Source organism: Saccopteryx bilineata, chromosome 5 (assembly GCF_036850765.1).
Source record: "Saccopteryx bilineata isolate mSacBil1 chromosome 5, mSacBil1_pri_phased_curated, whole genome shotgun sequence".
In the NCBI taxonomy this organism is placed as follows: domain Eukaryota; kingdom Metazoa; phylum Chordata; class Mammalia; order Chiroptera; family Emballonuridae; genus Saccopteryx; species Saccopteryx bilineata.
Window position 1 is genome coordinate 47,431,055 of NC_089494.1, and position 576,716 is coordinate 48,007,770.

The 576,716-nt window shown below is 37.5% G+C and overlaps 1 protein-coding gene and 2 pseudogenes across 7 annotated transcripts; all 3 read right to left on the bottom strand.

Moving 5' to 3' along the window:
* Window positions 1-141,594: 141,594 nt before the first annotated feature.
* Window positions 141,595-411,172, bottom strand: GULP1 (GULP PTB domain containing engulfment adaptor 1). Of its 7 annotated transcripts, none has more exons than XM_066280961.1 (14): window positions 410,758-411,172; window positions 320,346-320,474; window positions 248,396-248,468; window positions 241,314-241,375; window positions 197,277-197,348; window positions 190,383-190,481; window positions 183,824-183,961; window positions 171,335-171,451; window positions 171,061-171,084; window positions 170,584-170,676; window positions 154,932-155,156; window positions 153,176-153,314; window positions 149,049-149,143; window positions 141,595-144,204 (listed from the first exon to the last, which is right to left on the bottom strand). In XM_066280961.1, the coding sequence occupies exons 3-14, from the start codon at window positions 248,421-248,423 to the stop codon at window positions 144,133-144,135; spliced, it is 1,164 nt and encodes a 387-aa protein (XP_066137058.1). In that variant the 5' UTR covers window positions 248,424-248,468; window positions 320,346-320,474; window positions 410,758-411,172; the 3' UTR covers window positions 141,595-144,132. The 7 variants fall into 7 exon arrangements, with proteins under 7 accessions (XP_066137058.1, XP_066137053.1, XP_066137054.1 ...); XM_066280956.1 differs by lacking the exon at window positions 154,932-155,156 and adding an exon at window positions 250,216-250,330 and having other exon boundaries at window positions 141,597-144,204; window positions 171,061-171,141; window positions 410,758-411,167; XM_066280957.1 differs by lacking the exon at window positions 154,932-155,156 and adding an exon at window positions 393,452-393,525 and having other exon boundaries at window positions 141,598-144,204; window positions 171,061-171,141; window positions 410,758-411,166.
* Window positions 372,092-372,419, bottom strand: LOC136338573 (transcription initiation factor IIA subunit 2 pseudogene; annotated as a pseudogene).
* Window positions 411,173-429,455: 18,283 nt separating the features above from the next.
* LOC136338477 (ras GTPase-activating protein-binding protein 1-like) lies at window positions 429,456-431,437 on the bottom strand (annotated as a pseudogene).
* Between the last annotated feature and the right edge of the window lie 145,279 nt (window positions 431,438-576,716).

The window sequence follows — 576,716 nt, forward strand, 5'->3', positions numbered from 1 at the left end:
TACCTTTAATGAGTTTATTAGTAGACTGAACACAGCTGAGAAAAGTCTCTGGGTGAGAGGATATAGCAATAGAATCCTTGAAACCAAAAAGCAAAGAGAACAAAAACCAAAAGAAAGAAAGAAAGAAAGAAAGAAAGAAAGAAAGAAAGAAAGAAAGAAAGAAAGAAAGAAAGAAAGAAAGAAAGAAAGGGTATTCACAAATTGAAACAACTACAATAGGTATAACATATGCATAATGAGAATAGCAGACAAAAAGAAAGAGAGAAAAAAGATGAAATTTTTGAAACAATGAGAATTTTGCCAAGTAATTGTCAATACCAAACCACTGATCTAGGAAGCACAGAGAACACCAAGCAGGATAAATGTTAAAACAAAACAAATGAACCAAAACACAATGTAAACTATACGTAGATAGACTCTTTTCAAACTATAGAAAATAAAACATAAAGAAAAAGTCCTGAAAGAAACAATAGGATAAAACTACCTCATTAATACAGAAATTAAGATAAGAATTTCATTTGTCCTGACCAGGTGGTAGCGCAGTGGATAGAGCGTCAGACTGGGATATGGAGGACCCAGGTTGAGCTTGGGCTCATCTGGTTTGAGCCAAGCTCACTAGCTTGGACTCAAGGTCGCTGGCTTGAGCAAGGAGTTACTCGGTCTGCTGTAGCCCCACAGTCAAGGCACATATGAGAAAGCAATCAACAACTAAGGTGTTGCAATGAAAAACTAATGATTGATGCTTCTCATCTTTCTCTATTCCTGTCTGTCTGTCCCTATATATCCTTCTCTCTGTCTCTGAAAAAAAATTTTCATTTGATTCTCACAAACTATGCAAGTGAGAAGAGAATGAGATTTAATCAGTTCTGAGAAAAACTGCCCACAATTTAGAATTCAGTACTCTATGCAACTATCCTTCTAAAGTGAAGGAGAAATAAAAATTTTCTCAGACAAATAAAAATTGAGGGACTATATTACCAGTAGGCATAGTTTGCAAAAAATGTTAAAGAGTCCTCTAGAGAGAAGGGAAATAACATAGTCAAAAACAGGGGTCCCCAAACTTTTTACACAGGGGGCCAGTTCACTGTCCCTCAGACCGTTGGAGGGCCGGATTATAAAAAAACTATGAACAAATCCTTACGCACACTGCACATATCTTATTTTAAAGTAAAAAACCAAAATGGGAACAAATACAATATTTAAAATAAAGAACAAGTAAATTTAAATCAACAAACTGACCAGTATTTCAATGGGAACTATGGGCCTGCTTTTGGCTAATGAGATGGTCAATGTCTGGTTCCATATTTGTCACTGCTAGCTGTAACAAGTGATATGACGCGCTTCCGGAGCTGTGATGCGTGCATCCTGCGTCACTAGAAGTAGTACTGTACGTGAGCGATGCCGTGCTTTGTGGCACCACCACATACAGTACTCCTGTGCTCCTCTCATTGACCACCAATGAAAGAGGTGCCCCTTCCGGAAGTGTGGTGGGGGCCGGATAAATGGCCTCAGGGGGCTGCATGCAGCCCACGGGCCGTAGTTTGGGGACTCCTGGTCAAAAACTTAGATCTACATAAAGTAAGAAAGATCATCAAAGAAGGAATACATAAATGTAAAATGAAAATCTACTATTTTTCTTATTTTGAATTCATTTAAAATATAACAATTTGTTCAAACTAATACCAAAAATATATTCAATTGTGCATGCTTATATATATCTTATGTACATATACATTTTTATATACAAAGATATATATGATTATGTATGCTTATATATAAGTAAAATTAATTATAACAATGTCACAGCTGATGGGCAGGGGGAATCAGGGTTATTTTGTTGTTATAAGATACTCACATTTCCAATGAAGTAATAATGTTATTTGGAAGTTGATATAGATTAGCTGCAAATGTATATTGTAAACGCTAAGAAAAACACCAACAAAATGTTAAAAACAGACGTATAATTGATATTCCAAGAAAGAAGACCAAATAAAATCATATATAATAATTAAAGCACAGAAGGCAAAGCTCTGTCCTGAGACACCAAGGTTGCGGATTCAATTCCTGGTCAACGCACTTTCTAGGAAGCGACCAATGAATGTACAACTGAGTGGAACTACAAATAAATGCCTCCCCCCTTCCTCTCTGTCTCTCTAAAATCAATCAAGAAAGTTTTCTAAAACACACAAAAAAACAGAAAAAGAATGGGAGATAAAATAGGAACGAAAACAAGAGCAACAGAGAAATGCAAATCAAAACTACAATGAGATACCACCTCACCCCTGTTAGATTAGCTATTGTCAACAAGACGGGTAATAGCAAATGTTGGAGAGGCTGCGGAGAAAAGGGAACTCTCACCCACTGTTGGTGGGACTGTAAAGTAGTACAACCATTATGGAGGAAAGTATGGTGGTTCCTCAAAAAACTGAAAATAGAACTACCTTATGACCCAGCAATCCCTCTACTGGGTATATACCCCAAAACCTCAGAAACATTGATACGTGAAGACACATGTAGCCCCATGTTCATTGCAGCACTGTTCACAGTGGCCAAGACATGGAAACAACCAAAAAGCCCTTCAATAGAAGACTGGATAAAGAAGATGTGGCACATATACACTATGGAATACTACTCAGCCATAAGAAATGATGACATCAGATCATTTACAGCAAAATGGTGGGATCTTGATAACATTATATGGAGTGAAGTAAGTAAATCAGAAAAAAACAAGAACTACATGATTCCATACATTGGTGGAACATAAAAACGAGACTAAGAGACATGGACAAGAGTGTGGTGGTTACCAGGGGTGGGGGGAGGGAGGACATGGGAGGGAGGGAGGGAGAGAGTTAGGGGGAGGGGGAGGGGCACAGAGAACTAGATAGAGGGTGACGGAGGACAATCTGACTATGGGCGAGGGCTATGCAACATAATTTAATGACAAGATAACCTAGACATGTTTTCTTTGAATATATGTACCCTGATTTATTAATGTCATCCCATTAACATTAATAAAAATTTATTAAAAAAAAAGAAAACAAGAGCAACAAATAGAAAACATTAATGAATATGATAGCTATTATTCAATCTATGTCAATAACCAGTTTGAATGCCAGTGGTCCAAATGCACCAATTAAAAGACATTGTTAGAGTGTATCAAAAACCAGGACCAACTATATATGGTTTATAAGAAACCCACATTAAATATAGAAACATATATGATTAAAAGTCTATGGTGGAAGACAATACAGCATGTTTAAACTAATCAAAAGAAAAATCAATCTTCATAGAAAAGAATGGACATACAGTGGGAGATAATAATAGACTAGACTCAATTGGAAGGGTTAGTGTATGGTGAGGTAAAGTTGTAAAAAGATTTAATCATACCCTCCTAATCATCATGTTAGGATAATTAAATGATATATGTGTCAAGTACGTAGTAAAGTTTATTAACTGTTAACTATTGTTTTTATTTATTATTTTTAATTTTTAATTGAATTTATTTGGTTGACATTGGTTAATAAAATTATATAGGTTTCACATTTCATCTGTATATTGCATTGTGTATTCACTACCTTAAGTCTTCTTCAAATGTTGCTTTTACTGTTTGGAATATTTCATCTCAAAGCCTCCCCATGAGTGATGTTTTATAAAAAACACATAAGAGCTCTGCAAGGATCAAAACTGGTTTATCTAACATTGTCTTGAATCAATTTCAATATTCTTTATTTTGCCAGTCTCTAAATTTCATACTAGAAATTTAAAGGTTTCTTAGCTTGACACTAGAAATTTTTTAAAGAAACTTCTTTCTCTGGCTTAACTCTCCACATTCAGTCCTATGAATATATTAGTATCTGTCCTCTGACTCTAGGCTTCCACAGTCTTGCTGCGTAGGATTTATAATAGCCCACAGTGGGAGGATACCAATTATAGGTATTATGCTTCTCAAATCTATATTGACATTTAGAAATAATATACTGTATTCTGTTTTCTTTAGTTGAAAACTGCCCCTGAAATATGTCGATGTTGAGGTCATTACATCTCTTTCACTTTGCAAGTGAATAACTTCACCAACTTCAATAATTTTTTATATTCTTTTATAGACATGAACACAACCACAGAGAGCTTTGTAAACACCAGCCCCATTAAAAGTAAAGTTAGCAGGTGTATTTTAGCACACATTTAAATTTAAGTGAGGGCACTGGAAATAACTAGTTTTCTTCTCTAATGGTGACGCAACTCTCCGTTACTGCATGTACTCTGAGTAACACATATCAGCTATGGGAACAGGTCAGATTTTTAGTACATTGTTCTCAAAGGTGGAATCAAGGGCAAAAATCTTACTGACTCTCTTATGCCAGAACTTAAAACAACAGTAGTTACTTCTTTTTATGCTTTCGGGGAATAGATTTACACATTATAACAACAATGACTAGCATCAACTAACCATATTTCATATCCAGAACACGAGGTCTGAGTAATTGATTACTTTAAAACATGTGGCTAATTACATGACTTTTCTGTCATCCAGAATGGAAAATTAATCTTCACTTCACCTTCTTAAAAGACTAAGAAATCTACAGCACTATGGTCCCAGGAAATAATTCTCTGATTTCTATTTTTAATTGATATAAATGATATGTAAATGCTTTTTTAAAAATCAGTTACCAGGGATAAGATGTGAGTTCACTGAGGACTCTACTATACCAGCAAGACAACCAGGTGACTCTCCAATGATCATTGCAATTGTCCAGTTGATAATGAACCCAATGAAGTAAACAAAATAACAATAGTACAATAATAAATAAGTACACACACACACACAAAATGCTATGCCAAATCCTCAGAAAACAGTTCTCATCAAATCATAATATTTTACGGATCAAATAGGTAATGAAAATGTTGGCTGCTGATACCCTCTTTGACAGTACATGATAGTAACTTATATTTGTAATACTTGTTTTTAATGACCAATTACAATTCCAGATTCAGTTCTTTCCTCTGTTTTGCCTCACACAGCATTTAGCTATTGATATTTTTTTACCATTTATATCTTGTTTTATACTTCCAATGATCACTTTCAGTTTGAGGTTACTTCTCTTCAATTTTCTGCAAAAAATACCTCACCCACTTTGTTCAAAAATTTATTTTCTACCCCTTTCTCATCTACTATTTTCTCCTGCAATTGCTTTTAGATGTATATTGACACATCTAAACTTAGCCTCCTTTTATGTCTTTATCTTTTATATTGCATCATGGTTACATTTGTTGAAAACTGTCCCTCCCATTACTATAATTTTTCAATTCTAAGAGGCTATAAATTATAAAATGTATGATAAATGCAGTAACAGACTTTTTTTGGAAATAAATGTTATATTGATTGCACTTTTTCATTAACTTAGAAGCAACAGGAAACATTTGGCAAAAGAGTTTTAAGTTACTGTGATAGTTTGAATTCAGTTTCAAGTAGACTATGTATAGGGATCAGATTTGTAAGAGATTTACTGAGAAAATGCCTATGAGTTAAAATGGGATGGGGATTAGAAGAGTATAATTTTGTTTTTCTCTTTAATTGAATTGTATATTTCAAATGAATGGCTTCTCTTAAAGTCAGTTCAATATCTTTACAAATAAAGGCTTGATCTCTTCTTGACCTTAGAAAGACTGATCCATCACAGACTTAAGTAAAAAATGTTATATCTATTCCCTGAAATTTGGCTATATTTTAATTGTCTGTCTTGTGACAACAAACAGATTTTGTACACATTCTTTTATCTCACTGCTACAATATTTGGAAGCATTTAAATTATATATTTGGTATCTAAATTGAAAGAAAATGTAATCTTTTTGGTTTTATCAGAATACATAACTGTGGTCTGTCAGATAAGTATATATTTTATCAATCGCTACGTTTGCATTGTACTCATAGGAAAAAGGATATCACAACTTACCCATTTGCAGCGGGCAAGATGAATCCAAATTATAATAACAAAATAGTTCTAGTTCCTTTCTTCTCTCAATTTAGTCATGGCTGTAATTCATTTCATTTATATATAAGCATGCATATAAGCATATATATAATACATATATGATATATACATAAGCATTCATACTTGAATGCATGTTAGTATTATCATTTTGCACAAACTATTATTTGTTAGATAAATTAAAAATTAAAAAATAAAAGTTTTCTTTTTTTACCTTCTCTCATTCTGTCTCAGATGCTCTTTCTTTCTTTATGTAGACCCAAATTTCTGAACTATATTATTTTTTTCTCTCTAAATTAGTCTCAACAGTTCTTACAAGGGATGTCAACTGGAACAATTCTCTCAAGCTCCATTTGAAAAATTGTTTACTTCTCCATCACTTTTGAAGAACAGTGTCATAGGTACAAAAAAATCTAAGTTGATGGAGTTTTTTTCTCAAAACTTTGACTTTATTCTTTTCTTGCTCGCATGGTTTCTGGGAAGCCCAACATAATTACTATTTTTCTTCCTCTGTAAGAGAGATTTTTTTATCCTCTGGCTTCTTTAAGAATTTTCATTTGTCTTTGATTTTGAAAACGATATGTCTAGGTATAGTTTTATCCCCCTTATTCTCTGAGAATCCTGGATACAGTACATGGTTTGGTGTCTGGCATTAATTTAAGGAAATCTCAGTCATTATTGTTTCAAATAATTCTTCTTTTTCTCTTTCTTCTCCTTTGGTGTTTTCATTAGGCATATGCTACACCTTTTACAATTATCCCAAAGTCCTTCCTTGTATATTTTGTTTTGTTTTTTGTTCCAGTTTTTATTTTCTTGGCTTTTCATTTGTAGAGGTTTCAATTGCTATATCCTTTAGTTAGAGATTGTTTTCTCAGTTATGTCTTTCTACTAATAAACATATCAAAGGCAATTTTTTGTAAGTATTCATTATTTTATCTTCAGAATATTTTTTGTTAGGATTTTCATCTCTCTGCTTACATTGCCCATCTGTTGTTGGATGCTGTCTGCTTTATCCATTAGAGTCTTTCACATTTTAGCCTAATTGTTTTAAATTTCTGGTCCAATGATTCCCCCATCCCTGCCATATCTTATTTTGATACTTTCTTTATCTCTTCAAATTGTGTGTTTTACCTTTTAGCATGTCTTGTAAAGGTTTTTTTTTTTTTTCTTGACAGCTCTACATGATGTAGTGGGTGAAAGGAATTGTTATAAATAGGACTTAGTAAAGAGGTGTTGAGATGTGGGAGGAGGGAAGACATTTTATAGTCCTAAAATTAGATCTCAGACTTTTACTGAGGTATGCCACCAGACAGTGAACTTTATGAGTGTCTCTTTTTTTTCCTCCCTTACATAGGTCAGGATTACTAGAGTGGGCAGGCATTGAGTATTTCTTTTCTTACAGGTCAACTGGGCTCTGATAATAATACCTCAGTGAACTAAGATTTGGTTAACATTTATTTATTTATTTATTTATTTATTTATTTATTTATCTATTTATGTAACAGAGACAGAGAGAGGGACAAATAGGGACAGACAGACAGGAAGGGAAAGAGATGAGAAGTATCAATTCTTTGTTGTGACACCTTAGTTGTTCATTGATTGCTTTCTCATATGTGCCTTGACAGGGGGGCTACAGCAGACTGAGTGACCCCTTGCTCAAGTCAGTGACCTTGGGTTCAAGCTGGTGAGATGTGCTCAAACCAGGTGAACCCGTGCGCAAGCTGGCTACCTCGGGGTTTAGAACCTGGGTCCTCTGCGTCCCAATCTGACCTCTATCCACTGCATCCCCTCCTGGTCAGGCTTAACTAACTTTTCTTAAATGTTGACCTTTTTAAGAAAAAAAGCGCTGTGCCATATTTGAAAATGGTTCCTTTTGGGTGGGGGAAATGGTTTCTTTTTCCCTCCCCCTGCTAGAGAAAGAAGCACAAGGGTTTTGTTTTGTGGGTTTTTTTTTTTAAAGATATTTATTGTTAGAATCTAATCAAGCTCCTGGAGGTAAATCTCACAAAACAAAAATTAGTGGAGGGGGGAAGTTCTCTTGTGCCTGGGTTCCCTGGAGTTTTTAACACAGAGGATCCAGCTGCTTGTCAACTACAGTTCGGGTGTTTTTCTCTGATACTGGTTCCTGTGATAATTTCTGCTCCAAAGTCTTTGGCTCAGTAAGCTGTGAGTCCCTTCTCCAAACATGAGTTCAGCAGTTTGCACTGTGTCCACTATTCTCTTATGGATCCAAGAGTTGTTAATTTTTCAGCCTGTTCAGCACTTCACTTGTTGTTAGGATGGAGTGGTGAGTTCCAAGCTTCTTACATGTGGAATTGGAAACTGCTTTCCTAGGTATGAGTTTTTCATAAGACATTCTTCTTAGATTGCAGAAATGCCCTCTATTCCTACTTGCTCAGAGTTCTTTAAAATTTTTTTATTAAATTCATTGGATGGCATTGGTTAATAAAATTATATAGGTTTCAGGTATGCAATTCTATAGTACATCATCTGTATAGTGTATTGTGGCTTTGGGGTTTTTCAAATGCTTTGCTTGCATGATTTTAGATGGTCATATTTTTTTCCCCCAATTTCTTGTTAATGTGTTTGATTTTATAGGTTGATATTTAGATTAACTTTGAATGCCAGGGATAAATCTTTTTGATCATAAAGTATTGTGTTTTTGAAATATTTCTGAATTCTATTTGCTAATATTTTACTGGAGATATTATTTCTTTGTTCATAAAGGATATTATTCTATAATTACCTTTTCTTATAATTTCTTTATCAAGTTTGTCATTAAGATTAAGCTCATAAAATGAATTTGGAAGTAACGTTATTTTTCATTTTTTACATTGGATGTTTTCATTTTTTCTTCTTTTTTTTCTTTCTCATTCTAGGTAAGGGTTTATTAATTTTATTAGCATTTCAGACCTCTCACAAAAATTTTATTCACTCACAAAGATTAACTTAATGTGAATTAAAGACTTAAATGTAAGACATGAAACTTAGAAGGAAACATAGGGAAAAAATGATCACTGACATGGGTCTTGGTATTTCACACATAAAGCACAAGCAACAATATCAAAATAAACAAGTGGGGTTACATCAAATTAAAAAGCTCTGCATAATATAAAATCTATTAACAAAGTAAAAAGATAGGCTACAGAATGGGAAAAATATTTTAAAATCAAATACATGATGAAGGGTTAATGTCAAAAATATATAAAGAACTCATAAAAATCAACAGCAAAATGATAATAATAATAATACAATTTAAAAAATGGACAAAGGGCCTGAATAAATTGAAATGGCCAACGATTACGTGAAACCATGTTCAACATCAGTGGTCATTAGGGAAATGCAAATTAAAACCACAACGAGTTATCATCTCATGCCTATTAGAATGGCCATCATTAAAAAGACAAGAGATAACAAATGCTGTGAAGGATATAGAGAAAAGGAAACTGTTGTGGATTGTTTGGTGAGATTGTAAATTGATACAGCTGCATAGCAGCTGTAAAACCATATGGAGTTGTAAAACCATATGGAATTTTCTCAAAAAATTAAAAATAGAACTATTGTATGAACCATGAATTCTCCTTGTGGGAATATATTTAAGGAAATGAAAATGCTAATTTGAAAGATATCTTCACTCCATGTTCATAATAGCATAATTTTCAATAGTCAAGATATGGAAACAACCTGTATCCATTGCTGGATAAATGAATGAAGAAGTTGTGGTATGTATATGCAATTTGATATTTGTCAGCTATTTAAAAAAAGGAGATTCTACCATTTGCAGTAACATGAACAGAGCTTGAAGGCATTTTGCTAAGAAAAACATCGCACAGAGAAAGACAAATACTGTATATGATCACTATATTTGAACTCCCAAACAAACAGACACACAAATAAAAACCCACCAGACTCATGGGGAAAATTATCAGATTTGTGGTTACCAAGGGTGAAGAATTGGGTGATGAGAAATTAGAAGAAAGTGGTCAAAAGGTATAAATTTCCAGTTATAAGATAAATAAGTATACTAGAAATGTAAGCACAATATGATGACTGTAGTTAACACTGCTGTATGATATATAGAAAACTTGTATATACTGTAAGAATAGATCCTAAGATTTCTCATCAGAAGATTTTTTTTTATTGTACCTGTATGAAATAATGGATGTTAACTAAACCTCTTGTGATCATGACTTTGCAATATATGTAAATTAAATTATCATCTGGATGCCTTAAATTTATACAGTGATATATGTCAACTATTGTTCAATAAAACCAGAAAAAAATTTTATTCAGTTTGACTTTTGATTCCATTATTTTTTTATTGTTTATCATTTTTTTTTATTTTTCGTCTTTAGCACTTTCTTATACGTACTCACTTTATTAAATTTTCTGTTCTATTTCTAGCTTCTCTGTGAATGATCTTTAATTTTAGACCTAATACTAATATTTTTATATTGTTAGATAATTCCACTAGTATGCAAACATTTTCTTCTTTTTCCTTTTTTTTGCTTTTTTGTAAGAGAGAGAGGGACAGACAGGAAGGGAGAGAGATGAGAAGCATCAACTCATAGTTATATCACTTTAGTTGTTCATTGACTGCTTCTCAACATTTTTTCTAATATCTGGAAAAAATATGTTTTGAGGAAATTGATTATATTATTTGAATTTGAATTTAAATTTCAACAATTCCTTCTGGAAAATTTTATTGAATACATAGTCATCTTTTTTTGATACATTGGAGAATAAACATTACTATATCCATAAATTACAGAATGAGTATTATTCAAATTGGTCTATCCTTTAAACATAAAGAACCATATCCAAATTAATGTCTGTGCTTTTGTTTATTATCATTTCTAAGTTCTCAGTCTGAAAAATATATTCACAAAGTCCTGAAGAAATTCACAAAGTCCTAAAAGGAGACTTTGAAGGTCTACATATTACTACTATGTATTTCTTTGAAATGTTATAAAACAAATAAAATCCAGAAGTGTTATAGTCAAAATAATTTTAAAAGGATAAGTTACTATTTAGTTGTTCATGTTTTCTTTTAATCCCCTTTCTTGCTGCAATCCATCCACCTACTACAGTCTTAAGAGTCCATTATTTCTATGTCAAAGATCATATTGTTGGCTAAGAAAAAGGTATGTTTTTTCCTCATAATGTAATTTGGAATATTATATCTTTTCATAAGTCCTCATATATTTCAAAAGACAGTGTGAAAATGAGTTTTCAGTATCAGACAATTCAATCATAGCTCATTAACAAGTAATAAGTAACTTAAAAAAATAATAATTAAAATTGTTTTTCTCCCACGACATCAGCTTTCTATTGCTCTGTTGAAGTTATAGAAGAAATGATTTCAATGGAGAGAATATTATTTGCTTAGGATGGCACATTCTTTAGTTAATTCTTCAGCAAGATCATCATTTTCAGGCTTAGTTACATAAGTTTTAAGATCTAATTTTGAACAGTCATTATTACACAATATGATATTTAGCAGTAGGATTTCTGATTCATTTTATGTCCTTCCTCAAAGAATGGGCTGTATGTTGTTAAACATAATGGCATTCTATTTTGTGTCACTGGCAAGAAGCCATATCTGACTTCAAACTTACACAAATAGACAGAACTTCTCTTTATTATTTACTGTAAGAGAATTTGGAAAATATTTTATAAAATTAGCAGACACATTAAAAAAAACAATAACTGCATTGACTGTACTCTTAGAAACAAAAGAATAAATTATAATTAGGAATATTAAGAAAGTAAGTTCAAAAAGTCACCATTATTTTTAATGGTGTGCTATCCAGCTACTTATGATGTCCATGAATGTATGTCAATTGTAAAAGTGAAGTATGTACAAGAATATATTATGTTTTATAGAAGACATTTTAAAGATTCTTATTCCAATAAAACTAACTGGTCTTATTTAAGATTAGAGAAGTACACACAAAAAAACTAAAGTTAAGATACAAAAATAAACACTTTTATTGATGATGCACACATCTATGGCAATATTTCATATTAATAAAGAGTGCCTGCCATGTGTTAGATACTCCATGTGCACAAATTGTGTTCCTGAAAATACTCCAAATAAATTAAAATTTTGTAATATCTTTGAATAGTTTATAATTTAATAGAACTCTTTAGTGATTTCTTGAGGTAAATTCTCAGGTGTTTTTTTTTTACTAGAAATCCATACTCCCAAATATTGAGAGTAAAATAAGATTGGCAAATGCACTCACATGTTAATCAATTTGACATTAAATGGTATTACTAAAGGTACTGATGAGAAATTTTAAAAGTCACTTTTAAAATTTAAGAAAATTTTTAAATTTTACTATGACATTTAGTGTTTTGTATATGCATTATAGTCATCATTTAATTAGAAATTAAGTTTACATAATGGATAAATTATTATTTTTCAATGTTTCTTTTTATGTTACTTAGATTTGTTGGCAACTTTCCTTGTTACGTGGATAAATCTCCTTTATGCATGTCTCTGGAACATAGGAAAGAAAATATTCCATTGAACTCTACCAGCTATCTGTGCCTTTGCCCCTCTCTCACTGTTCAAAATATCCCGGGCTCCCTTATGTTCCTTTGCTTTGTCAGCTGGTACTGCTCATTTACTACTCCTCAAAATAAATATATACCATCTCTACTCTTGTCAGAGACCTCATAAGACCTTGGTCACTTGAAGAAACTTTGGGTTTTATTCCCTGCTTTCTATTTTGAGCCAGAATAAAATATTGGTGATGGCCAAGAGTCTACAAGTTGTCTGCTTGAGAGTAGAGGAGGCAGAGAGCTGGAGGATGAGAGGAGAAGCAGGATGGTAGAGTGGCAGGAAGAGGCAGAAAGGAAGGAACGGAACAAAGGACAGAGACAATGGCTAGATAGTTTTCTGACATCTCTGAGAGAAAAGGAAACAGAGGAATGGAAGCTCTCTGTCTGTAGGACACTTCCACTGCCTCTCTGCCCAGTGAACCATTACTCATTCTTTACATCTCAATTCAACTGGTACCTCCTCTGTGAAGTCCTCCCAAACTGTCTCAGAAGTGACAAAATACTATTTTTTATTTAATTTTATACAAATTTCTTTAAAGCAAGTATCCTTAAATTGTAATTGAAAAATAAAAATAAAAAAATGCAAGAAAAAAAAATAGAGACAAACAAAAAACAAAATCGTTCTGTTACTAAAATAAAGAAATATAATTATTTTGGTGAGAAAAGTTAACCCCTGTCCCTAAAATAGAGAGTACTTATTTGAAGTTGCTAGAGTTACAGCCTGAAATGCTCCTAAGTTGGAGAAATTGTTTCTGAGGGAAGATAGCAGACATTCAACTTTTATTGAATGGGGTATGCAAGTTGAGGACCATAAAAAGTTACCTGAGATCATACAGGATATTAGAGATGATAAAAGGAGAAAGAAAAAGGATAACGAGCCAAGAAAACAAAACAGAACTCTCAGATTTTTAAAGAAATAATTCCAGATATACAAAAACAAAATGCATTATACACTAAGGTACTCCAAAGTTGCAATTGTTTTGGTGATGGCAGTGAAAGGGTTGGTGAGTCCAGATGCAAAGTATATAGTTGGAGTTGAAATATTCTCTTTCTACATGGGCTCTACAAAGGTACTTGTTTATATGCAAACTATCCTCCCCTGAATGTAAGCCAATTAAGTTTAAGTATAAGCACTTTTTCATCTTGATATCTCTAGTAACTCACATAGTATATACATTCTAGTCATTCAATAGGTAATGGTTGGATGAATAAGAAGAGAATGGCCCAAATTGTGCCTAGGCTAGAGTGAGACTGAAAGAATTGGGCTTACCTGTCAGAGTTGGTACTCATGCAGCCACTAGAAAAGCCAGTGGCTCTAGTGTATCTGTCCTCTTCTCCTACTTCAGGGGTAGTCAACCTTTTTATACCTACCGCCCACTTTTGTATCTCTGTTAGTAGTAAAATTTTCTAACCACCCACCAGTTCCACAGTAATGGCGACTTATAAAGTAGGGAAGTAACTTTACTTTATAAAATTTATAAAGCAGAGTTACAGCAAGTTAAAGCATATAATAATAATTACTTACCAAGTACTTTATGTTGGATTTTTGCTAAGTTTGGCAGAATAAATCTTTATAAAACAACTTACTATAGTTAAATCTATCTTTTTATTTATACTTTGGTTGGTCTGCTACCGCCTACCATGAAAGCTGCAACGCCCACTGGTGGGCGGTAGGGACCAGGTTGACTACCACTGTCCTAGTTCAAAGAGCTAAGTATTCATTTCCCTTGCTTAGTCGCCCTTTAAAAAAGCCAGAGCAGGGATATTTTTATTGTCTGAGGCTATAGAACAGCCCACCGTTTTCTCTACTTTCACTAAACATTTGTCACCGAATGCCAGACACAAACTCCCAAGTATTTTCTATTATCGGTCACTATGGTGTGTCTATTTGGAGAAATCTAAGGCATAAATTCTTATCATGCTTGAGCATAAGGAAAGTCCATAAACTCTAAAATAAAGAAATAAAAAATCTGTGCTCTGTGTGTGTTATGCAACTGATCTGTGGTGTCAGTATTCTAAAATCTAGAGCTAATCTTCAGAAGGCTTTTGTTCTTGTCAGTAAGGAATTCAGAATAACAGTTACATATTACAATAAGATTTTAAAGGTTAAGTTCAAATTCTAAATATAGTATGCTTTGGAAATTTTTATCCTAAAACCATACTGGCACATTAAAAAATAAATATATATTTCAAAGCATCACCATGTTTGGAGAAAATTAAGGGAAATTTTTGTTTAAAATATACCAACACATAGATATTAAAAATAAAATAATTTTAATAAAAACAAAACTTTTAGATAAGATTTATTATTATGGTTACTATTGATGTTAGGCTCTGAGGAGTTATAATAGGATTTACTTTTCATTTCTTGAGAATTAATCAATCATTATTAGCCTATCTAAAGAAGAAAAATGGGATAACTTGCTTACCTTTTTTATTTATTTATTTATTTATTTATTTATTTACAGAGACAGAGTGTGAGTCAGAGAGAGGGATAGACAGGGACAGACAGACAGGAACGGAGAGAGATGAGAAGCATCAATCATTAGTTTTTCATTGCACGTTGCAACACCTTAGTTGTTCACTGATTGCTTTCTCATATGTGCCTTGACCACGGGCCTTCAGTAGACCGAGTAACCCCTTGCTGGAGCCAGCGACCTTGGGTTCAAGCTGGTGGGCTTTTGCTCAAACCAGATGAGCCTGCACTCAAGCTGGCGACCTCGGAGTCTCGAACCTGGGTCCTCTGCATCCCAGTCCGACGCTCTATCCACTGCGCCATCTCCTGGTCAGGCAACTTGCTTACTTTTAATAGAAGAGAAAAACAATCAACATTTTAAGGGTATACAATAGAAAATAAGAATTAATTTTAAATGTGTTTCAGTTAGACCAATTGCACTTATCTGTGATTTTTTACGCTATTCAGCAGGCCACCATGCTACATATTTAAAGTGCCCCAGGAATGCATATATAACTACAGAATGCAGATCAAAGAAAAATATTGTTTATATGGTGAGAAGTGAGATTGTTTCTGTAGGTGGAAATCCTCAAGATATCTTTCAACTAGTGCAGTGTTAACAGATTTCTTAAATTTTAATAGTCTTGGCCTATTCATATGTGCTTTGGTTTCAAATTACTCAAATTCAACCAGAGCAGTCCTGATAATTATTCAAGATAATGTTTCTTCTAGACTTATTAACTTCTATTAGCATTTATATTCCCCTAGGAAATTAAGATATTTATTAGGTGTTCGGTTTTTAACAAATAATACAGTAAGATTCTACCAGGCAGTTCGACAACGATTCCTACAGAAATGGAATTTTTAAATGACTGCTTTTCTTCTCCTACCCTCATACCAGTCTACAACTGTCATTCTTACTCATAGGCAAAGTAACAGTATTTCTTAAATACTCTAAATTCACATCTTCAGTATGTGACTTTCTTCCAACTTGCCTGGTAGCATGCACATAAATTTAGAGTGCCATGGAGATGAGAAATCACTGTTTCTGTGTGCCTTATGAATATCGCCATGTTCTCACAGTGAGAAGAGATGATTAGTGTTTTCTAATAATATTCAGAGGGCCAGTGGAAGTACAAGCCCCAATCGGTCATTTAAATCTCATTGCCAGAGCTACTACCCCACATTATTAAGTCTTCAAATGAGAAGAGTCTTTCTAGTTCTCACTGCTGGGAAATTGCCAAGATATATAATATAGAATGTATAAATAGTGGGGTTTTTTCCCAGGTTAACCATTGACATGATTTTTGGCTGCTAATGATACTCAATCTTTAGTTTAGCTCACTCTGAACTACTTATTCCAGAACAAAGAACTATTCACCTCTAACTTAAGATATTAATTTTGGCAACAGGTTTTCCATAATGACATGCATGCTGCCAAAAATGAAAACCAGTATACTTGTGTATTTCTTACTTTGTTACAGATTGAAATTTATTTTGTATTTTGGGTTTTTGATTAAATATTTTAAATTTTTTTTTATCCTCTGCTTTAAACATTGTTCCTGGCACATAGTAGGAACTGAAGTCATGATAAATGAGTTAAACACACTTGGTATTATTTTTTCTGTGAAATCCTTGGAGAAAGATATGCTTCCTTGAAGCATTAGTGCTGGTACCTTGAAAGGTTACAGCTGAAATAATGTTTATAAAGAAAACATCCAGGCATTTTGTATGAGCCAAAATGCTCTTGTCAGTCAGGTGGGCCTCTCACTGACATTCCTTGTCCACTATGTGCCTACACCAAAACCCAGGCTCAACAAAAAAATAAATAAAATAAAACCTCTTACTGGTAGTTTAAGTCATTACATTTACTTTCCATGAAGAACTCCTTGTCCATATAAGTAAGCATTAAAAACATTATCTTGATAGAAATGTTGCAGTCGAACATAATTTATAACTGCTGAACTTGTAGTTTCTCTGCCAGAGTAGCTGTTACACCAAACATGCCAAGCAGAAGTGAGGAGTTAAGTAGTCATGTTCAATTAGCCTCCTGTAACCAAACAAATCATCCAAAGAATTGCTCACTCTCCCTCCCCACCGTACTAAAGGAGGTAAAATATTATTGTATTTAGTAAACACATGTGAATGTACTTAGAGACACATTTCACATACCTAGCCTTCTCCAGTCCTTTAAGATTTCATGTTGTATGAAAACAATTTAGAGCAAACTGGAGATGAAATGAGAAAATGGACTAATCAATGCTTTCTCTCTCTCTCCCTCTGCCTTTCTCTCATGCTTGCTTTAACTGATTTTTTTTTATTTTTATCACAGATGTTACTAATGATGCATAGATTGCTGGAACCAAGGTGGAAAATATTTCACAAAAGAAACACTATCCTTTTAGTTTTATTGCCAGGTATAATTGATTCCATACATCTGGCCATAATTCTTGTTGATTTTATTTCTTCCAGCACAGAAATATATTCTCTTGCATTGACATTTGATGCTTTAGTTCTTCTCACTATTTAAAATGACATCAACTTTTTGTGAGAGGCAGAGAGAGAGAGTAAAAACGTTGGGTTTACCTAACTGTTCAGAAACTTAAAAATAGGGAACGATAATTTAAATGTCATACTTATTTTTTTATTTTTTCATTTGCTTATATTTTAACTAATATTTTATTTGTCAAGCATGATTTGTCATTTAGAAATTATATCAGTTTAGAAATATATCAGTTTAGAAATATATCAGTTTAGAAACAGTTTAGAAATTATATCTTGATAATTAACAGACTATTAAATATTTAGATGTTCTCTTTAAAATATGTATTTGTAGGACATTTGCTACAACATCTCCTTAAAATTATCATTTTACCTGAAAGTCTTTCCCCAAATATATAACCTTTAGATTACAAAGTGTTTTAAAACTGACTTTATAGTTGAACAAATCTTTAGCAATTATGTCTTCTCTGAATGTTTTCATGCAATAGGTTCTTTACTCATGAGTCATACATATGGGAAGCCTACTGAAAAATGAATCACTCAAACTTTTGAAATGGTTAACCGAACATTTTTGCAGTGATGTGTGCTTTGATTAAGTTGAAACTACAAAAGAAATAGTAAAAGGTAATCTATATGGTATACATTCTGTTTATTTATTCACTGTGAATAAGATGTACAAGGAAAGTCACTATTGTCTCTTACAAATTCTTGAAAGGCAGGCATCAGTGAACTTACAGATGTTTTCTTCTTTGTATTATTTTATCCATAAGTGCTGTGAGTCATACATGAAAAGAGAATAAGAATTTAAATATGATGTCCAAAGCATCCCTCCCACTCCCCAAAGCACTGTTATTTTCCCTCACATTTTTCCAGAATGTTTATTTTAAAAGAATTTCAAAACACATGGAAACATTTGCAGAAATGTCACATAGCCAATACTAATAGGATACTTTTTTTTTTTTAAATAGACATCTTTTTAGACTAGTGTATTGAGATCTGTTCATCTGTCCTATTATTGAGAAGTCAATGCAAAGGAAAATTAAATACAAATTATATTTCTCCCTCCAGGTAGAATAATTTTCTTCTCTCTTCCTAGTTTCTATCCAGCTTTGGAAGACTTGAAGACTGTAGGTAGAAGACCTTACCATCAGTCTAGCCCTGAACCTTTTTATAAATTTAAAAGCACAAAGAAAGGAGGTGATACAAAAAATAATAACAATACATTTTATGTTTTACAATTACATCTAATAAATAGTTTGTGTTCAGAAAAACCCAGTGTTCTTATTATTAGTGAAATTGAGACAGATACATAGCATATATTAAGATTACATGGAGATTGGGGGTCTGGTTGAAAAGGATGAAGAGATTAAGAAAAGAAAACAAATTTATAAACAGACAACAGAGTGGCAATTGCAGGAAGGAAAGGGGGTAGGGGAGGTGGAAGAGGGTAGAGGGGGGTAAATGGTGACAGAAGGAGAGCTGACTTGGGGTGGTGAACACACAATGCAGTATACAGATGATGCATTGTAAAATTGTGCACCTGAAACCTGAATAATTTTATTGACCAATGTTACCTTATTAAATTAAATAAAAATTTTAAATTAAAAATTTTAGCCCTGGCAGGTGATTTAGTAGTAGAGTGTCAGCCCAGCATGTGAAAGTCCTGGATTCAATTCCTAGTCAGAGCACACAAGAGAAATGTCCATCTGCTTCTTCATCCCCCCCTTTTCTATCTCTCTCTCTCTCTCTCTCTCCTTCTCTGACAGCCACAGCTCATTCAAGCAAGTTGGCCCCAGGCTCTGAGTATGGCACCATGGCCTCCCCTCAGGCACTAAAATAGTTTGGTTGCCAAGCAACAGAACAATGCACTCAGATGGGCAGACCATTTTCCCCTAGTGAGTTTGCCTGGTAGATCCCAGTTGGGGCACATGCAGAAGTCTGTCTCTCTGCCTCCCTGCCTCTCACTTAATAATTAAAAAAGAAAATTAAAGAGATAATTTTGATTATACCTTCACTTTGAATCAATTTAAACTATAACTTTAAATGCATACTAGTAATAAATGCCAGTAACTGAAAGTTAGAAGAATATACTAGTGATCTTCTCAATCAGTTATAAGACATAATACAGGTAAGTCTCTGGTGTTTACCATAGGAAAGTTCAAAGTAAAGGCAGTTAGAGCACCATGTATGTGCTCATGTGATATAAAGACAATCTGTAAGATCTTAAGAAAGCCTTATAAGTACAGATAATTTTGTTAGTTATTTTATTTATGAGGATTTTTCTTCCAGGTTGAAGCTTGTTCTCAAAGAGAAGAATAATACTTTCTTATTTTGTTTAAACACCAGAACAAAGAGTAAAGGGACGCATGTGTCTGCGGAGGCTGGTGACACCGGCACCTCTGTTTCCCTTGGGTTCCAGACTGCTTCCTCAGGAGCAAGTACCAGAGACAAAGGTAGACACAGTCATGATTCCAATCCCGAGGACTGAGGGCTTCTGCTGTCAGCAGCCAGGAGTGTCCTGCACAGTTTAACTACAGGCTATCATCAGCACAGTTTACCTTTAAACTTAAAACTGGGGAAAACAGAATTATTTAAACTTATTTTTATGTCAGAATTCACAGTGGACAAATATAATGAGTTCAAGGAAACGTATTATTAAACAAGGATCTTTTCTACCACTCATATAATTGACTTTTCACATTGAGTGAAAGGGTAGAAATGAACCCTCAGATTAGTTTTGCTGTGCAAAAAAAGAAGAGAAACTTTTTTTTTCTATTTGTGTTGCAAATAGATCTTTTTCTTTTAACTCTCCTTTTATGATTACATCCAAGTTCTCTTTTTATCCCCACCGTCTCCCTCAGACAATTGAAAGACTCCTATGGATTTAATTATAACTCCCCTTTTGTCCATTGTCAAGTCTTATGTAGGCCCAGACGTAGGCTGAACAGAAAAGCTCCTGAATAATAGAGAAATAATTCCCACTGTACATCTCAGAAGATCTTAGGGACAACTTAGACTCATTACATCCAGAATTGAACTCTAATCTGTACTCCTAAAAATAAAAACAGAAATAAAAACTATTTCCCCTTTTCTCAGTTTTACAGCCTAATCACCTACGCCTCTTCGGGATCCTTCTCTTCTGTCCTATGCCACGCCCTCTACCTCACATCCAATTAGTAAACAATGTGGGCTATTCTTGTCCCCTATATTTGTCTTTTCTGAACAGAACTATCACCACTACTGTGATTTTATTCTATACCTGAGCCATTATTAGAGTCTCAACCTCTTTATCTCCATTTATGTTTAATCTGTATATGCTATCTGATAATATTATGTATAAGGGAGACAATTTTTGTCTCTCCCTCTAAAAATGCTATTCTTTGCTACCCACTCTACCAAATTTAAAACTCTTAGCATAGTATTCCAGACCCCTCATGGCCAGCTTGCTTTTTTAATTCCCATCTCTCCCCAGGTACTCAAGTCTCTCTGTCCTGCACAAATGCCAGATATAACAACATTACAAATATAACAAAACCTTGCTCTTTTGTGACTCCAGGCATTTGCAAATGCCAGTTCATCTACTTGGAATGCATTTTCCACATTCCACTTTTGTTGGGCTGGTGAAGGCCTATTTACCGTATTTTTTGCTCCATAAGATGCACTTGTTTTCCCCAAAAGTGGAGGGGGAAAATGCCTGTGCATCTTATGGAGCAAATATTTATTTATTTATTTAGCAGCTGCAGGTTCCCGGACAACTAGAAGAGTATTTGAACAGTAAAATCTCTTTTCATTTGTTAATAACAGTGCTAATTGTTGTTAATACTGCTATTGAGTTTACATTGTTGAAATATTATCGTGGTATATTTTATTAAATATTTTAACACACCATTTGGTTCAGAATATTCTTTTTCTTATTTTCCTCCTTAAAACTCCAGGTGCATCTTATGGAGCAAAAAATACAATACTTTTTCACAAAAAGATTAACTGTCACTTCCTTTATATAATTACCTCTGATCCTTGAAAGATAGTTGTTAAGCCAATGGGCAAGGCCACCATCACAGCAGCCTGGCCCATGCAGGTTTGCATTGTATTCAGACAGACAATAATAAAACAATGGAGCCCAGAACTGGTGGGCCATTAGCTTTAATCCTAGCTTGCACCCAGTGGGCAAGTAAAAACACATACTGGGCTCCAAAAGCCATTTATTCAGTGTTCACAAAGCTACTGATTTATCCGAGTTTCCTAGAATCAAAGGTTTCTAGCTCATCAGCCTTATTCACTTCTGTTCCCCATCTCCTTCTCTCTGCACAAACTCTGCAAAAACTGGCTTCTCCTTCAACACTCTGCCATCTTGGTTGCTTCTTCTGGCCTCTTCCACATAGCCTCCCTCTGCTCTTTCCTCTAATGCTAATCTCAGGAATGGAGAGAGCAAGCTCCCGGTCTGCACCACTTTATAGTGCAGAAATCAAAACCTTTAATCCAATATACAAAATAGAGAAGTCTCTAATACAAAGTCACTTATCTGAGGCATGATGGGATTCCTCATGAGAGTGCACCACCCTACATCAAAAAGGGTGGGAAAGGCTTAGTCCTAAAACCAAGCCCCAGGCTACAAGGATCCTGCCTGCCCACAGCCCACCCCCAACACACATTAATACAATCATGCCCATCCCAAGCAATCACCTGGGCGACAAGCTTCCATGTGGGCAGTGCCATCTTTAACAAAGTGAGCATAATATATTTTATCTGCTCAACAACAGTTAATTATCAACTTATCCCTAGGCCATCATGGTAGCTTATATGTACTTACCTCTCTTTGCTATGACTATTTGTTTACATTGTAGAATTCCTCACTAGATTTGGATAAATGTGAGCACAGAAATCTCATGTTTGACTTAGACACTGTTGGTCAAATAAGTTTGTAAATATGATATATATGTTTTTTCGCTTATAGTTTGCATCGGGTGTCAGGGACAGGCTGTAAGCAGGCAGGGTGGTTATAGGCTAAGGCTTAATTTTAAGACTAAGCTTTTCCCTACACCCTTGACTGATTGCATGATGTGGGTGGTGCGCTCTCATGAGGAATCCCATTATGCCTCAGATAAGTGACTTTGTATCAGAGACTTCCTTGTTTGTATATTGGATTAAAGGTTTTGATTTCTACACTATAAAGTGGAACAGACCAGAAGCTTGCTCTCTCAATTCCTGCTACCACCATTGCAGGGGCCTCCCTGATCCCTTGCCCTTCATGGGAAAATCTGATTTTCTGCTTTTTCCTTGTCTTCTCTTGTGGTTTGCCTGTCTTGGTGAGACACCAATAAACAGAATGGCCCACCATCCTCCAACTCCGCCATTTCTTTACCGTCTGCCCAAATCCAATGGGAACCTGCGTATGAATGGCCACGATGGCGGCTCCTGGCCTTACAGTCACACTAGTTGGACATTTTTGTAAAAGTGATGACCCAAGGATGAATCCATTATGCCTTAAAAGACTGGAGAAACAGAATGACAATATTCTCCTTACAAATGAATAATGATTTTCTTTGAGTTGAAGATTTGTATGAATCTTGCCCATTTGTATAAACTTGTCTATTCTCTAACATCTTAAGGACAATAATATTGACAAAAGATTGGATGAAAGTGAGATTTCAAAACACCAAGTTAATGTTTAATGATAATTTAATTAACTTAATATGCCCATGCAATAGAGCATTTTATAAAACCTCATCACATACATGTTTTCTTCTTAGCCTCAAGCTACTAGCTGGACATGTTGATATTGACACACTTGTTTTACTGATAAGTCACTAATCATGAAAGAGATTAGGTCATTTCAGCAGTCATAAAGTTAGAAAATGTAGGAAACAAGATGTAAACCCATACATACCCTATGGCTTTGAGTCCAGAGTTCTTTCCCTTCATATCATCAACTATGCTAATAAGGTCCAGAAGTGCCTTTTTTTGTTAGATATATAGAGTTATAATCAACTCTGGTCAGATGATGAAATGTAGTTAGAAGTATAAGAGATTTATTGAGAGGTAACCTCTGGCATCAGAGAAAATAGGATTGTCCAGGGAGAGTATCAGACTAGAATGCATTTATGACAAATACTTTGCCAATCCAAAGGGGAGCTCTGGAGAAAAGATTACAAGTCAGATAAATTTCTCACTGTGTAGAAAGTCCCAGACCCTGCTATCCTTATTGTACAATAATTAGTCATTGGCTGGGGCTGCTCAGAAAGTACTTAGCCTTGGTTCAAAAATTGAGACAAATCCTCAAGGTGCTATCAGCTGAAGGCTGTCAGCCAACCTTTCTCTTTGCAACTGGGTGGTAAAGTCTTTCTTGAAGATACTGCTACAGTAACTATTTTCACATGTAAATGAGGAGCTAAATAGGAGTTTAAAAGTTCCTGGAAATGGTGAAGCAAGAGACAAGTAGCCGATTTCCAGATTAACACAGATTGTCTCAAGAAACATCATTGGTTATCCTCGATTTCAAAAAAGAAGTTGGCTTTGAAGGGTATTACATTATATGTTATAAAGTCATGTTTCTAAAAAAGTGTTTTTACAACACTTTTTTACATTTTTTTTACAACAAATGTTTACATGAGCTGTATCACTTTTGAATTTGTCTTCCTTCTCCAAGGAAATAGATTGTCCCTGTTCCATAATTATATTCGAACAATCTTCATAATATGAGAAAATGTTTCCTTATGAGTCACAAAATTCTATTTTAGTTCCTTGTAAGCAAGTTTGTACATTAAACATTAAAATGGAAAACAGTTGAACTCAGAATTTTATAAATGAGAAATTTTTTTAGTAATTGAATAGTTTAAAGAATGTAAAAGGTGGCTTATAATTATTATTTTTTCAAAAGTGGCCAGATCTCTGAAATGCAAATCTAATTTCAACATCAAAAGAACTTAAAACATAAAAATACTGCATACTGTTCCAAAGATTTCTAAATAAGAAAAATTGATAGAGTTTATAGTTAAGTATTGCATAAATCAAATAATTGGCTTGTTATTAGTGGGAATAATATTTAAAAATCTTTGGCATTAAACTAGACAAATTTTCAGTGCAATCTATAATTATTTTTCAATTTTTATTCTAAGGATATTATAAGGATTATTTCTATTTTATTATAATGAAACAAAATTAACAATGTTATTTGTCTCTGTGTGTCCAAACCATGTAGAGTAGTTTATTAACTAAAATAGTTTGCAGTTAAAAAACATTGACATATTTTTACAGCTTCTGAAGAAAATTAAAGTATATAATTCTCAGCAATATTTATAAGATCCCTTTTCTATCTCCTGTACTCTTTTATTATAGTCATCACTCATCTCCATCACCAACAAGATAGTTTTTCTTTCTCCTTCATTTTTCTTTCTCTCCAGTCTTTTATTACAAAAATTAACTTAGTCTTCAGTAAGATAGAACCCTTACAATTTTAGGAGAAGAAAAAGGAGAATTATTAGGTTGACAATGGCAATACTTAATTTCAGTAGGCAACATCATGAATACAAACTAATTAATATAGTTTTTGTATTAGTCCTATTTTGCAAAACTGATTCTAATTTCACAATTTTGTATAATGTTCAGACTTGATAAGAAAAAATTTTAGGGAAATCAAATAATTTAGGAGTGTAATCTAAAAAGAGGCAAATAACAATTATATCACAATAAATGTTTTCTTCTGAGTATCAAGAGCCTGTGAGTTTACATCTTTCAATAACAAAATCACAATGGCTTGAGGTTCACATACACTTTTCTTTGCACAGAATCCCATTTCATAATAATTCTTGAGATTCTTACTTACTACCCAAAACCATCTTGTATGTTACTTAAGTCCACAGTGAACACCTCGTCTTCAACAAACTTTGCCCTCAGGTCACTTTCTGCTGTCTTAAGTCAAGATTCATAGGGCTTCTGCTGCTTACACTGTGAATACCTTTATATATGGACAAAGTAGCATCCTACAAATTATTTCCATAATTATGTTGACTAAGTAGTGATATTTTCAAAGACTTTAATGAATGTCTGAGGATAATACAAGAAAACAAACAAAAAACAAAGTCAAATTGAATTCTCAGGATTATATGGTACAAAATTTATAGGAATTCCATACTATGCAAATAGTTCCATCAACACATAATAAAAATTTTAAGATGTTGAAAATTTTGTTTTTATGCAAACAAATTAGTCTGTGATTATGAGGTAATCATACATGAGGAAAACTATACCAAGAAGACATTTTGCTTTTGAATATTTTTGTTTTATTCTATTTTGTTTTGGGATTTTTGCTGCAGAGATTCTTAATACTGCAGTTTATGTCATTTAAGTGTCAGCTGGTTTATTCTATCTTTCGTGGTAACTGTTTTGGTAGCTGCCTGAGGAATACTCATTAACTACAAAGAACTAAAAAAACTGGGACAAAGCCAGTTACTTGGACCCTTGACCCAAGTTTATTCACATCATGGAGCACAGAAGCATAAAGAGAAAGTAAGGTAAGGTTGAGCTCTGAATGCAGCAATCTTATTCCTAAAATTCGGCAATCAATGTGGATAAGGGAGTGGGAAGAATGGAATGATGAGAAGATTCTTTCTTGCCAATTCTTCTGAAGGAACAAAACTTTCTATATTAAGTGTTAAGTTAGGGATACTGACAAAAGAAATACAGTATATAGTTCTTCCTATTGATTCAATCCATAATTCACATATTAACTGGGGTTAGATTTGGCTATAAATAATGATTCAAGCAGTGATTTCTCTCTCACATAAGAGATATCATGAAGTAGACTTCAGCTTTCATTTGGAAGTTTCATTGTCATCATACCCCCCAGGTAACCCTCTGAACCTTGTATTATACACTTTCCCTCATAACACACTATCCTTCAACCATGTACACCTTCATTCTATTTTTTGAACATGCCATACTTATTTCTGTCTTAGGCCCTATAATATATGACCCATAATTGATCCAAGTCTGTTAGTGTGGGCTATCTAGGAATGTCTAAATAATTAACCTTTGTTCTATTTTGCAGAAATAAATTCAATAAAGTACTTAGGCCAAAATACCCTCGAGCAATTGAGTATAATAAATAAGAGCCATATTAATGCTTGATTAGTCTTATTGTGTGGTGATGGATATATTTTATATATCTATAAATAACATGTTTACTCTTTTACTTTTTTATTTTCTATTATAAACATTATTTACTAAGCACTGTGGAAGATGGAGATCTAGCTCACTTTCTCCCATTTTCCACCGCATATTAGTACCCTTCTTCCCAATTAGTGAAGTTCAATATTTAGTATTTTACATCATAAGTAGATATTTTGTGTATAATAATTGCATGTTTTCCATGCATAAATTTTGTTTTGCTGGAATAAATAATAGATTTTTAACTTTTCCATTAAATTTTCTCTATATTTTCTTCTTAAGCCCTACATCTCTGTCAATATTTAAAAATTTGTCAGAATAGATCCAAATGGATCAGACATTCTATTTAATCTTCTAAAATATAGCCCTTCTAGAGGCATTTGAGATCATCTGTTCTAGATGGTTTTTTTCCCCTATGCCCAATATAAGCTGTGATCCTGATGTCTCCATTCCTCATCATCTGGGAATTGTCTCTTCTTTGTTGAATATGGTGTTTCCTGTCTCTATGTCACTCTGTTTTTGTTCTGCTCATTCACATTAGTGTTAAATATTCTCCAAAACTTCCTGAGAATGATTATATAAAAGACAAATGTTTACAGTAGCTTATAAACAAGAGAAATTTATATCTCATAGTTCTAGAGAGTAAAAGTCCGTCAGCGTGTCAGGTTGGTCAGGTGAGGGCCTTCTTCTGGGTTACAAACTTGCTTGTGTCGTCATATGACAGAAGGGGCTAGGAAACTCTGCGGAGCCTCTTTTATAAGAATACTAATATCGCCTGACCAGGCGGTGGCACACAGTGTATAGAGCGTCAGACTGGGATGTGGAGGACCCAGGTTCAAGACCCTGAGGTCGCCAGCTTGAGCATGTGCTCATCTGGTTTAAGCAAAGTTCCCCAGCTTGGACCCAAGGTTGCTGGCTTGAGCAAGGGGTTACCCGGTCTGCTGAAGGCCCACGGTCAGGTCAAGGCGTATATGAGAAAGCAATCAATGAACAACTAAGGTGTCACAAAAAAAAAACAAAAACTGATGGTTGATGCTTCTCATCTCTCTCCGTTCCTGTCTGTCTGTCCCTATCTATCCCTCTCTCTGACTCTGTCTCTGTAAAAAAAAAAAAAAAATACTAATACCAATTATGAGGACTCTGCCTTCTTGACCTAATCACCTCCAAAGGGACCTACCTTCTAAAACCATCATCATGGTTATTAAGTTTTCCATATATAAAATTTGAAGGAACACAAACATTTCCAGGGATCTCAAACTCAACTCAGCATGTGGGCCACAGAGCAAGATCACAGCCTTTTGGCAGGCCACACTAGGTCTACAAAAGGCAACTGTTACGCAACACTTTTCTCCCTGCAGTTGAAAACAAAAAAAAAAATCAGTACAAAATTGTTTGGCGGGCCGCATGCGGCCCGTGGGCCGCGAGTTTGAGACCCCTGATTTAGACCAAAACAAGAAACTTTTAAGATCTTCTCTTTTTCACTGATTTCCTGAAATTTCACAATAATTAACTTTAAAAGATCTTATTTTTTTAATTCATTTTATATGGCATTTCTTTGATCTCTTCAGATTTATGTCTTTGTGCCTGGAGAAGTCAAATATGTTAATGGTATTCTTCCTTTTGTTCTCGTTTACTTAAACTCCTGTTTTGCAAAAGTTGGACCTGTAAACTGGGCAAGTAATATTTTTATTTTCTTCTCTCTTACTTTTTATCCTTTTATAATTTCCTTCTATTTTTTAAGAGATGTCTTCAATTTTAACGTTCAATTCTCTTACATAGTTCTTTTCTTTTTATTATACAAGTTCATGAACTTTTTTGTTCTTCATATATCCATGTTTTAGAGCATTTGTCCTTGTTTCATAAATATATCATTTTTATCTAAAAATATAAAATTTAGATTTTTCAGACTTTTATCTAAAATGTGAAAAGATTAGTAGTGCCTCCTTAGCACAGTAGGCAGTATGTCAATCACATAAAAGGTAGAGATTGTTTTTTAAAGTTTTCTTCTTCTTTCATAAACTGTTCTCCAGTTTATTTATTTTTTATTATACATTTTTATGATTACACAATTTTTACTTCAAAATGCATGATAATTTGCTCATATTTAACATTGTGACATTTGTAGCATTGTTCTTTTTGGTTAGTTGTTTCGATGTTGGGTGATCTGATTGGCTTATATTATTAGGTAGTCCTTAATGGCAGTATCTTTAGTTACATACCCTCATCTTCTTCAGAAGCATCTTCTGAATATGTTCTAGACTGATCTAAGAGTATACTGATAGATATTTAAAGGAATAGGGTAGGAGAAGACTTCATTAATCTCGATAAATATTCACTCACTTCTCTTTTTCACCAGCGAGAGCATTTATACCTCTGCCTGTAATTGTACCATATGACTTCCAGTCCAGATCCTCCGGGTTTTACCATTTCCAGAAAAATAAATACTAAGTGTGCCAGGTGGAATAGAGATTGTCTATTGACTCCCCAAAGTTGGAAGGTTAAGTGAGGATCTGATTTTTTTTTGAAACAAACTTTTAAAACTTCTTCATTTAACTCCCTTTTCCAGCACTTGGATTACCACAAATTAGTGACATTTGGGGAGGGGAATTGGAGGCAAATATGCTTGCCTAGAGCTTTCATCTCTTCCCACTTAGGATTTAGCTTTCTTAGATCTGTAAGATTTATCATTTTGCTTTTCTCACATTTAAAAATAATTTGTGTTGTATCCAGTGGTGAAATTCCAATAATTTAACCACTGGTACTCTGACCTAATGACTGTTTTAAGTATAAAGAACAATATATCAAAAGGTAGTTTATTATTTTATTCATTTAATACTTAAATAAGAACAATAAAAGAGGTACCCAAAGCTCGATTATGTTAGAAGAAAGAGTATTAAAATATTAATGAAAAAATATTAAATAATACCTGACAAAAAACAATAAATCTGTTACTTAAAATATTTTTATATTGCTTCTTGATTGGCATCTTCACTTTTATCCAAGCATAATCTTTTCACTGTAGGCATAGGATCCCATTCCTTTACCTATGGACAGAATAAACATTACTATGGGTACTTAGAATACGCTGTTGTGCAGATGAATGTTAAAAAGAGTAAGGAATGTAAGTTTGTGATTTCCACATTCAGTGACTGCCCAGGCACCCACTTTAGAGAGAACCTGGATTACAAGTGCCATTTTAAACAACTGGTTTGCCAAACTCAACAAAAAATTAGGCATGAGTTCTGCTGAACTGGTACGAACCAGCTGAATTCCACCACTGGTTGTATCTATGTGTGGATAGCTATCTTGTAGTTTATTTGGAATGCAACACTTTTTGCAGTGTAAATAGATTTTTAAATTTTTTTTATATTATTGCCTTTATTTTATTTGTTCTTGTCTTCCTTTAGTAAATAAATTATTTTCAATTTACATCTCAAATCTCTATTCTCCCTATCTTTTACAACTTTCATATTTTTCATATCTCAACTCTTTTTCTTCCAATCCAATTTCTTGAAGATATTTTTCTCCATAGCATTGATTTGGTTTTATTAACTATAAATTTTGCTGCTTAATATCTCTGTATGTTAATCCCAGTATATTTTTATCAATGCTGAAGATTCGGTAAAATTATTCTTTGTCAATCTTGTTTTTTGTCTCAGAGAACTCTATGTGTGCCCACAAGAATGGTGTGACTATAAATATTGGTTTTACTTCTTTATTTGCATGTAATGGTCAAATTTCCTTCTCAGGACATAAAGAATGTTGAGGAGCTTGTAGTTAAATTCATAGTTTTCAAAAAGAATTCATTTATTATACCTCTCCTGCAGTACTAATCTTTCTCCTTCCTAATGTCTGATATTCTGATAGATTGACTATAGGTAGTATATTAAAAGCTAGCATTACTGACATCTACTCCATCATCCATTTCCCTCGAATTCCTGGGATATGCAACTGTGCTTGCAGGTATTACAATTTGCAGCACACAAAGTACCATCATTATTCTGCCTATTTTCTACTTTGTATCAAGAGTTATTGTGAATGTCACCATAGCTCAAAGGAATTCATTTATGATAGAGAAGAAGCAATCACATTTTTTCGTTACTTCAAAGCCTAGGTTAGAGTCAAAGAAAAGAAAATCATACCTGCATCTTACCTCTTCTGTTTTAGTGGTCTCTTTCATGTATTTTTACAGTTTTGTCACAAGTAAAGCCATAGTCAGACATGTTACAAACCATTCCAATCAGCTCCCCCTTATATTTTAAATGGTATCTCCTTTATATTCTGCAATTAGCTTGTCCATAGTCATTGCTTTAAAGACATGGCCTCATTGCAATAGTTTAGTGAAATATTGAAATGAGATTTTTTTCAGGGGTTGGGGGATAGTTTCTAGATGCCATTTTAAAAAGAAGTACTGCTTATGATTTTTATAAAAAAGTGTAAACAAATTTGTTTTTGTAACAGATTGTCAATGTTATAAAACAATAAGGAAAATATTATAATGAAGATTGTGACCTCAAAGTAAGCTGGAGTACCATTCAGTCCAAGTTACTACAGATACAACATACATTTTAAAGTAATGAGATATGGTAAATTTTGTTATTGATTTAGCTAACATTTTTCTCCTGTGAAAATTACGTTTTTACACATGAAATAAAATATTCCCTATTTCTTTTCTCCCTCTTTTAATGTTGTTTTGATATGTTATATTAGCTTTGATCTCAACATACAAATATGGTTTTCATTTCTCAGTTAAAATTGTTGACTAATGTTTTGCACCTGAGAAAGCAAACAAAAGAAAATGTTGAAATTTCTTCTTACCTTTTATTTATAGTTCTAGACACAAATTGTAGGTTGTTTCTGTTCTCTCTCTTGCTGTCTCTTCTCTCAGCGATAGTATTGGAAAGTCTTTTCAGTACAGTTTAGGGACCATGCAGATATTCCAGTACTTTCAGCCTTTTGTATAGTGTGTTTTCACCAATTAAATAAAAGTTGGTTTTGCACCTCCTTTGCATAATCAAAAAACTTTCTTTGACTTGTCGTTTGCTTTTCTGATGTTCTTGTTTAATAAAAAAAAAATCAAATACTTATTTTTTAAAATTGTTTCTTATTCATTCTGAAATGTCCCCTAATTTTTGTGAGCAGTATGTATATATATATATATATATATATATATATATATACACACACACATTGAACATGTGATAAAGAAGATTAGTAACCGATAGTAAACTAGAGAAAGTAAATCTTACCTCATAATCCTATCAGCCATGCTAATAAACTTGCTGAACTATTAAAAGAAAAATAAATTTACTAGCCAACTTCCATATTGCAGAATGTATTTGTTATCTGATTAAGTTCTAAAATTAAAATATAGCCAAGAATTATTCATTATTATCTAAATCAAAAAATACTTTAGATTATGATACAGCTATTGTATAGTTAATGAGTAAATTTATTTTTTAATCATTGTTTTAATTATTAAATCTATACATGCTCAAAATAAAAATTTGGTACATATGTAAATTTGTAAAATGCAGTTCACATGAAAAAATCGGGCATAATTCACTAGATTTTTACAAAAAATTTTTGAATATTTACCTAATCTTAGGTAAATAAGATTATTTTAGAAGTAGTATAATTGAATTCTTATTTTTGAGGACTTTTCTAATCTGCTTTAATCCTTTAATGTTTTTTAATGTTTATAGGTGAATATTTTCTCATGTCAAGAAAGAACTTCTTATAGTGGTCTTATAATTCTACATGTGGACTATAATTTAGTTATTCATTTCATTATTTATGTTTGTTTATAGTGTCTGCTGTTATAAATATAACTTATGAAATATTTGTATTTAGTAACAGCTAAAAATAGCTGTTCTAATGATATTTTTCTTTGGATTCACTTAATCCTCATAACAACCTGTAACTATTATTACCCTTAATTTCAAGTGAGCAATGTAGAGGTTAAGGTCCTACAGCTGGTAAGAGGCAGTAATAAGATCTGAACAAAAGCAATCTCTCTCTAGAGTTCATCCATCTTTTTATCACTCTGTCATACCATGCCACCAACAGCTGAGTATCTTTCCCAGAATATCTCATTTCTTAGGATAAATTCTGAGAAGTAAAATTTTTAGAACACATTGTAAAAAAAAAAAAAAGAAAAGAATATTTTTTTTAAAGAATTGACTCCACTGGAAAATTTCTTCCTTAACATCGTTCAAGTGTTGTAATGCGTATTTATTATGTCTTACTTTTTCTTACTTCCTTGATATATGTTATTAATACAATTAAATACATACTTCCATTCTAAACTATAATAGCTATAGCTGATTTCAAACTTATGTTTGAAAGGATTCATTACTCCCCACAATTTCTCGTTCCACCACCTCAAGGTAATATCTATAGTGCAAAACTTTTTATACTGGTTCAGAATTATTTAGTGTGGCACTAAACTTGCTGAAGTTCTTGGACACTTGTGATAATCTATTTACTGCTGGTATGTTTAATAAATACTTACCTAAGAAAAAAATCTGGGCTTGTATTTTCTTTCTCTCAGAATTTGAAGAAATGAAGAGATCCTTTACTGGTTAGAACACACCATCGCCTTTTGGAGTAAGAGGCCACTCCTTTCTGCTTGGACATCAATTATTACCGATGCTAATCCCCAAGATATGTCTGGTGCCTATTGTGCTATTGGCTTTTTCCTGGTAAAAATCAAGGTCCATAAATCTACAAATTCTAGTCTTTACTTGTTTCAAAGTTTAATCCTATTATATGTGTTAATAGATTTTGTATCCTATATATTCTGTTCTCTTCAAAACCACTAATCATGTGTGGCCCAGATATTTTGTTGCCATACTTTTAATATTTTCTAGTTCTTTTTAATTAGTTGGAACTTTCTTTTCATTACATATTTGGACTCAAATCTATCCATGTATTTCTAATATTCGTTTCAGTCATTCTATCTTTTTTGTTTCTGTAATACCTTTAATATTTTTAATTTACTTCATTTCCCCATGCTCTATTCTCAAGTTTTTTATTTGCAATTAAGTTTGATCTTCTGACCTCTTAAGCCTACTTCTTTACCTTAAAAGATTACATTATCTGCCTGACCTTATGGTGGCATAGTGGATAAAGTGTCGACCTGGGAATGCTGAGGTTGCCGGTTCAAAACCCTTGGCTTGCCTGGTCAAGGCACATATGGGAGTTGATGCTTTCTGCTCCTCTTTCTCTCTCTCTCTCTCTCTTTATCTCTCTCTCTCTAAAAAACCTAAATAAAGTTAAAAAAAATAAATAAAAGATTACATTATCTTTCATTCATTTTTTTAAAGTGAGATGTGGGGAGGCAGGGAGACAGACTTTTGCATGCATCAAGACTGGGATCCTTCTGGCAAGCCTCCTACCAGGTGATACTCTGCCCATCTGGGCTACTACTTTGTTTCTTGGCAACTGAGCTATTTTAACACCTAAGGCAAGGCCATGGAGCCATCCTCAGCACCCAAGGCCAGTTTGCTTGAACCATTCCAGCCATGGCTGCGGGAGTAGAAGAGAGAGAAAGGGAGAGAAAAGGGGGAGGGGGAAGAGTGAAGAAGCATATGGTCACTTCTCCTGTGTGCCCTGACTGGAAATCGAACCAGGACTTCTACATGCCAGGCCAATGCTCTACCACTGAGCAAAGTGGCCAGGGCTTCTTTTGAGATTTTAAAACATTCTAGTCTTTCTATGTTTTAATGGAGTAACTCTTTTTGAGATGTATGATACTTATTTTTTATCATGGGTCTATTCCTTTTATCTTGGCAGTTTTTATGCATAGAAACTTTGTTTATTTTTTATTAAAATGCATCTTTCAATGAACACTGACTTCCAGTATAGTATAAGGAGAGGCAGTTAGATATAAGGAACAGAAAGCACTTATATTCTAGAACACACACCTTCTATTTTCTCTTTATCAGACCACATCCTTTGTGCTAGAGACACAGCTCCCTCAAGTTTTGCTCAAAAGACTCATGGACTTCATAGCAATTTCTGTATGGATGCATGCCCTTTGTTTTGTGGGCTGGCATTGTTCAGAATGGTGCTCATTAACAAATCAACACACCATAAGTGCTGGCAAGGGTGTGGAGAAAAGGGAACCCTCCTGCACTGCTGGTGGGAATGCAGACTGGTGCAGCCACTGTGGAAAACAGTAGTGTTTCCTCAAAAAATTTAAAATGGAACTGCCTTTTGACCCAGTTATCCCACTTTTAGGAATATATCTTAAGCATACCAAATCACTGATTCAAAAGAAGATATGCACCTCCATGTTTATTGAACCATTGTTTACAATAGCCAAGATCTGGATACAGCCCAAGTGTCCATCAGTGGATGAGTGGTTTAAAAAGCTGTGGTACATATACACAGTAAAATACTACTTGACCATGAAAAAGAAAGAAATCTTATTTTTTGCAATGGTATGGATAGATCTAGAGATTAATATGCTAAGTGAAATAAGCCAGGCAGAGAATGAAAAAATATCATATGATTTCACTTATATGTGGAATCTAATGAACAAAATGAGCTGAGGAATAAAATAGAGGCAGAGGCAGGGTCACAGGGAGCAGAGGGACAGCAGACAGAGGGAAGAGGAATGAGGGGATGGGATCAGAGTAGATGAAGGGATTAGTGAAACATAACACATAGATACAGATAACAGGACAGGAAATCCCAGAAAGAAGGGGGGAAGGAGGGGGGAATGGGACAAAGCAAGTATAATGAGGGACATGGAGGTAGGGGGGTGAGGGTATTATACTGAGTGGAACACTTGAATCCATGTTAACACAATAAATTAAAATTAGTAAAAATTTCAAAAAGTAAATAGAACAGGCTTTATCCATGTGGCTCAATGGATAAAGCATCATCCTGAGTCATCAAGGTGGCAGGTTTATTCACTAGTCAGGGTACATATGAGAAGCAATCAATAGTGCACAACTAAGTGGAACAACTAAGTGGAACAGCGAGTTGTTGATGTTTCTCTCTCTCTCTCTCTTTCTCAAATTAATGAAAATTAAATTAATGACAAAATTAAAAGAAAAACAGGACAATATTTCAATATCCTATAGGAGTAGAATGATTTGAAAGAATATAGAAATAAAACCCAGCTGTGGCATGAAGCCAATGACTGCTGGAACAGATCGTGGTAGAAAAAGTAATCTGGTACTTGGCAATAAAAAAAAATGGGATAATCTTCTTGGAAAATGGTTTTTGAGGGAACACTTGAGATTTTTCTTCCAGCATATGTCATCAATGTGGCTCAAATAAACTCTTGTAAAAATTCAAAAGGGGGGTGGAGAGGTTGAGAAACACATGAGTCTGAGTCAGAGCTTCAGAAGTAATCCATCTAAGACAAAACCTTAGCCACAGATCAAAAGATATTTTTATATGCCTGAACATTAATTTTTCATGATCTCAGTTGCTCAAAGAAATTACATCCTTAACATTTTTACTTCCCCTTTCTACCTTTTCACCTAACCCTGCACTGATAACTGTTTACTCTCAAGGCCATTGATATAAGTACAGTAACTTGATATTTAAATACCAAACATAAAGAGAGAGAAATAAATACATAAGTGATTCTTGGTCTACAAGAGTTAGGAAACCATCCTTTATTTAGCTAAATTACAGAGCAGAAGCTTTGGTAGAATTATCTGTCCCAACAGTGACAGAGTGACTCACATTTTTCATCTAGCCCCATAAATTAGTATGTTGTTCTGGAAGGACTAAGGGTCTTTTCCTAGTCATTTAATTGCATAGTATAAGTGAAAGAGTCAGAAGTTTTAATATCCTCATCCAAATATTGTTAGAGTTTTCTAAGCTAAAATTCAGAACTATCTGTGTCATACAGATTTCTTACTTAAAAAAATTCTTCTTGCCTGACCAGGCGGTGGCGCAGTAGATAGAGTGTCGGACTGGGATGTGGAGGACCCAGGTTCGAGACCCTGAGGTCACCAGCTTGAGCGCGGGCTCATCTGGCTTGAGCAAAAAGCTCACCAGCTTGGACCCAAGGTCACTGGCTCGAGCAAGAGGTTACTCGGTTTGCTGAAGGCCCATGGTCAAGGCACAATCAATGAAAAACTAAGGTGTCGTAACAAAAAACTGACGACTGATGCTTCTCATCTCTCTCCATTTCTGTCTGTCTGTAGTCATTTCTTAATTACACACTGGGAGAAGCCACAAAATTTTGGAAACCATCTTATCTGAAAATGCCACAAGAAAAAAAATACATGACAGTATTCTCTTCCCTGAGTAAATTTTTTCTTATTGTACCAGTTAATAAAGAGTAGTAGTCTGGATGCTTCTTCTTGTACTTAAAGTGAATCTTTCTTGTCAATTTGCCCTACATTTGCATTGACTTCAGTCACCATCAAATTCAGGAAAACAATCTGATCTACAGACTGCAAAGAAAATATGTGTCATTTACTGATACTACCAGCATAATTTTTCATTAATAAATACCAATGAATGATAAAATATTACCAAATATCTGACCTAATCAAGAGGAATAAATTGTTTAAAAAATAAAGATAATTCAAGAAATAAAAAAGAAATTCTTAATATAAATCTATATTCATAATAGAATCAAGGGAATATAATATTCATAAAGTAAGACTAAACTGAATATAAACTGGAACAATCAAGAGAATAAAAAATTAGTACTTTTTTTAAGGGAAAATCTCTTTTATTAAGTGCTTTTTCACTTAGGGTCATTGGCTCTGAATGTTCCAATAAAACTGCTGAGTAAAAAAATGAGTAGTTTGCATTTAATTACAATGTTCAAACTAAATATAAAAATAAAATAATAGAATAAACATTATGGAAGAATAACAGTCAGATGAAAGAAATTCAAAAAAATATCCTAGAATAGACAACAAATGACTTGAAACCAAAAAAAATTCCATAGAGACTATGAAAGAGAAGGATGATTTTCAAGGAAATAATAGAAGATGAGTATTTCTTCCTCTTTCTGCCATAGCATTCTAAATTTTTGCCTTGTTAAACACGGGAGTTGCAGATGACTTGTTTAAGTGAATTAACAGTTTGTAGAAGAAATATGTGTCACTTCTAAAAAGAAGTTTTAAGTCTTTTTTTCTCTTCTCTTTGCCATGAGACCTGCAATGTTCTAGATAAAAGCTGTGTCTTAGCCTAAATACTGGAGTGAAAACTAAAGGAGGTTACTATTTTACAAGACATTTGCCATTGTATATTACCCCAGAATCTAATAACAGATTTCTCATCATTCCTTCCTGGTTTAAAGATTAAATGTTTAAACTCTAAAATATCAGAATAAAATATAACATATATACACATATATGTATATATATCTGTACACACACAATTATGTATATATAAGCTCTTTCTAAGTAGAAGAGCTACATAAAATAAATAATTAGTAGCTTTCCTTTTTTTTTTTTTTTTTTTTTTTGTATTTTTCTGAAGCTGGAGATGGGGAGGCAGTCAGACAGACTCCCGCATGCGCCCGACCGGGATCCACCCGGCATGCCCACCAGGCGGTGATGCTCTGCCCATCCAGGGCATCGCTCTGTCCCGACCAGAGCCACTCTAGCGCCTGGGGCAGAGGCCAAGGAGCCATCCCCAGCGCTCGGCCATCTTTTGCTCCAGTGGAGCCTCGGCTGCGGGAGGGGAAGATAGAGACAGAGAAGAAGGATAGGGGGAGGGGTGGAGAAGCAGATGGGCGCCTCTCCTGTGTGCCCCGGCCGTGAATCGAACCCCACACGCCAGGCCGACGCTCTACCACTGAGCCAACCGGCCAGGGTAATAATTAGTAGCTTTCATTGCACATATATTACTCTTGGGTAATAAACTTCATAAACTAAGTTTAAATATGTAAAACAGACGGGCAAAAATAATTTCTCCATGTTAGAAAAAACAAAGAATTAAGATTTATTCTCCTATAAATTGCTCCTACAAATTGATGCCCCCCAAAAGATAATTAAATAGAAAAATTATCTAAGAACAAGCAATTCAAAAAATTAATCACTTGTTAAAAAATGTATAAAATGGTGTTCAATGAAAGCATGTATTAGCAAGATAAATACATTGAACTCACATAAAATTACTTTATAATGCCTGATAATCTTAAATTGTAGGGAAAGGAATACAATTTTGAGGAGTAAAACCTGTGACATCATATGTGTGTGTGTCATTTTTTTAACAGTATTTTGGCAATTTTTATCATTTTAAATTGTATAATCTCTTAAATTTCTTATTCCAAAATATGAATCTATAAGAACGTTTGTAAGTATAAATATATTATATGAAAGTTAAGAAACTAATGTTGCTAAAGAAAATATGGTAAAAATCAAGCAAGATGTAACCACTAAATAAATTATAACAGATTATACAAAAGTACTCATGGTTTTTAAAATGGCATAACTCTAGTGAAGTCACTTAAGAATGCATACTACTTGTTGGTCAAATAAGTTTGTAAAATGTGATATTTATGTTTGCTTGCTTATAGTTTGCATTGGGGGCTGGGCAGTGTCAGGTATATGTGATCTGTGAAATTGCAAATTACCTTCCTGCTTGGGAAGGGCCATTATTTTGCTAATGTTTGCTGGAGGAGAGGTTTTTGCACCAGAAAGTTTTGAAAGGAGAGCATAAGGAGAGGAGAGAAAGAAGCCATGGTGGCAGAAAAGGAGCAGAGAGAATGTAGAGTGCTGAAGAAGCCAGTTTGGAAGGGAAAGAGAAGGTGTGCAGATGGGGAACCAAAGGTAAGGGGCTTTTGTGAGCTCTGCTAAGACTGGTGGGGCCTTTGTTTCTAGGAGAAACCAAAAAAGATTCTCCTGGTTGTGGAACCGGAGAATGTGTCAGTGGTTTTGGGAGCCCTGAGTGAGAGGGAAGTGTTTTCCCTATGTGCTTGTTGGCTGGTGCGAGACTTTAATAAAGAAATGGCCCACCATTTTATGGCTCCCCTGTTTCTTTACCCTCTGCCCAAATTCAATGAGAATCTGCATTTAATGGCCAGAATGGCTGCAACTACTGGCCCTACACTACTTATTTCTAAATAATAACAAACCTGAGATACATCTGAACAAATAACACAACTCAAAACATAAACACAAATGAAATTTAGAATGCTTAACCATAATACTTAGAAACTAAAATCACTAGAATAAAATATATTTTATTTAATAGTTAAGTGTAAAGCCAGTAGCCATGGCCATCATCACAGCAGCCTGGCCCGTGCAGGTTCACATTGGATTCGAACAAACGGTAATGAAACAATGGAGCCAAGAACTGGTGGGCTATTAGCTTTAATCCTAGCTTGCACCCAGCAGGCAAGTAAAACACACACTGGGCTCCAAAACCCACTCATTCAGCACTCACAAAGCTACTGACTTCTCCAAGTTTCCTAGAATCAAAACTGTCTACCTCACCAGTCTTTTTTTTTTTTTTTCTGAAGCTGGAAACAGGGAGAGACAGTCAGACAGACTCCCGCATGCGCCCAACTGGGATCCACCCGGCACGCCCACCAGGGGCGATGCTCTGCCCACCAGGGGGCGATGCTCTGCCCCTCCGGAGCCGTCGCTCTGCCACAACCAGAGCCACTCTAGCACCTGGGGCAGAGCCCAAGGAGCCATCCCCAGCACCTGGGCCATCTTTGCTCCAATGGAGCCTTGGCTGCGGGAGGGGAAGAGAGAGACAGAGAGGAAGGGGGGGGGGTGGAGAAGCAAATGGGCGCTTCTCCTATGTGCCCTGGCTGGGAATCGAACCCAGGTCCCCCGCACGCCAGGCCGACGCTGTACCGCTGAGCCAACCGGCCAGGGCCTACCTCACCAGTCTTATTCGCCTCTGTTCTCCATCTCCTTCTCTCTACACAAACTTTGCACAAACTGGCTTCTCCTTCAGCACTCCACCATCTTTGCTGCCTCTCCACTCCTCCACATGGCCTTTCTCTGCTCTCTTTTCTCTGCTCTCTCCTCTAATGCTAATCTCAGGAACCAAGAGAGCAAGCTCCTGGTCTGTCCTCATTTTATACTGTAGAAATCAAAACCTTTAATCTAAAATACAAATAAGGAATTCTCTGATACAAAATCACTTATCTGAGGCATAATGGAATTCCTCATGAGAGTGCACCACCCACATCATGCAACAGTCAAGGGTGTGGGGAAAAGCTTAGTCTTAAAACTAAGTCTTAGGCTATAACCACCCTGCTGACTTACAGCCTGTCCCCCACACCCAATGCAAACTATAAGCAAGCAAACATATATCATATTTAAAAACATATTTGACCAACATTGAGTATCATTTTATTTTAATAAAAAATGCAATTTTTAAGATTGTTTTTGCCTGACCAGGCATTGGCGCAGTGGATAGAACGTCGAACTGCGATGCAGAGGACCCAGATTCAAGACCCCAAGGTCGCCAGCTCGAGCGCAGGCTCATCTAGTTTAAGCAAAAGCTTACCAGCTTGGACCTAAGGTCACTGGCTCAAGCAAGGGGTTACTCGGTCTGCTGAAGGCCCGTGGTCAAGGCACATACGAGAAAGCAATCAATGAACAAATAAGGTGTCGCAACAAAAAACTGATGATTGATGCTTCTCATCTCTCTCCGTTCCTGTCTGTCCATCCCTATCTATCCCTCTCTCTGACTCTCTAAAAAAAAAAAAAAAAAAGATAAATTATCATAGATTTGACAGTTCTTTCTGTAATATTTTAGGATCTCAACAATTTCCAAGACTCCACTCGCAATGGTGGACGAGCAAAGAGGCAGGGTAAACTGCTTTTCCCTCTTTCTTAGGACTTACAAGCAAAAACAGGCCAGAGGAAAAACCTATTCTCTGGCAAATAATAGCAAACAATGGCCCCTCCCAATGGCAGCAGGCAATCCACAATCTATAATCTGTTGCCTTGAGGGCAAGCACCAATCAGGGAAAGTACAAGATGAGCAAGCCTAACACACTTGTAACACACTTGTTTGTCCAACAAAGTTCTTTATCTTTATTTGTTGGTCAAATAAGTTTGTAAATAATGATATGTATGTTTGCTCGCTTATAGTTTGCATTGGCTGTGGGGGACAGGCTATAAGCAGGCAGGATTCTTATAGCCTAAGGCAGGGGTCCCCAAACTTTTTACACAGGGGCCAGTTCACTGTCCCTTAGACCGTTGGAGGGCCGCCACATACAGTGCTCCTCTCACTGACTACCAATGAAAGAGGTGCCCCTTCCGGAAGTGCAGCGGGGGGGGGGGGACCGGATAAATGGCCTCAGGGGGCCACATGCAGCCCGCTTGCCGTAGTTTGGGGTCCCCTGGCCTAAGGCTTAGTTTTAAGACTAAGCCTTTCCCTCCCATTTGATGTAGGATGGTGCACTCTCATGAGGAATCCCATTATGCCTCAGATAAGTGACTTTGTATCAGAGACTTCCTTATTTGTATATTGGATTAAAGGTTTTGATTCTATACTATAAAGTGGTGCAGACCAGGAGCTTGCTCTCTCAGTTCCTGAGATTAGCATTAGAGAGGACAGCAGAGAAAGGCCACATGGAGGAGGCCAGGAGAAGCAGCCAAGATGGTGGAGTGCTGAGGGAGAAGCCAGTTTGTGCAGAGAGAAGGAGATGGGGAACAGAGGTGAATAAGGCTGGTGAAGTACAAACATTTGATTCTAGGAAACTCTGATAAGTCAGTGGCTTTGGGAGCCCTGAATAGAAAGGGAAGTGTTTTTCTACTACGTATATTTCTTGCCTGCCAGGTGCAAGCTAGGATTAAAAGTAATGGCTCCATTGCTTCATTACCATCTGTTCGAATCAAATGTGAACCTGCATGGGCCAGGTGGCTGTGACGGTGGCCATGGCTAATGGCTTTACATCCTCTTTATGCTTTCCAGAGCATTATGTACAGGGAATCTTGATTATTACATTATTTTGTTTATGGAATTACTTTATTCAATTTATCATGCCTAATTGGTACTCATAAAATAAATTTAAAGATATATACTTAAAAATCTGTATTATTAATACTCTCAGCAACTGATAACAATGCATTGCTTTGCATTCTTTCAATTAAGGTTTTAGGAATTCAGCAGCATCAGTTCACGTATTACATTGAATAAATTGTCTAAGATTAGTGTGGATGAAAAGGGGCCTCACTGAACCTGACAAGCTTAGGAAAAGCCTTCATGGTTCCTTACAGACTCAGAGACCTAAGGTAACCACACAGGATGGTATGAAATTAAAACTTTTGAACTAAAAGCAGTTCATGGTGGGTAGTCATATCCTAGGAAAGTATCTAACAAAGGTGAATGTTTACCTTAATTTAACCTGTCTGTTGTCTTTTGCATCTACAATACTGCATCTGATAACAGGCTGCTAATCTTTTCCTGTCCCGCCCTCAGGGCAAGTTTCCTTCCAGGGCAAGAACCCACAAATCCCTTCATTGTTACTGATACTATGCTAATTAACTGTGAACTATCTTATTTCTGCCTACATAAAAAAAATTTTAGTACTTTTCATCCAATCCCAGAGATCTCCTTATCTTGCTTTCTCCCACCTCTCTAATCTATGACTGGTCAAATCAAGGTCATGTAACCCTCTTACATCTCTATATAAAACTAGAAAGCCCGGCGGTCATATGAAATGACTGCTGTTCTAGATATTATAAATTGTAATTAAAATGATTTGTGCAAAGGTGTCTTCTAATTCAAACTGAATTACCCAGGGCAGGTGGCTTACTGCCCCACGGGGATTCCCCCCTTCTACTTGCTTAATTGCTTAAAGTAGAGTGCAATGAAGGAAACCACTGGTGGTACATTTCTTAAGAGCCACCGCTAGCTCAATAAATAAAGGTGATTTAAATAATAAAATGCTAATTCACATGTCAAAGATCTCTTTGTACACATTTCTTGTGTAGATCTTTCCATCATTTTTAAGCTCACCTTGCAGAGGACCATCAATTATTTTTAATTTTATATCCGTTCTTTCACGAACTCTTGAACAGGCAACATAAAGTTGACCGTGTCCAAATGCAGGCTCAGGTAAAAAAATGCCAACACGCTTAAGCATTTGGCCCTGAGACTTATTGATGGTCATAGCAAAGGCAAGTTTTACAGGAAATTGTCTACGTCTCAATTGAAACGGCAACCCTGTTTGAGATGGACCCAAATCAATTCTTGGAATGACATGTATTTCACCTTTAGAGGAGCCAGTCAAAGACTTAGCTATTATGACATTATTTTTCAATTAGAGAACCTCTAGTCTTGTACCATTGCAAACACCCCTTCTGGTGTTAAGATTTCTTAACAGCATAATAATTGCTCCAATCTTTAACCTCAATTTGTGAGGTGGCATGCCAGAAGGTGGGACTATTTGAATGCCGTGGCAAGTTCACCCCATTGGCTAGTACAGCAAGCAACCAATAAGCTATCAGCGACAAACAGACACTTAAGCCGCATATAATAAAGATAAGTGGTAGAACCACCATTTTGGGGAACACTTTCTCAATCTGTTCAGACTTTGCTTCCCGGCAACTGTCGACAGTTTGATTCAAATAAACTCATTAAAAATTCTTACAGGTTTGGGAGTCTTTTTAGGTTAACATTATGTTGGGCAGATAAGTTATTTTTTTTTCATTCTTATTGTTAAAGATAGCCGCTGCCCTCACATGATACAGCTAATTGCCCTTTTTTCTTGGGAAGGGGCTTGGTTATGCTAATGTGTGCTGGAGGAGGGGGTTGTCCCACCAAAAAGTTTTAAAAGGAGGAGCTAGGAGGCCATTTTGAGAGAGTGACCACGTTCTTATAGAGAGGAAGATCCCATGGTGTAGCAGGGCAGGGAGGCCACATGGAGGAGGCAGTCAAAATGGTGGAATGGTGAAGGAGAAGTTAGTTTGTGAAGGAGAAGGAGATGGGGAACAGAGGTGTATAAGACTGGTGAGGTGGAAGCCTTTGATTCTAGGAAAATTTGGATGAGTCAGTGGCTTTGGGAGCCCTGACTGGAAAGAAAAGTGTTTTCCTGCTGTGTATTTTTACTCGCTTGCCTAGTGTAACTGTAGAATAAAGAAAAATGGTCTGCCAGTTTTTGGCTCCACTGTTTCTTTACGATCTTTCCAAATTAAATGCAAACCTAAACCTTCATGGGCCAGGCGGCTGTGATGGTGGTCATGGCTACTCTACTGGCTTTACACATTTTATTTACTTTTTACTTTTTTTTATAATTTATATCTAAAATAATTAGGTGATGGCCCTCTCAGGTATCTCAGTTGGTTAGAGCATTGTCCCCATACATCAAGGTTGTAAGTTCAATCCCTGGTCAGGGCACATATAAAAATCAACCAATAAATGCATAAATTAGTAGAACAACAAATCAATCTCTCTCTCTAAAATCAATAAGTAAAAATTTTAAAGTAAGTTAAAATAAGTTAATTTGTCAAATTCATCTTACTAAAAATTACTTCATTCATGACACTGCATCAATTTTGTATTTTATTTTATTTCTTAAATCATATATAATATTTCTTCTTGATGTATGCAATCTGCCCAGATTCTCTTTATAATATAATTTGTTTTTGCTATGTTTCTGCCATGTGAAGAAAACTCCTATTTTTATAATTACAAAAAAATTTAGGGTTATGTTTTGTAATCTAGGCATTGCCTCATCAAAATCTAAGAAACATATATGCATTAAATGAGACTATATTTTTTCTCATAGTCTCTCTTCTTGGCAACATAAATATGATGTTATAATGTTTTGATTTTCAGAGTCAAAAAGTTATAATAAATTATAGAAAATATTCTGATTTATTTTGATGCCACCTTTAGATTGGGCAATGCAGAACAAGGCAGAACCAGCATAACCATATACTATGACTTGTTTTCTAGGTCTCAATATGAAATAATCCCTGAGACATTATTACATGATATTACTTAAATATTAATGGATAATTAATATAATTTAATATTTCATACATGACCTCTATTTTTAAGTAGAGAATGCATATAGGTCTAGAAGACATAAATATAGTATTAATTTACCCTAAAGGCCTGTGTGGAGAAAATATTTTTCTCTGATTTTATCATATTTTTTTTCTAAATAAAGCACAATGCTGTTTTCCAACAACTTAAAGTTCAGTTAATTATTGTGTTTGGCTATGAGTAAAGCAGCATACACTTATAAAAAACTATCCAATTCTAAAGAGTTAACTGTGCAAAAACCTGGATGATATAAATAGGACAACCAGGTAAAATTGAGAGAAGAGCTACAATTTACATATCTGTCTGAGCTACTAAATAAATTCCCTAAAAATAGTATCCTCTTTATCTTTACAGGTGTTCTACAAATGTTCAATATATTACTAGAGTCTTAGGACTAGATAATAGTGCTTAAGTGTATGTGTCAAAAAGTGGCTTATTTGTAATTTCAAGGCACAAAATTTCGGGAAGATACTGATCAATTTGTATTCCATAATTAAACTAACAAGTTAAAAAGTGTTTCTTAAACCTCAAAATTAACTTTATTTATTTATTTATTTATTTACTTCTTTCAAGGGCCTTTTTTTTTTTTAATAATTTTATTTTTTTAATGGGGTGACATCAATAAATCAGGATACATATATTCAAAGATAACAAGTCCAGGTTATCTTGTCGTTCAATTATGTTACATACCCACCACCCAAAGTCAGATTGTCCTCTGTCACCTTCTATCTTGTTTTCTTTGTGCCCCTCCCCACCCCCTATCCCTCTCCCATTCTCCCCTCCCCCCCGTAACCACCACACTCTTATCAATGTCTCTTAGTTTCACTATTATGTCCCACCTACATATGGAATAATACAGTTCCTGTTTTTTTCTGATTTACTTATTTCGCTTCGTATGATGTTATCAAGATCCCACCATTTTGCTGTAAATGTTCCGATGTCATCATTTCTTATGGCTGAGTAGTATTCCATAGTGTATATGTGCCACATCTTCTTTATCCAGTCATCTATTGATGGGCTTTTTGGTTGTTTCCATGTCCTGGCCACTGTGAACAATGCTGCAATAAACATGGGGCTGCATGTGTCTTTACGTATCAATGTTTCTGAGTTTTGGGGATATATACCCAGTAGAGGGATTGCTGGGTCATAAGGTAGTTCTATTTGCAGTTTTTTGAGGAACCACCATACTTTCTTCCATAATGGTTGTACTACTTTACATTCCCACCAACAGTGTATAAGGGTTCCTTTTTCTCCACATCCTCTCCAACATTTGCTATTACCTGTCTTGCTAATAATAGCTAATCGAACAGGTGTGAGGTGGTATCTCATTGCCGTTTTGATTTGCATTTCTCTAATAGCTAAAGAAGATGAGCATCTTTTCATATATCTGTTGGCCATTTGTATTTCTTCCTGGGAGAAGTGTCTATTCATATCCTCTTCCCATTTTTTTATTGGATTGTTTGTTTGTTTGTTGTTGAATTTTATGAGTTCTTTGTATATTTTGGATATTAGGCCCTTATCTGAGCTGTTGTTTGAAAAAATCATTTCCCATTTAGTTGGCTTTCTGTTTATTTTGTTATCAGTTTCTCTTGCTGAGCAAAAACTTCTTAGTCTGATGTAGTCCCATTCATTAATTTTTGCCTTCACGTCTCTTGCCATTGGAGTCAAATTCATAAAATGCTCTTTAAAACCCAGGTCCATGAGTTGAGTACCTATGTCTTCCTCTATGTACTTAATTGTTTCAGGTCTTATGTTTAGATCTTTAATCCATTTTGAGTTAATTTTTGTACAGGGGGAGAGACTGTAGTCCAGTTTCATTCTTTTGCATGTGGCTTTCCAGTTTTCCCAGCACCATTTATTGAAGAGGCTTTCTTTTCTCCATTGTGTGTTGTTGGCCCCTTTATCAAAAATTATTTGACTATATATAAGTGGTTTTATTTCTGGACTTTCTATTCTGTTCCATTGGTCTGAGTGTCTATTTTTCTGCCAATACCATGCTGTTTTGATTGTCGTTGCCCTATAATAGAGTTTGAAGTCAGGTATTGTAATACCCCCAGCTTCATTATTTTTCTTTAGGATTGCTTTGGCTATTCGGGGTTTTTTATAGTTCCATATAAATCTGATGATTTTTTGCTCTATTTCTTTAAAAAATGTCATTGGAAGTTTGATGGGAATTGCATTAGATTTGTATATTGCTTTGGGTAATATAGCCATCTTGATTATATTTATTCTTCCTAGCCAAGAACAAGGTATATTCTTCCATCTCATTATATCTTTTTCGATTTCCCTTAACAATGGTTTATAGTTTTCATTATATAAGTCCTTTACATTCTTTGTTATGTTTATTCCTAAGTATTTTATTTTTTTTTGTTGCAATCGTGAAGGGGATTATTCTTTTGAGTTCCTTCTCAGTTGTTTCATTGTTGGCATATAGAAAGGCTATTGACTTCTGTATGTTAATTTTGTTTCCTGCGATGTTACTGTATTGGCTTATTGTTTCTAGTAGTCTTTTTGTGGAGTCCTTTGGGGTTTTCGATGTATAGGATCATATCATATACAAAAAGTGATACCTTTACTTCTTCTTTTCCGATATGGATGCCTTTTATTTCTTTATCTTGTCTGATTGCTCTGGCTAGAACCTCTAGTACCACATTAAATAAGAGTGGAGAGAGTGGACAACCCTGTCTTGTTCCTGATTTAAGGGGGAAAGCCTTCAGTTTAGTGCCATTTAATATGATGTTAGCTGATGGTTTATCATATATGGCCTTTATCATGTTGAGATATTTTACTTCTATACCCATTTTGTTGAGAGTCTTAAACATAAAATTGTGTTGTATTTTATCGAAAGCCTTTTCTGCGTCTATTGATAAGATCATGTGGTTTTTGTTCTTTGTTTTGTTGATATGGTGTATTACATTAACCGTTTTAAGTATGTTGAACCATCCTTGAGATTCTGGGATGAATCCCACTTGATCATGATGTATTATTTTTTTAATATGTTGTTGTATTCGATTTGCTAGTATTTTGTTTAGTATTTTAGCATCTGTATTCATTAGAGATATTGGTCTGTAGTTTTCTTTTTTTGTGCCATCCTTGCCTGGTTTTGGTATGAGGGTTATGTTGGCCTCATAAAATGTGTTTGGAAGTATTGCTTCTTCTTCAATTTTTCGGAAGACTTTGAGTAGAATAGGAACCAAGTCTTCTTTGAATGTTTGATAAAATTCGCTGGTATAGCTGTCAGGGCCTGGACTTTTATTTTGGGGGAGGTTTTTAATGTTTTTTTCTATTTCTTCTCTACTGATAGGTCTGTTTAGGCTTTCTGCTTCTTCTTGACTCAGTCTAGGAAGGTTGTATTGTTCTAGAAATTTATCCATTTCTTCTAGGTTGTTGAATTTAGTGGCATAAAATTTTTCATAGTATTCTACAATAATTCTTTGTATATCTACGGTGTCCGTGGTGATTTCTCCTCTTTCATTTTGGATTTTGTTTATATGAGTTCTCTCTCTTTTTTCCTTGGTAAGTCTTGCCAAGGGTTTGTCAATTTTGTTGATCTTTTCAAAGAACCAGCTCCTTGTTCTATTAATTTTTTTTATAGTTTTTCTGTTCTCTAATTCATTTATTTCTGCTCTGATTTTTATTATCTCCTTTCTTCGGCTGGTTTTGGGTTGTCTTTGTTCTTCTTTTTCTAGTTCCTTAAGGTGGGAAGTTAAGTGGTTCACTTGGGCTCTCTCTTGTTTGTTCATATATGCCTGAAGTGATATGAACTTCCCTCTTATCACTGCTTTTGCTGCATCCCATAGATTCTGATATGTCGTATTGTCATTTTCATTAGTCTGTATATATCTTTTGATCTCTGCACTTATTTCTTCTTTGACCCATTCATTTTTTAAAAGTATGTTGTTTAGTTTCCACATTTTTGTGGGATTTTTTTCCTCTTTTTTGCAGTTGAATTCTAGTTTCAAGGCTTTATGATCAGAAAATATGCTTGGTACAACTTCCATTTTTCTGAATTTGCTGATGTTGTTTTAGTGGCCCAACATATGGTCAATTCTTGAGAATGATCCATGTACACTGGAGAAAAATGTATACTCAGTCACTTTGGGATGAAATGTCCTGTAGATGTCTATCATATCCAGGTGCTCTAGCGTTTTGTTTAAGGCCACTATGTCTTTGTTGATTCTCTGTTTGGATGACCGATCTAGAGCCGTCAGCGGTATATTGAGGTCTCCAAGTATGATTGTATTTTTGTCAGTTTTTGTTTTAAGATCAATAAGTAGCTGTCTTATATATTTTGATGCTCCTTGGTTTGGTGCATATATATTAAGAATTGGTATGTCTTCTTGATTCAGTGTCCCCTTAGCCATTATGAAATGGCCATTTTTGTCTCTGAGTACTTTTCCTGTCTTGTAGTCAGCATTATCCAATATGAGTATTGCTACACCTGCTTTTTTTTGGATGTTATTTGCTTGGAGTATTGTTTTCCAGCCTTTCACTTTGAATTTGTTTTTATCCTTGTTACTTAGATGAGTTTCCTGTAGGCAGCATACAGTTGGATTTTCTTTTTTAATCCATTCTGCTACTCTGTGCCTTTTTATTGGTGAGTTTAATCTGTTTACATTTAGTGTAATTATTGATACTTGTGAGTTCCCTATTGCCATTTTATATCTTGCTTTCTGTTAGTTTTGTGTCTTGTTTGATCCTTCTCTTTCGTTTTTCTATCTTTTGTTTTTATTTGGTTGTATTCCATACATCTTTCCTCTGTTGCTATCTTTTTTATCTCATGTGCTTCTGTAGTGGTTTTTTCAATGGTGGTTACCTTTGAGTAATGAAAAGGGTCCCTACCCTGTTCATTGTAGTGAACTATTTTGTGAGTACTTTTGCACTCCATCGTCCTTTGCTACTGTTAATCTCCATCTTCTCCCCCTCTTTCTTTTTGTTGTTGTCACAGTTTAAATTTGGTTTTATTGTGTTCTTCTTGGAGCTTTTACTTGTGGCTCTGTTTTTTTTTTGTTCTTTGTATCTGATTAGAGAACCCCCTTTAGTAATTCCTGGAGTGGGGGTTTTCTGATGATAAATTCCCTCATCTTTTCTGTATCTGTGAATGTTTTTATTTCTCCTTCGTATTTGAAGGATAGCTTTGATGGGTATAGTATTCGTGGCTGGAAGTTCCTCTCTTTCAGGACTTTAAATATTGGGGTCCACTCTCTTCTAGCTTGTAGAGTTTCTGCTGAGAAATCTGATGATAATCTAATAGGCCTTCCTTTATATGTTGTATTCTTCTTTTCCCTGGCTGCCTTGAGAATTTTTTCTTTGCTGTTGGTTTGTGTCAATTTCATTATGATATGCCTTGGAGTAGGTTTGTTGGGGTTAAGAAAACTTGGAGTTCTGTTTGCTTCTTGAACTTGAGGCTTTAGTTCTTTCCACAGGCTTGGGAAGTTCTCATCTATTATTTGTTTGAGTATGTTCTCCATTCCATTTTCTCTCTCTTCTCCCTCTGATATACCTATTATTCTTATGGTATTCTTTTTGATGGAGTCATAATTCTTGTAGGGCTATCTCATTTTTTTTAATTTTTGAGTCTCTTTCTTCTTCTCTCTGTTGTGCCTCAAGTTGCTTGTCTTCTATTTCACTAATCCTCTCTTCTATCTGACCTGTTCTATTAGCTAAGCTTGTTACTTCGTTTTTCAGCTCGTGAATTGAGTTTTTCATCTCTGTTTGATTTGTTTTTATAGTTTCAATTTCCTTGGACATATATTCTTTGTGTTCATTGAGTTGTTTTCTGAGCTCCTTAAATTGCCTTTCTGTGTTTCCTTGTATATCTCGGAGGATTTTTAGGATTTCTATCTTGAATTCTCTGTCATTTAGCTCCAAGGTTTCCAATATATTAAATTTTTTCTCCATAGATTTTTCCTCATCTAGTTGTGTTACCTCTCTTTCTTTTGTATCCATGATATTCGATTTTCTCTTCCTTAATGGCATCTGAGGGTGGTTTTGTTGATAGTATTAATGAGATTTAATAAAGAATAAAAAGTTAAAAAAAATAAAAAAAAATTAAAAATCGAAAAGAGTTGTTTTTTTTAAACAAAATTAATAATGAAATAAAGAAAAATAAAATAAAATAAAAAATTAAAAAAAAAAGGAAATTATTCCCCCCCTCCTTTTTTCCTCTCCTCTCCTCTCCCCTCTTTCTTGAGAAAATCTTGTGGTGGACTGTGAATTATAACAAACAATGCCTGTGATGGAAGGCCTGAATTGGGGAAAAGTAATAAAGGGGCAAAAAAAAAAAGAAAAAGAAAAAAAGAAAAAAAAGGAAAAAAAAAGAAAAAAGGAAAAAAAAGAGCGTATGGACCCACAAAAAGCAAATAAGGAAAAAATTTGGGTCAAGAATAAAATGATTTGCTTTTAGGTGTTGGTTGTCTAAGAGTTATAATGAGAGCAATAAGAGGAAAACGGAAAAATGGGGGGACAAATTAAAAAATTACTATTGTATTTAGTGGAACAAGAACTAGATAATATGGAGAGCCAGGGATGGGAGCACTGCTAGTGAGTTAAAAAGGTGAAGTAAAAACCCCCCAAAATGCCACAAACATAGGTTTGAGTCCCAGATAAGATAATTTGTTTGTTATTGAGGTTTGAATGAGAGGAGATGTAAAGGAGAAAGGAAGAAACTAATATAGAGGGAGAAAAGAAAGAGAGAGAGAGAAAAAAAGAGGCAACCACTAAAAGAAGAAAAAAGAAAGGAGAGAGAGAGAGAGTTAAGGGTTTTGGAGTGCAACCCTCATAGAGAGAAAGGAAGAGAAGAGAAAAGATAATGGGAGATGTAACACTTATGGGTAGTGTAGTTCAAGGAGAGGAGAGAGTAAGACCGGTAGAGAGTTAATCGGCCAAATTGGAGGAGGAAAAAAAAGTATCAAGAATGAAGATAAGAGAAACAAACGAACAAATATAATAAAATGGGATAGGTTATAAAGTCTGCAGATTATTCTTGATTTTGAGAGGTTATCTTCTTGCTTTTTCTTTTCTCTCCCTCTTCCTGGTCGGTGACTCTGTACCCCGGGTTCTGCCCCTTTGGCATGCTCAGGTAGAGGTTTGCAGTTGATAAGTCTCTATGGCAATGTCATGTATTGTGCTTTAGTCTCATTGGCAGTCGAAGCTCATTAGCATTTATAGGCTCCGACAGTGAGAGAGTCCGTGTTCCTGGAGCCTTTCTCCTAGTCTTTCCTTCCTCAATTAGTAGCCTGATAATCCAGCTATGGGGTTGCTGCTGCCTCTGCCTGGATAGTAAGAGGCTCAAAGAGCTGGCAACTCCCCACTCTATTTCCACTCAGCACAGGGCTCTGGGTAAGGCTCAGTCAGTCAGAGCTGCTAGCATAATCAGGCAGGCTTTCCGCCCACTCAAAGACCTCTGGCTCTGCCACTCTGTCCGGTAACACAAGCGGGCGCCCACTTCCGGGGTGCTTGGAGGAAACTCTCACTCACTGTCTGCGACCAGGATATCCAGCCAGCAGTCTCACACTCTGAGTGAAACCCCCAACCGCAGGGAAAAGTTGTAGTGTTGGAATTGAGTCTCGCTCCGTCCACATGCGCGGCTTTTGCAAGGCGCTGGGGTGGCTCGAGATTCCGCTTTGGCCCACACAAAGGCCCCTGACTCTGCCCCTCTGTGCGATAACACGGGCGCGCACTGCCAAGGCACTCGGAGGAATCGCTCACTCCTTATCTGTGCGCGCAAACCAGGATATGAGGCCGGCCGCGGTTCCCTCTGAGTGAAACACCCTCCAGCATGGAAAATCTCCACCATTGGAATTAGTTCTCACTCCCTCCCGTGCGTGGCTTTCCCAGGGCGTTGGGGCTGCCCAGAGACTCTGCCCTCGGCCCACAGAAAGGCATGTGACCCTGCCTCTCCATGGGGCAACACGGGCACCCACTCTCGGGGCCTAGGAAGAAATTCTCGCCCACTAAATGCGCACCGACCAGGAGACCAGGTAAAATGGCCGTGCCGCTTGTCTTTCTTTGTTTGGGTTTGGCGCGAGTGTTAGCTTGTATTGCCCGGGTTGCCACAAGATCAGATTTTCCTCAGCTTGGATCTCCGTGCCACAGCCTGGTTCGGCCATTTGTGTCGCAGCCTGGATCTATTCACCCCCTTTGCCCGCCTCAGTTTCTATATTCACAGTTACCAGAGAAAGCCGCCCTGTTTAGGTTAGTGAGGAAGGCGGAGCATTTCTTACTCCCTATTTCCTTATGGGTTTGGTTATATATTTAGCCAATTTTTTACTCAATCATACCTTTGGGTGTATTGCAAAGCATCTGGAAGCTCCAATTATAGGTTTTTCTGTTTCTGGTTGAAGATCTTGTTGAGTTTTGGGGGAAATTTATCGGTATCGCTTCCTACCCCACCATTACTCTGACGTCATCTCCTCCAAAAATTAACTTTAAATTATTATATTACCATAAAATAGCTATAAACTTTAATTTTTTTAGTAGTTAGTGTAAATTATGATTGTGTCCAATTTCAACTTTATTTTTTATTCCCAACCTTTACCATCTTATTAGTCATTATTATATATGCTCACCAAATTTTTTATTTTGTTTATTAAATATTTATTGAACCCTTTAGTGAGCAATGTAATTCATGATTGCATCAATTGCATTCACTACATTTCATTAAAAACTCTTGTCTACCAAATATTGATATTCTTCATAGTTAAAGAAGCACTGAACAGTAAATGTTCTTTCTGCTTCTTTAGAAACTAAAAATGGGATTTCTTACCAGAGACTAAGTTAAGTAGAAAGTTTAGATGCATTCATAGCAACCCACATGAAAACCTTAAACTTAACTATCTCCTTTTAAACATGTATTTATGTTTCAAATTCTGAGATTACCCCATCATACATGTCATGCATGATGACTAGTACAAAATGCAGTCAGCTAGATATTACTGTCTATGCAATTTGGAAATACAATGATGACTGATTAATTTCAAGGTATTCAATAAATATCCTGAATATTAGAGCACTTTTTAATAGGAAGAAAAAAATGTTGAAGATTCAACCCTTATTTCAAAATTTCTATGTATATTACAGAGAAAAGCCTAAAATAGGACATGTCCTATTAGGGACCCCTTAATGACAGATGCGTGTTTAGGGATTCTCGCATATTTTTAATGTCAAAACATTTGCATCTATTTTATCTACATTGTGATTGTGATTTTACCTCAAAAAGCTATACTTTTCCCTTGTGATTTTAATTTATACCCTTAATATTTAGCTATAAATGTGCAGGTTTAAAAATAGTCACAAGCAATCTAATTAACCTCTTGGATTTGTGACATAAAAAAATATTAATGAATGATGTGGTACCTGTTGAAACTTTTCCAAGATTTTCACTCATTTATCCCAAAAAAGGCAGTGCTAGCACTTAGACATTAAACAAATCAAATGTTTGAAATGTTCCACAACCATTTTTTTTCTTTCTAGAAATACAACTACCCAGTTTTTAAATTTTTTAAAAATTTTATTTAGAAAATTTAATGGGATGATATTGATCATTAAGAGTACATAAGTTTCAGGTACACATTTCTATAACATTTGAACTGTTAATTATATTGTGTACCCATCACTCAAAGTCAAATCATTTTTTATTGTTGTATATTTGTCCCTCTTTACTCCCCAGTTTTTAATTTATTTCTAAACTAATATTAAAAATAAAAACATAGAGACTATCTTCCAAGTCTATTTGGCATCAAGATGCATAACATATATATTTTAAAAATTTATTGGTACAGTATATTAAGTAAAAATGCAACTCTTCTTAACTAATTATACATAGTAATGACTTCTTAGCATAAGTTTGACAGCAAATGCAATTAATTAACAAATAATTTCCAATATTAAACATATGAGTGGGATTGTTTACAATGGAAAATTGTGACAAAATATGTTAACTGCATTACAATAATAAAAAACTATATTAATTAAATTATGGGAATCATGCTGAGAAATATTAGGAATCTATGTAGTTAAAAATAAGGTACTTGAAGGATTTAGTTCTGATGGAAGCTGAAGTTAGGATCAACTAAAAGACATGTGAATATTTTGGACTTGATTTTGAATGCAAAGGGAAACCATTAAAACATTCTAGTTTTTGAAATTACCAGAGATTTTGGAAAATGGCTTGCAATGATTAAATTTGAAATCTGAAAATAAATGACTTGACAATTACAATAGTATAAGGGCTAAAAGATAAACTTGGATGAATAGATGGTTGATGGTTAGGTAATTTCATGCTTTTCATGCTCAGAAAGAAGGAATATTTAAGAGGTAATAAAATACTATATATATATAGTATATAAATATGTTACACATATATATTTTACATATTATATATGTTGTATATATAAATATTATATTTTACACATGCATACATGTGCTTAGAAGTGCCTTTTGGTGACTGAGATATCTAACTCTAATAGAAATCTCCTATTATTTTAGTGATATATAAACAATAATTTTTGAAAACTTACCTTACAATTTATTTCTTTATTTTTCAGTGAACATTTATTGAACACTTACTATGTGCTAGCCATTTTGCTAGAAATGGTTAATAAAGTAGACATGTTTCTTCTCTTTATTAGATTAAATTGAGAAAGGCAGATGATAAGCAGGTATACTAACAAATAAATGTAAAATTGCAAGTTTTGATTAGTGTCATGATGAAAAATAATAAGATGTATGTTGTGTGAATAACAAGGTAATGAAATTGTTTTCTTTAGATCAGTGTTTTTCAACCAGTGTGCTGTGAAACATGGTCAGATGTGCCATGGGGAAATTAAATATGGGTCCTCAAACTATGGCCCGCATGCCGGATACGGCCCACAGAGGCTATTTATCCGGCCCGCCACCAGCCGCCTCCTTCCGAACATAAACATTCCCCTCACAATCCCTCCAGCTATCAGCAACAGGAAGAGTGGAGGCACAGGGAACGCTCACTGACCAATCACCTTCTAGGATTCATCCCGACCACTAGCAATGAACCAATAGTAGGTTGCCTCTCATTCACACTGAGGAAGGTCCCCACTCGGGCTGCCGGGCACTTATCATTGTGTAGCCACAGCGAGTAGTTGAAGCTGCTACTCCTCCCCATGGTCCCGATTTCTAATCCTGGTGAAGACTGGAGGTAAATGTTGCCACCACTAGATGAAGCCTCAGCCTCAGCTGGTTAGGTCTATCCTGATGGTGTATATAGATATTTGACCTTTTTCTTTTTAAAAAAGGCCCCCACAGAGGGTGACATACAATGCATCACAATGTTATCTAACTTTAAAGCTAAAGTTTACTGATCTTCCTTTGGACAGTTTTTGGTTATCTGTTGCCAAGGGTTCCCCATTCTGGCCAACAAAGCTATTTTAACATTACTCCCGTTTTCAACCACATATCTATGTGAGCTGAGCTTCTCAAGCTTGACTGCGATAAAAACTAAAAACAGAGAGAGACTGAGAACTGTTGAGGAAGAGCTTCGTGTGTGTCTTTCTACCATTCCTGCCAGGATATCCCTTTTGTGTTCATCGAAACAGGCCCAGGTTTCACACTAAGTGAGTATAAATACATTTAGAAACTATATTATTAACTATATGTATAATATGTACTGCATTAGAGTGTCATTTTGTGTCATTTTGGTAGGTGGTGTGCCCCAGGATTTTGTAAATGTAAAAAATGTGCCGTGGCTCAAAAAGGTTGAAAATCACTGCTTTAGATGACTTTCTTGGGAAAATTGCTTTGGGAAACTGACATTTGAGCTATGGTATGAATAAAGTCAGATATAACAGTAAAAAGAGTATTCATAAAAGCAATTTTATATGTAAATATTATAAAGAAGTTAAGAATGCAGCATATTTTCCAAATTCAAAGACAGTAAGTATAGCTATGACTGTTGAGGAAAATTATTGGTAGTACATAAAATAAGAATAATAACATGGAAGACAAAGAATGCTTCTCAGGCATGGAATCTAGAATTAATTACATTCTAAATTTAGTAACTAAAAAAGAACTTTTTTGTGCTTCAGTTTGTTTTTAAAATGATGATAATAACTATACATTACAAGGTTATATACAGATTAAATTATTTAAAATAGTACCCAAGGTGAACTGGGGCTGATTCAGGTCAGCACAACTGGCCAGTACTGTAAAAATTGGTGACATAAAGAAATATAAATTAGATAAAGGTTGTTTTAAGCTGCCATGTTTTGAGGTAGTTTTCTACACAACAGAAACTAACATAATAGTTAGACAGTGTACTAATTAATTATCACATTTAACAGGCGATTTATCTTTTTTTTTTTTTTTTGTATTTTTCTGACATGAGGAGCTAGGAGGCAGAGAGACAGACTCCTGCATGTGCCTGAGAGGGATTCACCCAGCATGCTCACTAAGGCATGATGCTCTGCCTATCTGGGGCTTTGCTCTGTTGCAACCAGAGCCATTCTAGCACCTGAGGTGAGGCCATGGAGCCATCTTCAGTGTCCGGGCCAACTTTTCTCAAATGGAGCCCTAGCTGTGGAATGGGAAGAGAGAGATACAGAGAAAGGAGAGGCGGAAGGATGGAGAAGCTGATGGGCGCTTCTCCTGTGTGACCTAGTTGGGAATTGAACCTAGGACTTCCACATGCCAGGTCAATGCTCTACCACTGAGCCAGCTGGCTAGGGCCAATAGGCAATTTATCTTTCTTAAATGAAGATAAAACTTAGGCAAAATAGAATGAATACTAAAAACAATATTTACTGAGTTCCTCATATATGTAGGGACCATACTTGAGTTCTGAGATGCATTAGGAATCAAGAGAATTATGTCAACTGCCCTCAAAGATTTGTTTGTTATGTTCAAAAACAGGATACTGGGCCCTGGCCGGTTGGCTCAGCGGTAGAGCGTCGGCCTAGCGTGCGGAGGACCCGGGTTTGATTCCCGGCCAGGGCACATAGGAGAAGCGCCCATTTGCTTCTCCACCCCTCCGCCGCGCTTTCCTCACTGTCTCTCTCTTCCCCTCCCGCAGCCAAGGCTCCATTGGAGCAAAGATGGCCCGGGCGCTGGGCATGGCTCTGTGGCCTCTGCCTCAGGCGCTAGAGTGGCTCTGGTCACAATATGGCGACGCCCAGGATGGGCAGAGCTTCGCCCCCTGGGGGGCAGAGCACCGCCCCTGGTGGGCGTGCCGGGTGGATCCCGGTTGGGCGCATGCGGGAGTCTGTCTGACTGTCTCTCCCTGTTTCCAGCTTCAGAAAAATGAAAAAAAAAAACAAAAAACAGGATACTGAATGGTCCAGACTTACAAAGATTAGCCTTCTGCAGTGACAGAAGTCAACAATCACTTAAACTTCAAAAAGCTTATTTAATGAGGCTCTAAGCAAGCTGATCTAGAGTGTTTATGACTAAATTGTTTAAGGAAGTAGAAATTTGGGCTCACATTTACTGGTTGCTTCCAAAATGAAGAATAATGTTGTGATTCACTCTTCTTCAGTTTTGCTTTTGTGGAGCAGCTTGTCTGTACATGTGGTATTCACGGAACATATTTTATCCTCCTGTGAGTCTGTTATAAGCAGTGGTAGGTATATGGGGCTTGAGCATCTTCAAGAAGAGCCTCGGTAGATCTCCAGTGCTTTAATTTAGTTCTGCAGAAATTTAGTTCTGCTCTCCATGCTGTAATAGTTTCCATTTTGAGTCTTAGTTTCAATATTTTGCATCTCACAACTGTTTGTGGTTTGGTTGGTTAAACTTAACTTTAAAATTCATTGACTTATAAACAATAACACAGCTGTCTGCATAATAAAAGTTCAAAATCATTTTAACTACATACTTTTTTAAATTGAGAGAATCAAATGTCTTCACCTTTGTCAACTACTTAATAATCAATAACTATGTTATTAAAATGTATGTGATAAAATATGTGGAAAATGATCTCGTTCTCATTTCTCAACTCTACAGAGATTCTTCACCATATTGTTAACCAGAACTGAGATTTGCTGTACACTTCCTAACTTTAAAATCTCTGCTGTTTCTGAAATTTAAAAAAACAATAAGAAAATGAAAAACAAAGCAACTTGTCGTGATCATATTCAAAATGACTAAATTGTTTCCATGAAAGTATTGAATTAAATATTAAACATATAATGAAACAAAATTCCTAAGTACTTTTGATGCTTATTATCTCATGACATCTATATTTAGCAAAATAAAAGCTCAAGGGTTTTGGGGGTTGAGAGTAAAAATCAATTTATAACTATAATTATGCTAAAATATTATATTAAAATAGTAAGGTTAAAATTTATCTTTGTAAGGTAAACTACATAAATAGTAAAAAAATAAATGGTAAAACATCAATTAATACTTTTTGGGTTTAATTTAGAATTTTGTTTGTAGTACTCCAGCCTGCTGGGAACTACCAGTGTCACATGAAAGAAACCTACTCAAGACACAAACTTATGTCAAGAGGAAGAGAGGGAGGCCTGCCAAGGGGGACAAAGAAGACCTCCTGAATCTCCTTCTCCCTTAGATTTTATTGATCAGAAGCAGAACAGAGGTAACAGGATTATAAGGGAGAGAAGCCAGGTGGTAAGGGGAAAGACTGACTAATGGCCATTTTGCTGACATGGAGAAAGGGCTAATTTGGGTCAGTACATTCTCTTTTTGTTTTTTTCTAATTAACAAACACAAAGGAAGGGGCCATCTAGAAATTCTAGGCTAATTTTCTAAAACCCGTTCACATGTATTCTTTTGTCTCTGCAAAAGGTCACTCACACAGCTTCTTGGTGTTTGCATCCAACAGACATTCACTCAGGGCTTTTAACTAATGATCCCCAATCCAAGTCATAAAGGTGCAAGGTTAGATCACAGCTGCCTGGCTTTTGCAAGTTCACATTTTATTTGGGCAGATGGTAATGAAACTGTGAAGCCAAGAACTGGTCAGCCATTACCTTTATTTCTAGCTCGCACTCGGCAAATGAATAAACACAGCACACTGGGCTCCATAACCCAGTCATTCAGCACTCACAAAGCTACTGACACATCTGAGTTTTCCTAGAATCAAAGTCCCCCGCCAATCTTATCCCCTCTGGTTCCCCATCCCCCTTCTCCTCTTTGCACAAACTGGCTTCTCCTTCAGCACCTGGCCATCTTGACTGCCTCCTCTCCTCCAACCATGTGGCCTATCTCCCCTGAAACAACGTGGTCTCCTCCTCTCTTTACAGCAACATAGTCTCTCTCCCAAAATGACCTCCTAGCTCCTCCTTTTAAAACTTTTTGGCATGGAAACCCTTCCCCAGCACACATTAGCATAACCAAGCCCCTCCCCAAGCATGAACATCATCAGCTGTATCACATGAGAGCATCATCACGTGAACAGTGGCCGTTTTTAACAATACGAGTGAGCAAAACCAGAAAATACAGATTTTACAACACATTTGCCCAACATTGGCTGATTCCCTACAACTGTTAATAACCCACAATGTATTAGGTTAATATTATTTTAAAAATTATTCCCCATATGAAGTTGTGCATTAATATGTATATCATTCAAAAATTTTCTCAAATCCTTCAAAACACTAAATTTCAGGCAATCAACACTATTGCTTATACTATCAGTCACAGATACAAACTTGAAAGGAACAGACTGGAATCAATTCACATTTACTATTCTGTCTGCATGTCAATCATCTTGAAAAAATATTCAAAATTACATTCTCAGCGTAAGAACTGATATTCATGAGTTCAAGTTTTTTAAGTCTATATGTTTTCCCATATTTCTGTATTAAAAATAATTTTTTAAGTGAAAGGAGGGTTGATAGAGAGATGGACTCCTGCACACCCCTGACTGGGATCTACCTGGCAACCACTGTCTTGAGCTAATCTTCAAATCAACAAAGCTACCCTCAACACCAGAGGCCATGCTTGAAACAATTGAGCCACTGGCTGTGGGAGGGGAGGAGAGACAAGAAAGAGGGTTGGGGAGAGAAAGCCCTGACCAGGAATCCAACCCTGGATGTCTGCATGCTGGACCAATGCTCTATCCACTGAGCCAACCAGCCAGGGCCTAAAAAAATTTAATATCTACATGTTTTACTTTATTTTACATAGACAAAATGGTCTAGGCTTATAATAACCAAATCTAGTCTGTCTAATTTTCTATGACAAAAAAAATCCCAAAAGTACTGATTAAACTTAATGCCTAAAATCTAAATGTTTATGTTACATAAATTGCTTTGTATTCTCAACTCTTTGGTTTAAAATATTTTGGTTTTACATTTAGATGTTGCTTTTAGAATAAAAATTTTGAGCCTAAGCACCATGACTCCTGATAGCATACAGTACCTTTGAGGTCATTTTCTAAACCACAGGCCAGAGAGTCCAAGCAGAAAGTAGTCTGCTTTCTAGGACAAATAAACTTGAGATCAATACTTGAGGCTGCCAACACAGTGGAGACATGGGGGTAATAATAGAGAGGAAGCATCCACAGAGAAGGAAACATAAAACCTTCATAAAAATTCACTTCTCATTGTTGGCTAACTCTTGAGTTGCTAATTTATAGGGTGAGACTCTGGGAGACCATCCTAGAAAAGAATGGGAATCAAGAGTTGAACAGAAGTTTCAGAGGTTGCACCAGGCAGGAATATTGAAAACAGGGCATGGCTGGAGTGGAGAGACTTAGTTGAACACTCTAGGCATTCAAACAAGGCAAATAAAAAGGCTACATCCTTATTTCCAGAACCATGCCCTAGAATTCAGTGCTATGCCTGACAACACAGATAAGGGCACACCTGGAATAGACCAACCCACAAAGCCTAAACCTGAACTTGCATGATCAATGTCATCATCCACAACATTAAATGCTCACTAAAACAAAACTCAGCTCCTTTGTGATGTGTAATTTATTAAAAACCTATGTTTTACTACATACATGTGCAATGTATTGTCTCAAAACTTGCAATATGTGATGGATATTTTTTACTGTTCTAGTTAAACAAATTTGGATTAAAAACTTTTTTTTTTCCTTTTGAAAACATCTTCTCAGTCATTCCAACTAACTCTACCTTCATCCTCCCCATATCCCTCATAAACAGCTTAGTGTGCACAGTGTTGTCCTCTTTGTTTTTATGCATATCATGAATTTTTCATGAATACTAATATACTATTTTCACATTTTTATATTTCTATAATTAGGATATGCTTATAGTCTATGGTAGGTCAGTAGTGGGTAGTTTTTTTTTTTCTGATTGATTGATTGACACATAAATCAATGATGATGTTATATTATACTATTGATGTAGTCTTAAAGTCAATGAACCAATGATAAATGTTTAGAAATGAAATTAGTTATCTGACATTAAAAATAGAACACAGCCTGGCCTGCAGTGGCACAGTGGGTAAAGCATCAACCTTGAACACTGAGGTCACCGGTTTGAAATTCCAGGCTTGCCTGGTCAAGACACATATGGGAGTTGATTCTCCCTGCTCTTCCCCCATTTCTCTCTCTCTCTTTCTGCTCTAAAATGAATAATAATAATAAAATAGAACACAAAGATAAAGATAAAGAACTGCTTTTGAGAGCCATAACAATTACCAATAGGGAAATGATCAATGGAGAGCAATGTATTAGCATTTCAAAGATCTATATTTGACTTTTAGGGTTCTTTTATTTAGTAGCTGGCAGAACTTAAATAATTTACTTAACATTTTTCAGCATTGGTCTTCTAATCGTTAAAACTACCAATAATACTAGTGGACACCATGCTTATTACTATGATGACAATGAAGATGTTGGGTTATTCACTTCTTGCATATATTGTCAAAAATGTATATTTTAATGTTTTATTGCTGAAAATTCTCTGTTCATTTATGAAGTAAACTTGGTACCAGTTGCTGAGATATGAGAGTTTGGTTTGTAGATAATTACAAAATCATATCGTCTTTCTTCTCAATAGACTAAACTCCATGAGGGCAGAGATATGTCTTGTTTCTCAACAGCATGATTATAATAGAGACGTGATATACATAATGAACAAATGCTATGCATTATTGAATTTCGCTTTCTCAAAGGAAAAAACCTCATAAAATTACTGTATTATACAACTAAACAGAATGCAAGAATACCTTTGGTATGGTAATATTTACTTATTTAGCTTTCAGCTTCTAAACACTGTTCTAAAGCAAATACTAGGGGAAAAAAAAGAATATAATATCTAATGACGGCCAAAGTTGTCACAAAGGCTCACAGCCTAAAAATTATTAACAAATTTCAGACTCAAAATTATATCCACAAAAATGCTTTAAGATACTTGTTTGTCTTCTTTTCTGGTTAGAAACAGCAAAACTTCAAAAAGAATATGGGCATGACAGAGATGTAGGCACAATAGCTGTGTGAGAGAGAGAGACTCTGAGTGAGTTTTGGAGAAAGAGAGAGAAAAACTACACCAGAAAAATGAACAAACAAACAAAGACCCTGAAGCCCTTAGTGTTTAACAAGGTGGACCCTGGGGTCAGGGACATCCAAGTGGACCTAGGTTTACATCCTGGTTCCCTCTCCTGCTAATATGACCATAGTCAGATCTCCTTTACCACTTAGACATATTTTAAGATTTGGGAGATCTAATCCATATAAAGTGCTTAGCAGAACTCCTGGCATAAAGTAGTCCTCAACCAATAATAGTTTTAATTATTACTATTAAAATCACAATTTAGAAAAAAAATACTTTATTGTATTCTATATTCACTGTTCTATAAAACAAGGAATGATAAATTTTAGACAGATTTCCAGGACTCAAGATGTTTATAAATGATGTAAGCTTTTATGATTGAAAGAGTACATTGTTTACTTGAAAACATTTAGCGTAACACTTCTCCCAAAGACACTGGAAAAACAAGGACAGACTCAAGGCCCATAATAAGTGACAGTGAAAGAATATTTTGATTGTTTAGTTTGTATTGTTCTTCAAAGTAAATGTTTCAGTTTTACCAAATTGTATAAACAATACAGAAAAAAAATATGGTGTGAAGAGTCATTTCATTTCTTCTAAAGGGTTTAAATTTTCTTTATAATTTTGTTTTTTCTTATGTATCCTCTGTGAAGTGAAGATCTGTGATGTGGCAAATTGGCTCAAGGAAAAGTGAAACCTGACCAAGAATTTGGACATTTCTTTCTCCCGTTTTCAGAAAAAAAGGCTCTGTCTTTTGTGTTTTCCCCTCAAGCCACCCAATTACTTTGCTCCCCTTGGCTCCTAACAACAAGAATATGTCATAATTCCCCAAGAGGCAGCTGCATTTAGTTACTGCACTCTAGACAGGCACATATCTCAAGTCAACACTTAATTAAATACTGAAATCATAAACAAAATAAATAAACAATGCGCAATCCCTGTGTGCTTTGGAAGAGACAAAAAGTAAAATGACCACCATACATTAAATTGGGTTAAAATGAAGAGTTCAGAAGAAGGGTTGATATTGCAGTGAACTTATACACACACATAATAGAGTTTTCCAGACTACTTCATCCTGTGAGCCACTGTAGAATAATAGCTAAACAACAATTCAATTTGTTAATCGTGTTTTTTTCTAATATATTGTGAAATCTTTAGTGTGTCTTGCTTAAGACCCTTCTAATGCAAAAGGTTTTTATTTGACATTATTTTTAATTTTGAAAGTGACTTTATGCAAGTACTATTACATAAAATAGATATTCCCCCAAAAAGAGTATTTGCAGGGATTTCAAGATGGCGACAGAGTAGATGGACATTCCAACTGCCACCTCCCAGGACCATATTGAATTACAACGTAATGTAAGAACAATCGTCTTGAAAATCCAACTTTGGACTCAATGAAGAGGAGCCTATAACCAAGGATCACAGAAGAAGACACATCAAGACTGGTAGGAAAGGCGGAGATGTGGAAAGGGCTGCCTACTCCCAGGAGCGAGCTGTGGCTGAGGGTGCTGAGGGACTGTCACTGCAGCTAGGTTGGCCCTGAGAGGCGAGGATCCTAAGCATAGACTGGGTGTCCCAGCCTAGAGCCCCAGAGCCTAGAAGAGGTGCCCACACAGTATTTGGTGATGAAAAAAGCTGGGGTTTCTGTCTGTGAGAAAGAGACAGGGCTCTCAGAGAAGCAGGCTTCAACTTAAAGGGCCAGCACAGAAAGTTTTATTCACAGCCATTTATCTGGGTCTCTGGCAGAGGAAGCACTGAGAGGACTCGAGTTGTGTGAGGAGAGTGTGAAGTTAGTGGCCCAGGGAGAGACACTGTGGGATACAGCAATAAGAACTCCTGTGCTGAGTCATTTTTTAATGCTGCAGTAGCCATCCATCTTGGGTGGAGCAGTTCCTTCTGTGTGGCATCAGCGTTGGGAAAAGCAACTGCCCCGACCTCAGAAGTCTCTCTTGCCCCACCCTATGAAGACTGGGCTGTTCTGAGAAGTCAGTTAGGAAGTAGGGGTTGCATCAGTGACTCAGTTTTCAGGCACTGAGGCTGAAGCTTTCTGCCCACATGTTCCCAAGTCTATGACTGGTGCTTCTTCCTCATGGGAGATAAAGTAGAAACTGTTCAGACTGCAAGCAGATCACATCTCTGTGTGTCAGAGTCCACACCCAGTAGACAATTGGGGTCTCACCCTACTGAGGTCTGTGAAAAAAGTTTGGACAGACTTACACTTGAGGCTGAGCCACACCCATCATCCTTTCTAATCTCTGAATTGTCCCAAGTCTAGACTCTACCAGAGGTTTTATTTCAGTGGCCTAACCCAACAAGGAGGCAGCAGAAAGAGGCTGCAGGAGGCAGAGCTCAGGGAACCCCGGCCTTTTACATGCTTTCCCCCAGGCCCAGTGTGGGTAAAAACCAGCCTAGGTGTGTGGCATGGTATTTCATGTGCACCTGGGCCCAGCAGAGGCAGCCCCAAACTCTGAATTGCTTGTAGCTCCAAAAAGGTTGCTGAGGGCCAGTCATAGTAGTGTCTCCCACTGGTCTGTGTCAGGTTCCAGGGAGGCCAATGACCGGCTATCCAGTTGCCAGCTACAGAGAGCATTGGTACAAGACCTAACAACCCTCACTGATGACATGTCCTAAGTAAGGGTTTTTCACACCTGGTCCAGCTGAGGTGAGTTCTACTTTCTGTTATCAGCACCAGTGCAGGGGCTCAGATGCATTAAACAAGGTGGAACTTCACAGTCATAAGCCCAGGTGCAAGATATCCTGCCCCACTGGGCTAGGTTACACAGGTGGAAGGGACAGAGGCTTGGAGCATGGACATTTAAAGTGTGGGTCCTCACAAGCTTATTGTTGGGTCTCGTCAAGGGGCTTAGCAATTTTCTGGGAGGGCACAGACAGCCTCAGGGGAGCACTCAGTCTTTTTCCCTGAGACCAGGGTCACACCAGCCAGAAGAGCTCCTGCAGAGGAAACTGTTGATCCCACTCAATCTGAACCTGCTGCTCACCTTGCTGGGGAAAAATAAAATTTGAGTATCTGGCAGTGGGTGAGAGATTATTAGGCTATGGAGTAGAGGCCACTATCCCCATACTGAGATCCTGACCAAGAGACTCCTGAAGTAGAGGTTTGCAAATAAATAAAAATTAGAAATGAAATTGGAGAAATAACAAATGACATCATAAATATACAAAGGATTGTAAGAAAATACTACAAAGATCTATATGCCAAAAAAATTGGACAGCCTAGGCAAAATGGATAAATTCCTAGAAACATATTATCATCGAAAACTTAATCTGGAAGAATCAGAAACTTTTTGAGGAACTGCCATACTGTTATCTAAGAGCTCCATCAACCTGCATTCCCACCAACATAAGGGTTCCCTTTTCTCCTCATCTTTCCCATTACACTTTTTTATTTATTGATTGATGGCAGTCATTCTGACAGGTGTGAGATGGTATTTCATTGTTGATTTAGTTTGCATTTCTCTGATGATTAGTGATGTTGAGCATCTTTTCATGTTTATTGACTCTCTCTATGTCTTCTTTCAAGGAGAGGTTATTCAGATCCTCTGCCCATTTTTTATTTGGATTGTTTGTTGTTTTGGAGTGATGAGTTGTGTGATTTTTAAATAAATTTTGGACATTAACCCTTTATTAGATGTATCACTGGCAAATATGTTCTTCCATTTAGTAGGTTGTTTATTTTGTTTTGTTGATTGGCTTCATTTGTTTATTATTTTTCTTTTGTTAGCTTGCTTGAGGAGATGTATCAGAAAAAAAAATATTGCTACAAGAAATGTCTGAGACGTACTGCTTATTTTCTTCTAGGATTTTTATAAGTCTTAAGTTTTATTTTTTATATTTTTTATTTTTTTTTATTTTTTACAGGGACAGAGAGAGACTCAGAGAAAGGGATAGATAGGGACAGACAGACAGAAACAGAGAGAGATGAGAAGCATCAATCATCAGTTTTTCGTTGCGACACCTTAGCAGCCTCTCCTGTTCTGACAGAGGTTACTATAAATCCAGAATAAGTATCCACTGTAACGTGGACATAGGACTGTTTGCCAAATGAAGGTATATGAGTAACATCCATTTGCCAACATTGTCCTGGTAGGAGTCCTTGAGGGTTAACTCCAAATGAAGGGACAGATTGTAGTATAGGACCCCTTGGGCAGGATTTACCAATCTGCCGTGCTGCTTCCTGAGAAAGTTGAAACTGTTTACACAGGGCTGCAGTGTTCTGGTGATGAATAGTATGAGACTGAATTGCTCGATCTGTCATGGTTGCTCCAAATAATTTTCTTTTGGGTAGCTTGATCAACAAGGGCATTCCCTTGTGCTAAAGCTCCAGGGAGCATGGAGTGAGCTCAAGTATGTCCTATAAAACATGGAGCTCTATGTTGACATACAAATCTTTGAAGAAGGAGGAACTGCTGAAATAGTTCATCAGCAGTTGTCCCTAAGACAGCAGTCTTTATAGTGGAAACAACCATAAGTAAATATTTGCTGTCTGTATATAGATTAAAGGAGGAATATGGCAAATGCTGAAAAGCCATGATAATGGCATATATTTCTAGTCTTTGAGCGGATTTTAAGTTGACTGTTTCAGTATAAAGTTGTCAATTGATTTGCAAAAGCGATTTGCCATTTAGTGGAAGTTTCCCAGAGCAATTGTTGTTGATCCTTTGAAAAAAGGAACAACAATAATTTTGAGGCTCAAAACCTATAAGCTGTAAGGGTCACCTATGCCCCTTGATAATCAAGGAGGCGACAAGATCAAAATATAGAAATGTATTCCATGGGCTATTAGATGGTTCAATGTGCCCAAGCTGTAGCTGCTCTTGTACCAATTGAGCAGCTGCCCTACGTTTCCCCTGAGAAAGGGGCCATTGGTTTACCCACATAGGATTATCTGATTTCCAAGTAATTGGGTCTGCACAATGCATTATTGGGGTAGCAGAAGCTACCAAGGCCCCTATGCTAAATTTTGATATCCTAATCCACACCTTCTGGTATTGGGTGCCATTTCTATGGGGATGAGAATTCCTCGCTGTTTTTTCCCTAGTCCCTTAGTGGGCAAAAATCCCTGATCAGGCATCGAGTACTGACTAAACCATTAGGACTGACAAGCAATGCTCCCGTATTTTTCAAAACATCTCTACCCCACAAATTAACTGGCAATCCAGGGAGCACATAAGGCTTAAAAAATCCAGAATGACCTTCTTAATCTTCCCAATGTAAAAACCTAGAACTTTTTTAAGGGGATTTACTCTGCCCTATACCTTGTAATTCTGTGGCTGCTGTATGAGTGGGCCAGGAAGGAGGCCAATGTAGCTTAGCAATAACAGATACATCAGCTCCAGTATCTAAAAGTCCTTTAAATTTATGCCCATGTATTGTTAGTTTCATTTCAGGGCGTTCCTGACCTATTTTTTTTTTTTTTTTTTTGAAATCCAATTGGCAAAATCAGAAGAGACAAATCGCCAATTTTCTTGGGGCCCTTTTTGCAGGATGTGGCCTGAGAAGCAGAATTAGCATCCTTATACTATTCTTCTAACTGCCTGAATTAGCCCTGAGACAAATTCTTTTTTTTATTAATTTAATGGGGAGACATTGATAAATCGGGGTACATATGTTCAGAGAAAACAGCTCTAGGTTATTTTGCCATTTGCTTATGCTGCATTCCCATCACCCAAAGTCCAATTGTCTTTCATCACCTTCTAACTGGTTTTCTTTGTGCCTCTTCCCTCCCCCAACCCCCTCCCTCTCCTCGCCCCCACTCCATAACCCCCACACTCTTGTCCATGTCTCTGAGTCTCATTTTTATGTACCCCCTATGTATGGAATCACATAGTTCTTAGTTTTTTCTGATTTACTTATTTCGCTCAGTATAATGTTGTCATGATTCATCCATGTTGTTGTAAATGATCCGATGTCATCATTTCTTATGGCTGAGTAGTATTCTATAGTATATATGTACCAAAGCATTTTAATCCACTCGTCCTCTGATGGACACTTGAGGCTGTTTCCAGATCTTCACTATTGTAAACAATGCTGCCATAAACATGGGGTGCATTTTTTCTTTTCATACACTGCTATGGTATTCTTTGGATATATTCCTAACAGTGGGATAGCTCGGTCAAAAGGCAGTTCGATTTCTAATTTTTTGACGAATCTCCATACTATTTTCCACAGTGGCTGCACCAGTCTGCATTCCCACCAGCAGTGCAGGAGGGTTCCCTTTTCTCCACATCCTCACCAGCACTTATTCTGTGTTGTTTTGTTGATGAGCGCCATTCTGACTGGTGGGAGATGAAATCTCATTGTGGTTTTAATTTGCATTTCTCTAATGATTAGTGATGTTGAGCATTTTTTCATATGCCTATTGGCCATCTGTATGTCCTCTTGGAGAAGTGTCTATTCATTTCTTTTGCCCATTTTTGGATTGGATTGTTTGTCTTCCTGGTATTAAGTTTTACAAGTTCTTTATAAATTTTGGTTATTAACCCCTTATCAGACGCATTGTCAAATATGTTCTCCCATTGTGTAGTTTGTCTTTTTATTCTGTTCTTATTGTCTTTAACTATGCAGAAGCTTTTTAGTTTGATAAAGTCCCATTTGTTTATCCTGTCTTTTATTTCACTTGCCTGTGGAGATAAATCGGCAAATATATCGCTGTGAGAAATGTCAGAGAGCTTACTGCCTATGTTTTCTTCTAAAATGCTTATGGTTTCATGGCTTACATTTAAGTCTTTTATCCATTTTGAGTTGATTTTTGTGAATGAATGGTGTAAGTTGGTGGTTTAGTTTCATTTTTTTGCAGGTAGCTTTCCAATTTTCCCAACACCATTTGTTGAAGAGGCTGTCTTTACTCCAATGTATGCTCTTACCTCCTTTGTCAAATATCATTTGTCCATAAAGGTGTGGGTTTATTTCTGGGTTCTCAGTTATGTTCCATTGATCTAAATACCTGTTCTTATGCCAGTACCAGGCTGTTTTGAGTACAATGGTTTTATAGTATAACTTGATATCCGGAAGTGTGATACCTCCCACTCTATTCTTCTTTTTCAAGATTGCTGAGGTTATTTGTGTTCTCTTTTGGTTTCATATAAATTTTTGGAATATGTGTTCTATATCTTTGAAGTAAGTCATTGGTATTTTAATCGGTATTGCATTAAATTTATAAATTGCTTTGGTAATATAGACATTTTAATGACATTTGTTTTTCCTAACCATGAGCACGGTATATACTTCCACTTGTTTGTATCTTCCCTGATTTTTCTTATCAATGTTTTATAATTTTCTGAGTACAAGTTTTTAATCTCCCTGGTTAAATTTATTCCTAAGTATTTTATTTTTTTGGTTGCAATGGTAAAGGAGATTGATTCCTTAATTTCTCTTTCTGACAGTTCATTGTTAGTGTATAAAAATGCCTCTGGGCCCTGGCCAGTTGGCTCAGTGGTAGAGCGTCAGCCTGGCGTGCGGGAGACCCGGGTTCGATTCCCGGCCAGGGCACATAGGAGAAGCGCCCATTTGCTTCTCCACCCCCCACCCCCTCCTTCCCCTCTGTCTTTCTCTTCCCCTCCCGCAGCCAAGGCTCCATTGGAGCAAAGATGACCCGGGCGCTGGGGATGGCTCCTTGGCCTCTGCCCCAGGTGCTAGAGTGGCTGTGGTCGCGGCAGAGCGACACCCCAGAGGGGCAGAGCATTGCCCCCTGGTGGGCAGAGCATAGCCCCTGGTGGGCATGCCGGGTGGATCCCGGTCGGGCGCATGCGGGAGTCTGTCTGACTGTCTCTCCCCGTTTCCAGCTTCAGAAAAAAATACAAAAAAAAAAAATGCCTCTGATTTCTGAGTATTAATTTTATATCCTGCCACCTTGCTGAATTCATTTATCAGGTCTAGTAGTTTTTTTACTGTGACTTTAGGGTTTTCTATATACAATATCATATCATCTGCAAATAATGATAGTTTTACTTCTTCTTTTCCAATTTGGATGCCTTTTATTTCTTTTTCTTGTCTCATTGCTGTGGCTAGGACTTCCAGAACTATGTTGAATAAGAGTGGTGAAAGGGGGCACCCCTGCCTTGTTCCTGATCTTAAGGGAATTGCTTTTAATTTTTGCCCATTGAGTATGATGTTGGCTGTGGGTTTCTCATAGATGGCCTTTATCATGTTGAGGTATGTTCTCTGTATTCCCACTTTGCTGAGAGTTTTGATCATGAATGGATGCTGGATTTTATCAAATGCTTTTTCTGCATCTATTGAAATTATCATGTGGTTTTTCTCCTTCCTTTTGTTTATGTGATGAATCACATTGATTGATTTGAGAATATTGTACCAGCCTTGCCTCCCAAGAATAAATCCCACTTGATCATGGTGTATGATTTTTTTCATATATTGCTGGATCCTGTTTGCTAATATTTTGTTGAGGATTTTAGCATCTAAATTCATCAGGGATATTGTCTATAATTTTCTTTCTTTGTGTTCTCTTTGCCTGGTTTTAGAATCAGAATTATGCTCACCTCATAAAAGGAGCTTGGAAGTCTTTCTTCCTCTTGAATTTTTTAAAATAACTTGAGGATAGGAGTTAGTTCTTCTTTGAATATTTGGTAGAATTCACTTGTGAAGCCATCAGGCCCAGGACTTTTCCTTTTTGGGAGTTTTTGATAACTGTTTCAATCTCATTTGTTGTAATTGGTCTGTTTAGGTTTTCTGATTCTTCCAGATTAATTTTTGGAAGATTATATGTTTCAAGGAATTTGTCCATTTTGTCTAGGTTGTCTAGTTTTTTGGCATACAGTTCTTCATAGTATTTTCTTACTATATTTTGTATTTTTGTTGTGTCAGTTGTTATTTCTCCACTCTGGTTTCTAATTTTATTTATTTGAGTCCTCTCTCTTTTTTTCTTGGTGAGTCTGGTTAAAAGTTCATCGATCTTGTTTATCTTTTCAAAGAATCAGCTCCTGCTTTCATTGATCCTCTGTATTGTTTCTTTAGCCTCTATGTCATTTATTTCTGCTCTGATCTTTATTATTTCCTTCCTTCTACTAGCTCTGGGCTTTACTTGCTGTTCTTTTTCTAGTTCTTTTAGATGTAGGGTCAAGTTGTTTATTTGAGCTTTTCCTAGCTTCTTAAAGTGTGCCTGTAGTGCTATGAACTTCCCTCTCAAGACTGCTTTTGCTGTGTCCCATAAATTTTGAGTTGATGTATGCTCATTATCGTTTCTTTCTAGGAATTTTTAAATTTCTTCTTTGATCTCATTGTTTACCCATTCATTGTTTAATAACATGCTATTTAGTTACCAAGTGTTTGAGTATTTTTCAGTTTTTCTGTTGTGGTTGATTTCTAGTTTTATGCCATTGTGATCTGAGAAAGTGCTCGATATGATTTCAATCTTTTTAAATTTGTTGAGACCGCTTTTGTGCCCTAACATGTGGTCTATTCTAGAAAATGCACCATGAGCACTTGAAAAGAATGTATATTCTGCTGCTTTAGGGTGAAAGGTTCTGAAGATATCTATTAAATCAAGTTGATATAGTGTGTCCTTTAAGTCTGCTGTTTCTTTGTTAATTTTCTTTCTTGAGGATCTATCTAGTGATGTTAGTGGGGTATTGAAATCCCCTACTATTATAGTATTGCTCTTGATCTCTCCCTTTAAATCCATCAAAGTCTGCTTTATATATTTAGGTGCTCCTATATTAGGTGCATAGATATTTATAATGGTTATATCTTCCTTTTGGATTGCTCCCTTTATCATTATATAGTGACCTTCTTTATCTCTTACTATAGTCTTTGTTTTAAAGTCCATTTTGTCTAATATAAGTATTGCTACCGCAACTTTTTTTTTTCATTTCCATTTGCGTGAAATATTTTTTCCATCCATTTATCTTCAGTCTATGTGCATCTTTTTTTTTTAAGGTGTGTCTCCTGTAGACAGCATATGTATGGGTCCTGTTTTCTTATCCACGCAGCTACCCTATGTCTTTTGATCAGATCATTTAATCCATTTACATTTAAGGTTATTATTGATATGTAATTGTTTATTGCCATTTTATTCTTTAAAATTGTATTCCTCTTTTGCTATATTCTTTTTCTCCTTTGATCTGTTTACAACAGGCCCCTTAGCACTTCTTGCAGCCTTGGTTTGGTTGTATTAAATTCCTTGAGGTTTTTTTTGTCTGGAAAGCTTTTTATTTCTCCTTCAATTTTAAATGATAGCCTTGCTGGATAAAGTAGTCTTGGTTGTAGGCTCCTGTTCTGCATTACTTTGAATATTTCTTGCCATTCCCTTCTGGCCTCAAGTGTTTCTATTGAGAAGTCGGAAGTCATCCTTATGGGGGCTCTTTTGTAGGTGATAGTCTTTTTTTCTCTAGCAGCTTTTAATATTTTCTCTTTATCACTTAGCTTTGTTATTTTAATTTTGATGTGTCTTGATGTTGATTTCTTTGGGTTTCTCTTTAATAGAGTTCTCTGTGCTTCGGAAAATGTGAGATGTTTTCCTGACTTAATTAAGGGAAGTTTTCATCTATGATATGCTCGAACAAAGTCTCTATCCCTTGTTCTTTCTCTTCTTCTTTAGGAACCCCCATGATGTGGATGTTATTTCTCTTCATGTTGTCAGAGAGCTCTCTTAGAGTTTCCTCAGACTTTTTGAGTCTCTTTTCTTTTTTCTGCTCTGCTTCCATGCCTTTATTTATCATGTCCTCTAACTAGCTGATTCGATTCTCAGCTTCATCCATCTGCTTTTTTTTCTTTACTTTTTTTTTTTTTCTGAAGCTGGAAACAGGGAGAGACAGTCAGACAGACTCCCACATGTGCCCGACTGGGATCCACCCGGCACGCCCACCAGGGGCGACGCTCTGCCCACCAGGGAGCGATGCTCTGCCCCTCCAGGGCATCGCTCTGCTGTGACCAGAGCCACTCTAGCGCCTGGGGCAGAGGCCGAGGAGCCATCCCCAACGCCCGGGCCATCTTTGCTCCAATGGAGCCTTGGCTGTGGGAGGGGAAGAGAGACAGAGAGGAAGGAGGGGGGGTGGAGAAGCAAATGAGAGCTTCTCCTATGTGCCCTGGCCAGGAATCGATCCTGGGTCCCCCACATGCCAGGCCGACGCTCTACTGCCAAGGTAACTGGCCAGGGCCCATCCATCTGCTTTTAATTCCTTCCATTGTGTTCTTCATTTCTGATATTGTATTTGTCATTTCTGACTGATTCTTTTTATTATTTCAATGTCTGTTTTTATATCTTCTATCTCTTTATTTAGGTGATCATGATAACCATTTGTTGTTGTTCTAATACCTTTGAGTTTTTAGGCTCTTGTTCTGCATTACTTTGAGCATCCTAATAATTGTTATTTTAAACTCTGCATCTGGTAATTGGTTATATCTGGTTCATACAGGTCCTTTTCTGGGGATTTCTCTTGACTCATTTGTGTTGCATTTCTCTGCCTTCTCATCTTCCCTTTGTAAAAGAAGGTCTTGGCTACTGGAGTCCACTGGGTGTGGCCTTTGTTCCCTAGGTGTGGTCTGTCTGCAGGCCCACCACCCCCTCTGCTGTTGCTGCCTAGGGCATTTTGGTATGGGCGTTGCCGGTGCCTTCCCACTAGGGCTGTTGCTATGGTTTCTGCCTTTCCTTCATGGGGTGGCTGTGATCACGTGCTCGGGAATACAAGCCTTGGTGTCCTTGGCCTTCGTCCTGCCCCTGTGGGTGGCGTTATGCTTGGCTATGAGGACAGTGGCGAGCACCTTTGCTCAACTGCGGGTCTCTACCTGTTTCCATGCTTTCACCCTGCCCTTGCAGGAGGAGCCCTCTCGTGGGACTGCTGCAAGCATTAGCTCCACAGGCCGGGAGGGACTGCATGCCCATGCTCAGTAGCGGGACTCCGCCTGTTCTGGGCTTTTGTCTCCACCCCCGCAGGAAGAGCCGGCTCCCAAGTCAGGCCACAAGCCTCGGTTTCCTGGGCGGGGCAAGGCTGTACTCCTGCGCCCTTGCTCAAGGGCCTGTCTCCACCTCTTCCAGGGTTCCCGCCCTTCTCCCACAGGCTGGATTATAGGTGGCCTGCAGCTGGGCTTGACCACTTTTGTACTCCCCCTCCTCCCCAGTCGGGCAAGACTGAGCTCACACCTGGGCCCAGTGGTGACCACGCAGCTTCCTCCCTTGCCGACAGAACCACACTTCCACATCCCACTGCTGCTCGCTCTCCGGCGTGCCCACAGCCGTGTGGGTGCGGGCACTGTAGCTCATACCCTAAGACTCACTACTGTCTTCCTGCTACTTCGGTCCTCTCCTCTCTCCCATTCCCTGGAGCCCCGGGTGAGTGGTTGTGAGATAGGTTTTCTGCGCAGTCCCTTTAAGATGAATCCTGGGTCTGAGAAATTAGTCTCTTTCTCACAAACAGTATCCTGACTTGTTTCCAGCTAAATACTGTCCTTACACCTCTTCTAGCTTCTGGGGCTGCAGACTGGGGCTTTGTTCCTGGGGCTCAGGACTCTCCCCTCTCTACTAAACTCACCTCGTGCCACGCGAGTCTCTCTCGGCTGCTGTTTGCTCCGGGGAGCTGTGCAGCCCTCTCCGCGTTTCCGCTTTTTCTACCAGTCTCAGTGTGGCTTCTTCAGTGTTCCTTGGTTGAAGAGTCCTCTTAGTTTAGTCCAAAGTTGGTTTTTCCAGATGATAGTTCTTAAAATTAGTTTGTAATCCACTTTGGTTCTGGGAGGTGGGAGTTGGTATGTCCACCTACTCCAGTGCCATCTTGTCTTCTCCCTCTGCTCTGATCTTTATTATTTTCTCTTTTCTATTCACTTTGCACTTTGCTTGTTGTTTTTTAGACTACTTCCTTTACGAGTAAGGTTAGATTGTTTATTTCAGATATTTTATGTTTCTAGAGGTAGACTTGTATTGCGATTAAGTCCCTTCTTGGATTGCTTTCTCTGTGTCCTATAGATATTGGGTTTTGTGCTTTCATTTTTCATTTAACTTTTGATTTGTTTCTTGATTACATTATTAACTCATTCATTATTTAGTAACATGTTACTTAAATTCCATATGTTTTTGTGTTTTCCAGTTTTTCTATTTTGTCATTGATTTCTATTATTATGGTTAGGGAAGATGTTTGATATGATTTCAGTCTTCTTATATTTATTGACACTTGTTTCGTGGCATAACAGGTAGTCTATCCTGGGAAATGTCTCAGGTACACTTTAAAAGAATGTATATTCTGATGCTTTGGGGTAAAATGCTCTGATAATCAATTAAATTAATCGGCTCTAGTGTGTCATTTAAGGTTGCTGTTTTCTTGTTGATTTCTTTGTCTGAAAGACTTCTCTATTGCTGTCAATGAGGTGTCAAAATCTCTTAGTATGACTGTAGTACTATTAATTTCTCCATTTATGTTTATCAATATTTACTTTATATATTAAGATGTTACTTTAATGGGTGCATAAATGTTTACAAGAGTCATATTTTCTTGTTGGATTAATTGCTTTATCATTAAGTAATGACCTTTTGTCTTTTATAGACTTTGTTTTATATTCTATTTTGTATAATGTAAGTATTGTTATCTCAAAAAAATTTTTTGTTTGCTTCCATTTGCATGAAATATGTTTTTTCATACTTTACTTTCAGTCAGTTTGTATCTTTCAGTCTGAAGTGGGTCTCTTGTAGACAGCATATATCAGTGGTTCTCAAAGTATGCACCAGGGCACACTGGTGTGCCCTAGAAGATTTGCAGTTGCACCCTATGGTATTCCAGATAAATATGTGCCTGTTGGGGACCAAAAAATCAACAGGGTTTTTGGAGTTTAGATTTTTGGGGGACAAAGGTGTGGAGAATTGGCTGTAAGCTGACAGTCTGCCCAAACCCCACCTCATTTGCCTGATTAGGTTGCAAAAGGCTATTAAGCTGTGGTGCTGGATTGTTTACACTACCCCTCATGTTCCCTGGAAAAACTGGAGGCAAGTTTCTTCTATCCTTTTTTTTAGTGTAAAGTTAAGATTTGCTAATGGCCTTACTTTGCCTTATAAATAAAGCAAGATGCAGTTTTGGGGCACGCTTTGTTCTTGCCAGCAGCAATTTACTGGGTCCTCCCAACCCCGTACTTTTTAATTCCGCACCGTTCTCACTCAGTACCTGAAATTACTAGCTGCGCTGGTTTGCAGCATGTGCCCAAATATAAAAATAAATATAGTTACTCTATTATACCATTTCATTACAGAAATACTGCTCTTTTTGTTAACACATCATTATTATATTTATTATTTACACATCATTATACTATTTTTAGATAAATATGCCCAAATAAAGTGCATAGATTTCTCAAAAAGAAGCATGATATTGAAGAATCTGATTCTGGAAATGAGGAAAAGTTAAGTGCAAGTAAGAAAGCAAAATCGCAGCCTACTCGCAAATATAATAAAAGTTATTTAAGCTTTGGTTTTACTTGGACCAGGAGTGAAGATCATCCTTTACCACTATGTTTAGTATGTGGATGTAAAATGGCAAATGAATCATTGCTTCCTAGTAAATTGAGTAAACATTTTAAAACTATCTACTCTAATTTACAAGATAAATTTGTAAGTTTTTTCAAGAGATTGAACAGCAAACAAAAATGGCAAATTCTTTTAAAAGTATGATGACAGTTTTTGATAAAGTTCAAATCACTTCTTATCAAGTCTCAGAACTGATAGCAAAACATATGAAAGCTCATACTTTAGGTGAGTCACTTATTTTGCCTGCATGCAAAAAAATGGTCATGACAATGCTAGGAAATGAAGGAGCAACGAAAATAAGCAAGATTCCTCTGTCCAACGATACAGTTCACAGGCATATTATAAAAATGTCTTCTGATATCGAGAAAAATGTGTGCAGTAATAAGCTTCAGTATTCAAATTTTGCATTGCAAGTTGATGAGTCAACAGACATTACCGACACGGCGCAACTCTTAGCATTCATCTGTTTTATTAATGAAGATCAAATAGTAAATCAGTTTCTTTTTTGCAAAGAATTAGGTGTGTCTACAAAAGGTGAAGATGTTTTTAACATTTTGAATAACTATCTTGATAAATGGCAGCTAACATGGAAGTCATGTGTAGGCATTTGTACAGATGGGCCCCTTCCATGGTAGGCTGTGTTAAGGGTCTTACATCTTTTGTAAAAAAACAAAATGAGAATGTTATCATAACTCACTGCTTTCTTCATAGGGAGGCCTTGATGGCAAAAACGTTGGGAGAAAAATTAAGAGAAGTTTTAGATCAAGTTGTTCAGATGGTAAACTTTATTAAAAACAAGACCTGTCGAATCACGTTTATTCAAAAAGCTTTCTATTGATGTGGATTCACAACACAGACAACTGCTTTTACACACTGAGATGAGGTGGTTGTCAAGGGGAAAAGCACTTACCCTTGTACATGAGCTATGGCAAGAACTTCTTGCGTTTTTTGAAGAGATGAAAGTTACATTTTTGTAACCTCCTTCGATGTGAATCTTGGATTGCCAGGTTACAGTATTTGGCCAATATGTTTCAGCAGTACAATATTTCGAATACTAGTATGCAAGGGAAAGGAGAAAATATTCTCACATCCACCGACAAAATTAAAGCGTTTCAGAGAAAACTACAGGTTTGGAAAAGAAAAGCTGTTGAAGGAAATTTGGAAACGTTTCCATTGGTAAATAACACTTGCATAAATGAAACACTTCCAATAATAGTTGAACATTTAATAAGTTTAGAAGAAAAACAGTTCTTATTTTCCATCACTTAACACTGAACAATATGATTGGATTAGAAACCCATTCATGGAAGCTTCATGTGATCTTGGTTTAACATTAACAGAAGAAGAAGAACTGGTAGCCATATCCACTGATCGTGAATTGATAATTAAACATAAGGAATTATCTCTTGAAGCCTTTTGGATTTCTTTAAAAGAAGAATATGTGGCAATATCTAAAAAAGCTTTGAACATTTTACTACAATTTTCAACATCCTATTTATGTGAATTAGGATTTTCTACCCTCAACACAATTAAGAGTAAAAAGGAAGGAATTCTTCAATGTATTGACAAGGAAATGAGAGTTTGCCTTTCAAATATATGCCCAACCATTGAAGAAATTGCTAGGACACTTCAGGCTTATGTTTCTCATAAACACAAGAATGAAAAACTTAACACATTCGTGCCAGGACCTGCCGAATTTACTAAATCTTACTAAGAATGTATCTATATGTATAAAAAGATAACTTTTTGTCAGTTTTTCATTTCTTTAACCCCTCTTTTTTATGAATTTTAAATAGCATAACTCAAAAAATGTAACATAAAAATGTTTTTTAATGTCAGAATAAATTTAATTTTGTTGTATTTATTTTGTTTAATTACCATAAAAGCATGCTTGGACTTTATATTATAATAAGGCATGCTTGACTTAATTATTATAACATATTTCCCAGGAATTTGTATATAGTGCACCTATAATTATTTGTAGGATTTCAAATATGCCCTGACTTCAAAAAGTTTGAGAACCACTGGTATATATAATATATTGGTCTTATTTTCTTATCCATTCAGCTACCCTATGTCTTTGAATGGGATACTTAATCCATTTATATTTAAAGTTATTACTGATACATATATATTTATTGCCATTTTGTTATACATATATATGATCCTTTTTCTTCTTCTTCTAAAAGAAGTCACTTTAATATTTTTTGTAATGCTGGTTTGGTGGTAATGAACTTCTTTAGCTCTTTATTGTCTGGGAAGCACATCATTTCTCCTTCAACTTTAAATGATAGCCTTGGTTGGTAGATAAAGTACTCATGGTTGTAGGTCTGCTTTTCATCACTTTTATATTTTATGCCAACACCTTCTAACCTATAATATTTCTGTTGAGAAATTAACTATGGGAGCTTTCTTGTATTAGGTCATTGTCTTTCTCTTGCTGTTTATAAGATTCTCTCTTTGTCATTAACTTTGCCATTTTAATTATGATTTGTCTTGGTATTTGGTATGGGCCTCTTTGGGTTCATCTTGTTTGGGACTCTCTGTGCTTCCTGAACTTGTGTGTCTTTTTTTCTTAACCAAATTAGAGAAGTTTCCAGTCATTATTTCTTCAAATAGGTTCTTGATCCCTTTCTCTCTCTCACCTCCTTCTGGTACCCTCCATGATGTTCATGTTGTTACACTTGATGTTGTCCAAGAGGTCCCTTAAACTATCTTCATTTTTTTAATCATTTTTCTTTCTGATGCTCTGATTGAGTGTTTACTGCTCTACCTTATCTTCCAAAGTACTGACTCAATCCTCTGCTTTATTTATCTGCTGCTCAATCTTTCTAGTGAATTCTTCATTTTAAGTACTGTATTCTTGATTTCTGACTGGTTCTTTTTTATGGTTACTATGTCCTTCTTTATGCTTATTGTCCTTTAGTTTAATTTCTCACTGAGTTCATCCATTTGTCCCCTAAATTTCTTGAGCATTCTTCTAATCATTGTTTTGAACTCTGTATCTAGTATATTGCTTGCTTCTATTTCATTTAGTTCTTTTTCTGGGTATTTCTCTTATTTTTCATTTGAGGTATATGCCTTTGTTTCCCTACTTTGGCTGCCTCTCTGTATTTGTTTCTGTGCATTTGATAGATCTGCTATGTCTCCTAGTCTAGGTATAAGAGCCTTATGTAGTAGGTTGCCTGTGGAGCTCAGTGGTGTCGTCCTCAGTGGTGACCATCCATGCTAAGTGCTCTAGGAATGCCACTTGTGTAGGTTATGTAAGCCCTCCTGTATAGTTGAGATTGTTGTTGGCCTGCCCATGGGTGAGGCTAAACTTCAGGCTAGTTAACTGTAAGAATTCACCCCTAACCATAGTGTAGAATCTACAGGGAGAGGGCTAAACCCATGAAGCAGAAATTATTCCAACAGTGTTTGGTGCCTGCAACATCTCCCTTTGGGGGTGCCACTCGTGAAGCTAATTGGGCCATACTCTAAAATAGTCTAAATGCCACTACTAGGTGTGTTGATACTGGGCCTTTTGAAAAGGACTCTAGGGCACGTACATGTCATACACTGCATGTAACCAGCCCTGAGCTACCTGTTAGGGGCTAGAAATGATCCACGATTTGTGGCTGCTTTTGTTAAGCCTGGGTATGTGTGGGAGGAGTTAAGCTGAGTACTAAGGTTGGCTTTCACAGTATATGAGTTGCATGAAGTAAGTTCTCACTGAGTCACCAGATAGGAGTGAGTGGTGTATACCAGGCTGATACAGATTCAAACTTGGTACTCCGTGTTGCATCCAGATGCCACCCACTTGGCACCTGAAGAACTTTGTGGTGAGGTGGGATTTTAGGGAGTTATTGGAGTAAGCCTATTAGAGTTTATCAAGGTAAAATAGATTAAGATTTGTTTGTGTGAAGGAAGGGCTTTGCACAGGAAAAGTGGTGCTCATGGTGACATGCAGGGATAAAGGCCCATGTTTGGCCATACAATTCGGTTTCTCCCTATGATTCTCTAATACCCTGAGGCTGCTGAAACTTCCTCAAGAGCCTTCCAAGAAAGGCTGCACCACAGGCCCAGGCTGGCCATTGTTAGCTGATTTCTCTGCAGGACAAGAACTTGGCAAGGTTAGGTCACAGGGAGTAAAGAAGGTGAGGCTAGTACATCTCTCCAGGCTGATGCCATATGGAAGGGAGTGCTAGACATTAGCAGCTGTTGCTAGAGCTCTCTCCTAGAAGCCCTGCAACCTAGCTCCTCCTTGTATGACTTCAGTCCACTTTGAGCTTTCATCCCCTGCAGGAGCCTAGGGTCAGTAGCTACAAACAAGATTATGTGTGCTAGATCTCTAAGAATACACCTGGTTTTCAAACAGTCTCCCATCTTACCATGGAAGATCAAAACACAACTGATTTTAGTAACCAGATATTATGTTTCCTCCTCTTTCCAACGCTGGTGCTCTGGGCTGGAAAATCCAGTGTAGGGCTCTGGGCCCTCACTTCTTAGGGGAATCTTTGCAGCTGAGATATCCATCTGAATTTCAACTGTTGCATGTGGGTATGAGACCAGCCCTTTATTTATATCTGCCTTTATTCTCAGTCTAGATGTGACTTCTGTATATCCTTGACATTTATTCAGTCTTCTGTTGGTTATTCAGATTGATCTATGATTTAGTTGTAATTCTAATTTGGTTCTGAGAGGAGGTGAGTGCAACTTTTACCTGCTCTGTTATCATCTTAACTCTCTCAAAGCATTTTTAAATGATATCCTTTTCCCAAGAGTAGTATAAAAAGAAAATTATCTTTATGGGCTCCATATGTGTTGTCAAATAGAAAGAATCTCCAGGGCTATTGGATGTATTATACACTTTTTCCCATACTTGTCAGGCAACACAAAGTTTGATCATGCCTTATATAAGATAAATTTCTTTCTTTTCCTTTTTGTATTTTTCTAAAGTAAGAAGCAAGGGGAAGCAGACAGACAGACTCCCACATGTACCCAACCTGGACCCACCTGGCATGCCCACCAGGGAGCGATGCTCGGCCCCTCTCGGGCATTGCTCTGCTGCAACCAGAGCCATTCTAGCACCTGAGGCAGAGGCCATGGAGCCATCCTCAATGCCTGGACCAACTCTTGCTCCAATAGAGCTTTGACTGTGGGAGGGGAAGAGAGAGATAAAAAGAAAGGTGAGGGGGAGGGGTGGAGAAGCAGATGGGCACTTCTCCTGTTTGTCCTCAAGGCTCTTGAGGAATCGAACCCAGGACTTCCCCACCCTGGGCTAATGCTGTACCGCTGAGCCAACTGGCCAGGGCTAAGGTATCTTCTTTCTAAAACTGTTAAAACCATCAGTGCAGCTATTTATTCTGTGGATTCTATTTACTGAAAAGATTGCATCAACAGACAGAGGGGAAAAAAATGACAATGGAGACCCACAGAATCTCTCAGTGCATTGATATAGACCTTCCAAAGTAAGAATCTTGGGATCTGGTAGTGTCTCGGTATGAAGTTTAAGCTACATAGTTAAATAAAGGGAAGTGTACTCATTCTTTAATTTTACTGTTTGACTGTAAAAAGGACTTGAATTTTAAACAAATTTGCTTTACACATTTTAAAATTAAGTCATGTAAGCCAATGTCCCTGTGTCAGTATTTCTTTCCCATATATAAAAGAGTAAGATAAATTTTAAATCTATCAGAAAAAGATGTAAACTATTTGTTAAGTTTTTCAATATTAGAATGTCTTGCCAAGATACAAAGGGGAAGATTGGTATGTACTTTAAAAAATTATATCTGACCATTTTATTAATAGATCAAAAAAGAGGAAAGTACCTAATATCAAAGTTGGGAAATTCAGATTTTTATCTCACACATTTCTATGCTCATAAATTACATTTCTCTTTAACAATGCATGAGGGAATATAATTTCAACAATTTGAAAACACCAGAAAGTAATGCACATACAGTTTATACAAAGAATTAAATTTGATTAAAATCATCACATTCTTAAGTTGCCATAATTTTTTAATTTAATGAACCATTTCTTTCATGGTCACACTTTTATTTTTGCCTATAATGTTTATGTATAATAAAAAAATAAATTCAGAGTTGATAACATGTATCTTATGTTATTTTTTATCCCCATACATAAATATAATGTTAAAAACACACTTTTTAAATCAAAACCACAATGTAACACTAATCATAATTAGGAAAGCTGGAAGTTTGAAAATAAAAAAATAGAGATATTAGGAGAAAGTGAAACCCTCATAATTGCTGGTGAGGATGTAAAATGGTATAGCTACTGTAGACGACCATGTGGCAGTTCTTGAATATGTTAAACCTGGAATTGCCATATGACTCAGCAATTCCACTCCTCACTATACACCCAAAAGAATTGAAACAAGTATTAAAACAAAAGCTTGTACACGAATGTACACAGTAGCACTATTAAAAATAGTTAAATATGGAAGCAGTCCAAATATCTATCAACTGATGAATGAATTAAAAAATACTGTATATTTATACAATGGAATGTTATTTGATCATAAAAAGGAATAAAGTAATGATCTTTCTACAGTGAATAAAACTTGAAAACATTATGCTAACTGAAAGAAGTCAGACGTAAGAGTACACATATTGTATTATTTAATTTATATAAAATACTCCAAATAGGCAGTTCCATAGAGTTAGTAGAATAATGGTTGCCAGAGGCTGGGGGAGGTTGGGAATGAGAAATGACCACTAAAATGGTATGGAGTATCCTTTTAGAATGAAGAAAATGTTTTAAAACTAGATATGGTGGTTGCATAACATTCAAAATGTATTAAGTGCCATTTAGTTGAACATTTTTAAATGATTAAAATAGCAAATTTTGTTATATGTATTACAATAAATGTTGACAGCCACAGACCATTTGACTTACTATCTACTTAAGAATTTATATACTTGTTTAGTGAACTTTATGACATTTTTCACTGAAACACTTAAAGTATGACTACCTCTACTTCTTCATGAAATTTTAAAACTAGTAACAGAAAATGAATTAATAATGACAAAGATAAAGGTAAACTAATATCACCAAGTAGTAATTATTCACATTATTTAGGGAACTATGAAGGACATTGATGGTATGGCAGAATATGTTCACTGACCTCAGGATTTTCTCCCACTTTATAATAGAATTTGTAGATAATTGGAGGAAAATTAATTAGGAACCTATTGCCAAGATATTTTATTCTCAAAGTTAAATTTTGAATCATGCTTTCATTTTCTCAGAGGATAATAGTGGTCTTTGTCCAGAAAGGTTTAAGAAGCTTTCAGAGTGAGAGAATTTAACTTCTAAGTATTGCTTCTGAGAATTGTACAGCAAATTATATTTATATATAAAAAGTTTTCAGTCTTTTAGTAAATTATATGCTGTCTGTCACCTAATGTGTGAGTTCTGGCAATAGATCCAGAATTTAATTTAGAAGGAAAAGGGAAACAATCTATATCAACTTTAAATTTAGGTTCCTTTTCCTGAAAACATTAAGACACTTGCAACCCCAAGCAATGGGTTTTAGAAAAAAGAGGATAGGGATTCTAAAATGTAAACAGTTTTGCTATTTAAAATACGCATGCATCTGCATTCTTCAAAGAGCAGTCCTTGTATACTATCTTCAACATACATATATCTAGTAGACTGGAAGCACATGGATAGCTCCGGGTTTTTAGAGTTTATACATGGCATACTATCTTTTCTGTATTTTTAAACAATTTAAATTTTGTTTATCACAATTTGGACTTAGGGAATTTGGTGAGATGGGGAACAGAATAAAGAATAACATATTAAGAAATTTGACAGATTCAAGAAGTCTACTACTCATAAAAGAGATCTACTAACTCATAAAATCAAATACCTCAGAAACACTAGATGAATCTTATGGGATAAGCTGATCAATGGACACGTTAATGAAGCATACAAACACTTGGGATGCCAAAATTTCCAATTCTCTTCCATCCTTTTATCATCCTTTAGCTAAAAACTTAATCTCAGTTTCTTAATAATATCCTCATACTTTGCCCTCTGTTATAGTATTAAAACTTTTTAAAATATAGAAATTAATATTTTGGATCACAACGCTAAAATTAATCTCTTAAAATAATCTGCTCAACTGTAATTGGTTATTCTCCTAGGAGTGGAAAACTCCAGTGTCATGTGCCAAAATAAACAAAATGAAAAGGCTACTCTTAAAAGGCTTTATGATTTTGTATTTTAGACTGTTAATTGTTGTGCTTTATTTAAACAAAAATATCTATAAGTATATTTAAATTTAGATAAATATAAATATTTAGGTTACAGAATTTTAGTCTTAAACTTTTGAAATTTTGCACTCATTGCCTGGCCAGATAGTTCAGATGGTTGGAGCACTGTCCTGAAGAACAGAGGTTGCCAGTTCAATACTCAGTCAGGGCACGTACAGGGACAGATGTTCCTGTCTCTCTCCTGCTCTCTCCCTTCCTCAGTCTAAAATCAATAATATATATATTTAATTTATATATATATATAAAGTGAAAGTATGCTTTAAAATATTTTGCATTCATTAAAAAAAAACAAAAAAACCCTCTTCTTAAGAAACATTTGTCGATGTTTTTCTTTTCTGTTAATGTTTTTGTTTCATTGTGGTTTCAGGGTATTGCAAATTCCCTAAAATGATTTAGGGAGTATTTCATCTTATCTCATTTTTTGGAAAATTATGTATGAATGATATAATTTCTCCTTAAATCATTGTTAGAAATAGCCCATAAAACCACCTGGGTAAGTTTTTTTCTTTGTTATGTCAGGAGGTATTTTATGTAGGAATTCAATTTCTTATATCTATAATTGTTCAGATTATATATTTGTTAGTTTGTGTCTATGAAGAATTTGGTATTTTTTTATTTAAGTTGTCAAATTTACATACATGGAGTTATTTGTGTTGTTATTCTTTTGTGGGGTCAGTAATAATATTCTCAATTTTATTTCTTTTTAATGTATTTTTTCTTTTTTCTTGGTTAGTCTGTTAAGAAGTTTATCAATATTAGTAACTGTAAAATTGTTTCCTGTTCTTTGCTTTTTTTTATCCTTAGTATAAACTCACTTTAGCTAAATTAACAAGGCCCATTTCTGAGACTTACAAATGAAAACATTGTAATGTTCTATATTTTAAGTAGTCTGTGATATGCTAAACATAAATCTGTAAACAATTTTGAAACAATCACTCCTGAATGAATGAAGCACAGAAAAACTAATTAATTTGTCTAAAGAAAAAACAAAACAAAACAACTTTGAGTTGAGTGACTGCTTATCTTCTTCTAAGCCAGGGGTCGAGAACCTATGGCTCCTGAGCCAGATGTGGCTTTTTTGATGGCTGCATCTGGCTCGCAGACAGATCTTTAATAAAAAAATAATAACATTAAAAATATAAAACATTCTCATGTATTACAATCCATTCATTTTCTACTGCTCATGTTCATGGGTGGCTGGAGCCAATCACAGCTGTCCTCCAGGAAAACATCAAATTTTTATTGGATAATGCATAACGTACACGGGTTGTTGTGTGGCTCTCATGGAATTACATTTTAAAATATGTGGCATTTATGGCTCTCTCAGCCAAAAAGTTTCCCAACCCCTATTCTAAGCATTAAAAAAATTGAGTTACTTAAAACCATTTTTTAAAAAACAAAGTTGACAGTTGTTTTTTCACAGAATCTTGTGATCTTCAAAGTATATACACATAATGAAACTGATTCTTCAATTATTCAATTTTTAGGCCCTGATCCACATTTTTAGAAGAGTATTTCTTTAAAATAAAGTCAATGTGGTTAAATATATTATATTTTTAAAACAAAATTAATCTTGTTCTGTTTATGTAAAATTACTTTAGAAATATATGGAAGTTTAGCAAGTCACAAGAAAAGAGGACAGTAATGCCTTAATTGGTAAAAAAAAAAAAAAAAAAAAGTATATTTTGACATAGATAACTGTCCAAGTTTGATGAACAAACATTTTTCCACTTGGTTGGTGAACAGTAAAGTTAATAATTTACTTCCAATTCTCACTAAATAACAAATGCAATTTTTCAAGATTTCATTACATATAACCTCTATGTGTTGACAACATCCAAAAACATTTTAATAAAGGCTCTATTTTTCTTCCTATGGTACTATTCTTCTGATGCAAAAATATAACTTAGCATTCATCTCTTTTCTAACATGTCCAAATCATTTTGAGTTTCATAAGTCAAATTTGAAACTAACTCAACTATCTATTGTGGCTCAATAAACATGGGAGGGCCAGTATTTCTTCCAGATTCTGATTTCATTTCCTTAGGCTATATGACTAGGAGTCAGACTGCTGTATCATATGGAACTTCAATTTTTAATTTTCTTAAGGAAATACACTGTTTTTCATAGTAGCTATACCAATTTACGTTCCCCCTAACGGTGCACAAAGATCCCTCTTTTTTTCAACATCCATACTAGCACTTGTTTTCTCTTGCTTTTTTGGTGATGACCATTGTACTATGTGTGAGGTGATATCCCATTGTGATTTTGATTTACATGTCCTTGGTGATTAGTGATGTTGAGCATATTTTCACATACCTGTTGGCCATTTGTATATTTTGGGAAAGATTTTTATTCAATTCCTCTGCCCATTTTTAATCAGATTGTTTTTTGCTACTGAATTTACAAATTATATTAAATTAATATATTTTAATATTAAGCCTTTATTAGATAAATGATTTGCAAATATTTTCTCCCACTCTATAGGTTACTCTCTTTTTAAAGAATTTTGTTTTATTTTTCAATTACCATTGACATTCAATGTTATTTTGTATTCATATCAGGTATACAGCATAGTGGTTAGACAATTGTACACTTTACAAAGTGTCCCCACCGATATTTCCAGTACCTACCTAACACCGTACTGTAATAGTTATTACAATATTATTGACTATATTGTCTATGTTGCAGTTTACTTTTTCACATTGTTGATTAGTTATTCTGCTGTGCAGAAGCTTTTTAATTTGATGTAGTCCCACTTGTTTATTTTTGCTTTTGTTGCCTTTTTTTTTTTCATCATTTCCAAAAAATCATCACCAAGCAACTTACTGTCTAAGCTTCCTCCTAGTGTTTCCATGCTTTTGGATCTTACATTGAAGTCGTTAATCCATTTTATTAATTTTTGGAGATGGTTTAAGATTATGATTCAATTAAATTCTTTTTTATGTGGTGTCCAGTTTTCCCAACATCACTTATTAAAGAAATTGTCCTTTCTCCAATGTATAGTCTTGGTTCCTTTGTTTTACATTAATATATGCATGGGTTTATTTCTTGGATCTCTATTCTGTTCTATTGATCTAAGTGTCTGTTTTTATGCCAATACCATACTGTTTTTGATTACTATATCTTTGAAATTCAGTAGAAATCAGGAGGCATAATGTTTTTAACTTGATTTTCCTTATTTTATTTTTTTTAAATGTTTTCAATCATAGTTTACACTCAATATTATTTGGTATTACTTTCAGTTGTTCAAGATAGTGATTAGACAGTCATATACTTTACAAAGTATCCAGCTTTGTTTTTGTTGTCAAGATTGGTTTGGCTATTTGAAGTCTTTTGTGGTTTTTACAAATTTAAGAATTTTTCTATTTCTGTAAAAAATGCCATTGGAATTTTCATAGAGATTGCCTTAAATCTATAGATTGTGTTGGGAAGTATAGATTTTAACAATATTAATCCTCTGTTACATGACTAATGGATGTCTATCTATTTATATGTCATCTTTAATTTGTTTCATCAAATTCTTAGTTTTCATTGTACAGATCCTTCATGTCTTTGATTAAATTTTTCCTAAATATTTTATAGTTTTTATGAATGGAACCAATTACTTTTTCAGATATTTTATTGTCAGTATATAGAAACACAACTGATTTTTATATGTTGCTTTAGTGTCCTGCAACTTTACTGAATTTGTTATATTAATTTTAATAGTATTTTAGTGGAATCTCTAGGATTTCAACAAAAAAAATATATCATCTGTAAATGAAAACAATTTTACTTCTTTCACTCCAATTTGGGTGACTTTAATTTCTTTTTTATGCCTAATTGCTCTGGATTGGTCTCCTAGCAATATAGTAAATAAATGTGATAAGAGTGGGCACCCTGTCTTTTACTTATCTTAGAGGAAAAGCTTTCAATCTTTCATTAAGTATTTGTGAGCTGTGGGCTTGTTATAAATGGTCTTTATTATGTGGAAGTATGCTTCATATTTGTTGAGAGTTTATGAAAGGATGTTGTACTACATTATATGCTTTCTTCTGCGTGTGTTGAGATGACCATATGATTTTTATCTTTCATTCTTTTAATGTGATGTGTCACATTTATTAATTTGTGTTGTTGAACCATGTTTACATAACTAAATAAATCCCCCTTGATCATGTTGTATAAACCTTTTAATATACTGTTGAATTCAGTTTGCTAATATTTTGTTGAAAAATTTTGCATCTGTGCTCATCTAAGATATTGGCTTGTCGTTCTCTTTTCTTGTAGTGTCCTTATCTAGCGTTAGTATCAGGGTAATGTTGGCCTTGCAAAATAAGTTTGGGAGTGTCTCCCCTCCAAGTTTTTTGAATAGTTTAAGAAATCTTGGCATTAATTCTTTTAATAGCATTCACCAGAAAAACTATCTAGTCCTTAAAAATCAAGCTCAAGTTTGTGGTCTCTTCCTGGCCCACAGATTCTGGCAGGCTTTCTGTATGTGCTCACTAGTTGTCCGCCAAAGCTTGCTCTCCTCATCACCATTGGAAGTGCATACTGGGAGCCGGCTATAGGAGGGGTGTGTGGGTGCTGAATGCCTAGTGCTAGGGGTGACAATGGGCTAGTTGGGGGGAATCGATTGTCAAGGCAACCCCAGTGACTTGTGAGCAGGTTTCTTTGTGTAGTCCATGATGCAGTTAGTAGAATTCATGTCCCTTTAATGCCCTCCAAGAATTCTGTCTGCCACTTTCCTCCTCTCAGTCATTCAGTTCATGGTTTAGCACTCTGGAAGGGGTGTGAGAGAAATGAGCCTTTTTAATAACATTTTGCTCAGCTGGGGAAGCCAGGTGCTCATTCACACCCTCTCACTTTCCCCCCATAGGAGAAATCACTGGCTGAAGAAGATCTTTCTTGGCCCTAACTTATGCCTCCTTGGAAAAGGGTGATGCAGGTAAAGTGTATTGTTTTTCTTACCCTCTCCTTTATGTCTAAACTTATATTTTTTGGTTCTAACACTGTGCTGGAACTTCTCCACTGGAAACTTGGACTTCTACAAATGTTCTCTCATCTCTAGGTGACAGTATAAGATGATGTTTTCCATGGGTTCTTGGAGGATAGCCCAGAGGGTCTGGAACAAGTTAGTATGCCACTGCAGGTATACAGTTGAGGCCAAAGTCTGCATGCCTATTATTCAACACACAGGTAGTTGAGACTCCTCTCAGGTCCCTTGGTGTATGTTGCCAGATCTTATAGCTCCCACAGAGGCATTATTATTTATAGATCTATACAAACTTTTGTGTTAATAGTATGGGAGGAAGCACAAATTAGGGATGCTTTATTCAGTCATTTACTAGCATCATTAGATAAGGAGGTAATTCATCTAATATGCTGGTGTATGATAAGCTGGCTTTGACTGAAGTATTTGTGCAATTCTTATCGATAAAATCAATACCATTGTAAGATATCTATACATCGATCTGCTATCCTAAGATTTTTTTGTGTGTGTGTGTGACAGAGACAGAGAAAGAAACAGAGAGAGGGACAGATAGGAACAGACAGACAGAAAAAGAGAGAGATGAGAAGTATCAATTCTTCATTGTAGCACCTTAGTTGTTCATTGATTGCTTTCTCATATGTGCCTTGACCAGGGGGCTACAGCAGACCGAGTGACCCTTTGCTCAAGCCAGAGACCTTGGGCTCAAACTGGTGAGCTTTTCTCATACCAGGTGAGCCTGCGCTCAAGCTGGTGACCTTGGGGGTTTCGAACCTGGTTCCTCTGCATCCCAGTTCAACTCTTTATCCACTGTACCACCACCTGGTGAAGCCTAAGAATTAGTATCTTTTTTTTCTAAGGAAGATGCAATAATGTTTTATCAGGTGTTTTTTATGTATTTTTTCCTCCTGACTTTCACTTCTGCTTTTTTCACTATGAGAATATGACCTGGGTAGTCACTGGTCCAAGCTGGAGCAAACTAAATCCAGTTCACAATTGGAGTCAAGCCCAACTTAACCCAGCTTTGTCAAGTTTAAGCCTCACCAACTCAGAGTCATGTAAGTATATTATATATGTCACTGAATTGGAGATGGTTTGTTACATGCACTGTTTTTTGGCAATAGCTATATGAGCTACAGTTTTTGGATAAGAGCCTCTGAACCAGACAGAGAAATAGAAAATGTTGAAGAAAAAACATGTTGGAGAGAAAAATAAGGGATGGATATAAATGGAAGCTTTCTACTGTCTTATTTTCCTGCTCTAGGCTGATCCATGGTAATGGAGAGAACCCCTTTAAGTTTAGGGATCCAAGATGAAAGATACCTGTGCAGGTGATTTTCAGATTAGGTCCAAGAAGATGTCAAATCTCATTCAGTAATCTACTAAAATAATGTTGTATGTCTGCTATAGGGGAGAAATGGCAGCACACTATTTCCAGGTGTAAGAGGACAAGCCCAGCACCCTCTCCTGTCAGTAACAGCAGTACAAAAGAGAATTTAACAGTTTCTCTGCTCCATTCTTCTTCTGCAAAAGGAAGTGGAGGTTTCCCCCCAAAATAAGGTTTGGGGGCCTTGATAAGAAGATGCCATGGCAGGAGCTGCAAACTAGGTATCTAACCATGAATGCCATTAAAAAAATGATGCCAGAGGAGATGCCTTATGTCTCAAAGGATGCCAAGGTGAGCCTCACACTACAGTGACATTTGTAGTATTTGCCTATTTTTCTATAGCTTAGTATTGTCCTCAGGAAGAGGATCTAAACTGCAAAGCTTTTGGATGTCAATACATCAATTTGAATTTTGGATGTGAGTTGTTCCCGGGACATAAAGGGATCTTAGGAAATACCCCTCTCACTAGAGCTCATTTTTGTCAGCCTATTTCCAGGTTTTTAATGATCAGGGGAGGCTTCTTCAGTCATTTCAAGAGAAAACAAAGGGCTCCCTTTTGTTTTCTTTAGGCTCTATAAGAAAAAGCCAGCACAGCATATTATATTTGAAAACAAGCTAAAAATATACAGAATATTAACACCATGAGGAAACCAGAAATATGAGCTGTGCTGTACTAAATATGATAGGTTCCCCAGGTCTTACGAGATTTACAAACTATATTACACTTAAAAATGCCTAGGCATGGGATCACCCACGTAGCAAAGCTGGAAAAAATTAAACTACTTAAAACACACACAAAGAATATTCTTTGTGTGGGCAGACTTTCAGATGGGGGTGGGGGGCTTACTTATATTAACTTCATTAATCCACACACAAGCAAAATCTATGTGATGGCTCTGTTTTGTGGATGAGGTATCTGAGACACAGGCATCATTCAACTAGGAGGTAAATAACTGAATTTGAACCTGTAAGATTAATACACCCACAAGATAGATGCACATCCCTTTATCACAGCTTTGAAATTCCTTGAGGTTGACATTGGTGCTGCTTTTAATATCTGCAATTTGATTCCTTTAAAAGTCTCCTTTTTTTTTTTTAGTCTTTGTTGTTATGAAACTAAGATTAGTTCATCTGTAGATGGTATTTTTTTCTGTCCTAATTTTGCATGTGAATCTACAGAAAAAAACATTTTTAAAGTATTTCCAATTACTTTGAAAAAATACTTAACACTTCAATGTGTTTTCAAATTCTAATCACATCTTAAATAAGTAAAAAAAAAAAACCACAAAAAACACAACTTTAAAATGATTTTCTAAAATCAGCATTAAAAGTACGAAATGGAGGTACACAGAGCTTATATTTTATGTTAAAGCAGATGAAACATACACTACATATTTGATTAATATTCTTTCAACCGTTTTAATATAATATAGAAATAGATACATAGGGAAAATAACCTTTATATATAGATCTAATTTAAGAACAATGGAAGATATAAATATGTTTTATCACTAAAAAAAATATGTTGCTCAATCTATAAGTAACTATTACAAATTTTCTTCTTGCTCTGTTTTTTAATACAATTACAAATTTTATTCCAGTTTTCTACTGTCTTTTTTTTCTCTTCAAGGATTCAATCTAGAATACCACAGTGCATTTAGTTGTTATGTCTTCTTAGTCTTCCGCTTGCTCTTTAAATTCATAAATCTGAAGACCAATTTAAATCAAGCTACCTAAATACACAACTGCTTCATATTAGTACACCTTGTAATATGAAAATAGCATGGTTGATACAATGTCTTGTCAGTCAGATTAACAAAAAATAATAGAACTACTTTAGTACCTTTCTCATTCAAGTAGGTTCTTCATACAAATATAATTATGTTGCTTAAAATTATTTTCATGTGGCTCACCAATTTTCAAGCACTACATTAAATGTGTTACAAATATTAATGTTAAAATCTCATAATAATACTATGAGAACGGTACTGATATATCTTCTCTATTTTACAGTGTGGAAACTGAGGCACTAAGAGGTTAACAAAGTTGTTGAGATGATACAACTAAAGAGAAAAAATAGAACTTTGACTCCAGCAGTCTGCCTATAAAATCTGTCTTCCGAATCATTCAGTTTGCATTTGTTTCACATTTTATTACAGTTGTTTAATGTTTTAAAAGATATATTTTTAAGTCATTTATAATTAAATTATATGAACAAGAAGGCTATCATTTAATAACAATATAAGCAATAACTTTACATTTGTTTTCATACTTGTAATAAACATGCTTTGTATACACTACTCTTTTTTTTTTGCTACCTTACTTATTTTTTCTTCTCTGTCATAGCAGAGTCATTTCAGACCATTGTCTTTCTTCATCTAGATTAATCTTCATATTAGTACCACTCTTGTATTATTTCTTCCATTCTATCCTTCACTGATTTTTAAACATTTACTTTCCTATTATAGGTAAGACTGGATGCCACAGAAGATTCTTTTCCCACTGAAATTGGTGTAATCAATCATTGGGGTGACAAAATACATGACCAGCTAATAAAATATTTTTGAAAGTTGAAGGGATTTTATGGATCACTTTTTAATCCCTGCATGATAACAGATATAAATACAATTTTGGTGCAAATCTGACTTTGTGTCTACCCGAGGGATCACTGACAGGTGAGATGGACCTTGAAATAAATATGTTGTTAGACAAAGACTGTGGAAAACTGTTTCAAACAGAATGGAGTCATTAAAACCAGGAAAGCCTGATGTGTGGCTGGAAAAATACAACAAGCCCAGAATGGTTGAGATGGGGGCTCCATGTTCCACTGTAACAGAATGTAAAGATGTAGAGCAGATATTTGTTGTCAGAATGTAGAACACTGTGAACATCAGATTAATACATTTGAGCCTAATTCTATAGACAGTAGGAGTCATTAAGTGTTTCAGAGCAAAGAACAGAAAACCAAAATATGGTGAACGAGAGTTTAAATAAGATTAATCTGGTCCGTGACCATTACTGGTGTGTCGTAATATATAATTAGGTGAATTGAGAGGTCTAAGACTTTATTATTTTAAATAATTTTAACTTAATTTTGTAGTTCAGGGCACATAATAAATGTCTTCAAGTTTTCACAATTTACCTTACAGAATTCTTACTAATCAAACAGGTCTGCTATTACTGCTTCTGTCAAGTAGCATACTTGTCAAGTTCTACACTGTTTTATTGACACCCTTATATTATCAAATATTCTCTTTGGATAACCCTCAAACTGTTACAACTTTCATGAATCAACTCATAATTCACAAAAGTTTAGAAGGTTCTTTTGCCTTTATTTTGTTCAAATACTCTATACCCATGGTAAGAATTGTAATCATTATTGAGCAATATCTAATTACTTAATTGATCTTTCATGCAAGTGTAGTTATTTTATTTATTTTTCACCACTTTAATACATACCTAAGAAAATGATATCTCTGCTAGATGATATGATGGAAAAAGATATTTATTAAAGATATTAATTTAAATTTTTTTAAATTTATTTTTTGATGTTAGAGAGGTAAACTTTTATATCTCATTGGTTGTGTAAACACTGAATTATTTGGGTTGTATAATTATCTAAGGTGAAGCCTACATATATATTTATTTATTTATTTATTTATTTATTTATTTATTTTGAGCGCACAAGAGAGAGATAGAGACAGACTGACAGACAGGAAGGGAGAGAGATGAGAGGCATCAATTCTTTGCTGCATTGCCTTAGTTTTTCATTGATTGTTTTCTCATATGTGCCTTGACATGGGGCCTCCAGCCAAGCCAGTGACCCCTTGCTCAAATAATTGACCTTGGGCTCAAGCCAGCAACGTTTAGTCTCAAGCCAACAACCATGGAGTCATGTCTATGATCCCACACTCAAGCTGGCAATCTTGGGGTTTCAAACCTGGGTCCTCAGCATCCCAGATTGATGCTCTATTCATTGTGCCACCACCTGGTCAGATTATACATAGTTTTACAAAACCTGTTTGCTATAGTTAGTTGGAATATCCCTATATACAGAGTGACAACATGTGATATTCCATTGATTTGAACCTATTCTAATCTAACCTATTTATTTTAAAATTCTGGCCTATAGACCCAGATTTTATTGATACATTGACTATTCCTTTTATGTATCTTCCAGAAGGCCAATAATAACTAGAATGCTGACCTAAATTTGCTTGTCATATGGCCAGAGAAAGTTAAGCTGCAAAGTATTTCCACATGGTAGAGGTCAAAAGAACAAATAATTCAAGGAAGATCCTGAGATATAAGCCAGTAATAAATGGTAGTACTAATATTAGAGATAAAACATTTCTTTTGTTTATAGTTCCACCCAAAATATTTTTAAAGAGTGTAACCTATTTATAGGTATATAATATCCTTGAAAACTCTAGTTTTACTCTAAATGCAGAAAAATTGCAGGTAGATTTGTATGACAATAGATATAATTCTAAACAATTATCTTGCAAAATAACTTTTTCTTTGCTACAAGATTGCATGTGATGGTTTTACTTGAAATTTTTTTCTTTACTTCTTGATATAGGCTTTCATAAATCAATGCTTGGTTCTGCCGTAACAATAGCCTAGCCAAAAGAAAGTTTTCTAATACCAGCCTAGTAACAAATGAGTTTGTCCCCAAGTATGAGCCCCCATGAATGTACAAAAAAAAATTTTTTTTAATCAGTGTGCATATGAATCATCTGAGGATATTGCTAAAATGCATATAATGAAGAGGGTCCAGAGTAATTCTGCATTTTAATCAAACTTATAGATGCTTCTCAGAACACATTTTGCGTAGTAAGACATTAATAGAACCCTAACAATAAAGAACCCGAAAGGTCATTTTTAATAGATTTCTCATACCATTGTGGATAGAAAATAATTGGAAAAGTTTACTGATACTGGGAATTACAAAGTAAAATGCCAAAGCAGCTGCAATCAACTTGAATGTATTCTCAGTACAATGCATTCCACACAGTTCAGGATAAAGTAATACATAATCCAGGAATAATCCTAAAATGTGTTAGTGATAAATGTTGGAATTAGTCCTACAGAATAACTCCATTTGAAAAAAAAATTTAAGTATAGTTTAATTTACTGTATTACATTTTTCAATTATAAACCAATACAAAGATAGCTACTAAATTTAATTTCAGGAGAAAAGTCTTTTTTTAAAACTTTTTTTAAAAATAATTTTTAATTTATTATGTTTACATGGATTCAAGTGTCCCAATGAATATAACTCCCTCACCCTCCATCCCTGTGTCTCTTTTTATACCCCCTTTTCTCCCCTCCCTAAATCCCTCCCCCCTTCCCTCTAGAATTTGCTGTCCTGTTATCTATATCTCTGTGTAATGTATATACAGTTTCACTAATCCCTTTACCTTCTCTGATCCCATCCCCTCATCTCCCTTCCCTCTGACTGCTGTCCCTCTGGTCTCTGTGACCCTGCCTCTACCTCTATTCCATTCCTCAGTTCACTTTGTTCATTAGATTCCACATATATGTGAAATCATATGATATTTTTCATTCTCTGCCCGGATTATTTCACTTAGTATAATATTCTCCAGGTCCATCCATGCTGTCAAAAAAGGTAAGATTTCCTTCTTTTTCAAAGCTGTGTAGTATTCCATTGTGTATATGTACCACAGCTTTTTAATCCACTCCTCCACTGATGGACACTTGGGCTGTTTCCAGATTTGGCTATTGTAAACAATGCTGCAATAAACATGGGGTGCATATCTTCTTTTGAATCAGTGATTTGGTATTTTTAGGATATGTTTCTAAAAGTGGGATAGCTGGATGAAAAGGCAGTTCCATTTTTTTTTTTCTGAAGCTGGAAATGGGGAGAGACAGTCAGACAGACTCCCGCATGCGCCCGATCGGGATCCACCCGGCACGCGCACCAGGGGCAATACTCTGCCCCTCCGGGGCGTCGCTCTGCCGTGACCAGAGCCACTCTAGCACCTGGGGCAGAGGTCAAGGAGCCATCCCCAGTGCCCGGGCCATCTTTGCTCCAATGGAGCCTTGGCTGCGGGAGGGGAAGAGAGAGACAGAGAGGAAGGAGGGGAGAGGGGTGGAGAAGCAAATGGGCGCTTCTCCTATGTGCCCTGGCCGGGAATCGAACCTGAGTCCCCTGCATGCCAGGCCGATGCTCTACTGCTGAGCCAACCGGCCAGGGCCCATTTTTTATTTTTTGAGGAAACCCCATACACTTCTCCACAATGGCTGCATAAGTCTGCATTCCCACCAGCAGTGCAGAAGGGTTCCCTTTTCTCACACCTTCAGCAGCACATACTGTGTATTGTTTTGTTAATGAATGCCATTCATACAGGTGTGAGGTGATATCTCATTGTGATTTTAATTTGCATTTCTCTTATGATTAGTGACATTGAACATTTTTTCACATGCCTATTGGCCATTTGTATGTCCACTTTGGAGAAGTGTTCATTCAGTTCTTTAGCTCATTTTTTAATTGGATTGTTTACCTTCCTGCTGTTGAGTTTTAGAAGTTCTTTATAAATTGTGGTTATTAACCCCTTATCAGACATATTGGCAAATATGTTCTCCCATTCTGTAGGTTGTCTTTTTATTTTGTTCATGGTGTCTTTTGCTGTGCAAAAGCTTTTTAGTTTGATATAGTCCCATTTGTTCATCCTGTCCTTTATTTCACTTGCCCATGGAGATAAATCAGCAAAAATATTGCTATGAGAGATATCGGATAGTTTACTGTCTGTTTTCTTCCAAGATGTTTATGGTTTCACAACTTACATTTAAGTCTTGTATCCATTTTGAGTTTATTTTTGTGAATGGTGTAAGTTGGTGGTCTACTTTCATTTTTTTTGCAAGTAGCTATCCAATTTTTCCAACATCATTTATTAAAGACACTGTCTTTACTCCATTGTATGGTCTTACTTCCTTTGTCAAATATCAATTGACCATAAAGGCATGGATTTATTTCTGGGTTCTCTGTTCTGTTCCATTGATCTGTATGCCTGTTCTTATGCCAGTACCAAGCTGTTTTGAGTACAGTGGCCTTGTAGTATAATTTGATATCAGGAAGAGTGATACCTCCCACTTTATTCTTCATTTTCAAAATTGCTGAGACTATGCCGTTCATTTTTGGTTCCATATAAAATTTTGGAATATTTGTTCTATATCTTTGAAGTATGCCATTGGTATTTTAATAAGAATGGCATTGAATTCATAGATTGCTTTGGGTAATATAGACATTTTAATGATGTTTATTCTTCCTATCCATGAACACAGTATATGCTTCCACTTGTTTGTATCTTCCTTGATTTCTTTTATCAATGTTTTATAATTTTCCAAGTACAAGTCTTTTACCTCCTTGGTTAAATTTACTCCTGGGTACTTTTTGTTGTTGTTGTTGCAATAGTGAAGGGGATTGTTTTTTTAATTTCTCTTTCAGACAGTTCATTGTTGATGTATAAAAATGCCACTGATTTCTGAATATTAATTTTATATCCTGCCACCTTAAAGTCAATTTGTTAGATATAAATATTGCTATGCCAGCTTTTTTTTATATTTTCATTTCTATTTGTATGAAATACTTTTTTCCATCCTTTCACTTTTAGTCTATGTGTATCTTCTGTTCTGAGGTGTGTCTCTTGTAGAAAGAACAGCTACCTTATGTCTTTTGATTGGAGCATTTAATCAATTTACATTTAAAGTTATTATTGATATGTAGTTGTGTATTGCCATTTTATTCTTTAAATGTACAATCCTCTTTTTCTCAATTTTTGTCTTTTGCTTTTTTTACAGCACACCCCTTAACATTTTTTATAGTACTGGTTTTGTTATAATGAATTCCCTAAGTTTTTTGTTTTCTTTTGTTTTGTTTGCCTGGGAAGCTTTTATTTCTCCTTCAATTTTAAACAGCCTTGCTGGATAAAAAAATTCTTGGTTGTAGTTTCTTGCTTTGCATCACTTTAAATATTTCTTTTCAATCCCTTCTGGCCTCAAGTGTTTCTGTTGAGAAGTCAGATATCATCATTATGGGGTTCCGCTGTAGGTAATTAACTGCTTTATTCTAGCAGTTTTTAGTATTCTTTCTTTGTCTCTTAACTTTGACACTTTAATTATGATGAATTTTGCTGTAGGCCTCCTTGAGTTCCTCTATAATGGAACTCTCTGTGCTTCTTGAACTTGTGTAAATTTTTCCTTCATCAATTTAGGGAAGTTTTCAACTATGATTTGTTCAAAAAGGTTCTCTATTCCTTGACTGTTCTCTTCTCCTTCAGGAGCCCCTATGATGCAGTTGTTGTTTGTCTTCATGTTGTCATAGAGCTCTCTTAGAGTTTCCTCAGACTTTTTGTGCCTCTTTTCTTTTTACTGCTCTGCTTTCATGCTTCTGTTTATCTTTTCCTCTAAATTGCTGATTTGATCCTCTGCTTCATCAAGCCTGCTATTAATTCCTTCTAGTGCAGTCTTCATTTCTGATATTGTATTTGTCATTTCTGACTGATTCATTTTTATGATTTCAATGTCCTTTTTGATGAATGCTTTCTCTTTCCTTAGGTGCTCATTGTGTCCATCCATCGCTGCTCTAAGATCCTTGAACATCCTAAAAATCATTGTTTTAAACTCTGCATCTGGTATATTGGTCACTTTCATCTCATTCAGTTCTTTTTCTGGGGATTTCTCTTGTTGATTCATTTGGATCACATTTCCCTGTCTGCCCATTTTGACTGTTTATTAGGTAGTACTGTCTGACTTTGAAATTTTTGTTTGGTCTTTATGAATAAGATGGGCTTGGTGGTATGTCCTCTAAGCCACTTATTTTTTATTTTCTAGGAATGCTTCTTGAGGGTACTTTTTCCTTCTTGTTGTATGTGAGTATTAGATGCAGTTAGTCTTTTCGTGGGTATATTTATCCCTTCAGGCTGACTGGCTGTAAGGGCCAACCTTGATTATGTGTATTACACACTGTACAATGTCTCTCCTGTTTGGCATATTTATTCCCCACAGTGTATGGTACCTGCCAGACTCCACCTTTGGGTGTGCTGCTTGTGTAGGTAGTTGAGTCTAAGATTGGTGCTGTCTGCCATCCACTATCAGTAGTGTTGACTGTAGTTCTTCGTGGGTTGGTGTCAGATGTTGTTTGTAACCTGATGTGGGCTACCAGTCTGTAGCCATTGCACTTTTTCCTGTTTGTGTCTTTCTTTTCTGTGTCTGGGTACTGTGAAAGGGGCCAACCTTTGTATAAGGATCAGCTTTCTCCTGCTTAGAGATGACGACAGCTCCATAAAAGCTGCAAGCTCTGTAAGATTTGTCTCCACTTTTCAACTTCCTCTTATAGCTGCCTGGTCTTCCCACAGAGTCTTCTGTAGTAAGACTGTAGTGTGGGCTCAGATTGGCCTCACCCAACCAACCCCTCTACAGGTTGCACACTTGGTGGGTTAGGGTAGCTGAGGTTGTGAATACATCTGTGAGAACCCCTACTTCAGGAGTCTCTTGGTCTGGAACTCTGTACAGAGAGTGTGGCCCCTACTCCAGAGCTTATTTCCTCAGCCACTGCTGGATACTCAAATTTTATTTCTCATCAACTAGATAAATAGTATGTTCAGATCGAGTGTGGCCGACAGCCCCCTCTGCAGAAGTTCTTTCAGCTGTTGAGACTCTGGTCTCAGGGAAGAAGACTGAGAGAGTCCTCTCCTGGGGCTGACTGTGCCCTCCTGAAGGTGACTAAGCCCCTCAACCAGATCCAACAATAAATTCACAGGGACCCACACTTCAAATGTTCATGCTTCAAGCCTTTCTCCCTTCCCCCTGTGGAATCTAGCCTAGCAGGACATAATATCCAGTACCCAGACCCACTGACTGTGAAGCTCCACCCTATCCAATGCACATGAGCTGCTGTACCGGTGCTGATCACAGAGAATGGAACTCACCTCAGCTGGGCCCAGTGTGAGGAGCTTTAACCTAGGATACCACTCTAGCAAGGGTTGTTAAGTCCTTAATCAATACTTTTCACAGCTGGCCCCTGGATGTGCCAGCCCTGGGCCTCCCAAGCACGATCCCAGTACAGACCAGTGGGAGACACTTTCCATGACTTGCACTTTGCAACCTTCTTGGAGCTACAAGCAATTCAGAGTTTGTGGCTGCCTTTGCTGGGCCAGGGTGTACATGGAAACACCAGCTGCATATCTAGGCTGGCTTTTACCCACTCGGGGTCCAGGGGAAAGTCCACTCAAACAGCCAAGTTTCCATGAGTCTTGCCTCTTGCTGCCTGTCTGCTGGCTGCTTATTGGGCTGAACCTCTGAAAACACCTCTGGTAGAGTCTAGAGCAGGGGTCTCAAACTCGTGGCCCGCTGAACAATTTTGTGTGGCCCGCAGACTAATCCACGAAGTTCAAAATATTTTAGATAAAATTAAGTAAGCCTAGGGGCCTACTTGTATTTTTCATTTCTCTAGCATCCTAGCTAGATATTAGCTTAGTTAACAGCAGTTGTGATGCGAACTACAGTTTCTGGTCATTTTGTGACACTGAGTAAACTGCATGTACGATTGTGCTTGTTGTACTGATTTTTTTTTGTTTTCAACTGCAGTGAGAAAAGTGTTGCGTAACAGTTGCCTTTTGTAGACCTAGTGCGGCCCGCCGAATGGCTGTGATCTTGCTCTGTGGCCCACATGCTGAGTTGAATTTGAGACCTCTGGTCTAGAGCATGTGTCAATTCATCAATTAGGAAGGTTGTTGGGTGTGGCTCTGCCCCTCAACCCCAGGTGTCAGTCTGTCTAGACTTTTTTCACAGACCTCGGTAGGTTCTGGTCCCAAGAGTCCAGTGGGTGTTGCCTTTGAGACCCAGAGGTGTGATTTGCAAGCCTTCTGGATAGTTTCTTCTGAGTCTTCTTTGAGGTAGAAGCACCAGTCATAGACTCAGGAGAGTATCGGAGGAGCTCTGGTCTCAATACCAGAAAACTGAGTCACTGACGTGCCCCCTACTTCCTGGCCTGTCAGAACAAACCATCACCATCCCTGGAGTAGGAGAGACTCCCAAGGGTGGAGTAGCTGCTTTTCTCAGGCTGATACCACTCAGAGGGGATTGCTCCACCCAAAAAAGATGGTGACTGCAGTACTGGAGAATGATTCAGCACAGGGGTTCTGGTGGCTGTCCCCCACAGTGTCTCTCCCTGGGCCTCTAACTTTATACTCTGCTCCCTCAACTCCAGTCCTCTCAGCTCTCCCTCGCCAGAGCCCTGGGTAAGTGGCTGTGAACGAGGTTCTCTGTGTGGGCCCTTTAAAACAAGAGTCTGCATCCTAGAGGTGTATCTCTTTCTCATGGACAAGAGAGAAAGAGGTGGCTCTTTTCACAGCTAAATGCTGTCTGGGCACCTCTTCTAGGCTCTGAGGCTTCTAGCTTCTGGGGCTCCCATCCTAAGGCTGAGGACCCACACCTCTCAGGGCAACCCACCCTGCCGTGAGAGTCCCTCCATGCTGCTGCTTGCTCCTGGGAGCAGGGCAGCCCTTTCTGCATCTCCACCCTTCCTACCCATCTTCAAGTGGTTTTTTTTGGTGATCCTGGTTATTTTTTTCTCTTAGTTTAGTTTAAAATTGGTTTTTCAAGATGATTATTCTTAAATTAAGTTGTAATCCAATTTGGTCCTGGAAGGTGGCAGTTGGAATGACTCCATCACCATCTTTCTTCCTCATCAGGAGAAAAGTCTTTGCATGAGCTAAGATCTCTTTAAATTTTTAGATAATAAAAAGTATATATTTTAATGTAGCCTTTTTTTTTCATAGTTAACCAGAATCTTTAGAGATAATTTTAATTCTATCATAGGTTTCAATATCTAAAGAGGTGACAATTATAATTTAATCTTATTGTTTTATTTAATTTCTATTGCTTTGTACCCCTACTACTATTTTTTTTATTTTAATTTTCAATTACAATTTACATTCTATATAATTTTGTATTAGTTTCAGGTATACAGCATAGTGGTTAGAAAATTATATACTTTATAAAGTGTTCCCTCTAATATTTAGGCACCAACCCAGCACCATACATAGTGATTACAACATTTTTGACTATATTCCCTATGCTGTACTCTATATCCCTGTGACTATTTTGTAACTACCAATTTGTACCAATTTAAAATCCTTTACCTTTTTCACCCAAGCCTCCAAACTCCCTTCCTTCTGGCAACCATCAATATGTTATCTGTATGTACAATTTGTTTCAGTTTTGTTTACTTTGTCCTTTAGATTCAACATACTGTATAAGTAAAATCATATGACATTTGTCTTTCTATGACTGACTCATTTCACTCAACATGATATCCTCTAGGTCAATCTATGCCTAATTCTCTTACTTACATTAATCTTATAAGAATCTCCAAGTAATTTGGAGGTAATCAGGAAAATAAAATAAGTAGGTAAAGGAAAAATAACAATAAGACAAAAAAGAAATGAGAAAGGAAAGAAGAAGGGAGGGGTAAATTAATAGAGCAAGAAAGGGAGGGAGGGAAAAAAGAAGCAAGGAAGGAAAGAGGGGGAAAAAGAGAGAGAGAGGAATAAAAGAAGAAAGGAGGTTGTTTTTATACAAGGTATGAGAAATTAGTTATTGTAAAGGTATGAAAATGGCCATAAATAATCATGTCATACAAGTTATTCCTATTTTCTTTGATAGTTTTATAAAATTAAAAGTGATTTGGCTCAAATCAGTTGAAGATTCAACAGTTCTGATTTATGTGTTCAACAGTTCTTCAAATAATGTTTCCTTCAACACTGATTATAATGTTGATGAGGAAAAAAATCAATTATCAGCTGGGACCACTGTCCTGTGGAGTTTGTGTGCTCTCCCATGTCTGTGTGGGTTTTGTCCAGGTACTCCAACATCATGAAGATCAAGTCCCTGGAGATCTATATCTCTCTCTGCCCATCACTGATTTTTTTCTTGGGGGCATCCTTCAAAGCTGAGGTTTTAAAAATTATGCCTGTGCAAAAGCAGACCTGCACTAGCCAGAGGACTTTGTTCCAGGCATTTATCACCATTGGAAACTACAATAGACATGTTGGTCTGAGTGTTAAATGCTCAAAGGAAGTAACCACTGCCATCCTTGGGGCCATCACTTGTCCCTGTGTCCCTAGGAAACAAGACCTGCAAGCCCAACACCATCCCTTGCAAGGTGACCAGCAGCTGGGGTGCCTCCTCCCCACCCCTGGTGCACTGTCATTGTCTCAGCCCCTGTGCCCAAGAAATGCTGTTAATGGCCTGTATTAGCCACAGCTACACCTCAGCCAGGGCTGCACTGCCACCCTGGGAAGCTTCACTATGGTCACCTTCCATGCCATCTCCAAGACCTGCCACGGTCTTACCGATGACCTCTGGAAAGAGGCTATGTTCTCCAACTCTCCTTATCAAGAATTTACCACCCATCTTGTAAAGACCCCCACTAGAGTTTCTTTGCAAAGGACTCAAGTTCCAGCTGTAGCCAGCACATACTTTTACACAAGAAAAATAGTTCAGCTTGTTAAAAGAAAAACAAAAAAATTGCATGAGCAGCTGGATAAAGATTTCAAATCATGGTTAAAAGCATTTTTAAAAAGCAAACTAAAGTTAAATTCTATTAGACAAAAATGAAATTTTAAGAATCGGGCCTGACCTATGGTGGTGCGGTAGATAAAGCAGTGACCCAGAATGCTGAGGTCGCTGGTTTGAAACTTCAGGCTTGTTTGGTCAAGGCACACTCTCTCTCCCCTTTCCCAAATCAATCAATAAAATAATAAAACATTTTTTTTTTACAGGGACAGAGAGAGAGTCAGATAGAGGGATAGATAGGGACAGACAGAGAGTGGAGAGAGATGAGAAGCATCAATCATCAGTTTTTCGCTGCGACACCTTAGTTGTTCATTGATTGCTTTCTCATATGTGCCATGACCGTGGGCCTTCAGCAGACCGAGTAACCCCCCGCTTGAGCCAGTGACCTTGGGTCCAAGCTGGTGAGCTTTTTGCTCAAACTGGCACCCCGGAGTCTCGAACCTGGGTCCTTCCGTATCCCAGTTCAATGCTCTATCCACTGCGCCACCGCCTGGTCAGGCAAAACATTTTTTTTATTTAAGTTTAAAAATTGTCTTAACCTATTATGAAACTGTTTAGAATAGTTTGATTTTTAGAGACTAACACTTTCAACTCCTTAAGATAATACTTATAAGGTTATATCTACATAATTATTAGATTAAATTAAGAAAATCCAAAACAGAAATTTTATTTAAAAAATACAGTAATTGTTAATTTAACTGTATTTTCCATAAAATATATCATAAATTGGTCATAAAAATATTGCCTTATTGGCCCTGGATGGTTGGCTCAGTGGTAGAGCGTTGGCCTGGTGTGCAGAAGTCCCGGGTTCGATTCCCGGCCAGGGCACACAGGAGAGGCGCCCATCTGCTTCTCCACCACTCCCCCTCTCCTTCCTCTCTGTCTCTCTCTTCCCCTCCTGCAGCCGAGGCTCCATTGGAGCAAAGATGGCCCAGGCGCTGGGGATGGCTCCTTGGCCTCTGCCCCAGGCGCTAGAGTGGTTCTGGTTGCGACAGAGTGATGCCAGCAATGCCCCGGAGGGGCAGAGCATCGCCCCCTGGTGGGCGTGCTGGGTGGATCCCAGTCGGGCGCATGCGAGAGTCTGTCTGACTGTCTATCCCCGTTTCCAGCTTCAGAAAAATGCAAATATATATATATATATATATATATATATATATATAGAGAGAGAGAGAGAGAGAGAGAGACTTATTATTTATTTACCTATAATGAATTCCAAAAATGTATTTTCCAAAAATATTTACAAACATACACAGAGAACTTTCTTTATCTACATGAATTTCATATGTAGGTATATCCATAACTTTAATATAACATACAGTTTTAAAGGCAGGAATTGTGTCTTATTAAATTTTTATCGCCCACTCACCACACTGTTCTGCACATAATTAGGTGCAAAATAAATAAGAGCAATGTTTGCAAAGAAAAGTCAAGGGTGGAAGAATTGACTCATAAAACTTAGAACATATCATAATATTCTCTTCTGCATTTGCATTTGCCCTTTGCATGGTTATATCCGAAATAAAAAGGCTTACATTGCATTTCAGAGAAGACAATAATAAAACAAGATGCTTGATTCAACATCAACAAAGTGTTTGTTTTTCAACAACAATAGAGAAAATTTTTGTATGACTTTGCAAAGCATCCCAAGAATGTTTTCAGTAAACTTAAAAATAAAAGTAACAAATTTAAACAATTGTTAAATGAACAGATGGCACTAATACTAAAAAAAAAAAAAAAAATGCTTGGAAACTTCAATTTTATGTAAAACAAACTTATTTGATATGTTCATATGATATAAATGTATATTTAATTACTGGTCATTAGACATTAAAATTTTACCAAAAAAAACATTTCAATTGTACTACTACTTATTACTTACATTGCTTATTTATTCTCTGAATACAGATAATTTCACTGAAAATAATCATTTAAAATAATAGGCATCACATTATCTTATTTTCTAGACACATATTTTACCTGTCTACTGACAGCCATCTGTAAGAAATGGTGGTTACCACTAAAATGTCTTGACTTGCAGGGGTGAACACAATTTAGTACAATTCAGTGTATAGAAATGTGTTGTAGAATTGGGCACCTGAAACCTGTCTAATTTTGTTAACCAGTGTCACCTGAATAACTTCAATAAAGAATTAAATAAAGTCAAGTATTGTGGATTCAAACAGTAGACCCAAGCAAGAGGCAATTGAGTTAGTAAATTCTTCCTCTTTAGTATCAATAAATAGTGTTTAATGCTGTCAAGGTAGAAAGCTAGAACATAATTTATTTAAAAGTTGTCAATTTGATTTTTAACTTTAAATATTTAAACTTATGGTGGGGCTCCATTTGTTCCCATTCCTGTGCCTTGTAAATAACAAATGATAAATAAAATGAAAGCGATCTTAGACCAAATACTGCCATACATACATTTATTAACAGCCAGACACAAAACAGTCACACAGTCTGTTTGATGAGCTCAGTGAGTTCTAAGATTTAGGTATTTCAGCAGTGCCTTGCATAAAAAGTTCCTTTGAAGCATAGTCAAAATTATTTCAGAGCAGGATTCTGCTAATCTAATCAGAGTCGAGGAAGAATCATCTGTACATGGCTTTGCATAAGATCAATAGAAATTCTTAGCCTGGGATACCATCCAGCCAGATTCTTCCCTCCTGTGCATACAAAGGCTGAGCTGCCTGTCTGTTCTTTCTAGCCCATTCATGTGGATTTCTACTGCTCTTTATGAAAAAATAATCAACTCTCAAAGGCAGATTAAAGTAGAATTATTTAAAACTCCTCTCTGTTAACTCCTGCAGGTGTATGGATTCATAATCAAGGTTTTTAAAATACTAACGATCCAATCTTGAATTATATACTCTGATTAAAGTACATGTCATAGTGTATAGATTAAAATTTACACACATATCATAGATATACTGAAATATAATGAATATTAAATACAATATAACATGCTGTTTTGAAGGGCCTCACCTTGGCCTCTCCTAAAGTTCTTCTATAGAACTGCAGCCTGGAAGCCTAGAGCTTTATATGCCTCTCTTCTCCTTCCACAGTCCACTGCCCAATAGACATGGACTCTGCATGTCTAGAACAGTCCCTAGGGAATTTGAGTAGGAATCTTAGCCAAGAGCCATTTGTAAAACTATCAAAGTTGGCTGCCTTTATGTCAACACTAAACTGCTAAAGTATGAGACTTTTAAGGTCCGTGGGTGCTTGCTCTCAACAGAATTATAATGTTCTAAGATTCAGGAATGGAATGAATGCTGGTTTTAACCTTCTTCACCCTCCCTCCAGTTGAAACTGAGAAAAAGTTTTCACAGCCTGAATGTCAACATTTTTATTTTCCTTTCACTCCTTTCTTTTCTTCTTTTTCTATCCTTTTCTTTTCTTCTCTTTTGTTTTGTTTTCTTTTCTCATTTCTTTTCCTCCCTCCCTCCCTCCATCCCTCTCTCCCTCCCTCCTTCCCATGCCTCTTCTTAATGGAGACAGATTCAGGAGACAGGGCACTTTATGAGACTGGCTCCCTTCATAAGGCCTCCAGAAGTTTGGCTGTCAGCCCTAAACCCACAGAAGGTCAGTAAGAGTAAGAATAACAGTTCGTTTGGTTCTCTGCGGTACCTGCTCCCCTCAGACTCCTGCAGGAAGTACGGGTTTTCTTGACCAGGAGTTACACAGCAGATTGTGAACTAAGTATCAATCTACTGAGCTTCCCTAAGCTCTCTGCACCCTTTTTCATTTATAGCCAGCCCCTCTGAGACTTACAGGCCAGAACCCACTCCAGACTTCAAGAGAACTCATGAGACACACTGAACAAAACAACAAATTTTTGTGTTCTGTTTGCTGGGCTGGCTTGGTTCTCACAGCGCAGTTCACAAAGTATCTAAAACAGTCAAAGGAAAAAGAACATCTTGCATTTTCTCTAACATTTCCCATCCACACCCTGCTTTGCTGTACCCAGATGTCACATTCAGTGGAGAGAGGTAAAAAGGGCCTTACTGAAGTCCCCCAAGGCCCAGGGGTCCCTTCCCAATTCTGTGCCAGCTGCCACTCCAGTGAATGCACTCTCCATTCCCTGGGGTTCCTCAGACTAGACTCTGTGCAGGCCCTCCCTCCCATTGTTCTGCTCTTGGCTGAGAATTTGAAATGTTGGCCAGCAAAGACTTTGAACCACTCACCGTGTTTTCTCTTGCAAACTCTTCACATCCCTGAGCTCAGGGATGGAATAACTGATCTGTGAACAGAAAAAGAACAACTGCCGGATCCTAGGGTCAGTTACAAGGATTACATTATGGAACCTTAGGGGATAAGAGATGTATTACTCTGAATTTCACAGAGTCAGGGGTTGGGTCATGCCCACATTTGAGGCTTTTTGGTGTTTTTACCACAGGTTATGGACTATGTCTCTTGTTCCTGGTGTTCTGTGATGTCAACCACAAAAGAAACATAGCAGGCCTCTGTAGTATTTACCCTTTCTTCTCATATTTCCCCAGTATTCTCTGATTCTGCAGCAGAAGGCTAAAGCCTGGGGATATCCCATATCAAAAACATGTTCAGGCTCCTTAACACGGGGACTTTAAGAATCCAGAAATGAATGTCCCTGAGATAAATTACCTCAGCCCTCTCCCTCCATTTTTTTTTTTTTTTGCTATGATGCTTAAGAGGGTAACCTGGATCTCATATATTAATGAGACAAATATAACTTATTACCTATTTCAAATTTAGAACATAAGCGTTTATTATATACACACATGTAATACATACATATATCTGTAAATGTGTATATATAATCAGAATTTGGACTATAATTAGGTTGTATCAAATGAGAAGTTTGAATAATTGAGCTTCCCTGTGTCTTCTGGGACCTGGAGAGTGGTTTGTTGGGGTTTTTTAATTATTATTTTATTTATTCATTTTAGAGAGATGAGAGAGAGAGAGAGAGAGAGAGAGAGAGAGAGAGAGAGAAAGTGAAGAGGAGCAAGAAGTATCACCTCCCATATGTGCCTTGACCAAGCAAGCCCAGGGTTTTGAACCAGTAACCTCAGTGTTCCAGGTTGACGCTTTATCCACTGCGCCACCACAGGTCAGGCCTGGAGAGGGGTTTTTGCAGGTGACTCTGAGTCTCTGTAATGGGAATTTTAAGTTCGACTGAAAAGAACATGACAATTTATATGTACATATTGAGGTGGAAGTATGGGGAGTGGGTATTAGAGAGATAACGAAGATGGGGAAAGCTGAGTCAGGAACCTGGAAAGAAGGATAAGAAAGCCTGAGTACTCAACGCCCGTTACATTACCTAAAAAAGTATAGAAATTGTGGCCAAGAAGAAGTGTCAGATGTGGCACCAAGTAAAACACTCCTTTCAAGAGACATTGTTGTAATGCTTGGTCTTGTGTTTTCTTTTACTGACTGTCCAGCCTTCACTGCACTAGGAACACACAGTCACATGCATCTGATCTGGGAGATACCATCGTAAGTCATCTCACCCACACTAATGAATCCCTACCTCCTCATCAATGGCCTAGTAATAATGTCTTGCCTATACCACAAAACTTTGCTCAGACTCAGTGTAGATAATTCCACAAATTCAACACCCATGTACATCAAGATCTTAACTAGCACGATAGTGTATTGAGGGTTAGAGTTGAAGGATTAAACTAAACAAGCAGGAAGACAATCAGCTAAATGTATGATAATTTGTGGCATCTCCACTATATGCACTCAACTTAAAGGGGTGTGTTTTTTCTTAATCTGGCAATAGAACTAGATCTCTGTCCTGAACACATAGATCCCAAATGATGCTTAACTGTTTTCTACCAAATCCTTTATGAACACTATGGACTCAGAGGTGTCTCAAAAATAAAACTTCAGAATAATCCAATTCATTCTTCTAAAGACCCAGCCTTCTCATGCACAGGAATGCAGAAGGTTGACTTGATGGCTTTGAGTGTTAGAGATCATGGGCATGGATATTGAAAGTTTTGAACAAAGGTTTAAATTCAGTGATGCAATTCAAATAATTTAACAGCTGGTTCTCTGTCTAATGACTGTTTTAAGTATTAAAAAAGATATACTGAAAGGTAGTTCTTTCATGCATTTAATACTTAAATAAGAACAATAAAAGAGGTACACAGAACTAGATTATGTTATAAGAAATATGTTTTTGTTTTTTTTATTATTATTAAGTAATAGGCAGGGAGGCAGAGAAAAACTCCTGCATGCACCCCAACTGAGATCTACCTGGCGGGCTCCTTAGAGGACAATGATCTGCCCATCTGAGGCTGCTGCTCTGTTGCCCAGCAACTGAGCTATTTCAGCACCTGAGGTGAGGCCATGGAGCTATTCTCAGCACCTGGGGTCAACTTGCTCAAAACAGTCATGGCTGTGGGAGGAGGAGAGAGAGAGAGAGAGAGAAAAGAGGGGGAAAGGGTGGAGAAGCAGATGGTTGCTTCTCCTGCGGGCCCTGACCGGGAATCAAACCCCAGACTTCCACATGCTGGGCCAATGCTCTACCACTGAGCCAATCTGACAGGGCTGGGAAGAGTTTTAAAATATAAATGAAAAAATATTAACTAATACCTGAAAAAAAAAAACAATAGAACTGTTATTTAAAGTATTTACATATTGCTTCTTGATTGGCATCCTCACTTGCAATTTTTTTTCACTTAAGGACAGAATGAATATTATTATAGGCACTTAGTATATGCTGCTGTGCAAATGAACATTAAAAAAAAGAGTAAGGAATGTCAATTCGTGATTTCCACATTGGGCAGCTGCCCAGGGGCCCACCTTAGAGAGAACCTTGATTACAAGTGCCATTTTAACAACCTGTTTGCCAAACTCAACAAAAAATTAGATATTGGTTCTGCCAAACAAGTGCAAACCAGATGAATCCTACCATTGGTTAAATTCCATGAAAAAGAGGAAAGCAAAGTTCCATACTTAGAGCAAAATTCAAATTCAGCCTCAGAAAAAAATTTAGAACTCCTATAGAGAAGTAAAACTTTAAAATGATTTATTTCATTGAGTGAAAAAACAAAACAAAATCTGAGAGACCTTATATTCTATGTCAAACGTAACAAAGCTCACAAGGAGAGTTTTAGAACAGAGTATAATTTCAAAAACATATCAGAATACATGACCTATAAGTATCAATGAAATTGGGTCTATCTTGGAAAATTCACACATGTTTATAGACAGAGTATTTGTAATTTTCCTAAGGAGAAACCCTGGAGGTTAAATGCTTTCATGACCTGATGATCTTTCAAAATTCATCCTAATCTAGTTTTATTTAAGAGTAAACTCTTAATAATAAGAGATAAAAATTACAAAATTTATGCTAAGTAACTAAGTTTTTTACATGGGTAGTTCAATTATTCTCTATATTATTTAATAAAATTGGTGGTCATTTTATAAAAGAGGATGAGGCTTAAGTTGCCATTTTTGTTCTTGAACCTAAATAGTAGAAGCTCTGCTAAAAAAAAAAAAGTTTTCACTATTTTTTTTCTAGATAGGAAAGTTTAAATAATGGCATATAAAGAGATAGAAATTCAAGTTATAGGGCTGTCACTTATAAAGACTTTCTAGCTTAACATGTTTTAAAACATACATTTTTTGTTATTTATGAATATAATGTTAAATACATCAGTAACTTGAATTTCCTGGCTTAACCATTATTTTCTTTCATAACATGAAATTCAGAGGTAAATAACTTAAAATTGGTATGGGGGTCACCATATGCCATTAAAAAAGGGTCAGTACATTCTCTATGTTATTCTTAGTATTTAGCTTTTACTATTGTAGTTAGTGAAAACTGGGTATTGCATATCTAGACATAATACTTATATATATTACACAATAGAACAAAGGAGAAGGGCAAAAGAAGATTATGCAACTAATTTTTTGCCTTTATGCTAAGGATATAGATCTGTCCATAAAAGTCATATAATAGGCCTTGACCGGTTGGCTCAGCAGTAGAGTGTTGGTCTGGCATGTGGAAACCCTGGGTTCGATTCCTAGCCAGGGCACACAGAAGAAGCACCCATCTGTTTCTCCACCCTTCCCCCTCTCCTTCCTTGCTATCTCTCTCTTCTCCTCCCGCAGTCAAGGCTCCATTGGAGCAAAGTTGGCCCCAGCACTGAGGATGGCCTCATGGCCTCCACCTCAGGCGCTGGAATGGCTCCAGCTGCAATGCAGCAATGCCCCAGATGGGCAGAGCATCGCCCCCTGGTGGGTATGCCAGGTGGATCCCAGTCGGACGCATGCAGGAGTCTGCCTGCCTCACCACTTCTAACTTCGGAAAAATACAAAAAAAAAAAGAAAGTCATATAATAGCTGCAAAGGAGTATAAAAAAAGGAGGTATTCTAGTGGACACTTGACTACCTTGAACAAAATCAGAACTCTCAGTAATAAAGAGGAAAAAATGAATAGGCCAAAATAATACCCTCCATAATACTTTATAATATTTTAGTACCTTAAAATTTTTATCAATTTTAGCTTTTATTGAAAGTTCAAAGTACTATTCATGTAGTGTTAACAAAAATACCTTTGTGCGTCCATCATTGAGATACAAGAATAAAATGTAGGGTCTATCCCAAATAATACAAATAGTGTTTTTTGTGCATATTAGTCTAAATGAAGACAGAAGAATTTTTATATAAATGATTTCTTAGAACTAGAGTAAGTTAGGGAGGCAGACACAGGTAGCAAAGACTTTCTGGACAAGTGGACAGGTTAGATTTATCATGTCTCTCAGGATCAGAGTTGATCCCCATGTCACCAAGAACTGACTAGGGGCTGAAAAAAAGTTGAATTGAGCCACCATTTGCATTGAATGCCTCCAAAATCTGTTCTCTAAATATTGAATGTTCACTCCATACTATTAACTAAAGTTGCCTTTTTTGGAATTAGTGTCCACCTATTGAATTTTAATATCAGATAAAGATAATGTAAAAATGTCATTTGATGAAAGGTTGACCTAGAGGGTGTTTTTTTGTTGTTGTTGTTTAACTTTTTGATAAATCATATTTAAAAATCAGGCTATTATACTATTTGAACAAGCATCAATGATGTTGAAATATAATCAGGAACAATCAAAAATCATAAAAACTACAGGTCCACAAAGTAATTTCCAGGGAAGAAAATGTTAAATTAGAGGTTACAAGGGAAAAATCCATTTCTTAATGAAAATCTTCTTATTTATATGATAGGAAGGCTATATACCTTTCATGTTCAAAATCTGGAAGAGCAGAGACTGATCAAGGCATAAAAATCACCGGAATCAACAGTTTTATAAGAAATGGACAGCTTGCAGATATTTTACAACAGCGCTGTCTGAGCCTTATGAACCATGCACAGAGGCTTATATCAAAGCCACAAGACATGTCGAGTGTTAGCTCGTGGTTGAGTTTGTCCAGAAACAGCAGAAACATGACATCATTTCACATTAAGGAATAAACCGAAGTGGAAACAGCATGAATTCAGGAACAGGTTCAGTCTCTGGTCAGGTTGCACAAAAAAAGGAGGAGGAAAAATTAATTGTTCTGCTACAAAACCGGATTTCTCCTTGTAAAAAAGATCATCAAATTGGGATCCAGGGAGTTATTTAGAATTGCTTTTTTTTTTCTCTCTCTTTCCTTCCCAAATCTCATATTTTGATATGAGAGTGTTAAGTTTCACATAAGGCCAGCATGTATTGGTAATGATTAAATGTGGGAGGTCTGCTGGAAAGAAAGCAATGTACTCTTTAGTTCTTCCAGACAGCTGTACAAAACCTATAGGAGTGTTTGATAATAAGCACATTCTATCTCTCCTAATCCAAAAAGGCAAATCCATCCCTCCTGTACTGCTAATGAATGACAGTTATATCATTTTGTACATTTTAAAATTTTCACACAGATTTTCATTTTAGTCTAAGAAAACAGTGTTCAATGAGATCAGGTTCACATTTATTAATGAAACATTAAATTTAAGTTTCCTTGATTTCTTTATAACTAAAATATACAAGGATAATTTTTTTAATTTTTAGTTTTTTAAAAAAAATTTTAGTGCTTTAACATCCATTATTCTATTCATAACCTATCATCACTTTCTCAACTAAATAAGCAGGATCTACCATTCATTTTTTAAGGAAAAAAAGGCATAAAGAAGTTAAGTAACTTTTTGAAATTGACACATGAAACTAATATTAAAGTTGGGACCAGAAGCCTATCTCCTTTACCCAAAACCAAAAAGTAAGTGAGGAATATTTGTAGATACATGTACTTTTACCAGGTAAGTATGGCTGATCTAGGGTTACTCATTTGCCTGTTGTATTAAACTACCTAGACATACCCAGAACATCTTTGATTGAATTGTACAGAATGCTTCAGTAATTTCCATCCAAATCAAAATTGTAAATATTTAAGTTCCTCTAAGATTCGCTCTGTTCCTCTAGAGTTGTCAGACACAAAATATAAATAAGCGATCAACAAACCCTCTTTATTCTTTGTCATTGTTTTCCTAGCATTTTCCCTCTCCTACCTCATTTAATACTGGTTTTTTTTTCACTGTAGTCATTAGATAATTGTAGTTATCAAATAAATTACTACATCTAAGTGCTGTATTAAAAAAATTAATCCTAGAGAAAGCAATGAATGAAATGTCAATAGTAGGACATCAGGAATCCGTTGGTTACAGTCCAGGACCTTCAAGTTATAATTATCAAATTAAATTTGATTTAAAAAAATGAAAACAAAACAACTCAGAGATTGGAAGACAGCTTGAAATGATAAAATCTAGAAGTAATTCTGTAGGACTATAGGGCTAATTGGAAAGCATCTGCTGAAATAGTGTGAATATTTAAACTGTCAGCTTAATTAGCATTCACTTTCTCCAGCAGATTTATCAGTTACTCTAATTAGTTCTTATTCTGTGAATGTGTGGCTTCTTGTTTTATCACTTATTTCACCTGAGGACTTAAATCTGCCTTGTGTCACTTGGACATCAGGAACAGAGCTTCTCTCACCTAATCTAAAAATATGGCACAATACTTCAAACATATTTTCAGATTAATTTTTAGTGCAATAATACTTTTTTAAGGTAATAAAAATAAGAATAAGAATAATTAAAGGCAATTGAACCAATTTTTATCATGGCTAAGACCCTAGGAGAGAAGTAAGTTTTACTATATGACATATAAAACTGATGTAAGAACATTTAAGTAAATTCCCTATGTCGTACAACTCACCAGTGGCAGAGTCACAAGCTTTAGAGACTGAGAGTCACTGCTCATGACTGTATCCTACTATTGATATCCTATATAATATAATATTATACTCTGTGGACAAAAAATGGTTCTATGGAAAGCAACCTCGTGGAGTAATCTGATCATAAATTCCTAACTGGGAACATCATGATGAGTAGTCATGCCCCAAGCATGCAATTTCTTTTTTATTTTACTTTTCTTTAGAGAGAGAGAGAGAGAGAGAGAGAGAGAGAGAGAGAGAGAGAGAAAGAGAGATAGGCACAGACAGGCAGGAAGGGAGAGAAATGAGAAGCATCAACTTGTTGCAGCATTTTAGTTGTTCATTGATTGTTTTCTCATATGTGCCTTGACTGGGGATCTCCAGCTGAGCCAGAGACTCCTGGCTCAAGCCAGTGACCTTGGGCTTTAAGCCAGTGACTTTTGTGCTCAAGTGAGCAACCATGAGGTCATGTCTATGATCCCATCATGCTCAAGCCAGCGACCCCATGCTCAAGCTGGTGAACCTGCACTCAAGCTCTCAAATCAGCAAACTCAGGGTTTCGAACCTGGATCCTCAGCATCCCAGGCCTGTGCTGTATCCACTGTGCCACCACCTGGTCAGGTAGCATGCAATTTCTTTACTAAAAGACTTATTTTGCCTTAAGCAAGCCCTCTCCATTGTTTTTATACATCTAGTTTAACTATGATTGTGAATATTTATTTACCCAAAGCAAATTTGTATAATAAAAGACTGAGCATCCTTTTGAGTTATGGTTCCTGGAAAATGGAATAAGCATTATTAGAGCTTCTGACTGTATTTTTTACTTTTATACATTTTAACACTATGATCCTTTATATATGTGTTTTGGGAGAGCTATGGTAAGTTTTATGGCAAATGGTATTGTTAACTTTTAATTGTCATAAGAGTACATAAAAATCCTATTAACCCCCTTATTCTTCTACTTCCTTTAACTCTAGTATACACAAAAAAAGAAATCCTGCCTTTCCTGTTTTATCATTAAAAAATAATAAAAGTATTTTGTTTGTAAAAAATAAAATTACACCATTGAAATGCCCCTTTCACACCCTTTCTTTTAATACCTGACCACTCTTTCAGACCCTTCAAGACAGCACATAATTTTTATCCTATAATCCAGTCTCCTGTTGCTTCTTACCTTCATGTAATCTTTCCTGTATGTCCTCCTTAATATAAAAGGCATTTGAAAAAATTGCAAATTGTCGTTTTTATGAAGCATTTATCTCAGCCTGTTGAGATTTTGCTTCCAGGTGTTTCCTCTGTCTGGCTCAAAAACGGTTTTATAAAAATTCTCTACTGGCTTGGATGTTATAACCTTAACAAATTTCACTCATGATCGATCAAGTTAATAGTAATACTTAAGATTTAGACAAACACAAATCTAGTTATCTCTTTTTTTAATTCCTAGGTGTTTTTTTTCTAATCATAAGCTTCCTAAATTGGAAACTAGGAGACATTAGTTTTTCATTCTAATTTAGCTCTGAGACATTTAGCCTCTAAATTTTCCATGCTCCACTTCCACTGTGTGTAAAATGAAATTTTAGAATAAACAATCTATAAAACCTCTCTTGCACCATAAGACCAACTGTTTATGCAAACTCTATACTACATGTAAGTAGTGACTTAGTTTTCTAAGGTAGCAAAGTTGAACTGGGATCAACAGGAAAGTTGGGGAAAGGAAGTCATAGACTATTCCTCTCTCCAAATTTTTGTCACATTTTCAAATAGGCTGGGAAGGTAAATAGAGTTTGCCTGGATATTTGAATACATTGGCCATAGAATCCATATGTACCTTAAAGGATAAGAGAGCCCTGGCTGGTTGGCTCAGCGGTAGAGTGTCCGCCTAGCGTGCGGAGGACCCAGGTTCGATTCCCGGCCAGGGCACATAGGAGAAGCGCCCATTTGCTTCTCCACCCCTCCGCCACGCTTTCCTCTCTGTCTCTCTCTTCCCCTCCCGCAGCCAAGGCTCCATTGGAGTAAAGATGGCCCGGGTGCTGGGCATGGCTCTGTGGCCTCTGCCTCAGGCGCTAGAGTGGCTCTGGTCGCAACATGGCGATGCCCAGGATGGGCAGAGCATCGCCCCCTGGTGGGCGTGCCGGGTGGATCCCGGTCGGGTGCATGCGGGAGTCTGTCTGACTGTCTCTCCCTGTTTCCAGCTTCAGAAAAATGAAAAAAAAAAAAAAAAAGATAAGAGAAAATAAAGGTTAAATGTTGTATAGACTACACGGATATTGGATCCTGAAGAAGGTGTAAAGATGGAGCTAAGTGGAGGAAATGAAGAGAAAGCACACAGAGAGAGCACATCTTAGAAACAAATTCAGTTGCAGGAATGAGAACCATGCTTTTGAGGATGAAATGAGGGAAGCTCAAAACTACTGCAATGATGTTTTCATTATGGCTTATCTTGAGAAATAGCACTGAATAAATAAGTCAAGGTTGAGTTGTAGAGTATCCTAAAAGTTGGTCTTTGGCAATCACCTGCTGCCTAACAAATTACCATAAATTTAGTGGCTCAAAACAACACCCATTTATTATCTCAGAGTTTCTGTAAATCAGAAGAGCAGGCATAGTTTAGCTGGATTTGGAACTGGAACTGCAATCTTATCTGAGATTCAGTCCTCCTTCAAAGTTCATTCAGGTTTCTGGCAGAATTTATTATGCAATCATATGACTGATGTTCCCATTTTCTTGTTATATGTCAGTAGGGATTCTCTCATAGCAACTAGAGGCTTTCCATTGCCAGGCCCTTGACAGCATGAGAGTTGGCTGCCTCTTACGTGTAATCAGGAGACTATTTCTCTGATGTTTCACCTTTTATTGGACTCAGCCCAGGATGCAAGGCCCACCTAAGACAACCTTTTCTTTTTGATTATCTCAAATTCAATTGATTAGTAACATAAACATGGGAGTGACCCCCCATAATTATATTTACTGGTCTTGCTCACATTAAGTGAAGGGAATTATACAGGCATGTACACCAGAGGATGAGAATCTTGGGGGTCAGTTTAAAACCTGCCTACCATGTCTGGAAATTGAAGACATTATATCACAGTAGGATATTGTATGGCCAGTAGTTGCTACGGCCATCGTTGCCGCCAGGCACATGCGGGTTCAGGGTCCTATTAAATTCGGACAGATGGCAAAGAAATGCGGAGTCAAAATCTGGTGGGCCATTTCTTTATTCTAGCCTCACACCCGATAGGTGAGTAAAAACACACAGTGCTCCAAAACCCATTCATTCAGCACTCACAAAGCTACTGACACATCCGGGTTTTCCTAGAATCAAAGGCCCCCGACCAGTCTAAGTCACCTCTGGTTCCCCATCTGCCAACATGGCTTCTTACTCCTATCTGCACAAACTAGCTTCTGTCTCCTTCCCTTCCATCTTGGCTTTTTTTTTTTCCCTTCTCCTTCTGCCTCCTTCTTCACAAACCTTTTTTGGCATGAAAATCCCTCCTTCATCACATATTAGCATAACAATGGCACTTCCCAAGTAGGAAGGTAATTAGCAGTTTTACCTGGCAGCACCATTCACATTAACAATAAAAGTGAGAAAACCCAAATAACACAAATTTTACAAACTTATTTGCCCAACAGATATATTTAAAAGTCTATTGCTGTACGAGAGACATATTACCATGTAGTGTTTGAGATTGATGCTGGGTGGTATACTGTAGGAAATCACCCATCTAACTTTGAACCTCTATGACTTGGCTGGGGGAACTTTAGTTAAAAGCCCTGAGGGAATGTCTCTTGGATGCAAACACCAAGAAACTGTGTGAGTGAGTGACCTTTGTGCAGAGGCAAAGGAGCATGTGAACGGACTTTTATGAAATTAGCCTAGAGAGTTTTGATTGCCCCTTTATTTGTGCTTGTTAATTAGCAAAAGAATAAGAATGTACTGACCAAAATTAGCCCTTTCTCTATGTCAGCAAGAAGTCCATTAGTCGTTCTTTCCCCTTATCACCTGATCTCCCTCCTCTATAATGCTGTCACCTTAGTTCTTGCAAAAAGTTTCTGCTTCTGATCAATAAAAGCTGAGGGAGAAGATTCAGGAGGTTTTGTATCCTTTGGCAACCTCTCCCTCTTCCTCTTGACATCAGTTTGTGTCTTGAGCAGGCTTTTTTCCACATGACACTGGTAATTCCCAGCGGGCTGTAGTATTATAGTATACCTCCACCTCTTAGAACTTGGGTCATTCATACTCCTGAATTCTAGCAGTGTCGCCCCCACAATGGGGTAATAGCTGAGTCTCTCCTTGAAAATCATCTTTTGCTGATTGAAGTGACCTCACCTAAGATTACACCCCATTTTCAGGAAGATCTAAATAGTAAGTATGCATTCTTTTTCTCAGGATATTTCTGGAAGGACATGCCAGCTACAGAGGTCCTTATGGGAACATCTGAGGTTTTGTTACAACTATGTTGCACTGTAATTTCTCCCTCTGCATAATCTAACTTCCCTCATTCCTTTATGCGTATTGTTATTGTAGATTTCTAACACAGAATCTCTTTCCTTAGGAAACTGACCTATGACAGTTAATACAGAGTGTAGTCCTAGAAGGCAAACTCTGGAATGATATTTTGGAGCAAGATCCCTTTTGGCAAACTGACATCCAGGATCAATCACTGCTGATGGGTAGAATTCTGTGATGGCCTGAAATGCAGCAGCAGCAGTACAATTGATAAAAGTGGTGAAAAGGAACAGGATACCTGGGGAGAGGAATACAGTATACAGTACTGTTAGATGCTATAATGTAGATGTTTCAAGGTTTGGAGAATATAGAAAATATAAGGAGACTGTAGGAAATATAAGGCATATGAAATTGGATAGCTGTTGCTTGAACATATAGACAGATTACAAAACAAAAGAAAACAATAGTTGGCTAAATATGATTAATCAACAATTTCAGACTATTATGAAAGCAAGAGTGCTTTGACACAATGTAAAGAGACTCTTTATCTTCTTCACCTGGAGAGAAAAGAAAGAGAAAAAAACAAAAAACAAAGACAAGATTCAGGACTTAAAGGGAAGGCTGACTCCAGAAAAGATTAGATTTTCAAGTTTGGAAGTCCATTACACAAGGTTAAGGCTGTAATCAAAAAGAAAAGAGAGATCTGAGACCTGGAGTGGGAAGAACAGATAAATACATTAAAAAACGTGAATACTCAGATCATCTCAAACCCTTTAAGCCTGCAGAAGAGGTCCAATCTTCTCTATTAAAAGTTCACACTCCAACCTAACTAGGCAGTGGTGCAGTGGATAGAGCATCGGACTGGGATACGGAAGACCCAGGTTCGAGACCCCAAGGTCGCCAGCTTGAGTGCGGGCTCATCTGGTTTGAGCAAAAGTTCACCAACTTGGACCCAAAGTCGCTGGCTCGAGCAAGGGGTTACTTGGTCTGCTGAAGGCCTACGGTCAAGGCACAAATGAGAAAGCAATCAATGAACAACTAAGGTGTTGCAATGAAAAACTGATGATTGATGCTTCTCCTCTCTCTTGGCTCCTATCTATCCCTCTCTCTGACTCTGTCTCTGTAAAAAAAAAAAAAAAAAGTTTACACTCTTCATTTGCTTTTAGAGGCTGTAAGGACCTTACTGGCAAGACAACATGTATTCTTTCTTGGAATTTATATCCATGTATCCCCTGGACCACTAGATGAATAATTAAAGTCAAATCACACTATAACTTAGCAAAGCAAGTTCTGTGCCTGCTAGGAGAGAAAAGGAGTTATACTCCTAAAATGCTGTAGAAACTTTATATTGACAGGAACTAGAAAGACATTTGAGGATGAAAAAACTTATAAATTTGGAAAGTGGATGTTATTGATATAGAAGCTATCTCCTGTGATATGAGATTCTATAGTACAAATAGTGCTAACCTTCTACTAAGATTGTTTTTGAAATAGAAATGATAGAACATCTGTGAAAGATAGTGAAATAAGGCAAAAAAAAAAAACCCTCAGAGAAGTACTGATAGTGTGATAGTCTACATAAAGCTATAAAACTCTTTAGCTATGTCCCTCTAAATCACACAGAGGGCACTCCATTTACAAAAGTGATATAGATTACACTTTGAGAGGATCACCAGCATTGTTGAGATCAGTGATGACTGAAGTCTTTAAGATGTAAATAATGATGGTATGTGGTGTCAGTACTGAACTAGGCTTACAGGCCAAACTAGGCTTACAGATAACAGCGGGGATGGGAGGATGCAAAATAGAGGTCCAGTGGAGACATTTAAGCATCAAAAGAAAAGTATTGCAATTATCAAGATAAGCAATATGATTGGTTTGACTAACAGAGATGCCTGGCCTGTAAGAAGTTATGAGATGGTGAAAAAATATGGCATCTTTACAGGAAAAACAGGCATTCAGTCAACAAGAGTACTATTCAACCTATAGATATATAGTCTAGGATCAGTCAACAAAAGTATTACTGAACCTTTATTTATGGATATAATGTTGCTCAAACTATATATATAAGAAAGAAAATCAAGGATGGATAATCAAGATACTGAAGTCAGTTGTCCCAGTAAAATCCTATAATCCTTTCTCCAGTATCATACTTGAGCAAGTTTTCAGAGCCAGAGCCCATTGACTGGAGAGGCCAAATGTTTGAGAATAAGGACCCTGCAACAACACATAAGTGTATACGGCAAAGATGTTTGCAGACTTTCCACAGAAAGATCCATGGCCACTTTACTTGTGTAATTATCTACTGAAGAAAAAAACCCAGTATTTTGAGGACAACTTAAATATAAGACATCATCATAAACCTTCTGTTAGAGTGAGTGTTTAGAACCTGGTAATAAATTAATTCCTGGTTGAAGTTTAACTTGTACTGGGTCAACTGGATTCTTGGTTATTTCTCTATTATGTAAATGTGTAATTTGAATGAATGTATGTCCTTATTATTAGGCAAAACTCTCAAATTTATTTCTTGGTCTTTAGAGTCATAAACATTTCAGTAATAGTAAGGTAGTATCCATTGAAACTATACCCTCCCCCTCTTCAGACAAGAAAGTAAATCAATAGCAATAAATATTGAATTCCAGGAGAATGAAGAAAGGAAATGGCAGTAATAACTTTTATCCTTAAAGAGTCAAAGGATGCAGGATTAATGGGTCCATCAAATCCTCATTGAATTCAACAATCTGGCCCTCACCAGAGACACTTGTAGATAACATTGCCCTACCACAAATTCACCCAAACAGTATCAATCGGAGCTACTATGCAAGAAGAAATGAACTGCATCTTGGGTAAATGGTATGTGCTTTGACCTGAAGAATGTCATGTTTCCATTCCACTATCTAGCAAGAATGTCATGATGGGAAATTTCAAAATTGATCTTTTTTTTTTTTTTTTTTTTTTACAGAGGCAGAGATAGACAGGGACAGACAGACAGGAACGGAGAGAGATGAGAAGCATCAATCATCAGTTTCTCGTTGTGCGCGTTGCGACTTCTTAGTTGTTCATTGATTGCTTTCTCACATGTGCCTTGACCGTGGGCCTTCAGCAGACCGAGTAACCCCCTGCTGGAGCCAGGGACCTTGGGTCCAAGCTGGTGAGCTCTTTGCTCAAGCCAGATGAGCCCGCGCTCAAGCTGGCGACCTCGGGGTCTCGAACCTGGGTCCTTCCGCATCCCAGTCCGACGCTCTATCCACTGCGCCACCACAGGTCAGGCTCAAAATTGATCTTTAATGATGCACTTAGGCATCCACTTTATGTAGGGAAGTGACTTCTGGTAATAATATATACAAATTCATAAGCAGGGGTGAGTGAATTGGTTCATTGGTAAGAGATCTGGAGAAAGATTGGAAGACCAAGAACAAGGGTATTTAGGCTTAGGTAATGTGGATGGCACTATAGGTTTAAGCAAGAAATATGAAGGGTTTTGTATTGCATGCTAACACCCACCAGAGAGCATTGACATGGAAGTAGCAGTAAACATCCAAGTCAACAGAATGATTTGACCAGTTCTGTAGATGAGCCAGCTTCTATCTTCAGCACAATGAGTATAAGAACAAAGTAGTATGGTGGCAGAGATGGAGGCAAAGCATATGTCCAGAAGCATAAGCTATCATTCACAAAGGCTGATCTAGCCACTCCCATTGCCAAATGTCCTATCTGCCAACAATAGAAAACATCCTAAATGCTCTGAACAGGCACCATTTCCTGAGGAGGAAAGTTAATATTTGATGGCAAGTTGATTATATTGGATGACTTTTACTATAGAAGACAAATTGATAGGTATTCTGGGTATGGTTTTATCTTCCCTGACTATAAGACTTCAGGGTTTAAAAATGGTTTGCTTTATTTTTTTAATAAATTTTTATTAATGTTAATGGGGTGACATTAATAAATCAGAGTACATATATTCAAAGAAAACATGTCCAGGCTATCTTGTCATTCAATTATGTTGCATACCCATTGCCCAGAGTCAGATTGTCCTCCGTCACCCTCTATCTAGTTTTCTTTGTGCCCCTCCCCCTCCTCCTTCCCCTCTCCCTCCTTCCCTCCCACGTCCTCCCTCCCCCCACCCCTGGTAACCACCACACTCTTGTCCATGTCTCTTAGTCTCATTTTTATGTCCCACCAATGTATGGAATCATGTTGTTCTTGGTTTTTTTCTGATTTACTTATTTTGCTCCGTATAATGTTTTCAAGATCCCACCATTTTGTTGTAAATGATCCGATGTCATCATTTCTTATGGCTGAGTAGTATTCCATAGTGTATATGTGCCACATCTTCTTTATCCAGTCTTCTATTGTACAGCTTTTTGGTTCTTTCTATGTCTTGGACAATGTGAACAATGCTGCAATGAACATGGGGCTACATGTGTCTTTACGTATCAATGTTTCTGAGTTTTGGGGGTATATACCCAGTAGAGGGATTGCTGGGTCATAAGGTAGTTCTATTTGCAGTTTTTTGAGGAACCACCATACTTTCTTCCATAATGGTTGTACTACTTTACAGTCCCACCAACAGTGAATGAGAGTTCCTTTTTCTCCACAGCCTCTCCAACACTTGCTATTACCTGTCTTGTTGATAATAGCTAATCTAACAGGTGTGAGGTGGTATCTCATTGTAGTTTTGATTTGCATTTCTCTAATAACTAATGAAGATGAGCATCTTTTCATATATCTGTTGGCCATTTGTATTTCTTCCTGGGAGAAGTGTCTGTTCATGTCCTCTTCCCATTTTTTAATTGGATTGTTTGTTTGTTTGCTGTTGAGTTTTATGAGTTCTTTGTATATTTTGGATATTAGGCCCTTATCAGAGCAGTTGTTTGAAAATAACATTTCCCATTTAGTTAGCTGTCTGTTTATTTTGTTGTCAGTTTTTCTTGCTGAGCAAAAACTTTTTAGTCTGATGTAGTCCCATTCATTTATCTTTGCCTTCACTTCTCTTGCCTTTGGAGTCAAATTCATAAAATGTTCTTTAAAACTCAGGTCCATGAGTTTAGTACCTATGTCTTCTTCTGTGTACTTTATTGTTTCAGGTCTTATATTTAGGTCTTTGATCCATTTTGAGTTAATTTTAGTACACAGGGACAAGCTGTAGTCGAGTTTCATTCTTTTGCATGTGGCTTTTCAGTTTTCCCAGCACCATTTGTTGAAGAGGCTTTCTTTTCTCCATTGTGTGTTGCTGGCCCCTTTATCAAAAATTATTTGACCATATATATGTGGTTTTATTTCTGGGATTTCTAGTCTGTCCCATTGGTCTGAGTGTCTATTTTTTTGCCAATACCATGCTGTATTGATTGTCGTGGCCCTGTAATATAGTTTGAAGTCAGGTATTGTAATGCCCCCAGCTTCATTCTTTTTCCTTAGAATTGCTTTGGCTACTCGGGGTTTTTTATAGCTCCATATAATCTGATGAGTTTTTGTTCTGTCTCTTTAAAAAATGTCATAGGAATTTTGATGGGAATTGCATTAAATTTATAAATTGCTTTGGGTAATATGGCCATTTTGATTATATTTATTCTTCCTATCCAAGAACAAGGAATATTTTTTCATCTCATTGTGTCTTTTTTGATTTCTCTTAACAATGCTTTGTAGTTTTTGTTATATAGGTCCTTTACATTCTTTGTTATGTTTATTCCTAGGTATTTTATTTTTTTTGTTGCAATCGTGAAGGGGATTATTTTTTTGAGCTCATTTTCTAATATTTCATTGTTGGCATATAGAAAGGCTATGGACTTTTGTATGTTAATTTTGTATCCTGTGACCTTACTGTATTGGTTTATTGTTTCTAGTAATCTTTTTGTGGATTCCTTGGGGTTTTCTATGTATAGGATCATATCATCTGCAAAAAGTGATACCTTTACTTCTTCTTTTCTGATATGGATGCCTTTTATTTCTTTCTCTTGTCTGACTGCTCTGGCCAGAACTTCTAGCACCACATTAAATAAGAGTGGAGAGAGTGGAAAACCCTGTCTTGTTCCTGATTTAAGGTGGAAAGTCCAGTTTTATGCCATTTAATATGATGTTGGCTGATGGTTTATCATATATGCCTTTATCATGTTGAAATATTTTCCTTCTATACCCAAAAAATGGTTTGCTTTATTGACAAATAATTCCTGAGTAACATCTCATTAGATGAAGGAACCTATTTTATAGTACAGAAGATACAGTAGTGGAGCCATACCCATGGGAATCCACTGGTCCAATCACATATTGTGAAATCCAAAAGCTGCACTACTGCTAGCATGATGCCCTTTTGACAATGCACCTAAAATATCAACTTGGAAATAATTTGCTGTGAGCATGGACAGTCATCATCCTCCATGATACAATATATATTTTCAATCATTGACCATTATCCATGATATCACTGATAGATAGAATATATGATAATCATAACCAAGGGGTGAATAAGTGTGGTCCTGTTTACAATTACTCTCAATGACCCACATGTGTAACTTCTACCATATTTAGCTCTGTGACTTCAGAAGTCTTGGTTCTTGGTGCAGCAGAGCTTCCACTAGAAAAATAGTAAGAGTCCCATTAAACTTTATGCTGTCTATTTCATCACTTACTTCCTGCTCCTTGTGCAAAGACCTTCAGGGAAGAAAAGGAGTTACTATCCTGGCAGAAATAATTGGCTCTGCTCATCAGGTAGAGGTAGGGCTGCTGTCGCATGCTGGGGCTAGGTGGTCTACTGGGGTACTATTTGGTAATTTCCCTGCTTAATTTTAATGATAAATAAACAAATGTAGGTGCCATAAACAAAAAAATCCATGATACTCAGTGGCTCAGTCTCCTCAATAGTGTGTCTTGCTTGCCCCCCTGCCCCCCCAAGAGTGAGCATTTACATGGAGAGAAGAGCCAGCTATAACAAAAATTTAGAATAGGTGGTAGTAGAAGATAATGATGATATCATTTGCTTCCTAAATAGCAGCTGCAGCAAATCTTCCTCCTGTACATTTCCAAATGAAACAAAGGACAACAAAAATCACAGAAGGAACTATTACCAAATAGGATAAACTTATTAGATACCCCCCCCATTAGGATGTTTCCAAGGCACTCACGTTTCCAGTTGCCAGAACTGTTGCCTTCTAATAGTTCAGAGTTGAGTTCGTCTCCAGAAGTTACTTCTAGCCTAAGGGAGATGTCTTACCCAAAAAGCTGCCACTCTCCAAAGCAAATCGCATATAATTGCTAACCCATGAGAGGGTACAGAGGATCAGCCCCCTTTCCTCAATTTTCTATCTCTGAAGAGTTTTCCCAGCCCCAGAATTCCCAGTTGGATGGCTGAAGCTATTGTTGCATTTCAGTTCAATATCTCCCTCTGCCTGATCCAGCTTCTGTCACTCCTGTATAGGAGCCATTAGTAAGAACAATCTCCAGTGAACTGTCAGGGCACAATATCCATCTTAGACTCTTTTCCTAGGGAACTCATCCTGTGACATTATTACATCTCAATTACTTTAGCATATATTTAAAACATTAAAAACTTCCCATTGTTAATCTATCCTCCCAGTGTCCTACTTTCCAAAGTGTGGGTCTTCCCCTGACTTCATGCAAAGAAATCTAGGTGCTCAACTGGAATTGCCGTAGGTGCCCTGTGCCATGCTTCCTTCCTAGGACTCTGTTCAGGTGTGGTCTTTTCCTGTTAGTTTCATCCACATGTAAAGAGCTACTGTATTGTTTATCTTTTCTCCTGGATGTGAATGCTCATGAGATTCCCTATAAAGTTATGGCTCACACTGCCCAAACTCAGCAGCCACTCCTGTATTCATCCTCTTTTATTTCTCTGATCTGAAGCCCAGTTTGGGATTGTTTACTCCGGAGCTTCCATTCTGGGTAATCTATCTTAATAATAATTCTCAAGTTTCCTCTTTTACCCAACCTCCCACATTTTTACCATAAGTATCTGTGCTCTATTCTGACTTCATGCAAGGAAAGCAGCTCAGTGGTTTCCACCCTGGGAATACTTCTCACACATTTTTAGAGAATTAAGTAGGACAAGTACAAATTTAAATTGTGCCTTTAGTGGCAAGGTCCCACATCAGCGGACTTTAAAATATTTAAATGTTTTTCACTCCTCAATTAAAATTGATCAACTCTTTCTCTAAGTCAGCCCTCAGACCATAATTACTTTTGAGAAAAAAATATGATTTGTAGATATAATAGCAATAAAACCAAGAAAAGTGACAAACAGACACGAGTGTATAAACAAAGCACATACTTACTAATGCATTCTATTTATGACACTAAAAGTCATAAAAATGTGCTTTATATAAAGTTGCTGTTAGTAAGCACTTACTAACCTAGGCGTAAAGGCAGAAAATATTACATAAAATAACATTAAATGTAAGAATTTAACAGTATCCAAAGAGAAGTGAATAAAACTATAAGAATGTAAAAGGAGATATGTCAGTAAAAAAGAAAGAATTTTTACTTATAAAAAAGGAGAATGAGAAAAGTTTCGAGTCATGGAAACCAAATATTCAAATTGTCAAGAAGAATAGGGATGGCACATTTAAGCAATACATACTGAGTGTCTATTCCGTGTCCTATCATGTTCAAGAAAGCAAAACTGAATAGACACTTTGTCAGCAGACATTTACAGGCCAGCATATCTGAGTTGCCCAAATACTCATATTTTCTAAGAATTTTCGCCAATTTTGGTTTGGATTTGAATTCTTCCTTGGGATAAATTTCAAACCATAGAGAAAGCACATTACTTTTTGGCTTACCAGTAAGGCAACCTGGATTATATTTTGTGGTACTATTGGTTCTGTACCCATGCTCAGCACAAGGGCTTCTGGCAGACACAGACCCATTTCCAAAGCCATGCCAGTGGCCACGATCACAGGGGTAAGCCTTTTGCTAGACCAACATTCCTGTTTTCAATTATGTAAGTCTTATGATTTATTTAGTTTTGGACATCCAGTCCTGGAAAGATTGAATCCTACTTTCATTAAAGATATCATATGGAGCGAGCGAATAGACAGCTCAAAATTCCAGAACATTTTATGAGGCAGACAAAATAAAACTCTGAAAAAATGTATCAAAACAATATTTGTTAAGTAATTTAATGAGATATATATAAAACGGTGAAAGGAATACAAAGTTAAGCTCCTTTATATTAATTTCCTTAAAGCTTTATTATTATTGCCTAAGACTTACTTGAGCCATAACAATCTTCTTGCTCTACATTTGGTATTCATAATAATAGCTATCATTTATTAAGTTCCTATCTAACTTAAAATGCTTTACATGTTTTTTATTTTATCCTTAACTCGATGACTAAAAATATACTGTTCACGTATTAGAAGCAAGAAGACTGAGGCTTAAAGAGAGTGTTTATTCTAAGATAACAAAGTTATTAAGTATTAGAGGCATTTAATAAGCATTATGGATTGTATTAATGCTTGAAAAATTTTGTTTTCCTCCTGTAGTTTTCATTCTATATTATTTTCTTAATGAGCATAAAAGTAGGCACAAGATTTGCTTTGGCCAATGAAATAATGTGTGTTCACTTTTGAGCAAAAGCAATGCATGCTACTGCCAAGCAGAAGTGTTAAGAGTCAGCGAATGACTTGTCATGCCTCTTTTCTCTTTACCACAAAATCAAGAATGCCCCAGTTAGAGATAGTTTCTTTAGCCTGGAGTAGAAGAGCAGCATTTTGTAATGAACATGTAGTGTGAGTGAGTGATAAACTGTGTTGCTTGCCACTGATAAGTATCCCTTGTTGACGCATTATATCTTGGCCTAGGTTGATTTACTCAATAGAATCAGCAAATAGCAAGTCACTTTGTGGTTTTTTTCAACAGGATTTTCCATGACTGATATAGTAAATCCTTCTGAGTTGTTAAACTATAAGCATCTAATATCTCCAACTTGACTAAAACCTTTTTGAAGGCAAATATGTGCTATGTTTATATTTTCAAATCTCTACACCCAAAAAATTGTTCTACTCAAAATATTTATGTTGTTTTGGCTGCAAATGAATAAGATATCCATTCACTTACATTAGTTTTATTTTTTACATTTTTATTCTATGACCACACATAGTGTATATGCCTTTCCTTCTACATGACCTTTAAGTATATTAAGTATCATAAGTATTTTCCCATCTCTCAAGGTGTCTTTATTTACTGTTGGCAGACAATAACTGTTGAAATCAAGTAAGCAGGATCTTTGAACTTCCATCGGAAAATGTCATTTTATAATATCTCTACAACCTAAAAAAATTAAATATTTCAATGTAGGTTGTTTTTGAAAACCTGGACAGTTTTGAGTAGTAATGGTCAGCTACTTAGATTTTTCTAATATTTTTTTCATGATTAGATGGGATTGTGGTTTTAATGGGAGGAAATCCTCATAGATAAAGTGCCATTATCATCACATCATTTCATGGGTACATACTATCAACATACTTGATCACTTTTGATATGAACTTTATCGCCTTTCAAAAGTAAGAGCTATTGAACTTCACTGTAAATAGAGTTAATTTTTTTCTACTTTCGATACTCTTTTCTACTTTGTCATACTGTATTCAACTTCTCGATATGTAGCCCACCCTCAAAAAGTGGGAGTTAACATGGGAGTAGGGGGGAGGTATATTCGTTGGGATACTTGAATCTATGTAAACACAATAAATTAAAATCAATAAAAAAATTTTAAACATGGGAGTTATGCACTATCCTCTTGAGGGCAAAGTATCTGCATAAGTTATTTGAAATTCTTTTGTATGGGATATTTATCTTCCTTTTCTGAAAATTTTAATGTATCCAATCACTTATTTATATCAATATAAACTCATGGATATTTATTTTTAACTTTAGATCATAATTTAATTATACTTTATTTTGTTGCTCAAATTTCCCCATCTTTGGCCATTAAACATTTTTAGCTGACTCCTGTGGTCTCTTTCCTTCCCTTCCATTTCTTTTCCTCTTCCTTTTGTAAACCAGTCTTTCACTTCCAGCATTACAAGATGCTTGAACCTTATATTGTAGATTTCCTTCCCAAATTTTAGAATCAGCCAGTTTTTCAAGAAGATGCTCAGGTTCCTTTCACTGAAGAATGGTATTAGAAACCAATTTCTGGGTGACATTGTTACTAGGGTGTCATTTCTTCTAGATCCTCTAAGCTGACAAAACAGGGGACAATATGTGATATCACTGATGTATACATATATATCTGTAAATATTCTATATGTAACTATTTGTACCTGTATTAAGCTAAAATGGGTTTTTACTGTTGTCTCCAAATTTGAATCAATTTCCATATAGACCATTCTAGCCTTCTTCTCTTGCTTATTTCTAAGCTTTCACTCCAAAAGTGAGAAAGTTGGTTACCACCATTGGCCATATATTTACTTAATTGTTCAATCTCAATGCATATGTAGTGGTAGCAGAATTATTAATCTATATTAGAGTGTATTGCTTATGTATAGCTCCTTTTGCCTTTGGCACATTTACTTCCACCCCTTTCAGTAAACTTGTTTCATACATTTGTAATAGTTAGATTGATTTACTACATTCTGCATTTTATTCTGTGATCCCCCAATAGCCAATATAATTTTAAAATTTTGCATACATTACGGTTCATTCTTGTGCTCCACAATGTAATTTATCCATTATTATATTTTATGCAAAATAGTTTCACTGCCTTAAAAAATTTCCTATGCTGAATCTATTAATTCCTTTTCTCTTACATAAACCCTTGGCAACCACTCTTCTTTTTACTGTGACTCTAGTTTTGCCTTTTCCATAATGACATATTGAAATCATATGGACATCATAAGCTCTTCAGAGTGGTTTCATTTAAAAATATACATTTAAGATTCATTCATGTCTTTTCATGATTTGATAGTTTATATTTTTCTTTTCTTAATAATATGTGAATGTACATAGCACAAATGTACCACAGTTTTTACATTTACTTATTAAAGGACATCTTGGTTGCTACTAGATTTTGGCAATTATGAAGAAAATTGCTATAAACATTCACACGCAGGCTTTTGTGTAGACATATGTTTTGAAATCATTTAGAATAACATTTATGAAAATGCTGAATTGAATGGTAAGACTAACTATATTAGTTTTATGAGAAGCTACAAACTGTCTCCCAAAGTCACTGTACCATTTTACATTCACATCAGCAATGAATGAGTTTTGGTTGAGCTACAATCTTGCTTACAAATGGTATTGTCAGTTCTTTTGATTTTAGCCAAATATTTTATTTAATATAGAAACACTATTAGGAAGAGGTAGACATCATCCAGAATAGCCAAAGCTGTAACATTTTTGCTTTTTCTGAGAATCATTAATCTAAATAAGTGGCTTCAGAGTCCACTTCAAAATACTTTAAAATTAGTTATTTTGGAAAACTCAGCCCTTCATTAGTAAGTTAACTTTATGCTTGAATGTAATTTTCACTGTAAAAAAAAAATAGCTAGACCCAAAGTTAATATTAGCATTTAAAAGAATATGCTTTAACACGCTATCATTATGTCAAAAAATTGAAAAAAATACACAACACAATACAAAATATATCACAATTTGATATTTGAACTGTTAATTTTAATAGAAGAATATCGATAACTTGTGGTTTTATATGTAGTATCTATATAAAAGCTCACTTATTACATGCTGTACTTTCACATTTAAAGGAATAAATGGTTATAAAATAATAATCGGAAATTTCTGTCAACTTATCCACACTATTTCATGTACACTGTAAAAACTTAAGCTAGAACAGTTGATGGTCAATAATTGCAAGACTCAAAAATGATTTGTTCTATAGGATTCAATAAAAGATGGTAAAGGTTTTGTCAATTGTCCCATATGTAGAGCAAAATTAATAAGGGATCAAAAAAGAGCATAATTTATATGGCTGAACTTACTCAGAAAAATATTGTGTAGAACAGATTGGCATTATGTAGCATTAAGAAATGTTCATAAAAATTTTAAAAAGAGGCTCATTTTGTGAATTTTTTTTTATAAAACCTTGACACAGAGACAAATATGTTTTATATAGTCATTGTATTTTGTTTTGTAAATCTGAAGTTACTTCAAAAGCCTAAACATAGTTGGCCTGTCTGCCTCTCATCCTGAATCTGTCTGGAATATTGCTACACATAAATGAAAATACTTTTATATTCATAATTGCCTTGGCTCTAATTCATATTAATTTACAACTATTATGAAGTGTCAACTAATAGTCAAGAACAAGTTATAAAAACATCTGAATAAATATGTACTTTAAAATGAGAATAAAATGGTTCCATATGATGATTTCTATTTTATACAAAGGAGATTTCCATATTTTGTGATTAAAACTTAGTTAGGCAGAATAAAGACATTTAGATGCAAACCTTAGCTTGACTAAATATATAATTGATGGTTTTTGCAACTGTCTTTTGTTTGAGACCTGTGTCTAAGAAAAATAAAGGTCATTATGAAATTATGGTTCAATACTGTCTACTGTACTTTAGAACCGCATTTCTGTAGTTTGCTTAATAATCTTTCCATATCGTCCTGATTTGCAATTTTTGAAACCATATTTTTAACCCAAGTAGTTGGCACCATTTCCAGAGTCACTGCTTTATTCTGAGAAATCTGGCTACCATGATTAGTAGTTTGCAATATTTCCACACAAGTTAGTTCCACTGATGTATGTGTGGTTTCATATATACCAAGAAATATTCTATGATGAGTACTGGGTAGAAAAGATTGTTCATCTAACAGTGCTATTTCTGGCCACATAGGCATACCAGAATTTGTATCAGTAATCTTGAGATTTTGGCAGTTATAAATATACATTATATACACCAATATGTATTCATTATTTATATCATTTTCCTTTGATGTCTCTACCTTTACAAAATGAAAAATATGTTACTAAAACATTTCCAATATTCTTTACTGAATACCTCAAACTATCTTAATTGGCTAAGACCAAATTCAGAGTCAGATTTCTAAGAACTTCAGTCCTGTACAAAGATAAAAATCTATAAAGATTTCTCTCACTGGAATGGGAGTATAGTCAGAGTGCAATGTAGTCGGGGTTCAGAAATTTCAATTGTTCCTTCAATATGTGCAGTTAGGGCACAGAAAAGGATCAGCGAAGAACAATAACTTGTTTTTCTTCCATTCTATAACCACCCAGGAGAACAGACTGTCGTCAGCACAAAAAGACCTCATCAGAGAAGTCTTTTAACATAAAGCATCTGTCTTAAGTATTAAAAATGTGACTTCAGTTTTCCTCTTAAATATCATCACAGCTGACCTTTTAAAAAAGAGCTGAAGTTTCTCTCTGCTTGAAATTGCTCATTCTCATAAAGAACAATAATCAATTAATGCATTTACTCTTATCTCACTTGGCCTTTCTTGAGAGCTGGCACATTCCAAAATAGTTCTGTGCTCTTTAAGTCCTAGTTACATTGTTTCATTTTACATCCTAAAGGTGAATTTGTTATAACAATTTTCCTGATAATTGTTGAAGAAAAAGATAAGCGGTATTAATATGTTAATATTATTATAGGAGATAAAAACATTGTCAAACAGCCTTTAACATAAAATTTAAAATACAAAAACATGGTCTTTTTAATTTTTCCACTTATTTAGTGTCATTAGTTGTTTGACAATTTTCATGCATTGCTTTTCTGGGACATTTTTGTCTAATTTTCCTTTGACCTTCTAATTTTTAGTTGGGGAGCAGTACGGAAAACAATCTGGTTTTGATGGAATCCCAAATTTTTCTAAGTGTATGTATGTGTGTTCTAAATAAATTCAACTAGGTCATATGACTCATGTGCTTTCCATGGTCTCACTGGCTCCATTTTCTGTCTCCCAGCATTCTAATTATTATTTTTTAAAATCAGATAGACATTCTGATTGCTTCTTTAAAAAAAATTAAACTATTTGTTAAGAAGGTATTGCTTTAGGGTTTTTTGTTTGTTTGTTTGTTTGTTTTGGTAAACCAGCTTCTAAAAGTTTGCACAGATTTGATCAATTTGCATAGCAGAAATAAAGACTTGAACTCCTGTGGTTTTCAGGGACAGCTGTTTAATCTAGTTTCAGCCCTATGATTAAGGCTTAAGAAAGGGATGCAGAGCTATGAGAAATGTAACTGCTGACTCTGGAAGATTTAACAGTGAGGCAGGGGATTTTCATGTTCTCTGCATTTTCTTTTCTTTATAGGTACATCAATAAGAAAATAATTACAAAAAAAAAAACTACACAAAGGTGAATAACTCAACATATGTCAAATACAAGTTTTACCTGAACGCATTTCAAGAAAGTGGTCTAATAATTATGTTCTCACATCTGAAGTTTCATTATAAAACGTAAACCTATACAAGCAAATTCCATTAAAATCCAGAAATATAACAAATTCTCTGTGAATCTAAAGATTTCTCTATATGTAAACATATTTAGGAATATTGTATTTTGAGAATTCAATATAACATTATCTTATACATTTCAACATCTTTTTTTTTTGCTGACATTTTTAAGGTTTAATGTCTGCTTGGAAAGAGGGGTGACTCTGAATTCCTTTGAGACATGCATCATTTATCTTGTAGTTATCATGAAAATGTGCCACGTCATTAATACTCTTGAAAAGAAGCAGCACAGGCCCCATTTCTCCAGTGCAAACATGCTCCACGATATGCCTTTCAATGTGCCCTTTGGCGCAGGAAAGGCTGAGAAAGGGAAGAATCTGAGGATCATGCTTGTGCTTTGCATTCAGCTTTATTATGAAGGTTTTGAGATAATAAACAGACACAAAGGCCAGGGCAGTTTAGTGGTGTCTACTGTCTTCTTTCACAGGGCTGGCGGCAGCTAGGAGCACTATTTACCTAGGAGCCACTGAGTCAATGTTTATTTACAACCAGTATGTAAATAAAAGATGAAGTCAGGGGTTTCTATGACAATTTTAAAAATCTTTGGTTTATTTGGAGGACTTTCTTCTCCTTTATGCCAAGAATAGCTAATGTTCATAAACTTCATGAACCCTATTACATGACATTCCCAAAGTCGAAGATCAGACTAAAGCTGTAACTGTAAGTGTAACATCAAAGGATGAAGTTTTAAATCTTAGTTCAGTGGTTCCTTTCAGATCAAACTCAGATGTTCTAACGCGAATGTGGTTTATACAAGTAATCTTAAAAATTAACCATTCAAATAAGGTATGGTTTAGAAATGTTCAAGCAAGTGATTCTAAGAAAGTAAGATTTGTTTTTCTATAATTTCATTTGATGGCAGGAAGTCATGAAACAAGTAGCCAGTTTATCTTCAGATAGTTTCTTATTTAATTCCTTTTATAAGTAGAAAAGATGAAAGTTGTAAGCATTATTAGAGAATCAGAGGAAATTAAAGAAGAATTACTGTCATAACAGCATTTTTTAAAACATAATTGCATCATATTTATTACTCCCTAGCCTGCAAGTGGTCCAAGTTTTCTGAAAAAAATGAACATATCAAATATCTGTGCACAGCCAAGTTCACTAAGGGTGGGTTAGTTGATATCTGTGAATATTTATACTATCCCCTCACTCTCTATTTCTTCCCATTCCCTGCATTAAGTTTCTTTTTTCAATTAAAGCAGATACAAAGAATAAAATAAATGAAGAACTAAATGCCTAAATGAAGTGCATATATGTGAGATATTAATATATTCTGACTCTTGGTCAAAATCACTTGCCATACACTTGTTACATATTTTTAGCTATTTTAATACCAATTATTTAATGACACTGATAGTAAACAAATGATTTTGAAAAGTATACCAAAAATGACATAAAATACTGAAATCTAATGATAATTTTTAATTATTCCTAAAATTACATTAATTTTTTTCAACTATTAGTCCACTTAGCCATAAAGTTCTTTTTTCTCTCTCTCTAAAAATACAGCCAGACACAAAAATCTTTCTTTGCTTTCTTTGCAGGAAAGACCAGTATCTGGATTATTTCCAGGCCCTCCAGACAGCTATTTCAAGTGGAACAAGTGACCTTTGGAACAGACTAGAACATAGCAGCCTGGCCAGATAGAGGGGAGGGAGTAGTCAACTGGGAAGGGCCCCAACATGTTCTTGTAAAATCTCATTTGAAGAAAGAGTATGATAAAAAGTTAAAGACAAATAAATGAATTTAAAACGATTTAAAATCAAAGCAAACTGAGTGACTACAATATAAAATTCAAAGAAGGATACAGTTTGAGCCTTTAGTTATCATCCTTAAATATACGTGCTCAACAAATAGAGTGCCCCACTCCTCTGAGTACAAAAAAATGTCCCGTATTTATACAACATTTATTTTTCAATCTTCATAGGCTCATTAAAGCTCATTAACCACTTTTCTTTCTTCAGCTGAGAAAGATGTCCTTATCTATGATTCTATGGTAGTTGATAGATGCTCTTCGACTACGTTAAGATCTTTATTTAGCAGATTATTGCTGTGGTAAGATCAAAATTAAAATAATGGTAAAGATTTTGTCAGAGAATACGATATATCAATAGTTATCTTTTAACGTTTATTTGGAAGGCATGTTGTTCTTTTCTTTCACAGACAGCATCAGAAGTTTTTGTTCACATTATTAGCAAGAAGCATGCTAGGGGATCATTCAACCTTTTACTGAATGATTATGAATCAAGTGTTATGCTTGGCACCAGAGAGGATACAAAAATGTTGAGATAATCCTTCCCTCAAGCTTTTTGGATAATAAATAGAAATATGTAAAAAAGAGATTAAAATAATTTTAAAATGTTTACAAGACAGTAATTTATAAAATTTTGAAAAACACATTGATATGTTGATAATGTACCATTGATCAAGACAATGCTGTGGGATTTCAGTATGTCCTTTAACAGAGACTTTAATTAAGTCTTGTGTGTAATGGAATCCTTAACTACAGCTTCCAGTCAGATTCTCTTTAATGAAAGTGACATTTAAATGCTTCAATGTATGTTCCAAAGTGCTTATAGAGTTGTTTACAAACTGTGAAAGCTCGGCTCAACTAATTTTGATTGTGCATCTAAATAAATACCAAATTTTGGCTAACATAAATAAGCTAAGTTTCTGCAAATTCTTAGTTAGAAATTTATGGCGGTACCTGACACAAAACCCAATGTAAGCAACATAGAAATAAGAAATTCAGCTATTTCAAGTAATCATGTAATGTCAGAAAAATTTGAAGTGAGCCTTTAACCTCAACCCCTTTTTAAGTATGCCATCTTTTGTTTGTTATTTAACTATAATGTTGAAGGGTATGTCTTGGAATCCATCAACTAGAATAAAAAGAAATAAATCCACAGAATAGTGAAGTCTTTTGCTATTTAAATAACATCTGTATTTCATAAAAATTCACTTGAAAGGGAGAAAATAGAAAATCATAAATTATTTTAGGAGGTGGTCTCCTCACTAGAGTAAGGAAATCCCACTTCAGAAAAAATCCAAAAATGTTTTAAGGAACAGATTTCTAGAAGTGGATTACATGTAGACCTAAGAACATAAGATCAAGACATGAAGTCAATGTGTAAGGATTAAGGTTTGTGTCAAATTCATGAGATGGGCATTGGTAAATTTGGCTGAAATTATCTAGGAAGAAGAGGACACTTAAGTTAGGCCCTTCCAGCATGATACATGGGAGTTTGAGGACATTATGTATTAGCCACGCTTATCTCAACAGTGTGTTAGCAGTTTATAAAGGGTGGAGTCTGAGATTTAGTTGTCAAAATTGAATCCAAGATTCTTCAAGTAATTTAACAGAGGTTGAAACCCAAAATCATGAATAAATATTGAATTTGGAAGTATATATGGAAACAGTGGAATAGAAAAATATTAACAGCCAGTTTTTTTCATGGTTATGTTAAGTAACATCTAAAAGAGTAAAAAAAAGTCAATATTTAGAAATGCAACAACATGGAATTTATCAGAAATTCTATCTGAAAATGAATTACCACATAATGTGACTAAAACTTTTTGAATAAAATTTAAATCAAAATACAAGAAACGAGAGATGAAATTATTGTCATTGACCTGTTTTAATAAACTTCACACTGGATAACTAACATTATAGACACTAGTCAGTGCTAGGTACCCAAATTTATTGATACAGTAGTTAAATATAAATATTTTCAACGAAGTTTTTGGTTCACAGAGTACTTTACCATACATTGGTTTTCATTCACTAATCCATCTATTTGCCTTACTATTCCTTTCTAACAATAAACTAACTGAAGGTAGAGATCCTGTCATCTTTAATTCAACAATGCTTGTTGGAAAACTTACTAGATGTTTTCTTACCCACATAATACATGTCATTCATAAAGAGTAATAAGTGAATTTTATTGACAGGATTGGTGAATTAGTCAATGGTGTGTAAAGGCAGTGTATATGAGTCCTGTGTGTCTTTAAAATACTAACATTGTGTTTTGAATAGGTTCAAAACTTCTTCATGACATTCTATTAGCCACAACTCAAATTCACCCTTTTAAGATGGTCAAGACACACTTTGTATTTTGACTAGGCTAAAAAGACTCTTAATTTTGAAAAGATGTATTTTTATAATATAGTTATTGCACCAGATGCTTCTGGTGAGAGGAACCAAACCATGACCTCTCTCACCAGCAGGATCAAATCCATTGTTTTCACAACTGAATGATATTTGCTTATAAGGCTAAAATGTGTGTGGGCTGTAAGAAATAAAGTTAAAGCCCTTTCTTTCTTTTTTCTTTCTCTTTCTTTCTGTCTTTCTTTTGTCTCCAATCTATAACCAGAAAAATCTGGCATGTAATTAGCTTCAGAATATGTCTTAATTAGAAATTATTTAATGAGTAAATTATACAGTTTAATTTAATTCAAATCATTTATTCCCAGCAAAATCAAACATAGTGAGTTTACATAGAAATACAATTTGCAACTGGATTTTCATAAAAATGCACTGGTGAAATAAATTTTTATAATTCATTACCAATTATGAACTATTTAACCATGCCAGTAACAGAATTGATTACCATTAAAAATTGGTAAATTAATGCATTTTAAATGTGCAAATACCATCTTAAGTATTTGATAGTGCTTCTACTGATAATAAATGGCCACTAAATATATACCTATTACATAAAGCTTTTTAAAGTACAATAAAAATACAAATTCAATCTGTTAAAAAAAGCCATTGATATGGCTTCTAAACATCCTCATTATACAAATTCCAAAATACTATATGACAAACAAAATTATAGAGACCTTTCTTATGAAACATATACTACTTTCTAATTAAGGTACAACTTAGCAGATACCAGAAAACAAACAAAAAGGCTTATATCTACCATAGAACGTTATGGAGATACAAACAAATATAATATTGCATAAGCTATTTGACTTCTTTTCCTAGTGAAAATGTACCTTTAGGACTTGAAGAAAATTTCCAAGAGTAAAATAGAAGAAAAATCTGTTTTTGAGGTGTACCCTCAATCTAACCCCATTAATTTATTTTTCTTACAATATGATAAACCAAATTATAAATTTTGATCATGAGTTCTTGTTTCACTGAGAAAAATTACTATTCATGCTAAAGATTAAACTAAACAGCAACGTGATTTTTGTGAAAAAATGAGATTTTTACTTCAACAACAACAAAAAATTAAACTTGCTAATGTTAATGATTTATGAAGAATAGTTGCCATAGATTTAATAATATCAAAACTAATGGACATCACAATATTTTGAGATAAAAATATATTTGGTAAAGTAAATATGAATAGCAGACTTGGCAACTATGGACAGCATACATTCCAAATGCTTTTTCATGAAACATGAGATCAAATGATGTTTATAGGTTTAGTAATGTAACTTTTCTTATTAGAAATTAAATTTTAAGTGTTTTGTAAATTTTCATTTTTTCACTATATTTATTTATGAAATAAATAAAAAATTTAGAGTATAACTGATGATAACTAACATTAATACAGTACCTTGCATTTACTAATACTCTAAATACACTTGGTTTAATTATTATAAGAACTTATATTTTTATTTTACCTGTTAAAGTAATCTTGTGGCATTATATTCAAAGTTTATATTTTCCAATGATCTGAAACAACATTTTATACACAAAATGACATTTGTCTGATGAATGGACACATGTTTATTAGTTTGAATATAGTATTTAATTTGGCGTTGATATATCTCTTTAGGACTTTGAAAGGAATCATTAAGATATGGCTTTAGGGAAATCAATAATCAACTAGCAGCCTGGAGTATGAACACAAATTTCAAGATGCTAACTATTTAGAACTCAGACACAAGATAAATGTTTGGATAATTTGTCATTTGGTTACAAATTCTACAACAGAAAGAGAAATAAACATAACAGAATGCTTTACTGACAGTCAGTTGTTTTTAAAATAAAATGTTACAGATCAGCAGTGAATGTATGAGGAAATTACTGAAATAATTTTCAGAAAGTGAAGATAATAAAAAATATTGTTGGAACATGTATAAGATCTGTCATAGAGTAATAACAAATGATATATGTGTAGATAAAATAAATTTAACATGAATCAGGAACACTTTTGTTGACATCAGCACCTGCTGTCTAATGGGTCCAGACAAAATACTGTGCCTTCAAGGGTTAGTCCCATTTTGAACCCCTCCTGTAAAACAGAGTAAAAATCATTAAACTAGGGAATATTAATGGAAAAAAAAATCAGTACATCAAAGAGACTGTGAACAAAAATTAAAAGTTCATGCTCTGATCAGCTAAAGAAAAAATTACATGTCAAATGTCGACTTGTCAAATGTTTATATAGGTGTATACCCAGGCAGTTCATTACACCCATTCACATTTTACAAGTTTTAAATATATGTGAAGTGAGCATGCTTGAGAGAAAGAATAAAACAGAAATATATGGAATTGAGCAGTTTTAAGACTTAAATGTTTCTTTTACAATAGTTTTGGTCATTCTCAAATCCCTCTCTGTTGGCTTGAAAGATCGCTACCCATTTAAATATAAATAATATTTAAATGTAAGTAAGATAGTTAAAACTTTAAATTGAAGAATGGGTCAAGATAACCAGCTAGTTTTCACCTTTTCTTCCTGGCTACCACTGTTCCGAGCCTAGTAAAATACGTTCAGGAACTACAATGCCACATACTACGTGGAGCACAGAGCTGCAGACCACTTCACCAAGGTGAAAGCTTCCTTCACTAGACCTGCGTTGCTGTAGTTGCAAGTTATTGCTTTGAATCTCACATGATCTAGGATGTTTTAGATGTCTTTTGGAAATTAAGTTGCCTTTGATTTATTGAGAGTAAGTTCACAGCTGCTATGAATTTTGTTTTGTTTTATTCCTTAGATTTTGAGTTAAAAGTCAGTGGGAAAAAAAAGTTTTCCTTCTCTACTCCAAAGTTACTTCTTTTTTGCCTAAGATAGATACTGAAGTATAAGCTATCTCCATCCCCACATTTGTCTAAATCTTTGCATACTGACCTAGAGAAAAGAGATGAAAAGCACAACTCACACTGACCAATGAAATCAAAAGCCAGAGTTTTTTGTAGAAGCAGTGTGGCAGTGTTATAGGTATACACATGCATATACATATATACAAATATATATATGTCTCTTTCTTACAGAACTGAAATTTAGTTCAGTGACATCTATAGTTTGGGATGGGTAGCCATGTGACACATTTTTGGCAGTGGTGGGATTCAAATAACTTAACAACTGGTTCTCTACCCTAATGACCATTTTAAGTATATATAAGAAAAGATATACTGAAAGGTAGTTTATTATTTCATGCATTTAATACTTAAGAACAATAAAACCGGTATACAAAACTAGATTATAAGAGGTTTAAAATATCAATAAAAATATCATTTAATATAAAATAAAATATTATTAATATTATTTAATACCTGAAAAAAAACAATAAAACTGTTATTTAAGATATTTCCATATTGCTTCTTGACTGGTGTTCTCACTTGCAATTTTTTTTCACCTATGGACGGAATGAACATTGCTGGGACACTTAGAATACGCTGTTGCGCCAGTGAACATTAAAAAAGAGTAAGGAATGTCAATTTGTGATTTCCACACTGGGTGGCTGCCCAGGTGCCCATCTTAGAGAGAACTCTGGTTACAAGTGCCATTTTAATAACCGGTTCACCGAACTCAACAAAAAATTAGGCATCAGTTCTTCTGCACCCGTTCGAACTGGCTGAATCCCACCACTGATTTTTGGCAAATGAAATGTACACAGCATTCTATTTTTGAGCAAAAAAAAGCGCCTCTCAAAAATAAGGCTTTTGTCCCCTGTTCTGTATTGTATGTTTTGTTTAGACTGTATCTACTTGTGTGCTAACCAATTATCTCTTAATAATTGTGTATCTCTTAGCATTTCCCCAAATTACTTTAATTTAGAACAGGTATCTAAATGTACTTATGTTATTACAAATGCAATGTAAAGATAATCATGTAGAAGAAGAAGAAGAAGATTGTTATAAAACCACCAACCACACCTATTCCCTTGTAATGATCACAAAAATGCTCTTCACAATGGCTGAAGCACAGACACTACGTAGCAATGCCATCACTCTAAAGGCTTTTCAGAATTTCTTCCCAGTACTTAGAAGACAATTAGATTTCATTGAGCAAAAGTCAGAGTACTTACTAATATTTTCTCAAAGCTTGTTCTTAGCACAAGAATATTTTGCTATATTTACACAGCCAAATACTAGAAAAGCCAATGTTGAACATATTGTAAATAACTTGGTTTTTAAAATATTTTATTTGGATATCTGAGGATACATGTATGCTATGTCATCCTGTGGGGTATTAGATACATAGGTAGACTTGAATATGTATTTGCTGTTTCTATTGTACAATGACCCTCTAAAATTATTAACTAGTTGATTTAATATCACTGAAAGCATAATTCTTCCATTGTTCATTGACTTGCCATGCTTCTTTTTAAATGTATTAAGTTATTGTAACTTACAAGGTACATTTCTGAGCTATCAATGACATTACACCAATTTGTCTGTTGGTGTTTTGTACCCAGGGGTTTAAATTATGTCAGATGAAAAAACTAAATTATTGATTTTAAATAAATATCTAATATTCGAACAATTTATACTGAAATATGGCTTAACATTTCTGATTAAATTGTACATGTAATAGATGTTTCTGTGATTCCTTCTGTAAATAAAAAAGAAAAACCAAATATTTCAGTAGGCTTATAAACTCAATATATTTAATGGTTTATACCCATTGTACTGTATAAATCCTTTACATTATATGCAAAGAAAAAAATAGTAGCTAAATGTGTGCATTAGATTAATTAGGCTAGCAAGATTAATAACAAAAGCCATCATAGACTTAGACGAAAATATTGTTTTACTTTAACTAAAGAGACCTTGGCAAGTAAATCCTGATCTCAAAAAAACAAACAAGCAATGAGGTGGACAATGAAATAGTGACTTAGTCATTGAAAAAATACTTTAAAATATGGGTTATAAGATTTCTTTAACCACAACTAATAATCAGGCACATGCATATAAAATTGCTGTTTAAATATTTGTCAAATAAAGCATGCAAATATTAAGGTTTTGGCTTTAAAAACTTCTAAGTTTTTAAAAATTATTATGAAAATGATATACCAACCATCTCTGGCGCTACTCACCATGAAAGCAGAAAAGAATAAAAAATACATTTAAAATATTAGAAATGGTAATAAATGAAGTAAAAGCAATAATACCACAGCTTAACATTATTTGACTTACAAATCATGAAATCATTCCAATACAGTGTTTCTCAAAGTGGGTTCCTACTAAAATCTAAAGTTGTAGGCTTATCTTCAAAAAGTCAAAGAATAATTTTCAATTTTGTGAAAAATCTAAAAACATTAACAGAAAAGTACTCTTTATGATTTGTATGACATTTGAGAAAAAATACTACCATATCATTGTCCATATTTGTATTTGTCCTTAAAAAATAATTAGGCCCAAGTAGTATAAGCCTAATTGGTAAAACTAATAAAAAAGGAGAGCAATTGATTTCATATGAAGGAAACAAACTATTCCTGATAGATTATCATGCACCATTTGAGTGAAATTTTCAAGTTTCATAATACTTGAAATAAAGCAAAGAGATAACAGAAATTATGCTATCAAACAAAAAACATGCTGAAATCAACAGAAGTTTAATATTGGTGATTTTAGTTTCAGCCAAATAACATCATTCATCCTGTTATGTTAACGTTCTTAATTTAAATTTTATTAGATATTATTTTTCTTTTATTTAGTTGATGATTTTTTGAATTAATATTTGTATGAGAGCTTCAAGGACAAATTATTTATAATTTTTTGGTAAATATTTAAGAAATGACATAATAATTTAAATCAATATTAAGGATTTAAAGTAATTTTTCATTTAAAATGAAATTATGAACCACCCAATTTGAGAAATGCTGTTTTAACATATGCTTTGAAAACCTCAAAGCATATGTTAAATAACCCAACTTTTAAAGTCCAGACATTATTTCTAGAAAAGTAAGGAAAATAATATTATACCCAGAAAATAAGACTGCTTCCAAGCTACAGACTAAAATGAACAGATGAGTATTTATATTATCTTTTTAAGAAGAGGTATTTTAAAAGTGTTAGAAGATCAGAATATAACCAATAATTTTTTCCAAGAAATGAAGCAGAGTATTAATAAATAGAAATGACTCCTTCTCTGCCTCTGCTAAATCAGCTTTATAAAATTTGTCTCTGCCTGCACTCTCATATATATATATATATATATATATATTTGATAAAATCTAGAGTATAATAAATTCACCAAAATGTAAAGTATCAATAAAAATATAAACACAAGACTTCAGTGTTTATAAGAACATTTGCTAATCATGGCCCACTTTATAGAGCTCTTAAAACCAGTACAGTATCTGCAAACTTCCAGAACAATCCAGAATTGGAAAATAGAAGGGAGAGAAATAACAAAAACCCGATTGAACTACATTCCTAAAAACCTTGTCACTGGGTGTCTGCTTTTTCAGTAAGAGACCCAAAGTTATGAACTATAGCTACAATGCTTCTTTTAAGAGAGACTGATTTTAATCTTACCAAGATTTTCCTTCATCTACCCATTCATAATTTTCAAATTCATAATTGTTAAGACAGAGATTGAATCTTATAAATCTAGTGTAATGACCTTTTAATTCTTGGATTTCAAAATAATGAACCATTAGAAATCATGTGACTTTGCATAAAAACACGAACCATCTTATTGCCATTGTAAATTGCACAATTAAGAACAAAATAAAACCTCATCCTTAGTATCTGTAGGAATATTGTTAGGATTAAATGTGTATTATTTTAAAGTAATTATTTTAAGTAAGTTTTTAATTGTGATAATAATTCAAGGAAATTATGGTTTGGTATATAGCATCTCATATTAAAAAGAAAAAAACATTTATTGGCCATTCTGTTAGTCACCTGCATTTCATCTAATTTTGATTGAATATCTGGAGGGAAATCCCCTGCTCCACAATTAAATGGATCAAAAGGCTCTGCTCCAAACAGGTCCCGTTCTAAACAGAAGAAAATAATTTAGTATATGAATGATAAGAAGTGAGTTGGGTGTGTTAGATTTCAAAGGCAGTTATATAAAGAAATACTTACATGACCGAATGAACAACTATCCACATTTACTTTATGCTGGGCTTTCCTGGACTTAAGACTAGTTAAATACCAATAAGGATGCAAAGATTCATTTTATGAATTCTTTAATTAAGCCTTTATAATATAAAATTCACTAAATATTTGATAATTTATATATTAGAATATTTACAAGCTACTGAAGCAATTAAGTACACTGAAATGAATGTGCTACTCATTAGACTTCCCTATTCCATTTACTGTTGAAATTGCAACACAATAGTGAAGCAATATGTAGAACTGATAAGGTTAGTAGTTAGTTTTACTCATAGTTAAAGGACATCATCTCATGTAGTGTGAAATTATATCACCTTCCCAGATAACCATGAGACAGGTTGTTTTAAAATAACTTTTACCCCAGTATCAAAAGCTTCTCTGAACATATATTTTAAGTATGCATCTTTTTTTTTTATCACAAACGAAGTATCCAGGTTAAAATCAATAGCCATGATTCATAAGTCTATGACCAATTACATAATTGAAAAAAATCTTTTAATGATTAAAAAATTTCTTTCCTCTAGATCAATTCAAATAAAGTTCTAATTGACTAGAAAAGAATATCAAATTATATATGGATATGGGAAATTTTAATACAATAAAACTTTCATTTTTCCAGAAATGATAACTTGTTCTCTAAATTCGATGCAATGTAAGAAATAATATTTATGCTGCCTGAGTTCTGCCATATCCTCTATATAACACTTTTATCTCATTATTCTTGCTTCTCCAGTTATAAATTTTTTGAAAGTCAGATTCACATATTAAACAAGTAATAAATATAAAATGTTTAGAAGCTCCTGGTTCTGGTTCATATTGTATAAATAAAAAGGACATAATATTTATCATCCAAAGAAAGACACTTTCTTAAGAGTGAAAAGAGGGTTACCAATAGTCAAACCAAAACAAATGGAATAAATCAGACTGTCCTAAACAAATGGGAATTTGTTGCCACGTTATATATGACTTATAGGCATTATTATTGTTTTTACAATTTATTTCCTCATTCTGATGATGCTCAGGCAATAAAGCAGAATTTGGAGAACAGAGAAACTTTTCTTTAGAGGAGTATCATGGTTACCATCATTCCACAAGCACACTGAACACATGGTATACACTTTACACATGGTATACATTGCTCAAAAAGAATGAATTAATAAAGAGAAAAAATAGCTGATCAGAGGAATAGATTTTCTGAAGTGGGGACTCAAAATTACCAGATATTTCAGATAGGCTTAAAGGAATCTCTGACATTTCTGAAATGCATTGCAGAATTTTGTGTAAGTGGGCATGTTGTGTTTTTCTGTAAAGAAGCTAACTTTTATCATATTCTCAAGGGTTCGTGACTCCCCCACAACTTAAGCTACTACATATTAAGGTATACATATCATGTAAATTAATAAACATTATAGGGCTCTATTGTATATTTTGGTCAGCTCTGATGAATCTAAAATTCATAACAAAATATCACATAGGTCAATTTCTAATGAAAAAAGGTCTGCTATATAATTAATAACATTAAAATTATTTGTCTAATGCAAGAGTAAAAAATAAAAACTAATAAGTAATACTTCACTCAGTCATACTTCCTTTATCCAGTAAATATTTATTGAACACATGTTATGTGCCATGCATTTTGCTAGGTAATTTTTTTTCCTCATGGAATTTATAGTCAATCAGGGAATATAGAATTAAACAAAGTCTGATATTTATTTAAAGATTAAAAATATGTTTTGGAGAACTAGTAAAGTTCTCACAGAGTAAAGAGAGAAACTCAAGAGAAATTCTATAATTTTCTGCTTTTATGTATTTAGTAAGTAATAAATAACGAATGAATACATTTAAGATTTCATTTAAAGAAAAAGTCCTTTTCTTAAAACCCTACTGGATTAGAGTTTTAGACAATTTCATAATTAAAATTAAGTTTAACAATTTGTCCTTAAATTGTTAGTGTAGATAGTACAGGGGTAACCAGGACTCTCTATCTGTCATCTATCTATCTATCTATCTATCTATCTATCTATCTATCTATCTATCTATCTTCTATTTATTTATCTATCATTCAATCATTTAACTATCTAGTTTTATCAATTGATATATTGGTATATTTCTTAAACTTTAGCACTCAGAATAGGTAGACATTAAAAAATGAAGCAAGGTGTTATCTTCAATTTCTCATTAATAAATCCCATAAAATTATTTGACCATTTCAAACTCACTGACATCTAAAACATAATTTATTATTTATGCCTTCTCTGTCTCTAGTTTTCCCCATTAACATTTGTTTAAAAACCTGAATCATAATTGATTTTGATTTTGAACTCTCAATAACCAACCATCCCAAAATATTCCTTCGAAATATTTTAAAATCTATTTACTTTCTTCAATTTATATTTTACCTTGGATCCTACACTGTAGATATGTTGCTAATTTATATTTCAAAATCTAGCCTATAACCCAAGACTAGTGTATATGCTAATCAAATGGTCATTGAATTAAATAAATGAACGAGTAAATTCATGATAAAAATTCCAAGGAAGTAAAAATAGCAGAAAAGGAAGAGATATGGGACCCTTAAATGGACAAAAAATATCCCAGTACAGTATCAAAAAAGTGGCAACATTTTCTAACATCACTGTGATATGGGTACTATAGATTAATTTTGCATTAGCACAATTTATATTCAGAAGAATTTATATACATATATGTGTATACATATGTATTTCAACTTATGTAAAGTACTATTTCCATAAACTAATTTTTAAAGTTCTAAATATTATTACTTGGTATTTACAAATTAACCTAAAACTTAATGAATACTTAACATGTACAATGTACTCTTTTAAATTCCACAGGGGAAAGCAAGTCAATTATAGGCCCTGACATGCCTTAAAGCCTTAAGATAAAACTTTAAGTTATCTTGAAAATGTTCTGATGCTAACAAGACAGGATACAATAAAGCATATTATGTAAAATTCTCTTTTCTTCTGTTTTCTTTGAACATCATGACTGATCATGGCCAATGATCAGTGTCTGGGACAAATCAAAATACAGTCAAGATACTGATTGATCAGGAGGCTTTTGGATGCTCATCAAAAAGCGACTTTTATGTTCCTTCTAGAGATACAGAAGGTAAATCAGAAAAGCAATGCACTTGTAACATTTTATTTTTATTTTTTTTAATTATTTTTATTTATTTATTCATTTTAGAGAGAAGAAAGAGAGAGAGAAAAAGAAAGAGACAAGGAAGGAGGAGCAGGAAGCATCAACTTCCATATGTGCCTTGACAGGGCAAGCCCAGGGTTTTGAACCAGCAACCTCAGCGTTCCAGGTTGACGTTTGATCCACTGTGCCACCACAGGTCAGGCCTACTTGTAACATTTTAGATATCAAGAAAGAATGCTTATATAAGGTTAATAAATAAATCATGGATTCATAGATCTATATTTCTTCAATTAAGACTATCCATATACTCCATGATGATTAAATATTTAAATTAAGTTCTGGTAAATGTCAAAATTCACTATCATAGTTACCATCAGAGTTGCTTTTAATCATTAAGTTAAAACATTAAAAATATAACCCCAACGCAATAAAAATATAATTAAGTGCTTTGTATTATAATGCAAATAACCTTATACCAAAATATCACTTTTTATAAAATAATTTTAAATGCAAATAATGAATAATGATGTTTTTAGTAGTATACTCTGAATTATAAAGTAAAATATAATTAACTGAGTTTGACACATATGTATATATGATATATATATATAAACAATACTTTGGTAACTAAAATTTTTAGTAAGCTTGTTGAGCTACATATATAATTTCACACACAGTATTAACTGGTCATTTAAAATGTACACAAATGCAGTAAAGAATATTGATTTATTTAGAAAGCTTACTAATCTCGGTAGCTCTACTAGGTACTGGAGGTGGCTGTGTGCCATTCGGAGTAGGTGGTGAAGACTGGTGTGATACTGGAGAAAATGGAATCATATCAAAGATGTCAGTGGAGGGTGACTTAGGTGTCACATTGCCTGCCTGTAATGAAAATAATATGAATTAGGGTAGTATTTCATGTAAATATTTAGTAAGTGCTAAATATTTCATCTACCTATAAAACACACATAGAAGACAACAAATTCAGTTGAATCAAAAATAGTTACATATTGGCAATTTCATATGGTTCAACCAGTTATGCCTAATGCTCATGGCAAGAGAGCAATAGAAAATTTCTGCAACAATGTCCTCAAAGATGATGGAATACATAGTGACCATACTATTCTAAATAGACATGAAAGATGTGTGGAATTTTTGTATATCTAGAAATAATTGTCATCAGAGAATTGAAAATGTTAGAAACTATATAAAACATAATTTCATATTTTGCATAAGATGGTAAGTTTTAAACAGAAATAATTGAACATAGTGATGTACTTTCTTAATTATAACCCTATAAGTTCAATTGATAACAAGAGTTAAAATTTCTACAGGGTATATTTTAATTTGTATCTACAACTACAATGACAGCCAACTATTAGATTCATTGTAGTGCTTTTATCCTAAATAAGATTTTATCAAGTTTTCTATAACAAATACTTACTTTGTGAAATAAATTAATAATCACTAATCATACCACCAATATCATTGTTATCTGGGCCAGTCTTGACCATAATGTAAGATTGAAACAATCATCACTTTGATTCAGCAGAAAAAAATACAAACACAATCCATATAAAGAAAAAAGGAACTTCCATTTTGAAGAGGGATAATGAAGGAAAATTACTTTTCTTATAAGGACAGGAAGAGATTTTGCTTAGAGTGGTCCATATTAAAATTACAATTCTTAGAATACATTTATTTTTTGATTGACAGATAATGAAGGCAGTGAAGAATAATAATGCTGCTTATGTGTAAAGAGTGACAGATTCACCATTAACATGATTGTTAGTACATACTTTCATGCAGGAAAATTGCTGTCATCTCACTTTTTGTTAACAACCTGTTCACTTTAACATAAATACTATCCAAAGACTTCCAAGCAATGTATCCCTCAGCACTTTCCTCCTACTCAGGAATACTGCTCTCTTAATCAGCCATCCCCCGATTTCCCTGGCTTCCATCTCTCTCATCTTTCTCTGAATATAGATAATCACATCTCAGCTGTAGTTAAAAACAAAACAAAACAACCAAAATTGTCCTTACTCTGTCTCTCTTTATTTCCTCTCATCTCTCATCTAGCTTTCCCTTCCCTTCAAGACTAAGCTCCTTGAAAAGGTACTATATTTCCTGTCCTAAATCTGTTCAATCCTCAACTCATATCAATATAGATTTTGCTCTTTACGTACTGAACTCTTCTGAATCTGCTTGTAACACTATCACGAACGACCTAATTCCCAACTGCCATATCGAAGGGTCCTGAAGTACCTGCTCTATTTTATCCTTCTGTGGATTTAGACACCATCAACCCTCTCTATTTGAAAATCTGTTATCAGGTAACTAAAGGAAGCAAAAATGGCATACGAAGACCCCAGATCATACCACATTTTTTAAGACATGCCTGTTTTGTTTTTTTTTAAATTACTATATAAATAGTACATTTTGGCAGAAGTAAAGAAGATAAATGTGACAATAAGAATTTTCTGTTTAGAAAATTACATGAGGTCTTGGGATGCTGCTCTCACTGACTGGCTTGGGAAGGCCACACTTAGAGGGCGGCGGTATGAACAGTCCCAATGATAGTTTGTAATCAGTCAGGTCGACAGGAGTGACAGTAATGGAAGAAATATTTAGACAGGGAGATGAATCATCGCTAGTGCGCCAGAAAGAGGATGAGCATCTCTGAAACTCATGTTGCTCATGGTCAGACATTTTGTGCAGCGGCTGTAAAGAAAGGACAGAGAAATATACTAAGGAGAAGAAAGAAGACATAAAGGAACAAAGAAAAAGGTATATATAATATAAAAATTTTTTTGTAAAATGATAGTCTATGAAAAGGATAAGTATATTGAAAAATAATGTGACTAATACTAAAACAAATGGTTTCAGTACAGTTTAGTGAAATAGATTTTCCTATTGCAACAGTCCTTAGATTCTGGATTGTTGAATTTGACCATTTTTACTGAAATTTAACATTTTTAGATATTTAAACAAAATATCCCATTTACTAGAACTTGAGAGGAAGTCAGTAGAGAGGAACCTAAGGAAAGCCTAAACATTTATTACAGAGGGAGCCTCTGTGTAATGAGACAGAAAAAGGAAGGAGAGTAATAAGAAAAAAAAAAGTCTTTGAAGTAGGAGTACATTCTAGTAAAAAGTCGCAACTTTGTAGAATTTCCAAAAAGGGTTACTACAATCATCTTATTTTTAATCCTCAAAACATTCTTTTGCAGTATAAGTATTAGTAATGGTATGTCCTTATTATAATAAATACTTTATATATGAGAATTAAGGTCCATAGATTCTTTGTGACTTATTCCAATATGAGGTAAAAAGCAGAACCAAACTTCAAAACAATTGACTCCAATCATCATGCCTTTTCTACAGAGAGTGAGTTCCAAATGGTAAGACCTCTCAGGGACAGGCAGAGGGACTTTATAATCATCTTGAATAAATCAGAGAGATGATAACAAGACAATATGCAAGCAGAATACTGTACTGGATCTGAACATCAGTCTTTGGATGACTTTTAGCAGTTATTTCCATTACAGCATATTGAAAAACTACTCTCAAGAGCTGAGCCCTAGAGAGCTGAGCTGCCAGATGTTAGAGTGGTCAATTTAAACAAGTCAAAATGACACTAATTATTAAGCTTTTTACTCACTTACTGTGATAACATAAAGCAAGAGGCCAGAAAGAAGGTGCTGGCTCCATCAGTGTCCCATTTTGCCCTAGAGAATGGCACTGGGCAAAAGTCAGACACGTCAGTGGAGAAATAGGATATTGTCACTCTGCAGAGGGGACCCTGAACAAGAGATTTCTGCCAGTTTTCTGGGAAGGGGTGGGGGCAGCAGGCCAGGTGGAGGGAAAAGGGAAAGGACTAGTGTCGCAAACCTGTGCGACTAGTATGATATTTTCAGGTCCTGAGCGAGAACGGTGAGGAATTAAAAAAAAATACACTTAAAGAATTAAAGAATAAAAGATGGGGTCTGGCCCTGGCCGGTGGCTCAGCGGTAGAGCATCGGCCTAGCGTGCAGAGGACCCGGGTTCGATTCCCGGCCAGGGCACACAGGAGAAGTGCCCATTTGCTTCTCCACCCCTCCGCCGCGCTTTCCTCTCTGTCTCTCTCTTCCCCTCCCGCAGCCGAGGCTCCATTGGAGCAAGGATGGCCCGGGCACTGGGGATGGCTCTGTGGCCTCTGCCCCAGGCGCTAGAGTGGCTCTGGTCGCAACATGGCGACGCCCAGGATGGGCAGAGCATCGCCCCCTGGTGGGCAGAGCGTCGCCCCTGGTGGGCGTGCCGGGTGGATCCCGGTCGGGCGCATGCGGGAGTCTGTCTGACTGTCTCTCCCTGTTTCCAGCTTCAGAAAAATGAAAAAAAAAAAAAAAAAGAAAAAAAAAAATTTTAAAAAAAAAAAGATGGGGTCTGGAGGGCTCTGCTGGCAGAAACAGACCGCCCTAGCAGAAAACAGGCTGCCCTAAAACCCACATCTTCCTTTCTTTTATAGGGCAAAGTGAGCTATTAGCAAATTAATGACTTTTCTGATTACAGTTTCCAAGGCAACCCAAGAATTCTACCAAGTGCAGAAAACCCCTACATTAACATACACAAAGAAGCCAGTCTTTCCAGGGAACATGGGGGGCAGGAAGAGCATCACAGCTAACATGCAGGTGTGGGGAAGGGCTTAGCTTTTTGCAAGCGAGGTGGGAGGTTGGGCAGACTGTCAGCTTAAGCCAGTTCCCCACACCTCAGTCCCCCAGAAATTCAAACTCTAAAAACCCTGTTGATTTTTCGGTCTCCCACAGACTAGGAGTAAAAATGTGCTATACTGCTTAAGTCATAGTAAAGTGTGCTAAAGGCCTCCAGATAAGGTGGTCTCAGCAGGAGCACCTAGGTGAGGCCCTGGTCAGAGCCTTTCATAATGAGGCCTCTGAAGGGAGGCAGCTGGGCTAGGCGTGCCGCTGTACAAAGAGCTCAGAGCACGGTTGTCCTGGGGATGGAAGTGGAGTCCTCCTCCAGTCTATGCACTAAATCTGGTAGGGGGAGGCAGTTTTTCCCCTGAGTTTTGCCAGGTGACACTTTTGCAACTGCCTATGACAGGGCCTGAGACATCACTCCTAAGATTTCACCATGAGCCTGACTCCTCAGTGACAAATCACACTGGAGAGATTTTTCAACACTATAAGGACTTTGAGGCATCGATACAAATCTGGCTTTTGATAAACCTTATTGTGAAAGATTATAACTAAAATTGTAATTAAGAGAATCAACAAGTTTGAATGACATCTTTAAGTTAGGAACCACATATTTCTGGAAGCATAGATGTATAATATCTATACATAATTTTAAGTCAATTTTATGGTCTACATAGTTTATTGTATAATTTTGATTGGTAGCCACCTTTTACTTAATTATAGGTGACAAATGTAAGCTCCTTGTGAACACAATTGTTTTACTAAACTACTCTATATAACTCATTAGAGTACTAAATATATAATAAACTCTCAATGAATATTTATTGTCTAATTAATACTAGAGCAACTTTTAAAACTTGAACTGTAAATTAATAAGAATGTCTAAAATGAGTAAAACACAATAAGATATAGGTGGATGTTGTCCTTGTATGGTTTTTATATTATAAATGAGAGTACTCTATATTGTTTTATGACTTGTATTGGACAAAATACCTTTACCAGGTGCCTCAAAACAAACTGAGGACCAAAATAATCTAAATGTGCTCTAGTATTTTATCATGGTACTAACATTATGCATCTACCTCCTCTACGAAGATACAGCTATACAAATATACAAATGAAGAATGTATATAAAATGAAAATAACTAAATATTTAAATATTCCAATTTAAAGGTATATTTATTTTCAAAACGGTAAAGCATACCATATTTCCCCATGTATAAGATGCACCCTTTTCCGAAGAAATTGTGGTCTAAAACCTGAGTGCGTCTTAGGCAGTGGTTGTAGATATTTTTTTTACTTGCATTTCCTGCTTTTTCATGCTTATTTTTGCTTTCATTGTAGATATTTTTACTTGCATTTCCAGCTTTTTCGTGTTTGTTGTCTTTGCGCTCATTGTTTCGCACTTGTTACCAGTATATTATGGTAGGTTACATTTTGCCACGTTCTGCCCAGAAATCGCTCAGAAAAGATTTTTGTACAGTGCTGACTTCAAGTTAAAAGTGATCCATTTTGCAAAAGTGAATGGAAAGTGTGCTGCTGAACATAAGTTTGGTCCTCCTCCAACTGAGAAGTCAATCTCATACTGGTTAGGGGAAGAAGAAACCCTACTGAAAATGCCACGGCAGAAGAAGGCCATGAGAGGCAAGTCTGCAAAATGGCCTGATTTAGAGAGGACATTGAAGATATGGATTAAGAGCAAAGGGCAATTGGAATTCCTGTGTCCACAATGATGGTTCAGCATTAGGCAAGAAGAATTGCTGATGAAAAAGAAATTACTGATTTCAAAGGACACAATTGGTGCTTTAGGTTCATGAAACGGGATGGACTAACCAAGCGTACATACACCAGACCTGCCCAAAAGATGCCTAAAAGCTACGAGCAGAAGGTCCTCGGATGAGAGTTTTGACAGTGATGAGGAGTTGTATGAATTTTATAATAAATTAAATTTGAGTTTAGTAACTTTATGTAATACCTTTTTTTTTCAAATTTCAGGCCCCAAAATTAAAGTGCATCTTATACATGGGAGCATCTTATACATGGGGAAATACGGTAGATAGCTATCAATAGTTTTTGGTATCTAAAGATTTTTACAATTAATTAATTAAAAATGTATTGGGATGACATGATTTGCCAAACTATACAGGTTTCAACGCTAACATTATCTAAGTATCACAGATTTCTGTTGGGTCATCATTAATCTAGATTTGGCATTTTTTTCTTTGGGTCACACAAGTCTTTTTTTTTTTTTTTTTTTCCTGAAGCTGGAAACGGGGAGAGACAGTCAGACAGACTCCCGCATGCACCCGACCGGGATCCACCCGGCACGCCCACCAGGGGCGATGCTCTGCCCACCAGGGAGCGATGCTCTGCCCCTCCAGGATGTCGCTCTGCAGCAACCAGAGCCACTCTAACACCTGGGGCAGAGGCCAAGGAGCCATCCCCAGCGCCCGGGCCATCCCCACTCCAATGGAGCCTCGGCTGCTGGAGGGGAAGAGAGAGACAGAGAGGAAGGGGGGGGGGTGGAGAAGCAAATGGGCACTTCTCCTATGTGCCCTGGCCAGGAATCGAACCCAGGTCCCCCGCACGCCAGGCCGACGCTCTACCACTGAGCCAACCGGCCAGGGCCCACATAAGTCTTTTTTAATACTGACTCAGTTGCTTGCAGGTAAATATTAAGAGACTGAACATTCAAATCAAGAACTTTTCTTGTGAACTTAGAAAATCTAAAAAGTAGGTTTACAAACTTGCATGAAAATAACTGACTTGTATTGAGTACCTGATGTGCCTCTTAAATGGAGCATATTCTTTCAAATTAAACACTACCAACACATGTCTATTTCACATTTATGTCACAGCATGGGCTCTGTTGACATTTGAATTTGTGATTCTTAAATTAGAAACAATTCAAGTCAAGAAATTTGATGTTACATCTGTTTCTTTAAAAGAATGAAATCTGGCCCTGGCTGGTTGGCTCAGTGGTAGAGCATTGGCCTGGCATGCAGGAGTCTCGGGTTCGATTCCTGGCCAGGGCACACAGGAGAAGCGCCCATCTGCTTCTCCACCCCTCCCCATCTCCTTCCTCTGTCTCTCTCTTCCCCTCCCGCAGCCGAGGCTCCATTGGAGCAAAAGATGGTCCTGGCGCTGGGGATGGCTCCTTGGCCTCTGCCCCAGGCGCTAGAGTGGCTCTGGTCAAGACAGAGCGACGCCCCGGATGGGCAGAGCATCGCCCCCTGGTGGGCATGCCGGGTGGATCCCGGTCGGGCACATGTGGGAGTCTGTCTGACTGCCTCCAGTTTCCAGCTTAAGAAAAAGACAAAAAAAAAAAAAAATGAAATCTAAGCCAAGCATACTTACATGTATGGACATATTTCAGTACTTTTTAATTCCATATGGAATTATTAAGCCTATTAAATAAGAATAAGAATATGCCAATAAGCCTGACCAGGCGGTGGCACAGAGGATGGAGCATCGAACTGGGATGCAGAGGACCCAGGTTGAAAACCCCAAGGTCATCATCTTGAGTGTGGGCTCATCTGGCTTGAGCACAGGCTCACCAGCTTGAGCGTGGGGTCACAGACATGACCCCATGGTCACTGGCTTAGAACCTAAAGGTTGCTGGCTTGAAGCCCAAGGTCGCTGGCTTGAGCAAGGGGTCACTTGCTCTGCTGGAGCCCCCCAGTCAAGGCACATATGAGAAAGCAATCAATGAACAACTAAGGAAATTAATAAGCCACAACGAAAAATTGATGCTTCTCATCTATTTCCCTTCCTGTTTGTCCCTATCTGTTCCTCTCTCTGTCTCTCTGTCTCTGTCACAAAAAAAAAAAAAAAAAAAAAAATAGAATGAGATACAAAAGAAAAAAAAAAAGAATTAGTTATTTTTTTAAGCTGCCATTATTAATTGGTTGAGGATATTTATTTTTCTAAGAAATTAGAGAGTTTAGATTATACTAGTTTGATATTTTTATTTTAGGCGTTTTGTAAATATTTTTGCAAATAGCTACACACCAAAAATTTTAAACTTTCCCACAGAAGTTCATGGTATCACTATTTAATTAGTGATACACATAGTTCCCAGTGCTTTGGTATTTAGGAAGATACAAAGAATCTGAATTATTATACTTTTGAGAAAGAGGAATTCTATGCTCAAACATTACTGTTGCTTATGCAGAAGTTATGTTGTTAAGACATTAATGATGAGTACACATATTTGAGATTCATTGTGCCTATAATTTGGTAGCTCTTTCAGTAGGTAGTAGCTTGATACTTTTAGGCAATGGTGACTATTTCAACTTTGAGCTTTACCAAATAAAATGTTTTAAGGTTTGGATTATATCAGTAAATGTTTTATACATTTAAACAAAAATATTGAATTAAAGATTAAACTTTTCTATAAAAGTGTTACAATGATACCAACATCTTATACTGTTGTTTTGGTGACATAAACCTTCAAAGACCCTTTTAAAAATGTAAAACAACTTTAAGGTTAAAATATAATTTATCAAAATTATTAAAATAGTAGAGGTTCAAAGTTCTACGTAGAATTACATTTTTTTAACTTGTATTTTTAACATAGATGATTAAATTAAAACTTTCTAGTTAAAAACTGGTAGATAATAACAGTAAAGATGGAAAATATAATGATAATGTAAAAAGGTTTTAGTAATACTGTCTATATTGCCATGCTGATTCATACTTTTAAAGTTCAGTGTTTTAGCACATTTTCAACATCACATTTTAAATAAGCTTTAAAAGTAACTTCTAGAATTTAGAATTTATAAGACTATGGATATATTTTTTATGGATTTTTAAATACACAGTTTTTTTTTTAAATATTGGTCTCTTAAATATAAAACCTACTATCTTATATGTCCTTACAAGAATTTTGCAAGTTGAATGGAACAATCTTCTATACATCTCAAAGAGAAAAACTGAAATGAGAAGAGATTAAGTGACTTAATCAGGTACTCATGGTCAGAACTGGGACGGAATATATTTTTCTTCCCATTAGACAAGATTTACCTCTTTAGAATCATCTTTTGTGCAAATAACAATTATGAAAGGAAAGCTGTGGACTGGTAATCGCTTTTTGTGGGCACCAAATGTTCTTGAATCAGTGTTCATGTTTAAAGTTTATGCTTTTGTTTAAAGATTCACATTTGGCTTGCTGTGTAATTGAGAGCTTTCACTAGAAGAGGATAAGAAGGTTGGCTTGGCCACAATGAAATATAAATTTTAGATTATAAAATTGTCCTATCTAGTCTAATCAGTGGCCATGTAGTTGATTATGTAAAGGCAGAATTTTATCCAGTAACACTTGGTTTAATTGAAAGGGAGACCTTTACTTTACTCAGCAATAGAAAGTCCATCATTTCTTAAGACTACAATTTTGTTCATTTAACTTCCTGACAATAGTTCGATTTGGTTAAAAGCTTCTATACCAAAAATGTAAAATGTAAACACCCAGACACAAGAATCAAGAGGAAAAATTTGATTTAACTTGCTAAGGCCACATCTTACAATGGAACAATCCTCTGGAGGCGTTCATGAGGCTAGGAGGGCAAAATAAACCCTTTTTCTGATATAAATACAGGCAACATTGCCATGTGAATGTAATAAATGGAAATCAGATTGTTCCTAGATAATTAGTACCAAATGGTGGAAAACCCAACCTCTAATCTATTGCCAAACCACTAGAACACAGCAAAAAGCAAACAGCACAGTCAAGTAACGGAAATTTCTCGGTGTATCTAAATGATTGTATAAATAAGGACCCGGTTTCTAAGCCCAATGAAAAGATTTCCAAAATTCCAGTGTGATACATAGATAGGTACGTAACATGGATAGTATCAAAGGTTATTTCATATGGCAGAAAAGGAACCCATGATTGAACCACTGGAGTGGTATTTAGGAAACATGTATGCATTTTGTTTTTTAAATAAAAGCAAAACAATAACATGTCAATTTATATTTGAGAAAATGAAAATCAAGAGTGGTCATCACTATGCATATAAAAAATTGGTTTTAAGTGAAAAAGTGTTTGGGATATGTATTAAAAATATACATTTTATGTAGTAAGAAATGTCTTTTAATTTTAATACTGAGTAAAAAAAAGTCTCCTATTTTGTTTTCTTTATCTAGCACTAAAATATGCCATAAACTCACATGCAGCAAATTTTTATGGGGTATATTAACTAAAACAATAAACAATAGTTTACAAGATGATAAAAAGAGCAAACATTTTTCATTCTAGTACTGTACACTAAGTCCAGCCCTCCTTGAATTCTAGATTTGTAAATTCAACATAAGTTAACACCTCTATCCAGTAGGCAAAATTAACATGAACAAAAGTAAAATACTAATTCTTTATTATTTATCTTCCCCATATCATGTCTATTTAAGAAAATGGCACCACTACCGAGATACTCAGGATAAAACCTGACTGGGTAATCCTAATATTTTTTATTCTATAGGCCCTAGCCAACCGTCAGTAAATCCTGCAAACTCTCCTTTCAAGGATCTATCAGTGGATGAGTGGATAACAGAGCTGTGGTACATTTACACAATGGAACACTACACAATGGCCACAAGGAGGAAATCTCACCTTTTGCGAAGGCATGGACAGACCTGCAGATTATGATGATAAGTGCAATAAGCCAGTCAGAGAAGGACAAAATACTACATGATTTCACTTACATGTGGAATTTAATGAACATAATAAACTGATGAACAAAATAGAAACAGGCAATGGACACATGGGACAAATAGACAGCTGACAGAGGGGAGGAGGATGAGGAAACTGGATGAAGGAAAGTGAAGGGATTAATCAAAAAACATACATACATAACAGAAATACAGACAACAGGGTGGCAATAGCCAGAGGGAAAGGGCTTTGCATATATACACTCATTTAAATCTCAAAATAATTCTATGATGAAAAAAGGAAAAAGAATCATGCCATGCTCATGATCTCAACTGAAAGAATTCTAAACCAATTCACCCTTCTCCCTCTTCTACTCTACTGCAATAGTGTCCTAGCCAGTTTTGGGGACCTCACTTTGACCTCTTTATAGCACCTGGTGCATGAAGCAGCCATGTGATCCCCTAATCCAGTTTAAAATTTTTGAGTGATTTCTTACTAACTGCAACTAAACAAACAACAACAACTTACCATGGCCCATTTGGCCCTATAAAATTTAAACCCTGAATCTATCTTAGGGGTCATTTCCAACTTTGTGGCTCTTGTTCACTATCTCTCAGGCACAAGGCCTTGTTATTCTTTGCACTGACTTTTTATCATTCAGGTCTTAATTTAAATGCCATCTACTCCAAAAGGACTTCCCTGATAACCATCTCTTTAGAAAGTTCCCACTCATTACCTTCTACTCTGCTCTATTTTATTTTATTCATAGCATATATCAGATCTGTATTTAAAAAAAAAATTTACTGACTTGAGAGAGAGAGAGAGAGAGAGAGAGAGAGAGAGAGGAGGAAAAGGGGAGAGAAAGAGAGATGAAAGTAAATCTCTCCTGTATGTGCCCTGACCGAGAATTGAACTGGCCACCCCTGTAGTTCAGAACGATGCTCTAACCAACCAAGCTATCTGGTCAGGGTCAGAGCTGAATTTTTAAATTTATTTATTCATTCACTTATGTGTTTATCCTCCATCTCCCTCTCTTTTCCCATGGGACGTGAGATTTTTAATAGCTGAATCCATGTACTGCTAAAACCCAAAGGCCTATAAAACCCTATGGCAATATTTGACGTTCCATAAACAAATGTGTCGTAATAGATCACAACTGTATCAAATGTATACAACTGGAAAATGTGAGAAAATAAATATCAAAGTGTTAGACACTATAACACATAAGATAGATATATATATATATATATACACACACACACTTTTTTTTTTTTTTTTACAGAGACAGAGAGAGAGTCAGACAGGGACAGACAGGCAGAAACGGAGAGATGCGAAGCATCAATCATTAGTTTTTCATTGTGCATTGTGACACCTTAGTTGTTCATTGATTGCTTTCTCATATGTGCCTTGATCACGAGCCTTCAGCAGACTGAGTAACCCCTTGCTGGAGCCAGCGACCTTGGGTCCAAGCTGGTGAGCTTTTGCTCAAACCAGATGAGCCCGCGCTCAAGCTGGTGACCTCGGGGGTCTCAAACCTGGGTCCTCCGCTTCCCAATCCCATGCTCTATCCACTGCGCCACCGCCTGGCCAGGCAAGATATTATTTTTAAATACCAATGATAACTTAGTGGAATTAAAAATAATTAAAACTAAATTAAATTTATATAATGAAATCATGAAAGACCTTTTAAGAATTCCTAAAGATTTTCATTCATAATTTAACCCTAAAATTGCTTAGTCTGCACCTTTAAAACAAATCAGTATGACCAATTCACAATGATGTACATAACACATAAATGGATGACATCAGCAACCTTTCCTTAGGGTATCTCTGAGGAGAGAAATGCATCTATGTTTCTACATACCCTGTGACTCCTTAAAATACAAAGGTTCTCTATTAGGAACATTCTACTCAACAGGGCCTCACATTTTTAATCTATAATACAATATACAATAAAGGAATCAACAGCTAAGTAAGACAGAATATTCTTATTAGAAGATCTGATTCCTTTGAACCAATGTTCTATGATACAGAAATTCAACTTTTAATGTTGGACCTCTTGCTAGAAAAGATGGCTTGTGATCTTTAGTTATCTAATAAATTTTACTAAAAATATTTTTTTGTATTTTTCTGATAATTCCCATAACTGACCTTATCTGACACTTCATCACACATTATAAGAGCATCCATACCAGTACTTTACATTATTTTCATTTTCTATATTACATTAGATACACAGTTAAACTTTGCATTTGCCTCAAATGGGGATGGATTTTATTTTATTCTTTTTGTAAACACAAAGACTGAAGTAAAGCTAGTTTTCACATGCAATGAATTCGAGGAACACTACCTTATTAAGACTACTTGAAGAAGTAATTTCCCCTTTATTTATCTTTATAATCCTAATTTGATTCACAAGATGATTTATAATGTGACTTTCAATAAGATCCAAATGGATGTTACACCATTTGGAGACTGTAAGGTGGTGGGCAATGGCGGAAGGTCACGTGAGAAACCAGACCCCGGAACTTTGGCTAGGACCGCCCACACTCATGCACGTCAAAAGAAACTTCCCAGAAGTCCTTGGGAAAAGAGCGACTGTCTGTCAGCCAGTGAGATTTCTCCACATCATATCAACTCGCCTCCACCCTAGAGACCCTTTACATATCCCCCACGTGGTTTCCTCCATGCGACTTCTCTAGTCTCTGTCCCTGGGACCAGAGAACATTGTCCAGGAAGTACTGTACTAAATAAAGCTTTTATTATTCCACACTGCGTGGCTACGTCCTTCTTTCTTCCTCGGCGGGGAAAAATACCTTACATTTGGTGCCAAAACCGGGAGGAGTAGAAGCTCACTGGGATCACTGTTTTCCCATTCTCTTTCGAGGAAGAACCAGGATCTCTGACTTTCCACATACTTCAGCACATGGTGAGGTAAGTCCGCTGCCTCCAACCTCCCCTCAGTTATTTCTGCCGAGACTCCCTATCCAAAACTGCAACTGCGTCAGGGACCTCTTTTCCGTTCTGAGTGCGTGTGTGCCCATGGGTACGTCCCAAGCACATCTACTTTACCTAACTGTCCGGTGGCCAGAGCTTGAGTTGTGGGACACCAATTCTCATCTCTGATAACTCCAAGGACTAAGGTGGCCATAGAGGCACAGGCTCCTGGAGTACCTTCTTCTCCACTGTGGCCAGGCCACAGAACCCACTGGATAATCAAACCAGGTAACTTCCTGAAGGGACTTTCGGTTTTAACACCCTCACCAATTTAACTATCGCCAAAGAATTGGGAACTGGTTGGAGATCCCTTACATTCAGGGCTTCAAGTATTTGCACTCCCGTCCTAAACACTGTGCCATCTGCTACTCGGCGCAGGCCCTTTTTGGCCAGAGAAACCTCACCTAAACCCTCCACTTCTGATCTTTTCTCCTTCACTGTCCCCCAACTCTCTCCCCCTCCTGCCTGACCCCCAGGGGTGCCCCTCTCTCAGGACTCCTCTCTGGTCCCTCTGCGGACCTCTCCAGTTGGGTCTCTTCTCTCCAAGAGCCCCCTGCCCTCCCTTTGCAGGATCCTGTTTCTCATTCATCTGCAAATACCAGTCCCTCTTTCTCCTCCCCTGCTGGCCAGGGGCCCCTCCCTTCTCCTCTGTGTTCTTAAATCCCTCCCTCGTCAGGCCCCCCTCACGCCAGTTTGCAGTTCTCCTGACCCCACAGCCCAACCCAATCTTCTTGCAAGAAGGCCTGGCCCTGTCCTGCCTCTGGCTCTGATGTTTCCGGCCGGATCTGGGTGCCAGGCTCCCCAGGAGACCCCCCCCCTTATTCTCAGCCCCAAAACCCCTATCTGGGACCTATGATCATGGCATTTAAAGTTTTTTTTGTTTTTTTTTTCTCCCATTTTTCTGAAGCTGGAAACAGGGAGAGACAGTCAGACAGACTCCCGCATGCGCCCGACTGGGATCCACCCGGGATGCCCACCATGGGGCGACGCTCTGCCCATCAGGGGGCGATGCTCTGCCCATCCTGGGCGTCGCCATGTTGCGACCAGAGCTACTCTAGTGCCTGAGGCAGAGGCCACAGAGCCATCCCCAGCGCCCGGGCCATCTTTGCTCCAATGGAGCCTTGGCTGCGGGAGGGGAAGAGAGAGACAGAGAGGAAAGTGCAGCGGAGGGGTGGAGAAGCAAATGGGCGCTTCTCCTGTGTGCCCTGGCCGGGAATCGAACCCGGGGCCTCCACACGCATTTAAAGTTTTTAATGGTAGTGGCTAATAGAAAAAGGCCAAGGCTGTTCACCAGGCCCACATGTAGCAGAAGGTAACACGCCAAACCCAGGCTCTTGTGGCAGCCCTGAGGCCGGCAGAGCAACAGGGGCAAGGCACAGGAGGTGCTCAACTGAAGTCCGGGCCACAAGGAGGAATCCCACCAGGAGCCACAAGGAGGAATCCCACCAGGAGCTTAAATGTGGCAAGCAAGGTCACTGGTCCCGGCAGGTCCTCTGCCCACGGCTGCTCACTGAGCCCTGCCCTGACTGCAAGCAGCTCGGTCACTGGAGAAGTGATTACCCCTTTTGAGCAACAGGCTCTTCCTTGGTGCCTCTATGTAGAGGACAAACCACCCAAATGGGAGGCCAAGCCAGCCAGGCAGGCCCACTGCTCGAACTCCTAGCCCTCATGGACGATTGATACGACCCGGACTTGAAGATTCCCATCCCCCACGCCAAACCCAGGGTAATACTACAAATAGCGGGGAAGTCCATCTCATTTCTTGTGGACATGGGAGCTACCTTCTCTGTTATGCCATCACACTCTGGACCTTTAGTGCCCTCATAGGTCTTCGTATGTCACTCCTGACATGCAGTTTGGCCTCAAGCTTGCCCCCATGTAGGACCGCTGGCAGTTGGAACCACTGGGCCCTACCCATCTCCAGCTCACCAAAAGGCTGGACCCTGCAAATCCTCCTATTGCTCCTCTTTTTTTTTTTTAAATCCTTACAGGACTGTATCCGTGAAGTTTCTCAAGTCATTGTCAAACAAATGTCCCTCACGACTCCCCTCAAAGCCACCACCTTCCGATCTCCCCTCCCCTAACCAGCAGGAAGTAGCCAGACGAATAATGGCACTCCTATTTAACACAAAAGGTCAGAATGTAAGGTGGTGGGCAATGGAGGAAGGTCACGTGAGAAACCAGACCCGGGAACTTTGGCTAGGACCGCCCACACTCATGTACGTCAAAAGAAACTTCCCAGAAGTCCTTGGGAAAAGAGCGACTGTCAGCCAGTGAGATTTTGCCACATCATATCAACTCGCCTCCACCCTAGAGACCCTTTAAATATCCCCACGTGGTTTCCTCATGCGACTTCTCTAGTCTCTGTCCCTGGGACCAGAGAAAATCATCCGGGAAGCGCTGTACTAAATAAAGCTTTTATTATTTCACACTTCGTGGCTACACCCTTCCTTCTTCCTCAGTGGGGAAAAATGCCTTACAGGGACCATAGGTTGAAAGAGTTTGGCTGATGCTTTATTTTTTTTTAAAACCAAGGAGGCAAAAAAACCCCAAACATAACCTTGATGAGAAGCATAGTAATAGCAGCGAAGAGAGAAAATAAGAAGGAATATTATAATAAGCTAGAACCTGAGGACGCTCTGGCTCCTTACTCTGCATAACAAAGACACAGGAGAACACAGGTACCTCACTCCTGTCCTCTCTCACCTTGGTCATGGCAGTTCCACAGTCACAAACTATGCACCGAGCAATGGAAACACCAACTTTTGTAGTGTGGAAGGCTGGCAAGTGTGGGTGTAGAGGAAAGAAAGTTTTTTGACCCATTTCCATGACTCACCAAATTTGAAACCCTAAATTTAACTTCTCATAGAAGCTTTCTTCATGGTGATGAACTGGTGAAATATTCTAATAGTAGATGGCAAAATATATACATACACTAAAAAGTGCTCATTGAGTTAGCCTAGGGATGGAACCACAATGAACTTGCAAATAAAAATTTCCAACCAAATTTCTTTTCCAAGGTTTGCAATGCCATGGTTGTCTTTCAGCTCATAATATCAAGTCATAAATTATACATTAAATATTTTAAAATACAAAATAAAATACACACTGTAATGATGACCATCATTAGTATAAATAATACAAAAAGAAAAAAAAATCCTAAATATATTTTGCTTAGACAAAGAATATCTTGTTTTAAATTTCGTCTCCCTTCAAAAATTTCCCTTTGCCAAAATAACAAAATAATAGTATCATACATGGTACTGGGGAAAAAATTTAAAATTTATGAGAAACCAAAAGTAAATAATTTAACTATAAACATTTAAGTTTTGTCTGCACAGACATTCATTTTACTGTCTGAAATACAATTGTGTCACTCCCCGTGGAAACCTTTATTATGTAGTATAAGAAATCGGGTTTGGTCTTGTTAACAGTCCAGTTTCTAGAACAAAGTTTAGTACTCCAAGGGCAGATTGGTTTGGCTCATTAAGTCGAACCTCAGTAATTAGTAATCAATAGGAATTAAAAAAAAAAAAAAAGATATGCCACAAAACAAAAATTGAGGGCTGAATTATTCCAGAAAAAAATAAGTGAAAAGAGCAACATGAAAAGCAACTCTGACCTGAGCTACATAGTTTTAATTTTTTAATTAACCTTCCTTAACACCTTTCATCTCTACCCAACTGTAGTTTTAAACTACTGATCACAGTGTGTCAAATATCACAGAAACATTGCAGAGCTGATGATCCAGAGATGTTTTATTTCCCTGAAATCTTGTTTCCAAGAAAAACATGCACACATGCTATATACTTACTGGAGATGTTGACACCTGGGTTATTCTTAACTGGTTTTCCAAATCTTGTACTTTGTGTTTAAGTTCCACATTTTCTGTTTCTAAGTCTTGAATCTAAAAAGCAAATGATTATTAAATAACCTTTAGAAATCTATTGTCGGACAATATCAGCTATGATACTGACTGCATTAATGAGTGGGATTTCATATTAATTAAAATTTTAATGTATTCTTTTGTATAATTTGATAAAGCTTGGGAAATAGAGAATTCTAGGTCACTGGACAGACATATTAAACTTAAAATGTTTTCACATGTGTGCAAAATTCATGTAGCTAATACCTCATCTCTGTGTTTTCTAGTTGCACTGTGCAATCTGTACCCATAATCTTGGAGAATAACCGCAAGACAGTGAAACTTGCTTATGATGATTTTGAAGAGAATGGAGAAAGAGTGTAATTTAATTACAAAGGAATCTGATCTGCATGGGAAACCACTTACCCAGCATCTGTTGCTTCTGCTGCTCTGATCCCCATGAGAAGCATCAGGAAGTGAAGCAAAGTCACATGAGAACACTAAGTTCTTGTGGGAATTCAATATAAAATGGTTAAAAACTGTGCAGGGGATCAGGAATGAAAAATTATAGGAACACAGTGAAAGCAGTTCCAATCAGTGTGGGGGAAATTTAATGGCAAGCCTTCTGTATTTGTTTTATGATATGCAAGTTTCCCTGTACTTACATCACATAAATGTTAAACAAGCTTAGTTTACTCACTCTTTTCTGTAACCCTGCAATCTGTTTTCTTGTTTCAACATCTTTTCCTCCAGATTCTAGAAATTTCCTGTATGCCAGGTTAAATGCTTGGCCGATTGTTAAAGTTATCTCTTCAGCCTTTGTAAAGACAAAACAAAGAAGATTTGCATTTTAATTGTGTCAGATTGTTCTTTGAATCAAGAAAAACACTGACAGGAGGTACTTCAAAAGGGCAACAGCTGTGAGTAGAGGTGTGGTAAATGAGCAAAGTCATCTCTGCTAACATAATAATTCAATGCCTACCCATGCACAACATAAAAAAAAAGGCAATTAAATGAATAGCCATTGATATTGGAAGCAAGAGTCCTGTCTCACTTCTCATCTCTTTTATCACTTTTTTTTTCCTAGTTTTTTTCCTCTCTTACTACAATATCTAGTGCCTAGTAATGAAACCATAGTGCCAATTGCAGTTTCTCTCATTGTTTTGCTACTGGTTTCCTCTTCCCAGTGAGGACGGTCTGTTACCTGGCAAGTAACTTGAATGAGGCTGCCTGGGTGGTTCTGTGGTAAACTTGAGGTCTGCCCTCTTCACACGGAGCAAATACTTCTCAGCTCCAGTTAGTTAATTATTGGCTTGTGAAAATGAACAGTTTCAATCCAGAGTTGTCAGATTTTAAATATGTAAGAAGGGGTCAGAAATCTGAATCTTTATATGAAAGCTTCCAATTTTAAGTGACAGTGCACAGTATTTTTGTAAAACAGTGCCAAATGAACAAAATATGTGCATCATTTGAATTAGGACAGGTAAAGGATTTACAATCTCTGATCTACAGCTAGAAACTGCTATAAATATCCTAAATCCGCCCCTTCCTTCCTTCTCCACTCATATCTCAGCTGATACCATGTGTCTTGCACAACATAAACATTAAAGATTTATTTACTTTATTAACATGAAGTTTGGTAAACGCATTAATTCAATGCATTGCAAATATGTTATATTTAATTCTAAGATGTCTAAGACATAAAAACTGTAAGATTGAATCTTGAAAGTGCCATGTTTTCATTTATCTCTAGCAAATCCTAAAACTTATTGCTGTTATGAGCATCTTAAATTGAAAAACTACTTTATTAATAAGGCTTAGATTATTTAATTAAGACAGTCATTTTAGTAGTTCACATTTGTTTATTTTCATTTTTTTTTTGTATTTTTCTGAAGTGAGAAGCAGGGAGGCAGAGACAGACTATTGCATGCGCCCAACTGGGATCCACCCAGCACACCAACTAGGGGGTGATGCTCTGCCCATCTGAGGCGTTGCTCTGTGGCAATCAGAGCCATTCTAGCACTTGAGGTGGAGGCCATGGAGCCATCCTCAGCACCAGGGCCAACTTTGCTCCAATGAGTCTTGGCTGCAGGAGGGGAAGAAAGAGATAGGGAGGAGAGGGGGAAGGGAGGATAAGCAGATGGGTGCTTCTTCTCTGTGCCCTGGCTTATCAAACTCAGGACTTCCACATGCTGGGTTGATACTCTACTGCTGAGCCAATTGGCCAGGGCTATTTTAATTTTTTAAATTAAATTTATTAGGGTGACACTGGCTAACATAATTACACAGGCTTTGGGTGTCCGATTCTACTTCATATCCCTTTATACCATATTGTATGTTCACCCCCAAGTCAAGTCTTTGTTCATCACCACTGATCCCGCCATACCCTCCACCACCTCCCCACCACCCCTGGCAATCACCACACTGTTGTCCATGTTCATGAGTTTTTTTTTTAATTTCTTTCTTTCTTTATTTGTTTATTTTTGCTCAGTCCCTCTACCCCTTCATTATCCTCCCCACTGACAGCTGTCAACCTGCTCTTTTTCTATGAGTCAGTCTCTATTTTACTTATTAGATAATTTTGATCATTAGATTCCACATGGTACTTGCCTTTCTCTGACTGGCATATTCTACTCAGCATAAGGCTCTCCAGGTCCAACTATGCTGTTACAAAAGGTAAGATTTCCTTCTTTTTTTACAGTTGCATAGTATTCCATTTTGTAAGTGCACCACAAATTGTTTATCCACTTATCTATTGATGAGCACAGGGGCTACTTCCAAATCTTGGCTATTGTAAATAATGCTGCAATGAACATAGGTGTGCATATACTCTTCTGAATTAGTGTTTTGAATTTCTTAAAATAAATTCCCAGAAGTGGAATTGCTGGGTTATAAGGCAGTTCTGGTTTTAATATTTAGAGGTAACTCCATACTACTTTCCACTGAGGCTGTACCAATCTGTATTACCACCAGTGTCGATGGGTTCCTTTTTCTCCATACTCTTGCCAACACTTGTTTGCTGGTTTATTGATGATACCCTTTCTGAAAAGTGTGAGGTTATATCTTCTTTCAGTTTCAATTTGCATTTCTCTGATGATTAGTGACAATGAGCACTTTAGAAAAGTATGTATTCTAAATGGGTCATTTTCCCATTTTTTAATTGGATCCTGTTTTTCTGGTGTTGAGTTGTTTAAGTTCTTTATTGATTTTTTAAATATACTGCTCACAAAAATTAGAGGATATTTCAAAATGAATAGAAAACTACAAAATATCCCCAAATTTTTGTGAGCAGAATATTAAGCAGAATATCCCTTTTGCATATATGGGCAATTATGTTTTTCTCATTCATTTTCTTGATCATTTCCATTGTTGTGCAAAAAAATTTTAGTTTGATGTAGCCTCATTTGTTTATTCTTTCTTTTTATTTCCTTTGAACAAAGAGATATATCAGGAAAAATACTGCTATGAGAAATGTCCAAGATTTTACCACCTATGTTTTCTTCTAAAATTTTGATGGTTTTGAATCTTGCATTTAAGTATTTAAGCCCTTTTGAGTTTTTGTGTATGGTGTAAAAAGGTAGTCTGGTTTCATTTTTTTGCACTTATCTTTTCAATATTCCCAGTACTATTATTTGAATAGATTGTCTTTACCTCATTTTATGTTTTTGCCTCATTACTTTGAATATTTTATGTAAATCCCTCTGGCATGAAATGTTTCTGTTGAGAAATCAGCTGACAGTTGTATGGGAGCTCCCTTGTAGGTAACTAACTGCTTTTCTCTTGCTGCTTTTAAGAGTCTCTCTTTGTCTTTTACTTTTGCTATTTTAATTATGATGTGCCTTGGTGTGGGCCTCTTTGGGTCCATCTTGTTTGTGATTCTGCTCGTCCTGGGCTTCTGTGTCTTTTTCCTTCACCAGCTTAAGGAAATCCTGTCATTATTTCTTCAAATAAGATCTTAATTCCTTATTGTCTCTCTCTTCTTTCTGGTACCCCTATGATGCAGATGTTGGTATGCTTGATATTGTTCCAACAGCCCCTTAAACTCTCTTAATTTTTTGAAAATTATTTTCCTTTCTGATGCTCTGATAGTTTTCTGCTACACTGTCTTGCAAATTACTGATTCAATCCTCTACTTTATTTATCTGCTGATTCTTCTAGTAAATTCTTCATTTGAAGTATTTTATTCTTCATTTCTGACTGGTTGTTTTTTATGGTTTTTATATCTTTTTTTATGCTTACTATCTTTTTATTTAAGGTCTTACTGAGTTCATACTTTCTTTCCCTAAGTTCTCTTAAACTGTCTTCATTTGTTTTTATTCTTTTTTTTCCTTTTTACTGCTTTGATTGGGTGTATTGTTCCACCTTGTCTTCCAAATTGCTGATTCAATCCTCAGCTTCATCCAACCTACTGTTTATTCCTTCCAGTGTATTGTTGATGTCAGATACTGTAGTCTTCATTTCTGACCAGTTTCTTTTTATGGATTCTATGTCCTTTTTCATACTTGCTATCTCTATGTTGAAGTTCTCACCTTGTTTCTTGAGTACCTGTATAACCATTTTTTAAAACTCCATATTAATAAATTGCTTACTTTCATTTCATTTAGCTCTTTCTGGAGATTTCTCTTGTTCTGTCATTTGGGGGCTGTTTCTTTTTCTTCCCATTTTGGCTGCCTCTTTGTGTTTATTTCTATGTATTAGATAGATCTGTTATAATTCTTATTCTTTGTGGGGTGGCTTTATGTAGTAGGTGTTCTATTGGGTCCAGTAGTGTAGTTTTCTCAATCACCTGAGGTGGGCGGTCCAGGAATGTCCCTTGTGTGGGTTATGTAGACTCTCCTGTTGTAATTAAGTCTTGATTGCTATTGGTCCATTCATACATGAGATCGACCCTCAGGTTGGCTGACTGAGGCTCTACCTTAACCAAAGCATGTGAGTTGCTATACAGGTGCTGACCACTGGAAGCGGGATTTGCTTCACCTTGGTTTAGTGCCTGACAAAATCTCCCTTTGGATATGCTGCTTTTGAAACTAACTGGATCCTGCACTGATACTGTCTGAAGCTGGCCACTGGGTGTGTTGGTTCTGAGCCTCTTGGGAGGAAACTAGTGCAGGACAATGAAAGATTCTGCCTGTGACTGGCCCTCAGCCACCTTTTTGAAGCTTCAGGCAATCCACGGTTTGTGGTCACCTCTGTTAAGCATAAGTGCACATGGGAAGGACCAAGCTGCATACTAAGGCTGGATTTTTACCAACACTGAGCTCTGGGGCAGGTCAGCAGAAGCCCCAAGAAACTTCAAGATCCACTTCTGCCTGCCTCCACCTGCTGGCTGCCTGTTAAGCTCTGTTACTAAAAGATCCTCTGGTGGGGTCAGGAGCATGCAACTAGTGGATCTCCCCTGAGTTAGTGCTGCCATTCAGGTTTCAGAGAAGGTGGTGGGTGTGGCTCCCACCCCAAACTCCTAGGTCTTAGTTTGTCCCAGATTTTTCCCTGACTTCAGCAGAGCAAAGCTCCTAGGAGTCCGTCAGATGGGGCTTTGGAGACTGCAGAGCGGCTCTGCTGGCAGCCAGGAGGGTGGTTCTACTGAATTTCCCATGAGGAAGAAGCACCAGTCAGATTCATGGGAAAGTGGGGGAAATGGCCCCTACCTTAAAGCCTGAGTCTGCCTAGACCTCTATGCCCAGACCAAGGCAGCTGACTTCTCAGCAAGGTCAAACCTCTGGAGGGTAGGGTGGGAAGGAGTCCAAAGGGTGGAGCAATAGCTTACTCCAGGCAGATGCCACATGGAGGTGAGTTCTCTGCCCAAGAATGATGGCAAATATGGTATGGGAGAATGATTCAGCATAGTGATCCTACGGTTGTGTCCCCATGTCTCTCCACAGAGGCACAAATGCCAGACTCTCCTCATGCCACTCTAGTCTGCTCAGCCCTCCTTCCATTAGAGCTCAGGGTAAGTGTCTACAAGTAAGGTTTTGGGCATTGGCCCTTTAAGACGGTGCTTGTATCTCCGTAGATTCCCGTCCTTTTCTGGCAGAAACTATGTGGATGACTCTTCCTGGCTCTGATGCTTTGGGCTGGAGATGGCTTGGGGTTCAGGCTTGGGCCCCATACTTCTCCATGAGAACTGCCCTGCAGCTGAGATATCCCCCCAGAACTTCAGCTGCTGCCCATGGGAGCGGGGCCAGCCCTTTAAGTGTCTCCACCCTTCCTACCAGTCACGATGTAGCTTCTTCTGTGAATACTAAGACTCCTCTTCAGATAGTGTTGAATAGGTTATTCTGGATGACTGTTCTTAAATTTAGTTGTAACTTCAACTAAAAGGCCTGGGCAGAGGTAAGTGTTACATCTACCTGCTCTGCTGCCTTCTTGGATCACCATCAGTTCATGTTTATTTAAAAAATTCTTTTAGCCATAAAAAATATTTATAGCATTTAACTCAGTTAATTAAAAAAGGCAAAATATATGTGCCTAAATTATATATGAAATTGTGATACAGATAAAACAGTACTGAGAGAGAAATGTGTAACAACTGAGTTAACACATTAGAAAAAAAGGCTCAAATCAATAATCTAAGCTCCCACCTCAAGTACCTATATAATTCATATATGAATTTGTCTCAACAAAAAGTTGGAAGTAATGTTTTTTTTTATATTTGAATTTCCCTTGTTATATTACCTTAATTTAACAGATGACTAAACTAAAAGGATTCATTTTATTCTTGATCACATAAGATTATAAAAAGAGAAAGAATATTTTTAAATTAAAAAAAACATGTAATTGCAGTGAGAGTTTCATCTGCATATTGGGCTACCATTTAAATTTTATTAAATTCAATATCCAGTGTCGAAAGTATATATATATATATATATATATATATATATATATATATATATATATATATATTAATATTTGGAAACAAAATTGTGAAAACTAAAGACTATCAAAACAATGGCTAAACAGTTGACAGTGACTAAATGTGCCTTATGTTAAAGAAACCAAATCAATCACATCATAATCATAACCCCAATTTTATTTTTTTTAATTTAATGAGATTATTTTAGAAGTTTTAAACTTAATGAAAACATTAAATCTTTTTTTTTTTTTTTGTATTTTTCTGAAGCTGGAAACGGGGAGAGACAGACAGACTCTTGCATGCGCCCGACAGGGATCCACCCGGCACGCCCACCAGGGGCGACGCTCTGCCCACCAGGGGGCGATGCTCTGCCCCTCCGGGGTGTTGCTCTGTTGCGACCAGAGCCACTCTAGCACCTGGGGCAGAGGCCAAGGAGCCATCCCCAGCGCCCGGGCCATCTTTGCTCTAATGGAGCCTCAGCTGTGGGAGGGGAAGAGAGAGAAAGAGAGGAAGGAGAGGGGGATGGGTGGAGAAGCAAATGGGTGCTTCTCCTGTGTGCCCTGGCCGGGAATTGAACCCGGGACTTCTGCACGCCAGGCCAACGCTCTACCACTGAGCCAACCGGCCAGAACGAAAACATTAAATCTTAATAACACAACCTGATGATACTAATAAAGTGAGTTCCAGCTTTTTTAGCATACTAGGATAGGCCTTCATCTAAATTTCAAGAAGCTTTTAGTAATTCAAAGAAGTACTAATTATATGAAATAGAACAAATAAATAAAGTAAAGGCCCCATTAAGAGCAGAGGAACTCTGCCAGACTTGTGGTGGCACAGTGGGTAGAGTATCAACCTGGGACACAAAAGTCCCAAGTTCAAAACCCCGAGGTTGCCAGCTTGAGCACAGGATCATCAACATGATCCCAATGCCACTGGCTTAAAGTCCAAGGTCACTGGCTTGAGCCCAAGGGGTCACTGGCTTGGTTGGAGTCCTCTGGTCAAGGCACACATGAGAAACAATCAATAAACAACTAAGGTGATGCAACTAAGAGTTGATGTTTCTCATATCTTTCCTTTACTGTCTCTCTTTCTCTCAAAATAAGGTGGGGGGGATCAGAGGAACTCTGGAGAGGTCATTGTCATGCAAGTAGTATAAAAACGATAGAAAAAAATGTAAAAATGGGACTCTATGGTTTGGGTGTCTAGGTTTGATTCTGTCACTACCTAGCTTTGTGACTCTGGGAAAGGCACTATATCTCCTTGGCCCGGATTTACTTAAAATATGATGAAAGGGTTGATCCAAATAGGCCATAATTTATTTCCCAGGTTTTTTAAATAAATTTTTTTATTTTGAGATAATTTTATATTTATAAAGAGTTGTAAGAAATAATACATACCCTTCATGTACTTTCCACCAATGATAATGTATTACAAAGAATAGTTAGTACAAATCACAACCTATTAATACTGTTATTAATATAGTCAAGATACAGAATGAATGTTTTTTTTTAATTTTAAAACAGTAAATGATAGAATCATATGATTTTTCTTCTTTAGTCTGTTAACGTGGTTGATTACATTGCTGGATATTTGAAATTTGAGCAAGACTTGCATCCTAGGAGCAAATTCCACTTGGTCTCAATGTATAATTATTTTCATTTTTTGCTGAATTATATTTGTTAATAATTCATTAGAAATCATTGCATATAAATTCTAAGAAACATAGTTTGGTCTGTAGTTTTATTTTATTTTTTAATATTTATTTTTTGCACTGTGTATGACCAATTTTCCTATTAGGGAAATACTAGTTTTATAAAACGAGTTGGGGAGTACTCTTCCCAACCTCTTCTGTTTTTTTGAAATAGGTTGTACAGAATGTTAACTTCTTTAAGCATTTATAGAGTCCTCCATTGAAAACATCTAGGCCTGGGAATTTCTCTTTTAATAAGTATTAAATTATAAATTCAATTTCCTTTATAGTTATAGGGCTATTCAAATTACATATTTAATATACTGGATGATTTAATGTAGCTGTGTTTCTTGAAAAGTTTATTCAATTCATCTATCTTGTCATATTTACACATATATAAATATTTATAGCATCTAATTATTATTCTTTTGCTATCTGTAGTGTTCTGCAGTGAAATCTCCTATTTCATTTCTGACGTTGGTAACTTGTGTCTTTTTTTTACCTTTGTCAATCTAACTAAATTGTTATTTTTATGATCTTTCAAAGAACCAGGTCTTTATTTCATTGATTTTCTCTATTATTGTTTTCAATTTCATCTTTTTTTTTTTTTCTTTTATTTCTGAAGCTGGAAACGGGGAGAGACAGTCAGACAGACTCCCGCATGCGCCCGACCGGGATCCACCCGTCACGCTCACCAGGGGGTGATGCTCTGCCCCTCCCGGGGGTCGCTCTGCCTCGACCAGAGCCACTCTAGTGCCTGGGGCAGAGGCCAAGGAGCCATCCCCAGCGCCCGGGCCATCTTTGCTCCAATGGAGCCTCGGCTGCGGGAGGGGAAGAGAGAGACAGAGAGGAAGGAGGGGGGGGTGGAGAAGCAAATGGGCGCTTCTCTTATGTGCCCTGGCCGGGAATCAAACCCGGGTCCCCCGCACGCCAGGCCGACGCTCCACCGCTGAGCCAACCGGCCAGGGCCTTCAATTTCATCTTTTATCTCTTTTATTTATTTTCTGCGTACTTTGAGTTTATTCTGATATTTTGGTTTCTACGTACATGAGGTGAGAGCTTTGATTTGAGACATTATTTTTTCTAACTTAGTTCTTTCACATTTCTCTCTCAGTACTGTTTTATCTGAATCACAAAAATGTTATGTTCTACTTCATTTATATGTAGCTTACTGCATGCTGAAGTTTTTCCCTTGAAAATTTATCTTTGACATGTGGAATGCTTTCAAGTGTGATGTTTCATTTTCATATTTTTAAAGACTTTTCTGTTATCTTTCTGTTACTGATTTCTGTACTGATTTCTTTGTTCTCCTTTATTTTACATTTTTGAAATTTATAGTTCAGAACATGGTCTATTTTACTACATGGGTTTCCTTTTATATTTTCTTTTCTTTTCCTTTGATAAATTTTTTTGGAAAAAAATGTTTCAAGTGTATTGTTTATTTTTTTATTATGGTTTTTATAATTATTTTTCTTGTAATTTTAATATTACTCTCATCTCAGTGTTAGATTCTATTGGTCATATCTTTTTTCATTTAGTTTAAGATCTTCCTGTTGGTTAATGAGTGGTTTTTAATCGAGTCCTGGATATTTCAGATATTATATAAGACTTTAGAAATTATTTAAACTTTGTGTTTTGAGCACCTCAGTCTGACACAGTTCTAGTAGGGGAATGGGAATGGGGGCACACTCTCTCACTACTACCTGGGGAGATAGAGGTGCAGCTTCTTCACTTGTCATCTCTCCATTACTACTTGGCAAGGTTGAGTCGCTAGCTCCCCATGTGATCTTCACTGTCACCATGGAAGAGGAATACCCACTAACACACCATGATACTGTTAATAATATAGTGAATTCCAGCCTTGTGGCATACTACAATAGGTTTCATCTAACTTTCAAATTCTCAACAATTCCACAGAAGCAGTGAAAAGACAAAGGCCTCAATCAGGGCATATGGACTTTGAAACAGGTCACGTTTATGTGAGTAATATAATACTATGGGATGAATGCTATAATAGCAATCTAATGTCTTAAATATTACTCCTGATTCTGTTACTTTCTTGCGTTGTAACTTTGGGACAATTACTCAACTTCTTTGGTCTTAGTTTCTTAAAATAAGAGGAAAGAGTTGTATCAATTAGGCCATAATTCATTTTCTTATTTTAATACTCTATAATTAGTTATTTAAAATGAAAACTAGAGAATATGGCATATCAAAAATTCTACATACACTTTTTAAACATACTCTTCATTATAATTAGACCAAATAAAATCTTGAGGTAAAAATAATGTAATGAAACTTTGAGGAATCATGTCCTCTTTGAGCTCAAGAAAGTGATGTCAATTTATATGTAGTTGAAAGGCATCTTAGATACCTTTGCTTTTCAAAGTCCAGACTTCATCTACCTGCAGAAGAATTACTTGGTGAACTTGATAAAAGTATATTTCCTGAGCTCCAGCCCCAATTGATATGAACATATTTCTTGAAATGAAAATCAAAGAGCTCTACTTCACAAGGCCCTCCTTATGTATACTATGCACATTAATGGTTATGAGTCATTACTGTAGGCTTCAAGAAATTATTATCAACCATTAAGAAAAAAGAAAGCTCATATGTCATATCCAGAGTATACTATATCAAGGAATTGAAATTATAGAAATCAATTATAAACAATTACGATCAGGTAGCAATAGTCTGTATTTTTGATACTCAAGAGATTCTGGAAAGCTTATGTTTTACATAATTGTATAATTAAGTTATATGGGATAAATAAAAAAAGTTAAAACACTTGACACAAAACTGTAAGAAGGCTAATATTTATAATAACCTCTGATTATGAATATTTCAAAGGACCCCAAAAAAGTTTATTTCTATGTAAAAGGCCAGAAAGCCAACTAAGTTTTTTCCTCGGTATAAGTGGTAAAAAGGCTATTATATCTTACACACAGAAGATACCTACATTAATCTTCTCAAATACATAGAAAAACCATCTCCAATTATGGTTTAGCAGCACTTAGAATTTTAAGTACAATGCATTGGCTCAATAAGATAAATTTCAAAAACAACTTGAATTTCATACAAATACCCTATTGTGCACATAGTATTTCTTATATGGATAAGCATATTTTTCTGATGAGATGTTCCGTAATGTTCATCAAATTCTCAAAAGATATTTTGATGCAAATTAGCTTATCACATTAGTTTGCCTTTTTATAGCACTATAGTTTAAAAGATACAGATAAAAAAATTGCTCTACTTTTTTCAAGTTTTTCTATCAATACATGGACTTTAAGGAAAATTCATTGAGCATCTATTTTCCACCTGTTGTAGGAGTTATATGGACAAAATAGAAGGTACTTGTTTTCAAGAAGCTCACATACTGAAAACAAGAAATAAATTACATAATAATGATAATAATATTAGTCCTGACATTTTTAACAGCATGAAAAATCAGCAAATAAATGAATGAAGTTCTTTTCCTGTTGAAGCCAAGAATGTTGTTAAGGTTAGAGGTACTTTTACCAAAGCCACCAATGGCTGCAATGGGTGTTTGGAATTCACATGTTAGGTTTTAAAACAGGACCTCAGACTAAGTTATGATTATCATTAGCTTATTCTTATAATCAACACACAAGGTTTTCTTAAGATTCTAGAAGATGAAAGAAGTATTGCAGAACTTAACTTTAGAATTCCTTGATTGTTCTTACTTGCTAAAACTTTAGATCACATTCACAACCTACCACACAAACACATATGCGGGCACACACATGTGCCCCTAGAATTCTATTACCTTTCATTATATTAAGTTTTCTGAATAATGAAAATTAAGAATCATATTTTCAAAGTACTGGATATTTTTTAAGAAGCAACACAAATATTATTTCCTGGAGTTTGAAATATCTATTTTCATCAGACCCATTACATTTCAGAAAAAAAAATACTCTGCTTACCATTACTCTTTTCATTATGTGCATATTACTAAGTCATATTTGAGATTAAAAATTATAAACAGGCCCTAGCCGGTTGGCTCAGCGGTAGAGCATCAGCCGGCATGTGGAAGTCTTGGGTTCGATTCCCAGTCAGGGCACACAGGAGAAGCGCCTATCTGCTTCTCCACCCTTCCCTCTCTCCTTCCTCTCTCTCTTTTCCTTTCCCACAGCCAAGGTTCCATTGGAGCAAAGTTGGCCCCAGGTGCTGAGGACGGCTCCGTGGCCTCTGCCTTAGGTGCTAGAATGGCTCCCGCTGCAATGGAACAATGTGCCAGATGGGCAGAGCATCACCCCCTGGTGGGCATACTGGTGGATCCTGGTTGGGCACATGCAGAAGTCTGTCTGACTGCCTCTCCACTTCTAACTTTGAAAAAATACAAAAAAAAATACAAACAAAATATATGATTATAAGATAAATAAATGCATAACAGAAGCAGGAATGACACTCTAAGAAAAGAAATTTGCATGCATGTTTGTGGACATAAGAATTTAGTTAAGGATAAAATCCTGAAACATATTCTTATGACAGGATGGATCTATTAGTTTATTTAAGTATTTTTAGACAATATTCATTTCCAAGTGCTTTACTAATGCTGGAAACAAGACAATTCCTGGATTATAAAACAGAACAAACCACCCTAAAACATCTGGCATACTTACACACTTTTCACTGTCAAATACATAGCACAAATGTTTATTTGACTCAGAATCTTTGCATATGAAAGTGAATATCCTCTTGTCAGTTTTATCATCTGCACAAAATGATATTCTATGAAGCTGGCAATTGTGTTGGACTTCCTATGAACAAGAAGAAATAAATAATTGAAGAAATTTTATTCCATTTTCTGAAAGAACATCTTGTGTTAATAACACAACTTATGACTTTAAATGTGAAACCATCATCTGTCAAACTTGGGCTTTATAATTACATACACTTCAAACTTAAATACATAATGGAGATGGACCTCATGACTCAGGGTTAAATTAAGATATTCATTTAAATGGAACTTAGAAAAATACAAGAGAATCAAACATTCATGGGCTTTCTGAGCTTGCTGAGATTTGATCACTCTGATTTACATTACTGTTCATGACACTGAAAATGAGCACATACATGCAATACACAAATAAATATTAAGAGAATTTGGCTATAGCAGTACATTCTTTCCCTGCATATAAACCAAACTGTAAGACATCAAAGGGTTCTTGGCAAGCATGAAAATTAAAATGATGAAGTATAGGCCTGACCTGTGGTGGTGCAGTAGATAAAGCATCGACCTGAAAACACTGAGGTCACCAGTTCGAAACCCTGGACCTGCCTGGTCAAGGCACAAATGGGAGTTGATGCTTCCTGCTCCTCCCCCCTTGTCTCTCTCTCTCTCTCTCTCTCTCTCTCTCTCTCCCTCTCTCTATCCTCTCCAAAATGAATAAATAAATATATTAAAATTATGAAGTATATCGTATGATTGTAATGTTTTCTCTCATTACTAGGTAGACTTATCCATCCATTTCAGCAAGGAAAAACAATGATAAACTGAAGGGATCACTTTACTAAAGCTTTTGATAAGGGCATCTTCACTTTCTTGTGGTTAGTGTTGAGATGGACTTTCCTTTTCTACTCTGTCTGATCAACTAATCTCTTTTAATTAACATATTTTTTGTTTTAATGTTAATATACTGATATCAATTCAACAATAGCCTTTAGTTCTACTATAGCTGAGAATTAGGTCAATACCAGTTTATTAATTGTCTAATCATGTTAATGATAAATTTAAAAAAAATTTTTTTTGCTATATAATATCAAACTAATTCATTTTTCCCATTTATAAAAATAATTATAAATAATGTGAAAACACAGCGCTCACACAACTGATGGTGAAACCTATGTAGTCCTTCATTCATTCACTGAGTATTATCACAAAAAGCTTTTAATTATAAAAATGAGGAATGATCTGCATTTTTGTTTAGATTAGCAAAGGTATCTTCCTACAAAAGAAGACTAGAAAGCTAAAACTTGAAATGTTATTATTTGTGTTAAGATTTTTGTCCCTAGGATAGATCTTTATGAATTTTAAATGCAGTAGTAATGCTTGGTGAGACAGGTTAAAGAGACCTGGGACCACAATGAGAACAGCGAGAATCCAATTACTCTTTAACATTGATGTCATTCTATTGGAACTAGAACAAACAAAAAAAATAAGTAAAGCCCCAATTCACCTAAAATACCTTTTTCCAGTACTGCATAATCTTCATTTGCAGGACAAATGAGAAAAGCAGAAAGGGAAAATGACACAGAAAGAAAAGATATTGGAGCCAATTGAGGCTGTTTTTCAATTCCTTTTTCATCCACCCAAATGGGATAGAAAAATAGTCTATATTTCCTATCAAGTCCATGTTAGATTAATAATAAATTTTTAAATTCTGTCCTCAAATATATCTTCCTATAAATAAATTTATTTTAGGAGCACCATATATAATCAGTTTGTTTTTTTTCCCCCTAAATTGCAATTTATATGCAAAATAAAATGACAGATTTTTTTCTGGTTTACTCGTGTCTTCTCAGTGTTTCCTAAACGCATCTGTTAAGAGGCTGTATCGAAACCACCTGAGAAGGTTTTTTTGTTTGTTTTATAATACTTAATGGAGGCTATCTCCTTCTGCAGATTCTGAATCTGAAAGGCTTGGCTGGACTCCAGCAGTTGGTATTCTCAGGAGTCTTCTTAGGAGAGGTGATGCTCAGCAGAGTTGGAAAACCCCTTTATTTTTTCATGGATTCAGAAAATGGTACCTTCTCTATATGGGTAAGGTCAGATACTCTATGTTCTTATATAATATATGAGTAAAGAGTCTGTTGCTGTCTATTCATATGTAATATCATTGAATTTATGACACTTTTCAAAGCTTTTAAAACTTTAGGTCGCTCTTCAAGTCTGGTAGAAATAAACATAAAAATGCTTCTTTCCTATTAAAAATTTGTACAAAATTATTTTGGGAGGAAAATTCAATGGGGTGTCTTGTAAATTAGCTATTAACAATAGAAAATTTAGACTTTGTGACAGGAAAAGGCATTGGTGTTATTGATTTTGGTAAGACAAAATATGATGATCATAAGTCAGTTGGCTTATCATATTGAGTTGAATTTCACCTTGTTACTGTTTTGTAAACTGGGTTTAGGTTGGGAGAGGTATAAGACTGGGCAGAAGGAGTTTAGGGAAAAGAATGATATGGTTGTCGATGGAAATTTATTATTATGGGAGACTTACTATGGGGGACTCTCGATTCACCAGCTGGTAACCTCTGTGAAACACTTGCACTCACGTGATCTATCTCTGTCTCTTCTCACCATTGCTATTTGCATTGTGTGCATATTATTAAATCATATTTAACATTAGAATTATAAATAAATTAAATGATTATAAGAGAAATAAATGCACACATACATATGCAATATTTGTTAATTGTCTTATAATATCTTTAAGTCTATAGTTTGTAAGAATACACTGTCAATTCTAAACACTAAAGTTTTCTCTATATATTATATTTAATCAATTTGTATTTTCTAAATACTTATTAATTAACAAAATACTTGAAGCATTCTAAGTGTTCAATAATAGAATAGTTTAGTAGATTATAAAGTGTAAATTATGCTATTAGTGAAATTTTTGTAGTTTAGAATATAATATGGGCCTGACCAGGTGGTGGCACAGTGGATAGAGCGTCTGACTGGGATGCGCAGGACCCAGGTTCGAGACCCCGAGGTCGCCAGCTTGAGCATGGGCTCATCTGGTTTGAGAAAAGCTCAACAGCTTGGATCCGAGGTCACTGGCCTGAGCAAGGGGTTATTCGGTCTGCTGTAGCCCCACGGTCAAGGCACATATGAGAAAGCAATCAATGAACAAATAAGGTGTCACAACAAAAAACTGATGATTGATGCTTCTCATCTCTCTTCATTCCTGTCTGTCTGTCCCTGTCTATCCCTCTCTCTGACTCTCTCACTGTCTCTGTTAAAAAAATAAATAAAAAAGAATATAATATGGGCAGCCTAAATAAAAAAGAACAAACACATATAAATGACACAAAATGTATTATAAGCCTTATTTTTTCCAGGTGTGCTTTGACAAGTCTTAAACATTCATGTAAGAACCTGAATTAATAATTAATTATAAACGCATATACTCCAAAAACACTTACAGGATCTACGTGGTTTAGAAGAAACTCTTTAACATGATCCACAAAGGACATATTCTGGCTGGACATTTGCCACTATATATCCATTTAATTTTTAAGAGGAAATGCATGAGAACTAGGACTATTTTTCTTTTTAATTGCATGTAAAACTACACTTTGGTTGCTACACTTTTCATTGCATTGTCACTCTGTAATTTATTGCTTCCTCAACCTATTCTAACTACCATTTGCTTAATGAATTCATTGCAGCCAACCCACCTGTTCAGTAGATAATGTCTCATTTTTAACTACCTTGTTTCCCAGCAAACTATATATATATATATATATTTCATTATACACCTGAATAGATTTCCCACTATCTTTTCATCACTTCTTTGTCTGCTTTCAGGCACCTCAGCAATAGCTGTTTGAGAATAGCCATGACTGAAGTAAAGCGTCCAACTCTTTGTTATTTAATATGGAGTGCTGATAATAGGGGGAAATTAGGATGGTTGTGGGAGGTCTTAAATCCGTGATTTGAAAATCTGAAGGAACGCTCTTGTTCTTTAGTTTCAAATTCCAACAGTAACGGGGGTGGGGGGTGGGGGTGGGGGGGTGGTGCATCTTTGCCACAGTCCAGTTATCCTCAGACATATTAAAAAAGCAAAATTTCCAAGGAGATTCCGATTCTGTAGGCTAAAACTAGGCCTTAGAACTTAATTTTGCAAATGGCACAAGTATTGGCTCAGGTATTTTTACTGCAAGTATTCCACAGTCTATAATTGAGAAATGTGGGTGACTGCTCGCAGGCAGCACACAATGCACTACACCAGAAACCCTTGGACTTCATGTGCACAAGAATCATTGTGCTTCTTCTTAAACTGCAGATTCAGAGTCAAGAGGTCTGGAATGGGGCCTGAGCTTCTACATTTCTAACAAGCTCCCAGTTGAGGCTGGTCCTCAGACCTCACTTTGAATAGCAAGACATTGTCAGGAATGCGGTATGCATGAAGATGAAGGTACCAATAGCGAGTGCTGAATCAGTGAAAAGTTGCAAACCTGTGAAAGATAATTTCAAAATCTGTTTACAGGTCAGGGTTTCTGTGGACTTGCAAATTTAATTAACTTGTCAGTAAGCAAGCTACAGTGTTAGAGGAAAGCATTAGCCATATGTATTTTTGTAAAATAATTGGAGTAAAATGTTAATCAATTTTTCCAAAGTGGTGTTCATGGTTTTACCAAAATTACTAAACAATAATTCTGAGGCACTGTGAATAAAATACTGTATTAGTTCCCGAGGACAGTCATAACAAAATACCACTGACTTGGTGGCCTAAATAACTGAAATTAATTTTCTCACAGTTCTGGTGGCTAGAAGCGCAATATTAAGATGTCACCAGGGCCCTTCTTCCTGTGCCTTCACATGGCCATCTGACAGTGCTCACACATCCCTGCTCTTTCCCTCTTCTTATAAGAATACCAGCCTCTTCAGTTAAGGCCCCAGTAAGACCTCACTGGACCTTAATTACCGTAAGGGTCCTATTTCCAAAGACAGGCACATCAGGGGTTAGGATTTCCACATAGGAATTTCAGGTGGAAACAATTCAGTCCATAATTAGTACATATCAATGAATGTGAAGCCAGAATAGCTTTTACTCATATGTGGAATACAAAACTAAAACTCATAGACACAACACAATATGGTGGTTACCACAGGGAAGGGGGGTGGCGGGTAGTAACAAGGAAAGGTCAAATATATGGTGACAAAAGATTATCTGACTTCAGGTAATGGGCACACATGCAATGTATAGATGATGTATCACAGAGATGTACACCTGAAACTTATATAATGTTACTAACCAATGTCACCCCAATAAGTTTAGCAAAAAAATTTGAAAAAAAAGCCTGACCAGCCGGTAGCACAGTGGATAGAGCATTGGCCTGGGACACTGAGGACTCAGGTTCAAAACCCTGAGGTTACTGGCTTGAGAAAGGGGTCACTGACTTGGCTGGAGACCTCTCACCCTGATCAAAGCACATATGAGAAAGCAATCAGTGAACAACTAAGGTACTCCTACTATGAGTTGATGCTTCTCATCTCTCTTCCTTCTTGTCTGTCTGTCTCTGCTTATCCTCCCCCTCCCCCTAGCAAAATAAAAAAAATTAAATATTGAGAAAAAAAACAGTATTTTTAAACCAAAAATGAAAAAAAATTTTTTTCATTGGATTCATAGGGGAAAGTTTCTTAAGCACAAGAACCTTAGGTTTATTCTGTTTTATGCACTGAATTGTGTTCCCTCAAATTTCTTGTGAAACCCTTAAGCACCCTCCCCTCCCCCCATATCCCCATATCTCAGAATGTAACTATCTTTGGAGATAAAACTTGAAAGAGGTGAAGAGATGATTAAGTTAAAATGAGACCATGAAGGGTGCTTCTTTCTAATCTGACTGGTGTCGTCATTAGAGAAGAAGGCTGGGTACACCGAGACCCCAGGGGTGTGCATGCACGGATGACCACATGAAGAGGCAGCAAAAGGGCAGCCATCTGCAAGCCATAGGAGAAGCCTCAGAGGACCGACTGCAGACTCCAGAACAGCGAAAAGGGAAACTTCTGTTGTTTGAGACATTAGGTCTGTGGTATTTATTATGGCAGCCCTGGTAATATAATATTATACATACTGATTATGTCTACAGGCAGTAAGTCAGTCCAGGACATTAAGAAATAATACACAGCTTTCATATTCAGTGAACCACATTGTATGCATCTCTTTGACAGCACATAAAAAAAATTCCTAAATACAAAACTAAATACTGTTAAATGCACTTAGTATGAATTATAACATCCCAAACACAAGCTGAAGAACATACCACTCAGAAAGCAATCCCAAAAGTTCCTTTTCCCAATTAAAAGCCTATAGTTTGAAATGATCATTAATTGAGAACTAAACAGTTTCAGCTGGTAACAAATTTTAAGTATAGTATTTATTAAAATAGAAATATAATTACAATTCAGGATCAGAGTGTAATCTAACATTAAAAAAATAAGCCTTACCTTTGTTTTGGGTTCTAGAATTTTTACTCCATAAATTGAGATTTGCAACTCAACTTTAGGAATTTTCTGCCCTTCAGATTTCTTGATATGTCTTGCGAACTACAAATAAAAAATTATTCACAAAATGATAATTGTTTCTATGAAGAATGAATACAAATATATACATACTAATTTACCAGTGCTATTATTAAAGTCAGATTGATTTCCAATAACATAAAAATTTTTTTTAATGTACTTCTTTCATGATTTAAAAAATTATATCCATACCAATTGAAAAGATAAAAACTCTTTGAGGGAAGACAAGCAGAGGTCAATCTTTTTGTCCTGTGAATCTTTTGTTTTTAATACTGTTAGAGAACTTGCACCCACCGGAGCTGGATATGCCATCGTTGCCATTTCTAGAGACCTCATTTAGTATGCCATTCTACCCAATCAAATCGATAGATAAAAAGGAGACAGATTACCATATTCAAAGTCAAGCTAAGAAGTGAAGTAATTATCCCAGCTAAAATAGAGTACTCGAGACTAGACTAAGTCTAGAATTGCAAATATAGTAAGCGTCTTAAAAAAATAGACTTTCTAAAATACTTGTATTTATTGGATCTTCTTATTGAATTAGTAAATGTATGCAAACGCTTGTAGGTTCTGTTACAAAATCAAAAACAAAGTCAGAAGTCATGTACTTAATATACAGAATATCTGCCTTTCTGCTAACACTGCCAGATTTAGCACCAGAAAAAAAAATTACAGGAGCCCACTTAAATTTGAATACTAAACAATAAATAATTTTAAAAAAACCTTTTTATTTTAGAATACATGTACACACTCTGTATGTGCACACACATATAACATATATATGCTATTCAGGATAAGTATACCCCATGCTATATTTGAGAAATAATTACATGAAAAAATTATTCACTAACTGAAATTCAAAGTTCATTGAGTATCTTGATTTGTGCTATTCTTACCCTACATTCCTTCTTTTCTCCCTCCCTCAACTTTCCTTTTTAAGAAATAAGAACAAGAAGAAAAAAAAAAACTGTTGAAAGAGTCAGATTTCTTGCCCCTCTCTTAGGGCTTTCAAAATGTTACTTCCTTATATAACATCTTTTCAGCATATGGATCATCCTAACCTGACTCAAATAGATTACACACAAGGCAGGGTAGGGTTTCAGTTCTCTTCTGTGTGTCATTTATTTGCATTGTGCATTTGTCTCTAATTTAGGGCAGATGTGAATACATACATGGTTCAATCCTGGAGCAGAGAGTGCCTTAAAGGCTTTTTTCTCTTTTCATGGCCTTGCGCTGCCACGGAGAATAATATCATTAATGCACACACAAATGCCTTGAATTGTCTGCCTTGATATGAAGGGCGGGGGGAGTACTATTTATTTTATTTCACTTTGGGTGGGATAAATTTTTAGCTTGTTGTCTGCCCTGTTCTATTGTTTTATGAATGCAGGCACTTCCTTTTTTTGTTTGTTTTTTTTTTCTTTTTTGTAACAAGCATTCTTACATTCTGCACATGAATTCAACTAATTCATGTCAGAGAATTATCCTTTTTTTGTGTGGCCTTTAAGAAACTTCTGCTTTTGTGAAAATCGTTAAAATGATCCCAGCTCTCACACACAGAAAGATTAGTTTTGTTTCTTTTCCCTTCATAATCTCCTTCCTGTATTGGCATAATTAAAACAATTTGGGGAAGTTCACATGTGAAGGCTTACAAAATAAATCCATCTACGTGAGCATATCTGAACAAAGCCATTCCATCTTGGGCTGCAGAAGCATTTTAAGCTGGCTTCTCAGGGGCTGATTTTTTCCAGAAACAGACAATAAGCAGTGGCTCTTGAGGCCTTTTCCACATCTGGACACAACCATTCTTGTGACCTCTTTTAGTTTCCAAAATGCCTATCACAAAACAACCACTAATATTTTTTTAATTTTTTTTAATTGTTATTGAATTTAGAGAGAGAGAGACAGGAACATCGATCTGTTCCTATATGTGCCCTGACTGGGGATCAAACACGCAACTGTGCTTCAGGACGATACTCTAACCAAATGAGCTATCTGGCCAGAGCAACAATCACTATTATTCAACTTATTTGTTGAGCTATTTCTTTTCTGCCAGGAAAAAGAAGGAAAGAAAGAATGAAGAAAGGAAGTAAGGGCAGGAGGTAGAAAAAACAAAGAAGGGAGGAAGGGAAAAGGCAACAGAGAATGAGATAAAGAAAAATAAACATAAAATATCTGATCTAGGATTTGTGAAACCTTTTCCTCTGCTTCATATCAAAATAAGTAATTGTCATAGGTCATCCAAAGCAATGCCTTGATCCTAAAATAGATCTGAAGCATTCAGGTCTAGAACCTAGATTTTCAGCTACCTACTACTAAATAACTCTTTTCTTTTACACAACACATTTTCTGCATTAAAAAAAATAGACTTCTCGGTTCTATTTTCACGTATATCAAAGTTTATCTTGGTTATTGGCCTTTGGCTGTTGCACAGATGTTGCAAGATATTTATGCCTAAGGTTATAATTATTCAATCTATAGTTTTAAATCAGAGTACAACATTCTTGTTTACCCCATTTTTTCCCCTCAAAATTAAGATTACTGTATTCTATAGTTTGCATGCTCTAACTTTAAATCTCTCTTTCTACTTACAGACCTCTTAACTGTGCTCCAAAACACACATGGGAACCTACATGTGGAAGACATGCTCATCATTCTTACTCACATTATAGTCTTTTTTCCTCTCTATTTACTATTTGAATGTTAATGCTTGAAGAGTCTCTCTGCAAATTTCTCTCCATTTTAGCTTCAATGGATTAATTTCTTGGATGTCTAGATGGTGACCTACCACTAAAACTTGCATATAACAATCCAATAAATATTATTCAAAGCGATCATGCGTAAGCATCCTGGAGATATCTGGATGCAACAAATGAACAGCAACAAGCCTTTACCATCATAACATGATGAGAAAGAATGAAGTATTACTTGAAATATATAAAATACTCGGTTAAATACATGTCGCCAGTAAGTGGAACAAAGAAAACGTAGATATTTTAAATGTCGTCATCATGCATTCATTTCTATTCATTTCTCATAGGACTTTTAAAAAATGAATTCTAGCCCTGGCTGGCTGGCTCAGTAGTAGACCATTGGCCCAGTGTGTGGATGTCCCAGGTTCAATTACAGGTCAAGGAACACAGAAAAAGTACCCATCTGCTTTTCCATTCCTTCTCCTCTTGCCTCTCTCTCTCTATCTTTCTCTTGTTCCCCTCCTACAGCCATGGCTGGATTGGAGTGATTTGTCCCTAAGCACTGAGGATGATTGCATGGCCTCTGCCTCAGGCACTAAGAATAGCTCAGTTGCTGAGCAACAGAGCAACGCCTCAGATGGGCAGAACATCACTCCTTAGTGGGCCTGCCAGGTGGATCCCAGCCTGGGCGCATGTGAGAGTCTGTCTCTCTGCCTCCTCTCCTCTCACTGAATTAAAAATAAATAAATAAATTCTAACTTTATTACCAATGATATGTATATTATCAGGCAAGAAAATTAGTAAATTTATTGCTTTGGGCCAAATATTCTGAGCTATTATTCCTCTATGTAGTTTTCTATTTCTTAATATATTTTAAAGCGTTTCTAATAATCCAACAGCAACATCAGCTATGTATGTATGTCTGTAATTAAATTAAGCTCCAATAATTTTACTAATGAAATAACTGGTTATGAAGATAAATGCAGATTGTCATGCATGGGGATATAATGTACAGCATGGTGACTATCTTAAAAATACTATACTGCATATTTGAAAGTCGCTAAGCGGAGATCTTAAAAGTTCTCATCATAAGAAAAAAATGCAACCAAATATGATGATAGATGTTAACTAGACTTGTTGTGATCATAAAAACAAAGAAACAAACCAGAGTGTCATGTTACACAGAGAAAGTAAAGTTGAGTGAAAAAAACTGCTGGACCTAGATAGAACGGAACTCAAGGGTTATTCCTGATGCCACCTTCCTTGCTTATGATTCATATGGACTCTTCTAAACTTTATTCTAGTTGTATTAATAAAAATAAGTAAATAACTTTAAAAAATTAAATTCATTACAATAACACTGGTATTAGAAATTGAAAGAATTTTTATATTATTACATTTTGGAATTTTCTTAAATCTTAGGCTAAAACATAATCAAGAAATAGAAAATATGTTGTTTTGTTAAATACAGACTTTTAAAGTAAAAATTTCAACAATTACAAAGATTATTACGTTTAAGAATTTATAAATTATAACTTTACAAAATGACCAAAAATGTTACCTTATATAGCAAATAAAATAAAACATTATGCTGTGGTGGATAAAAAAGCAGTCAGAATACAAATGTTTAAGAAAAAAAGGCAGGAAATTAAAATGGGAGATGAATACACAAAGTAGAGTTAATGAGCAAATTTCTCTATTTTTGGTAGAACCATAGCACCATCTTCTGGCCACTTTTACATGACAGCAGAATTAAAGAAGAGCCAGGGTCTAAAATCTTTTTTTAAATGTAAATACTCATATACTTTGAGTTGTAGCCTCCGACAAATACACACACACACACACACAACACACACACACAAAAAAATACAAATTAAAAATACATTAAAAACATTGTTTTATTTATTTTCATTGGTTCCTGAATCATTACCCTCAGATATGCTATTCTCATCTTCAAAATTTTTGCAATCAGCTGAGTTAAGATTGCTTGTTATATACATACTTACTCTGGAAGGTACTTGAAAGATGACACTACTATCAACTGACTGTGCATTTTAAAACACACATTTAAAACATCACATAATTATTATCTTATCTTATTGTAAGTCACAATCCCTTCTTAACAGAGTACATTTCTAAACAAAACTACAAAGGAATTGTACATAAAATTTCACAAAAACACAGCGTGGGGCAAAAGTAGGTTTATAGTTGTGAGTATGCAAAACATTTTATTCTTATATTATTATTTTTTAATTGTATTGTTTTGTTTTGTTTTTCTTAGTGAGAGGAAGGGAGGCAGAGACAGACTCTCACATGTGTCCTGACCAGGATCCACCTGGCAAGCCCACTAAGGGGCGATGCTCTGCCCATCTAAGGCATTGCTCCATTGCTCAGCAATTGAGCTCTTCTTAGCACCTGAGGCCAACTTAATCCAATAGAGCCATGGCTGCAGTAGGCGAAGAAAGAGAGTGAGCGAGATAGAAGTGAGAGAGGGAATATGGAGAAGCATATAGGCACTTCTCCTGTGTGCCCTGACCAGGAATCGAACCCAGGACTTCCACACTCCAGGCTGATGCTCTACCACTGAGCCAACTGGCCAGGGCTATTGTATTATTTTCCACACAAACAACTATAAACCTACTTTCTCAGCAAACTGTATATAAAAACTATCTTTGTTTCTAAAGTATTTCATTTCAAATATCTCTTTATGTTTTATCTAGCCATTATGTAATTGAATACTTTTGATTTGGGTAGACTGAATGAAGGAACTCCTAGTTATAAAGAAACATTAAGCGTAAATACCATTATTCTTTTATAAAACATTCTGATTCTAGTGAAGTTGGACTCATGCCTGGAGTGTGAAACATTCTGATCATTGAAATAGAATCTAATTCTAAGCATTGTCAATAAACTGTGAGACTTTTAAAATTTCCATTAGTGCTTAAAAGTATTGGGCAAAGAATATCAAGTCTGAATCATTATCTAATGAGTAATGAAAAGAAATAGTTGGCTAGTTTTTTTCCAATGGGAGTAATATCATCTTGAGACTTTTTAGCATATTTTCTTAAAACACTGAGTAAAATATCCGCATCTAAAATTAATAAATAAAAATATTATTTACTTTTATTTCTTCACCCAGAATACAAGCCATCCAATTTTAATTTTTCCTCAATTTAATCAGAATCTGCCTGATGCAACATTCTCAAAGCAAAGTAATACTTTTTACTATCCATGACTTTGCCTTGCATGATCTGAAGCCTAACTGTCCTAAATCAAAGTGAGAGTTGTTTCTCAAAAATAAATAAATAAATAAATAAATAAATAAATAATTTTGTGAAAGCAGTTACAGAGAATAACAATTAGCTGCATAAACAAAGTAAAGTAAGTCTGTACTTAATGTTGTAAAAAGCTTCTTCAAGCAATGGAAAAATGATTTATAATGAGACCAATTTTACCATGGACTAAAATTAATTGATAGAAACAACAGTGAAGTTTGTATGCAATTTCATCAACTTCATAACAAAACACTGAACAAAATGATGTTATTCTAGGACCTGTTGTTGTAGTGGTATGTTAAATTTTCTTAATGAGAATTTTTTAATTTTTTAATTATTTTTATTTATTCATTTTTTAGAGAAGAGAGGGAGAGAGAGATAGATAGATAGAGAGAGAGAGAGAGAGAGAGAGAGAAGGAGGGTAGGAGCAGGAAACATCAACTCCCATATGTGCCTTGACCGGGCAAGCCCAGGGTTTAGAACGGGTGATCTCAGCATTCCAGGTCAACGCTTTATCCACTGCGCCACCACAGGTCAGGCTTAATGAGAATTTTGATGGAAGCAACTTAAGTGTCCACTGAGTTAGGGCATGAGTCCACATTGTCCGAGTAAACTAAAGGCAACCTATTGAAAGTCAAAACTCATTACATTGCCATATTGAGAAAATTATGTATACAAACATATTATTAAATATTTTTCCTTGGTCTGGTGATACATATTCAATAGTCCATTTTCAACAGGATGAAGTCATATCTACCACAAAGTTATTTATGCTGTGAATTTCCATCAATCTACTGATGACTTAACACAAGAACAATACACTAAACATTTCTTTGGAGGGCTTTCCCTACCTTTAGTTTTCTTACAGCATCTCTGACAACTTCTGTTCCTTTGGGCTGCTCTACTTCTGTACTGCCAAGAAACTGAAAATGGTCATTTGTGAGACACAGGCTTTTTACTACAACACATGTCATTAAATCATTTTGCAATATAACATGGCGTAACAGAATGATGTGACAGTAATGCAAATCTAAATCCTCATTAAACAGAAAAGTGATTAATTTATATTATTTTAAATTATATGAAAATGTCAGTATGCTATTTAATCATATAAACTTATTATACAAAGATTTTTTGTAAACAGATTTTTCTAAATATTTCACTTGTAGATGTTTACTGGAAAGAAAACTTTAACTAAAAAGAAAGTTATTTCATTGAGCTCAAAGAAATAAAGTTGATCTCAAAATTGAAAACACATTAAAAATGAAAAAAGTATCTGTAAATACTAAACATATAAATGCTTATATTAGTTACTTTCTTTAAATGTCATTAGTATATTTTAAGATATTTACATTGTTTATTAGAATTTAACCTCAAATAAACATTCTTCTTTGTTTTTCTAATTATGACACTCAAATAGCATAAAAAATGTATATACAAACTTTTAAAATAATCTATACCATCCACCAAAACAAGCTAAACTACACTAAAAAATAAAACATAATCTATTTTACTATCTATATTTTCAAATATCCCTTAAGGTTTTTAGTAAAAACCTGATCTATCAAAAAAAAGTTTCATAATACTTAACACATTGCAATAAAATCTTCTATTCTGGAGACATAATACCTCCTAAACAGAAGTCCAATATCATAAATGGTCATGACCAATTAGAATTAAAATGTGCATATTTCAGTCTATAAAATATTGCTATATAATTAGCAAATACTTATTAAAGTCATTAAGTATATATAGTTTCCCAAAGACTTTTTTTGTTACATACTACCAATTACACCACAAAAGTGAGTCATGAATTCATCACTTCTTTTTTTTGTTTTGTTTTTGTTTTTTGGGTTTTTTTGTTTGTTTGTTTGTTTGTTTTACAGGGACAGAGAGAGAGTCTGAGAGAAGGACAGATAGGGACAGACAGACAGGAACGGAGAGAGAGATGAGAAGCATCAATCATCAGTTTTTCGTTTACGACACCTTAGTTGTTCAATGATTGCTCTCTCATATATGCCTTGACCACGGGCCTTCAGCAGACCAAGTAACCCCCTGCTCAAGTGACCTTGGGTCCAAGCTGGTGAGCCTTTCTTGCTCAAGCCAGATGAGTCCATGCTCAAGCCGGCGACCTCGGGGTCTCAACCTGGGTCCTCCACATCCCAGTCCAAAGCTCCATCCACTGCGCCACCGCCTGGTCAGGCAGAATTCATCACTTCTTGAATAGATGTGTGTGTGTATACTTTATAGTAAATGATTACATACAGTATTTTTTGTGTATTAGCTCACAAAATAGAAGGGAACAGAATAGTAATGTCATAGTATCTTTTCCTTTTTATGACGGAGAGCGAGTCAGAGTGAGGGACAGACAGGGAAAGACAAACAGTAGGGGAAAGAGATGAGAAGCATCAATTCTTTATTGTGGCACCTTAGTTTTATGATTGCTGTCTCATATGTGCCTTGACCAGGGGGCTACAGCAGAATAAGTGACCTCTATCTTAAGCCAGCAACCTTAGGCTCAAGGCAGCAACCTTGGAGTCATGTCTATGGTTCCACACTCAAGCCAGCAATACTGCGATCAAGCTGGTGAGCCCATGCTCCAGCCAGTGACCTCGAGGTTTCAAACCTGGGTCCTCAGTGTCCCAGTCCAACGCTCTATCCACTGTGCCACTGCCTGGTCAGGCTGTCACAGTATCTTTTTAAATAACATTTATTCTTTCCTTCATTCTTGAAAACGTAATAACAATGGCAACTAAAGAAATTAGACTCTCAGTTTTCAAAATGGGCTCTCCGTATCACCTGCATGAGAATTACCCAAGGAGTAGGTTAAAACATAATAATGTAGATTTCTCAGTCAAATAAATCAGTACCTTTAAGGGCAGGGCCAGGGAATTATATTTATATAAGCATCACAGGATTTTCTTTTGTACTAAAGTCTAAGAAACAAAGTTAGAAAATATTATCAGGTCAAAAAGTAGAAGGCAGATAGATACAAAAGGTGAACTGAAAATATGGAAAATAAACATTAAGGTAAAAAAAAAAAAAGGTTTTGCTTCAACAGTTGCTTTTCTAATAAGCTCAAACTATACCAAATAACTGCTACTAGGGCCTAGATATAATATCATCTGGCATTTTGTTTGCCCAACCTTGACCTCAAGTTTGTTAACTAAGCCTTCAAAAAGACCAAAATTGATAAAGAAATTCTTAGCTTAAAGGAACTGAGGGTCCTGGCCAGTTTGCTCAGTGGTAAAGCTCGGCCCAGTATGTGGATGTCCTGAATTCAAGTCCTACTCAGGGCACACAGGAGAAGCACCCATCTGATTCTCCACCCCTCCCCCCTCGCTTCTCTCTCTTCCTCTTCTGCAGCCATGGCTCGATTAGAATGAGTTGGCCCCGGGTGCCAAGGATGACTCCATGGACTCCATCTCAGGCACTAAGAAGAGCTCAGTTGCTAAACAACAGAGCAATGCCCTAAATGGGCAGAGCATAGCCTCATAGTGGGCTTGCCTGGTCAGGGCACATGAGGGAGTCTGTCTCTCTGCCTCCCTTACTCTCACTGAATAATTAAGAAAAAAAAGGAATTGAAAACCAGTTACTAAGAGGTGGGAGACAACCAAATCTATTCCTAACACTAATGTACCTGTTACATTTCTTCTGTTTTAGATCAGTGTATTCAAACTTGACTGTTATATGATAGAATCACATGGGACCTTTAAAATTAGACTAGTGCCTAGGAGTCTAATTACTTGGTCTGGGGCAGAGCCAGGGCATCTGTGTATTTTAAAGCTCCTCAGGTGATTTTAATGTGCCATCAAGTTTGAAAAGCACTGTTTTAGATCATCCAGAAAGGATAAAGGGTTCGGGTGACAGGAAGGTAGTTAATACAATAGGGCCTATTTAGTTCTAAGTAAATCCATGCTCTCAACATCTTTGAATTTATAATTGAAAGATTCTTTTTGAGTGGGTGGTCTAGTGCTAACAGAAACATGGAGCAAAGGTAGGCTGGTTGTTGGTAGGTGACTGTTACCTAGAACAAGGGGAAGTGTCAATAACAGACTATAAGATTTACTGGAAATATTTACAGAAAGAATATTCATACTCTGGCAGAAATGTCACAAGTTATAAGTATTATATGTAAATAGACCCTTATGAGCAAATTACGGAAGAACTCCCAAGTACATTCTAAATGAATCAACCTCTTGCTGTGCTCTGGGAACTTTTTATCATATTTCTTTCACAGTGGCTTTGTTTAAAACATCTGAGTGCCTGACCAGGTGGTGGTGCAGTGAATAGAGGGTTAGCTTGGGACACAGAGGACCCAGGTTCGAAACCCCAAGGTTGCGAGCTTGAGAACGGGCTTACCAGCTTGAGCATGGGGTGGTTGGCTTGAGCGTGGGATCATAGACATAACCCTATGGTTGCTGGCTTGAGCCCAAAGGTCACTGGCTTAAAGTCCAAGGTCACTGGCTTGAGCAAGAGGTCACTGGCTCAGCTGGAGCAATCCCCCCAGTCAAGAAATATTTGAGAAAGCAATCAATGAACAACTAAGGTGCTGCAAGGAAGAATTGATGCGCCTCATCTCTCTCCCTTCCTGTCTGTCTGTCCCTCTCCCTCTCTCGATAAAAAAGAAAAAAAAAATGTGGGTTATGAAACAGAGGAAGAAGACTTGACTTACAGTGGAAATTAAAGTACACGGACATCTAATATGGGCATTACTATTTAACTCAATTTTTCTATGAAATGTTAGATTACCTAAATGGAAGTAATTTTCCAGCTGAAAGATTATTCCTTATAATAGTCTCTGTGTTTTTAAATAATAAAAGTCATCACGATACTTAAATAGTTCATATTTATATACACTCCATGTGTCTATATAAAACTCTCAAATATGATTGCAGCATGCTGGAATATATTCTAGGCTTAGAATCTGAAGGCACTGAAAATGTCACTTAATCTGCCTTACTTGACTCTTGAGAAAAGAAGAATATGCTCTTTCCTCCTTAAAATTTTTTTCCTGAAGATCAATTACAATAACAGGTGAAGGAAAAGCAACCCTCTTAAACTGCATAGTTTTATGATCGGAAGGATTGCCATTCCTTTATTTAGGGACTTAGTGGTCACCCTCGGTGCCTGCTCAGCTCTCCTTGGGTCCATGCTGTCAGCGCTGGGTCCCCTCTTCCCCAGGTTTTGCTGGTAATGACTCACACTCAAGACCTTCAGGATTCCCTTGGGCAATGAAGTCTCTTTGCTGTTACTGAGAGCTGTAAATACCTCAGAGTTTTTGCTCCCCCCATATCTCCATAGTCTATAGCCAATGACTGGCGTGGAAGCACAGAGGCCCAGTTCCTTTGCTTGGAGCTGGAGTAAACTAAATTGTAATGTAGATGTTCCAGTGCAACCAGGTGAGGCTAATGATCCACTTGACACTGATTTCTTCCTTAATGCCTTCCCTTTGTCCTGCTTTCCCAGACCCTTACTGGTTGCTCCTGGGATCAGTCCTTTGATAAATCACTGCACCCAAATCTTTGCCTTGGGGTCTAATTCTGAGAGATAGTGATGTAAGACATTCTTAAACGTTTAAATGCTTACATCCAGGAACATACAATCTAAGATATAGCCCATAAATAACTGAAATACTGTCCTAATTGCTATGGGTTAGTAGTAGGATTTTGGTTCTCATCTTTTTCCACTCTGCCTGGTACCTGAAGGGTAAAATACAAGATGGAACTAAATCATGCCATGGCCAAGGGATTAATCCAACTGAACTGTTAACTAGCTGAAGAAACAAGGGCTGGGTGCTCTGGACTGCAAAATGCTAAGCCTGGCTGGGAGCAGAGGTTAGGCACTCGCTAAAATAAAGAAATTAAGCCAAGCCCACGTGTGAAACTGAAAGTCCATGAGACTCTTTCCCAGTCTGGATCCCAGGAATCTGGTTGCCAATCTTATAAAGCTCCAATAAGGATTCTTCTCTAGGCAAACAAAGTAGCCCAAAGGGAGGGAGCCAACCTGTGCTGAGAGTGGGGTTTCCATGTGAAACAGGCGGGTCACCTGATCAACAGAGGCGGACTGAACGGTGGCACACCCGGGAGCGCGCCAAGTCCCGACTCCTGAAGGGCCCCGCAAAACCCCAACTCTACACTTTTTTCTAATGACACCAAGTTTGGTTTCATGTGTGCAGTTTTAACATTAATAGTACATAATATTTTTTATTTATTTAAAAATATGGTTAACATGTATTTTTATTTCCTCTCTCATTTTTTTTAAGGGGCCCAATATTTTCTTCTGCACCTGGGGTCTCAACCGATCTTAATCCGCCTCTGCTGATCAATCACCAGTTGACAAGACCTGATCATGTATACAGAACTGCCAGCTTTTCAGTTTCTTCAATATAAAAACATATCAAGTGTGTGTCTATATTTGAGGAAAGCCACTCACCTGAAAAACAAAGAAACAGGAGTAAAAAAACAAACAAGAAAAAATTTTGAAAAAAATCAGAGAGAGAGAGCAGGGACAAAAAAAAAATGACTCAAAATCCAAAGTCCATATGTTACATTCATGATTAAAATAGACTATATAAATCAACATTCAGAGAACAAAAGAAAGCTCATAAAAATATAAACCATGATACAGGCAATTTAAACACTGAAACAAATATTAGAAGATAGAGTTGAGGGAATTCATCAAGAAGTAATTATGGGTGATTAACATTTATCACGTACTATTCTAGGACTTGAGGATACAGCAGAGAACATAGCAAATTCTCTGTTCTTATGGACCTTATACCCTAGTTGAAAGAGCCAAACATAAACAATATAATACAAATGAGTAAATTTTATTTAAAAAGTGCACTGGAGAGACAGCGGAGATGAAGAGGCAGATTTATGTGCAAAGTATTGGAATGTGTCTGTGTTGTGCTATTTTTTTTTCCCCTGAAGCTGGAAATGGGGAGAGACAGTCAGACAGACTCCTGCATGCGCCCGACTAGGATCCACCCGGCACGCCCACCAGGGGCTATGCTCTGCCCACCAGGGAGCAATGCTCTGCCCCTCCGGGCGTTGCTCTGTCGTGACCAGAGCCACTCTAGCGCCTGGGGCAGAGGCCAAGGAGCCATCCCCAGCGCCCGGGCCATCTTTGCTCCAATGGAGCCTTGGCTGCGGGAGGGGAAGAGAGAGACAGAGAGGAAGGAGGGGGGGTGAAGAAGCAAATGGGCGCTTCTCCTATGTGCCCTGGCCGGAAATTGAACCCAGGTCCCCCGCACGCCAGGCCGACGCTCTACCGCTGAGCCAACCGGCCAGGGCCTGTGTTGTGCTATTTTAAATAAGATGGTTGGAAGAGACTCGCCCATAAGGTGATATGCAATCAGCCAAAAAGGCAAGGATCCACCTAGATATCTGGGGAAAGGGAGGCCAGGACAAGGGAACAGAAAATGAAAAAGCCAGATATTTTAAAAGATTAAAATGGACTAGTACAGTGTTTTTCAAAATTCTGTTTCTGAACAGCAGCATTAGCATTATCTAAGAGGTTGTTATAAATACAAGTTCTATTGAATCCGAAACTCTGGGAGTGGGTCCATGATCATCTGTGTTAACAACACCTCTGCATGATTTTGGTAAGTGTGAAGGCCACTGTTCCAGGAGTTTCAACACCAAACTAGATAAGGAAGGAGTTCTAGAAACAGAGAACAGGGAAAACCAGAAGGAAGAACATTATCCAACACTTCTCCAAAAACAAAAGTATGAATTTCCAGACTAAAGAACTCAAGATTACACTACTGTCATGAGTGAAAACCTCTATACAAAAGCACAAGACATTAGGCTCATCATCAACACACCTGAAATAAAGAAAAGGTCATAAAAAAAAATCCCAGAGAAAAACAAACAAACAAAAAAGACCCCACAAAGAACCAAGCATATGAATGACATCAGAGTTCATATCAACAATAAGGGAAGAAAAATCACTTCAAATTCTGAGGAAAAAAGATGATCTAGAGCCAAGTGTCCATGTAATGAGGAGATAAACCTACATACTGAGATACGGAAAGAACCAAAAAATTTACCTCTCATGACTCAGTCCTCAGAAAAGAAGGATTTAAAATAAAACAGAAGAAAAATGGAACAGAAAGGGATGACAGAAAGGCATTGATAACCGCTACAAATATTAACAAAGCAAGGCACAGCAGTGCAGTGGATTATCCAGAAACACAGAAGAAAGTGACAGAGGAACACAGAAGAGTTCAAAGCGATGGCTTCAATAACTGAGATTTGAGAAAAGAGCTGGGAATATCATGCTTCTTACATTAAGTAAATAAGTAGCTGACTGACTCTCTAAACTGAACATGGATACTTCGATAAAATAAAAATTAGGCTGTCATAAGTTAATGTTGCACATATTCATTTATTACTTAAAATTTTTTTTTGAAAATGTACTATGAGTCAAGGATTTACTGAATGCTCGGCATTCAGCAGGGGAAAGTGTCCCTATCCTCATGAAGTTTATATTCTAGTAAGAAGTTGTGTGCGTGTGTGCGAGTCAACATTTCTATAGGTTTTTGGAGTTTTTTTGTCTAGATCACAGAGAGATTTATAATATACCTTAGATCGCATAAGTAAAAATAACATGAGTAATACAGATAGAGTGGGCAGAGTATGAATAATATTTAAGATCAAGTAATCAAGAAAGTCCTGTCTAAAAAAGTGACATTTTTGCCTGACCAGGCAGTGGCTCAGTGGATAGATGCTGCCTCAGATGCTGAGGACCCAGGTTTGAAACCCCGAGGTCACCAGCTTGAGTACAAGATCATAGACATGACCCCATGTTTGCTGGCTTGAAGTCCAAGGTCACTGATTTGAGCAAGGGATCAGTGACTTGGCTGGAGCACCCTGGTCAAGGCAAATATAAGAAGCAATCAATAACAACTAAGGTGCCACTACTATGAGTTGATGCTTCTCATGTCTTTGCTTCCTGTCTGTCTGTCCTTCTTCTCAAAATAAATAAATAGATAAAAATAAACTAACAAAAGTAAAAATTAAAAAAAATAGTGACATTTTTGTGAATAAAAGGAAGAAATGAAACATGTACTCAAACATATTGAGGTTAGAAGCCTCTGACATGTCAGCTGGATAAGAAGACACAACTGGGTATACAAAAGGGAGCCAGAGCAGCAGAACTCTGGGTCGAAGGTGCAGAGTAGGGCAACCCTACCCCTGAAATCTCAGTGAAGGCCTGAGAGACTGAGAAGAGAGCCAGAGTCATGAGTCATCAGGCAGCCGCCAGGTTTCAGAGGAAGATGAAAGAAAATGATGCTGCAAACAGAAGTAAGATATGTGGTTCAAGAAAATGGCAAGAGAATCAGAAACGTTACATTATTAATACAAACTGGGATTGTCAGAATAGCAAATAAAATTACAGATGCTGCTGTTGGTGGGAATATAATAAAACAGTACAGACACCCTGGAAAAAAGTTTGGTGTCTTTTAAAACAAAACAACAAAACATGAACTTAAGGATGGCAATTGTACTTTTTTGGGTATTTATCCTACAGAAATAAAAATGTATGTTCAAGAAAATATTTGCCCATCAATTTACACACTAGGTCTATTTTTAATAGCCAAACATTGGAAACAACCCCAATGTCCTTCAGTGAGTAAATGGTTAAACACACAGTGGTATATCTATACTATAGAATATTACTAAACAATAAAAATCAATGAGTTCTTCATAAATGCAACAATTTGGATGAATCTCAAGGGAATTTCTGCTGAGTGAAAAAAACCTCAAATGTAGAAAAAACTATAAAAAAATTAATACAACAAGCTGGTTCTTTGAAATCATCAATAACATTGACAAACCCTTGGTTAGACTCACTAAGTAAAAAAGAGGAAGGACTCATATAAACAAAATCTGAAATGAAAGGAGAAATTACCACAGACATCATAAATATACAAAGGATCATAGTAGAATACTATAAAAAATTATATGTCACCAAATTGAACAACCTAGAGGAAATGGATAAATTCCTAGAACTAGACAATCTTCCTAGACTGAGTCACGAAGGAGTGGAAAACCTAAAGAGACCTATAAGCAGGGAGGAATTAGAAACAACTATCAAAAACTTCCCCAAAAATAAAAGTCCAGGACCAGATGGTTACAATAGTAAATTATACCAAACATTCAGAGTATTTGGTCCTTATCCTTCTCAAAGTCTTCCAAAAAATATAAGGTCAACATAATCCTGATACCAAAACCTGGCAAGGATAACACACAAAAAAGAAAACTACAGACCAATATCTCCAATGAATACAGATGCAAAAGTCCTAAACAAAATACGAGCAAATCGAATACGTATGATACATTAAAAAATAATATATCACTATCAAGTGCGATTCATTCCAGGAGCACAAAGGATGGTTCAACATACATAAATTAATCACTGTAACATACCACATCAACAAAACAAAGAGCAAAAACCATATGATCCTATCAATAGATGTAGAAAATGCATTCAATAAGATACAATATCCTTTTATATTTAAAACACTGAATAAAATTGGAATAGAAGGAAAGTACCTTATTATAACAAAGTTCATATATGACAAGCCATCAGTTAATATCATACTAAATGGTCACAAAATGAAAGCATTTCCTCTAAAATCAGGAACAAGACAAGGTTGCCCACTTTCTCCACTCTTATTCAACACAGCTCAGGAAGTTTTAGCCAGAGCAACCAGAATAGAGAAAGAAATAAAAGGCATCCATATCAGAAAAGAAGAAGTAAAGGTATCATTTTTTGCAGATGACATGATCCTGTATATAGAAAACCCAAAGACTCCACCAGAAAATTATTAGAAATAAGAAATCAATACAGTAATGTTACAGAATACATAATCAATATACAAAAGTCTACTGCTCTCCCATATGCAAACAATGAAACTTCAGAAAATGAACTAAAAAAAATTACTTTTACATTTGCAACAAAAAAATAAAATAAAATAAAATACCGAGGAATAAACTTAACAAAGGATATGAAGGACATATATACTGAAAATTACAAAGCCTTACTGAAAGAAATTGAAAAGATACATTGAAATGGAAAAATATTCCATGTTCGTGGATTGCAAGAATCAACGTAGTTAAAATGGTTGTATTATCTAAAGCAATATACAAATTTAATGCAATCTCCATCAAAAACTCATGTAATTTTTTAAAGAAATAGACCCCCCCAAAAAAATCACCAGGTTTGTATGGAACCATAAAAAGCCCCAAATAGCCAAAGCAATCCTGAGGAAAAAGAATGAAGTCAGAAGTATCACAGTACTTGACTTCAGATTATACTGTAGAGCCACAATAATCAAAACAGCATGGTATTGGCATAAAAATAGACATACAGACAAAAGGAACAGAATCAAGAGTCCAGAAATAAAACCACATATATATGGACAAATCATCTTCAACAAAGGAGCCAAAAACATACAATGGAGAAAAAAAACCTGTTTAATAAATGGTGGTGGGAAAATTGAAAAGCCACATGCAAAAGAATGAAACTTGACTACAGTTTGTCCTCCTGCACAAAAGTTAATTCAAGATGGATCAAAGACCTAAATATAAGGTCTGAAACTATAAATTACATAGAAGAAAACATAGGTAGAAAACAATTTATGAGTTTGACTCCAAAGCCAAGGGAAGTAAAGGCAAAAATAAATGAATGGGACTACATCAGACTAAAAAGCTTCTTCACAGCAAAAGAAACTAACAACAAAACAAATAGGCAGCCAACTACATGGGAGGTGATATTTGCAAACAACAGCCCAAATAAGGCACTGATATCCAAGATAAAGAACTCACAAAATTCAGCAACAGACAAGCAACAATCCAATTAAAAAGTGAAGATAGGACCTGAACAGACACTTCTCTCAAGGACATGCGAAGCCTGATCAAGCAGTGCGCAGTGGATAGAGCATCGGACCGGGACGTGGAGGACCCAGGTTCGAAACCTCAATGTTGCCGGCTTGAGCGCAGGTTCATCTGGTTTGAGCAAGGCTCACCAGCTTGAGCCCAAGGTCGCTGGCTTGACCAAGAGGTCACCCAGTTTGCTGTAGTCCCTGGTCAAGGCATATATGAGAAAGCAATCAATGAACAACTAAGGTGTTACAACAAAGAATTGATGCTTCTCATCTCTCTTCCTTCTTGTCTGTCTGTCTGTATCCATCCCTCTCTCTGTCTCTCTCTGTCTGTCAAAAGAGGACATAGAAATGTCCAACAGATATATGAAAAGATATGCTTCTTCACTAGCTATTTGAAAAATGCAAATCAAAATGATAATGAAATAGCACCTCATACCTGTTAGATTGGCTGTTATCAACAAGACAGATAATAACAACTGTTGAAAAGGCTGTGGAGAAAAAGGAACCCTCATTCACTGCTGGTGGGAATGCAAATTAATACAACCATTACAGAAGAAAGCATGGTGGTCCCTCAAAAAATTAAAAATAGAACTATCATATGACCCAGCAATCCCTCTACTGGGCATCTACCCCCAAAACTCGAAAACATTGGTACGTAAAGACATAAGCACCCCCATGTTCACTGTAGCATTATTCACAGTGGCCAAGACATAGAACAACCAAAGTGTCTCTTGATAGAGGATTGGATAAAGAAGATGTGGTACATATATGCAATGAAATACTATTCAGCCATAAGAAATGATGACATATTGTCATTTATGACAACATGGGGGACCTTAAGAACATTATACTGAGTGAAATAATTCAATCAGAAAGAGCTAAGAACTATGATTGCAGACATTGTTGAGATATAAAACTGAGACTCATGGACAAAGATAAAAGTGAAGTGGTTGCCAGGGGGAGAGATATGTGAGAGAGGGGATGGGAAGAAGGATGTAAAGAGGGACAAATATAAGGTGATGGAAAATTATTTGACTTTGGGTGATGGGAATACAACATAATCAACAGTTCAAATGCTATAGAAACCTTTACCTATACTTATGGACACTTTTAGATCAATGTCCTCTGTTAAATTTAATTTTCTAAATAAAATTTTTTAAAAAAAGGAAGAGAAAAGAAGTTAATCTCAAAAGTTCCTTTGCTGGTAGAAATATTTTATTTTTAATAAAAAATGGAACATTTGGGCCTGGCCTGTGGTGGCGCAGTGGATAAAGTGTCGAGCTGGAACACTGAGGTTGCCAGTTCAAATCCCGGGGCTTCCCTGGTCAAGGCACATATGGAAGTTGATGCTGCTTCCTGCTCTTCCAACTCCTTCTCTCTCCCTTTCTCTCTCTCTTTTTCTGTCTCTTCTCTAAAATGAATAAATAAAATCTTAAAAAATAAAATGAAATAAAATGGGACATTGGTATGTTTGTTTAACTATTTAAACAGAGTAAAAGAAAAAATTGCCTTTATGTTTTAGCAACTTTATGTCTTAGCTCCTCCATGTGGCAGAAAGAAAAAAAAGATGAGAGGAGAGTGTGATGTATCGACTTTATTGATTTATGCATGTCAATTCAGAGTGTTATCTTTCAGTGTGGTGACAAACAAACAAAAAAGTTATCCTGTTCCATGGCAGGTGATAATGGTTGATGCCATTTTTTTATCCTTTTAGGTTTTCAAAATGTTATCAATTATTTCTTTATAGCTCTAAATAGGCAAGGTTCATTTCAGTACATTTTTTGAAAGATCAGGCATTAGACCTAATATAAGAACAAGTGTGCATCTGACAAAATTTCATACTTGAGCTTTGAAACTCTGCAACAAAATTTTATTTGCTTATGATAAACTCTTGTATTTTAATAGTAATGTATGTCCATTATAAGAAATTTAAAAACTACAGAAAAATGTATTAATAAAAATAAGCACCAACTATTATTTCATAATCAAGAGGTAATTATTATTGAAAATATTGTTTGCTATGTTTATTGTTTTTTGTATTTTTCCAAAGTTAGAAGCGGGGAGGTAGTCAGACTCCCACTTGCACCCAACTAGGATCCACCCGGCACGCCCACCAGGGGGCGATGCTCGACTTCCCTGAGGCCATTGCTCTGCTGCAATCAGAGCCATTCTAGTGCCTGAGGCAGAGACCATGGAGCCATCCTCAGCACTTGGGGCCAACTCTGCTCCAATGGAGCCTTGGCTGCGGGAGCAGAAGAGAGAGACAGAGAGAAAGAAGAGGGGTAAGGGTGGAGAAGCAGACAAGCACTTCTCCTGTGTGCCCTGGCCGGGAATCAAACCAGGGACTTCCACACACTGGGCCGACGCTCTACCGCTGAGTCAACAGGCCAGGGCTTGTTTGCTATCTTTAAGATATGTTACAGTAAAAGTAATTTGTCAGACAGTATTAAGCAAACTAATGAGGAGAAATAAAATCTCTTAAATTGCTATATATGATTGGGCATTATTGTGAGTGTGTGTGTGTGTGTGTATACACATATATATATTTGAGTGCTAGCTGAATTATAAATGATGAAAACATTGACTCCTAAGCAACATGAACAGATAAGAAAGCTTTAAGTAGAAAGGAGACATTTAAAATAGTATATTAGATGATGAAAAGTAAGACAGCAATCTCAAAATGTTTTATATAGTCTATATAGCAAGAGGTTTGACAACGTGACCTGTATTTTAAACAGATTTTATACACAATAAAATGTTTTTTAAAAATCTTCTATTAAACTTGACTATGTGGTGGCACAGTGGATAGAGCATTGGCCTAAGATGCTGAGGACCAAGGTTCGAAACCCTGAGGTCAGCGGCTTTAGCATGGGCTTATCGGTTTGAGAACAGGGTCACCAGCTTGAGTGTGGGATCACAGACGTGAACCATGGTTGCTGGCTTAAACCCAAAGGTCGCTGGCTTGAGCCCAATGTTACTGGCTTGAGCAAGGGGTCACTGGCTCAGCTGAAGCACCCTCCTTCCATCAATGCACATATGAGAATGCAATCAATAAACAACTTAGGTGCCACAACTATGAGTTGATGCTTCTTGTCTCTCTCCCTCCCTGTCTGTCTGTCTCTCTCTTGCCAAAAAAAGAGAGAAAAAATCTCCTATTAAGACTGACAAATACAGAGGAAAAAAAAGCTAATTATGTATTCATACAAATATTCCCAACTATGCATCTCTCTACTCAATATATTTGAATACCCAGCAGATGTACTCACAGCAGGTATTTTAGAGTCTGCAGTTTGTTAAAATTAAATACATAAAAATGTCATCATATTCATTAGTATATAGAAAATATTTATAGACTTCTTAATTTAAAATGCTGTTAAGATATTTCATTTTTTGGCCCTGGTCTGTTGGCTTAGTAGTAGAGCATTGGCCTGTCGTGTGGATATCTAGGGTTTGATTCCTGATCAGGACACACAGAAGAAGTGACCATCTGCTTCTCTATCCCTCCACCTCCCCTTCTCTCTCTCTCTGTCTCTCTCTCTCTCTCTCTCTTCCCTTCCAGCAGCCATGGCTCAAGTGGTTCGAGTGCATTGGCCTGGCCACTGAGGATGGCTCTGTGAAGCCTCCACCTCAGGCCCTAAAAATAGCTCAGCTGTGAGTATGGCCCCAGATGGGCAGAGCATCGGCCTCAGATGGGGGTTGCTGGGTGGATCTTGGTTGGGGTGTGTGATAGAATCCGTCTCTCTATCTCCCCTCCTCTCACTTGGAAAAAGAAGAAAAAAAAGATATTGCATATTTGACTTAATATTTCCACACTTTCTGCAACTGTTTTCTAATGAAATGAAAACAATACAGATTTTTAAAATTGAATCTCAGGTGATATCTGCATTACTTTATTCTACTTCTTTTACTATGTTCCATACAATAAGCATTTTTCAGAAACATGAGTTAAAGTTTGAGGAATTCTACCTTCATTTCAAATATTAATTGAAATTGCCTTCCCACCCCCTCCACTTTAAAGGCTAGTTTGTTTTATGACTTGCTTCTTTGCCAGTAGAGAGCAGTGTTGGACATCATATGGACTTATTTATATGATAATAATCTGATTTGCTTGTTTCCTCAAATGTTTAATCACTCTTATGAATAATGTAAAATGTTATTTTCTAAATGCCAGATAAATAACCATTAAAATAATTAACTAAAGAGTTAATAAACTTAACTGCTATGAAATTTGACACTAATATATGAGGAAGCTAATTTATAACAGAAATAAAGTATTTTATTTATATCTAATTCAAAATATGCCAATTTTATAGATAATATATTCTCGATATAATTATTTTAAAATATTAAGGGAAAATAATTTTTACTTTTTAAAATATAAAAGCTTTATCTAACATCAAGTTTAAATAACTATTGGTAATATAATGACCAATGAGTATTCTAATCATTGAAAAAATAAATAAATGGGTAAGACTCTACCTTTGTAACCAAGGTTGCAGAGCTTTAAATAGGATGGGGCTATTTCTCTTGGCATTAACTTGAGTGCATATGTGTAAAAAAAAAAAAAAAAAAAAAAATATATATATATATATATATATATATATATATATATATATATTTAAACCTAGCTTCGCAACTGCACCAGTAGATAAGCTGTATAGGAGTAAGCCAATTTATTTTATAGTATGTACTTGGCTGCCTTCTGATGCCATAGTGCCAAGCAATACAGGAAAAACCATTTTTTAAAAAGCTCCGACATACTAGTCAATTTCTAAAGAAGGGTCAGCATCAATCAGATTTAAACCTATTACCTAATTTGCCAAAACCATAATCCTAAAAAATATAATTAAAATAGATCCAGCAAAAGAAAAGTAATACTTTCAATTTTAAACTACATACTCTAAAGGTTATCCTTTAAAGAAGGGCCAGGAAATTTTGACAGAGAAATAAAAAAATTACTGGGCTCAGTATTAAGAAGTCTACCTTTTATATTCGATTTGATATTTAAGTTCCCCATTTTATTATTTTGACTTTGTATTAAATTGTGTTTGTTTTTACTTTACATAAATATGGAGTGTTTTAATAGGCTCTTTGTTTTAATAGGCTCTTGCTTTTAAAATAAGACTTTAAAGTTTTAGCCAAAACAAAGCTACTTGCTATAAACAAGAAAGTGTGCTCATTGCCCACCATGTAAGCAAGAGTTTCCTAAACAGAGATTTGAATCACAGGGTTATAAGAAGCAGTGACACGTTTTTGCCCTGTACCAAAGGCCCCTCCAACAGTCAAATCTCCTTCACATCCGAGGAGTGGGACTGGTGAAATGAAGGCTAGGGAATCCGCGTGTCTTATTAGAAATATTACAAAAATAAGTAAACACAAACTTTTACAGAAAACCAACAACATAGGCTTTGGAGCCGAACAGGCTTCACAATCCATTTTTCTCATTAGAGAACCACAGGACAGTGGACTGTGGCAATGTCCTCATGGAAACTCCATTATTTTGTAGATGCAAAACTAAGGACCAAGAAGGTGAAATGACCTCAAGGGCATGGAGCTTGTTAGTAGCAGAGTTAGGGCTGAAATTCCAGCTCTCCTAATTTTCAGACACATACTCTTTACTTTTGCTGCTTTAAATAAAACAGAAATTGAATAAAAGAGAATATAGTATATGGATATATCTATATTACTCATTGATGACACACTTATTTGGTTAATTAAAATTTTTATGTTCTTTCTACTGTGATATTTGCTTAAAATCTAAGGGAGTCAAAAAATATTTGGTTGGCTTTATAATTAGGTAATCTGAATTTCCAAATGCCATTTATTTACTGAACTTCTCAGGGCCTCATTTTCGTCATTCCTAAAATGGGGATAAATGCCTAGTGTTCTTGTGAGAATGGAGAATATCCAATCAGTGACTAGCAGAGAGTAGATAGTCACTGAATTCATGCTTAGACTAGATCCAGATAAAATAATAAAATAGTCACAACAAGCAAATAAAAAGAGCTAACCAGCCACAATGGACTTTGAACTGAGCAAGAAAAAAACTTATTTTAAGTCACTAGTATTTGAACATTGGCTCCTGAGGCAGCTAGAATCCATACCAACACATACACAAATGTACGTTCTTTCTCAACATTTCTTTTTCTTTTCTTTTTTTTTCCTTTTTCTTTCTTTTTTTTTTTTTTTTTTTTTTTTTTTTTTTTTTTTTTTGAGAGCGAGAGAGAGGGATAGACAGGGACAGAATACAGACAGACAGGAAGGGAGAGAGATGAGAAGCATCAATTCCTAGCTCCTAGCTGCGGCACTTTAGCTTATTGATTGCTTTCTAATCTGTACCTTGACCTGGGGGTTCCAGCCAAGCCAGTGACCCCCTGCTCAAGTCAGAGAACCCAGGCTCAAGCCAGTGACCTTGGGCCTCAAGCCAGCGACCATGGGGTCATGTCTATTAACCCCTGCTCAAGTCAGCAACCTTGCACTCAAGCAGGTGTGCCTGCACTCAAGCCGGTGACCTGGTCAGGCTAATGTTCATTCTTCTTAATTCTCACTGTAGTTTAATCAAATAAAACTTGAGACAAGACAGAATTTTAGGATAGCTATATATGACATACCTATTTGTGGATGCCTCATCAAAAACCTAGTTGCTTTATAGTTTTGAATAAATAAGATTTTGTATTCTATTTATAAAAACTTATTGCTCTAGCCTGACCTGTGGTGGCGCAGTGGGATAAGGCATAGACTTGGAACACTGAGGTTGCCGGTTCGAAACCCCGGGCTTGCCTGGTCAAGGCACATATGGGAGTTGGTGCTTCCTGCTCCCACCCCTTCTCTCTCTCTCCTTCTTTCCCTCTCTCTCCTCTCTGAAAATTGAATAAAGTCTTTAAAAAAAAAACTTATTGCTCTACAGAAAATATATACCCTATACTTAGTCAACTTATCATATTTTTATTAAACCTAGTAGTCTTGTGTTTTTATTTCACTTGAGTCTACTAGAATATAATTACTGATAAAATGAAATACATTCTCTGTTTTAAAACATTGTTATCAATTATTTTATTTTACTTGCTCACTGTATTAATTATAAAACAATATTAAGTAGCAATGACAATAAGTATTTATACCTTACTCTTAATTTTCATGGAACCTACTTAAGCTTTTGGCAATATAATATATTACAATTGTTTTACTTCAGATTTAAAATCTGATAAAGTAATTGCCCCAAATCTACTTATGTCCCTGAACTCTGTTCAAAAATATATATTTATCTGGAGAAATTCCAAATATATCAAGAACCCTCTTATTTCTTCTTATCTTTTTTTCTCCCTTATGGGTAAAACACCCTTTAAAACACCCTTCCTAATTCAGGCAATAGCATTTCTAGTGCTACCCTTCTGAGACACTGTTATTATCACCACCACCACCACCACCATCATCATCATCATCACTATTATTATTTCTATCCTAAACCTTTTCAAAAATATTTATTATGCATCATCATCATTTCTATTTCTGTATCCTAATCTATTTCAGAACTATCTATTGTGTATTATCTTTGTGTCAGGTACAATTCTAGACAGCAGGGATACAGCAGTAATGAAAACAGACCAAATCACTGACCTACTAATGATGCTGTAGGCCAGTGGTCCCCAACCCCTGGGCCATGGACCGGTACCGGTCTGTGGGCCATTTCGTACCAGTCCGCAGAGAAAGAATAAATAACTTAACATTATTTCCGTTTTATTTATATTTAAGTCTGAACGATGTTTTATTTTTAAAAAATGACCAGATTCCCTCTGTTACATCCAAGACTCACTCTTGACGCTTGTCTCGGTCACGTGATACATTTATCCGTCCCACCCTAAAGGCCGGTCCGTGAAAATATTTTCTGACATTAAACCGTTCCATGGCCCAAAAAAGGTTGGGGACTACTGCTGTAGGCTACCTCTATCTTCAGAGACCAGGGAGGGCACCTATTGTTTTCTCACAAATTCTTTCATTCTACTCCACTCCAGCCTCATTATTTGAGTACAATTTAAAATCACTGCAACAAGAAATGTTCCAAATAAACAATAAATGCTGCAGTGAAGTTTGTTGGCTGTGAGTGATCATTGTTTGTCTGAAATTCTACGCCCATTCTGGAGAAGACCTGATCCCAAATTGTAAACAGAACTTCTTCACACCTGAGTATCAGTGTGAGTGATCACATTAAAAGGCTTTACTACTCAAATTGCTGTCCTCATTTCTTTAGAAAGAAAGGAAAATCTACTTTTCAGTTTGGGCATAGCTCTTCTGACTGAAAAATGAGCATGGGCTAATGATCCTCCTGAAATGCGAGCATATTTATTTCTTTAACAGGCTTTCTGTGAATGATTAATATGGCTTTTCATTCTGTGAAGCATCGCTGTGTGCAGAACTTTCATTAATGGACTATGAATGTGCAAGGTAGACTGCATACTGTCCCTGGGGAATTCTATCCCCTAGATTTAGAGATTCAAACACAGAAAAGGAAAGGCACAGAAAACAAAAAAACAAACAAAATCCTGAGATCTGGAACACACTGAGGAAAGCTTACTACCTGACTGTGAATGTACTGTTCTACTCCCTTGCATCAGGTACTCCCAAAAGCACCAATGAGAGCAGGTTCTGCAACAGAGCAGGCCTTCTTTTCTTTAACAGATGTATGCTGAAGACCTACTATGTGCCACTGGAACAGTGATGATCAGAAAAGTCAAAGGCCTCTGTTCAAATGGCTTGGTGGAACTATGCCAAAGGGTGTTAGAGTCACATGGGCACAGCGCATGAATTCTGGCTCTGCCACTTGATAGATTCATGAATTTTATCTCTGAGCAGCAGTTTCTTCTTTTGTAAAATTTAGATAACTATCCTTGTGGTTACAAATGCATTGTGAGCAAAAGTTGCATGGGTTAAGTGCCTCACACATAGTAGACAGCCAATGATTATTTGCTTCCATTCAGAAAATGCTCCTAAATGATGCATAGGTGTTGATTATTTTATTTTAGATCTAGAGTAATGTGGAAAAAAAAAACAGGGTTTGTGACCAATTATTTTTAACAAGGGTCAGCGTCTGTTTGTTATTTTCATTCTGTCTTGTTTTATAGATTGCACATTATTCGATTAATAGGACATAAATAATTCTGCTGAGAAGCTGGTGATTGTAGCTAAATAAAGTGACAGATGGGGAAATATACAAACATCAAGCATCCAGCATGGCAGGAGTATGGGAAGGAGTGAATCCCTGGATTTCTGTGTAATCAGTCGAATCCAACTACAGTAAGGAATCTGCTTAGCAATCAGATGCTGATATGAGCACATAAGCTGTTTTATCTCATTAACTAATAACCTAATTCTCTCTTCCCTGTCTGTAAAAGTGAGCAACTCTTCTACATCCCATGGTCACTACTCTTCCTCACACTTTCCTTACCATTGGGCCAATCCGACATATACTTCTAACAGCATTTTAATAATTTAGTTTATCTTTTAAATTCCATGTCTTTTTCTCTTTAAAGACAACTATATTTATGTTTTTCCAATAGCTGAAGACAATTATCACTAATCAGCACCACTTTGTCTTCACTGTAATGCTTAATTGGTTTGTGAATTCTAATATATGCTGATTTTATTTGATTTTCCTTAGCCATAAAAAAAAATCAATCTTTGCATATTCCTGAGCAGCTCTTGAGAGTATTTTTCAGCTGCCCTTTGAAAGGTTTAATCTTGGTATTAACATAGACCTTTATGTTTTTATTGGACAATGTCTAAAAATTTAATAACCTGATTAGTGATGATAATTCCAAAACTTCTTTTATATATATATTTAGAATCACACTGCAGTTTAGTAGTTTTCTGAAAAAGAACTATATATTTTTCCCACAATATATTTGATTAATATGTCAAATATTTAAATGTGTTACTTTCACATAGCAGAATTGGCAGTTGAGAGAAACCTTTACCTTATACACACATCATTATAAGTAAGACTAAAGTTTTAAAATAAGCTACTTATTTTTTAGTCTATTTCTAATTTAAGCATTTTGTGACATTCCAGTTCAATTCCTTGCCTATCGGCTTTCATAGAAAATACATACACTGACTCAATCCTGAGATTAGTTTATTTTTATTTCAAAATAATAAATGCCATTAAAAGGCACAAATAGGTAAAGTATGGGCAAGCACATGATAGCTTTAGAATTATGAGACTTATTTGCCTCTCATTTCATGGCTGGCCAATCTAATATAAATTTAAAAATTATAGCATGTCCATAGAAATTATGGATGCTGCTATATATAAGAATTATGAAACAAACAACATACTTTCGTTGCTCCAAAGTGTACATTTTGTGATGGAATATCTGAGTTGTAACATCTGTGCAAATCCAGGGAGCCTCCTTCTATAAAGCCCTAATAAAACTCCAGAGTGAAATTTTACCAATGATTCTGATAAGTAATACCAATTTGACATGATTAGTTCTTTGTCTGAAGGTCAGAGAGCATTTCATACAGCAGACATCTTAGGGAAGGGCCTTTTTTAAGTCCATGACAATATCTCATTGGAGCTGGAGGAGCCTCAATCACTGGAACCCCATCTGTCAAGCTTTGACTGTGGAAATCCTGCCAACAGCCAGCAGGAAGGAAAGCAAAGTGTGTAAATGGGAGGAAAAATGTCATAGGAAGGGCAAGTACCTTTCTCTTTTATTTATTTATTTTTGTATCTTTCTGAAGCTGGAAACGGGGAGAGACAGTCAGACAGACTCCCGCATGCGCCCCACCAGGATCCACCCGGCACGCCCACCAGGGGCCACGCTCTGCCCACCAGGGGGTGTCGCTCTGTTGCGATCAGAGCCACTCTAGCGCCTGGGGCAGAGGCCAAGGAGCCATCCCCAGCTCCCGGGCCATCTTTGCTCCAATGGAGCCTCGGCTGCGGGAGGGGAAGAGAGTGACAGAGAGGAAGGAGAGGGGGAGGGGTGGAGAAGCAGATGGGCGCTTCTCCTGTGTGCCCTGGCCGGGAATCGAACCCGGGACTTCTGCACACCAGGCCGACGCTCTACCACTGAGCCAACCGGCCAGGGCCAAGTACCTTTCTCTTAATTTCTCAAAAGACTTGTTACCCTCTACACAGAAAGTACTGTTGGCTTCCTGCCGTAAAAACACTTCTGGGGAGAAGGAAGAAGTTTAGGTTGTGGTTACTTCTTTTTTAAGTGGATTGAATTTTCAGTGTGTTATTAGGATAGCAAATTTACCAACTTAGCATATACATGATATATAAAATACAAATTCTCATGTAAACACTGAAGACAAGGGGCTTTATTTTTGTCAATTCTTACTGTCCTCAAAGATTGGCTATTTACTGAATCATGAGGTCAAATATTATTCTGCATAGTGATATAGTGCTTAAGGAAAATCTATAAACTCAAGGAGATTAATTTTTAAATGTTGGCTCTGCTGTTACTAAGTTGTTTTGGTTAGTCTACTTTATATCGCAAATCTGTTACTCTTTATAAAACATGGTAATGATACTTCTATTTAGAGTCATTCTGAGGACTGCTTGAGATAATAAGACCATACTATAGTTTAGCCAATGCTTGATATTTAATGAATTAGTATTTAGTAAATTTGTCTCTTAATCAAATAGGAGAACTAAAACTATTTTTAATAAAAGCTAAAGAGGCTCCTTGAAATTAAATTGTTCCATACTACAACTATAATAGACAACAACTATAATCAATTAGTTTCTGGTTTGTTTGGGTTTTGTTTTTGTTTGTTTTTTGGTGACGGAGACAGAGAGAGAGACAGAGAGAGTGACATATAGGGACAGACAGACAGGAAGGGAGAGAGAGATGAGAAGCATCAACTCTTTGTTGTGGCATCTTAGTTGTTCATTGATTGCTTTTTCATATGTGCCTTGACTGTGGGGCTATAGCAGACCAAGTGACCCCTTGCTCAAGCCAGTGATCTTGGGTTCAAGCTGGTGAGCCTTGCTCAAACCAGATGAGCCCATGCTCAAGCCAGCAACCTCAGGGTTTTGAACCTGGGTCTTCTGCATCCCCATCCAACACTCTATTCACTGCGCCACCACCTGGTCAGGCAATTAATTTCTGTATTTATCTACTATTTTGAAATTATATAAATGAAAATGAAAAGAAAAATATATTCATAATGTTAATTACTCCAATGATTTTAAAGTCCCATTATAACTCCAGGAATTTAATAAGTGGAAATCTGAAATAAAAAAGGACTGTGAAATGCATACATATATTATTAGCACATATATCCACCAACCTGTAATTTAAAAAAAGACAGAAGGAAAGCAGTAAATAAGTAGGGTACTATTTGTCAAATGTTAGAGATTAGAATTTTTAGAAAACAATGAATTAAACTTGATTAAGTGTTAAGTATATCGCAAATGAATTATATTTCCAGTACTTTTTTAAATTTAATAAAGTAATTTGATAAGTTATTATAATTCTATCTGCTGTTAAATTAAGTGGTATAAGTGTACTATGTACATGTGAGATGATGTCATTAAAGTTGGTCAATCATATGGTACAAAAGAAGCTAGTCCACGGTAATCAGGAAGCACGCTGTTTCAGTGACTATAAATTAGTTAAAGTCTGAAACTTGCCTGTTAAATGATGCACTTAGAAAATATACCATATAAATAATATCAGTGCCTCTAATTTATATGTCCCAAATTCACTATATAGATAGATGTATGGATTTAAGCCAAAGCATTTAACCTATCAGTTATGATTTTCTGTGTGAATAAAATTGTAGACTGATAAATACACCAGTATCCACAAATAGTACATCAGTTTTCAATGAATGAATCAATTACCATATTCAAAGATTTATCATGATATCTCTATTTGTTTGAGAATATTCATTGACAGAGACATCTCTACCTTACAAGAGCATCTGTTCCTCTAATGACCATTCTGTGCATTATAATATCTTCCTAACATGCAATTATTTGGGGGAGAATAACAATATAGCAGGGGCTAAAATACTGAAGGAATGGAGTGACGTTGGGACTGTAAATGACCTCAGTTAAGAGAGAAAGAGTGGCACAGTGTGATAACATGAGACTCAAAACTCAGGTATTTTAGAGCAGTGGTCCCCAACCTTTTTTGGGCCACAGACCGGTTTAATGTCAGAAAATATTTTCATGGACCGGCCTTTAGGGTGGGACGGATAAATGTATCACGTGACCAAGACAAGCGTTAAGAGTGAGTCTTAGATGGATATAACAGAGGGAATCTGGTCATTTTTAAAAAATAAAACATAGTTCAGACTTAAATATAAAGAAAACAAAAATAATGTAAGTTATTTATTCTTTCTCTGTGGACCGGTACCAAGTGGCCCACGGATCGGTACCGGTCCGCGGCCCGGGGGTTGGGGACCACTGTTTTAGAGAGAAAGAAGGCAGGTAAATTCACCTGCCAGGCCAGGTGTTTTGGGAAGAGTTGTGTGGAGAAAACAGTGACTACTTGTGTAAAGTGTTTAAGGTGGGGAAAGGCAGTAGGCGCAGAAGAGAATTGGGGTTCTTTTGGAGCAGAAGAAGAAAGGTCCAGAGGCGAGGCGGGAGACAAAGGTGAATTTGCTGTTGCGTGCTTGAGTTCCCAAGAACCCAGGCATAGTTCTTTCTTCAAAATAACCCATTTTTTCATTTGACTGATTAAAAAATTTATTTCACTATGTCCCAAAATGTATTTAAAGTGTATATAAAGAGTCATAAAATAGAGGTAGACCATAACTAAGCTATAAGTCCTTCAGCAGCAGCATATAGAAATATAATCAGTTAACTATATGATTCACTGTGGACAAAGTAAAATACAAATAGAAGTGTTTCATATATATGATGGGACTTCAATATTCAACAGGATTAATATTTCACTGGCAGAAGTGTTTGATAGTTTATTAAATTTGAAATAACCCACTAGATACTTGTATTCTTTCACAGAACAATGACTATGAAAAGCAGCTTCACTGTTATTACTAACTTTATTTCAACCCATCATCTTCTCTGCTATCTTCAAGCACTTTGGAGAAATATCTATCACTTTCAATCAAAATGATATAAAACATTAACTACTTTTGCCTTTATATTCTGTCTTTCACAGTTGCCTGTCTAAATGACTTTCTTTATAATTGTTATGTCAATATTTAATTTACTCAACTGGGAAATAATTGTTGGGTGTGAAATGCATCTTGAAGCATTATACAGTATATATAACATATAAGCAACTCAAACCTTGCTTTAAAAATGATTCTCCTTAATACACTTTCCACCTCCAGTAGATATATCATGCTTATAAAAGCCCCCAATGAGTTTCTAGAATTAAGTTTTCCAAACTGAAAATATAGGAATCATGACATCTTGTCAATTTTATTTTTGGATCTCTCCTTATCTTCACATTGTCAACGTTGGAAGTTAGAAGCCATGACATTCCCCACCACAGTATAGGGTAGTGACAGCTGAATTGTTTCTGCTGCTTAGCTCTCCTGAGTGTTGCTGTGAGCATTATTTTGAGATATCCTGTAGTAATAAATCAAGGTATCAATGATTAAGGGAGGAAAATGTGTTAGGCAAATTATGGTAAACATTTTTAAAAGACATGTCAAAGCCATATTTTGCTAAGTGTGTGGTAACATAAAATTAAATCCAGAGAGTTAGGATACAGGTGGACATAGATTTCTGAGACTTAATTTAAATGTATATGTATTGCTAAAACTGTGTATTTTATAGTATCATTAAAAGAAGCATGATGATAGCATTACTAATTTAGGGATTCATAAGGCATTAGCTGGGTGACTGTGCTCTTAGTCATTTGCAGGAAGGGTTCAATGGGTGGCATCATATGCAGAGTACATGGCAGCTTTGTTCCTGTCTAGTTATGCTTACAACAAAAGGAGACTTTCCAGGAAGAGTCCACGAGAGCACGCTTAATTCCTCCTTTAAGGTTAATGGAGATATCAGTCAGTGCTCCATTAATTTTTAGATTGAAGGCAATCTGCACTTAAAGATAAAGAATTAATATCCATTTCTACGTAAATTAAAATTACAGATGGTACCTTACAGATATAATGAATAATTTACTCTAGCATTAGTTTTATAGCATTAATAACAAAAATGTACAATAATATCTTTATTAAAACTGAGTCTTGATTCAATAACCCATTCTGAAATGTTAGAAAATAAGTGTTCTAAAATGTAGAGATAATCTTCCATTAAGAATTTCCACGCTAGGCCTAGAACAACCATGGCAAATTAAATGCCTGGTGGCGCACCTCCTGCCGTGGCCATCTGATGCAGCTCTCTGCCCTCTCTCTCTCCCTCTGCTTGCTGGCGCTGGCCCAGCGTTTAACCATGCATTGTACCTTACTAGTTAGTATCTTCTACTCAGATCCTCCTCACAACTGCTTCCTACCCTGTCAAAGCTTTCCTAAGCATTAGAATTCTAATAAAGTATAAGTTAGGCTCTTTGTGAAATCAAGGCAGACGAGTAACAAGTTCACTTTGGGAATAAAATGAAGTTTATAAGTTAAGGAATAGAAAATAGAAAATATGGCTCAGAAAACCTGGTGCACAAGAGGTAGGGACATAATGAGTGTTCAAGGCTGAGAATGGCTCCCAGGGAGAGGAGCAGATAGTTTACTGGAAGATATGTTCTGGAAGAAGGCAGTGACAATAGGACACTTGTTCTTTTCTATTCTGGCGATTTCTCAGTTATAAATTGCTAGAAACTACTCATCAGCAGAGCAGAAGCCTATTAAGCGATGAGACACAGGATCATCCTTTTCCTAACAGGAGAGAAAGGTCTTAAACAGGAGATGCACTCTACTTACATATAAAGACAAAGGGCTTGATGTTCTAATACCTGGTAGCATGCTATAGTGATTAGAAGCTCAGGCTCTAAAATAATAGTGTCTGAACTCTGCTGATTTTTAACTGTGTAGCAATGGGAATGGTATTTAACTTTTTTTAAAACGTCAATTTTCTTATCTGTAAAGTGGGGGCCATAGAGTAATCAAAGCAGGTAGATAGAGAGAGAGTTGTTATAAGTACATTACCTACTGCAGAGGAGTGACAGGAGATGAAGACAGAATACATTTCTGACAAGTCAGCAGTCTAGAATGCTAACAGGAATATGATCACTGCTAATGTATGAGCTAAGTCAGTCCGCACATACCAATGACCAGTCCTTGTCCTTATCCAATTTAACTGCAAGTAGTAGGTTCAAGGAAAGAAAAATCAGAAAAGAATAAGGCCACCACTGAGGGAGTGATGAAAAGAAAATAGAGAAAGGCAAGGGTTTACTAAAATAGAATATATAAATTTGACTCCAACAACTCTTGCTAATCGAGACGGACATTCAGAAAATCTTGATGGTGTTATGTCTACACTATGAAAACATATCCAAGAATAGCTTAAGAGAAGTATTCCCATTGCATTGGAAAGTTACTCCCTATTTTAGTATAACTTTATTATAAGATCTTTGTACTCCAAAGATTTATTTATCCAGGTATCCTCACTACAATGAATTATTCTGATCTTGCAATTTTCTTTTTATTCTCCTAAATCCTCACCTTTGGATGATTTTGATGCTTATTAACACTGCCACAGCTGGTGTGCAAGAGCAGAGGGAACTGGAGCTAACGCCACTCTATTTTGCTGCTTATTATTAGCTTCCTATAAAGATGGGTAGGGAGCAAGGTAGACACTATTGATTAAAACAGACTTTATCCTTACATTTCATTTGGTTGGCAACTTGTAGCCTCTAAAACAAAGATAATGCCCTTATCTTTCTCAAGTACAGTGCAGTAAACATGCAGGTTCCTAGGGCCACTCTAGATCTACTAAATCAGAGTAAGTGGACAGGAAATCTGCATTTTTAATAAGCATACCAATTTAGGAAACACTAACCTATTTTAAATAAATCCAGGTGTGATTAATTCTATATATTAAGTGATAATATGTTTTTGTGCCACAAAGCACTGTGGCACCTCTTAATCTGATAAAGGATATATATACCCTACTTACTAGAAATGTCTATGTTAGGATAGTGCAGTGAGAAAGTGTACACGTTTAAAAAAAAAAAGAGAGAATGAGGCAACAGGGTAGCACCATTCCCATGGAATAAAAGCCCACCACTCTCAAAAGCAGCTTTCTGTTTTTTATATACTTCAAAGCAAAAGATTGTGCTAATATAAAATTCAGAAATGTTGCATAATGATCATTTTAAAAGTTGCATAAGTGATAATAAAAGTACAATCTTTATCTGCTTAAAATAAACATAAGAGTGGTTAAACAATATATAATCTCTACTCTTGCATTTCTGAAACTAGAGAAGGCAGGCAGCTTGAAGAAGAAAAGCACACATTACAAACAGGTCAGGACCTAAAAGAATAAATACTCTCTACACGGAAGACCAGGTTTCACTTTTTACATGAACTTGACAAGTAATTTAGGCTCTTTGCCGTTGTATTCCTGCTTGTAAAATGTAATAATATTAGTCCTTACTGGAATGTAAAAATGTAAAAAATGGAAGGCAAGAGACATGGCAGTTTGCGAAGGTATAGAGGCCACTACTCTAAATGACATATGCAATTTTGTAGTTCACAGGAAATGGCTTTTTTATGTTTGTGATTACTTTTTAGACATTTTCCCGTGAGGGAGGATGAGGTACATATACAATTTAATATTGATGATTCTTACTTTAGTGCTTGAAAGGAACTGACTGACTCATCATTCAGGGAAAAAAAATCAATTTAAGAAATTGATTATTTGAAAGATGTTATGCTAACATAAAGATAACAAGATTTTAATGTTGGTACCATTTGTCCTTTGATGTAAGATGCAAATTCAGATTTTGCATATATATGTGTGTATGTGTGAGCCTTGATGTGTGTATATATCACATGTATGCATTATATGTGTATACACACACACACACACACGAAGTTCACTTCAATTAGTTGTTATTTCAGAAGTCAATTAAAATCCTTGATAAAAGGATATGGAACAGAAGGAAGGGGGTGTCTGATTTAACTCCATATGGTGGAAGAGGACAATGAAATGCTCGAGGCAAATTCCTTCTCCACAGGAAGTCAGCTTTCACCTGGTCTTCAGCAAGTGCCTTTGTTAACTGACAAAACATTCTTTTGATGGTGTTGAAACATGAAAGCAGTAGTTTGTTCCAACATAAATTCACAGCATGAGACAGATTTTAAAAAGTTTTGTGTTTGTTTTCTTATTTGTAGTAGGTTTCTGACAGATTATTACAGCTCTTATAATACAAGATGACAGTCTTTTAGTTGTTTAGAGTTTACTGAGTGGTCACAAAATACTATGCTTTATATTCTGGGCTTTTAATTCCTTCTTGGATATCTCTAAATTAATGGTTCCAGGAGACATTAAATTCAATGTCTGGAACCAAGAGATAGAGCTGAGGAGGTAAGTCCTGCTCAAAAAATATCTTTAATAAAAAATATATATGTATATGTATATATATATTAGGTTTGTATTGCTTAGCCTAGTTAGACTGCAGGTAGTGTGGGAGGGGGTAAAAAACAAGATAGAGAAGTAGTAATAGCATATCATGAGTAAGAGTTACAAGATGTATAACTGCCACCCCTGCACATCAAGATAACCTAGGAACATACATTGTTAAGATGTCGCTCAGCCTACAAAGTGAAAGACCAACTGAAAACGAGTGTCTGGAGCTAATGTATGAATCTGATATAGTATATAGCCTCAGTACTCTATTCCGTTCCTTCACTTCATGCCGGTAAGCCTGAGCCCTTTCCCTTCTTGGTCATTAATCCCCTGGGGCAGCCAGAAACAATGGCCATGCCTTGACTAAGGGCCACACGGTGTGGATTTCTGTTTGGCTAAAAAATGCCATGGCCTAGTGTTTTAGCTACTGAGCCTTAAAGAGAATGACCCTTGGCCATGTCGCCATGAAACCAGACTGAAGAACTGCAAAGCTAACCTCAAGAACTGAAATTATGATTTACTGCTCTTACTTTACTCGATCAATCAGCAAGACCCACTATTCTAAACCACTTACTCATGATGACTCGTGATTTTGCTCTATAAAACCACTTGTCTGTAAACTACCAAGGAATTTGGGCTTTTGAGCATTAGCTTCCTGTTCTCCTGGGTGATGCTGTTCATAATAAAATGGCCAATTTTTCTCCACCACAATTCTCAGTGTGTAGTGCTGGCTTTGCTGGCACCAGGTAGACAGGTTCTGTTCCGTTCCGTAACAGATATCTGATCTCATTATCCCCTAGCTCAAGTTCAAGACAATCACTACACTCTTGTCATCTGAGAATGTAATTGAAGAATTACCCTCATAATTCTTTATCTACTTTACCAATATAAACAGTCTACAGTCCAGTATATTGAACTGTTAGACTTTTTAAAATGTGCAGCAGTATCTGGGATGTCTCTCGGACATTGTGAATCCTGCTACACCTCTGACTAAAATGACCACCTCACCTCAATCACTAAGATAATTTCTATTAGTTTTTGATACTCATTAGAAAATTCTTCTTTACCCTTTGCATGGATATTCCTCAGTATAACTCAAGATGCTGTATGTGTAAGATAGTGAGCCAGTAAGCTCTATGCATGTCTCTGAAGTGTATAGAAGCCTCATATTAATCCTTAGCCAAGATAAGAGCAAGGTCTTCTGAAACCAAAATTCCTTCCGCAAATGTTGGTGTTTCATATTCTGGAGATGAATCTTCTGTGACTAGTCAAGAACCCTAGAGAGCTGTGCAGGGAAGCTTTGCAGGCTCCTGATTTTTTGTATGTATTTCTCTTGTTGTAACATTTTCATTGCCATTATTAAAGCTTTACAAGAGTAAGGGCATGCATGTGTGTCCTTCCAAACATTCAACCTTGTGTAATCCTTGGGATGGTCTCTTCCACAGTGAAACTGTGGAGTAAGTATTTTATATTATATATCTGGAGTCTTGCACCTAGTACATGCTAACAAGAAGGAGGCTGAACCAGTCCATACAAACTGTAAAGTAAATCGCAAAGTAAATGTCTTTTATTAATCAGTTATTCTGGAATTACAAACTTGCTGCTAGGAATTAGGTTAACAGGTTGTTATATTATAACTTAAAATCAAACTCACTATAATTACACACATCATCACACTATGAAATGATTCACGGTGAAAATGACAACAAAATCACTTCTAGCTATAATAATCCATTAATTATTTTTTTAACTGCAAAGACTTCTATTTCATGTTGGTGGCCATTAAAAGAGCCACTGCATAAATTAATGCATTATTTGGATCATTTACTATACTATACTGGAAAACATAAAGGGCATTACTTATTAAATGTATAAATAAGTGGTTAAGAAAAGTAATATTTATTCATTAATTCATTATAAAAGTCTTTACTAATATTGTAAAAGTATTGTTAATAACTTGCTCATAGGTCTGTGCTCTTTTTCACATCTTGGCTATAAAATTTTTCTCTGTTTAATTTACTTTTCCATAAAAGACAATTCATTGTTTATAATAGCTGATTTGGTACTGTAACCTGAGATTGCCAGACTCACACACAAACATTTAAAATCATCTTAGAAATCTAATTCCATTTTTTAAACTATTTAGCTGTTGTTTCCTTTCCACTACATACATTTAAGAAATTAAATATATCAGCATATTCTCCTGTCGATGCTTGCCCACATTCAGTCCCACTCACTTTACCCCAGCAGTTCCTGTAGCATATTATTTAGTCTGAATATTTGCAAATGCAAATAGCTCCTCTGCTTGTAAGACTTGCTTTGTTTTTATTCAGTCATCTCAGCAAATGTCTGTGTGAGCAGGCCTGGCACAATACCATTTTAATGAGCAATAAAAACAGACATGTAGCCTGACCAGGCGGTGGCACAGTAGACAGATCGTTGGATTGGGATGCGGAAGGACCCAGGTTCAAGACCCCGAGGTCGCCAGCTTGAGTGCAGACTCATCTGGCTGGAACAAAAAGCTCACCAGCTTGGACCCAAGGTCGCTGGCTCGAATAAGGGGTTACTCAGTCTGCTGAAGGCCCGTGGTCGAGGCACATATGAGAAAGCAATCAATGAACAGCTAAGGTGTCGCAATGAAAAACTAATGATTGATGCTTCTCATCTCTCTCCATTCCTGTCTATCTGTCCCTATCTGTCCCTCTCTCTGACTCTCTCTCTGCCCCTGTAAAAACAAAACAAAATAAACAAACAAACAAACAAAAAAACCAGACATGTAACTAAGTAAGTAGTATGGTAATCTTCAGAAATAAATGCAAAACCTGACAGAGCTAGAGATCTAGCTTTAATTATTTAGGATTATAACAGGGAATCAACTGAATATCAAACCCCTTCATTACTTGTTTGATGCCTCGAGTACCATTTCTTATATGAACCTACAGATTCTGGGCTGGGGTGATTTATGCTTCTGACTCTAAATCTCATAGGAAGTAATTAACCAGTAGTCCTGCCTATCACCATTCACCATCCATGAGTAATTCCATCACAGATACAATCCTCCTAAGAGACAAGGCAGAGAAAGTGGAAGACTATGCAAGTCTATTCAACCTGTTTATTGCATAACATGGAATCTTGAAATAGTCATGTTACCCAAATATGCAAAGAATTGGGAACTAATCTCCTAATGAAAGTCCTATATTTTAAAAACTCCAATCTGTAAATTGGTTATTTGACACTATGGAAATTTTTTCCATAGTAACAATGTGATATCAAATTTTGTTAGATCTAGTCTGACCAGGCAGTGGCACCATGGAGAGTGTCAGTCTGGGATGTGGAGGAACCAGATTTGAAGCCCTGAGGTCACCGGCTTGAGAGTGGGCTCATCTAGTTTGAGCAAGGCCTACCAGCTTGAGCCCAAGGTCACTGGCTTGAGAAAGGGGTTACTCAGTTTGCTGTAGCCCCCCAGTCAAGGCACATATGAGGAAGCAATCAATGAACAACTAAGGTGCTGCAATGAAGAATTGATGCTTTTCATCTCTCTCCCTTCCTGTCTGTCTGTCCCTATGTGTCCCTCTCTTTGATACTCTTTCTCTTTCTCTGTCCCCCTCTCAAAAAAAAAATACATGCGGCCCTGGCTGATTGGCTCAGTGGTAGAGTGTCGGCCTGGCATGCAGGAGTCCCAGGTTCGATTCCCAGCCAGGGCACACAGGAGAAGCACGCATCTACTTCTCCACCCCTCCCCCTCTTCTTTCTCTCTGTCTCTCTCTTCCCCTCCCGCAGCCAAGGCTCTATTGGAGCAGAATTGGCCTGGGCGCTGAGGATGGCTCCATGGCCTCTGCCTCAGGCACTAGAATGGCTCTGGTCGCAACAGAGAGACGCCCCAGATGGGCAGAGCATTGCCCCCTGGTGGGCATGACGGGTGGATCCCGGTCGGGCGCATGCAGGAGTCTGTCTGACTGCCTCCCCATTTCCAACTTCAGAAAAATATTGATACAAAAAAAAAAACCATACATGCACACATACATATAATACATACATGTTTTTTCTCTTAAACTACAATATCCCTTACCTGTCATTTCTGATCAATATTTATATTTCATATCGAGGCTTCACAGTGCTACTATCTGACCCATTTGGGACCAAAGCAGATTTTTCCTTTTTCAGAAACATTCTTTGGTGATGAACAAGTTTTCTTGTTATTGCCCAGAATGCCAAACGTATCATGTAGAAATAGGAAATAAGTGATAAACGTATCTAACATTAAGAAAACTCCCCATTTATAACTAGATGCTCTCAAGTGGAAGAAGCATTTAAAGACAAAGATATCACCAGAGTATTTTCATGCAAAGATTATATTAATAGAAACATCATTAAGCAAAGCAGAATAAGGAAAATAAAATACTTTGATAAAAACTTAGACTCACTGGCCTCTCTGCCAGGGAACGAAATACACTGACTTTATTCAGTCTGCTTCACTCACATTTCTGCCAAACTCCTGGGTGGATTAAAATGACGACTAATGAATCATTTTCAGACAGGGCTCCATAAATGAACCAATTTCATATGTAACACATACAGAGGGAAGACATGTATAAATATCCTGTTTTGTCTTTGGACTCATTTATCTGCTTGCTAACTAGGTTACTCTCCTCAGAACTTGACCATAGTATATCACAATATCACGAAAAATGGATGTTGAATAGGATACTTGATTTCTATACCTAATTTTGGTATTTTTATGTGTAAGTGTGATCAAATCACTTAACCTCTCTCAGCCTTAATTTGAAATGCAACTCTCTATCCATTGACATATCTGGCTAGATGTTTAAATAATTTGCAAAACCTTGATGTTTTCTGCAATATTTTAACTTCTATAACAATTTGTTCCTCTTCATTTATCAAGAAAATTATAAAGTTGTATTATATTATTTTTAAATTGCTTTTGAACACAAAAAGTCTTTGAATCTAAAACACGTATATCTTCTTTTAGGGAAAAAAGAATACATTGCAAATGTTACAAAGAATAATTAATATGGAATTTTCAGTTTTTATTCAGTATGAGAAAGCAGTCAATGAACAACTAAGTTGCCCCAACTATGAGTTGATGCTTCTCATTTCTCTGCCTTTCTGCTGACTATCTCTCTCTTGCTATACATTATATATTATATTGTATATTATATATATACATTATACATTATATACAATATATATTATATATATTAATTTATAAACTCATACAAGCCTCTTAACAATTCAATGAGGTAAGTACAAAGTACAATTACAAATCTTATTTTACAAATGAGAAACTCAAAGATAGAAAAGTTATATAATTCAGATATTAGTTGGGGGAGTTGAAATTTGAACCTAAACAGTTTTACGAGAAGTGGATCTGTTCCTGTAATAGGATACAGCACCTATGTGGCTATAAAATTCTGATAGAATTAATGGAGTTGTTGGGGCAGACCGTTGGTTTTGTGGAGTACATCTGAGCATACCACATATCCAGATTCTGATTTCGCTCTAACTAACTACTAACCAGGTTCAGCTATAAGTTTCAAATGTAAGTGGCTAAAATGTAGATTTCAGCAACTAAGGGTTAGACAATTCAGATTCTAACCAATCACTGTCATATCTGAGATTCCATCTTTTTTGTTGTTGTTGTTCTTTGTTTTCTGTTTGCTTTTTGAAACCAATTAAGAGCTTGTAGGCTATAAATGTTGAGGAAGATTAGTTGTGAAGGTTGTAAAGGCCTAACTAGAAATCATACAACTGAGTCAGGAAGATCTTTAGGGTCACAGCTTAGTCAAACCTTCTCTCTTATCAAACATATGTAGTGTCAAACAATGCATGTTTCATACACAAAACTCTGATACCTCCAGAAGTCACTGAAATATAATTTTTCTTTTTAAAACTTTCTTTGACATTCATATTTTATTTTGTTAGTTGTCATCTCTACTTAGTTTTTTTCCAAAATTATTTGTTTCATATATCTGTTCTCTCTCTCTAGGGAAGTCATAAATTTTTAAGATCAAGATCCATGTTCTTATTTTGATTTTTTTTCCAATTATTATTGATTGATTGCTTTTAGAGATACAGAGAGAGGAAGAGAAGGAGAGCAAGGAAGGGAAGCATTCACTTGTTGTTCACTTTTTTGTGCATTCATCGTTTGCTTCCTGTGTGTGCACTGACCAGGGAATTGAACTTACCTTTTGGCTACAATCACACTTTCCTTGCCTGGACTCCTGCACCAAACTCCTGATGTGAGAGCACATTTGCCTCCTTACAGTTAATTCCTTTTAAAAACTTGTCTCACATTTCACTCTGCATGTGTTACTCAATACTCTTCCATGTCTGGAAGGAATACTCTTCTCCCATGCGGTCGGTCACATGCCTCACTCCTTCTCTTTCTTTAGGCCTCTGCCCTCCTCAGAGATCTTCCCTGACCACTTTATGTAACATAGCATCCTTTTTCTACTTTTCCCAATAGCCTGCTTTATTCTTCTCCATAGCAACTTTTATAGCCTGAAATACTTTATTAATGAATAAAATATGATTTAGCTTGACCAGGCAGTGGCGCAGTGGATAGAGCATTGGCCTGGGATGCAGAGGTCCCAAGTTTGAAAGCCCAAGGTCACTGGCTTGAGCAAGGGGTCACTCTCAGCTGTACAGCCCCTATCAAGGCACATATAAGAAAGCAATCAAAGGACAACTAAGGTGACACAGAAAAGAATTGATGCTTCTCATCTCTCTTCTTTCCTATCTGTCCCTCTCACTGATCTCTCTCGCTAAAAAAACCCCCACACATACATAAATATATATATTGTTTATAATATATCATAGATATGATACTATACTATATAGTATACTATATAAATAATACTAATTAAAACACTATTAATAAATATAAATATACTTACTATTCTGTTACTGAAAGTCTCTCAAAAAAATATTATTACTTTGCTATTATATGTAAGTGCCAGGAGGATAGGATTTTGTCTATTTGGTTTACCAATCAATTCCCACTGTCTAGAGCAGGACCTGGTATATATCTGATATTAAGAGGTGAAGTTGAATGAATAAGTGCATGTATGAAGAAGTACACACCCCTATATTTTATATTTTACTGTATTTCTGTGTCACTCCTACCATGTTTATATGTATGTTTCAGAAATCATTTTAAGATGTTATATTCGATGAAGACATGGATTGACTCACATATGAATCATCTCTTCTATTAAAAACTGAATTGTTCTTTTAAGTAGCTCCCCCCATTATTATTTTATAATTTAAATTAGTTAAATCTGGTGAAGTCTATGGTACTATTTAAAGGCAGATTACTGTTTAAAGGCAACAGCTTTCAAACTCATAACTATGAACCACAGTTTCTTGCAACAAATTGATGTTTACCACATGCATTCTGACAATTTCTTTCCTCTTTCTCATCTGTTCTTTTTCATATTTAAATGTCTCCCATGAACAACTGCATTGATTTTATAACGCAATTTTTTCTCATGGAGTATAAAACTGTTTGGAAACTGGTTGAGAAACATCACTATAATCCTGGCCAGGTAGTTCAGTGGGCTGGAGCATCATCCCGATATGCCAAGGTTGCAGGTTTTTTTGTTTTTGTTTTTTTTAAGTTGGAAATGGGGAGGCAGTCAGACAGACTCCTGCATGCGCCCGACTGGGATCCACCTGGCATACCCACCAGGGGGCGATGCTCTGCCCATCTGGGGCATTGCTCTGTTCCAACCAGAGCCATTCTAGCACCTGCGGCAGAGGCCATGGAGCCATCCTCAGTGCCTGGGCCAACTTTGCTCCGATGGAGCCTTGGCTGTGGGAGGGGAAGAGAGAGACAGAGAGGAAGAAGAGGGAGAGGGGTGGAGAAGCAGATGGGCTCTTCTCCTGTGTGCCCTGGCTGGGAATTGAACCCGGGACTCCTGCACACCAGGCCAATGCTCTACCACTGAGCCAACTGGCCAGGGCCAAGGTTGCAGGTCTGATTCTATCAGGGCACATACAAGAGTCAACCAACTGGTGCATGAGTAACTGGAACAACAAATTGATAAATCAAAGTTTCTCCCTCTCCCTCTCTGTCTTTTTCTCTCCCTCACCCTCTCTCTAAAAATCAGTCAATATTTGAAAACAAACAAACAAACAAATATCACTACATAGTACATAGCATAATATACAGAATTCCCAATGAATTAATATTAATGCTGTTACTGCTCATTAGAAAACAACAACTGCCTGACCAGGAGGTGGAGTAGTGGATAGCGCATCAAACTGGGATGCCGAGGACCCAGGTTCGAGACCTTGAGATCGCCAGCTTGAACGTGGGCTCATCTGGTTTGAGCAAAGCTCACCAGCTTGAACCTAAGGTTGCTGGCTTGAGCAAGGGGTTACTTGGTCTGCTGTAACCCCATGGCCAAAGCACATATGAAAGAGCAACAATCATTGAACAAATAAGGTGTTGCTATGAAAAACTAATGATTGATGCTTCTCATCTCTCTCAGTTCTTGTCTGTCTGTTCCTATCTATCCCTCTCTCTGACTCTCTCTCTGTCTCTGTAAAAAAAATAAAAAAAACACAATAAAAACAACAAATGAACCCAACATAGAATAATACTTTGAAACAAACTACTATTTTATATCCACATATGATCTGAAATAGGTTCACTATGAATGTTAAAAGTATATTCTTGAAATAGAATGTTCTATAAAATGAAAGTGTGGAACTAAAATATGTTCTTAAAAAAGAAAGTAAAGGGCCTGACGAGGTAGTGGCACAGTGGATAGAGCGTCAGACTGGGACAAGGGGGACCCAGGTTGGAAACCCCGAGGTTGCTGGCTTGAGCTTGGGGCCACTGGCTTGAGCATAGGATCATCGACATGACCCCATGGTTGCTGGCTTGAGCCCAAAAGTTGCTGGTTTAAAGACGAAAGTCACTGGCTTGAGTCCAAGGTCACTGGCTTGAGCAAGGGGTCACTCACTCTGCTGTAGCACCCCCCCCCATCAAGGCACATATGAGAAAGCAATCAATGAATAACTAAGGTGCCGCCACAAAGACTTGATGCTTCTCATCTCTCTTTCCCTTCCTGTCTGTCTGTCCCTATCTGTCCCTTTCTCTGTCTCTCTCTGTCTCTGTCACAAACAAGCGAACAATAGGAAAGTAAAGGAATTATAACATTACGGCATAAAACTGTTACTGAAAACATCTAAATGTAAATGTTATTACATATTTATTCAGGGAAAATTATAACTCTTAAACAGCTCTCTGTTAAACTTATCAGATTAATTTGTATCCAATAGATGCCAAAAGTGAATGACATTTGATGGGAATCCTTTTATGGAATAATCATTTTCCATTTAATCCAAGATGAAAATAGATATTTTTCTTTTTTCCTACATACAAATTATTCTTTTGTTTCATCAATTTTCCCCTGAAATATTTAGTGCATCTTTATTTTCCATTATATGTTTATCTACTGCCCTACATAAACTTATCACCACACACTTGGACATCAAAATACATTTAGGCTTCACTTAACCATTCATAGGTTCTGCAATTTTAAGCAAAACAATGTATAACACAAACAATTTTAGCATGTGCTAATTAACATAAAGAGTTATATTCTTACAGCATCTCATCAATGTTATAATGAAACGACACTGAATAAAAACCTTATTATTGGAGGACCTGCTATAACTTCCTAAGACATTTAATGTCATCTTTTCCCTCTTGATATAAATCAACTTTCAGATTACTACAGATTATCTTCCAAAAAACCTATTTGGTTAGTTCACTACTCTGACTACTTTTCCTGCCTTTCAAAACCTTCCCAATTTATCCTTTTATTTTTAGCCTTGTCCAGCATTAGTATTTGTGATGGTCAGTATCATGTGCTAACTTGGCCAGGCCATACTATCCAATTATTTAATCAGACACTAATCTAAGTGTTGCTATGGAGCTATTTTGTAGAAATGATTAACATATTAACAGCTATAACCAGTTGATTTTATATAAAGGAGATTATGCTCAATAACCTAGGTGGGCTTCATGCAATCAATCTAAAAACCTTAAGAACAGAACGGAGACAGAACTGCTGAAGAAGAAATTCTACTTCTGGTCGGTTCATGCCCCAAAATATCCAGCTTGTCTTTACTGATGGCCGGCCACATAGATTTCAGACTTGCCAGCACAACCCCCCATAACTTTATAATTTATTCTTTAAAATAAGTGTGTGTGTGTGTGTGTGTACATGCTACTAGTTCTGTTCCTCAGATGGAACCTTGACTGATAAAATACTTTTTCATCATTAGTCCTTTATGCCCCAGCCCAACTCTTGTATTCAATTTGTGCCCTAGACCTTACTGACTCTCCTCCAGATGCCTCAGCTTGAAATGAGCCCTCCACCCTTGTTCTGACCTTACTTCACCCCCACTTTCATAAATCAGAGATGCCATTCTCTGAATCTCCATAGTTTTCTCTTAAGTGCCATTTGAATGTCACACACCATGATCTCCTTTATGACAGTTATTTCTGTACAGTTATCCTATGACAGTAAGATCCACGAGAATATAAGCCATGTGTCATATGGCTCTGAAGCATCATCAACATTCATAAAGTTTCAGCAATAGCACGTTACATATAAAAGTCATTTAATAAATAAGAAAATAATCAAGGGGTACTGCATGCATAAAAAGAAGCTAAGCTTTAAATTCAGAGAGACTTCAGTTTCTAGGTCTGGGTCTGTCCTCCCAGGTCTGTGACAGTGGACAAATTACTTAGCACTTCAGTCTTAGTTTTCTCTGATCTAAAATGTAAAGTTTTCTCCTACATAAAGAATAATAATCTCCACATTGAGTCATGAAAAATATTATGTAAGATGTAAAAACACACTGGCATAATCCTGGCTAGCGAGCTCAATTAGATAGAACATCGTCCCAATATGCCAAGACTACAGGTTCTATCCCCGGTCAGGACATAAGTGAAACAACTAATCAATGTCAATCTCTCTCTCTCACTCTCTCTCTCTGTTTCTTTCTTGTTCTCTCAAATAAATTTTAAAAAATTAAAGCATATCAGCACAGTGCCTGGCATATACTGAGGATAAGCGAAATGTGACTATTCTGTTAATCATCTTGAAAAGGTTTATATGTGTTAATTTAATAAATACATATATATTGAATACCTACGATGAGGTATTTTGGTAAGTCCTATAAAAAATAAACAGATAAATCAATAATTTCTAACATTTATTGAGTAATTATTTTATTCCAGACATTCTTCTAACACTTATCTAATACCTTTACAGTCTGTATTTTTTTTTTCTGGTGTGCTAAGTTACTTCCTGTGGATATGGATTTGGTTTCCAAGTGGTGTGTGTTCTAATAAGAGATATAGAAAATTATTATTTTTTTTTTGTATTTTTCTGAAGCTGGAAACAGGGAGAGACAGTCAGACTCCCGCATGCACCCGACCGGAATCCACCCGGCACGCCCACCAGGGGCGACGCTCTGCCCACCAGGGGGCGATGCTCTGCCCCTCTGGGGCGTCGCTCTGCCACGACCAGAGCCACTCTAGCACCTGGGGCAGAGGCCAAGGAGCCATCCCCAGTGCCCGGGCCATCTTTGCTCCAATGGAGCCTTGGCTGCGGGAGGGGAAGAGAGAGACAGAGAGGAAGGGGGGGGGGTGGAGAAGCAAATGGGCACTTCTCCTATGTGCCCTGGCCGGGAATCAAACCCGGGTCCCCCACACGCCAGGCCGACGATCTACTGCTGAGCCAACTGGCCAGGGCCAAGATATAGACAATTTTTAAAACTACTAAATGATCAACTTAAAAAGTACAACAAAGATAGAAATTCAGGAAAAAAAAAGTTCTTCAAATAGTTTTCACACTAGTTGGTACACATGACATACATCATCATTCAGGAAGCCATATGGGATGACTTACAGTTCTTATGCACCTGTGAATTAGCACAGGCAACTTTTCATGTCAACAAGCAGATTTCCATTGTCACATGAGCCCACAGGGATAAGGTTAAAATTGGTTGTAATTAGAATATTTCAATCCTATATAAACTACTTTCTCAAAATGAGACATTTCAGTCATATGTAAAATCTGTGGTACTTTCACTTGAAGGGTAGAATTCTTCTATGATCGGTAATAAAAAAAACAAACATGCACTTTAAAATGATTTTCTAGATTATTTTTCTCATATAGATTTCATATAGTTTCTTAGCTAAGAAAGAGTACCTGTGAAAGAGATGTATAACGCTAACTCAGTTTTCCTCATTCAGTTAACTGCACTTTTCATGCTAAATCATGGCAACCAAATCCTCATGTTAACGTTACAGAGAAAGTCATCAGCATTGTAGTGATTTCAAGTCTATTAATATTACAGAGAAAATATTTTAAAGTATTTTGTTGTTGTTGTTGTTACAAAGACAGCAAAAGAAAACATAGCCCTGGCCGGTTGGCTCAGCGGTAGAGCGTCGGCCTAGCGTGTGGAGGACCCGGGTTCGATTCCCGGCCAGGGCACACAGGAGAAGCGCCCATTTGCTTCTCCACCCCTCCGCCGCGCTTTCCTCTCTGTCTCTCTCTTCCCCTCCCGCAGCCGAGGCTCCGTTGGAGCAAAGATGGCCCGGGCGCTGGGGATGGCTCTGTGGCCTCTGCCTCAGGCGCTAGAGTGGCTCTGGTCACAACATGGCGACGCCCAGGAGGGGCAGAGCATCGCCCCCTGGTGGGCAGAGCGTCGCCTCTGGTGGGCGTGCCGGGTGGATCCCGGTCGGGCGCATGCGGGAGTCTGTCTGACTGTCTCTCCCTGTTTCCAGCTTCAGAAAAATGAAAAAAAAAAAAAAAAGAAAACATAGTTGAGTCACTCTACAAATTCACTACTGAGTAACAGCTCAGGAAGAACTTCTAAATGACCTTTTAAATGCTGCTGATTCAGACTCAAACAAGCACTCTAGATGTTCCTTATTAAACACCACAGGCTTTGACTTTCCATTCAATAAGTTTTTTAAAACTTTTTCCTAAAATAATTTCTCATACCTAATCTCATTATATCACAGCATAGAGTTTACTAACCCACAAACTCTTAAACATTTTTATAAAGATCATTTTATCATTTTCTGTTTTCCCCCACACTGTCTTCAAACGTCAGGTTCTTAAGTCTTACCCACTCTCCTATCCCAAAACCCAATCAACCCTTTAATTCAGTTGTCTCTTCCAAATTTAAACCCAGATTTCTCTGAAATCTATTTCAGATTTGGTGTTCCCTAACCACAAAATAACACCTTTTTAAAAAGACTATTTTGTTTATTTAATTCATTCCTCCAGTTTTCTAACAACAATGAGTTCAATCTTTGAAGACATGGAGTATAGGTTGTTTCTATTTTTTTATTACAGTGTAGTAATAAACACTGTAACAAATCTGAACAAATCTTCACCAAAAAATGTACTTTTTTCTCTTATCTTAATAGGTTAAGTTTTGGTTGTTTCTTTTCTTTTTTTTAATGATAATTACATTCATTAAAACTGCAGCTCATTTCTCTCATATTGGGATTAGTGTTTATATTTGTCTCTGTGATGCAACATTATTTATTTATTCTTTTTTTAAGTAAGAGGAGGGGAGATAGAGACAGACACCCTGTCTCAACCAGGATCAACCCAGGAACTTCTATCTGGGACTGATGCTTGAATCAACTGAGCTATCCTCAATACCTGGGGCTGATGCTCAGCCCAATCAAGCTGCTGGCTGCCAGAGGGAAAAAGGAAGAGAGAGAGAGAGAGAGAGAGAGAGAGAGAGAGAGAGAGAGAGAAACAGATGGTAGCTTCTCCTGCGTGCCATGACTGGGATTGAACCCAGGACATCCACACACTGAGCCTACACTCTATCTGCTGAACCAACCAGCCAGGGCCAAAATGTTTTTAAAGGATACTAATTTGTTGGGTATTTTAGTATTCTATTTCCTACAGGTCATGATACTGCAAATAATTTTTAAATGTTTTTTATTTATTCATTTTAGAGAGGCGATGAGATGGGGAGAGAAAGAGAGAATGTGAGGAGCAGGAAACATCAATTGCTATATGTGCCTTGACCGGGCAAGCCCAGGGTTTTGAACTGGCAACCTCAGTGTACCAGGTCAACGCTTTATTCACTGTGCCACCACAGGTCAGACTGATACTGCAAATAATTTTGACAAAAACTAAAATCATTTGAAGAAAACACATGCATAACTTAGACAGAAATTATAAAGTATACTTTAAAAAAATTACTCATCTGGAGAAAAAAGTAATTTTCCATATTACATACAACAAAATAATTTTATTTATGCAAAGTTTTTCAGGGATCATCTACCACAAAATACCAATGCATAAACAACTTTTTAAGACCAAACATAAATTAGTAATAATATTATAAACATATAATAAACAAAATTCAATAATATCATATGAACTATTTTACCTTTGCATTATAGGGAATGTAATGTTTTGATAGAGCTTCAGGAGTATGCATCCATGTTTTGTCTGCAATGAAGAATACACAGTGTTAACTTAAATTACAGGTTTTAAGGGTGTCATATTCATTCATTAGCATTTGTAAGGAATCTAATATAAATTAGAGCACTTTTATTTTATTTTTTTATTATTTTATTTTATTTTTTTTTGTATTTTTCTGAAGCTGGAAACGGGGAGAGACAGACAGACTCACGCATGCGCCCGACCCGGATCCACCCGGCACGCCCACCAGGGGAGATGCTCTGCCCACCAAGGGGCGATGTAGAGCACTTTTAACTCCAAGATTATTTTGCTAAATTGAGAAAGAATAACTAGTCAGATACAAGAACAATGTAGATGGAAAGTGATTATAGAATTCTTTTTTAAAAGTCCCTACTTTTCTTTTTAAATATTTTCAAATAATATAAATGCTACCAAGTTTTTTAAAGAATATATAAAAGTAACACCATTTAGGCTATGAGTAAATATATCAGTTACGTGATTAATGTTACAATAATTTTCTTTTTTAGTCTCATAAATTACAAGTTAGTTTTCTTAGTTCTATAATCAATAAGTATCTTTTTACTCATTGTTATTATTTTTAGCAAATAATTTACTTAGCAAAGGAAAATTTTAACATTAAATTAATAACTGTATTAATCTAAAACTGAAATAAGTCAATCAACTAAGTTCATTTAGAAATCAATATGAAAAATTAAATATAAAAATCAGGAAAATAGAAATTAATATATTAGGGTAACTTTTTTAAAATTAAAACTTAGAGAAATATTAATTGCGAGTCTACTGTTAGAAGTTTTTGAAAGAAATACTTTTAATTTGAAATGTTCCTTAAATTAGAGTAACAGAATATTAGAAATAAAAGTAACTACAAGGATATAGGACATTGAAACTAATTTGTACTGCGTATTATTGATAGAAATATAAAATACATATTTCATTCAATTTTTGAATTTTATATATTCCACATATCATCTCAAATATTTTGTGGAGTGCACAAGTGAGAAACAAACAAAAAATACTGCCTGTCCAGGCGGTGGTGCAGTGGATAGAGCATTGGACTGGGATGCGGAGGACCCAGGTTTGAGACCCTAAGGTCTCCAGCTTGAGCACCAGCTCATCCGGTTTGAGCAAAGCTCACCAGCTTGGGCCCAAGGTCGCTGGGTTTAGCAAGGGGTTACTTGGTCTGCTGAAAGGCCCATGTTCAAGGCACATATGAGAAAGCAATCAATGAACAACTAAGGTGTCGCAACAAAAAACTAATGATTGATGCTTCTCATCTCTCTCTGTTCCTGTATGTCTGTTCCTATCTATTCCTCTCTCTGACTCACTCTCTGTCTCTGAAATAAATAAAAAAACAAAAAATATTAATGTTTAGTCAAACAAAATTTGATTTTTTAACTGATTTTTTTAAAAATGCAGTTGAATTTGAATATTTGAACTTCTCAATATTGAAATGTTTCCTTTAATGGAATTTTGTAATATTGAATTCCTCATGGAAATTTAAAATTTAGAATCAATAATATAAACAGAATAAAGTCAAAGACAGAGTTTACCATAAAAATATTAAATAAGTGTACACTAAGAAAAAATATTGAAATACTAAGAAAGAATTTTTGACATTCAATTCAGAATATTTGAAAATGGTGATAATAGAATCCAGTCTGATGGCATTAATATATTCTTCTCAAACTGATGGAATGTGAAGACAGAGAAAAAAAAATGACATATATTTCTGGAATGTCAATTATTTTATACCATTGAAGGATAATGCACTATATTTATAGTAAACATGTTTCTAAAGTATAATGCAATATCCACAAGAAATTTTATGACAAAACATGAGGGATCAGTTAAATCCCATGGTTATGGTGCATTGCAGGGCTATTTTTGAATACTGAAGAGGATATATGATACTTACATTTGGGAGAAACATTTTGTGACACAATACTACATTCTAAGCTTCAAAAGCAATATGACATTGACATTAACGTGGGAAACTTTTATTTTTTTTAATATAGTTTTTTTTATGATGGCTACTGGAGAGGGACATAATTAATTTATGAATAATTTGTACTTAAAAAAATTGTACTTAGATTTGGCATATAGTCTTGCCCTCATATAATAAAAGTCATAAATCACAAAACTATACATCAAAACAATTAAAACACCAAAATAATAAAAACACTAAAGCCCCACATTTAGGAAATCTGAAAAGATATCCAGTTTCTCTTCTTACTTCTTAACTCAATTCTTCTCCTATCTCCTTTCCTAAGACATACAACACTGCTCAGGTGGATGTAAAGTCTAGATTTTTTATGAATATGATGGCTCATTCCAATCCTGAAGCAGAGAGATAATTGCTTTCTCCAGTAAGCCACTATTATTTGAAGGCTGATGATATTACCTCTGTTATAGTCTTATATTGCAGGGACCTAGAAAGAGGGTAGGTATATCCAGTTGTTACTAATGGCGGACTAAAAATATTAAAATGTTAAATTACCAGTGCACAAGCTGCAGTAACTACCATGACCAAAAAATTTAAATCCATACATCTAATGCGGCTAGTTCAGAGGCTGTCCATTACTTACTTTTAGTACAGGTAGTACACTTATAAAACCTAAAGCTTTCCAGAACAAGTCATTACTGTCATCCTAATTCATATTTTGGCAAAAGAAAAAGCTGACAGAATAAAAATCTTCATATAACTTATAAAGATGAGGCTGACCCTGAAGACCTAATACAGATGATGGTCCTGGGTCACTGTATGTGCCCACAGAAGCAATTAGATACATGTACCTGGTGTTGAAAGGGGTACACAGAAGTTCAGAATGTGCCCCTTCCTTTAAATTAAACTATAATCACTGACTCAATAGTGAACATTCACAGAAAATGAAATGCCAACATTTCAAAATATTTAACAATTGCCAAACCAGTCTCATAGCTGGGTCAATAAATTTAGGTATTCAAAATGCATAAGAACTTATCAAGAAAGATCCAGTAACTTCATTGTTCTTGTATCACAGAGATTAATACTTTGAATATATTCTATTTAAAACTAAATATAGCTGTATGAATGGATGCATATGAAAGGACCATATAAAGGGAAATAATATTGAAATATCGAATTCAAAGCATTATGCACTACGATTATATCTATTCATCAATATGTCAGCTAAGTTGAGGAAAATAAAGTGTAATTAGTTAAATTATTAAATCACATTCATTCACATGCTATGTTTATGCCTTTTTACTATTTATATAATAAATAAAATGTATATTTTAAATTCAGATAGAAAGCTAATGTAGGGAGCCTGAACAAAGGTAGTTCAGTGGATAGAGCATCAGACTGGGACACGGAGGACCCAGGTTCGAGACTCCAAGGTTGCCAGCTTGAGCACGGGCTCATCTGGTTTGAGCAAGGCTCACCAGCTTGAGCCCAAGGTCACTGGCTCAAGCAAGGGATCACTCGGTCTGCTGAAGCCCCCCTGGTCAAGGCACATATGAGAAAGCAATCAATGGACAACTAAGGAACCGCAACAAAGAATTGATGTTTCTCATCTCTCTCCCTTTCTGTCTGTCTGTCCCTCTCTCTGACTCTCTCTGTCTCTGCCACACACACACAAAAAGAAGAAAGTTAATGTAGGGAGAGGAGTAATAAAACAAATATTGTCATTAAAATTTAATTAATAATTATAAAGTTAGACTAATTATAACAGAATTATTAAAAATTATGCAAAATGATGCAACTCTAATAAAATTGGTCTTTTTCAGAATCTGTGAACAGTTCTAACACCATTAGAGCACTTGCAAAGAAATCGGTGAAGGACCTAGCTAATCCAGTCAAAGGATAGCAGGCAAATTATCAATACTAATAGGGTGATTTAATAAAAAGAAGAAAAACAATTATGTGTAGGTTTAATATAATAATCTTTGTTTCGCCTGACCTGTGGTGGCACAGTGGATAAAACGTCGACCTAGAAATGCTGAGGTCGCCGGTTCGAAACCCTGGGCTTGCCTGGTCAAGGCACATATGGGAGTTGATGCTTCCAGCTCCTCCCCCCTGTCTCTCTCTCTCTCTCTCTCTCTCTCTCTCTCTCTCTCTGTCTCTCTGTCTCTCCTCTCTAAAATGAATAAATAAAAATTAAAAAAATAATAATAATCTTTGTTTCTTAGACTGTTGAAGCACAGGATAATCTAGTGAAGTAGCACATGATAAGTAAGTAAATTGGATACCTATGAAATAAGAGATAAACTTTTACTGATAGAAGACTATCTTGCTGTGTTTAGAGTATAATATATATATATACAATGTATGAGGATGCTAGTTATTGGAAAGATTAACTAAATTATATATACTCTAGGTCTATAATTAAACTCCTGTCAGGTTATATGGATCTTTCATGTAATTCAAGTTCTCCTATTCAAATTAAAATTCAATCATATAGTATAAATATATACTATTGGTTGAAACTGGGAGCAGAGACGCCAAAGAATTTTTCCTTTAACAACATCCCTAAATGAGAGCTTCAGCAGTGATTGGTGAACTTAAGGTAGAACATCCAGCATCAAGTTCTATCTTGGATATAGAGTAAAATATTGATCAGTAATTTCCTAATAAGTATATTTAACCATTAGACCTGAAAAATAAGAGAAATCAAAAGAAATTTAAAGAGAATAAAACAAAGTAGAAAATAACAAGTACTTCTGCTTCTTGATTCTCTAAATTACACTAATTTTCCTTGTGTTTATATTCCCACTCTTCAAATGAGACAAATACACAATTGTTAGTTACTCATATTGCTATGCATTTGTTGGGATTTCTTAATGAAAAAACTTTCCAAATTCCCTTCAAATAAAGACTGATTTAGAAAGGTAGACTTTAAACTTTAAAATCATGGGAAAGAGAAAATAATAACCATGGGAAAGGGAAGTGCAAGCAAATAACCAAAAGGCCCAGAAGGTTTAAAAAAATATAATAATGTGGCCCTGGCCGGTTGGCTCAGTGGTAGAGCGTCGGCCTGGCGTGCAGGAGTCCTGGGTTCGATTCCCAGCCAGGGCACACAGGAGAAGTGCCCACCTGCTTCTCCACCCCTCCCCCTTTCCTTCCTCTCTGTCTCTCTCTTCCCCTCCTGCAGCCAAGGCTCCATTGCAGCAAAGTTGGCCCGGGTGCTGAGGATGGCTCTGTGGCCTCTGCCTCAGGTGCTAGAGTGGCTCTGGTTGCAACAGAGCGATGCCCTGGATGGGCAGAGCATCGCCCCCTGGTGGGCGTGCCGGGTGAATCCCGGTCGGGCGCATGCGGGAGTCTGTCTGACTGCTTCCCCGTTTCTGGCTTCAGAAAAATACAAATAATAATAATAATAATAATAATGTGACTAAAGTAAAAAGTTGAGGTATAATGCTTTTATTACTCTATTAGAAATATTTTATATAATTATTTCTAGGTATTATTTTTACTAATAAAGAGAATAAAAATAAAATACCATTTTACTTTTAGTATTAAATCAGTTTTAAATCAGAAGCAAGCTACACAGCAAAATAAATGTTATTTTGCCTTCCCCTTATTCAGAAAAAAATAAGTAAAATAATAAATTGCTAGCTTCCCAGGATTGAAAAGTTCACATAACCTAAATCTCTGCAGAATACATTAATACTAGACCACATCCAAATGAACACCTCTTGCTTTAGTAACAACCAAAAAAGTTTGTACTTTAAGTAATTCTATTATATTTTTGCACAACTTTGTTGAAATTTTTTCCTACATCAAATTAATGACCATATCACTTATACTTATTTGTCCTTTATTAAACTTAGTCTCATGACCAAATGATAGCCTTTCAAACATTGAAAGACAATTCCCATTGTCATACCAAGGGTTTTCAGCCATGTTTCCCGGCTGCATGGTTAAAAGTCCTAAAGTCAATCCCAGTCTTTCTCATCAATGCATGTTGCAATGTGCCAATCCTTTAAAGAAAACACACACTGTTCCTGACTGCATGGAACACAAACGAATGATCCATTCCTTGAGTCTAGACTGTTCCTCATTCATACATTAGAAATGAACTGGAACCTTTGGTAATGACCCTGCTGATATTGTTATTTATATTTTTTACCTACACAGAACATACTTAAGGTGCATCTTCTGAATAATAATATATGTGTAAGTAACAATAAAAGTGTTAGATTTCATGGATCTATGTTTGGCAATTGACAATGTGCTATATGACCTCACTGGTCATTTCCCTAACCCATGCACCCCCCGCCCTGTATCTATAATCCTATCACATCAATTTTCTCCTCCTACTTTCAATCCCCTAAGAATTTGAGAAGCATTGATAGCATGTTCTACAAGAGAAAGCCCTATGCTCAGCACTAAAGAAAGGCAAGGATACATTATTTTACCCGCTCTGCTAGATAAAACTACCATTCTTTAACTTCCTATAAGTGTATCACATTTTGTAAAATGTCATGTTTTCCTCACCCTTAAAAAATAAAAGTTTTCTCTCATTCCTATACTGATAATTATATTACATTTATGTTTATTTTAAATTTCTACCTTAAAATTAGTAACAAACATATTTTAGCCTCATTGCTATCAATTCACCTATCATCAATCCTCACATATTTTTCAATGAAAAATAAAGCACACATGCACTTACATGAGTGAATTTAAATCAAGGTGACCTTACATGAGCCCAGGAAATGTTTTGTTACATGGCCAGGTAAGGTGAAGGTAGAACTAGTTTCAGATCATTTTCTTTTTTGCAATTTCATACCACAGAATAAAACTGTCAGACAACATACTATCACAAATGTATTCTAATAAATATATTAAATAAATCCACTTTTTCATTAGGGTGATAACCAAAAAGGGTTAACTGATGGAAATGATTGCAAATTTGTGTGCTCTATTCTAACTAAATTCTTGAACCACATGGTTTGATAATAGGAAAAACTAATTGCTTAATAGCTCTGCTTGACCTTTACGGTAATATTAAATTAACCCTGGGACTATTAAATGGTCACACTTACCTTTCTTTCTGCTAAAAGCACGGTTCATGATGAAGATCAGCCAAATAGATGTTCAATTCAATCACACTTTACTCTATAAAAATAACAAAATATTAAAGCATAAATGAAAAGTATTGGCCAACTTCTTTTATGCAAATGTATTTTAATCAGTCTTTTAAATTTTTCTAAATATTTACAAACAATTTTCTGATACTTATTAAAAAACACTGGGTAAAAATAAACATAAGTACTCAATATGGCACGGCAGATAACAATATCGCAAATAAAATTTCTTCAAAGTTCCTAAATTTTCTTGACTTTCCCTATTAATCAGCTATCACTAATTATATTTATTTACAAATTTAAGGAGAAAAAAATCTAATAAACAGACCAAAACTAAAGGAAAGAGTAACCTACAAAGTTTATACAAAACAGTGCCTGTGCTCATACTAGAGCTCACACAAGAAGGGACATTTGATAATCCTTAGAACATTGATTAGATTATTAATAATTGTCTTACATTATAAGTGGAAAAAATAAGAACTAAAATAAATTATGCTTTGGTCCCATTTAACAAATCTTAGAAATAAGATCCCAAGCCTGACCCGTGGTGGCTTAGTGGATAGAGCATTGACCTAGGATGCTGAGGTCCCAGGTTCAAAGACCCAAGGTCACCAGCTTGAGCACAGGCTCATATGGCTTGAGTGTGAGATCATCAACATAATTCCATGGTTGCTGGCTTGAGCAAGGGGTCACTGGGTCAACCTGAGCTCGCCAAACAAGGCACATATGAGAAGCAATCTATGACTAACTAAAGTGACACAACTATAAATTGATGTTTCTCATCTCTCTCCTTTTCAGTCTCTGTCTCACTAATAATAATAATAAGACCACCAAAATTAAACTTTTTCCAAGTAACTTTACTATATTCCAAAATTTTGTTAAAAAATACATATACAGGGACAGACGGACAGAAACTGAGAAAGATGAGAAGCATCAATCATCAGTTTTTTGTTGTGACACCTTAGTTGTTCATTGATTGCTTCTCATATGTGCCTTGACCACAGGCCTTCAGCAGACCGAGTTACCCCTTGCTTGAGCCAGTGACCTTGGGTCCAAGCTGGTGAGCTTTTTTTGCTCAAGCCAGATAAGCCCGCACTCAAGCTGGTGACCTTGGGGTTACGAACCTGGGTCTTCCGCATCCCAGTTCAATGCTCTATCCACTGCACCACCACCTGGTCAGGCTTTTTTTTAAGACCTATGTTGAGTTTCTTCATTAAACACCATATTCTTTTTCCTTTATATATATATATACACACACACACACACACACACATATATATATATACATATATATATATACATATATATATATATATATATAGTATTTTTCCAAAGTGAAAAGCAGGGGGAAGGCAGACAGACAGACTCCCACATGCGCTCAACTGGGATCCACCCATGATGCAGACCAGAGGGCAATGCTCTGCCTATCTGGGGCATTGCTCCATTGCAACTGTAGCCATTCTAGTGCCTGAGGTGGAGGCCATGGAGCCATCTTCAGTGTCCCGGCCAATTTTAATCCAATGGAGCCTTGGCTGCAGAAGAGGAAGAGAGAGACAGAGAAAAAGGAGAAGGAGAAGGGTGGAGAAGCAAATTGGTGCTTCTCCTGTGTGCCCGGTTGGGAATCAAACCCGGGACTTCCACACGCCAGGCCGACGCTCTGCCGATGATCCAATCGGCCAGGGCCCAAGATCCTATATTAACTATTTAAAACACATCATTAATATAATTTGAAAAGCTTATATCCTGATCTGTGGTGGCACAGTGGATAAATCGTCTACCTGGAATGCTGAGGTCACGGTTCAAAACCCCAGGCTTGCTTGGTCAAGGCACATATGGGAGTTGATGCTTCTTATTCCTCCCCTCCTCTTCTCTCTCCCTCTTTCTCTCTCTTCACTAAAATAAATAAATTAATTTAAAAATAAAAAAATAAGCCTGAGAAAAGCTTCATAAGTCTAGTTATCTTAAGAAATATAAATGAATATATATAATCAATAAAAAATTATAATTCATAATTATTGAAATATGACCACTCTAACTTTAAAGCCAATTGGAGGTTTTAAATATCTAAATAGCCTGACCAGGTGGTGGGGCAGTGGATAGAGCCAGGACTGGGATGCGGAGGACCCAGGTTCGAGACCCCGAGGTCACCAGTTTAAGCACGGACTCATCTGGTTTGAGCGAAGCTCACCAGCTTGGACCCAAGGTCGCTGGCTTGAGCAAGGGGTTACTCGGTCGGCTGTAGCCCCATGGTCAAGGCACATATGAGAAAGCAATCAATGAACAACTAAGGTGTTGAAACGAAAAACTAATGATTGATGCTTCTCACCTCTCTCCATTCCTGTCTGTCTGTCCCTATCTATTCCCTCTCTGACTCTGTCTCTGAAAATAAATAAATATTTAAATATATTATAAACTTTAAAGGTTGATGTTATTACATGAATTATTTTAGTCCCAAATTTTATTTTAAAACTATTAATAACCACATTGACAAAACACTGTTGAAGACAATTAGTATGAATTACTCAAAAAATTAAACCTTTTGAAGACTTAATTTTAAAAAAAGTTTGGAATCAACAATCATTTCTTTAAATAAACCCAGTATATCCAGGTTAAAGAATTGATTTACCAAAGGAAACCCACTGATATTTATAGACTATTTCAGAACTCTAGAGTGGCTTTTTAATTAATGACAGTTTCCTGCTTTGCAACCTGTGGCCAAGTTCTTATTTTTAAAAAATTGAATCAGATTGTAATGACTAAAGAAACTATATATAGTATGAATATTCAAACCTGTAAAACAGCTGGCTTTGAATTTCATTTTTATCCTTATAAGTGCATTTAACAATCAAATTTTCCTGTTTTTTCAATGTTAATTTTTTTTAAATATAAAAACTGATTAAAACATAGTTCACACATAAGTCATCAATCATTTAAAAATCTCATTCTGTACCAGGAGATAAGAGATAATGGTAAAAAATAAAGTCTAATCGTTAGGTTTACTTCTAGGAAGGTAAACGAGGTGAAGTAAAAAATAAAAGAAAAGAAAAGGTAATCATGAAACAATGTCAGATAACTTTATTTTATTAATTTTTTTTTTAAACTTTATTCATTTTGGAGAGGAGAGCAAAAAAGAAAGGGGGTGGTGGAGGAAGCATCAACTCCCATATGTGCCTTGACCAGGCAAGCCCAGGGTTCTGAACTGGCAACTTCAGTGTTCCAGGTCGACTCCTTCTCCACTGTGCCACCATAGGTCAGGTGATTGTCAGGTAATTTTAGAACCTACATTAACTCCCCCACAGTGCTAAATACTCTCAAGTAGTGTCTAACTATTGGAACTTTGTAGTACTCCAGCCCACTGGGAACTACCAGTTTCACGTGGAAAAAAACTACTCAAGACACAAACTGTTGTCAAGAGGGAGTGAGGGGGACCTGCCAAGGGAGGTAAAGACAGACTTCCTGAATCTCCTTCTTCCTTAGCTTTTATTGATCAGAAGCAGAACAGAGGTAACAGAATTACAAGGGAGGCAGATCACGTGACAAGGGGAAGAATGATTAATGACCCTATTGCTGACATGGAGAAAGGGCTAAATTGATCAGAATATTCTTTTCTTTTACTAATTAACAAGCACAAAGGAAGGGGCAGTCCAGAACTTCTAAGCTACTTTTCTAAAGACCATGTACATGCATTCTTTAGTGTCTGCACAAAGGTCACTCACTCACATTTTCTTGGTGTTTGCATCCAAGAGACATTCACTCAAGGCTTTTAACTAAAATTCCCAATCCAAGTCATATAGGGTTCAAGGTTAAATGGGTGATTCCCTACAGAACTTCATGGCTTTAAATGGTTAACAAAGCTTCCAAATCCTGCTTAGCTCATTCAGGCAGTCTTCTTGATCTAGTCAGTTTGTTGTAAAGGTTTTCTGCTTAAATCTCCCTTTTGTAAGATACCATATAATATTCTTCTTCATTATATTTTATAAATGTAATTTTCAAGGTCTTTCCTTTTTTGTGTGTGACAGAGACAGAGAGAGACAGATAAGGACAGATAGGAAGGGAGAGACAGGAAGGGAGAGGTGCAGGGAGAAGGAAGGAGATGGGAAACACCTTTGATTTTAGGAAACTTGGATAAGTCAGTAGCTTTGTGAGCACTGAAAAAATGAGTTTTGGAGCCCAGTATGTGTTTTTATTTGCCCACTGGGTGCAAGGTAGTATTAAAGATGATGGCCCACCAGTTCTTGGCTCTATTGTTTCATTACCGTCTGTTCAAATCAAATGCAAACTGCATGGGCTAGAAGTCTGTGACGGTGGCCGTGGCTACTGGCCTTACACGTGGGAAAACTTTAACATACAAGATCCAGAAATACCAGATCATGAAACAAAATTTAAAGGGTCTGAATTTCCTTCAATGACAAGCATGAAGTCAAAATAAAGACTAGACTGAATCAAAAAGAAAAAATAGGCATATACAGCCTATCACATTTCTAAAAAGAGAAAGGTATGAAATCTGATAAAGCTATGAAATCTGAACCATTTTATTCTGACAACACTTTCTTGCTCTAATGATGGGGTATATTCAAGTTATTTCCACAGGTGTAAATCTTCTAAGTATTGAGCAATAAATATGGGGACAATAATTCTGGCAATTTTGGGATAACAATAATTGGTGCAGAGATGGGGTACTGTAGAGATATCCCTTGCTCCCATATATCGACCTGGAGGTGGTGCCACTACCCAGCACCCCCAGAATGAAGATATGGCTCCTAGCAGTCTGTTCCAATAATTAGAAACTGAGACTTTTTAATTAAAACTTTATTCAATGATTGATTAACTATTTCTCTTCATTATCTTATGTCCTCAATGGGAGGTCAGATACCTTTCTGTAAAGCCAGTAGCCAGGGCCACCACTATCAAAGCAGCCTGGCCCATGCAGGTTCTCATTGGATTCAGACAGTTGGTAAAGAAACAACAGAGCCAAAAACTAATTGGCCAACATCTTTAATCCTAGCTTGCACCTGGCGGGCAAGTAAAAACACACACTGGGCTCCAAAACCCACTCACATTCAGTGCTCACAAAGCTACTGACTTATCCGAGTTTCCTAGAATCAAAGGTTTCTAGCTCACCAGACTTTATTCACCTCTGTTCCCCATCTCCTTCCTTCTCCAGCGTCAAACTGCACAAACTGGCCTCTCAATCAACACTCTGCCATCTTGGCTGCTTCCCCTGGCCTTCTCCATGCGGCCTCTCTTTCTGCTCTCTGCTCTACTCTCTCCTCTAATCTCAGGAACCAAGAGAGCAAGCTCCCACTCTGCCCCTATTTTATAGTGTAGAAATCCAAACCTTTAATCCAATATACAAAATAGGGAAGTCTCTAATACAAAGTCACTTATCTGGGGCATGATGGGATTGTACCACCCCACATCAAAAAGGGTGGGAAAGGCTTAATCCCAAAACCAAGCCCCAGGCTACAAGGATTCAGCCTGCCTTTAGCCCACCCCCAACACACATTAATATCACCTGGGCAACAGCCTCCATGTGGGCAGCGTCATCTTTAACAAAGTGAGCATATTTTATCTGCCCAACACTTTCTCTAAAATAGTTACACAGTAAGTAAATTATGCTAACGTTATCAGACAGAGACCAGCCCCAAAACGGTTCTGCCTCAGCCAGTGTGTGAGTTCTTGACTTTGTGCAGAAGATATTGTACACATGACTCCAGGTGATTTTGAGAGTACATTTAGTAAAGCTGGTGGCAGTGAAACAAAGAAGGGCTTAAGACAGAAGAGGCAATGAGAGCCTACACGAGGCTGGGCTGCTTCAGCTCACAGGAATGTCAGAGAAAAGGAGGCCGTAGGGATAGGTTCACGGGGTTAGCCAGGGATGAGCTGCCACTGCCCATTGCTTCCCTGGTCACTAGCCTTGTGGGGTCCCTTGGAGTTTAGGAGAAGCACGCCTGTGGGGAAAGAAAAGGAGGAAGGGAAAGGCTCACTGGATCCATTTTTTTGAGGGTTTTTAAAGGATGAAATTAGGGGAGGTTTTAGGGAAAGATCTCAATAGAATATTTATCAGCTTTATGCTGAGGCACCAAAATGAGATTTATTTCTTTGACTTAATCCGTCCTTGGGTGTGGTTGGCACAAATGGCACTAATTGGATTACTGCTATTTCTCTCCCTAAAGTAGGATGATTTAAGCTATTTACCCACTGGTTAGGGAGAAGTGTAAACCATTTACTCCTAAGTGTCCTTGGTTACAGAAGACAGGATTTTGCAATTAAATAGATGGCTGTAAACTGCGTGGCCATTTAATTATCTGCCTGTTTCCCTATTCTACTTGTTCTGGCTTACTAGCCTGTCTCACAAAGAGAAATATTTTTAAGAACAAATAAAATTCCATATATTGAAACAAGTATTAGTCACAATAGAATACACAGGACTCTCCTATATGAAGACCTAAAAGTAACCTAGACTTAGTATCTATTTAAACCTTAGATTTTGAAATTCTTTGTAGAAATCCTGCTCAATATTTTCTCCATTTTTAAAATCATAACAGTATAATTTCTCTGCTTTTTATTTTGATTATACACATAAGAACTGTTCCTTGTTAGACCTGTTGCATTGGGTCATTTCACCACTTTGATATCCATATCCTAACTAAGAGCGATAACTTCTAGGCTCCAATTACTGACATAATATTATCTTTGGAATAGTATCTGAATTACTTTGTGTTGGTCAAATAATTTTGTAAATATGATATATATGTTTGCTCGCTTGTGACTTATATTGGGTGTGGGGGACAGGCTATAAGCAGGCCAGGTCATTGTAGCCTAAGGTTTGGTTTTGGGACTAAGCTTTTCCCCACACCCTTGACTGATTGTATGATCTGGGTGGTGCACTCTCATGAGGAATCCAATTATGCCTTGGATAAGTGACTTTGTATCAGAGACTTCCTTGTTTGTATATTGGATTAAGGGATTTTGGTTTTCTACACTATAAAGTGGGACAGACCAGGAGCTTGGACACACAGTTCCTGCTATCACAATTGCAGGGGCTTCCCTGATCCCTTGCCCTTCATGGGAAGAGCTGGTTTTCTGCTTTTCCCTTGTCTTCTTTTGTGGTTTGCCTGTCTTGGTGAGACACCAATAAATAGGATGGCCCCCCATCCTCTGACTCCGCCATTTCTTTATCGTCTGCCCGAATCCAATGGGAACCTGCATGTGAATGGCCACGATGGCGGCTCCTGGCCTTACACTTTGAAAGACATAAAATAGCTTGACTAAGCCCTGGTCAGTTGGTTCAGTAGTAGAACGTTGGCCTAGGGTGGGGAAGTCCCAGATTCGATTCCCGGTCAGGGCACACAAGAGAAGTAACCATCTGTTTCTCCATAACACCCCCTCTTCCTCTCCTGCAGCCACAATTGGTTCAAGCAAGTTGGACCTTGGTGCTGAAGAAAGCTCCACAGCCTGGCCTCAGGCACTAAGAAGTGCTCGGTTTCTGAGCAATCTAGCAACACCCCAGATCTGCAGACCATTGCCCCCTAGTGGGCTTGCTGGGTGGATTCCAGTAGGGGCATATGTGGGAATCTGTCTCTCTGCCTCCCCAACTCTCACTTAATTTAAAAAAAATAAAAAAAAATAAAATAGTTTGACTTCATTAAAGCTGTTATTGTCTTGAGATTCAAGACTTCATGAATTTTGAGAGTAAAATTTGTAAAACATCTATTTTTTGAAGATTTAGTTGACCTCTATCAACAAAGCAATAACATAACAAATTGTATTTGTTTCAAATTTTCTGCCTTTTATCATGATATTTCAAATAAAAGAAACTTTCTTTTATCTGAAGTCTCTTGCTTTAATGTCAGCTGTCTTTAGATTGGTAATGTGTACAGCAAGACCAGTTTTTATTCTTACATTTAATTCTAATAATCAGTGTAAAGCCAGTATCCATGGCCACCATCACAGCTGCCTGGCCCATGCAGGTTTGTATTGGATTCGGACAGTCGGTAATGAAACAATGGAGCCAAGAACTGGTGGGCCATCATCTTTAATACTACCTTGCACCCAGTGGGCAAATAAAAACACATACTGGGCTCCAAAACTCATTTTTTCAGTGCTCACAAAGCTACTGACTTATCCAAGTTTCCTAAAATCAAAGGTGTTTCCCATCTCCTTCCTTCTCCCTGCACAAACTCTGCACAAACTGGCTTCTCACTCTGTACTCCACCATCTTGGCTGCTTCTCCAGGCCTCCTCCATGTTGCCTTTCTCTGCTCTGCTCTCTAATGCTAATCTCAGGAACCAAGAAAGCAAGATCCCGGTCTGCCCCACTTTATAGTGCAGAAATCAAAACCTTTAATCCAACATACAAAATAGGGAAGTCTCGCCTGCCAGGCGGTGGCGCAGTGGATAGAGCGTCGGACTGGGATGCAGAGGACCCAAGTTCGAGACCCCAAGGTTGCCAGCTTAAGTGCGGGCTCATCTGGTTTGAGCAAAGCTCACCAGCCTGGACCCAGGGTCGCTGGCTCAAGCAAGGGGTTACTCGGTATGCTGTAGCCTCACGGTCAAGGCACATATGAGAAAGTAATCAATGAACAACTAAGATGTCACAATGAAAAACTGATGATTGATGCTTCTCATCTCTCTCCATTCCTGTCTGTCTATCCCTATCTCTCTCTCTCTCTGACTCTCTCTCTGTCTCTGTAAAAAAAAAAAAAAAAAAGGGAAGTCTCTAATACAAAGTCACTTTCTGAGGCATGATAGGATTGCACCACTCCACATCAAAAAGGGTGGGAAAGGCTTAGTCCTAAAACCAAGCCCCAGGCTACAAGGATCCTGCCTGCCCACAGCCCGCCCCCAACACACATTAATATCACCTGGGCGAGGGGCCTCCAGGTTAGCAGCGCCATCTTTAACAAAGTGAGCATAATATATTTTATCTGCCCAACAATCAGTAATAATAAATGTGCATAGATTTACCATTTCAATCATTTTATAAACTTTTCTTTTAAGAGTTTTCTTTCATCAAGTCACAGGGAGAGATATGAGAGAGACAGAAATTATTCTTTTCACCAGCCCTCAGAAGAAACTTCTCCTATCTTTTCCCTTGATATCCAGAGCATTGCACAATGCCAATGGTTTCTTTGGAGACAGCTGATTGGCAGGAAATCTAATCTTTAAAAACAGAGCTTCCAAATATTTACACTGGGAGCTCATGCTTTCCTTGCTCTTGGGGGCAGTGCTGGCTATTACCGCTACTCTTGCCCACACACAATACTGCTGAGCCACAGTTACAAATGAGCTCTGTTTCTGCCCCTGCAATCCTGCATGTCCTATTTTTAACTTTAGTGGGCTACACTGTTCTTTAATTCTGGGCCTTCTTCCTATGAATTTCTACCAGTCTTTCACATAGAGCTGCCAAAACTCTACTCCTGGGAAATCTCTTTATCTTCATCTTCATCCTGACAATATTGAACTTTACACCAGCCCTGTGCTCCTGCAAAATAACAAAGGTAAAGGAAATTCCTCCACCCTTTTGTGTTCTGGAAATGGCTTACTGCAAAGAACCACCCTTCCCCATTTGACTTAGATAAGATTCAGGGCACTCTCCTTGTTTACTCATGACCAGGCCAGACAAAGACCCTCAGCATTCCCATTATTTGTTTCATAAATGATTAGCTGAACTGTTTGTGCCACTGACTAATCTGGATGAAATGCCTGCTCCCTTTACTGTTGGCTAAATTTCTTGCCTTCCCCCGGGCTCCTGAACTTTGACCTACCTGCACTTAAGGACTCAACCCTTCCTTCAAAACCTTTCCTAAGAATAGGCTGATCTCAGGGCAAAAAAAGGTTTTTGCTCTATAGTCCCTAATCACACCACCCTCAACCAGCCTACCTTCCCACAGCCTGCTCTTTGTAGCCTTATTTACTCCTCCTCATAAAAGAGAAGATCCTCCCTGGCTTTTGAGATTATGGGCACATTCTCTCTGTTGTAATCCTCCCCTCTCTTTATTGTGATAATCTTTCACATAAAGTCTCTCCTTACCTACACCCTGATTTGTTTTTTACTTCACACTCTATTTGATCAGATTCAGGAAGATTTCTGGCAACTAATCCAAACCTAATTTACTGAATTAATTTGCAAAATTTTTATTCACTATATCTACTCAAATAAAGCTTATTCTCTTATACTAATAAATGCTTTCATTTCACCATCAAATGAATTACAGAAAGGATATCCTAGAAAAGTAAACTTGTGTTTTAAAAATTTTATCTTTACATTCCTAGCATGTAGTTGGTATTTATAGTAAATACCTGTTGAATTACAAAGTGAATGAACAAATTAAATTTTTCTGAAACAATATACATTTTATTGTAATACAAACACATAAAATTTTGCTTAGCTGGCAAAACTTGTTGAAAATGTGTAATAAAAAAGTCTTAAATTAATTTGAAGATACTTATGGAGTTAGTGAATGCTCTCAAGTTGTCCAGTAACCAAATTAACAAGCTATAATCTTATCTTATTACATGTACTGCACAGTATTGTGATAAATTATACAAATAAAAACAGTTCACTTTTCATCAAAGAAAATATTACAAAGCCATCATCATTCTCTGGTGTAAGAGATATTCCTTCTGTTAGAAGAAATCTATTGAACCAATTAAATAAATAAACAATTTGATGAAGTCATGCATATTTTCAGACAAATATTCCGCTGACATAAAGCAATCTCTGATTGTTTCAGTACGAAAAAGGAAAACCTTTACTTCAATAAGAAATAAAACAATATTCTTTATCTAGGTAAGTAAAGCCAGTAGCTGCGGCCACCACCACAGCCACCTGGCCCATGCAGCTTCACATTGGATTTGGACAGTCGGTAAAGAAACAACGGAGCCAAAAACTGGTGGACCATAATCTTTAATCCTAGCCTGCACCCAGCTGGCAAGTAAAAATACCCACTGGGCTCCAAAACCCACTCATTCAGTGCTCACAAAGCTACTGACTTATCCGAGTTTCCTAGACTTATTCACCTCTGTTCCCCATCTCCTTCATTCTCCATGCACAAACTCTGCACAAACTGGCTTCTCACTCAGCACTCCACCATCTTGGCTGCTTCTCCAGGTCTCCTCCATGTGGCCTTTCCCTGCTCTCCTCTCTAATGCTAATCTCAGGAACCAAGAGAGCAAGCAACCAGTCTGCCCCACTTTATAGTGCAGATATCAAAACCTTTAATCCAATATACAAACTAGGGAAGTCTCTAATTATCAGGCGCCCCCAAACTATGGCCCGCGGGCCACATGCGGCCCCCAGAGGCCATTTATCCAGCCCCCTGCCACACTTCCGGAAGGGGCACCTCTTTCATTGGTGGTCAATGAGAGGAGCACTGAATGTGGCGGCCCTCCAACAGTCTGAGGGACAGTGAACTGGGCCCCTGTGTAAAAAGTTTGGGGACCCCTGCTACAAAGTCACTTATCTGAGGCATGATGGGATTGCACCACCCCACATCAAAAAGAGTGGGAAAGGCTTAGTCATAAAACCAAGCCCCAGGCTACAAGGATCCTGCCTGCCCACAGCCTGTCCCCAACACACATTAATATCACCTGGGCGATGGGCTTCCATGTGGGCAGTGCCATCTTTAACAAAGTGAGCATAATATATTTTATCTGCCAAACAGTACGTAAAATTTTTAATTTTATAAAAATAAAATTCTGAGAATGAAAGAAATGAAGGTAGTATCTACTTAAGGACAAAAAAAATGGGTGAAAAAAGGGGTTCTATGGAAAGTAACTTCACATTGTGATCTGATTATAAATTCAAAACTGGGAAGTCATGGTGGGTAGTCACATCTCAGGCGTATAACTTCTTTAGTAAAAGGTTTAGTTTTGCCTTAAGTCAGCCCTATCTATTGCTCTTGTGCATCTAGGTCCATGATGGCGAACCTATGACACGTGTGTCAGCACTGAAACATGTAGCCATATTCCATGACATGCGGCTGCATACCAGAGAAGTATGGTGCCGTATGCCAAGAAGGACGTTTCATCCTCGGCTCCTGCACGGTCGGGTGCAGGAGCCGAGGATAAAACATTTGCTGTAGTGTAGACAGTCTGTGCCGGAGGTCTGTAGGCCAAAACAACAGAACTCCGGCACAGAGCGTCTAGTTCTGGGACTTCCAGTTAGGGGATCTTTGACCTCACTTTTGGCCGGCAGAGCAGGGAGCAGTGGAATGCCATGGGGGACACATCTCTGGGGGCCCTGTGATCGCTATTACCAGCAACCACATAACCACAGCAACCATCATCCAATCTACTGTTCTGGGGTGTCATGGATTTCTAATTGATCATCATTACTGAGGTAAGTGAGGGGGAAGCTGCGAGAGGTGACACCGTGTGCTATGGGTGCCATTTCCCGCCATTAGAAATAGTGGCAGCCATCTTAATTTATGTAAGATGCAACTTGCAGAATTTCAAGATGGCATCTGGGCTCAGGTGTTTGTCGACTTGAGGTCAAAGCATAAGAATCTGGAAAGGTGTCGCTTGGAGAGTCAAGAGGAGTGTCACTACAAATAGGAAATTTGGAGTGCCTAGAACTGATTACCAGACACTTTTAGCACCCTGCAAAATATAGCAATGGCTTTACTCACATTTTTCCCTCTATGTACTTTTGTGAGACCTTATTCTCAGCGTTAAATAATATCAAAACCAACAAAAGAAACAGATTGACAGATGAAGTTAGTAACGCTTGCTTGGGCTTGAAGTGTACAAAATACCAACCTTCAACTGAAGATTTAGCCAATGAAATTCAGCAACAAAAAGTCACTAATAGGCAGGTTAGTTAAAGAATTCCCCCTCCCCCTCACTTATCTTAGTTCACGGCACCCCACACAAGTTAAATAATATCAAGACCAACAAAAAAAACCGACTGACAGGCCCTGGCCGGTTGGCTCAGCAGTAGAGTGTCGGCCTGGCGTGTGGGGGACCCGGGTTCGATTCCTGGCCAGGGCACATAGGAGAAGCGCCCATTTGCTTCTCCACCCCCACCCCCTCCTTCCTCTCTGTCTCTCTCTTCCCCTCCTGCAGCCAAGGCTCCATTGGAGCAAAGATGGCCCGGGCGCTGGGGATGGCTCCTTGGCCTCTGCCCCAGGCACTGGAATGGCTCTGGTCGCAGGGGCGTCGCATCGCCCCCTGGTGGGCGTGCTGGGTGGATCCCGGTCGGGCGCATGCGGGAGTCTGTCTGACTGTCTCTCCCCGTTTCCAGCTTCAAAAAAAAAACCAAAACCAAAAACAAACAAACAAACAAAAAACTGACTGATAGATGAACAAAGAAGTCACTAAGCAAGTAAGTTAAATAATTAGTTTTTGGCTTATTAAATACAGTTATATATTACAATTATACATTTTTGTCATTTAAACTATAAATACCATGAAATTATGGGGTTTTTTTCTTGAAGTGACACACCACCTGAGTTATGCTCAGTTTTTTGGCAAATTTTGACACACCAAGCTCAAGAGATTGCCCATCACTGATCTATCAATAAGTAAACATATCTTTGAAATAAACTGCAAGGACCCTCAAGACAGCATATAATCTAATTAATTTGTAATCCAATCCCCTCCTAGTTTAGTCCCCTCCTTAATTTCAAATGTATAAAGGAAATTCCAAAATGGTTATTCTCTGGAGCATTTGAGATCTGCTCCCCAGCATATGTCATCTGTTAGGCTCAAGTAAACTCTTACAAAAAGTCTCTATAGGTTTGGGCATTTCTTATATCAATAGCAGGAAAACATTTGTAAATGAGAAAAGAATAAGAAATTAATAAATGAACTAAACAGAAAATATTTGTAAGAAAATGCTTCTCTCTTCCCCTCATCCTCTCTCTCTCAAAAATCGATAAATAAATTTTTTTAAAGAAAAGAATAAAGTAGAGAAAAGACTGACAGCCCTAAGGAGAATGATTATTGGAACAAGGTTGGCACTCTCTTGCCATTCTTCTTTAGTCAGTCAGGTCCATGAAGTCTTGTGGTGCATTTATTAAGGTAATGTCAGAGCCCCTGCCCTTGAGAACAGAAGAAAGCAGAAGCTCGCCTGAGAGAAGAAAATCATACTTTCCATGCAACTAAGGTTTCTAGATGGGGTCCGCCCAGATTCTTAGTGGTCCTTTTATTACTTGTGTTTCACATATTTTCTATTCTTGTCAAGTCATACCCTAGGAGATAATCTTGCCTTCTACTTTATTGAAAAATGTCAGCCCTTTAATACTTTCATTTTTTTTTCTACTTCCACTAGTCAACTGGGCAATGTGATTGCCAACTTTATGACTAAAATAGGAACATTCAGTCATTAATCTCTTTGCCTATTCTTCTCACCTTCTCTCTTATCTCAGAGGAACAGAACAGCTCCCCCTCCTTACACTTGCAGGACACTTGGGGAAAACACAATGTGAAAGGTGGACTTCAGGACTTCTGTTTCAGATATGTTAGTTTGAAATACTTATTAGACATAGAAGAAAAGATGTGGCATGAATGTCTGTATAGAGGAGTCTGGATTGGCATGTACAGTAGGAATAGGGAGGTAATTTGTGAAATAACCAGTTTATAGATGATAAGGTCAGCTAGAAAGTGGGTGTAACAGAAAAATGTTAATTGAGCCCAAGGGCATGTCAAATTTTACAAATTAATCACAATAAGAAGATCAAGCTAGAAGGTTAAGTAATAGCCATTGAAATCCAATGAAAACCAAAAAATTGAGCAGTTCTAGCATGCAAATGAAGATTTTTATTAAGAGAAGATTAAATAATATTGACTCATCTACAAAGGGCAAGCCTGAGAAATGGCACCACTTTCAAAACATGAAGATTATGGATGACTTTTGCATTGTAGTTTCAGGGTAAAGAAACTAGAACAGCTTGATTGGTGTGAGTTCATGAGAGAATCATGTGTGAAGAAGAACAGACAGGAAGTTGAGAAACCCAAGAAAGTTATCTATAAGTGGAAACAAGAAATAAGGCAGAACCAAAGAGTGACCTAAATTCAAGAAACAGACATTTTGTTGGGTTCTACTGCACGTGTCTTTATGCAGATGGAAAATTACTTTAACAGGAGAAAATTGATGATACAGAAAAGAGAGGATAAATGCAGGAACAAATTCCTCGAACAAGCATAAAGAGATATGGTCAAATGCACAAGTAAAGTGACTGTCCTTTGATAAAAGAAAAGGAGTGCGCTCTTGACAGCCAAAGGGAAAGCCGAGTCATTGGAACATGTAAAAAGATTGGCAGTAAGGTAGATTTAGTGATGAGGAAATGTGGAATTTCTCTTCTAGCTGGATGCATTTCAATTTCTCTTCTAACTGGATGCATTTCATCAGATAAGTAAGAAGTAGGTCATTAGTTTCCAGTAAAGAAGATTCAGGGACATAAGGATTAGCTAAAAGAAGATAAGAAGAGGTAAAGAGAGGGTAGAGAAGAGAGGAGGCAGCAGAAAATAGTTATCTCGACTACAGCAAATTGAAGAGGCAACAGAGCTGATCTGGGCAATTTTAAAGACCTGAAATCTAAACATAAAATGAGACTAATCAACCCAGTCATATGACTTCGTGTGTGCATCTGTGGGTGTTGGTTCCAGCCAAGTTACCTACTCAAGTATAGAATAGTGTACAGTCATCAGCAGGAGGTGGGGTTTTTCCAGGCAAGTAAGACAGAGAAAAAAAAGGACAAAAGCATCTTGATAAATTATACTCCATATGTTGAAACAAGATTTTCTTCGGAAATTGGCCCAGCCTTAGAAAATTACATCAAACAATTCTTTCTTCTTCTTATCATATCCCTTTATTGTAATTAACATGAATATTCCATTATAACTTACTGTTTTTTTGTTTGTTTATTTATTTATTTTAGTAAGAAAGAAAGGGAGAGAGACAGGAACATGGATCTGTTCCTGTATGTGCCCTGACCAGGGATTAAACTGGCAACCTCTGCACTTTGGGACAATGCTCTAACCAATGGAGCTATCCTGCATGTAAGGCCAGAAGCCGCCATCGTGGCCATTCACATGCAGGTTCGCATTGGATTCGGACAGTCGGTAAAGAAACAATGGAGCCAAAAACTGATAGGCCATTTTCTTTAATTCTAGCTTGCACCCAGCGGGCAAGTAAAAATACACACTGGGCTCCAAAACCCACTCACATTCAGTGCTCACAAAGCCACTGACTTATCCGAGTTTCCTAGAATCAAAGGTTTCTAGCTCACCAGCCTTATTCTCCTCAGTTCCCCATCTCCTTCCTTATCCCAGATACAAACACTACACAAACTGGCATCTCACTCAGCACTCCGCCATCTTGGCTGCTTCTCCTGGCCACATGGCCTCTTTCTGCTCTCTGCTCTCCTCCCTCTGCTCTCTCATGCTAATCATCCCAGGAACCAAGAGCACAAGCTCCCGCTCTGTCCCCATTTTATAGTGTAGAAATCCAAACCCTTAATCCAATATACAAAATAGGGAAGTCTCTAATACAAAGTCACTTCTCTGAGGCATGATTGGATTGTATCACCCCACATCAAAAAGGGTGGGAAAGGCTTAATCCCAAAATCAAGCCCCAGGCTACAAGGATTCTACCTGCCCACAGATGGCCTCCTCATGGGCAGCGCCGTCTTTAACAAAGTGAGCATAATATATTTTATCTGCCCAACACTGCACTTTGGGACAATGCTCTAACCAATGGAGCTATCCAGCCAGGGCTAAAATTATTTTTAAATTAACCATAGTATGAAAACTTGTTCACAATTTAACAACCAAAGGGGAAAAGAAAAAATGTATTTTAAGATCCTTATGCTTAATGTAGATTTCAACACAAATGTGGATCAGTAACTAAAATAACTGATTCTCTTCATACATTAGTACTATGAAGATTAAGTTTTGGACTCCTCATCCTTTTCACCAGTAAATCCTCTTGCCCAATTTCAGTTAGATATTTTTTACCTTAATCTACCAGAAGGGGTGAGTAAGTCGGGGCTGAGGAGCTAGAGTCCAGAGGCAGCTGCAGCTACAGAGCAAAAAGAGAAAGACCCAAGGGCGATCAGGCATATGCCCTTTTAATGAGCAAACCTCACATTTCTTTTTTTTTTCTTTTATTTTTTTATTTAATGCAAGAAGGGGATACAGAGACAGACTCCCACATGTGCCCAGACTGGGATCCACCTGGCAAGCCCACTAGGGGGTGATGCTCTGCCTATCTGGGGTGTTGCGCTGTTGCTCAGCAACCGAGCTCTTCTTAGTGCCTGAAATAGAGGCCATGGAGCCATCCTAAGCACCCAGGGCCAACTCGCTCCAATTGAGCCATGGCTACAGGTGGGGAAGAGAGAGAGAGAGAAGTGAAAGGGGGAGAGGGGAGAAGCAGATGGGTGCTTCTCTTGTATACCCTGACCTGAAATCAAAACTGGGACATCCACACGCTGGGCCAACATACTACCACTGGGCCAACTGGCCAGGGCCAAACCCCACATTTCTAATCTAAATCTTTTCTTACTGGAAATCTCGAATCCCTGACCTCTTTTTATATTTCTGACCTTTGACAAGAGAAAAATTATGAGATATCTTAATTAAATTACAGTGAGCCAGAGAGTGAAAGGAAAGGGGTCCTTACAGTTAATAGTTGTGGGCCAATTAAAAATAAACTGCTCACTAATAATGTATGTTGGAGCTTTGAATCAACTTCTATACAGAGTACCATATGCCACCACATCCTGCTTATGTATGATCTTTTAGCACCTTTGCCCGAAACCAACCTATCAATAGTAGTAAATATTTCTTCCTTATGAACTAAGCATCTAACTTGAAACTGCCCCCACTTCACTTTTTCCCACCCCTTTATCTGTAGCCAATGTAAATTCCTTGAAAACAACTTATATCTTTCTTTCCCAAAACATAATGCAGTGGTTCTAAACCTGTGGGTCGCGACCCCAGCGGGATCGCCTAAAGCCATCGGAAAATACATAATGCATATCAGGTGTTGGGCAGATAAAATGTATTATGCTCACTTCGTTAAAAATAGGCGCTGCCCATGTGAGGCCATTGCCCAGGTGATATTAATGTGTGTTGAGAATTGTTGTAGCCTGAGGCTTGGTTTTGGGATTAAGCCTGTCCCACCCTTTTTGGTGTGAGGTGGTACAGTCCTATCATGCCTTGGAGAAGTGACTTTGTATTAGAGACTTCCTTATTATGTATATTGGATTAAGGGTTTGGATTTCTACACTATAAAATGGAGGCAGAACGGGACTCGGCTCTTGGTTCCTGGGATGATTAGAAGAGAGAGTAGAGCCAGCAGCAGAAGGAGGCCACGTGGAGTAGGCCAGGAGAAGCAGCCAAGATGGTGGAATGCTGAGTGAGATGCGATGGGGAACTGAGGAGAATAAGGCTGGTGAGCTAGAAACCTTTGATTCTAGGAAACTCAGATAAGTCAGTGGCTTTGTGAGCACTGAGTGTGAGTGGGTTTTGGAGCCCAGTGTGTATTTTTACTTGCCCGCCGGGTGCAAGCTAGGATTAAAGGCTATGGCCCACCAGTTTGTGGCTCCATGGTTTCTTTACCAACTGTCCGAATCCAATGCGAACCTGCATGGGCCAGGTGGCTGCTGTGATAGTGGCCCTGGCTCTGGCTTCTGGCTTTACATCAGGTATTTACATTCCAAATCATAACTGTAGCAAAATTACAGTTATGAAGTAGCTGCCAAAATTATTTTTTGGTTTGGGGTCACCGCAACATGAGGAACTGTATTGCGGGGTCACGGCATTAGAAAGGTTGAGTACCACTGACATAATGTATAAAGGAGCCCATCAACTTCAGGACAGTGGACCTATGGCATTCTCCATCTAGCCTGGTTGGTAATGGTTTAGAAATCATGCCCTAAGACCCAATCCTTTTCTGGCTAGCATTTGGCTCAATAAACCTTTTCTTTCAGGGAAGCTTATGGCCATGAAAGTCTATGTTTAACACGTCCATTCCACTTGTGGAGTAATTCCCTTTTCTCCCTTGGACTAAACACCAAATGGAACAGGATATCAGGTTGTAATTAAGGATGGTATTTTCCATCCGGCAAGTTATTCAGAGAAAAAGACAATCTACAGCATATATAGCCATAGTTCTGTGTCCTAGAATATGTCAATAATTGTTATTAGTTAGCCTTTGCGAAGGAAAAGTAAGCCTCAAAGGTTCTAGTACTCTAGATTTGTGATCCATGTAGATACTATAGTAGGCAGTTAGACTGGGACAAGCAGAGCAAGGGTGATAGACCAAGTATGGAAAATCACCCACAGCAGAAAGCCCTGGTTTCTTAGCATGGGACAATTGCAGGGTGGGACCTCACCCCCAGGATGATCTTTCCTCCCCTAGCATATCACTGGTCATGTGGTTTAGACCCCCTGAACTTTCATATTATTGCTCATGTAGTTTGGGTCTTCCCCTGTGTTGGTCGAATAAGTTTGTAAATATGATATATATGTTTGCTTGCTTATAGTTGTGCACTGGGTGTGGGGGACACGCTGTAAGCAGGCAGGGTTGTTATAGCCTAAGGCTTAGTTTTAAGACTAAGCCTTTCCCACCCTTTTAGTAATAAGATCTCTTCAAAACTAAGCTTCTCCCTACACCCTTGACTGTTGCATTCCTGGGGTGGTGCACTCTCATGAGGAATCCCATTATGCCTCAGATAAGTGACTTTGTGTCAGAGACTTCCTTGTTTGTATATTGGATAAAGGTTTGATTTCTACACTATAAAATGGGGCAGAGGAGCCCGTGCTTGGGGAGAGCAGAGAAAGGTCATGTGGAGGAGAGAAGCAGCCAAGAGGGCAGAATGCTGAAGGAGAAGCCAGTTTGTGCAGTCTGTGCAGAGAGAAGGAGATGGAAACAGAGGTGAATAAGGCTAGTGAGGTAGAAACATTTGATTCTAGGAAACTCGGGTAAGTCAGTGGCTTTAGGAGCCCTGAATGGAAAGGGAAGTGTTTTCCCACTGTGTGTATTTCTTGCCTGCCGGGTGTAAGCTAGGATTAAAGGTATGGCCCACCAGTTCTTGGCTCCGTTGTTTTATTACCGTCTGTCCGAATCAAATGCAAACCTGCACGAGCCAGTCGGCTGTGATGGTGGCCATAGCTACTGGCTTTACATTCTGACTTTTCCTCCCCTGACAACCACTCCCTTAAGCATTAAGCCTGAGAGATAACATTTAGGCCTCAGTTGTGTTCCAGCTCCAGGCCTAGAAGTGGAGTGGCACCATGACTAACATCAGGATCGGCTGTGATGACTAATGATTCCCTGCCCTGGTGCCAACCAATGCAGAGACCACGACCCTGAGGGGGACACACATGGAAATTTGATGAATATTCTATTGAAATCCCTCCTGAGACCTGAAGATAAAAACCCTCAAGATAAAGGACTCAGCCTGTGCTTTTTCTATATCTTAGGAACATGCCCACATCTTTCCTCATTCTTCTTCCCCCAAGGGCATCACCTTTGCCTCCCTTTTTTCTAAGTTCCGAAGATCCTTTTTTTGCCTCTCTAACTTGTTTCCTGAGCCCATGCAGCCCAGCTGGCTCACCTTTCCTACCTCTGTGACTCTCTAAATAAACTTTTGCTTGTTATTTGAGTCTTGCCTCAGAATTCTTTCTCAGCCAGAACTCAAGTACTGTAGTGAGGTTGTGGAAACCAGGTCCAGTCGCCAGTAACATTTTGATGCAGTATCACTGTTAACGGGTACTAATTCCTATAAAAGCACAGATGGAATGATATAAATATATTCTTGCAAAATTTTCCTAGATGGGTTAAAAGTAGCAAAAACTAATCTAGACTAATAATTTTTAAGCTGAAATAATTTTATAGTGCACAAACTTTAATATTTATAAGCATTTACATTTCTAAATATATCAATATTCCTGAATTGCTCCCATTTTATTAATGTCTTGTATATGTGTTCTCACATACTGAATTAAAAGAATCGGCAATATTTTGTGAATTGTCTCATTTTAACCCATAAACACATATTTGTTATAATAAATAAATGAAAACACATAATTGAACAATTTATCTTGAAAAGAAAAGCAGTTCAACTTCCCTGTTTCACAGGCAATCTTGCACAAGGTATATCTGATATTTCCATTGAGTTACCAGTTAATTCTGTCATTTATAATACTCTTAAAGATTTCTTTATTGCTTTTGAAATGCCACATTATATTAATAAAATATTAATGTTTTATCTATAAAAACTAAAATAATACAAAAATGTGGATTCCTTTGGACTAATGATGCTCACCTGGTGAATGAGAACACATGCCCAATGTCAGCAGTGGGGGGGGGGGGTCAGGGGACCTAACATTTGTTGTTTTGAAAAACACGTTAACAGTATTAGTTATTACATTCTTAATAGAAAATACATGGCGCTCTATAAAATCTTGGTTAGTGAGAACTGCAGAAAATTAAGTGAGAAATATCTTTTTTAAGTAACGTGGGTTTGAAAAGTTTATAAATATGTTGGGGAAAACAGTCTCCTTATAATCTTTGGCATTTTTAATATCTAACAGGGAGACAGGAATCATCTTCTATTTTGCATTTTCAGCTCATAAAACTGCTGTCAGGCACAATCCTGCTAGGCTGGCTCTACTTTCAGGCCAGTGACCTGGAGGTGAGACGCCTCTTCCTTCTGTGATTTCTCTGCTTCAGGATCTGGTGCTGCTTTTCTTTCATTATTCTTGACATATAAAAAGAGGAGTCACAAAAGCGTAAGCTTCAGATTTAGTGACAGTCAGGTGGGGAAGAAATAAGTGTCTGGGAATAACAAGACTGATTGGTCCCTTGCCTTTTTTTTTTATTAAGAAAGCTAAGCGTATCTATTAGAAAATAATAAATACTAGAATGTGTATACTTTTAATGATATAAATATATATATATACTCATTTTAAAATTTTATTTTATCCATTAGAAAAAGATTGAATTGTAAACATAATATTTACTATCAAAAATTAAGGTCCATCTATCATTGCTGTACATTGAAACTTTAATTATCTATGTTATGACAGATACATTTCTACATGCCTAGAAACCTAGTGATTCTATGTATTTGAATTGCATTGATGCAATTTAAAATTCATTCTTTTTTCTCCTAGTACACCTTAGGAAACAGGGCAAAAAACAGAGTAAACTGAGAAGACAGATAAGGTGCCAATTTCCCAGTGACCTTCTTTAAAAGTGCAGAACAAAAGCACTTTACAAATATTGTGCTTTCAAATATGTTGTTAGTATTTAAAGTAATAATGAAAAGAAGCCCATATTAAAGTTTTCATTTTTTTAAATTATGAGAATATTGGAAAAGTGTAAACACATTTTAAGTGCTGGAAAACTATCCACTTAACTCATCTTAAAGAATAAGAGCTAATCATAATTTAATGATAAAAATACAATATAGGCATTATTATCAAGAAGTCTTGTCTTGGTGGAAGTGAAATCAAAACTTTCTTTTAAAGAGAAACAAATCTGGAATTTTATCATGTTTCCCAATGCTTTTTTTCCTGTTACCATTCAGTTCTCATAACACAAACCATGTGATACTGTGCAGCCGACTCACTCCTCTAACGTCTCACAAATGTGCTCACTCAGCAGTCCAACAAAAATGACTCAAGTGTTGTGAATGTCTTTGATCACTACCTGTGCCAATGTTCAGGTAAAGTAAAACAGCAATGTGTCTTTCCTCTGAAATACATCATGTTTTGTGTTTGTTTTTTTTTACAGAGACAGAGAGTGAGTCAGAGAGAGGGATAGACGAGGGCAGACAGACAGGAACGGAAAGAGATGAGAAGCATCAATCATTAGTTTTTCATTGCGCGTTGCAACACCTTTGTTGTTCATTGATTGCTTTCTCATATGTACTTGACCACGGACCTTCAGCAGACCAAGTAACCCCTTGCTCGAGCCAGAGACCTTGGGTCCAAGCTGGTGGGCTTTTTGCTCAAACCAGATGAGCCTGCCCTCAAGCTGGCAACCTCGGGGTCTCGAACCTGGGTCCTCTGTATCCCAGTCCGACGCCCTATCCACTGCGCCACCACCTGGTCAAGCACATCATGTTTTTAAGATTATAGATTGTTAGAAAAATTCAGTTGAAAACTAGCTCTGTAAACAATTCAAATTGAGAAATCAATTAAAATATTTATACAAAGTTAACACTTTCGATACCAGGGCTGCTTTGTTTTGAACTAAAGCCACAAAGTTTTGAAGTTTTAATGGATGTATAGTTACTTACAGGTATTTCCTACAAGGTAAAAGTAAAACCTCTTACTTGCTTGTGAAATATCAGGAATTGAGGGGGAAGATGATTTTCAGCTGTGAGACAGATGGTGTTTACACTGAATTGAAAACCTGTTAAATGCAAAGTGGAGGCTCCTCAAACATGGGGGAAGCCTACCCTTGCTCTGCTGAATCTCCTGGTTTAGAAAATCGAGCAATTCCTTATGAAAGCTCAGTAAGTCCACATATACCGTATTTCCCCATGTAAAAGATGCATGCATGTATAAGATGCACCTTAATTTTAGGGCCCGAAATTTTTTTTTAAAAAAAGTATTTACATAGAGTTATTGAACTTATGTTTTATACATCATAAAGTTCATACAACTCTTAAAGCGGGAAATGCAGGTAAAAAAAATCTACAACCACTGTATAAGACACACCCAGTTTTTAGACCCCAAATATTTTGGAAAAGGGTGCATCTTCTACATGGGGAAATATGGTATCTATTAACCAGAAAATATTTTTGGCTTAGAAAATAAATCTCATGTCCTATTATCTTCTATTTCTTTCACAAGTAAAACATTCCAAATTGGAGAGTTAAAGAAAATGTTGGTAATTCATCTTAGTCTACAGGACACACTAATTTTAACACTTGAGGAAAAAAGTATAATTTTATATCTATATACATATATAGTATTTTATGTTTATATAATGATTATAAAACCACTCCTTTGTTAATACCAAAAGAGTAATCTGTGCAGCCAGTTTCCTCCAAATAGCTATTCCAGGTTACTGTTATTCCTCTAATTCAAAACACTGACTACAAATGATTCAAAAATATAACTCTGAGTGTGTATAACTTAATTATATGATACATGTTTAATCCTTCAATATTATTAATCATAAACCAATAAACAGTTACTGGTAAATATTTAAACATTAAGATAAGAACAGCAAACAAAAAAGAAATGTGAATCTGAAAGTTCCTACTTTCTCTATTCAAACTAGAATTATTTTTGTCATATTCTGTAAATTTTAAACCCTCCTGGTATAATGCCAGAAATGCACTGCAATATCACTAAAATATATTTCTTAATTTTGTTTGGTATTTTCTTTGTATCATGAATATAAATTAATATTATTTGGGGTAACCATCAATTTGTATGTACAAATATTGATCGACTTACGACCTATGCAACTTACGACCATTTGACTTTACGACCACAATCGCTAGCCATGACTGCTCCACATCTGGCAGCACAAGCGATGCCCAGCTGGGCGTACGACAGTGTGGACCAGCTTCCAGCAGCACTACCATCTCTGCGTGCACCATTTCAACTGTTATCCCAGACTCGGTACAGCAATTTGTGTTTTGTGTCTTGGATATTTTTCATCAAACCCCTCCCAAGATGTCTACCAAGAGGAAATTGTCTTTGCAAATATTAAACCAGTTGTACTGGTAATGCGGTGTTTTATTTAAACCTGATGAATGTAAAAATAACAAAATGGTGTAGAGATGAAACAAATGGCATAAAATGAACAAAGAAAATTATGATATATAACAATAATGAAAGAAAATTATGATAAAATATGACTTAAAGATTTTTATAACATCATTTCACAGTACTGTACATATAGCCTACTCAACTTACGACCAAATCATGTTACGACTGGTCTGTGGGAACCAATCGTGGTCGTAAGTTGAGCACTAACTGTATTAATAGATAAGGCATACATATTGAAACATTGGTTAGACTTATAGAAATTTAATTAGCTGAAACCTAGATGTATACAGTTAGATAAAGAAAAGGAAAGAAAATCAGTGACAAGAACAATTTTCTAAATATCTGAATGAATAATAAAATGAACAAACTCAATAGAGGCCAATTGAACTAATGCTAAAGTTCACACAAAACCAATTTCTCACAAATTTGCCATTATATGGCAAAAATTCATTTTGATCATTCTCTAACTCTTCCAATGCATTATTTCCAGGCATGATTCCAAGACTCGAAATCCTTGCATAGCAATGGGAATTGCTCTGTAAAACTCACATTAGCATAAATGTATTCTTATTTGGAAAATTTATAGCAGAAATATCCATTTTAATTTTCTAGCTTTATTGTTGTGCTGCATACCTTATTCCGTACCCAACAATCTGAGGAATCAATGACCTCACAATGCTCATGCCATCTGTATCCTGAATCTGTTATATGTTCAATTTTATAACACTGTTACTAGCATCCACTTAGTACTCACTCTACAGATTTTTAGTTAGAAAAATACATAGACCTATTGGGAAGGTAGGTAGATCAAAGATGAGAGTCAAACAGAGATATTCAACTGGAGAGGAGAGGAATACAAAGAAAAGTTATAGATGAAGGTAGAAGGAAAAATAGTGAAACAAATTTCTTACGCCTGAGAATAGCTTACTACATAAGACAAATGAAAAGTGGAATTACTACAAGACTAACATATTTTTGCAAGATAAATGTTCTGATTCTCTGCAAGCCCAGGCAAAAATGGGTGAGAGCAGCCAAACACAATTTAAGAACGATCTGTAATTCAACAAACACATACAGTGCAAGTGTTTTGTGTCAGGCTCTGTATATCAAGATGCTTTCACAAATATCCTCATTTAGGATAGCCATTCTCTGAAGCAGGTAATTTATAGATGGGGATACAGAGGTCCACGTGGGTTATAAATAAATATTCCCAGGATCAGAGAGTTAGTAAGAGACACAGTAAATATAGATATTAACACTAAGTCTTCTAATAGCAAGTTCAAGAGATTTTTACACTATATTCGTATATGATACAAATATTGTACAAACACATCAAGTGTTCCCAAAGGAAGATAAATTTGCTAAGTAAATTTTTTGTTGCTTTTCTTTTTCCCTTTTTCTTTTTCTTTTTCTTTTTCCAGTGATGTGGGAAACAGTGCTTTGAATAGTGTAGTAAAGCTAAACTACTAAGCCTAACAAGGCAGTGGCGCAGTGGATAGAGCGTTGGACTGGGATGCAAAGGACCCAGGTTCAAAACCTCGAGGTCGCCAGTTTGAATGCAGGCTCATCTGGTTTGAGCAGGTTCACCAGCTTGAGCTCAGGTCGCTGACTTAAGCAAGGGGTCACTCAATCTGCTGTAGCCCCCGGGTCAAGGCACATATGATAAAGCAATCAATAAACAACTAAAGGTGCTCCAATGAAGACTTGATGCTTCATCTCTCCCTTACCATCTGTATGTCCCTCTCTGTGTCTCTCTCTGTCTCTGTCACACACACACACACACACAAAATTAAACTAAATCTGGGGCTGCAAAGTAAAAAAAGAATGTGTCCTGATTGATTGTAATAGTGTTGGTTAAATTGTTATATAAATATTTCTTGAGACTAAATAAGTTATAACTAACAATGTTACTTTCAGAAATGCTGTCCTTTAACCAAATTTTTTATCACAGATCTTCTAAGATGCATAAAATGTTTTCTTTTATCACTATAAGAGATCAAATACCCCAGAATCCAAACCATATCTCTCTCACTTTACTTTTCATTTCTGGACCTGATACAGACTACATGCACTGATGTTTCAAATTATGAGTTCAGCCTAGGTGGATGTTTTTGCTTTGACCAGCATGAACTCTATATTCTTAGAGTAGCATCAGTGATATTTATTTTTACCCTGGAAGAAATAAATATAAAGTCTTTCTCCCAAAGGACTTCTCATGATCCATAGTAAGAGAGATCCATAGTAATGTGTCTCATTTAGAGAGTCATACAGTCCATGGGTATAGAATAAATAAGATCAGGTCAATAGAGTAGAGTTTTTTGCCTCAGTCTCATTTTCAGGGAGCTCTGAAGAGTTCATGTCATATATTTGACAGCTAGTGTGTGCCTGGCAATGTTTTAAATATAGCATTGCATTTACTTTTTTTTTTAATTTATTGATTTGAGAGAGAGAAACATCGATTTGTTGTTCCATTTATTTAAGAATCTATTGGATGATTCTTATATGTGCCCTGACTAGGGATTGAACACACAATTTTTGTGTATTGAGACAATGCTCTAACCAACTGAGCTACCCAGCCAGGGCTCATTTACATCTCAAAATAATATTCTCAGAGTGCCAGCAAGTCAATATGACCAGATCTAGACTAAGGTAACAGAACAATTTACCAAAATCTGTGTGTCAATGAAGTGGCAGAATCAGATGTGACTCTAATGAATATATGTGAACTTCCCATCAAATTGGGCTGATTCTTAGCTTGGATGCAATACCATAAAGCAAATTTCTCCTAAAATATCACTGAATAAAATAAAAGTGCCATAGCAACTCTTAATCCCAAATCCACTAAACATCTATCAAAATACACCAATACATTAAGTACAAGTACATTTATACAAGTTTGAATAAGAGTTATTAGTATGTAAATTGAAATTTAACATCTTGTCTGGTTATCATGCACAGGAGGTCGTCAGGTTATGACAGTTCTGCTCCTACAATAGTGCCATAACTCGAATTTTGGTGTAAGTCAAAACACACCCTAGCCTGTCACTTACCTATCCTAACACAGTTGTAAAATCATAATCTAGAATATAAAAACACAACTGAGCCACAGAAAAAGAATACTGTGTATTCTTTGGCTGCACTCAACCAGACTAGTTTGTCCACGTACCATAAGTACAATGTTAATGGAGTAAGTCAAAACTCTAATGTCTCAATTTTTTTAAGTTTTTATGAGAGTTAGCATCATAAACTCGGAACACCATATGTAGAGACTTTCGTAACCCAAAGGTCCCCTGGAGTGAGATGAGAGAATCCTTAGGACACAGCAAGAAATACCACTGAAGAGATTTAGATCAGACAAGCTACTGTGGCAGGGAAGCACAGACAAGTAACCTACACCCAGTCAGAACAGCAGTATCCCAACACAGACATGCAGTTGGCAGGGCTGAATTCAGGATCTAGGAAGTTAGAAGTGCTGTGTCCTCTGTACAATTATATCCTGCCATCTTAGAATAGTAGCCAAATGTAGTCTCAGTCAGTCTTACTTTGGATGCTTTTGGGAATGCAAGAATCAGTGACTAACCGCGGGCTCATCTGGTCTGAGCAAGGTTCACCACCTTGAGCCCAAGGTCACTAGCTTGAACAAGGGGTCACTCAGTCTGCTGTAGCCCCACTCGCTACCCCAGTCAAGGCATGAAAAAACAATCAATCAATGAACAACTAAGGTGCTGCAAGAAGAATTGATGCTTCTCATCTCTCTCCCTTCCAATCTGTCTGTCTCTATCTGTCCCTCTCTCTGTCTCTGTCACACACAAAAAAATAGAAGAAAATGAAATGAAAATATCCTAGGTAATGCCAAACAATACCAACCTAAATGTCCTAAAAATAAGAGACTGAATAGAGAAATGGTACTGGGCTGGCATCATAGGGGCTTATTTCACATAACAAAATTCAGCAGTCAAATAATTCCCAGGCTGGTATATACAACATACAGCTATCATCAAATACCACAGTGCCTTCCTTTTTTCTGTTCTCCACCCTCAGCGTACTGTCTTTTGTCTTTAGGTGTGTAAGCCAGTAGCTGCAGCCACCATCACAGCCACCTGGCCCATGCAGGTTCGCATCTGATTCAGACAGACGGTAATGAAACAACAGAGTCAATAACTGGTGGGCCATCATCTTTAATCCTACCTTGCACCCAGCAGGCAAGTAAAAACACACACTGGGATCCAAAACTCACTTTTTCAGTGCTCACAAAGCTACTGACTTATCCGAGTTTCCTAGAATCAAAGGTTTCTAGCTCACCAGACTTATTCACCTCTGTTCCCCATCTCCTTCCAGCTCCCTGCACAAACTCTGCACTAACTGGCTTCTCACTCAGCACTCCACCATCTTGGCTGCTTCTCCTGGCCTCCTCCACATGGCCTTTCTCTGCTCTCCTCTCTAATGCTAATTTCAGGGACCAAGAGAGCAAGCTCCCGGTCTGCCCCACTTTATAGTGCAGAAATCAAAACCTTTAATCCAATCTACAAACAAGGAAGTCTCTGACACAAAGTCACTTAGGGTGGGAAAGGCTTAGTCTTAAAAACTAAGCCTTAGAGTATAACGACCCTGCCTGCTTACAGCCTGTCCCCCACACTCAATGCAAACTATAAGCGAACAAACATATATATTATATTTACAAACTTATTTGACCAACAAGGTGGTTCCTTCACAATCGCAGAACAGCACCTATTTACCAAAACACATACAAATGTAGATACAAAAAGTATTTCATTTTTTTCAAAGAAAAAAACCCCCAAAACTTTATAGAAGCTCCTACAAAGAGGTGGTTCTCATGCCTAGACTACATTTAAAACCAAACATGAAAAAGTGAATATCAGACATTAAATTACTCCTTCGGATGGACTCATGGATAGGGAAGGGTGGGAGAATAGCTGAAGGATATACAGATTTATTACAGGTAAATCTCTACTCACCAGCAAGTTTAAAGATCTTAAATGACCATTCTTTGCAATGCAGGCAGAAGTTAAATCTTAAAATTACCTGACATGTTCAGTTTTGTTTTACTGTCTTTTCTCATCCATGTATAAGATTCAATAGCAAGTTGAGAAACTTGTTTCAACTGCCAAGATTTGTTATACTTTAGACTGGAAAAAAATAAAAGAAAAGGCCTGACTAGGCAGGCGGTGGTGCAGTGGATAGAGCGTCGGACTGGGACATGGGTGACCCAGGTTCGGAACCCCAAGGTAACCAACCAGCTTGAGCGTGGGCTCATCTGGTTTGAGCAAGGTTCACCAGCTTGAGCCCAAGGTCACTAGCTTGAGTAAGGGGTCACTCAGTCTGCTATACCCCCCTCAAGTCAAGGCATGAGAAAGCAATCAATCAATGAACAACTAAGGTGCTGCAAGAAGAATTAATGCTTCTCATCTCTCTCCCTTCCGGTCTGTCTGTCCCTATCTGTCCTTCTCTCTGCCTCTGTCACACGAAAAAAAATGGAAGAAAATGAAATGAAAATATCTTTGGTAATGCCAAACAATACCAACCTAAATGTCCTAACAATAAGAGACTTCTATTCAGAAATGGTACTAGACGCTAATATATCCTCATACAAATCCAAAGTATAATAAGAAGTTAAAAGAGGTATGCAGAGGCTTAGAACATGCCCTTTTTATTGCTAATCTTTTTTTTCCAAATGTTATATTTATTTTTATCAAAGTTAATGATTACTACAGCATTTGATATGCAATCATATATTTAGAAGAGTGGATAAACATAGCCCTCGCTTTGGCAACTCACAATGCATCCCCACCCTTCACGTTAATGTCTCTAATTCACAAAGAAAGAAGTGCTTTGAACCTGTCTGATTTTAATGCCTTTTCAACAATTCTTAATTCAATTGGTTTGTGTATGTGTGATTTTTTTGTCGTTGCGTTTTGTTTTTTAATTTTCATTCATTGAGACCTTCATAGATGGTACCCAGAGTCAGCAGCCTGAGGAGGGAAACTGGAACTGACACAAGGAATGGAATCGACCTCTAGGTTTACGCACCAACCAAAATAATAAACAATATAGACCCTGGGATCCTCAACTATTAAAAGATTCAAAGTTCTGTCCTGAATGGAGTGGAAACCCTGCCCTCTTTGACAATGGGAAGTTAGTTATACTGACTTTAAAAATAGCAGGTGATTTAATCAGTCAGAATTCCTTAAAATTTTTACAATAGTGTAATTCAAAATCCACCCTTTATTAGACAAAGCTCTTAAAAGAAAGAAATACATTATAAGATATCAATTGATGTTTAGGTAGAAAGGTACAGAATATTTTTGTAGAATCTGTTGCCTGACCTGTGGTGGTACAGTGGATGAAGCCTCGACCTGGGACGCTGAGGTCGCCGGTTCGAAACCCTGCACTTGTCCGGTCAAGGCACATATGGGAGTTGGTGCTTCCTGCTCCTCCCCCCTTTCTCTCTCTCTAAAATGAATAAATGAAAAGAAAAAGACAAAAAAAAAATAGAATCTGTCTACATCCTAGCAGGCAACATGGGGAACATCTGCCAACCTGGGATGCTCCAGTGTAGAAGTATCCACTGCTTATGATCGAACAAGCACGAAGTTTCTATTTTACCGGACACCAGCTCAGTTATGTGCTGATGTGCTGATGACCAAAAGGGATGGTATACATACAAATCGCTATGACGCAACATGGTCATGGATAACTGCCTTGTGCCTGTGAGACAGGAATGAGCCAAAAGTTCAATGAAGGCCGAAATCAGTCTTGGCTGGCTTTATGGAGGAGCCAGCTTTCCAAATTAAATTTAGAGTAGAAAACACACTGTGACAATTATTGATATTGATATTAATCAAAGAAAATGTGTTTTAATATTAATCTGGCGGCAGAGACCAGAATAATTTGGGAGAGTTTACAAGACAGGAAGATCGGCTAACGGTGTATACAATGGTATAGGCCACAGGTAATAAAGGCCAAGGAAGAACCAGAAAAAGAGGGGAGATACCAGAAACTGGCCGTGGACACTAGGAGAGAAAATAAAATGCCTAAGTCAATTTTTAGACTAGAATTAAGTTTTGGGGAAAAAAAAAAAGAAAACATGTGCACTTGACTTTCCTTCCTGAGAATAATAAAGAAATGTGATTGAAATTGTTACTTTGACACACATATGTATTTAAAAATTAATTTTATTTACTGACATATATATAGAGAGAGAAACAGCTCTCTGTTGTTCCACTTATTCATGCGCTCATTTATTGATTTCTGCATGTGCCCTGACTGAGGATCAAACTTGCAACCTTGACGTATTGAGACAAAACTCTAATCAACTGAACTACCTGGCCAGGGCAACTCCGATATTCTCAGCTACAACTGAAATTAAAACTTCATATAATTTTTAGTTTAAGCTATTATATAAAATTATTTTTAACAAGAGAGACTTTCTAAATATAGTATCCAGACTTATAATCTAAATTTATAATATAAACTGATAAAATACTGTTCTAAGAGTTGCCAGTTAGCCCTGGCCTGTTAGCTCAGTGGTAGAGCATCAGCCTGAAGTATGAATGTCCCAGGTTCAATTCCAAGTCAGGGCACACAGGAGAAGCAACCATCTGCTTCTCCAACCCTCCTCTCCTCCACGTTCGTTCTCTCTCTCTCTCTCTCTCTCTTCCCTTCCTGCAGCCATGGCTTGATTGGTTCGAGTGCACTGGGCCTGGGCACTGAGGATGGCTCCATGGAGCCTCTGCCTCAGATGCTAAAAATAGCTTGGTTGCTAGCATGGTCCCAGATGGGCAGAGCATCAGCCCCAGATGGGGTTGCTGGGTAGGTCCCAGTTGGGGAGCATGCAGGAGTCTGTCTCTCTATCTCCCCTCCTCTCACTTGGAAAAGCCAAAAGGAAAAAAAAGTTGCAAGCATTAAAAACTTTTCTTATGGTGAAATGGTAGCCATTTTGATTAATGTTGATTAAAATGCCATAGGGAGTACCCATTTGATACCTACAATATGATGTCTATGGCTTTAGATAAGATGTTGAACATTCAGAGTCTTCTTCCAGAATCAGGAGGTAAAATAAACATTTAAATCATGCCACTGCAACACGGGTAGTGCAGCTTGTGGGATCTGGAAGCCTATGTCCAGCTTGAAGACGTCTGGCTAACCACTGTGCAAGTCAGGGCAGGGCAGGCCCCTACTTTAGCTACTGCTAAAGTATCCCATCTCTCTGGGTACTTTCTAATTCTTATTTCCCTGGTATGTCTTCCCTCTAAGAGCATGATACAAATCCAGTAGAGATTAAATACAAACAGTTTTAAGAGTTAAAGCTATGCAGAGTTGATAGCTTTGGTTTGGGTTTTTGTTGTTTTCTTTATAGGGCACTCAGATTTTCAGTCCCTTGAAATTGTTTACCCATCTATAGATTTTGTTTCCTTGATAACTTCTCCCTTGCTACAACACTGAAAGACAAGCAGCTTTGCCCTGGCGGGATAGCTCAGTTGTAATAATAATTTAAAAAAATTAATAAATTATATAATCCTATCATTTAATTAACAAAGCACATGAAAACAATTTTAATTCAGCTGTATTATATGATTTTGAACAGCTGACAACTACTAAATTTTACTATAAGCTAAGCACTGTTTCATATATTTTATAAGTAGTATCTTCAATAATTCTCACCACAATGCTATCAAGTAGGTACTATTATTGTGCTACTTTACACACAAGAAAACAGAGACATTGCAAAACTTGTCTATAGTCATTTAAGTAGTAAGGAGGGGATTCAGACCTCAAGGCTGTCTGGTCTACCCTATTTTCCCCAAAGTATCTCAGAATATACCTAGATACCAAATTAAGATTTCCAGATACTTTGCATACTTTAACAAAAGTTTCTTAGAAAGTATTTCTTCTATTATTCTTACAAATATAACATCTAAATATCTTTTACTGTATCTGGAAAGCAAATTAGTCAGGCATCACAACTTTATTAATTCCTTCACTATTCATTTTATAAAATGCCCAGAATGTGACTAATAATTAATGATAATAACCTTATATATAACCTAAGAACTTCAATGCCTTAAATCCATTTACCAGATATGTCTAAACATCATAAGCAAAAATCAAAATAACAATGAAAAGAAGCTACATTACTTTATGAATATAAAGTTATACTGGTGTTAAGTCTCTATATTTTATTCAAAAACATCAAAGGGAAGAAAATTAATTTTGACATTCACATATAAACTGAAATTGCTACAAACCACTGTTTTCATTCTAAATGTGTCCATTATTTTACTTTTCACACACACAAAAAATTTTAACCTCTGTAGTTATTATGATAATAATTTTACTGGCATTCTAAAAATAAAAAGACCATTTTTATTAGCTGACATTTGACATTTTCCACCTAGTTTTTAAAAGGCTATCGTTCATGTTTTTGAAAACCAATGATCTTAAACTGTCAACCCATCATTTTAGAGTCTTATTCAAAATGTTTGCTAGCTCAGTAAACAGAAGCCATTTTAGGTCTGTTGCATTATTTTAAACTAACAGCCGGGGCTCTTTTAGTTTTAAATAAAGTGCATTCAATTCTAGCTCAAGCAAGAAAGGGCTTTAGTGGCTCATTTAACCAAACCTCGGCAATGGGAAGCTCAATGGTAGACAGTGCTAGTCCCGGACTCAAAATGGACGGGACAGTATCAGGCCTTTCTACTCTCCATCTTTTGGGTTAACTTTAATTGAGATAACACAGCCTTTCAGGGTTTCCACTTTTAGATATCTTTCTAGAAGATTCACTGCAGGTAGATGATAGAGCCTGAACACAAACACCCATTACAGAGGTTCCCAGGTGCCAGGTAATGAGGCCCAAGGCTGAACAAGAGCAGCATTGACAGGACTCCTAGCACTTACTGGATTTGGAGGAGGGAGATGCTTGATTTCATTCCACAAAATTTAGAGAGTGACTTAGGTTAAATATCAACCTCCTCAGCCTCAGCTTCTTAAACTTTAAAGATCATAATAAGCACTTATTTTTAATTGGAATAAAATAAAAAAGCATGAAAAAGGGCTTACAGAGAATCTGATACACACCTACCGTGTATTATATTTTATGTATTAGGAGGCTTTAAATAAGAGAAATCTTGTTTCCATGCAGGCAAGTACTTTGTAAACATTAGAGCACCACATAACCGTGAAAGCACTCTGATTTGTCGAATGCCAACCCAGGGCTCCACCTGTCCCACTAGGGCTTTCAATGCTGCTGGCAAGCATTTGCCCTCTTCCTGAGCAAACCAGGGTGGAAGCCACTTCTTCCATCTCCCTTTCCCCACCTCTCCTCCTACCATTTCTAACGCCATGTCCAGCAGAATGTAAAGTCCCAACATACATCTGAGGACTTCTGAATAGATATTATTCTATCATCTTCCCATTAAATGAAATGAAAATTACCAATGATGGTCAAAGAGGAATCTCATCATTTTTTCCTACCAAAAATAGTCCTTATAAGTAAAGTACAGAGTAACCAAGTTCATGATGATTTATGGTTCTTCTCTCAAGGTGATAACAAACAACTAGGTACGGATGTTTTGAAAACCTTCTAATTCTTGCAAAAGTAATACTACATGCCTAGTGAACACTAACATTAATCAAATTTTGTAGCCATAACACAAAGCGTAGGTGGTAATTTGAAAATAGGAGTCATTAACAAAGTTAAATACTACAATATCAAAATAAATTCTTCACTGTGTGATTCTGCACAAAATACATGAATGCTCTATTTATCCCTGAAGATTGAGGTATTCCACATGAAAAACTTTTCAGATAGTTTATGGCTTTTATCTTAATTTCAGAATGAGAGAGTTTTATAGCTAAGTTTGGTAACTGCGTGAGACTTCAAAGGACTTCAGCCGTTACTTACTCATCTGGCAGCTCAAAGTAAAATGACTTCTACTTCTTAAGAATAGGTATGTTTTTAGCCCCGGCTGGTTGGCTCAGTGGTAGAGTGTCGGCCTGGCATGCAGGAGTCCCAGGTTCAATTCCCGGCCAGGGCACACAGGAGAAGAACCCATCTGCTTCTCTACCCCTCCCCTCTCCTTCCTCTGTCTCTCTCTTCCCCTCCTGCAGTCAAGGCTCCATTGGAGCAAAGTTGGCCCGGGTGCTGAGGATGGCTCCATGGCCTCTGCCTCAGGTGCTAGAATGGCTCTGGTTGCAACAGAGCAACACCCCAGATGGGCAGAGCATTGCCCCCTGGTGGGCATGCCAGGTGGATCCCGGTCGGGCGCATGTGGGAGTCTGTCTGACTGCCTCCCCGTTTCCAACTTCAGAAAAATACAAAAAAAAAAAAAAAAAAAAAAAAAAAGAATAGGTATGTTTTTATGTAATGGGTCACTGTGAATTATGTGTATTAGATTTATGGTTGCATTCTGTTTTTGAAAAAATACATGATAAGCATAAATAAGTATATAAATCTTCTACTACTTAATACAGCAGTTTCATTTGCTTCTTTTCCTGCATTAACTTACTCATAAACAGTGTTCAATATAGCTTGTCTATAGTATTTAAGATCCTGCTTTTTATTTTATTTTTAAAGGTATTATTTATTCATTTTAGAGAGAGAGTCAGAGAGAGAACGAAGGTGAGAAAGAGAGAAGGGGGAGGAGCTGGAAGCATCAACTCCCATATGTGCTCTTTTTCTTTTAAAGATTTTATTTATTCAATTTTCAGAGATGAGAGAGAGAGAGAGAGAGAGAGAGAGAGAGAGAAAGGGGAGGAGCAGGAAGCATCAACTCCCATACGTGCCTTGACCAGGCAAGGCCAGGGTATTGAACAGGCGACCTCAGCGTTCCAGGTTGACGCTTTATCCCACTGCGCCACCACAGGTCAGGCCTTAACTCCCATATGTGCTTTGACCTGGCAATCCCAGGGTTTCAAACCAGCAACCTCAGCATTTCAGGTTGTTCCAGATCTACGCTCTATCCACTGCACCACCACAGTTCAAGCATCCTACTTTTTCTTATCTTTTTTTTTCCCCCATGACTGACATCTTAACCCATGAGGTCTACACTAACTCCACATAGATAGTGTCAGAATTGGACTAAATTGGAGGACAACCAGTTCACGTCCACCGAGAATTAGAGAATTGCTTGGTGTGAAAAAAACTCACACATCAGTTGTCAGATGTGCTATGAGTGGAAAGAAATCATTATTTTCTTTTTAAGGCAATATTTAAAGTAGGTCTTGAAGAAATCATCCATTCTTTACTCCCTTTTTCCCTGCCTCCCTCCTTTCCTTCCTGCCTGTCTCCTTCCCTTCTGCAAGCATTTATTGATTACTTTTTCTGTTCCTTGGCATTGATTTCATAATAAAAATTAAAAGCAATTTTCAACTATGATAATGAACTTGATTTAACTGATGTTAGCATTTTTCAGGATGTGTATTTTTTTTTATTGATTTTAGAGACAGAAAAAGGGTGAGAAACAGAAACATCTATGTTTTTGTATGTGCCCTGATCGGGAATTGAACCAGCAACTTTTGTTTCAGATGAGTTATTTGGCCAGGGCCAGAATGTGTTTTTAGTCAGTGTTTTTAGTATGAAATTTATACACATTTTATGAAAATTGTATAAAAGTAAAAGAATTGCAATATTTAAATAGGTATATTCCATGTGTCACTAGTTGGTAGTGCTCTTTGTCATCAATTTAAATAACATTCTCAGTTACTCAATTTTATGTTCTCCAATATTTTAATTCAATGGAAAGATTTGTATTATAAGCCCAGAGAATAATTCCTCCAATAGCTTCACATTTAAAAAGATACAATCATTTTTTCAAACACTGCTTTTTATGTTTTAATTATAGCTTACATTCAATATTATTTTGTGTTAGTTTCAGATGTACAGAATAGTGGTTAGAAAATCATACACTTTACAAAGTGTTCCCACACTATTTCCAGTACCCACCTGGCACCATGCATAGTTACTACAATATTATTGGCTATATTCCCTGTGCTGCACTTTACATCCCAGGACTATTTTGTAACTACCAATTTGTACTTCTTAATCCCTTCACCTTTTTCACTCAGTCCCCCCACCCCCCTCCCCTCTGGCAACCATCATTCTGTTCTCTGTATCTGAGTCTGTTTCCATTTTGTTTATTTTGTTCTTTAAATTTCATATGTAAGTGAAATCATACGGTATTTGTCTTTCTTTGATTGACTCATTTCACTTAGCATAATACCCTCTAAGTTTATCCATGCTATCACAAATGGTAAGATTTTATTCTTTTTAATGGAATGACTTCACATATTCAAAATTTTATAATTTTTACAAAGGGACAACTGGCTCAAATTACTAACTGATTCAAAATCTAAAAATGAGAGAAATATAAGCTCTTGCTTAAAAGAACACTTATTCTTTGCCAATGAGAATATAAAGGATTCTTATTGATTATATTGTTACCATTGTGAAAAATTACTAAAAATGCATCTTCCTTTCTGCTAACAACAATCACCTGAGCTACTTCAATAATCTAGAGTGTACAGAAAACTTCTGGCATAAGAAGTAAGTGACAAAGGAACTATTGGGAAATTCTTGCAAATAGCACTAGTTTATCTTGGCTGGTTGGCCCAGTGGTAGAGTGTCAGTCTGGTGGGTAGACGTCCTGAGTTCAATTCCCAGTCAGGGCACACAGGAGAAGTGACCATCTGCTTCTCCACCCCTCCCCTTTCTCTCTCTTTCTATCCCTTCTGCTCCTACAGCCATGGCTCAAATGACTGGAGAGCATTGGCTCTGGGTGCTGAAGATGGCTTCCTGGAGCTTTCACCTCAGGCACTAAAAATAGCTCAGTTGCAAGCATGGCCACAGACGGGCAAAACATCAGCCCCAGACTGGAGTTGCACGGTGGATCCCACTCAGAGTGCATGCAGGATCTGTCTATCTCCCCTTCTCTCACTTGGCAAAGAAAAAAAGAAAGCAAATAGCACTAGTTTGAGCAAACATGTAACAAAACAACAATTCTTTATAATCCAATGAATCATACTTTAAAAGTTCCCAGTGTTCCCTGAGAAACATAGACAATCTATTATAAAGCATCCATGTTATGTCATAAGACATAATGGGAAAAGGAATTTCCTGTCATGAGTGAGATGAGTGAACCAAAGCAACCAAATTGACACTGTTTGACAGAACAATAAAAACAAAACAACCTTGCATTTTAAAATGCTACATATATATTGATTGCCTGGTTTCTCACTGTCCCAGTTTTGCAATGAAGTTTAACTCTTTTGAAAATATTTCTGTATTTCTGTAAAGAAAGAATATTTTCCAGGCAGCCAAAACTTTTTAAATACAGAAATTATAACTTTTCAAAAGAAAAAAATCAGTCTTTACCATTGTGATTTAGCATGTACTTGAGAATAAAACTTACTACACTTTAAAAACAAATGTTCCAAAATACCCAACTTTATCTAATTAACCACAGTAAATGTTTTATGTGCTTTTTATCACTTTTCAGTTAAATAATATATATACTCAAGTGCTTGCCATCTCATGGTTTGTCTGCATAAAGGGCAAATCCTGTCTCTGAATTATACTGACAGTCTCCATTCCCGGGATGTAGGACACAAAGCCACAAACTGATATAGATGAATTAAAGCTGCAACTGATGCCAATTTTCTGACTGTCAGCACATCTCTTCCATCACAGGACTAAAAAGCACAAGATTGTTAGGAACTGAAAGGACGTATCAACTGAGTCTTGAAACTGAGTGTCTAGCTCAGAGATTTGTTCTAATCAATCTGAGATAAGACTAGTGTCCTAGTACTTATTCCAGTCACCTCAATTAACCTTAGGTTGGCACTTAAATCTTTTTAAAAACAGCTTACTTGATATATAATTTATATACCCTTAATTTACTCATTTAAAATATACAGTTCAGTAGTTTTTAAAATAATTGCAAAGTTGCACAATGATCACTCACATTTATGTAAAACATATTCTTCACCCCAAAAGGGACCTCTGAACCCTCCTAATGGAAAATCAGAAGAAGGAGAAAAAACAAGTTATATCTTTCTTCCTTTTGCATAATTAATTATTATTAAATATCAGTTAGTTACAGGATGGACAAAAGATTCCAAGAAAAGGTCTGTGAATGACCAGTGCTCCTGTTACACAGCGCTGAGGTGTCCTGGTTTAGTTCTATATCTCTGCAAATCACAGACTTCACTTTTAGCCGAGAGTGATAGGACTCATTCTATGTTACCACAAGAAATTTTAAAATAATGAAAGTATTTTTCTTTAATTCTTATTCCAATACTCTGTTTCAAGAATGAATTGGTATGTCCTTTCAGTTCTTGATAAGCTTGTGCTTCTTGGTCCTGTGATAGAAGACACAGGCTGACAATCAGAAAATTGGCACCACCTTTAATTCACCTAAATTCATCTTGCTCTTTCCTTTTGAAGGGCATATTCCAGTTCTTTTATTCTTTCCTCCTCCAACTAAAAACACCTTTTTCCCTGATTTTACACTGAAAAAGAATTTAGACAGCTATGAACATTTCCTCCAAACTTAACTTTTCTTTGAAATTTGCCAGGACATCAGAATGTGTCACATTCTCCAAAATATCACGGGACTCTTCAAAAAGCCAATTCCCAGGATTATCATTAAACTTTCAGTATTTGGGCTACATTTCAAATACAGATATATCCAGCCCTGTAGTCTTCTGAAATAAAGTTGCTTTATTACTTAGATGAAATAGATTTTATCAGAGATCATTCAAATCAGTCCTGAGATATAGAAACCATAGTAGGCTTTCTGTTATAGTCTTTTTTTAAAAAAGTCCTGAAAACGTGCCTTTTCCTCTTATCTGTGAAATATTGTTTCCTTAGATTTACTCCTTATTCAATTAAAAGCAACAAGGACAAATGGAAAAAATTCTCAAGACTATATTACTCTACAGTAAGGAATTTCAGTTACTTGTAATTCTGCGATTGTGAAATGAAATGTAAAGTTTGTCTAGAATTCCAATTTTTTTATTTATTTAGAAAATTAACTTTAACATGGTGACATTGATCAATAAGAGTACATAGGTTTTAGTTGAACATTTCTATAGCATTTGAACTGTTGATTATGTTGTATCCCCATCATCAAATGTCAAATCATCTTCTATCACCTTATATTTGTCCCTCTTTAGACTCTTTCCTGTCCCCTTGCCCCCCATTCAATCAAGTCTCCTTCCCTCTTCCCCATATCCCCTTCCCCATGGTAACCACTTTTATTTATGTCCACCATAAGTCTCAGTTTATATCCCACCTATGTGTGAAATTATACAGTTTTTAGCTTTTTCTGATTTACTTGTTTCACTCAGTATAATGTTCTCAAGGTCCATCCATGTTGTTGTAAATGATACTATGTCATCATTTCTTATGGCTGAGTAGTATTTATATCCATTGTATATATGTACTACATCTTCTTTATCCAACCCTCTATTGAGGGACACTTTGGTTGTTTCTATGTTTTGGCCACTGTGATGAACATGGGGGGGGGGTGAATGTGTCTTTACATACCAATGTTTTCAAGTTTTAGGGGTAGATACCCAGTAGAGGAATTGCTGGGTCATATGGTAGTTCTATTTTTAAATTTTTGAGGAACCACCAACTTTCTTCTACAAATCTTATACTAATTTGCATTCCCACCAGCAGTGAATAAGAGTTCCTTTATCTCCACAGCCTCTCCAACACTTGTTATTATTACCTGTCTTGTTTATAATAGTCAATCTAACAGGTGTAAAGTGGTATCTCATTGTAGTTTTGATTTGCATTTCTCGAATAGCTAGTGAAGATGAGCATCTTTTCATATACCTGTTGGCCATTTGTTCTCTTCTTGGGAGAAGTGTCTGTTCAAGGTTCTCTCCCCATTTTTTTAAGTATTCAACATTTGCTTCTTCTTCTTCTACTTTTTTTTTTTTACAGAGTCAGAGAGAGGGATAGATAGAGACAGACAGGAACGAAGAGAGATGAGAAGCACCAATCATTCGTTTTTTGTTGCGCGTTGCAACACCTTAGTTGTTCATTGATTGTTTTCTCATATGTGCCTTGACCATGGGGCTACAGCAGACCGAGTAACCCCTTGCTCAAGCCAGCGATCTCGGGTCCAAGCTGGTGAGCTTTTGCTCAAACCAGATGAGCCCTCGGGGTCTCAAACCTGGGTCCTCCGCATCCCAGTCCGACGTTCTAACTATTGTGCCACTACCTGGTTAGGCCCTCTCCCCATTTTAAAATTGGATTGTTTGCTTGTTTGCTGCTGAGCTATTTGAGTTCTTTATATATTTCTGATATTAACCCCCTATTGGAGCTGTTGTTTGTAAATATCATTTTCCATTTAGTTGGCTGCCTACTTGTTTTGTTTTCAGTTTCTTTTGCTGTGCAGAAGCTTTTTAGTTTGATATATTCCCATTCATTCATTTACTTTTGCCTTAACTTCTCTTGGCTTTGGGGTCAAATTCATAAATTGTTCTCTATGGCCAAGGTCCATGAGCATAGTACCTATGTTTTCATCTATATAATTTATAATTTCAGGTTTTATATTTTGGTCTTTATTCATTTTGAATTAATTTTTGTGCAGGGGGACAAACTCTAGTAAAGATTCATTCTATTGCATGTGGCTTTCCAATTTTCCCAACACCATTTATTGAAGAGGTTTCTTTTCTCCATTGTGTGTTTTTGGCTCCTTTGTTGAAGATGATTTGTCCATATATATGTGGTTTCATTTCTGGGCTCTTGATTCCATTCCTCTAGTTCATATGTCTGTTTTTCTGTCAATACCATGCTATTTTGATTATTGTGGCTCTACAGTATAATTTGAAGTCGGGTAGTATGATACCTCCAGCTTCATTCTTTTTCCTCAGGATAACTGGCTATTCGGGTTTTTTTATGGCTCCAAAACCTGGTGATTTTTTGCTCTATTTCTTTAAAATATCATATTGGGATTTTGATGGGGATTGCATTAAATTTGTATAGTGCTTTGGGTAACATGGCCATTTTAACTATGTTGATTCTTCCAATCCATGAACACAAAATATTTTTATGTTTCATTGTGTCTTTTTCAATTTCTTTCAATAAAATGTTTTGTAGTTTTCAGTATATAGGTCCTTCAAATCCTTTGTTAAGTTTATTCCTAGGAGCTTTATTTTTTTACTGCAATTGTATAAGGAATTATTTTTTTTAGTTCATTTTCCAAAGTTTCATTGTTGGCATATACATAGAAAAGCAGTAGACTTTTGTATATTGATTTTGTATCCTCTGACTTTACTATATTGGCTTACTGTTTCTAATAGTTTTTTGGTCCAGTCTTTGGGATTTTCTATATACAGGATCATGTCATCTGCCAAAAGTGATGCATTTACTTCTTATTTCCCGATATGAATGCTCTTTCTTTCTCTTGCCTGATTGCTCTGGCTAAAACTTCCAGAACTATGTTGAATAAGAGTAGAGAGAGTGGGCAGCCTTGTCTTGTTCCTGATTTTAGAGAAAAAGCCTTCATTTTTTCACCATTTAGTATGATATTAGCTGATGGTTTGTCATATATGGCCTTTATTATGTTGAGGTACTTTCCTTCTATTCTGAGTTTCTTGAGTGTTTTACACATAAAGGGATATTGTATCTTATTGAATGTCTTTCCTGCATCTATTGATAGGATCACTTAATTTTTGTTCTTAGTATTGTTGATGTGGTATATAATGTTGATTGATTTCCATATGTTGAACCATCCTCATGCTCCTGGAATGAATCCCACTTGATTGTGATTTATTATTTTTTTAATGTGTTGTATTCAGTTTGCTAGTATTTTGTTTAGGATTTTTGCATATGTATTCATTAGAGATACTGGTCTGTAGTTTTCTTTTTTGTGTTGTCCTTGCCAGGTTTTAGTATGAGCATTACGTTGGCCTTATAAAATGTGTTGGGAAGTATTGCTTCTTCAATTTTTTGGAAGACTTTGAGAAGGATAGGCACCAAATCTTCTTTGAATGTTTGGTAGAATTCACTATTGTAGCCTTTTTGTTCTGGACTTTTTTTTTGGGGGGGAGGAGGGTTTGATAGTTGTTTCTATTTCTTCACTGTTTATAGTTCTACTTAGGTTTTTTACTTCTTCGTGGCTCAGTCTAGGAATATTGTATAGTTCTAGGAATTAATCCATTTCCTCAAGGTTGTTGAATTTGGTGGCATATAATCTTTCATAATATCTTACTATAATCTTTTGTATATCTACGATGTCTGCGGTAATTCCTCCTCTTTCATTTTGGATTTTGTTATATGAGTCCTTCCTCTTCTTTCCTTAATGAGTCTAGCCAGTGGGTTGTCGATTTTATTGATATTTTCAAAGAACCAGTTCTTTATTATTATATTAATTTTTTGATAGTTTTTTTGTTCTCTATTTCATTTAGTTCTGCTCTAATTTTTACTATTTCCTTTCTTCTGCTGTCTTTGTGTTGTCTTTGTTCTTCTTTTTCTAGTTTCTTAAGGTGTGATGTTAGGTTGTTTACTTGGAATCTCTCTTGTTTCTTGATATAAGCCTATAATGATATAAACTCCCCTCTTATTACTTCTTTCACTGCATCCCAGAAATTTTGTTACGTCATTTTCATTTCTCTGTATATATCTTTTGATCTTTGCTTTTATTTCTTCTTTGACCCAGTCATTTTTTATAAGTATGTTTTTTAATTTCCACATTTTTGTTGGTTTCTTTACTTCCTTTTTTTACAATTGAGTTTGGTATAATTTCAGTCTTCCTGAATTTGTTGTTGTTAGTTTTGTGGCCCCACATATGGTTTATCCTTGAAAATGTTTCATGCACACTGAAGAAGAATGTATTATCTGACATTTTGGGATGAAATGTCCTGTAAATGTCTATTATATCAATAAGGTCCAGAGTGTCTTTTATGGCCAATATTTCTTTATTTTCTGTTTAGATGATCTATCTAAAACCATTAATGGTGTGTTGAAATTTCCAGGTATGATCATGTTTTTGTCTGCTTCTATTTTTAGAACAGTTAGATGTGTTACATATTGTGGTGCTCCCTAGTTAGGTGGATATTTATTAAGAAGTGTTATGTTTTCTTGATACAATGTGCCCCTTATCATTATGAAATGTCTATCTTTATCTCTGGTTACCTTTGTTGTCTTGAAGTCAGCATTGTCAGATAGGAGTATGGCTACACCTGCTTTTATTTGGATCTTATTTGCTTGGAGAATTGTTTTCCAACCTTTCACTTTGAGTCTACTTTTGTCCTTGCAGCTTAAATGTGTCTCTTGAAGGCAGCATATGGTTGAGTTTTGCTTGTTGATCCAGTCTGCTACTCTGTGCTTCTTTATTGGTGAGTTCAGTCCATTTACATTTAGGGCAATTATTGACATTTGAGGATTTCCCATAGTCATTTTACATTTTGTTATCTGGTAGCTCTTTGTCTTATTTGGTTCTTCTCTTTTTTGTTTCTGTTAGTTGTTTTTATTTGATGGTATTCCATACTTCTTTCCTGTTTCTTCTTTTTTAAGCTATTTCTGTAGTGGCTTTTCCGTGGGTAGTTACCATTAGGTTAAGAAAAAAATGTTCATATGTACAAGAGTCCTCTGTCATATAAGTACTTCTGCACTCCATCCTCTTTTGCTACATCAGATCTTTATCCTCTCCCCTTTTATGTTGTTGTCATAAATTATCCTTGTTTTTCTTGTGACCATGTTAAAACTTTGACTTGAGTTTTCATTTGTTTTGTTTTGTTTGTGTCTGGTTGAATAATCCCCTTGAGTATTACCTGCAGTGGATGTTTTCTGGTGATAAATTCCCTCAGCTTCTTTATGTGTGTAAAATTTTTTATTTCTCCTTCATATTTGAAGGATAACTTTGATGGATATAGTATTCTTGGCTGGTAATTATTCTCTTTCAGTGTTTTGAATGTTTGGCTCTACTGTTTTCTGGCTTGTAGAGTTTCTGCTGAAAAGTATGATTATAATCTAATGTGCCCTCCTTTATATATTATGGTCCTCTTATCCCTTGCTGCCTTGAGAATTCTTTGTCATATATTTTTGAAAATTTTAATATGATGTGCCTTGGAGTAGGTCTGTTTGGGTTACAATAACTTGGCATTCTTTTTGATTCTTAGATTTGAGATTCTAACTCTTTACATAGGCTTGGGAAATAGTCATCAATTACTTGTTTGAATAGGCTCTCCATTCCCTTCTCCCTCTTTTCTTCTTCTGATATACCTATTATTCTCATATTGCTTTTTCTGATGGAGTCAAACAATTCTTGTAGAGCTCTCAGTTTTTTTATTCATGAGTCTCTCTTCTCTTTTCTCTACCGCATCTATAGCTGCCTGTCTTCAATGTCACTGAATGTTTCCTTGATCTGGCTTGTTCTATTAGCTAAACTTGCTACCTCCATCTTCAATTCATGTATTGAGTTCTTCATCTCTGTTTTTAAAGTTTCAAACTCCTTGGTGACCTATTCTATTTTGTTTTTTTGTTTCTTTTTTTATTTTATTTAGACAATTTGTTGTTGTTTTTTTAAGGAGAAAAATGTGAGCTCATGATTTTCTCCCAATAATGTCTAATTTTTCAGGTAAATTAAAATAGATTACAGAATCATTTTTAATGGATGTAATGGCATTTAATGGATATAGTTTGTCCAACCAATCTCCAAATGGTTGGACTTCTAGGATATTTACTGTTTTTACTTGTACACACAATTCTAGATGAATATTCTTATACATTAGTGTATACATGTGCCTGGTTATTTCTTTACAATAAATTCATAAAATGTAATTACTGGGTCAGGGCAAAAACATATTTGTATGATTCTTGAAAATGTTACCAGAGACTCACCTTGAAATGCATCTACAGTAGTTCCTCACTTCAGTTTCCTGGGTTAACTGCAGTCCAAAAATATTAAATGAAAAATTTCAGAAGTAATTCTCTAGTTTTAAACTGGGTTCTGTTCTGAGTAGTGTGATGAAATCTCTGATGTCTGGCTCTGTCTCCTTTTTTATTTATTGTGTTTACATAGATTCTAGTGTCACCCCGAATTCATGCCCCCTCAACATTTCCCTTGCCCCCTTCCCAACATCTGCCTCCCCCCTTTCCTTCAGGTTTATCCCATCCTATCAACCCCTTTCTCTCTTTCCTCTTTTCCTCTGGTCCCTTTGATCCCTCCTATGTCTAAATTCCATTCCTCAGTTCATTGTTTCTTGGATTCCTCAAATGAGTGAGGTCATATGTTATTTTTCTTTCTCTACCTAGCTTATTTCACTTAACATAATAGTTTCCAGGTCCATCCATGTTGTTGCAAGGTAAGATTTCCTTCTTTTTCACAGCCCCATAGTATCCCATTGTATATATGTACCACACCTTTTTAATCCACTTGTCCACTGACGGACACTTGGGCTGTTTCCAGATCTCCACTATTGTGAACAATGTTGCCATAAATGTGGGGGTGCATTTCTTTTTTTGAGTCAGTGATATGGTGTTGTTGGGATATATTCCTAAAAGTGCGATGGCTGAGTCAAAAGGCAGTTCCATTTCTAATTTTTGAGGAATCTCCATACTGTTTTCCACAGTGGCTGCACCAGTCTGCATTCCCACCAGCAGTGCAGGAGGGTTCCCCTTTCTCCACATCCTCGCCAGCACCTATCATGTGCTGTTTTGTTAATGAGCACCATTCTGACTGGTGTTAGGTGGTATCTCATTGTGGTTTTAATTTGCATTTCTCTAGTGATTAGTAATGTTGAACATTTTTTCATCTATTGGCCATCTGTATGTCCTCTTTGGAGAAGTATCTATTCATTTCTTTTGCCCATTTTTTGATTGGATTGTTTGTCTTCCTGTTGTTGTGTTTTAGAAGTCCTTTATAAATTTTGGTTATTAACCCCTTATCAGATGTATTGTCGAATATGTTCTCCCATTGTGTGGTTTATCTTTTTATTCTGTTCAGTGACCTATTCTTTTTGTTTATTAATTTGTTTTCTGAGCTCATTAAGTTGTCTATTGTCTTCCTGCATTTCATTAAGTATTTTCAGAACTTCAATTTTGAATTCTCTATCATTTAACTCCAAGGCTTCCAAGTGACTGAGATATTTTTTCTGGAGGTTTTCCATTTTCTTTCTGAAATATATCTCTGTCTTGTGTAGCCATGGTATTCTATTTCTTCTTCTTTGATAGAATTTGGAAAGTGATATGGTTAAAAACCCTAAAATTTTTTTTAATTAAAAAATACAATAAAACTTATGACAAAAAAGAAAAAACACAAGAAAGAAGATTGAAAGCAAAAAAAAAATCATAAACAAAACACCCACAAAAAAATAAAAATATAAAATTTTTTTTAAAATTTTATTTATTTATTTATTTATTTATTTATTCATTTTAGAAAGGAGAGAGAGAGGGAGAGAAGAGAGAGACAGAGAGAGAGAAGGGGGAGGAGCAGGAAGCATCAACTCCCATATGTGCCTTGACCAGGCAAGCCCAGGGATTTGAACCGGCAACCTCAGCATTTCCAGGTCGAGGCTTTATCCACTGCGCCACCACAGGTCAGGCAACAAAAATATATAAATTTTTAAAAATAAAAAAGAGAAAAAGGAATAAGAAGGATAAAAAGGAAAAAAGTGGAGGGGAGAAAAAATAAATTTCAGTTTTGAGAGGTTTCTTCCAGGAGGTGTTGCTGTATTACAGCTTTTAGCTCTGTGAAGTTCCTGGGCCATCTGCTGAGATGTTGTGGCAATGATAATAGGCAGGGCTACAATCACGTTAATGGGTAAGGCATGTTGTGAGGGCTTTATGACTCTAACAGTGGCGATCTCAGGCTTCTAGGCACTCCTTTCTATGTCTCAACAGACCTGGGGATGACATATGGAGCCACCTCTGTTCTTCAGGGGAGAAAGATGTTCTGGAGAGCTAGCTGTGGGGTTTGTCTCTGCCACTATCTGTACCGCAAGGTGAAGGAGGCAGGATCTGGGAGGCTGGGGGCTGCACTTTAGCTTTCTCTGTCTCTTCCAAGTGTGGGCTGCAGGCAGACCAGGGAATAATGGAGGTGGCTCCACACTCTGGTGACTTTGGTTTATTTCCCTTCTTTCCTATATTTCACCGCTCTTCCTTGCAGAGGAGACCCAGTCACTCCAGGCTTCCATCTCTGTACCTCTCAGCAAAATCCAGAGTACCCAAGCTTCCCTCCTCCCCAGAGTCCAGCAGAGAAAAAAAAAACAGTCACATCCAGTTTGTCTCCTCCGTAGAGCCAACCGCGAGTGTGTTTCATCTTCTGCTCCCTTTTTCACTGAGCCCCACCATTAGTTCATTCAGTGTGTGGATCTTTCAGGTATGCCTGTGAGTCCAGCTGGGGTTCTTTCACTGTGTTATAGTTGTTCAATTGTTGAAATTTCAAAGGGAGAGACCAGGAGTATCTCTCATGCTGCCATTACTCTAAAATTCTTAATAATGCTAAAAATCATCTTTAAACACTGCATCTTAAGACTTATCCCACATGGGTAACATAATAATGCTTGATATAACATTATTCCATAAAACCAAAACTTGCGATTTGTTACAAAACAGTTAAAAGGTGCCTTCAGGCACCACCTAATTATTGTTATATTACTGCTTTATAATTTTAAAAGTCATTCAAATTAATTCTACTTAAAAAATTAAATTTCTCTCTATATAAAGTTTGGTTATTCTTTTAAGAGACTGAAACTATTTGTCATTGCATGTTATTTCAAAATTTACTTAGACTTAATAACACAGAAATTGAAATCATCTTTCTGTCACAAATATTATTTTAGAACAGAACAAAATTATAAGCCCTGACCTATTATACAACTGTTTACTGATGAGTAGTGTTGAGTTCTCAGAGGAACTGCAAGCCCAAGCATAGTGAATTTTTTCAACTCAGCATTCTTTAGAACACTCTGGGAGGGCAAGTATCTTATCTTTCAAATCCTTCACTTAATTCTTGCTAAACTAAGCTCTAAAAAACACACAAATTATTTTTTCCAATAAAAATTATTGAAGTGTTATGATGGAGAATAAGTGCCAACTGGCTAGAACTATACTAGTAAGTCAAAAATTATCTAACAGTTACACAGCTATAGTCAATATTTCAACTAAAAACTATATTTAGGCAGCTTTTTTTGTAAAGAAAATGACAAGGATTTCAGTAAACTACACATATAACAAAAACAAGCCATCAACCAGAAGCATATAAAAATCAGTCAATGATTCTAAACATATTCTTTGAAAACACTAGCTTTATTTTAATGCATTAAAATAAACTTAGTGTTTAACAAGCAAATGGAAACCAGAACATCTCTCAACAAACACAATAACGCACCTGTATAAAGTCATTTAGTTCTCAAGTAGTTACTTTAACATGTACTCATAATTACTGCATAAGATGAAGGTATATAAATTTTTAAATTACACACTGTCAAAGAATTTAAAAATCCAAAAGATGGCCTGACCTGTGGTGGCGCAGTGGATAAAGCGTCGACCTGTAAATGCTGAGGTCGCCGGTTTGAAACCCTGGGCTTGCCTAGTCAAAGCACATATGGGAGTTGATGCTTCCAGCTCCTCCCCCCTTCTCTCTCTCTCTCTCTCTCTCTCTCTGTCTCTCTCTCTCTTTGTCTCTCCCTCTCCTCTCTAAAAAAATGAATAAAAAAATTTTTTTTAAATCCAAAAGATACATAAAAAAGGGATAAACTTACTTCTCTCAAGAAATAACTCATCTTTTAAAAGTAGTAACAAAGGTATCTTTTAATCATTCAGTCCCTTATTTAAACAATATTACTGAGAATTTATATTGCGGCGGATATTATGAGTGAACCGGACTGAATTAACCTAGGTTCTGATGCAGCCTACATACTATCAGGAAAGTCAAATATTAGATTTAAAAAAATAATAATTACACACATAATAAGGAGTAAAAAAAAAGATATATAGGGTGTTCTGGTAGCATTTTTAAAAAGAAACTTAACTAGTATAAAAACATCAAGGGAATCTTTTCTGAGGAAGTAATGTTTAAGCTACAACTTGAAAAATGTAAGTGAAGTTTACCAAGCAGAAGGAACATAGTGTGTAAAGATTTGACAGTGTGAACACATGGCATTCAAAGAATAAAAACAGGTCAAGAAGGATGCAGAGTGGAGAAAAGAGGAAGGGGGAAAAACAGATGCAGCTGAGTAAGAGATAGGACCACAAAGATACCTGTTGGGCCTGTTAAGCCTTGCTATGGGAAGTAACTGAAGCTGGCTAGGAGATACTAAATCTGCATATTAATATATGCATATTTTTGAAGTTGATACTAGATGAATAATTAAAAAGCTTTTATTGTAGCACAGGCAAATATGATGGTAGAGAAACAAAAGGCTGTCTCTGAGAATGGGGGGAAATAGTGAATGTATGCATTTACAAGGTTTAATGGATTGGAGTTAATGTCTCAAACTAAAGGTGTGAGGAGGCTGCAAGGGAATCAGAATTATGACTGTGGCAGCAGTATGACACCCACGTGGATCTGGAGGACTGGGCAGATTTCTAGGAAACAGGTCCTGGGCTTCCAGTCAAAAAAGCGTCCTTACTTGCCTCGATACAGTTTTATTTTGATTGTTAAATCAAACTTACTGATTACGGAACTCAAGTCTCATAAAAACTAAAATATCAACATGGATGAACGTTGAGAACATTGTAATAAGTAAAATAAATCAATCAGAAAAAGGTAAGGACTATGTTATTTCACACACAGGTGGACTATAAAACTGAGACTCATGAACACAGATAAAAATGAGGTGGTTACCAAAGGGAAGGGTGTTGAGGGGAGTGGAGTCAAGAGGGACCAATATTGTTGGGCAGATAAAATGTATTATGCTCACTTTGTTAAAGATGGTGCTGCCCACGTGGAAGCCCATCACCCAGGTGATGATATTAGTTGCCCTTCTTGCTTGGGATGGGCGTGATTATGTTAATGTGTGTTGGAGGAAGGCTTTAGTGCCAAAAGGTTTTAAAAGGAGAGATCACATTGTTCTGGGAGAAGAGTGTTTATGTTCTAGGAGGAGCCCATGCTGTAGGAGAGCAGAGAAAGGCCACATGGAGGAGAGGAGAAGCAGCCAAGATGGCGGAGTGCTGAAGGAGAAGCAGTTAGTGCAGAGTTTGTGCAGAGAGAAGGAGATGGAGAACAGAGGTGAATAACGCTGGTGAGGTAGATCCTTTGATTCTAGGAAGCTCAGATAAGTCAGTGGTTTTGGGAGCCCTGAACGGAAAGGGAACTGTTTTCTCATTGTGCGTATTTTTTGCCCGCTGAGTGCAAGCTAGGATTAAAGCTAATGGCCCACCAGTTCTTGGCTCCATTGTTTCATTACCATCTGTCTGAATCAAATGAGAACCTGCATGGGTCAGGTGGCTGTGATGGTGGCTGTGGCTACTGGCTTTACAAATATATAGTGATGGAAAATGATTTGACTTTGGGTGGTGGGCATACAACACTATCAACAGTTCAAATGCTATAGAAACCTTTACCTGAAACCTATATACTCTTATTGATCAATGTCACCCCATTAAATTTAATTTCTAAATTAAAAATATACCAAACGATGATCGGAAACCTTTCCAAAGATTCCAAAGTGAAGGGTAAAAGCTATAATGCTTTTGCATTTAAATACAGAATTGGGATCATCATCATTTAAGACGAGGAACTATTATAAAATATTACAGATAAAAAGGAATAATGTAACAGTTAATTTGTCAAATCTCCATTATTTCCTTATAAAATTAGACTATATAAATCTTGTTCAAAAATATGGAATCACTACAAAGAAAAGATAAATGATAATCAAGGTGAACTCTAAGAAACACTTAAAAGCAGATAGAAAATGGGTATAATTTGCAATTACAAGGCTGAATGAAAATGTTGTTATAATAATTCGTAAGTATGAAGTACTTAAACATTATAGCATCAGGCAGCTTTTTTTTTTCTTTCTTTCCTTTCCTTTTTGGCAGAGACAGAGTCAGAGAGAGGGACGGATAGGGACAGACAGACAGGAAGGAATAGAGATGAGAAACATCAATTCTTTGTTGCAGTTCCTTAGCTGTTCATTGATTGATTTCTCATATGTGCCTTGACCCAGAGGCCACAGCAGACCGAGTGACCCCTTGCTCAAGCCAGTGACCTTGGGCTCAAGCTGGTGAGCCTTGCTCAAATCAGATGAACCTGCACTCAAGCTTGTGACCTCAGGGTCTTGAACCTTGGTCCTCCACATCCCAGTTCGACGCTCTACCCACTGCGCCACCTCCCATTCAGGCAGCATCAGGCAGCTTTTAACTATAATTTTCATCTGTTAGGTGGTTGAAGAAAGAATGCATATTATTCTGAGACAAAAACAAATCCCTTAGGAGGAAATGCTTCCTAGTACTGTACTGGAGTATTGAAGGAGAATCATTCAATCATGCAAATTAACAAGTGCACATAAATTGATGTTCTGTCTCAAACTCAGCAGCAATTTCATAATTCAAGTCAGAAACCCCTTGACGTAAATTGGCACAAAACAAATCTGTAGGAAATACTCTAATACGTATTTGTAGACCTATTGGCTGAAAAATTTATCAGTAAATATAAGCAGTAAAGTAGTCCCATCTTTGGTGCAGCCAACATTTGACACAACTGGCTGACTCTATGAAAATAACAGGAGCAGTTCAAAAAATTTAACCAAGAAAAGTACTATGGATACGGAAAGATTATGCTTAAGAAACATGTATAAGCAACCTCTCAAAGAGACCCCAAGCTGTGTTCTTAACAAAAGTGTTCTAACAACATCAAGAGACCAACCCACAAGAAGCAGGAATGGACACGAGTGACACTTTTAGACATACAGGGAGATGATGAGGCATTTGAAGTGATAGATGAAGTTGGACAGAACCCGGACAGACAGAATGGTCTAGCTGCCCTTCTCTATGGATGGGAGTGAAAAGAGACTGAGAGTTAAATCCACTGCTACAGGTAGAGATGAAACTTTCACACAGTCAATGCTTCTGAGCATTGTGCATGGACACCTCTCAAGAGCTTTCTTGTGAATATATTCCTTTGTACTTGAATGGGAATTTCAAGCAATAAAACAGCATTGTTTGAAAATCAACAATTCAATATAGAGGATTGGATAAAGAAGAAGTGGTACATAGATACTATGAAATACTACTCAGCCATAGGAAATGATGACATAGTATCATCATTTACAACAACATGGATGGAGCTTGAGAACATTATACTGAGTGAAATAAGTAAATCAGAGAAAGCTAAGAACTGTATAATTCCATACATAGGTGGGGCACAAAGTTGAGACTCATGGACATAGACAGGGGTGCAGTGGTTACCAGGGGGAAGGAAAGGGTGGAGAGGGAGGGGGAGGGGAAAGAGGAGGGGCTTAAAGAGAAACAAAATATAGGGTGACAGAAGATGATTTGACTTTGGGTGATGGGTTTACAACATAATCGACTGTCCAAATGATGTGCTGGTGTTTTCTCTAAATCTATGTGTTCTGGTTGACCAATGTCACCCTGTTAAATTTAATTGTCTAAATAAAAATAAATAAAATACCCCCCCCCAAAAAATCAACAATTCCTACACACTGGTCAGAATTGTCTGTTAGAACAATACTTGCAGTTATTTGATGATTTCATTGCATTTTTTTCATTATGTTATTTTTCTCAATATGAATAAAAAAACTTAAAAGGAAGGTTCCTTTTTAAAAATGTTCCCTTCTTTAATTCTAGGCCATGGACTTGAGGAGGAGGCTGCAATGATGCTCTCAGACAGGAAAGCCCCAGAAGGGCCAGGGTTTTATTTCTGTTTTGTTCCACACTGAAGTCACAGTGCCTAGAACATTGCCAGGCACATGGTGATTGTTCAGTAAATATTTGCAGAACAAAGGAGTGAATGAATTAATAAATACAATTTCAGATCAAGACTAGGCAGCACAGTTCCACACAAAAATCAACAATTCCAGCAACTCACAGTATCTGCCTAAAGAGGCTGGAATAATGTCCTCAAATGCCAGTACCTGCAGTCTAACCCTTGAGGGCTTGAGGCAGGGAGGAATAATCGAGACAGTATAGAAAGGAGCCAGATCTTCCAGACTGCAATCCTATGCATCTCATATTATTTCTAGAAACATCAGCAATATGCATCATTAATAACATTGTTAAGAAGCACTGTAAGAAAAAAATGACCAATTTGTAGTCAGAAGACCAGAACTGAACTGTGTCACATTTGTTAAAGTATTTGGGCAAGACGCTTCATCCTCCAAACCTCAGTTTTCGCATCTATAAAATGAGGAGAGTAAGTTTCTTATATACTAAGTTATTTTTAAGAAGAAAATAAGTTACTGAGTACATGAGAAAGTACCAACTACACCACGACCAGAGACAAAGCAAACACTAAATAAGGAGGGGGCTTAAATAAGTTAAATAATACATACTATTGTGCTCATTTCTGAATCGTACCAAATTGTACCTACTCATTACTGGAACAGCTTAATTCTGTACTACCAAAACCACCGGGGAACTAATAATTCTGCAAGTTGGAAAAAACAGAGCAATCTAAAAGATTCCAAGTTTAGCATTATACTTACCACTCTGAAGAAAAAAAGGAAAGAATTAGCCAAACCTCTTCAATACTAACTTATTGGGTTTGTTTGCAGTGAAATATTAAGGGTATGATTGGGAATCTGGTAGGCTCAAGAATAATAGATTGAAGAATCAAATACCGTATTCCCCCATGTATAAGACGCACCTTAATTTTGGGGCCTGAAATTTGAAAAAAAAAATGTATTACATAAAGTTATTGAACTCAAGTTTTATTCATCATAAAATTCATACAACTCATCATCATTGTCAAAACTCCCATCCATTCGCTTGTCCTCATCTGTGCCAGATGACGCAATCACTGTCTTTAACAACAGTGCAAAAACCAGCAAGAAAAAGCAGGAAATGCAAGTAAAAAACTACAACCACTGTATAAGGCGCATTCAGTTTTTAGACACCAAATTTTTTGGGAAACGGTGCGTCTTATACATGGTGAAATACAGTATAATCATATTCAAGTTTGGCAAAAGAAGGAAACAAGCCGGTGTGTAAAAGCTAATATAAGCTTGGAATAAAAACAATGAAAATACTTTGTTACTATTTGGAGACTTCCGAAGCCTAGGAAATAGAAAAACACTCTTTATGCCCTACCACACAGCTTTCTATTTCTAGAAGAAATACACAGTCATTATAAAAGTCTGACAGAGTAGACTGCCATCAGCTGCTTTGTAAAGTAGATTCCATTTATTTCCTAAATAAGCGTTGGGGCAGAGATGAAAAGGTGCACTCTTCACTTCTTTGTATCCAAATACTTATTTTTTGTGACAGTTTATTTTTGTCAACATTGTTTATACTATCCCTGAGAAGGAAGAATCAATAATATGCTTAAACTCAATACAGGCCAAAGGGGGAAAAAAAATTCTCCCTGCTGTTTACCTACACTTATCAGAAAATAACTTTCCGAAACTCTGGTTTTTACTCTATTTGAGATTTAAATTTTTTCTCTGGTTAGTGTTGAAATATTTGCCCATGTTATAATGTAAAAATTGGACTCGGCCTGACCTATGGTGGCACAGCAGATAAAGCATCAACCTGGAACATTGAGGTCATCGATTCAAAATCCCGGGCTTGCCTGGTCAGGGCACATATGGGAGTTGATGCTTCCTGCTCCTCCCCCTTCTCTCTCTCTCCATCTCTCTTTCTCCCTCCCCCCTCTCTAAAAATGAATAAATAAACTCTTTTTAAAAAGTTGGACATTAGCCTAATTTTGGAAAGAATTAACACAAAACAAAGCAATAAAACAGGATAGCATTCTCAAAAAATAATTCATTTTGTTTTGTAACCACATACTGACCTTTGTCCTCTACCTTCATTCCCGATTTTAAACACTACTTCTAACATTTTAAATCTACAGTGGAATTTTAGGTTGAATTAATCCTGATTTATGCTATGACCTAGTTGAAATGTTAAAGGAATATGATCAAGTTTGTAATTCAGTTGATTTCTGCTTGACTCTCCCCCATTCAAGCAGTATCTCTGACATCCTTCGCTGAGGATATTAATTGCACTCCGCTTACTGTGGTGACTCATTATCTCCATGCTGTACAGTCTCTTCAGTGAGAGCAGGGGAATAGTAACACACCCTGAAGGAAGGGCAACTTTGGTAGCTGAGTTCACTGGTTCTCTTCATCACTGCTAATCATCTGAACACTACTGTTTTTGTCTTAATCCAAGTTCACATCCTCATTTTTCCTGACCACTGAAGATAAACGGGGTTCTGCAGGTTTCAATCCTGAATACTCTTCTGCCGTATCCCAACTAAGCAACTGGTTACATATGCCCAGACTCATTGCTTCTCCGAGAATCTGGAAGCTGTATTTGTATGGAGCCTTCTCGGTGTCACTCCCACCTTTGGTTGTAGTTTCCTTCTCAGACCTGACACTCGAGTCTCTTCTGTATTTCTCCTACTTTTGGTCTACCAAGGGTACTCGGACTTATTTTCCAGCATAATTCTAAATTGGATTACTGGTATATTTTTATTTTATGTTCTATCCAGAGATTTGGAATTGTAAGGAGAATATCACTGTGTTTTGGGTTAATTATAAGGAATAGAGAATCTATGATTTTTTCTTTTTGAAATATAACTTAATATCAAATGTAAATTATAAAAGGGAATATCAACAGTCCTTTTAATAGTCTCATTCATTACCTTGAAAACATACTGTTGCTATTTAGTGTTTTAGGGCACATGTACTTATATTTTACCATCTCAGAATGCAGTTTTCATCCTGTCCAATTCAACAAAATAAGAGGCTTATCCTGGAGTCTCTTTATGAGGACACATATTAGAAAACATGGGAATAAAACTATAAAGCTGAACAGTAGATAGGACAAGAGACAAGTTTAGGGATCTGCAACAGCTGAAACATGAGGAGGACGGGAGCTACAAAAGCGTGAGAGGAAACAAAATAAGTAACGTGTCTAGCATAGAGCTGAATGTCAGATTGTCTCAGAAGATCACACGGGAATACTGATTAGGTGTTTAATATTTTTGGATCAAAATACTTGATTCTCTCATGTTAATGGTATGTCTTTATCATGCAGTAGAGTGTAATGGATAAAAAATAAAGGAATCGCCCTGGCCGGTTGGCTCAGTGGTAGGCCTGGCGTGCAGAAGTCCCGGTTCGATTCCCGGCCAGGGCACACAGGAGAAGTGCCCATCTGCTTCTCCACCCCTCCCCCTCTCCTTCCTCTCTGTCTCTCTCTTCCCCTCCCGCAGCCGAGGCTCCATTGGAGCAAAGATGGCCCGGGCGCTGGGGATGGCTCCTTGGCCTCTGCCCCAGGCGCTGGAGTGGCTCTAGTCGCAACAGAGTGACACCCCGGAGGGGCAGAGCGTCGCCCCCTGGTAGGCATGCCGTGTGGATCCCGGTCGGGCGCATGCGGAAGTCTGTCTGACTGTCTCTCCCCGTTTCCAGCTTCAGAAAAATAAATAAATAAATAATAAATAAATAAATAAATAAAGGAATCCACCTGAGTTTTAATCCCATCTCTGCCATTTGCCCTTGGGTAAGTTTACTATTCCTCTTTATGTCTCAACTTTCTACAATATAAACTACTTCAAAATTTCCCCGTTAAGATGAAATGTGTTCATTTGTATAGTCAGTTTAGAACAGTGCCTAAGATAAGTTATACAATATGTAACTTTGCCTGTTACTATTAATATTATTAATGCTGCTAAAGATCTCATGGCAGATTTTTAATATTCACTCGGAAGTTTGGAAAACTCCATGCATGAATGGAGGGAAAGGCCTATAAACTCCAAGCAGATAAATTTTGTAGTAAAATCCTACATTTATAATACTAATTACGTCAAATTTTGAATATGACAAGTCATTGAAAATATTCTTGGGTTAGTCTAATTAATGATGTAGCAATTTAAACTCCCTTGGAAAAAGTCAAAATCCTCACTGAAATGAGTAAAATGTATGCTTATGCTCCTATTCTACTATCATTAATTATTATCTATATTTTCTTATAAAATAATTAACCAAGAAATTTATTTGCAGTATACACACTGAATATATTAGAAATTATATATTTTTTAAAGAAAGGTCTGCTTATTTTATAGTCATTAACAAGTCATATGTTTGAATTTTGAACTATCCTTAAATAGCAACATTTTTCTATTCCATTCTAGGTCAGGATTAGCAAATAATTTTATTGATAAAGCAAAGTAAACAATTCTATTTAATCAATTACCAAAATTTGAAGGAAAAAAAGACTCACACATAGTTGTCAAATAATTGCAGGTCCTAGCCAGCATTTGACCTTCTAAGAAAATTATTATTAGGCATTAATTACCTTGTGTTTATCTCTTGGTAACTCCAAAGAAAGAAAATAGCCTAAAGATACTAATTTCAACTGTATCATCACAACACCCATTGATACAGAGAACAGACTGACAGGTGTCAGAGGGGAGGGGCCTTGGGGACTGGATGGAAAAAGTGAAGAAATTAAGTAAGAAAACAAAACAAAACAAAACAAAAAACCTCTTAAAGAAAACAGAAAATAGCTTAGTGGTAATTTAAGTTTTAACTGCACCATTATATTATCCAGTATGTGTTAATAGAATAGCAGTTTAATACTCTGAAACTGGGTAGAGAAAACAACAATATGAAAATATGTTCTGTTTTCCCGGCATGACCCTTGGATATGTAAAGTAGGTTTAATATTGCTTTAACTTTGCATGCCAGAAATTTAAATACCACTCTAAGTTTATAGAAATTAGTAAAATCTGTGTAGGAATGTTATGGCTAATCACCTTACATAAGGCAACCTCGCATTACTGATGACAACTTACTGAAAAGTATCCAAATCTGTGATTTATTAAATTGCTTATACACTGATACAGTTTTCAAAAATCAAGAGAAAAATGCTTTGTAATTTATTTATTTAATCTAACTTATTTTATACTTTATGTCCAAAAGTAGTAATCTTTCTCAGATTTATTAAATTCCTTATTAAACATACTAAGAATGCATAATCCATATACCCACATATATATGAAGATATTTTATGAACCTGACCTGTGGTGGTGCAGTGGATGAAGTGTCGACCTGGAACGCTAAGGTCTTTGGTTTGAAACCCCTGACTGCTTGTCAGGTTCAAGGAACATATGAGAAGCCAACTACTACTAGTTGAGGCTTCCCACTCCGCCCCACCCCCAATTTCTCTATCTTGCCTCTCTCTAAAATCAATAAATAAAATCTTTTTAAAAAAATTTTATGAGCCCTGGCCGGTTGGCTCAGCGGTAGAGCGTCAGCCTAGCGTGCGGAGGACCCGGGTTCGATTCCCGGCCAGGGCACACAGGAGAAGCGCCCATTTGCTTCTCCACCCCTCCGCCGCGCTTTCCTCTCTGCCTCTCTCTTCCCCTCCCGCAGCCAAGGCTCCATTGGAGCAAAGATGGCCCGGGCGCTGGGGATGGCTCTGTGGCCTCTGCCTCAGGCGCTAGAGTGGCTCTGGTCGCAACGTGGCGACGCCCAGGATGGGCAAAGCATCGCCCCCTGGTGGGCAGAGCATCGCCCCTGGTGGGCGTGCCGGGTGGATCCCGGTCGGGCGCATGCGGGAGTCTGTCTGACTGTCTCTCCCCGTTTCCAGCTTCAGAAAAATGAAAAATGAAAAAAAAAAAAAAAAAAAAAAAAAATTTTATGAAATACCTGACTCAGGTGGTGTAATTTTATTGATTCACAACTCTTTTTCCTTCTAAGTCAAAAGACACCCAATCTCCACCCCCTAAAAAAAATACCCAATCCTTGAAATCAATTACATATTTTTTTTAAAATATGTATGCTATAAACATCCTATTTCAGGTACATTTTACATGCTAAAATTCACCCCCAATAAAGCTTTTGTGTGTGTGTGTGGCAGAGACGGAGAGAGTCAGAGAGAGGGACAGATAGGGACAGACAGGAAGGGAGAGAGATAAGAAACATTAATTCTTCGTTTTGGTTCCTTAGTTGTTTATTGATTGATTTCTCATTTGTGCCTTGACCGGATGGGGGGGGGGGCTACAGCAGACCAAGTAACCCCTTGCTCAGGCCAGCGACCTTGGGCTCGAGCTGATGAGCTTTGCTTAAACCAGATGAACCCGCACTCAAACTGGTGACCTCGAAGTCTCGAACCTGGGTCCTCTGCATCCCAGTTCGACGCTCTATCCACTGTGCCACCACCTGGTCAGGCTATACTGTTTTATTTATTTATTTATTTATTTATTTATTTATATTTTTCTGAAGTTGGAAACGGGGAGGCAGTAAGACAGACTCCCACATGCGCCCGACCGGGATTCACCCGGCATGCCCACCAGGGGACGATGCTCTGCCTATCTGGGGCATTGTTCTGTTGCAACCAAAGCCATTCTAGTGCCTGAAGCAGAGGCCCTAGAGTCATCCTCAGTGCCCGGGCCAACTTTGCTCCAATGGAGCCTTTGCTGCGGGAGGAGAAGAGAGAGACAGAGAGGAAGGAGAGGGGGAGGGGTGGAGAAGCAGATGGGCGCTTCTCCTGTGTGCCCTGGGTGGGAATCGAACCTGGGACTCCTGCATGCCAGGCCGATGCTCTACCACTGAGCCAACCGGCCAGGGCCTATACTGCTTTTATAATTAGAAAAAAATGCTTTGCCTGCCAGGTGGTGGCTCAGTGGATAGAGTGTCGGACTGGGATGCGGGTTCCAGACCCCAAAGTCGCCAGTTTAAGCGTGGGTTCATCTGGTTTGAGCAAAGCTCACCAGCTTGGACTCAAGGTTGCTGGCTTGAGTACAGGGTCACTCGTCACTTGGTCTGCTGTAGCCCCTGGGTCAAGACACATATGAGAAATCAATCAATAAACAACTAAGGAACAGCAACAAAGAATTGATGTTTCTCATCTCTCTCCCTTCCTGTTTGTCTGTCCCTATCTGTTCCCTCTCTCTGACTCTCTCTCTGTCTCTGTCTCTGTCAAAAAAAAAAAAAAGGCAGTATATGCTCCAATGACCTTGTATTTAATATTGAAGGTAGTCAGGTAAGGTGTATAGGATTAAGATCTTACTGGAGATGCAACTGTGCCCCAATTTTGTTCTTTTCATTTTTATTCTCTTTGCACTTTAAATGGCTATTTCCTATGCCATTAAATATTTCTAAATGTCTTTATGTCTTTGATGGATATAGTAATGATATAAAAAAATTTAAATATCTCCAACAATTTCAGGTACCACTTATATACTAAGTGTTCCTCATTATTTAACATCACCTGTCCCATATAAACAACTGCCTCTTGAATGTACTCATTTGGAAGTACCACAGCAACGCAAACTAAAAATATCCAAAATTGAATCCATTATCATTATTTTGTTCCCAGGTCAGTCTCTCTCTCACACACACACACATACACACATTTCCAATCTCAGCATGTAGAACTACAATCAACATAGCCGCAGAAGCTAATAACTGGGGTTATTTCATATTATATTTAATTCATCTCTTTTCTTCTGTTGTCTCTAATTCACCCAAAATCAATTCCACTTTTCCAATACGCCATTATTACATTGATTTTTCTTCATTCTCACCAGCATCTCCTTCTCCAAGCCTCTATTATTTTAAACCTGGATTACTGGAGTCTCCTAACTAGCTTCCTTTCTCCAGCATTGCTCAGTAATTCCTTATTTCCACATTGCACCCAACGGGGGAGTTCTATAAAACATACATCTTACTTGACTGTTCACCTGCTTAACTCCCTCCAGTGGCACCACACTACATCCAGGATAACGTGAAATTCCTTACATGTTCCCTAGCATCTGCCCCTTTAGCCCCTTCACCATCACCTCTCCCCTCCTCTGCTTACCCAGCCCTGCATACTCTACTCCAGCTACACTGAGGGGCTTGCAGTTCTTCCAATGAACTTGGCTTCCTCAGAGGCTAGGAAGGTCCACAATATATCCCAGTCGTTCTGACTGAACATTCACCCTTAGTTTAGACATCATTTCCTTTAGGTAGCCTTCTCTAATAATCACCCAGTATCGGCCTAGGGTTCCTGCTAGGAACACCAGCAGTAGGTGTACCCTCCTAAAGGAGGTTCAAGAGAATCTCCCTAAAACTCACATTCACTCAGAACTTCAGAAGGTGACCTTATTTGGAAGGAGAGTTTTTATAGATGTAATTAGTTCAGGATCTTGAGATAAAACTCTGGAATTAGGGTAACCCTAAGTTCAATGACTGATATATCCGCAGAAAGAGGAAAAGATACTCAGGAAGACAGCTATGTGAAAATGGAGCCGAAGATTGGAGCTTGGCTGCACATGTCAAGGAACACCAGCAGCAATCAGGAGCTGGAAGAAATAAAAGATGACCTGCCTTAAAGCCTTGGGAGGAAGCATGACCCTGCTGACACCTTGACTTCTAGCTTCCAAAATTTTTGTTATAGTAACTCTAGGAAACTAATACCCCTTTCACCCTGGACTTATTGTTATATGTTACCTAATTGTTTTTTGTGTTTGTTTTTTTTTACAGGGACAGAAAGAGAGTCAGAGACAGGAATAGATAGGGACAGACAGGCAGGAACAGAAAGAGATGAGAAGCATCAATCATCAGTTTTTTCTTGCGAGACCTTAGTTGTTCATTGATTGCTTTCTCATATGTGCCTTGACCGTGGGCCTTCAGCAGACCAAGTAACCCCTTGCTTGAGCCAGCGACCTTGGGCTCAAGCTGGTGAGCTTTTGCTCAAGCCAGATGAGCCCGTGCTCAAGCTGGCAACCTCGGGGTCTTGAACCTGGGTCCTCAGCATCCCAGTCCGATGCTCTATCCACTGTGCCACCACCTGGTCAGGCTGTTACCTAATTGTTGTATTTCAATTCTCACTAGACTATAAGCCCCATGCAAAGCAAGAACTCATTCTACTGTTTACAATTTTATGTTCACTGTTAAGTCCCTCAAAATTGGCAGATGAGAGACAATTAATAAACATGTATTAAAAAAACATTGTTCATAATAGTAGGTATCAAAACCTAAGCAACATTTCTGTTTTAATCTATGTAAATTTTACCGACAAACATCTTTATTTGAGATTGATTGCGAGTTTTATGACTTTCAAAAGACAGTCTGGAAGAAGGGTTTTGAGCAAACATTTGTTGGTTCTACTTGCTCATGCTCACTCTCCATCCAGGTCCCAGAGTGTTGAAGTTCTTTGGGGAACCTGCCCTCCCCATGAGCACACGGTCTGGAGAGAAATGTTAATCAAGTGCCATGGTTCCTGGCACAGGGCAAATAATTTACCTCAGCCATGCAGATTCCCTTTGTGAATGTGGGAAGAACTGCATTAAAACTAAGGTGACCAATCGTCCTCCTTTAAGGGAGGATAGTCATTCTTTTGTCAGTTTTGTCCTCCCTCAAAAAATGTCCTCTGACATGTCCTCCTTTTTGATATTGGAAGACTAATCTGTAAATGTCCGTATTCAATCGATGCAGTCGATCCATTGCGTGTGATATGACGTATTTGTATCTAAATGAGTACTTTTTTCTCACAATTATTATTAAAAATTAATAGGCATGTAAGCATAATTACAATATAAAATATTACAAATGGTTTTATATGCATTTATCGTATTATAGTGATTATTGTTGCAATGAATGTTTCTTTTATTTATGATATTGTTTTCTTCCATTTATTTTTGTCCTCCTCTTCATTGTAAAAAAGTTGGTCCCCTTATTAAAACACACTGTTGGTCCAGCTTTAGCTTCCTGGCAGTACAGATTCCCTGGAACATCTCCAGCTCCTGCCTTTCCTGAGAACTGTTTCATCTGATTATCCCCCATTCTATGAGCTAACCCATATCCCTTTGCTTAAAATGTCCAGAACTAATCTCTGTGAATTGCAACTTAAGAATGGTGATTGATAGGGACTCTTTAAATGCAGATGTGATTACTACATAATACAGATTGCTTGTAAAAATAGGTGTTGTTTTATAGATGGTCACCTGATCAAAAAGTTTCCAGTTTAGATTGTCAGACCACCTACTGATGAACTTTGTAATTTAAATTCATGATTCAACAATTTCCTTCTCTGAGATAGCCACTTCCATTTCCTTATACACTGCACATACTGGTGTAAATCGTAGTCTTTTCATTTATTTGTCTTTAAGTGTAAAAAAAAATTCATTTTTAAAAATATTTTTTATTAGAAATCTTTTTATTAAAAAATTTTTCTCAATGTAAAGCATGCTCTAAAAGCACATTAAACCGTTTTAAAAAGATGTTACGTGTAAATAAGTAGAGGCTTTGGAATAATAAATGATATCACCATGGCATAAGTAATTAGTTTACACTAGAAGACCCATAGTTCATCATTTTGCAACATAGAGACCAGCATATCTGATGAACATTACTTTGCCAGGTTTCACTATTTCATTCAAATAGCAATTACTTTATAAAGAATTATTCATTATAATTACATATTACATAAGTATGTAGAACATTTTTTACCTTTAAATCTCTTCATTAAATGAAAACAGGAAAAGATTAATTTGATTATTACTAATTATTATAAAAGAAGTACAAATATTGATCAACTTATGACCTATGCAACTTACGACCATTCGACTTTACGACCACAATAGTTAGCCACGACTACTCTGCATCTGGCAGCGCAAGCGTTGCCCAGCTGGGTGTAGGACAGTGTGGACCAGCTTCCAGCAGCACTACCATCTCCACTGCACCATTTCAACTGTTATCCCAGACTTGTTACAGCAATTTGTGTTTTGTGTCTTGGATATTTTTCATCAAACCCCTCCCAAGATGTCCACCAAGAGGAAATTGTCTTTGCAAATATTAAACCAGTTGTACTGGTAATGCAGAGTTTTACTTAAACCTGACGAATGTAAAAATAAGAAACAAAATGGTGTAGAGATTATCCAAATGGCATAAAATGAACAAAGAAAATTATGATATATAACAATAAAGAAAGAAAATTATGATAAAATATGACTTAAAGATTTTTATAACATCATTTCACAGTACTGTACATACAGCCTACTCAACTTACAACCAAATCGTGTTATGACTGGTCTGTCGGAACCAATCATGGTCGTAAGTCGAGCACTAGCTGTATCATTTACATGTATAGCTATATTGAATGTAAATTTTAAATGTACAACCTAGGGTCAGTGAAAGAACTGGTTTCTTTCATTTCTGCAATGGCTTAAAGGCCATTTTCTTTTGTATTTAAATGCAGATAATGCACGATACATCTCCTCAGTAGGACTTGAATTTGCTCTCCAGAGGAATTTCCTTAGAGACTCCCTTCAGATAAGAGTGTTATTAGTCTTACTTATTAAAACAGAAGGGGTCAGAAAAAATGACACTTCTGCATCCTTTCTGCTACTTTCTTAACACTGCATCAAATTCTGTCATCTATGCATTCTCCTCACTATCTTAAATGACTGCAATATCTTACTCACATTTTCTGTCCAATATATAATAATGTCCACAAAGATGTATTATTTAATATTCATGAAAGCTTAAAACTACATTATAGTCACATCTGAATCTAAACTTCATTTATGGTCTCAAAACTAAAACTTTCTCTATCACACTTTCTTAACCTTGTACTTCTGCACATTTATAACAACTTACATTTTCTTGATCCTATTCTTAAATTCCCAGTGTGGCTCCAAAATTAGTCCATAATTTCCCTTTATCACTAATTTCCATCTTAAGCTGGTCTGTAAATTCAGCTATTTTATTGATACTTTAGGCCTCTTCATCTCTCTTCAACTCTTTTATCTTTGACATTAGTTTAGAACAGATAAAAACCTATTCTGTGATGGTCATTATTTCAGACATACTGCTCAGTGCTTTGGATATTAAAACAAACACACATATACTCAAAGAGAATCCCAGACAAAGACAAGCAAAAATGAAAACATAATATCTCTGGAAAATTCTATATAATTTTATAGATCTATAATGAGGAATAATTAAAGATGAAGCTTAGATTTTTAGAAAGTCAAGATCCAGATCACAAGGGGGTCTTCTTTTTCCTGAAAATATTAAAGATAAAGACAATCCCATTTAGGTAACAAAAGCCACTTTGTAAGGGAAAATTTGAAGGGGAAAGCTCTGAAACAGTTTGACTGTTTACGGCCATGATGGCGAACCTCCTTTTTATAAAAACTGCCCGCTTTTGCAGTGCTGGTCAACCTGGTCCCTCCCACCCACTAGTGGGCGTTCCAGCTTTCATGGTGGGCCAATCGTGGTGCTGATAGGGTGGCACTGCACAAGTGGGCGGTTTTTATAAAAAGGTTCGCCATCGCGGGTTTAGGGGCTATTGTGCTAGTTTCAGCAAGAGACAATTAGTCTATAAACAACAGGAGAGAAATTAAAGGGTTAAATAATAAGAATATAAGAAATATAATGCAAAAGAATGGTTAATCAATTAAAATTCATGGGCATTAAAAAAGAAGGAATTAAAATTGACTCTAAGTTTTCCAATTTGACTAACCAAATGAATAGTAATTCTAATCAGAGAGGTAGGTAGGAAATCTAAAAGAAAAACATTAATTTTTAAAAATGTGAGATAATGATTCTAATCTCTGACCTGTTGAGTTTGGGCCATCCATACATTTATATTGAATAAATGACTATACCAGAAATCTCATGGAATAGGCAATCTCTAAGACAGCTTCCAATGATGCCTGCTTCCTGGTATTTATACCTTTTTGTGATCCCCAACCCCTGTATGTAGGCTGGACTTACAGAATCACTTCTAAAAATTTAAGACTGTGTAAGTGGTAGTATGTTAGTTTTTTGTGGCTCCCATAAAAAATTACCACAAACTATATGGCTTAAAAACAATAGAAATTTATTCTCTCACAGTTCCAGAGACCAGGAGTCTGAAATCAAGGTGTCAGAAAGGCCACATCTCCTCTGAAGACTGTGCAGAATATTTTGTATCTTGCTTTTCTCAGCTCCAGGTGTCCCCAGGTGATGCCTGATGTGTGCTTACATCACACCAGTCCCTGCTTCTGTCCTCATATGGTCTTGTTCTGTGTGTGTGCGTAATAAGGACATATGCCATTGGATTTAGGACTCATCCAGTTAATCCAGAATAGTCACACTCAATACCCTTAATTTCATTACATCTGCAAAGACTCTTTTTCCAAATAATGTCACATTCACAAATTCCGCAGGATTAACTTGAACATATCTTTTTGGGAAAAGCATTCAACTCACTACAGATGGGATAACATTTCCTAGATTTGATTGAAAAGCAATGTTGTTTCCACCAAAGTGCTCACTTTTGCTCTCTTTTGGACTGCTTGTCCTAGGGGAAGCTATCTTCCACACCATGAGATAGCTTTATAGAGAGAGGTCCTCCATGGATAAGTCTAAAGAAGTGGACACTTTGCCTCGTTGAGCTTTGAAATAAACAAGCTCCAGTTGACAGCTTGACTGCAGCATCATGAGAGACCAAGAGCCAGAGACACAGCTCAACTGAGTTCAGATTCCTAGCCCACAGTACATAACCACTGTTTTTAAGCTGCTAAGTTTTGGAATGATTTATCACACAGCAATAGAAATCTAATATGGAGCTAACAAAAAAGTATAGAATAGTTCAACAATAATTAAGACAAGCCATGGAAATCAATTCATGTTTGCATTTAAGAAATATTTATAGATTATGCTGTATAAAACAACATTGTGATGAGTTTTATTTAGATGTAACTTTACATCTATAATGATAAATGGTGACCTAGTCTCAAGAATCTTACAGTTTCAGGGAATGGTAGAAAAGACCACCGTTTATTAAGGTACATAGTACACACGAAAAGGATCTGGTCCAGATTTCAAAAGGACTTCCTGGAGAAGTTGAATTCTTAACTTCCACAAATTTACCTACTTATAACAATGTATTGGCCCTGGCCAGTTGGCTCAGTGGTAGACTGTTGGCCTGGCGTGTGGAAGTCCCGGGTTCTATTCCCAGTCAGGGCACATAGGAGAAGCGCCCATCTGCTTCTCCACCCCTCCCCCTCTCCTTCGTCTCTCTCTTTTTTCCCCTCCCACAGCCACGGCTCCATTGGAGCAAAGTTGGCCCCAGGAGCTGAGGATGGCCCCATGGCCTCTGCCTCAGGTGCTAGAATGGCTCTGATTGCATCAGAGCAACACCCCAGAGGGGCTGAGCATCACCCCCTGGTGGGCATGCCCGGTGGATCCTGGTTGGGCGCATACGGGAGTCTGTCTCTCTGCCTCCCTGCTTCTAACTTTGGAAAAATACAAAAAAAAATGTATTAACTAAATTCTCTTTCCTTTCAACAATGCAATATTTAAGGCACCTCTCAGTGCTAAGGTATTCATTAACATTTTTATGATAAATTTATCTAAGCTCTTAGGGCAAGAACAAATATCCATTTCTGTGACTGCTGAAAAGGTTAAGGCTAAATTATCCATATAGGTGGTTATAAATCAAATCAGACCTTTTACTTCATAGTTCATTTGTTTTCTTTGGTATAACTTGTTTTTACTCTTATTATACTTGTACTTTCATCTTATGAAAACTCAAATCACTTTCAATAGTAAATAAATTAATCCTCAATTACATAAGAAATTGCAGTGAAAAAAATTTTAAATGCTTTGAGTGCTCTAGCAAATGTCCGAGCAAAAGAGTTAAAAAGGAGCGCAAAACAATTCTTCAGTGTTCAAAACTAAATTTATTCTTTTACCAACACAAAATCTCACATTTTTGTACATCCCCTCGTTTCTATTAATGCCATCACTATGCCCCTCTTTCTCCTAACCTCCCATCACTTCCACCACTGCCACATCTCATCTATCCATATCCTGTTTTTTATTCACACTTCTTTCATCTTAAAGTTTCCATTGTTTCTTGTCTAAATGATTGCTTCTTAGGTAACCTGGATCAGACTTAATGTTTTGGGGAAAAACTTATCAATTGATAACCTGGTACCTGCATCTGGATAACTTATTATATTACCTTCGTCTGAAAAGTAAGTACAGGTAGTTACCAACTAGTGTTCCCTTGAGTATAATTCAATTGTTACAGTTTTATCATATATTATATTTATTTGTCATGCAAGTCTCATCCATTACACTACAACCTCAAGGGTGAAGATAATATCTTCCTCACCTTTTTTTTTTGGTTTCTACAATTCTTATCATAGTGTCTTCTAAATAGCAAGTATTTAACAAATGTTAATGAAAAGAAAAGAAAAAGCCTAGAAATTATTCTCCCTTTCATTAGGTTTGGTCTCTCTCCATCAGTCTAACACACATATAATTTTCTTCTGAAAAGACACAGCTCGTCTTACTCTCCTACAGCTTGGCCTCACCGTATAATGCTGAAACATAAATGCGCATAAATCTAAATGAAAGAACATACTTCCCACTACTCTGCTGTAATTGTCCTATCTTTATATACCTGAATATCCTGTCCCTTGTGCTGTCTCATCTCCGCACATTTGTTCCAACTTGGTTCTGCATTTATATGTTCACCTGCATTTAGGGTCTTACTGACCCTAAAAAGCACAACTGAAATTGATGTCCTATTTGCGAAGTGTTCTTCAATTCCTGTCCTGAAAGTAGTATTATCATCAACAATTGCCCTTTCCTTTTACTTCTTTCTTGGCACTTAGTACATCCTCACTGTACCTAAAGAAATTAAATACATTTCTTTCTTTTCCTTTTTTTTATAAAGTGAGAGGCAGGGAGGCAAAGAGACAGACACTCACATGCGACCCTGATCGCTGTCCACCCAGCAAGCCCTCAGTGTGGCAATGTTCTGTCTATTTGAGACCACTGCTCTGTTGCTCAGCAACTGAGCTATTTTAGCACCTGAGGCAAGGCCATGGAGCTATCCTCAGCACCTGCCCGAGGCCAACTTGCTCAGACCAATTAAGCCATGACTGCGGGAGAGGAAGAAAGAAAGAAAGAGAAAAGGGAGGAAGAAGGGTGGTGAAGCAGATGGTCACTTCTCCTGTGTGCCATGACTAGGTATCAAACCTGGGATATCCACACACCAGGCTGATGTTCTACCATGGAGCCAACCCACCAGGGTCAAATATGTTTATGTTGCCATATTTTACTGAAAATTAGAAGACAGAGAAACTGTTTCTATTCCTGCCCCTAATGTCTATCATCACCACCACTTCATTCAAATAATCACAGTGCTTAGGCATACTGTAATAATAAGTTTTCACTAAATACTAGTTGAATAAATTTATATTTGTGATCATTTATAAATGATGTATTTTTGATACTGTGGAAATATTATGCAAATATAATATTCACTTTTCTTCTAGTATTGGTTATGTAAGGGATATAGTGGCTGAATATATGTGAGCAGAGGATACTACTGTTTGCAATCAAAATTTAGAATCTTAATTTTGAATTTTTTCTTTCACACAAACTAGGTTTTGCTAGGGAAAATTCTTTGAATGAAATATTATAGATCAATTAGTCAACATTTTCAAAATGGCTGATGAAATGGTAACTCGTTACCACCTTCTAAAGGTAGAATGTAATATAAAAAGCCTTTAAAATATTATAACCATTAAACTAATTATGCTAATTTTAGTAACTCTACTGCTGCAAAATATGCAAACCGAGTGATGTATATGTCTATCTATAAGCATATTCTCTGAATAATAAGCACATCTAAAAATATTTTTAAATTATTTGCTTATATTAACAGATACAACAGAAACTATGAAGCACTAATTCTTATTATCATCTAGGACACAATAGATATGTTACAAAAATAATAAAGAAATTCAATAGAGAATACATACTGCCACAACTTTGTGTAAGGTAGAAACCAACAAAACAAAAATCAAGTGATAGAAAACAAAATAGTAGAAATTACTTTTAGAAAATAGGCTCATTCATGATTTTAATTTGATCTCATTTTTATATATTTGACCATTTTCTTTTTAAATGTCTGGCACAAAATAAAAGCATGTTTTTGTAGTTTTAAATCTTTTTTACAAAATGGTTTAAAGTATATAAACACTATCACTTATTCTTACCTGGATATGCTCAACTTTAGTTGAAAGAAAGGAGACACTGACACTTGAGAGTTTCAAACAAGCAATTCCCATCCACGTTGTCTTTCAGTCACTTTGTCTCCTGTGTACGTCAGATGGAATCACATATAACTAAAAATAAAATTAAAATTGGACTTAGTAAAATTAACCAATGATTACATTTGTGTGTATCTCAAATACATACTTTAAAATTCTACTTATGTTTCTTGTGAAATTTCAAGGAAGTTACCTACCAAAAGGAAAACAATGGTGAAGGATATAACTTTTTTGGAAAGGTAGAGTAAGAGATTACTAAATAAGGCAAATAGTAAGATTGCTAGGTGATAAATTAAATGTTTTAATACATAGATATATATATATTTCTTTCTCCCTCGGACTGTACAACTAATGTCAGCTCTCCCCTTCACCTATCAGCTAATTATATTAATCAAGCCCACAAACCTGACAATAAGTAAGAAGGTGAAACAGACTTTTAGAAACTATTGACCTATTTTACCTTTCATTCTACTTTGACTGCTATGTAGAAGTATTTAAGTAGCTTATCCTACTATTCATTCTCAGGCTTTAAGTAGAATAGGCATCGCAGCTGGTTTAGATTTTTACATTTTGCTTCCAATAAACAAAAAGAATTTTACTTCCAGATGCAACAACACAAATCATGCCTTTCCTTAATTTGGTATTTTCAAATTATCTAAATTCAAATAGTAGCAGAAAGAGTCACAGTACAGTATCTCTTCTTACCAAAACAATAATAAGCTTTTTTGGGGGAAGGAAGGAGCAAATATATAAAAACATATCTGTTTTGCCCTGTCTCCTCTATAACTTTGACAGAGACCACTGGTAAAGCCAGACCTATATTTTTACACTATATTCAAATTATACACTAGGCCCTAGCCAGTGGCTCAGTGGTAGAGCGTCGGCCCAGCATGTGGATGTCCCGGGTACAATTCCCAGTTGGGGCACACAGGAGAAGCTACTACCTGCTTCTCCACCCCTTCCCCCCACCCTGCCTCTCTTCCCCTCCCGCAGCCATGGCTCAATTGGTTTGAGCCAGTTGGCTTCAGGAGCTGAGAATGGCTCCATGGCCTCCACCTCAGGTGCTAAAAAATGGTTCTGCTGCTGAGCAATGGAGCAATGGCCCCGGATGGGCAAAGCATTGCTCCCTAGTGGGTTTGCCAGATGGTTCCTGGTCAGGGCGCATGTGGGAATCTGTCTCTGCCTCCCCTCTTTTCACTAAAAAATAAATTTAAAAAATAATAAAAAAAAATTATAGACTAAAGACAGACTGCAAATATTTTATTTCTGCCTCTTTTATCTATGCCATCTGAAGGCTAGCTTTTTCCATCCTTTCCACAATTTTCCTTAGAGGTCTGTTTATATATCTGTTAACCCTGTTTTTTTTCACTTTCTAGCATAACTTTAGAGAGAAAGAAAGAAGAAGCCTTAGTTTAGGTGGTCCCAGAGGCAAACTCTAAGGTAATAGTTTAAATAAAGAAGTTTATTTAGGAGATTCCAAGGGAAAGGTTACAGGAAGATCATTAATAAGATATATCAGCCTGACCTGAGGTGGTGCAGTGGATAAAGCACTGAACTGGAATGCTGAGGTACCCTGGGCTTGTCTGGTCAAGGCACATATAAGAGTTGATGCTTCCTGCTCCTCCCCCTTTCTCTCTCTCTCTCTCTCTCTCTCTCTCTCTCTCTCCAAAAATGAATAAATAAAATTTTAAAAAAGGAATAAGATCTATCAGGCAAGGAAACAAGTTTAAAAAATGAATTAAAATATGAGCAGGATATATTTTAAGGTCATTTATTTGTAGTTTTAATTTTAAAATGTTTAGCTACCCAGAAATGTCATTATTTCTTAAATCATATAGTATTCTCCTACAGTTAATGGATCATAGAATATATAAATGATATAATTCATTTTATCTTTCCTCACAACGTAAAAACTGAATTATCACACTCCTCCATCTCTAGAATTAGATTTGTTCATCCTGAACAGGACATTTCAAACAAGACACAGCTAAAAGGTAACCATAAAACTAGTTCATGATTTCCAGAGTAATTTACCAGATCATTTTCTCTTTTTTTATCTTGGGAAAAGAGAAAAGAAAAGGCAAAGTTATCTTCTTTTTAGCACAATGGCCATTTCCCTGTTTATCTTGTGCAACTGTTCGTCTCAGAAAGTAAGAAAGAAACCACCAGAAATAATATAAGTAACTCTGTTAACCAGACTGTTTAAAAAAATTCCAAAATATTATAACAAAGTAAATATTTTCGTTATACTATTCAATTTAACACCCCCACAGATTTTATTCCTATCGGATATGGACTGAAATCTAGTCTTACCATGGGTAATAATTTTCACCTTGGAATATTTTATGCAGTGTGTGACAGAATAAAGAATAGCACAAAAACACTCCCATCAAAACACAAGAATAGACTTATGGTCACTTCCACTGTTCTTTTTGTAGGAAAATGACAAAGTCGGAAGTGAATCTATTATTGCACATCTGATATGATTAGATATGTTCATATAAAGAGCAGTTTTAAATATTCTTACGAAAAAAGATGTGTTTATCTTAATTTCCAATTCAAATGATTCTTAAAATTTTAGAAGCATAATGCATTCATTCAATTTTATATTGTTTTGTCACTAAAGTCACATGAAATTTCAAGGATATAATGAATTTAAATGAAGTCTGCCATTTCTTTACCAAATCTTTCTTTTTCTCAACAGTATTAGTTTAAGGAAAATATTAACATTTCAATATGACTAAATGCTTCAATTTATTAATGTAACACATATTTTTAAATATTCCATGCACAATAATATCAAGCTAAACATACAAACCATGCTAAAAGGTATTTCTACATCAAATGAAATAGAGGTCACCATCATTATGACCTTAAAACCTTTAAAAAATATTTTACTACTTACTTTTCTTTGTTTAGCTAGTGCTAAGAATTTAGTAGTATTTCAATCTAATTTGCAAAATGCTGCAAAAAAAATCATTTTCCTGAATATTCATTTCTTATCTCCTGTAGGAATCGAAATTCAAAATATACAAAATCAGATCCTTGGCCTATAACTGTATTTTTTCATCTTTTTCTTTTTTTTCCCTTTTCCTGTGATTTTAATTAAGTAACGGTACAATCCTCATTCTAATAGCTCAAGCCAGAAACCTGGCATTATTAATACCTGTCATTTCCCTTATCATCTACATGCAGTTAAATCAGAATAAACTTAATTCTACTTAATACAAAAACTACATTCTGCCTGGCCTGTGGTGGTGCAATGAATAGAGCATTGACCTGGAACACTGAGGTCACCAGTTCGAAACTCTGCGCTTGCCTGGGCAAGACACACACAACAAGTAATCGATGAACAACAAAAGTGTAGCAACTGTGAGTCGATACATCTTGCTCCCCCTCCCTTCCTCTCTCTGTAAAATTAATAAAATAAAATCTTTTTTAAAATTCCCTTCTGTTTCTTCCCCACCTTTAAATCCCAATTAATCCACAAGTAGATAACCATGGTCTCTTTAACAAGTAAGTTGGCCATATCACCCTCTGGACAAAGTCTAAATGTCTTAGTATCTTTTTTTATCTTCTTTTCCAAGTGAGAAGAGGGGAGATAAAGAGATAGATTCCCGTATGCACCCCACCAGGATCCACCTGGCAACCCCTATCTGGGGTCAATGCTCTACCCATCTGGGGCCAATGCTCACAATGGAGCTATTTTTACACCTGAGGAGGAAGCTCCACTAAGCCATGTTCAGCACCTGGGGGCCAATGTGCTCAAACCAATCAAGCACTGGCTGCGGGAGGTGAAGAGAGAAAGAGATAGAGAAAGAAGGGGGTGGAGGAAGGGTGGAGAGGTAGAGATGGTCACTTCTCCTGTGTGCCCTGACTGGGAATTGACCCAGTACACTCACACGCCAGGCCGGCGCTCTACCACTGAGCAAACCAGCCAGGGCCAGTACCTTTTCTTAAAGATGTCTTCTCACATTTTTTTTTTACCCTGATGCTCTAAGCAAAGGGTTACAAACTTAGTGTCTTGGGATGACTGCCATAGTGGCTAGGGGCAATCATTTTCTGTGAATGCTAGTCTTTTCATTGAGGTTTCGCATACTCATAGTCATAACTAGACCCCTATGCTCTAAGGAAAGTTGGAAAATTAATTTAGCTCATTAAAGGAATATTCACTGAGCACTTACTGAATGCCTCATTGTATTAGCCATTAGGAAGAGGAAAGTAACTCTGTATCATCCTTTGCATTTGTCAGTGTCAAGAACTAAGTTAATGGCAAGGTCAGGTGTGAAAGAAACACAGAAAAGGTGGAACCTGTGAACCTTCTGTTTAGTTGTTCAGTAGAAAGACTGGGAAAGGCCAAAGTTGTCTGACAGAACATAAGCAAAGGCACAGGAATAAGAAAGACTAACATGCCAACGTCAAATAGGCAAGTAGTAAGGTATATATGATTAGAAAAGAGGATGCTGATAAAAGACTATTTTATAAGAAATTTTAGTGGTAAAATAAGGTCTTATCAAGAAAGTTCCTGAATGCACTGCTATGAAATTTAGATTTCACCCTAAAGGCAACAGGAATATGACAGAACAGGGAAGTGGTGCAATAAGCATGTTAGGAAGATCATGAAGCAGGGATGGCTCTGAAAAGACCGTGAGAGATGAGACGAGCAAAAGTGTTGATAAGCAATGTGTGTGTGTTTGTTACATGGTAACGCAAAATAGGAACAGACTCAGGGCATTCATATTTCTGAGATGTAAGACTAGAATGGTGCTTGAGATTTAATTTATGTAGGAATAGAGGAAGGCCAAGATCACCCTGATCCTGGCTTTCTTATTCTCAAAGATGTCAGTCTGGGCCAAGAAGAATTCATATCACCTGTTGCTGCCCCATGTTTGTTCCAAGTTCTCTCCTCTCTGCTCTCAGTACAATAAAAAAAAAAACTGAAAGGTTGAGACATGACAAACTATTTCAGAATTAATCCAACTTTAAATGTACCAATTTAACAGCAAATTCTAGTTCTTTTCTCTACATTTGACATAAAACTTTTACCAGTACATTGAAGCTGTCACCAGCAGGAAATTTTTCTAATTAGAAGAAGTAGAACAATTATCAAGTCATTCACTTTTGCTGAAATCAGTGGAAAACACAAGTCACTTCTGTGAAACTTTATTATATTTTCAGCCCAAATAGGTTAAGGTAAAGTCTTTGTTCTTTTTCAACATTAACTCTTCACTAATTCTGACGTCTCAAATATTCTCTTGTTTGGAGAACACAGCCTAGGCATCCAAATGAATCCAAAGTAGTGAAAACTGGTCACAGGTTTAAAATTTACTTGAGTTAATAAAAAAATGTATGGCAAAGTGCAATTCACACCCAAGTACAGAAACTTTTTTTAAAATTGATTTTAGAGAAAGACTAAGACAGAAGCATTGATCTGCTTCTGTATGTGCCCTGACCAGGGATCAAACCCCCAACCTTGGGATATCAGGACGATGCTCTAACCCAGTGGTCCCCAACCTTTTTTGGGCCATGGACTGTTTAATGTCAGAAAATATTTTCACGGACTGGCCTTTAGGGTGGGACGGATAAATGCACAAAATAAAATTAGGCGACTGGTGTAAAAACTGTGGTATTTTTAAATATAATTGTCGAACTTACAAGACAAGCGTCAAGAGTGAGTCTTAGACAGATGTAACAGAGGGAATCTGGTCATTTTTTAAAAATAAAACATCATTCAGACTTAAATATAAATAAAACGGAAATAATGTAAGTTATTTATTCTTTCTCTGAGGAACGGTACCAAATGGCCCACGGACCGGTACCAGTCCGCGGCCCGGGGGTTGGGGATCACTGCTCTAACCAACTAAGCTATCTGATCGGGGTAGAGAAACTTTTTTAATTCAGTGGGAATTCAAAAAAGAAAATAAATGTGACTAAGGAAAGATTTGAAAATCTTAATGGTTTTATTTGTCCAATATTTTATAGATTTAGTTTTAATTTTTTTAATTAAACAACTATTTAGTTTACCTTCTAATACAAGGACCATTTCTAAAACACTGCAAATAAGGATTTCAGCACCAAGTTCTTTAGAAACAGAATTTTGTCCCAGTATTCTCCATATTTTAAGCACCTTCCTTCATCCTTCCTTTCTTTTTCCCTCCTTACTTCTTTTTCACTTTCCTTCTTTCCTTTTCATTCTTCTTTCCATCTTTCCTCATCTCAAAAAGCAAAAAGTTCCTGACCTGTGGTGGTGCAGTGGATAAAGCGTCGACCTGAAAATGCTGAGATCGCTGGTTCGAAACCCTGGGCTTGCCTGGTCAAGGCACATATGGGAGTTGATGTTTCCAGCTCCTCCCCACCTTCTCTCTCTGTCTCTCTCTCCTCTCTCTCTCCCTCTCTGTCTCTCTCTTTCCCTTTGTCTCTCCTCTCTAAAATGAATAAATTAAAAAAAAAGTAAACCTTTAAAAAAAAGCAAAAAGTATGAGTCACTATTCTTTACTGTAGTATTTTAATATTAAAACATATTTATGTGATTAAAGAAAATATTTATAGCCCTGGCTGGTTGGCTCAGAGGTAGAGCATCGGCCCAGCATATGGAAATCCCAGGTTCAATTCCCAGCCAGGGCACACAGGAGAAGCACCCATCTGTTTCTCTACCCTTACCTCTCTCTTTTCTCTCTATTGCTCTCTTCCCCTCCCGCAGCGAAGGCTCCACTGGAGCAAAGTTGGCCCGGGCGCTAAGGATGGCTCTATGGCCTCTGCCTCAGGTGCTAGAATGGCTCTGGTTGCAACAGAGCAATGCCCCAGAGGGGCAGAGCATCGCCTCCTGGTGGCTGTGCCAGGTGGATCCCAGTTGGCCGAATGCAGGAGTCTAACTGCCTCACCGCTTCTAACTTTGGAAAAATTAAAAATTAAAAAAAAAAAGAAAATATTTATAAAACACCTATGCTAAAAGCCATGCTTAATATTTTAAAGACTTTATATTACTACCAAAAGTTGTAAAACTAGAAAAGCATCATTTTCAGTTTTTGTGGAAATACAGCACCTACTCAATAAAGGTTCTTATTAAGCACTTTTGTACATAGCCACACAGAGGCATTCAAATGAAGGAAATCAAAAAACTATGGTTGATGAAAAATTGGGCTAGAAAGCATTCATTAACTGGGATTACATAAAAAGTCATTAGTTTAATTGTTCCAGTTCTGTGGAGTTTAATTTTATTCATGTTAATATCCAAGAAATATTTAATATATTTAAAGACAAATTTCAGTGAGCTGTAATTCAGTGTTCCAATTTCCCACAGTTAAGGCAAAGGGTGGGGTGGGGGGGGAGTTTTACTAATCTTTGTTTCCATTCTAAGTTAATTGCAGTATTATCATAATTAAATATGTATAATTAACTTACATTATACAAACACTGTTCAGTAAACACAGGAATACCTTTTGCACCAATAAAATTCAACAAAGCAAAAATGTATAAATGCATCTGTTGTTAACCAAATTCTACATATGAGGTCAAGTCTTAGAGATGCTATCATAGCAACTATTTTATATAATGCTTGGTTAATGTTTCAAATCCTTTTCAGGAATCAAACATTTTAAGTATTAAGATTTTACAATCAGCTTCTCTGTTGCTCTACTACCAAAGATTAATATACTGTTTCAAACTGCTGTCCTTTTGTTCAATGGTATTTTCACACAATGGTATAAATTTCACTCTCCAATTAATTTCATATATGCCTACGTTATGCTTTCTTGCCAACACCACCACCTCTCCACCATAAAAATATATGTATCTCTCTCATTAACAACACCCTGGGTTTCCTTTGCAGACCTGCACTTCTTCCCTCCTTCCTGGTAGTTACGTTTGGCTGAGGGTGATTCTGGTGCCAGTTCCAACACTGACCAACAAGAGCACCATGACCCTAATCATAATAACACATTCCAGATGGAAATGTGCACTAAGTTAAAAAAGGAAACCAATCAACACCTTTCCCCAAAACTATTTAAAAGGGAGCAATTCCTTTCCACTTAAAATGATTAACTGGAGGGTTGAAAGCCTAGTGGTTATTTTGTCCTCAGGTTTCCTGCCTTAAAATGAATTCAACTCGCCCTGGCCGGTTGGCTCAGTGGTAGAGCGTCGGCCTAGCGTGCGGAGGACCCGGGTTCAATTCCCGGCCAGGGCACACAGGAGAAGCGCCCATTTGCTTCTCCACCCCTCCACCGCGCTTTCCTCTCTGTCTCTCTCTTCCCCTCCCGCAGCCAAGGCTCCACTGGAGCAAAGATGGCCCGGGCGCTGGGGATGGCTCTGTGGCCTCTGCCTCAGGTGCTAGAGTTGCTCTGGTCGCAACATGGCGACTCCCAGGATGGGCAGAGCATCGCCCCCTGGGGGGCAGAGCACCGCCCCTGGTGGGCGTGCCGGGTGGATCCCGGTCGGGCGCATGCGGGAGTCTGTCTGACTGTCTCTCCCTGTTTCCAGCTTCAGAAAAATGAAAAAAAAAAAAAAAGAATTCAACTCTGAGAAACAGAACTCTGAGAAATATACATCTGAGTGCCTGGAAAGCCATGCCTGAAGCATCACTCCAAGCTTTCACTTATGACAACCAATATATATTCTGTTTTGCTTAACTGAGTTTTAATTGGTTTTCTGTCAAGTACAACCAAAAAAACAAAATTCTCAAGTATGTTATATACTAACGTATGATATACAATTTATTGAATTTTGTGTGACCTTTGCTAAATTGAGCTAACAGTAGAATATAATAATGGCCCAAAAAGATTGGCATATTGAAAAAAAATAAAAATTGTCTACAAAACTTTTATTCAGCTACTCGATGTTTTGATGATATTTGCTGTTGTTAGAAGCTGAAAAGAACATGGAAGTTCAGATGAGCTTTCAGTAGATTTTTCAGAATTATATACTTTATAATGTTTGTGTTTTCTTAAGAAATTATATACTATAGCCTTCCTTTCATCAAATTTAAGCTGGAGTACTTTATTAAGCACATCACATTTGTTGGAGACATATAAGTGTGATTGGTTTAAACTATAAATAGAGTTAGAAGAGATATGAACAACTCTATAAATTTCGTAAGTGATTGGTGATGTGAAGCATTTATTAATTAAAACATTACACAATATCTCTTCATTCCTGATGAGTTAATATTATGTTTTACATAAATGCAAATAAAAACTGAATAGTAGCTGAGTAGAATTATTTCAACCTGATTCTACTCTAATAAGGTACTTTCTTATTTCTTTGAAGCTTTTCCCCAAGACAATAGCTAAGTAAATCTTGTGTGCCTTACCAACTGATACAGAAATTTATTTACTTTAGAACTTGGATCTTTTGTAACTTCCACTGTCTGATAAAGATTTAATATCTACTATGTAGTATATGAATGGCTTATTAGAAATAAAGATGAACTATACACATTTTTAGGACTAAAAATATAAATTTCATAAGAGACTTAAGGACATATCAGACACCTGAGTGTAAGATTTCATAATTTCATTTTATAGACTAGATGCACAAAATATCATAAGACACCATAAAGTTCTCTCCAAATATCAGCTATGAAGAAATAAAAGTTTAGTTTCTGTAGCTCATTTTTCTTCATTGTTCCCTTATAAAAAATTATCACCATTTTTCTTTTTTTCTTAAGTAGATTCAAATATAATATGCTAGCTAATTACGCATTGCTCCCCAAAGTGACCTGATCCTTCTCTAGAATTTGCTTCTTTATTTCTCCCTCTTTTAGATTTTAGTCACATCTCAAACAGAAATCTCTAAACTATAATCACTGAAGAGGTCATGAATTATAAATATATATTTGAATCATTCCTTCCCTCAACCTCAAAGAATAGAGTCTAAATTATAAAATGAATATATCAAAAATTTATAATAACAAGCATTATATTTACCCAAGTTATAAACATCTATCTCATCTTCTCTGTTACATATATATTTCCCTCATCAGAAGGGAGTTATTTCTATCTTGACAAACCAGGAAGATATCTCTTTTGCAGTTACTCTTCAGTTACTCTGTGATAAATGAAGACAGTTTCCTATCTGTGAGCAAAGAAGATTGCAATCATTTCATTCGAGCCTAATCTCCCAAGGTTCCAAAACCCGATGATATGGTACAGCCTAGGTATAGCCAGCCTTTCCTTGTTCACCCATTTATTAGAATAATATTTTTTTAATGTGGAAATGTCATCATAGTTAGGTCAAGTCTAATTTCATTTGACAAATATTTCATATGTAAATTAGGTCAAAGTAACCTACAGAGAACTTGCAACATGATGCTAATAATATCATTCTTCCTCTCCCCTGAAGGTATTTTATTTTCAAAGGATTATGTATGAAAGCACATTCAAAAGTGTAAAGTACCATACCAATATAAGATCATGTTACTACCCAAAAAAGGATGCATTCTGAGAAAAGTTATGACTTGCGCTGAGAAGTTACCTTCTTACAACCAAATTTCTCTTTTCCCAACAAGTGATGTCAGAGTTTACACTTGAATGTAAACTTTTGCAAAGACATTTCATAAGAACTCAATAGTTGAACCACAGAAAGTAAAAGATCATGTAATCCCAAGTATATCTAACTTCCAAGCTGTGAGTAGATCAAATACAGTCTTCACAATCCTTCGAATGCATTATTAAGGGGAAAGTACTCCTCCAGAGAACTCATGACTAGATAAAACTGGGCAAAGCAGTCTTCATCCCTTTGTTATCTACATGAAAACACTTAAAACTGAATCCAAACAGTACATTCTTTCAGATAATAACAATTTCATTTAATATAATTAATGAAGATAACACTACCAAGAGCACATCCTCTGTTTCCCTGTAAGCATTTGCAACAAAAACAGGTGAAATGAATAGAATAAAAGCCTTTTAATCTCATAGATTGAGGCAAAGGGAAACAATGACGTAGCTAGCTGTTTGATGAATTTACCTCTCTCTCCAAAATGTGACTGAGCCTGACCTCTGGTGGCGCAGTGGATAAAGCGTCAACCTGGGAACACTGAGGTCGCCGGTTCAAAACCCTGCACTTGTCTGGTCAAGGCATATATGGGAGTTGATGCTTCCTGCTCCTCCCTCCTCTCTCTCTCTCTCTCTCTCTCTCCTCTCTAAAAATGAATAAATAAATAAAATTTAAAAAAAAATGTGACTGAAAGCTAGGTCACTAGTTTATTAGAAGCAGATATAAAGACGTTCTTTCCTCACCTTCCCCATTTATTTATATTATACAATGAACATTTATTGAACACTTGCTCAGTGCTGGGCACTGGAGATACAGATGGAGTAATGGAGCTTCTAATCTAGTAAAGGAGTCAGACATTTAAAAATGCAACTTGTTATACATGTTAAAATAGATGTTATCCAATAATGCTTGCACCTAACTTCATTCTTAACTTAGTTTCTAACTAGTGATCTATTCAAACTAGGTCAGCCTCTGAGGGTGATGAAGCTGGAAGGTTCTTTTTACTTTTCAAATGTTTTCATGGTCATAATGACTTTTCAAAAACCAACCCTGACCCTATGGAGGGCTGTGTTTTACTTCTTCTACCAACAAGAAAACCAATACTGAGAGATGAGTTAGAAGCATGAGGGCCATGACCACAACCCGGAAATTCTGAATCATTTATTTTTCACAACTAAAGAATAGCATGCTAGTTTGCATGCGAAAATCCTGTGCACTATTTGTCATTTTATTTCACATGGCGGGGGGCAAACTATGTTTATTGATAATACCAGAAAAAGAGAAACTCTCACCCATTATGGCTAAAGCATGATCTTGTGAGAAAACTATTCCAAGCTATGAATTGCTTTGTGTCAAATGAAATAATAATGAAGTTTACATTTTCTATTAGTACCTGCCAAGAAAACTTAAAACTCAAGAAAACATGCACAGTGTGAAGTCTGAAAGAATGTATCAGATGTGCATACATCAATGATAATTGCTGCCTAATCAAGGAAATGTTCTATTCAACCTACTTAAATCTTTCCAGCTGAATTACAAGCACAGTAATCACAGTCTTACTGTATGTCTGAATTAAGTAAAAATTGCATCACTTTCTTTGTGCCTGATACATAGTAAATGCTGAATAGATATTTGAGAAGGAAAGACAAAGACTGTTAGAAAGTAGAAAAATCTTACCAACATGTCATCAAGCTCCACCTTCCAAAAATCAAAGAGAAAAATAACCCAAAACCCTCAACAACATACACACAGATAAATAGAAGCAGCACATATATTTGAAACCAATACATTTAAAAACAACTTCGTCTCACACTCTAAAAACACAACTCTGCTTTTAGCCAGTGTTACCAATGTATTTTTCAAGTACTCACTTGGGAACTTTGCATAGAAGTAATTTATTCAGGGTAGAGATAATACTGAGATGCAATCATTATCACTTTTTAAAATTTCAAGTATGGGAAAGAGCCTTCCATATTTATGGATGTTACCATTAGTAAATAAGTTTCACTCTTCATAGAAAATGCTTATATATTTTTAAGTACCACTTATAGGTTGAAATAACCCATAAAGTAGTAAGTGAAAATTAAATTGGAAGAAAAATTGGTGAATTAAATGAGGAGGGTGATAAAAAAATATAGAATGAGACCAAAGAAAGACTCAAAAACTAAGGAAGGAATGGTGTTACACTCACTGGTGGCTCCATTGAGGCAAAATACATGGAGGGCCAAGAACTCAGTCATCAGACTAGGTGTGCAGGTCCTCCCAACAATGCACTCCCTGTGTCTAAGCAATTTCTCACTGCACTCAAACTGTCATTTCTTGCTCCCAAAAGGCTTGCCAGGCATATAAATCCCATCTACAAGCACCCTGCCCTCATCCTCTGGCTGCAGGAATAATTTACCTACTGTCATTCAGCATATCCCTTCCCCTGCGAGGGGACTAGAGATTCAAGCTAAGATTAGATCATCTAAGACTTAAGTGGGAACTGCGTGCAAAATCTCCACCTGAACAGTCTCAGTAGATTACTCAGACCAAGAACATGCTCTACATTCTGAACTCTGGACTGGAAGAGATTTAGTCTATTTGTAACTGGAGCAGAAAACAAAACAGAGAAAAAAGATGCTTTACAGATGTTATGAGGCAGTAGAGGTCATGAAATATAATGACCATAGTAATCAGAAAATGTCAAAAGAATGTAAAGAAAGACCATACAGAATATAATTCAGGGGTAGTCAACCTTTTTATACCTACCACCCACTTTTGTATCTCTGTTAGTAGTAAAATTTTCTAACCACCCACCAGTTCCACAGTAATGGTGATTTATAAAGTAGGGAAGTAACTTTACTTTATAAAATTTATAAAGCAGAGTTACAGCAAGTTAAAGCATATAATAATAATTACTTACCAAGTACTTTATGTCGGATTTTCGCTAAGTTTGGCAGAATAAATCTTTATAAAACAACTTACTATAGTTAAATCTATCTTTTTATTTATACTTTGATTGCTCCGCTACTGCCCACCATGAAAGCTGGAACACCCACTAGTGAGCGGTAGGGACCAGGTTGACTACCACTGATAATGTTAGTAGCAGTAGGAAAAGCAAAGACAAGGAAGGGAGCTGTGTCATTCCAATGGCAGAGAATCAGCTGTCACTAGGCAGCTCACAGAGCTGAACAGGTCACTGTTCATTTCTGCATCTCAGTCCATTTGTCCTGAGTTTCTTTAATGACTCACCACATGCCTAGGATACTGTCTCCAGCTTTAAACCGAACCTTCCTGAGATAACTAAGCGTGTCTTTTTCCTTGCATTAAGAGAACCTAACATCACCTCTCCTGCCTAGTGCCCTTGCTATCCACCTATGGAATCAGTCTTAAAACCACAAATTAAAAAAAAACTATATCAAGGCCCTGGCCGGTTGGCTCAGTGGTAGAGCGTCGGCCTGGCGTGCAGAAGTCCGGGGTTCGATTCCCGGCCAGGGCACACAGGAGAAGCACCCACCTGCTTCTCCACCCCTCCCCCTCTCCTTCCTCTCTGTCTCTCTCTTCCCCTCTTGCAGCGAGGCTCCATTGGAGCAAAGATGGCCCAGGTGCTGGGGATGGCTCCTTGGCCTCTGCCCCAGGCACTAGAGTGGCTCTGGTCGCAACAGAGCAACGCCCCGGAGGGGCAGAGCATTGCCCCCTGGTGGGCAGAGCGTCGCCCCCTGGTGGGCATGCCGGGTGGATCCCGGTCGGGCGCATGTGGGAGTCTGTCTGACTGTCTCTCTCCATTTCCAGCTTCAGAAAAAAAAATACAAAAAATAAATAAATAAATAAATAAAAACTACATCATACACAACACTGTAAAAAATAATATTTTTACTCTATCAAATTAATGCACTCTCAGAGAATTATATTAATCCAATGAAAAAGGGAGTGGGGGAGGTCACACAAGTTTTTGTCATGCATCTCAAGTCACTGAAAAAAAGTGTAGTCTCCAAAAAAGAAGAGACTACACTTCATTTGTTCTTCATTTGTAGACATCTGTTCTATAGTTAATTCAAAAACAAACACAAAGATATTCTATGATTTCTCTCGTTCTAAAAAACAATAGAGCAAATATAACTTATCTATGGCTTCTGTATTTTCTTTGTTGTGCTTAAAACATTTTATGCTTTTTTGACTCAGAGCTAAATTAAATGTACTCATAGACTATCAATATAGCAGAAAAAATACATTCTTTCTCAATTTTATGAATCCATCAACACCAAGAAAGCCCAACCATTTTTATAAAATATTATGTACAGACTTTTACCGTACTTACAAAACCGTATGCTGCAGCTGGGAGAAAGGAAGGAGAATGAGGAAAAGGAAAAGAGAAGGTTGAAAGGGAGAAGAGGAAGGTCTAGGATTAGGGAGGATGTAAAGACAGAAAGAAAAAAATGCAATGGGGGAAGAAAGAGGAGGTGGCATTTACACATCCTTACTCCCACTCTTTACAGTGGACACCCACCCACCCACTCTAGAGACAAAGCACCTGGGCTTTTCTGTTTCTCACTTAGTGATGTTGTCAGTCTTCTTACCAGCTGATCGCCCTGAATTGCAGCCTCCTCCCATTCTGGTAACCCTGCAGACAACCCCATATTCCTAACTGTGCATTCCTTCTCCGAGCCTCTGTATGTCATCATTACTATCTCGATTCCTGTTTCTGAGTTCTTAGAATAATAATGTGCTATTGTCACACTTTCCCTGCAGAACTGAAACTTGACAAATAAAACCCACTGGCTGGCATAAGATGACTTAGACCTCAAACAAACAGATAGACAAACAAAAAACACCTAGGAAAGCCTGGGGTGCCTATATATTAATGCCATCTGATGCTCCGTGGTCTTACCACACCCACAGTGCCAAGCTCCCTGCTGCTTCATCTGAACTCTCAGAGCTATTCTATCTCCTCAAAAGAGCCTGGAGGAGAACTAAGGTAACCTTGGACATTAGGCTTTTGTCAACCCATAGGAACTCGACTATTTGCCCTACAGCTGAGGCAACTTCTCCAAACCTCTCCTCCATCCATCCTGGCCAGTCCACAGACACAGACAAACGTTCAGGTAAGAAAAAAACTGGACCCACTGTTCCAGTAACTAAAATTAATTCATTTAACAAATATTTATTGTCAGAGTTGTGACCAGACAATAGTGATACAATGGTAAACAAGACAGGTTCCCTGCCCTCAAGGAATTTATGCCCTATTTATCTGCATATTTAAACTAAAATCTAATTACATATAAAGGTAAAATCATTGTCCTTCTATATTTTTTTATACTTCTTGGAGATGAGATATTCCAAACGAGTTGGGCTTCATTAGAACAAAGACATAAATGCTGAGGTCCTGGTACCAAGAACCTGGTACTCTGCACATTCTGTACGGAATGTAAAAACTTCACTTTCCACTGTCAATTCTTTCCATAGACATCTCTGTACAGGTAATCCTGGAGGTCAGGAAGTAGTCTCAGAGGGCAGTTCCCCTCCATGTAACAGAACAGCGAACCCCCATGTGCAAAGCCAAAAGGGCTTCCTATTACTCGAGCATTGTAAGCAGAATGTAAGTAACAAGGATTTACTTATTTATATTAAATGATTCTCCTGAACAACACAAAGAGAGGTTGGCTAGTTCTTAATACGATAGATGATAAATTAGCCACAACATACATTAAGCCCACTGCATATAAATTGAAGATTTGTAATACACTTTTTGAAACATTGCAGTACTAAATTTGATATGTTCAAAAGAACACAATCTGTAAAATTCAGTATTACACAAACATATGAAGTAGTGAGACCATTGGCCTCTGGTCAGCTCCCAAATTTAGATATGTCTCAATAAAGCTTTTACCTTCATTATTGTCAAAGGTACTCCACTTCCAAATTTCTCACCTAGGAAAATGTTGCCAACTCTTCAAGTTGCACCATATTTCTTCCCTTTACTCAACTTCCAATATATATCCTGTCACCACACCTTGTCCATTTTATTTTCAAAAGGGTTCTAGAATTTTTTCTATGTTCTCTATTCCCACTGCCAGATGCTAATAACCTTTTGCCTTGAAAACTGGACTGAATCTCCTTACTGACACTGCTTCCCTCCCCCCCACCCCGTCCTTGCTCTATCCTTTGGCAACCATGGCTAAATAATGCAAGTCTTTATTCTGCAATCTACCTACAAACTATGCTTTGATGTTTCAAGATACATTTTACACTCCTCCATAATTCAGTCCCTGTAAAGACCCTACAGCCAACTCTATAGTCAACCATTCATTACATGACATTCACTCATTGCTTTTGACAGCTCCCACCCATGGTGGGCGGTACCGGAGCAACCACAATGAAAGCTGGAACACCCACTAGTGGGCAGGAGGGGTCAGGTTGACCAGCACTGCAAAAGTGGGCAGTTTTTATAAAAAGGTTTGCCATCATGGATCTAAGGCATTGCTAATACCACATTTTTTGAATGACTATTACCAGGGTTTCATTCTTCACTGACTGCCATGATGTTTTCACCCATTCACAAACTTGAGTGATAGGTCTCTTCATTCCTCCAGTTGGTGTCAGATCATGATTACCAACAGCCACCCATTTTTTCCACTCTTCTCGCATAAAGACTTCAAACGGTTTGTTGATGGAAACATTGAGAGGCTGGTAATGACCCCCAGGAATTACAGCTAGATGAGTCTTCACTTCTTTAAAGTTTTTCTTTTGTGGTTTAGCTAATATGTGTTCTAAACTGGTCAAGCACTAATAGGGCAGATTTTTTCAGAAGCGCTCTAGCATCCTTGGCCCCTCCCTTATCTGCCAGCCAGCCAGCCAGCCAGCCAATGAAATGCTATTAGGCTGGCAACAGTGATGTCAGCACTTCACACAGAGCTCCAGCAGCTGGAGCAAAGCCCTCCACTGCTACAGCGGGCCTCTAGTGTCTGCCCTCCATGATGCCAGATGAATGCGGCCACACAACATTGCTTGCCTTCCTTCCCTCCTGTACTGCATGCAACTGTGGAAACCAGAACCAGGAGATCACTCAGCAGATGCTGGGTTCCACATGCTGCTGTGGTGGGCATGATTACGCTCCTGCTAGCGTTCATTCTATTAATACATATGTTTACCAGCGCAGGGCCCTGCAGCAGCTTAAAAAAAAGAGATCATTCGTTCCATAAGACGCACGGGCATTTTTCCCTCCACTTTTTTTTTTTGGGGGGGGGGGGAGTGCATCTTATAGAGTGAAAATTACAGTATATATCGTCCACCTGTCTTTATAACTGCTTTTTTTTTCTGGACAGAAGTATGAAACCTACCAGGAAGTGCTACTGGTGGCTCAAGATTTAAAAGCAGAACCTAGCAGCTGTTTTAACAGAGGCTTCTCTAACAAACCACACTTCAAGGAGAAGCCTGCACTAAGCTGCCTGCCTCCTGCACTAACCTGCCCGCCTGCACTGTGTTTCTGCCATTTAAGCCAGCCTTTATGAAGGAGTTCCTGGAATCCTATTTCAACTAACAGGACTAAGGCTTTCCTAGTCCAATCAGAGCTGTGCAATTATATCCCCATCAGCATCTTCAGTGACCAATCAGAGTAGCTTCATTCTGATCAATCAGAACCGTGCCTTTTGGACCAATCAAACTGCAACGCTTTGGAGTCCTCATTTGCACAAGGACAGACCAACAAGGGACCAGTGGTGTGGACTTCTGTCTATATAAGTCTGCTCCCCTCTGGCTCAGAGCGCACTGTGCCTTTCCACCAAAAGCTAGAGACCGTGGTTCTACATGGACCTGAAACACTCAAGATGTCTCTCCGGAGCGGAGCGGAGCAGACCAGCACAGGGCAGAGTAAAGCAGACCAGAGCACAGCAGAGCAATTAAGCTTCAGAGGGGTCTGGCCTCAGGCTCGCTTCACAGCCATTCTGTAATGCTCCCTAATTGAGCTGTAACACTATTACACAGCCCTGTTCTATCACAATTGAGCTGTTCGCACTGAATCAAGTTTCCTTCTTCACTGAACCCCAAATCTGGATTTCCTGCTGGTGTTCAATTGTCTCCAACAACCATGACCGTGAACTTTGAATCTTCGGCTGATAGAAACCATCACCTATTAAGCATCAGTTTACTTTTATGTATTCTATTCCCTTAACTGATTGGCAGTAAGTGGTGATAGTTCTCTAGATGCTTCTTCAACTGTTATATATTTAGTGGGAAAAGTCATTGTGCACACTAAAGGAAACAGAAGTTTCTACTGTCTTGGCCAATGTTACCAATCAGCTTTCTAAATCAGGTAATACAGAAGAAACAGGGAAAAGAACCATACTCCTTAATGTTCACAGGGTTTTGAAAGAAACACAACAACCATTTAATACCCTGGCATATGGCTAACAGGACTGTAGCTACTCTTTTAATAAAAAGGTCTAGAATCACCTATAAATTTAAATTTAAGACTTTAGAAGAACAGACAACTTTAAGTTATCTGTAAGTCCACTAAGCACTGATAAGGGAATAAAGGTTATACCTGTTTAGTTCCAAAAATAACAGTAACTCTTCCACTGTTTTGTTTTGTTTATAAACATCTACAGGTTAGTAAGACATCAATAATAACACCTGAAGAAATAAAAGTTCCATATGTGGAATGTTCTGAAAATGAATTCTGAGAAAGGCAAGTTCTATGAAGCATAAAGAAATGTTTTGCACATGCGTGGATGCACACACACCTACAGACACACTCAAAAGGATTCCATAGTCAAATATATTTGGAAAATATTTGGATAAATAAATTTAAACAATGTATTCACCATGGTTTGTCTCGTGTTTTTGATACTTTATTATGTATTATGAAGCTCCAAAAACTTATCATAACATGTTATTTTATTTCACCAAGGAAACACATTTTATTGAGTATCTCCAGTTTTATTCATATTTCTCTCAGAAAAGTGAGAGGGATGATTTCATCATTAACAGCTTTATCTCCAGATAATGAGTCAAGCATTACAACTAATGTCTTGACTGAAATGCAGAAAGATATGCTATGCAAGTACTGATGAGCATATGAAATCAGGTTCATAAACAAGCCATGAAATCATTTTTGTTTTTTAAAATTGAGCTAACGATATATATCAGTATTTATAAATAACATTTTGTCATTAAGAAATAGAATTAAATTTGGAAAGACAAGCAAGCATGATAGAAACTAGATTTTGTTTCTAAGTCCCTTTGAATTAAGAAAAAATTTAATTGTATTGAACATAAATGACATGCATATTTTCCTAAAAGAAATGTGCGTCCTCCCCTTAGAACAGGGTAATTATCACCACATACATCAAAGGCATAGTGAACACAAAGTTGCTTTCTAAACCTGGATTTGCTTTAGGTGTGAACACCAGACAAATCATAACAAACATGAACTGTGTAATGTCCAAGGATAGCCTCCATATTTACTTTTTCTGAAATGATATTAATGATAGTCACAAAGATCTAAAAATACAAATAAGATGAAATCATTTGATGGCTTCGGCTCACACTTACCTGAGCTGTCTCTTGCGAGTGTTCATGTTCTCTCTTTCTCCTCTCTCTCTCTTCCTCTACTTTACCACCCCCCCATTTTCCCTCCCTCTGTCCCTCTTCTTCTTCCATTCCACCCACTTAAGTCTTCTTTTGTTTTTTTTTTTTGTTTTTTTTTTTTTTTTTTTTTTTTTTACAGAAACAGAGAAAGAGTCAGAGAGAAGGATAGACAGGGACAGACAGACAGGAACGGAGAGATGAGAAGCATCAGTCATTAGTTTTTCGTTGCGCATTGCAACACCTTAGTTGTTCACTGATTGCTTTCTCATATGTGCCTTGACCGTGGGCCTTCAGCAGACCGAGTAACCCCTTGCTTGAGCCAGCAACCTTGGGTCCAAGCTGGTGAGCTTTTGCTCAAACCAGATGAGCCCGCGCTCAAGCTGGTGACTTCAGGGTCTCGATCCTAGGTCCTCAGCATCCCAGTCCAACGCTCTATCCACTGCACCACCACCTGGTCAGGCCACTTAAGTCTTCTTGCTACACCTCAAACATTTCTAGATCATTCCTATTTAGGGTCTTTACATGAGTCCTATTCCCACACCTTCACCAAGGTTAAGCACCTACTCATTACTCAACCTTCTCAAATGTCACCACATCCAAGAGGTTTTCCCAGCTTGACAGGTGTTCTGTAATAATTCCACATTTTGCTATGCCCTGTCCTCTTACTCTATTTTATTTTCCTGTATAGCCTTTATCATAGCTCAAATTTTTATTCATTTTGTTTGTTTCTTTCACTAAAATGAGAAGAGAGCTCTTCTCTCTTCTCTTTGCTGCTAAAAATATGGTTTCCAAATGTTGTATATTAGAAACAAACACCCTAAGAGGTTTTAAAATGTACAAATGCCAGGGGGCTATGCATTTTTTATTTTAAAAGTCTAAGGTCAGACATAATCATCAACGTTTCTTGAAAATGACTAGAGAGAAAGATGCCTGATGCCTGGGACACAATAGCTGGATAAATAAATAACTCATTGTCACAAATGAAGACACCTATTTCCTATCAAATATATCTGCAAAGCATAACATGTTTCAAATGCTACATATTTCATTTAGCACTTAATATCTATATAATGGTCAAGCTATCTGTAATTGTCATCGGCTCAAAATTACACAATGTAGTGACATTTCAGAAAGGCAAAAAGCTTAAAATTGTTCATTTGTTCAGAAAAATAATGGTTTTCAGGTTTATGCCACCATAAAATAAAAAAGCACTTTCTCTATATTCAGAACATTTCCTATGACCTGATGCATGTTAAAGAGAAATTTTGTTCAAATCACACAGTGTGTCAGTGATGTGCATGTTTATATTCAAGAGCGTAAGTTAATGGTATAAACATACAAAACTAAAAAGACCATAATCCATAGATATGTGTATTTTTTTAAAATAACTTTACTGTTTACTGTAGTTTTTTTAAATAAAAAAAGAAAATTTCCAGTTACTATATAATGGAAAAGTTTAGCAACAATTCTATTTTTAATAAGGAAGATATTTCTGAAGACTTTGTGATTATGGCTAAGTTGTTTTACAAGCGTCATTTTGAAATTCTCTATGACAATGCCTTTTTCTTTAAAAGTTATTTTAACTTTTTTAAAAATTTTATTTTATTTATCTTATGACAGAGAGAGTCAGAGAGAGGGACAGACAGGAAGGGAGAAAGCATCAATTCTTCGTTGCAGCACCTTCGTTGTTCGTTGATTGATTTTTCATATGTGCCTTGATAGGGGTGTGAGGGGGGGTGGCTACAGCAGACTAAGAGACCCTTTGCTCAAGCCAGTGACCTTGGGTTTCAAGCTGGTGAGACTTGCTCAAACCAGATAAGCTGGCGCTCAAGCTGGAGACCTTGGGGTCTTGAACCTGGGTCTTCCACATCCCAGTCCGAAGCTCCTTTATTGCAAACATAATTTTCTTATTCAAGAACTCCCTGATTCAGGTGATGTTCATTCCTGTATATCCATTTTAACTCCACAAATTTGTGCTTAAATAAAAATGAGTTAGATTTTAAGACTAAAATAATGTATTTTTTGTTTTTTAATTGCAATAAAACATACATAATGAAATTTACCATCTTAACCATTTTTAAGGTCTTAATTCTACAGTGTTAAGTATGATTGCACTGTTCTGCAACCAATCTCCAGAACTATTTTCATCTTACAAAATCGAATCTCTACACTCCATTAAACAACAACTCTCCATTGCCTGCCACCCAGTCCTTGTAGGCCCTGATGAAAAGAATGTATTTCTAATGGTATGAACTCAAAAAAATAAACTTCATAAAATATATTTTATATTTCTTCAAAGTATTCACTACATAGAAGTCTTTCCTCAAATATGTGTTGGTCATTGATGATATCTCTTCAAATTAAGACAAAAAGACTATTTTTTTCCGGACACCAGTGGCACCTGTGCTTTGGGAGCAATTTCAAGTAATAAGGATGATTTCATGCACCCTGCCCACGTTTTTAAAAACCTAGTCTTGATGAATAACCTGAGATAACAACAGAGTCCCAGACACTGTTTTGTGTGCTTTGCAAAGGTATGAGTTATATATTTTTTTTCTGACAAGCATAATAAGTACTAACATTACATCATTTCACAGATATAAAATTAAAGTGAGTCTGACCAGGCGGTGGCGCAGTAGATAGAGCGTCGGACTGGGATGCGGAAGACCCAGGTTCGAGACCCTGAGGTCACCAGCTTAAGCGAGGGCTCATCTGGTTTGAGCAAAAGCTCACCAGCTTGGACCCAAGGTCGCTGGCTCAAGCAAGGGGTTACTCGGTCTGCTGAAGGCCGCGGTCAAGGCACGTATGAGAAAGCAATCAATGAACAACTAAGGTGTTGCAATGTGCAACGAAAAACTTAATGACTGATGCTTCTCATCTCTCCGTACCTGTCTGTCTATCCCTCTCCCTGACACTCTCTCTCTCTCTCTCTCTCTCTCTCTCTGTAAAAATAAAAATAAAAAATTAAAGTGACCTACCAGCCTTTTTGATGGGTTCATTATATCAGCATTAAAGTTTAAAGAACCACTTTATTGTGGAAAATATCTAAAGGTAAAAGGCTGATGAACATGTTGGGTTTCATTTTTTTGGTGCCACGAAGAATTTTTTCTAAGGTCCAATGTGACAATTTCAGTCTGTGCACTTCTGATCTCACTGTAGAGTGAGATGGTCATAGACTAAGAAATAAGGTGAAGCCAACCTCCGTTCCACTGCTTGGACAACTCTGAACAACCCACATAAATATACACCATCCGTAAAACTGGGATATTCTCACATGCCCTGGTTCACAAGGTGGGTGGATGGGTGCGAGAGAGAGAGAGAGAGAGAATATAAGAGACTGTGCAGACAAGGACTTTATTAACCACAAAATGTTTTAGAAATGTAAGTTAGCATCATAATTACTATGTGTAAATGGTCACCTAAGAACCCATGAGAAGACAATACCAGGCAGTGTTTAAAAACTGTAGTCTACAGCCTGACCTATGGTGGCGCAGTGGATCAAGCGTCAACCTGGAACGTCAAGGTCGCCAGTTCGAAACCCTGGGCTTGCCTGGTCAAGGCACATATAGGAAGCAACTACAGTGAGTTGATGCTTCCTGTTCTCTTCCATCTCTCTATATATATCTCTCTTCTCTCCAAAAATCAATCAATAAATAAATTTTAATTAAAAAAAAGATTTAAAAAACTGTAGTCTATGGATCCAATGTGTCTGGTTTAAATGCCAGTTGAGTGGGCTTGCAGATTAACTAACCTCTCTGTGTCTCATTTTCTTAATTTGTAGGGTTAATAAAATACCAGCATGGTTTGTTGTGTGAATAAATGAGTTGGTACAATTAAAGTACTTAGAACAGTGCCTGAAATATAGTGAATATTTGGTAAATGTTAGCCTTCATTTTTAATTTAGTGTTTATTATTACTGCATATTGCAGGCTTTTTCATCTTTACCAAGTCTTTTCCTAAAACAAATCATGTAAAAAACCTGCCAAAGCATTTTCACATAATAAACATTCAAACTATGTAAGTTTGATTCCATTTTTCATCCTATGGACTTTGCCAAGTTCATAGCTTATCGCAAGTCTTTGCACACAAAAGTAAACTGCCTTGTGTGTCTGCCAAAATTCTAGCAGTCAATTGGAAAGAGAGAGGGAAAAAAAAAGTTTTCTTTAACCGGGTTTTTTGTTTGTTTCTTTTTTTGTATTTTTCCAAAGTTAGAAGTGGGGAGGCAGTCAGACAGACTCCCACAGCGCTTGAGCGGGATCCATCCGGAATGCCCACCAGGGGGAGATGCTCTGCTCATCTGGGCTGTTGCTTCACTGCAGCCGGAGCCACTCTAGCACCTGAGGCAGAGGCCATGGAGCCATCCTCAGCGCGCGGGCCAACTTTGCTCCAATGGAGCCTTGGCTGTGGGAGAGGAAGAAAGAAATAGAGAGGAAGGAGAGGGAGAAGGGTGAAGAAGCAGATGAACGCTTCTCCTATGTGCCCTGGCCAGGAATCGAACCCAGGACTTCCATATGCCAGGCTGACACTCTACCACTGAGCCAACCAACTGGCCAGGGCTTTTAACTGGTTTTATGTAAAAAATATATTATGTGTCATTAAGTGTTAAATCAGTGTTGTCCTGTCTTTTGAATTACCAAACTTTTTCACCTCTACTTTGAATTGTTTTCTTGGAAGTTCAATCTATAATCACTGTAGAATTTTGGCATTCCTATACTTAACATTTTCCTATCTTGTCCCCTCAACAGTGGTATTGAAGGTTGAAGGTATGCATTCAAATTGAAATTTTACTAAAACATGAATTTAAATGTATTACATGTAAGATGATCATGTATTTTACCATTCAAATTAGAACACCTTTGAGAGTATCAAAACAGCTACCTATATACAGTGCTAGGACAACTGGTAAAAACTCAGATTATCCCTGCCCAGGAAGAATGAAATGTTACACCAAATGAAAGGGTTGGGATGGCTAAAAATAATTTAGCTAGTAAATAAAGCAAGCTGTCTTCTTTTCACAAAGCCTTCATTTCTCCTTGTAAAGTTTAGAATGTAGTAGACATGAAGTAAATACTTGTTAAGTAAATGAAGACATAAATAAATGACGTATAGGAATTCTCACATTAAATGACAAAGGGGAGTACAATATGACCATATCAGTTACACTTTGTTTCTGCAGTATGATTAATCTTGGAGTCCAATTCATGTGGCAGGGTCATATGGTACTAACAAAAATACTAGTTGTAGCCTGACCAGGCGGTGGCGCAGTGGATAGAGCGTCGGACTGGGATGCGGAAGGACTCAGGTTCGAGACCCCCAAAGTCGCCAGCTTGAGCGCAGGCTCATCTGGCTTGAGCAAAAAGCTCACCAGCTTGGACCCAAGGTTGCTGGCTCCAGCAAGGAGTTACTGAAAGTCTGCTGAAGGCCCCTGGTCAAGGCACATATGAGAAAGTAATCAATGAACAACTAAGGTGTCACAACAAAAAACTGATGATTGATGCTTCTCATCTCTCTCCATTCCTGTTTGTCTATCCCTCTCTCTGACTCCCTCTCTGTCCCTGTAAAAAATAAATAAATAAATAAAAATTCTGGTTGTATATTATGAATAAGAACACATTCATGTAAATTTTTTTTAATTTTTAATTTTATTTATTCATTTTAGAGAGGAGAGAGAGAGAGAAAGAGAGAGAGAGAAGAGAGAGACAGGGGGAGGAGCTGGAAGCATCAACTCCCATATGTGCCTTGACCAGGCAAGCCCAGGGTTTCGAACCGGCGACCTTTATCCACTGCGCCACCACAGGTCAGGCCATGTAAATTTTTAATATAAATGTTTGGTCTTTTCTTTTTTCCTAACTATTGTAAGAATGTTTGGCTATGACTTCTAGCAATTGTGAAGTTAAAAGGTCAAGTTATTTAATTTTAAGGAGAACTTCAGTAAAAAATGTAAAACACTCTATTTAAAATATGGGTAACATCCTGGCCGGAGGACCCAGTTGATTAGAGTGTCATCCTGGTATGCAGAGGTCGCCAGTTAGATTCTCAGTGAGGGAACATACAAAACCAGATCTCTCTCCCTTCTTCTCTCTCTAAAATCAACAAAATAAATTTTTAAAAAGTTTTCAATAATATGAGTTAAATAAATTACATGTTATTGGAGATTTGGGGGATGGAATAAAGCCTACAACTGTCCAGTTATTTCTAAAATGCAACATGGTAATAAACAGCACATGGGTCAGAAGTTTTCCTTTCAATTCTAGCTCTGTCATTCATGGCTTTGTGGCTTGGAACAATTCACAGGACATCTTCTCATATATTTAGCTGGCAATATCGGTCATTTTTACCATTTCTTCTCTTCATTCTTCCATAACCAGTCTTTTACCAAGTCCTACTTTTTGTCCCTCAGAAGTTCTTTCATCATCTTATTTTTATTAAAATTACTCTATTCACTTTTATCTGTTTGGTACAGAATACATTTTATTGGTCCTTTTTTCAATATTTCTAAAATTATATTTCATCTTCTGCATCTTTTTACAGTTAAACAGGACTTCTTTTTAGAGTTAAATAGGACTTCTCAAAAAAATTTCCTGACATTCTGACCTACTCATGCCAGTTTCTATGTAGGATATTTCCCCCTATGCACCTTCATTATCAAATCCCATTCATTCTTTAAAAGAATGAGGCTGTGTTCTGCCATTTCCTTAGTCTTGTTAATTACCTCAATGTGCCTAACAGTTCAGTTTTCCTAACAGCCACTAAATAAATGTGTGTATGTACTACATCTTCTTGGGGAGTATTTCAAACGTTTTAAAATCTGGCTTCCCTATGAAGTTAAGTTTGTGAACAGAGCTCATTTTCTTTTAACAATTTCCACACTGTGTATGTAACATATTCCTGAAAATAATGTTGTATTCAATAAATATTTGCTGGCCCTGGCCGGTTGGCTCAGTGGTAGAGCGTCGGCCTGGCGTGCAGAAGTCCCCGGTTCGATTCCCGGCCAGGGCACACAGGAGAAGCGCCCATCTGCTTCTCCACCCCTCCCCCTCTCCTTCCTCTCTGTCTCTCTCTTCCCCTCCCGCAGCCGAGGCTCCACTGGAGCAAAGATGGCCCGGGCACTGGGGATGGCTCCTCGGCCTCTGCCCCAGGCGCTAGAGTGGCTCTGGTAGCAACAGAGCGACGCCCCAGAGGGGCAGAGCATCGCCCCCTGGTGGGCAGAGCGTCGCCCCCTGGTGGGCGTACCGGGTGGATCCCGGTCGGGCTCATGCGGGAGTCTGTCGGACTGTCTCTCCCCGTTTCCGGCTTCAGAAAAATACAGAAAAATAAATAAATAAATAACTACTTTGACAAAATGAGGACAGTTGCATTCCAGGTTCATTTATTGTTGAACTAAAAATATGGACTGAAGCAGATGCCTAAATGAATATAATTGTGATTTTTATAAAATGTTACAATGCAATGAACACTTGATAATTAAAATAAGGAAATAATTCTATTTGTAATAAGTTTAAAAAGAACGAAATAGAATGAGTATAACAAAAGAAGTCCAGGAAGTATACATTGAAAACTATAAAACATTATTAAAAGAAATTTAAAAAGAGCTGATTAATGGAAGATAACCCATGCTTATGGATTAGAACACTTAATATAGTTAAAATATCATTATCTGCCAAACTGATCCTCATATTTAACGCAATTCATATTAAAATTCCAGCTGTTTTTTTTCCAGAAATTGACAAGCTGATGCCAAAACAGAAGTACAAGAAACACATAATAACCAAAACAAAATAGAAAAAAGTTGGAGGATTCGCATTTCGTGATTTTAAATTTTGCTACAAAGCTATATAAAGTGTGATGCTGACATAAGGCTAGACAAATGGATCAGTGAAGTAGAATTAAAAGTCCAGAAATAAATCCTTCATTTGTAACAGTCAACTGGTTTTCTATAAGGACGCTGAGACAAATAAGTGAGCAAAGAATAGTTTTTTCAACAGATGGTACTGATACAACTGACTATCCACAAGTAAAAGAATGAAATTGGAACCCTACATCATACTACATACAAAATATCATTCAAAATGGCTTACAGAACTAAGTAACGACTAAAACTATAAAACTCTTAGAAGGAAATACAGGAATAAATTTTTATGACCTTCACTTTTGCAATGATTCTTAGATATGACACCAAAAGCAAAGGCTTTGAAAGAAAAATATATACATTGTGTGTTGGGAAAATAAGTTTGTAAAATATAAGGATTTTTATGTGGCTCACTTTTATTGTTAAAAATGGCTGCCCAGGTATGTGATCTGTAATTACCTTCCTGTTTGGGAAGGGCCATTGTTATGCAAATGTGTGCTAGAGGAGGGATTTTTGCACCAAAAAGTTTTAAGAGAAGGGAAGAAGGAGGAAGGAGGAAGGAGGCCATGTTTTTGCAGAGTGAGAGCAGGAAGAAACAGTGCTGGAGAGAAGGCAGTCAAGATGGCAGGGTGCGGAAGGAGACACCGTGTTTTGCAGAGTTTGTGCAGAGAGGAGATGGGGAACCAGAGGGGACTGAGGCTGGTGGGGGGCCTTTGATTCTAGGAAAACTCGGAGAAGATTCTCCTGGTTGTGGAACAGGAGAATGTGTGAGTGGGTTTTGGGGCCCTGTGTGTTTTTACTCACCTGCCGGGTGCAAAGCTAGAATAAAGGAATGGCCCACCAGTTTTTGGCTCCGCAGTTTCTTTACCATCTGCCCGAATTCAGTGAGAACCTGCATGTGAATGGCCATGATGGCAGTGGCCCCTGGCCATACATACTGGCATCAAGAAAGTGAAAAGAGACCCTGGCCAGTTGACTTAGCAGTAGAGCATCAGCCAGGCATGTGGAAGTACCAGATTCAATTCCTAGTCAGCACACACAGGAGAAGCACCCATGCTTCTCCACTCCTCCTCTTCTCTCTTCTCTCTCTCTCTCCTCCAGCAGCCACGGCTCAGATGGTTCCAGTAAGTTGGCCCTGGATGCTGAGGATGGCTCTATGGTTTTGCCTCAGGCACTAAAATAACTCAGTTGCTGAGCAATGGAGCAACACCCAGATGGGCACAGCATCTCCCCATAGAGAGCTTGCTGGGTGAATCCCTGTCAGGGTGCATGTGGGAGTCTATCTTTCTACCTCCCCACCTCTCAGTTAAAAAAAAGAAAAAGAAAGTGAGAAGACAACCCAAAGAATGGAAAAAAAAATATTTATAAATATTACATCTGATAAAAGAATAAATCAACAAAAAGAAACTCAATTAAAAAATAAGCAGAGAATCTCAATAGGTATTTCTGCAAAGAAGATGTATTTACAAGTGGATCAATAAACACTTGAAAAGAGGCTCAATACTATTAGCCATCAGCAAAATGCCAATCAAAACCACAAAGAGATACCACTGCACACCCTTTAGCATGATTAAAATAAACCAGACATTAAGAAGTATTGGCAACCATGAGGAGAACCTGAAACCCTCAACATGACTGGTGGGATTATCAAATGATGTAGCCACTTTGGGAAACAGTTCGGCAGATCTTCAAAATATTAAAAAATATAGTTACCATATGACTAATTCCACTCTGCGGTATATATCCAAGAGAATTAAAAATCTATGTTTTCAAAAAGTGTGTACACAATTGTTCAGAGCAGCATTATTTAAAATAAAAAATAGAAACAACCTAAATTCTCATCAATGGACAAATGCATAAACAGATTATGATACATTAAAATAATGCACTTATGGCCCTGGCTGGTTGGCTCAGTGGTAGAGCATTGGCCTGGCGTGCAGCGGACCCGGGTTCGATTCCCAGCCAGGGCACACAGGAGAAGCACCCATTTGCTTCTCCACCCCCCCCCCCCCCGCCTTCCTCTCTGTCTCTCTCTTCCCCTCCCGCAGCCAAGGCTCCATTGGAGCAAAGATGGCCCAGGCGCTGGGGATGGCTCCTTGGCCTCTGCCCCAGGCGCTAGAGTGGTTGTGGCAGAGTGACGCCCCCGGGGGGGCAGAGTATCGCCCCCTGGTGGGCAGAGCATCGCCCCTGGTGGGCGTGCCAGGTGGATCCTGGTCAGGCGCATGCGGGAGTCTGTCTGACTGTCTCCCCGTTTCCAGCTTCAGAAAAATACAAAAAATAAAAAATAAAAATAAAAAAATAATGCACTTGTAGAGCCTCTGTTTTCTTTGGAATGTAGAAGTTTCAAAAAACAACGAAACTTTGAATGCATTCTGCATTAAATAATTTTCTTAAGAACAAGTTACCTTTTTAATACAGATTTTATAATCATGGTTTTTTAATTTTATATATTTTATTTTACAGAGACAGAGAGAGAGAGTCGGAGAGAGAGGGGCAGACAGACGGGAATGAAGAGAGATGAGAAGCATCAATCATTAGTTTTTCGTTGAAACACCTTAGTTGTTCATTGATTGCTTTCTCATTATGTGCCTTGACCGCGGGCCTTCAGCAAACTGAGTAACCCCTTGCTCAAGCCAGCGACCTTGGGTCCAAGCTGGTGAGCTTTGCTCAAACCAGATGAGCCCACGCTCAAGCTGGAGACCTCGGGGTCTCGAACCTGGGTCTTCTGCATCCCAGTCTGACAATCTATCCACTGCGCCACCGCCTAGTCAGGCTTAATACAGATTTTAATACTTGTCTTTGGGTGTATGAAAGAGTTTAAGTAATTTTCCTCTACTATTAAAAAAAGGTATTAATATTCAATATTACCAAAATTGGATCAAACTTAGGCAACCGTTAGATTGCTTACTTATATAAGGTAATGTACCATAGCCTGACCTGTCGTGGCACAGTGGATAAAGCGTCAACCAAGAACTCTGAGGTCACGATTCTAAACTCTAGGCTTACCTGGTTAAGGCACATATGGAAATTGATGCATCCTGCTCACTTCCCTTCTCTCTCTCTCTCTCTCTATCTATCTATCTATCTATATCTCTATCTCTATCTCTCTCCCCTCTCTAAAATAAATAAATAAAATATTTTTTAATAAAAATATAATGTATTATAGTCATCTAAATGTTACCACTAGGGAAGCTGGGTGATGGGTACATGGGACTTCTATTTTTGTAACTTTGTTGATGCTAAAATTGTTCTATAATAAAAATTTTTTGAAATATCATAATTCTTCATTTTCACTTTAAGTGCATAGTCTGATGTTCTGCTAGCTTGTTTCAGATATGACTGAAAAACCAATTATTTTCCTTTTACCTACCTTCTTTGGACAAAAGTTAGTTGTTTACATAATTGGATCATTAACCTACACTAATCATTGAGTTAATCAGCAACATGCTACATTCAAATCATGTTGCAAGTTGTATAGCATATCCAGCAATCACTGAATGGATTACATTTTTCAGTGGGAATTACTGGGTAAAGGATGCCCAAGCACTAATGTCCCCTCCCCCCAGCCAATAGTTACACGTTTGACCATATAACTTCCTAGCATTGTGAGTTATGCTACATTTATAATTAAATGCATATTATCTGCCCAATAATGTGTTTAGCATTTGCTTCTATTCATTTTAAAACAATATCAGAGGAATAATTATAAAGCATTGATATCTCACATCAAGTTTCATTAAAATAATGATTCTGCAGAACAAATTTGTCAGCTGCTATGTAGATGCATCCTGTGTTTCTCAAACATTACTTGATAAATCACTTCTATATTGTAATTTATTTCCTTTGATATCAATCAGATCTAAAATATTTTCAAAGGAAAAACATATACTGGCTCCAGTTGATAACTTCCAAAATATTAGCTAGTATGATTAACTTTTCTGAGCCTCAGTTTCCTTTCCATGATAACCCAGTAACAGTGCCTCCTCTGCCTAAGTAAGCTGTGAATGGAGAGCGGTGATGCCTTTATAAAGAATGTGTAAACCGGCCCTGGCCGGTTGGCTCAGCGGTAGAGCGTCGGCCTGGCGTGTGGGGGACACGGGTTCGATTCCCGGCCAGGGCACATAGGAGAAGCGCCCATTTGCCTCTCCACCCCCACCCCCTCCTTCCCTTCTGTCTCTCTCTTCCCCTCCCGCAGCCAAGGCTCCATTGGAGCAAAGATGGCCTGGGCGCTGGGGATGGCTCCTTGGCCTCTGCCCCAGGCGCTAGAGTGGCTCTGGTCGGGGCAAAGCGACCCCCTGGAGGGGCAGAGCATCGTCCCCTGGTGGGCAGAGCGTCGCCCCTGGTGGGCGTGCCGGGTGGATCCCGGTCGGGCGCATGCGGGAGTCTGTCTGACTGTCTCTCCCCGTTTCCAGCTTCAGAAAAATACAAAAAAAAAAAAAAAAAAAAAAGAATGTGTAATACTGTGATTTGTCAAATACTCACTATGAAGTTTGAAGGCTATTAATTCCCCCCAAAAAATTTCTACAAACGTGTTCTTGTTTGTTATTTTAAGATTACTCCATTGTCTTCCTTAAAATTTTGTGTACGGTTGAGTGCACTCAATTTGTACACAGTGTAGCCCATTTGTGTCCACTCCAAAATGACTACTTTGATAAGCATTTGGAGGCATTAATTGACTCATCAGGAAGCCTCTTTACCTGGAGATTTCTGCACTGCTTTTGAAAGTTCTTTTTGGACTCAAGCCAACTATCCATTATAACACAACTGATCACTGTTTGGATATAATTCTACCTCAGATCAAGCCATATTATCTTCAACAATAGAATCCTGATAAGACACTATGAGGACTAGGGCCTGTAAAAAACATGGGTCATTTCTGTTTTCTGTGTCAAGCTTAAAAAGAAGTTCTGTTCTATATGACTCATACAAATATACATATATATAAAATCATGGCTCTCAAAAAGGCCACATTAAAACTCTGTTAAAGAACATGCTCAAAGCAGGATTGACCCCTGTTCACATCATGTGCTATGGCTTTAGACTGTAAGTTCCAAAGAGCAAGAACAATACCTCTTTGTTCTCTTCATATAACATCACACAGAGTGACACAGTATTAGGGGTTATTGCTATTAATATGGGGTTGAAATAATGAGGAGGAACAGTGTTTCTGGAAGAGGGAATAGGACCAAGATATATCAATTTTCTGTATTTTCTACCCTCCTTTATTGGCTTTTTAAAAAAATAAATGTGTTCCCATCTCTTTCATCTTTAATAACATCTTAATTTCACCCTATCCTTTGCATTAACACCTAACCTTCAACAAAGAGTGATATAGCCTGACCAGGTGGTGGCACAGCAGATGGAGCCTCGGACTGGGATGAGGAGGACCCAGGTTCGAGACCTCGAGGTTGTCAGTTTGAGTGCAGGTTCATCTGTTTTGAGCAAAGCTCACCAGCTTGGGCCCAAGTTCGTTAGCTCAAGCAAGGGGTTACTCGGTCTGCTGTAGCCCCCTGGTCAAGGCACATATGAGAAAGCAATCAATGAACAACTAAAGTGCCACAATGAAGAATTGATGCTTCTCATCTCTCCGTTCCTGTCTGTCTGTCCCTGTCTCTCCCTCTCTCTGACTCTATCTCTGTCTCTGTTTTTTTTTTTTAAAAAAAAGTGTTCTACACCCATGTTTGTATTTCCTCGTTTCACACAAGCTGTTGAAACCACAGCAATTCCATGGATCTACACCATCCCACCCTCCTTCTTAACCTTAGATCTTGCCTTCACTGTGTCCTTTGGGAGACAAGTTAGCTGAGTTGGAGTGAAGTTTCTTGGAGGGATTTGAGAAAATCACTCAAGTATGAAGGACCTTATAAACCATTTTACAGTGTTCTGTTGTGCCAGCAGGGGGCAACTGGCAGACAGTGCAAATTGCATATTAGAGTGGTGTGAGGCTAATGACCGAGGAAAATCATCTTCCAGAACTGAAGAGGAAAAGGTACATTTGCTTCACAGCTAGGACTACAATTAGGTCATGGGAACACTTAAAGAAGATCAAGTGTATTTTTGGCAAAGCCTGAAGTACCTAATCTGAGTTTTTAAGAAAACAGATATTTCTAAGCATCGCACAGAGTTTTGGCATAAAATTATTCATGAAAATAAGATCCTGATTTTTTTTCAGATTGTTTTTATAATAACAAAGTTATACATTTTTCTAAGTATTTAACCTTATTGTGAAAGATATAGCTGTTCAAAGAACTTAGTCATAAATTACATGCATAAATACCTAAATAATATAATGCAAAACTTCAGCTTTAAACCTTCCAAGAATATCACAGCTCCGTTTCACCTCTGATCTACCATGCTCAAGTGATGTGAGAATGACCTTCTGGGAAAAGACCACCCGAGGACAGCTACGACACAACTAAGTGACATAGTGATCAAAGAAATACTCTCTCCTGAGCACTGAAATGAATGGAAATTTCTCTTCCCTTATCTCTCAGCCTGTGATACAAATGCCTAGAATAATTTCTCAACCCCAAACAGACACTCTCCTTATCCTGAATCTTTTTCCTATCTTGTCCTTCAAAATTGGCTCAAATACAGTTTTCTCTGTAAATCCTTTCCCTTTGAATCTTCTGTGAGCCTTCTGTAGCACTTTTATTTTTTATTCATTTATTTTTTAAATCATTTTAGAGAAGAGAGAGAGAGAGAGAGAGAGAAAGGGGAGGAGCAAGAAGCATCAACTCCCACATGAGCCCTGACAGGGAAAGCCCAGGGCTTTGAACCTGCGACCTCAGTGCACCAGGTCGACACTTTACCCATGGTGCCACCACAGGTCAGGCTTCTGTAGCACTTTTAAAACCAGGTGCTGGCACAGGGGATAGAATGTCAGCCAGCCTGGGACTCTGAGGACCCAAGTTCAAAACCCCGAGGTCGCCCACTTGAGCATGGGCTCACCAGCTTGAACGCAGGGTCACCTACTTGAGCTTGGGATCATAGACATGACTCCAAGGTCACTGGTTTGAGCCCAAGGTTGCTGGTAAAAAAGAGGGGTTAAAAAAATTAAAAAACGACAGAAAAGTTATCTTTTTCTATATATAGATACATGTTTAGTAAGATTTAGTAAATTCGGCAGGTCCTGGCGTGAATGTGTTAAGTTTTTTCATTCTTGTGTTTATGAGAAACATGAGTCTGATGTGTCCTAGTGAATTCTTCAATGTTCGGGCATATACTTGCAAGAAAAACTCTCATTTCCTCGTTAATACATTGAAGAATTCCTCTTTTTTTACTCTTAATTGTGTTGAGGGTAGAAAATCCTAATTCACATAAAAAGAATGTTGAAAATTGTAGTAAAATGTTCAAAGCTTTTTTAGATATTGCAGCATATTCTTCTATTGTGGAAATCCAAAAGGCTTCAAGAGATAATTCCTTATGTTTACTCATCAATCCAAAACCCCCACCATACGTATCATCTTAACTTTACACCAAAGGACAGAAGAAACTTGCGTCTAGTCTTTCCAGGGAACATGAGGGGTAGTGTAAACAATCCAACACCACAGCTTAACAGCCTTTTGCAACCTAATTAGGCAAGTGAGGTTGGGGGTTGGGTAGACTGTCAGCTTACAGCCAATTCCCCATACCTCTGTCCCCCCCAAAAAATCTAACCTCCAAAAACTCTGTTGGTCTTTTGATCTTCAATAGTCACATATTTCTCTGGAATACCATAAGGACCTGGAAATCTTCTAGGGCACACCAGTGCGCCCTGGCACACACTTTGAGAACCACTGCACTAAACTTTTTTAAATATACATATAGTATTTCTAAGTTTGTATAAAAAAAAAACATACTGATTGCTTTAAAGAACCAATGTGGTAAAGACAGTAGGTCCTAGAGTTAGAATGGCAATTTTTATTTTTGGTTCTATCATGTATTATATGAACTTGGGCAAAGTATTTAATTTCCCTGAGACACAACAACCTACCTCATCCATAGAACAAACTCTTTTCATTATGTAGTCGTGAAACAAAAGTGTGATCATTTGTTATAACTTTTGCACATTTCTAGGTATCAAGTAAACTTTGAATTAATGTTATCTGTTATTAACTGAAATTAAATGTTCACAATAAATTATCTCTAAATCAGTCCGTCAAAGCAGATACAAATTCCCAGGAGACTCCCCAAGAAGCTAGTCTGGTCCTCTTTCTCCAGTGACAGTTTCTCTAATTTTAAAGACTCTCACCCATAAAACCAATACTAACTTAAGTAAGATATTATTAAGAATGTCCCCCAATTAAAAAAGTTATTAACTAGAATCACCATTTACTTCACTGACACAGAAAATGAAAGGTTTGTTGCTCCAAGTTAGGCTTAATTTTATTTCACCATTTCCCGTGACCACCTACTAAAGGCAACAGATGGTCTCTCTCAGCTCCCATGAGTCTACATTATCCTGATACAAAAAATAATTAGGCAAATCTCCATCCGGTTCTTTTTAGGTTAATCAATATTGAGTGACACTTTCACAAAATCCTTTTATAATTAATACTCAACATGTGAATAGTATTTTAAAGTAGGAGTCGGTCCTAGAACACTAGAACATTCATTTCCTGACAAAATCCTAATCCTATAAATGAAATATTTACTCCTTTATTTATGAATTCCTTTTACAAATAAGGGCACTAAAGCTCAGAGAAGCCTAGCCTAAGTCACAGGGTTATATCAGGCTGATATATAATGTTTCCTTTTTAACTTTGTATTATAAAAAAAAAAATCAAACATACATAAACAGAATATATATAAACCATCATATACCCAACATCTAGCTATTTATTTAGAAAATTTTACTTTCAATTTCTCAAAATTTCCCTAATCATACAACAAATACACATCCCCAGCTATAATGCATAATAGAAAATGTACATGAATCATGCATTAATACACAAGGGGGAGAAAGGGACAAACAGAAATGATATTCCAGGAGAATTTTTCACCAAAAGCATTCTGTCTCTAAATCCGTAAAGACCAAATAGAGAATAAATACTTAAGAGACGATAAATGAGTCACCAAAAACTTACTGACAAATCATGAAATGAATAGGAAGTCTTTGAAAACTCACTAGCAAAAGCAAAGCCTAAATATGCAAAAGCCTAATGATCACATCTCACATAAAGACATTTTGAATCAAAAATCTGCTTTTCTGTTGATATTCAAAGCAAGCTGCTCTTAAAAGTGTATACTGGTATTATGGCAGAAAAAGCCTTTTGAAAAATAGAGTATCTCACTTCTCTCTTATTTGTAACAATAAGCAATTTCCATTAAGGCAAATGAACGGAAATATTCCCAGAAATCAATCACCATTTTACCAACTACATAGATGTTAGAAGAGGAATTTTCTATGCTAGTAGTCATCATGAAGAGCATTGCATCCAATTGATGTCAGTGAAAAAGAAAACAAAGTCAGCTGTAAATATAAGAAAAAACATGAGCAAATAAAGTTGCCAGGAGTTAATGAAGTTTCAGAAATTCAACACAGAGTGGAGGGACAGCCAGAGAGGCAGAAAACGGAAAGCCATTTTAATTTTAGAGAAGTAGCTACATTTTTAACAACCCTCAGTAGACCACCCTGACACAAGCATAGAACAGATGCGGGTGGTGATAATTGTAAACATATTTTCACCTTTTTTTTTTGGCTTTATTAGCTTTTTATTAAATATTTAAATTTATTGTGTTAATATGGATTCAAGTGTCCCACTCAATATAACACCCTCACCCCTCAACAATATGCCCCCCATCATACCCCCTTTACCACTCTCCCAGAGACTCCTTCCACACCCCCTGGGATTTGCTGTCCTGTTATCTGTATCTGTGTTATGTATATATAATTTCACTAATCCCTTCACCTTCTCTGATCTTGTCCCCTCATCCCCCTTCCCTCTGACAGCTGTACCTCTGCTCCCTGTGACCCCACCTCTGCCTCTATTCTGTTCCTCGGTTCCTCAGTTCACATTGTTCATTAGATTCCACATATAAGTGAGATCATATGATATTTGTCTTTCTCTGCTTGGCTTATTTCACTTAGTATAATAATCTTCAGGTCCATCCATGCCATGACAAAAGGTAAGAGTTCATTCTTTTTCATGGCCACATAGTATTCCATTATGTATATGTACCACAGTGTTTCTTTTTATCCCCTCATCCACTGATGAACACACTTGGGCTGTCTCCAGATCTTGACTATTGTAAACAATGCTGCAGTAAACATTGGGTTCTATATCTTCTTTCAAATTAGTGTTTTGAGATTCTTAGCATATATTCCTAAAAGTAGGATAGCTGAGTCAAAAGGCCGTTTTTAATTTTTTTGAGGAAACACCATACTGTTTTCTACAATGGCTGCACAAGTCAGCATTTCCATCAGCACTTTTAGTGTGTTGATTTGTTCATGAAAACCATTCTGGTAGGTGTGAAGTGGGATCTCATTGTGGTTTTGACTTGCATTTCTCTGATGATTAGTGATGTTGAACATTTTTTCATATGCCTATTGGCCATCTGTATGTCCTCTTCAGAGAAGTGTCTATTCAGTTCCTTTGCCCATATTATAATTGGATTGTTTATCTTCTTGGCGTTTAGTTTTAGACATTCTTTACAAATTTTGTTTATTAACCCCTTATCAGACATATCGGCGAGTATGTTCTCCCATTGTGTGGTTTATTTTTTTATTTTGTTCATGGCGCCTTTTGTTGTGCAAAAGCTTTTTAGTTTGATATAGTCCCGTTTGTTTATTTTCTCCTCTATTTCACTTGCCCATGGAGATATATCAGCTAAAATATTACTACAAGAGATATTGGAAAGTTTACCCCCTATGATTTCTTCCAAGATATTTACAGTTTTACGACATATTTAAGTCTTTTATCCATTTTGAGTTTGTTTTTGTGTATAGTGTAAGTTAGTGGTCTAGTTTCATTTTTTTGCTAGTACCTGTCCAATTTTCCCAACACCATTCATCAAAGAGACTGTCTTTACTCCACTGTATACTCTTGCCTTCTTTGTCAAATATCAATTGACCATAAAGGTGTGGGTTAATTCTGGGTTCTCTGTTCTCTTCCATTGATCTGTATGCCTGTTCCTATGCCAACATCAAGCTGTTCTGATTACAATGGCCTTATAGAATAACTTGATATCAGGAAGTGTGATACCTCCCACTTTGTTCTTCATTTTCAAGATTGCTGAGGCTATTCGGGTTCTTTTTTGGATCCATATAAATTTTTGGTATTTTTTCTAGAAGTGTGAAATATATCATTGGTATTTTAATAGTAATTGCATTGAATCTCTAGATTGCTTTAGGTAGTATAGGCATTTTAATGATGGTAATTCTTCCTATCCATGAGTTCAACTTACTTTTGTATAGCTATTAAGAAGCACTTAAATTTTTGATGCTCTTTCCCAGATGCAACATAGGAGACCAGGCAAAAGACTATTTACATATTTTATTGAAATAATGACTACTAAACAGACACCAAAGTATCTCTAACGGTGCATATCTACTTAGGATTGTGGTTAATAATTAAATAATGGGTTAGCTTTCCTAACAAGGTGAGGTTTGAGAGAGAGGAGTTATCCAGGGCAATACATCTCATCAGTGACACATTTTGGGGCCTGGAGAGATCTAAATTCTAGTGGGAAGTTCTAGTCTAGCATCGTTGTACTAGGTCCTGCTATTAATGGAAGCCAACAGGAGGCTTCTAGAAGAATATAATAGAATAATTAGTCTGCTGTCTCATGAATGCAGAGAATAAAGTAGGCTTCTAAGACAGAAACAGCCTGATCAGGCGGTGGCACAGTAGATAGAGCGTCGGACTGGGATGCGGAGGACCCAGGTTCAAGACCCCGAGGTCGCCAGCTTGAGTGTGGGCTCATCTGGTTTGAGCAAAAACTCACCAGCTTGAACCCAAGGTCTCTGGCTGGAGCAAGGGGTTACTCGCTCTGCTGAAGGCCCAAGGTCAAAGCACATATGAGAAAGCAATCAATGAACAACTAAGGTGTCACAATGAAAAACTGATGATTGATGCTTCTCATCTCTCTGATCCTGCCTGTCTGATCCTATCTATCCCTCTCTCTGACTCTCTCTCTGTCCCTGTAAAAAGAACAAAAAAATAAGACAAAAACAAGTTTACCAATACTAATTTTTGAAATAAAAATAAAAAAATAAGGTTTGAAATAAGCAGTGTTTACTTCTCCAAGTCATATTTGGTCACTAATTAATCCAAGAATTGGAAGTTGGAACGATTCTCATAAATCTAATGTTTCTCAGACACAGGTAGTAAATCTCTCTAATTCTTACTTTCAAGTTTGGGGCACTGACATAGGATTCTTAACTGCATACAGAATTACACTCCAATTTAAATAAAAAGAAATTTATATATGAATATTAGAGACTCAGAAACTTCATGAAGGCCAGAGTACCAAGCTACAAAGTCAGAAATGGTATTGAAATAACAATATAGAAATGGTCTGGTGAGGTCTGCACTGCTACGAGGCAGTCTCACTAAACTTTACTTTGCTAACCAGGATCTGGGCACCAGATGCTATATTAGAAACTCTGATATAGCTGCTCCAATAGATGAAACGTAGCAGCCACCATCATTAGAAGAATAGATTCCATGGTGCCTGTTTCTTGTCACTAACTGCCAATTGAAAGTTTTGCCTGTGTGCATCTGACATAGAGCCTGGGTCATATGCATATACCCTTCATGCAAAAGAGGCTAAGAAAACAAGTTTTGGGCTTCCATTCTGAGACATTATTCATAAGAAAAAAGTTTCCCAAATGTATAAAAAAAAAGGCAAAGATGCTGAAAGACAGTACCAAAGATATCAAAGATGTGAGAATATCATCATGGATTTCCCTGGAGAATCTACAAACTGGCATTTGCAAAACAGTCTCTACCATTTACTCTAAATCCATGATCTGGACCTTCCAGCCTCTCCTCTCATCTCTGGCCACTCTCTTCCTGCCTGTCACACTGGCTTTTTCTTTCCTTTTTCATTTTCTTTTTTATGGAATTTATTGGTGTGACACTGGTTAACAAAATTATACAGGTTTTAAGTCCACAATTCTACAACACACCCTCTGTACATTGTACTGTGTGCTCACCACTCTAAGTCAAGTCTCCATCCATCACCATTTATTCCCTTTATCCTCTTCTACCTCCCCCAATGCTCCAGCAATCTCCACACTGTGTCATGTCCATGAGTTTTTCCTATTTTGCTGAATCCCTCCACCCCCAAACTCAGCCCCCAAACCCTGGCAGCTGTAACATTGGTTTTTAGTGGCCTAGAAATCTACATCCCCAAAGACATTCATGGCTGACTCTGGCTTTGCTTTCAAGTATCAATTTAAATGTTACTTCCTAAAGGAAGACTTCTTAGACCACCATCCATGGATGTTCTCACTTAGACCAGCCCCATTCTTTCTTGACACCCTGTTCCATTTGCTTCACAACACTGATCACTATTTGATCTTGTTTTTACTTGCTTCTTTCCAGCCTCAGTCACCATAATGTAAGCTCCCTGGGACTATAAATCTTGTCTGTTCTTTTTGCTGCTGTATCTTCAGCACCTAGAACAGTGCCTGCACACATCAGCCTTTCAAATACTTCAAATACTTGCTACATACAGTTTAATAGATCAATTTTATAAATGTAGAAACTGAGAAAGAGAAGTTCAGTGATTTGTATCAATATATGATCATACAATAAATTAGTGGTCAAAGGCCACATCCTTCATTCCCAACCATGTAATTTCCATGAAAAGGTATAAGCAGTTTCAGGTACATCTTAAGAAAGGGAGGCAACAGGGAAGAGAAGAAATAACACCAATTAGGAACACAGCCTGAGATCTATAATCATAGATTTCTGAGTCCAAATCTGTGTCCTTACGTGTAATATCAGTTTCATATGTTTTTTCAGAGTTAAATGTGAGAATATATGTTTATCACACATACACGTTATTTTTATAACACCTGACATGTACAGGTTCTTAACAATTGAAAGCTATAAAAATTGTTAATTTATGAGTACTGATCCATGTCTGAGTTCACATTCCCTTAATAATATGCTGAGAGGCACGTCTTTAACATAATCTAAATCAGAGTCTTATGTATAAAATGAGAATGTTCATTCTTTCATGCCACTAAAGTTCACTGAAAATCTACTATATGCCAGAAATGTGTCATGCACTGGTTGAAATCTCTAAATTTCTTCCTAGCTATTAAAGTAAAGAGCAACTCAATCTCTCATGGCCATCTCCAAAGATTGTCACTGTGAACTAAGGGCATAAATAGGTTGTTATTTTCACTCCTTTCATTTATTTCAAAGCACTTATGGAGTCCAATACTTTGCAAAGTATTGGAGATGCAGAACTACTAAAAGATAACCCCTTCCTTCAAGGCACTCTTTCATGGCAGAAACAGAGAAAAAGAACATAAGCAACAATGTGATATATACAGGATACTACAGGAACCGAGAAGAATGGTACCCAACCTAAACTGTAAATTAGAAAGGGCTTTTTTGAATAAGTGATTCTGAGCAGAATCTTAGCTGAAGAATGAGGAGGAGTTAACCAGGAATAGAAAGGGTCAGCACATGGCCAGCAGAGAAAACAGCACCTGCAAAGTCCCAGGGAAGAAATAAAGCATGGCACCTCTTAAGAAACTGACACGCTAAGGGAGGGGAAGGTCACAACTGCCTCCAGAAAGAAAATGCCAAAAAAGGACTTGTCTGCAACACCTTTCAAGAGTGTTACTGCTAGAAATGATTAATTTCCTTTAATTACTTTGCTTTCTCAAAAGAGAGAAAGAAACTGTTCCATTAATTATTATAATACTTCTGCATGGCACTAATCCTCAATTTTGACTAGAATTTATCATGTTTTTTAAAATACATACATGTCTATTAAGTATTGTATTTTCACCAAAGCTCAGTTTCATGATCTTTTTCAATGCCCTTTATATTAGCAATCTTTCTCAAAGAATTGTCCTTTGCATCTTTCATGCAAATGCCTTCAAGTCACCTTCTTTTGACAAGGTTTTCCAAGTAGCATTTTTCACTTCCTCCCATAAAGTGACAGCACTTTTTACATGATAGCTCTCAGCAAATTGCCTTCTAATAAGTTTCTCTCTTGCCAGACTGAGCTTCTGGAAGAAAGGTTTTGATCTTTGTATCCCAAACATTATCTCTTTTTATTCTGATAAACATTTTTTAATTCTCGAAGAGCTTTAGACATACAGAAAAGTTTTTAAAGCAGTACAAATAGTTCCTTAGGGATCTTTTTTAAAATTCAGATTCTAATATAGTATTGTCCAGAGAAGTGCCAACACTCTAGATTTCTAACAGACTTCTACCTCATGCAAATGCAGCTGGTCCAGGGACAAATTAGCACAAAAGTTCTCAAAGTTGGCTGCAAATGGACATCACCTGGGAACTGTTTTTTATTTGTTTGTTTGTTGCTTGCTTTAAAATGCCAATGCCTGAGGCCCTGGCCAGTTTGCTCAGCGGTAGAGCGTTGGCCTGGCGTGCGGGGGACCCGGGTTTGATTCCCGGCCAGGGCACACAGAAGCGCCCATTTGCTTCTCCACCCCGCCCCCTCCTTCCTCTCTGTGTCTCTCTTCCCCTCCCGCAGCTAAGGCTCCATTGGAGCAAAGATGGCCCGGGCGCTGGGGATGGCTCCTTGGCCTCTGCCCCAGGCGCTAGAGTGGCTCTGGTCGCGGCAGAGCAACGCCCCGGAGGGGCAGAGCATCGCCCCCTGGTGGGCAGAGCGTCGCCCCTGGTGGGCGTGCTGGGTGGATCCCAGTCGGGCGCATGTGGGAGTCTGTCTGACTGTCTCTCCCCGTTTCTAGCTTCAGAAAGAAAAAAAAAAAAAAGCCAATGCCTGAGTCCACCCACAGAGATTCTAATCTAATTAATCTACTATTAACTCACGAATTCATATTTCAGAAAAAAGCTTTTCAGGTGGTTCCAACATGCAGCCAGAATCAAAAACCACTTGCCCTCCTATGTTGCGAGCGACACACATCCTAGCAGCTCTCAAGTTCCTTCTCTGTAAAACAGAAATATTACAAGTACCTAATAAGGTGTTGTTGGGACTAAATGAAACAGTGTGAGCCAGTAAAAAAGTCTGTACTTTTAAAATTCTAGGTGCTTAGAAATGTTATTTACAAATTCAAAAAGTGTAAATCCACATTTCTCATCAATAAACTTTTGAGGACATTCTTCCTAAGCGGTCATCCCAGGGTTAGACTGATTTCAGACCCCCAGTTGTTAGAAGAACATTGAAAAGAAGAGCAGGTCACTATATTAGGGTGGAGTCACTATAGAAATCACCAGTCTTTGGGGAGTGTGGTCTAAGTATGCTTTGATGAATTCAGGAGACTCAGCAGCTGAGCCTGGAATACAGGGAGTCCCCGCCTGTGTAGGACAGAAACAGCTTTGTATGAGAAAGTCGACAGGGTGGCTCATTGGGTCTAAGCTGCTTATTCCAGAACAATGAGTGATCGCATCCAAACAGCATCTGGTCTTAAGAAGAGACGTTGGAGAATCATCTGGTTTCAGACTGCTGTTCTTAAGCTTGCTGGCAAAGCTCCTAACAAAACTGCGTGATAGTATGGTCATCAAAATTCAGGCAAGAAAAAACTAGTGGTTGTAAAACTGCATGTCTTCTACACTGGCTTCTTCTATCATACGACCCCTTCTCCAACTCGAAGGAACATAAAAGTAACTCTACTTTTAACAGACATTGGAGGTTAAAGAGTTACCTTTTCTTTATGTTCCTCAATAGCTTTTATCTGACAAGAGTCCAGTGGTTCTCAAACTTTTAAAGTCAAGGCACATTTAAAATCCTACAAATAATTGTAGGCACTCTATATACAAATGTCTGAGAAATATGTTATAATAATTAAGTCAAATATTAAAGAAAAATATATAAAGTTCAAGCGTGCTTTTATGGTAACTAAATGAAATAAATACGACAAAATTAAATTCATTCTGACATTAAAAAGCATTTTTATGTTACAGTTTTTGAGCTATGCTTTTTAGAATTTGTAAAAAAGAGGGGATAAAAAATGACAAAAATTTATCTTTATATATATATATAGATAGATAGATAGATACATTCTTAGTAAGATTTAGTAAATTCGGCAGGTCCTGGCACAAATGTGTTAAGTTTTTTCATTCTTGTGTTTATGAGAAACATGGCCTGATGTGTCCTAGTGATTTCTTCAATGTTTGGGCATATATTTGAAAGGCAAACTCTCATTTCCTTGTCAATACATTGAAGAATTTCTCTCTTTTTACTCTTAATTGTGTTGAGTGCAGAAAATCCCCACCATACACATCATCTTAACTTTACACCAAAGGATAGAAGAAACTTGCCTCTAGTCTTTCTGGAGAACATGGGGGGTAGTGTAAACAATCCAGCACCACAGCTTAACAGCCTTTTGCAACCTAATCAGGCAAGTGAGGTGGGGGGTTGGGCAGACTGTCAGTTTACAGCCAATTCCTCACACCTCTGTCCCCCAAAATCTAAACTCCAAAAACCCTGTCGGTTTTTTGGACCCTAACAGGCACATATTTCTCTGGAATATCATAGGGTGCACCTGGAAATCTTCTGGGGCGCACCAGTGCACCCTGGCACACACTTTAAGAACTACTGGACTAGATTAGACTAACGTTAATAAGGTTCTTGGGGTGATCAGAAAAGAGTATACCGATAGAGTTTACAGATTAAGAAATGCCATGCATAATTACTATCCCCTTTGAGTTAGAAAAGAATTACATACAGAATTAATCCTGGCTTAACCTAAATCAATTGCTAATTATTTAGTAACAGATAAGCGCATTTGCCCTAAATATCGTCACCTGCTTGATAGCCAGAGTAGTACTGACTAGAAAGACTTAATTTGTATGATATTTTTCGCAGCAGTTATCTCTATTACCTTACTTCATGCCCTTTGGATAATATAATATAGTTCAAGAAATACGCCTGAACAGGTAGTGTTGCAGTGGGTAGAGCGTTGGATTGGGATGCTGAGGACCCAGGTTTAAAACCCCAAGGTCGCCAGCTTCAGCGCAGGCTCATCTGGTTTGAGCAAGGCTCACCAGCCTCACCAGTTTGAGCAAGGGGTTACTCGGTCTGCTGTAGCCCCCCTCCCCCCGCCCCCGGTCAAGGCACATATGAGAAAGCAATCAATGAACAACTAAGGTGTCGCAATGAAGAATTGATGATTCTCCTCTCCCTTCCTGTCTGTCTGTCCCTATCTGTCCCTCTCTCTGTCTCTCTCTGTCACACACACAAAAAAGAAATAATGAGTAAGCATTTATACAAACATATATAAATATGAAAGCATACTCTTCAAGTGTAGAAGCTTTCACATTTACTTCTGGTTCTGTACCTTAATTATTTTATAGTATTATGTTACTTTTGGAAATGTACCATAAATTTGCTTTAAAGATATCTGACATCTGTCAGCAGTCTGTTTCTTAGCACTGTACAGATAAAAGAAAATTGCTTTTGCAAATCAACAGACTATATATTGTACATTATATTAGCAGCTACCACTAGCATAAAAATTATTTAAGCTCATTTAGTCTTAGAATCTTACCCTTTATATATCAGAATCACATTTAAAATAGCAAAATGGATGATAGACATCTTATAGGTATCCTGTCCTTACTTGGTAAATATACAGATTCTGGCCCCATTTAAATGACCCAACAACTTCTCCATTAAACTCATCCTTGCTCTCTAACATCCCTGCTGCTCATTCCTGGCATGAAATTCTGATTTTTCTAAAAGGTAATATCTTTTCCACAGTTATCTGTAGATTCATACAGACAATGGAGGAAGGAGCATAAATGAAGTTATGAAATCATACATATTAAAAACTTTCTAGGCCACTTCAAGCTTCTGAGAACTAAAAATGCTGAAATTAAATAGAAATAGGTACATGAAAAACAATATCCAGATAGTGAATTCAGACATTTTATTTTCTTTAAAATATACCATGTACTTTTTGCTCACTCTATACCAGCGGTCCCCAACCCCTGAGCTGCGGACCGGTACCGGTCCGCAGAGAAAGAATAAATAACTTACATTATTTCCATTTTCTTTATATTTAAGTCTGAACGATGTTTTATTTTTTTAAAATGACCAGATTCCCTCTGTTACATCCGTCTAAGACTCACTCTTGCGCTTGTCTCAGTCACGTGATACATTTATCCGTCCCACCCTAAAGGTCGGTCTGTGAAAATATTTTCTGACATTAAACCAGTCTGTGGCCCAAAAAAGGTTGGGGATCACTGCTTTAGGCCACTTTGCTTCCTCAGTTATAGTAGGAATTTGGTACACAAGTTTTTCTTTATAACCTTACTGAGTAGTTGTAAAGCCAGTAGCCACGGCCACCATCACAGCCTCCTGGCCCATGCAGGTTCTCATTGGACTCGGACAGTCAGCAAAGAAACAACAGAGCCAAAAACTGGTGAGCCATCATCTTTAATTCTAGCTTGCACCCGGCAGGCAAGTAAAAACACACAATGGGCTCCAAAACCCACTCACATTCAGTGCTCACAAAGCTACTGACTTATCCAAGTTTCCTAGAATGAAAGGTTTCTAGCTCACCAGACTTATTCACCTCTGTTCCCCATCTTCTTCCTTCTCCCTGCACAAACTCTGCACAAACTGGCTTCTCACTCAACACTCTGCCATCTTGGCTGCTTCTCCTGGCCTCTTCCATGTGGCCTCTCTCTGCTCTCCTCTCTGCTCTCCTCTCTAATGTTAATCTCAGGAACCAAGAGAGCAAGCTCCCGGTCTGTCCCCATTTTATAGTGTAGTAATCAAAACCTTTAATCCAATATACAAAATAGGGAAATCTCTAATACAAAGTCACTTATCTGAGGCATGATGGGATTGCACCACCCCACATCAAAAAGGGTGGGAAAGGCTTAGTCCTAAAACCAAGTCCCAGGCTACAAGGATCCTGCCTGCCCACAGCCCACCCCCAACACACATTAATATCACCTGGGCGACAGGCTTCTATGTGGGCAACGCCATCTTTAACAAAGTGAGCATAATATATATATATATATATATATATATATATATATATATATATATATATTTATTATCTGCCCAACAGTAGTACAGACCCGAGAACATAAATGTTTGTTGAAAGAACAAATGGATGACTGCTGAAATGGCCTTGGACTGAATAATGAGATGACTACAAAGACTGACCATTTTCTTTCCATTAGAGAAAATCAGAAGAGTAGTATACTTTTACTAATGGATCTTTCCACTTCTGTGCCCTGAAAGGACCCAGGGGCAATAAAAATGTCAGACTAGAAAGGTCTCTTTCATCCATGCTAGTATCCATTTTCTATAGAAAGCACCTTTATGATAAGCAGTGGGCATGATAAATTACTCATTAAAATTTACCATTTTTAATAAAATGAATATATAATTATTGTGGAAATATTAGAATGCAAAGATAAGTAAAAGTCTAAGTTGTACATAATACTAACAACCAGAAATAATCAACCAATGATAAGTTTGGGGGATATTCTCCTAAATTGATTTTTAATACATAAATTCTATTACATACAAAAATAGAATCATATTATACAAATTTATAACTGAATTTTCCATTTCACCATATTCTGAGTTATAACAATTATGTACAGTTATAATCACATGAAATGTACATTAAAAATGTAAATTGTTGGACTCCATCTCTTGATCTATGAAACATCTCTGTATAGAGTCATGAGATAATCGTCATCTTAACCCTCTAAGTGAGTCTTATATATATAGTAAACTTTGAGAGCCACTAACTACAGACAGCATTTTCAAATCACTATGGTAAAAGAACAGAAAAGTAAAAGGTTTCAAAGGTATTTATTTTGGCTGAACATAAGAAAGCACAAGAGTTGTTATAAAATGGAATGGGTTACCATCCCAGCTGATGAGCCCTTGGCACTCTGCAAATAGATTTTGAATAACTAGTCTTAGACATGTGGTCGTCATTCTGTATCAGCAAAGAGGCTGAAAGAGATTGTTTTTAAGTTCTGTCTCAACTGTAAGGTCCTTAGACTCTATAATCAAAGAATGTTAAGGCTAAATTATACTTTAGAGGCAAAAAAGAATAGTTACCTGGAAAGACAATTATGAAACTAAATGGGAATTTGGGAGGGGAGTCAGTGGTTTGGAAGTAAGGCAGTGCTCAAAGCTGACAAAAATTTTGCACATAATTAATTGAAAATATTTTTTCCTGGAAAAAATAAGCAGTTAATTGTTTTTCTAAGATTTTCAAACTGGTGATCCTTGTGGCTTTTCCCAGGGGACCTATTAATATAAACATATATTACTTTTTTCCATGCCAGAGAGCAGGATGGAAAAGGGTCCTGGAGTGGTACATTCTGGGGATACCCAGCCTGCTGCTTCACTCCTCTCTACAGCCAAACAACTTGTGGAATAAATCAATATGATGTAATGGTAACTGTCTATTTAATAAGGATTGTAAACATGCTATAGAAGCTATATTTCCTTAAAAAAGAACTCCTTTTACTGTAGGTCAGGAGGAGTCAGGAGGGACTTAGATTATTCAAGGAGAGACTACAAGAGCTTATACAAGCTTGATATGGTGTATATGTCACGTCATGAGGCATCTTGTATACTTCACATTCTGCCTTAAGAAATTAAGGTTGATATCACATTCATCAAGACAGGGAAAATGTAAAAGAAAGGACGTAAAGTTAAGGGTTTCCTTGCTCTGATGACTTGCAGGTGATTTATGATGAGTTGATTTATGATCCTTGGTGTATATTATAGATGTTTCTGATAAAAGAAACAATGGAAAGAAGAGACATACATATGTTACTATATTCCAAGGGCAAGGGAATATAAAATATTTAAATATTTATTCTAAAATAAATAAAAAAATAAATAAATATTTATTTATTCTATATACTCATATTCACCATAAATAAATCAAGCAAGGTCCCTTACAAGACATTTCATCCCCCTGGCAACTATTCATTAAAGAATCTCTTTGAGAAAAGTACAATAGTAGAATCTGATTCCTTGTTTTTTTCAATTTATTTTTGACAGTTGGGGACTTCATGTGTTCAGCAGTAAGAATTTCATTACTTCTTTCCTTAGAGTTTCCAAACTCCCCAAAGTTGGTGCAATCAGAGGAAAGTATAAAACAATGGGGCAAAGGGCAAAACATGTGTTTAACATGTGAAAACTGAGAAATTACTGTTGGTGCAAATTTTATTAACAAATAATCCATATAGTTGTTGATTCCAGTAACACCTTCCAGGCCACTCCTGAAGAAAAGAGGGAATAAAAGTGATCAGGGTAAAATCATTAGGAGAAATAAGGTGGACAACATTAGAAGATACTCTTAGAAAATGTCTTTCATACCCACTGCTAGTTTCATTAAAAAAAGAATCTCATTCACTGAAGCTACCTGTTTTCATTTTTCTGAAAAGGGAGATGGTGATAAGGTTAAATGTCTTCTAGTACCACTTTTATAATCCATTTTGAAGCTATTATATACCTTTTCACTATGAAAGGACATTGGTCACGTTACTACGATTGATCTCCAATTTAAAAAGTTATAAAAATAATCTCTTTGGGCTCCTGGGGATACCTGTTTGCTATTATAACCCCATTTCATATGTTTTCCATTGGGAGTAGATCCAAGCTTATACAATAGAGGCAGGGGAGCTCTTTAAGAAAACAATTTTCAAAATACCACAAACAAATAATTTGATAATCATAAAAGAAACCCCAGAAAATCTAGAAAAACTGCCTATGCGTTCAAATAATTACTAGACATACTTTTTGGTATACTTTTCTCTTCTGTATACCTTTTTCTTTTTGGTATTTTGTTTTGCTTTAGCTCATACACTTTGGTTGCTGCTTTTTACTTAAGAGATTCTATAATATTTCCTGTGGGGAAAAGAAAGCTAATTCAATCTTTCCTCGATTAGGGTCAAAGTTTTGTTGTTGTTTCTTCTCTACCCACATGTTTTCTGTGCTGGGCACTGTGGGGCACATGCCTGTCACAGAATGACCTTTGGCCATGTACTTGCTTGCATTCATCATACTGGGTACATGGGCTCAGTAAGCAGCTGGAAGATTCCTGGAAGACATTTGCTTACCAGAACTGTAGAAATGATTATACACTGAAGTAACTTGGAACCACACATGACCATATGAAATCGCCAACATTCAATTATCTTCGACGTCCAAAAATGACAATTTCATATGGCACACACAGATATATCCTACTAAGCCCCAAGTAAATGTATCCTCAACTCAGTATCCTGTTAGCCAGATTTTAAAATTAGCCGTGACCACTCTTACATACTTTGAACCAGGGGAGATATACAGAGGAGGGTAAGAGTGCAAAAAGACCACAGTCTTACCTGACAATGTATGACATCATTTTTTTTTTTAGTTTTAAAATGAGTTTATTAAAGAAGGTTATCAGGAAGGCAACAATATTTTATTAGTCATTTTTAAAAAGTTCTGTTTCTTCATGCTGTATAATAAAAGGTAATGAAAGAGGCTACAGAGTTATAAACTTTGTTCTGCTGGATTTCCTGACAGTATAACACAGTGTAGTCATTTTCACAATGCTAGAACAAATAAAAGAAAGTCTCTTCTATTCTTCTGTTTAAAAAGTGATGATTAATAACACAAGACAGCATTTTTTTAAAAAAAGCCAGTTTTCTATTCATTCTGTAATACTGAAGCCAGTATTTTTACCATTACAGGCTACAATTTTCACTTTACCACTGTAATAAGTTCTGTCACCTCTCTGCATTCAACATCATTCAATACAGAAGCCCACACATCATCGCAGAATCTGTACGTATTTAGAGAGCCCCTGAAATTCGCTCTGTTCCTGACCCTCTGAGCCAGTGCTGAATTTATAGCCTTATCGAACTGAAGTAGAAGCTGAAGAATAAGATGAGGGTGGTCTGCTGAGACTGCATGAGTTCATAGAGGCTTTCCTACAGACTGTTCCCCAAAGTGGTATTTCTGTATAACTGATATGCCATGGCTTAGGAGGAGGAAACTGTTTTTCCTATTCTGTTCTGCACTGATATCCTGTGGGGACGGTGCTTCCCCCTGCAGAGCAAACAGAGCAGCATGGCCAGTCTAGAAAACACCTTAATTTCAAATTTTACATGTGATCATGTGGAGCAGGCCCAGTGTCTTAGTCAGAATCTGGGAAAATAAGGCTTCCTGAAGCCTAAAGTCCAGTAACTTCACAGTAAATCAACTATGTAGTCCAGTCCTATTACCGATTGTTTTGTCATCTGAGAAGTCCCAGGGAAACCTGCAAGGCACATCAGAAAAGCAAACAATCTTTTCTTTTCTACTGAAGAAACAGTGTCCACGTATCACATAAAATTATTTCTTGGTTCATCGGCATAAGCAGAGAAGGCCTTGTCCATCCATTACCGGATTCAAATAACTCTGCCCCGAATGATGAAAATGTCTGTGGAACAAAGAGCCCTCTGTTGGCACAGGACTCTCATCTCCCTATCATTACTCCCTGGGGCGCTCATCAATTACATGTTCTGCACACCAGGCATCTTGCTCTCGTGTGAGCACTTGTAAAACACAGCACCCTCTGATAAAAATGGTCTCAGTGTAAAATGTAAACTTGTGGTATATCTGGAATCTGACACGAGGCAATAATGCTAACTGGCCCTACGTTGAACTAGCCCTCTGGCCATACACTTTTTAAATCTGATTCAAAATGCCACACAGAGAATAGTTCAGTTTAGCTAGAGCACTCAACCCATTTTAATAAGAATCTTTTATTTTCTGGTTTTACAGATAAATCTCCCCATTGCAGACTGATGTCTTGTATAGGCAGACTGTTTAGCTGCAGAGTTCTGCTGACTCAGCAGTACAGTTCAGGAGAACTGTGCTGAGTCTACACAACAGCCACCATCAGTAGCATAACTTCTAGGAACAGTGTCATTAGCATAAAGCATGGTGTCAGCCCTAATAATTAAAGAACTGCTTTGAAAGATAAAGCCAAAGATAGAAACTCATCCCAGACAGTCATTAACACCTGGCTTCTTTGCAATAACTGAGAACACAGCTGCATAAGGATAATAAATAAAACTGTATCAAGCATCCCTTCCATTTACACTTCAGAAGATATCAAATATAATCAACACAAACTATATATTCAGATTGAGCAGAACAAAAGTTATGCCTTAGCTGAGACACTGACATTGATAAGAGTAAGAACAACAGCCAACAATAACAATAGTAATAAAACCTTCATTTACGGAAGGGCTACTATCGGCCAGGCTCTGTGTGAGCAGCTTGAGACATACCATATCTCAGTGGTCCCCAACCTTTTTTGGGCCACAGACCGGTTTAATGTCAGAAAATATTTTCACGGACCAGCCTTTAGGGTGGGACGGAGGAATGTATCACGTGACCGAGACAAGCATCAAGAGTGAGTCTTAGACGGATGTATCAGAGGAAATTTGGTTATTTTTTAAAAATAAAACATCATTCAGACTTAAATATAAATAAAACGGAAATAATGTAAGTTATTTATTCTTTCTCTGCGGACCGGTACCAAATGGCCCATAGACTGGTACTGGTTCGTGGCCCGGGGGTTGGGGACCACTGCCATATCTTAATTCTCACATTAACACAATAAGGGGTGTATTACTATCTAAAAAAGAAACTATTTTAATTTTCTGTTTCATTTTTGTCATCTGTAAAATAAAGAAAATTTCACATACAATTTAGTATAATCTAAAATAATAAAATAACTTTATTAAAATACTGTTAAACTCTTAAAGTTTACACAGTATGCATATATACTCAAATATTAGCTCTGGGCTCAACATGTATAACATATAATATCGAAAACTTCAAGTAACCCATCAGGTAACCAAGGACACTGCCTTGCTGATTGCACAGATTTATGGAATAATCCAACAGAAACAAAACAGAGCAGCTGTGTGGGGTATATCATCATTTAAATCAGTCAGCATGTATTAAAAGCCTACCCCAGTATAGAAGGAAACTGCAAAGACAGTAATGACACAGTCCTTGTGGAACTGTATTTTAAGAAGACAGAACATACACAGGTATTACATTATTCTGCTATTTGGATCAATGCATACAAGAATAATAATGAAATGAGTGGCAAGACAAAGCACTAGTCTATACACTCAGAAATCAAGGAGGTATGAAGTGTAAGAACTAAGAAACATTTGTACTCACTACATAATTTTCAGACTAAAATCCACCTTTAACAAAGAAGTAATGACTATGTACGTGCTAAGCGACAAGGTTAGCTAGTGGTTCTATCCCAAATGATCGACAGCATCTCTACAGGGAGTTAATGCTACTGTCTCCGTGTATCACCACTCTTCCTTTATCCTCTACCCTGTGACGAAGCCCCTCAAAGGAACGTAGGAAAAGCAGCACATTCTCATAGTGGGCCTATAAATTGAGCATAAAAATTATAGGTAAGATAAAAGTGACTAATAAACAAAAAATAAATTTACTGGACTGCTTTGATTATCCCCACCTAAATCAGACTAAAATGTCTTATTTAAATCATGAACATGGATATTCAACATGGGAGATAAGAAAGCTTACCAGGCAGTGGCACAGTGGATAGAGCCTCGAACTGGGATGCGGAGGATCCAGGTTCAAGACCCCGAGGTTGTCAGCTTGAGCACAGGCTCATCTGGTCTGAGCAAAGCTCACCAGCTTGGATACAAGGTTGCTGGCTCGAGCAAGGAGTTACTCGGCCTGCTGTAGCCCCACGGTCAAAAGACATATGAGAAAGCAATCAATGAACAACTAAGGCAGGGATCGGGAACCTTTTTGGCTGAGAGAGACATGAATGCCACATATTTTAAAATGTAATTCTGTGAGAGCCATACAACGACCCATGTATGTTACGCATTATCCAATAAAAATTTGGTGTTATCCCAGAGGACAGCTGTGATTGGCTCCAGCCATCCGCAACCAGGAACATGAGCAGTAGGAAATAAATGGATTGTAATACATGAGAATGTTTTTATATTTCTAACATTATTATTTTTTTTATTAAAGATTTGTCTGCGAGCCAGGTGCTGCCATCAAAAGAGCTACATCTGGCTCACGAGCCATAGGTTCCCGACCCCTGAACTAAGGTGTCGCAATGAAAAACTGATGACTGATGCTTCTCATCTCTCTCCATTCCTGTCTGTCTGTCCCTATCTATCCCTCTCTCTGACTCTCTCTGTCTCTGTAAAAAAAAAAAAGCTTACTAAAACAAAAACAAAATCCTAACCCTCAAAGGGTTTAGTAAGAAAAGTATATACATATACATATATATGAACATATTACATACACAAACACATGCACATGAAAAGGGAGAATGATAATATGAAAAAGATATTAATAACAGACCTGACCAGTTGTGGCTCAGTGGATAGAGCATCGACCTGGAACACTGAGGTTGCTGGTTCAAATCCCTGGGCTTGCCTGGTCAAGGTATTGTATAAACAGGAAGCAACTACAAGTAGATGTTTCCTGCTTCTCCCCCTCTTTCTCTCTCTCTCTCTCTCTTTCTCCCCCTTCCCAAAAAAATCAATAAATAAAATCTAAAAAAAATATTAACAATATGTTAATGTGTGTAAAGGGTATCTCTTCCATTATTCTTGCAAATTTACTCTAGGATTAAAATTATTTCCAAATAGTTATAAAAACAAAGCAAGCAAAAAAGATCTAACCATAAAATAAAATGAAAGTGAAATTTCAAGATACTGATTTCTTCTTAAAATTCAAGGCAGATTATTCTAATACTACTACTATCATTATTTAAAGGAGTTCAAAATATTTCAAAAGTTACAGTCAATTATGAAAACTGGTTGAGAACTGAAAACTATGGAGTTTTTTCTTACATAAGTCTCCTATGTATAAATATGAATCTCTCTGACAGAAACAACTAAGAACATCAAACTTAAAACAATTCTGTTTTGACCAGATATAACATGAGATTGAACAAGGCATGAAGTAATAATAGCCATACTTAAATATTTTATTTGTTTTCCTTTTAATATATCAATTGTATTCAAAGCTTGCAGTCTGAAATATAAACAGGAATTTTACTGCATTCTCTAAGAGGTACACAAACTACATCATGGCCTCATATTTTTAGCAAATTTGTATGCCTCAAATTCTCCTAAATTTGAGGATATCAGCACAATTTGGTATAATCTACTTTAAGGATATACAAACATATGTCATTGTGCTGATTTTTAGAATATATATATGTTTCATTTGGAATATATATATATATATAAAAAGTTTCATTATGTAATAGCTTCATTTAGCACCATCATATTTGAGATCGAATCCAGGAGACAATGCTTCTAAAGGAAATCAATTTTTGAATTGGTTAAACTGATGAAAAAACCTTAAAAGATTTCTAGGTTGTTATATTCTGTGTCTTAAAAGTTCTGGTTAAAATAAACAGGCATCTAAGGAGGGAGCAAAGTCCTCATGTATCATATAAAAGGAGTCTCTTTTGAATATCATTCTCTTTGAAGAGAGAGCACAAAAAAGTCTGTTGGCATTTTACCTGTTCCCTAAGCAATTGCTGTTACAGGTTTAGTTTCAGAATGTTCCCTGAAAAATGATTCAGGGACATCAGAGACTGTTTAACAAATTTAATTAATAGTACTGACATTCATTTACTCATCATCCTGAGTAAATACAAAAAAGGGCTGAGAGTAATCACAGACACCTCTGTGATGCATGAGCAGCATAAATATCCAGACTACTTTAGAGATTAGAATGTCTTATAATTAAATTTCTTTTCCTGTTTTTGTCATTAGCCCTTTAAAGTAAGTTTAAGACAAACATATCTGGTACAAAATTTTGTAATGCTCTGTAGGTTGCCATAAGGTTCCACTGAAGATATAAGCAAGTATAAAAGCAAGTTATTATATTCAGGAGCTTAACTACATAACTCAATTATTAAAGTGTTATCAAATCAATAAATCATTTGATATTCTAATTGGAAACATGATAGTTTTTTTCTGTCTGGTAACTTGTTGCACAAAAGGTAAATCATAGAAGAATGAGAGGTTATTGAGTCCCATGACATAATAATTTCCTCCTTAAAAATTAAAAACTGACATTAGAATCATAAGTAACCACATCTGGCTTTAAAGGCAGTGGCACTGAGTGCATTTAATGGATACATACAGATTTGAACACAAACATAAAAAGCAATAAGGGTAAAAGACAACTTCTCTTTCCCCACCTTGTATGCACAAGCACACACACAAGCAGTCTTCAAATATCTCCTCAGTGGTGCATTTTCATTCAATTCCCACACACAAAATCTTTAACTGTGCACTTTATTGAAAAAGAAAATCGTTTCTCTGTGAGTGGCAAAAGCTTGAGATTCTTTGGGTTATTGTTTGAATAAATATTAAAATAGCATTCTTTCATAAGTAAGTGGTTATTCATCCTTCAAACACGTATTTATTGCCAACTGAGAATTTGTATGAGAGGACTGGAGTTCCTAGAAAGTAAAAGAAAATATACTACAACATGCCCTGACTCGGGCAGTTACACAGAGAACAGATCAGAAACCAGCTATGCCTGACACTGAAACCCATGTCTTTCTGCTACACTGAGATTGCATCTAACCATAAAAAGGAAAAGGAAAAGCCTGACCAGGCGGTGGTACAGTAGATGGAGCCTCAGCCTGGGAAGCTGAGGACCCAGGTTCAAAACCCCGAGGTCACCAGCTTGAGTGCAGGCTCATCTGGCTTGAACGCGGGTCACTGGCTTGAGCATGGAATCATAGACATAACCCCATAGTCACTGGCTTGAACTCAAAGGTCACTGGCCTAAAGCCCAAGGTCACTGGCTTGAGCAAGGGGTCACTGACATGGCTAGAGTCCCCCAGTCAAGGCACACATGAGAAAGCAGTCAATGAACAACTAAGGTACAATAACTATGAGTTGATCCTTCTCATCTCTCTCCCTTCTTGTGTGTCCCTGTCTGTCTATCTGACTTTCTCTTTAAAAAATGTAAAAATGAAAAGAAAATTAAAGAAAGGAAAAAAGAGAAAAGAACAATGGCAATTAAGGTAGAAGAGACAGTGCATCCTGTTTGTGGTGGGTTTCAAGAGAACCCAAGAAGCCTAAGAAGAAATATATGAGCTGAACTTTGAAAGTATAAATATTAACAGACATATTAACTTATATTGGTTTTCAAGAAGAGTAAGTGAATGAGAAGAGGACAATGAAAGGAAAGGTAAACAAACTATCCTAAGAAGTCAGTGACTGTCCAGTTTATGTAGAGTAAAGTAGAGGAGTAATGGGGTTGTATGAGGACTGGGCAAAGGTTGCTAGGAATAGAAACCAGAGACACAGAGGTCTTTGCAGAGAGTAAGATTCTGAAGGTTTTTGGCCAGAGTGAAACAAGATCAGAGCTGTAATGAACTAGAGTGGGAAAATATCAAGGTTCAGAGAAAAGTTAAGAATTTCAAGCAAAAAAAAAAAAAAAAGAATTTCAAGCAACAGCCCACAGGTAGTGAAGGCCAAAGTAAGTGTCCAAGAAGTAGTGGAAATGGAAATTGCCCAGCTCTAATGTACCAGTTAGTCATGAAGTCTACATTTTAAATAAATGGGTCCTTCACTTCAAAGAGTTATGTAAGGGTGGCATAAGAACTTTAATCACTATACATTTCCAAAATAAACCTTCATGAAACAGCTGAAATAACAAAGGTAGGAAAGAATAGCAGTGTTGTGAGAAACAGAATTGCTAAAGAAATTCCTAGTAAAAGAATAGCTACAAATTTGGAGGATAATAAACCACCATGAATGTTATACCTAGCCACCTGTTATAAACTATTTTTAATGTTGGTCTCATGGAAATTTAGAATTAAACAATGTGTAATCAGTTGCAACTCTCTCCTTTACTCCAATGTATTAACAAAGTTTATGTCACGAAAATAGAACAAAATGAAAAGGCCATATTGTTACTTCCTTTACAAACCCAGCTAATAGCCAATGCTAACCCTTTTCCTCCCCCCCCCAAAAAAGGAGTTCTAAGGTATAGAACTATATTACCCTCAATTATATTCTACAATGGTAGTATTTACTGAGATCACTTCGTATAAAATTTTGAAACAATAAAGTAAAAGAATTTTTGTCTTGTTCTAGAGAATTTCTACTTCTATAACCTGAAGCTGCTGCAGCCAAAGAGTTTTATAATGCACAAGTTATTTCTCTCAAATCAGTGTTTCACACAATGCAGCAGATGATTCCTGAGCAATCTTTTCTCTACCCTTTTTACTTCGTTATTTATTTTAATGCGTTTTGAAAACAAGTAGACAGTGATATATTTCCCTTTTAAATATATTCAAGTTTTAAGAAAGATCTGAATAAATATATGTAAAGGTGTACAAACAATACTCCAATATTGCCAGTAATACAATAAAGACTTAAATATAAAAAATTAGTTTTATCATGATACTGTGCACATAGATTTTAATATCCACTAAACATATTTTTATCAAAATATTACTTTCTAATAAATCTTACTTGATCTCAAGTTTATGGACAATCAAATTTATTACTCAGAATTTGCATTAATGTTAACTATAATACTGATATCTAAAATGTGTTTTGTATTAGTTTGAAAACAAAGAAAATACTTCATATTTCTATTAGATATTTTATTTGCAAATCTTTTAAATTGGATTAGGTAGTTAAAAAAACTTATAAAAGCAGAATCAGAAAATACAGTAAGTTAATTTATTAAAATTAATACAATGCTTGGATTTCACACTCAACTTTAACTTCAAAAAATGTTGAATATTGTTTCTGTAGAGAAAGTGACTTAAATACACATTGGAAAATGCATTAAATAAGTAATTCTTTTAAAACAGCTTATAGTGCAAATTTACTTTAAAATCAACAGGAAACTAATCAAACAAGAATATATAGCAAGGGCGAAATAAAAACATTAAGTCTAAAAATCCAGGAAACACTGTTTGAAATAATTTAAATTTCATCATGAAAACCAATTTTTTTGTTTTGTTTTGGGCACTTCTGAGGAAAGTGCCAAAATGTTAAATTTCAGTGATAAATGTGTCTGAAAACATAGCCTAGACAGTTTCATGGATAAAATATTTATTATTAAAATACTTTCACTGAGTTTTGCAAATTTTAGATAAAATACCAAATTTTCAGTTTATGTTATTTCCATTTAAGTTAAATATACTACATTAACATATTTGAAGATAAATGTTGAGGGCTTATATATGAAAAAAACCTGTGCATATTTAGACTTTATAATGCGTCAGTGATTCTGAAAGATAGTTTTTGTTTTGTTTTGTTTTTTGGTTGAATACCTTCTCAGAAAACATGTTTAAATGCTGCACTGCAGTAGTCCAAGAGTTAAGGTGCTGAGTGAACTTTTTGTCAAGACATAATAAAGGAGGTCTGATTTCAGGTTACCAACATTCATATAGCTAAGTGAGGACATTTCTTTCAGGTTGCAGAGGACTTAAGAGTTTATTCTTGTGTTATTATTTATTGCATTATTTTCCACACAGACAACTGTAACCCTACTTTTGCCACACCTTGTATTTTCCTATTTTTATTACCTAACTGTGTAGCAAACACTTATCTACTGCTAAGTGAATTCAAGTTAGTTATACATACATGGAGTGAAGGTTTAACAGATTTATATTATCACAATTTTAATGATACTTCAAAACACAGTACAAACTGGTTTAGGGATAGCTACCTATCCCTTAAAGATATATGCCAGAAAAAAATATCACAATTTAGAATGCTAAACCATGTTTCTCAATGGAGTCATTTTGCACCCCAGAGAATATCTGGCATTAACTGAGGGTGGTTATGTCTCCGTAGGAGATATCTGGATCAACCAGGGTGTTTCTGCCCCTCAGAGGACATTTAGCAATATCTGAAGATATTTTTGGTTATCACAACTGGGGTCATAGTGCTGGCATATAGTAGGTAGAAGCTAAGAATGCTGCTAAACATCCTACGTTGCACAAAACTGCTCTTTCCCCCATTCAACAACTCAACAACTAAGAATTATTGGGCTGGAATGTCAGTATTGCCAAGGTTGAAAAATCTTATACAAAATCCATCACCATCAAACATGCTCTAAAATGTTAGAATCAAAAACGAGAGAGGACAGGAAAAGCACAGGTCAAATGAGAGGGAGAACAAGATAAAAAGAAATCAAAATAAATTAAAGTATAAATTATCTAACACACATTTACTGCACTGCTAACATGAGAAATGCAATAATGGGGCCAGACCGGTTATGACCACAAATACAGTATACAAAAAGGATATGGCCAAACTTGACAAACATTTGTAGAAAAATAGCTAGCTAGTTTTTCAAACTACAGTTCTAGCTTGTTGATGAATGAACTGACTTTTACATAATTATTATTCTACTCTCTTGAACATGTTTCCCATTCTCAGCAATGTTTTGCCCCTCCCCCAAAGAAAAGATTGCTAGAATAACTGAAAGAGATACACATTGGAAAGCAGTGATAACTGCTTAGGTAAACTGTACAAAAAAATAGTGACCATGGGTTATACAAATCAAACTCTTTCATTTCAAAATATGTTGATGTCTTCTAACCCAAATTAAAATAAAATATATTATATCATTTTTCATTTTTAACGTCAAGGTGTTTATGTTTGTAGGTGGCTAGAATTTGTGTTGGAATGCTGCGTACTAAACCATGAGCGGTCTTACCTCTGAGGTATGGGTGTGAGGTGGCATGGAGGCTAACACTCACATTTTGCTCTCTAGCAATATCTGAACTTGGAATATTTAAACTTTTTTTTAAGTTTTGCTTTTTTTTTTAATGTTTATTTTAGTGATTTTTGAGAGAGAGCAAGGAGAAGAGAGAATGAAAGAGGAACACTGATCTGTTCCTGTATGTGCCCTGACTGGTGAACAAACCAGCAATCTCTGAGCTCTAGGATGATGCTCTAACGAACTGAGCCATCCAGCCATGGCTCAACTTTTTATAATGGAAATGCATTCATGTCTAATAACTTTTTTTTTTTTTTTTTGTATTTTTCTGAAGTTGGAAACGGGGAGAGACAGTCAGACAGACTCCCGCATGCGCCCGACCGGGATCCACCCGGCACGCCCACCAGGGGCGATGCTCTGCCCACCAGGGGGCGATGCTCTGCCCCTCCGGGGCATCGCTCTGTTTATCAGAGCCACTCTAGCGCCTGGGGCAGAGGCCAAGGAGCCATCCCTAGTGCCGGGGCCATCTTTGCTCCAATGGAGCCTTGGCTGCGGGAGGGGAAGAGAGAGACAGAGAGGAAGGAGCGGGGATAGGGGGGGTGGAGAAGCAAATGGGTGCTTCTCCTATGTGCCCTGGCCGGGAATCAAACCCGGGTCCCCCACACGCCAGGCCGACACTTTACTGCTGAGCCAACCGGCCAGGGCCAACTTATTTTTTTTAAAGAATGAGTTTCCTTAAAGCAAAATGCAAAAATTTTGCTATAGTCTATAAACAGTTAATATAAATATTAATTTATATGAGAAACAAATTGTTTAAAAGTTGCAGTAACAGCTTTAACCATATTCCTAGAAATCCTATAGAGGTTATTTCATGGGTTTAAAATTTTTTTAGTAAACAAATATCAATCATAAATTAAATGATATGCTGAGCTAAATTTCCATATATGGCATTTATTGAAAGAAAACAATTGAAGAACATTGTAGTAATATAATGTTATAGTAATTAAATATATAGAAGTGTAAAATATATGGAAGATATATAAAAGTAATTGATATATATTAAAATTAATTAAGGAAATTAAATAAAGTTATGCCATCCAAATAGGAATTAATATAGTGTGTACAAATATGATAAACAGACTCTGACTTTCCAGCAGGGCCCAGTTAGTGTGTGTGTGAAGTTATACATAGATAAGAAGTGGCTTGCCCTGGCGGGTTGGCTCAGTGGTAGAGCGTCGGCCTGGCGTGCAGAAGTCCGGGGTTCGATTCCCGGCCAGGGCACACAGGAGAAGCGCCCATCTGCTTCTCCACCCCTCCCCCTCTCCTTCCTCTCTGTCTCTCTCTTCCCCTTCCACAGTGAGGCTCCATTGGAGCAAAGATGGCCCGGGCGCTGGGGATGGCTCCTTGGCCTCTGCCCCAGGCGCTAGAGTGGCTCTGTTTGCAACAGAGCAACGCCCCGGAGGGGCAGAGCATCTCCCTCTGGTGGGCAGAGCATAGCCCCCTGGTGGGCGTGCCAGGTGGATCCTGGTCGGGCGCATGCGGGAGTCTGTCTGACTGTCTCTCCCCGTTTCCAGCTTCAGAAAAAAAAATACAAAAAAAAAGAAGTGGCTTGATGTCACAACTCTGGAAGTTAACATAAAGAATCTTCCGTAGGTCCTGACCAAGCGGTGGCACAATGGATAGAGCGTTGGACTGGGATGCGGAAGACCCAGGTTCGAGACTCCTAAGTCTCCAGCTTGAGCGCGGGCTCATCTGGTTTGAGCAAAAGGTCTGCTGAAGGTCCGCGGTCAAGGCATATATGAGAAAGCTATCAATGAACAACTAAGGTGTTGCAACGCACAAAAAAAAAACTGATTGATGTTTTTCATCTCTCCATTCCTGTCTGTCTGTCCCTGTCTATCCCTCTCTCTGTCTCTGTAAAAAAAAGAAAGAAAGAAAGAAAGAAAGAATCTTCCCTAGGAACATCTTAAAAGTGGCTTGATATAACATTTCAGTAGATTAACATAAAAAGGGCTCCCTGCGAGGAACTCCCAAAAAAGTGGTTTGAGGTGATAATCCTGTAGATTGACACCTGTTAGAAGGTGTTGGCGGCAGAAAAGTTACTAAAGTTGAGGGGCCCCCCTGCTGTAGTAGTCGCCCAGACTCCAACATTGACATGGACTGTCTCCACGCCACTCTGATCTCTGACCAGACAGTCGAGAGGAGCACGCGGACAGGGCCCTGTTAAGCTGTGCCCAGGCATGCCAAAAGGATTTGTGAGTAATAAATTGCCTGTGTGATTCTTGCAAGTAACTTGTGTTTTTCTTCCTGTAGCAGTTAGTGTCAGCACTGATTAGTAGAATCCTCATAGCTGCCTCAAGAGTAGTCTTGAAGAGGCTGCCAGCCCTGCTGATAAGCAGCAGGAGTGTCCCACTGCACAGGGAAGTCGAATCAGGGACACCTGATCGACATAGAGCTTGGGCTCTACTGGGACAAAGGTCATTAGAACACCATTGTTACCACTGAGAATTTTACTGAAACTTGTACTTTGATACCTGTCTGAAAAGTAATCAACTGATATCATTAGGCCATTTAGGACATCTTTAGAAACTTAGAAATTCTCCTAATAGTTATGTTAAAAAGATTACAGCACCTCTAAAATAGATTCCATAAATTTTTTACAACTTTTATGAGGGCTACTTTGATTCATTAAAATAGCATACTAACAGCAATAGTCAATGAACAGCAAAAAAAAAATACTTTAAATCAGTTATCTCATCCAACTACAATTAGGCAAGTATCATCAGGTTTCTCACTCATCAATTAGGGTACTTTAAAATAAATAGCCATGTGAAAAATTGGCCGATGCTGAAGATTATCTTGCCAAAGTGTAAAAAATGAAAAATGAGGCCCTGGCTAGGTATCTCAGTGGATAAAGCATCAATTCAGAGGGCAGCAGGTTTTACCCCTCAATCAGGATATATATGAAAAGCAATCAATGAGTGCATTATTAAATGAAATAACTGCCTGACTGGTGGCAGTGCAGTGGACAGAGCGTCAGCCTGGGACACTGAGACGCTGAGGTGTCAGCTTTGAAACCCGAAGTCACTGACATGAGAGCAGGCTCACCAGCTAGAGCGTGGGGTCCTTGGCCTGAGTATGTCAATGATCCCAATGTCGCTGGCTTGAGCAAGGGGACACTGGCTCAGCTTGAGCCCCCGCCCCACTTCAAGGCATGTATGAGAAGCAATCAATGAACAACTAAAAAGTGATGCAACTATGAGTTGATGTTTCTCATCTCTCTCCTTCCTGTCTCAAAAAAAAAAAAAAAAAAAGAAATAAAACTAAGTAAATAAATGGAACTAAGTGAAACGAGTTGAGGTTCACCTTCCTCTCTCTCTCTCTCAAATTGAATGGAAAAAATATTTTTTAATGAACAATGAAAAACTAGAAATGAAAAGGCTGTGTTCACAAAATCAATCTCCTTATGGAATTATAATTTCATTCCAGAAAAAACATTTCTTGTTCCATCTAGTATAATCTTCTATGCACTTTGTAAAAATCACTATATATAACACAAATCTAATATATTTAATAGTAAATTTTAAATTGTATTGCAAATGTCTTTCTTTATAAAAATATACTGAGTTATATAATCATATAATCAGGTATATTATTGTATATTATAAATAAAATCAGTGTCCTCAACTTTTCAAGGACAGTTTATACATTAATATGGCATCAACAAATAAATCAAAACATATATATTTATTCCTATTTCTCATACTTTATCAGTAAGAGGTATTTTTCTTTATTTTTTTTTTTTGTGACAGAGACAGAGAGAGGGACAGACAGGAAGGGAGAGAAATGACAAGCATCAATTTTTCACTGCAGCATCTTCATTGTTTATTGATTGCTTTCTCATATGTGCCATGATGGGGGTGGGGCACAGCAGAGCAAGTGACCTCTTGCTCATCAAGCCAGCAACCTTTGGGCTTCAAGCCAGCAACCACGGGGTAATGTCCATGATCCCATGCTCAAGCCAGAGACCCTGCACTCAAGCTGGTGAGTCTGAGCTCAAGCCGGCGACCTTGGGGTCTCAACCTGGGACCTCTGAGTCCCAGGCCAACGCTCTAGCCACTGCACCGCCGCCTGATCAGGTGTAAGAGGTTATTTTTCAACACAAACATTTTGACAAGTTGGAGAAATAAACTTGAAATAATGTAAAAGATATGAAAATAAATTCATCCATGTAATTATTCCAACAGATAAACATATGCAAACCAAGTTACTATTAAATTATGCTAAATATTTCTCTTCAGTTATCACTGCTTCTTGGAATTTGCTCCCCAAATCACCAATTGAAATACCAGTTGATTAGATAATGTCAACTACATTTGCTCCTAGTATATTTTGTAAATGCAATTTCTACTTCATTCAAACTCAGAATGTTTCAATTCAATCTGAGAAGAAACGTGATTTTAGGACTGAACTGCTCACACAGGTATAATCATAAGTATAATTTTGAATAATAATAGAAAAAGTAGGCTATGAAAAGTCCTGTTGTTCCTTCCTATGAAGTGAGATGCGGCAATGAGATGGCCAAGGAGAGCCGTCTAGCTCTTCGTACAGAGTTTGGATTGTTTCTGTTCATGTCTCTGAGATAAAAACTTGCTTTTCCAGGTACTCACCTCACCCTCAGGTAATGAATAGGGCAAGGGTCAATGTTGTACAGAATGAATGTCCTTGCCTCCATTCATTCTCCAACATTTGCATCTTTCCAACAGCTTTTTCCAAAGAATTATTTGCATGTTGAATGAAGCACACATTCTCTTAGGACCTTGAATTCCTTGTTTTCCCATTCACTCACCAAATATATATCTGAATGCTTACTGGGTCAGGCTTTATAGATTCAGAGTCTCTAGGCAGGGGTCCCCAAACTTTTTACACAGGGGGCCAGTTCACTGTCCCTCAGACCGTTGGAGGGCTGCCACATATAGTGCTCTTCTCACTGACCACCAATGAAAGAGGTGCCCCTTCCGGAAGTGCGGCGGGGGTGGGGGACAGATAAATGGCCTCAGGGGGCCGCACGCGGCCCACTGGCCATACTTTGGGGATGCCTGCTCTAGGGATAAGTAAATGCACCATAATCTTTGGGCCACAGGACTTCTATTGCAGAGAACAAAAAATACAAGCATGAAAGTAGTGTAATTTTTAAATACTCTATTATTTTTCATTCTCATCTTCCCCGTCCATTCATAAAGACTAAGTACGGTATTTCTCCACATATAAGATGCATGTTTTTTTTCGAAAAATTCGGGGTCTAAAAACTGTATGTGTATTCTACAATGGTTGTGGCATTTCAAATGCCATAGATGGAACTGAGGATGAGGCAATATATGAAGACAGTGATTTGTCATCAGACACAGATGAAGACAAGCTAATGGATGGGAGTTTTAACAGTGATGAGGAGTTGTATGAATTTTATGATAAATAAAACTTAAGTTCTATAACTTTACGGTTACCTTTTTTTTAAATTTCAGGTCCCTAAATTAAGGTGAGTTTTATACATGGGGAAATACAGTAACTTGAAAAAGATTATGCAAGAATCAGATTCAAGAGCCCACAACTAAAAATGCACTAAAAATAACTGCAGAAAGTGCTAAAACATCTGTTTCAGTACTTTCTCCAAAAATAGTGTCTTATTAAGGTAATTCATAAAAAATCCTTTTATATGCATTTTTATTTTTTGTTTTCCTCTGTATGAAATGTTTTAAAAAGAAAATTAAAAAAAAAAAGCCTTAGGTATTTTCTAAAGTCCTGGTTTTTAAAGAAAAATCCATCACATAAAGATAGTATAAATCTAGATATGGTGTTTTTTAAATATATTGAAGGAGCTGTCTAAAGATAAAAACACCTGGAAAAAAAGTTTGCAATCTACTTTAATGCTCTATTTCTCTAAATTATTTCTTTTCCACCTCAATTATTGTATAAAAATCAAGTTTGCCTGACCAGGTGGTGGCGCAGTGGGTAGAACATTGGAATTGGATGCAGAGAATCCAGGTTTGAAACCCGGCTTGAGTGTGGGCTCATCTGGTTTGAGCAAGGCTCACCAGCTTGAGCCCAAGGTCGCTGGCTTGAGCAAGGGATCACTCAGTCTGCTGTAGCCCCCGGTCAAGGCACATATTAGAAAGCAATCAATGAACAACTAAGGTGCCACAATGAAGAATTGATGCTTCTCATTTCTCTCCCTTTCTGTTTGTCCCTATCTGTCCCTCTCTCTACCTCTCTCTGTCTCTGTCATCAAAAAAAAAAAATCAAGTTTAAGAAAATAAAAATGTTTAATAATATAAATGTAGTCAACATATAGATGTAGGTTTATGTGTATTATAAAATTGGAAAATGCTTTTCTAATAATATAATTAAAAAATAGTTTTTAATAATCTAGGAAAATCAATTTTGTCAAAATTGGTTATAATCACTCACACTTACTTCTAGGTACCCCTACTGCAATGATTGGTCAAATTCAAAATGGTGTAGAAATTAGCAAAGTCTAACTTGAAGTCACAAACAGGAATAGGTAACTCCACAATACAGTTTTGATTATCTTTAAGAATAGCTTTATGGAAACAAATTGGAGAAATATGTATTCTTCAGGGAGTTAGGGATAATAACCTATGAAGGCTTGTAATACCTTATTTTTGACCAAGGACTGAGTTTCATTCTGCCAAACCTGTGAAATCTTTATTCCATTTCTGGAGTGGAGCAGATAGTAGCCACAATTGTGAACACAGATAGTAGCCACAATTGCAAAATGAATATGAAGCCCTGGCCAGCTAAACTGGCCAATTCTAGGAATTCCTGCCTTAAATTAAGGTGCAATTTGGTCTTTACCTTTAACAACACAAAACAGTTCTTTTATTTTTTTGATTTTTTTAATTTTTGTTAAGTGAAAGGCAAGGAGGCAGAGAGACAGACTCCTGTATGCGCCCTGACTGGGATCCACCTAGCAAGCCCCCTACAGGGCAATGCTTTGCCCATCTGAGGCTGCTGTTTGGTTACTCAGCAACCGAGCGACTTCAGCACCTGAGGAAGACCACTGAGCCACCCTCTATGCCCGAGGCCAACTTGCTCGAACTATTTGAACCATGGCTGTGGGGGAGGAAGAGAGAGAGAAAGAGAGAGAGAAGGGCGGGGGGAGGTAGAGAAGCAGATGGTTGCTTCTCCTATGTGCCTTGACCTGGAATCAAACCCGGGACTTGCACACACACTGGGTGATGCTCTACCACTGGGCCAACTGGCCAGGGCCAAAACAGTTCTTTTAAATTATTTGATAATTCAGTCCTTTCTTTTCTTTTCCCTGTAAAAAGATTCTAATTTAGGTCTCTATTTATCTACCTACTAGGCAGGTAAGACTCTTTTAGAATAGAGACTTAGGGCTCATTTGGGTTCTCAGTCTCTTTTGATGGCTTTTCATTTTCTGACTGCCCTTAAATATCAACATTAAGAGTCTGACCCTCGCCTGACCTGTGGTGGCACAGTGGATAAAGCATCGACCTGGAAATGCTGAGGTCGCCGGTTCGAAACCCTGGGCTTGCCTGGTCAAGGCACATGTGGGAGTTGATGCTTCCAGCTCCTCCCCCCTTCTCTCTCTTTCTCTCTCTCTCTCTCTCTCTCTCTGTCTCTCCCTCTCCTCTCTAAAATGAATAAATAAAGAATAAAAAATATATATATAAAAAAAGAAAAATGTTTAAAAAAAAAAAAAAAGAGTCTGACCCTCATGGCACTAACAACCAACCATGTTGGTAACTTTTGAATCTGTATTTCCAGGATATCACTCTATTTCCAAATGGCATACACAACTTACTATAGAAGCACTTCCCCGTATTTATCCACAAACACCTCAAACTGAAAAATGCAATGTGTGATTCCAGTTTTTTCCCCCATCGTGATCTTCATCCTTTATTTCCTTATTTTGATGAATGTCACAATTTACTCAATCAATCCAAGTAGGCACATTATCCTCTTTATTCATTCTCCTTGAAATACTCACATCCAATTAGTAACAATTATTTCTGAGTTCAAAATCACTCCCAATTCATTCTTCTCCAACTTTACTATATCTTCTACATCCAGGACTTCATCATCTCTCATACTAGACTATTTGAACATTTCCTATCTTAGTTCCATGCCATTATTGTCATATCTCTTCACTCCAGCTTGCCCAAAGCCATGCGGTGCCATATATGCAAACTTTATTGTGTTCCTTCCTTCCCTCTTTTTCCTAGTACCCTAACAGAGGGTACATACACTCAGTGAAATGTAACATCAACCAAGGAGTAAATGAAATTATAGGATAGGATTGGCCCTGGCCGGTTGGCTCAGCGGTAGAGCGTCGGCCTGGCATGCAGGAGTCCCGGGTTTGATTCCCGGCCAGTGCACACAGGAGAGGTGCCCATTTGCTTCTCCACCCCTCCCCCTCTCCTTACTCTCTTTCTCTCTCTTCCCCTCCCGCAGCGAGGCTCCATTGGAGTAAAGATGGCCCAGGTGCTGGGGATGGCTCTGTGGCCTCTGCCTCAGGCGCTAGAATGACTCTGGATGCAACAGAGCAATGCCCCAGATGGGCAAAGCATCGCCCCCTGGTGGGCATGCCGGGTGGGTCCCGGTCGGGCACATGCGGGAATCTGTCTGACTGCCTCCCCGTTTCCAGCTTTGGAAAAATAAAAAAAATTAAAAAAAAAAGAAATTATAGGATTAATATTCCATAATCCTGGAGGATTGATATTGCCTCAATGTAAATAAAATACATTAATTTTACTTTAAACAAAATTATAAAGTAGAAGCTCAGATTCAAATGAATTTGGACTTAAAAGAAACTGTGCTTGGGCTCAGTGTTAGAGTGTCGGCCTGCATCCCAGTCGGGTGCATGCGGGAGTCTGTCTGACTGCCTCCCCGTTTCCAATTTCAGAAAAACACACACAAAAAAAAAAGAAAAGAAAAAGAAAAGAAACTGTGCTTGCACAAGGAGATTAGGTTTGTGAGTTGTAAGGCCGGATGCCGAGACCATGCAGGTTCCCATTGGATTTGGGCAGACAGTAAAGGAACCGTGGAGTGGGAAAATGGTGACTGTAAAGCCAGTAGCCACGGCCACCATCACAGCCGCCTGGCCTGTGCAGGTTCACATTAGATTTGAACAGCCTGTAATGAAACAACAAAGCCAAAAACTGGTGGGCCGTTTACCTTTAATCCTAGCTTGCACCCAGTGGGCAAGTAAAAACACACACTGGGCTCCAAAATCCACTCATTCAGTGCTCACAAAGCTACTGACTTATTTTTTCCTAGGATCAAAGGTTTCTACGTCACCAGCCTTATTCATCTCTGTTCCCCATCTCCTCCCCTCTGCACAAACTCTGCTCAAACTGGCTTCTCACTCAGCACTCCACCATCTTGGCTGCTTCTCCTAGCCTCCTCCACATGGCTTTTCTCTGCTCTGCTACAGCATGGGCTCCTCCTAGAATGTAATCACTCTTCTCCTGTAACAAAGTGATCTCTCTTCCTTTTAAAACCTATTGGCGCGAAAGCCCTCCCCCAACACATATTAACATAATCACGCACATCCCAAGCAATCACCTGGGCGACAGGCTTCCACATGAGCAGCGCCATCTTTAACAAAGTGAGCATAATATATTTTATCTGCCCAATAGTGAGCTATTCCGTTATTAGAGTCTCAAAACAGCAGACCAGCAAGCAGACAGGGCAAACTGCTCCCCTCTCTCCCTCCTTCCCTCTCTTTCTCTCTTTTTTTTTCTCTCTCTCTCTGGTCTCATGAGCCAATGGGGTGGCGGGAGACCCCTTCTGCAGCAAACAATGGCCCCTCTCGATGGCGGCAGGCAATCCACAATCTGCAATCTTCCACCCTGCGGTCAAGCACTGTAAAGCCAGCAGCCAGGGCCACTATCAAAGCAGCCTTCTGGCCCATGCAGGTTCGCATTGGATTCGGGCAGTCGGTAAAGAAACAACGGAGCCACAAACTAGTGGGCCATAGTCTTTAATCCTAGCTTGCACCCGGCGGGCAAGTAAAAATACACACTGGGCTCCAAAACCCAATCGCATTCAGTGCTCACAAAGCCACTGACTTATCCGAGTTTCCTAGAATCAAAGGTTTCTAGCTCACCAGCCTTATTCTCCTCAGTTCCCCATCTCCTTCCTTATCCCAGATACAAACTCTGTACAAACTGGCATCTCACTCAGCACTCCACCATCTTGGCTGCTTTTCCTGGCCTCCTCCACGTGGCCTTTCTCTGCTCTCTCATGCTAACCTCAGGAACCAAGAGCGCATGTTCCCTTTCTGCCCCTATTTTATAGTGTAGATTCAAAACCTTTAATCCAATATACAAAATAGGGAAGTCTCTAATACAAAGTCACTTCTCTGAGGCATGATTGGATTGTACCGCCCCACATCAAAAAGGGTGGGAAAGGCTTAATCCCAAAACCAAGCCCCAGGCTACAATGATCCTGCCAGCCCCCAACACACATTAATATCACCTGGGCAAAGGCCTCCTCGTGAGCAGCGTAATCTTTAACAAAGTGAGCATAATACATTTTATCTGCCCAACAAGCACCCACAGCCTTACATAGACTAAATACATGAGGTGCTGCCCCATGCTCATGTACCAATCAGGCAAAGTGCAAGCGAGCACTTGTAACACATATGTTTGTCCAACATGAGTCCATGCTTCTCTGACACTAGGATACTGTGGAGGAATCTAGCACATTAGCTGGCACTTAAGAATAGAGTTTGAAAGCTATTTTGAATGAATGAAGGCCTACATGATTGTATGTAGGAATCCCAGTAACTTTAATCCACTTTGCACTAAATTACTGGCTTTCCCTTATTTTACAAATGTTATTCTAGGAGACTGATCACCCCGTTCAAATTCCAATTATTATCACTGCTGAATAATCAGGCTTGATCCATTATCAGAGTTTCTTTCTTACATTGGGTTGGAATTTGAAGGTAACAAATTCTCCCTAAGAGACTGTTTCTGATGTTACATCTCCAAATATACAGGATTAAAAAAGAAAAATACTATTGCATTCAGACTGTGCAAAGGAAAATTTTCAAAAATAACAATGTAACAATAGAAACTTCAGTATTAGTTCTCAGAAGCCTCCTGGTAATCTGATAAGAACAAGGAAAACTGATGCTGCCAGTTCTGCAAGCCGAACAGACACTGTGGACTCGCAAAATCCCGGGGCCAAGGGAGGACACACAGGAGAAAGTGACGTGAAAATCTACCGGTTCCAATGGAGATTCTTGCTTTTACACCTCTCAGTGATGCCTATAAGGTACATGTCATTGTCTTCATTTTCCTGTAAAGAAAAAAAAAGTTCTAGAGATGCTTAATAATCTCCCCAAGATCCCTAAACTAGTGTGGTCGAAAAAGGGGCCACATGCTGAACCTGACTAGCTCAGGGAAAGCCTACATGGTGTCCTTACAGACTCTGGGACTTAAAGTAAACACAAAGGATGGTCTCAAATGGAAACTTTTTAACTAAAAGCAGTTCGTGGTGGGTAGTTTCATGTCCTAGGGAGTTATTCTCTATCTGAACAAGGTCAATGTTAGCTTTGAAGCCTGTCTGCTCCCTTTCCATCTACAATAATGTGCCTGATAACATGCCTTTGAAATGTAGGGGTAATCTTTTTTCTGCCCCCTCAAGGCAGGCATCCCATCAGAGCAAGATTAACAAACCATTTCATTGTTATTATCATGTTAATTAACTTTACACATTTTCACTTTTATCCAAACCCAGAGATTTCCCCACTTTGCTTTCTCCCTTCTCCCTAATCTACCACCAATCCACTTCTCACGTAACCCCATTACCTCTTTCCCTTTGATTCTGATGTATAAAATAAATGGTGAAACCACCCTTTTTCAGAGCACTCTCTCAATTTGTTGAGACTTTGCTTCCTGGCAATCATCAACAGTTTGGCTCAAATAAACTCATAAAAATTCTTACAAGTTCAGAAGCTGTTTTATGTTGACACTAGTAAATGATGAGAAACAAGACTACACATTATGGGAACATCTGTTAAAGGTCCGAATTTACCTATTTTTCAGTGAGTCTTCAATAACTCATCTGGAGTCTTTCATAACATCCCTTTTTCTTGGAGATAAAAATGCTCTTTTCCTCCTAGGATAGGAAGGGCACCACTCACATGAGAATTGTATTCCTGCTTCAGGAAAAGCTTATAAAATCCTTCTTTCTCATAGCATTTCCCAAATTTCTCCACATTGAAATGTTCTATAGGTGCCATATTTTGCGGTTGCAAATGTAAAGCCAGTAGCCACGGCCACCATCACAGCCGCCTGGCCCATGCAGGTTTGCGTTTGATTCTGACAGACAGTAATGAAACAGCGGAGCCAAGAACTCTGTGGAAGAGGCTGCCCAGGACCTGCAAACTGAGCAGTGGAAGGAGCTGGATCAAATGTGGGAAAATGAGATGCCGACCCTGGAGCTAGAGCAAGCACATGGAGGAGAGCAGAGAAAGGCCACGTGGAGGAGAGGAGAAGCAGTCAAGATGGCGGACTGCTGAAGGAGAAGCCAGTTTGTGCAGAGTTTGTGCAGAGGTAAGCTAGAAACCTTTGATTCTAGGAAACTCGGGTAAGTCAGTGGCTTTGGGAGCCCAGAATGGAAAGGAAAGTGTTTTCCCACTGTGTTTATTACTTGCCCACCAGGTGCAAGCTAGGATTAAAGCTAATGGCCACCAGTTCTTGGCTCCGTTGTTTCATTACCGTCTGTTTGAATCAAATGCGAACCTGCACTGGCCAGGCGGCTGTAATGGTGGCCGTGGCTACTGGCCATAGAGCAAATCCTTAACTCCATCATCTTGTTACATTTCTCGTTCAAAAAATCATTTTTATGTGTGGACTCAGATGTATAAAAAAATAGGTTAAGAAGAGAGTACGGGTTCCAAGAGATCCTAATAGAAACAATTTAAGGTGGGGACTACTTTCGCTTTATCTGATTATTTTAGCACACGTGGAAGTTGGAATTTGAATTATCTAAATCCTGTTCCTCATTTTATATCTGCTGTAAACCAAGTTATATTTTCCATTAAAATTACCAAAATACACAAGCAGAGTCCCTTTATAATAGTTTCCATACCAAGAGGCATTTATTTACATTCAAACACCCACAAGAATGTCTTCTTCTTCAACCAGGAAAAGGTCACCAGAGGGCACTCCTATTGTTAGGGGAACGGGATGGATTGTGCCTGGACAATCCCTGAACAGCTTCTAAAAGAGCAATAACCTCTGAGAATTGCAGCACTTTGTACTCTCCCAGTCTCTCCCTTCACTTTGAATAAAGGTCATGATCTCATAGAGGAAGCATCTCAAGCACATTTACTGCATGTTTATGCAATCCCAGTATGCAATTACTCAATGGCAATAATGTAGATCTCCTCACTCTGGATATCTCCATTAGTAACGACGTTTCCGAGGTCTCTTGCTCCTTCCTCTGGTATTCAAGTTATGGGCTGCCTACGTCCCTATCCAACCCAATTGCCAAGCTCTCAACATCCACATTAATGCCAGTTCTTAATATAATAGCTTTGCTCTTTCTTGGCAAAATGACCAGTTATCAGTCTGCTTTACTGCAGGCTTTAAACATCTGTAACATTCCACTTCCAGTTTCACCAACTGTTCCTCTTCATTACAGTGCCTACCCAACCTTTAGCTTTCTGTTTCTCACACCCCCTCACTCCCAACAAACCTGCCTATTGTGTCACCTGTCTATTGACTAAATCTCTTAGATCGTTTCCAGTTTTGCTTTTCTACCTCCTGCTTAACCCACAGGTTAACCATTTCCCAGGCAGGATAGCATTAATACTCTAAAATATTTCACTCCTGCTTTTTGTCACTTCTCAGCTTCAGGTAATTTCTACCAGCTTCTGAACAAGAGGACAAAGACTCACAACTGTCTCCATACTTCCATACAGTACATTACAAAAACCAATATGCATAATGCTAAATCATCAAAAAAATAGAACTCAAGAACAGCTAGCAGAAAATAATTAAATCGCTAATAGTTTCAGCAAACTACAGTTTTATACAACTAGTTCTTATAAGTTTGTTATATTGTTATATATCTGCAGTTTCTATATCTCTGTGAATGGGCCTGTACTTCACAGCTTTTTTTATTGTACCCTGATTGCTTTATCTTTTATATTTAAATAGCAACTAGTCTTGCCCTGGCCGGTTGGCTCAGTTTTAGAGTGTCGGCCTGGCGTGCAGGAGTCCCGGGTTCAATTCCCGGCCAGGGCACACAGAAGCATCCATCTGCTTCTCCACGCCTCCCCCTCTCCTTCCTCTCCGTCTCTCTTTTCCCCTCCCACAGCCAGGGCTCCACTGGAGCAAAGTTGGCCTGGGCTCTGAGGATGGCTCCATGGCCTTTGCCTCAGGTGCTAGAATGCCTCTGGTTGCAACAGAGTAACGCACCAGATGGGCAGAGCATTGCTCCCTGGTGGGCCTGCTGGGTGGATCCCGGTCGGGTGCATGCAGGAGCCTGACTGCCTCCCAGTTTCCAACTTCAGAAAAATACCAAAAAATAAAAATAAATAAATAAAAAATAACAACTAGTCTTATCAGACCCCAAGCTTTAAATTACTCAAACCAGGCACTGAGAGTCCTTTAATGTTTCTTAATTTATGCTTAATGTCTCCAATACACTAAAGGCACCTCAGAATCAAATAAACAATAATGTAATTATATGAGTTGATTATATTAGCAAATTTATATTTGTTTTATTTCTATTGAATAATGTATTTCTGAGATATATATAGAACTTATTCACCTCAGTATAAATTTAGTTACAATGATTAATTTATTTACTGTATTAAAAATTAAATTTGGTGACTTGAATAATAATATTTTAATAGAATAAAAACATTCATCATATTCAAAGTACACACAACTCAGTCTATAAATTTCCTTTAATAATCTAAATTATGTTCTAAAATTGTTATTTCAAATTAAGATACCACTTAATAACCGTTTTAGTTAATATGCTTTCTCAAATAACTGAAAATTCTAGTTCAAATTGGTTTGGAAAGTAAAGAAATTGATTATCTCACTCAACAATAAATTTAGAAGTATGCTAGGATGATCCAGGAACCCAGCAATGCCATCAAGTACCTGGGTTCTCCACTCTTTTTATGCCATCATTAATGCACACATTTTGCCCTTAATAGGTCTCCTTGTGAAAAAAAAGATAAACCCTATAGCAATTCCAAGCATCTATTCCAGAAAGGACCAACATGAAGAGCCAACACATGCCTTCCCATGCAATGTCCCCTTCATAAGTATAAAGAAATTCTTACTACCCAACCTACCCCCAGTCCTGTCCTCTCATTAATTATGACTGAAACAAGAAACAAGTATCCCTCAATAACCAACCACTGACAGTTATTAAAATATATGTAAGGCCATGGCCAGTTGGCTCAGTGGTAGAGTGTCAGCCCAGCATCTAGATGTTCTGGGTTCAATTCCCGGTCAGGGCACTCAGGAGAAGCTCCTATTTCCTTCTCCACCGCTCCCTCTCTCGCTTCTCTCTCTCTCTATCTCTCTCTGTCTCTCTCTTGCTTCCTTCCTGCAGCCAAGACTTGATTAGAGCGAGCTGGCTCCAGGCACTGAGGACAGCTCCATGGCCTCCCGCTCAGGCTCTATAAAAATGGCTCCAGTTACAATAGAGCAAGGACTCCAGATGGGCAGAGTATCACCCCCTAGTGGGCTTGCCGTGTGGATCCTGGTAGGGTGCATGCGGGATTCTGTCTCAGCCTCTCTTCCCTCTTCTCACTAAATTAAAAAATATATATATCTCTATATATATCTATATATATATAGATATATATATATCGTGTATATATGTGTGTGTGTGTATATATATATTTAAAACAATTTGAGATATAACTACATAATCTATAGCTAAGTGGGTTAGAGTGTCATCCTAGTTTCAATCCCAGTCGGGAAACATACAAGAATCAACCAATAAATGCATGGATTAGTGAAACAACAAATTGATATCTCTCTCTTTCTCTCTAAAATCAATAAATAAATTTTAAAAAAATAATAATACATAATAGGTATAATTATTAGTGCATTTTTAAACTAGTGCTAAACATATTTTAAAATATGTAGCCCAAAAAAGTTAGCCAGAGCAATGACACATGAAAACGAACATCTGCAACTTCTAGAAAGTTACAAGTACTTTTAAGAGTACAGCATGCATGTGTGTCTGTTCCTACACTGAAAATTAAAGATACTGTATACTAAATTTAATTAGGTGTTTATCAAAGTAATGATGTTATTGTTTCCTATCCAAGTTCAAGAAATAAAGAGCACACTCCAACTACTTGTGACTCCAACTACACCCCAATTAGATTTGGAGAAACAGAAAAAAATAAATAAAAATAAGATAGTTTTTAAAAATAACACAGCTGAAGTTCTTAAACTCCTCCTATATGCAATTACCAATGATTATTTCTTTCTCTACAGTTCTAAAATTCACAACTTTGTCTGTTAAACAATGTACATTCTTGTCTTCCCCACTTGCTCTGTCCCCACCCCCCCCGTCACTGCCTGCCTAACTCATCTTCATCCCTAGTCCAGGAATCACCTCCACTCTCTTTCCAGACACTGCTTCCCTTCACACTGATGAATAAGCTTCCTCATACTTCCTCAACGTACTCTCCATTGTGGTACAGAATTATATGGAAATTTACTTAAGTAAATTTAAGTTAATTTGAGATAAGTCTCTGTTCCTACTAAAAAGAACATAGCTACAAAACAAAAATAACTGGTGTTCAATAAATATTTATTAAATTCAACAGAATCATATAAGAATTCCTGTATTTGTTGACTCAATAGTTTAAACATAGTTGCATTTTCCAAAATGAGGAGAGATTGCAATTTTTATGACATCTTTAAAAAAAAAATCAGTATCACATTGACTAATGGAGTCCCAAAGAAAGATTTATCAAGTCACAAAACATTGTTGCATAAAGCCTCATTTGCATATAAGAAATGTCATATTTCCAAATTAATCATAAGTCACCTAGCTGTTGGGCAAACAAGTGTGTTAGGTTTGCTTGCTTGCTTGTACTTTGCCTGACTGGTGCAGGAAGATGGGGCAGTACCATGTGCATGCGTATAGTCTATATAAGGCTACAGGAGCTTCCCCTCAGGGCAGCAGACTGTAAATTGCAAACTGCCTGCTGCCATTCAGAGGGGCCATTGTTTGCGGGAGAAGGGGTTTTTCCCCTGGCTTGTTTTGCATGTGAGTCCTGAGAGAGAGAGAAAGAAGCAGTATGCCCTGCCTGATTGCTCACCCTGTTGCAAGACTCTAATAAATCGAATGGTCCACCATCCTGCAGCTCCACAGTTTCTCTACCATCTGCCCAAATCCAATGTAAACCAACATGGCCCCAACCACCGGCCCTACATCTGGCACAGCGAGCAGAGTTCAGATGAGATTAGTATGGAGCCACCAACACCCTTGAAGAGTGTGGTAGAGAAGTGGTCATTGCTCTCCAGTGCATGGTTCCCCATGGTTCTCCTTTTGGGGGCCGTGGTGTGGGTGTTTTTCACAACCCTAGAAGAGGAAACCAAGAGCTCTGTGCAAGAAGCTGCCCGAGGTCAAAAGCTCCAGACCAAGCAGCAACAATGGCATGAGCTGGAATGGTAACTGGAGAAAGAGTTGCAGGTGTGAGAACTGCAGGTCAGGCTACAGGCTGAGAACCAGCAACAGCTTGATCTGTAGCAAGTGCTGAAGAAGGAGGCCGACCACTCTCAAAAGCTGCAGTGTGGGATGCAGGCTGAGCACCAATGGAGCCTGGAACTGGAGCAACCTCTGGAGAAAAAGTTACAGGTTTGTGAGCTCCAGTTTTCCCCAGAAGCAGAATGCTGGCATCAAACATTGGTGGAGAAATAACTGCAGGTTCAAGAGCTGGAATCTCAGCTAGATTCAAAGTGTCACCCAAAAAGGAGCATCTCTGCCAGCAAAGTGGCTTTGAGCCAGTGGGAGCAGACATTTCCAACTATTCTGAGGAGGAGGAAGCTCAGGCTGAAGCTGCCATCCACGGACTCAGAGCCCAGCCAGTGGTCACCCAGAAGGTAAAAACCCAGCCAAGAGTTCCTCAGGGGCAGGCACAGCCCCCTCTGCAGGTAGTGAAGTGCTCTGTGGTCCAGCCCTATACCAAGCAGAGCTAATGGAGTTGGGGACACAATTCAGGCAGAAATCCACCAAACCCCTGGCAGCCTGGTTGCTGCAGTTGTGGGACATAGGGGTGGATGGCATCATGCTCTCCAGAACAGTGACGGGAAAACAGGCCACCATTACCACACACTCCTCCTTAAGGCAACATTTTCAGAACTTCCATGACAACCCAGGAAACCATACCCTATTAGAATGGGTGATGACCGTCATTCATATAGTCTGGCAGAATGCCAGAGACTTGCCTGGAACAGTGAGTAGCTGACATTGCTATAGTGAGCAAGTAAAGGTTCTCCGGGAACTAGGTATGAAGAATGCTGCTTTTAATCTGAGGTCCCATGGGCCAGATAAGGAAGGGTTTAAGGCAGGGATGAGGGACTTCATTCTCTACAGTGCCCCATCAGCCCTTTTTGAGTCACTAGTTGCTATCTTGGACCCCTATGTGGGCAGCCAATCCATGCAGTTATGAGATGGTAGCAGATTTGGGGAAGCTGGAAGCAGCCTGGGATCATAAAGCAGTGAAGGCTGCTGCCCATGCTGCCCCCACCCACCAACTAACAAAGGAAACGGGCCTGTAAAGGTTACCCAAACACAGATGTGAGCAGGGTTGATTGTGGCTGGAGCAGATCAGGAGAAATTGGATGGCAGGTCTAATAAAGTCTTTTTAGAGCTTTGGCAGCAGCTTGAGCCGGAACAGAAGATCCAGCCGCTGAAAAAGCGGGTGGCCCCAGCAGCTGCCAAGAAAATGGCTGGTGTTCAGGTTGCATGTTTGCAGGATTACTTGTTGGAGACAGCTGTGGGAGAAAAGGATCCTCCCCAAGACCCACTGTTACAGTTCAAATAGGGGGAAAGCCAAGAGACCCACCAAACAGGAATGAGCAGGAGGCCTGAGGCCCCATGTGAAATGGACAATCCATTGATAACCTTCTAATATGCAGCAGGTGTTGGTATTAGAAGATAATAGGTGCTTTTTTGCAGTGGCACCAGCAACAGATAAAAGAACTATCAAGGTGGCACAGGCCTTGAATGTGTTTGACCCCACCAGGCCCTGTAAGCTTGCTGAGGGGTTCGGATAGGGCTTGTGGCAATGGACAGTGTTTATGGAAGGGCACTAAGGTCCATTAATACAGAGCTGTATGCCTAGTTGCCTGTAATGTGATTTGCACAGACAGCTGGATTATCTATTATGGACAGATCATTAAGCGGTACAACCAAGGGGGGCACCAGCTCCCTTGTCGGATGGACATGCCACTTTTGGGCAGTATGAGAGACCCTGATGGGGCTGGGAGACAGCTTCAGTGGAGGCCCGCCTGCACTGGGAAGCTGCTCTCATCCAGTTGCAGAGACGCACCAAGGACACTTTACCGTTTGCATGGCCACAACCACTAGCCTTATACTAGTCTACTTAATTTAAGCAACTGAGCCTATGACAATTCAGATGTTATAAATTTAGTCGTGGTTCTTCCCTTAAAAAGGAGTAAAGACACCTGACCAGGTGGTGGCACAGTGGATAGAGCATCGGGGACTAGTACATGGAAGACCCAGGTTCGAAACCCTGAGGTCGCCGGCTTGAGTGCGGGCTCACCAGCTTGAGCGCAGGGTCACTGGCTTGAGCATGGGATCGTAGACATGTGCCCAAGGTCACTGGCTTGAGCTCAAGATCGCTGGCTTGAGCAAAGGGTCACTTGCTCTGCTGTAGCTCCCCAGTCAAGGCATATATGAGAAACCAGTCAATGAACAAGCAATCAATGAACAACTAAGATGCCACAAGGAAGAATTGATGCTTCTTATCTCTCCCTTCCTGTCTGTCTGTCCCTATCTGTCTCTCTCTCTGACTCTCTCTCTGTCTCTGTCAAAATAAAAAAAATAAAATAAATAAAAAGGAGTAAAGACATTATTGGCAATAAAATAGTTTTTATTAACTTGTTATTAACAATTGTAAAGGTCTTCTCTTCCATATATCCAGACTCACAATAAATGCAGTAAAACAAATAATTCACAAAATTTCAAAACAATACCTACTCTGAGATGTCAATGGACTTTTGCCATTTCAGATGACATTTAGAGAATGTCAAAGACAATTCATTACTTGAATGTGACTCCTTAACAATTCTCCCGGCTGTATTTTGCTAGTCTTTGCCACATAAGCAGCATCCATTTACTAACCATACTCAATTGAGATTAATTCAGTTACGCAGTTGTCTGTTACAGTAAGCCAAACTTTCTCTATATTTATATGTACTGTCAGCAATGATCGGCATTTATCTTAGAGACTTTTATTATTCAGTCATAGTGCAGATCCTCCAGGAGGTAGCAGCCAAGTTACACCATCAGCTAAAATTCCATATTGACCATGGAGTTCCTCAAGGGCAGAAAATTAATTAAACAGGTTACAGAGAATAGAATGCACCTTAACCTTTACAAAACACTTTTTAAAAGATTGCCTTCTTAAATAAAACTCTTAGAACAGTACTTATCAACCTATGTTTTAACTTACCCACATAGAAATTTCAGTAAATGAACCTACTTGCCATTAAAACTTTACTTTAAAAAGATGGCATTTTCTTGATGGTTGTAAATAGCTAGAAGAGAAATCAAGAGGCTAAAATCACTTTTTTTCCTCCATTATCAACTTTTAATTACCCCAAATCTTGATATTTGCTACCACAGTACAAATGGTTCTATTTGCTTTTCTTTTTCATTAAAATGCCATCTAAAACCAATATTGCCTCATTTAAATACAAACTGAAAAAGAGAACTTAGTTATCATTTGATAAAATATTACATAACTATTTTAAAATGTTATATAGCCAACTCCTTAAGAATTCAGTTTATGGGTTATTTATACACTATATTTTCTTCTACTAACCCCGTCAACTAACTGTGTTTCAGTTATTTAAATGACTATCATCATTTCTACAAGAGAGTAGACTAAAGACTGAGCCCAAATCATTCCATCTGTTTGTTGATAGTTCTGGCAAAGTGTAAGTTCTCTGAAATTCTTGGAGGACTTGTGGTTAGAGTTTCAGGAATCGGGTCAACAATAACATCTTACAATTATAAGAAAAAGCTATACACTACCAGGAAAACACTACATTTCCACACACTTGTTACTTCACAGTACCTTATAAACTTACCAGTTGTATTTATATTTGCCTGTGTTCTACTTAAAGAAAGCAGAAAGGGCCTGACCAGGAGGTGACGCAGTGGATAAAGCGTCGGACTGGGATACGGAGGACCCAGGTTCGAGACCCCGAGGTCGTCAACTTGAGCGCAGGCTCATCTGGTTTGAGCAAAGCTCACCAGCTTGGACCCAAGGTCGCTGGCTCAAGCAAGGGGTTACTCGGTCTGCTGTAGCCCCCCAGTCAAGGCACGTATGAGAAAGCATATCAATGAACTAAGGTGTCGCAATGAAAAACTAATGATTGATGCTTCTCATCTCTCTCCGTTCCTGTCTGTCTGTCTGTCCCTATCTATCCCTCTCTCTGTCTCTGTAAAAAAAAGAAAAGAAAGAAAGCAGAAAAGGTATCTATGAAGGTTCAGAGCTGGTCACTTCCAGATGTGCTTCTGTAGTATAAGCTAAGGCCAATTTCAGCTTCAGGCTCAAGAGAATCTTCTACCCCTCTCTTTATCAAGAAGAGCTTGAATTAAGGGTCTTGCCTATAAGAGATGATATTACCAGAGATAATTTCCTTTGACCTTTCTGTAGGGCAGGACAAACTTCTGTTTACTAAGCATCTGCTCTTTGTATCATCCTGCAATGAACCTTTCAAGCCCCAAAGGCCCCTTACCTCATCCTCAGCTCAGAATGTCCTTACATACTCATGTTCTCTTTGTATCTCTGAATATCTCTAAGGTCTCTGACTCTCTCATGTATGTGGGGTTCCCATACATATGTATGTATTAAACTTGGCTATTTTCTCTTGCCAATCTATCTCATGTCTACTTGATTATTAGACCAGCCAGGAGAACTTTGAGTGCAGAGGAAAGTTTGTTCTTCCTCCATACCTCCAGAATTAGGTCACCACCAGAGCCACGAACCAAGAATGTGGGTAACAGATCTTTCTCACTACTTTTCTTGACCTTTACAAGTATAAATAAAAGCCTAAAAACTCCTCTATAATTTGAAAAACAAATCTCTAGCAACAATAATATTTAAATTAATGGTTAACATTGGCTCAGAAATATCAGTTAATTGAAGTTATTTATTCCCTATAAAAAAAATATACCTAGAACAAATAGAGAAACATCAAAGGAATATAGACTGCTCACAAAAATTAGGGGATATTTCAAAATGAATATGAAGCGATAAAAAAAGAAACATTTGATTTTTTTCATTAAACAAGAACATCAGAAAATAAAACGACAAGTCAAAGAAAGTTGTTCAATCATGCAAATAAGATGCAAAACCAACTTTTATTTCATTGGTAAAAATGCAGTATACAGCCTGACCAGGCGGTGGCGTGATGGATAGAACGTTGGACTGGGATGCGGAGAACCCAGGTTCGAGACCCCTGAGGTCGCCAGCTTGAGTGCGGGCTCATCTGGTTTGAGCAAGGCTCACCAGCTTGGACCCAAAGTCGCTGGCTCAAGCAAGGGGTTACTCAGTCTGCTGTAGCCTCATGGTCAAGGCACATATGAGAGAGCAATCAATGAAAAACTAAGGTGTCATATCGAAAAACTAATGATTGATGCTTCTCATCTCTCTCCGTTCCTGTCTGTCTGTCCCTGTCTATCCCCCCCTCTCTCTGACTCTCTGTCTGTCTCTGTAAAAAAGAAAAGAAAAGAAAAGAAAAGAAAAGAAAAGAAAAGAAAAGAAAAGAAAATGCACTATACAAAAGGCTGAAAGTACTGGAGTATCTGTATGTTCCTGATCCCCTAATTTTTCTGAGCAGTGTATATATAAAGACAAAGAGCAAAAGAAAAAATGGAGGAGAGGACGAGTCACCTAAATCATGTAAGCTTCTAAGTTATATTTTGAACTTCCTCTGCAGAAGGCACATAATGAAGACAATGTGTAGGTACAATGTTAATAACAAATAACAAACATGAAATAAAGGCAGCAACTGTTATCTAGATATGCCTTATCAGGTGCACCCCAGAAACTAGACAGTGGCATTCACAACTCTGAGAAAATGCATAATCTTTGCAATGTAAATCACAATTCTTATATAAATTAACTCACTTATTCAAATTATGTGAGCCAACTGGAGTAGCCTTTCCAAAACTATTCTGAAGTACACAATATTGAATGAGACTGATTCAAATTTACAGTTATATCAGTTCAATGAAAAGAGAAAATTAGCACTTTTTCTCCTGCACAATATATGAGTTGACTGTTTTCCAGTGAAAATAATCATGCACTGTAAGCATCATTAGGGTGGCTCAAAACAGTTTTTTAGCATAAAACTAGCAATTAACAGAGCTTTAAAAAGGTATAAACACTGTTTTCTAAGCCTAACTTTAGAATAATGACTTTAACCATTACCTATAAAAATAAAGGTCTAATTTCAATTTCATATCTCCACTGTTTGGAAGCAATGCAATTTCTCTGTTCAAAGTTTATACCATTCTTCCTCTTACAATATGAACATATTTAATCTCCCATAGGAACAAGTTTAAGTTTCCCAATCTCTAAATGCATTAAAGGCAAACACTGTTATATCCACCAGGCTCTAATAGTTTTAGAGACCAGGGCTCATGGCAGCCATGCAGTTAGCCCCCCCGTAACTACTTCTGAATTGATTATTACATTCATCTAAAGTAACTTTTTTCTTTAGAAGTTTTAGAAAACAAATTGCAATTTTGTAGAATGAATCACAAAGAGTTCTAAGTGAAATTTAAATAACAATTATCTAATATTCAGCAATGGAGATTAAGACTTTAAAAAATTTTAATTTAAAGTTAAAAGCAAGGCCCTGGCCAGTGGTGGCTCAGTGGATAGAACATCGGCCCAGTGTATGGAGGTTCCAGGTCGATTCCTGGTCAGGGCACACAGGATAAGTGACAATCTGCTTCTCTTCCCTTCCCTCTCCCTCTTCTCTCTCTCTTCTCCTCCTGCAGCCTATGGCTCAATAGGTTGGAGCATGGCCCCGGGCACTGAGGATAGCTCCAGTTGGAGTGCGTCAGCCTCAGGCGCTAAAATAATAGTTCAGTACTCAAGCATCTGGCTCCAGATGGGGTTCCCCAGTGGGCCCCGGTAGGGGCACTATCCCCCTCCTCTCTTATTTAAAAATAAATTAATAAAATTAATCAATTGAAATAATTAAATTAAAGGCAAAACTGGATACCTTACATTAAGATAACCCCAATACATCCTGGAACATTCACTCTCTCTTTGATTATTCAAATACAGCGCCATTTTGTTAATATGACCATAATAAATTACTGTTTCCCAGATACTCCTACCTACTTTTTATAGATTCACTATTAATGACAACATATAGTCTAAAAATAAAAGTTATGATTAAGTATTTTACCAAAATATTTTATTCTTTAAACAAGTTACCTGTACAATGGTCTCCCATATATGCAGTTTAGCTTTTACTGTTTCAGTTACCTCGGTCAACCACAGTCAGAAAATATTAAATGGAAAATTCCAGACATTTTGAGAAAGGGAGGCCATAATCACATAACTTTTATTACAGTATACTGTAACTGTTCTATTTTATTAGTAGTTATTGTTGTTAACCTCTTACTGTGCCTAATATAATAACTTTGTCATAAGTTTGTATGTATAGGAAATAAACAGTGTATACTGGGTTCAGTACTAGCCATGGATTCAGGCTTATAGCAGGGATTTTTGAACATATGCCCTACAGATAAGGGGATACTACTATACTTAATGCTACTAATATTTAATACTAATATTTATTCTGTCTTTTTTTTTTTCTCTACTACATTAACTTATCACCTGAGAAGAAGTTAAATTAAACATTCATGAGTATAGCACAGTACATTGGGCTATAAATATAAGTAGTTTACTGACATGGTAACTAAAAATGAAATATTTCACTTTTATCACACATGGATTAACAATTAACAAGTTCTTGCATTATAGACAGCAATACAGACAATTTATATGTTGGTAAAATGTTTAAGAAGTAAAATAGCATGCACAAAATCACAGTGCTCAGAAGTACAGTGCTGAGAGTTGAATTCAAGGCTAATGGTTTTTGGCATATAAAAGGTATGCAATTAATACTGGTTGAATCAATTAATAAATGGCTCATAAATCTACCATCTAAACTCTTAAGGAAGTCGTTGTGGCCACTGGGAAAAGAAAGTTTGTACATCATAAATATATTTTAGTCTCTCTGTTATTTCCAAGAAGGGAGCCAGATTCTGCAACTTTCCGAAAAGACAAACGGGAGCTCAACTCAAAAAACAATTGCTACTGAGTATAAATATAAACTGAAACAAAAATAAATGAATTTGCTGATTGTTCTTTTGTGTTTGAGAGAATGATTCCGCTCTAACAACAACAAAATCTCACCCAATAGTCTCAAAAATTTAAATTTGATTAAACTTTAGTTTGATCAAGTTATAGCTATGATTAAAATGCAAAAGCAGTAATTTCTATAAATTAAATAAAAATATGTCCATGTAGTATGCGTGTTCTAGATATAAATATTACTGTTTTACCCCTATTATCTCAAGTGAATCAACCGAGTCAGAAACTCTATGACATTTGTGTCTAAAAACCTATTAACATAAGTTCATCTCTTTAATGTTCACACTAAGCTTGTAATTGTCAAGGAAATTTCTTTTACTTTGCAAGTGGAAAAACTAAAATCACAGGGAAAAAACACTTTGCCAAAGGGTGATTCATAAAAGTCCATCACAAAGAGCCGAGTAATATTCACAATCTAAACTCATCAATCCAGAGGAAATACAAACCACATTAGTGTTTTTTAACCAGTCAACCCCCAAACTCACAATAGTGGACCTATGTCCCTGAGGGGGGAAAAATAGACAAATAAACTATTTTAATACATAAAAGAAGGACTTGAATTGCAGATAAGAACTCAAAAGCAGCACGGCCTTTAATATCGGGCAAATGGTATGTGAAATACTAAGATCACACAAATTCTACTCCTTCAGGTGAAGAAGCAAGATCTATTTATTAGGATCACTTTTGACAAACATAAGAAAGACATGCTGGATATGTTTTTCACCTTAATTCTATGACCTAAATATGTGCCATTTGAGAATACCTAATTGAATAATTCAATTTAGGTGGAAAACCATCTGCTCCAAGCCCAAGTCTTCAAATCTTACAGGCTATGAAAACAAAGAAGATCAAGGTCACGGGACTGAAGTTGCAGCAAGCCTAGTCCAAGCTAAGGAGACAAATAGCAACATAATGTGGGCATCTGCAAAATATGATCAGCACAAGCAGCATCAGGCCCTCATCTGTTCCACCTCAACACTGATAAAGAACATAAAGAATGGACCATACTTTACTTCTACAGCACTACTTTCATGCTCCTGCGTCATATCACACTGCACTCCATATTTTGTTTACATTTTGCCAAGAAGGCTGATTTTAGCCACCAAAAAAATTCTCATGGCAAAAGAAACCCCTTGTTTAAACCGAAGTACAACCAACAACAGCTCCTTTCCAATTATCCCCCACAACTTCCCCCGTCTCTTTCATGCCTGGCTACTGAGCTCAGTCTAGTTTGGCTGCCTGCCAGGTTCCTCTCTTCTTTCCTTGTCAGTCGTAAAAACTTGGAAAACACTCCTGGACAGCTCGCGGAGACCTTTTAATTATGCAATGGGGCAGTACCTTAAGCCTGTGGTCTGTTTTCAGCAAGGCTAGTAGTCGCCAGAGACTGCCCCCTCCCAATTGATGGGGTTTCTAGCTTTTGCGGGGGCAGGAGGCAAAGACTGGCAGAGAAACGGGGCGGTTTGCAAATCTGAAAATTTTCCAACTTCTCTCAGGGTTTCTGACCTCCCAACGCTCATTGTCTCATTACCGCCCCTTAACTTAATCACCCATTTGGTATCAGATAGAAAATCATCAGCATCGCCATTCTCTAACTAATCCTATAAATTAACAAATGGTGTCATAACTAAAATACTCTCCAGAACTTTTATTCTCAAGTTGATGCAACGTCTTAAAAAAAAAAAAAAAAAAAAAAAAAGCAGGTACCCAAATGAATTTCTTCAATCCTACCTAACTGGTTGCATTATACTTTGTCAAGCTTGCAGGCTGTAACGGTGCATGTAAATGTCTAATAGAAAGTCAAAGTAAGGCGAGCTCAGTTGAGAAAAACTGCCAGAACCCAGGAAAGGGTACCTTGACCGCCAGCCTGCATTTACTCGGTATTTGTCCAACGTACTAAGTGGACTCGCCAAGACCAACACCAGCTACATCTTTACGCTACCCTGGTACGCTAGCTCCAGCTGCAGCGTCCAGCTTCCTGTTCCAAGTCCCATTCAACATTGTAAACACATTCCAAGAAAACCAGCCTGCCTGGAGTTCCCTCCCGCACGCAAGGAAGTCAGCACGGCGGCCCCTGGAGCCACCGGGAAGAACCAATCGCGCTGGGCTCTGTTCGTGTAGTGAGTCAGCCCCCGAGGAGGAGAACCTGGGCGAGGGAGCTGGGCTGAGGGACCAAGAACCCAAGGTCTCATCACCTCCCCGAGCGGCGCGCCTCTCTAATGCTGCGCCCGCCAGAAGGAGCTACTCGACCCACCCAGCCAAAGGGGACCATGTGGGCGCCGCCCCTGAGTTCGGGCCCTACCAGCTCTCGGCTCTAAAGAATCCTCGGCCGTGCCTCGGAGCTCCGCGCCTCCCCGCCCCCATGCACACGCTCCCGGAGCCAACAAAAGGGAGGTTACGCTGGGAGAAGTTTCACTCCTGGGTCGCTTCGCTGTGACCAGGCGATGACTCGCCTGCTCTGTCCCGTCGGGTCCACGCACCCTCAGCGGTACTGACCCACGAGCACCCCCACAAACACACCAGTTCCGGCCCACCGGCCCGGCCAGCCCAACCAAAGTTACCACAAAGGGCTAGAGGAGGCTCCAGGAGTCGGGAAACGCTGCGTCCCCGACCTCGTGAGGCTCCATCACCCTCTCTGAAACACTGCCATTGCAGTCGTCAACAGGTCTTAGCCTCCTTTCCTGCTGGACGACACCCGGAGCCTCTCACTGTCCTAATTCTTGCAACCTGCCCGGCGGCGCGCACCCCGCGCCCTCCCTCCCGGGCACCAGCGTCCGGGGCAGCCCACCGCCCGCCACCTCTCGGGAGGTCAGTTTCAAAGAGCTTGCACGCTGCCTGGCAGCCAGGGAAGACCCCGATAAATCGCTGTCTCTCCGTACCTCACTGACGGACGCAGTCGGGTCAGGCTTGGGGCAGGGGCGTGGAGAGCTGCTGCATCTTCGGAGCCGGGAGATCCCCGCTTCAGCACAGCCGCGGCTACGTTTCCGTGGCCGAGGAGGAAAGTTTCTGCACGTCAACGCAGTGCTGGACTTGGGACCCTCCGGCTCCGGTCCCCTCCCTCCTCGTGCTCTCTGCGCTCTCCCTCCTCTTCCTAATCGGTTGAAGCCAAAACTGGCGCTGGCGGCGGCTGGGGCTGGAGGCTCGGGACTCCGGGTCGCTCCGGGCTGGGAACACGGGGCTCCCCCTCTCGGCCAGAAGGGAACTCTCCCAGACTACGGCTGGCGCACTTCTGGCGGTCTCCTAGGACACTTCGACTCCTGACGCCAGTGCTCAAGCTCGCTGACTTTCTTCAGTGTCTGATGGTCGCTTCCTATGGGCCCTCTGGGCTCTCTGGCGTTTGCACGCCGGGCCGAAGGGGCGGGGAGTGGAATGTGAGAGAAAGCCGACTGCAGAAGGCGAGACCTTACCTTACTTACCCTGTTTTTGCTCGAACCCAAGCAGAAACACAATTCCCCTCACCCCCATTCCTGGTCCCCCGCCGAGTTTCCTCTGAACCTCCTCCCTAAAGCCCTGGATCGGTACTATTCGCCTTTCCTTATTTCTATGCACAATTTTAAAAAATACCTCTGCTGTTAATAAGAAAAAAGTGTCAAAAGAAGCACACAAACACAATGAGAACATGCCTTTTTTTACAGCCTTTATCAAGAAAGCATCAATACAGTTGTTAACTGCTGCTCCGAGGGCACCTTTACAGACCTTTTTCCTTTATTTATTTTTTCTCATTTCTTTAAACACAGCCTAAATCTCTGCACTTTGTTATGTCTTTTTTTTTTTTTAATGAAAACTGCCCCAACCACCAGATCATGCTCATTTGCTCCATTCAGATATTTACCTCACAATTTTGGACTTCTCTGTAAGCTGGAAGCAAAACGCAACAAAACATTTTGACCCCGGTAAATTTCTGTGGGAAGAGGGGCAAGGAGCAGTATCCTCATAAAAGCCATTCTTAGAGGGTGAAAGGAACTTACCCAAGTTTTTTGAGACACTGCTCAGAATTTAGTTTACTAGATTTTGAATTGAATGTAAAAATAGATGGATAAAGGGGAATAAAAGCATTTTACAAAGCTAGCAAATAGAATGTGTTACAGTGGTTAGAATCAGACAAGCCAGATTCCTTTCCAGACTCGATACTTTGTCATTCCGTGCCCTAGGACAATCAATGCAATTACAACTGCCAGAAGGAATTATATAATGGAACTCACAGAGTCACTGTCACATTTATAGGAGCTGGAATAGTGTCAGGCCCAGAGAAGGTACTCAATAAATATTTGGTTCCTACATCCCACTATCTTTGTAAATTAGAAGAAAGTGGTAGTGGAAATTACCTCCAAGACCTCGTCAACTGGATCAATTTTCTTCTCCCCTATGCTGTTCCCATTAAAGAAGATAACAGCACCATAGTGTTTGAAATAAAAACTAAGTTTAGGAATCACCCAGCTCTAGCCAAATTTATGTTAAATACAGGTCGACAGAAGTCCAACTTAATTGATTTTCCCAAATCTTATAATTAGGGGGTGTTCAAGGTAGGACCAGAAATCAGGCTTCTTCCTACTTGTGCAGAGTCCTCTTTTATCTATGTTTTCCCCTTGATCACAACAGTCAAACACAGAGTAATATAGTTGCATAGAAATCATTAATCTGAGGAGAAGACTAGCTGCTTTTTCTTTGCATAACCTTTGATAATGGAGAAAACGAAATGGAATAGGTATTGCTAAGAGAGTCTGGAGACTGTTAAGGAAGTGAGGTCTATGCACATCTTGTGACTCCGTTCTCAGAGCTGCTATCAGGTTGCTAAGCCTGTTGCTAACCTCAGCTCAAGGTCAGCCATAAGTATCCTGGAACAACTGCTAAATGAACATATATGGACTTTACTCCTTTCCTTGTAGTTTTTGCCTCCCTCTTTTGCATGTTAGAACTGACTAATCCTTGTTAACCTAGCCAGCAATCCTTCATTTGCCTGGAAGAATGATATTGTGTGGTTTTCACCCTTATAGCCCTGCTTTCCTTTGTTCTTTCCACAGCAGAGTTAAGGCTGCTATCTGAATTTGCACGTCTTTTGTTCTTTACTACAGCCTGACCCTCTTCTTTAGTTAACACCTTTAAAGAATTAATTTACAAACAACTACCAAAAATAAATCATGCCATTTAAGTGATCACTTGGTATCAATGTGATTATAAAATAAATCAAATGGTAGCCCAATATTCAGAAGTTAGGAATAATTATCTAATTATAAATATGTGGATTTTTAAAAACAATATTAAACAAATCCTGATAGATTTCACTCTTCTCCATTAAATAAGTAAATAAATATGATAGAGAACTCTAAACTCCCAAAGATACATCAACAAACCACTAGGATCTGTTGATCTTACTTTGAAAAACACTATATTAATCTTCAGTAGAATGAACAAGTTCAGAGCATAAGAATAAATCAGTCTACAGAGAGTGAATTAGTGGAAAATCTCACAGGATATTTATTTCTTATTCATTTGTCTTTGATATCTTTAAAAGAAAGTTCTTCTAAACCCTTTCTCAACCTTACTTAATGTTGAAGATCATTTGGACTTTTATGCAACTACCTGGTTCTCCAAGATAAATCCCTATACCTTTTTTCTAAGTAAGGGTTCTCTACTACTCCAATCTCCCTCTGAATGGCCACTAAAATAATTTCTTGAAGTTATTCCACAGCTTTCTCTTTAAGTTATTTTCTCCCTTTCCATAAGATTCGGAAGTTGCCAAAAAGAGAAAGAGTTATAATTATAAAATGCATTCCTCATGGATGAATGAATGAGGATGCATAAATACTGTACCTATAATTATATGTTTCCAAATCATCGCATAAAGTGCTAACAATTATCCATTTTTGTATAACTTACTATTCTGTAATTTTTATGAACTGATTTCTGATATGAACTACTCTATGAAATAACTTAGAAGGTACAAATATCAAGGATGTCAGAACTAAATTTAAAATTAGATTTATAGCATGCCACAGAGGCCCTGGCAGAAACAACCATTAAAATATGCCTTATTCTACCCATAGCAAATGCTCAGATTTCTATTTAAAAATTCTTCATTCATCATAGGTGCATAGGGACTCAAAAGACTTGGCAGCCTTCTAATACTTTTTTTCATGTCAACTTATTTCCTTTTTTTTAAAATTAAATTAATTGGGGTGACATTGGTTAGTAAGATTATATAGGTTTCAAGCGTACATTTCTATGATATATGATCTTCATATTGCATTGTGTGTCCATCACCCGTATCTAAATGAGGCACCATGTAATTGACCCCCTTTGCCCTTTACTATCCTCCCAACTCCTTTCCTTCTGGTAACCACCATACTGTTGTCTGTGTGTATGTTTTGGTTTGTTTTTCTTATTTGTTCATTTGTTGCTTTCAATTTTATATCCCACATATGAGTGAAATCATATGGTTCTTAACTTTTCTGTCTGACTTACTTCACTAAGCATGATATTCTCAAAGTTCATCCACATTGCCACAAATGGCAATATTTTATCTTTTCTTATGGCTGAGTAGTATTTCATTGTGTATATGTACCACTTCTTCTTTAATCATTTATCGAAGGATACAAAAACATACAATGAAATAAAGAAAGCCTCTTCAATAAAAGGTGCTGGGAAAATTGGAAAGCCACAAGCAAAACAATATATCTAGGCCCTGCCAGTTGGCTCAGTAGTAGAGCATCAGCCTGGCATGCAGGAGTCCCAGGTTTGATTCCCAGCCAGGGCAGTATAGAAAAACACACACAAAAACAATGTATCTAGACTACTGTCTATCCTCATATACAAAAATTAATTCAAAATAAATTAAGGCCTAAATATAAGACCTGCAAAAATAAATTACATAGATTAGAACATAGATATTAAACTTATGGACCTTGGTCTTAGAGAAGATTTTATGAATTTGACCCCAAAGGCAAGGGAAGTAAAGGAAAAAATAAACGAATGGGACTGTATCAAATTGAAAAGCTTCTGCACAGCAAAAGAAATCCACTGACAAAACAAAAAGCAATTAAACAAATGGGAGAAGATATTTCCAAATAAAACCTTCAATAGCGGTTAATATCCAAAATATCTAAAGATCTCATACAACTCAACAACAAAAAAAGCAAACAATCTAATTAAAAAATAAACAACTTGAATAGACACTTCTCCCAAGAATACATAGAAATGTCCAGCAGATATATGAAAAGATGCTTAATTTCACTAATTATTAAGAAAATGCAAATTGAAACTATAATTAGATACCACTTCACATCTGTTAGAATAACTATCATCAACAAGACAACAAGTGCTGAAGAGATTGTGGAGACAAAGAAACCTCCAATTCACTATTGATGGGAATGTAAACTAGTACAGCCACTATGGAAAACAGTATGAAGATTCCTCAAAAATTTAAGAATAGATTGGCTCAGTGGTAGAGTGTCAGCCTGGCATGTGGAAGTTTCGGGTTCAAATCTCAGTCAAGGCACACAGAAGAAGAGATAATCTTTTCCACCCCTCCCCCCTGGGTGCTTTGGATGGCTCCATGGCCTCACTTCAGATGCTAAAATAGCTCAGTTGCCAAGCAACAAGCAGCGACCCAGATGAGCAGAGCATGGCCTGGTAGGGGGCTTGCCAGGTGGATCCTAATCACAACACATGTGGGAGTCTGTCTCTGCCTCTGTGTCTCTCACTTAAAAAAATAAATAAATAAAATAAATTTAAGAAGAAAGTTACCATATGACCCAGCAACATCTTTTTAGGGTATCTATCTGAAAGAATTTGAAAACATTTATTCACTTTCCAATATTTTTCATATTAATTTTCTGGCTCAAAACAGAAATTTATCTTACTTGACTAAAACAACCTTGACTAAAATAGACAACAATTGTTATTTATGTTAAGAGAAACAATTTTATTGCTGATTTTTTCAAAAACACACAAAAACATACAAACATGCTGGTTGTTTAGATCTATATTATTGCAAACTCATTATTTAAAATATTTGATGATTTTTTAAAAAATATTATAAAAACTAAGAAGGAATTCAAATTTTCAATTGTGTGAATTAAAGGGGGCATATTTTTGTTTGTTTATTTTTTTGTTATGTGCAACAATGGCCTAGCATCCACTAGGCCAGTGGTCCCTAACCCCTAGGCTGCAGACTGGTACGGGTCCGTGGGCCATTTGGTACCGGTCCGCAGAGAAAGAATAAATAACTTACATTATTTTTGTTTTATTTATATTTAAGTCTGAATGATGTTTTATTTTTTTTAAATGACCAGATTCCCTCTGTTACATCCGTCTAAGACTCACTCTTGATGCTTGTCTCGGTCACATGATACATTTCTCCGTCCCACCCTAAAGGCTGGTCCGTGAAAATATTTTCTGACATTAAACCGGTCTGTGGCCCAAAAAAGGTTGGGGACCACTGCACTAGGCCATTAGGGTTTCTAAGGGGATTGGATTCCAAAGTTAGTAAGTGCTACATTTACTTTCTACCTTCATTTTATCTCTAATTTTACTTTGGTCTTCTTGATTAAGAACATACTCATTGCAAAAAAAAAAAAAAAATCTTAAAGCAGAATTAGAAGAAGGAAATTAATATAAGTTTCATTCCCACCACCCAGAGTACTCATTGCTAATGTTTGCTTGACCCTGCAAGTATTGTTGAAGTCTCTGAGAGACTGTCTAATAAATAACATTCCTTCCCTATGCCTGGGTTTGGAATAAATTGAGAAATATAACAGAAGTTAAAAATAGTAGCTAATAGCCTGACCTGTGGTGGCGCAGTGGATAAAGCGTCGACCTGGAAATGCTGAGGTCGCTGGTTTGAAACCCTGGGCTTGCCTGGTCAAGGCACATATGGGAGTTGATGCTTCCTGCTCCTCCCCCCTTCTTTCTCTCTCTCTCCTTTCTAAAATGAATAAATAAAAAAAAAATTTAAAAACCCTTTATTTAAAAAAAAAGTAGCTAATATATTACCTATCTTATTTACAGAGATCTGGTTTGAATTAGTAGATTGTTGGTCAAATAAGTTTAGAAAATATGATTTTTATGTTTGCTCGCTTATAATTTGTATTGAGGGCTGGGCAACGCCAGGTATTTGTCTCTGAAATTGCAAATTACCTTCTTGTTTAGGAAAGGCCATTGTCTTGCTAATATTTGCTGGAGGAGAGGTTTTCAGATCAAAAAATTTTAAAAAGGAGAAAAGAGAAGGAGAAGAGGCAGAGGGAAGCCATGTTTGCAGAGTGATAGCAGAGGGAATGCAGAGTGCTGAGGAAGAAGCCATGTGCAGAGAGAGAGAGAGAGAAGGGGTGCAGATGGGGAACCAGAGCTGAGGGGCTTTTGCAAGTTCTGCTGAGACTGGTGGGACCTTTGATTCTAGGAGGAACCAGAGAAGGTTCTCCCGGTTGTGTAACTGGAGAATGCGTCAGTGACTTTGGGAGCCTGGTGTGTTTGCTCATCAGCCAGTGCAAGAATTTAATAAAGGAATGGCCCACCATTTTTTGGCTCCACTGTTTCTTTACCATCTACCCAAACATAATGTGAACCTGCATGTGCATGGCCATGACGGCGGTGACTACTGGCTATACATAGATCTAAAAATGAACAACTGAAATAGCAGTCTCAGTCATGTGGTTCCTGTCCTCACATCCCAGGCCACAGTGTATTTGAAAATGGAGTTAAAGTTTGTTTCCTGAGATCCATTATTTAGAAAGAAAAGGAGGGGACAGGAGAAGGGGGGGTGAGTAACAAAGAGGACGAGGGGGAGGAGAAAGAAGAGGGTGCATACCCAGTAATTCTTCCAAGGTTTATTCCTAATTGTTATCAAATAAGTCGCAACTCATAGATTGGTTCAGTGGTAGAGCGTCAGCCTGACATTTGGAAGTTCTGAGTTTGTTCCAGGTCAGGGCACACAGGAGAAGAGACCATCTGCTTTTCCATCCCTAAACTCATATTTACTCATTTGCCTCTGCAAAGGCAAATGAGTAAAGACCCAGAAAAAATAGTTTAGCATGGAAATCAGGAGTAGAGAAAAGGCACTGCCCAGTACCTACAGCAATTTACATTTTTCTTTCTCTTTTTCCACAAGGAAATATACTATACATACTTTCTATTTTATAAAACTATATCAGTATATCATTTGCTTTTCCTCTACCAGTTTATTAACTACTTTTTTGCTTTTAGAAATAAACTGACCATCTGTATATGTTTTTCGTACAGCATCTGTACATATATCATATATACCTATCCTTTGACTATTATTTCCTTAGAATAAGTACCTAGAAGTAGATTCTCAAGATTACAGAGTATTTTAATCGTTATTTTGGAAAAAACAAAAACTCAAGTTATAGAAATTGCAAATAAAGTACAAAAAATTACATATTTTTCCTGAACTATTTGAGTGTAACTTATTAACATAATACCCCATCTTCTCTAAATATTTTTGCATACTTCTTTCAAACACAGACTTCACCACCATAAAGAAGGTAAACCATCAAAAATCAGAAAATTAACATTGATATATTTCTGCCATCTATTTCTCAGGTCTCATTAAAGTTTCTCCAATTGTCGTTATTATGATCTTTATATCTAGTCCTCCGGCCCTCTGGGAACTACCAGTGTCACATGGAAAAAAACCGGCCAAGACACAAACTGATGTCAACAGGAAGAGGGAGGGGTTGCAAAGGGAGACAAGTCTCCTGAATCTTCTCCTCCTTCAGCTTTTATTGATCAGAAGCAAAACAGAGGTAACAAGAATACAGTGCATGGACACCAGGTGACAAGGGGAAAGAATGACTAATGGACTTCTTGCTGACATGTAATTTGGGTCAGAACATTCTCTGTCTTTTGCTAATTAAAAAGTACAAAGGAAGGGGCAATCCAGAACTCTCTAAGCTAATTTCTTAAAACCTGCTCATTTGTATTTCTTTGTGTCTGAACAAAGGTCACTCACTCACACAGTTTCCTGGTGTTTCTTTTTTTCTTTTTTAAGATTTTATTTAGTCATTTTAGAGAGGAGAGAGAAAGAGAGAGAGAGAGAGAGAGAGAGAGAGAGAGAGAAGGGGGGGAGGAGCAGTAAGCATCAACTTCAATATGTGCCTTAACCGGAATAGCCCAGGGTTTTGAACCAGCAACTTTAGTATTCCAGGTCGACACTTTATCCACTGCTCCACGCCAGGTCAGGCAGCCTGGTGTTTCCATCTATAAAGCCAGTGGCCGCGGCCCCCCATCACAGCCATCTGGCCCATGCAGGTTCGCATTGGATTTGGACAGTGGGTGAAGAAACAATGGAGCCAAAAACTGGTGGGCCATCATCTTTAATCCTAGCTTGCACCCGGCAAGCAAATAAAACACATACTGGGCTCCAAAACCCATTCATTCACTGCTCACAAAGCTACTGACTTATCCGAGTTTCCTAGAATCAAAGGTTTCTGGCTCACCAGACTTATTCTCCTCTGTTTCCCATCTCCTTCCTTCTCCCTGCACAAACTCTGCACAAACTGGCTTCTCACTCAACACTCCGCCATCTTGGATGCTTCTCCTGGCCTCCTCCACATGGCCTCCTTCTGCTTTCCTCTCTGCTCTCTCCTCTAATGTTAATCTCAGGAACCAAGAGAGCAAGCTCCGGTTCTGCCCCCACTTTATAGTGTAGAAATCAAAATCTTTCATCCAATATACAAAATAGGGAAGTCTCTAACATAGTCACTTATCTGAGGCATAATGGGATTGTACCACCCCACATCAAAAAGGGTGGGAAAGGCTTAGTCCTAAAACCAAGCCCCAGGCTACAAGGATCCTGCCTGCCCACAGCCCATCCCCAACACACATTAATATCACCCGGGTGACAGGCTTCCACGTGGGCAACGCCATCTTTAACAAAGTGAGCATAATCCCAACACCATCCAAGACAATATTCACACTCAGGGCTTTTATAACAAAAGTTCCCCAATCCAAGTCATAGAGGGTTAAAGGTTAAATGAGTGATTCCTTTCATTTATAGAAAGAGGATCTTGAGATTACATGTTATATGTAGTTATGTCTCTGACTTTCATGATGTTTAATGTTTTTGAGAATTGCTCTCTAGTTATATTTCAAAATATCCTTTGTTGTCTTAGATTCAGTTTATGAAGCTTTGGCTGGTAAAACACAAAAGTATGATACTATATACTCCCCACATGCACACACACACTAACACATTTTATTCAGTTTTAAAACATACCAGCAAGTATTAAAATAGTCATTTTTTCCAATGGCAGTTTCTCCACACCAGAAGGAGTCTGTAAAGCCAGGAGCCAAGGCCAGGGCCACTATCAGAGGAGCCCAGCCCATGCAGGTTCGCATTGGATTCGGACAGTCGGTAAAGAAACCATGGAGCCAAAAACTGGTGGGCCATAGTCTATAATCTAGCTTGCACCCGGCGGGCAAGTAAAAATACACACTGGGCTCCAAAACCCAGTCACATTCAGTGCTCACAAAGCTACTGATTTATCCGAGTTTCCTAGAATCAAAGGTTTCTAGCTCAACAGCCTTATTCTCCTCAGTTCCCCATTTCCTTCCTTATCCCAGATACAAACTCTGTACAAACTGGCATCTCACTCAGTACTCTGCCATCTTGGCTGCTTTTCCTGGCCTTCTCCACGTGGCCTTTCTCTGTTCTCCTCTGCTCTCTCTTGCTAATCTCAGGAACCAAGAGCCAAGTTCCCGTTCTACCCCTATTTTATAGTGTAGCTTTACAACCTCTAATCCAATATACAAAATAGGAAAGTCTCTAATACAAAGTCACTTCTCTGAGGCATGATTGGATTGTACCACCCCTCATCAAAAAGGTTGGGAAAGGCTTAATCCCAAAACCAAGCCTCATGCTACAATTCTCAACACACATTAATATCACCTGGGCAACAGCCTCTTTAACAAAGTGAGCATAATACATTTTATCTGCCCAACAGAGTCATAACTCTCAAAAGAAACAGTTTGGCCTTTTCCTGCCTTCAGAATTGATAGATAAAATGGCTACTCAGCCACCATCTCTCTTAAGAACAATGCAGGCCTGAAGGAGGAAGAAGGACTTGCCTACTCAGTAATCCACAGGCCTCCCTTGTAGCTGGATGCTGATAAAGGACAATTGGATTAGAGTGCAGACAATTTTGAGGAACTGTGGTGCCACTCCCAACCACAATCAGAAGTTATCTTTTAGCTGCCTTCACCTGAGGCTTTTGACAAATCCAATATAACCCTTGCCCCATCCCTCCCTCCTGGCTGACACCCTTTGCTGGTCTCAGCCAACCTGCACTCAGGTGTTTTAAAAATAAATATTCCTGCCTGACCAGGTGTGGCCCAGTGGATAGAGCATTGGACTGGGTTGCGGAGGACCCGGGTTCAAGACCCTAAGGTTGCCAGCTTGAGCGCAGGCTCAACTGGCTTGAGCAAAAAACTCACCAGCTTGGACCCAAGGTCACTGACTCGAGTAAGGGGTTACTCGGTGTAAGGCCAGGAGCCGCCATCGTGGCCATTCACATGCAGGTTCCCATTGGATTCGGGCAGATGATAAAGAAATGGCGGAGTCAGAGGATGGGGGCCATCCTATTTATTGGTGTCTCACCAAGACAGGCAAACCACAAAAGAAGACAAGGGAAAAGCAGAAAACCAGCTCTTCCCATGAAGGGCAAGGGATCAGGGAAGCCCCTGCAATTGTGATAGCAGGAACTGTGTGTCCAAGCTCCTGGTCTGTCCCACTTTATAGTGTAGAAAACCAAAATCCCTTAATCCAATATACAAACAAGGAAGTCTCTGATACAAAGTCACTTATCCAAGGCATAATTGGATTCCTCATGAGAGTGCACCACCCAGATCAGTCAAGGGTGTGGGGAAAAGCTTAGTCCCAAAACCAAACCTTAGGCTACAACGACCTGGCCTGCTTATAGCCTGTCCCCCACACCCAATATAAGTCACAAGCGAGCAAACATATATATCATATTTACAAACTTATTTGACCAACATTCCACCCCTTTTGCTCGCTTTACAATCTAAACCACAGGCATCTTCCATGATGGTCACTGTGCAAGGAGTAGGATACATTGCATAAACAGAAATAGTACCAACTACAGCAATAGGATTAACAGATCAAAAACTATGGGCGAAATGAGAGAGCTGTCAGTGGCACCAAGAGAGGCAAATCTTTTCCCTCTGGCAGAATACAGGCCAGAGTTTTGTCTGCAGACAGCACCGTAGCTGGCACCAGAGGCCGCCCTGAGCGGGCATACCAAACCTTATTGGCCAATACACCAGCATCTGCTGGTTCTATGTGTAGTAAAATAGGGGAACTCATTATCGGCCATAAAGAAATTACAAAGGTGCCCTTCAAAATGCTGTCCCCTTGAGCACTCAAGGGATAATACACTTCTACCTTAGGTGGCCAGGTGCTGGTTGCCCAAGGAGTTAACTGGAGATCCACCTCTAACCCCTTTCCCCATGGTGCCAACAAGGCCACCCATCTCAGATGGGGGGCCTGTACAGTCCAGGGCCAAGTCCATTGAAGCCGTTGTCCTTTAAGAAGGGCTGTTGGAGCAGGCAAAAGCACGTTGCCCTGCTGTCCGAAACCTGGCTTGAGTAAAATGTCCTTGGTGTGTATCTGCAACTGAATAGGGGCAGCTGTCTGATGCAGGAGGGCTTCTACTGGAGCTGGGCTTCCCCGTCGAGGTCGCTCATTCAAAATCCGGAGTACTGTCCATAAGCGGTGTGTCCATCCAGTAAGAGAGCCGGTGCCCCCCTCCTGTCGCAGTCCCTGCTTTAAGAGTCCATTATAACACTCAATGATACCAGCAGCCTGGGGGTGGTAGGGAACATGGTACTTCCAGTCCACCCCCAGCTTTTGAGCCCATTGCCTCACCGTTGAACCAGTGAAGTGGGTACCATTGTCACTTTCAAGGACCAGCGGTCGCCCGTATGCAGCACACAGGCGGTACAGAGCCTGTATGACTGCCCTCTGGTCAGGGTTACGAGCGGGGTAAGCAGCAAGCAGCCCGGTGGCAGTATCTACACACGTGACTGCATACTGGTACCCTTCTGACTTTGGTAAGGGTCCAATGATGTCTATCTGCCATCGTGTCAGTGGGACATGACCCCTCTGGATCTGTCCAGGTGACACCAGTGGTCTCCGAGGGTGTTCCTTGGAACATACTGCACATTGCTCACAGGCTGCAAGTACCTCTGCATAGGACACAGGCAAGTTCCAAGCCTTAACCGTAGCCCACATAGTTTTCTGTCCTGCATGGAGCAGGCGCCGGTGGAGCCACTGTGCCACATCACCTGCAGGTGCAGTCTCCAACCATCGCACCCTTGTCAATGTATCTGCCTCATCATTCCCAGGATGGGCTAGAGGGGCATGCCCTGTGACATGATATACTGTCACCTGCTTCTGGTGTCCTATTTCCCATAAGTCCTGCCACATGGCCAGACCCCATAATGGACGGTGCATTACCATCCACTGGTTAATGTGCCAAGTAGCAATCCAAAGGGTCAGTCCACGATAGACAGCCCAACTGTCAGTACAGATCACCAGAGGTGAAGGTTCATTATGGGCAACTGGCCAAACAGCTCTTAATTCTGCCCATTAGCTGCTTTGGCCTGTACCCGTGTCCATCCAAATAGTCTCAGTGGCCGGATGGAAGGCGATAGCCGTCCATTTGGCAGGTTGGCCCCTGCTGGAACCATCAGTATACCAGGCATCTTTGGGGATGGGCACCCGCCCCTCCTGGTAGGGACTGACCTCAGGTTCTGCCTCCTGAGCCCCAGTTGCACCTGACTCTAAGGTCACATAGGTGACTGGACCCAAGACTTCCTGCAGTTCTGCCCTCAATGGGCTGGTGCTAAGAGCACAGCGTTGTTGCAGATAGGCACCCCACTTGGCCAGGGTAGACATTTGGGCCATACCACTACATGGTTTAGTTGCCCAATCTCTCACCCATCCAGCTATAGGGTATGTTGTTTTGACTGTAACTGGTGTTGTGGTTGTAATACTCTCAGTTGCCAGGAGGGCAGCATACACAGCTGCCAGCTGCTTCTCTACTAATGAGTAACGAACTTCAGCACCTTTCCACAATTGGGACCAAAATCCAATAGGTTGCCATAGGCGCTCTGTCCGCTGCCACAAGCCCCATCCAAACCCCTCCGAGGTTTCATGAACATCCAGCTCACAGGGCCTGGCAGGATCAAACACATTCAAGGCCTGTGCCACCTTGACAGCTCTCTTAGCAGCTGCAAATGAACCTTGCGCCTGCTCAGTTCAATCCCAGAGAACCCCCTTTCGAATAAGGTTGTACAAGGGGCGTAGTAACTGAGCCAAGTGCGGTATAAATGCTCGCCAATACCCCAACAAACCTAAGAATTCCTGTAACTGTTTTACCGTAGTGGGCACGGGGTATGCTTGAATCTTATCTATAACTGCATCAGGGATAACTTTTGTCTTACTCGACCAGACAACTCCCAAGAATTTAACAGATAACCCAGGTCCTTGTAATTTGTTCTCGTTAACTGCCCAGCCACATGCTTTCAAATGGGATAGCAGGGTAGGGACTGCTTGCTCCAATTCTGAAAGAGAATCACTAGTTAGCATAATATCATCAATATAATGGTACATGCGGACTACCTCTGGCTGTTTCCATTTAGCCATGTCAGCAGCCACCAGCCCATGGCACAAGGTGGGGCTATGCAAATAGCCCTGGGGTAACACTGTAAAGGTCCATTGTCTCCCTTCCCAACTGAAGGCAAATTGGTCTTGACTCTCTGCGGCTATATCAATAGAGAAAAAAGCATTGGCCAAGTCTGCCACAAAGTGGTATGTCCCCAACTCATGGCTTAGCCGATCCATCATGTTAGCTATTGAGGGAACAGCAGCGTGCAAAGGGGGAACAACTTTATTAAATTCCCTGTAATCTACTGTCATTCTCCAGGTTCCATCTGCTTTGCGCACAGGTCATACTGGGGAGTTGTAAGGACTGTGTGCTGGCCGGATGATCCCCACGTTTTCTAGTTCAAGGATTGTCCCTGTGACTTCTTCATAACCACCTGGCAGGCGGTACTGCTTGGTGTTAGTCACACGCTGAGGGACGGGTAATTGCAAAGGGGAATGTGATGCATGTCCCCGCAATACTGCCTTCACAACCCTGATCCGCAGCCAGAACTCCCCAGCTGTAGTTTCCAACCACAGTCCTTGCAAGACATCTACCCCCAAAATATATTCAGGAATAGGAGATACATACACCTTATATGGCTTAGGAGGCAGTCTCCCTATCCCCAATGGAATAGTTATTGGCTTCACTTGAACAGTTTGGCCCCCATAACCGTCAATGGCCACTGGGGTCCCAGCAAACCGCTCTGGGTTTCCATAGAGAAGGGAACATTCTGCACCTGTATCCACCAAGGCCAACACCTGTTGTACATTGGAAGGGGACCAGTGGATAGCCAGTTCCACATGTGGCCTCCGGTCCCCGCCCATCCCCATTAGATGGGTCCCTTGGCCTTTTTCCTATTCAAACTGGTACAATGGGTCTTGGGAGTTCCCCTCTCCCTCAGCCGTCTCTATCATATAATCTTGTAATCGAGCTGTGCGCGCACCAAACGTTTTATTGGTAGCTGCTGGGGCCTTTCGTCTCAGTGGCTGGAACTTCTGTTCTGGTTTAAGCTGCCGCCAAAGCTCCAAAAGAATTTTATTAGACTGGCCATCCAATTTCCCCTTATCTGCTCCAGCCGCAATCAAGTCTACCCACATCTGCGTTTGGGTAACCTTTACAGGCCCGTTTCCCTTGTTAGTTGGGGGGGGGGGGGAACATAGGCAGCAGCCCTCACTGCTTTATGATCCCGAGCGGCCTCCAGCTCTCCCAAATCTGCTACCATTTGTGTAACTGCATTGATGGGCTGCCCCACATAGGGGCCCAAGATAGCCACAAGTGACCCAAAAAGGGCTGACGGGGCGCTAGCAAGGACAAATTCCCTCATTTTGGCCGTAAACACTTCCTCGTCTGGCCCACGAGACCCAGGGTTGAAAACAGTATTCTTCATATCTAGTTCTCGAAGGACCTTTACTAACTCACTGTAGCACTGCCACCGACTCATTGCCCCCGGCAGTTCTCCAGCATTCTGCCAGACCATACGAATGGCAGCCATCACCCATTCTAATAGGGTATGGTCTCCTGGGTTGCCATGGCAGTTCTGAAGACGCTGCCTCAAGGAAGAGTGTGTGGTAATGGCGGCCAATTTCTCCATCTCTGTTCCGGAGAGCATGATGCCATCCACCCCTATATCCCACAATCGTAGTAACCAGGCTACCAGGGATTCAGTAGGTTTCTGCCTAAATTGTGCCCCCAACTCCATCAGCTCTGCCTGGGTATAGGGCCGGACCACAGAGTGTTCCATTACCTGGGCAGGAGGCTGTGGCTGCCCCTGAGGGACTCTTTGTTGCTGGGTTTTTACCTTCTTGGCAACAACTGGTCGGGCTCTCAGTGTGCGTATGGCAGCTTCAGCCTGAGCCTTCTCATCCTCAGAAGAGGAGTCGCAAGCGCCTGCTCCTGCTGACTCAAATCCACCAGCACGGATGCTGCTGCTCCTTTGGTGACCATTTAGGCTCCTGTGGCTGCTGGCTTTTGGCCGGAAGCTGAGACTCGAGCTCTTGAATCCGCAGTTGTTTCTCCAACAACTGCCGGTGAAAACGTTCAGCTTCCAGGGTAAACTGCAACTCGTGAACCCGTAATTCCTTCTCCAGTGCTCGCTCCATTTCCAGCCTTTTCTGCCATTCTATTTGCAATTCATACTGAAGCTTTTGACCTCGGGCAGTTTCCTCTTGAGTAAAAAACATGTAGCCCATGGCCCCTAAAAGGACAGCCATGGGGAGCCAGAGCAGCAACCAGTACTCTATCCCACCCATCAAGGGTGGTGGCTCCATACCAATCTCTGAATCCTGCCGGAAACTACGCCAGTTGTAAGGCCAGGAGCCGCCATCATGGCCATTCACATGCAGGTTCCCATTGGATTCGGGCAGACGATAAAGAAATGGCAGAGTCAGAGGATGGGGGGCCATCCTATTTATTGGTGTCTCACCAAGACAGGCAAACCACAAAAGAAGACAAGGGAAAAGCAGAAAACCAGCTCTTCCCATGAAGGGCAAGGGATCAGGGAAGCCCCTGCAATTGTGATAGCAGGAACTGTGTGTCCAAGCTCCTGGTCTGTCCCACTTTATAGTGTAGAAAACCAAAATCCCTTAATCCAATATACAAACAAGGAAGTCTCTGATACAAAGTCACTTATCCAAGGCATAATTGGATTCCTCATGAGAGTGCACCACCCAGATCAGTCAAGGGTGTGGGGAAAAGCTTAGTCCCAAAACCAAACCTTAGGCTACAATGACCTGGCCTGCTTATAGCCTGTCCCCCACACCCAATATAAGTCACAAGCGAGCAAACATATATATCATATTTACAAACTTATTTGACCAACACTCGGTCTGCTGAAGGCCCGCGGTCAAGGCACATATGAGAGAGCAATCAATGAACAACTAAGGTGTCGCAATGAAAAACTGGTGATTGATGCTTCTCATCTCTCTCTGTTCCTGTCTATCCCTCTCTCTGACTCTCTCTCTCTGTCCCTGCAAAAAAAAAGAAAAGAAAATATTCCTTTTGGAATACACTAGCCTCATGTTTCTGGTTCGGCCCATGGTTTCTGCCTTTCAAAAATGTTTATCAAATCTTGTATTTCTCAAAGGCTTTTGACACATGTAGAAAATAAGTAAGAAATATCCCAATGAATAACGTATACCAAATGTCAGTAATAAGCAAGACATACTCCTTTGGGGAAATGGCTGTTAAAATTTTTTTTAGTGTGTATATGCAAAGTAAAGCAAAACTAGTCAGTCTTTTTTTCTTTTAAAAGTCCATTTTTCCTGAAATACCATTCCACAAAATTGGAAGTTAAGAACAAAAAGGTGAGAAGATGGAAAGGGAAGGAAGGGAACACAAAAAATAAGATTGTATAAATGTAAGCATTTTTTTTTTAATTTTATTTATTCATTTTAGAGAGGAGAGAGAAGGGAGAGAGAGAGAGAGAGACAAAGAGGGAGAGAGGAGAGAGAGAGAGACAGAGAGAGAAGGTGGGGAGGAGCTGGGAGCATCAACTCCCATATGTGCCTTGACCAGGCAAGCCCAGGGTTTCGAACGGCAACCTCAGCATTTCCAGGTCGACGCTTTATCCACTGCGCCACCAAAGGTCAGGCCAAATGTAAGCAGTTTTTAGAAGAGCAGGGTCACACTGCAAAATACCAAAGGGTGGTTGAAGAGATTTACCATTCTGCAGGAGTGGGGTTTGTACTTGTAAGGCCGAGGCCACCATCACAGCCATCTGGCCCGAGCAGGTTCGCATTTGATTCGGACAGACAGTAATGAAACAACGGAGCCAAGAACTGGTGGGACTTTACTTTTAATCCTAGCTTGCACCCGGCGGGTGAGAAATACACACAGTGGAAAAACACTTCCCTATCCATTCAGGGATCCCAAAGCCACTGACTCATCCAAGTATTCCTAGATTCAAAGGCCCCACCAGCCTTATTCACCTCTGTTCCCCATCTCCTTCTCTCTGCACAAACTGGCTTCTCCTTCAACACTCTGCCATCTTGGTTGCCTCTCTTCTGCAATACCAGCGGTTCTCAACCTGTGGGTCATGACCCCGGCGGGGGTGGAATGACCAAAACACAGGGGTCGCCTAAAGCCATCGGAAAATACATATTTATTATACAATATATTTTAAAATAAAATATGTATTTCCCATGGCTTTAGGCGACCCCTGTGTTTTGGTCGTTCGACCCCCGCCAGGGTCACCACCCACAATACTGTGCAATACTGATGGCAGGATCTGAGCACAAGAGCCTCCAGTCTGCCTTATTTTATAGCTTAGAAATTAAAGCCTTTAAGCCAATATACAAAAAGGAAGTCTTTGATACAAAGCCACTTATCTGAGGCATAAATGGGATTCCTCATAAGAGTGTACCATCCCACATCATGTAATAGTCAAGGGTGTGGGGAAAAGCTTAGTTTTGAGAAGATCTTAGTATCAGAAGGGAGGGAAAGGTTTAGCCTTAAAACTAAGCCTTAGGCTAGGGGTCAGGAACCTTTTTGGCTAAAAGAGCCATAAACACCACATATTTTAAATTGTAATACCTTACGCATTATCCAATAAAAATTTGGTGTTGTCCTGGAGGATAGCTGTGATTGGCTCTAGCCACCCACAACCATGAACGTGAGTGGTAGGAAATGAATGGATTATAATACATGAGAATGTTTTATATTTTTAACATTATTTTTTTTATTAAAGATTTGTCTGCAAGCCAGATGCAGCCATCAAAAGAGCCATATCTGGCTCGCAAGCCATAGGTTCCCGACCCCTGCCTTAGGCTATAATGACCTTGCAGCTTACAGCCTGTCTCCCACACCCAATGCAAACTATAAATAAGCAAACATATACATCATATTTACAAACTTATCTGACTGACAGTACTGTTGTGTGGAGATCAGTGAAGAGCAATTCACTGCCTTAGAGCAATTCTCCTTCCCACTCCAAACACTGGCTTCTGCACCATGCCTCCATGGGAAGGGCCTCTCATTCTACCATGCAGCCCACCCCAAGGGCCTCTGGCTCCCTACAGGGATTGTCTCACTGGTCCCCTTCCCGAACAGCTCAAGTCTTCTTCTCTTCCACATTCAGATGAAAATCACCTCAGAACATGATGGGTCTGTTGCTTAGGATCTTTTGAACAAGCTCAGAAACATCAAACACAACAAAACCAAAACTAGATAATTTCCCACCACTCTTAATGCACAACTCTACCATATTTCCATAATTTTGAAAGAAATCTTTTAGCTCTGATATGTCCACCTCATGAGGCAGATTGTCAATAAAGAGTTGATGACTATCAGGCCATCTGTTGGTCAAATAAGTTTCTAAATATGATGTATATGTTTGCCCACTTTGGGTGTGGGAGACAGGCTGTAAACTGGCAAAGTCATTATAGCCTAAGGCTTAGTTTTAAGACTAAGCCTTTCCCTCCCTTCTAATACTAAGGTCTTCTCAGAACTAAGCTTTCCTCCACACCCTTGACTGTTGCATGATAGGGGGTGATGCACGCTTATGAGGAATCCCATTTATGCCTCAGATAAATGACTTTGTATCAGAGGCTTCCTTATTTGTATATTGGCTTAAAGGCTTTAATTTTCTACACTATAAAATGTAGCAGACCAGGGACTCTTGCTCTCTCTTGGTTCCTGCTATCAGCATTGCAGAGGCCTTCCTGATCTCTTGCCCTCTATGGGAAAAGCAGGTTGTCTGCTTTTCCCTTGACTTTTCTTGTGGCTTGCGTGTCTTGGTGAGACACCAATAAACAGAATGGCCCATCATCCTCCAACTCCACCATTTCTTTATCATCTGCCCAAATTCAATGAGAACCTACCAATGAATGGCCACGATGGTGGCCCCCGGCCATACAGCATCTCACAGTTGTTCAGGGTTCAACATCACCTTGCTCACCAACCCCACAAATTGGTTTTGGTCCCCTCTGGGAAAAAATATTTATTCATTGTTCTTGAATTCTTTGATCCCTCTATGTCTTCTGCAGTGGAATTCAAGATTCAGGCTTAGACTCCTGGGCATGCTGTGAAGCTGGTACTTTAACAACATGATATGGTATCGCAGTAACTGGAACAGCCCTATGGGGTGGAAGGTTATTACTGGTCACCAATGCCCAGGAAAATGTCCTCAAGTCTTCCTGCACTGTCTGAGCTATGTCTGCAGGTGCTGGAGAAGAACTCTTCTGAGGATCCTCAGGAGTGATTTCTTTTCATACTGGCTCACGCTTTTCCTCTTGGATTTCAGATACAGGTTCTTGCTCTGGTTGGGTTCAGGAGCAGGCTTTGTTTCAGCAACAGGTTCTTCTAAATGTTCTTCCAAGTCACTGCTGACAGTCTGATCATAGAAAGTTCTAGAATCATCAGGCACCACCTCAGGTGTCTGCTGTCATTTTTCAGGATCCTCTACTTCTTCCTTGGATTCCTCCTGAGGCTCAGTGAGAAAGCCACCAAAGACCTCATCTTGATATCTGAAGATAATCATTGTGAACACAGAACTTATTTGCAACAGAGCCCTCAGGAGCAAGAACAAATGTCTGCATGAATCTCCTCAGAGCCTCACTGTTATTAGAGAGTAACCCTGTCTCCTGGACCAACCACTACACCATCATTTAGAATGGGATGAGCATCAACATGGCAAATCTTAGTGTGGCAATCAGTGACATTTTGTGACATCACTTTCCTATGGATGTCTTTCTGTTCATAGACCACGTCTGCTGGCTTTCCATTTGTATCTAATCCCGCCATTGACATAAGAAGAGTTCTTTCCATAAAATCTGTGCAGCATGTCTAGGGCCTGGTTTAGCAGTGTGTAATACTGTCTCACGAATTTCCACCTGATCAGCAGGGTACTAGGCTTCTCCATAACCATTGCTTTGGTAGATTCAACCTGTGCTGCTGAGCAGGAGAGGAACAAGCTTTGTTCTACAACTCAGAGAAAGGAAAAAATCCTCTTATGTAACTGCATCTGCTGATACTATATTCTTTAAAAAAAAATTCTACCCAGTTTTGATGTAATATGTTATAATGATCTTTCCAGGATTAAAGTGATAGTATCTTACAGGCTTCTCCTCTGTAATGTTAATCTTCTTTCTTTTGTAATTGGTAGGTATTTTCTGGGGAGGTACTTTGAAACTATGTAAATATCAATATTTCCTTCTTCATCAAACTTTCATTGTATTTATTTATTTATCAATGTTGGTATAGATGCATGGTTAGCTATTTTATTCAAATGATTAGTTTAGCCACATGGTTTGCTATTTTATTCAAATGCTATTTTATTTATCTGTTACTACCATGATTTATTTTGACACTCAAACTGTCTCAGATTTAGCCAGAAGGAGGCCTTTCAAGTTAACTTTTGTGTCCCTTTGCCATTCCATCATGCAGGAGCACTTCCTCACTTTGGGGCACAAAAGAGTATTCAAATCTCATCTAGTAATATTCCTGGAATCAGCCATTTCTCCAAAGAAGACAGTTCCTTTTACTGAAGGATGGTATTTGGAAGCTGAGCTCCAAGTGCAATGTTATTGCTGTTTGGCTTTTGCTTTATTTAGGTCCTTTCAATAGCCAAAGCAAAGGAATACATGCACATATTTAGATCTATCTATCAATCAATCTATCTATCTATCATCTATCATCTTTCATCTTTCATCTTGAAAGCTACAAGTTCATATGTTTACCTCCAATTCCAGTCCAACTGTTCCACTATTGTTACTTCCTGTTCCTCCACTGAAAATCTGAATTCCACTTCCATTATCCTTAATAGTTGAAATTCATATTGTCAAACTAATTCTGGAATGTTTGTATAAACCTATACTCCCATAAGCAATATATTGTGCCATTTCTTTAATATATGTCACTGGTACTATCACTTACCTACATACTTAGTAAGAAAACCCGGGTGCAGATGAGGGCTGTGTGAGGCATAGTTCTCAGTGTCAGACACATCATCATCATCCTGCAAGTTCCCACAAGGCCCCTCCTGATGTTGTTAATGAATCACTTTTATCCTCATTTTCTCTTATTACTCACCAAACAGAAATTCTCATTCTTATATGTTTAACATGTTATTTTTGTTTGGGTTTTTTTGTATAAATTCTTGCAAAGTATTTACTTTTATATGCATTTTTAACATATAGAAATGTTATTATGTAAACAATTACATCTTGGTTGTTACATTTTTTTCTCCACTTTTTAGTTTCCAAATAAAAATTAACTCAATTATTGTATTAAGTCCTATTACTTTTACTGTCAATAAAGTTAAACATGTTTTCATACAGTTAGTAAGCATTTAGGTTGTTTTTTTATGAACTGGCTATTTATATATATATTTTATTCATTTTTCTTTTTTACCTATGAATTTGTATATTTTTTCCTATTGATTTCTGGGGGATCTTTAACAAATGTATTAATCTTTAGCAAAAAACAACTAAAGTATTTATTTCTTTAAACTTAATTTAAAACAATTGAATTATTTTGTTGGGTTTTATTTTTGACTATATAGAATTTCTGTAAATATAGTATTTTATGATTTCTGTGGGGTTCATTTTTTTGGAATGCTTGTACAAACATTCCACCTGAACTAATCACCCATATTTTCTTTTCTATTATTATTTTTTAAAGACTTTATTCACTTTAGAGAGGAGAGAAAGAGAGAGATAGAGAGAGAGAGACAGAGAGAGGGAAGGAGGGAGGAGCAGGACTCATCAACTTCCATATGTGCCTTTACCAGGAAAACCCAGGATTTTGAACTGGCGACCGCAGTGTTCCCGGTCAACGTTTTATCCACTGTGCCACCACAGGTCAGGTCAGGTCAGGCTATATTTTCTTCTTATATTTTGTAATTTTACTTTTTCTTTTTTTTTCCAGTTTAGTTTTATATAAGACCTAAGATAAGGCTTTTGCCCTTTTATTTTTTTCCAGGATAATAACTTAGCTGTCCAACACCATTTACTGAACAATCCATTCCTTTCCTAGTGATTTTTAGAAATAATTCTTATCATATGTTAACTTAGATCTAAAATAGAATCTGTTCATGGGGAACTTGTAGGTGTGGGCCAACAGTATATACAATGAAATAAGACTCCCTGAACAAGGTGCAGTACAGACTGAAATCCAGGCAGGCTCCTCCGTCAGCCACACTGGTGGAAACAGGCCTAGAGAGTCAGGCATCTTTTATAACTCCAGGGACATCCTCAGCTAAGAGCCCCTGAAGCACTTCCTTGGGGTGGGATGGGGGGAGCTCTGATTTGTACAGTTACCACCAGGTTTAGTAACAGCCATTTCCCATTTATCTTTCAGCGTAGAGTACTCCTGCAATAAAACACTATGAAATAACTCATCCCATGATTATTTAAAAATATCCATTGGACAAGTTCCCTTCTTATTTCCCATTCAAAAGTTTCATACTGTTCACCCAAGTTATTTTGCCAAATGAATGATCTATTTAGAGTCATTCTGTTGAGTTTCCTTATCGCACCTTTCTCTTGCCTGCCTTTGACCCCAAAACTCTTCTGTTAGATTTCTGTTCATCTTATGCATCAGTTTACTTGAATCACTTCATTATTCAATTTTTCATCTGATCCTAAAACAGAAGATGCATTTGCAACTTGGAAAGACTTGATTTCTGCACGCGTTTGTATTATGTATCTACCCTGCAACCCATTCCTTTGCCATTTGTTCAGTTTTCTGTTTACTGCTAAGAGTGAAAGGGCCATTATTCTATGAGAACTACAGAACACAAATAACACTTGGAATGCAACAGCCTACTTTACAGTAGAAATGAGGGAAAGGAGAGATCTTAATCCAGGTCAAGTTTCTACTTCTAGTTTCAGTTCACGTGCGCTCCAGTTGGTAGTGAGTGCCTCCTGTGGAAGCCAGTCACGATTAACAGAGAAAACCTTGGAACTGCTTCCTGGAAAGAGCTGGCCTAATGACTGACCCCAGTGCTCTCCTGAGATGTGCTCTCCCAGCCCAGCATTTTCAGGCCTAGAAAGTTTGCTCAAAGCATTTTAATTTGCATGAAAAATTGGTGAGTTTAGAAGCGGTTTTGTCCACTGAAGACGCACAAGCTTAAAATACAAAAAAAATAGAACAAGCAAATTTTATTGCAATTAGAATGACATAATTTATACCTCAATAAGCTGGGAAACAAACAATATATTGTGGGCTGTGTAAAAGCTTTTTTTGGCAAAAAATAATTCAAAAGTGTGATTTGTGATCTTTCGCTCAAATGTTAATTTCTTAAATTCCCTTCACAATTCTATATCAGAATTTATGTTAATTTCTTAAATTCCCTTCACAATTCTATATCAGAATTCACCCAGGCCTGGTGATAGGGCCTGACAACAAAGCAGAGCAAAGCCAGGCACCTATACACTTGGGCCTGACATAATGTGATTTGGTCAAAGGGCATCGTGCTTTAAAATGCAAAGGGGACATTGACTCCTATCACACTCTAACAACAAAAGACCAGTCTCTCACTGAGTTTCCTTTTCATTACAGGGATAAAATAATTCTAACAATTGCTCTTCAGCAAAAGGCAATCTGCGGCAGGAATTGCTAGATCAGAGACTTGTTAGATTGGGTCTGCGTCAGCAGTCTGTCTAGCCTGGCAACCTGAGAGCACACGCAGATGAAGTGCTATCAGGTCAATGGAAATTGGCTGTTTTTCAAAGGGTGTGACTGGGAAAGCCCACTGTCAATTTAAAATAAATAAATAAAAAAAATGAAACCCTCCAGAAGCAATTTCAAAATTACACACATATACTGATAGCACAGGTAAGGATCACCCAATTGCCCCATAAAAATGAATTGCTAAATATTTTAAATTAATACCACTATCTACAAATATAATGTTCTGCTTGAAAACCTATACATTGTGCAAGTAAAGACTAGAAAAACTAATTAGTGGAATTAAACTGTTTGTATTGAAATTTACTGTGACATGAGTTTGGAAAAGAATTATTGAAGTGTAAGTGAATGATTGTATGGATTTATTTCATTTCAAAAAAAAGTTGTGCCCGATTGGTGGTGGCACAGTGGATAGAGGATCAACCTGGGATGCTGAGGTCCCCAGGGTCAAAACCCCAAGGTGGACAGTTTGAGCGCAAGCTGACTAGCTTGAGCATAGGGTCACTGGCTAGACTCAGCAGTTCTCAACCTGTGGGTCATGACCTTGGTGGGGGTCGAACAACCAAAACCCAGGGGTCACCTAAAGCCATCGCAAAATACATATTTCCGATGGCTTTAGCTGCTGAGAAGCTGCGCTACCATCTGCAGCAGCGCTATTCAGCTTGAACGTACGCCGTTATGGACGTGCGTTCCAAACTGAATGCCTGAGGTCATGCGCAGACATGATTGCATCATCCGTCCAGGGCCTAAGGGGCGGGGGAAGCAGAGGGAACGCTCCACAGTCCATAGCAGTGCATTATGTGTGTCCGGCGCTTTCTGCCATCATCAGTGGGCGGGTGCAGCAAGCATCGAGGACAGAAGCCTAGGAGGCGGAGAGGTAAGAGGTGAAGAGCCAAGAGAGCCTGCGAGACAGCCTGCTGGTGTAAAAAAGGTTAATAATGTAAAAACGGTGCACACACCATACACACAATACTGTGTAAGTGTAAGGTGCTTTGTGTGTAATCATTACACAGTACACAAAGCAGCTTACACTTACACAAAGCACCATACATTTACACAGTGTGAACTTCATCGGTCTTATACTATAAGAGACCACTATAAGATGTAATTCACACTGTTCCCCAATGTATAATTATCTCCCATATCTCCCACTATTTTCCCATATTCTGAATGAGAAAACTGCTGAAATCAGCGGTTTCCAGCATTAAATCCGTCTCCTATTGGGAGTGCGGCGAATTTTGTGGAAGAGAGCTCCCGAGAATCTCAGGTTACCACACAATCCGCTGCCGCAGCCCCCTTTTTTTTAATTTTTTTTTTATTTTTATTTTTCTTACTTTTATTTATTCATTTTAAAGAGGACAGAGAGAGAGACAGAGAGGAGAGAGAGACGGGGGGGGGGAGGAGCTGGAAGCATCAACTACCATATGTGCCTTGACCAGGCAAGCCCAGGGTTTCGAACCGGCAACCTCAGCATTTCCAGGTCGACGCTTTATCCACTGCGCCACCACAGGTCAGGCACGCAGCCTCCTTTTGATTTCAATAAGAGGTGGAAAAAAAAATAAAATAAATGTAAAGAGGTGGAGAAATGACAGTTTCCGACACGTTTCTTCCTCTCCTATTCAAGTCAATGGGAGGCCGCAGCAGATTCTGCTCAAATATAGAGCATGTTGCTTAATTTTTTTCACACTAGAACTTTTCCTAGAGCAGAAAAATTCCAAAGGTGGAATCTGCCACCCCCAATAGACTGAAAGAGGCCTCACACTGAGGAATCTGCTGTGCGGATTCTGCAGTGTAAAAGATCTGCCTCCTATAGAAGTCTGGCTCAATGTCATGTTCCTCAAAGAAGGCAGATAATGTAGGAAACATGTAAATTTTATTTTTATCCAATTTATTTTTCCAAAGCTGAAGTTTCATTTGGAATGATTTAATTTTTTCGGACAAATCGAGGCATGTTGCATTTGGTCCTTGCAGTGATAAATTTAAGTCATTCAAGATGACAAAGATGTCCATGAAGTAAGCTATTTTCTGCAGCTCAGTTTTATCGCTAAAAAGTGCTTCGAATTGTGGTCTTGCTTTCTGATTAAAAAATGTTTTCAGTTCATCATGAAGCTCAAAGACACGTTTCCTCTTGACAACCATCTGACTTCAGTGTGAAATAACAGAGCATTGTTTGGCACATCTAGCTCGTTGCCAAAACAGCCGACTGTTTAAGGCGCTCGACTTCTGTGAAAGAACATTTGCACATGCTTGCAGACGAAATTTCATCATAGTTTCCTAATCTACCTGACACCCCATTTGCACTTGCCAGAAGTCCATTCACAGTGAAAATGGAAGATGTTCTGGAGACAGCACAAGAAGAGTTCATTGATCTAATTAACAATGATGCAGCAAGAACAGATTTCTCTACGATGCCACTGACAAAATTCTGGATTAACAGTTATATCCTATTCTGTCTGAGACTGTGCTGCACCTTCTTCTTCCTTTTCCAACAACATATCTTTGCGAAACAGGGTTTTCCAGCTTGCTGATAATCAAGTCTAAATACCGAAGTAGACTTGTGGAAAATGATCTTCGCTGTGCCCTTGCAAAGACTGCCCCAAGAATTTCTGAATTGGTAAGCAAGAAGCAACCACAACCATCTCACTGAATTTGGCAGCATACTGTTGCAAAATATTGCACTGTTGTTTACTGTTATATTACTGTTGTTATATTTAAACCCATGCTATGCCATGGTGAAATGTTATTTATTGGAATTAGTAATAAATATTTCTCAATATATAATTAAGTATTGTTTTTGTGATTAATCACTATGTTTAAATTATGTTTGATTTGTAGCAATGAGAATACATAATGCATATCAGGTATTTACATTCCGAATCATAACTGTAGCAAAATTATAGTTATAAAGTAGCCACCAAAATTATTTTTTGGTTTGGGGTCACTGCAACATGAGGAACTGTATTGCAGGGTCACGGCATTAGAAAGGTTGAGAACCACTGAGCTAGAGCTTTTGATCATCTACATGATCACATAGGCTCTGACTTGAATTCAAAGGTCACTGTTGACATTGCCTAAGGTCGCTGGCTTGAGCAAGAGGTCACTGGCTCAGCTGGACCCTGCCTTCCCCCTCCCCTGTTAAGGCACATAAATCAATGAACAACTGAAGTGCCACAATTATGAGTTGATGCCTCTCATCTTTCTCCTTTCCTGTCTTTCTGTCTGTTTTTCTGCCGCCTGCCTGTCTGTCTGTCTCTCTCACTAAATAAAAACAAAAACAAAAAAACAGCTCTTAAAATTTCAAGGAAGTTCTCAAAGATTAAACTTATTTACCGAATTAAGTTTCAAATATTTCTTATGAATGTGAACTTTGGGCTGTTGATTTTTTTTTAATTTTTATTTTTTAGAGAGAGAGTCAGAGAGGGAGATAGACAGGGACAGACAGACAGGAACAGAGCATCAATCATTAGTTTTTCATTGCGCATTGCAACACCTTAGTTGTTCATTGATTGCTTTCTCATATGTGTCTTGACCACAGGCCTTCAGCAGACTGAATAACCCCTTGCTCGAGCCAGCGACCTTGGGTCCAAGCTGGAGAGCTTTTGCTCCCACCAGATGAGCCCGTGCTCAAGCTGGCGACCTTGGGGTCTCGAACCTGGGTCCTCTGCATCCCAGTTCGACACTCTATCCACTGCGCCACTGCCTGGTCAGGCTGATTTTTGAAGGAAGAAGCGTAATATAGAGTTATAAAGTGTGGACTTTGGAGTCACAAAATCATGGATTCAAATCTATGCTCTGCCACTTATTGATTGGCTGTGAAACCTGGGACAAGTAACATCTTCTTCTCTAATATCAGTTTCCTCTTTTCTGAAACAGAGTTGTAAAAATTACCAGAGTCTGGCAAGTAAATATAAAAAAAATGATAGTTGTACAAGGAAACAGGTAAAACATTTGAACTTTTGATATGTTAATTGGGATTTGCACTGAAACTGAATCAATGTGGGTTAAAATAAAAGAAAAACAATAGTTTGACTAACGTCAAATTATTACTGTAGATTTTTCTTTGCAGAGCTAAAAGATATTTCTGGCATTATTTTATTTTATAGATGTATTTGTAAAAAATATATTAAAATATAATCGACATATAACATTATATTAGTTTTCAGGTGTACAACATAATAGTTGCATAATGCATGTGTATATTGGGAAATGGTCACCATAATAAGTCTAGTTAGCCTGGCTAGGTGATTGCGTAGTGGATAGAGTGTCGACCTGGGATGCTGAGGACCCAGGTTTGAAATCCCAATGTTGCAAGTTTGAATATGGGCTCATCTGGCTTGAGCTCAAGCTCACATGCTTGAGCGTGGGGTCGCAGGCTTAAATGTGAGATCATCACATGACCCCACGGTTGCTGATTTGAGCAATAAGTCACTGGCTTGGCTAGAGACCCCCAATCAAGGCATATATGAGAAAGCAATCAATGAACAACTAAAGTCAAACAATTACAGATTGATGCTTCTCATCTCTCTCCCTTCCTGTCTGTCTTTGTCTCTGTCGCTCTTTCTCTCTAAAAAAAATAAATGTCTTGCCTGACCAGGCGGTGGTGCAGTGGATAGAGCGTCGGACTGGGATGCAGAGGACCCAGGTTCAAGACACCGAGGTCGCCAGCTTGAGTGCGGGTTCATCTGGTTTGAGGAAAAGCCCACCAGCTTGAACCCAGGGTCGCTGGCTCCAGCAAGGGGTTACTCAGTCTGCTGAAGGCCCACGGTCAAGGCACATATGAGAAAGCAATCAATGAACAACTAGGGTGTTGCAACGCACAATGAAAAACTAATGATTGATGCTTCTCATCTCTCTCCGTTCCTGTCTGTCTGTCTCTGTCTATCCCTCTCTCTGACTCACTCTCTGTCTCTGTAAAAAAATAAAAAATAAAGAGATACAACATTTAAAATAAATAAATAAATGAATGTCTTGTTAACAATCATCACCACAAATAGATACAATTTTTTGTGTGTGTAAAAACTTTTTTTAATGGTTTTTTAAAATTGTTCTAAATTAATTTTGGAGAGAGAGTAAAGGAGAGAGAGAGAAAAATCAATTTGTTTCTCTACTTATTGTTGTTCCACTCATTTATGCATTCATTGTTTTCAGACTGAACCAACAACCTTGGCGTATCAGGTTAATGCTCTAACCTGGGCTCTTATGGGCTACCTAGCCAGGACTCGTGATAAGAACATTTAAAATATACTCTCTTAACAGCTTTTGCATGTACAATCCTGCAAAATTACATCCTCAGTACTCATTTATTTTATAACTGAAAGTTTAAACTGGGGTGCAAAAAAAAATGTACTAACTTTCAGTTATTTATTTATTTTTATCTTTTAACTAATCTATAGCATTTATTCAGATATTGTTTTTTTTTTCCTACCCATGTAACTTTTCTGTACTAAATCCCATGTAGTATTTATGTCTCTCAGTTGATTCTAACCTGTGACAGTTCCTTAATCTTTCCTTGTTTTTCATGACCTTGACTATATTGAAGAGTAATAGCTCAGTATTTCGTAGATTGTCTCTCAAATCAAATCAGTCTGCTGGTTTTTTGTAGTTATGCTGGGGTCATAGCTACTTGGAAAAATGCTGCAGAGGTAAAGTGTTCTCACTATATCTTATTGGAGGTATGTGATATTGACATGAGGTCACAGTGGTGATGTTAACTTGATTAAGAAGGTATCTGCAAAGTTTCCCCAGTGTAAAGTTACTCTTTTTCTTTTTATAATTAATAAATATTTGGGCCTGACCAAGGCAGTGGCGCAGTGGATAGAGCATCAGACTGGGATGCCGAGGACCCAGGTTCGAGACCCTGAGGTCGCCAGCTAGAGCATGGGCTCATCTGGTTTGAGCAAATCTCACCAGCTTGGACACAAGATCACTGGCTCAAGCAAGGGGTTACTTGGTCTGCTGAAGGCCCGCTGTCAAAGCACATATGAGAAAGCAATCAATGAACAACTAAGGTGTTGCAAAGCGCAATGAAAAACTAATGATTGATGCTTCTCATCTCTCTGTTCCTGTCTGTCTGTCCCTGTCTATCCCTTTCTCTGACTCTCTGTCTCTGTAAAAAAACAAACAAAAAAACAAAGAAACGAATAAAATAAATATTTGGGAGGAGATATTTGAGACTGAAAATATGCTATTTCTTTCTTAAAGTTCTGCCCAATAATTTTAACATGCATTGATGGATCTTGCCTGTGGTAATTTTACTCTAGTGTCTAATAGTGATTATTCTCTTTCCCTCACAATTTTACAGATATTAACTGGGATTCTTTTGTAAAAAAGAGTATTTCTTCCACCTCATCTAATGTTATCACTTGACTGAGTTTGGTTAAAATCTTAAAACACTGTCTGATAAAAGAACTGGAATAAGTGTACTGCTAAGAAGCTGGAATGAGAGCAAGCAGACCTGCTCCAGGAGTTCCATCATCCTTCATGTGGCGTTCAGTCTTGATTACCTCAATGCCAGTCACTGAGCTGGTACAATAGAAATGACAATGAATTAGCACAGTCTTTGCCCTTAAAGAACTCATAGTCCAACAAAGGGAAACTTATGTAATAAATAAATGCAAGTTAGATACTAAAATAAAAATATATTTCTTAGTGTTCAGGACAGAATATGTTAATAATATAGAAATGGGGCATGTTGTCACAATATGAGCTGAGTTTTGAAAGGTTATTGGGTGTACAGCAGACAGTCAAGATGGAGAAAGGCATCTGTGGCAGAGAGAAGGGCATAAACAAAGGCTTAGAAACTTGAAATAAAAAGGTAAATCCAAGGAAGTTCAAATAGTTCAGTGTGTTGGTGAATATTCTGTGAAGGTCTTGAACTTGTCTTGTAGATCTTTGTAATGGGAGTTACTCAAAGTCTTATAATGAGACAATTTTCTTTTAGAAAATGCACCTTGATGACCATTTAGAGAGGATATTGAAGCTGAGTGAAATTGGAAGTATGGGAAACACTTAAGAAGGGACTTGGTTTCCCTTTTTTTCAACCCTAATATTATTGGGTATTTGAGCACTAAATAAGAAGGTATAGAAATGACAGACTTTAAACTGATATGACTTTAGTTTAGATTGTATTGTGAGAAAGTACTAGTCATGGTGTCTCACAACTTTGATTTATCTCAATAAACTTTGGGCCTTGCTCATGACCTTTAAGTATTTTTTAGCATCTTAAATACTGCATTATTGAAATGTTAAATACTCCTGACTTTTGAGAACAGTCAATGATATAATATGATTATGGGAAATCTAGATCGTTAGTTATTGCTTTTGTCTAGTTACCTTCATACCCTACAGATACTTTCATAATCTTTGATAGTATGAAGGAAATTTTTTTTTTTTTTTTTTTTTTTTTTTCTGAAGCTGGAAACAGGGAGAGACAGTCAGACAGACTCCCGCATGCGCCCGACCGGGATCCACCCGGCACGCCCACCAGGGGCGGTGCTCTGCCCCCCAGGGGGCGATGCTCTGCCCATCCTGGGCATCGCCATATTGCGACCAGAGCCACTCTAGCGCCTGAGGCAGAGGCCACAGAGCCATGCCCAGCGCCCGGGCCATCTTTGCTCCAATGGAGCCTTGGCTGCGGGAGGGGAAGAGAGAGACAGTGAGGAAAGCACGGCGGAGGGGTGGAGAAGCAAATGGGCGCTTCTCCTATGTGCCCTGGCCGGGAATCGAACCCGGGTCCTCCGCACGCTAGGCCGACGCTCTACCGCTGAGCCAACCGGCCAGGGCCATATGAAGGAAATTAAAGTGACGTAGGTACTTCTACGGTCCTATTTACTCTGCATTCCTAAAGTTATATTCACACAGAGATCACTACCCTTTTAATTACTTTAAGTTAATATTTAATCTCAGCTGTTGAGGAAATTTGAAGTCATAGGAATAAAGCCAATTGTTGAAGAAATTTCAGAAAAGATAAGTTTAAGAAGTTCATGAGGAAAGTAAATAGTAAAGGAACATGCTCATTATTACCACACAACATGGACTCTAGATATACAATAAGAGGCTGATGAGACAAAGAAATGCATAGGCCCTGGCCAGATAGCTTGGTTAGTTAGAGCATTCTTTTGATGCCAGGTTTGATCCCTGGTGAGGGTATATACAAGAATCAACCAATGAATACATGAATAGGTGGGACAATAAACTAATATCTCTTTCTCTCTTTCTCTCTCTCTCTTCCCCTTCTCTAAAATAAATAAATAAAAAAAAAATTAAAGAGAAATGCATAGTTCATGACAATTAAGACTACATGCAACTATGACAAACTAGCAGTGGGTTGACATTTGAGTTTATGTATAAAACAAAGATTTCTTAAGTACCAAAAATATTTACCTATATAAATATTTTAAAGAATTTTTAAAATATATTTCAGATTAAAAAAAATTTTATTTATTCATTTTTTTAGAGAGAAGAGACAGAGAGAGAAGGGGGGAGGAGCAGGAAGCATCAACTCCCATATGTGCCTTGACCAGGCAAGCCCAGGGTTTCAAACCTGCAACCTCAGCATTTGAAATTGACACTTTATCCACTGTGCCACCATAGGCCAGGCAAGAGTTTTTTTGAGAAACTGTATTACTCAGTTAAAGAAATCTCTTATTCAAACCAGATACTCAAGATTAGTTTAATTAAAAGACTATAAAAGTATGGGAAGTGTTTTAACTTCAGTTATTCTGATAGGGTAATGCTTTGGGAAGCCATTACCACTTCTAGGCTTAACGTGGCAAGAGAAAGGAGAGGGAACAGTTACTAGAATGAGGCAAAGAAGACAACTTTACGGAAATCATACCTAATAGAAGTTGTGACCTTCAGTAAAGAGACAAAGTCAAATGGTGCCTAGACAGGAAGAGAACAGGGGTGTACAGGTGTGACATCATGCTCTTCCCACCTCCTGCTGATGTTCCCCACTGCCAAACCACAACAGAAAATCTGAAGGCACTGAAACATTGGATGCAGTCCTGATGGGTCAGTCTTTTAGGGAGCGTAGCAGGATAAAGAGTGTTAAACTGAAGATATTCAACACATTTTAATTAATATTTTTTAAGATGCAAGAAAGAATTATCTTTAGTTAGATTAAACATTATTTGAATGAAACTCTCCTTAATAATAGAAGGGTTTTAATCAATATGAGCTTGTTAGTTTGGAATTTATTAAATTGAGGAAGCATAGAAAATAGCATTTTGATTTTTTTAAACATTTTAAATTAATTTTACAGTTGTTGGAAATAAAGAAATATGTAAAAATATAGAAATCACACACAGACTTGCAGTATTTATATATATCAAAGTTCTATGATGGGAAAATAAAATAAAATACAGAATAAGTGCAGTTTATAAGCTTAAAAACTCCAGTTGCCTACTAGGTATCATAAAATCCAATTGACATTAAAATAAATATGACAACCCACAAAAGGTATTTAGAAAAACCATCTATATAATTTCTAAACATCAGAAACCACTTCTATGCCTTTAGGCAAAGCATAATGTGTTTTTATGACACTAACATTTACAATGTCTTCTTCATGCAAAGTACATGTAGGAATTTGGTGTGTGTGTGTGTGTGTGTGTTTGTACAGTGCTTAAATTTTTACATGTATAATTTAAGCAATATTGTCTCATTTATTTCAAATGATGTTTAAAAGTAGAAGTAGATTACAATTTTAGTAAGTCAAAACCTTATAAGTTATGATTTCAACTGGTATGAAAAAAATAATTTTTATTGTAAATATTTAAAATAGGACAATATTTGAATGCACACAAGAGTAAACCTATTAATGTAACATTTTTACAAATTTTGTATCTTTTTAAAAATATTTTATTTTGTGTCAGTTAAAAAATTAGTTTTTATTAGCTAGCTCCTAGTCAAAGGTACTTTATAAGATTATCTCTAGTGTTGGTCAAATAAGTTTGTAAATATGATGTATATGTTTGCTTGCTTATAGTTTGTATTGGGTGCAGGAGACAGGCTGTAAGCTTGCAAGGTCCTTATAGCCAAAGGCTTAGTTTTAAGACCAAGCCTTTCCCACCCTTTTATTTTTTTTAAACTTTTTTTAAAAATTTATTTATTTATTTATTTTTACAGGGACAGAGAGAGAGTCAGATAGAGGGATAGATAGGGATAGACAGACAGGAAGGGAGAGAGATGAGGAGCATCAATCATCAGTTTTTCGTTGCGACACCTCAGTTGTTCATTGATCGCTTTCTCATATGTGCCATGACCGCGGGCCTTCAGCAGACTGAGTAACCCCTTGCTTGAGCCAGGGACCCTGGGTCCAAGCTGGTGAGCTTTTTGCTCAAGCCAGATGAGCCCACGCTCAAACTGGCAACCTTGGGGTCTCGAACCTGGGTCCTTCCGCATTCTAGTCCGATGCTTAATTCACTGCACCACCACCTGGTCAGGCTCCCACCCTTTTAATACTAAAATCTTTTCAACATCCTTCTAATACTAAGCTCTTCTCAAAACTAAGCTTTTCCCCACACCCTTGACTGTTACGTAATGTGGGGTGGTACATTCTTATGAGGAATCCCATTTATGCCTCAGATAAGTGGCTTTGTATCAGAGACTTCCTTATTTGTATATTGGCTTAAAGGCTTTAATTTGTAAGCTATAAAAATAAGGCAGATGTAAAGCCAGGAGGCAGGGCCATGGCCAGCATCAGAGCTGCCTGGCTCATGCAGGTTCGCATTGGATTCGGACAGTCGGTAAAGAAACCATGGAGCCAAAAACTGGTGGGCCATAGTCTTTAATCTAGCTTGCACCCGGCGGGCAAGTAAAAATACACACTGGGCTCCAAAACCCAGTCACATTCAGTGCTCACAAAGCTACTGATTTATCCGAGTTTCCTAGAATCAAAGGTTTCTAGCTCAACAGCCTTATTCTCCTCAGTTCCCCATTTCCTTCCTTATCCCAGATACAAACTCTGTACAAACTGGCATCTCACTCAGTACTCCGCCATCTTGGCTGCTTTTCCTGGCCTCCACGTGGCCTCCTCCCGCTGCTGGCTCTATTCTCTCTGCTCTCTCATGCTAACCTCAGGAACCAAGAGACAAACTCCCGCTCCGTTCCTATTTTATAGTGTAGAAATCCAAACCCTTAATCCAATATACATAATGGGGAAGTCTCTAATACAAAATCACTTCTATGAGGCATGATAGGATTGTACCACCTCACACCAAAAAGGGTGGGACAGGCTTAATCCCAAAACCAAGCCTCAGGCTACAACAATTCTCAACACACATTAATATCACCTGGGCAATGGCCTCTTTAACAAAGTGAGCATAATACATTTTATCTGCCCAACAGCAGACCAGGGGTACTGTCGCTTATTTCCTGCTATCAGCATTGCAGAGGAGAGGCAGCCAAGATGGTGGAGTGCAGAAAGAGAAGCCAGTTTGTGCAGAGAAAAGGAGATGGGGAACAGAGGTGAGTAAGACTGGTGAAGCCTTTGATTCTAGAAATACTCAGATGAGTCATTGGCTTTGGGAGCCCTGAATAAAAAGGGAAGTGTTTTCCTACTGTGTGTATTTTCTCGTCCACCAGGTGCAAGCTAGGATTAAAGGTAATGGATCAACAGTTCTTGGCTTCATTGTTTCATTACCATCTGTTTGAATCAAATGCAAACCTGCACGAGCCATGTGGCTGTGATGGTGGCTGTGGCTACTGGCTTTACATCTAGTAAATATTATTAGTTTCATTTTTACAGAAAGGAGATAATTTTCCCAGACCACACTACTATTCAAAGGCAAAGAGGAGTTTTAATCTATTTATTTTATTTCTTTAATGAAAGTCTTCAGACTTTTCAGTTGTACTGAGATTATTTTTATAGCTTTTCATTTTAATATTGGTCTTTGTTTTGTTGTTGTTGTTGTTGTTGTTGTTTTTGACAGAGAGAGTCAGAGAGAGAAACAGGTAAGGACAGACAGACTAGAAGGGAGAGAGATGAGAAGCAGCAATTCTTTGTTCTGGCACCTTAGTTGATCGTTGATTGTTTTCTCATATGTACCTTAACTGGGGGGGCTACAGTAGACTGAGTGACCCCTTGTTCAAGCCAGTGACCTTGGGCACAAGCCAGCAAACTTTGGGCTCAAGCCAGTGACCATGGGGGTTATGTATATAATCCCATGCTCAAACCAGCAAACCTGTGCTCAAGCTGGTGAGCCCGTGCTCAAGCCGATGAGCCCGAACTCAAGCTGGTGACCTTGGGATTTCGAACCTGGTCTTCTGCATTTCAGTCTCATGCCCTGTCCACTGTGCCACCACTTGATCAAGCAATATTGGTCTTTGTTAATAGCATTATTTTATTTTCTTGACAAGAACATGTAAATGTTAAATATATGTAATAGTTCTAGTCATAAGCATGGGTAGTCCACTTCATTAGAAAATAATTGTTCTTGACAAGTCTAAAACAAATACTTTGATAGCATGTGTGAGGGAAGTAATGTAATGACATAGAAAGAGAAAAAAATGCATGAAGTCAAAACAATTAGATTTGGGTCTTGGTTATGTTTCCCTGGAGCTCTAGGAACCAATTGTACTGTCCTCATAAGAAAAGTCCAAATCTATAGAGAAATTTTGAGTTTAAGCTAAACTGATAACAATTTCTGGGAAGCAAAATCCCAAAAGACTGAGAAAATGATCTGGAGAATGGCAATTTTGCAATTTGTTTTATATACTAAAATCAAAGGAGAAAGCATTTGGAGGATGATATGAAATTCATTGGTGGTAGATTAGGGAGGTGGGAGTGGAGAAAGAAAAGCAGGGAAATCTCTGAGACTTGATAAAGAATAAAATGGAGAGAAAAATACTTCTTTTATATTGGTGGATATAGGATAGTTAACAGTTAATATTTACAAGCACATAAAGATGGTATTTGGGCAACAAGATAAGAATGAGGGCTTCTAATTGTGCCATGAGGGGTCTGAAAAAAGATTACTCTGACATTCAAGACATTCAAAGATATGTTATCATAGATGCAAAAGGACAATACACAGACTCACTTAAGGTAAAGATTGACCTTTGTCAAAGAAGATACTTACCTAGGATGTGACTACCCTCCACAACTTGTTTTCAGTTAGGAAGTTTTCATTTCAGACCGTCCTATGCGGTGATTTTAGGTCTCTGGGTTCGTTATGCTGCCATGCAGATCTTCCCTGAGCTTATCAGGTTTAGTACATGGTCCCCTATTCAACCATAGTAACAGTCCAAGATCATATTTTGTGGTGCTAAATAGATGTGATTTTATAGACTTGTGCCCACTGCTCCGGTAGCTAATTCCCTTCTGTTCTCTGCCTGAAGTACCTACACATGCATACATTCTGGCTTTTGAGCTTCTATTTAGGCTTTTAGCAACTCATCCTGCAAACGACACCTTGAAAGCAAAACAGGCTTTACTGAGAGAGAAAACATTTTATTTGTAGTTTTTAAAGCTGGTGTTGGGCAAATGAATTATAAAATCTGTATTTTCTGGTTTTGCTCACTCTTATTGTTAAAAATGGCTGCTGCTCACGTGATGATGCTCTCACATGATACAGTTAATTACCTTCTTGCTTGGGAAAGGTTTTGGTTATGCTAATGTGTGCTGAAGGAGGGACTTTCATGCCAAAAAGTCTTAAAAGGAGGAGCCAGGAGGTCATTTTGAGAGAGAGACCACTTTGTTGTAGAAAGTAGAGGGGACCACATTGTAGCAGGGCAGAGAGGTCACATGGAGGAGAGGAGGCAATCAACATGCAATCATGCAGAGGGGACTGAGTGAGGCTGGTGAGGCCTTTGATTCTAGGAAAACTAGGATGTGTCAGTATCTTTGTGAGTACTGAATGAGTGGGTTTTGGAGCCCAGTGTGTTGGTGTTTAAATAAAGGTAATGGCCCACCAGTTCTTGTCTATGTTGTTTCATTACTGTCTGTTGAATCAAATCGAAACCTGCATGTGTACGGCCAAGATGGCCGCTACTATTGGCCTTACAGCTGGCCTTTGCAGTTAAAAGTGAGGTTAGTAGAACTAGAAGGATGAAACCAAGTAGAGAACTGTGATAATCTATCCATTTTCCTGCTCAAAACAAACAAAGACCTGCTTTGGAGGATTCTGGGAACAGAAGGTACGGTTGCCTGGATTTTGTAGGTAGTTGCAAGTTTACCAAAGAGTTAAGAGTAACAGTGCCTCACAGGAGAGTGCCTCTTCTTCCCAGTGGAATGAAAGGATCATTTCTCCATTAACATTGTACTCCCCAGGAAACTGGACTAGCAGCAAGGGCTTGTCCTCCTGCTTTGGAGTTAGAGGTGACAGCACTTAGTTATGGGTAGTTCCCTTTGGAATGTACCACTAATTAGCTCTTTCTAACTCTAGCTTTAAGTTTGAAGCACAACAGAACAGCAGAAAAATTTCATTCAATATTTTTCTATGCATATTTCTTAAGGGTCATCTGGAAATAATTGTAATATATTTTTACGTTAGTCAGAAACAAGTTTTTTAAAGATTGAGATGATGGGTTGAGAAACTAAAAGCATTATAATTTACTTATTGACATTTCAGCCATGATAAAATCAGTTTTCTTCAAAGAAGAAAAGAACACATTCAACAATTTTCTGTACCATTTGTGTATTAATTTTATGCAATCATTATGCATGTAATCAACATGTGTATCCTACCCTTAATTGACATTTTAAATTTTGAATAAGGATAAAATGTCAATCAGTTACTTTAAAGTTGAAAAATTTTGGAATGTACAATGATTTTTTGTTTTTTGGAGGAGAGTTTCCCTTCTTTTCTTTCTCATTTATTTATTTATTTTATTAATTTTAATATATTATGTTAACATGATTTCAAATGTCCCACTGAATATAACACCCTCCTCCCCTCCCCCATGTCCCTTTTTACACCCTTTTTGCCCCCCTCCTCCTAACTCCTGCCCCCCTTCCCTCTGGGATTTGCTGTCCTGCTATCTGTATCTCTGTGTTATGTATATATAATTACACTAATCCCTTCACCTTCTCTGATCTCTTCCCTTCATCTCCCTTACCTCTGACTGCTGTCCCTCTGGTCCCTGTAATCCAGCCTTTGCCTGGAATTTACATTTTTGATAAAGGACTAGCTCACAATGAAACAAGAAAGTAAGCACACATGTAAAAATGTTACAGTGTAAAAGGAATTAAAATTATCCAGAATAGATTAAAATGCTTATAGAGTAAATTTCTTGATGCTATGTATTTTAGCAATTAAAATATCTAAATGCTTATTTTGAATTGCCCTAAAATTTTATTCTATAACCCACTGTACTGAATTTTTATGTATAATCTGAGATGATTGCATAATTTAATTTTATTTATATGAATTACTAATTGTCCTAGCACCATTAAGTGGAGAGTCATCAACTCTTCACTGGTTTGTAAGTCCACATCATTCACGTGCTATATGTAGTGTTGTATTTCTGGATCGGTTTCCATATACTTTATTCTGCTCTACTGTTTATCTATTAATGCATCAATATCACACTGTTTTAATCACTCCCAACCTATAGTCTTTATATCTTTAAGAAAAACCCCCCTCTTTTATGTCTTTCTTTTACTCCTTTTATACCTCCTTTGTCTCTCCTCTCCCTTTTATTTATTCTACTTTTTAAAAATTTGTCTTGTCTACATTAGAATAAGCTTATCAATTATATGAGAAAAAGTTTTATTGATCATGCTGTTCTCTATTTCTTTTTTCTCTCTTTTTAAAACTCTATGTGCCTCACCAGGTGGAGGGTCAGTGGATAGAGCGTCGGACTGGGATGCTGAGAACCCAGGTTCGAGACCCCGAGGTCGCCAGCTTGAGTGCCGGCTCACCTGGTTTGAGCAAAAGCTCACCAGCTTGGACCCAAGGTCGTTGGCTCAAGCAAGGGGTTACTCAGTCTGCTGAAGGCCCGCGGTCAAGGCACATATGAGAAAGCAATCATTGAACAACTAAGGTGTCGCAATGCGCAATAAAAAACTAATGATTGATGCTCCTCATCTCTCCGTTCCTGTCTGTCTGTCCCTGTCTATCCCTCTCTCTGACTCTCTCTCTGTCTCTTAAAAAAAAAACCCTCTATTTTTTTTTTTTTTTCTGAAGCTGGAAACAGGGAGAGACAGTCAGACAGACTCCCGCATGCGCCCGACCGGGATCCACCCGGCACGCCCACCAGGGGGCGACGCTCTGCCCACCAGGGGGCATGCTCTGCCCATCCTGGGCGTCGCCATGTTGCGACCCTCCTGGGTGTCGCCATATTGCGACCAGAGCCACTCTAGCGCCTGGGGCAGAGGCCACAGAACCATCCCCAGTGCCCGGGCCATCTTTTGCTCCAATGGAGCCTTGGCTGCGGGAGGGGAAGAGAGAGACAGAGAGGAAGGCGCGGCGGAGGGGTGGAGATGCAAATGGGCGCTTCTCCTATGTGCCCTGGCCGGGAATCGAACCCGGGTCCTCCGCACGCTAGGCCGACGCTCTACCGCTGAGCCAACCGGCCAGGGCCACCCTCTATTTTTTAAACTAGTATATTAGATTTTCTCCATTTACACAGTCTCTTATATATACAACATTTTCTATCTTTTAATTAACTAATTATTGTTTCTTGGTGTCTAAGCTTGCTGTTTTCCAATACACTATTATTAAATCACAATTTCTGTTTTTCAATTTCAGGATATTTTTCTTTCCAAATCTTCTCTTTTCTGTTCATGATTCTTGTTTTCTTATTATGTGTAAAACCAGTAGCCATGACCACCATCACAGCCGCCTGGCCCATGCAGGTTCTCATTAGATTCGGACAGATGGTAATGAAACAACGAAGCCAAGAACTGGTGGGCCATTAGCTTTAATCCTAGCTTGCACCTGGTCGGCAAGAAATACACGCAATGGGAAAACACTTCCCTTTCCATTCAGGGCTCCCAAAGCCACTGACTTATCCGAGTTTCCTAGAATCAAAGGTTTCTAGCTCACTAGCCTTATTCACCTCTTTTCCCCATCTCCTTCTCGCTGCACAAACTCTGCACTAACTGGTTTCTCCTTCAGCACTTCACCATCTTGGCTGCCTCTACTCTCCTCCACATGGCATTTCTCTGCTCTCCTCTCTCTGCTCTCTCCTCTAATGCTAATCTCAGGAACCGAGAGAGAGCAAGCTCCTGGTCTGCCCCACTTTATAGTGTAGAACTCCAAACCTTTTAATCCAATATACAAACAAGGAAGTCTCTGATACAAAGACACTGAGGCATAATGGGATTCCTCATGAGAGTGCACCACCCCCATCATGTACTCAGTCAAGGGTCTTAGTTTTAAGACTAAACCTTAGGGGTATAACAACCCTCCCTCTTACAGCCTGTCCCCCACACCCAATGAAAACTATAAGCGAGCAAACGTATATCTTATTTAAAAACTTATTTGGCTAACTGTTAGGCCGGTATCCAGGGCCACCATCATAGCCATTTGGCCCATGCAGGTTCACATTGAATTTGGACAGTCGGTAAAGAAACAATGGAGCCAAAAACTTATGGGCCATCATCTTTAATTCTAGCTTGCACCTGGCGGGCGAGCAAGAACACACACTGGGCTCCAAAACCCACTCATTCAGTGCTCACAAAGCTACTGACTTATCTGAGTTTCCTATAATCAAAGGTATCTACCTCTCTAGCCTCATTCTCCTTTGTTCCCATCTCCTTCTCTCTGCACAAACTCTGCACAAACTGGCTTCTCCTTTAGCACTCCACCATCTTGGCTGCCTCTCTCCTCTCCTCCACATGGCCTTTCTCTGCTCTCCTCTCTGCTCTCCCCTCTAGTAAACCGAGAGAGGGAGCAAGCTCCTGGTCTGCCCCACTTTATAGTGCAGAAATCAAAAGCTTTAATCCAATATACAAAATAGGGAAGTCTCTAATACAAAGTCGCTTATCTGAGGCATGATGGGATTGCACCACCTCACATCAAAAATGGTGGGAAAGACTTAGTTCTAAAACCAAGCCCCAGGCTACAAGGATCCTGCCTGCCCATCGCCCACAGAGACACACATTTATATCACTTGGGTGATGGGCTTCCATGTGGGCAGCGCCATTTTTAACAAAGTGAGCATAATATATTTTATCTGCCCAACACCAACATTATGTTTTTTTAATTTCCTTCCTTATTATTTTAGATTTTCACTTCATGGAATTATATGCCACTTTTATGAAGATTTTGATTCCATTTTGCTAGCTTTCTGTGAACTTCTCACTGAGATGAGAAAAAACACAGTGATTGGGGTCTATATCCAGGTCCCATCTTTCCCTGGTCCTTCTGGGTAACAGCTTACACTTTTCATACTGTATTTGGTTTCTCTCTTTATTTCTAGTACATGGATTAACAAATTAATAGGTAAAAGTATTTATATGTTTTTTATTCTCTAGTGATCGTTTGGGTATAATTATTTAAATTTCTGACTATTCCCACAGTGGCCAAAAAAACATCCTATTTTACCCCTCCAATCCCAAACCTGGTGAAATCCTTCTTTTAATGGAGTCACTGTTGAGATTATAGGATGCTTTGGAGCTAAGTTTTCTGGTGCTATGATATACTTCAATGTCTTCAAAATAAAGAATCATATAGATTTGATTCATTACATGCTCAGCTGAAATAGGTAATTTGTTTCAATTATACAACAAGATGTTTATAATCAATACATAATTATTAACTTTAGAAAAATACTACTCAAGGCATAATGTTAATTGATAAGGTCAACAAATTGTCTTTATAAGTAATTTATCTAAGATTTTTCTCTTTCAATTGTCCTTTCTATTATAAATACAGAGCATCTTGGTATAAACACTAATTATGTATATATGATCAAATAGATAAGTAAACATCAATATTTAAAACTGTTTGTGAGAATTTAAATAATTACAATAATTCAGGAAGATAATTTACTTCTTCCCAAATGAATATTAAAAATTTTTTTTGATAAGAAAATATTCTCATATATTTGCAATTGTCAATACTTAAACTCATGCTTTCATTTCTCCTATGGCATATCTCCCTGTGGTTTCAATTTAACACAATTTTTAAAAACTTGACAATATATTTTCATGATATTAATTAATCCCAAATTAAGAAATTTGAGGTTACATATACAAGAATAATATAACACCCTTGAGAAATTTGAAAATAGTTTGGAAATTATTTTATCTTTTTGAAGATACATTAGTGTAAAATACATAAACTATTAGTATAATTCTTTGTGAATAAGTAGTACTCTAACAACAGTTGTTATTTTCTTTGGTCAGTATTTCTTGGGACAAAGAATTGTTCTTTATTAATATTATAGTGTTTCTTAAGTTTTGATGTAAATAAAAAATTTTTTTGTATTATATATTTAAATTTTTATTTATTTATTCATTTTAGAGAGGAGAGAGAGAGGGAGAGAGAGAGAGAAGGGGGGAGGAGCTGGAAGCATCAACTCCCATATGTGCCTTGACCAGGCAAGCCCAGGGTTTCGAACCGGCGACCTCAGCATTCCAGGTCGATGCTTTATCCACTGCGCCACCACAGGTCAGGCTTGTATTATATATTTAGAGTAATTTCTTAAACAGTACATAATAGAAACACTGAAGCTATTATAAGCCTTTGAATCTAACAATGAGGAGGTATGTTAAAAATGCCCTCAAAGGAAATAGGAAATTGTTTAAAATAAAAGTCTTTAGAAGTAACATAAAAATAACTTTAAAGAACAATATGTAAAATTTACATACATAAATGAAAATATGCTGACATCAAAGTCAGGAAATACTGCTTGAATGGAAACTCCAGTTCTAAGTAATCTCCAGCAATGGAGAAATTACACACACACACACACACACACACACACATACACACACACACTATGCAGATGTCTTTTGGTAGGTTAAAATGGTCTGTTTCTAGAAATAAATAAAATTTTATTTTAAATATAATAAAATGTCAAATCAGCAAATTAGATTATTTTAAGTGTTTTGTTTGAAAAGACATTAAAATAACTACTTTATAGAAAATTATATTTGAAAAAATTCTTGCAAAATTGATTCTTTCTAGCAAAGGAAAAATTTAAAAACTTATCTTAATTTTTAGCTAAAATATATATTATAACATAGAGGTAAAAAACATAGAGAACAGTCATCTTTTCTTGGTAGTGATCAAATCTCCTACTTACTCGCACTGTGTGACGTTAGGAAAGAAAAAGAATGCAATATTTGAAGCACTGATGGCTGATACTTTTTAAAAACTGATTTGAGAGGCTTGCTGAACACATTCGGGATGAATTTAAAGAAAGCACATGGAAACAATTATATAAATACAGATAAAAACCAAATACAAAGATAAATCTTAAAAGTAGTTATTGGAGAAAAAAAGACACATTATCATTAAAAGAGGAACAAAGACTTAAGAATGACTTCTTAACAAAAAGTATAGAAACCAGTATATGATGAAATGTTAAAGAGTGCTGAAAAAAATGATATCCACTTAGAATCCTTCACCAGTAAAAAGCAGCCTTCTAAAATTTAAGAAAAAATAAACATTTTTAAAAGATAATCTGCAAGAAATTTTCAGCAATGGACCTACACTAATTACATACATACACATAGACCATCGTACATACTGAAGTGAATTGTTTTCCCTCCTCCCTTAAGTTAAGCCTCAGTTTATATTATGTAATTCAGTCTTAGCAATCATGACAACTGTGAGGCTTCCCTGAGAATTCCCTCACCTACCATAAAATAACATTCATTTCATTCTCTGTGGTTTATATTCTCATACACTAATTGTAGTATTTGATTGCAGTATAGTAATTTCTTGTAATTTGACTCTTCCTTTAGGATAAACTTGTGGTGAACAAGAGTGTAAAATGTTAATTTGGAATCTGCAGTAAGAGATAGTGTCATGTCCATCTTTGTATCGCTAGCAGTTACCACATTGTCTTATGCATAGTATGTACTTTCTACGTACTTAATAAAAGAATGATTGAATAAATTGGTGATTTTGTAATGGAGGTTGGGATAGAAAAAAAATTATCTTCTAAGTGAGTATAACCTCATTAAGATAGCAAGCCTTTTGCACATTAAATTGTTGAGTAAATTTATAAGCTTTAAATATAGTAATAAAACATATACTCTAACCTTGGCCAGATGGGCCTGTTGGTTGGAGCATTATCCTGAAGCACACAGGTTGCAGATTCAATCCCCAATCAGGGCTCATGCAGGAACAGATCGATGTTCTTGTTTCTCTCTCTTCCTTCCTGTCTTGCTAAAAGCAATAAATAAACATTAAAATTTTTTTAAAAAAATAAAGTGTGCTCTAGACAGGTCTTTGGAATTAAGGAAAAGTACTGTAAGAAAGGTAGAAGCTAGTTAGTTGGTCTTGACAAAAATCTTAAGTTTATACATCCTGATTTGGCTTTTTTCTGAGTGATAGAGAAAGTTAAGACATTTTGGACATTTTCCTGGTCCTAAAGCATTTACAACCCCCAACACATATCCAGCAGTTGGCCCTGGAGTGGACTTGTGTATTTTGTCTGCCCAACATGCTGTCCTTCTGGTAATGGCACCCCAAATTTTCTCGAGACATAAATTAATCCCATAGAGCACTGGCTTTGACACAATGTAAAAATGAGCACTCCAATGAGTACTAAAACTCTTTTAAAGTTTGATTTTATACCTATGGGACAAAGTATGTAAAGACAGCAAAAGATATGGCAGAAATCAGGGTAGTAGCTGTTCAGGGAGCATAGGTTCTCAGGTCTCCCTGGCTTCTTCACCAGTGAATTTGCTCTTTGTTGAGGGAGTGGTTTCCTCATATTTTCTAAGGTCTCCTTGCTAACAAGCAGCCATAGGGGAAAACTGACCAAAACTCTTAAATTTTCATCATCCTGAAACCATGGCAATTTTACAATTTTTTTTCTTTCTTTTTTTCAATTTTACAATTTTAAGGGCTGTCTTTACAAAGTGTTACCTGGATCTAGTATTGGATTTTTTTTCTGATGCTAGCCCTGGATATTTCTGTTGTGTGAAAAAAATAAATTCCCTTTTTTTATTTTAAGCTTAACTGTCTAGGCTTTTTGTTGTTTGAAACCAAAAGAATCCTAACTCAAAAAGTCAGTAACTTGAACTTCTCTTGTCTTATCAAACTTCCTTCCATTTTGGTCCAGCAATTGAAAATCACTTGCATTTCCCAGATTATGTTGTTTGGGGGCTTCACATATTTATACCTCTCCTGGTAAAATTTTATATCAGGGTCCAGTACAAAGATCATAGTTTTGCTTTCTGTGGAGGCTTCAGTGATGATATGTAGCTCCAGCTCTTTACCTCCTACATGCAAACTTCATCATTCCTTTCTATAACAACACTGCCTTTTATAGAGCATCTCTGAACAAATAACACTATATTGTAATTATTTTAGAGTATATGGCCTTCCCCATGATTGTGTGCTTCTTGAGGGCTATAATTCTGATTCACTTTTGTATACACCAGCACATAATATGATGAAAGTAAAATATATACTAAATGAATAAAAATATTAGAAGGGAAGAAAAATAAACTGAGCACAGTAATACATTGGGCACAACTATTCCAAAGGTATTTTCTCAACTAGATAGCTATGTCTTGAGGAACATTTCTCTTTTTGTACTGCTGTGGGATGCCCTGAAAACTTTGGCACTTTAAAGAATTCCCACACCAAAAATTTTCTTTATTTCATTAGGGTATTATAACAGGATTCATGTCTTATCTCTTCTAAGCTACCACATATTTCTTTTTTTGAAATTGACATTTGGGGACCAAAAAATAAAGTGAGTACACAATGGAGAAAAAGACAACAATAATATGATAAACAAATAATCAATTAGACCATAATCAAAGCTGAAAACTGACTTTGTTTAAAAGCCACATGAGTGAAGTAGGCTGCATGACTATCAATATTACTAAAAACCATGTTACATTATACAAAAAACACAACAAGTAAACAAAAACAATGAATAAAAAAATCAACCTTTTAAATAAATAAATGTAATTATTTTCTGTTTACTTTTACTGCTTTAGATTGAATGAGGCTTTGAGGTCTCATGTTGCCTATAAATGAATGATAGAATGGTCATTCTATTGATATTAAAGAAGCAAGAAAGCTGTTGTAAATAGGTCATATTATCAAAAGGTTATAGTCTTTTTAGTAAACTGGAGCTCTCTCCTATAACAAGTGTGAAAATTTAACTGTGTTTTACTGAAACAACCTTTCATTTATCTACTGAAATATACTATATTAAAGGATTTTGTAATGTAAAATGAAAAATTCTAACTACCTACCCAAAATAGAAAAGGTTATGCTACATTTGAAATGCTCATAAAGTTTAAATACTTTTTTTCTGAAACTTACTAGTGGGAGAGTGTACAGTATTTATCTCAGTGGGCTGCCATAACAAAATACAGTAACAGGAGAACTTTATTACTCACAGTTCTGAAAGTTGGAAAGTCCAAGATCAAGATGCCATCTCAGTAGCTGAAGTCAGTAGACAAAGGGCTTGGGAAAATGCAGTTTTCCTTGACAGAGAACACAAAGACAAAAAGTTGCAGAATGAAACTGAGAGCACACAGGCAATTGGCATGCATTTAATTTTAAATAGAATGTTCACTTTTATTTCTTTACACTGACATAATCTATTTTAAGTCAGAATCAGATATCTGATTTCATTTTAAAATAAATTCTTTGTGGTGTTGTTTGAAAATATTATCTCCCATTTAGTTGGCTGTTTGTTTTGTTGTCAGTTTCTTTTTGCTGTGCAAAAGTTTCTTAGTCTGATGTAGTCCCATTCATTTATCTTTGCCTTTACTTCCCTTGCCTTTGGAGTCAAATTCATAAAGTGCTCTTTATGAGCAAGGTCCATGAATTTAGTACCTATGTTTTCTTCTATATAATTTATTGTTTCAGATCTTATATTTAGGTCTTTGATCCATTTGAATTAATTTTAGTACAAGGGGACAAACTGTAGTCGAGTTTCATTCTTTTGCATGTGGCTTTCCAGTTTTCCCAGCACCAAAGGCCTAATATCCAAAATATACAAAGAACTTATAAAACTCAACAACAAACAAGCAAACAATCCAATAAAAAATGGGAAGAAGACATAGACAGACACTTCTCCCAGGAAGAAATACAAATGGCCGACAGACATATGAAAAGATGCTCATCTTCATTAGCTATTAGAGAAATGCAAATCAAAACTATAATGAGATACCACCTCACACCTGTTAGATTAGCTATTATCAACAAGACAAGTAATAAGAAGTGTTGGAGCAGCTGTGGAGAAAAAGGATCCCTCATCCACTGTTGGTGGAAATGTAAAGTAGTACAACCATTATGGAAGAAAGTATGGTGGTTCCTCAAAAAACTAAAAATAGAACTACCATATGACCCATCAATTCCTCTACTGGGTATATACCCCCAAAACTAAAAAATACTAGTACGTAAAGACACATGCAGCCTCATGTTCATTGCAGCATTGTTCACAGTGGCCAAGACATGGAAACAACCAAAAAGCCCTTCAATAGATGAATGGATAAAAAAGATGTGGCACATATATACTATGGAATACTACTCAGCCATAAGAAATGATGACATTGAATCATTTACAACAACATGGATGGATCTTGATAACATTATACTGAGTGAAATAAGTAAATCAGAAAAAACTAAGAACTATATGATTCCATACATAGATGGGGCATAAAAATGAGACTCAGGGACATGGACAAGAGTGTGGTGGTTATGGGGGGGGAAGAGAAGGGGGAGGTGGGGAGAGGGGAGGGGCACAAAGAAAACCAGATAGAAGGTGATGGAAAACAATTTGACTTTGGGTGATGGGTATGCAACATAATCAAATGTCAAAATAGGCGACTTCCCTGGCCTCCACCTTTCCTTGGTGCCAGGGAACCTCGCCAGGCGGGATGCATGCTCTGTACTCAATAAAACCTTTTGTTATTCCACACTTGGTGGCTACGCTCCTTCCTTCTTTCTTGGCGGGGGGTGGGGGAGGGAATACCTTACATTTTGGTGCTGAAAACCCAGGAGGAGTTTGAAGTCTACAAGGACCGCTCCTCTTCCCTTTCCCTCCGAGAAAGAACCAGGATCTCCGACCTTCCACCCACTTCAGCGCATGGTGTGGTAAGTCCCCTGCCTCCACCTTCCCCTCAGTTCTTTCCACTGAGACTCCCTGTCCAAAACTGTAGCCACATCAGGGAAGTCTTTCCGTTCTGAGTGAGTGTGCTTGTGGAGACGTCCCGAGCACATCCACTTTACCTTTTCCGTCCGTGGCCAGAGCTTGAGTTTTGGGATGCTGTTAACTCAAATCTGACCACTCCGAGGACTGAGGATGGCTGTGAGGACGCACAAATCTCCCTCCCTAAAGAAGAAGAAACTGTTCTTCTTCTCCGCTGTGGCCTGGCCACAGAACCCACTGAATTAGCCTCCTGAAGGGACTTTCAGTGTTAATACTCTCACCAATTTAACTATCACCAAAAAAGCTGGGAACTGATTGGAGATCTCTTACATACACGGCTTCTAGTTATTCACGCACCCATCCTTAATCTCTGTGCCATCTGTTCCACCGTGCAGGCCTTTTTTTGGCCAGAGAACCTAAAACCTCCATTCCTGATCTTTCCTTCTCCACGGACTCCCAACTCTCTCTCCCTCCTGTCTGACCCCCGGGGGCGCCCCTCTCTTGGGACTTCTCTCTGGTCCCTCTGTGGACCTCTTTTGTGCTTGGGTCTCTTCCCTCTGAGAGCCCCCTCCCCTCCCTTTGCAAAATCCTATTTCTTATTCACCACTACCACTCTCTTTCTCCTCCTCTGCTGGTCAGGGGACCTTCCTTTCTCCACTGTGTTCTTAAACCCAAAGATAAAAAAAGAAAAAAATAATAAAATAAAATGTCAAAATAACCTAGAGATGTTTTCTCTGAATCTATGTACCCTGATTGATCAATGTCACCCCATTAAAATTAATTAAAAAATAAGATAAATAAATTCTCATAAAAATGGAAAAACTAATTCTTTGGTGCTTAGATATACTTTACATTGAAGATGAAATTACAAATCCAGTGTTTGAGAGAAAAAAAATATGATGTCGGGTATTATGCTTTCTTTTCTTTTCTTTTTCTTTTAAGTGAGAAGCAGGGAGGCAGAGAGACTCTCGCATATGCCCTGACTGGCATCCACCCAGCAACCCCTGTCTGGGGCTGATGCTCTGCCCACCTGGGGCTGCTGCTCTGCTGCTTGGCAACTGAGCTATTTTAGCCCTGGGGCCAGTGTGCTGGAACCATTTGATCCATGGCTACAGGAGGGGAAGAGAAAGAGAGAAAGAGAGAAAGAAAGAGGGGGAGGTGGAGAAGCAGCTGGGCGCTTATCCTGTGTGCCCTAACCAGGAATCCAAACGGGACTTCCACATATCTGTCCAGGGCTCTGCCACTGAGCCAATCGGCCAGGGCATATTTTTCAGTAACAATTTGTTTGTTTGCTGCTTAGAAGAACTCAAAGTAACATAAGACAGTATTTTATACCACCAAGTTTCAAAGTCAAATGATTTAATATTTAAATGTAATAAAAATATTTTAATTAACCAGAAATACTTATATTTTAGAATTTAAAAAATGTTCATATTTTGTCACATTTGTTTCAGGATTTGTCATTAGAAAAAATGTCACATATTTGACAGCTAAAGGCCATTTCTTCAGCCAGTCCTTGTACCTTCTTTTTGGAGGCACATATTTCATCTACATATATTTATACTATTGTTTGTTCTGATTTTAAATTTACATAAATTATACCAAGTGTGCATTAACCTTCAGAACTTTTTTTCTCAGCATGTTTAGATAGTTATCCATGTCAACATGTCTAGAAATTTTTTATTCTTTCATTTTAATTGTGAGTAGTATGTTATTGTATAGTATACTATTATTTGTTACCTTTCTTATAGCTTTATAGAAGTATATATATTCTAGATTGTAATCTTTGGTTGATCATATTACAGATATTTTTCTCAAGTATGTGTTGTGGATGTGATAAAAAGTTTTTGAGAGAGATAGATAGGGACAGACAGACAGAAGAGGAGATAGATGAGAAACATTATTCATGGTTGCAGCACCTTAGTTGTTCATTGATTGCTTTCTCATATGTGCCTTGACTGGTGGGGGTAGGAGGACTTCAGCTCAGCCAGTGATCCCTTGCTCAAGCCAGCAACCTTTGAGCTGAAACCAGTGACCATGGGGTCATGTCTATTATTCAGTGCTCAAGCCAGTGACCCCATGCTCAAGTTGGTGAACCCTTGCTCAAGCCAGCGATCTTGGGGTTTAGAACTTGGTACCTAAGTGTCCAATGCTGACACTCTAACCACTGCACCACTGCCTGGTCATGCTGTATAAAACATTTTAATTGAAAAAAAGTCATCCTTTTTCTTACATATTTTATTTGTAGTTAAGAAGAGAGAAAAAAAACTTGAACATTAAGAGTACTAAAACATTTTTTATAAGCTAAATCAGTGATTTTGCTTGTAAACATGTAAACATGCATACCTCTTCCCATTCATAGTCATGGCACACTAAAAAATCTTAGAAAGTTATAATTTGCATATATTACACATTTTATTTTTACTATGATTAACAATTGCAAAGACACTTAAACTCATTTTATGTGAACAATATTGGTAAAAGGAAAAGACAAAAGAAATTCTGAAAATGAAGTACTTAAAATGGAGATTCTAAGAGTAAACTGTTTCTTACTAAATGTGTGTGGGGTTTTTTTTTGTCCTTTTTTTTTTTTACTGAATGTGTTTTTTATTTTAAATTCATATACCATTCTCATCACTCATTGTTCAAAAACATTCAAATAACATACCAAAAAGAAACAGATGTTGAAGATTGGTCTTCAAACATTATAGCCAATGATGCCAGCTTCATTGATCTTGCACAAAAAACCACATTCACACTTCAGTGGCCACCATTCAGCAGAACTTCCAAATGTAAGCTGTTTGAAGCTACCAGTTTGAGCATTTTTCTTTATTTTTCCCCCTCATTGCTTTAAGAGAGAGAGAAAGGGGAAAGGTTGGAAGGGAGAGAGAGAATAAGAGAAGCATCACCTCGCCATTCTACTTAGATGTTCCATTTATCAATAGTTGTGTGCTCATTGATTGCTGCTCCATGTTCCCTGACCTGGAATGAAATCCAGGATCTCTGCATGCAGGGATGACACTTTATCTATTGAACCACCCGGCCAGGGCAATTTACTATTTTTTTTCAAGCCCCAGATAGGTATCAGGATCTTAGCAGGGGTTGGAGGAATCAGTTTAATCTTGGTGAAGTGCCAAAATGTGGCCAGTGGAGGCTTGGAGTAAGTCACAGCAGCATTTACCAGAGTGGGGGCTTTCTCATGAGATTACAGACAAATTGATCCATAGTTTTAGAATGCAGAGTCGAAATGATGTTTGTTTCTGTGGTTTTTATAGTTGAGAGTCGAGTATGCACATTTTATTATTCTTCCGCTCATTCATCCATTCATTCATTCAATCAATCTTTTTATTTTCTTAATTAATTCATGAAATTGATCAATGAGAGTTGAAATTCAGAGTGAAGATTTATTTTGATTTAAGTGGGGAGAAATGGTTTGCAGATGAAGGGGAAAAAAAAGATTTGCAGCTGTTTGTACCTATGTCTTTTTACAGTCTCTTGGATTTTCAACCCTAGACTCTAGAGTCAGTTCAATTCTCATTTTTAATAAAATTTGATAATCATATGTTAAATATCAGCAAATGTGACCACTTCAAAACCATTTCATTTATATATTGGTAAACAGTGACAATAATCATACTTCTTATAACAAGTAGAAATTTCAAGAAATCACCAAGTCAAGTCTCTTTTGCACCTGAATTATTTTTATGTTCATGTAACTTTCCTTTACATCATTCTATATTAGTCTTCTGCAGTTTCCCACTTCATGTTTTCTCATGCATTAATTCATTTACTCATTCATTCACTTCTGTTTTTACTTGTTTATTTTTTTCTTAATTAAAATTTGATATAAGTGAGAATAGATATTTTGTGTATTTTGTTCAATGTTGTCTTCCCAAAGCATAGAACAGTGCACAATATTTAAGTGATATCCTGTTTATTTTTTACTGAGTGAATATTTGCTGAATAACTAGAGCAACCAAGGCCAGGACAGTGAAGTAACTCCTTCAAATGATACAGTCTTTACAGGTGGGGAAAGCGCTATAACACTGGCCTCAAAGAAGCCTGTTACTACTGCTTCACACTACTGAGTATATGACTTTAGTTAATCTAATACCAAATGTACTATATTGCAGAAGCTGAGAGCTGATGCTTTATGACAATAATAAACATAAGTATTTATCTGAATTGATGATAATACAAATAAGAATGTTAATAATCTTTGTGGTTTTGATTAACTCAAATATAAAATCAATCTTAAAAAATAGAATTGTGGGCCCTGGCCGGTTGGCTTAGTGGTAGAGCGTTGGCCTGGCGTGTGGAAGTCTCGGGTTCGATTCCTGGCCAGGGCACACAGGAGAGGCGCCCATTTGCTTCTCCACCTCTCCCTCTCTCCTTCCTCTCTGTCTCTCTCTTCCCCTCCCGCAGCCAAGGCTCCATTGGAGCAAAAGATGGCCCAGGTGCTGGGGATGGCTCCTTGGCCTCTGCCCCAGGCGCTAGAGTAGCTCTGGTCGCAACAGAGCGACGCCTCTGATGGGCAAAGCATTGCCCCCTGGTGGGCGTGCTGGGTGGATCCCGGTTGGGCGCATGCAGGAGTCTGTCTGACTGCCTCCCCATTTCCAGCTTCAGAAAAATACACAAAAAACCCCCCAAAAAACAAAAATTAAAAAAAAAAAAGAATTGTGTATTTATGCTCAAATTTTGGGGATATTGGCTTTAACAGGGAAGAAACTAAAAACTTCAATAATTAACATTTCTTTCTTTTCAGTTTGATGTAGAAATGTTTCTCTCTTTTAATGGTTGTGCTTATAACTTTAGAGCAACACACTACTAGATCATGATAGGTGCCTTCCAGAAATTATTAGACTATACATATCTGTAAAGTTTAAATTAAGCTAATATATTATATTGCATTTGATATATTATTTACTATGTATATCCATTAGGGTTCAATCAGAAAAATAAGGATTAGTAAAATAGATATGGTTAGGCAATTGTGGGCACTGATGAAACAGTTCCTTAGTCTGTAAGGCAGGCCACAGGAGGAAAGGTCATGTGCAGTCAGGGACCCCAGATGAATAGGCTGAAGCTCTTATTTATGAATGGGAATCTTTTCTCTCTCTATGGAAATCCTCATCTCTGCCTTTCAGGGCTTCTAACTGATTAAGTCAAAACTACTTAGGATAATTTGCCTTTCCTAAAGCCAATTGATTAGAGACTTTAATTGCATCTGCCAAATCTCTTCATAGCCAACATCCAGATTTGATTTTGATTAAATAATGGTGGACTATACCCAATACATTTTTTTTTTTTTTGTATTTTTCTGAAGCCGGAAACGAGGAGAGACAGTCAAACAGACTCCCGCATGCGCTCGACCGGGATCCACCCGGCACGCCCACCAGGGGGCAACGCTCTGCCCCTCCGGGGCATCGCTCTGCCGCGACCAGAGCCACTCCAGCGCCTGGGGCAGAGGCCAAGGAGCCATCCCCAGCGCCCAGGCCATCTTTGCTCCAATGGAGCCCCGGCTACGGGAGGGGAAGAGAGAGACAGAGAGGAAGGAGGGGTGGGGTGGAGAAGCAAATAGGCGCTTCTCCTATGTGCCCTGGCCGGGAATCAAACCCGGGTCCCCTGCATGCCAGGCCGACGCTCTACCGCTGAGCCAACTGGTCAGGGCCCCCAATACATTTTTTTTTAAATGGAATAAATAAACTCCACTCCTTTGAAAAAAAAATAATGGTGGGCTGTAGCCTAACCAAATTGACAAATCATAAAGCTATTATACTCTATAGGGGTGGGTAAAAGCAGGTTTACAGTTGTGAGTACACAAAACAGAGTTTATTCTTCTATTACTATTGTATTAGTTATTTGTATTGTAACTGTAAACTGACTTTTGCCAACCCCTGCATATGTATTATTTATAATTATATCTTATAAATCATGTTATACATTTTATTTTATATATTAAATTCTCTTTATACTGTTGCAAAAACATTCCACTTGTTATTTATTTTGCTACTACTTCTACTACTAGAATTTACTCCAGTAATTTGGTTGGTTTCTTGGTGAGACACTTAGTTTTCCTAATGTATGTCCTTCTACATTTTTTTCCTTGCCTATATGTGCATTTATATATTATACATACAAGTTTTGGTATGTTGTTTGATTTTTAAAATTTCAATCTTTCCAATGCAATTCCATTTACAATTTATTTATCCCTTTGCTTCATTATTTTGGATTTCAATTCTCTTAGTTGTTAAGATTCCTTAACTGATTCTCATTGCTATGTAAATGTCTACATAATATGTAACAAAATCTTTTTAGAAAGATACAAACAGCTCTGGCCTGCTTTCTTAGCAGTGAGTGTCGGCCTGTCATATGGAAGTCCTGGTCAGGGCACGCAGGAGAAGCGATCATCTGCTTCTCTACTCCTCCCCCTTCTCTCTCTGTCTTCTCCTCCTGCAGCCATGGCTCAAGTGGTTTGAGCAAATTGGCCTTGGACACTCCATGGCCTCTGCCTCAGGTGCTAAAATGGCTCTGTTCCTTAACAATGGAGAAACGGCCCCAGATGGGCAGAACATCACCCCCTAGTGGGTTTTTCTAGTGAATCCCAGTAGGGACACATGTGGGGGGAGTCTGTCTACGCCTCCCTGCCTCTCAAAAAAAAAGATACAAACATTTCTTCTGTGACAACCTGTTTTATGCCCCTCCCCTGGCCTCATTCTCTTAACTGTGATAATATAGTGCTTCAGACTCTCCTCTTCTACTACATCATATTCTATTGGAACATGCAAAACTACTTTGCCTTTTCCTTCTCTACTCCTAATTATACTTACAGATTTTACTAAGGCAGTTAAATAGTTTAGTTCTTCAGTCATATGTCTCTGAGAGCATATCCACTTTGTTTTGAGATTTCTTTAATTTATATACTTATATTCCACATTCCTGGATAGTCTATAGTCTATCTATCTATCTATCTATCTATCTATCTATCTATCTATCTATCATCTATCTATCTATCACCTATTTATCTATTTATCATCATCATCATCATCTATTGATAATAACCTCTCTCTTTCTCTCCTGGGTTATTACTAACCTTTGCTTCCTCTGTATTTTCTCATCTTGAATTCATAACCCTGGGAAATCTGCACTTTCATTTTAAATTTTTCTTAACAATTATCTAAGATGATGAATGAGAATGATAAACTCCCTGAATCTTTGGCTACCCACAAATATCCTTCTCTCTGCTAAGAGAATGATATCTAATCTGACTAAAGAATTCTTTTCTTTCTCAGTACTCTGAGTATTAATCCACTGCTTTTTAGTAGATAAGAAGTTGGATATCAGTTACTTTTTTTTGTAAGTGACCTGTCCTTTTTGGGTAAAACTGTAGAATTTTCTGATAATTTTTAGAGCTCAAAAATTTTTACCAGAACATACCTCTACATAAATCTTTTGTCATTAACACTACTTGGAATTTGCTGAGGATTTTTAAACAGCAAGCTTAAATGTCTATTTTGCTCAAAGGAATAATGAAAAAAAAACATTTAAAATTGTTTAATCATTATCTTTTCTCCATGTATGCTTTTTTCCTTCTTCTATCTCTTAGTCTTCAAAGGTTATATAAGCTGCCTTTATCCTTTAAGTCTCTTAACTTCACTCACATTTTCCATGTGCTAGTGCTTCTGTGTTGTGTTTTCATTTGTCTTACACTAGATCCTTTGCTTGAAGTTTTGACAGTGCCAGTACTCTAATTCATTTGCAGAGATTTTTAGTGCAAAGTTGTGCATTATTTCTAGAAAAAATTTTTTTATATATGTGCCTCCTTAAAGGTTCTTTCTCAGATTTCAATAAAGAATTATACCAAATGTTTTGCTACTCTTGTTTGTACAGACTGCTGGACCCCACACATGAGTTGTGTTTGATCTTTTTACTGTATCTTAGATGGTTGCCAGAGTATTGTTACAGGTTGGGCTCCCCAGGAAACAGAACCGAGTGCAGAACATTTATAAGGGAGTGATCTTTGGATCAGCACCTATGGAAGTGAGAAAAAGGAAGCAGAATTGGGCAGAGAAAAAACTTGAGCTACAATTACAGACCCAATGAAAGCTTCTGCTTCAGCCAACCCCAATGTGAGTTCTAGAGTTGGGAGGCCCATTCTGCGTGGGAGTGAGGGAGCTGGACCTCTGTTCTCTTGTATTAGGTAGAAGCTGCTCCCAAGCAAAGGCATGGCTTTTTTAAATTTAATTTAATTTTTTAAAATTTTTCTGAAGCTGGAAACAGGAAGGCAGTCAGACAGACTCCCGCATGCGCCCGACCGGGATCCACCCGGCACGCCCACCAGGAGGCGATGCTCTGCCCATCCAGGGCGTCGCTCTGTCGCAACCAGAGCCACTCCAGCACCTGGGGCAGAGGCCAAGGAGCCATCCCCAGCGCCCGGGTCACCTTTTGCTCCAATGGAGTCTTGGCTGCGGGAGGGGAAGAGAGAGACAGAGAGGAAGGAGAGGGGGAGGGGTGGAGAAGCAGATGGGCGCTTCTCCTGTGTGCCCTGGCCGGGAATCGAACCTGGGACTTCCGCATGCCAGGCCATCACTCTACCACTGAGCCAACCGGCCAGGGCAAGGCATGACTTTTTGTTTGGCAAATTTCTTCAGCTAAGGCAATGCCTAAAGAGGACTAATGGCTGAGAGCTGGACTCTGGCACAACTCCTGACAAAAATAATTCTGTCATTCTTGAAGAGGATTTGTGTAGTGCCACAGAGTTAACCCTACATGTCTAGGGTTAACATTAACACATGTTAATGTGGGAGGTATGCCAACTACCAAGGATATTTATTCTAAATGTATATTTAGGGAATGAGGAAATGACAACTGGGAGTGTCCATAGAACAAATGAACACACGTGAATCAGATCTAGGCTCAGGGCCAGGTTTTTGGGTGTTCAACTTTTATAGTCACACAAAGGCCCCATGGTAAGAAGCACTCCATCCTTGGTTTAATGCTCCACTGTTGCCACCTTTAAATTTTTAATATTTTTTTTGGCTAGGCATCCTGCATTTTTATTTTGCACTAGGCTTCATAAATTATGTAGCTGGTCCCTCCTTAGCTTTGGAATCACATTTATTACCTGGCTCACATGGCCCTGAATAGGAACATAGAAGAGGGACAGACTTTAGTGCACTGAAGCAAATTCCACAGTGGCATCACTGATGGAAAGTACTGAATGCAGTACAGGGGGTCCTCGGGTTATAACAGTCTGGACATATGACATTTCGAGTTTACGACACTGCCTCCACAGAAAGTTTTTCTATGGTAGAGGATGGGTTGACAAAATCTCAGGCTGAAGATTCCAGCGATGACAGATTCAGTAAGGTCTACAGAGCTGTTATGGATGCCTTGCGATACTATAGGTAGATTTTAGAAGAGAAAAAATCATCAACTTTCCAGATTAGCCTGGAACAATTCTTTAAGAAGGTAGAGAGGCCTACAACAGATCCTGTACTCTCTATATCAGCTGCTTCTCAAGATGAAACACCTGTAGTACAGGTAGAATCATCTCCAGCATCTCCTGCATGTTCCTTAGGCAATCCTGATTTACCTGACCCAGTATCTCCAGCACCTTCTGCAGGTTCTCCTGCCTCTCCAGCTTCCTCCTCTGCATAGATCACTCTTTCCCACCTTGCAATGCCCCTTCCAGTGTGCAAGCCAACCACAGGACTAAAGGTAAGGATTTTTTTTACACTAAGTTTTTGTCATTTTTTTCTGTTAATATATTACAGTGTACAGTACAGTATATTTATGTCCTTTTCCTTTTTCTGTGGCTTAGTTGTGTTTTTATGTTCTAGATTATGATTTTACAACTGTGTTAGGATAGGTAAGTGACTTAGGCTAGGGTGTATTTTGACTTACACCAAAATTTGGGTTACATCAGTCATTGAAACGGAACTGTGTTGTAACCCAAGGACCCCATGTACCATGCTGAATGCAGCTCAATAGGGATAAAATTAGCAATTCTGGTTAATCAGTAGATGAGATAGATATCTCAAAAGTGAGCTACTTTCCTTACCCTTTTGTCTGTTCTAAAGTAGTTCCCCTTCCTGACTTCCTCATTCTCATCTCTGCTACTATTTGTGTGTATCAATAAATACCTGTAAGAACTGGAGGTCCGGGCCATCTCATCAAACCTGCACTGGGGATTGTGAGGTGGTCTCCCCTAGGTCCCTCTGTGTACTCCTTCTGGTCTCCAAGTAGTTATTGTCTGTGGGACAGCCCCAATCTCACAGGTCAAATAATATAATTGTGTCTCTCAGTATCAGTGTTAACATGGACCTTATGTTCAACCATCCTCTACATTCCCAATTAAATTTCCAGCTTCTAACGAAGAACCTAATATATTAATTTACCACATTTATTTTAATGTGAGTTTTCCATGCTGTAATTTAAGGTCAGAAATATTTGCTTTCTCACTGATACCACTCATGCCTGAAAGAGTGCCTGACATCTGAGATAGTATAGGCTAGAATAAATAGTGGTCAAATGGCCTGACCAGGCAGTGGCACAGTGGATAGAGCGTTAGACTGGGATGCGGAAGACCCAGGTTCGAGACCCCGAGGTCGCCAGCTTGAGCGTGGGCTCATCTGGTTTGAGCAAAAATTCACCAGCTCGGACCCAAGGTCGCTGGCTCAAGCAAGGAGTTACTTGGTCCACTGAAGGCCCATGGTCAAGGCACATATGAGAAAGCAATCAATGAACAACTAAGGTGTCTCAATGAGCAACGAAAAACTAATGATTGATGCTTCTCATCTCTCCGTTCCTGTCTGTCTGTCCCTGTCTATCCCTCACTCTGACTCTCTCTGTCTCTGTAAAAATAAATAAATAAATAAATAAAGAGTTTAAATAGTGGTCAAATGAATCAATAAATGAATACACAGGAGCTTAGACAATTTTATGTTGAAACATTTTTAGAGTCTCTGATCTTTTGAACTGTGTACAAATTTTCTCTAATTTTCACTATTATCCTTCAATACTCTCATTAATTTATGCAGTACACAGATGAAAAAACTAAGGTTTAGCTAATGATTGAAAAATCTAAGTTTAAATCCAAGCCTGTCTGGTTTCCAAGCTTAAATGTTGTTTGTTTGTTTAGTTTTATAAATAAACATGACCCAACATCCCTTCTAAATGAAAAATAATAGTCTAGAAAATATTAAATTTGGGCAAAATGGTTCTAAGAATGATTGTTTCTCCTATGAGTTGTTGCGATCCTGTCCTGCTAAAAGAGATTAACCCCACAATGGAGGTGAGGAAGACAGGAGCTTCCCTTTCATCTGTAATGTTTTAAGCCTCTTAATTTCTGTCCCTCCATCTCACCTGGGAAACATTTATTACCTTGCCCTTTAAAAATGCATGTGCTGAAAACATTTTTAGTCCTTTGCCCTTTGAGAGCCACTCTAAATCATTTTTTTTACATAGTCACTAAAATCAGCATAGGACAGGCTCCTGGTGCTGTTACAAATTTTAATATTAACAGTAATAATTTCTCTTATGAAAGTGTTCACTGGCAGCCCAGAAGTACAGCAAAGTTGTCAACTAAAGAATGTGTTAGTAGCATGGTATTGGCAGAAAAATAGACACTCAGACCAATGGAACAGAATAGAAAGTCCAGAAATAAAACCACATATATATAGTCAAATAATTTTTGATAAAGGGGCCAACAACACACAATGGAGAAAAGAAAGCCTCTTCAATAAATGGTGCTGGGAAAACTGGAAAACCACATGCAAAAGAATGAAACTGGACTACAGTCTCTCCCCCTGTACAAAAATTAACTCAAAATGGATCAAAGATCTAAACATAAGACCTGAAACAATTAAGTACATAGAAGAAGACATAGGTACTCAACTCATGGACCTGGGTTTTAAAGAGCATTTTATGAATTTGACTCCACAGGCAAGAGAAGTGAAGGCAAAAATTAATGAATGGGACTACATCAGACTAAGAAGTTTTTGCTCAGCAAGAGAAACTGATAACAAAATAAACAGAAAGCCAACTAAATGGGAAATGATATTTTCAAACAACAGCTCAGATAAGGGCCTAATATCCAAAATATACAAAGAACTATTAAAACTCAACAACAAACAAACAAACAATCCAATAAAAAAATGGGAAGAGGATATGAACAGACACTTCTCTCAGGAAGAAATACAAATGGCCAACAGATATATGAAAAGATGCTCATCTTCTTTAGCTATTAGAGAAATGCAAATCAAAACGGCAATGAGATACCACCTCACACCTGTTCGATTAGCTGTTATTAGCCAGACAGGTAATAGCAAATGTTGGAGAGGCTGTGGAGAAAAAGGAACCCTCATCCACTGTTGGTGAGAATGTAAAGTAGTACAACCATTATGGAAGAAAGTATGGTGGTTCCTCAAAAAACTGCAAATAGAACTACCTTATGACCCAGCAATCCCTCTACTGGGTATATACCCCAAAAAAATCAGAAATATTGATACGTAAAGACACATGCAGCCCCATGTTTATTGCAGCATTGTTCACAGTGGCCAGGACATGGAAACAACCAAAAATCCCGTCAATAGATGACTGGATAAAGAAGATGTGACACATATACACTATGGAATACTACTCAGCCATAAGAAATGATGACATCGGAACATTTACAGCGAAATGGTGGGATCTTGATAACATGATACGAAGCGAAATAAGTAAATCAGAATAAAACAGAAACTGCTTTATTCCATATGTAGGTGGGACATAAAAGTGAAACTAAGAGACATTGATAAGAGTGTGGTGGTTATGGGGGGGAGGGAGGAATGGGAGAGGGAAAGGGGGAGGGGGAGGGGCACAAAGAAAACAAGATAGAAGGTGACAGAGGACAATCTGACTTTGGGTGATGGGTATGCAACATAATTGAACGACAAGATAACCTGGACTTGTTATCTTTGAATATATGTATCCTGATTTATTGATGTCACCCCATTAAAAAAATAAAATTATTAAAAAAAAAGAATGTGTTAGTAATGAATATTTGTGAAAAGATTATTTCTAATTAAAAAAAATCTCATCTTAGTTTTTTCAAAAAAACTAGTTCACCATAAGTTACATTTTTATATAATTTATCATTAATACAATATGTTCTAATATTTACTATATACTACATATACTTATATTATATATATATTAAATTTTTATTGATTTATCTTTAGAAAGGGAGAGACAGAGAAAGAGAAATGATGACTTTTTGTTACACTTATTCATGCCATAATTTAAAAAAAATTTTGCCTGACCAGGCGGTGACGCAGTGGATAGAGTGTCGGACTGGGATGCAGAGGACCCAGGTTCGAGACCTCGAGGTCTCCAGCTTGAGCGCGGGCTCATCTGGTTTGAGCAAAATTCCACCAGCTTGAGCCCAAGGTCACTGGCTCCAGCAAGGGGTTACTCAGTCTGCTGAAGGCCCATGGTCAAGGCACATATGAGAAGGCAGTCAATGAACAACTAAGGTTCATTAGTTGTTCATTTCATTGCAACATGCAATGAAAAACTAATGATCGATGCTTCTCATCTCTCTCCATTCCTGTCTGTCCCTGTCTATCCCTCTCTCTGACTCACTCTCTGTCTCTGTAAAAAATGAATAAATTAAAAAAAAATTATTCATTTTAATTTATTGTGTTAACATGGATTCCAGTGTCCCACTCAATATAACACCCTCACCCACCAACCCCGTGTCCCCCATTACACCCCTTTTACCCCTCTCCTCCTACTGCCCTCCCCTCTTCCCTCTGGGATTTGCTGTCCTGTTATCTGTATCTATGTGTTATGCATATATAATTTGACTAATACCTTCACCTTCTCTGATCCCAACCCCTAATTCCCCTTCCCTCTGACAGCTGTCCCTCTGTTCCCTCTGACTCCACCTCTGTCTCTATTCTGTTCCTCAGTTCACTTTGGTTATCAGATCCCACGTATAAGTGAGATCATATGATATTTGTCTTTCTCTGCCTGGCTTATTTCACTTAGCATAATAATCTCCAGATCCATCCATGCCATAGCAACAGGTAAGATTTCCTTCTCTTTATGGCCATGAAGTATTCCATTGTGTATATGTGCCACTGCTTTTTAATCCACTCATCCACTGATGGCCACTTGGGCTTTTTACAGAACTTGGCTATTGTAAACAATGCTGCAAGAAATATGGGGGTGCTGCCTGACCTGTGGTGGCGCAGTGGATAAAGCGTCGACCGGGAATGCTGAGGTTGCCAGTTTGAAACCCTGGGCTTGCCTGGTCAAGGCACACATGGGAGTTGATGATTCCTGCTGCTCCCGCATTTCTCTCTCTCTTTCTCTCTCTCCTTTCTCTCTAAAAATGAATAAATAAAATCTAAAAAAAAAAATTATGGGGGTGCATATCTTCTTTTGGATCAGTGATTTGGTATTCTTAGGATATATTCCTAAAAGTAGGATAGCTGGGTCAAAAGGCAGTTACATTTTGAATTTTTTGAGGAAACACCATACTGTTTTGCACAGTGGCTGCACCAGTCTGCATTCCCACCAGCAGTGCAGGAAGGTTCGCTTTTCCTCACACCCTCACCAGCACTTATTCTGTGTTGTTTTGTTAATGAGTGTCATTCTGACAGATGTGAGGTGGTACCTCATTATGGTTTTAATTTGCATTTCTCTGATAATTAGTAATGTTGAATATTTTTTCATATGCCTATTGGCATTTGTATGTCGTCTTTGGAGAAGTGTCTATTCAGGTCCTCTGCCCATTTTTTTTTTTGTATTTTTCTGAAGCTGGAAACGGGGAGAGATAGTCATACAGACTCCCGCATGCGCCCGACTGGGATCCACCCGGCACGCCCACCAGGGGCGATGCTCTGCCCACCAGGGGGCGATGCTCTGCCCCTCCGGGGCATCGCTCTGCGGCAACCAGAGCCACTCTTGCGCCTGGGGCAGAGGCCAAGGAGCCATCCCCAGCGCCCGGGCCATCTTTGCTCCAATGGAGCCCTGGCTGCAGGAGGGGAAGAGAGAGAGAGAGGAAGGAGTGGGGGGGATGGAGAAGCAAATGGGCGCTTCTACCTATGTGCCCTGGCCGGGAATCGAACCCGGGTCCCCCGCACGCCAGGCCGACACTCTACCGATGAGCCAACCGGCCAGGGCCCTCTGCCCATTTTTTAATTGGATTGTTTACCTTCCTGGTGTTGAGTTTTAGAAGTTCTTTATAAATTTTGGTTATTAACCCCTTATTAGATGTATCGGCAAATATGTTCTCCCACTGCATGGGTTGTCTATTTATTTTGTTAATGGTGTCCTTTGCTGTGCAAAAGCTTTTTAGTTTGATATAGTTGCATTTATTTTTTTCTTTATTTCACTTGCCCATGGTGATAAACTGGGAAAAATATTGCTATGATAGAAATCGGAGAGTTTACTGCCTATGTTTTCTTCCAAGATATTTAAAGTTTAGTGACTTACATTTAAGTCTTTTATTTATTTTGAGTTTATTTTTGTGAATGGTGTAAGTTGTTGGTCTAGTTTTATGTTTTTGCATATATCTGTCTAATTTTCCCAACATGATTTATTAAAGAGATTGTTTTTACTCCATTGCATGCTCTTACGTTCTTTGTCAAATATCAATTTACCAAAAAGGAGTGGGTTTATTTCTAGGTTCTCTGTTCTGTACAATTGATCTGTATGCCTGTTCTTATGACAGTTCCAAGCTGTTTTGATTATGATGGCCTTGTAGTATAAAACTGATATCAGGAAGTGTGATACCTCCCACTTCATTCTTTATTTTCAAGATTGCTGAGGCTATTCGTGTTCTTTTTTGGTTCCATGAACATGGTATATGCTTCCACTTGTTTGTATCTTCCTTGATTTCTTTTATCAATGTTTTATAATTTTTCGAGTACATGTCTTTTACCTCCTTGGTTAAGTTTACTCCCAGGAACTTTACTTTTTTATTGTTGCAATAGTGAAGGGAATTGTTTCCTTACTTTCTCTTTCAGATTGTTTATTGTTGGTGTATCAAAATGCCACTGATTTCTGAATATTGATTTTATATCCTGACACTTTGCCAAATTCATTTATCATGTCTAGTGTTTTTCTGACTGAGACTTTAGGGTTTTCTATGTACAGTATCATGTCATCAGCAAATAATGACAGTTTTACTTCTTCTTTTCCAATCGGGAAGCCTTTTACTTTTTCTTCTTATCTTATTGCTTTGTCTAGAACTTCCAGAACTATGTTGAATAAGAGTGATGAAAGGGCACACCCCTGCCCTGTTCCTGATCTTAAGGAGATTGCTTTTATTTTTTGCCCATTGAGTATGATGTTGTCTGTGGGTTTGTCATAGATAGCCTTAATTATGTTGAGGTATGTTTTCTGTATTCCTACTTTGCTGAGAGTTTTGATCATCAATAGGTGCTAGATTTTATCAAATGCTTTTTCTGCATCTATTGATATAATCATGTGATTTTTATCCTTCCTTTTGCTTATATGAGAATCACATTTATTGATTTGTAATAATTATACCAAACTTGCCTCCTTGGAATAAATCCCACTTAATCATGATGTATGATCTTTTTGATGTATTGCGAGATCCAGTTTGCTAATATTTTGTTGAGAATTTTAGCATCTAACTTCATCAGGGATATTGGCCTATAGTTTTCTTTCTTTGTAGTGTCTTTACCTGGTTTTGAATGACGATAATACTTGCCTCATAAAAGGAGCTTGGACGTCTTCCTTCCTCTTGAATTTTTTGAAATAACTTAAAAAGGATAGGAGTTAGTTCTTTGAATCTTTGGTAGAATTCACCAGTGAAGCCATCTGGTCCAAGGCTTTTATTTGTTGGGAGTTTTTTGGTAACTGTTTTGATCTCATTTGTTGTAATTGGTCTCTTTAGGTTTTCTGATTCTTCCAGATTGATTTTTGAAAGATTCTATGTTTCTAGGAAATTATCCCTTTCACCTAGGTTGTTCAATTTTTTTGGCATATTGATATTCATAATATTTTCTTACAATCCTTTGTATTTCTGTAGTGTCATTTTTCACTTCTCCACTTTCATTTCTAATTTTATTTATTTGAGTCCTTTCTCTTTTTTTCTTGATGAGTCTAGTTAAAGGTTTGTCAATCTTGTTTACCTTTTCAAAGAACCAGCTCTTGGTTTCATTGATCTTTTATATTGTTTTTTAGCCTATATGTCATTTATTTCCGCTCTGATCTTTATTATTTCCTTTTTTCTACTTCCTCTCGGGCTTTATTTGTTGTTGTTGTTTTCTAGTTCTTTTAGATGCAGGGTTAAGTTGTTTATTTGAACTTTTTCTTGTTTCTTAAGGCTTGTAATGCTATGAACTTCCCTCTCAGGACTGTTTTTGCTGTGTCCCATAAATTTTGAGTTGCTGTATGCTCATTTTCATTTGTTTTAAGAAAATTTTTGCTTTCTTCCTTGATCTTATTAACTCATTTTTTATTTAGTAACATGTCATTTAGCCTCCAAGTGTTTGAACATTTTTCAGTTTTTTTATTGTAGTTGATTTCTAGTTTCATGCCATTGTGATCCGAGAAGATGCTTGATATGATTTCAATGTTCTTAAATTTATTGAGATTTGTTTTGTGTCCTAACATGTGGTTTATCCTAGAGAATGTACCATGACCACTTCAAAAGACTGCATATTCTGCTGCTTTGGAATAAAAGGTTCTGAAGATATTAATTAAATCCAGTTGATCTATTCTAGAGTGTCATTTAAGGCTGCTGTTTCTTTGTTAATTTCCTGTCTAGGGGATCTATTTATTGATGTTAGTGGGGAATTATTGTCCTCTACTATTATAGTATTGCTGTCGATCTCGCCCTTTATGTTCATCAAAATTTGTTTAATATATTTAAGTGCTTCTATATTAGGCACATAAATATTTACAAAGCTTATAGCCTTCTGTTGGATTGCTCCCTTTAACATTATGTAGTGATTTTCTTTATTCCTTACTATAGCCTTTGTTTTAAAGGCTATTTTGTCAGATATAGGTATTGCTACTCTTCTTTTTTCACTTTCATTTGCATGAAATACTATTTTCCATCCTTTCACTTTTTGTCTATGTGTATCTTTTATTCTCAGCTTGGTCTCTTGTAGACACCATATGTACAGGTCCTGTTTTCTTATCCATGCCGCTACCTTATGTCTTTTGATTGGAGCATTTAATCCATTTACATTTAAGGTTATTATTGATTGTGATTTTATTCTTTAATTCTACAATCCTCTTTTTTCTCAATTTTGTTTCCCTTTGCTCTTTTTACAGCAGGCCCCTTAACATTTCTTGCAGTACTGGTTTGGTTGTAATGAATTATTTGAGGGTTTTTTTTGGTCCTGTAAGCTTTTTATTTCTCCTTCCATTTTAAGCAATAGCCTTGCTGGATAAAGTAGTCTTGGTTGTAGGTTCTTGTTTTGCATCGCTTTGAATATTTCTTGTCAATCCCTTCTGCCCTCAAGTGTTTCTGTTGAGTAGTTCAATGTCATCCTTATGGGGACTCCTCTGTAGGTAATTAACTGATTTTCTCTTGTAACTTTTAGTATTCCCTCTTTGTGTCTTAACATTGGCATTTTAATTATGATGTTTCTTAGTGTAGGCCTCTGGTTTTCTCTTTAATGGGACTCGCTGTGCTTCTTGTGTGACTTTTTCCTTCATCAATTTAGGAAAATTTTCAGCTGTGGTTTCTTCAAACAGGTTCTCTATCCCTTGTTTGCTTTCTTCTCCTTCAGGAATCCCTATGATGTGGATGCTGTTTCTCTTAATGTTGTCAGAAGTCACTAAGAATTTCTTAAGTTGTTTTGTGCCTCTTTTTATTTTGCTACTCTACTTGTGTATGTGTATCCTGCCTTCTAAATCACTAATTTGATCCTCTGCTTTATCCAGCCTGCTATTGATTCCTTCTAGTACAGTCTTCATTTCTGGTATTGTATTTGTCATTTCTGACTGGCTGTTTTTTATGATTTCAATGTCCTTTTTGATGCTTGTTATCTCTTTATTTAGGTGCTCATTATGACCATCCATTGTTGCTCTAGATCCTTGAGCATCTTAAAAAATTATTATTTTAAATTGAATATCTGGTAGTTTGGTTATTTTCATTTTACTTAGTTCTTTTTCTGGTGATTTCTTTTGTTGATTCATTTGGGTCATATTTCTTTGTCTGCTCATTTTGTCTGTGTATTAGGTAGTGCTGTCTTACTTTAAAATTTTTGTGGTGTCTTTATGAAGAAGATGAGCTGGGTGGTACTGACCTCCAGGCCACCTGATTTCTTGTTCTAGGAATGTTTCTTGAGGGTATTATTATCCTTCCTGGTGTATGTGAGTATTAAATATAGTTGGCTCTTTCATGAGTATGGTTATTCCTTCAGGCAGGCTGGCTCTAATGGTCAACCTTGATCATGTGTATTACACACTGTGCAATGTCTGTCCTATTGGGCATATTTATTCTCCACAGTTTCTAGTGCCTGCTGGACTCTTCCTTTAGGCATGGTGCTTATGTGGCTAGTTGAGTCTAGGGTTGGTGCTATCTGCCACCCACTACCAGTTGTGTTGGTTCTAACTCTTCTTGGTTTGCATTAACTATTTTTTTGTAATCTGCTGTGGGCTACCTGTCTTCAGCTACTGCTCCTTTTGCTGTTCATGTCTGCTTTTTCTGTGCCTGGGTAGTATGGGAGGTGCCAACCTGTGTGCAAAGATCAGCTTCCTCCTGCTTAGCAAGAAAGCAGCTCTGTAAAAGCCCTAAGCTCCATAAAATTTACCTCCACTTTTCAGCTGCTCCTTTTCCTTTAGCAGCTGCCTGGTCTTCCCACAGAGTCTTCTGTAGAAAAACTATAGTGTGGGCTCAGACTGGCCTCAGCCAACCAACTGCTCTGCAGGTTGCAAGCTCATTGGGTTAGGGTAGCTGAGGTTGGGAATACAACATTAGTGGGATCCCCTACTTCAGGGGTCTTCTGATCAGGAGCTCAGTATGGGGAATGTGGCCCCTACTCCAGAGCTTAATCCCTCAACCACTGCTGGATACTCAAATTTTATTGCTCTTCAACAAGGTGAGCAGCAGGTTCTGATAGAATGGGGTTGACAGTCTTCTCTGCAGAACTTCTTACATCTGGTGGACTTTAGTTTCAGGGAAGAAGACTGAGAAAGACCCTTGGGGCTGACTGTGCTCCCCCTAGAAAGTGGCTAGGCTCCTCGACCAGATTCAACAATAAGCTCATAGGGACCCATACATTAAATGTTCATGCTCTAAGCCTCTCTCCCCTCCCCCTGTGGAATCTAGCCCAGCAGGGCAAGATATTCCAGTACCCAAGCCAGCTGACTGTGAAGCTACAGCATATCCAATGCGCTATGCTGGCTCTGATTACAGAGATTGGAACTCGCCTCAGCTGGGCCAGGTATGAGAAAGCCTTCCTTAGCTATCACCTAAGCATGGATTGTTAGGGCCTGAACTGATTCTCTCCACAATTGGCCACTGGATATGGTAGCCCTGGGCCCCTCTGGCAGAAATCTGTTGCAGAACAGTGGGAGACACTGCCTGTGACTGGTCCTCAGCAACCTTCTTGGAGCTACAAGTAATCCAGAGTTTGTGGCTGCCTCTGCTGGACCCAGGTTCTCATGGGAATACCAAATACCAAGCCACACACTTAGGTTGGCTTTTACCCACTCTGGGCCTGGGGGAAGGTCTGCTTAAAAGGCCAGAGTTCCCTGAGTCCTGCCTCTTTCAGCCTCTGTTTGTTGCAGGGGTCCCTAAACTTTTTACACAGGGGTCCAGTTCACTGTCCCTCAGACTGTTGGAGGGCTGGACTATAAAAAATACTATGAACAAATCCCTATGCACACTGCACATATTTTAAAGTATAAAAACAAAACGGGAACAAATACAATATTTAAAATAGAGAACAAGTAAATTTAAATCAACAAACTGACCAGTATTTTAATAGGAACTATGCTCCTCTCACTGACCACCAATGAAAGAGGTGCCCCTTCCAGAAGTGCGGTGGGGGCTAGATAAATGGCCTCAGGGGGCCACATGTGGCCTGCGGGCCATAGTTTGGGGACCTCTGGTCTGTTGGCTGTTTGTTGGGCTCAACCACTGAAAAACTTCTGGGTCTAGAGCCTGGGGCAATTCAGGAATTAAAAAGGGTGGTGGGCATGGTTCCTGACCCTCAGCCCCAGGTGTCAGTCTGTCCATACTTTTCACAGACCTCTGTAGGGTGTGGCCTCTGAGACCCAGAAGAGTGGTCTGCCTGCATTCTAAACAGTTTCTAGTGAGTCTCATCTGAGACTGAATCACCAGTCATAGACTCAGGTCCATGTAGCTACGGCCTCAAGATCAGAAAACTAAGTCGCCATTTGTTCACTTCACTCTTCTATGTGCCCTGACAGATGATCCAACTGGCCACCTCAGGACGTTGGGATGACAACACTGGGATTCATTGGCTTGCACTGATTTGGCAGAACCAATACCTAGTATTTTGTTGTGTTCACCAAACTGGTTGTTAAAATGGCACTGCACTTCTAATCAGGGTTCTCTCTAAGGTGGGTGCCTGGGCAGCTGACCAATGTGGAAATCACAAATTGACATTCCTTATTTTTTTAATATTTATCTGAGCAACAGTGTATTCTAAGCACTGTTCATTCCATCCATAGGTGAAAAGAATTGCAAGTGAGAATGCCAATTAAGAAGCAACATAGAGGCCCTGGCTGGTTGGCTTAGCAGTAGAGCATCATCATCCTGGTGTGTGGAAGTCCCGGGTTTGATTCCCAGCCAGGGCACACAGGAGAAGCACCGATCTGCTTCTCTACCCTTCCCTTTCTCCTTTCTTTCTATCTCTCTCTTCCCCTCCCACAACCAAGGATCCATTGGAGCAAAGTTGACCCGGGTGCTGAGGATGGCTCCATGGCCTCTGCCTCAGGGTCTAGAATGGCTCCAATTGCAGTGGAGCAATGCCCCAGAGGGGCTGAGGATTGCCCCCCTGGTGGGCAGGCTGGGTGGATCCTGGTCGGGCTCATGTGGGAGTCTGTCTGTCTGACCCCCTTCTCACTTCAAAAAAATACACACACAAAAAAGCAGCAATATAGAAATATCTTAACAGTTTTATTGTTTTATGTCAGGTATTATTTTTTATTTTATTTTTTTAGCCTATTAATTTTTAATAATAATTGTGAGAAAAAAGTACTATTTAATATTATCTAAATGAGTACTTTTCCATTAGATGAATATTTTATTTTATTTATGATTTTAATTTGTGTTTACATAGACTCAAGTTTTGGTTCAGACCTCTCTAATATTTCATTTACTTTTAATGATTTATTTTATTTAATAAATAGCTTACTAAGTTGCAGGTATGATTTTAAATACCTTACATATATCAAATTGTCTAGTGTTAACAAATAACCCTAGGAGGTAAAATTTACCCTTTTTCTCTTTTTTATTAAATGAAAAACAAAAGCAAACAGTTCCTCAGCTAGAAAATAGCTGAGCTGTTATTCAAACACATTATCCTATGACTGTCTCTCATTAAGATTTCAGATTTCTATATGTTGCCTTTGATTATTTAGGAGTTGAGGTTAAACTTCTATGAGATCCACTGACCAATATTTGTATTTTGTTAGTGCTAAATAAGGGTATAAAAATTCATATATAATTTCAGAATTTTGAAGCAATGAATCTAACTGTATTTAATTTACTCATTTTGCAGTGGAGATAGGATAATTTAATCACATTACTCCAAGAAACTGGCATTACAGAACCAAACTGACTTATTGCTACATAAATTGTTTCAGATATTTTAAATGAAAATATAATGTGGCCAATAAAGAAAAAAGGTATTCTTTAGATAAAGTGATGTTCATATTTTTTTCTTTCTGCTTGCTTAATTTTTCACTTCATTTCATTTTTCCACCTTTTACTTCATTTAATTGAAAGAGTAGATTCAGTAACATAAAGAGATCTGTATTATTTTTATTGTTATATTAGCTATAAAGAAATTATTTTCCTAGTGCAGGAAGAGGTATAGTGACTTGTCAGTTACCTAAGGTAATGAGTATGTAACAGATAAAACATCTTTATAACTGTATCAACTCTGATCTTGCTATACCAAAGTGTGATGAAAGAACTGACTACCTAAGTATCAGGTGGGAGCTTGTTAGAAACGTAGAATCCCAGGCCCAGCCCAAGACCTGCTGGTTCAGCATTTGCAGTTGGACAAAATTCCTGTAGGGTTTGTGTACCCAAAGTTTAGAAGTACTGCTCATCCTGGTTTGCAGCTGTCTTCTATCCATTTATCTCCCCAGTACAAAACTATAATCAGGCTAATTATCTTTGACTAACAAGCCTTATAAGGCATGGGAGAAGGAAAGTTGAAGCTTAAATTCCATATTACTGGTTTCAAACTGAGAAATATCACCTACTTTATTCCCTAAGACCTTCCCATTATCTACACAGCTCTTTCAGAATATCTGAAACTAGTTAAACCTATGAGCAATCAAGTTGTCTGTACCTAAAAATATTCAGTAGTACTGTTCATCTTTGTGCTTTCTTGTTCTTCCTTTTTTCTACAGATTATTCTTTTCCTTAAAAATCTTTCATTTAAAAATCTGTGGAATTGAAACTCAATATAAACAATTGAAATATTTAACTTTCTGTTTGTTTGTTTGTTTGTTTGTTTTAGGTGAGAGGAGGAAAGATAGTGAGGCAGACTCCCAAATGCTCCCTTACTGGGATCTACCCAGCAACCTCATCTGGAATGAATGTTTGAGCACTGGAGTATTTTTAGCACTTGAGGTTAATATGCTCCAGTGGAGCTCTCCTCAGCACCCAAGGCCACGCTGAAACCAATCAAGTCGCTGACTGCAGTAGGGAAAGAGGGAGAGAAGAGAGAGAATGGGGAGAGGAAGGGAGGGGAGAAACAGATGGTTGCTTCTCCTGTGTGCCCTGACTAGGAATCGAACCTCGGGACACCCATATGCTGGACTGATGTTTTATCCATTGAGCCACCGGCCACGGCCATATTTCACTGTTCTTAGTTAAGTTCTCAAGGATTGTTGTCACATAATTTAGAACTTACTTCGAATGGAGTTAGAAATGTTCCAGATATGATTAAAGTAAACTCCTTTGAAATATATCACAGATAAAATAAATAATGTCCTTGAGAGACAATATGAGATTAAGAGGTAATTTTGAAACAAATTTTTCTTAGTTTAATCAAGTAAATTTTAGCATCAAGTTATTCACATTATTATTTTACTGCCAGAAAACATAAAGAGGAGAAATATATTACTGAGTTTCTCTGAGATCCATATGCTAAATGATGAAAAATGTAAAAGCATGATAATTTGGCAGGAGTATTAGAGTCTAGTTTCTGGACTAGTTTGCTCTCTAGGGGAAGAAAAATGCAACCTCTGCATTGTGAATTTAGATGTTCTCCTGTCCTGTAAGGCTCAGAACTCTAGCCCACAGGGACCAAAAGCTGTGCCTATTCCAGTGCCAGTAACGTATCACAACGCATCTCTTTTGTAGAATGAGCAAATGTCTGTGGTGTTTGACTCATTACTGTCCTATATCATTCTTAGGCACCACCTCTGGTTATTATCTCTGGCCTTTCATTTTTTATCCTAAAATTTCTGCCACTAGAGTTACTAAAATGATAAAAATAAATATAAGCCAGTATCTATCTCTAAAGGGCTACATTGTAATATATATTTTCTATGAGTAGCTTTTCCCCAAAATTGCAATGGCTCTAAATTCTGGCTGTAGTTCACCCTCATTTGGAGAGACTAAAAATGTGCTCAGCCCCCCCCAAAAAGTAATTCTATCAAAATTTATATATTTACAGTATTATATATTATATTTGATTATTTTTTAAATTCCTTGAGACCTAAAGGGACATGAACCAATTCAAACAACCTCAAATGAAGCAGCTTGCCAACACAAATCACAGAAATCTGTCAGTGGGCAGAGATGTGCTAATTCTGTGAGCAAGTAGAGATAATCAGAGACTGAAGATTTGTCACCTTTTTTTCTGATATCTTTATGTCTTCCACATCAATTTTGTGCCTCGTCTGTGTCATAGAGTAACTATATGTCAGTAACCTCATGTTCAATGGCATAGTTGTATAAGTTAGCACCAAAGCTAATTTCAGGGTCTGTAAAACTCATATTTCTCACCTTGAGTTTTGATAATTTCTAGAAAGTATAATCTTACAGTCCAATGCCTGCTCATCCACTGGTCTCACACTTTGCCTTTTGTGGTTTTACTTTTTTTCCCCCTCTCCCTTTTACTCCTCCTTTCTACTTCCAATTCTAATAGTATTGCTTCACTTCACTGACAGAGAATGAATTCTTTGCATCTCGAATGGAGTAGTGTGGCGCTCTTAGCGTAACTGTGGGACAGTTCCACCTGCGACTTTTCAATCTTACTTCACCTGGTCTCATGGAATATTTCTTTGAAACACGCTGTACAACTCTAAGGGACTGCAGGAGTCTGGATAGGACAGCTTATGCTGCAGTAACAAACACCTTCCAAGTCTCAGTGGCTTTCTAACAAAGGTTTGTTCCTCAGTATATCACATATGCATTCTTGGCCTGTTATGACTCTTCTTGAAGTAGTCTTTACTTCAGGATCCAGGATGATATTGCTTCTTCTAGCAGAAACATTAACAGTCAAGGGTCAGAAGAGATGATGATATACCAGACATTGGCTTTGAAATTTTCTGCCCCTTAATATGTCACTTAACTTCATATTTCACTAGCTAGTCATGTCATTAAGTTCACACTTGGCATCAATTAGTTAGGGAAGTTAAATTTCCCTTCCCTAACTGAAAAGGGCAGTGAGTATTTACGCATAATAATATACTCTATCATAGTGGCATTATGACAAACAAAATTTTATCCACTATTATGTATAATATTTTACTCTTCTATACTTGTTTATCTATATTTGTCCTTTTACAAAACTAGGATGCCTTCAGGCAAAAAAACCCATAAGGAGTCAATATTTTAGTCTTCTTTAATTTATTAGCCTTCTGTTTCCTCAACTTCTAGTTAGTGCTAAATATATCATAGGCATTTAACAAATATTTACTGTATTAATTAATTAGAGATAAACATTATTAAATAACAGTTATATCTCTAGCTTGCTGAACACTAATGTTTCTGCAATAAAACTGTATGAGTCTTAGGTACAAGCACTTCTAATATGAATAACTATGCACTCAAGTTGTATCTTGATATCATCTGCCAAATAGATCATGTCAAGCTTGTGGCAGAACCTGCCTCAGAATCATTAAAACTCTGAAGGAGATTGTCTTGAGAATAATAAAGTTTTGACTTCTGCAAAATACATTCTGTGTATGATTCTTAAGATATAAAGAATGGAAGAAGGGAATTTGTCAGTAAAATAAAGTGTATCAGTAAAATAAAGTGTGTCACAGTCATAATGAAATTTGAATTATTTGTGAAAAGATACTAAACTATATAGGGCAAACCATTTACATTCATCCTAAAAAAAATGAGACTTCCTTTTGCCTTCTGAAAAATAAATATGTACAATTCATCTTCTTATAAGATTAGTTACTGTAATTTTAATTATTTAAACTTATGAAGTAAGCTTGTATGATTTAAGAGGAATGCATTTCTGAAAAAATAGTTGCTTAAAAATGTTAGCTTATGTGCCATGATAAAATGATGATAATAGTAAACAATATTATTTCACATCTTGACATCCTGTCTCAATACAGAAAGACAGGGAGGAAAAGAATATTTTTCTGTAGAATTGTGTAAGTAAATATTAAACCATTACTATTTTTCATTTTAAACATTATTCAATAAGAAATATATTTAAAAATTATCACAACAGACAAATATTAGATACTTATTTACTATATAAAAATCAATATTGTTTAGGTAGAAATGATACATGTTTAAATTAAGAAGTTTGACTTAATTGTGTGAAATGAAATACATTAACGAAAGAATGCCTTTAAATTTAGATACAAGCAATGTCAAAGCCTTCGAGAGAAAGGAAGGGGGCAAATCATCCAGCTGCTCATGGATGCCTGAAATTGAACTGCGGAAGCAGAATTTATTCCACTTAAAGTTTTAAATTCCTGTTAAAAATGCCTTTTATATCTCAGTAAAAATTACCTCTTTTAAATTGCAAATGACCTGAAAAGTAGAGACAGAATATCATCATATCCACACTCAGGTTTTCTTAAAGGGAGCATTTAAATATGGATGAAACATTGCTGGAAACCTGATTAGTTAGAATCTGAACAATCAATGCTGCTATTTTAAAGTTGGCAACAGGCCTGACCAGGCGGTGGTGCAGTGGGTAGAGCGTCGGACTGGGATGCAGAGGATCCAGTTTCGAGACCCCGAGGTCACCAGCTTGAGCGCAGGCTCATCTGGTTTGAGCAAAAGCTCACCAGCTTGGACCCAAGGTCGCTGGCTTGAGCAAAGGGTTACTCGGTCTGCTGAAGGCCCACGGTCAAGGCACATATGAGAAAGCAATCAATGAACAACTATGTGTTGCAACACACAACAAAAAACTAATGATTGATGCTTCTCATCTCTCCGTTCCTGTCTGTCCCTGTCTATTGCTCTCTCTTTGTCTCTGTAAAAAAAACAAGAAGAAGAAAAAGTTGGCAACAGTTTTTTGGTTATGGGGTAAATAGTGGGCCATTTTAAAAAAGATTATGATGATTTAGAATCATTTTTTTTAATTTTTTTAAATTTTATTTATTCATTTTTAGAGAGGAGAGAGAGGGAGAGAGAGAGACAGAGAGGGAGAGAGAGGAGAGAGAGACAGAGAGAGAGAAGAGGGGAGGAGCTGGAAGCATCAACTCCCATATGTGCCTTGACCAGGCAAGCCCAGGGTTTCGAACCGGCGACCTCAGCATTTCCAGGTCGACGCTTTATCCACTGCGCCACCACAGGTCAGGCGATTTAGAATCATTTATGTGATTGACTGTAGTGATATGAATTTAGGGTAATGAAGACTTTGTCCTTGCTGTTGTCATTGTTTCCTTATAAAGACTATCCCTTTAATATTTTTGGTGGAAGAGTTCAAAGTCTCCTGAAAAAAAGGGGAAAAATTTGCATTAAACTCAAGGAGTGCTCGACCAGGTGGTGGCCCAGCAGATGGAGTGTCGAACTCGGATGCAGAGGACACAGTTCCAAAATCTCGAGGTCCCTTGCTTAAGCGCAGACTCATCCAGCTTGAGCACAGGGTCTTTGGCTTCTTGAGCATGGGATTACAGACATTATCCCATGGTCACTGGCTTGAGCAAGGAATTATTCACTCTGCTGTAGCCCCCAGGGTTAAGGCATATATGAGAAAGCCATCAATGAACAACTAAGGTGCCGCAATGAAGAATTGATGCTTCTCATTTTCCTTCCTGCTTGTCTGTCCTATCACTCTGTCTCTCTCACTAAAAACAAAAAAAATGAGGAGACTTTCATAATGAAAGATATAGGAATCATTTTCTTTTATGGTAAAGTTTTATTATAACCACTCTATTGGTTGAAGTTGGTCCTTATTTTGGTCTTTTGAAGGCAAAAGACATTAGATATTACTTAAGAAAATTCACTATGTTGGCAGTGGTAGAAAACAGCACCATGAATAATGGAGGGTGGGTAGAGCTGGTCCAGCACTACATGTGACTGAGATGGGATGCCACTTCTGATCTGGCAATCCTGCCAAGGAAGGCAGAGCTCACAATGTGTTGAGCCACATGCTTAGGAATCCATGTGTAAAAAATATCCTTAATTATGAATAAGTTGGTAGGGTTGGGGGTAGGTGGGTTTTTCTTGTTGGAAATGCCACTTCAACATGCTTCTAGTATATACATGATATCAAATTGACATTCATCTGTAATGTCTTTTATGTTTGGAATTATGATTTAAGTTATACCCACATGGATAGATGAAGATACTGCTAAGTTTTCTGTTGTATGAGTACTTATTTATTCCCTGTTGGTGAATATTTAGGTTACTTCTTAATATTTCCCTTTAGGCATTAGATATAAAAATAGCTATGGTAGGTCAAGAGGACTAACTCTGGGGCTGGACTATCACATTTAAAATTCTTGTTCTACCACTTATTGTTATATGAATATTGCAAATTCCTTACTCCTTCTGTGTCTTAAATTCATCATCTATAAAAGAGATAATATTATCATCTACCACAGAGAGTCATTTTGAAACCTAAAAAGTTAACACAGGTAAAACATTTAGTAGAATAAAATGCTGCATAATAATGTTACCATTACAAAATTATTTTTAAAAATCGTTCTTCTATATGTGCCCTGTACATAAAGGTGTAAGCTGCTCTGGGATACCTCCCTGAGAGTGAAAATACTAAGTCTTAGATCAGGTGCATCTCTAATTTTATGAGCTGCTAGAAACTTTACAAGATACTGCTAAATTTGCTTTCCAAAGGAAATTTTACTAATTTTTACTTTTCTCAGCAATATGGGAGAATTCCTTCTTAATCTCTTCTCTCAATATCAAACATTTAAAAGATGTTTCCTAGTATTGAATATGAAAGGGCATTTTACTGTGGTCTTATTTATTTTCCTAGTTACTAGAGAGATTAAGAAATTTAACACACTTTCATCTGTTTATTAACTGTTTTTCCCTTGGTTGTTTGCCTATTTCTGGCCCTTATTGTTGTTTCTGTTTTAATTAAATTGCTTTTTTTAATCTCATGATTTGCAGGTAACCTTAATATTTCTAAATATTAATAGAATGTTCACATTTTATGAAGCAATTTAGTAGTAATGTTTGAAATTTCAGTGTAGTCAAAGTTATCATTTTTCTTGGTGATTATACATTTTATGTTTCTTTTTTATTATTAATTTTAATTTATTGTGTTAACATGGATTCAAGTGTCCCACTGAATATAACACCCTCATTCCCCACCCCTGTGTCTCTGTTTACACACTTTTTGCCCCCTCCCCCTAGCTCCCTCTCCCCTTCCCTCTGGGATTTGCTGTCCTATTATCTGTATCTCTGTGTTATATTAAGCCCTTCACCTTCTCTGATCCCATCCCCTCAGCCCCCTTTCTTCAGACAGTTGTCCCTCTGGTCCCTGTGACCCCACCTCTGCCTCTATTCCATTCTTGTTCACTTTGTTCATTAGATTCCACATATAAGTGAGATCATATGATATTTGTCTTTCTCTGCCTGGTTTATTTCACTTAGTATAATAGTTTCCAGGTCCATTCATGCCATCACAAAAGGTAAGATTTCCCTCTTTTTCACAGTCACATAGTATTCCATTGTGTGTATATACCAGAACTTTTATCCACTAGTCCACTGATGGACACTTAGGCTGTTTCCAGATCTTGACTATTGTAAACAATGCTGCAGTAAACATGGGGGTGCATATCTTCTTTTGAATCAGAGATTTGGTATTCATAGGATATATTCCTAATAGTGGGATAGCTGGGTCAAAAGGCAGTTCCATTTTTAATATTTTGAAGAAATGCCAAACTGTTTTCCACAGTGGCTGCACAAGTCTGCATTCTCACCAGCAGTGCAGGAGGGTTCCCTTTTCTCCACATCCTCACCAGCACTTATTGTGTGTTGATTTGTTAATGAGCGCCATTCTGACAGATGTGAGGTGATATCTCATTGTGGTTTTAATTTCCATTTCTCTGATGATTAGTGATGTTGAACATTTTTTCATATGCCTATTGGCATCTGTATGTCCTCTTTGGAGAAGCGTCTGTTCAGTTCTTTTGCCCATTTTTAAATTGGATTGTGTATCTTCCTGCTGTTGAGTTTTAGAATTTCTTTATAAATTTTGGTTATTAACCCCTTATCAGACATGTTGGCGAATATGTTCTCCCATTGTGTTGTATCAGGAAAGCAACCCAGTGGAGGATTGACACTCAGAGAACTATAAGAGAATTTATTAATAAAACCCAGCAGAGCACGTGGGGCCAGTAGTTCCAAAAGCACTTGCTCCCTAAAATTAGATTTCTTACATCTTATATACCCTTTACAGAACACAAGTTCACATACATGGATCTCGTGATTCCTTTGTCTAGATGTAGATATGACAATCACACGATTTCAAGATGGGAGGGGGCTTACATGATGTCAGAGGATAAGCGTTTTTAAATCGCCCATTAAGGAGAAAGAAAAGGAAGAGGAAAGGGCTACTCAAATCTCCCTTTCCCATCCCACCTTCCTGGCTGTTTACTTTCTTCCTCACTGGTGTGGGGAAGGGAGGGGGTCCTAGTCTCCTTCCTTCTTCCATTCAAAACCTTCCAGTACAAAAACCTCTCCATTTACAATATAACAGCCCTTCCTAAGCAGGAATGCGATCGGCCATCTTGAGCTGGTGTAAATCACACACAAGTATAAAAATCATATTTACAAAATCTCTCTGAACAGTTGGCCTAAATCATAAGATGCCTTTTAAGCCTCTTAGTAAAAGGAGGTTTCTTATCTCACTGTGGGTTGTCTTTTTATTTTGTTCATGGTGTCTTTTACTGTGCAAAAGCTTTTTAGTTGGATATAGTCCCATTTGTTTATTTTCTCCTTTATTTTACTTGCCCATGAAGATATATCAGCAAAATTATTGCTACAAGGGATATTGGAGAGTTTATTGCCTATGTTATCTTTCAAGATGCTTATAGTTTTGCGACTTACATTGAAGTCTTTTAGCCATTTTGAATTTACTTTTGGGAAAGGTGTAAGTTGGTGGTCTAGTTTAATTTTTTTGCATGTACCAGTTCAATTTTCCCAACACCATTAATTAAAGAGACTGTGTTTACTCTATTGTATACTCTTACCTTCTTTGTCAAATATCAATTGACCATAAAGGCATGGGCTTATTTCTGGGTTCTCTGTTCTGTTCCATTTATCTGTATGTTTATTCTTATGCCAGTACCAAGCTGTTTTGAGTACAATGACCTTGTAGTATAACTTGATATCAGGAAGTGTGATACCTCTCACTTTGTTCTTCATTTTCAAGATTGCTGAGGCTATTTGTGTTCTTTTTTGGTTCCATATCAATTTTTGGAATATTTGTTCTAGAACTATGAAGTATTCCATTGGCATTTTAATAAGAATTGCATTGAATCTATAGATTGTTTTGGGTAGTATAGACATTTTAATGATGTTTATTTTTTCTATCCATGAACAGGGTATATGCTTCCACTTGTTTGTGTCTTCCTTGATTTCTTTTTCAATGTCTTATAATTTTCCGAGTACAAGTCTTTTACCTCCTTGGTTAAACTTATTCCCAGGTACTTAATTTTTTTGCAATAGTGAAGGGGATTGTTTCCTTAATTTCTCTTTTAGACAGTTTATTATTGGTGTACAGAAATGCCACTGATTTTTGAATCTTAATTTTATATCCAGCCACGTTGCTGAATTTATTTATCAGGTCTAGTAGTTTTTTTTTACTGAGACCAGAGTTTTCTATGTACAGAATCATGTCTTCAGCAAATAATGCAAGATAAGTTTCGGTATCTTTGGTAAAGTACTCATTTTTTTCATTGGTTTTGTTTCAGAATTCATTAACCTGCCCGTGTTATTTCTCACTGAGTTTTATTCAGAACTGCAATCTTTACTTCTCTGATATTTAAATATTTCCATGTCTTTAAGTTTATATTTTGGAGATTCAAAAATTTTATTTCTGAGCTGCCTTGTCACCTTGGTTATTCATGGTTTTTGATGGGTACCTTCTCTTTCTAGGTATCTATGGGAATGAGATTTTTTTTTTAAGTGGCACTTCTCCAGTAAGTTGATGAGAAATCTTTTTTGTTGTTGTTTTTAGTTGGGGGCACTAAGGCACTTGTTTTTTAGTTTCTGTGACATTCCTCATAGTTCTAGGATCTCTGGGTGGACAGTGGAAAATGCCCTATATTCCCTGGGAAGATGGGCAACTTCCCCCATGGGGTTCAGAGCCTGTGAAATCTTAGTGTGTGGGCAGTGCAGCCTCTATAGGTGGGGGTGGTTTGAACTGGGAGAAGCTGGCCAGTGCCTTTGTGGCTCTTTATCTGTTTGTTATTAATGGTGACAGATCTCAGTTGTCTCCCCTCTGTACCTTTACCCCCCATCATTGGGATTGGCCTCAGAGAGCCTCTGCCACTCAGAGAAAAGTGCTTCTGTCTCTCCAGTTCTCAGGGTTACAGATAATGGTCTCCTTAGGATGGCACTCACTGCTAGTTTCTCCTGGGGCTTCTCCTAGCTTCGGCAGGTTGTGGCTGCCAAACAAGTGGGGCAGCACCTCTTTACTCTGTTCCTTCCCTTGTCCTTAGTCTCATTTGATGTGTAATGGACCACTCCAGCAGGAAGGCTCACTGTATTTCTTTGGTTCTCTGGGCTAAGGTAGTGCGGGTTGTAACCTGATTCCTTTCCTTTTCTGCTACCCACAGTAAATTCTGGGCTTCAGCCATGGCAACTGTCTCCACTGTTTTCACTCCTCCCCAGCTCGCTCCCATTCATCCACCAGTGGTGGGATTCAGTCGGTTTGCACTGGTTTGGCAGAACCAGCACTTAATTTTCTGTTGAGTTTGGTGAACCAGTTGTTAAAATGACACTTGTAATCAGGGTTCTCTCTAAGGTGGGCACCTGGGTAGCCACCAAATGTGGAAATCACAAATTTACATTCCTTACTCTATTTTTTTTCAGAAATTTTTTTTTTGTATTTTTCCAAAGCTGGAAATGGTGAGAGACAGTCAGACAGACTCCCGCATGCGCCCGACCGGGATCCACCCGGCATGCCCACCAGGGGGTGATGCTCTGCCCCTCCAGGGCGTCACTCTGTCACGACCAGAGCCACTCTAGCGCCTGGGGCAGAGGCCAAGTAGCCATCCCCAGCGCCCGGGCCATCTTTGCTCCAATGGAACCTCGCTGCGGGAGGGGAAGAACGAGACAGAGAGGAAGGAGAGGGGGAGGGGTGGAGAAGCAGATGGGCGCTTCTCCTGTGTGCCCTGGCCGGAAATCGAACCCGGGACCCCTTGCACGCCAGGCCGATGCTCTACCACTGAGCCAACCGGCCAGGGCCCCTTACTCTTTTTTAATGTTCATCTAAGCAACAGCGTATTCTAAACTCCAGTAGTTATGATCATTTCATCATAGGTGAAAAGTATTTTACAGAATTATGCATGTAATATTTATTTATTCATTTCATAAAATTCTTTATATTTTTAAATAAAATACTACATTTTAATTCCCTCACATTCGTTACTTCAGTAAACAAACATATAACATAAAGAGAAAAAGTGCCAGACAACCAGGGGGTGACAAGCTGTCATTGGAAATATCTTAAGTAACAGTTGTATTGTTTTTTGTCAGGTATTTTTTAATTAATTTTAATGGGGTGACACTAATAAATCAGGGTACATATGTTCAGAGAAAACATCTCTAGATTATTCTGATGTCAGATATTATTTAATATTTTTTATTAATATTTTAAATTTCTTTCTTACAACATAATCTAGTTTTGTGTACCTCTTTTATTGTTCTTATTTAAGTATTAAATGCATGAAATAATAAACTACCTTTTGGTATATCTTCTTTTATACTGAAAACAGTCATTAGGGCAGAAAACCAGTCATTAAATTATTTGAATTCCACCACTGTCATTCACCTTCAGATGTTTCAATGTGTGGATCTCTCAAATGTGTTTGTGTGTAGAGCAGGGAATATTTTTAGTAAATTATAGCTGTTCAAATTATTGTAACTTTAAGGAGAGAGACCAGAGGAACTTCTCATACTACCTTCCTCTGACCAGAATTGGGGTTTCTTGAACTTGAGGTTCCTTCACTATGATATAACCCCTTTGTGTGGGCCGCATCCCAGAGAACCCACAAACATATCGCCTCAGTGAATTCTGGGAGGTAAGAAGAATAAATGAAGACTTGAAGCTCATGTTTGCCTGTTGTGGCATAGGTCAATAAAGTCCTTTGTCTATGACCCTGAAGTCTAGTCTTTTCTTCCAGCTTCTATGAAACTGTGATAGGTTACCTGATTAATTTAAAAGTAGATATCCACTGTGGATATATATATATATATATATATATATACATACCATTCATATTTCTTGATATTTAAATAGTTTAAATAGTATCTGGCCACATTCTGAGTAATCAATAAATTAGATTCTGTTAGCAACTATTTAATGCATATCATAATGCAAAGTGCTAAGATTATGTAGCTGAATAAGACAGAATCTCTGATTTCATAGCGTGGAGCAGAAGACATCTGCACATAGGAAATAACATGTTTAAATACTATAAATAAGGATTTAGAGCTGCATAGAGGAGGGAACATCTATCTCTGCCTAAAATGTGAGATAAACGAGGTATCAGGGCAGTTGCTCAGGGTAAGTAATACTTCTACTGAATTTTAACAGCTGACAATAAGTGTGGATTTGTCAGTGAAAATGGCAATAACCATTTGCTATTGTTTTCTTATTATTTAGTGTTAACATTTGTTCTAAGTTGAGTTATTTTCATCAAAAGCATATGCTGACATCCTGGTACCTGTGAATGTGAACTAATTTAGAAATAGAGACCTTACAGATGAAATTAGCATTATGTTGGAATATGACGGGCCCTTGATCCTATTTGACTGGTGTCTTTATGAGAAAAGCTATAGAGATACACACACGCACAGAGGAAAACATACAAAACCCGAAGGAAGACAGCCACGTGATGACAGAAGTAAAGATTAGATTTAGACAGCGCAAATGAAGGAATGCCAAGGATTGTTGGCACCTCCAGAAGCTGGCAATAAAGCATGGTTTTGTTGACACCTTGATGTTTAACTTCTTGCCTTTAGAACTGTGGGAGAATAAATTTGTTGTTTTAAGCCACAGTTGTGGTAATTTGTTATAGCAGCCCTTCTTCAACATCACTATCTTTAGACAAGAATGAGGACAAGGTACTGCAGTCAGTGAGAATAAGAACTTCAGGAACTATAAGGTGGTGAATTTTACTGTATAAGGAGTTAAGTGACAGCTTATAAGAATGGAAAGCTGGTAGTTTTCTGTGGATACTTATATCCTGAGGTAGTGTAATGAGTATGGCATTTGGATGTTGGCAGACCTGTGTTCAAATTCCAACTCCTGCACATACTGGGTATGCACCTTGGGAAATTTAGCCATCCTCTCCAAACTGTGGTACCATCAGCTGTGCAATACACTAACAATTGCTCTCTCGCAGGGTGATTCGGGGGGAATTCGGGAAATGAGGATAAACCATGTGACAAGTGTTTGATGCATGGTAGTCTGTGAGGCTGTTAGGTTTGTGTGATAGGAGATTTTCTGACAGGATGTGGCTGATGGAAGCTGGGTGGGAAAGGGTGAGGGAAGAGACATCCCTGAGGCAGCTGTTGCAGCAGTCCAAGTGAAAGGTGTTGGAGGCCTGAGCTGCAGCAGTGGTATCAGTGGGGAGAAAAATAAGAAAATGAGTACGAAATGTTTCTTCATTAAAATTAACTGGCCATTATTGACCAATTGTATAAAAGCAGTGATGAGAGAGCAATTGTCTTTAAACATGCTAACTTCTACCCATTCCTGCTAATGTGTGAAAAGAATATGATGTTTCAGGCTTTTATTTTGTTTTACAGAATAAAGAATGCTATTATCCTATTCAATTTAGAAGGTTAGATTTAGTTATGGGCACTATCCTATAAACGAGGCCTAACTGGAATGTGTGTTGAGAAATTAGCAGAATAAAGAGGAAGTATGGTCATTTCCCATTAAAAATGGCAGAAAAAATTGAGGATTTTTTTATCTGGGAAAAATAAAATCAAAATTATGTATCATTGACTCAATGCTAATTTAAGTCAGTATGAAAAAAGCTTCAATAAATTAGATTACTCAAATGTACTGTGACCCTTGATACTAGGATTTGACCACATAAAGAATTGTATTAAATCAGCATCAAAGTCTGGTCACATCTTAGATTCTTTGATTTCAGTGTAAAAGACTTTTCACAAAATATATTCTCTGCTTTTAGAAAATCACACACCATATAAGGCATTCCTATTCAAGATACAAGCCTAGACAAACAAAAACACAGGAAAATTATGTTTGGCTTGATAAGTTATTTCTGCAATGAAGAACAGTAACACTGAAAGCCACAAAGCCACCAGCCTCAGTAAAATGGATTCTCTCCACTTGGGGATGAACAAACTGAATGTGAATCTCCCTGAGGTCTTCTGAATCCAGGCCAGCAAAACCCAGTTGTAGCAAGATTGTCAATAAAATGTTCATCGGGGGACTCTCCTGTGATAGCAGTAAGAAGCTCTTTTTGAATATTTTTCCCAATATGGTGAGATCACCAAATTCACTATTAAAATGCACCCAGAAACTGGAGTATCCAGGGGGTTCCAGTAGGTGCTTTTCCAAGGCAGTGCTGGTATTGGAAAGATGCTCCAAGTCAAAGAGCACAGAGTGCATGGCAGGACATTTGAACTTAGAAGGGCTCAAGCCATGCGAGTGAAATCTCTTCCAAAGAAGGTTTTGGTGGGCAGGGTGAACCCTAAGATATCTGAAGAGAAAATCAGAGAGTACTTTGGGACATTTGGATTGATTGAGAATATTGAGCTGCCAGTTTGTTCGAGAACAAACAAAAGACAAACTTTCTGTTTTATCACCTACACTGATGGCACTCCAGTGAGAAAGCTGTTGGAAATCAGGTACCGTGTCATTAGCTCCAGGCGATGTGAGGTTGAAATTGCAATCAAGAATGATAAGCCATCTGACCAAGCGGTGATGCAGTGGATAGAGCATCAGACTGGGATGCGGAGGACCCAGGTTCGAGACCCTGAGGTCGCCAGCTTGAGCGTGGGTTCATCTGGTTTGAGCAAAGCTCACCAGCTTGGACCTAAGGTCGTTGGCTTGAGCAAGAAGTTACTTGGTCTGCTGAAGGCCCACGGTCAAGGCACATATGAGAAAGCAATCAATGAACAACTAAGGTGTTGCAACAAAAAACTGATGATTGATACCTCTTATCTCTCTTCGTTCCTGTCTGTCTGTCCCTATCTATCCCTCTCTCTGACTCTCTCTCTGTCTCTGTAAAAAAAAAAATTGTTAAGAAAAAATGAATGATAAGCCAACCCTGTTATGAAAAAGAGGAAGAGATATTCCCTTTCCCAGGCTTGGCAACTGCTGGGGAAAAGGAAAGTTCCCCACAAACCTAGATGCTTGTGGAGTCAACCCAAATGTCTGTGAAGCTGTTGGAATCAACCCAAGTGTTGGTGGGGCCCTTGGAATCAACCAAAATGTTCATGGGGTGTTCAGAGTTGAGAACTCTGTTGGGAACCATTTGATGGTGCTTGTTCCTATTCTTGTCTCAGCCTCCCTCCAAGACTTTAATTTTTCTGATCAAACGTATGGCCATTCCTATAATGCGATTGGTAACCAGCTGATTTTTTTTTTTTCAGAGACAGAGAGAGAGTCAGAGAGAGGGATAGACAGGGACAGACAGCCAGGAACAGAGAGATGAGAAGCATCAATCATTAGTTTTTCATTCTGAGTTGCAACACCTTAGTTGTTCATTGATTGCTTTCTCATATGTGCCTTGACCATGGGCCTTCAGCAGACCGAGTAACCAGCGACCCAAAGTCGCTCAAGCCAGTGACTTGGGATCCAAGCTGGTGAGCTTTTGCTCAAACCAGATGAGCCCATGCTCAAGCTGGTGACCTCAGGGTCTCAAACCTGGGTCTTCTGCATCCCAGTCCGATGCTCTATCCACTGGGCCACCGCCTGGTCCGGCACCAGCCAGTTTTCAATCGAAGCGGCAACAGAGAATATTTTGGGGACAAAACTATGGGGTTCAACCCATGGGAACTGCATTTGCTGATTACAATGGGCAACTAAACCAGGTAGCTGCCTTCGGTAGTGATTACCAGGGACTTTACCAACCTTTCTGAGGATGAAGGATAAAGCCACTATTTCAGAACCAGTCTGCCTTTGAGTCAAAAGTTATGTTACTGATAAAAAAAAAGAATTAACAACTGTTTTGAAAAAACCTTGTCACTATTTCCTCCACAGCTTTTTATAAAATGCAATTATTTTCTTATGACCTTCTGACATTGGAGTGATGACCAGATAACACAGGAGTAGAAGCTTTTGTTTTATGAAAGTTAACTTCTTAAAAATAAATATTTACTAGTTAAAAAATAAAAAGAAAAAAAGAATAGAACAGTTGGCCTGAACTGTAGTGGCACAGTGGATGGAACGTCGGTCGACCTGGAATGCATGTTGCTGGTTCAAAATCCTGGCCTTGCCTAGTCAAGGCACATATGGGAGTTGATGCTTCCTGCTTCTCCCCCAATTTCTCTCTAAAATAAATAAATAAATAAATAAATAAATAAATAAATAAATAAATAAAATGTTTTTTAAAAAACAACCCAGTAACATTCTCTTGAAAAAAGTACTTACTAGGTTTTAAGATAAGTTTTATAGATTTAGAAAGGCATAATAAAAAATAACATTTGGATATTGAGAAATTTTATATATTAAAACAGTTTTCTTTAGAAGCTTACATTTATCACATAAAGTGAAAATCATTTTGTCTCTCAGTTATACACATGCACACATACATGTATATATTATATATATAGAACACAAAGATTTGAGACTTTGAATAATAAGTTTTATATGAGTAACCATTTGACTGAAAAATTCAATACTAGGTGTGTCAAATCCAGTTAAGAAAAAAAAATCTAAAGTGACAAGTATCCAAATTAATTTATAACAACTAAATAATAACTGTGAAAGTAGAGATGAAAGATTTCTGTGGGAGTTTACAACAATCTCCCAATATATGTCTCTGTGGTATGTGGATTGTTTTGAACTAAAGGCAACCAAGATGCTTTGTATCACAAGAAGAAAGATTCATTTGATGTGAACCCTGAAAAGGAATTTTTCTGTTTCGATGGATTTCCCACAGTCAACCAAAGGCCTGTAGATCTAGAAGTTGTGCTAAATAGTATTCTTAAAAAAAAATGTACCATGAAGATGAAAATAAACACTGACCATTAAAATCCTGACTCCAAAAGTAATTCAGTGGCACCTATCATATTGTAATGATGTTTATATCACCCAGGCTCACTTTTTTTTTTTTTTTTTGTATTTTTTTTCTGAAGCTGGAAACGGGGAGAGACAGTCAGACAGACTCCCGCATGCGCCCGACCAGGATCCACCCGGCACGCCCACCAGGGGCGATGCTCTGCCCACCAGGGGGCGATGCTCTGCCCCTCCGGGGCGTCGCTCTACCGTGACCAGAGCCACTCTAGCGCCTGGGGCAGAGGCCAAGGAGCCATCCCCAGAGCCCGGGACATCTTTGCTCCAATGGAGCCTCGGCTGCGTGAGGGGAAGAGAGAGACAGAGAGGAAGGAGGGGGGAAGTGGAGAGCAAATGGACGCTTCTCCTATGTGCCCTGGCCGGGAATCGAACCCGGGTCGCCCGCACGCCAGGCTGACGCTCTACCACTGAGCCAACCGGCCAGGGCCCAGGCTCACTTTTTGAATGAGTCTTGGAATAAGAGGAGTCCTCTAATGAGGAGACTTTATTTTTTGCATTGTAGGGGAAAAAGTAACTTCCCTTTAGCCTCAAGGTTCTTTTTTTTTTTTTAATATTAATATTTTTTTATTAAATTTAATGCAGTGACATTGATAAATCAGGGTACATATATTGAGAGAAAATATCTCTAGATTATTTTGACATTTGATTGTGCTGTATACCCCTCCCGCAAAGTTAAATTGTCTTCTGTCACCTTCTATCTGGTTTTCTTTGTGCCCCTCCCCTCCCCCCATCCCCCACCCCTGTTGCCATCACATTCTTGTTCATGTCTCTGAGTCTCATTTTTATGTCCCTTCTATGTATGGATTCATCTCAGTTTTTTTCTGATTTACTTATTTCACTCCGTATAATGTTATCAAGGTCCATCCATGTTATTGTAAATGATCCGATGTCATCATTTCTTATGGCTGAGTAGTATTCCATAGTATATATGTACCAAAGTTTTTTAATCCACTCGTCATCTGACGGACACTTGGGCTGTTTCCAGATCTTCGCTATTGTGAACAATGCTGCCACAAACATGCGGGTGCATTTCTCCTTTTCGAGCCGTTCTATGGTGTCCTTGGGGTATATTCCTAAAAGTGGGATAGCTGGGTCAAAAGGCGGTTCGATTTTCAGTTTTTTGAGGAATCTCCATACTGTTTTCCACAGTGGCTGCACCAGTCTGCATTCCCACCAGCAATGCAGGAGGGTCCCCTTTTCTCCACATCCTCGCCAGCACTTATTCTGTGTTGTTTTGTTGATAAGCGCCATTCTGACTGGTGTAAGGTGATATCTCATTGTGGTTTTAATTTGCATTTCTCTAATGATTAGTGATGTTGAGCATTTTTTCATATGCCTATTGGCCATCTGTATGTCCTCTTTGGAGAAGTGTCTATTCATCTCTTTTGCCCATTTTTGGATTGGGTTGTTTGTCTTCCTGGTGTTGAGTTTTACGAGTTCTTTATAAATTTTGGTTATTAACCCCTTATCAGACGTATTGTCAAGTATGTTCTCCCATTGTGTAGTTTGTCTTTTTATTCTGTTCTTGTTGTCTTTAGCTGTGCAAAAGCTTTTTAGTTTGATATAGTCCCATTTGTTTATCCTGTCTTTTATTTCACTTCCCCGTGGAGATAAATCAGCAAATATATTGCTCCGAGAGATGTCGGAGAGCTTACTGCCTATGTTTTCTTCTAAGATGCTTATGGTTTCACGGCCTACATTCAAGTCTTTTATCCATTTTGAGTTTATTTTTGTGAGTGGTGTAAGCTGGTGATCTAGTTTCATTTTTTTGCAGGTAGCTGTCCAATTTTTCCAACACCATTTGTTAAAGAGGCTGTCTTTACTCCATTGTATTTCCTTACCTCCTTTGTCAAATATCAGTTGTTCATAGAACTGTGGGTTTATTTCTGGGTTCTCTGTTCTATTCCATTGATCTATATGCCTGTTCTTATGCCAGTACCAGGCTGTTTTGAGTACAATGGCCTTGTAGTATAACTTGATATCAAGAAGTGTGATACCTCCCACTTTATTCTTCTTTTTTAAGATTGCTGAGGCTATTCGTGTCCTTTTTTGGTTCCATATAAATTTTTGGAATATGTGTTCTATATCTTTGAAGTATGTCATTGGTATTTTAATTGGTATTGCATTGAATTTATAAATTGCTTTGGGTAATATAGACATTTTAATGATGTTTATTCTTCCTAACCATGAGCACGGTATATGCTTCCACTTGTTAGTATCTTCCTTGATTTCTTTTATCAATGTTTTGTAATTTTCCGAGTACAAGTCTTTAGTCTCCTTGGTTAAGTTTACTCCTAGGTACTTTATTTTTTTGGTTGTAATTGTGAAGGGGATTGTTTCCTTAATTTCTCTTTCTGACTGTTCATTGTTGGTGTATAAAAATGCTTCTGATTTCTGAGTATTGATTTTATATCCTGCCACTTTGCTGAATTTATTTATCAGGTCCAGTAGTTTTTTGACTGAGACTTTAGGGTTTTCTATATACAATATCATATCATCTGCAAATAATGATAGTTTTACTTCTTCTTTTCCAACTTGAATGCCTTTTATTTCTTCTTCTTGTCTGATTGCTGTGGCTAGGACTTCCAGGACTATGTTAAATAAGAGTGGTGAAAGGGGGCACCCCTGCCTTGTTCCTGATCTTAAGGGTATTGCTTTTAATTTTTGCCCATTGAGTATGATGTTGGCTGTGGGTTTCTCATAGATGGCTTTTATCATGTTGAGGTATGTTCCCTGTATTCCCACTTTGCTGAGAGTTTTGATCATGAATGGGTGCTGGATTTTATCAAATGCTTTTTCTGCATCTATTGAAATTATCATATGGTTTTTCTCCTTCTTTTTGTTTATGTGATGAATCACATTGATTGATTTACGAATATTGTACCAGCCTTGCCTCCCCAGAATAAATCCCACTTGATCATGGTGTATGATTTTTTCCATATATTGTTGGATCCGGTTTGCTAATATTTTGTTGAGGATTTTAGCATCTATATTCATCAGAGATATTGGCCTATAATTTTCTTTCTTTGTGTGGTCTTTGTCTGGTTTTGGAATCAGAATTATGCTCACCTCATAAAAGAAGTTTGGAAGTCTTCCTTCCTCTTGAATTTTTTGAAATAGTTTGAGAAGGATAGGAGTTAGTTCTTCTTTGAATATTTGGTAGAATTCCGTTGTGAAGCCATCGGGCCCCGGACTTTTCTTTGTTGGGAGTTTTTTGATAACTGTTTCGATCTCCTTTGGTGTAATTGGTCTGTTTAAGTTTTCTGATTCTTCCAGATTGATTTTTGGAAGATTGTACGTTTCAAGGAATTTGTCCATTTCATCTAGGTTGTCTAGTTTTTTGGCATACAGTTCTTCATAGTATTTTCTTACAATATTTTGTATTTCTGTTGTGTCAGTTGTTATTTCTCCTCTCTCATTTTTAATTTTATTTATTTGAGTCCTCTCTCTCTTTTTCTTGGTGAGTCTACTTAAAGGTGCATCAATCTTGTTTACCTTTTCAAAGAACCAGCTCCTAGTTTCATTGATCCTCTGTATTGTTTCTTTAGCCTCTATGTCATTTATTTCTGCTCTGATCTTTATTATTTCCTTCCTTCTACTACATTTGGGCTTTACTTGCTGTTCTGTTTCTAATTCTTTTAGATGCAGGGTTAAGTTGTTTATTTGAGCTTTTTCTAGCTTCTGAAAGTGTGCCTGTAGTGCTATGCACTTCCCTCTCAGCACTGCTTTCACTGTGTCCCATAAATTTTGAGTTGTTGTATGCTCATTGTCATTCGTTTCTAGGAATTTCTTTATTTCTTCTTTGATCTCATTCTTAATCCATTCATTATTTAACACCCTGCTATTTAGTTTCCATGTGTTTGAGAATTTTTGAGCTTTTCTGCTGTGATTCATTTCTAGTTTCATGCCGTTGTGATCGGAGAAAGTGCTTGATATGATTTCAGTCTTCTTAAATTTGTTGAGAGCACTTTTGTGCCCTAACATGTGGTCTATCCTAGAGAATGTACCATGAGCACTTGAAAAGAATGTATATTCTGCTGCTTTAGGGTGAAAGGTTCTGAAGATATCTATTAAATCGAGTTGATCTAGTGTTTCCAATAAGTCTGCTGTTTCTTTGTTAATTTTCTTTCTTGAGGATCTATCTAGTGATGTTAGTGGGGTATTGAAATCCCCTACTATTATAGTATTGCTGTTGATCTCGCCCTTTAAATCCATCAAAGTCTGTTTTATATATTTGGGTGCTCCTATATTAGGTGGATAGATATTTATAATAGTTATATCTTCCTGTTGGATTACTCCCTTTATCATTATGTAGTGGCCTTCTTTATCTCTTACTATATCCTTTGTTTTAAAGTCCAATTTGTCTGATATAAGTATTGCTACCCCAGCTTTTTTTTCATTTCCATTTGCATGAAACATTTTTTTCCATCCTTTTACCTTCAATCTGTGTGTGTCTTTTGTTCTAAGGTGTGTCTCTTGTAGACAACATATGTATGGGTCCTGTTTTCTTATCCACGCAGCTACCCTATGTCTTTTTATTGGATCATTTAATCCATTTACATTTAAGGTTATTATTGATATGTAGTTGTTTATTGCCATTTTCTTCTTTAAAGGTGTTTTCCTTTTTTTGCTATATTCTTTTCCCACTTTGATCTGTTTACGACAGGCCCCTTAACATTTCCTGCAGCATTGGTTTGGTTGTAATGAATTCCTTGAGTTGTTTTTTGTCTGGGAAGCTTTTTATTTCTCCTTTAATTTTAAACGATAGCCTTGCTGGATAAAGTAGTCTTGGTTGTAGGTTCTTGTTCTGCATTACTTTGAATATTTCTTTCCATTCCCTTCTCGCCTCAAGTGTTTCTGTTGAGAAGTCAGATGTCATCCTTATGGGGGCTCCTTTGTAGGTGATAACTTTTTTTTCTCTTGCAGCTTTTAATATTTTCTCTTTATCGCTTAGCTTTGGTATTTTAATTATGATGTGTCTTGGTGTAGGTTTCTTTGGGTTTCTCTTTAATGGAGTCCTCTGTGCTTCTTGGATTTGTGAGAGTTTCTCTTGCATTAATTTAGGGAAGTTTTCAGCTATGATATGATTGAACAAAGTCTCTATCCCTTGTTCTTTTTCTTCTTCTTCAGGAACCCCTATGATGCGGATGTTATTTCTCTTCATGTTGTCACAGAGCTCTCTAAGAGTTTCCTCTGACTTTTTGAGTCTTTTTTCTCTTTTCTTCTCTGCTTTCATGCCTTCATTCCAGTTGTCTTCTAACTCGCTGATTCGATCCTCTGCTCTATCTATCCTGTTTTTAATTCCTTCCATTGTGGTCTTTATTTCTGATATTGTATTTGTCGTCTCCAACTGATTCTTTTTTATACTTGCTATTTCTTTATTTAGGTTTTCAAACTCCCCCTCCATTGTTGTTCTAAGATCCCTAAGCATCCTTACAATCATTATTTTGAACTCCGCATCTGGAAGTTTGATTATTTCCATATCACTCAGTTCATCTCTCGAAAGTGTCTCTTGTGGTTTCATTTGGATTGCACTCCTTTGTTTTCTCATCTTCTTCTTTTTTTTTTATTTGTAGAGTTGATTGAGTCTAGGCTTGGTGTTGTCTGCCTCCAGTTTTCAGTTGTGTTATTTTTAGGTCTTCGTGGGTTGGTATCAGCTATTATTTGTAATCCACTTTCGGATTTGGGCAGCTTTGAAGTCTTGATTTGTTTGTTTTCTTAACAGGTGATAGTCTTGTTAACTGATCTCAGCAGGGGGCTTCCTTGAAACTGTATCCAGGAATGCTGTGGGTGTAACCTGAGATGCTGAAGGTCTCTTCCTCCAACTAATCTCACTGGGGGCAGGGTTTTTTCTCTCAGCTTCAGTAGGGGGAGGTGTATCTCAGATCTCCATGGAGACCTGAGTTACTGCCCCTCCTCCCCACTTCTTGTTTTCAGCTGTGTCTTGTTGTGCTGATTGGAGCTGGATAGATGTCCGGAGATCTCTGATCCGGAAGCACTTCAGCTCTGTTTTGTGAAAGGTTCAGTCCCTCCCCCAGCTATGGCTGCCTCCAGCATGAATGAGTCAGCTTTTTTATTTTGTTTCTTGCATACCTTAGCCCCTCACAGTCTGTCCCTCTCCCTGTCTTTTCCACTTGGGAGATAAGCTGGTCTTTTCAACCCACCTTGCTCCCTGGTCGCCAGGTAAGTGGCTGTGAGCAGTAGTTTCTGCTCTTTTTCGTCTGTGAAGTCCTCTCTGGGCTCTCAGCCTCACCCCCCTCCTTCCCTTCCTGTAAGCAGAGGAGATTCAGGCACTCCTTACCAGGATTATTGTGGCTTCCTCTTTGCTCCTTGGTTTTTGAGAGCTGTTCTTGCAGTTCAGTGTTGGTTTTTCATGCTGATTTTTTCTAAATTGATTTGTATTCCAGTTTGGTGTTGAGAGCTGGGTGTCTGTGCATCCGCCTACTCCGCTGCCATCTTCTCTCTCTAGCCTCAAGGTTCTTTTGGATGGTTTATTAGATAGACATGAGACAACTTAGCAAGAGAAAATAAACAAATTTAATTACATACATATGTGTGAGAACCCCCCCACCCCCACACAAGAGAATCAGACACCCCACATACATAAGAAGTTCAAAGACAGTGAGGGAAAATGGGGTATGTATGACATTCTGAATTAAGGATCATCTTGGGGCTTTAGAGGGGAGAGTTCATTGCAAGACAATAAGAACACATGTTCAGTAATTAAAAGTTTGCCCTGCCTTATAGATGTATTTCAAAAAAAGTTATCTCTGATCATTCTTATTATGGGCAAGGACCCTAATTCAGATTCTTCTGTGTAGTTAAAGGTCAGGCCCACCTATCCTTCTCAAACTGTTTCAAGAGAGAAGACTGCCAACCTCATTTTATGAGGTCAGCATTAAAATAATTCAAAACCAGATAAAGACACTACAAACAAATAAAATTATAGGTCAATATCCTTGATAAACATAGATGCTAAAATCCTCAACAAATTTTAGCAAACCAAATTGAGCAATACAGTAAAAAGATTATATAACCCAATCAAGTGGGATATTTCAGGTATGCAAAGTTGGTACAATATCCACAAATCAATAAAGATGATACACAATGTAAACAAAATGAAGGATAAGAACCACATGATCATATCAATAGATGCAGAAAAGGCATTTGATGAACTTCAGCACCCATTTATGAAAAAAACTTAGCAAAGTGGGAATAGAGAAAACATAGCTCAGCATAATAAAGGCCATTTATGACAAAACACAGCTACACTTATAGTCTATGGGCAAAACTATAAGTATTTTCCTTAAGATCAGATATAAGACAGAGATGTCTTCTATCACCACTTTTATTCAATATAGTACTGGAGGTTCTAACTACAGCAATAAAATAAGAAAAAGAAATAAAAGGCATTCAAATTGAAAAGGAAGAAGTAAAACTGTCATTATTTGCAAGTGACATTATATTGTATAACGAGAATCCTAAAGAGTTCTCCAAAAAAACTACTAGAACTGAAAAATGAATTCAATAAAATAGCAGGATACAAGACAAATATCCAGAATCTGTTGCATTTTATGCACCAGTAATGAACTATCAGAAGAGAAAACCAAATAAATAACACTATTCAAAATTGTTTCAAAAAAGAATAAAATACCTAGGAATTCAGCCAAGGATGTAAAAGTAAAAGGCTTATACTCACAAAATTATAAAACACTGAAAAAAATTTGAAAAAGATGCAAGTATGTGGAAGCATATACCATGTTTATGGATAGGATGAATTAATATCATTAAAATGTCCATTCTACCCAAAGCAATCTATAAATTCAATGCAATTCCTATGAAGATACCAATGGCATAATTCACAGATATAGAACACATATTCCAAAAAGATATATACAAAAGACCTCAAAGAGCAACAGCATCTTGACAAAGAAGAACAAAGTTGAAGAAATTATGCTACTTGATATTAAACCATACTACAAGGCCTTAGTAATCAAAACAGCATGATATTGGCACTTGAAAAACAACAGACATATAGATCAATAGAACAGAATAGAAAACCCAGAAATAAATTTATTCCTTTATAGTCAATTAATATTGGACAAAAGAAGCAAGAACATATAATGGGATAAAGATAGTCTATAAATGGTGTTGGCATAATTAAACAGATATGTGCAAAAAAATGAAACTAAATTACCTTCTTATATCATGCACAAGAAAAACTCAAAGACTTAAATATTATACCCCAAACCATAAATATTCTAGAAGAAAATATAGGCAGTAAAATCTCAAACATTTCTTGTACCAATATTTTTTTTTATATAACTCCTTGGACAAGGGAAACAAACAAACAAACAATAAACAAATGGGACTGCCTCAACTAAAACAATTTTCCCAGCAAAGGAAACCATCAACAAAATGGAAAGACAACTCACTGAATGAAAGAACATACGTGCTGATACATCTGATAAGGGGTTAATATTCAAAATTTATAAAGAACTTATACAATTCAACACCAAAATTATGAGAAATGCAAATTAAAACAACAATGAGATATCACCTCACACCTGTGAGAATACCTATCATCAGTAAATCAGCAAACAAGTGTTGGTGAAGATATGGAGAAAAGGAAAACCTTGTGCTCTGTTGGTGGGATTGTAGATTGGTGCAGCCACTGTGGAGAGCAGTATGGAGTTACCTCAAAAAATTAAAAATTGAGCTGCCTTATAACCTAGCAATTCCACTTCTAAATTTATCTAAAGAAACCCAAAACACTAATTTGAAAGAGTATATACACCCTGTGTTCATTGCAGCATTATTTACAGTAACCAAGATTTAGAAGCAGGCTATGTGTTCATTAGTAGATGAGTAGACAAAAAATGTGTGGTACATTTACAAAATGGAATACTACTGGCCATAAAAAAAATAAAAAAAAAGGAAATTGTACCTTTTGCAACAGCGTGGATGAGCCTGGAGAGCATTATGCTAAGTGCAATCAGCCAGTCAGAAAAAGTAACATACGATTTTATTCAAATGTGGAATATAATGAATAAAATAAACTAACAAACAAAATAGAAACAGAAAACTGTGAGGGGTGGAGGGGGGCTAGGTGAGAGGGATAGAGGGATTGAACAAAAAAGAAAAATGGGAAAAGCTCTCGGACACAGATGACAGTATGGTAATGCCAGGGTGTAGAGGTAGGGAAGATGAAGGAGGGTATAGATGGGATGAATGGTGGTGGATACAGACTTGACTTAGGGTGGACAACACACAATACAGTGGACAGATGATGTATTGTAGAATTGTGCACCTGAACACTGTATAATATTTTAACCAGTGTTACTCCAATAAATTCAATAAAAAGGAAAAAAAGAGACCTATATCTATTAAATAAGTTAAATGATAAATCACCAAATTAAATGCAATTTGATTACAAAAAGGGAAAAATAACTTCTATTTTTTGTCATTCATGTGGTGGCATCAGAAGACCTAACTATTCAAGGTGAGAGCCAGCATTAAGGTAGTTACTTTCCACATCCGCGTATCAAGTTTTACCATTCATATGAATAAAGAAAAATGTTTTAGAAATTGGAACAAATTCTTTTACAGAAATTGTTTTTAAAAAATTAAAATTTGAGAAAGCTACCATAATTTGTGTATGACAGTATTCATCTTTCTATTCTAGAATTTTTTTTGCTTCTATACTTGATTGTATGTACTAGAAACTTGAAATCATTTGCCTCCTGGAGTCAGCTCATTCTGAACCCTTTCAATATGGGTCTTTCCAAGCAACCTAATCTTCTACCATTAGGCGTTGTTGTGGCCCTCTAAGTGTCATCCCCTGCAGTATTCCTTAGGACCTCTCTCCAACATAATCAGTTTAAAAGTATAAAAATTAATTGGAATGAATCCCTTGAAGATTTGTGCCTGTGTATCTCTTATGAGTGAATGGCCTTCTTCAACCAGCAACTTTTTCTAGGAAGGTCTATTATCTGGTTGTTATTAACAAAATTATTAACTGTATTAACAAAAATAATTTGGATTATTTCAGTTGGATGCTTTTACATATATGAAAGAGTTGACAAAAAGGTAAGGGAAGCTTGGAGAAAAGAGATAAATTTTAGAGTACTGGGTCCAGCTTTGTCTTAGGTATGACGTTCTGACTGCTTTTGGGATCATGTTGAATGATGACAGAGCCACAGGTAAAAATACTCTTATGTATTTTATTCTGCTGAGCCAGGATATGGAGATATATAAAAAATGCAAGAAATTTCATATGGACAGAGAAAAAAATGGGCCACATTAAAATTTCTAACTTTTGATTAACAGAGAATTTATGCATTTCACAAAACAAGTAAATATGTATTAAGCTAGAAAATAGAAATAACTTATGCAATTGGATTTCTATTCTACCATACATCTATTCAATGAAAACTCCAACTTACTGCTTTTTAAGACACTATACTGTATTACTTTTATAAAGAGTACTAATGAGCATATCAAAATGACTGACTGAAGAATTGCAAAGTATCTTTTGCAAGGGCGTAATTTAAATTTAGAACCCTTTGTCATTTGCATAAAAGTTGTCATTTCTAATATTTGATTTGGTTTTATAATTATTGTTGAAAGTGTAAAATGACCCTTCTATGTATAATCTAGGTGATTTTAACAAATTAGCTATAAATATAATATAAAGGGGATGTTATGATAATTAAGAGATTTTTTTAAAAAATTAAGTGGACCAAGGTTCACGTATGTTTTTTATACTCATTGCATTAATAAAGCAATTGTTTGACTTTCATAAGCCTCAGGTACCTCATCTATATCCACAATATTAATATACAGTAGTACCTACTATATAGTTTGTTATGAGGATTAGGTGAGTTGTTACTACAGTGTTTGGCATAGTATCTGGCATATAATTTTCTGTAAGTAAAAATAATTATCTCTCCATGTTCTGTAGCCAACTAATTACTTATTAGTAAACTAATTAATGCTTATTTATTATTTTTATGTTATTATACATTTTCTTTAAATTATTTCTTTTTATTTTTCATATGCTCTACTCTTAAATAGGTTCTTATTTTATTTTTCTACAATTGAAAAAATGCTTAGGTTTATAAGTATAGTTTATATATACTATATGCATAATATATATTTATAATTTAGTTATATATATTATCTCTATATAATACTGTCCTTTTAGTCCATGCGTCAGTAGTGTATCACAATATTAATTAACTTTGGCATTAAAATGATACTGGGTTGCTGACAGAATGAAGAATGACTATAGAGCTTCCTGGAACAAGAAGAAGAGTGATAGAGGAACCACAAAACCAGGGTCACAGTTAAAATCATGACAGAACAGAGCAGAGAAGACTCTGATAACACCACCATTAAACATATGTGGTCATATCACACTTAACACTGTTGCAACAGATGTCCATGGTAACTGTATGTCAGTGGTACTCCTCTCGAAATGAATCTCTTCAAGTTAGTTTGAATCTATAGCTTTAGTTTTCTATACATCTGATGGGGTGGGCAGTTAGAGAGGCTGAAAAAGCATGTTTCTAGCATTTCAAGTTTAATAAAGGACTGTAAGTTGTGCTTTTTATCAAGGCTTGTAAGGTGAAACATTTTTTTTTGTGACAGAGACAGAGACAGAGAGAAAGACAGATAGGGGCAGACAGACAGGAAAGGAGAGAGATGAGAAGCATTAATTCTTCATTGCGGCACCTTAATTTCTTATTGATTGCTTTCTCATAGGTGCCTTGACCAGGGGTTTACAGCAGACCAAGTGAATCCTTGCTCAAACCAGCAATCTTGGGTTCAAGCTGGTGAGTCTTGCTCAAACCAGATGAGTGCACGCTCAAGCTGGCGACCTTGGGGTTTTGAACCTGAGTCCTCTGCATTCCAGTCCAACACTCTATCCACTGCGCCACTGCCTAGTCAGGCAGGTGGAACATTTTCTAAACATAGAAAAAGGAATTCACATGCTGGGCACCCAAAAATTAACTAGCACTCACTAAAAAACAGAAAATTACAATAAATAAAACTTAAGAAAAGTTTTAATGTATACTTAAGGCTGAAAGAAACTGACAAATACCATGGATAGAGGAATATTTCGCCTTGAATAATGCATTTCTACAACTTATTTCTTTAGGAGAAATTATTCAGAATCATAATACACTTAGAAAATTAGTCACAAGGAAATACTGATTATGAATTAGATATGGTAATATCATGAATATATGGTCATTAAGTTGAACTATTATAGAAATGATGAAAACCACTTCTGAGAAGTTCTGATAAAAGAGATTGTGCTAGGTAAAATGTTTATTCAAATAAAAATAATAGCAATTTTTAAAAATTCTCTATTCTGCATGTTGCTTGGAATTGAATGATGTCTACAAACAGAAAAGCAATAATATCACTTAGAATTTGTATATGGTAGTTTTTTTTTTAATCTGTAGATTTTGCTTTCTGAGGTTTCAGTTACCTGTGGTCAACCACATTTTGAAAATATTATATGAAAAATTTCAGAAATAAACAATTCATAAATGTTAAATTGTGTACTATTCTGAGCGACGTGATGAAATCTTGCATCATCCTGCTTTTTCCATCTGGGGATGTGAATCACCCCTTTGTCCAGCATATGCATGCTGTATTCATAATTTAGTAAGCTACCTTGGTTATCAGTCAGTTATCAGAGAAAGAGAGAATGAGAACATTCACATAACTTTTATTATACTATATTGTTATAATTGTGGTATTTTATTATTAGTAGTTAATTTCTTACTGTGCCTAATTTATAAATTAAACTTTATCATACATATGCATGTAAGGAAATAAAACAGCATATATAGGGTTTGGCTGTGGTTTCAGGTATCCACTGCGAATCTTGCAATGTAACCCCTGAAGATAATAGGGGATTACTACAGTCATGCTTATGCAGATTTTTGAATCCATTTTTACTTCTAACCCATAAGCCATGAGCATTGTTATTTTATAGATGGAGAGATAAAACCTGCAAATTCTTCTTTTAACTTTCTTAGAGTAAATTAATTTTCTTTTGGATGAGCTCACATGAGAGTTTACTTAATTTGAAAAAACTTTCCTAATGTCACTCTTTCTAGAGAGTTTAGAGAAATCTGTAGGATATCAAGCTTATAGCTTATATAAGTTAATTTATATATGCTGACATCTCAGTTAAGAAGATGTATGGATGTATGGAAAGAAAAATGAAGCTATATTCTAAAATGAGTTAGGTTTATTTAAGCTCTTTCTGATATTTGGCTTTATCTTGGATCATTCGCTATATGTAAGAATGGTTTTTTAAGTGGTAGGGTTGAAATGGCTGGAAGATGCTGTCTTCTCAGGTCTAGTAGCTTCCTGAGTCAACCTCAGGGAGAGTAATGCAAATTTGATTATTCTCACTCAGCTATATTTTCTGCATTTACTTTTACACTCAAGCATGGCTTGTGTATGATTTTTTCTTTCTGATAGACATTTTAGAAAGCTTTGCTTCCCTGTCAGTTTGCCTAATGTACCATTTAATATTTATAAAACTCAAATAACTCTAAATAGTTTGGAATAGAGGTAATAGGTTGCTGAAGGGAAGATATTTTTCTGAAGGTCAAATAACTGAATTTTCTTTATTTTCTTTTTTCTATACCTCTTATGACAAAATCTAGAATAGTTAAAGAATAAGAAATGGCACTTATTCTTCAAACATAATTCACAGTTAAATTTTTTTAGAATTATTTCTTGCACTATATCAATTTTTAATCGATGTAACAACAGTCAGATAAATATGAGTAATCCTATCTTTTTTCCATGAGCTTCTTTGTGTGTGTGTATGAGTCGCCCTGATTCCCCTTCCCCCATATTCCCCTCAACATCTCCTTTGCCCTCCTCCCAACAGCTCCCTCCCCCCTTCCTTTCAGGTTTAATTCCGTTCCTCAGTTCACATTGTTCCTTGGATTCCTCAAATGAGTGAGGTCATATGATATTTTTCTTTCTCTGCCTGGCTTATTTCACTTAACATAATAGTTTCCAGGTCCATCCATGTTGTTGCAGAAGGTAAGATTTCCTTTTTCATGGCCCCATGAGTTTAATTTTTCAACAAGTCCTCTTTTCTATCTTCAATAATCTGAATTTTAAAATGACAAGATGTCATAGATTTGTTCTATCTAGTTGTTCTTTGCTGCTGTCTCTTAAGAGATGAACTTTCTTTTTAGTTACAGAATAAATTTTTTATGCTGTCTGGATATTGATCAAGTGGATTACTATAGCTTTTATTATGGGATCCTCAAAGGCCCTCTTTTTGGAAGATAAATGATTTAAATAGCCTTGGTTCTTCTTTCACAGACATCTTTCTTTTTTTAAAATAAAAATTTCTGATTTTTTTAGTAATTTTTGAAGTTGTTGCATATTTAAGTTAAATGAATTAACCAAGTTAAGTATACTGATCACAAAAATTAGGGGATATTTTATTGCTTCATGTTCATTTTGATGTATCCCCTAATTTTTGTGAGCAGTAAATATTCCAATACACACCTATAAACTTAATTGTTTGGGCTGTGGTGGTGGAGCTTCTGTTTGAAGGATTCCTATAAAATATTCAGACAGTTTCCCTAATACAAGAAAACAAACAATGATTATTCTCAATTAAGAATATGTCTTAAGTATCCATCACAAAGCAATTAGAGAAAAGCAGGTGCTCTGGAAGTGTATATGGAATTTCTTTTATATTAATTAGAGGGCAAGGCTGATACAAATATACTAAAAATTGTAGGGTGAAGAATGTTGAATACTAAAGTCACATAATAGCCATTTTATATTTCTAAGTTTGGCATCAACACTGGATATACAGTTGTTCAAATGGATAAGATTTAGAATAACAAAAAAAAAATCTATTAGCTTTACTTGAAAAAGTTGAACCGGAGATATCAACGGGGGAAAAATCATACCATGCTTACTCGCCTTACCTAATTGAGTGATTGCAGGAAAACTGTCAAGTCACTGAAAGAGCCCATGCTAATATTATTTAGATTTTTCTTTATTGTATTCTTACTTCTCTGGTGTTTTTCATTCTCATTTATTCCTCATTTGCTGCCTTTTTTTTTTTTTTTTTTTTTTTTGTATTTTTCTGAAGCTAGAAACGGGGAGAGACAGACAGACTCCCGCATGTGCCCGACCGGGATCCACCCGGCACGCCCACCAGGGGGCGATGCTCTGCCCAACCGGGACGTCGCTCTGTTGCGACCAGAGCCACTCTAGCGCCTGGGGCAGAGGCCAAGGAGCCATCCCCAGCGCCCGGGCCATCTTTACTCCAATGGAGCCACGGCTGTGGGAAGGGAAGAGAGAGACAGAGAGGAAGAAGAGAGGGAGGGGTGGAGAAGCAGATGGGCGCCTCTCCTGTGCTCCCTGACCGGAAATCGAACCTGGGACTTTTGCACGCCAGGCCGACACTCTACCACTGAGCCAACTGGCCAGGGCCTTGCTGCCTTTTTTGATGGCAAAGTTCTCTTCAATATTTTACTAGTAGAAGAGTGTTGTAAAATAATTTGTTATTTCATATTCTTAAATGCATAAACCAGGACACTTCAGTTTACTAAATAAGCTAGTAGGCAAATGCATTTCAGAATTTTAACAAAGGTTTTTAAGCCCCAGTGAAACACATTTAAAATAAGACCTAAAATTAAATTTTTTCAACTCTGCCATCTATTGTTCATTATTTTCAAAATAAGTCAAAAGTTTCCACTGAGTACTTAAGTTTGTACAAAAATCTGTGGTTTACCTCCAGTGCTAGCTTAGAGCAGAACAGGCATATTTCTGCCATTTTAGATAGAAAAATGAATAAGTGATTAAATAAAGAATTTGGTATTGATAAGCATATTATTTAAGATTATAGAAGGGTAGTCAGATTCAAAACATGAGAAGGATTCAACATTCCATTGCTGACTTTCAAGATGTCGGGGACCAAGTCCCAAGAAATATGAGTGGCCTCAGAGCTGAGGGTGACCACCCAGCTAACAGCGAGGGCACAGGGACCTAGGCAACAGTGGGATTCAGATCATTAAACAGCTGGTTCTCTGCCCTAATGACTGTAGTAAGTATAAAAAAAGATATACTGAAGAGTAGTTTATTATTTCATGCATTTAATATTTAAGTAAGAACAATAAAAGAGGCACAAAAACTAGATTGTTATGAGAGTTTTAAAATATTAATGAAAAAATATTAAATAATATCTGACAAAAAACAATAAAACTTATTTAAGATATTGTATTTTCATATTGTTTCTTGATTGGCATCCTCACTTGTAATTTTTTTCACCTATGGACAGAATGAACATTACTAGGGGCGCTTAGAACATGCTGTTGCTCAGATAAATGTTTTAAAAAAAAGAGTAAGTAATGTAAATTTGAGATTTCCATATTGGGCCACTGCCCTGATGCCCACTTTAGAGAGAATCCTGATTACAACTAGTTTGCTGATTTCAACAAAAAATTAGGTATCAGTTCTGCCGAACCAGTGTGAACCAGCTGAATCCTACCACTGGACCTTGGTCCTGCAACAAAAAGAATTGCATTCAGCCAGAAACAAGAATAAGTTTGGAACTGATTCTTCCACAGAACTTCCAGAGGAAATGCAGCCCAGCCATATCTTGATCTCAGCTTTTTTTTTTTTTTAATAAATTTTTATTAATGGTAATGGGATGACATTAATAAATCAGGGTACATATATTCAAAGAAAACATGTCTAGGTTATTTTGTCATCAAATTATGTTGCAAACCCCTCGCCCAAAGTCAGATTGTCCTCCGTCACCCTCTATCTAGTTCTCTGTGCCCCTCCCCCTCCCCCTAACTCTCTCCCTCCCTCCCTCCCATGTCCTCCCTCCCCCCCCACCCTTGGTAACCACCACACTCTTGTCCATGTCTCTTAGTCTCATTTTTATGTCCCACCAATGTATGGAATCATGTAGTTCTTGTTTTTTTTCTGATTTGCTTATTTCACTCCTTATAATGTTATCAAGATCCCACCATTTTGCTGTAAATGATCTGATGTCATCATTTCTTATGGCTGAGTAGTATTCCATAGTGTATATGTGCCACATCTTCTTTATCCAGTCTTCTATTGAAGGGCTTTTTGGTTGTTTCCATGTCTTGGCCACTGTGAACAGTGCTGCAATGAACATGGGGCTACATGTGTCTTCACGTATCAATGTTTCTGAGGTTTTGGGGTATATACCCAGTAGAGGGATTGCTGGGCCATAAGGTAGTTCTATTTGCAGTTTTTTGAGGAACCACCATACTTTCCTCCATAATGGTTGTACTACTTTACAGTCCCACCAACAGTGAATGAGGGTTCCTTTTTCTCCACAGCCTCTCCAACATTTGCTATTACCCGTCTTGTTGATAATAGCTAATCTAACAGGAGTGAGGTGGTATCTCATTGTAGTTTTGATTTGCATTTCTCTAATAACTAATGAAGCTGAGCATCTTTTCATATATCTGTTGGCCATTTGTATCTCTTCCTGGGAGAAGTGTCTGTTCATGTCCTCTTCCCATTTTTTTATTGGATTGTTTGTTTGTTTGTTGTTGAGTTTTATGAGTTCTTTGTAAATTTTGGATATTAGGCCCTTATCTGAGCTGTTGTTTGAAAATATCAGTTCCCATATAGTTGGCTGTCTGTTTATTTTGATATCAGTTTCTCTTGCTGAGCAAAAACCTTTAATTCTGATGTAGTCCCATTCATTTATCTTTGCCTTCACTTCTCTTGCCATTGGAGTCAAGTTCATAAAATGTTCTTTAAAACCCAGGTCCATGATTTTAGTACCTATGTCTTCTTCTATGTACTTTATTGTTTCAGGTCTTATATTTAGGTCTTTGATCCATTTTGAATTAATTTTAGTACACGGGGACAGGCTGTAGTTGAGTTTCATTCTTTTGCATGTGGCTTTCCAGTTTTCCCAACACCATTTGTTGAAGAGGCTTTCTTTTCTCCATTGTGTGTTGTTGGCCCTTTTATCAAAGATTATTTGACCATATATATGTGGTTTTATTTCTGGGCTTTCTATTCTGTTCCATTGGTCTGAGTGTCTATTTTTCTGCCAATACTATGCTGTTTTGATTATTGTGGCCCTATAATATAGTTTAAAGTCAGGTATTGTAATGCCCCCAGCTTCATTCTTTTTCCTTAGGATTGTTTTGGCTATTCGGGGTTTTTTATAGTTCCATATAAATCTGATGATTTTTTGTTCCATTTCTTTAAAAAATCTCATAGGGATTTTGATGGGAATTGCATTAAATTTGTATATTGCTTTGGGTAATATGGCCATTTTGATTATATTTCTTCTTCCTATCCAAGAACAAGGAATATTTTTCCATCTCATTGTATCTTTTTCGATTTCCCTTAACAATGCTTTGTAATTTTCATTATATAGGTCCTTTACGTTCTTTGTTATGTTTATTCCTAGGTATTTTATTTTTTTTGTTGCAATCGTGAAGGGGATTATTTTTTTGAGTTCGTTTTCTAATATTTCATTGTTGGCATATAGAAAGGCTATGGACTTTTGTATGTTAATTCTGTATCCTGCGACCTTACTGTATTGGTTTATTGTTTCTAATAATCTTTTTGTGGAGTCCTTCGGGTTTTCGATGTATAGGATCATATCATCAGCAAAAAGTGATAGCTTTACTTCTTCTTTTCCGATATGGATGCCTTTTATTTCTTTGTCTTGTCTGATTGCTCTGGCCAGAACTTCTAGCACCATGTTGAATAACAGTGGAGAGAGTGGACAACCCTGTCTTGTTCCTGATTTAAGGTAGAAAGTCCTCAGTTTTATGCCGTTTAATAGGATGTTGGCTGATGGTTTATCATATATGGCCTTTATCATGTTGAGATATTTTCCTTCTATACCCATTTTGTTGAGAGTCTTAAACATAAAATTGTGTTGTATTTTATCAAAAGCCTTTTCTGCATCTATTGATAAGATCATGTGGTTTTTGTTCTTTGTTTTGTTGATATGGTGTATTACGTTAACCGTTTTGCGTATGTTGAACCATCCTTGAGATTCTGGGATGAATCCCACTTGATCATGATGTATTATTTTTTTAATATGTTGTTGTATTCGGTTTGCCAGTATTTTGTTTAGTATTTTAGCATCTGTATTCATTAGAGATATTGGTCTGTAGTTTTCTTTCTTTGTGCCATCCTTGCCAGGTTTTGGTATGAGGGTTATGTTGGCCTCATAAAATGTGTTTGGAAGTATTGCTTCTTCTTCAATTTTTTGGAAGACTTTGAGTAGAATAGGAACCAAGTCTTCTTTGAATGTTTGATAGAATTCCCTAGTATAACCGTGTGGGCCTGGACTTTTATTTTTGGGGAGGTTTTTAATAGTTTTTTCTATTTCCTCTCTGCTGATTGGTCTGTTTAGGCTTTCTGCTTCTTCATGACTCAGTCTAGGAAGGTTGTATTGTTCTAGGAATTTGTCCATTTCTTCTAGATTGTTGTATTTGGTGGCATATAATTTTTCATAGTATTCTACAATAATTCTTTGTATATCTATGATGTCTGTGGTGATCTCTCCTCTTTCATTTTGGATTTTCTTTATTTGAGTCCTGTGTCTTTTTTCCTTGGTGAGTCTTGCCAAGGGTTTGTCAATTTTGTTGATCTTTTCAAAGAACCAGCTCCTTGTTTTATTGATTTTTTCTATAGTTTTTCTGTTCTCTATTTCATTTATTTCTGCTCTGATTTTCATTATCTCCTTTCTTCGGCTGGTTTTGGGTTGTCTTTGTTCTTCTTTTTCTAGTTCCTTAAGGTGTGAAGTTAAGTGGTTTACTTCGGCTCTCTCTTGTTTGTTCATATAGGCCTGAAGTGATATGAACTTTCCTCTTATTACTGCTTTTGCTGCATCCCAGAGATTCTGATATGTCGTATTTTCATTTTCATTTGTCTGTATATATCTTTTGATTTCTGTGCTTATTTCTTCTTTGACCCATTCATTTTTTAGAAGTATGTTGTTTAGTTTCCACATTTTTGTGGGTTTTTCCCCCTCTTTTTTGCAGTTGAATTGTAGTTCCAAGGCTTTATGATCAGAAAATATGCTTGGTACAATTTCAATTTTTCTAAATTTGCTGATATTGTCTTTGTGGCCCAACATATGGTCAATTCTTGAGAATGTTCCATGTACACTAGAGAAAAATGTATACTCTGTCGCTTTGAGATGAAGTGTCCTGTAGATGTCTATCATATCCAGGTGTTCTAGTATTTCGTTTAAGGCCACTATATCTTTATTGATTCTCTGTTTGGATGACCGATCTAGAGCCGTCAGCGGTGTATTGAGGTCTCCAAGTATGATTGTATTTTTGTTAGTTTTTGTTTTAAGGTCAATAAGTAGCTGTCTTATATATTTTGGTGCTCCTTGGTTTGGTGCATATATATTAAGGATTGTTATGTCTTCTTGATTCAACTTCCCCTTAATCATTATGAAATGACCATTTTTGTCTCTGAGTACTTTTTCTGTCTTGTAGTCAGCATTATTAGATGTGAGTATTGCTACGCCTGCTTTTTTTTGGGTGTTGTTTGCTTGGAGTATTGTTTTCCAGCCTTTCACTTTGAATTTGTTTTTATCCTTGTTGCTTAGATGTGTTTCTTGTAGGCAGCATATAGTTGGATTTTCTTTTTTAATCCTTTCTGCTACTCTGTGTCTTTTTATTGGTAAGTTTAATCCATTTACATTTAGTGTAATTATTGACACTTGTGGGTTCCCTACTGCCATTTTATAAATTGCTTTCTGTTAGTTTTGTATCTAGTTTGATTCTTCTCTTTTGTTTTTCTATCATTTGTTTTTGTTTGTTTGTGTTCCATACTTCTTTCCTCTGTTGCTACCTTTTTTAAGTCAAGTGTTTTTGTGGTGGTTTTTTTAAGGGTGGTTACCATTAAGTAATGAAAAGGGTACCTACCATATTCATTGTAGTACCCTATCTTATAAGTATTTCTGCACTTCATCATCCTTTGCTACTGTTAATCTCCATCCTCTCCCCCCTTTTTTTCCTTTTGTTGTCACAGTTTAAGTTTGGTTTTATTGTGTTCTTGGTGGAGCTGTTACTTGTGGTGTTGTTTTCTTTTGTTCTTTGAATCTGGTTGGAAAACCCCCTTTAGTATTTCCTGGAGTAGGGGCTTTCTGTTGATAAATTCTCTCATCTTTTCTGTATTTGTGAATGTTTTTATATCTCCTTCATACTTGAAGGATAGCTTTGATGGGTATAGTATTCTTGGCTGAAAGTTCCTGTCTTTCAGGGCTTTAAATATTGGGGTCCACTCTCTTCTAGCTTGTAGAGTTTCTGCTGAGAAATCTGATGATAATCTAATAGGCCTTCCTGTATATGTTGTACTCTTCTTTTCCCTGGCTGCCTTGAGAATTTTTTCTTTGTCATTGGTTTGTGCCATCTTTATTATGATGTGCCTTGGAGTGGGTTTGTTGGGGTTAAGAAAACTTGGTGTTCTGTTTGAGTATATTCTCCATTCCATTTTCTTTCTCTTCTCCCTCTGATATACCTATTATTCTTATGTTATTCTTTCTGATGGAGTCAGACAATTCCTGTAGGGCTTTCTCGTTTTTTATTATTTTTGAGTCTCTTTCTTCTTCTCTCTGTTGTGCTTCAAGTTGTTTGTCTTCTATTTCACTAATCCTATCTTCAATCTGGGCTGTTCTGTTAGCTAAGCTTGTTACCTCGTTTTTCAGCTCGTGAATTGAGTTTTTCATTTCTGTTTGATTTGTTTTTATAGTTTCAATTTCCTTGGTAATATATTCTTTGTGTTCATTGAGTTGTTTTCTGATCTCCCTATATTGCCTTTCTGTGTTTTCTTGTATATCTTTGAGTATTTTTAAGATTTCTATTTTAAATTCTCTGTCATTTAGCTCCAAGGCTTCCAATATGTTAAGTCTTTTCTCCATAGATTTTTCCACATCTATTTGTGTTACCTCTCTTTCTTTTGTATCCATAATATTCGATTTCCTTTTTCTTATTGGCATCTGAGGGTGGTCTTATTGATAGCACTAATTAGAATTAATAAAGAGTAAAAAGTAAAAAAAAAAAAAAGGTAAAACACCCCACAAATAAAAACAGTAATAATTTATTATTTCCCCCTTTTTTTCTCTCTTCTCTTTCCCTCATCTCCCCTCCTCAGGGAAATATAGTGCCTATAATGGAGGGCCTGATTTGGGGTGAAGAGTTCAAGGGGCAAATAAAAGGGAATAGGGACCTACTAAATGCAAAAAAAAAAAAAAGGAAGAAAATCTTAGACAAGCATAAGATGATTTGCTTGTAAGTGATGGTCAACTAAGAGATATAATGAGAGGGATAAGAGGGAACCAGAAAAAAGGACCAAAAAAGAATAATAAAGAAGAAAAAATAAAAATAATAAGTAAAAATCTGTTGTATTAAGTGGAGCGAAGACTAAATACAATGGAGACCTTGGGTTGGGAGGACCCAAAATGCCACAAAAATAAACAAACAAGAAAAAAAAATAAAAACAAAAGCAAAAAAGAGAAATAAAGACAAAAAAAAGCCTTGAGTCCCAAATTAACTAATTTGTTCGTGTTTGAGGATTATATGGGAGGAAAGTAAAATGAGAAAAGAAAAAACGAATAGAAAGGAAAAAATAAGAAAAAGAGAAAAGCGAAGGAAGAAATAAAATAGGAAGAGAAAAAAACAAAATAAAGCAGGACCAAAAAAAAAAAAACAAAAGAGGAGAGAGTGAGAGTTAAGTGTTTTGGAGTATAACCTTAAAGGAGGGTGAGGATAAAGAAGAAAAATAAAATGCAACACTCATGGGTAGTGTAGTTCAAGAAAGGGGAAGCATAAGATGGACAGAGAATAGAAGGACCGAGGTGGAGGAAATAAAGGCAAAAAGATAGAAGAAACAAACAACAACAACAACAAAAAAAATTAGTGGATCAAGTTGTAAAGTCTGTGGGTTTTTCTTGATTTTGAGAGGTTAACTTCTTCCTTTTTCTTTTCTCTCCCTCTTCCTGGTCGGTGACTCTGTACCCCAGGCTCTGCCCCTGTGTCACTCTTAGGTAGGGATTTGCAGTTGATGGGATTCTATGGCAATGTCATATAATTGGCTTTAGTCTTGCTGGTAGTCAAGGCTTGTTGGCGTTTGCAGGGTCCAACGATGAGAGAGTTTGCTTTCCTGGATTCTCTCTCCTAGTCCCCCCTTCCTGAATTAGCAGCCTGGTGATCCAGCTATAAGGCTGCAACTGCTTCTGCCTGGGGAGTAAGAGGCTCAAAGAGCTGGGAAATCCCCACTCTATCCCCACTCAGTGCAAGGCTTTGGGAAAGGCTCTGGCAGTCAGGGCCTCCAGTGTAATCAGGCGGGGGTGGGAGTCAATTGTTGTCAAGGTGACTGTTCAGCGCCTAGCATTCAGTTGGACCTCTCAACCCAGGCTTTCCACACTTTGTAGCCTGTTTTTGCAGGGAAGAAGAGGCACTAGTCTCTGCTTACGACTAGTGTAGTATAGACCTTATTATCTGCCAAGTCCTTCTTGTTAGCGTTTATCCCTGAATATGGAGGCTCTATCAATCAGAAGTTGTCCCCGCCCCTTTAGCGAGAGGCACTAAAAAATATCACGCCTCTTGTCTTGGATCGCTGAACTGAGAGAGATCTTATCAATTAGAACCGAGGGTGCGCAGATTTTATGGGTTAAGCTAATTTCAGTGATTGGGTCGCATCTGTGCTTCCGAAGGTATTTTAGGCTGCCTGCGCGCACCCCTCCCCCAACGCTTGATTGTTAGCTTGAATGGCTAGGTGAGGTGCCCCGCCCACGGAGAGAATCTCCCAAGCCTCTCCCGCTCGCCCCTGGCGGCTGGACCGCACCAGGCGCAGGATAATGAAGCCCCCTGGGTATGCGGGCCAGCAGGGCGCCCTGGGCGCGTGGAATGCCCAAGGCACGCGTGCGAATGGGGCGCTCCGGGCACCGGTGGCTGGCGACCCCCACTCGCAGTGTGCGGGCCGCTGGGAACGTCAGCGGTGCTCAATGGGACCGGGCGCGCGTGCGGCTGCTCGCGGCGGCTCGCGGCGGCGGCTCGTGGCGGCCACTCGTGGTGGCGGTTCGCGGCGGCCACTCGCAGCGGCGGCTCGCGGGGGCTCGCGGCGGCTCGCGGTGGCGGCTCGCATCGGCCGCTCGCTCGCGGTTCCCAAGTATATGGGCTGACTCACCACAGGCGCACTTCCTTGCGGTTTGAAAGAACGTCCCTGTGGTAGATTCCTCCACACCCTCGTCTCTCAGATTCAAGTGATAACAGTCCTTTCGCTATCAGTTTGTGTGGAACTCCGGAATGCTCCGAGGATAAATTTTTCTGTTTCTAGTTGATCAATTTGTTGTGATTTAGGGGAGAGCTGTTGGACGCGCTGCTCATGGCGCCATTTCCGTCGATCTCAGCTTTTTGAGACCCTACACAGAGAACCCAATCCCACCACGTCTGGATGTCTGACTTATAAACTGTGAACTATTAAATAGTTGTTGTTTGATGTGGCTAAAAACAAACAAACAAATAGCTGGATTACCTGTTTGCCACAGCAATATGTAACAGGGTAGTCCAACCTAGTTTGGGAGTTTAGGAATTGTTTTTCTTGGAAGTAACACTAAGTCATGAAGGAGAATAGCACTTACCTGCACAAAGAGAGAGTTCTGTAGGCAGAAGTAAGTGCCGACAAAGGCTTCGAGAGGACAAACAGTCCAACAGATATGGGAAAATGGAGGAAGACCCAGAGAGCTGGTATGGAGATAACACTGACAGAGTGTCCTGCTAAAAGGCTGAGAAGCAGCACCAAACACTGTATAGATCATGCTCAGGACATTGGAGGAGTCCAGGTGAGGGAGGACAAACTATGTGGCAGTGGTACAAATGGGGAGAACCAGACTGCTTATGTTCATGCATTTGTAAGACAGAATCAACAGGAAAGGACTGGATGGAAGGAGGGCTCTTTTCAGGTAGAAACATTTTGATAGACTTCAACTCAGAGGATAAGTCATAAATGCATTCGATTTAAAGATATTGAGAAAAAGGCCATATTTGGTAGTGGAGTAATTATTTCTGGATAAGAAATAAGACTGCAATTCCATCTGTAGCACAGTAGAAAAATATGGAGACTGATGCAGAAATATTTGTGAACTTGGCAGAATTTTGATGTAGTTCTAATTGCATCTGCTGGAAAAGTCATCTGCTGAAAGTGACTGAGGAGGAGTCAGAATGCTGAGGAGAAAGGAGGATGTTTGAAAACATTATAGTGGTCAAGATGTCTATGTGTAGATTAGCAGGCTACTCCCCACTCATCTTTAGAAATTGCCATTCACATGTTACCCTGAGAATGGTGTTCCCTAGAATTATAAGTATATAATCACAAGGCTCAGTAGAGGCATTGACATTTGTAGAGTGTGTCAATGAAAAAATGACTAGAAACCTAGGTTACTGTGTAATGGATGGGCCATTTGTGGTTATCATTCTGAATTCATGACATATAGTTGTTTGTTTGTTTGTTTTTAAGTGAAAGAGAGAGGGGAGGACAGACAGACAGGAAGGGAGAGATGAGAGAAGCATCAACTTATAGTTGTTTATTAATTACTTTCTCATAAGTGCCCTAACTGGGTGGGGAGGGGCTCCAGCTGAGCCCATGACTCCTTGCTCAAACCAGCGACCTTGGGTTCAAGCCAGCAACCTTTGGGTTTAAGCTAGTAACCATGGATCATGTCTATGATCCCATGTTGACAACCCTGCACTCAATCCAGTGATCTTGGGGTTTTGAACCTGGGTCCTCAGCATCCCAGTTGGACTATCTATCCACTGTGCCACGATTTGGTCAAGCAGCTTTCTTCAGTTTTCAACTTTGATTTCATTATAGCAACCCAATTTTTCTTTATTCTGTTTGGTTTGTAGGGTTATTTGTTAGTTTGCTTAGGTATTATCATCTTATTTTTTATTTATTTTTAATGTATTAAATTAGAAATGGCAAGTAGATTGAACCAAGCAAAACCAGCTCTAATTAATTATGCCTCCCATGAAAAAAAAAAGTTGAGATATGTGTCTTGTACATCATTAGCCTTCTTGTACATCATTAGCCTTCTTCCTGACTTTGTTTATTATAGACAAACAAATACAGAAGTACAATAACTAGAATGAGGGTTTTGGTCCTCCGGAATATAACTCTGGTTTTATTTCTATCCAGAGACATTAGGGAGACTTGAACAAAACAGAAGTTCTGCACAGCTTTTGAAGTCTAAGTGAAATCAGGAGGGTTTTTTTTCTTTTTTTTGCCTTATCAAGTGAGAGGCAGGGAGGCAGAGAGACAGACTCCTGCATGCACCTGGACTGGGATCCACTCAGCAACCCAGTTTGGGGCTGATGTTCTGCCCATCTGGGTGGGGCTGCTACTCCATTGCTTGGCAATCACACCACTTTAGTGCCTGAAGAGAGGCCATGGAGCCATCCTCAGTGCCTGGGGCCAACTTACTCATTTGAGCAATGGCTGGAGGAGGGGGGTGAGAAAGAGAGAATTAAGGGAGAAGGATGGAGAAGCAGATGGGCACTTCTCCTGTGTGCCTTGACTGGGAATCAAACCCAGGACATCCACATGCAGGCCGATGCTCTACCACTGAGCCAACTGGCCAGGGCTGAAACCAGCAGTTTTCAATTGAATTCTACTGCTCATTTTTTCTTGCATCACAATGGCTGTTCCTGACGAGACGCTGACAGGCAGTATCAAGACTTACAAATCTCAAAAACTAGTTCAGAAATCTGAGTTTAATACACTTATAAAACCTACCATATGACTCACCACTGATGATTCTTCTAGATAAGTGATATCCTTGTAGGGAGTTTGCATTGATTACAAAAATCTGTGACAATTTGAACTCATTTTCTTATATCCCAACAATAAAGGAATGGTGGAAATGCATGGGGCCAAAAATGTAGGTGGCTACAGACCTGGTCTTTAAACTTTGAATCAAAATGTCAAGGACTCATAATGTAAATAGCTCAAAATGTAAATGAGCCAGGATCAATACATCCATGTATTTAGTTATGTAAAAACAAAAAATGGCTGGTCCTAAAGGTGATCCAGTGAGACCTAAACAGTGGCTCCAAATATGGTCCAAGGAAGAATTTCCTTTAGTCAAGCCATTTCACAAGATAAACAAATTAACTAGAGTTTAGGTTTGAATGTAGATAGAGTAAATCTTGTGATTCATGAAAATATTCTAGATAGATTTACAGACTGTCCTGACATCTATCTTTAGGCAGAGATAGCATACCCTTGCATTTGAAGTAGAATCACAATGAGTTCCCTAATTTTCATAATTAAATATCAGCTATGATAACATTCTCCTCATGTTTAGAAACTATAGATCTTTTATTTTTTCAAGCCATAAGGGAGCATAACTTAACTTCAGACATCATTCTCATCAGCTGTTAGGAAGCTGTCTACAATAATTGAGTTATCACTCAAGAAACAATCCAAGATAGTTGTTTTAAAATGGCACCTTTAGGGCACCAGGTTTTTTCCCAAGGGTTTTCAAGATAACCTTAAGAAACTTCCTGAGTGAATGAAAAAACATTTCTAACTCCACTATCTGCAAGAAAAGAAGGTCTACTTTGATGTCTTCCAAGTAAGTAGTCCCTGTAGAGCATTCATTTGGAGAACATATTTCTCAAACAAAAATGAGGTTTGAAAATTACTTTTCTAAGGATCATGGGAACTGTCCCTTTCCATAAATTTTTTAAACAAGTCCCTGAATCACAGGATAAAAATCTAACACAAAGACATTTTTTAGCATAGATGGATGGATGGATGGATGGGTGGGTGGATGGATGGATGGATGGATGCATAAATGAATAGATGGATGGACAAACAGATGGAAAGATACCTTCCCAAATGTTCATTTCTGGCTCCAGAGTTGGGTCTGAATTACTGCTGACCAAAGTATTTCCACTTTTCTTGCCACAGTTATTGATTTAAAAATAGGTATATAACTCTTGCAGTGTTAATGTGTTCAGGCTTTCAGAAAGGTCTAGCTTTTGACATACTGTCCTAGAATACAGTCTCTAATAAAGTAGGCTGTCCCAAAACCCTACTAGTAGAATTGTTTACCTTTATATCAAAAGGGTTGGGAAAGCATCAAAATCTGCATGTGGTGTGTGCAGGTCGACTTCACAGAGTTGGTGCTGTGAGACTGAAAGTTTTAATGAGGTTGTCTAAAATGAAAAAATATATATATCATCTAGCGTAGGGTGGGTCCATGCGTGATGAATATGTCCATGACTGGATCAAGATTGCGTGTGCTTTCCTAATTGAGGATCAAAACATCATTGTTAAAGTGTTGGAGGCACAAGCACAGAGACTGAAATTAAATTAAAAAAAAAACGCAAAAAATTGTTTAATGAAAGCAATTAAAAAACAGAAAGAGAGAGAGAGAAAGAAAGAGAGAGAGAGAGAAATGGGTAGATGACTCCTTATGAGGGCCTTATGAGGGTTTCTGGGAAGAGAAATTGATAACTCTTTTGGAGAGTGATGACAACCCAATTCTGGATGTCAAAGAAACAGCATTTTATTATGATTTCAACTGGAAGATGTCCTTGGAACACAGAACTAGATTTACAATGAAGCCAGCATGATGAATGATGGAACCAGAAGTTGGAAAGAATTCATGAACTTGATTACAATGGTAAGTTCTGGATCAACCAGCCTTAAAGTTTTACCTCCTTTTGAATTTTATTTATGTAAACCAATATATGTTCTATTGTTAAGACACATTCCCTCCCTGCTATTAGCAGCTGAGATCATCCTGACTGACGTCTACATTCCATAGAAAGAAGGTGGCTGGTACAAAATCACAGCGGTGAGACTAAGTGGCATGTTGAGAGAATAGCAAAGATGCTATCAGAAAGTAAAAAGATAAAGTCAAGTAGCTTTGGACACTGACAAGAAGAAGGTAATGGCTTCAAATGTAAATGGTATAATGGAAATGAAAGCCCAGTTTAATGAAATTAAGGTATTCAAAGAGTCATGATTTTGGATAATGCTGGAATTTAGGGGTTAGAGAAATTTTGTTTTTGCAGGTGAAGTTTCCAACGTCCTTAAGAGGCTGATAAGGATGTAGGTTAACCACCCTGGGAGATGAAGTAGTGAATCATATTGTCAGATGGCTTGTAGAACAGGAACATAAGAGTAGGTTCTCCTGGAAAGAGTTCAGCAGAAAGATCAAAGGGAATATGTATATTTCAATTGAGGTCAAGGAATGGAGACAGAGGGTTTTGTGGAAAGTTCCAGTTCAGAGGAGAGCTTAGTAAACATGGCATGTGGCTTACAGAAAGCAGAATAGAAAAGGTTTTCAGGAAAGATTGGACTTGGATAAACCATTGAAAATAAAGAGAAAACTCCCAAATATATATATGTATATACAGTGGAAAGATTATCTGTGGAGCACTAATTAAGATTGAAAGGATGCAAAGCAGGAGAAAACGGCTGAAATATTACATGATAGTCATTTCAGTGTAAACTGAATTTTTGTGGGTCTTGGGCATGAAGAGACTAGCAAAAAGAAATTGCTGAAGAAATTGTTATGGAAAATCCACAGAAATCCTTTGTCAGCTCTGCAGTGGGTTGAATTAGTTTCTGGAATGCTCTCTTAGTGCAGAAATAGCAAGAGCCTCAATTGGTGGGCAAATTCAGGATACTTATGTTCCTAAGGAAATGAGAATGTTATTGTACAGAAAAAATAGACTTTTTAGCTCTCGGGGGGAAGCATTAGCACCCCAGAGGATTTGGGGCTTTCGCCTCTCTGTGTGGAAAATACAAACTTCTTCTGAAAGGGCAGACTATGTTCTTCTGAAGTAGATAATATAAACAAGAAAGTAAAATAAGCCTTTCAAGCAACTATTAATCCTTAGAAAAAAGTTTATGTCCCTTCCTTGGTTATCTTACCTCGGTTATTTATCCAGTGGAGAAAATCTCCTAGTTTATGAAGACATTTTCCTTTAAAAGAGTTTATAAATAAATATTCTTCCCTCTGTAAAAATGTTGCATGTTTTAAAACAGCTTAAAGAATTTGCTTTATTTCTTTACAAAATCCATGAAATTAATGGTTATAGGAGAAAAAAAAGGCTCATAGTGTAAAATTAGGTTACTAAAAAATTAGGTTTTTTTGAGAGAGAAAGAGAGAGAAGGAGATGAGAATCATCAGGTCATAGTTGCATCACTTTAGTTGTTCACTGATTTCTTTTCATATGTGCTTGGTGGGGGAGGTGCTTGTACTGAACCAGTGACCATATTGCTCAAGCCAGTGACCTTGGGGTCATGTTGGTGATCCCATGCTCAAACTGGCAACCTCAGGGTTTCCAACCTGGGACCTCAGCATCCCAGGTTGATGATCTATCCACTGTGCCACCACCAGTCAGGCAAAAATGTATTTTATTATAAACTCAATTAAGAAAGACTATACACTACTAAAATCAAAACATGCATATTTTATAAAAAGAATTATTTAAAGATTTTGGATATAGATATAAGACTCGAAGAATTAAATTCTTGACATATATTTTACAGTATTGTTTTCTAAATAAAACAGATAAGTGACATCTTACAGAAAAAAACTTTACATAAAAGTATTTCTGGAAAATTTCTTGTTTCAATATATTCTATTAGTTTTTAATTATAATTATGTTCTTTTTGCCTCAAAAATCTTTTCTGTCTTAGTGAACTTATCACATATATATATATTAATTTCTCAAAGCTTAAAGGTTAATATTTTTAAGTTAAATGCACCAGCATATTAACCCTATTTTTAATTATAAATATGTTGTGTGCAGAAATTTATCTTAGCTATGCTGTGCCTATTTTTCTCTATAGGAAAATAATAGTAATTTGCTATTGATACATATGATGTATATAAAAATTTTTAAAAATTCTGCAACACCCAAATTGTATGTGTAAAAATAATTTTGATTTTACCATTGGTTTCTTTTTTTTTTTTTTTTTTTTTTTTTGCATTTTTCTGAAGCTGGAAACAGGGAGAGACAGTCAGACAGACTCCCGCATGCGCCCGACCGGGATCCACCCGGCACGCCCACCATGGGGCGACGCTCTGCCCACCAGGGGGCGATGCTCTGCCCATCCTGGGCGTCGCCATGTTGCGACCAGAGCCACTCTAGCGCCTGAGGCAGAGGCCACAGAGCCATCCCCAGCGCCCGGGCCATCTCTGCTCCAACGGAGCCTTGGCTGCGGGAGGGGAAGAGAGAGACAGAGAGGAAAGCGCGGCGGAGGGGTGGAGAAGCAAATGGGCGCTTCTCCTGTGTGCCCTGGCCGGAATTGAACCCGGGTCCTCCGCACGCTAGGCCGACGCTCTACCGGTGAGCCAACCGGCCAGGGCGGTTTCTTTTTTTTTTAAATATTTTATTTATTGATTTTTTAGAGAGAGATGAGTGAGAGAGAGAGAGAAGGGGGAGGAGCAGGAAGCTTCGACTCCCATATGTGCCTTGACCGGGCAAGCCCAAGGTTTCGAACCGGCGACCTCAGTGTTCCAGGTCGACGCTTTATCCCATTGCGCCACCACAGGTCAGGCCTACCATTGGTTTCTTACTGTATAGTACTATTTTTTTTAAGATTTTTATTTATTTATTTATTATAGAGAGGGGAGAGAGAGTGAGAGAGAGAGAGAGAAGGGGGGAGGAGCAGGAAGCATCAACTCCCATATGTGCCTTGACCAGGCAAGCCCAGGGTTTTGAACCAGCAACCTCAGCATTTCCAGGTTGATGCTTTATCCACTGCGCCACCACAGGTCAGGCCCTGTATAGTACTATTTTATAATTACACATAGAACATACAATTATACATACAACAGCCTAAATAAAGTCAGCCTACATTTCTCTAGAAGCATCAAAAGAAATAATCCAGAATTACTCATTGTTGATATTTTCCTTTATATCCTACTGCTGTCCTTGGTTTAACTTAAAAACAGTTTAGGATAGTATTTTTCTAGTGGTGGCAAATGCCTCTGTTTCCTGGTGATTCTCTGATCAAATCAGTTTGAGTAGAGTTAATTTGGTTGGGTTTATGGGATTTGGCTTCTCGGGATAACTAGCTATTTCAGGGCCTATATACACTTATCTTCTTTTATAGTGGTTAACAAGCACCTTATAGAATGATGGATTTCCAAGGATTACTCCATAAATATTTGTTGTGCTTTTAAACAACAGATCTTTGGGATTTAAGTTTCTTTTCATAGAAAATTTGGTAATTATGACACGTTCAAAAAATTAAGTGTTTAGTTTAAAAACATATGAAGAGCTTCCTTTAGGTGAATATTATTTGAAGCAAGAGTATGAATATTGTTGCCTGAAATATTAATAATTATGTTGGGAAGCTGGGTCTCTTGAAAATATTTGTAAAGTAGTCTCAGTGGCCATGGTTAGGGAAATTAAATAATTGAAATAAGCCTTAAAGTATGTTTTTGGCTCATGGCATATATTTTTCCATTAATGAAGAGTGGAGCCTTTTGAGCAGAGATCTATGATAAGTAAGTATCAAATGGAAGAATGTTAATAACTATTGTAAATGTAATGAGTCCATACCAAATTAAAGAAAAAGGTCATGGGTTACCTGTATTTTTTTATCTCTTTCTTGATGAATCTCTAGGTCTCTGTTTTATAAAGGCTTAAAACTTTTTTTCTCGCCTGACCTGTGGTGGCGCAGTGGATAAAGCGTTGACCTGGAAATGCTGAGGTCGCCGGTTCAAAAAAAACCCTGGGCTTGCCCGGTCATGGCACATATGGGAGTTGAAGCTTCCTGCTCCTTCCCCCTTCTCTCTCTCTCTCTCTCTCTCTCTCTCTTTCTCTCTCTCTCTCCTCTAAAATGAATAAATAAATAAAAATAATTTAAAAAAAAAACTTTTTTCCTCATTTTTTGGCATGAATTACTTTCCAATATTTCTTTTCTCTGAATTTTTGCTTTGTTCCAATTCTGACTAATTTTTTATTCATTCATTCCAAGTTTATTGGTTTTTTTCCATCTGCAAATGTTGCTCCAAGTTCTGGGACTCAAGCGATGCAAGACTTCATATAGTTCTTCTTGTCATACTTTCATCACAGGAATATTTAATTCAAGTCAACCAAGTAAGCATTCACTAGCTTTTCTTGTGTATAGGTCACTATACTAAGAAAAACAAAGATGTAGCACCATCTCTGACATCAAGAAACTCATGATCAGATTAGAAAGACCAACATTTACAAACACACAAGGCATGGTGTAATATTATTAAGATATATGTTTATTTAACTTATTATGAGAAAGAGAAGACTCATTACTGCATTTGGCATTTGTTTCATTTCTTGCAATGTATACATATCTAACAAGGACTTATTGCTTATTGTCTTTTTGTTGATGTAATTTTTTCTTATGACTTAGCTAATATTGTTTTTAATTTCTCCATCTCTTTACAGTTACAAGACTTAACAGAAAGATGGTGGTGATATATGTTGAGTGGTAAAGGAAATTAGAGAAATGGGTACCTGAAGCATTAAGTATTATAATTCATTCAACAAATATTTAGTGAGCAAATACAGTGGTACCTTGAGACACAAGTTTAATTCATTCTGTAACCAAGCTCGTAAGTCAGTCAACTCATATATCAAACAAATTTAAAATAACTGAAATAGATTTAATCTGTTCCATCCCTGTGAAACATTCCCAAACTATCCTAAATTATGAAAAAGACATGTTTTTAATTAAGAAACACACATGTATACTTTACCAATGCATAAAAAAATATATGAAATAAAAGAAAAAAGTGTTATTCAGTACTGTATTCTTACCTTGGAGACAGACAAGTGTGGCTAATGGAGGTGAATGGCAGAGGAAGAGGGAGGGAGGAAGGGATGCAGGCACTGTAGACACGTAAACTAAAACTGTACTTTCTTAAAACTAAATGTAAACTAAAACTGCATTTTCTTTACTTTAAACAAAACTAAAACTGGACTTGCTTTACTTAAAATGAAACCACAAAAACTTAATTGTAAAAAAATAAACTTTCCTAACTTTAAACTTAATGTAAGCTTAAATTATGTATTTTTCATTTAATCATCACCTGTTTTTTCCTTTTTGGCTAACTTTTGGCACTTTCACTTGCAGGACTTTTGAATCTATCCAAAGAGGTTTGCTTTTGTCTGCTTTTTAAAATGCTACGGAAATGTGACAAACAAGTGTCATTAAAAAGTGCTGAAGCACGATCAGTTGAAATTTTTTCTGTGTGTTTCTTTTCAATGAAACTTAAAAGCTTCTCCCACATTGCCAGCATGTCTTTAATTTCACTTGTAGAAATCACTTCCTCCGACTCTACCTCCTCCTCAATACTAATCTCTTGCAGAAGCTCCATATGTTGCATTATCTGTAGCTCCTTCAACTCCTTAGTTGAGAGTTCCTCCTCATGTTCCTCAATGAGCTCATTTACGTCACCCTCATCTACCTCCAGACCCATCGATTTTCTGAGAGACACAATCTCCTCCAACGCTTCTACCTTAGTCTCAGTCCCTGATTCGAACCCTTCGAAGTCCCTGTCTGCAACAACATTAGGCCATAACTTTTTCCATGCTGAGTTCAAGGTTCTTCTTGTAACCTCTTGCCATGCCAAGTCAATAATGCGTAAACATATCACAATATTGTAGTGATCTTTCCAAAACTCTCGAAGGGTTAGAATTGTATTCTCAGTCACCTCAAAGCAGCGGCACAATTGTTTTGTGTAAAGCTTTTTAAAGTTGGAAATGACCTGCTGATCCATAGGTTGCAAGATTTAAGTCATGTTGGGTGGGATGTAGAGGACTTTCATGAATTTGAACTCATCAAGAATGTCATCCTCAAGACCAGGTGGGTGGGCTGGAGCATTTTCAAGGATTAGTAATGCTTTCATTGGGAGTTTATGTTCTTGAAGATATTTCCTCACTGCAGGACCAAAGACGAAATTTACCCATTCAATAAAAAACTGCTGCGTAACCCATGCCCTAGCATTGGCGCTCCATATAACCTGCAGTTTTTCTTTAAGAATCTTGTGAGTCTTAAAGGCTCAAGGATTTTTGGAATGATACACTAGCAGTGGCTTTACTTTACAGTCACCGCTAGCATTTGCACACAATGCATAGGTCAGACGGTCCTTCCTGGGTTTATAGCCTGGCAGCTTCTTCTCCTCCGCAGTGATGAAAGTCCTCCAGGCATTTTTTTCCAAAATAATCCTGTTTGGTCACAGTTGAACACTTGTTGGGGGATGTAGCCTTCCTTTGTGATAAGCACAGCAAGATGTGCAATGTACTCCTCAGCTGCCTTAACGTCAGCACTCGTAGCTTCATCATGCCTTGCCACTGAGTGGATGCCAGATCTCTTCTTGAAATTTTCAGACCAGTCATGACCTGCCTTAAACGTTTCTTCTGCTGCCTCTTTTGAAGTTGATGGTTCTTTCTTCTTCAAGTCACCGTAAATAATATGTGCTTTTTCGCATATTACAGTCTTTGTCACTATATCTCCTGCCAGTAGTTTCTCTTTTACCCACACCAGCAGAAGCTTCTCCATTTCTTCATGGGTATTTGTCCTTAATTGGGACAGAATTGTAGTCGCTTTCGCTGCATTTGCGCTTTTGATGGTGTCCTTTTGTTTAAGGATGGTACAAATTGTAGATGTATTACGGTCATACAGCCTTGCCAGTTCAATCACTCATACACTACGCTCATGTTTTTCTGTTATTTCTTGCTTTACTTCTATCAACATCATTCTCTTCTTCACACCACTGTCCTTTACACTCACTTTCTTCTGCCCCATGAGATTCCACAAAAAAGTTAGTTAAAAATGCAAAAATGATGCAAGAATGAGTACAGCGCAGGAGATTTGACTTGATTCTGTGGGTAACACATGAGAAAGAACAAGATGCTGGTGTGTGTTGCCAATACTGACCCTGTTCACCTGCGTGCCAACTAGCGGTAGCTTCCCGAACCATGACTCCTATCTCGGAATTTTGCTCAGATCTTGAACAAAAATGCAGACCTAGTTGCAGCTCTTATCTTAAAAATATTTGTATGTTGGTCTGCTCATATCTCAAGGTATCATTGTACTCTTTAGGTTCTGGGTACACAGCAGTGCACAAAACAACCAGAAATCTGCCTTCAGAGCAGTTATACTTTTAATGGATTAGGCAAATAACAAATAAACATGAAAAACCTAGCATATCAAGAATGATAAGGACTTTGGAGAAAAATAAAGATAGGGTGTCTTAGGGTTGGAATGGGCATGCTTTGCAGAGTATGGTTAAGAAAGTCCTCATAGATAAGGGGACATTTGTGCTAAAGTTTAAAGGTAGTAGAGAGTGAGCTGTGTAAGTATATGGAGAAGTAACATTACCAGCTTCGAAGAGAGTAAGTGTAAAAGACCTGAGGTGTGAATATGCTAGGTGTCTTCAAGGAACAGCAAGGAGGTGTGGAAGAGGCAGAGGGGAGGGTTTGAGAAATGAAGTTATACAGAAACAGAGCCAGATTATGTAATTGGAGAAATGAACTTCAGAGGCTGTTCCAAAAGGGAGGAAAGAGGATAACCATGGCCAGTATAAGGTCAATCATAATCTCCTGCTCAGCATCCTGAGGATTTAGACTCTGAGCTTAAGTATCAGACCAGGGTTTTGTCATTTGCAAAGATAGGAATTTAGTCTAGAAAAAAATTAACCTGATTTTTTACTTTTAGAGAGTAAAATGGAGCAGAAATGGCTTAGATTTGTAATCAAGAAGTCTGATTTTTTACTTTTAATCTGCCTCCAACTACCTGGCTAATCTGGTGGTGATAAATTAAACTCTGGATTTCTCCTTTGTTTATCCTTCAAAATGAAGGGATGTTTTGTAGGTGATATCTAGTTTTTAAAAATTCAATTCAAAGTCTCTGGCTGGTTGGCTCAGTGGTAGAGCATCAGCCTGGCGTGAGGAAGTCCCGGGTTCGATTGCCAGCCAGGGCACACAGAAGAAGCGCCCATCTGCTTCTCCACCCCTCCCCCTCTCCTTCCTCTCTGTCTCTCTCTTCCCCTCCTGCAGCCAAATCTCCATTGGAGCAAAGTTGGCCCGGACACTGAGGATGGCTCCATGGCCTCCACCTCAGGTGCCAAGGATGGCTCCAGCTGCAACAGAACAACACCCCAGATGGGCAGAGCATCATTCCCTGCTGGGCATGCCCGGGTGGATCCTAGTCAGGTGCATGCAGGAGTCTGTCTGACTGCCTCCCTGCTTCTAACTTCGAAAAAATACAAAAAATAAAATAAAATTCAAAGATAAATGGCAAATGAGCCCAGCTTGGTGCTATAAATAGAGCTTTATTATCTTCAGAGGGCACAGAATGTCAGGTTTGTGTTTGCATTTATTCTTTCTTTTAACATTCACAATCATTTTTATGAACTCCATTTATTTTCTGATTTCTGAGAGAGGAGCCTTCCCTCTGGCTGTCTTCCTGCCTGTGTTCTGAATGCCACAGAGCTGAAAAACCTAGCATGCTGAATCCATAGGCATTTTGGGGTTGCAAACGTTCATCTTCTGTTCACCAACATCTGTAGCATCAGCATGAGTTGGTGCCATTAAAAATGCAGAGAGAAGTTTGCTGTGGAGGAACTGCATAGTCCCTGTTCTGTTTTGTTTTCCAGAATGAGTCCCAGTGAGATCTGTTACTACCTACAGCTTCCATGGTTACTAGAAAATGTGAAAATACATTGTGTTTTCTGTAAAGTCATGAATTTATAATATAAATTTATTATATACCACTCTTTAATCCAGAACTGAAAAACTCATGCTCTGAGTTTCTAACTGTACAATTTCTTTATTGAATATTTTTCAGTTTTTGTATATGAAGATTCTCAAATCTCATTATAATATTTCTAATAGATTTTTTAAAAGCAAAGCAACACATTGCAGGGCCTATGGAAAAAGTAAATGTATACTAGGAAACAGTGGAAGACTATAAACAAAAAATTAATTGCTCTAAGAATAAAAGAATCTTCAAATAAAAGTATTTTTTAATTAAAAAAAAAGGGAAAGTGATCAACTTCTGAAAAATAAAATAACCCAGAGAAATGAAGATGGCAAGTTAGGAAAACAATTTAAACAAGCAACTCTATTTCTATAGTTTTTAAAGGATGTCAGCTGAATATGTTAACAGAAAATATAAATGAAATAAGTCCTTTTTTTCCCTCCTTTTTCCAAGTGAGGGGAAGGGAGATAGAGAGACAGACTCCCACATAAGCCCTGATGGTGATTCACCAGGCAACCCTGGGGCCATGCTCACAACCGAGTCATTTTTAGCACCTGAGGTAGAAGCTCCATGGAGACATCCTCAGCACCCAGACTGATGCAGTTGGACCAATAGAACCATGGCTGTGGGAGAGGAAAAGAAGGGGAGGAGGGGTAAGGGTGGAGAGGTTGATGGTCACTTCTCCTGAGTATACTGACTGGGAATTGAATTCAGGACATCCACACGCTGGGCTAATGTTTTACCACTGAGCCAAACAGCCAGGGCAATAAATTCTTAATTCTAACAAAAAGAATCAAGGAAAATAATTTAAAGAGCTCTCTGAAGAGTTAAAGATATAAGCATATAATGTCTGGTGCAAAACTTTATTTTTCTTTAATAGGAAAACTCACAGTTACTTGATTTGTACCATTTTATTTTATTTCTCTTCTGAGACTAAGCTTATTAAAAATATTTTATCATCTACACTTCAGAAGTTTAAACATCTTATTCCCACGAGTTAATGTGCAACTTGTTTTCAGTGTTTCTTATTTTTCTTATTCTCAACTATAAATTTATATATAATTTATCATTGAAAAAACCAAGGCTCCAGATAAAAAATATTATAGTATGTAGATGACTCATACAATAGAAGATACTTATCTAACTTAGCCAATTTTCTTTTCTGACCCATAAAGCTTTCATTAGTTTAAAGGCTTTCTTAATACCATTGTGGTCTTGAGTTTGAATGTCAGAGTCTCAACCAATGAGTCATATCCCTAAGTACACTAATATTTTAGGGAGTCACAATGTAAGGCAGGAAATACAATACTAATATGTTACTATAAATCACTATTTTGATGGCAAAGAACCCCAAAGTGCATGGTTTGCTAACCCTGACGGTGGAGGAGAGCACAGAGGGAGCACTTAGAAGACTGAACATATTGACTTAAACTTCAGAACCCCATTGAAAAGAGCCAGCACTTGGCTGTTTGGTTTTCCCACAGGATAAAACCTAAGTGATTTCTCCCTTTAAAAATTCCCATACCACTGCCCAGAGGCATTTCTTTATATACCACAACTTCTTGGAACTAAAAAAAAAACAAAAAGAAAGACAAAACTCAATACATATATAAGCTTTTGCTAATGAGAAAGGAATGGAAAAATAAATTAAGAAAATGTGGGGTATAAGCTGGCAAAATTTGCTGATTGATAAAAGCAGAAAATTGAGGGAAGAGAGAAACTGGCAATGATGCCAGATCTAGGGCACTTAGAGAGAAGGTGTGGGTGACAGGGAAGTGGAAATTGAGGAGAAAGTTGATATTAAGGGAAAGAACAATACTTCAAGTAAAGGAAGAACAAAACAATGCTAAGCTAAACTGCTTGGTATTTTTTTTTTTTTTACAAAATAAAGAATTACTCAAATTTGAGTGACTACTTCTTTTTATGTCTTTAATCATTAGATTGCTTTATGTAGTGAAACTTCACAGTATCAGTTCTCATAGTTACCATTGCGATTATTAAGGTGATTGCTGCCAAACTGAATAAAGTACACATGACTATCCCGGTCTGAATTGGGTGTTATGGCCTAGAAATGAAAGATGCAGGCTCACTAATAACAACAAAGAAAGAGGAAAAGCAACAAAGAAAGAGGAGGAGGAAGTGGAAGAAGGTCAGGAGAGGAGGCAAGAAACAGAACAGAGGAATTAGAAATATTATCCTCAGAGTCACTGGCTTAAGCATGGGCTCACCAGTTTGAGTGCGGGGTTGCTTGCTTGAGTGTGGGATCATAGACATGACCCCATGATCACTGACTTGAGCCCAAAGGTCACTGGCTTGAAGCCTAAGCTTGCTGGCTTGAGTCCAAGGTTACTGGCTTGAGGTCAAGGTCTCTGGCTTGAGCAAGGGGTCACTCACTCTGCTGTAGTCTCCTAGTCAAGGCACATCTGAAAAAGAATCAATGAACAAGGAAGGTGCCACAATGAAGAATTAAGGCTTCTCATCTCTCTTCCTTCCTGTCTGTTCCTATCTGTCCCTTTCTCTCTCTCTCTTTGTCTCTGTCACACACAAAAAAGAAAGAAATATTATCCATGGAGTAAATATGACATTTGTTACTTATTTTTTACTTTGTACTATCTGTTGAAGAGTTATCAAATATTTATTACCTCTCCATGTGACAGAATTTCCTATTTTTTTCCCATGGTAATACATTAAAAAGAAAACAATCTTATTTACTATTGCAACAAAAACATATGGTCTTTAGGAATAAATCGAACCAAGGAGGCAAAAACCTTATACTCAGAAAACTATAGAATCCTAAAGAGAGAAATTAAGGAAGATACAAATAAGTAGAAGTGTATACTGTGCTCATGAATTAGAAGAATTAACAACATTAAATTACCATATTACTTAAAGCAATTTATAGATTCAATGCAATTCCTATTAAAATACCAATGACATATTTTGTAGATCTAGAACAAAATTCCAAAAATTTATATGGAACTACAAAAGACCCCAGATAGCCTTAGCAATCTTGAGAAAGAAGAACTAAATAGGAGGTATCAAAATACCTAATATCAAACTATACTATAAGGCCATTATACTCAAAACAGCCTGGTACTAGCACAAGAATAGGCATATAGATCAATCTAACAGAACTGAGTCCAGAAATAAACCCATACCTTCATGGTCAATTAATATTTAACAAAGGAAGCAAGAACATACATTGGAGTAAATATAGTCTTTTCAATAAATGGTATTGGGAAAATTGAACAGGTACATGCAAAAAAATGAAACTAGACTACCTGCTTACACCATACATAAGAATAAACTCACAATGAATAAAAGACTTAAATATAAATCATGAGAATCCCCGAAGAAAATGTAGGCAGTAAAATCTCAGCTGTCTACTACAGTAATATTTTTGCTGACATATCTCTTCAGGCAAAGGAAGTAAAAAAAATAAACAAATGGGACTACACAAAATTAAGAAGCTTTTGCACAGCAAAAGAAATCATCAACAAAATGAAAAGACAGAACACTTACTGGGAGAACATATTTGCCAATGATACATCTGTCAAGGGGTTAATTTCCAAATATATAAAGAATTTATAGAACTCAACAGCAGGAAAACAAACAACTCAATTAAAAAAGACCTGAATAGGTACTTCTCCAAAGAGGACATACAGGTGGCCAATAGATATATAAAAAAATGCTCATCACTAATCATCAGAGGAATGAAAATTAAAACCAAAATGAGATATCACCTCACACCTGTCAGAATGTTTATAATAAAAAAAAAAATCAACAAACAACAAGTGTTGGCCAGGATGTAAAGAAAAGGGAACCTTCCTGCATTGCTGGTGGGAATGCAGATTGATGCAGCCACTGTGGAAAACACTATGGAATTTACTCGAAAAAAATTAAAACTGAACTGCCTTTGACCCAGCAATCCCACTTCTGGAAATGTATCCTAAGAAATCCAAAGCACTGGTTTAAAAGCATATACACAACCCTATGTTCATTGCAGCATTATTTACAATAGCCCAAGTGCCCATGAATTGATGAGTGATATAAAAAAGCTGCGGTACATTTACACAATGGAATACTACTGGCCATAAAAACAAACAAAATAAAAGAAAGAAAAAGAAAATCTTACCTTTTGTGAAAGTATGCTAAGTGAAATAAGCTAGTTAGAGAAAGACAAACACCATATAATATCACTTATAGGTGGAATATAATAAACAAAATAAAGTGACAAAATAGAAATGGAGGCACAGATATATGGAACAGACTGACAGCTGTCAGAGGAGAGGGGGTTGGGAGACTGGAGGAAAGGTGAAGGCATTAAGCAATGAAACATACATATAACACAGAGATGCAGGTAACAGTGTGGTAATAACCAGAGGGAAAGAGGGATGGAGGGTAGGTGAAAGCGAGCAAAGGAAGGGAAAATGGAGACAGAAAGAGACTTTGCTTGGGGCAATGGTTGCACGATGCAGTGTGCTAATGGTGTTTTAGTGAGTTGTACATTTTATTTTTTTAATTTATTTACTTATTTGAGAGAGAGAGAGAGAAGCATCAACGCATTGTTCTAGTTAGTGGCTCCATTTAATTGTGTATTCATTGATTGCTTCTTGTACATGCCCTGAGTGGGGTTCAAACCTGCCACCTTGGTGAGCCCAGACTATGCTTTATCTATTGAGCTATCTGGCCAGGGCTAGTGAGTTTTGCAAACCAATGTCACCCTCCAAAAATTCAATACAAATAAAAGAAGAGAGAGAGATTATGTCATTTAACATTGCTTTAATTACAATGATTTCTGAGACTGGGCATCTCAGTTGTGGACAATCTGTGAGCTATGCCATTGACGATATTGTAAGAAGTATTGATTCCAAATTTTTTAAGCCGGAGAAATTGCTATGTTAACCTCATGTGAATCACATTACTTCCCAGCTGAACTATCACCTGAGGACAAAAAGAAATAGCTTGTGGATGGGCTGCTGCAGAAACTGCTGGAAAGGGAATGGCTAATATGTCTTTCAGGAATGGGTGATTCCTGACCTAAATTATTCTGACAAGACTGATTGAAGTGTGACTACAGGGTTTGCATGTTAGTTTAAACTAAGAAATCCCCCACGCAAGCACTGCAGAGCCAAAAAGAATATTTTGTCTATTCTACTCCTGCTCCTTCAATAAAAAACTTTTTTTTTTTTAGTTTTAAGTCTGCTGTTATTCATTGGCAGTATTATCTTAAAGAACTATATTAACTTGTTTAATTAGTTAGAGAAAATATTCTTTCATTATATTTGTACCATATTACATATAAAAATTTTTCTTAGCATCTAAAAGTTGTCAAAACAAAAAAGACAATTGACTTAACAATTGTATTACAGTGGATCCTCAGTTACGACACAGTTCTGTTCCAACAACAGTGACTTAACCCAAATTTTGGTGTAAGTCGAAACACACCCTAACCTAAGTCACTTACCTATCCTGACACAGTTGTAAAATTGTAATCTAGGACATAAAACCACGACTAAACTACAGAAAAAGAATACAGCATATTCTTCCACCACATGCAACCAAACTAGTTTGCCCACATAATCTGTAAGTACGATGCTAATGGTGTAAGCCAAAACATTTCTCAATTTTTTTTTTGTATTTTTCTGAAGGTGGAAATGGGGAGAGACAGTCAGACAGACTCCCGCATGCGCCCCACCGGGATCCACCTGGCACGCCCACCAGGGGCAACGCTCTGCCCACCAGGGGGCGATGCTCTGCCCCTCCGGGGCCCTCTGCCTCGACCAGAGCCACTCTAGCGCCTGGGGCAAAGGCCAAGGAGCCAATTTTTAAAAGTTTTTATGGCAGTGAGCATTGTAAACTCGAAATGTCATATGTAGAGACTGTTGTAACCCGAGGACCCCTGTATTTGCTCTTTAGTGCACAGGTTTCAGTTAATTGCATCTTTCACAAACCAACATCAAAGGCTATGCAAGAAATCCAAAGCACTGATTTGAATGAATATATGCCCACCTATGTTCATTGTAGCATTATTTACAAAAACCAAGATCTGGACACAGCCAAAGTGCTCATCAGGAGATGTGTGCATAAAAAAGTCATGGCATATTTACACAATGGACTACTACTCGGCCATAATTATAAAGGAAATTTTATTCTTTGCAACAGCACGGATGGACCTGGAAAGCATTATGCTAAGTGAAATAAGCCAGTCAGAGAAAGACAAGTACCATATGATTTCACTCATATGTAAATCTAATGAAAAAAATAAACTAACAAACCAAGTAGAAACAGACTCATAGATACAGAGAACAGACTGACAGCTGTCAGATGAGATAGGGGTTGGGAGAACTGGGTGTGAATTGCAGGAGGAAAAAGATAGTGAGAGGTAGAAGAGGATAGAGGGTGATAGATGGTGATGGAAGGAGACTTGACTTGGGGTGGTGAATACACAACACAATATATGGATGATATATTAGAGAATTATACAACTGAAACCTATATAATTTTTTTAACCAATGTCACTCCAGTAAATTCAATAAAAAATAAAATAAATTCATGCAAATTTAATTGCAAACACACCAGGTTACTTAGCACATTCTTTTACAACATAAATATTATCACCTTATTTATGTAATTTACAATATTTAAGTTTGTATATTGGACTTCTTTAAAGTTGGTTACAATCTATAGAAATATAGATTAGCAACAAGAATTTGTAAGGAGAAAATACACAAGTTTTTTGTTGTTGTTCCTTTACTTAGAAAATATACTCTGGCTCCCAAATGCCATATTATAAGAACTGTGCTTAAACCAACTGCTTAGGGACAAATGTAAAGAGTAGATGATGCACAAAAATAATAAGAAAAAAAGAGAGAGAGAGAGAGAGAGAGAGAAAAAAAACAGTATTCTTTCCAAATACTTATTTGTGTCTGGGGATACACCTAGGGTAAAGTCCAATACAGCTTATTTGTAAATTTAGAAATAATAGATCTATGATAAAGCCAGGTCTACACAGATAAAATTATTTCTATCCTTATAGGTAAATGAATGCTTGCTTACTGGTTTTACAAGAAAATATTCTGTTCAACTTCAAGCCTTGCATAAACAGATATATTCATGTGAAGATAATAATAATGAGTGTTTTAAAAAATATATTTTTATACTGCAAAAATGCAATGCATATTAAGTAAGCTCTCAGAGTTCTAGCAGTCATATCATATTTATGAAAATCTATTTCAAATGAAAAGATAGCCAAAGTAATCTGTTTTAAGGAATATATGAAATGTGCATGCTACCTCTTGATCTAAATTTTATAAAGAAAAATTGATGTTAATGTTCAGCCACTTAAATAATTATTTATTTTGTTTGTGTTAACAATAAATGATAAAATTGTAGCATTTGTGGCAATACATACACATCAATAAAATGTAATATTAACTCTGTATGTTGTTATAACTATAGCACACTAATCATTTTTTTATAAATAAATTTTTATTTTAATGGGGTGACATCAATAAATCAGGGTACATACATTCAAAGAAAACATTTCCAGGTTATCTTGTCATTTAGTTCTGTTGCAAACCCATCACCCGAAGAGAGATCGTCCTCCGCCACCCTCCATCCAGTTCTCTCTGTACACCTTCCCCTCCCCCTCTCTCTCCTTCCCTCCCCCCACCCCCCCCCCCCCCGTAACCACCACACTCCTGTCCATGCCTCTTAGTCTCGCTTTTATGTCCCACCAGTGTATGGAATCCTGCAGTTCCTGTTTTTTTCTGATTCGCTTATTTCAACCCGCACAATGCTACCAAGACTCCACCATTCCGCTGTAAGTGATCCGATGTCATCATTTCTCCTAGCTGAATAGTATACCATGGTGTATATGTGCCCCATCTTCTTCATCCAGTCCTCTATGCACCAAAAAACAGATTTCAGATTTGGAATCAGCAATGCAGAAATATATAGGAAAAGTTCTAAACCTCATGCAACAGAAAATGAAAAAAAATTGTTCCCCAGTGTAATGTATATATATGGCTGATAAGTTCAGAAATTTCTGTTAAAAATGATTAGTGTGCTCACCTTGGTGAGAAATTTCTGAACTTATCAGCCATATATATACATTACACTGGGGAACAATTTTTTTTCATTTTCTGTTGCATGAGGTTTAGAACTTTTCCTATATATTTCTGCATTGCTGATTCCAAATCTGAAATCTGTTTTTTGGTGCATGCTCTAGGTTTTATACAATTTTAATTTTTTTTTCATTTTTCCGAAGCTGGAAACGGGGAGGCAGTCAGACAGACTCCCGCATGCGCCCGACCGGGCTCTACCCGGCATGCCCACCAAGGAGCAATGCTCTGCCCCTCTGGGGCGTTGCTCTGCTACATCCAGAGCCATTCTAGCACCTGAGGTAGAGGCCACAGAGCGATCCTCAGTGCCCGAGCCAACTTTGCTCCAATGGTGTCTTGGCTGCAGGAGGGGAAGAGAGAAATAGAAAGGAGAGGGGGAGAGGTGGAAAAGCAGATGGGCGCTTCTCCTGTGTGCCCTGGCTGGGAATTGAACCTGGGACTCCTGCATGCCAGGCCGACGCTCTACCGCTGAGCCAACTGGCCAGGGCCTAATTTCTTTTTTCTTACAGTTAATAGCATGCATTGGTTTTTAAATTGGAGTTAAAGGGCAATGACTCTTGGATTGAACATAACCACAAGGCAATTAATGTTTTACAAACATCACTTTTATATAATTGTAGTTGTTTTTAAATGTAAAAAATTATTATCTGATAAAAACACTTTCTTATTTTAAGATTGAATCATGACTTCTTTGAGTAGGCATAAATGTAAGTAAGAATAGTCCTGACACCTTCTGTTACATATGTGGCTGTTACACACTTCAACGTCAAAGGCGCAATATTTCATTTCTGACATATGTTGCCTATTTTCAAGTTCCCCTTGGCAAGCAAGACAAGAATTGGGCTCCTCGTATTGTGTGTCATAATTGTGAGGAAATGCTTTGTGACTGGACAAAAGGAAAATGCAAAGAAATACCTTTTGGTATTCCCATTGTTTGGCGTGAACCTAAGGACCACAGCAGTGACTGTTATTTCTGTCTGATCCATCCAAAGGGCATCAGCAAGGAAAAACAGCATATGATCAAATATCCTAATATTCCCTCAGCAATACGACCTATCCCACACTCTGAGACACTCCTGGTTACAGATTCCAATGGTTTTATTTCTTCTAAGGATGAAGAAAGTGAACATGGTGATCAAGTGTATTCTGATAAGATGCTTGAGGAAATGGTTGTAGAATCTGAAGGGTCTTCTTTTGATACCAAGCAGTCATTAACCCCTCAGCAGTTTAGCCAGTGCTAATTGAATAACTTAGGAAGAGATTTGGGCCTATCAAAGAAAGCAGCTGAGTCATTAGTCTCCAGGCTTCAAGAAAAGAATGTACTTCACCGGTCAGCTAAAGAATCCCATTTCAGGAAGCATGAACAAATTTTTGTGAACTTTTTTCCCGAAGACAAACACTTTGTTTACTGTCATAATATCAGTAGTCTTCTCAGCCAGCTAGGTGTTACCACTTACAGTCCAACAGAATGGCAGCTATTTCTTGACAGCTCTAAACAGAGTCTGAAATGTGTTCTCTTATACAACAGTAATGTTTATGCAGCGATTCCAATTGGTTATTCAACTCATCTCTGAGAAGATTATAATGACATAAAATTTTTCCTCGACTTTCTGAAGTATGAGAAGCATAACTGAATCATTTGTGTGGACCATAAAATGGTAAATTTCCTGCTACGACAACAGAGAAGTTTCACAAAGAATCCTTGTTTTCTGTGTTTGTGGGACAGCTGAGCTCAGAAGAAACACTGGACACAGAAGGAGTCGCCGAAACGTGAAGCTCTGGAAGTAGGGATGCAAAATATTGTGAATAAACCTGTAGTTAATTGAGACAAGATCATTTCCCTCTACTTCACATCAAACATGGCTTAATGAAGCAGTTTGTTCAGGCTTTGAATAGAGAAAGTGAATGCTTTCAACATATTATTTCTGCTTTTCCTGCCTGTCTTTTGAAAAGATAAAAGCAGGTGTATTCGATGGACCTCAAATTCAAACCCTCATACATGATGAATAATTTGCCAGGAAGATGAATAAGGAGGAGAAAGCAGCATGGTAGTCTTTTGTGGCAGTTACAAAGAACTTCCTTGGCAACACAAAAGCAGAAAACTATGAACTTCTGGTTCAAAGGATGCTGTTGGCTTTCCTCAACAGTGGATGTAACATGAGCGTTAAGATTCACTTCTTGAATGGTCACCTTGACAAGTTTCCTGAAAATCTTGGAGCTGTTAGTGATGAGCAGACTACTGCTGGAGCATCAAACGAGATTGTCCTCAATAAGTACACAAACACAAGTGCTACAAATGCAAATTTTTGCCTGAATAGAATTTAAATAAGTTTTGCCCAAATTTTATGATTAAAATGTTTTAATATGTTCTATTTCAAAATTGTAGACAAATTCTGATGCAATCATATCTTTTAGGGTAGTAGTATATTTACTGCATTATGTAAATTATTATATTTTTATAAAGATGATGCCCAAGAAGACATTCTACTTCATTATGTTAAACTAAATGTTAAAAATTTTACAATAAGATGAAAACCTAAAATCTTGAATTGCAAAAAACTATAACTTACAGAGAAATACTAATGTCAGATTTGAGATCTGCATACTCAAATTAGATAAGAACTAGTGTTTTTGTGGATGCAACAAAAATTTTGTTCCCCAATGTTATCAGTCATATCATTTTCTTCACAGTTGAAAGAACCTGTGTGTGAATTGATCTTTGTCTTATCTTAAAAATTTTAATAAGTAGAGGAATAAGACCAAGATCCTGGCTCAGCGATGCTAAATATAGTCACATCCTCACCCAGAAGAATAATTCTAAGTTCTTGTGTCTAATTACAGTATTATTGGAATAAGCTTATGGTTTTCAGGGTGGTTAACTTGGAATTTACCAAGATGGCCTTGATGTTTCCTTCAGCTTGGCTAAACATTAGACAGGCTTCTTTTGGTCTCTATACCCTGATCTCCCTTTTCTTAGAGAATTCTATTTTGAAAACCTATAATTGTAAATTCTTTCTGTGCCCTTTTGATGTTTACAACCCCAAAATGGATATCTCTATAACCTGGTTGCCTATCTGAAAAGAAAATATTAAAAGGATAGCATCCCTATTTACTAGTTTCTGTGTATAGGCCTACCTTGAGTGGGTGCCTTGCTCTAAATCATGAAACTACTTTTCCATGGGGGTAGATCAATTAATAAATACAACTCATCTATGATGCCCCATCCCAGCTTTTCAAAAACTCTTTCACCCCTTTGTTTTGCTTGAGTTGAGTTCATACTAGATTCTGATTTCTTTCTTTTATTGCAACAGCCTTATATAAAATCTTCCTTGCCTGTTTAACTTTGGTTTAATTTTTGCTTTGACAGATGACAAAATCTTTATTGCTCTCTTTTTCTAATTTTTCATTCATCCATTACATCTAACATTCATCCTCATCTTGTTAAATGGACTTAAGAACATAGGCAAAGTGATTCTCATCTCTTTTTTCCTGCCATAATCTTCAGGAACAACTATGCTCGTGGACTGATTAATGAGCATTAATGTAAAACATCACTAGACAATGTTATTAGTCCCACTTTGAAATCATGCCATCTTCTGTTGAATTCTCACCACGTATATACCCCTATTCAGTAGCTTTGTTCAAAAACTGTTATATTATCTATAATTTACCTTAAAATACCTCAGTGTAGTATAGTAGTAAAATGGCTTAATATTTTAAACCTTTGCCTTACTATTATGGAATGAAACTCAGAAATAATATGACCTACTTATACATGATACATTTTTTAAAAATAAAGTTACTGTAACATAAATGAAACTTGCCTTTCATTTCTTACAAAAAAGAAATAAAAGGCGTGTTATAATAAAATTAGAAGCATTTTATTTTATAAGAGATTATGTACAACTTTAACTAAAAAGGCATAATAAAATAGCCAGATGTTTCCACCAATATTTAATATTACTATGATTGCAACAGCCACAAATATTAACTGATACAGGCCTGTTGTATTCAACTATTAAAAGTAACATTGCCACTCATAGCATTATTTTCTGTAATTATAAGTGATTCTTGATAAAGATTTGAACAAAACAAGTGTTGCTCCTTGACTCACATGTCACTGACATTGCCAGGAAATTAAATGTTTACTAAAATGGTTGTGCAGATACTTTATGTTTTAATGTAAAGCAGAGACAAAGTCTGGGCTCAGATATGTATAAATAAAATATTCACTTACTAGAATATCTGGTAGGTAATTTAAAATTGTGTGGGGACTCAGTGTAATTCTTTTATGTAAAAGGCTCTCCCGTTTTATAGTATATCTAGCAACTTTGGCCCTATTTCACTAACTACCATCAATTATGTGGTAATAACCCCAAAGTCCCACATAGCTTTCAATCCCCACATAAGTTAAAGACAAGATGATAACTTGCTGTTATTAACTTCAATCAACACTTTAGGAAGTGTTTAAATTTTAAGTACCAAAATCAGTTGTTTACAATTCAAGGGTGGTTAATTATCATTTGAAAGACTTTAATCAAAGGCCCATGCTTTAGCCATGAGTACAGCAAGCCCTTGATTAGTGTTATCTAAATCAGCACTAGAGAATTGTTAATTAACATAAAGTAAAAATAAACTTTCATTGGAAAATGAATTATCTACAAAGTATGTTGTTGGTAAAAAATAATGCATGGGAATCCATTATCAGGGTATCAAAATCTAGGAAGCTCAGTAAGCTAACTGCTTTGTAGTAGCAACCCAAGTTCTAGTGCTTCCTGAAGACGTGTCCCCTTCACTTGGTTAGAGAATTTTCTCTTGATGCAACTAGATCATATTTGGCCAGCAATTACTTATTTAATTTGTCTCAGTTGGACTTTTCATTAAGATGCTAGCTATTTGAGCCCTGGCCGGTTGGCTCAGCAGTAGAGTGTTGGCCCAGCGTTTTGAAGTCCTGAGTTTGATTCCCAGTCAGGGCACACAGGAGAAGCAACCATCTGCTTCCCCACCCCTCCCTTTACCTCTTCTCTCTCTCTCTTTCTTTTCCTCCTCCAGCCATGGCTCAAATGAGAAAGTTGGCCCTAGGCACTGAGGATGGCCCCATGGCCTTGCCTCAGATGCTAAAATAGCTTGGTTGCTGAGCAACAGAGCAGTGGCCCCAGATGGGCAGAGTGTCAGCCCCAGACAGGAGCTGCCGGGTAGATCCCTGTTGGGGGCACATGCGGGAATCTGTCTCTCTACTTTCCTGCCTCTTCCTTGATAAGAAAAAGAAAAAAGAAAAGATGCTAGTTGAGGTTGCCTGAAAGGATAAAAAGCTAAGATTACATCTAGATCGTATTAACATGACCTTAACTATATTTGCATCTCCTTAGAATCATGAAAAACTTGCCTTAGACTTACTGTCATGATAACAAACAACCTGACATGTTCTAGAAGAGGAGAAATATAGCTCCTTTCTGCTTCAAATTGTTTACAGCTGCCAAATTGACTTGGGTAATTTGTAACAACAGTAATTCTCAATCTTGGAATCTCTAAAAAATACTGATGGCTAGGACACACCCAAGAGATTCTGATTACTTGGTCTGGTGTGTAGTCAGAATACTGAAATTTTTAAAAAGTTCCCAAGTGATTTATTGGGTCGTCAAAATTGAGAAGCACTGTCACGTGTGTCTTTCTCTGCAGCAGCTTTTGCAAACCATTTCTGCAAGCCTTGTTTTTTTTTTTTTCTTTCTTTTGTTTTTATTAATTATTTAAGTAATCTTCCACCTACTAATTGGGGAATTGAGAATACTTTAGTTTCCCTTTTTACAGACGTAGAATCACACACACTATCCCAAACCTACTGTAACAGATCTGTACTTTTCACATGATTGATATCCAGGTCACTTGTAAGCACATTCATCAGGGAGAAAAGTTTTTCTTCTGCCCTTACACATTCTTTGGCTGGTCTAATAATTAAATTAACATAAGACAGATTAACAGGAGGAATAAAACAAATTTAGTTTTGCATGCACGGGTGCTCCACAAGAATATGAGGCCCAGAGAGAATCAGGCCGTGGAGGTTTATGCCCCACCCCCACCCGGAGCTAAGGAGGAAGGGGATTGGAGTCTGGGGCTCTAACAGGGAGGAAGGCAATTCACACGGAAATAAAAAGCCATGTTTGCCATGCCATGCAGAGGGAAAGGGACACAAAAATGACTTTGAAGAAGCAGGCTTTGCTAAATCTCTCCCCCCCACCCCCACCTCCGGGGTTTATCCCGCCTTGCTCATTTTCTTTGTAGTGATTTCTGGTGATAGTTCTTTGCTGGGAACAGGCCCTCTATCTAAATTATTCTGGGCAGTTAAGAGGAAGGTAAAAAAAAGCTCTTCTTGAACCTTTTGTTTCTTAACATTAATCAGCCTAAAATAATCCTCATGCCAAACAGACGTATTTTGGGGTGGCAAAATCCTGTTCCCCTATACACTTAAAGTTTGAGAAATGTTTCTCTAGTGCATTACTCCACTAAGTAGCTATTAGTTGCATTTCTGCTCAGTCGCTTGGCTGACTTTTTTTTTTTTGACCAAGAACATAAAAAAACTAAATAATACATATTCTCATCCTAAAATAGCATTCTAAATAACTTCCTCCCCCTGCAACAAAGTGCATGTCCTCTCTGAGCCCTACTAAAACTTCAAACCACAGTTCTCAGTGATTCATATATTCATTTACTTATTCATTTAAAAAAGTTAATTTGCTGGTAAGTATTAATTATACCCAGCATCGTTAATGCAATGAAATGCCATGGGAAGCAGAATAGACATGGGGTTCTGCCTTCAAGGATATGAGACTAAACTAGGGGACACATACAATGACATAGTGCAATTATTCCTATAAAGGAGAAGAGCAAATAGTAGGATGTGTGCACAAGCCGGGCAATTTATACTGTCACAATGTTTTATCTTTCTCTTATTTCTTAGCTTCTTTTAATCTGTGTTCTGGAATCAACACTCTACCTAACCGCTCACTCAAAAGTTACAATATACTCCTAATTATAAAATCCAATGGTATTTTCTCCTGTGTCTTTATTCCCTTAACAAAATCTTTGTAGAAGAGTGCCTAGTTTGGCAAAACTTGCTTAAAAGAGTTATTCAGTTTTCTAGTTCTTTACTGATACAGGTGGATCAGAAACTCACTTTTTACCAAATTGTTATTCAAATAATAACTGTAATTCCTCTTACTTATATCACTGTCAGGTCAAACTATGTTTATTGCTCAGAGAAAAATCTTTTTTTTTTTTTTTTTTGCCCCACCTTAAATTCCTTGCTGTTGATTACTGGGCTATAAGTAGATAAATTATCTTTTTACAATTATCAAGGTAATATGTGTAAATGATTAACACGGATTAAGTGGTTATAATAGAAAGCAATAACTCCTATTTCATTTTACCTCAGCACTGCACTGCAGAGACAAAGACATTTAAACAATTTTTATTTCAGTTCTTTTCCTAGTTACCACCATATCTGTAAATAAAATTTTATGCCTGTTTTCCATTATTTATTAACAATATACAACCCAGTAATTTCCTACTAAAATATAGAACATGTGAACTATTTACGTTTTCATCTCCTCTCCTCTAATTCAGATTTTGTACTTGTCATAGTCCTTTCACCACAGACTGTGAAAGTTTTTAAAAATATGCTTACTCTGTTACTTCTTTGCCCATCACTTTTGACTGTATTTCTTGTTTTTGTAATTTTTGTATTGTTTTTCAGAGACCTTCTGGTCCCTCCACTTCCCTTTCCATTCATCCTTTTTCTTACTAATATGGAAATATAACAGATTGGTAAAATTTATACTCTGTCCTGTAAGAGATTTAACTTTTTAATAAATTGTATTTAGGTGGATTCTAGAAGTTGAGAAATCTATTAAGCACTTTAATAACATTAATCTGCATATATATGGATCTTAACAAAAACAGTTTTGCACTGACTGTATTTCTTTCTGTACATTTCAGCATCTCAATAATGCAAGTGATATATAATACAGAATATTCCTGATATCAAGGTCACAGTATTTTAAAAAGAAATGGAAATTATATTTTGTTGGTTCTTTTCAATTTTGTTAACTTCCTAAAGCTATTTGAAAAAAAAAATATATATATATATAAATACATCCAATCACTATGATGGAATAATTCTGGGGAGGTATTGAATTGGAATTACAGTCATTGGAATTATAGTCATGCACTGCATAAGGGTATAATGTACTCCATAGTGTGCTGTTTCAGACAACAGGCCACATGTATGATAGTGGTCTTGTTAGGCAGAAGGAAGATATGAGCAGGGCAGATGTGGTTGCTGGCGGTCAACAAATGAATGGGACTGAAATGAAGAAGGGGCTTTCCCTAGACCAGAGCCAGACCTCACAGGTGCTGTGTCTTCAGTTAACCTTACTTTCATCAGCATATCATTATATGATACTAACTTACCATTGCAGCTTGGCTCACTCCCCAAAACTGGGTGGGCAAGCACAGTGCATTGTGGGGAAGAACATACGCAGTATAACAAATGTTATATAACCATCTCAGCTGTCAATCATAAGAACCCCATCCCTAGGATTACAAATCAAAAATTCTCAACCTATGTAAGAAGTTCCATGCTGACTCCGGGCCTTCTGCCACTAGAGTGGGCCCATTTCCCTGTACAAAAATGTTCAATGAACTCTGCTTGTTACTCTCTTCTAAGTATCATTTTGGTTTCTCTTGTTCAGTGTCTGTAAAGCCAGGAGCCAGGGCCACTATCACAGCCGCCTGGCCTATGCAGGTTCGCATTGGATTTGGACAGTCGGTAAAGAAACAATGGAGCCAAAAACTGATGAGCCATCTTCTTTAATCCTAGCTTGCACCCAGTGGGCAAGTAAAAACACACACTGGGCTCCAAAACCCACTCACATTCAGTGCTCACAAAGCTACTGACTTATCCGAGTTTCCTAGAATCAAAGGTTTCTAGCTCACCAGACTTTATTCCCCTCTATTCCCCATCTCCTTCCCTCTCCCTGCACAAACTCTGCACTAACTGGCTTCTCACTCAACACTCCGCCATCTTGGCTGCTTCTCCTGGCCTCTTTCACGTGGCCTTTCTCCACTCTCTGCTCTCTAATGCTAATCTCAGGAACCAGGAGCAAGCTCCTGTTCTGCCCCCATTTTATAGTGTAGAAATCCAAACCTTTAATCCAATATACAAAATAGGGAAGTCTCTAATACAAAATCACTTATCTGGGGCATGATGGGATTGTACCACCCCACATCAAAAAGGGTGGGAAAGGCTTAATCCCAAAACCAAGTCCCAGGCTACAAAGATTCTGCCTGCCCACAGCCCACCCCCAACACACATTAATATCACCTGGGTGACAGCCTTTCACGCGGGCAGTGCCATCTTTAACAAGTGAGCATAATATATTTTATCTGCCCAACAGTGTCTGATTAAGTTCTTTGCCAAAATCTAACAGTCCTATAAGATTATAATTTAGCTGAAAAATTCCTATTACCTACTCACATCATAGTTGCCATTACATCATCTAGCAATATATTACACAAATACTTACAATAGTGTTACAATTGCTTACGGTATTCAGTGCTAACATGCTGTACAGATTTGTAACCTAGGAGCTATAGGAAGACAGAATTTGTCATCTCACAATATGTCTATTTGGCATAAGGGTTATTATCAGCTAGTTAATTTTAAAAAACAGCATACCCAGGAGAATCTCTGAAAACCAAGAAATTACCCTTTGTAAAAAATATTTAATTTGCAAGAGAAATCTCCATTTGTAAGGCTGTCTTGCTCTATGTACCAGGAAGAAGATGACCTTATCTGTAGAAACTCTTATTAATGCAGAAGATAAGGGCATAAGTCTGCACAACAATCTTAAGCTTGTTTACTATGCTTTTTCTGGTAACCTTTCATAACTGATTCCCTACACCCTTAACATTTTTTTTGTCTTTAGCTAAAGATGTTATTTAAGGTAGTGGTTTTAGCCATTTTGGTAAGTTACTCAGTTTTCCTGGGTCTATCCCTATAAACAGGAGTTATACATGTTACTAAAATTTCTTAGTTTTTCTCCTGTTAACTCTTTTGTTATGGGGATGTCTCAATAAAGAACCCAGAATGGTAGATGGAAAATAATTTTCCCTACTATACAGATCAATAGGCTAGGTATAGTAGGCTATACCATCTAGGTTTGTACAGTTGCATTCTATGATGTTTGCACAATGATGAAATCACCCAATGATGGATGCACTTCTCAGAATGTGTCCCAATCATAAAGTGATGTATGACTGTAAAATTTAAAATGATGAAATGAATATGAGTTGATGTGCATGTTATTTTTCATCTAGTCTAGCCTATCTGTACAATTAATACATGTCCTGAAGAAAAGGTATGTTTTGTTTGAATTCACTTTTCTTCCATAATATAATACTTTAAACAGTGCCATATTGTCAACAACTATTTACTTCAGGTAATTCATTCTTGCATTAGGTGTTACTGGTTTTAGTTCAATCAACTGTGAAATATATTGAAAGTGATTCTCTTATAAAAAAATAAAGTAATAAGCACTCTGAATAATTTACATCTTAAGTATGTTTAATGAACTCAAATTATTCCTTCAATAATATCATCTTCACTGACACTTAGATATAATTCATGAGTAGGGAAGAAAGGATTTTGTTATATTTAGCAAAATTGAAATTTGTACAGGAGGGATCTTGTTCTCGAAAATTAGAGAGTGTGTCCACATGATAGGGGGAACTGAAGAGTTAAAATTTTAGCCTGAGTAATGGTGGCATTAATTATGGTCAGTGACCTTAATGGTTAATGCAGGTAGAGGCATTGTTTCAAGAGCTGGGTTGCCTGAGCGGGCCTGCACGACTTAGGAGATCTGCAAGTAGTCCACTTCTGTGCTCCAGGGAATCTGTGAGCAGTCCACCTTCGAGTGGGCCTACATGACATAAGGGGACTGCAGGTAGTCTGCTTTTGTGCCCCCGGTGCCTGCAAGTAAAGCCTTTGTGTTCCAAGGGTTGAACACCCACTGACTATGATCCAGTTAAGTTTGACTATGATCTAATTAACTCTCCCTTGAAATTCCAAAACCGTTACCTGCCCTTTTTCTCCCCTTACAAAAAGGTTGGCTCAGGATAAGGGGGTTGAAACAGCTTTGATAACATAACCCCCATTTCCTCAGATCGATCGCCAGCCATCTGAATAAAGCACCCATAAAAGATTCAATCCCTGTCTCTATTTATTTGTCTGAAATGGTGACAGGTAGCACAAACACTAATATTTCCGGCTTCACACACAGCAGGGAAAAATAGTTTGAGAGCTACTGTTATACATGTTATAGAAAATATAAAAATATAGCTGTGAGAAAGGAGTGAAGATAGGAAATGTATAAAATGAGATTATTTTAACTAAGTTGTTAAAATTATCAACATTGCTAAGTTTGAAGCAGAGAAAAGACTCCATTTTTGCTTTACCTAGTCTGGAAATTTTAACTTTTTTGAACTTCCAGTCCTGCATCAATGCCTGAATAGACATCTGGACCTCCAAGTAATGCTGTAATTATCTCCTGAAGTACTTATGTATCCAAGCCACCTGGTCATCCCCTGAAGGACTTGGTATATATCCACCAGGCATCCATTATTCATTCAGACCACCGGGATATGACCAGACATCCTGGCATCCATCATCCTGGCTGCTGGTTGCTGGCTGCTGGCTGCCTAACATTTGACTGATAACCATCCTGTGTCAAATCAAGGGCTAAAAATGCAAGACTGATGTTACCATAGATAGTTAGGGAGCAATGGGAAGTCTCCATTGGCCACGATGGCACAGTGGGAGATTCCTATACACTGAGGAAGCCTAGAATGATGGATGGACAGGGCCTGAGAACACCAAAAGCTAGCAAGATAACTGGATAGAGAAAAGGCCTTCCTCTCCCTATTCTTATAAGAAACTTGGGCTTGAGCAGGGAGATAAGATGGTCTCTGAGACTTGAGTCCACCATTCTCCCAGGTTGTGGCACCTAAAATAAACCTCTTTCCTTTGCATCCACACTCACTTGTCTTACAAATTTGTCCTTCATTGAGGCAGGCAGCTGAGACCACTTGTTTGGTCACAATAATTCTCAAGAATATACCTATTACTATAAGAACTTTTAACTTTTCTTTCTTTTTTTGGAACATTTCTGGGATTTTGCCTAGCTGTGTTTCCAGTTTGAAAACTCCAAGACCTTTGAATAAATTTCTATTATTTATTTCTAGCAAAGCCTCAAGACTCTTTTTGAGTTCATTTGCCTCCTGAAGGAAGGCATATTTATTAATGCCTTGACACAGTTAAGTAATTCAACGCTAATATGTCTTAGTTATAGTGAGATCTGAAGCCTGTTTCACTCCTAATCATGGTTCAGGAAAATTAATTTTTATTTAATTACTCCTTATAATACTTATTCTAGTCCTAAAGGAAAGCATATCATGTTGGAACCTTAAACCTTAAGTTAGTTTACAAAATTTCACTACAGAAATGATGATTAATTATAGTTCTTAGCCATATTAGGCATAGAAAGGAAATGTTCTAGTAGTAATTAAACACAAATAGAAATGATTATAATATATTCTCCATGCCTGACCAGGCAGTGGCACAGTGGATAGAGCGTCGTACTGGGATGCGGAGGACCCAGGTTCAAGACCCCGAGGTCGCCAGCTTGAGCGCGGGCTCATCTGGCTTGAGCAAGAAAGCTCACCAGCTTGGACCCAAGGTCGCTGGCTCGAGCAAGGTATTACTCGGTCTGCTGAAGGCCTGTGGTCGAGGCACATATGAGAGCAATCAATGAATAACTAAGATATCGCAATGAAAAACTGATGATCGATGCATCTCATCTCTCTCTGTTCCTGTCTGTCCCTATCTGTCCCTCTCTCTGATTCTCTCTGTCCCTGTAAAAAAAGAAAAATTGTATATATATATATATATATATATATATATATATATATATTCTCCAATATGTTATACCAAAAATTAATAAGGGAAGGGAAATAATATTTTTGGTTCACAAATTATTAAATAAACTTCTTTAATAGTTATAGGCAAATATAAATTGTTTAGTTATTCTTGTGTATTTTATAGATTATATTTTCAAGGAATTGTTTCATTTCATCCATGTAGGCATAAAGTTTTCATATTATTTTTTTCCCCATTGACATTGAGGGAGAGGAAGAGAGAGAGAGAGAGGAGAATGGAGAGAGAGAAAGAGAGAGAGAGAGAAGCATCAACTCACTGTTCCACTTAGTTGTGCACCCATTGATTGCTTTTCATTTATGTCCTGATCAGGGTTTGAACTGTCACCTTTGGGATCGAGCTGGACACTCTGGGTTCAACCAGCAACTTTGACCCTCCAGGATGATGCTCTAGCCACTGCACCACCAGCAAGGGCCATAGTATTTCTTTATTACCCTTTAATGTCCACAGAATCAGTGTGATAGTCCTTCTCTTGTTTCTGATATTAGTAAATTGTGTTAGCTATTTTTTCTTAGTATGCTGGTTAGGAGTTTATCCATTTTACTGATCTATTCAAATTGTCTGATTTTGATTTTAATTATTTTTTTCTGTTTCTGATTTCAGCTTTAATTTTTATTATTCCTTTTCTTCTGCTTACTTTGTTTTTCTTTTTCAAGGTTTCTAAGATAGATGATGGATTTTTAGATTTTTTTTCTAATACATGCATTCAGTAATGCAGATTTTGCTTTAAGTACTGATTTTGTTGCATTCTACAGATTTTGATTAGTTGTTTATTCATTTAGTACAAAAATTTTCTGTACACACATTTGTTGATATCATTGAGTCTACTTCCAAATATATCCTTTATAAAGATAAGTGCACTTTCTGTTTGTATTTACCTGATATTTACTTATATCCTTTCATCTCTTTATTACCTTACCAGTAATTTAATTATGTATACTATTTTCAGTCTACATGTTCCAACTTGTGTTCATGAGGAAAAAAATTGAAAAAGAAAATATGGTCAAGCCTGACTAGTGATGGCACAGTGGCTAGAGCATTGACCTGGGACACTGAAGTCCATGTTTCAAAACCCCAAGGTCACTGGCTTAAGCATGGAGTCATCGACATGATCCGTGGTTGCTGTCTTGAGCCCAAAAGTCTCTGGCTTGAGCAAGGGGCCACTGGCTTGTCTGGAGCCTCCCAGTCAAGGCTCATGTGAGAAGCAATCAGTGAATAACTAAAGTGACATAAGTATGAATTGATGTTTCTCATCTCTCTCTCTTCTTGTCAGTCTGTCTGTTTGTCTCTCTCTCTCTCTCTCTCTCTCTCTCTGCTGTCTGGTCAAGATAAACTAAGAGAAGGTAGGAAGTTAGAGGGAAAAAAATTGTTCAAGAGAAATGCTAGAATTAATTTTCTAGTGTAGCAAATGAAAATATTTTTTATAACTTCTTTTTGCTTTCTAAGAAACAGAGGGTGCTCTTAATTAGAGAGATTTTCCAAAGCTACATGATGGGTGAGGGCATGTAAGTATTAGGTAGAAGCTAGGAAACATGTTGTAATATAGGAGAGAGAAATTCAAAGAACTCTCACAAAAAATTCTGGGTGAAGCAGTTGGCAAGAAAGCAAGGCTATATGCTATGTGAGTAAAGGTAAAACAACTAGACTTGGTAACATGACCTCATAAAGAATATTGGAGAACAGAAATTTCTACAAAGGATTTCATGGAGCTTGCTGTGGACTTTTGATCTATTTCCCATAAAAATTGTCAATATATTATATACCGCTTATTAATATTTTTGTTCAGTAGGACTTAAGGGAGGGGAAATGGCATGGCTCCTGACATCTGAATACAATTTTGTGCTACAAAAGAACTTTAGAAAAAGTAGTCCCATATTTTGTTCAGTGGTAGATTCATTGTAAGAAGTGTGTTGTAGATGAAGAGTTCTGCTTTATACAATGGTAAATAAAGTGATTTTTATAAATCATCCACATTTAATTGAATTAATCCATATTTCAGTTATAGTTTATTGTTTCACTGTTCTGTGATGCCCTCTGATATTTCCCCATTTTATATGTTCTTGTTTTTTTTAAGCATTACAAAACAAACATCCAACAATTTGAGACTAATAAGAGGTTTTGTCTATTTGTATGCATTACAAAAGACATATTCTGGGTTTTAAGATACTTTACCATTTACATCTTCAGTTTACAAGTTCTACAATGTAGCTAAAAAGCAATCAAATAACATTTATTAAAACTAAATTTTTTTTATGTGAGAAATACTGGCCAGACCTAGATCATGTTTCTCATGTTCCACTCTATTTGTCTATTAATTTCAACTTTCCAAACTAGAAGCATTCATTATCTGAATAAATTAATGTTGCTGAGGAAGATACTGTGGCTGGATTCCCTCAGGCTATTTGTAATTCTCTTTAGCAGGTGCTATTAGGCAGAGAAAAACATATAGTAGACATTGAGAAATGCTGTTATAGATTGACCCAAGAAGGATTACTTTGTTTAGCTGGGCCTCATCAATTATGGGGCATTGACTGAAAATTTTAGAGTAGGCATTACCATAGATCCATATTTCTGATTTTTCTCAGTACATGCAGTTCAGGTTAAATTGTTTATTGTTTTAGAGACTTTCATGTTTATATATGTAAGTTAAGATTATTTAGGTTCCAAATAAATTATGTAAGAATATATTGTGGAATACTTGGGCCTATCATTGATTCTAATCCAGTGAATAGTTGGACCACTATTTATTGGAAAAAGCAAGATTTTATAAAAATTCTCTTAACATGTTACCATTAGTGTAACTCAACTCCCATAAATTTAATCCCTGTAATTTAGTTTAAAATCACTAATTTGTGGAAAAAATATTTGGTTAACCCAGGTTGTGTTCATTTGTTTTTATTTGATCTCCTACTATGTATGATGCTTATGGAAGCAGTTATACAACAGAACAAGGACTATGAGAGTGACTCCAGTGTTAAAAGTGGATAGTTTTCAGACAAGAGAAGCCAAAAAGACAACTTAAGTATGCATTATAATATTTTTTCTTACAGCAACTTTTGTATTACTTGAAATAACTTAACATGTTTTTATTTCTTGAAAAGAGTCCAACTATAGTAAGCATTGAATTTGAGATATTGCATGTGGTGGTAAAAATACCATATTTGGGGGGGGGTCAGGAAATTATACCCAGAGTTTTGCTAGCCTCTAGCCCTAACTGCCCAAGTCTATTGTTCACACATTTTCAAGTTGGGCATCCCAAGAGTTTCAGAGCATATACTAGTATTTGAATATCTGGTCCTAATTGAGCAAGCTGAATACTAAATTAGTATGTCTAGCTAATTTTGCTATGAACCAGAGTTCACTTCACTTGTTAGAAAGACTGCACAATTGCTAGACAGAATTCTCAGAGTTTTTCTTGGGATGACAGAATGAGAGAATTATCTAAAGTTTCTTTACAACTCTACTAATCTTTTTTTTAATCACTCTTAACTCCCTGAGAAAATTCTTACAAAATTTCCATTCTAGTTATTCTTAATATCAGTATTCTTAAAAATCCTTCCAGGTTTGCTCTTGAATATTTATTGATATGATCTGCTTGAGGTCTCTATGTACTGAGGCCTAGCTATTTTCTGAGATGAAAACGTAGACATGTCCTTGGCTAATAAGGAAAGCAATTTATGTGATCTGAAAATAAAATATGAAATGCATCAGGATGATTTTAGACATTTTCTTTATGTGTCTTAAGAATTTAAGATAAGGTAACTGCATTTTTGGCTTGTAATAATGTCAGTAATATTTCATACTTCATGTAATTTTTAATTAAGAGATCTCTTCAGCCTGACCAGGTGGTGCTGCAGTGGATAGAGTGTCAGACTACGATGCTGAGGACTCAGGTTCAAAACTCCATGGTCACCAGCTTGAGTGCAGGCTCATCTGGCTTGAGCACAATTCATCCAACTTAAGTGTGAGCACACCTGGCTTGAGTGCAGGGTCGCTGCTTGAACATGGGATCATAGACATGACCCCATGGTCACTGACTTGAGTCCAAAGGTTGCTGGCTTGAGCAAGAAGCCACTGATTTGACTAGAGCCCCTCAGCAAGGCACATATGAAAAAGCAATCAATGAACAACTAAAGTGCTGCAACGAAGAACTGACGCTTCTCATTTCTCTCCATTCTTGTCTGTCTGTCCCGTCTGTCCTTTCTCTCTCACTAAAAACAAACAAAAAAACTCTTCAATGCTTCAAACTATTCATCTTTATTGAGAGAAACGTAAGCAGAAAGTAAAATTTTACCAACTTTAGAGGAAAAAAAAACAGGATCCAACATAAATATGAAGGAAAATTATTTTTGCTTTTGATATTTGAAAATATGAAATGATGCTTTGACGAGTTATGTAAGGCTACAAGAAAATGTGTCATTCAGAGTTTGGAAACTGGGGAATGACTATGTCAATATAGAGTTATTCCAAAAAGAGTATATAAGCCAAGGGTTGTTTTAAACTGAATCAAAATTTTTGATGTGTTTTTACTGAAAGAGGACTGAACTGATATAATAGTTATTGCCAAGATAATAAAATAGGCTGTTTTACATAAAATTTTGGGTATAATAGTTCTCGGAAGAGAGATGTATGCACTAACTTTTTATTACTGTAAACAGAGAAAAACAAAGTGCAACAAATGATCTGTTAAGAGAAATTTGAATTTTGGAATACTAATGAAATAGAAGAATAATCATTAAAATGAATACAGGAAGCTGATAAAATAGTCTAAAAGTAATTTCTTCATTTTGATAGTTTCCTTAAAAATAATAGATAGGGTCAACAAGTTTAGAAAAACACAATGAACTGTTTTTGAGTAATATGAAATTATGACATTAATTCATTGTATAAGCCTGTTGTAGCTTGGATGTTTATAAGATGTTATATTGTTGTTATCCTTTGAGATGCATAATGAAATGAAAATTTCAAGATATTCTCAAATTAAACTAATCTTAGCATTACTTTGAAATGGACTAAAGCACCTAAAATTTAATATCATTTGTTTGAATAGACATTCTTCCTTTTTTGTAGAGTAAGCAGTCATTCAAATGGTATAATATATGGAAAGTTGGAAACTGTCAGCTCCAAAATAGCTTTTTAAAGCTGTCATAATTCCTGAGATGTTTACAGTTTCAATGTGGTTACAGCAAACTGTTGAGACAGAGCCGATGAGGGTGGGAGAAAATACTTGTTGAATACTGTGCTATGCATATATGTACTGATAGTTGTTGACTTGCTATGTTACCTGTGAAGCATTTGCACTATCAAATTTGTTCAATACGATTAGCACAGATGGTCTTCAGATTAGTTTACTAATTTGAATTTATGGTACAAGGTGGTGGCATTACATCCCGAAACCAATAACTGAGAGAAGAGAAAAGGATCCCAAGAACACTTCAATAATACTTCCCAAACCCTTGAGATTTAAGCATTTATTGAATGCTTTGCCTATGTTAGCATTTTCCAGGACAAATTCTAATAAAAAGGCTATGAAATCTGATGCGTTTGTTATTCCAGAGTGGGACATGCTATTCTAGACCTATTAATCCACTGTATGAACACCTAATTCTAATTATTTGGCAAAAGCAAAAGTTCTGGTGTAAAGGCAAAGCTAGGCTTGTATGAAGTTTTGTTTTTGAATTTATTGTTACAAAAGAAAATAAAACTCTTTATAATGTTACTTTATTTCTCTCATTTAGACATATACAGGAAAAGAATTTCAAGAGCTTTTATTTCATAACCAATTCAAACTCTTGATTATAATTATTTTCTGGTAATAGAATTTTCATTTATATTTTGTAAGTCCTCCCGGAGAACTTACATTACCAAACCGAAAGTCAACACACAGACGCCGAAGTAGGAAGTTTATGCCAGACGTCCGGTGGCGACAGGGGCAGATAAGGGTAGAGACACCCTCGGGACACCGGGCCCAGCGGACACCGGGCAAGGAAGCACCCGCACCTCCATCCTGGCCGGGTCGGGGAGCAGACTGTCAACCGAAGGGAACCTTACCTGGCAAGCGCGACTCAGAAGGTCTGGGAGAACCAGTCCCGAGGCCTCGGGCGTCTCCAGAGGACCAGAACCCGAGCCGGGGAGACTCGCTTATTGCAGAGCTCCGCTTCTGAGTGCCCTGCCACCCCAGGACCCGCGTTTTATTCCCAGTCCACAGGAAAGATGTTTTGGGGGTAACGCGTCATCAAGCTTAGGGTAAGTAGAGGAAATATAGTAGGTTTTAGTCTGTCATGTGGAAAGCTTCTCTGGGTTCCTCATTCTCACGCCTCGGGACCACCTGCCAGACAGTTCTCCCCCTTGACCGTCGTTGTTGGGATGCCATGTGGTAGAGGTCAGTCGTCCGGAAATTCCGTGGCAGGTCTTGGGGAAGGTGTTTGTTCTGGGGCGACATGTCCCCCACTTGCTTCCTCTCCCGATTCATCGAGTCCCATCAGGCCTCCTTCAATTTCCGGCACAACTGCCTCCTCCTCAACAAGAAGCCAGGGAGATCTAGGGAAAATCTAATTGTATTTAATAATGTAGAGTGAGAGGAGAGCCGGAGGAAAGCCGCCCTTGGGAGATAGCGGAGGCCGGAGGGAGGGCGGCAGTGCTAATAAGTCGGGAAGTCTCAAAGGAGGAGAAGCCACATAGAGGTGGTAAACCCGAAGGGGGGGTGTCTGTTGTGCAGGATTACGGGGGGCTCTCCCGGGGGTGTTATCCGGATTATCCCTGGGGCAGGGACCAGGGATCTTTGTTGCCACCCTGAGGGAGGGATTGGTATTGCAGGCCCCCTTGGGACCGGGACCGTGTGGAGCCGATGTGGGGGGATAAAGATGTCCTGGGGGGTGAATATGACTGCCCCGGTGTGTGCTCGGAGGTGGGTCAGGTATTCCAGGACGCAGTCGGAGATGCGTCTTCCAGGGTTGGGGGGCATTCCAGTATGGGCTGTAACGATGGCCTCCAGTTCCCTTGCGTTGCAGACAATTGCTTGGGGATTAAAGGGGAGACATTTTGGGGAGACTGCATGTCGGAGCCATAGGATAAGGGATTGTTTATAGATGGTGAAAATATTGGTGGAGACGGACGGTTCTGCCCTTGGGGGAGGGCCATATCCCTCTCCCAGAACTCAGTGGATTCCCCGGGGCCTGAAGGGAGAGAAGTTAAGGATTTCCCCGAGGAGGAGGGGGTTGAGAACGTTGGGGGCCAGATGAGGGGGGTTTGCCGGCCTCCATTGGGCATACAGCTGTTGCCGGCGCCTTTGAGAGGGGACGAAGGTGAGCGAAGGAAACACTGGGCCAGTCCCTGGCACAACGCAGTCATGGGTTCCTGAGATGGGGTCCCATTGTGCCTGGTGTCGAAGGAAGCGGGGCCAAGGGGTGCTATGATCCAGCCAAACCTCCCACAGGGCAGATGTCCACAATGATTGTGTCCCTGCTGATCCATACGGGGTCCTGGGCCAGCATGGAGGCGCCATCCAAAAAGTACACCCTGTGAGCTTTGCAAAAGAAGGTTAAAAGGTGCTAAAACAGAAGGCGGGCACAAAGTGGATTCGAAGTAATTCCTTCCTGGAACAGTCCTTCTGAGGGAGTCCTAGGCAGTATGGCAGACCTCTGACTCCCCAAGGGATTTAGAAGTGAGTAATGGCTTACAGTTTCTTGGGTGTAGTTTGCATCATCTTCTTGGGACATGTCCAGTTTGGGGAAGTTAAGCCAGAATGGTATCATATTCTGTGGAGGTGGGGCCTAGAGTAATGTAATCCCTACTCAAGATACAAACTGATGTCAAGAGGAAGAGGGGGAGACCTGCCAAGAGAGGCAAAGAAGATGTCCTGAATTTTATTCTCCCTCAGGTTTTTATTTATCGGAAGCAGAACAGAGGGAACAGAGGGAACAGAATTGCAAGAGAGGGAGGCCAGGTGACAAGGGGATACACTGTTGTGCAGATGAATGTTAAAAAAGAGTAAGGACTATAAATTTGTAATTTCCACATTGGGTGGTTGCCCAGGAGCCCACTTTAGAGAGAACCTAGATTACAAGTGCCATTTTAACAACTGGTTTGCCGAACTCAGGAAAAAATTAGGTATCGGTTCTGCCAAAGTGGTGCGAACCCATTGAATCCCTCCACTGGTTTGGAACATTCAACATAGAAAAGATGTTAATTCTTTTCTAATTGACCTGTTAGTTTAGTCCAATTCTAACCAAAATTATAGCACATCTTTTTAGATATAGACAAAAAAATTATAAAATCTATATGGAAAGGCAAAAAAACTAGAATAGAAAAAGAATTTTTGAAAGAGAATAGTAAAGTGGGAGAGATCACTCTGATACTGTTGAATACTACTTAGTCAACTCCCCCCCCAAAAGTATTATTATTATTTTTACGTTATTGCTCCTAGTTGCGGCACCTTATTTGTTCAATGATTGCTTTCTCATATGTGCCTTGACTGGGGGGCTCCAGCTGAGCCAGTGACCCCTTGCTCAAGCCAGTGACCTTGGGCTTCAAGCCAGCAATGTTTGGGCTCAAGCCAGAGACCATGGGCTCATGTCTGTGATCTCATGCTCAAGCCACTGACCCTGTGCGCAACCTGGTGAACCCATGCTCAAGCTGGCAACCTCGGGGTTTCGAACCACTGTCCTCAGCATCCCAGAGCAACACTCTAGCCACTGTGCCACCACCTGGTCAGGCTACTTTATCAATTTTATACAGAAAGGAAGGTATAGAGGGGAACGTCAGTCTGTTACTGTAGGTGCCCTGACTAGAGATCAAACTGGCAACCTCTGCACTTCCCAACTATGCTGTAATCAATCCAGGTATCCAGCCAGGGCTTCCCAAAATCACTGATTCCTGTAACACGTTAGATGACTCTCAATAACATTATGCTGAATGAAAAAAAAAAAAAGAATAAAATATTGTATGATTTCACTGATACAGAGTTCTTGAAATGTGAATTATAAAAGGAGGAAGAGAATAGTGGTTGGTGGGTCAGGATCAAGAGAAGAACAAGGTGACTTTGGTAATAAAAGCACAGCTGAAGTAATTCTTGTGATAGAACTGTTCTGTATCTTGACTGTATGGTGATCACACAAATATATGCATATGACAAACTAGATAGAACTAAATATACACATACACATGAATGACACTATTTAAACTAGTAAAATGTGAGTAAGGGAAATTAATTGTATCAATGTTAATTTCTTATTTGTTATATGGTTATGCAAGACTGTAACATGGGAGACACTGGGTGAAAAATATAGGGTATCCTCTGTATTATTTTTTTACAAATGTATGTAAATCTACAATTAACTAAAAAGGAAAAGTTTTAAAAAGTGTTGTAAGTTATGGCTAATGAAATGTATTTGTAAAAGGTGCAGTCCAGATGATGAGTGTTATTTTTTGCCTTTATTATTTCAGTTAAGGGTCATTTTAAGAGAGGCTCATATTAGGAAAGTATTTTGTATAAGACAAATTCAGTTATGGCAATGGTAAACTTTAGGATAGATTACTGGAGACATCTTGGTGTTCATGTCTGCTCTGGTCTCTCTGATAAATCTCGCCAAACCTAGTGTTTCATTCATCCATTCACTTTTTGCTCATTAGAGTGGTGATCACCATAGGTGGTTTAATGTATTTGATTGCTAGTCTAGATTTCATTTTTTGTCCTGTTAAAGTTCTGGGAGTGCCTCATGTTTCTTCATGTTCTTTGATAGCAATAAGTTTCTTGACAGTCATGTATATTTTATCAATGTTCTCATTTCACTTATATTTATTCTGTTCATTTGATGTTTATTTTTGCCACTGTGAAAAATCCTGAATTAGGATAAGTTTTATGTGCTTCTTTTTATTCTTTAGAATAATTTAAATTGTTTCTAAGGAATGTCTACATTATTTTATTTGAAAAATTTTAAGCCCTAGCCATTGGCTCAGTAGTAGAACGCTGGACCAGTGTGTGGATGTCCTGCATTCAGTTCCCGATCAGAGCACACAGCAGAAGCACTCATCTGCTTCTCCACACCTCCTTCTCTTGCTTCTCTCTCTCTCTCTCCCTCTTTTCCCCTCCTGCAGCCATGGCTCTATTAGAGTAAGTTGGCCCTGGGTGCTGAGGATGGTTCCATGGTCTCTTCCTCAGACACTAAGAAAAGCTCGGTTGCTGAGCAACGAAGCCACGCCCCAGATGGGCAGCGCATCACCCCTTACACAGCTTGTAGGGTGGATCCTGGTCAGAGCACATGAGGGAGTCTGTCTCTGTCTCCCCTCCTCACTGAATGAATAAGTAAAAAAAAGAAAAAAATGTTACATTTTCAAATACCCCTTAAAATAGAAAGCTATTTAATTTAAATCAACAATTGTAATATATATATTTTATTTCAAGTTGCAAAATTATATTTAAAAATATATGAATAAAAATTATTCTTATGCCCTGCATTCAGAAATAATTACTAAAATAATAAAAATAGCCTGACTGGGCGGTAGTGCAGTGGATAGTGTCGGACTGGGATGCGGAAGACCTGGGTTCGAGACCCCAAGCTCTCTAGCTTGAGTGAAGACTCATCTGGTTTGAGCAAAAGCTCACCAGCTTGAGCCCAAGGTCACTGGCTCAAGAAAGGGGTTACTTGGTCTGCTGAAGGCCCGCGGTCAAGGCACGTATGAGAAAGCAATCAATGAACAATTAAGGTGTTGCAACGCACAACGAAAAACTAATGATTGATGCTACTTATCTCTCTCCCTTTCTGTCTGTCTGTCCCTGTCTATCCCTCTCTCTGACTCTCTCCTGTCTCTGTAAAAAATTAAAAAAAATAAATAAACTTAACATTACAAAATATATACATACTTATGGCCCTGCATTCAGAAATAATTACTAAAATAATAAAAATAAACTTAACATTACAAAATATATACATACTTATGTTTGTATATACATACATATACTATATATACTTTCTATATATAAAAATAGATTATATTATGCAAAAATTGGCCTGCTTTAATAAATTTAATAATATATTTTTAAATATTTTTTCATATTAATAAACAGACCAGTATAAAATAATTTTAAAGGTACAAGTAATATGTAAATAGTAGAATATATATAACCAAAATAATTAGAAATTAACATGGTGTTTAAGTTTTTGGTACTTTAAGGAGTGTTTTAAAGAACATCATTATTTATACATTTTATTCATGATAACAGATTTATTACAAAAAGTAACTATTTAAAAGATTGTTTTGAATCTTGGTATGTTTTCATATGCTTTGCAAATATTTAATATTAATATATCATTTCAAACACTTTCATATTAAATATTTAATAGCTCTGATTTAAAATATATTAAAGTCACTTCTCTGCCAAATAAATTGTCCAAGCCATAGCTAATTTATGAGACAGTGAATAAATGAATGAATGAAGATATTCTTTTCTACCTCATTGAGTTTTATACTTTCACATGACTAGACTATAACTTTAGACCTCAGTTTTCTAACAAGTTTATTGTAGCGCTCTGGTCCATCATTTAAATTAGGTTTGTATGTCACCATGAACCGCGCTTCTTTCCTTTTACTGGTTGTCTACCCTACATATATATGGCTTCTAGCTTTTATTATATTCTTTCAGCTACTAGTTTGAAACCCAAAGCTGATACTTAAAATACATTTGAAAGACAAATGAAAAACTCTGAATAAGAATATGTTTGGCCCTGGCCAGTTGGCTCAGCGGTAGAGCGTCGGCCTGGCGTGCGGGGAACCCGGGTTTTTTTTTTGTTTGTTTGTTTGTTTTAATTTTTTTTTATTTATTTATTCATTTTAGAGAGGAGAGAGAGAGGGAGAGAGAGAGAAAGAGAGAGAGAGAGAAGGGGGAGGAGCTGGAAGCATCAACTCCCATATGTGCCCTGACCAGGCAAGCCCAGGGCTTCGAACTGGCGACCTCAGCATTCCAGGTTGATGCTTCATCCACTGCACCACCACAGGTCAGGCGGAACGTGGGTTTGATTCCCGGCCAGGGCACATAGGAGAAGCGCCCATTTGCTTCTCCACCCCACCCCCCTCCTTCCTCTCTGTCTCTCTCTTCCCCTCCCGCAGCGAGGCTCCATTGGAGCAAAGATGGCCCGGGCGCTGGGGATGGCTCCTTGGCCTCTGCCCCAGGCGCTAGAGTGGCTCTGGTCTCGGCAGAGCGATGCCCCCTGGTGGACGTGCCAGGTGGATCCCGGTCGGGCACATGCGGGAGTCTGTCTCTCCCCATTTCTAGCTGCAGGAAAATACAAAAAAAAAGAATATGTTTGCCTGCGCTGGCTAGTTGGCTCAGTGGTAGAGCATCGGCTGGCATGCTGGATGTACTGGGTTTGATTCCTGGTCGAAGCACACAGGAAAAGCGCTCATCTGCTTCTCCACCTCTCCTCTTTTTGCTTCTCTCTCTCTCTCTCTCTCTCTCTCTCTCTCTCTCTCATTTCTTGTTTTCCTCTACTATAGCCATGGCTCAATTGGAGTGAGTTGTCCTGGGGCTCTGAGGATGGCTCCATGGCCTGCCTCAAGTGCTAAGAAGAGCTCAGTTGCTGAGCAATGGAACAATGCCCCAGATGGGCAGTGCATCGCACCCTAGTGGGCTTGCTGGGTGGATCCGTGTTGGGGCACATGCAGGAGTCTGTTTCTCTGCCTCCCCTCCTCTCACTGAATAAAAAAATAAAAGAATATGTTTGTCACCAAATATCACTTCAATTTTTAATACTTTTCCAGCCTTCAGAGCATTTTTACATACATATAGACAGCACAGAAAATAAAATTTCACATTGCAAGCAACTATTTTAGTGTGTAGCAGGATAAATCACTGCAGAAAATGTTAATCACACACTTTTATTATTAAAATATGACAATAGTTGAACATGTAGATGTAAAACAATTTTTTTTTTGAGATCTCAAAAAAGAAGGTAATTTTACCCACATTAGTTCTCTGTTTGTTTTTTACTATCATTATATTGATTCAGGGCTTGTTTCTGTGCAGGATTGGGTAATGGCCTGTTTTTTTCCACTCTTGTTTGTTCCATCCTACACAAGACTACAAGGTTATTCTTTCTCAAGAAGAATGCTAATGATTTCACCTACCTGCTAAAAATGAACAAAATAGTAACTGCTAAAAACTCCCCATTGCCTAAACTTCAAACTTGTCAGGCTGTCTTTTTATTTTTTTTAAAGATTTTATTTATTTATTTATTTATTTATTTATATAGTGTGACAGGCAGAGAGAGGGACAGATAGGGACAGACAGACAGAAAGGTAGAGAGATGAGAAGCATCTTTGTTGTGGCACCTTTATTGGTCATTGATTGCTTTCTCATATGTGCCTTGACCGAGGGCTACAGCAGACCGAATGACCCCTTGCTCAAACCAGCGACCCTGGGCTCAAGCTGGTGAGCCTTGCTCAAACCCGATGAGGCCATGTTCAAGCTGGCAACTTGGGCTTTTGAACCTGGGTCCTCTGCATCCCAGTTCGACGCTCTATCCACTACGCTACGGCCTGGTCAGGCATGATTTTATTTATGGATTTGAGAGAGATTGAGGGAATGGGTGGAGAGGAGTGGGAAGCATCAACTCCTTGTAGTTGCTTTTCGTGTGTGCCTTGACTGGGCAAGCCCTGGGTTTTGAAACAGCGGCCTCAGAATTCCAGGTCAATGCTTTGTCCACTGTGCCACCATATGTCAGGCAGACTTGTCAGGCTGTCTTTTAAGGCATTCAGTGATCTGGCTTCTACCTGCTTCTCCATATTCATCTCCTGTTTTTCTTCTTCATAGATACTGTGCTACAATCTGGACATTCATGGATGCTGTGCTTCATGGAGGCTGTGCTATAACAATACACTATGTGTTATTGCTGCTATTATACTTCTATTACTTCTATACTTCTGTTACTGCTCTTATACCTTTCTTTACTGTGTTTTACCTTTTTATAAAAAAAAACTTTCCTGACTTCATCATTTTTTCAATGCTATATCATTCATAGGACTTTTTATGAGGAAAAAAAATCATTACATTTACTTCTTGCTTTCTTGAATCTTTACTGTAGTTTAGCATATTCTGCTTTTAAAACTGTGAAGAATCGCCTGACCTGCAGTGGCACGGTGAATAAGGCATTGACCTGGAACACTGAGGTCACTGTTTCAGAACTCTGGGCTTGCCTGGTCAAGGGACATATGGGAGTTGATACTTCCAGCTCCTCCCCCACTTCTCCCTCTCTATCTCTCTCCTCTCTCTAAAATCAATAAATAAAATAAAATAAAAAACAACCCTGTGAAATAAAACAATCTATATTTGTATTTGTATCTAATCTATATCTGTCTACATCTATCTCTGGCCCAGTTCCTGACACACAGCTTTTAAGGTCTTTAAAATTTCCTGAATAATAAGAGCCTCTGACACTGAACTCCTAAATTCCTTTGAATTTTGTTGGTGATAGAAAAGACCAAGGCATGGCCAGAAGCTTGGGAGTTTCAGCTCCAACCCCCATTCTCAGGAGGAGCTCATGGGAACCTAAAATTTATATCCAGTTGATCAGAAGAACAGATAACAACCTGAACTTGGTATTGGCATCTGAAGTTGGAGGAGGGGGGATCTTGTGGGATTGAGCTCTGAACCTGTGAAATCTGATGCTAACTTCAGGTTGATAATGTTAGTACTGAATTGAACTGTAGGGCACCCAGCCAGTGTTGCAGAATTGCTTTATGGTAGAAAAACCACACATCTGATGTCAAAAGTAGCCTGATCAGGTGATGGCGTAGTGGATAGAGCATTGGCCTGGGACAATGAGGATCCAGGTTTGAAATGCCAAGGTCTCTGGCATCAGCACAAGCTCATTTGGCTTGAGCATAGACTCGCCAGCTTGAGCATGGGATCATCGACATGACCTCATGGTTGCTGGCTTGAGCCCAAAGGTCACTGATTTTAGCAAGGGGTCACTGCTGTCCTGAAGCCCCTGGTCAAGGCACATATGAGAAATCAGTCAATGAACAACTAATGTGCCACAATATTGAGTTGATGCTTCTCATCTCTCTCCCTTCCTGTCTGTCTGTCCCTAACTGTCCATCTCTCTCTCTCACTAAAAAAAAAAAAGAGTCGTGTGTAAATAAAGGAACAACAGAGTTTTTCTAGTACACAGACAAATAACTACAAATACCCCAATCATAAAATTATAGAAATTATAAAAGGCATTTTATTGCTATCTCACAAACCACTGTCTTGTAGGCACTTTGAAATCAGGATTTGTACTTTGTTTTACACCCTGCTCATGCCACCACTGTCTTATAATTAGTATCTTATTTTGTAAAAAATGTAGTAAAGGTTTGCTGAATTGAACAGAATCTCCAGAAATATTTTAAATAGTTTGCCTTAGTATTAAAGCTACCCTTTTCTTTTTTATTAGTTCACTAAATTCAAGTTGTGTTGTGAATTTTAAAGTTTGGGAGATGCCATGTTCTAAACAGAGCAGCGCTGTGACCTTGGGTTCACATTAGCACTCGGAGTTGGCAAAATCTAAATATGCCAGACTGTACTTTTCCATCTGCTGTTCCAGCTGAGGGTTTGATGTGGGGGTTTTAAGCTGAGCCAAACAAATAGAAAAAATAACTACCAACCATCTGATACTGTGAAGATGGAGGCCACATAAAAGCTGCTTTAAAGAGTCAAATCAGTTTTAGTTATAGAAACATGTGCTATCTTCACATCTGTTTTAAAGATATAACATTTTTATTATTACAATTATAATAATAATAATAATTATTATTATTAACATCAGAAATATGACTGTCAAAATTTTGATCCTGAACTAGGAGTACAGAAAATAATAATTGTAGCTTGCGTTTAAGTTTCATCAATAAGCCTCACCAGACGGTGGATAGAGTGTTGAACTGGGATTCAGAAGACCCAGGTTCCCCGAGGAATCATGGATAACACACACAATTTGAAACCCCGAGGTCACCAGCTTGAGCATGGGCTCATCTGGTTTGAGTAAGGCTCACCAACTTGAGCCCAGGGTCGCTGGCTTGAGCAACGGGTTACTCGGTCTGCTGTAGCCCCCAGTCAAGGCACATATGAGCAAGTAATCAATGAACAATTAAGGTGCCACAACAAAGATGTTTCTCATCTCTCTCCCTTCCCTGTCTGTCTGTTCCTATCTATTCCTCTCTCTGTCTCTGTCACATACACACACACACACACACACACACACACACAAAAGTTTCATCAATGATCTGCAAATCTGGAGTTGAAATTCTTTAAAAAAATATATCAAGGTGGCTGTGAAGACTAATTATTTTTATATTGTCAATAGTTATTTTTGTCTAAAAGTAGTAAAACATTTAAATGTAAGAAAAATATTCCAGTAATTTTCTCCAGAATTTTTATAGTGAAGCTGGTGATGTGACACTCAAAAAATTTGATGACAATAATAACTTTAAGTAAAAAATCAAAAACAAAACAAAACAAAATACAAGACAGCTTGTAGCATGAAAATACTAAAGGGATGGCCCACAGAAATTAGACAGTAAAAACTATGAGAATCACGGATAACACACACAATTTAAAAGTGATTACAAAGTCATTTTCAAGGACTCATTTTGATTAAATGGGAGTTTTACAATATTGCAAACTACTATCTTGCTAGTGATTGCAATGGCCTACTTGGATATGAAAGGAGTTATCTTTTGCTTTTCGCAAATATCTACTGGGAAAACACCTGCTCTCTTTCAATTGTCTGCAATTTTAATGGTACCACAATGCTGTACTATTGCGCTGAACAATGTCTTTTTTCCTCTTACACTGTTACACAGATGTTGTAATAAATGACCAACACTGACTTATGCTAGGTCAAATGTCTAAGAGCAATAAAAGAAAGGATAGTCAATATTCCTTAATGATGAATTATAATGTAAGCATTTTAAAAGTCAAGGTTTTTCGGATCAACTCACAAGGCAAACATCTAATTATGACTCTCATAATTTAGGTCAGAACTCTAGCAAAGTCTAACATAAAAGTAAATCTAAATTTTCTATTTCTTTACCTTCTTCCATATAGTTTTCATTGATGTGTGTGTAATTGTCCTCCTCTTTAATGTATTTATTCACAAATAATCCTGAATTCCATTTCAATCCTCAATGCTTTCTATTGAAGAACACTCCTAGTTCAGAGAA

Excerpts from the sequence above, each read along its gene's own strand:
- GULP1 (XM_066280961.1), bottom strand. The coding sequence starts at position 248,423 with ATGAACCGTGCTTTTAGCAGAAAGAAAG. Across the intron at positions 171,085-171,334 it reads TTGCAGGGTTACAGAAAAGA|AGCAGCAGAAGCAACAGATG; the intron begins GTGAGTAAACTA and ends CATGGGGATCAG. Across the intron at positions 149,144-153,175 it reads TAGTAGAGCTACCGAGATTA|AACGGGACCTGTTTGGAGCA; the intron begins GTAAGCTTTCTA and ends TCTTCTGTTTAG.